The sequence below is a fragment of the Chiloscyllium punctatum genome, chromosome 22 (genome assembly GCF_047496795.1).
Source record: "Chiloscyllium punctatum isolate Juve2018m chromosome 22, sChiPun1.3, whole genome shotgun sequence".
In the NCBI taxonomy this organism is placed as follows: domain Eukaryota; kingdom Metazoa; phylum Chordata; class Chondrichthyes; order Orectolobiformes; family Hemiscylliidae; genus Chiloscyllium; species Chiloscyllium punctatum.
The window spans coordinates 55,304,739-55,881,454 of record NC_092760.1 but is presented as its reverse complement, the minus strand read 5'-3'; the positions used below and the strand labels follow the sequence as shown (position 1 = coordinate 55,881,454).

The window sequence follows — 576,716 nt, the reverse complement described above, 5'->3', positions numbered from 1 at the left end:
TCCTCTTCCTGTCAGTAGTGAGAGAGGTGTTGGGAGATCACTGGATGAGTTAGCACTGGAGAAGAACTCACCCCAACACACCACCTCAGCAATTGAATTCTGGATCCATGGTGATGTTCCTGACACAATACCAGTTTAGGTACTTCATTTGTCAACTCATGACTATTTTGATCCTCATATCAGGATTTCCCCTTTCACATGCTTCTCTGGCAGTCAGGAAAGGTGACTAGATTTGCTACTGGAAAACCATGGTGAGCTGCCTTCCTTGTTCTAAGGGCAATCGGAGGAATGGGTATTAGCCAAATGGGGGTGACCCCTATGAAGCCAGACTCTTCTGTATTGCCTCTAAGCCCCCCTCCCCATGATGCCTCCCTAAATGATAAAATGGCTATTAAAACCATTTAATTTCTTATCTTTGGGTGTCCCAAGAAATAGACAGACCTCAAGTCACTGCCTCCAATGGGCTGGCGACTTCTAATGATCTGGTTGTCATTGTCGAGGCCTGTGATTCATTGAATATCTCACCCATGCTTACCTATTAGCTCCTATGATTTGAAGATGTCGGTGTTGGACTGGGGTGTACAAAGTTAAAAATGACACAACACCAGGCTATATCAACCACCTGATGAAGGAACAGCACTCCAAAAGCTAGTGCTTCTAAATAAATCTGTTGGATGATAACGTGGTGTTGTGTGATTTTTAACTTATTACCTCTAGAAATTAATCCCAGTGCTTTTTATATATATATATAGGCTTATTAATCTGTGTATGTGCATGTCATGACTGTGTGAATATGACATTATATTTTTTGACTGTCTCTCAAAAAGTAGCATAGAATCCCACAAACTACTTCCCAGGACTCATGTGACTATCTTGGTGGATAATTTCAACCAGCAAGACAGCCAGGCTTTTACATTACCTCAGCATCAGGCACATTGGAGGCCATTTAGAATTTGACTAATTCTCTGACAGCACAATGGATCCTCCTAAAGGTGTGAAAATGTAAAGCTTCTGAGAATAAACAGGAGACTGGAAAGCTGTCCATGGGGAATTCCAGCATAATAGACTTTGCTTCATGGAACAATGATTTATCAAAAGTTAACTTAGCAGGCAACTTAAGTTTTGGTCTGTATAAAGCTCTGTAAAATACTAACTTAAAATAGAACAGTAAAAAGACCACTGAGAGAAAGCATCAGTGAGAGGGAACCAGCAGAAACAGAAAAGAAAAACAAATAAAATACTGTTATACTGAACCAGGCTACCAACGAACACAGTCTGCAATGCCATGAAAGTGAAATAAAGGAGTATTTGTTCCTTCCTAGAACTTGTTCTGCTCAGTCCACCTATGGATAAATAATCCGACTATCCAATTACAGAAGCCTTCACAACTATTGAATTTAGACTTTAAGTTTTCAACCCCTATACTTTAGAAAGAGAATTTTCAAGCAAGTAACAGGTCTGCAATGAGATCACCACAACATTCACCAATAGTTGTGAAATAAATTAACACTTGATATTTTTAAAACTAAAAATTTGCAGCTGTTTATCTTTTAAATTGTAACAGTTGGAAAATGTAAAAGGAGTATTTAATTTTCAGTCCACCATCCACGATAAGGACACGCCTGCTGTGGTTGTGACACTCCAGATCTCTGTTTTTCCGGCTCATTTAAACATTTATTTTACCTGACAAAATGTACTACATAATAGTATCAATATTTGCCAGCTCCAAGTCTATTCTGTACATCTGTTCATATTTTCCTGTACTTCAACATAGTCCTCCTCAGTAGCCACAAAAATCCTCAATTCAACATCACCACAGACTTCTATATTTTACCTCTAAGATTGGAATTTGAATGTAATATGAAAGTGGCGAATAACAGTGGTTTAAGCATATCTCACTATTTGATAAAATAAGAAATATACCTTTAACCCCTATTCACTGATAATATTTTGAGGTCAGTTTTCCAATAATTTTGTGATTTGTCCCCTTACTCCATGTATTGTGACCCTAGTCAGGAGTCTACTATGACTTATCTTATCAAAAATTTCTTGAAAATTCCAATACATAATATTTACAGCATCACCTTTATCTGCCCATTCTGTTAGTTCCTAAAATGAGGCAGATCAAGGCCATAATATCCAACTTCTATTGAAAGCACTGCTGATAATGTGATAAGATGCAGGAGCAGAATGAGGTCATTAGGCCACTTAGTCCGCTCCAGCATTAAATGAGGTTATGGCTGAACCAGTAATCTTCAATTTCAACTTCCTGTCTTTTGCCTATAATCCTTTATTTCCTTACAGATAAAATCTGTCTACCTCAGACTTGAATATACTGAACAACACAGCTTTGACAGTTCTTTGCGGTAAAGAATTTCATGGATTCGCTAATTTCTGAGAGAAAACATTCCTTCTCATCTCTGTCTTAAATGAGTGACGTCTTGCTCTATGGTTATGCCCTTTCGTTCTAGTTCTGGACATTCCCAAAATGGATAACAACCAGTCAGCATTTACCCTGTCAAGCCCCATAAAATTATTGCATGTTTCAATCATTCTTCTCAACACCAATGATACCAGCCCCACCTGCTCAACCTCTCATCATGAGGAAATCACTCCAGAGCCAAGGTCAACCTGGATTGTGTCCAGTATATCTTTCCATAAATAATGGGACAAGGTCTCTTCATGGTATTCTAAGTATGGTCTAATTAGTTCATTGTATAGTTTTAGCAAGACTTCCCTATTTTCATACTCCATTCACTTTGAAATAAAGGCAAACATTCCATTTGCCTTCCATATTACCGGATGAACTTGGATACAAGCTCTTTGTGAATTAATAATGAGGAGCCCCATATCTCTCTATGCAGTAGCTATCCAGGGTTGTCATGGTAGCTCAGTGTTTACCACTGCTGCCTCACACTGCCAGGGACCAGGTTTGCACATTCTCACTGTGTCTGTGTGGGTTTTCTCTGGGTGCTCAGTTTTCATCCCACAGTCCAAAGATGTTCAGATTAGATGGATTGGCCATGCTAAATTGCCCTTAATGTCCAGGGCTGTGTAAGCTGGGTGGATTAGCCATGGGAAATGTAGGGATAGGGTAGGGGGATGGGTCTGGGTGGAATGCTCTTTGGAGAGTCGGTATGGACTCAATGAGCTGAATGACCTGTTTCCACACCGTCAGGATTCTATGATTCTATCTGTAATCGTTTTCTAATTAAATAATAATGATCTTCTCTAACCTTCCTGCTGACATGCATAAGTTCACACTTTCCCACGTTGCATTCCTTCTGCCAAGCTCTTCACGAACCTACCTACATCTCGGTGTAGACCCTTTGTTTCATCTTCACCATTTGGCTTCCACCCATTTTTATGTCGCATACAAAGTTAACAATGGTACATTCACAGCTCTCATACAAGTCAATGATACATATATACTATGAATAATTGTGACCCCTTTTCCCAACTCCTTGTCTTCTTTTAGTTAACAAATCTCTATACATTATAATACATAACATCCAACACCATATGCTCTTATCTTTTTAAGTATCCTCACGTGCAATACCTGACTGAATGCATTTTTGAAATTGAAATATATTACACCTACTGGCTCCCCTTCATATATCTTGCTTGTTACCTCCTCAAAGAATTCCATTAAATTTGTCTGACATGATTTCCCTTCATGAAGCCATGCTGACTCTATTTGACCTAATCAAGTATGTCTAAATTTGTTGTTATTGCATCCTTTGTAGCAGACTCTAACATTTGTTCAGTAACAGATGTTAAGCTAGCTGGCCCAGAGTTACCTGTTTTTTGTACACTAGCCTTTTTAAATAGTGGTTAGCACTGCTGCCTCACAGTGCCAGAGACCCAAGTTCAATTCCTGCCTCAGGCGACTGACTGTGTGGAGTTTGCACATTCTCCCTGTGTCTGCGTGGGTTTCCTCTGGGTGCTCCAGTTTCCTCCCACAGTCCAAACATGTGCAGGTTAGGTGAATTGGCCATGCTAAATTGCCTGTAGCGTTAGGTGAAGGGGTAAATGTAGGGTAATGGGTCTGGGTGGGTTGCGCTTAAGCGGGTCGGTGTGGACTTGTTGGGCTGAAGGGCCTATTTCCACACTGTAAGTAATCTAACCTAATATAAATAAGGTGTTACATCAGCAGTTTTCCAATTCTCTGGGACATTTTCATAAACTAATGTTACTTGAAAGATTAGTGTACCCAATATCTCTGTTCCTATTTCTATTACTACCCTAAGAAATAACCAATGAAGTCCAAGGGATTTATTGGCCTTTAGCCCAATCAGTATCCCTGGTATATTTTCTCAGATGATAAGCATTGTGTTTATTTCCTCTTCTCCTTTTGCCCCTTGATTAATTATTATTTGATGGAATATTATCAGTATCCTCTACTATGAAGATCGATACAAAGTATTTATTCAACCCCGCCACCATTTCATGGTTCATTACAGATATAACATTTTCACTTTCTGGATGTTTTCAATTATAGCTTTCGTAAGGATTCTAATATCCTTTCTACCGCCATATTAAGACAGTTATATCTCTGTCGGCATACATTAACTCCCTTTTTCTATTTAGAAATCACATTAGCTGTTCACCAGACTTCCACGGCAATTCCCATTTTTAAATTCAGTTTTATGCTTCTGTTTTTCCATTTTTACGGTCTATGATTGACTCAGCAGCAAGTGTTACTTCCGCTCAGCAGTGCCTTGCCTTTTCTTGATTACATGGTTCTCAGCTCATTATGCAAGCACAAGGAGCATGACAAATCCTATGGAATGGATGGGCAGAAAGGTGACAGCTCCATTAGCACCTTGAGTGGTTGAAGCTCTTGTCACCATTTTAAAAGGGTGGCAGGACAGGCATTCATATTCAGAAATCAGAAACACTACTCGGGCTCTCAGAGTGGACTTCTGCAGTTGAATATTCTGACCCTACCTTGGTCAACATGCCTCCCTTTATTGGTCAAACTTGGCCAGATAGACTTTCAAAAATAGCCAGGCTAGCCGGCTTGACTCCCATCCATTACACTTCAGCCTCCCTCCTTTGGGCATCCTTCATGCAACTTATACTAGCACCACCCAATAACAAAAGCATAGACAAATATATCCTAAAGAGGGCAAAGAAGGGCATACTCACACCAAAGTCCAGCATGTGCAGTGCTTCACTTTCTGCACATCCCTTCTTTGCACTCAGCGATCAAAAGACATCTATTTCTCAATCACAGAGAACTTAATTGAGAGATGAAAAATAATTCTGGTGAGCATTTGAGTATGACTTAGATGCAGATGTAAGCAAAAGGGCTTTACACTGCTTGCTGTCAGAAAGCTGAACCTTCCTTAAACTTCTCAGAAATTAATTGCAAGCATCTCATCTCACCTCAGGAATCTGATTTATGGCCTCTCATCGAATTCCTCGCCTGCCTTGGTTCCTGCTCCGAGGCACAGCACAAGAGTCTGCCCACTGCCTCTGCTATCTCTCCTTATTTTTAACATGCACTAATGTAATTTCTCCAGGGGTTTAATCCCACTAACCTTGAGCAGTTCAGCATTTTTTTACAATCCTCCCCACACTTTCTAACTTAAATTGCTTTTGAGTTTTCTTTCGATGCCATATTCACCATGTTTGTTTCTTTGGTAAAATGAAGTTAAAATAATTATTTTGTGTTTTGGACATTTCACCCTCAGCACCTCTTAGTTTATCATGCTCACCCCTAGTGGCCCCATCTCTATCTTCATTCTTAATTTGTTATTTTTCTGTTTGTAGAATATTACTACTTACTAATGTAACTTCATAGTTTCTCTTTGCATTTGTAAATTTTGTTTACATTTTTAATCTTTTCATTCTTACTTGAGGTTATTTCCTTTGCTGGCTGTATAAATAGTGTATGCCTATTCAAGGGGCTTTTAAATGAGAAGACGTTTTCATTCATATAGCATATTTTCCAACCACAGGCCATCCTAAAACTCTTTCCAGTCAATGAAATCCTTATTACAGCATAATCACTGCTGTAATGTAGAAAACATGCATTCAATTTACACAGGCTTGAGCAAAAGAGTGCAGGCGCAAAGAAGTCTTGCCTCAGTTGTATAGAAAACTATTGAGACTGCATCTGGAGAATTGTGTGCAATTCTGGTCCCCTTGCTGAAGAAAGGATATACTCGTCAAAGAGAACACAGGTTCACCAGACTGATTCTTGGGATGCTGGGACTGACCTACCAGAGGTGTTTAAGAAGACTTGACTTGTGTTCTCTGCAATTAAAGTTTTGATACTTGAAAGGGGATCACATTAAAAACTGACAAAAGTTTCAAAATGATAGAGTAAATGCAGAAAAATATTTGCCCTGACTGCAGGACCAAGAGACACAGGATCAGAATAAAAGGCAAGACATTTCAGACTGTGATGAGAAGGAACATCTTCACTTGGAGGGTGATGAATCTTTGCAATTCTTGACCCCAGAGGAATGTTGATGTTCAGTCATTAGTTCCAAATAGAGATTGATAGGTTTTTGTTTAAAATTGATATCTAGGGATATAGAGATTGCAAGCCAATATTGCATAGTAGCAAATAATCAGCCGTGGTATTGAATGGCAGAGCAGGTTTGAGGGTCTGAATGGCTAATATGCTCCTAAGCCTAAATATGATTATGAGCAGATAATCAGTTTCAGCAGTACTGGTTGAGAATTAAATATTGGCCAGAGAGCTAGGGAGGAGTTTCCTAATCTTCAACATAATGCCATAGAAACTTTTCTGTGGTACATGGAGGTAGATGGGACCATGTTTTAATATCCCATCTGCAAGATGGCATCTTCAATGTTACGACACAGGGTAACCCCCCCCCCCCCAACTATTTTCAGCGCAGCAACACAGACATGATTTGACCCGTGCTGTAATCTGTTAAAATTAGAGAGGCAATGAACTATTCCCAAAAGTCACCATTTAAAGTAAAAATTAACAATTTCATTTTTTTTAAGTCTAACAAAGAATAATTAATTAACAACTACTTACAACACCTTTCTCTAACCTATCTTTTACCTTCCTCTCCACAACACTAGTCCGATAAAACCCCCAATTAAGATGTACTGAAAAATTCAAACTTCAGAACCAGCCAACTGTCGAATCTTCTCTTTCTATCTTCCTCTGCAGATTTGCTCTTGAGTCAGAGTCAATGTTTCTTCTCTGTGCAAATTCCTTCTCGAGACAGGTACCTCTCAGAGAGTTCTCACTAGCGGCCTACATCTGTTGGTCTTTTCGAAGTTCTCCTTCAACTATTCAATTTTTTTTGGTTTTATACCCCAAAGCATCAGATCATTTCATTGGGTGTTAATATTGTCAACATACTAAATTCAAAATGATTGGAGTTCAGCATTTTGAAGCATAATTTAAACTGATTGGCCAAATTTGAATATGTCTTTGTGTCCAGGCAAGCCAGCTACTCTTGCTGTTCGAACAAATATTACAATGTTACCTTGTTCAGACACTTGCTACTGTGTCAGGTAGTTCTGTGAGTATTTTTACTCTCTTAAAGGTACAGTACCCCTTACACTTACATAACAGCTCCCCCGAAAAGAAAATGAACGATCATAATGAAACGATGGCTTCATTTTTTTCTATTCTTTAAACACATTACCCTAACATATCGATAACTTGAATCTAAGTTCACCTCAACCTCTTCCTATATATAGCTTCAAATAAATACAAATCTCATCCAAACTTTGTCAATTAAATCCACGATAATGAATCTGCGATTACCTTCTTAAGACCTACAACATGTACGATTTTTAAATTAAAAGCCTGTAACATTGGACTCCAACAAAATAGTCTCATATTCTTGTCATTAAAGCGTACTAAGAATGTAAGAAGATTGTGATCCATGTACATAACTGTCTCCAACACATTGTTTGTGACATACACATTAAAACATTGTAAGGCCTGTACCAAACTCAATTATTCTTTTTCCATCGTGGAATATTTCCTCTGGTAGATGCTGAGTTTCTTCAAAAAGTGACCAACTGGCAGTTCAATCCCATCCTCATCGTCCTGTAGCAGTACAGCTCCAATCCAATATCATTAGCATCGATGGCGACTTACAAATGTTTGAAACGTTTGGTGTAGCTAAAACTGGTTTGTGGGTTGATATTGCTTTCAAATGGTCGAATGCCTCCTGGCATTCTTCTGTCCATTGAAACGTTGTGTTCTTCTCCAGCAAATCAGTTAACAGTGCCGCTGCACTGCAGAAGTTTGGAACAAACTTCTGATAGAATCCGTGGAGTCCTAAGAATTGAAGTACCTCTTTCTTCGAGGTTGGTCATGGAAATTCCTCGATGGCCTTCGTCTTTGCATTCCGTACGGTCAACCTTCCATGACCGATGTTATGTCCCAAGAACATCACCTCTGCTTTCGCGAGTTCAGTTTTATTTAAGTTTATCACTAGTTTTGCTTCTCGTAATCATTCAAAGAGCTCTGCCAAATGTACCATGTGATCTTTCCAGGTCTTACTAAAGATCACTACATCATCAAAATAGACTGCACAGTTTGTTAACCCAACCACAACCCTGTGCATGAGTCTTTAGAATGTGTCAGGTACGTTTTTCATTCCAAAGGACATCACTTTAAACTGATATAGCCCATTTGGGGTTACAAACGCAGAGATTTATTTCGCTTTCTCTCATAAAGGTACCTGCCAGTAACCACACAGTAAGTCCAATTTGGTGATGTAACTGGATTGTCTGACTTTCTCGATACAGTCCTCCAAACTCAAGTCCAATTTTGTAATGGCATTGACCTTGCAATAATCCACACAGAATCATTGAGTCCCGACGGTCTTTGGGAACTAAGACAATTGGCGAACTGCTCTCGCTCTGGCTTGGTTCAATGATATCCTCATCGAGCATGGCCTCTACTTCCTTCTGGACCTGTCTGGCTTTGAAAGGATTAAGCTGATGAGGGCTGATGTTTTATCGGAGCAGTATTCCCTATGTCTACTTCATGGACAATAGCATTAGACCTCCCCATCTGATTCTTACATATGTCCTTATATTACAGTAACAAATCTTTCAAGTGCATTCTGTGCTCATGAGACAGATAGTTTACTAGCCCATCCCAATCGTCAAGGATTTCTTCATTTTTAATCTATTTTGAGGCACATCAAAATCCACATCAACTGGATTTGATTCCTCACTCTGCGGGGTAGTAACTAACATTGGTTTTTCCAGTTCTTTCTCTCTAGTATAATACAGTTCCAGCATGTTCACAAGACATACCCAATGCCTTTGTTTTCCAACTGGCATCTTTACTAGATAGTTCACCAGACTCAACTTTTCCTCATTTTGATAGAGACCATTAAACCTGGCTTTGAAGGGATCTCCTATCAATGGTGACGGTACTAACACGTCAATAGATAGAGTAGACAATCAGAAACTTTTTCCCCGGGTACAACAGAGTGTTACAAGGGGACATAAATTTAAGGTGAAGGGTGGAAGGTATAGGGGAGATGTCAGGGGTGGGTTCTTTACCCAGAGAGTGGTGGGGGCATGGAATGCGCTGCCCGTGGGAGTGGTAGAGTCAGATTCATTGGCGACCTTTAAGCGGCATTTGGATAGGTACATGGATGGGTGCTTAATCTAGGATAGAAGTTCGGCACAACATCGTGGGCCGAAGGGCCTGTTCTGTGCTGTATTGTTCTATGTTCTATGTTCTATGTTCTATCCCCTCAGGAAAACATCCAAGTCTCAGAGTTTTTAACTGCCACCTGCTTCATTCTACACTGTGCCCTCTTTAGGTGCTGTTTAGCTCACTCACCTCCTCAAAGTAATCCCTCCCACACCTCTAATACATAATCTAAGTATGAGGTCTTTGACTTTTGTCCTGTCCATTTTTCTTCAATTAATTTCAAAGGGCCGCTCACTTCATGTAAAGAAAGTGAGGCCTGCTGATGCTGGAGATCAGAGTCGAGAGTGTGGTGCTGGAAAAGCACAGCAGGTCAGGCAGCTTCTGAGGAGTCGGAAAACTAATGTTTCAGGCATAAGCCCTTCATCAACATTCCTGATGAAGGGCTTATGGCCGAAATGTCGATTCTCCTGCTCCTTGGATGCTGCCTGATCTGCTGTGCTTTTCCAGTACCGCCTCTCACTTCATACCCAAATATGAACTTGAAGGAAGTGAACTGAGTAGATTAGTGTGGGACATCTCTAATGACAAACACTATGAATGGGATACCTTTATCCCAATCATTCGGGTAATCCTGACAGTATACTTTCAACATGATCTTCAAGATTTGATGCCACCTTTCTAAAGCTCCCTGGGATTCAGGATAACACGCACTGGATTTAAAGTGCTGTACACCTAAACTGCCCATAATCTCCCTAAAGAGCCTAGCAGTAAATTGACCTTTGGTCCAACTGAATCTCTCTGGGCAGCCCATACCATGTGAAGAAAGCTACTAACTCCTCTACTACCCTTTTTGCCTTAATACTCCATATGGAATTGCCTCCAGAAATCTGGTAGACACATCCATTCTGGTTAACAAGTACTGGTTCCCACTTTTAGTTCTCGGGAGGGGAGCTACACAATTATAATCCGTGTGAAAGGTTCTTCAAATGTGGGAATTGGCAAAAAAGGTGCTGGTCTTATAACCACCTGTGGCTTCCCCACCATTTGGTATGTATGGCACTTATGGCAAAAGTTCACCATATCCTTGTGCATTCTAGGCTAATAAACATGTTTTTGTACCTTAGCCTGAGTCTTTCGTACCCCTAGGTGACCTCCTACAGGTAGTTCATGTGCTACCCGTAACATCTCCTGTCTGTACGCTATCGGCAACACAATCTGGTGCACTTTGGCATTTCTCCTCTGCACTAACCTGCCATGGTCTCCATTTCAGTCTTAGGATTCTATCTTTCAGGTAATAACCCTCCGGAATATTCTCTGCCTCCTTTTTGCAGTATGCATCCGCATATATATCTTTTATCGGATTGTCTTGTGTTGTAGGTCCCTTAGCTTTTCAGGACTAAACAGTTCTGTCTGACCAGGCAAACGTGAGGACTGCAGATGCTGGAAACCAGAGTTTAGATCTGATGAAGGGCTTTTGCACGAAATGTCAATTTTCCTGCTCCTCGGATGCTGCCTGACCTGCTCTGCTTTTCCAGCACCACTCTGATCTAAACTTCTCTCTGACCCTCTGCCTGTTCAGGTTTTTCCTGCACCATTATGTCAAACAGGGTATCTGCTAACTGAACCTCAACTCCTTCATCGTTCTCTTTACTTTTTGCTTCATGCTGTGACTTATGATAGTGGGATCTGGTTACTACACAGTCTGTGAAAATACCAGAATATTTCTGTGCTAATTCCTCATTTTCGTGGTCTTCCTTGGGCTTCTCCAGAACATTGGGCATCACTTCCACCTTGGATCCTACCAAATCATTCCCAAGAACAAACTGAATTCCTGGAACTGACACTATGTCAATCACTCCCACTGTAACTTCCCCAGTCTTGAGTTGACCTTACACAGAGGAACATTAAATTTCTGTCCATCTATCCTACAAATTACCACACTCTTGGGTACCAGATCAGAAAGAGTGCATATTCATTCCCTGACTATCAGCAACTGGTTAGATTCTATATCTCTCAAAATTATAACTTCTTGTCCTTCTCCCCTTGTTCTTTCTGAGTAAACAGAGGTGAATACTTTGTAGAAATCAGGTACTATGTCCATACCCAACCGCTGCCTAGGCTGTGCACTCTCCTGCAGCTCCTCGGCTCTTCTTGGGGTCCCCTTTACTACTTTCATTAATGCCACTGGCTTAGCTTCTTTTACTACATCTGTTCCCACAGTGCCTTTCTTTAATAATCAGCACTGTGTATTTACGTATCCCACTTTACCACAGTGGACATATCTGAGGGCTATCACCTCCTTTCCACCCTCATGGGTATGTTTAACCTGTGGTAAACTCTTACCAGTGTCCTCTACTCTTGGTTTCATAGTATAGGATGTCCCATTCTCCCAACTTCTATCCCTCACAGGATGAAACTTTGGCCAGAAGCTTGTCTTATGCACCAACGTGTACTCATCTGCTAATTCTGCTGCCCTCTTCACTTCCTGAACGTTGTTCCTCCACGTGAACTCTTACCATCTCTGGAAGTGAGTTTGTAAACTCCTCCCGCAGAATAATCTCTCGTAGAGTCTCAAAGATCTTCTCTATTTTTCAAGCACACACCCATCGATCAAAATGACTACGTTTAATTCTTTCAAACTCAATGCAAGTCTGACCTGGTTCCTTCTTTGTGTTTGTGAACTGCTGTCAATATGCCTCTGGTACCAATTCATAAGCACTTAGAATAGCCTGTTTGACCTCTTCATAATCTCTTGACCCCTCATCTGACAGTACGGCAAATACCTCACTAGCTCTGCCGACCAGTTTACTCTGAACTAGCATTACCCATACATCCTTGGACCACTCCATCTGTCTAGCCAATGTTTCAAATGAAATAAAGAAGGCTTCAACATCTTTCTCATCAAAATGTGGCAGATCTTTGGCATTTTTGTATATATCACTACCTTCGCTTTTAATCTCCATCCTGTTCACTTGACTTTGCTAAGTCGCAACTTCTCAAGTTCAAACCTTCTCCCTCCTTGCTCAGCTAAGATCCTTCTCTTTCTTTTTCCTCTCTCTCACTCTTTCTCTCTTCCTCTTTCCCTATCTTCTCTCCCTCTGCTCACCAAAGAACCTTTTCTCTCTTGCCCTGTTTATCTTCTGACTCCATTTTACTCAATTGTAATTTAAGTTTTTCTACCTTTACTGTACCTGTCTGCTCCTCTGACACACCTAAGTGTTTGAGTAATTCCCTTACAATTTCAGCTTTACTTTTGTCCTTGGTTAAACCCAAATCTAACTTAATTGCTAATTCTAAAAGAATGGTCTTTTTCTTTACTTCTAAACTTTCTTGGCAAATTTGAGAATCATCTTCTAATCCCAGAACCTCTTTAGCAATTTTAAGAGCCACTTCTCTCACTTCTAATTTAATCAACCACAAGTTGCTGAAATTAAACAAATTGTCTCACCTACATTTTATTTAAAGATCTAGGACACAAACCTGGAAGTGTTTAAATCTGGTGGGAATTTTCATACTCCCAAATCTATTCAAATCTGTCTAAACCAGTTCAAATGCCGACGACGAGCTCCCAAGCTGTTATGACACAGTGTAACACCACCCCCCCCCACTCCGCCATTTTAAATCCAGCAACACAGGAATGATTTAGCTTGTGCTGTAATCTGTTAAAATTCGAGAAGCAAGGAACTATTCCCAAAATTCATGATTTAAAGTAAAAATTAACAACTGTATTTTTTTAAAGTCTAACAGAGAATAGTTAGTTAACAACTATTTACAACTCCTTTCTCTTACCTTTTTTTTTACCTTCCCCTCCACAATACTAGTCCGATAAAACCCGTGATTAAGATTTACTGAAAAATTCAAATTTCAAAACCAGCCAGCTGTCGAATCTTCTCTTTGCATCTTCCTCTGTAGATTTGCTCTCGAGTCTGAGTCGATGTTTTTTCTCTGTGCAAACTCCTTCTTGAGACAGGTGTCTCTTAGAGAGTTCTTACTGGCGGCCCACATCTGTTGGTCTTTTGGTAGTTCTCCTCCAACTGTTCAAATTTTTTTTTGGTTTTATACCCCAAAGTGTCAGATCATTTCATTAGGTGTTAATATTGTCAACATACTAAATTCAAACTTGTTTGGAGTTTGGTATTTTGGGGCAGAATTTAAACTGATTGGCTGAATTTGAAGCTGTTTTTGTGTCAAGGCAAGCCAGCTACTCTAGCTACTTAATCAAATGTTACAATGTTACCTTGTTCAGAACACTTGGTGCTGTGTCAGGTAGTTCTGCTCGCATTTTACTCTCTTAAAGGTCCAGTACCTCTTACATTTTCATAACACCAACTGTGCAGTATTCCCTCAAAATAGCACTAGAGTTCAAAATTTTATATTCAATCCTTTATGATGAACTTGAAAATACTGTACTAGAAAAAAGAGAGCTAAGAATGCTATCAACTAACCATACGTGACTTTCAATTTTGGAGAGGTAGCCAGAGAGTAGGAAAGCAAGGGCATATTAATACATAGTAATTCAGCAATAAATTAATACAGCAACCATTGCAGAGCTCATGAAAATGTATTTTTTTAACCAATTTCATTAACATAAATTTTCAATAGGTGTACACCAAATACACACAAGGATTGCAATTCATTTGTCAGTGTACTTGTTGCATTTATTTCCTGCAAAAACTATTTTTTCATTCATAAATGTCCAGTAGAATGAAAGTTGATATGTTAGAACACAAAACTAGAATCACAGCAATGAACTATAAAACAAAAATTGCCCATGACCAAAAGGTACCTTATATTTATGGGTCAATTACTCACTTCCAAATTACCAAAAGGCAGTGAGGGTGCACCTGAGAAGAGAGAAAAACAGAATTAAGATTTCATGTCTATGACCTATAATCAGAAGTGCAAAAGTTAGAAATGTATTCGTTTGCGAGCAAGTGAACTGGTGAAGAGTGTGAAATAAAGCAAATGTCAATGATAGGGTTGAGGGCATTTCCAAATTGTTGTGTGGTATTGCTTTATTGCTGATGAGTCTGCAATATTAACAAGCAAAAGCAAACAGTATGAAGATTTGTATCATCAATATTAGATATTGAAATAATCAGGGCAATGCTAATTTGGGAAGATTAAAATTGTTACAATCTTCAAACAGACTGACAATATTAAAGGGAAGAAAATTGAAGCTCGAGTTGGTTAATGAGACACAAAAAGATTTCACATGTGAAGACTTTTACTGTCACAGCTGACTAAACCCACTACTATCTAAACACTTGTTGCAGCAATGTATATTTTAAACGACAGAACAGAACTTTCCCTTTTACTTTCAACACAACCAAAACATCTATTTTGCAGGTGGACATTGTACTATTCCTGAAGTAGTTTAGATAAAGTAACTATGACCATAGACATTAGAATGGGGATTATTTAGAATTAAATCTTCACATTACTTTGATGATATGGATAAGCAGAGGTTTGCTGAGACCAATCCCATATTTTATTACACAGTGTTACAAATTTGCTCTCAGCATAATGACACAATGTCTACAATATATATGTGAGAGGGCAGTGTAACTGAATATGAGTTTCATATAATGTGAAACAACTGAAATCCTGAAGGGGTTCCTTGAAGGTACAGTGGGCAGCAAATACTATACTTTGTCCAGAGTGTGCTAATCAGGCATTCAAACTAAAAGGCCCAAGGTTTAAAGCTTGATCTGTTTTGAGTTAGCTGCTCTTAGCTAGGTGAAAGGAAAAGGATTATCCTCAGCAGCTATGGCCAAGGCAAAAAGTAGTAAACGAGGTTTGGAGTTGGGAATGGGGGTGAAGCTACTAAAATAAACCAACATTTTGCTGCTGCTGATTTTCTAGGGGCTCAAACTGAAACGTATATGCATGTGAATATCAAGTTAGCAGAGGGTCAGCTGCGATACATTTCACAGTTGAATAATTTTCCTGTATTCATTAGCTTACACATTTCTGAATAAATTATCAACAAGCCTGTCAGAGCCTTTGGAGAGATTTCTCAACTCAACTCTTTCAGGTGTGCAAGGAGGAAAAGGAGGACTTTCTCTTAAATTTGCACTTTTAACTCATTTATTGTGAGTTCATTTCCTTTTATTGTAAAATTCATCTTAATCTAGGTGACAAAAGAAGAATCAGTGAAAGAGCTACTTTCCTCAGGCTGGCTGATTTTCTGGCCTGTATTCAGCACATGCTATTTACAAGTTCAGCTGAGGCTATAAATTAAAGATAGCTCCTCAAAAGTTGCATAGATAATGAAGAATGTTTCCATGTGACCTTGGACATTTAGAGGTCCAGTGACTCACTAGAAGATTGGGTTACAATAGAACTATTAACAACTGCTTTTATCATTAACCAACAAGGCTAAATGCATTGCACTCTGTGCAGCTAAATACCAAGCAGTCAGAATTTCCTTTGAACAACTTCAGCATGCACTTGCATCCATGTTTGTTTAAAGTAACAGAAAAAAAAATTCAGAAATGACAGCATATGTATGAATACTATTGCACTTGTACACTCAGTTTGCAATTTTAAAAGTCAGCCAATGTAAAGCTTATATAGATGTACCATGACAACCAAAAGGGACTTACAAGTATTTCACACAACTTCATTTCTTCAAATACCTTAGAAAATGCTAGGAAATGATTATAAATATTTATATAAGTTTACTGAAAGGATACATATTAGACCTGCATATTTATTTCTACCACAGAAAATATTTTTATCTGATCTTTGACTGATGATTCAGGGACTCATTGGCTATTGAGTAATTTGAATGAATAAGTTCAAAGTTCAGACAACTGGTAGATGTCTAATGTCATCAGTAAGTGTAACCATGAGTACTGTAACATAAGGTTTTGAATTTAATGATCACATGGCAAGAAGGGTACAAGAAAGCTCTGACATAATTAACACTTCACCACATTGCAACAATAACTAGGAATGTCACAGGCAGTGAACCTCCACAATTAATCACATAAGTTGCCTGTCATTTCCTTGTAACTTTAACCATAAACAAAATTTGGTTTTACTCTCATCCACACTTGCCATACTATTGGTATGTTTTATTCTCAAATATGCTGGACGCTGGAGTATATTTTCCCCTGCGTTAAGGAAAAGTTAAGTAATAAGTCCTTTACTAAAATTCTCATTGGTTTATAATGACAGTTTATTAAAAGAATTTTTGCATCATTCTCCATGAAGGCAATAAACCTTTGGCCCTGAGTTATGATGGGAAATGCTCACACACAAATGTTTAATACATTTATTTGATATCTTTGCCTGCTATTTTAACCAAAATAAGTTGTTCCTCGCTTAAGTTGAAATAGGAAGGAGAGACATTTCACACCAAATATTCCATATTGACCACTGTCCCATTACATTCATGTCCTACTCCTTTTAAGATTTTACAAACTAAGTTTTAAACTTAATACAAAGCAGGCTCTTCAAAAGATATCTGAAATCCTCAGATAAGATTGTCCACATAATTTCTTCACCAGTTTTTGTACCTTCTTTGGTGTGGCAGCATATCAGGTGATTCTAATTCAGTCTTTCCCTTTTCTTTCAGATGTTGATGCCAAGAGACACACCAGGGAATCCTCCCTGCTTCGGGCCATCTGCTGCAGAAAGACTCAACCAGGACTGGATGTGGAACCAGGCAATGTTATGGAGTAGAGTAGAGAGTAGAGTAGATGGTCACTCAGGTGAAAAGATGCATTTTCGGGTCAAATATGGTGCCAGTGCTGCGAATGGTTTCATTCAGCATCAAACAGCAACCAGAGACAGGGCTGGAATCAGCAGATAGTATTTGAGGCAGGGGCCAACAAAACGGCTCCATGTTTCTGCGTATTTAGTTGGTGTAAATTTCTGCTCGTCCAGTGGTGAAGGTCAGATGTAAGATCATAAAGCACTGGAAATATTCAACAGGAGAGAAACTGAGTCATCATCGAGTGGAATCTTCTACTCTCTGTAGTGATGAACTTGGAGGCAAGAAGAGCACATAGATGGGATGGTGGCATCTCTGAACTCTGCCACCTTCTAGCCTCACTGCCAACTAAAACCCTTAAATAACCAATTAACAACCTTATCCCAGCTGCAGTTAGGCTTGTTGCTATGGCAGCCAGCTTGCCAACTTGGGGTACACACTGTCAATAAAAAGCACTAATTGCCTGAACAATATAATGGACTCTGGTGGTGGCTTCTGATCTCTCAGAAGCTGACACTGCTGCCTCTGGGTCTTGATTCCAGAGGCCTCGCCACTGTCCGAATGAGTAATGTTTTTGCAGACCTTCCTGAAAAGAGGTACAACTTGTCTCATACTCACTCATTTGTTGGTAGGCAAGATCTCCAAAGCCTCAACAAGAACCCCCCAATATTTCAAGTATCCACCTTTCATTAGGATAGATGTCCGAGAAATACATGAAGCTGGTGATGATGTACCACTGGTGTCATTAGTGCATAGGTGAACATAGGAACATGAGTAGGCCCTTCAGCCTGTTGAGCCTGTCCCCGGTTGAATTAGATCATAGCTCATCATCTCCCTCTGTGCTGCTACCTGTATTATCTCCACATTCCCTGGTTTTACTGCTCTGCCTAAACTTATCATTTTCTTTCATGAATTACTCAATGATTGATTTTCTCCAGAGAACCTATGAAATCTGATAATCTGTTATCATACAGATTTTCACCAAGGGAGTAAAGCTTGATGTGAAACGGGAAGGGATGGGGCAAAGATAAGTCATCAGAAAGAACAGTGATAATGGTGCAGGGACAGGAAACGAAGTAATCGAGGAAATTCTCTCAGTGTAAAGATGAGAATAGATCCATGTGACCAGCCCACTAGTCAATGAAAGAAAAAACATTGGAAGACAATGGTGTGGTCAACTGCGTTAAAGTCTTTAAAAAGCACATGAATCATGCAGGGATATAGCTTATGTCACAGCAGCTAACACAATGTTATTTGTAATTTTGTTAGGAGCTGTTTTACCACAAGGACGGGTGGAAACTTGATCAGAGAGATTCAAACATGAGGTCGGACAAATGGATTGGAAGGCAGCCACATATTCAAGATCTTTGAAAAGAAAATGGAGGTTGGAGATGAGCAATAGTTTTCAAGGACAGTGAGAACAATGGTGGTTCCCAAGAAGGGACAGAAGGTGATTTTGAGTCTTAGCGATTAAAAAAATTCTCACACTGGTTCTTAAACTCCTCACACTGGTTGGAGGAAAGAGTGGAGGATTGGAGATGCTTGAAAAAGACAACACGACAATCATAATGCTTTCCTGAACAAATACTGAAAGAACTGCTGCTGCTGTAAATCAGAAACAGAAACAGAAATTGCTGGAAAAGCTCAGCAGGTCTGGCAGCATCTGTAGAGAGAGATCAGAGTTAACGTTTCGGGTCCGATTCTGAGGGTCACCGGACCTGAAACGTTAACTTTGATTTCTCTGCACAGATGCTGCCAGACCTGCTGAGCTTTTCCAGTAACTTTTGTTTTAGTTGTTGTTGACAATGTTTTCCTGGTTGGTTTCCCAAGTTCTACCCTCCTCAAATGTTAGCTCATTCAAGAATCTGTGAAGAATATCATCAATGCCCACTCACTTGTCACCCTTTGTTGGACGATATTGAACCACAGTTTCTCGAATGTAAACTTCTTGTCCTCATGTTCAAATGCTAACTTGACCTAACTCCTCCCTATTTTTGTACCCTCCTGTAAAGCTAAAGACTTCTAATAACACTCACCAGTAACACATTCCACATTCTTTTCAACTCATTATTGATAGTTGTGGCTTTAACCATATAATTCTCTGCTCTAGAATTTACTGTACACCTCTTTACTGTACACCTTCCCTATCAAGGCCCTTCTTAAAACAAACTCTTGGAGCAAGGTTTTAGTCAGCTATGCTCACATTTCCTTTTTCAATATTATGTCAATTTTCTTTGATTACATTCCAGTGAAGTGTGGTGTGATAGTTTCCTATGTTAAAAGGTTATATAAATGCAAGTTGCTGTTGTTGTTATTGTTGACAGTGTTGCCAGTAAGAGAAACCAAAACATGACAGATCAATCACTCGGGTAAGTTTTGAAAAGTATTTGGAATCATGGGTAATCATTGGACTATTCAAAACAAACTGCATGTTATGTACATGTATTTGCATCATTTTAACTCAATATTTATAGAGCCAAAATAAACAGTAAATAGATTTCTAGTTTCATGGATGTTTTAATTTCTAGAGCACTTGCTAGTAAAGTACTTCTGAAATCAAATCACTCCATCATAACAAAAACGTAAACAGGAAGTGACAGTTTTGAGTATCAAGTAATACCTTGTTTCTTCACAACAAAGTGTATTTAAGAAGTTCAGCCTGGAAATTACCCCACATTGTTCCAACTAGTCTCTCCAAACCAAAAGTTAGCAGATTCTGCTGTAGTAACTGGTTGAATGGTGCCATCTCGAGGTAAGATTTGGAAATGCATAAACAAAATCTGCAAATTGGAACTTTAAAATCAGGTAAGCCATCTTTTCAGAATTGTTATTTTTGTGTCGAAGGTCATGGCAAACAATATTTTTGATATCTAACTCAAAAAATGCAGACCTGCTTTATTACTGGGCTGGAATCTAAACTGCTATCATTATTCCACAACGTGATTTACACTCTGCCAGTAATTTGCTCAATTTTTACTTCCTCCTACAAAGTCAGAACTACTAAAATAGACATTATTTATTACTAGAACTGAATGTACCTCTTCTGCTCCAGACATTTCAAAATTAGTGGCATTTATGCATTTTGGCCCTTCAGCAAGGTTTCCTTTATGTCTGTTTTATCTTCCTAATATTTTGTGAAGCACAAAAGATAAACACAAACCTTTTAACTTCCTTCTTTCACACTTCATACAAATACCTAATTGTTTTATGCAGAATGGCACAAAATGTAAAATTCGATTTGCATCCTTGCTGCAAAATTCTTGCACATGAGTTTACGCAGTGATGAGCTGGACAATTTCAATTACAAGGTACTGGGGATTATGCTTACTTCCCAACTTAGATAAAAACTAAGGGATAGAATCATAGAATGCCAACAGTGTGGAAGCAGATCATTCAGCCTATCTAGTCCACATTGACACTCAATGGAGCATCCCACACAGACTCAATTCCCCCATCCCTGTAGCCCTGCACATCCTTATGGACAATTTAGCGTGACCAATGCACCTAACCTACACATATTTGGACTGTGGGAGGAAACCAGAACACCCAGAGAAAACCCACGCAGACCAGGGAGAATGTGCAAACTCCAAGCAGACAGTCACCCAAGGTTGGAGTCAAACCTGTGTCCCTAGGTGCTGTGAGGCAGCAGTGCTAACCACTGAACCATCAAGTTGGATGAATCTTCCCTGTCCTGAAAAGTGTGGGTATGGGTGAGAAAGTTAGGGAAATCACATAAGATCTGCTGTAAGGAGATTCACAACATCAAAAGCAAAAAGTCCCATTTTCCCCAAAAAAAGTATTGAAAGGTGAGACAAGATTCTCACTGGGAAAGCCTTCAGGCTTATTTAAAAGGCATTTGGATGGGTATATGAACAGGAAGGGTTTGGAGGGATATGGGCCGGGTGCTGGCAGGTGGGACAAGATTGGGTTGGGATATCTGGTTGGCATGGATGGGTTGGACCGAAGGGTCTGTTTCCATGCTGTACATCTCTATGACTCTATTGTCATGGATTTGCTTGCATTAACATCCTCATTACGCCATCTCATCCCAATGATACGCAGTAAGGCAGAGCGGTAACTGCTGAATTGCCATTTGCTCCCTTGGTCCTCCATTGTGGAAACCAGGTACCTATGAGGAGTGACTGTTTAAACCCCCATGAGGAGTGACTGTTTACACCCCCATCCACCAGGACCTTCAAGTCCTGGTAAACTTATCAATTTTCCTCTGTCTGACATGTCTAGACAATTAATGGGAACTGTGCAGGGCAGTTGTGAACTGCATGTTCTTGACCGGGGTATGAGGCTGGGCTTTAAGGATGGTTCCAGCACCTAGAATCCCAAGATTTCTAACAGTGGCCAGTACCTTCTGCTTGCAGCATATGGGAGGATACAACAATTGGAGCACAGCAGGAATTGATTTCTAGATAGTGAGGGGCTTTTCATAAGATAGCACCGAGAAAACCCTCAAGGGCTTGTGAAGAGAAAACCTCCCTAAAACCATTTACAATCAACACATAGCCAATTTCTGGCAAAATTCCACCCATAATGATCTGATCTTTGAGTGGCAACTGTTTACCTTCATCTCCACTAGTTTTTTTGGTTGATTTTTCTGGGCTGTTACTTAAAACTGATCCATGACAACCTATTTATACTCTTTGGTGCTCCAACAACAGCATCTGTGTTACTTGGTTCCAATCATTTTATTTTAAAGATTTAAATCCTCTGGTTAAAATTGTAGGTTATTTCTTTTGTTTAGTTAAATCACAAGAAATTTCAGCACCGGTAAATTAGTGTTTCTTATATAGCTTTTCAAATGAGAATTACATGTAATCCAAAAATTTTATTCTTCTTGAAAGGTAATTAAGCTGGTCCAAGAAACAAAAAGGGTCCTTTCGCCTGTTGTACCAGAAGACAAGAAATTTGAACTTCATTTTTTAAAAGTAAGAAGGTATTGTCGGTTTGGAGATATATACAGAAAAAAAACACATTGGTTGTCTTGCCATATTCATTTCATTCCTACTTTTGCTGTAAGTTGCTTTCATTTTCATTTATTGGCAGTCATTAAACACATTGCACAATGAAGTCAGAAGTGTGAAGCTGAGATTGAGTGAATTTTCCAGGCTGTAAGAGAGACAGCCAAAGTAAGAGAACAGCTAGGAGGAATTTAGGAGGCAGTCTGGAGCTCTGACGTGCTGAGTGAGTCAGAATGACTGTACGTTCTTCACTCCCAACTGTCCTGGAAATGAAAAGGAGATAGGAGACAGGATTGGAAATTTTACACACATTGACAAAACTATGAAATAGCTACAGAATTAATAAAAAGACTGAGCAAGTAAGAATATCAATCTGTTGTCAGTCCTGAGGAAAGAATGCTACACCTCTATTGCAGCCTAGACATCACTAAGGAGCAAAGGTAGGAAAGATTTGGAAGACATTGAACACTATATTAACAGAACTTATGAATAGTATGTGCTCAACATCAAACCTCAGGGGAGCAGGAAAATTGATCAGCAAATTCAGGATTCAGTATCTAGCTGAATCCTGAATTTGAACATCTAAAAGATGATCTCAAAAAGCCATAATCCTACTTTTGGGTCCACTTCTGCCAAATACAATTTTGAAATGATCACTGCCATAATAATTTCCCGAATGAACAAAATTGTAAATTTGCAAGTGTAAACTTTCCTTTCAATAGCTGAAAATGTAATATATACGGCACACTGTGGTTGAAAGGTTAATTTCATCTCCTGCTCTCAACAAAACATTATGTTGATTTTACACAGACTTTGATGTCAACAGAGTGTAGCATTTTTATAGGATTATGGACAATGAGTCACTCAAGTCCTTTTTGACATTCCATGAAATCATGAGTGATCTGTACCTGAAATGCATTTATCTGCCTTTGCTGCATAAACTCTTTTGCTCAATGTGGCAATTTTAATTTAATAACAATGTCTTCTTCCTCCACATTTTCCATTTCTGCTGAAGCTCACAGATATAGCTGTTTAAGCTATTTTACATGCTACATTAATATGATCTGACCATTATTTATCATTAGTGGTCACTTCAATCCTTTCCATAAAACTTTCATTGTCACTTCTTTTTGGATAATTTGTTGATCACATACATCAAGCCTCTTTACAACCTATAAGTAGAGGTCATAGTTTAAAAAGGAAAGGTTGATCATTTAAAGTGCAGATAAGGGAACTTTTTTTTACCTCAGAGGGTTGAGAGTCTTTGAAATTCCCTGCCTCAAAAGGCAGTGGGTGCAGAATCTTGAATTATTTTTAAGGAAGAGGTAATAGATTCTTGTTTACCAAGATGATGAAAGATCTTTGGGGTTATGTAGGAATGTAGAGTTGAGGTTCCAATCAAATCAAACAATCTTATTGGATGGTGGAGCAGGTTCAAGGGACCTACTCTTGTTTCTTGTTTCAAAAGTGAATATTTTCTAAACTTAGTTTTTTTAAATAGGAAAAATAAAGTCAGAGATAACTGGATAATTAATTCAGAACATAAGCTTCCTAACAGGTGAATTGGCCCCATAAAATCTGCAGCATTTTAGGAAGAAGGGACATGGACTCATTGAACCTGTCCTGTTTTGATAAGTTAACACTATATGGGCAGCATATGTAGAAATCCACTTAATTGCCAGTTGAACCCAGCCTTACGTTTTTGAATAACATGATTCACCTGAGTACACTGTTAGCTCTTAAGTTCCTAATTTTTAACCTTGTACACTCTGGCATTTGAACCTTTTCCATGGGGACCAATCACCTGAATCAATTTTGTCAATTGTTTCATTAAATCAGTCTTGGAATATTCTATTAGATCAGCTCACAGTCTCTAATTTTCTATATCAATGTACCGAACTAGGGATCAGCAAAGTATTCTATATTGACTAATAGGGTGCTTGGATATTAAAATACACTTTGCAACTCATGTTTTTAAAAACTGAAAATGAAATCTGTTATAGCTATTTATTCATAGAATTTAGTACTCGGGTACAAGTACTAACTGAAACAGATTTCATTGACTTTTGAAAAATTATTCAACAAATAGGTCAGCTTCACCACATAATCCTGTTATGTAGATATGCAAAGTAAATTCACCCTATGTTGTGGACATTAAAGAGGAACAGATGCTGTGACACTGCTTATACATTCATTTGGCTTTCACTTGTTTTGACAGACAAGGAAAAAAGTAATAAATTATGAATATCTGTTGAAATGCTTCTTAAGAAAACAAACAAGATCAAAGCTCTAATATATGTGGCATGGATTATTCAGAACAATTATTGACAGATACTGCATTTTCACCTCCATTTCTCTTCCATGCAGTCGAAATAAAAAATATTATTTTAGTTCATCACAATCTTTACAGTTCTTCAGTACAATTTTGGAATATTTCCTTTTCTTAATGATATTTTCTGATACAATGCATGCCAGAAACTTAAAGCTGCTGGTTTCCAAAGTCAAAGATGCATTACACTATTTTATCCTGATAATTATAGATCCATAAAGAGAAGAGCTTTGAAATGATTACTTATGAACAAACTCAATTCTGTAATCGCTATCCTGTTAAACGTTAACACACTGGTAAGTTATTAAGGAAAAAAAACTCTCAATGATTCTTTCAAAATCAAATTTAAAAAGCAGCTTTTCAGTTCAAATATTTTTGTCATTTCTTTTGAAAACACTACCATTCTTAGATACAAGTATTTATTTATTTACTTGAAATTCTATTGGTGCCTGCTGAGGCAACTCCAACAATTTTTCATCTTTTAAAAGTTCTTACCAAATTCCAAGGTAATTTAAGGTAATCAAAGGCTTTCATTGTTGACAAAAAGGTACACTAAAGTGGGACTGACCAAGAGTCTCAATTTGAGCTGAACCAAGAGTGTAAATGTAAAATCCTAACATGTCAATTAAAAAATGGACAAACCTTTAGGAATTTGAACTTTTCTTGATGAGACTCCTTTGTAAATGGCAATAAAAATAATTTCATTTTAAAAACAGAAAACACCTTTGATATTATGAGGCCTGCCTTTAAAATCTAGCTGCTGGGATTCAAGTTAATTATATTGCTCCAAGACGCCACAGATATATACCGTCCTGCATTTTCAACAAGTCTCTGTGGACATTGTGTATGAAAAGACCTTCTGTCTTCCTTTAAGAATAACATATTACCTTTGTGTAATTAGGAATTTCACATTTTTGCAGCGTCTGTTGGATTAAGATGGTGCATGGCAAAAAAATATAAGAATAATAAACATGCATTTGCGGCAGCGGGGGTGCTAGTCCTGGCTGAACGCTATCATTATTCTAATACCTTAAACAATTTGCACTAAATGCTGCTTAGGTTAAAATTAATACAAAACACTGTTGTTGAGAATTGCATTCCACTCTTGTCAGGTTAATAAGAAGAAAACCCATTAGATCTTCATGTTGTCTTTTGGCCCCACTCTTTCTTCACAAAGGATGAATTCATGTGCTAATCAAATCTGGAATAATGAAAATTCTTCAAAAAAAAACAAAATTTTTGTTCCATGATTTATAAAATTTCAATTTTTGGATATTTAGCAGGAATTTTCGCCTGCTGTTAAATGGGTCTTTTTGTTCTGAATTTATACACTTAAACAGTAAAAGGCTTTTTTTTCCATATAATTCGGTTACAGCACAAACTATTCGCTATCACTTCAGGCTGTCAGTTACATTTTCTACGAAGTGCTCCCATTTATAAAAAAACAGTTACCATGATAACATCAAACTGCAATACAGAACAAACATTTAGCAGTGAGTTGTATTAAAAGGATTTGCAGTTCATATTAACACCGTGCTTTCCAATCCATGGATTTGTCAGTAAAATACATTTTTAAGCATATTCAACTGAAACTGGCTTGATATTCGGAAGATTTTTCTTTTTCCGTGTGGTCGCATACTCGAGGTAAATGCCTCAAGGCCTATTAGGAAATATTTAACAGGAATATTTGTGTGGTGTAAACTTTATGAATAGTTTAACCTTGATGGAATTCATTTATTAAAAAAACTCTGCTCTTTACTTACCTCAGTGCACTTTGAAACAAAGCTGGTTTGTAATGAGCTTATGTCTTTGGGATAGGGCGGAATTGTTTCTAATTGAGAATGTAAACATTATTTAAATTTAAGTATAAAATTTGTACAAAACTGTATGCAATTCAAACAATTTATAACAAACTGTGATATAAATACCAACGAAACTGCCCGTGATTAGAAAATTATGTTAGTTTTTCAATTTCAGTTTCATTTAGTATGAATGATCATGCACTAGATTATGTATCCATCTTGAAGCAGAGCTGACTGTCCTATTTGGAAGATCTTTCTGTTTGGCAGTGAGTTACAGATACATTTGATACAAACATCACAAACTTTCATATTGCCAACTCAAGGATTGCATATAAAACTGCGGAAACTGTGAAATCTAAATTTACTGGACTATTATTTCATAAATGATGTGAAAACAAGATAAGACAATCAAAACCTGTGAATTTACAAGCCCAACTCATCTTGAAGGGCAACATGTAGAAAGACTTGGGTGAGGGAGGTCTTTGTGTGTAGTTGAAAATATATTATACTTTATTTGCCTGTCAGCAATTCACTTAGCATATCAAATGCTGAGAATTCATTACCTTCAATTCAACAATTTTCAATTCAATAGTGGATTGTTAATATGATAATACAGAACAGCAACATCCTGAAATTGAGAACAATCCTCAGCTCTATCACAGTGCTTCATAAATGGTTTGCTATTGGCGCCCCATTTCAAGGTTTGAAAATTTGACGTGGCCCTTAGTAAGAACCAAGACATTGGGGAATTGGATGGGTGATTTGGAAACCTGGAGGCACAAGGGTTGGGAGCAAAGGGAAAGAAGACCATTGAGACTGGGGAAAAGGAGGAGGGCATGCCTCCATGCTGGCTTCTGAGCTCACAACAGCAAAATGTCAGCTCATGACCCCAATTAGAGTCCAAAGCCGAATTTTGGGAAGTCCTGCTGTGTCATATGAAGGTGCAATGTACTGACTACTAATATGTGCTGAAAGAGTCTTTAGGAAGATATTTGTGGTTTACTTTCTACATAAATTATCTAAGTAAAATGAAACTCTACTCAGGCTTTACAGCAAAAGAATAAAATTAAGGAAAATAAGAAGAAATCAAACATGGAAAGTAAACAAGTTGCACTCTTGCAGAGGAGTTATTTCCTTGTAAATTTGCAAAAGCGCAAGAAACTAATGATGCTAATTGTTGATCAAATGAGACATTGTTCCCCCTTAATCACAAACAGCAATGTTAACACTTACTCAGAATTGTTAAAAAAAAATTGACAGCCGAATTTAGCAATAATGGCAAATCCACACTAGGCAGTTAAAAGCACTCAGACTAACACAGATGCACCCCTGAATCACATTTGGGCTAATGCCAAAACACACTGTTGTTTTGACTGTAATGAAGCAATTAGCTAAAAGTCCTGTAGGAAAATGTAATACAGTGATTAGAATTTCAAACACTAGTCACCCTTATGCGAAATGTCCATCCCAATAGTTTAACAAATATACTTAGGTGATAAATGGTAATCACCAAACTGCTGGGAACAATTACTGCTTTAATTAGGGCCACAACATCAACTACTGTGGGCAACCAGGTGGGCAAAATGTTGAAATATTAAAATTCTGTCAGCAAATGAAAAACGAATCCAAAGTGATCATGCGTGTTGACACGAGTTTTCTTATTATTTTATATATTAGAACAATACAGAAGTAAATCGCAGGTGAGCAACTCCTGCTCTTTTCAACCCTATGTTGACAAATGTACAAACTATAAAAAAAAATCCAGTAGCAAAGTCAGGACATATATAGTCAACATGAAATGTATTCTGCCATAAATGTATTTCAGAATACTTTAACAAGCATTTGATCAAGAAATGAAATAGGCAATATATTGATAGAACTGCGCAAGGTCAATGTTACCTTATAGAATTTCACAGTCAAATTAGCAAAGCCCTTTTAAAAGTTTTTTTTACACAACTTTCCGAAAGTTATCTTTGTCTCTTCACTTTTATAAAATGCTGAGCTAATAACAATAACCAGCATAGGATTGCAATGGACTGATTCCCAGGCATAGAAGTCACTCTAACGTGGAGGTGCTGGTATTGGATTGGGGTGCTTCACCTGACAAAGGAGCTATGCTCTGAAAGGTAGTGATTTCAAACAAACCTATTTTAACCTGGTGCTGTGGGACCTCTGACTTATAAATCACCCTGCAATATACAGTAAACATTAGTTCATTCAAAATGCTTATTTTTCCCCCAGTATTCTAACACCAACTCCCATTCATTTCTAACCCTTCTACTCCCTGACCTTTGACTCCATTGTCTCCAAGTTCAGAATCATCTTAAATTAAAAATTCCTATTTCTGATATCAAATCCCTCCATGGCCTGACTCCATTTTTCTGTTGCCTCCTCAAGCCATACAATCCTCTGAGAAATTGCTGCTTGACTCGTTCTGATCTGATGAGGCTTGATTCTCAGTGCACACATTGATGGCCTTGCCATCAGCTATGCCAGCCCCAAGATCTTGAGCAATCTTGCCCAAATTTCACATCTCCAACCATGATATTTGGTAAGTACATTAAAATATTTTAATAAGCCATGTCAAATTAAATTATTCAGTATTAAAAACCTACAGATGTTCAACTACCATCACACATAATGCAGAGTTTTCTCATTCAGGATCGTTTAACAAGCAGCATTTGTGACTCTAGATACATGTGTTGGTGATCGTGGAATGTATTGACCACCCATAGTCAGTCTGTAAAGATAGTGATGGTCCTTGAATTTTGAAATTAAGGAAAGAATTCCAGGATATTACTCCAGTATCAATGAAGGAAGAGTGGTATTTGGCCAAGCAGAATGATGTGTGCCTTGCGGGGAATCTTTGAGTTTTCTGGACTTGAGCTATCCATATGGTAAAGATATAAAAGAAAATCTAAGCCTGTCGCATGGAGAAAAGATTCACAGGCTTTTAATGGAATTTAATATCACACAGCAATACTAGTCTGAACTATTACACACAACTTGGTAATACATCCTTGTCGTATTTAGATTGTGTCACCTAAGGAATCCATTTGAATCTGATTATTATTTTAATCAAGTAGTCTTTAATCTATTACTGCAGTAATAAATGACCATTTGACAGATAACTACATTACTGCAATGCTTCAGCGCCACATTACAGCAATGTAGAAGCTAAAAGATTTTCCGTCTATCATTTTCATAGTTTGAAACAATGAGATTTTCAATTGTAAAATGCTTTATTATCAGAGACACTCCAAACTATTTCACCTCCAAAGAATTATAGTTAAAAGTATAGTGACTGTCATTATGAAGACAGTAGCTTTAGCCATTTTGCATGCAAGACGAGACCACAACAGCAGTAATCTAGTAATTTTATTTTTGGTTGATGTCATTTAGGGGGAAAAATGCTAACCAAAGTACCTGGGGAATAAATAGTAATGTTTGATCTTTAATATCCTGCTGGATCTTAGTAAAAGACAGATAGGCCTACAGTTTAGCACTGCATCTGAAGGAAACATTAACCTCCAAAGTTACAGCTAAAGTACATGCATGATTCCAAATTATTATCATATTCATTACAAAGTCAAGATCAAGATTTTAAAATGCATATAAATGTATAATTAGCTACAGTATACTGCATTATTTTAAAAATACTTGATATTTCTTTGTATAATTTTAAAGTTTAATCAAAAGAAAATGTATCAATCATTTCATAACAAGATTTCAAGCATTAATGTGATTGTGAAATAACTCTTTAATTACCATGTTCAATATTGATAATTAATTTAATAAGTCTATTTTCCTTCAACTACCAAGGTCTCAAGTGTAGACAAAATGTTGCACTTTCTTACATTTTTTTCAACCAGGGTTCTTGAACAGTTCAGCTGTTACTTCTTTAAATTCTAATCTGGCTACTATTCAAAACTATTGGATTCAAAAATGCTAAAGAAGCTTCCACAATATTGAAAACTTCTCAAAAATTCAGTTTGAACACAGTAAAAGTAAATATTTTAAAACTATCACAGAAGATGTGCAATGCACATTGCCTGACTATTTATGTTAATTGACATAGCTAAGACAAAGGTCTGATTTTCCAATTCCTGACAGTTCAGGGGTTTGGGAGTAGGAGGTGTAGAGAAGTCCAGTTTAGCGGAAGCCAGGAATTCAGTATAGAATATCAGTTCGTGGCTCTTTAACACAGCCACAGTTTTATCATGGTATTTCTCGATCTCATAATTGGGTACAGCACTGAACAAACTGACAAAATTTAATGCATGCACTCAAACATTTTGTGTCCTTTTGATGATACACCCTGGGATGTGATGCTGGGGGCTGTGAAGAACACAAAGAAATAAACTGTTCTATACTGACAGGAGAAGGAAACCAGCCAGTGAAACTAAAAATGGACCAAGGTTGTCTATGAGGACAGAAGCAGAGTTGAATCCATTCTCATTCTTAAGGATTCAATACGAAAAGGTGGCTTAAGACCTAAGCAGAGCAGGAAATGCAAATACAATGACACATTTGACAATATCCTGATGTATATATCAGTTCAACACTCTCAGTTGCATATTCTAGCACATTACTCCTAGCAACAAATTACCATGTAGGTACACCCACTGTCAGTCAACGATATTGCATACAACACCCACTCATGTTGACTGGATGTGAAATATGATCATGTATATAATGATCATTGAAAACATTCTTACTTCACAGGCAAAGTGCACATCATCTTTCATCACTTAAAGGGCCTATGAGCATCTTGCAGGCAGTGACGCAAAAGAATGGTGATTGCTGCTCAGAAAAGCTCATTCATTCTGAGAGTACACCATCACTGGACTCATGCAGAATATGCAGCAGGTCAGATGCACCCATCTGTGTGTCTGATAAGGCAGTTGGAGACTCATGATCGCACCTGGTAGATGGTGGAAATAGGGATGACAACATCAGAGTCCATGATGGTGTGCACTTGAGACTTCAAACTTTCTTCAACTGGACATAGATACTGTACAGTAGAGCCTAGCAATGAAGAAGCATAAAAGAATGCGCAGGTATTCCAGTCACACTCAGCCCAATTCCAGAGAAATTGGAGGAAGTTGTCTCAAGCCTAAATAAAGCAACCTTGTCGGCCTTTGTAATGATAGTTTTCCTCATAGAAAGAGTGGGTTTCAGGATCCAGATAATACCTGTCAAACGTATCTCAAGGAGACTTCAAGCAGTTCATCTCTTCTTCACCTGAAGCCATAACTTTGTGGGAGGTAGGAGAATTAAGATTAAACATGTGTGGCTGCTCTACAGTACTTAAATGCATGCTCACCAAAAAATGGATTACTTAGTTTCTGTTTATTTTTGAGATCCATAAAAATTACTCATTTCTACCACTTACTCATATTTCCCACTTTTTTGGTTACTGTTTGTCAAGTGGGGATTCACTTGTCTTAAATGCTAACTTAGGAATTGACATTGAGCAATGGGATGAAGCTGTGAAAGGGGTTGTTTGCAAAATGGTTGTGTTAGAAGAAAGAGGAGTGGAATTTGGCTTTTGCATGGGCCTGACAGATGGGTGCATTGTTGGAACTTAAGTGAGCCTCCTAATAATAACAGCACCCTGTCTTGATCATGCTATGTCCTGCCTATTTCTCACTGGAATTATATGAAGATGCTGTGTGCTCTGCACCTTGTTTGAACCTCAAGCTAGGCAATGTTGTGCTGATAGCCACAAACCACAACCACTCTGGAGAGACAGACTCATGCATACTGAAGGTTGAGCATTGCTAGTGACTGGTCCAGTGATTTGTTTGGCTGTTGTCTTTCAATATATTACTGCCTTCATTGGTTGGACACATCATGGGTGACCTCAGTAACATTTTAAGTTGGAATTCCTTGTTTCCAAGCAGCAAGTCAATGAGTCAACTTTAAATGCTGTAAAGAAATCAGAGAAGACAGATTGGTTCAAGTTGAAAATATCATAGGCACTTGCCTGCATAAACATTTCACCAGGGTGGTATGCCAGCTGCAAATTGATGACTGGAAATCTTTGTGGTCAATGAATTCTTTGTGTTCTTTAATTGCAAGCAGTTGATAACTCCTGCACCTATGGGAAGCTGGGCACTGCTGCAAAGTTAAACATCAACTCATTCTGAAGGACCTCAGCACAATCAAAGCTGTTGTATCTGCCTGTCCTGGTGAACCAGTCATTAGTCAGCTGCTAAAGGATTTGTGGGTCAAATATGATTTCCTGTAAATACCTTCAGCTGAGCCCAAGAAGAAACCAGAGGCAAAATGGTTGAGGGTACTGGTGTACTTTGATATCCACGAGTGAAGAGTGGCCATCAGGTCCACTTGGAAGCTGGTCTTCCAGATACTGCAAATATCTGCCACCACATGAAATAAGACCAAGTCCCCAAAAACATAGGTATTCAGGTAATTTGAAGAAGCTTATCTGTGGTTATATACTTCACGATTTGGGAAGTCTTCTTACAAGCTGCACTGCACTGTTGATCCTAAGCTTTGGAGCTGCAGGTCTATGAGGATCGGGCTGTTGCTGTTCTTGGCTGATGCTACTTATTCATCTCGGTTTTCATTGGAGGTCGAAAATAAAGGAGCATCAGTATACTCATACTGAGCTGGTAGGTCAGAACTTGAATATGGAGGTCAGATTTACACACCTCCAAGGTTGTTAAATGGGTCTCTCAACTCCAGTACCACAGAGTCATAGAGATGTACAGCATGGAAACAGACCCTTCAGTCCAACCCATCCATGCTGACCAGATATCCCAACCCAATCTAGTCCCACCTGCCAGCACCCGGCCCATATCCCTCCAAACCCTTCCTATTCATATGCCCATCCAAATGCCTCTTAAATGTTGCAATTGTACCAGCCTCCACCACTTCCTCTGGCAGCTCATTCCGTACACGTACCGCCCTCTGTGTGAAAATGTTGCCCCGTAGATCTCTTTTATATCTTTCCCCTCTCACCCTAAACCTATGCCCTCTAGTCCTGGACTCCCCCACCCCAGGGAAAAGACTTTGTCTATTTATCCCCTTATAGTTTTGTAAACCTCTGTAAGGTCACCCCTCAGCCTCCAACGCTCCAGGGAGAACAGTCCCAAGCCTGTTCTGCCTCTCCCTATAGCTTAAATCCTCCAACCCTGGCAATGTATGAAAATGTGACATACTGTAGATAAGAAAGCATTTTCAAAGTGTCAATACTTGGTGCTTTATTTCCATGTCACATCTTGATCCTTCCTCAAATCTAGCTGTCCTCTTGCTTTGTATCCATAAGCAAGTTCCAGAAAACATGGATAAATACTGCATCAACTGTTAAGTACCAAAAGCCATCTTTAATATTCCTTTCATTGAATGATTCACATATTAAAATTGACAACTCACTTTTCCTGAGAGAGTTGCTCGTACTCAGCCTAATTCCATGTCATTAAAAACAGAAGTTAGCAGCTTGGAAACATAGAAACATGGAAACTTAGAGCAGGAGTAGGCCATTCAGCCCTCCAAGCCTGCTCTGCCATTTAGTATGATTGTGGCTAATCATCTAACTCAGCACCTTATTCCTGCTTTCTCCCATACCCTTGGATCCCTTTAGCTCTGAGGACTATACATAACTCTTCCTTGAAAACATTCAATATTTTTGTCTCAACTACTTTCTGTGGTAGAAAATTCCACAGACTCACCACATTCCAGGTGAAGAAATTTCTCCTAAGTGGCCTACCATGGATCCTTAGACTCTGGCCATCTAGCATGTACCTTGAGGAGTATAACATGCTCTCTCATTCTTTTTGCAGAGTGTGGTGGATTCATTGAAGCATGGGGTCCCTTTCAGTTTGCTTAAGCAGCTGCACACGGACAGTAAAGATCCCACCTATGCATGACCAGCATAAAAACTTCCAAATTGCCACACAGCTGAGAGAAAGTATTCTTGACTCACTGTTAATTGTCTTGCTTTAACTCATTCCCAAATCCATCTGCTTCTATACATTAAACATTTGCAGTATGCACTGCAGTAACTCACCAAAGTTTCTTCAAAAGCATTTTCCAAATGCACTGCCTAGAAGGACAAAGGCAGCAGATGCATGGGAACACCATCACCTACAAGTTTCCCTCTGAGTGACACACCATCCTGACTTGGAGCTATATCTCTGCTCCTTCAGTGTCACTGGGTCAGAATCCTGGAACTCCCTTGCTAACAGGCTTGGGAATATACCAATGCCACATGGACTGCAGCAGTTCAAAAAGGCAGCTCCACCATCACCACTGGAAATTAGGGATTGGCAGTAAATACTGGCCCAGCCAGTGATGCCCACATTCCATAAAAAAGGATTTTAAAAGAATAAAATTCATCCCAAAGTGCCACAAGTGGCATAATAGGATAACAGCGTTTCGTAAAAATTAAGGACAATGATGCACAGATTTTATGCCTTGATACCTTAATTTGTCTTACTTTGTTGTGGTTCTGTTCGCCGAGCTGGAAATTTGTCTTGCAAACGTTTCGTCCCCTGTCTAGGTGACATCGTCAGTGACATTCCCAGCTCGGTGGACAGAACCACAACAACGAGCACCCGAGCTACAAATCTTCTGCCAAACTTTGTCTTACTTTACTGAGAGGTGGATTCATAATTTGAACAACCTGCTTAACTATCTATCACAAATGGCTGCCAGCATATTTACTGCTCTTCACCCGTCTATTAAGAGCTACCTCACTGCAGAATGCTTTTCAATATTGGAGTCCTTGCTGTTTGCTGTCCTCTCAATTACTACGTGTTCATAAATGGAAACACAGATCCTCAAAGAACAAGTAATGTTTGAGGAGAAAGGTAGTTAGGAGACAGAACTATTTCGATACAACTAATGAAAGGTCCTTAGTTAAATAACGAGTGGAAATTTTGGTTCCACAGGTTTTCACTGCCCTTTTCGGTGTGCCCTCTCCTATCTCCATTTTGGTTCCCCACAGTGGTGTGAGTAAAGTCAGAGTTTCATCATGAAGGTCAAAACCTAATGTTCTTATTTCACATTGCAGTGCTGAAGCAAGAAAAAACAAAATATTATTTGGAATTAGAGTCATAGAGTCATACAGCATGGAAACAGACCCTTCGGTCCAACCCATCCATGCCAACCGGATATCCCAACCCAATCTAGTCCCACCTGCCAGCACCCAGCCCATATCCCTCCAAACCCTCCCTATTCATATACCCATCCAAATGCCTCTTAAATGTTGCAATTGTACCAGTCTCCACCACATCTTCTGGCAGCTCATTCCATACACGTACCACCCTCTGCATGAAAAAGTTGCCCCTTAGGTCTCTCTTATATCTTTCCCCTCTCACCCTAAACCTATGCCCTCTAATTCTGGACTCCCCGACCCCAGGGAAAAGACTTTGCCTATTTATCCTATCCATGCTCCTCATAATTTTGTAAACCTCTATAAGGTTTACACCCCTCAGCCTCCGACACTCCAGGGAAAACAGTCCCAGCCTGTTCAGCCTCTCCCTGTAGCTCAAATCCTCCAACCCTGGCAATATCCTTGTAAATCTTTTCTGAACCCTTTCAAGTTTCACAACATCTTTCCGATATGAAGGAGACCAGAATTGCATGCAATATTCCAACAGTGGCCTAACCAATGTCCTGTACAGCTGCAACATAACCTCCCAACTCCTGTACTCAATACTCAGACGAATAAAGGAAAGCATAACAAATGCCTTCTTCACTATCTTATCTACCTGCGACTCCACTTTCAAGGAGCTATGAACCAAGGTCTCTTTGTGCAGCAACACTCCCTAGAACTTTACCATTAAGTGTATACGTCCTGCTAAGATTTGCTTTCCCAAAATGCAGCACCGCCCATTTGTCTGAATTAAACTCCATCTGCCACCTGTCAGCCCATTGGCCCATCTGATCAAGATCCCATTGTAACCGGAGGTAACCCTCATCACTGTCCTCTACACCAATTTTGGTGTCATCTACAAACTTACTAGCTGTCCCTCTTATGCTCGCATCCAAATCATTTATGTAAATGACAAAAAGTAGAGGGCCCAGCACTGATCCTTATGGCACTCCACTGGTCACAGGCCTCCAGTCTGAAAAACAACCCTCCACCACCAACCTCTGTCTTCTACCTTTGAGCCAGTTCTGTATCCAAATGGCTAATTCTCCCTGTATTCCATGAGATCTAACCTTGCTAATCATTCTCCCATGGGGAACCTTGTCAAAGGCCTTACTGAAGTCCATATAGATCACATCTACTGCTCTGCCCTCATCAATCTTCTTTGTTACTTCTTCAAAAAACTCAAAACTTCCACAAACCAACACATTATATTGATTCCTGAAACATTGCAAAGAAAACCCTTGCAAGTCTAGACACATTTCAACCATTAAACTAGACATTAATTCACCAGCTGGCTCTGTCAGAAACAAATGCTTCATAGTATATTATCAATGGGTTCATCCAGACTACTGAATTAATTGATTGATTGATTGACTGATGTATTGTCATATGTACTTAAGTACAATGAAAAGCTTTGTTTGTGAGCAGTACAGGCAGATCATTGTAAGAAAGGACATACAGGTCATAGGGTACTTGGACAGATGAGGCATACAGGCTACACTGCACAGGAGGTGTGTGAAGCAAGATCAACATTAGCAAGATCCATATTATTTGAAGTTAGAGCGGTCCATTCAATAGTCTAATAACAGTTGCGGGTGTATGGGGAGTACAGTAGGGGGATGAGAATGCATTGTTGAGGGTCTCCAGTCTTGAGTGTTATCATAGAGGAGATGCAGTTGTCTATCTTCACTGATTGCGTTCTGTGGGTCAGGAAGATGAGGATCCAGTTGCAGGGAGTGGAGCTGAGACATTGGTCTTGGAGATTTGAGATCAGTCAGGAGGGGATAACGGTGTTGAAGGCAGAGCTGCTGTCAATAAGCAGGAGTCTGATGTGGGTGTCCTTGTTGTCCAGGAATGAATGCAGGGTTAGGAAAATGGCATCCGCTGTGGACCTGTTACGTCAGTAGGCAAATTCCAGGGGATCAAGGCAGGCTGTGAGCCATGACCAACGTCTCGAAGCACTTCATAATTACTTGAGGTCAGAGTCATTGGGCGGAAGTCATTAAGGCACGTTGTATGTGTTTTCTTAGGTTCTGGGTTGATGGTGGTCTTCTTGAAGCAGGTACGGATTTCAGCTTTTAGGAGGGAGAGGTTGAAGATGGCAGTCAATACCTCTGCCAGTTGGTCCACACAGGATCTAAGTGCACAGCTGGGGACTCCGTCAGGGTCCATTGCCTTCTTTGGGTTGACTCCCAGGAAGCCCAATCTGATGTCTGCAGCTATGGCAGTGGGCACAGATATGTTCAGGCTGTCACAACAGAAGATACCATGCTGCTGGCTTTCTGCGCAAACCGAGCATAGAAAGTATGGAGCACATCAGGGAGGGCTGTGTCTTTGTCTGTACTGTTGCTCTGCCTTATTTTGTATCCTACAATGTTGTTTAAGCCTTGCCACAGGTAGGGGAAGTCATATTGTTGGTTTGGGCTTCTGGCTTGGTCCAGTACCACCCCTTGGCATCCCTGATGGTTTTGTGGAGGTCATACCTGGATTTTCTGTCTAGGTGTGGGTCATCAGACTTGAATGCTGCATGCTTGGTCTTCATAAGGGAATGGATTTCCTGGTTCATCCAACGTTTTTGGTTGGGAACACCCATATTGACTTCTTTGGTACACAGCCCTCCATGCATTTGCTAATGAAGTCTGTGACAGTGGTGGCATATTTGTCTAGGTTTTCTGCCGAGTATTCAAACACAGTCTCCAGTCCACCAATTCCAAACTGTGCCAGAGATGGTCTTTCACCGCCTCGGACCAGCATTGATTTTCTTTCTGTGAAGGATCCTCCTGTTTCAACTTCTGTTTGTAAGCTGGGAGAGGAACATGGCACTGTGATGTGATTTTCTGAAGTCTGGGCAGGAGATGGAGCGGTAGGTGTTTTTGATGATTGTGCAGCAGCGGTCTAGGATGTTTGATCCTCTAGTGGGGCAGGAGATGTGTTGGTGGTACTTTGGTAGCACCCTCTTGAGATTGGCCTGGTTGAAGTCACCAACCATGATGAGTGAGGCCTCAGGGAATGTCATTTCCAAAGCATTTGTTGCCGCGTTATCTTCATCCAGGCCATTCTTTACATCCATCTGATGTGGTATGTAGACTGCTTTTAGGATGGCAAAGGTGAACTGATGTGGCACGTGGTAGGCACTATAATTGGCTCTTCTAGGTCCAGGGAGCAGTAGCTTGCCAGGGTCACCACGTCTGAGCACCAGGTGTCGTTCAGGAAGCATACCCCACTGCCCTTTGCCTTACCTGAGGACACCATGCAGTCTGTGTGATGTATGGAGAATGCCTCAGCTTGCAAGGCACAGTCAGGTATGGCAGGAGTAAACCAAGTGTCTGTGAAACAGAGCACGCAGCAGTCATTATTCTACCTGGACCTTAAGGCATTTTCTCGTTATTGAGTTCTGAAAAAGGGTCTTAATAGACACAAAAGATTAACTCTGGTTTTCTGTCCACAGATGCTGCCAGACCTATTGGGTTTCTACAGTTATTTTTGTTTTCATTTCAAATTTCCAGCATCCACAATACTTTCATCCTAATTACTAAAGTTCTCCCCCAATCCATCTTTCAGACTGGTCAGTCTCTGAACAGTGGAGAGGACATGTTTGGGTCACCAGTCAAAGCAACTGTGCACTGGTAGTCTATGTTAGTCGCAGAAAGACATTGTGGAAATTGAAAGTTCTCTTACTCCTACTCCAAACACAGTCCCAGGCCTTCATCTCACCCTCCCAAAATCCCATGGTACTGCTACTCCACATCCAAGTGTGAAATGTCACCACTTTAAATCTTAGTAAAAAAAATACTTAGAAGGACATTGAAAATTAAATTGATTTAAATCAAACCTGAATTCAGTGTCCTTCCTAACATATGGTAATATTGGCCAGCATGATTGTATAAGTGTCTCCACATAATTGTTTCCAAGTATTATTTTTATATATAAATCTAATTGTAATAAGCTAATCCTTTCATTGTCTGGATCTGGATGAACACACATAAAAGCAAAATGAAGACTAATTAAGGTAGTTACGTGACAGCTAATTTGTCAAACCCAGCAGCACAGTTCACAGATAAATGCTAATATTTGAAAGTCAAATTAAAGTTGAAAAGGGTTGTAATAACAGTTAATTAACTCTTGGTTTGTGTTTCTTCCACATACGAAATGGTGAACTAACTGAAATGTTGCTCAGTCCGTCCTTAACATTTCTTACCAGAGAGATAAAATTCAAAGCTCTGAGAAAAACCTTTGATGTCAATATTCTCTCCAGATTAGACATTATTTTAGGATCCCTTTGTTTAAAAATTCATTTTTATTATCCCTGCATGAAATGCATGGCAATTCCCCAAATAACTAACCATCAGGGCAATTAACATTTTCGATCGACACCACATTCCTGATAATTAATACAGACTTTGTACCTCCCCTGTGATGGCTGCAAAGGTTGGATATTTTTCAGAGCAACTGTTCATTTAAGGGATCAGCTTCACTCTAATGAAAATGGATTGTGAAACTTTAATGAACAAGACTGCACTGTCACAATAATAAAGACTTGAAACAAAACCAAGTCTGACCTAACAAGCAGTTGACTAACTTGTGTGGAAACATCAAACCAATTAGATTTTATGTTGAATATTTACACTGGCAAATATTCTTCTTTCCTGAAGAAGGGCTTATGCCCGAAATGTCGATTCTCCTGTTCCTTTGATGCTGCCTGACCTGCTGCGCTTTTCCAGCAACACATTTTTAAGCTATTTACACTGGTCTATCCAGAACAAGATGCAGAATGCAGAATCTGGATAATAGTTTTAAAAAATCCATTAGTTAACTCAAGTAAATACAGTCTAATGTTATACTTGAGGATTTGGGTGACTAATTGGCAGAGAAGAATGATTCATAATTGTTGAGAGTACGTCAGCTTTCACTTGTTTGAGAATTTCTGCGGTAATGTTCCACTTCCTCATGATGTGCATTTTTTCCGAAGACTTCTTGCCAGTGACAGTTTGTTCCATTCGTCAAAAATTCAAATGTGCAGTTTTATGCTTTGTTCACAGTTTCTGAAGCTCAGCTCTGTCCATCATTTCTCTTTACCGCACTGTGTTAATGCCAGTCCAACCAGGATTTCGTTCCAGCTAGATTCAATGTTACTCCCCTTCCATGCTGGACAGGTTGATTAGATGGCACACGCATGTTTGTTTTTTTTTTAAGAAAAGCCTTACAAAACAGGAAGATGTCTGTCTATATCCTTGGCCAAGTTAAATGATTTGACCAGCATTCCAGGCTGGGAGGAGGGTGGAGTGGAGGGGCGGGGAAACAGAAATCAGACAAGATTTCTGTTCATTACCATTAGCTCATGCCTTCATAGAAAGCATGCATATGTAAAACAGATGTACTTTGATCTCCTCTCTTGTAAAAGTTACTTGTCGAGGTTATGTAGGAAAAATAAACGTTTGGGTAAAATCGCACTGAGCATTCAACAGCATTGGAAAAGTACCCCAGTGCTAGTCCACACATTTTGGGAGGCAGACAAGAACATTTGAAGAAAAATTAACAACAACATTTATCAAGAGCATTGAATGCAGTTAGCATTCCCAATCACTTATCCAGAAGCATTATTTGAGGGCATCTGACACTTAGACTCAGTGATCTTTAAACAAGAGACTAAAGAATGGCCAAAGAAATAGAATCTAAGACATTTTATAAAGGAGGAGTGAAAGGGTGAGATGTTAAGGGAGAGTTTTAATAAAAAATGCTTTCAATTTATGACAGATTCATCAATTATTAAGAATATCAGTGAATTGAAACTAACTGTTGCCTGCCTAATCAGGCCAATCTTCTAAAAAGCATCAAATAGACCACAATAATATTTTTAGACTCTCAATATAGTGGCTACAAACAACTTTCCTTCAGTGACCAAATGTCAATGCATGATAGACATGTTTTATTTGGCTTATACTGGGAGGCATTGTATGACACATTACTTGTTTTACAACACGTGCTCTCTGTCAAAAAATCGAAATCAGCACATGATCTCCTGCAAGACAATGTTTCATACAGCTGCTTTTGAAAAGGAAAAATTGATTCTGGATCAATAGTGCTGTTGTTACTTCCATTTATCACAATTCTACAAATGTAACTCATATTAAAAAGGTTTAGTGGTTTAATTCAATGAAAGGCCGCTGGCAGACTGTTTTCCAGGACAGAAGAAACAGTGTGGATAATTACAGATTATTAAAACTTTAGGCTTGCTGACATATTTAGATTACTGAATAAATAGATAAGCATTTCTTTTGTATTCACTCATGGCTGGACCAGCATGAATTGCCTGTAACTAGTTGCCCTTGAGAAGGTGGTGGTGAGCTGCCTTCTTGAACTGCTGCAGTCCATGTGCTGTAGGTAGACCCACAATGCCATAGGAGGGGGAATTCCAGGATCGGGATCCAACAATAGTGAAGGAATGGCGATACATTTTGTAGCAGCCTCCTGGCAGTTAAGACACAGAGATTGCTAACTTGGCTAAACAGCAAGGGATGCTGGTTACATTGGCCAAGTAAAACGCTGACATAAACAAAAACCACACACCAGACACAATGCAAACACATCAGCCAGATGCTAATGACACGAGCATAATGTAAAAGGTTAACAATTATCCTGGGCAGACTTACCCCAATAACATATCCACCAACCAGCCCAGACCGAAGGGCACTGGGTCTCACTACACAAAGCAAATAACAGTAGCATTCCACCCAAATGATTGACTCTGTTTCAAACTATTAAATAATATCTCCCTGATTGGCCAGAACTATAGAAAGTTCCAGAAAACCATCTAAAAAGAAATAAAAACAGGGTATATCTGCAAACCTCGCTCTTGGAACCGCTCTGGAATAATCTGAGGCCTTCTGAGAAGACCAGTATGGCAACAGCACAGATCAGCTCACCATCCAAAGAGAGAGAGGAAGAAAGTAACTTCATAGACCCAAAGGCAAAGCCAGAGAGAAAGTGACTATGTTAGTCTACAACAGGCTCAGGAAGCATTGCAAACTCAAGGGACCAAATAGGATTAGACATAGTATGTTTAGTAATAAAGGTTATTGTAACTTCATTCCTAACAAAGTTGGGACTGTTTTTCTTTGGTACCAGCCTGAGTTCATATTGATTTGGCCACATTTGGTATTGTGGGACACCTGTGCAAATTCATTCATAACTTTCTAGGAGTTGTCTAACTTGTTTAAGGTTGAACAAGTCAGGATGGTGAGTGGCTTGGAGGGGAACTTAACCCTTGGAGAGGTGACATTCCCATGTATCTGCCACCCTTATCCTTTTAGGTTAGGAAGGTTCTCTCTTAGGAGTCTTGGTGAATTTCTGCTATGCATCCTGTAGGTGGTATGCACGAATGCTACTGAGTGTTGGTGATGGAATGACTCAATATTTGTGGATGTGGTGCCAATCAAGATTTGTCCTGGGTGATGTCTAACTTGGAGCTACACTTATCTAAGCAAATGGGGATTATTCCATCACACTCCTAACATGTACTTGTAGATGGTGGACAGACTTTGGGGAGTCAACAGGAGTTATGCAGGGTTGATTTGCACTTGCAGCCATTGTATTTACATGGCAAGTCCAGTTCAGTTTTTTTGTCAATGTTAACTCCCATGAGGTTGATAGTCTGGAATTCATAGATGATAACACCATTGAAAATCAAGAGGTGATGATTAGATTGTCTCTTATTGCAGATAGTCATTGTCTGGCATTTGAATGGTGTGAATATTACTTACCACTTTTAAGCCCAAGTCTGGATATTTTCCAGGTCTTGCTGCATTTGAACGTGGACTGGTTCAGTATCTTAGGAGTCAAGAATGGTGCTGAACAATGTGCAATCATTGGCAAACAGCTCCCCTTTTGTCCTTATTATCAAAGGAATTTAAGAGGGTAAAGCTGTGAAAGCTCAGAAGGAACATTATACTTGATACTATAAATAGATATCTTTATGGAATCCTATGCAATCTCTGCTTTCACCCTCATATGATTTTTGAATGTATTTTTGTCAGATGACAAACAGATGCAAAGACAAAATGCTCTATTAATCAGCCAGAGGAGGGGAATGTTTGATGAGCTTTGATCTGAATGCACACCATTGGCAGTAAACTGTTCAGACCAGTTGAAAATTTCAAAGTTCTAATTTCCCTTTAAATCTGTGTTGATATCTACGCTGTCTCCACACCATGAGCAGAATCTGCTCGGCCTTCAGGAGTTGAGGAAGAAGCTTAAAATGAGGTGAGTTATCCTCAGGATCAATACCTGATGCTTAAGTGTGTCTTCCCATCTCAGATGCAATTCTCACAGCTTCAGGCAGGTAAGCCGACATGCGACCTGCATGATTGGTTAAACTGAGCAAGATGCATGAAGCTGTGAGATAGGGATTGAGGAACCCTAGTTCTGCACTATTTTGTGCATAATCAAAGGGATGAACAATTGAGATGATCTCTCAGAGTTTTTCCCATACCCTTGCTTCAGACTCTCATGGCTCCCCACAACCTGCCACAAGGTGTATGACATCCACTGAACTCAGAAAATTCCACCCAATGTTTCTTTTCTCTCTCCATCACTCCCATTAAATTATACAACCACCTTTTCAGCTAAAAGATTCCCACCAGCCTTCTTGATACTCCTCCTCACCATTATAGCCACAGTCTTAATCAAAATCTCTCAAATGTTTCTTACAGAAAATGCTGGACTCCTTTTTCTTTATTCTGTACCTTTCTCTTCTTCTCCGTTGAGCCAACGTCTGATGTTAGGGGCTTGGGTTCCCAAGGTACTGGTTAAACTTTTCTGCTCACCAAACACCCATTCATCACATAGACATAAGATGGTGAGTGTCAAATGGCTGTTTGAACTTTGAGGAATATTACAGTTGAACTTGTCTTTATCCTTACATCACAAACACACAATAGAATGAGCACCTCTGAATTCCAGTTAGTGTTTTTCTTCTTCAATAGCTTAAGAGCATTGTAACCAATTATAACATGCTAACTAAACCTTGTACTTGTCTTGTTTGGCGGCATTATAGAGGGTAACCATGCAGAGGCATGTTTCAGAGATAATTATCCACAACCACAATGTCTGTGTCCCAAGGATTTGAACTTGACAATGCCTGAAGAAATCTTTCAGTTCTAAATTCAAAATATAATTCAAGAATGTGCTAAAAGCACTACAAAAGGTAAATATGAAACAAAATAACATGCTTAGTACAAAGACCTGAAGCTATACTAATCATATTAGAATATGAAAAGTTAAATTGCTTTGCTTATGATTTTTGTGTAGATGTCAATCCAGTTATTTAAGTGGGATAACAGCTCCATTAAAATAGAGGACAAAGCATTTTATACAAACAGGTTAAGCATTCAAATGCTAATACTGCACAATTTCAAGGTCAAATAATTTAATACAGAAGACAGATGTAATTTAGAGTATAATATTTTTGTGCAGGCTTAATGCATAGAGGCCATTCACCCTCTTGTGGATAAAGCATAGCAATACAGTCTGGATCACAAAATGATGTTTCATTTCAAAAACAAAATGAGTACTTACCTCAGTAATTTTGGCCTGTTTATAAGCATCTCAAAAAATATTGCAATGACTTTCAAACATGTTGAGAACAAAGGCATTATGGCTCTACAAATTTGAAAAGAAATTGGATATATTGGACAGATGCTCACATTTGTAACTCAGCAAATGGAGAAAACATAAGCACATAGGTATATCAGTTAAAAGACACAGCTACATTTAAATAGGAAAGGACCATGCTCCGGATTATAGTTGCAAGTAAACAATTTTTGTTCTTTTCTCAGTTTAATACAGGCTTAAACTCAGAAATGTTAATCTTTACAACATTTTTATTTGCATTTTTACATAAGTTATACATTTGCAAATGTACTTTTGGAATTAAAGTGTTTTCATATTTGTAATTTAAACTTTACATTCCATTGACAAACAGCAGGAAATAAATCTTACTTTATTTTAAAAATAATTATTAGAAACATGCATTACCTTGCACTTGCTTTTGGCTAAAATGGAGACTGTTGTGCAGATGCTGATATCTCCTGTAATTAAATCTTGCTTTACCTCGTGTGTGTCAGGTTCAAAGAACTGATTATAACACTTGCATACTGATACATTAAGCTTTACAGAAAAGCACTCCTATACAAATTTAATGAAAGTTACATTTCCTTTCTTCACTCCCTTCAATTATCGATGTAATATTTTTGTCAATGCACAAAGTGAAAAATAAAATGCAAATTTCAATTGTAAAACTAACCATGACTGAGTATACATTGTAGAGAATGTTAAGAGACTGGCTTGAAATCTGAAGCGTATTTTTACTGTAATGCACGGTAATGGGAAAACACAATGGAAGAAAGTGTAAATGCAGAGAAATGGAAAGTAGACATAATATAATGCAACATTGTAGCTTGGGAGGTTTAAAACCATCATTCAAACCCTGAGAAAATATTACAGTCTTGAAATCACTCCCAGTTATTATTTATAATATCTACTCATTTCAACTTTATGTGGAAGTTTGAGAAATTTAGAACCTATTTTTGCACTGGCAGCAGCCATCAGTGCCAAGGTAAACTGTCTGTGTGGGCAACAAAGAATTAGTGCTCAGCAAGGCTGATTTATTGGAGAATAGAGGGAAGATTTAACTTGCCTCTTTAACCCACATTTCCCCCTCCCAATGACAACAAACAAGGGCAAAGGGGTGGAATGGGAGGCCATATGCGGAATAAGAAGGGTGGGAGGGTGGTGCTGTTGCTGGTGGTTAAAACTTCCTTCCCAATGCTTCTGGTTTTAAGAGAGTTTGGCTGGGGGGTCAAGCAGCTAACCAGCTCTTCACAGCCTGGCCCCTGACTTAGATGTGATTTTGGGGCTGCTTTGCTCAAGTGTTAACTGTGTTTCAAATGTAATCCGTGTGGGTCATATTTCCCAAGTCCTAAGAAACTTAGCAGCTGACGTGAGGCAAGAATTCATGAATCCATCAGCTATTTACCTGCTTTCCCGCAATGCTGCTTCCCCCTCCCCCGCCATCACCATCACATTGTTAATCTGCTTCCCATTTCTTGTGATCTTGCTGTCAAGCTAAACAAGATCTTCCAAACAGCACCTCAGCCCCCCTTCACCAGTCTATCAGCCTAACTGATATACCTAAGTCACCCCAAACCCACCTCAAGTCTATCTGCCCTGGTTCTAACTTCGACCATAAGATAGAGGAGCAGAACTACCAGGTTCAGCCCATCAAGTCTGCTCCACCATTCTATCACGGCTGCTGTGTTTCTCGTACCCATTCTCCAGACTTCTCCCTGTCACCTTTGATCCCCTTACTAATCAAGTACTTACCTGTCTCTGTCTCAAAGACATTTAATGACTTAGCTGCTACAGCCTTCTGTGACAATGAGTTCTACAGATTCACCACCCGCTGACTGAAGAAATTCCTCATCTCAGTTCTAAAGGGTCATCCCTTCACTGTGAGGCTGTGCCCTCAGGTCTTCGTCTCTCCTACTAGTGGAAATGTTTTCTCCACACCACCACTTTCAAGGGGTCTCAGTAGTCTGTGAGTTTCAACTGGATCACCCCCCTCCCCTCCCCTTCACTTCCCCCCCCCCCCCCCCCCCATCCTTCTGAACTCAATTGACAACAGACCCAAAGTCCTTAATCATTCCTTAAATGACAAGCTCTTCATCCCTGGGATTATTCTTGTAAATCTCCTTTGGATTCTCTCCAATGCCAGTACATCCTTTCTTAGATATGGGGTTCAAAATTGCTGACAATTTTCCAAGTGTGCTCTGACTTATACAGCCTTATACAGCCTCACCATTACATTACTGCTCTTATATTCCAGTCCTCTCAAAATAAATGGTAACATTGCATTTGCTATCCTAACTGCCAACTGAACCCGCATGTTAACCTTAAGAGAATCTTGAACTAGGACTCCTAAATTTCTTTGTGCTTCAGATTTCCAAAGCCTTTTCTCATTTAGAAAATAGCCTCTACCTCTATTCTTCTTACTAATGTGTGTAACCTCACACTTTCGCTCATTGTGTTCCATCTCTCTTTTTTTTGCCCATTTTCCTAACCTGTCCAGTTCCTTCTGCAGCCTCCCTACTTCCTCAACACAACTTGTCCCTCCATCTATCTTTGTGTCACCTGCAAGCTTAGCAACAATGCCCTCAGTTCCTTCAATCAGATCATTAGTGTATAATGTGAAGAGTTGTGGTTCCAACATTGACATCTATGGAACTCCATTCATCACCAGTGCCATTCTGAAAAGATACCTTTATCCCTACCCTCTGCCTTCTGCCAGTTAGCCAATCTTCTATGCTTGCCAGTATCTTGCCCATAGCATCATGGGCTCTTGTCTTATTTAGCATTCTCCTGTGTGGCACATTGTCAAAGGCCTTTTTGAAAATCCAAATAGATCACGGCCACTGGCTCTCTTTTATCTAACTTGCCTGTACTTCCTCAACAAGCTCTAACGGATTGGTTAGGCATGGTCTCCACTTGGCAGAGCCATGCTGACTCAGCCCTACCTTACAATGCATTTCCAAGTATTCCTCAGTCTCATCCTTAATAATGGATGCTAAAATCTTACTAATGACTGAGGTCAGGCTAACTGGCCAAATGTTTCCCAAGTTTGAACCCCTTCCCAACTTCTGCATAGATTTTCCATGAGAGATTGTACATCTCTCCTCCACCTTCTTATCCTAAATAATAGGGCCATTGGGTAGTTGATAATAAAATCTGAAATCCATATAGAGTGGTTTAGCCTCAGCATAAACCTCCCCAATTCTTAGACATAATCCTGTTATAAGTCAAAAAAGTGTGGCGCTGGAAAAGCAGAGCAGGTCAGGCAACATCCGAGGAACAAGAGAATTGATGTTTCGGGCATAAGCCCTGCATCAGAAATGTTCTGATAAAAGGCTCATGCCCAAAACATCGACTCTCCTGCTCCTCGGATGCCAGCTGGCCTGCTGTGCTTTTTCAGCTCCACACTTTTTGACTCTGACTCTCGAGTATCTGCGATCCTCACTTTCTCCATATTTCTGTCATAAAATAATCACTAATAAATCCATAAGGAATTCAAAAGAAACATCTTTACTTAAAGTGTGGATAGAATATGAAATGTGTTACCATAAGGGATAATTGAGGTGAATAGCACAAATAGCATAAGTAGCAAAGGAATGGAAGTTTAAGCTGATAGAGTTAGATGGAGAGGATCATTTGAAACACCAATACTACTGGGCCCAATCACCAATGGCTGTAGCTCTTGTAGGTGACAGATTATAGGTCAAACGTCTTTAACAAAAAAGATGACATTTTACCATTACAGACCAGTTGCAAAATGATCTGAAACAGAGAATGAAAAGCAATAAAAGAGCATAAAATAAGTTTTATTTTAAATGGTAAGCCCATTACTTTACAGTATCTGAAAGCAAAGCAGAATGTTAGATTTTGTTGAATTTTTTTGCATTTCAGCTATTTCAAAATAATGTCGATAAGTATTTTGGAACTGGCAGGAAGTACTCTTTTTAAAAATAATCAGTTCAGAAACCCTTTAAGGATGCAATCTTTTCTGCTCCCAAATAATGAGTGTGATGGCATGTCAATTGGGAAAATTTTGCAAGATCTGAAAAAAATAAGGTTCTCAAGGTTACGAGAAATGCCAAGTTCTGCAACCAGGTTTTGAATGGCGAGGCAGGAGTCTCACTAGTGAGCCAAGGTTAATTTGTGTACATTTGTAGACTTGCTCCTCTAGGTCTCCATCTCAGGTTATGCTCCACAGGCATTGACTACCCATAACCTCCATCCACATGAGGTGGTATCAGGCACATACCAGCCTCTCCACATTTCATTGGAGACAAAAAAACTACAGATGCTGGAATCTGAGGTAGACAAGCAAGGAGCTGGAAGAATACAGCAAGCCAGGCAGCATCAGGAGTTGGAGAAGTCAACGTTTCAGGTGTAACCCTTCTTTAGGACCCTGAAGAAGGGTTACACCTAAAACGTTCACATCTCTACCTCTTGATGCTGCCTGGTTTGCTGTGTTCTTCCAGCCTCCTGCTTACCTCCACATTTCATGGCGTATCTTTAATTTACCTACAATACACTTCTCCATTTCAATGCTGCACATTGGTATCTTTCATTACAACACTGCTGGCAGGACACTTTGCAGCAAGCATTGCTTGATCTCTTAATAGATCATGGCTACTTGGATGATCAGAGCATTCTCTGCCTTGCCTTTGTGTTTTTGTATCAGAATTTAAAGGCTCACAGTACTTCTGTCTTGCCTTGCTGTTTAGCGCATATACTAAGCCCGGTAGCTTGATCCGGCTGTTAACAGTGATCAGTCCAGGGGTGGACGTGTTGCTGTGTAACAGCATTCTACATCAATGTTACGCCTATACCATGTACCATTAGCTTGTGCGGCAAAGACACAATCAAATGGCCATGTCACAATCTATTGGGAGTAGTCCCAAATCAGGTCAAAGGAGACACCTTCAGTCACAGGAATCAGTTCATTAAGTCCAGGACATATTCAAATATCATTCCAGAGGCTTAGACACAGTCAGCAGTGCCAGTTCAACCATTCCAGGGATTTTCAGTTAGTCATTCATGGAGCTGCGCAAAGATCATTTGTAACTATAATTCAGGTGGCTCTCTGTGTGGAGTTTGCACATTCTCCCTGTGTCTGCGTGGGTTTCCTCCGGGTGCACCGGTTTCCTCCCACAATCAAAAAATGTGCAGGTTAGGTGAATTGGCCATGCTAAATTACCTGTAGTTTAGGTGAAGGGGTAAATGTAGGGGAATGGGTTTGGGTGGGTTGCGCTTCGGCAGATTGGTGTGGACTTGTTGGACCAAAGGGCCTGTTTCCTCACTAAGTAATCTAATCTAATCTAATCTTATTCAACAGAAGGAACTGTATTGAATTATGAAACTGTTAAGCTGCACTTGCAGTTAAGGTTATACCAGGGATGCTGGCTCCAGCAGCTTTAAACATTTACGTCACTGAAAGGTCAATTCACGCAACTCAGTTCATTGAATGATGCTCACAGAGAGGTTCTGCTAGCATGGCTTCGGCTGATAGTGCTGAAGGTGCTGTTCTACCTGAAGAATGCCCTCGTTTCCTTACTCAGAACAATACCGCAGCTCTCACTGATCCCCATCCCATAGCCCTGTTGTACCCTCTTGTTGTTTGGAGCAGAGAGTCCGAGGACCAAGTGGCATCCTGTCAGGTCGGTATCAATACCACATTCGATACTCCCTTGTTCAATCCTGACAAAATTTCATGCTCACAGTAGTGTATTGGAAAGGACAGCTGTTGTTCAGACAGAGTTAGAACATTGTGTGATGCTAAAGATAGTTACTCTCTTGACCTTCATTCTTGTAGCTGCAGTTAAAATGACTTTCTCTCACACAGGTGATGAAGAAAAGCGAACAGAAATTTACACATGTGTATTTAAAACAAACGCTCAATGTGCCACCTATCTGCTACCATCAGATTATTTTCTTCCTTTCCCTCCCTCCATGTCTAACTGCTGTCCAAATCCACTGTTGAGAGAAGGAAGCTGTTGGCTTCGGACCTCAGGGTGTGCACCCCAGCAGCATTAATGGTTGGAGGGCCCTGGCATGCTGAGTGCATCCTGCCCAGATGCAGGTTCTCCCCCCTTTGGCTTGAACTGAAATAGAGTTGAAAATTTTGGAGATGGAGGGCCTGGCCAACTCTGCAGTGTCCCTACTGTAAACTCCTGGCTGGTCTGTATGTGGTAAAAACAATGACTGCAGATGCTGAAAATCAAATACTGGATTAGTGGTGCTGGAAGAGCACAGCAGTTCAGGCAGCATCCAACGAGCAGCGAAATCAACGTTTCGGGCAAAAGCCCTTCATCAGGAATAAAGGCAGTGAGCCTGAAGCATGGAGAGATAAGCTAGAGGAGGGTGGGGGTGGGGAGAGAGTAGCATAGAGTACCTGGGAGTTGCAGTGGGAGAGGGTCTGTATGTGGGTCCACCTCTGATTGGATGCCTACAGGCACTAGCCCTGTCTCGTTGTGAGGATGAGGCACCTGGAATGAGGTCAAGGTCTCTTGTCCCACTGTTGCCTTCTCATTGGTATTGATCACCAATAGCTAGAGCGATGAAGTCCAAGCCTGTGTGCATATCTGTCAGGCACTGAATGGGCTGGACACAGCTCTCCATGAAAGTTGCCGACTTGTCCATTGAGACAGTCAGACACTTGCACACCTGAGGCAGCATGGTACAAATATCATTGATGATATCCTCCAACCTTTGGTCTGCTAGCCCAATGACTCTGAGAAACCTGCCTGCTCCTGTATCTGTCAGTTTGATGTTATTAATTGTTGACACTATGGGGCCCATTCCTACCAGGGACTGAGCAGGTGCATGGTCTCAAACAGTCCCCTAAATACCAGCATCCTGGGAATTTCTTGCTTGACCAGCTACAGAAATATACCAATGATGTGCAGACCAAAATGACCAATCTAATTAAGGTGTCAGATTTGAGCTGGTGGAGAATGGAGGAAAAATCCTTCGAGGTGGAGGAGGAGACGATGTCATGTGAGGTCACTGTCTTGAGGACAGAGTCTTTGCAGCCGACACTAGTACCTACAGAAGTGAAAAGAGACCACGTTGCAAAACAGGAGTAGATATTCAGGCGTGTTAAGAAAACATTCTCAGTGACAGCAATGGACAATGAACCTTATATATTTGCCTGCGCAAGGAGTTCTCGAAATCACCTCCTAAGCTGTCTCCGTCCTCCTATTGGAAAGATGTTGTGAAATTTGAAAGGGTTCAGAAAAGATTTATAAGGATGTTGTCAGGGTTGGAGGATTTGAGCTATAGGGAGAGGTTGAACAGGCTGGGGTTGTTTTCCCTGGAGCGTCGGAGGCTGAGGGGTGACCTTATAGAGGTTTACAAAATTATGAGGGGCATGGATGGGATAAATAGACAAAGCCTTTTCCCTGGGGTCGGGGAGTCCAGAACTAGAGGGCATAGGTTTAGGGTGAGAGCAGAAAGATATAAAAGAGACCTAAGGGGCAACTTTTTCACACAGAGGATGGTATGTATATGAAATGAGCTGCCAGAGGATGTGGTGGAGGCTGGTACAATTGCAACATTTAAGAGGCATTTGGATGGTTATATGAATAAGTAGGGTTTGGAGGGATATGGGTCAGGTGCTGGCAGGTGGGACTAGATTGGATTGGGATATCTGATCGGCATAGACAGGTTGGACCGAAGGGTCTGTTTCCATGCTACATGTACATCTCTATGACTCTATGACTCTATGCTCGTAGTGGGTAAGGAGATGGATGTTGAGAATCTTGGTTCTCTCCATCCTATGGAGACCATTTTCTCTTGGAATGAGAGAAAAGGTGGAGGGAATTGAGTGAGATGAAAGTGGATGGAACAGCTGTCACTGCCTGTGCAGGTTAGAGAAAGATAATGAGGTGTCCTAAGTGAGTAAGCAGGCAACTAGAAGCAGGTATAGTGACTTGTGCATGTATGTGTAGAGGTGTGTACTTGTGAGTGTGGATGTATGAGTGTGTGTGTGTGTGTGTGGGTATGTGTGCGCGCACGTGTAGGTTGTATGTGTGTAGGCATTTATTTGTATAGGAGGTGTGTGTGCATGCATGTGTAGGGTATGCTTGTGTAGCATGTATTGTGTGTAGGCTCTGTGTGGTATGTGTGTCCAAGTGTGTATGTAGGGTTGTGTTTCTGTAACATATGTGCAGGGTGTGCAGTATGTGTGTGTGTGTGTAGGTGTGTCTGTGTTTGTGTGGCGAGATGTATATAGGGGGTGTGTACGTGTGTGTGTGTGTGTGTGATGATGGATACAGTGTGGTGAGTGAAATTAAATGAAGGAATATGTTGTGTCCAGTAGTGACACTGGTAAACCATGAGACTTGATGGGACATGGGTGCTGTAGCAGAAATCAAGTGAGTGTGACATTCAGAATGAAGATGATGACACTAACACTCTGGAATGCATAAATTCTTTAACCCTCTTCAACATTGCTGACCATTTCTCCAGACCATTGCACTGCACTGACCCAGGTGCCCACTTTGGATTGGTAAGATTTAATGCTATGCTGTCCTCTGGTAGACTTGAAGGAAGAGGATGGCCCTCCTTTGCATCACCCTATTCACCAGGACTTACAGGGTCTTGTTGTTGAAACAGGGAGCTAACTTCCCTTTCTCGTCATCTCCAGAGCAATTCATCTCACACAGGAGCTGTGAAGGGAAACTCTAGAATGACAGTACTTGACCTGGTGCACAGCTGTGATTTAAAAATGTGACAGTGATCCATATACTCCCACCACAAGATAACACAGTGCCATACAGCAAAGTAGTTGGGAACCATAGTGGCATGGTACATAGTTAATGAGACAAGCTGCAGAGAACAGCACCCGTTAGACCTCACAGGTGAAACCCTCCAAATAATTCCCCAAAATTGATACTTCTTCAATTTCAAGTAAATTTCAGCTATTTAACATTACTGGTTGTATCACACTTTCGGCTAATGGAATTAGGGGCCAACATACAACAATGCTGAGTCTCTTGATAGTTTCAGTCTGAAACTGGAAAGCTGAAAGAAACTGCATAAAGACTGGCAGGAGATCTGAAATTCACACTGAGGGCCTCACAAGAACTTACTGAGGGAATCAATGGCTTTGTGGTATTCGCACTGAAAAGAACTATTAATCTAAAGACCCAAGGAATGTTCTGGGACACGGGATTGAATCCTGCCATGGCAGATGGTAAAATTTGAATTCAATTTATTTAAAAGTCTGGAATTAAGAGGCTAACGTTGACCATGAAACCATTGTTAATTCGCAGCGGAAAAAGAATGTCGAACTCACTGATATCCTTTAGAGAAGAAAACTGCCATCTTTACCTTGTCTATGTGTGACTCCAGACCCACAGCAATACAGTTGACTCTTAACTGCCTTCTGGGCATTAAATGCTGGCCTAGCCAGTGATGCCTACAACCTGTGAATTATTTTTTTAAAATTAAAAATCTACCACTGTCCACCAGATGCTGACTGAAATACCAGGCAATTTCTGTTTTCAGAGTTACAAATCTCACAACACCAGGCTATAGTCCAACAGGTTTAATTGGGAGCACTGCTCCTCCATCATCAACCACCTGATGAAGGAGCAGCGCTCTGAAAGCTGGTGCTTCCAATTAAACCTGTTAGACTATAACCTGATGTTTTGTGATTTGTCACTTTGTACACCCCACTCCAACACCGGCATCTCCAGATCTGTTTTCAGATGCTACCTTTACCTTTAAGATCATCAAAATTTAATCTGCAGTGAGAAAATTAGATGGAAAGTGATGGTCCTGGTTATTATTTTAGATTACTATGTTCTAATAAAAGAGTTTTTATATGCTTCCTTATATAATTGTTTTAAAGAAGTTAAATCAAAATGCACTCACTATTTAAATATGCTCAATACAGTGCTTCTTCATATTACTGCCCCGATTATAGCTAACACTTCACAGCTAATAATAATTAGACATTTAATTTAATTGACCAACAAGTTTAAGCCATGTTGCAGTTAGAATGAGAGATATGTGTATATATTATATTTTAATCCTGTCATTGTTTTGGAGCATCACTAACTGGGCACGATATTAGTTACCCTTGAGAAGGTGGTAGTGAACTGTGTTCTTGCATCATTATAGCCCATGTGCTGTGGGCAGACCCACAATATGGCAATCCAAAATATTTAATTTCTTTGAAATATAAACGACACCAGTCTGGTACCAGAATAAAACCAATCAATGAGAGATAGCGGCATAAAATATGGGTTAAAAACATATTCAGGTAGTCGAGCACACATCCTGGCCACCTTATCACATTCTGTTCCATCTTTTTAAGCTTAAAGAAAGGAAAATACTCCAAACCACCCTCTAACAATAAAGTAAAAGTACGAGATTAGAGCTTGTGCTGAACTGTGACAAGTCATTGGTAGTAAAGTGCTATGGGAGGATGTGCACTCATGAAAGGTGCAATATAAAAAGCTTTCTTTCTTTCTTATTTTCTATAATTCTATATGTTCAGAGCTTTATCCTGACTGAACGGATTGGTTATTAACCCTCATATGATTGCTATGGGATTCAGCCTGGTAATTCTGAGTAATTGCAAGTGAGGTGAATGGAAAAGCTGATCGTGATATGAAGTTGGCATTCAGAATGTAACATGGGTATTTTTTGAAAATACTTAATTTATGGCTGTCACTTATCTAGCTGTTGATCAGCCAACTGTTCTACTACCAAAAACTTTCTAAAAGGTTAATAGGAAGTGTATTTAAGATACTAACCCATTGCCACTCTTACTTCAGGATCTCACAATTAGTTTGGAATTGGTTTAAAAGTTGGGTAATTTTGTTTTATAGCCAAGGAAATCTCAGTATTGAAACTATGCTGTGTATCATACTGCCTGCCTATTTTTCAACTTTAGATGGTTTCATTCCACAATAAAACATAAAATAAAGTGAAAAGTGGGCGGGATCGTTTTGCTGCCATGCAGACACTAAGTATATAACTGCTTTCTGATATAAATTTGCAGAATATTGAAATTCGTGCTTTGTCCAATTCTCAGAGAGTCAGCCGTCCCCAGTCTGGAGACCCTTTTAACTGAACCATTTTGCGGCATCAGTGACAGACAGCTAAATGCCTGGCCAAATCAGCTTGGGGGTGGCCCACGAAAGGGATACCTCTCTGGTGACTTCCTAAAAAGGGAACTCAGCTCATTCAGCTGTTTTATTGGGGCCAAGTGCCAAACACATTGAAGAAAACCCACAGAACACAATACTGCCTTTATTCAGCATCCACTATGCCATATTTTTAAAACGATTTACATAAAAAAGTAGCCATGAGTGAAAATAATACAAAGCTTGCTCAGCATCTGCTTGCACCTGAGAGGAAGCTGAAGCATTTTAGTAGAAATATTTTGCTGATTTTTTTTCCCTCCCCCTGCCTTTCAATACCATTTTGTTAATACCTTCAGTATATACTGACAAAGACCACAGTGTCTTTTTTTATGGGTTGAAAACTTTACTGGCATCTAAAAGAACAGGGTAGTTGAAGCAAAATATATAAGCCTAACGGTTTTACCAAGGGCCAGGTTCAAAGACTGTAAATTTGGTTTCACTCCAATGCAAGATGTTTGTAGAACCACACTGCAATACTGTATTTTAACTGAATGCATGGTAATACTTTGGAGAATATGCCAACATTTAAACATCTTGAAAAGGAATCTTTATTTTTTAAATCTCAAGATGAAACAATTAGTTTGTTTTCAACTCACACAACTTATTGATGTTTCTGTTTTGGACAACGCATATGCACAGATTTACACAATAAGGATTGAGCCCAAAAACAGAGTCATAGAGATGTACAGCACGGAAACAGACCCTTCAGTCAAACTCATCCATGCTGACCAATTACCCAAACCTAATCTAGTCCCATTTGCTAGCACTTGGCCCATATCCATCTAAGCCCTTCCTAATGATATACCCATCCACATGCCTTTTAAATGCTGTACCAGCATCTACCACTTCCTCTGGCAGCTCATTCTATACACGTACCGCCCTCTGTGTGAAAACGTTGCCCCTTAGGTTCCATTTAAATATTTCCCCTCTCACCCTAAACCTATGCCCTCTAGTTCTGGACTCCCCGACCCCAGGGAAAAAGACCTTGTCTGTTTATCCTATCCATGCCCTCATGATTTTATAAACCTTGATAAGGTCACTCCTTAGCCTCCAATGCTCCAGGGATAACAGCCCCAGCTGATTCAGCCTCTCCCTTTAGCTCAAATCCTCCAATCCTGGCAACATCCATGTAAATCTTTTCTGAACCCTTTCAAGTTTCACAACATCCTTCCGATAGGAAGGAGATCAGAATTGCATACAATATTTCTGAAAGTGGCTGAACCAACATCCTGTACAGCTGCAACATGACCTCCCAACTACTATACTCAATGTTCTGACCAATAAAGGAAAGTATATCACATGCCTTCTTCACTATCCTATCTACCTGCAACTCTACATTCAACAAACTATGAAACTGCACTCCAAATGTCTCTTTGTTCAGCAACACTCCCGAGGACCTTACCATTAAGTGTATAGGTCCTACTAAGATTTGCTTTCCCAAAATGCAGCACCTCCCATTTATCTAAATTAAAGTCCACTGCCACTCCTCAGCCCATTTGGCCTATCTGATCAAGATCCCATTGTAATCTGAGGTAACGTTCTTCACTGTCCACTACACCACCAAATTTGATGTCATCTGCAAACTTACTAACTATACCTCCTATGTTCACATCCAAATCATTTATATAAATGATGAAAAGTAGTGGATACAGAACCAATCCTTATGGCACTCCACTGGTCATAGGTCTCCAGTCTGAAAATCAACCCTCCACTACCACCCTCTGTCTTCTACCTTTGAGCCGGTTCTGTGTCCAAATGGCTAGTTCTCACTGTAGTCCATGAGATCTAACCTTGCTAACCAGTCTCCCATGAGGAACTTTGTCGAACGCCTTACTGAAGTCCATATGGAACACATCTATCACTCTGCCCTCATCAATTAGAACATAGAACATTGAACATTACAGCGGAGTACAGGCCCGTCGACCTGTGGAACCAATCTGAAGCCTATCTAAACTACACTATTCCATTCTCATCCATACGCCTATCCAATGACCACTTAGATGCACTAAAGGTTGCTGAGTCTGCTACTGTTGCAGGCAGCGCCTTCCATGCCCTTACTATGCTCTGAGTAAAGAAATTACTTCTAACACCTGTCCTATATCTATCACCTCTCAGTTTAAATCTATGTCCCTCATGCTAGCCATCACGATCCAAGGAAAAAGGCTCTCGTTGTCCAACCTAACTTACTTGTCTCAATTAAGTCGCCTCTCAACTTTCTTCTCTCGAACAAAAACAGCCTCAAGTCCCTCAGCTTTTCCTTGTAAGACCTTCCTTCCATACCAGGCAACATCCTCATAAATCTCCTCTGAACCCTTTTCAAAGCTTCCACATCCTTCCTATAATGTGGTGTCCAGAACTGTATGCAATATTCCAAATGTGGCTGCACCAGAGTTTGGTTCAGCTGTAGTGTGATCTCATGGTTCTGAAACTCAATCCCTCTACCAATAGAAGCTAGCACACAGTATGCCTTCTAAACAACCCTCTGAAGTTGGGTGGAAACTTTCAAGGATCTATGTACCTGGACACCGAGATCTCTTTGCTCATCTACACTAACAAGAATCTTACCATTAGCCCAGTACTCTGCATTCCTATTACTCCTTCCAAAGTGAATCACCTCACACTTTTCCACATTAAACTCCATTTGCCACATCTCAGCCCAGCTCTGCAGCTTATCTATGTCTCTCTGTAATCTACAACATTCTTTGTCATTATCCACAAGCCAACCGACCTTAGTGTCATCTGCAAATTTACTAACCAATCCTTCTTTGCCCTCATTCAGGTCATTTATATAAATGACAAATAACAGTGGACCCAAAACAGATCCTTGCAGCACCCCACTAGTAATTGAACTCCAGGATGAATATTTCCCTCGACCCTCTGTCTTCTTTCAGCTAGTCAATTTCTGATACGAAGAGCTAAATCACCCTCAATCCCATGCCTCCATATTTTGTTCAATAGCCTACTGTGGGGAACCTTATCAATTGCCTTACTGAAATTCATATACACCACATCAACTGCTTTACCCTCAAGCACCTGTTTGATCACCTTCTCAAAGAACTCAATAATCATTTGTAAGGCACATCCTAGCCTTCACAAAACCATGCTGACTATCCCTAATCAACGTATTCCTCTCTAGATGATTATAAATCCCATCTCTTATAACTCTTTCCATGCTTTTCCCATAACCAAAAATCACATAAACCTGTTGGACTGTAACATGGTATTATTTGGAAGCACTAGCTTCCGGAGCACTGCTCCTTCAGCAGGTGGTTGTCCGGATGAAGCTAGTGCTTCCAAATAAACCTGTTGGACTATAACCTGGTGTGTGTTTTTCAACTTTGTACACCTCAGTCTAACACCGGCATCACCAAATCATGACTACCATCGACACCACTAACAGCTGGCTCAAAGTGGAGAGGATCTCCAAGAAGAGACAACCACCTGATGAAGGAGCAGCACACCGATAGCTAGTGCTTCCAAATAAACGTGTTGGACTATAACCTGGTATTGTGTGATTTTCAATTTCCCACAACCGAAGTAAGGCTCACAGGTCCGTAATTTCCAGGGTTGTCTCCACTTCACTTCTTGAACAAGGGAACAACATTTTCTATCCTCCAGTCTTTTTTTTTAACTTCTTCAAAAAACAGATACAATTAAACAAAATATGGATCTTTGGACAATTTGTGAAGAGTACATCGTGGAACATTGATAATTGAACAGTTGATTCCAGAATTCCAATGGCTTTCAGAAGTCTGCGGAAATCCTTTTGTCCTGCTTCCTTTGGTTGGTGATTGGTTGGCAGTACTTAGAGCAAGTCTTGTTTCCTTTTGACTGACTTAGCTGGCTTCTCACATTCAGAGCAAGTAAATCATTTTACCTGCAATACAAGGGTGATGGTGGTTTTTTGTTTGTGATCTTCACAGTACACACACAGCTCGAACCAAGGCTAGTACACACAAACTTAAGTTTGCTGGCACATTTTCCTTCACAAGCACACAATGACTAGGGTTGCAGTTGGTTTTAAACCTTTTTTTTTGTTTATATTCCTATTAGGGAAAAAGACCACACAAATACATTTGCAAGAGATGGCTTTCTGCTGAACGGGAGGAAGATAATCAGCTTCCCTGTTATCTCTTTCTCTTCAATCTCTCTCGTTCTCTTGGTTTGCTGTTTTCCTGATATTCTACAGCTGTAAGATTCTATGCTTACATACAATATGCGTATGTTTTCTTGTCTGTTGCTGTTCTCATTTAAAAGAATACATTTTGGAGTTATAAGTTAAACATTTTGATTATACCTTGGTTCTGATTTGTCACCATAATGGAAAGGAATAACATGAATAACACCACCTGAACAGAAATAGCAATAAACCATATAAAATCCACAGCATGATGCACACAGGCACAGTTAATGTTGAAATAAACACAAATAAAGGTGATTTTAACTCTAGCTGCCTGGCTGAATGTGGGAGCTTAAAATCCATAAAGTTACTGACATGGCCTGAAGTTGCCAGGATGTGATAGGTCAAAATTTAACTTACTCACTTCAGTAGGGAGCCCAATTGCTCAAAACTGGCAGGGTCCTTGTCAGCGAATCAGTCCTGGTGATGTAAATCAGACCTCATTGCAATATTTACTTGGAGGCCTGAGAAGGAAGCAAATAACCAGTTTCCTGTCAGGCCAGCACAATGCTGAACTGGATCGGTGCCAAAGAATTTCTTAAAGGGAAATATGATTTGAAGATGCTGGTGTTGGACTGAGGTGTACAAAGTTAAAAATCATACAATACCAGGTTATCATCAAACAGCTTTAATTGGAAGCACTAGCTTTCAGAGCGCAGCTCCTTCATCAGGTGGTTGTGGAGTACACGATTGTAAGATACAGATTTACAAATTCTGTGTCTTACAATCTGATGAAGGAGCAGCGCTCCGAAAGCTAGTGCTTCCAATTAAATCTGTTGGACTATAACCTGATTTTGTGTGATTTTTAACTTTAAAAGGGAAATTATTGCCATTTTTTTTTCTTCATATTCTTGTGGAGTCAGGAAAAGGAAGACTTGTAGCAATTAAATCGCAAGTCTGAATTCAGTGAAGATGAAAGTAACTTCATATTGTCTTGAAATCTCATTTCTTCCTGACTTCATGATCTGCTCTAACATATAGGGTGCAGATGATGCCTCACTTCTCTATCAACATGAATGTACCTCCTTGTGCCTTTGAGATACTTAACAAGTACAAACTTGCTTAGCCATTGATGAAGACCAGAAGGACATTGGTGCTAATGAAGACATAACATCTCTTGAATTCACACACACACTCTGCAGCCAGAGAACATGTTAAGGAAGTTAAAGTGTATCTTAATGGAGGTACAGGTCATGCATGAATTCTGTTGCAGCAACCAGAATGTTAACAGACATGGAAACAAAACTCTTGCTGCATTGGGAAATCTGAAGGAAAGTCCACATTCAATGCAAAAGTTCAGCAAGGGATCTGGCTCCTACTTCACAAAACTTGCTGCGAATTTGGAAGTCCATCCTCTGCAGCATGAAAGATGAACAATTCCATAAGCATAGTTATGAACCTAACCATGATTCAGACTCTAGATTAGAATGGGGCTGGAAAAGCACAGCAAGTAAGGCAGCATCCGAGAGACAGGAAAATTGACATTTTGGGCAAAAGCCCTTCATCAGGAAGAGCTGCCTGACCTGCTGTGCTTTTTCAGTACCACTCTAATCTTGACTCTAATCTCTAGCATCTTGCAGTACCCACTTTCGCCATGATGCAGACTCTGCTGGTCAATATTGCAGCTTCTATTGCAACAGCAGAATAAATTGAAATTTGGCTGAATGGCTCACCCTTCCTTGCTGTACATCTCTATGATTGTGTGAGAGCATGAACTTGTTTGGAAATTTGATGAAAATGAATTTGTGATCTTACTAAATCCATTGATTATTTTGTAGTTCTCTGCCACTAATCTATTATCTCGTGTATTTTCTGTTGATGTAAATATTTAAATAGCAATGATACAGGTCTTCATTTAAGTGTTAACAGAGGTTTAATGTTCAACATTTGCAATTTAAGATCACAAATTAAACAGTAATGAGGGCCTTGACATTATAACTTACAAATGAACCTGGCTATCTGCACATCAGTGCCAAATTAAAGGTTGAAATTAGATTCTGTGAGACTTACCAGGAAAATGTACTGGAATGTTTCAAAATTGAGGTACTATACAATCAATTTGACCTTAGAATCCATGAAAATAAAAGGCTGAAGTACCAATTAGCTGTACTGAGACATAATGAACAAATGCATCATTGAACATCATATTGACCATATAAATCAGGAAAGATCAAGCCGGTATTGAGTTGGTGAATTTAAGGTTTCGAGCAGCTATTGCCTTGCATCATCATCCCTTTTTTAATTTTATTACACCCCCCCCCCCTTTGTTTTAGTTCATTGTTCCCCCATTCATTGCTTTTGCATTTGCTTAAAGTCTGTTACATTCAGCTCTGGCTTTCATACATTCTGGCGAAAGGATATCTACTTCCATCGTCATGGATAATAGTAAGTTTTCTAAAAGATTGGGCTTTGTAACATGAGGAATAATAAAAATCTGGAAAAAGGACCATTTCCCAAGATCCTATGTCTAGTTTCATTGCAAGCAGGACTTTGTGTTGTGACCCATTTGCTCTCAAGAGATAGTTTAGTAATTTAGATATTAAAATGAGACTGTGGCCCTTCATTTTAACAGTGACTCAATTTTTCACTCCCCTCATCTGAGTTTTTCTGATCTCAGAAAACACATCTGGTGAAGGGGCAATAATGATGGTATGGATAAGTAGGAGTATATGTTTCAAGCTCAAGAAATTACCAGTATATCCATGGCTGGAGTCCTCCGATCATCCCCTGATTCCTTCCCATTTCCCACTTCCTATCCACTCCCACCCCACCCACACACCTGTGTGCAGTCCTCCGCACAAAACTTATCAAAACTCTAAACATACACCTACCTGGCCATCATAAAGTGCTCACTCTCAAGCTAGAATTTGTTTTACATATTTTCCCATTTAACAATCAATCAGCCTATTTATCATGGTAGCTTTGGATTGGAATCCTCCAGGAAAGAAAATATATCCTGCAGTTTCTTGAAAACCAATATTTCCATGTTTCTCATTCCTAACTTCATTTCCACACCCAGAAGGTGCTTCAGAAGAAAAGGTTGGGGCCTTTAACACTGTTTCCAATCCCATCATTATGTTTCTGTTATTGTTAAGGTGACTACAACTGAAGTAGATAGTAAAGTACCACACATTCTATACCATTGAATGGGTAGCCTTGTATAATATCCGCATGGAAATATTTAATCTTTTTCCATTACTTTTACATGTTCTATCTACATTTCTGTTGAGATTTAGTTGTAAATTCTATTTGGTTGCAAAACAAACTCAGAGTTTTATGGTCTCTTACCCGTAATCAACCTGACAAACCATTTGACAGTGTTTGACGTGGTGAGGTAGCTGAGGAGGGTAGAACTGAGAAACATGAGGGGATTGGGGTTTTAAATAGTTAGGAATGAGATGTAGATATGCCTGCCAATGAACTGTTAGTTGCACTGGAAGCAGACGGATGAGGCCTTATTGGAATGGAGTTAGATCTTTTAACTAGTCCACTCTGAAATCAGCTGCCTCTTTTCTCATAGAATCCCTACAGTGTGGAAATGGGTCGTCTGGCCCAACAAGTCCAGACCGACCCTCTGAACAGAAACCCACCCAGACCCATTCCCCCCACCCTGTTACCCTACATTTACCCCTGACTATTGCACCTAACCTACATATCCCTGAACACTATGGGTAATTTAGCATGGCCAAATCACCTAACCTCCACATCTTCAGATTGTGGGAGGAAGCTGGAGCACCCGGAGGAAACACAGACAAGGGGAGAATGTACAAACTCCACAGTTGCCAGAGGCTGGAATTGAACCTGGGTACCTGGTGCTGTGAGGCAGCAGTGCTAACCTCTGAGCCACCATGTTACTGCTGCTTTTGATAACAGTTCTGCCTCCAGACAAATTATGGCCATCTTTCATGGAAGGTCTCACTTGTGGGCAGTGGTTGAGATAGGCAAGGAATTGTGATGGCTGGGTAACCCTATTTCCTGCCTCTGCCATGAAATCTGGCTCTTTAAGTCTACCTTTCAACTTGCTTTCCTCCCTTTTTTATCATCAGTAAATATACTGTCTCCCACCATCCAGGTCATTAGCATTATAAATAATTGAGATGCCAGCAGTGGTTCCAGTGATACCCCACTTGTTACAGTTTGCCAATTTGAAAATAACCCAATATTACCGACTCTTTGTTTCTTGTTAGTTAGCCAACATTTCATCTATTTATGGAATAGTACTCACAGTAGCATGAACTCATGCCTTGTACAATAACTTTTTCTGAGGCACCTAGTTTCATGCCTTTTGAAATCTAAATACACTGCATATGTTGGTTGTCTTCTAACCACCCAACGTTTTACATCTTCAGAGAACTCTTAAAAAAAAAATCCATTTTGAACCCTGACTAATTGTATTATAATTTGTAGGTGCTGGTGTGGGACTGGAGTTAAAAATCACACAACACCAAGTTATAGTCCAATCAGTTTATCATAATTCCATAAAATCATAATATAATTAGAAATCACACAATACCAGGTTATAGTCCAACAGGTTTATTTGGAAGCACTAGCTTTCGGAGCTCTGCTCTTTCATCAGGTAGCTCCTTCATAACCACCTGATGAAGGAGCAGCACTCAGAAAGCTAGTGCTTCCAAATAAACCTGTTGGACTATAACCTGGTGTGTGTGATTTCTAATTATATTATGATTTTCTGAATGTTCTCCTCCTATTCCCTTAATAATAGATTCCAGTGTTAGCATTTATCAAGTAATATCTGAATGTTGCCAAGATCTTGTTGTGTCCAGGCACGGACAGCTTCAGTTTCGAAGGATACTGAACATAGTTTGCTGATGATTGCACATTCTAACTTCTGACCTTATTTTGAAAGGAAAATCATTGATGAAGCAGCTGAAGATAACTGGCCCAGACACTATGCTAAAAAGCTCCTCTAACAATGTCTTTTAGCTGATATGATTGCCACCAACAACCAAAATTATTTTCCTTTGTGCTAAGCATGTTTCCAAATAATGGAAACAATTACCCACTAATTCCAACGAACATCAATTTTGCTAAGGCTCCTTAAAGTCACTATTACCTCACATCTGTAACTGAACTCATTTGTCCATGTTTTATGCTTGGATCAGGGATGTCACAAGGTCTGGAGCTGAGTGGTCATAAAGTATTTACAGCATGGAAAGAGGTCCTTCAGCCCAATATGTTCACACCAGTCACAAACATTCATCTAGTCTAATCCTATTTCTAGCACTTGGCCTGTAGCCTTGTATGCAATGATGGTTTAAATGTTTATCTAAATAGTTCTTAAAAACCTTGAGGGTTTCTGCCTCATGACCCTTTTAGGGAGTGGGTTCCAGATGCCCTCAACCATTTCGATTAATTTTCTTTTCATCAAACCCCCTCTAAAACTCCTACTCCTTACCTTAAAACTGAGCCTATAGTTATTGACCCCCTTCTAAAAGGAAAAAATATTTCTCCATTCAACCTACCTACACCCTTCAGAACTTTGTACACCTCGATCAGATCACCCCTCAGTCTTCGCTGCTCTAAGGAAAACACCACAAAACTCTCATCTCTCTTCACAGTTGAATTGCTCCAGACCACAAAGCATCCTGGTGAATCTCTTCTGTACCTATCTTTGTATAGTGTGGTGACCAGAAATGCACACAGTAGTCTAGCTGCGGCCTAACTAACATTTCATACAGGTCCATCATAACCTCTTTGCTCTTGTATTCAATGCCTTTACCAATAAAGGCAAATATCCCATGTACCTTATTAATTACCTTATCCACCTGGCCTGCTGCCTTCAAGGCTCTATGGACATGCACATCAAGGTTCCTCTGGTCCTGTGTATTTACTGGGGTCCTACCATTCAACATGTAGTCTTTTCAAAAATGTAACACCTCATACTTTTCAGGATTAAATCCTATTTGTTACTGTCCAGCCCATTGACCAGTTTGTGAATATCATCTTGTAGTCTAGTGCTTTCTTTCTTGCTATTTACCATGCCACCAAATTTTGTGTCATTTGCGAACTTACTGATCACACCTCCTACTTTCAGTAAGGGACCCAACACCAAACCCTGTGGTACACCAGTGGACAGATATTTCCAGTCACAAAACCACTGCTTGACTATCACCCTCTGATTCCTGCCTCTAAGGCAATTTTGGATTCAACTTGCCAAATTGTGCTGGATCCTAGCAGTTCTTTGTTTCTTAACCAGCCTATCATACAACACCTTGTCAAAAACCTTACTGAAGTCAGTGCAGACTGCATCAAGTGCACTATCATTTACACGCATAGTTATCTTATCAAAAAATTTAATTAAGTAGTCTCAGTGAACCACAAATCATTGCTTCTTAACTATTCCTTCATATCAAGTCAAGAATAGAACTGATAAAGACCAGCCTCCAGTAAGGACAACCAATCCTACACTTTTAAGTGGCTCATTCAACAGCACGATTGTTGATTCATTTTGTTTTGGGAAGAATTTGTAACAGAATGTAGAAGAATAGTAGAAATGAGGAACAAAATCCTTCTTCCCAAAAATCGCATGCTCTGGTAACCACTCCAAAAAGACCTAGCAGCCATTCACATTGCATTAAAGTATGTCTTGTTTTTTTCTGACAACATCAATTATTGTTAGACTTCACATTCTGGTGATCATTAACTGTTCTATCACTGAAAAATACATGAATGTAGGTTTTGAAAGAAATCATTCAAAGTTCCTTCAATGAAAACATGTTATGGTGAATCTAATGTTACTTAATGCAATCGGGTAACTTGATTAGTTTAATTTAAAATCATAAGTTCCTTCAGTAAAGCAAATGCTTGATCCTGAAATTATAGAACATTCTCATAACTGAAAATGTATTAGAATCAATTGATCACCAGCTACCACCACACCAACCCCCAGTCTCTTCATTCCGGCAGATTTCAGCACCAAGATTTAACATTAACTCAGGCAATACTAGCCAAAGTCAGAGCGAGAAAGTCAAACTGTTAAAACAGTCAAGTTAACATCTCTGAACATTTTGTTTATAATTTAAGTATTATATTTTTATTTTCATGCCAGAAAAAATGAATAATCTGTTGATTATTTGTTTAATTAATTTAACTAATTATAAAGTGCAAAGATTCAGCATCACCTACCGAAACAACTTCAGGCTCAATTCATCAACTGTTCATATGATCTGGTCAGCTTAATGTGATCATTTATGTGATAAACTACTTATCTTATCTTCCTCAAATTACTCAGCTCCCCACCAATCAAGTTTGTGTGTCAAACATAACCTGAGGTCCCCTGGGCTGACCCTATCCAGTGCATGTATGGTCCATGCAGGTCAAGCAACTCCTACATTTTATCCACAATCTACTTTGTTTACCTAGTTTCAGCCGGGTTAAAAATAGTAGTGTGACAATAGGGAACAACACTCCTGAAATAACAACAATCTATGGCTTCATTATCTTGCAACCCCTGCTGAAAACATGCATGTGCAAAGATCAGAAGGATAGACTGGACATGGCTGGAATATCCCATACAGTATAATATTTTGTTGACTTTCACAGTCAAAGTTTGCCTGTGCAGATCACGGACAGGCTAAATAAAAGAGAAAGGGGAATAAATAACATGAGGCACGGAAAGAAATGAACTTAAGGATAATTTGATTTTTTTCAAAATTTATAAAGAGAAACATTAAGATGGGTATTCAAGATATCCATTAATCTGCACTGATGTCTTGCTATAACAGAGGGATTAAAAGCAGATATTTTAAACAGTTAATTACAGGATGTGAAGACTTAATGCCAAGGCTTAGTCTTGTTCATTGCACATCAGCACAAAGGCTCAGTGTTTGAACAGATGCTTCTCATTGTGTGCCAGGGAGAGGAATTTCTAACGTGCTCCTGTGTGGCAAAAGCATACCATTCTGGAATCTGGTGTGAAAGGTTAGTTAGTCCTAATATCCCATTGGTTTGCTAACATGACAGAAAATGCCAGTGATAGGTTTAATAAATATTCATGAAGTGCATAAGAAGAGGACTAAAACAAAGATCTGAACCATTTTTTGCTTCTGGATCAAGTTTGCAAAGCTGGGATAATTCCTGGCTCCATGAATCCAACCTATAAAATTGACTGTCTGGACATCAGATTTTCTGTGTGGGATGGGCTGTGTTAGCAGCCAAGAGAGGGAACTCCGGAAGAACTGAGGAGGCTGCCTGTCATGGAAATGGCTGAATGCCAGACCTGCCTCAGGGACCCAGCATGCTGCCAATGTTTAAACATAAAGAATAAAACATGAAACAACCTTCCAACCCTCATCCTTCTCACACTCTGCAACATCCCCCATGCTCTGTCCATGCCAATGTTTGAGAAGCTATGCCCCCATTCTTTGTCCTTACTCCTTCCAGACCAACTTGCCTGGTATCCAACATGGGCAGATGTAAGGACCAAAAGGACACGAGATAAACTGAAGTTTTAATAAATAATGTTTGAAATGCCTATTGCAGACTTTGACATATTGAAGAAAAACACTGAATCATAAGACACATTTACTACATTTACATTCCTTCAACTAAATAAAGCTTATAACAAACATTTTGATCAATTGTACAATCCCTCAAGACCAAAAACAAAAGTGTCCAGTGACAGCAAACTAAAATGAAACATCAGAGCACCGACAACTTAAAAGACAATGGAAATATTCACTAGTCCTGAAGGTATAAGATGTCAATTAAACAACCATGGCCAACAATTAGCATTGGAATTCATAATGCTGTGACCAGGTGAGGCGGGGTGAATTGACTCCCTTCTTTTCAATTTCCCCAGATTGCCACATCAAAGATTTTATGTCCTTCATAGTTCAAAGCTATACCCCTCTCTTTAATAAATATGTTACCCAATATTTATTGTTCCAGTAAGGTTATAAGTACAGGGTTTTCGCGAGTGAAAGAAAGAGCAATTTTATTACCCGGAAACCGTGAGTAAATTTCACAAAGGTGCAGCATCAAGCATGCAACATACATGCAGAGTTATGAAAGTTATATGTGCACCAGAATGTGCTCTTACATCAAAATGTGGATAAAGTACCCATGGAGGTATGAGTACTTGAGCTGGTGCAAGGTGCAGGAGACTGCCTTTCCATTGCTTCCTCCAAGGGGTCTGTGCCTTCTTCTTCAGAGATTGAGGAAGCTCAATCTGCGGGGCTGGTCTCTTCAGGCATGAGACTGCATAGATACTGCCCATGCTGACAAGAGACAACAGAGAATGAATTGCACAATAAGGGTAGAAGTTCAGACATGTTAAGAATATGCTCACAGTGCTGGTAATGGGGGAGCAGCATAACTCTTCACAATGAACCCTTGGTTACTGATTTGATTTGATTTGATTCATTATTGTCACATGTACCTAAGTACAGTGAAAAGTTTTGCTTTGTGCACAGTACAGGCTAAATCATATCATACAAAGTGCATTAGGGTAAAAGGACAGAGCGAAGAATGTACTATTACAGCTGAAGAGAAGGTGCATGAAAAGTGAGATCAATATTAAATTTAAAATTTGAGAGGTCCATTCAGAAGTCTGATAACAGTGGGGAAGAAGCTGCTGTTCTTAGTGTCATAGAGTCCTCCAACATGGAGACAGGCACTTCAGCTCAAAATGGCCAATGCCAACCAAAATGTCCATCCATGCTAACCCAATTTCCCTGCACTTGGCCAATATCCTTGTCAACCTTTCCTATCCAGGTATTTGTCCAAATGCCTTTTAAATGTCGCTAATGTACCTGCCTCAACCACTTCCGCTAGCAGAATCTGTTGAATCCGTTGGTACGGATGTTTAAGCTTTTGTATTTTCTGCCTGATGGAAGAAGTTGGAAGAGATTATAATCAGGGTGGGAGAGATATTTGATTAAGTTGGCTGCCTTTCCGAGGCAACGAAAAGTATAGGTGGACATGGAACATGGATTGAGACATGGAAGTCTTGGCATCACAAGTGATCACTGTCCTCTCCTGCTAAGCCAAAGACACCTTATTATGCATCTTGCCTTTCTATCCCCTAATATAGGCATTTTTCTTCTCATGGAAAGAGGCAAAAAAGGATTAACTAAATAGCTGGCACAGCTGTTGGTGCTGGTGCAGGCAGGGAAAGGTGGTGAACTGCCCTGAATGAGTGAGTAAAAAGTACAGGTTGCATGCAGCATTAGTAATCTTGGGGTGATGGGGTAGGTGAGTATGATTAAAGAAAGATTCTGCATGTAACTGTGAAAGCAGTAGACCATGAGACTTGGTAGGAGGTGGGTGTGGTGGTAGGGTCAGAATGTGAGGCAATAAACAGAAGATGGTGGTACTTATCCTTGCAGAGTGCATAAGGTCATTAACTTTCTTGCTACACTTCTGGGCATTCCTCAGATCATTGACAAGACATCAATCTGGTGGCAACTATAGACCTGGCAGATCGTATCTAGAGGACTGGTCTCCTCCTCCGGTATTCCTGAGCAAAGAGGGCAATCCTCCCGCCCACTATCCCATCCAGCAGGTCAACAAGAAGTGGGATGTAACTTCTGATTTTTAGCCACGTCCTTTAGAATTATTCAATAACACGTTGTGAATGGCAGTGCCAAGCTTTCAGTGACTGACTTGGTGCATGGCTGGGATGTAACTACAGTGCTGGCAGAATGAACCTGTTAGATCCCAGCAGCAGCAAATCCTTCCTTGACTACTGAAGGCAAGACACAGGAACATAGGACCATAGCAGTTTGGTGCACACACAGTGAGGTGAGCTGCAGAGAACTGTGTGAGATAATTTGTTAGAACTCACAGAGAAAAACCCTCCAAAAGGTTCCCAAAATTCATACTTCACCATTTTTTAGTAAAATTGTACTGTACATTCCAGACAGGGCCAAACCAGTGTTTTATGTAGGTTTCATGTAACTTTTGACTTTTGTTCCATATGCCTAGCGTTTCATTTGTTTTCAAAACAGTTTTGTCAATCTGCCTTGTGTGCCAAAAACCCCAAGTCTCTCTCATCCTTCACTCCATTTAAAATGGTATCATTTAGCTTCTTTCTATCAAAATGTATCCATGTCACACTTTGCTACATTAAATTTCACTTGCCATATCTGTCCATTCCACCACCATATCTATATCCTCTTGAGATCCACAATTATCTTCCATAGCACTGTTACAATAGTGATAAATATGGGCTATTGAATTTTAATGGACTATTGAATATTCCATTCTATGGTTGAGACTATTTATGGAATAGTCATAGCACTGTTTATCAAACTTCCAAATGTTCTCTCATATGCAAACTTCAAAAATGACTCAAGTCTAAGATTTATTTCAAGAACAGCAGTGGTTTTGTACCAAATCCTACGAATTCTGGGAAACTATATACCTCATCCCAGTTTGAGAAAATACATCAAAACAAATATGTGATTTGTCCCTTTGTCATTGTTGTTTAAACTGAGAAAATACTGCATCCATGCAGTCATTGCCCCTTTTGTCCTATTGCTATGGTCCTCATCTGACATTCATACATATTGATCAGTACAACATTTAGGTGAATGACTGCAAGATCAACTAAATTACCAAAGACCATAGATTCCCTGATATTCCTAGTTCAGTTCAGTACACTAGGCAGAGCACTTAACAACTGAGTTATGGGAATGTGGGAGCCTATTAACAAGACAGAAATCAATATGCATAATAATTCCACAATTTTATTTGAATGCAAATATATTTCAAAGAAATTGCTGTCAAAGCAGATAAGACTATCATGTGAAACAGCTTTCATTTCTGAAGATATGTAACTACAGGTAAGATTCATTCATGACTGCCCAATGCTAATCAATGATTTTAATCTCTCAGGAGATTGTTGGAATTACTCATATTATAAACATTACTGTACTATCATTTTAAATACAGAAAATTAAAAGCAAATTATATTCATTTAATACTTCCACTACATTGGTTATGTTCATCTAGAGTGCATGTTTACATCAGCATAATTAACTAAATGTAATCTATTTTTGTCTGAAAAGAAATTTCTGCAGCAAATTAAAGAAAATCACAAATTAAGTTATTAAGAGTAATATTTCTCCCCACATCCAATAAATGAAGATGAGAGTTTAAAAAACTTATGTAGATAGCTCTCTCAGGCCATTAGTATAATTTGTAATACATACTAAGCAAAGAACAACACTGCCAAACTACAATATAAAGATTTACCACTCTAATACAAATCACAGGAAAAATTAATCACTTCAGTAATGAGGTCACAGTACAGTGACAGTTAATGTGTAGTTAGATGAATATGGGGGTGGAAACAGTTTTTGCTCCCCCACTCAAGAACTTGTTGGATATCTTCAACCAAAATTATCATAAATAAAAACAAACATGCTATATCAACTATAATTAAAAAGCTTGCAATAAAGAACTCAAAGATCTCCTATCATTGCATTTGATTATGTATTGGGATGAAATTCCTGTCTTTTTTTTTCAATGAACATGCCAACCCATGAAGAACAACACATTAAATCATTCCATTTGAATAGCGAAAGAGATTTGCTAAAGGTAATTCAGAGAATTATTCCTGTTGCTGGTGTTCATTGATCTCAGCTGACATCTTTGCGCAATTTCTTCATGATTTATGGAAAACCAGTCAAAATGTTACAGGCTTATAGCATAGTAAGGTGCAGATATCCGTGCATATTTTTTCTTGGCATTACTGGCATTGATTAAGATGATTTGATTACAAGAATGAGCACCTCATAAATAGGAGCAAGCAAATTCTGTTTCTGAACTTGAGTTTGAACTTAAAACTTTCAATTTAGAACTTGAATTTAAACACAGAATGTAAAAATAGCTTTTTTGGGGTAATTGAAGTGTCTGATAATGTGCAGAAACCTATTTACACTTGCAGCTAGTTTAAAAATACTACGTAATTCATGTAAAAAAATCCTACTTGTATGATATGTACATTTAGTAGCTATACACTCAACTTACCTAAGCCTAAAGATTTCAGTGCATGTTGGCAGATGTCACATTTTTGGGAATATTACGTTTTCATAGAAATACTACTAGTGTTTCACCGATGAAAATAAACAGAATACTGGTAAATTTCTGTCCTGTGTATCATGGAATGAACATGCTACGCATTTGAGCAGCAACTTGCAGGATTATTTGGAACCAGATGGAAAGAATCTAGGCCTCCATGACAAATATATAACTCCATATTGTATGAATATGTCAAGTTGGGTCAGGTGACCATTTTGGATTTACTGCAAACTGGAGAAGGCTCAGAGAGAGGAGACTATCTCAAGTCATGACAGGTAAGTTGCAGAGTGGTTGAAAATGGGGAACTCATATCATTTACTCCCAACGTTATGGTGAGGGCTGAAATCTGTCAATGTCATTAGAAGGACAATTACTAATTGGCCATTTAACAAGATTCTGAACTGATGTACTCATGTCTGGCAAATAGGAAGTCAGTTTCATGCATGCAATACTCCAATGCAAAATCGAATACAGGTCGTTCTGCAATAACGCATGCTTCGTTAACACAAATTTGCTGTAATGCGATTGACGAATTGGAGACGCTCTTTCTAAAGTGCGAGCTTTTAAAACATGTGACGGCTATAACGCAATTACATGGCCAACACTTTGCGTGCTGTTTCTAAAGCATAATTTTTCTCTAACACAGGATTGCACAAGAACACGACCATCGAGTTATGGAAGAACTACCTGTAATGGACTTGTTAGATGTTTAGTCACAAGCTGTGACTCTGTCTTATTGAAATACTTCTGTTTCTACAATATTACAGGAAACAAAAGTTGGATAAATTTCAATACTAACAAGTTGTTCACTTTGACAGAGGTTGTACAATACTAGAGTGTCATAATAAATCAGTGACCTTTCAACACTGGAAACTTGATTCTCATCCAGCTCTGTCACATTGAGAATTGAACATCTCTCTGATGATGATTAGTCTTCTATGCATTGAAATTGGATGATTTCACTTAATTGCCAACTGGATTGCAATATTCAATTACTGTCAATGCATTTACAAACTTTCCACAAGTAACAGCACTTCTTTTAGAAGTAACGTCAAGACATCACAGATTAATAATAAAGTTGTAATATTCCATTAAATAACTGGCTAGAGAACAATAATTCACATCCAAATTTCTGTTGTATTTGGTACAATTATTCTATTTTGCGTTTGTGGGTATAAATATGAATATTTCCACAAAACAGTTATAGCTGAACAAACACATTGCCAACAGGTAGCTATGTATTATTGGTAAACAACTGAAGATCAGTCTAATAAGAGGGTGAGTTTTTTTAAATTTAAAAATATTCAGTTGAATTCAAGGAGAGAAAAGACATTTCTCTGTCAGAATCAACTGCAATCTAAACGATAGCCATTTCATTCAAATACTAATGTGTTAGTTAAAGCCAATTGCAAATCTGTAATTACTTCAGAGCTACTGGCAAACAGTAAAACTATAGAAAAAACTAACAATACAATTTACAACATGTGTACTTTAACATACTTCCTTCATTGCAACCATACACATTTCTCTGAGACACTCTTTCCTATAATTCAATGTTATACACTACACAACAGAATTCAGTACAAGAAAAAGATAAACCTTTTTAAAATTCCATAGTCACCTTGTCTGTAAGATATTTCTTAGTGATTTTTGGACTGAAATTTCCTTCAAAACAGGAAATTAGAACAGAGTGAACTCCATCTAGTGGACTAACTTAGCAACCACATTGCAGCACAGAAAACAGTGCATGATCTGTTTGGACAGAGAACAAAATAGCACATTCATGCAGAATCTTGATGTGGTCTTTAAGAAGTTAAAATAATATTTTCATGCAGCAAAGTAGCTAATTTGCACACAGCAATGTTTCACAAGCAGCGAATTAGATCAATGTTAGAAGAACCTGCTGAAAAGTCACAACTGCATTTTGTTGTTCTATGCGTACTATCAGATGAGGCTTCTCCTGTAGCTGACTACAATGGGAGATAATGGAATCATGAACATTTCTGATTAAATCTCAGTGAATTACTATTTATTATGTTTTTGTTTAGAGGTATCATGATACTTGGAGCATCATACTCCTTTTAAATAAAGTCTTGGAATCTTTTACAGCTACCTGAACAGACAGCTATAGGCTAAACTAAATGTCTGCCTGTTTCACTCTCCAGATAACCTTTAGCGAGGAAACATACTGATCTTTTGATGTGGCACTTCATCCATGATTAATTGATCATATCCTTGCCACTGAATCACCAGATGGTGAATGTATGTCCTACTTCAGGGCATAGACATACATAGTAGTGGACATTTAAGTATAGTAGTGAAGAAGTGCTATGTGATCCATGACCTGGATGTTATAGTTTAAAGTCCTTAACCATCCTCTCTAGGGTGGAGAGTGGGAATTGGAACAGAGGTGCCCTGTAAATGGTTAAGACAACAAAGCGGTTCAAGTATCACTCTGTGTAATCCTGCCACAATGAGAAATATGAATGGAACCACTCAAAATAATGATTATTTTAAATGTGTACACAGAATGTGAGTTTTCATTAGCCATGCTTCTATTCACTCCTAATTGTCCTTGAGAAGATAGTGTGAGTCATCTTCTTGAATCTCTGCAGTCTATGGTGAAGTTACTTCCATATTCTAAGGTAACTGGTTTCCAGGATTTTTCTCCAGTGACAGTGGTATATTTCTGAGTCAGGGTGGTATATGACTCACAAGTTCTAGTGTTCCCATATGTTTGTTGTCCTTGCTCTTCAAGAAGGTGGAGAGCTGCAGGTGGGAACATGCCATGAAGAAGGCTTGACAAATTCTCGCATTACATCTTGATGACCAGACATATTGTAGCCTTGGTGTGTAATGGTGGATGGAGTGGATATTTAAAATGGTGGATAGGTAACAATCAAGTTAGCTGCTACAGGATGGTGTTGAGTTCTTGAGTGTTGTTCAGATGGCATTCATTCAGACAAGAATATCTCATCAAACTTGTGAATATACTGGATCAGGAGTGAGAGAAGTACAGGTATTGATCTGAACATCAGACATATCATAGAGTCACAGATGTTCAGCATGGAAACAGACCCTTTACTCCAAACTGTCCATGCTGACACCAGATATCCTAACCTTAACTAGTCTCATTTGCCAGCAATTGATCTATATCCCTCTAAACCCTTCCTATTCATATACCCATCTAAATGCTATTCAAATGCTGTAATTGTACCAGCCTCCACCACTTCCTCTGGCAGCTTATGCCATATACATACCACCCATTGCATGAAAATGTTGCCTCTTAGGTCCCTTTTAAATCTTTCCCCTCTCACCATAAACCTATGCCCTCTAGTTCTGGGCTAGCCCACCCCAGGGAAAATGCCTTGTCTATTTATCCTATCCATGCCCCTTATGATTTTAACAAACCTCTGTAAGGTCACCCCTCAGCCTTCGAGACACCAAGCAAAACAGCCCTAGCCTATTCAGCCTCTCCCAATAGCTCAAATCCTCCAACCTTGGCAATATCCTTATAAATCTTTTCTGAACCTTCTCAAATTTCACAACATCCTTCCAATAGGAGGGAGACCAGGACCGCACACAATATTCCAAAAATGGCCTAACCAATGTCCTGTATAGCCACAACATGACCTCCAACTCCAATATGTAATGCTCTTACCAATAAAGGCAAGCACACCAAACACCTTCTTCACTATCCTATCTATGTGTGACCCCAGCTTCAAGGAACAATGAACCTGTACTTCAAGGTCTCTTTGTTCAGCAACACTCCCAAGGCATTACCATTAAGTGTGTAAGTCCTGCCCTGATTTGCCTTTCCAAAATGCAGTATCTCACATTTATCTAACTTAAGCTCCATTTGTCACTCCTTGGCCCATTGGCCCATCTGATCAAGGTCCTGTTGTATTCTGAGGTAACCTTATTCGTGAACAATTCAGTTTAGCAGAAACTGAAAGAGAAAGAATCTATGTAAATCTACATTTTATTTATAAAACTAAATATGAAATTAAATTGTTTAGCATTTGCTCTGATCTCAAATAAAAGACAGAAGCAACTAAAATGTTTAAGGAGACTATAGCATGACAGTAATTACCAACAAAATAATGGCTGTGCCATTTGTTATAATTGCTGACTCCAATGTAAACTGCAATCAGTTTAAAGTTTGCACCAACTGGCTCCAAAGTATTTTTCTGCCATTTTTTCTGAAGAGATTTTTGTGAAAATCTTGACAAATCAGGGAGTAAGTGATAATTCTTGGAATGATATGCAATGCTTCAATCACTGCTTGCTTTGGGATATCTGAAGAGAAGATAAGGTTTTTAAAAATACAAATTATTGGTCTTTCAACTTAACTTCATTCTTAGCAAAACAGAATGTTATTGAGACAAACTTCAATCTTGACTCTGCTCTTACCTTTATATTAAAAAAAATCAATTTTAAATCCTTGCTGGATTTCTTGAAAATAATGGCAATTAACGGAAAAATACAAAATGAACTGAATTGATCAGAATGTCAGGATAGAGGTTCACCACGTTAAATATTGGATTGGAGTTTCATGAATGCATTGATCACAGATTTATGACAGAACATTGATAAAACTTCAAGCTCAAAAGGTTACACTGAAAATTGCCAGAACATAATTCAACTTAACATGTACTAACAGCCTTGAAAGAGCAGTTATGGATGGACATAATTTCAGCTTGTGTTATGTAGTAGAAATAGCAAAGGCCATTATTATCTTTTATGATATAATTAGCAAACAATGCAGCATGATGCACTGGAAAATCTGGTTATTCCCTACGTAAATTATGACTTTAAATTTGGGTTGGTTAGGCAGCTCTTATATATTTTTAGTTAAATTCGATTTCACTAAATGAATAAAGATTTCATGCAATTCTTCAACAGTGCAGTGTAACTTACTTAAGAAAATGTCCTGGGTGGATTTTAAAATTATCAAAAGGTTTGACAAGTGCAGATGTTTTAGAGAGTGAATGGCAACTAGTTATGTCCCATTCACCATTAATTCCACCAGTAATGGGAAAATCCAGCAGATGTCACTGCACACCCTACGGCATGACCTAAAGGCTAAACCAATAATTCTCCAATATACGCACATTCCCAAGTCACTACTACCAATGGACCAGAAATCATTTTGGCATCTGTCTTTAAATGCAATACTGCAAAATGAATATTATTGCATTTGAGATAGATCTCTATTGCACTCATTTAAGGGTTATTTCAACAAAGTCCAGAACTAGCAGGCCTAGGTTTAGGGTGAGAGAAGAAAGATTTAAAAGGGATCTGAGGGGCAACTTTTTCACACAGAGGGTGGTGTGTGTACGGAATGAGCTGCTAGAGGAAGTGGTAGAGATGGGTACAATTACAACATTTAAAAGGCATCTGATGGATAGATGAATAGGAAGGGTTGAGAGAGATTGAGCCAAATGTAACAAAATGGGAATAGATTAATTTAGGATATCTGGTCGGTGCAGAAGAGTTAGTCTGTCTCCATATGTAAAACTCCATAACTCTGTGATGATTTTTCCACTGTAATCAATTCTATGAAGGCTACATGAACAACATGTCTAAACTTGTAATTTGATTGGAATATTGTTACATTAATTGCACAGAATATATCATTTAACCTATCTCTGAAAGCCAGAAAAGGGAAAGAGCTAGTTAGTAAAGAAGTGCTCCAAGTAGACTCCAATAAAATTATACATAGGTTTACTTAAAAATTATATTGAATGCTCTTTCACACAGAAGCATATACAAACTCTGCCAGCCCTTAATATAATTTAAACAGAAATGGCTTTACAAATTTACAAAAAACATATATTCAACTTCTACAGAGACTCAAATTATTCAAATTACACGAAGGCAATTCACAAACCTTACTCAGATCCTGTCCAAGTTTTTCACAGAATTCTGCACAAAAAGAACACAAATTTCAACACAAATTGTGGATAGAATTCAATTACATTGACTCAGGCTGTTACAAGTTTAATGAGGGAGAGATTCCTTTCCACCCTTGAAATGTAGTTATGTGAATTCAATAACCAAATCACGTTTCAAGATTATTACAGAATTCCATCAAAGTACTGGATTTTTTTTAGCAAGTCGTGAAGCTAGCTGTTGTATTCTAGGTATGGTCTTATTAATACCTTGTACACTTTTAGCAGGATGTCCCTACTTCTTTACATTATTTCCTTTGAAATAAAGGCCAACATTCATTTGTTTTCCCTATTAACAGTTGAACTTGTAAAACCAGCTTTTTGTGATTTACACATGAGAACCCCAGATCCCTCCGTGCTGCACCTTTCTCCATCTAAATAATTTTGAACTTCTCTATTCTTCCTGACGATGTGCATACACATACCCTCAAATTTTCGCACATTATATTCCACATGCCAAGACTTTTCCCATTCGGTTAATCTCTCTGTAACTCACTGTAGACTCTGTGTACTGCTCATCACTTGGCTTCCTATTTATCTTTTTGTCAACAAACTTATCAATAGTACATTCTTGTCACTCGTGTAAATCATTGATGTAGATTGTACGTGACCCTAGAATTGATCCCTGGGGCATACCACTAGATATAAGGTTGCTATCCTAAAAATGACCTGTTTGTCTTCTATTAGTTAACCAACTCAATCCTCGCTAATATACCATGAGACCTTGTCTTATAAAGAACTGGAGTACCTGAAGGAAATCCAAACATATTACAGTTGCTTATTCCCCATTATTTATCCTGCATATTATTTCCTCAAATGATTATAATAAATGCGTCAGGCATGAATTCGCCTTCATGAAGTCATGCCTGACACTGATTCTATTGTGCATTTCTAAATGCTGTGCCATAACTACTGATATTAGATTTAATAAACTAACTTCTTCCCAATACTCCTTTTTAGATAACTGACATACTGTTTTTCATCTTCCCTTTTTGAATCAGGGTGTTATTCAGTTTTCCGTCTCTTTGGGACTTTTTCAGAATGTAAAGATTCTTGGAAGGTTACTACCAAACATCCATTATTTCTGTAAATATTTCCATTAATAATCTAGGATTCAACCCATCAGGTTAGGTGGCTTTTAATCACATTGGTTTTCACAGTACCTTTTCTCTCGGAACAGTTGTTATCTTCATTTCCTGTCCCCCTTTAGTCCCTTGAATATTTAGCTATTTTTAAATGCTGTTGATGTCTTCTATCCAGAAGACTAGAGCAAAATATTTATTCAACTCCCTAGCATTTCCTGATTCCCCATTATTATTTTTCCAGTCTCATCCTTGAAGGGCCCTATGTTGGATCCCTCCCCTCTCAATCCAAGTTCCTCTGCAGTCCTGAGGAGGTGACCTTAACACTGAACCTGGGCAAAAACCATGGTCTTTGCGACTGGTGCTTCCAGAGAGCAGTATCTCCCCCTATTTATAGTCCCCTATTATGTGCCAATTTCCTCCATCCACTTAAATCACCCCCTGTCCGACAGGGCCATAGTGAGTTTGCTCATCCTCCCCACAGTATCTTGCAACTGTTGGACAGTTGCAGGAGTCAAGGCACATTAAACGCTACCACTGGGTTCCCCAACCTGCTTCACTCGCTGCCAAACCTTTATGTGCCTGATCGCAGACCAAATTCGATTGGCTGAATCTGAGGGGCGGGACCACATCCTGGAGCAAAGTGTTCAGGTAGCTTTGCTTTACCTGATGAGGTGCACAATGTACATTCAAAACAAATTCCACACAGGTAGCTGCAAAGATAGAAACATAGACATGTAGAAAATAGAAGACAGAGTAGACAATTCAGCCCATTTGATCCTTCCCCACAATTCAGTATGAACATGACTGAAGATCCAATTCAATATCCCATTCTCACTTTCTCCTCATTTCCATAGATCTCTTTAACCCCAAGAACAACATCTAACTCCTTCTTGAAAATATTTAATGTTTTAGCCTCAAGCACTTTCTGTGGCAGAAAATTTCTTCGGGTCCCGCTGTCTGGAGGAAAAATTTTCTTAAAAGGCTTACCCCAGTATCCTTAGATTTTCACCTCTGGTTTGGACTTCCCCTTCATTGGGAATATCCTTGTCAAGAATGAATATGATCAACATCCTTTCTCGGATGAGGAGACCAAAACTGCACCCAATTCTCCAGGAGCGTCTGGCTAAAGCCATGAAAAGGATCCTGTACTTGAATCCTCTCATATGAAGGCCAACGTTCCATTTGCCTTCTTCAGCATGTGCCGTACCTACATGCTTACTTTCAGTGATTGAAAGTAAATAAATATTGCATCTATTTTGATTTTTAGATTTCTCTGAACAACTGATAAATTAAAACAGATTTCTATCGAAGTTGAACACAAAGCATGCCCAGACCTCTCTGTGTATTACTCAGAAACATTTTTAAAGGTGATATCCTTTTATTTTCTGTACTGTAGACTCAAACTTGAAAATTTCTACTTTTAAAAACAAAGAATTGCTGAAGGACTATTTCAAGGTTTAGAAGCAATCAATTTGATTGTCATTGTAAGCATTGGTTACATAGCTGCTTATTCTAGCAATAGAAGCCTGGTTGCAGATAGACTGGAGCCAAGGGCTGTCAACAAGTAACTGCTTGGTCTGTAGACTAGTGACCAGTTAATGTTGTGGACTAGGGCAGACCCCTTCAAATGTTTCAAGAAGGTAGCCTAGCCCCCAACTTTTCTCATTGTTTGAGGCAGCGCTAAGATGGATATCCCAAGAGTGATGCAGCTGGTCAAATTACTTGGCTTCAAGTACAGCACAATGTATTTATACACCACTGAATGAAACATGAGCAAAAAAAAAAACAGATTTAGATTAACGCCTATTTGAAACCCCAACTGATGCAGTGATAGGGTCTATTTTAGGGTCTTTCAAGTTCATTAGCTGCTGTTTTACTGTGTTGGTGGGTTTGTGGGCTACCATGATGCCAAGGGGTCTGAGTAATGACTGCCAGACAACAAGCAAAACTAATGTCATTTACAAAATACCGTGCAAGGACTGTAACAAACACTACATTGGACAAACAGGCAGAAAACTAGCCACCAGGATACATGAACACCAACTAGCCACAAAAAGACATGACCCTCTCTCACTACTATCCTTCCATATGGATGAGGAAGGACACCACTTCACCTGGTACAACACATCCATCCTAGGACAAGCCAAACAAAGACACGCATGAGAATTCCTAGAAGCATGGTATTCCAACCGGAACTCCATCAATGACACAGAGTTAGACCCCACCTACCATTCCCTGGGAAAAGGAACAGGAAGTGACTTCACCACGGGAAATGTCATCACCAACCCAAAGAAACGCAAACATATAAATAGAAAGCAGGAATTATCAGCAGCGCTTTGCCTGAGGCCCACTAAAGATGTGACCTAGTAGGGTGACGAAACGCCTGGAAATAATCCTTCCAGCTCAGCGAGCAAACCTACATCCAATGCCATTATTTTCTTAACTGGTGGAGTTACACATTGACGGTTCATGACTATTTACCTGTAGCTAGAGTCCACTTATTTATAATAAGTAGTGATTCTTGTTAAACGCAGAAGCCTGTGTCTAAAATACAGGTTAATTGGAAATTCTGCATACATTGAAAAATCTTTAACTTTTCTGATGACTCTAAGAAAAGCAAGAACAAGAAAGGTCTTGATAAGATATATGTGGAAAGGTTCTCCTCTAGTGGGAAAAGCTAGCACTTGGAATTATTATTTCAAAACAAGTGATGCCCATTTGAGACGGACATGAGGAAGTATTCTTTTCCCACAATACGTTGCAAGTCTTTGGAACCTATTTCCTCAAAAGTGATGTAAGCAGAGTCTTTGAATATTTTTAAGGCAGAGGCAGATAGATTCTTGATATGTAAGGGAATGAAAAGTTATTGAAAAAGGGCCGGAACATGGTTTAATCAGATCAGCAATCATCTTATGGACTGGAGGAGTGGACTTGAAGGGCCACATGGCTACTTCTGCTTCTAATTCGTATATTTGCATATGCAGAACAACCGCGGTTATCCAAACGTCGATTATCCAAATTTCGGCTATTCCAAACAAGATCTCAAGTTCTCGATGCTTAGTTAAATTGTGTTATCCGAACTCAGTTATCCAAACATTTGATTATCCGAACAAAATGCTCCCCATCCATGTCATGCGGAAAACTGTGGTTGCCTTGCACACAGATTTTATACAAGTTCTTGAAAGACTACAACAGTAATCTATGCACACTTTTCTACAAAATATACTCCAATGTCTATACAAATTCCACACAAACATCGAGATGATTTCTACGTCAACTTCCGCACTTGACATTAGACTTCCACTTATCTTTCAGCTTTAAGCATTTGCATGGGGAAAATGCATTCTATACATATTCTGCAAATTTTAAAACATTGTGAATTTCTGCCTGTTCCGTTTAACAATGTTTCAGAGTGGAAGTGATCAGAAAATATTTTCTGTAAATTTAGAAAGCAAGTGGCTATTTTCTTTAACAAAGTCTAATTCAGTAATCAAAGGGATAAACAGATTCAGATTTGTGCATTATTAGGGTCATAGGCCATGGAGGTTCAAGACCATTTTGGTATTATGGTTCTTCAAAATTCGATTATATTTTTCTTTCAACATAAAATAAGGCTGACACCTTTTCCACAGACTTTCTGGCTCAACAGCATCTCATTTCCAGAGTTTTCTTCAGTGATGTGTCTCTTCCTACGATCTCTTTAACGAGTACCATGCTACTTTTCACACCTGAAAGGAAATTAAAAGGTTAAATTGGCAAGGCCATCCCTTCATGAACATGTATTCATTACCTGTTATTTCTACACAAATTTTAAACCATGATCTTACCTTTAACAAGATTCCCCATAAATTTGTCCAGGACATCAAGCTCACTGAACTGTTCTTCCTTGGATCACAGTCACTACCTTATTTAAAAATAGAAAGAACATCTGCCTTTCCCAAATCCCCAGGCATCTCTCCAGTATTCAGTGATATCTCAGAAATTTGTGCTAGAGTTCCTGCAATTTTCTCCCCTTATTCCTTAAGAATCATCAGATGCATTTTATCCAGCCCTTGAGATTTACTTACCTTATGTTTGCACAGCTGTTTGACAACCATGCTGGCAGCACTGTAAATAATCTTACAACTTACTCCTGTAAACCACCTAGTTCTCTATCAAATTCAAATAAGTCACTGTCCCCTCCATGATAACAAATTCATTTTTCAGTTGTTCTACCCCCACCTGAGTCCACCATAGCTCACCTTGCTGAATTTGACCAAACATCCTTCTTTATTAAACTTTACTTCTCCTGTCCTATTAAATTCAAAACTCTTTCCTATTCTGATTCACTGTTTTTTTTACATTCTGAGGTTGCCTTTCAGCAGTGAATCTGCCTTAATTATGAAACATTTTCTTTCCCTCTTTAGAAGTTTCTTCGTGATCCTATTAAGCCAGGCAGCTACCTATTGTTTGCATGACTAGACATTGGCTCATTACGTTCAGAATTCCTCTAAAGAAACTCAGTAGCCCACCACTCCCCACCTAGATTCAGTTCTGACAAGATTTCTCAAATACTTGGTATATTATCGGCAATTGAGCACTCAGTCTCACCCACCTTTGTGTCAGAGGTTTGATCATCTCTGTGACTCAGAATGAAAATCCAAGATGGTGAGTAGAAGGTGGAGGGCATTGAACACTGAATGAAGCTCATTTGTGGGTGTAGGAATATAAAATGAAATCACCCTGCATCAAAACTAGTATGCCACACATGTTGTGCTGTCTGCTTTCTCAATGTGGACCCTGTGCCACGATGGCCAGCACTAAATGTGTTGCTGACTGGTTACCATTTCAGCAGGGAACCCAGGTTAATGCAAGGCCAGCCTTACCTTTCTTAAAGCCAGCCTGCACCTCTTAAAGTGGAAGCGTAGCTCGGTCACAGCAGGCAGGAAGGGTTTCTGCTTGTGTTTCTTATGCAGAAGAACAAGGATCAAACGAGAGAAATGATCCTCAGGTTCATCAAGGCAGTGTTGAGGGCCTGAATAATGGTATTAAAAGGATGATATTTCCTCAGGGGTGAAGTGAACCCTTCATAAATGAATATTGAAGGACATGGGAGCAGATAGCAACAGACTAGTTCAAGGACTGATGCCCTAAAATCCAGCAGCAATGCCATAAATGTTCAATTACCTCACAAAAGTGGTTGTGGTTAGTGGAAGCAATTTAAAATGTCCCTTCCTACCCTTCGTACTTTCAACCTCATGCAATGTTTAACTTATCATCTTTCTTTCATTCTCCTATCTTCAATCCCTGTAAATCAGAACTGACGGCGAAAGTGAGGACTGCAGATGCTGGAGATTAGAGTCGAGAGTGTGGTGCTGGAAAAGCACAGTTAGTCAGGCAGCATCCAATGAGCAGGAAAATTGACGTTTCAAGCAAAAGCCCTTCAGAACTGATGTTTAGCTTACATATGCTTCACCTCACATTCAGAGAGATCTGGGTTCAATTCCCACCTCAGGCAACTGTCTGTGTGGAGTTTGCACATTCTCCCTGTGTCTGCGTGGGTTTCCTCCGGGTGCTCCGGTTTCCTCCCACAGTCCAAAAGAGTGCAGATTGAATTGGCCATGCTAAATTGCCCGTAGTGTTAGGTGAAGGGGTAAACGTAGGGGAATGGGTCTGGGTGGGTTGCTCTTCGGAGGGTCAGTGTGGACTTGTTGGGCCAAAGGGCCTGTTTCCACACTGAGTAATCTAATCATAACTTCCTTGTACTTTCAGTCCTTTTTCAGCTGACAGGCACATCACCCAGCTATTTTGAGGCACACTCACAGGCATTCTTTTCACATTCTTGCAGCTAACATAAAAGCACAGCAATGAACTTGCAGTTTATCTTCTAATGCTTTTGAAATATGCAATATGAGGATCATGGATTGGGTAAATAGCCATAGTCTTCACCCCAGGCTAGGGGAATCCAAAACTAGAGCGCATAAGTTTAAGTTGAGGGGAGAAAGATTCAAAAGGGATCGAACGGGGCAACCTTTTCACACAGAGCGCATGTACAGATGAACTGCCAGAGGAAGTTGTGGAGGCAAGTACAATTATAACATTTGTTTTGACTATCTCCAACCCTCATTGATGAATTCATCCTGGATGATTGTACATTCTTTGCATAATGAAGCTTTTCAAATCCCTCAGTTTGTCGTGCGGTGTGATGTATAACTGGAGATGCTGTGACCAAGGAGAACTCATTTTCCTCACCCAGACTCTCCTCTTGCTTTATGCTTTTAGACTCTGAAGAACTGCCAACTGGTGAGCAAGTGCAGACTGATGATGCTGAGAAAAAGACAGACCAAGCATCTCATGAATAAATATTGGAACTTAGAATCACAACGTCATTGAGTCATAAAGTTGTAAAACACAGAAACAGACCCTTTGGTCAAACTTGACCATGCCAACCAGATATCTTAAATTAATTTAGTCCTATTTCACAGCATTTGGCCCATATCCTTCTAAACTTTTGCTATTCATGTACCCCTCCAGATGCCTTTTAAATGTTATAATTGTACTTGCCTCAACGTGATCCAACGTATCTAAACAGTTAATGCAGAACTTTGTCGAAAGCCTTGCTGAAGTCCATATAGACAACATCCACCATTTTGCCTTCATCAATTTTCATTGTCACTTCTTCAAAAAAACTCAATCAAGTTAGTGAGACATGATCTCCCGTGCACAAAGCCATGTTGACTATCTCTAATCAGACCTTGCCTTAGCAAATACATGCAAATCCTGTCCCTCAAAATCCCATCCAACAACTTACCCAACATTGATGTCGGGCTCAGCCGTCTATAGTTCCCTGCTTTTTCTTTCCACCTTTCTTAAATAATGCCACCATATTAACCACCCTCAGCCTTCCACCAACTCACCTGTGGCTAATAATGATGCAAGTATCTCAGCTGGAGGCCCAGCAATCACTTACCTAGCTTCCCACACCTGATCAGTTCCTGTGGAGTTATCCACCGTTACACTGTTTTACGTTGTCCAGCACCTTCTTCTGTAATATGGACATTTTTCAAGATATCATTGTTTATTTCCCCACATTTTCTAGCTTCCATATCCTTCCATATCCAAATACAAACTTGAAATACTCATTTAGTATCGCAGTGCATATTAAGGTGAGGCGATGGCCTAGTGGTATTATTGCTTGACTGTTAATCCAGAGACCCAGGTAATGTTCTGGGGGCCTGGATTTGAATCCCAGCATGGCAGATGGTATAATTTAAACTCAGTAAAATCTGGAAGTAAAAGTCTAATGGTGACCGTGAACCCATTGTCAATTGTTAGAAAAAAAACATCTGGTTCACTAATATACTTTAGAGAAGGAATCTGCCATCCTTACCCAGTCTACCTACATGTGTTTCTTGACCCACAGCAATGTGGTTGACTCTTAGCTGCTCTCTGCAAAGGCAATAGATGCTGGCTTGGCCAGTGATGTCCTCGTCTTGTGAATGATTTTTTTTTAAAATGCCCACCCCCATGCGGTTCCACGTAAAGATGGCTTTGTTGATTTTTAAGGGGTGAGAGCATGGTGCTGGAAAAACCCAGCAGGTCAGGCAGCATCCAAGGAGCAATAGAGTCAATGTTTCGAGCAAGAGCCCTTCATCAGGAAGGGCTGATTTCTGATGAAGGGCTCTTGCCCAAAATGTCAATTCTCCTGCTCCTCAGATGCTGCCTGACCTGCTGTGCTTTTCCAGTCTCAACTCTGACCTCCAGCATCTGCAGTCCTCACTTTCTCCGAGTTGATTTTTAAGGGGACCTATTCGTTCCCTAATTACTCTTTTGCCCTTCATGTATTTGTTGAATCTTTTGATATGGCACTCATAGCTCACACACTTGTACTGCCTATTCTTTAGACAGTAGTATAAGAGGTGGAATCATTATGTGCAGAGTCACTAATATCAGTGGGCGGCAGCAGTGGGGTGGTGGAGGGAATAACACTAGCAGATGCCCAGATGGAAATATCACTAATAGGTTCTGTTCTAAAGGACGCAGAGCAGAACTTTAATAAAGAGACCGACAAGAAAAAGCTATTGATAATGCCAACAAAATGTTTATCTATAGTAGAAAATAAATAAAATAGAAACAGGGAGATTGTTTCCACTGGCAGTTGAAACTAAAACAAGGGGCGTATGCTCAAAATAAGAGAACTAGATTTAGGACTAAGTTGAGGAAAAACTTATTCTCCCAAAAGGCTGTGAATGTATGGAATGCCCTAGAATTGAAGCATTCAAGCTACCTCATTGAATGTTTTTAAGGCCAAGATGGATAGATTTTTCAACAGTAAACGAATTAGGGGCAATGGTGAGCAGGTGAGTGGACCTGAGTCCACAAAAAGACCAGCCATGATCTCATTGAAGGGCGGAGCAGGCTTGAGGGGCCAGGCGGCCTACTCCTGAACATAGTTCTTATGTTCTTATGTATGGTGCATGGCAGAACCTCCACAGAGCATGGAAGAATCCAGCTCCAACTTGGCATATAGGTTAACACAGAATTTGGAGCCCATTCTTTATAGCTGGAAATGTGGAGAAACTGCATGACAGCACTTGCAGGGCCAATTATTATGCAGGAAATTCAAGTTTCAGCTTTCATAGCAACATAGGCACAAGTCATCCAACATCTGAGTGCTGCAGGAGACGTTCAGGTTGAGTTGTGATTATTGCCATTCAAAATGGCAACAGTTTGGTCCTATGCACCCGCAGACCAGCTGCAAGTACAAGTGCTCAAAGCAGCCTGCAATGTGTCACAGCACTCCAGCATTTCAATAGGATTGCTGATGGGGATTGGCAGTAGCTCTGTGGAGCATAAACCTGCTGTCCTTTCTCGAGATAGCTGCACTTATGCGCTCCTTTCAATGCTTTTGCTGTTGTCTCTCAGCCAGCCAGCCTTGACTGCTGCACATCAAACCAAAGTGTGCAGTCCAAGGATGAGACTGCAAGATCTAAAGCTATCTTTGGTTTTCCTGAAGGCCATCAGCTTCTTCACCTGATGTTAACTTAGGTAACACTGAAGAGGAGCATGAGGCTGGGCAATGACATCAGGAAGACATGTTCTGAGGGAAAGTACAAAAGTGAATATTTGAATACTGTATCATTGCAAATATTGTCAAATTAAGTTGTTACAAAATGGTTCAATGTATAAATCAACCATCTGATCAGTCAGAGTGGTTGTGTGATGACATGATCTGGTCAGTTGAGGAGCATATGGACAACATGCCTGTGTCAGCATCTACTCACATGCCAGTGTGAATATGTGAATGATATGCCTGTACGAGAGCCAGTCCCAGCTTTGGCAGCCACACAGGCTACAATGGAAGCAGCCAGAAATGTAGCAGTCACTGCTCAGAGGTCCTTCAACTTCTGTAATGTCAACTGAGTTGAATTTGTTGGCTTCTATGTTGAACTTACAAATGTAGAATTACTCAATTTTGCATTTACCTTCAGAAGCTGCAGGTTAACTGAATGGTTATTAAATAGATATGCATTGAGTGTCGTGTTTAACATTACTATAGATAGGAGTAAATCTGTCCTAAATTTTATCAAAGTTTGAATTATAATATATAGCATCCGTATACTTTAGCTACCTTGGAACAACATAATATTGGCTAATATCAGCATTTTCAACAAAGATAAATATAATGGTAAAAGGGACAATCAAACTAAAGAAAAGGAATTATATTCTTAAATATTATTGTATTAATTCTTAGCCTGTTCATATTAAATTCTTCCAACTACTATTCTAATTGAAGATTTAATTCATTTGTTCTCATGTGATTATAATATACAGCATAATTTCCATGTTTAAGAATCAGTCAGTGCCCAAAAGGTTAATGACATTTGTAAATAATTCAACTATGTACATTTTTAATTGCTTAATTCTGTACCTCTACCTGATACACCTGTCAGTGATTTGCAGCAGAATTCATCCTTGGATCTACCAATAACATTTTAATAATGTGTAATAAGATGTTGAGTGTATGTTAAACAGTCTTAACTTAGCATTTATTTGAAACAACAGCATCTAAAACAAGACCTCCATTTATAGCAAAATATAATATGTAGAAATAATACTTGTAAAGTTTCTTTTTGGTTCCTTGAGGTGGATAGAACATAAATATGATAGCTAAACTAATAGAGATGCTGCATAACAAATATCAGACTTTGGTGAAATTCAAGTCAAGTTTAATCCTATCTACATTAATGCTAAATATGATACTTTATGCACTTCTAATTAACAACCCTCAGGATAACCTGCATCTTCTGAATGCAAATGCAAAATTTTCCACTTGTTCTAATTGCCAGCGATAGGAACACCAATCTGAATAGATAGCTGATCAAAAGGGTGACTTTATATTAAAGAGATTTACTTACTCAACATGAATTGATCCATTTCATTAAAATGAATGTATATTAGCAATTCTTAAAAAGGGCAAGTGCTGAAATTTCTGGCAGACATGGGTGAGCTTTTATTGCAACAAGGTTAGAGTGAAACAGTGAGGCAGCCTTGCTGTAATTATACAGAGCTCTGGCGAGACTACACCTGAAGTACTGCTCCTGATTTGGCTTCTCTACCTAAAGAAGTGTATACTTGACTTAGCAGGGGTGCAATGATGGCTCACTAGATTGATTCTTGGGATGAAAGTGTTATTCTATCAGGAAAGGTTATGTGGAAAGGGCTTATATTCCCTGGAGTTCAGAAAAATGAATGCTGATTTCATTGAAATATATACATATTTCTCAGGGAGCTTGAATGTTTAGATGCTTAGAGCTGTTACCCCTGGGTGGAGAGTCTAGGACTAGGGATCATATTCTTAAGATTACAGGTCTGAGATGAAGAGAAATTTATCCATTCAGAGGTTTGTGAATCTTTGGAGGTTTCTAGTCAAGTGACAAACATGAAAGAAGTGGTTGATTTTTTTTACAAGCTTTATACCATTTGCTAGTAGTACAACATTTTGCTTGGTGTGCATAAGCAATACCAGAGTGGAAATGTTGTCTTTTGGCTAAGTCTGAGTTATTTTGAGTTTTTTGAAGGGCTTTTTTTCCACAAAGCTGAGCAAGATTTCTCACTGTATCTTATCAAACACTGTATCTTATCAAACACAATTCACTATCTATCCTGCTCTTTGCCATTCCTCATGTCTGAACACACACTGCTCTGGGAAATAACACACCACTCAGTGGATAGTCATTGAAAGACCAGCAACCCTTGCACTCCAGCCATCTTTGAAAGGCCACTGTGCACCCAGACAAGTGTTGGCAATATGGAGTTACCCCTCACTAGCAACATAATGGTATGGCAGCCACAAAACCAAACTGCACATGATACAGTCAACAAGGCTGACTCTCTGTAACATATATATCTTCATTCTCTCACGCTCCTTGCCATTTAAGGATTGCATCTCAAACTTGACCTGTGCTTACAGTAGCCCATGTGAACAACTCTCTAAGTCAGCACTAGCCTGTTCCCACTGCCCAATACAGGCTCGCGGTTTGTCATTTTCTGGTATCGGAACATCACATTCAGGCAAGTAATTGGACAAACATGATCTTTTATTTACAGGGAATAGAAGCAAAACCAGCAGAAGCTGAAGTCTACAATGCAAAGAAAATGTTGGCCTGATAATCGATAATTATTTTATATTCCGCTATTGTCTGCGACACCCATTCTTACCCACTGGAATTGGGCATCAATCAGCTCTGGCCTAGCTCATACTCCCTGACACATTAAGCTCTGACATGGACAAAGGCAGTTTCCTCTTCTCAATGTCCTCATCTCCTCTACTCCCATTACCCCGTTCCTCAGCAGCCAGCACATTGATTTATTGCCTGCTCTGATAGGGCAGAACACAGTATCCAAGATGATGCAGCACATTGTGTCCGAGCTATGTTGGAGAGCACCGCAAGACCAGTCCAAACAGCCTGCTCCAACCCAGCCCTGGTCACAGTATGGGAGCATTCTGTTTGTATCACACATCAATCAGAGGTTGTGCAATTGTGTCATGAGTCATGATTGTAGGAGGTAGCCCTTGCTCCCACCAGTAACCAGCCTTGGGGCACCTGGACCCTCAAATAAACCAGGTACATGAGACTGCTCCAGGCTGTCGCATCACGGCAGCTGTCATAGAAGCAGATACATACCTTCAGCAAGTGGTGACAGTGATCACAGATTGAGCAAATGGAACCCCTTCCTGTTGATGAATCCCACAGCATGTGATAAGACCCTCTCAGTGCCATGTGTGTACATTTGATAGCATCCTGCACCAGGGGAAGCCAGCTATGTTTCAAAATCCCACTGCCTGGGCTACAGCACTGACATCATCATGGGAAAACAAAATGAAACAGTGTGATCTTGTACAGATGACATTAGTCAATGTCCTGATATATCCTGATTTATGGCTAAGAGATCCCACACAGGTCTCTCATCATTCTCTGAAAGGAGCCAGTCACATAGCTGTTCAAGGTGGCTTTCACCTTCACAGCCACTGGCCTCCCACTCCTGCAGCCCTCAGGTCCCACTCTGACATCTGACAAATTTCTGTGACCATGTCCTGGGACAGAGGAGATCAGCTCTGTGCTTGGTTCATCCCCAGAAAACGGTATTGCGCTGAAAATGCTGGGTATCCTGTAGGTCCAATAAATCCTGAAGGGCTCAGCAGCAGCAGCCTCTCTCTGAGCTGGGTGTTCTTCATTCTCCAAGCCAGCCTGCTCTGCTGTTGCTGCTCCTGCTGCTGCTGTTCCTGGACTTGCTGTCAGCTCTGGTCCACCTTTGCCTTCTTCGGAAGGCAGCAACAATGACCAACTTCCCACCAGCTGCTTTTGCCCATCAACATGACACTGCCTCTGCCCATCCAGGGTGTTATCCTTGGCACTTTCTAGCTGCATTTCACATCGAGAGAACGGAAAGTAAAGACTGGGATAGCAGCTCACAATGGGTACCGTCAGCACTGGGTCCCACTTGATTACTGAGTTTGTCCTCAGAGTCTTATGTTCCTCTTTGCTGCGCACTACACCAACAGTCTATTTGCAGCCCATTTACACTGTTGCACATACCCCATATATACCTTGTGTGTCTCCCTTCAGCATCTTTGTCCCAATCTTTACAAATGCATCTGCTTTTCCTCTTACCCCAATATTGACTTCCCCAATCTTTTTCCTCCTGAGCAATCTATGAATGGACTCCTAGAAGCATATTCATCCCAACACCAAAATCATAGTCTTGTGAACATAGGATAGGGAAACTGGCCATTCCTACATATTCTGACAACTTTTAATGTATCTTCCCTCATCCTTCACAGCTCTAATGAGAGATCCCACCCATAGGCATCTTGAGCTCTTGGGTGTTTTTTTTACCCTCTTTGCCTAAAAGAACAAGAAGGAAAACTAATATGGTGACTGAGGAAGGCATGGGGAGGAGAGAATCCTTCAAGAAGTATCCAGAAAGATCCTATCATTGGCATATTTTATCAGTCACAGTATTCCCTGTGATGTTGATCTGAGCACATTCTCCCACAGCATTTCTCAACATCATGAACCTTATGTCGACCCAAAGCCTGGCATGTTGCATGCAGCAATACCAAACTCCAAATAATGATATCTTACTCACCTTGGCCAAGTGCAGAAGCCACTACAACACTTTCTGCACTGGACCCATGTTTGCTGATAGTCAGCTGAGCTGAGCTGACTTCCTCAGCAGTCAGGATCCAGGCATTTCATTAATGACTGACCGCACCAATCAACCACACCGCCCCGTGGCCCAACATTTCAACTCCCCCTCCCACTCTGCCGAGGACACGGAGGTCCTGGGCCTCCTTCACCGCCGCTCCCTCACCACCAGATACCTGGAGGAAGAACGCCTCATCTTCCACCTCGGAACACTTCAACCCCAGGGCATCAATGTGGACTTCAACAGTTTCCTCATTTCCCCTTCACCCACCTCACCCTAGTTCTAAACTTCCAGCTCAGCACTATCCCCATGACTTGTCCGGACTTGTCCTACCTGCCTATCTCCTTTTCCACCTATCCACTCCACCCTCTCCTCCCTGACCTATCACCTTCATCCCCTCCCCCACTCACCTATTGTACTCTATGCTAATTTCTCCCCACCCCCACCCTCCTCCAGCTTATCTCTCCATGCTTCAGGCTCTCTGCCTTTATTCCTGATGAAGGGCTTTTGCCCAAGACGTCGATTTCGAAGCTCCTTGGATGCTGCCTGAACTGCTGTGCTCTTCCAGCACTACTAATCCAGGCAGCTTTACAACCTACTAGGAGGAGAATGTCTTTGCACTTGAACACCTCACTCAGCAGAATCTCTAGATCACAGGAATTGCAACAGTTCAGCAATACACATACATTTGGAACAAGAGTAGACCATTCAACCCTTTGAGCCTTCTCTGCCACTCAATGAGATTGTGGCTGATCTGATTATAAACTTAACTCTACATTCCTACATTCCCCAATAGTCTTTTATGATGGGGATCAACCACCACATTCTCCAGGAGGAACAGAGTAGCATACTGCTGTTAATGATGTACTGGTCCCTTTAGAATTCACTTGTACAATTCATCACGAAAATATCATGTGGACATTCCTTTAACTCACCCATGTTACATTGTGTATGCAGGTGAAGTACCAGAATGTAATGAATTCTGATGGTCTTCTACTCTAGTCAAAACAGGAAAACTACAGAAAAGGAAATAAAATGAACACTGCAAAAAGACCTAGCCTTGGGTGTAGAAGCAGCAAGATGATGATTTCAAATTTGGGAAAATAGTGATCATGATGGATATTTACAAGCTTCAGATGACATTGACAGGATGGGCTGAAGTATAACAGATGGAATCCAATATGGAGAAGTGCAACTTGATGCAGTTTGGAAGCACCAACATGAAAAGGCAGTGTTCCATAAATGCCACAATTTTAGAAACTGTAAATGAGTAAAACGACCTTACAGAAATTCTTAACAGTGTTGGGCAAACTGATGAGGTGATTAAAAAAAGCATATGGGTTTGTAAATAGATAAATGGAACATGAAAACACACAGATCATCTTGGAACTTTAAAAGTCATTGCTTAAGCCTTTATTGGATAATCTCTGGATCACAATTCAAGGAAGATATAAAGGTTTTAGAAAGGGATGCTGAGGAAATTTACCATAGAAATCAGGGATACCAGTTATTAGGAGAAGTTGGAAAAGGTGAAACTTGTCACAGGGAAAGTTAAGAGATTTTAGAGGTTTTCAAGGTGATGAAAAGATTTGATTGAGTAAATAAAGCCAAATTATTCTCTCTCATGAGTAGATCACTAGCCAAAAATGAAAGATTTAAAATCATTAGCAAAAGATCTAGTGGGGAGAAAAAGATTTTCTTTTTTATACAGAGAGTTGTCAGGATATCGATAATTCTGTCTGAAAGTTTGATTTAAACAATGTTAAAAGGGAATTGGATAAGTGTCTGAAATTGGAAATTTACAGGTTAAGAACATAAAGCGGGAATGTGAAACTAAGCACAATTGCTTTTTCAAAAAGAGAGTACAGATAGAATGAACCAAATGGCCTCTGCCTGTGCTGTAAGGTTATAGGATTCTTAATAACTTGCAAAAACATTCAAACATGTACCTTTTTCGCAAACTTTGGACTATAACAAGAACTTTAATGAAAGACCAGTTGGCAGAGTAATGTTTAAAATTCACATCACAATAACTTCTAATCACTACAATAAACTGGTTTACTGCTGAAAGGTTAATGAAGCTTATTGGAGTACCTACTTTGTCTACATAAGTTGACTCTTCCACCACTCAAACAAGCACAACTCATTAAACTAACTTCCACACAAATACAATCTGAATCAAGCATGATTAAAATTCAAGTCAGTGGTTTTATGTTAATGATAAGCTATACTTAACATTAACTTCCTAAAAGGATGGCACAGTAGGGGAACAATGTGAGTGTTCAGCCTTGAGAGAGCACTTGTTAATTATTAACTGTGAACAGTGCAGTGATGCAGTGGGAGATCATATGAAGTATCTACACATACCAGGGGAGGAAAAAAAAGTTTCCTCATCAGATAAAATTATAGTGCTTTTTAAATTATTGCCTTGAGATTCTTGATAAGAATGAACCCAAACAAATGGAAAAATATCAGCATAAGAAAGGTAGAGGACACCAACAATCTTCACTGGGCCAGAGTTGTAAATCGAGGAGAGGAAAAACGAAATGCCCAGTTACTGAGAACTACCCGAAGGACTGCTGTTGCTACCTGCTGCAACATGGATAGAGAAAAGAAAGCACTTGAGAGATTCTTAGACAAGGTGAAGACAACTACAGGCTACCTACAGAAAGAGCTGCGCAATGAAAAGAGTTCTGATGAAAAACAGTAGGAAGTCAGTTTTGATTCTATATATTCTATCTAGTCGAATTTAGATTTTTGTGCAAAAATGTCATTTGCTGTCATTTATCCACTATTGTGCCTTGTCTGTGTTTTGCCTTTTGTTCTGCACAAAAACTTGACCCTCAAATCAGTCTTCTCAATCAATTACGGAATGTTGGAATAACTGCTTGTATTGCTTGCTTATGCAGCATCACCAAATTAAACGGCTGAAATTCAAACAATTGCCAGAAACAAGGAGCATTTAATCATGATTGAGATTTTTATTCCTAAATGGGATTTCTTTCTATGGCTTCATGCTTTCACCAAAAATGATTTTATTTTTAAAAAAGCCAACAGCATTAAATAATTTGTATACAGCTGCTTCAGAACTGTGTCCACACTAACAAAAATACATTCTATTTTGTGGTGCTAACCTGCAGCTCTACTTTTAACTGAAGATCTCCTCAGTTTTGACATTCTCCTACCCAACTCATTTACATGGCTTTTTGTTTTACCTTTGATCAAACATCCTTATTCGTAATCAACTTCAATTCTCCATTTGTTCCTTATGAAACATTTTGACATTTTTTGCCAACACAGAAGTGCACTGTTTGTACTAATGAAGTTGATGTTCTGACGTTCATAACATAATTTAAACTCTTCATCCTTTCTGTGAAGGAAGGACCTTGAAGATTTTTGTCCTAAAGCTGCAGTGCTTTGGTAGCACTGTTATGATTAGCCTTCAAATGTACATCACTAAAACAGAAATAAACTGTTTTATCAACAGCTATTGTTCATGTTTAGTCATAGTTTTATGATATTAACTGTTGTTTTTCCTTGAGTGCTCAAATAATCACTTACATTTCAAATATCATTGGTCAGCTAATGCCAAAGAATGAATAATATTTAGTAAATAACATGAGTAAGTAACAGCATATGGTTCAGAATGAAATCAAACAAGTCGATTAATTTTTAATTTGAACCAGTTTTTGAATGAAGGAAATCAACAAAGACATCTATCAGTTCACCAGATGACAAGATGGTAAAAAAAAACTTTACGTTCCTCAAATCTGACAAGCTTTCATATCCTTAGCAATAATGGAGAGGAAAGATAATTGGAGGCCTGGCATGTTCGAGCTTCATTCACTTCTTTTATCCTCATAATTTCTGTCATTTTCACTATTAGTCAGATTCAGCATAGCTGTGTAAATACACATTAATAATCTAATTGATAAGGGAAAAGTAGAAAGACAAAAACCAATCAACAAGTTGAAGTTAAAATGTCTACTTGTTGTTTCAGTACAACTCCAGAGGTGAATTGAGAATAAAAATCTTGTGATGCAAGTTGAAGATGTGGAACAAACAACTGCATGGAAGTCATACTGAGAAGGGATGACCAATGTCTAACAATTCAAAATACTGCAATGGTTAATACCAAAGAGTCCCATAAGTGCCAGCCACTATCATAATGTCATATGGACTTGTCGGCAATACAGCTTAGGATCTCCAAAAGGGTGAAAGCTAACATCTGGGCTTTCTCAAAGTTTCTGTAATAATGTGTATCCTCTCAGTGTAATCTGTGATTGTTGCTACCATACAATAAACTGTATCTTATTAACTACAACAGACTCATACAGTTAGGCCAGAAAGTGTGTTTTATCTTCCACACTAGATCAAATGATCCCTGTAGTTTCCCACACTGAAAGAGGATGTTGACAGCAACCTTCATCATGAGCAGAGGCTCATACAGTACAGTATCAAAGAATCCCTACAGTGTGGAAGCAGGCCATTCAGCTCATCATGTACACACCAACCTTCCAAACAGTATCCTACCCATCGTCCCTCCTCCCCTATCCCTGTAACCCCACATTTCCCATTGATAACCCGTAGCCTGCATATCCCTGCAAACTATGGGCAATTTGGCATGGCCAATGTACCAACCTGCACATCTTTAGACTGTGGGCGGAAACTGGAGCATCTGATGGAAGCCCACACAGACACGAGAAGAATGTACAAACTGCACATGACAGTTGCCAGAAGCTGGAATTCAACCTGGGACCTTGGCACTGTGAGGCAGCAGTACTAACCAATGAGCAACGGTACTGCTCCAAAGTGAGATGGCATGCTATACAACACAGTCTTCCTGTCCCTAGCTTGAGGGGAACCAATACCTTGGCAATGTGCATAACACACAGTTTGCAAGTTTGACTTCCAATGTGAATTCGCTGATCACAGCTGGCTGTACTTGGCTATGCCACTCCTGATTGCTTTTCAGCAATACCTGCTGCAATGCGTCTGGATGAGGACATCAAAAAATTTGGTTGCGTTGTCCTGTATACTTGAATCAGCTGTGAGAGCCATGATTGGTGCTTACACATGAATAAAGATAACCTGAGCAAGGAACCAAGTGCAGCTCTTGCTTTTGGAACCAAGCAAGGTATTTAAAAAGGGGCATCTTCAGGAGTGAAGGAGGAGGGAAGGAAGCAAAAGGGAGAAAATTGAAAATTTATCTGAAAAAAGTAGCTAATCATGCAAACGTGATTTTTCTTAAGAAAATGAGATCAAAAGAAATAATTTAAAGGAGTAGATTAGCTGACTGTGTTTCATTCATGTAAAAGAGTCAGTGTTTAATTAGCTTTTAAAGACCTGTGCTTTTGTATTATTTATAAGTAAGCCCTAATCAGCTGAACACAGGAATTGTGATACCACCTGCCATCAAACAGGTTAATGATAACATTAAATCCTTTTTAAATTTTTAATAGAGTGTTTTTGTTCAGTCATCAGTCTTTTAATGATGTCTATAAATTAACATTGGACAATATATTAAATATATTTTCAATTACATGTGGCCACGTTTATGCTTTAATCATAGTACTTTATGATCAGTATATGCTTAAATATTAGAAACTGAGCCAATGGGGATTTGAATCTTAGCCGAGAAAATATTAATTTGTATAAATATTTCTGCAGCACTTTAACATCACGCTGCCAAAGTACCTCACACAGAAAATATGAATGTCAGAGAAATACAATAGCTTGAAATTAGATTATTGGGACTTTTTAAAAGTATCTTGGATAAAGGGTTGTTCATATCAGTAATTTGACCTTTATGTTTAACTCTTGGCACCCATTGTCCACATCAAATTTTCACAGGGGATTGGCAGCATTGGGTGATGTAAGGTTATATTTGCACTGGCCTAAGTACAATCAAAAAGTCCACCTTCAGATGACCCTTCCACTAAACTGGCAGGAACATTTCAATTATCACCATCATTGATGCAGACTGATGAGCCCTCTATTTGCATCTTCACATGCTTTTTAGATTTTATGGAACATCAGTGTTGCTCCTGCTGTTCTGAGGAATGGAACATTCTATTGGGAATTCTTTGCTTTAAAAGTTCAGGAATCTCCCAAAACAATCCTGAGATTGTGTTTCATCTCACAGAACAGCAAGAGTGAAGAGCAAAGTTTAGAGGTGGAATGACAGCAGGGCTGAGGGAGGAAAGTGCTAAGATAAAATAAAGTAGGCAGAATAGTGCCAATATTACTTACTAATGCCAATATTAATTGCACGGAGGGATACAAAGGTCTTCTAAGGTTAAAAATATAAACAACTCAAATATCCTAAGAAATTTAATCCTCTAGAGCCATTTTTGTGTCTGTGTCTGTGTGTGTCAGGATTTTGGTAAGTCAAGAATAAAATTCTTCTGTCTTTCCATTAACATAACTTTGTGATTGTACTAGTCAACATTAAGGAGCCAATGTCATAGAATCATAGAGATATACAACAGGGAAACAAACCCTTTGGTCCAAACCGTCCATGCCGACCAGATATCCTAGCCTAATCTAGTCCCATTTGCCAGCACTTGGCTCCTATCCCTCTAAACACATCCAGATGTCTTAAGTGTAATTGTACCAGCCTCCACCACTTCCTCTGCCAGCTCATTCCATACATGCACCACTCCCTGTGTGAAAAAGTTGCCTCTTAGGTCCTTTTTAAATCTTTCCCCTCTCACCATAAACTTATACCCTCTAGTTCTGGACTCCCTCCACCTCAGGGAAAAGACTTTGTCCATTTATCCTATCCATGCCCTTCATGATTTTATAAACCTCTATAAGGTCACCCCTCAGCCTCCGGCACTCCAGAGAAAACAGCCACAACCTATTCAGCCTCTCCTTGTAGCTCATACCCTCCAATCTTGGCAACATCCTTGTAAATCTTTTCTGAACCCTGTCAAGTTTCACAACATCTTTCTGATAGAAGGGAGACTAGAATTGCTCGCAATATTCCATACGTGATCGAACCAATATCCTGTACAACCGTAACATGACCTCCCAACTCCGATTATCAATACTCTGTCCAATGAAGGAAAGCATACCAAACTCCTTCACTATCCTATCTCCCTGCGGCTTCACTTTCAAGGACCTATGAACCTGCCCTCCAAGGTCTCTTTGTTCAGCAACACTCCCCAGGACCTTACAATTAAGAGTATAAGTCCTGCTCTGATTTGCCTTTCCAAATGCAGCACCTCACATTTATCTAATTAAACTCCATCTGCCACTCCTCAGCCCATTAGCCCATCTGATCAAGATCCCATTGTACTTTGAGGTAACATTCTTTACTGTCCACTACCCCTCCAATTTTGGTGTCATCTGCAAATTTGCCAACTATATCCCCTATGTTCACATCCAAATCACTTATATAAATGATGAAAAGCAATGGAGCCAGCACTGGTCCTTCTGGCACTCCACTGGTCACAGGCCTCCAGTCTGAAAAGCAACCCTCCACCACCACTCTCTGTCTTCTACCTTCAAGCCAGTTCTGTATCCAAATGGCTGGTTCTCTCTGTATTCCATGAGCTCTAACCTTGCTAACCAATCTACATGTGGAACCTTGTCAAACGCCTTACTAAGTCCATATAGATCACATCTACCACTCTGCCCCCATCAGTTCTCTTTGTTACTTCTTCAAAAAACTCAATTAAGATTTCCCACGCACAAAGCCACGTTGGCTATCCCTAAGCTATCCTTGCCTTTCCAAATACATATAAATCCTGTCCCTCAGATCCCCTCATCAATGTCAGGCTCACTAGTTTATAGCTCTCCGGCTTTTCCTGGCCACCGTTCTTAAATAGTGGCACCAGTTTCGCCAACCTTCAATCTTCCAGCACCTCAGCTGTGAATATCAATGAGGGGCCCAGCAATCACTTCCCTACCTTACCACAAAATTCTAGGGTACACCTGATCAGCTCCTGGGATTTATCCACTTTTATGTGTTTCACAGCACCCAGCACCTCTTCCTCAGTAATATGGCAATTTTTCAAGATGTCACTATCTATTTCCCCACATTCTGTATCTTCCATGTCCTTCTCCACAGTAAACACTGATGCAAAATACTTGTTTAGTATCTTCCCCCATCTCCTGTGGTTCCATACATAGGGTGTTTTGCTGATCTTTGAGGGACCCTGTTCTATCCCTAGTTACCGTTTTGTCCTTAATATATTTATAAAATCCCTTTGGACTTTCCTTAACTCTATTTGCCAAAGCTACCTCATGTACCCATTTTTCCTCCTGATTTCTCTCTTAAATATACTTCTATCACCTTTATACTCTAAGGTTTCACTCAATCTCTGCTATCTATACCTGACATATGCCTTTCTTTTACTTAACCAAAACCTCAATTTCTTTAGTCACTCAGCATTAGCTACATGGTGGCTTAGTGGAGAGCACTGCTGTCTCATAGCACCAGCGTCCCAGGTTCAATTCCAGCCTTTTGCGACTGTGTGTGAGGTTTGCACATTCTCCCTGCATCTGATTGGGTTTCCTCTCTGTGCTATGGTTTTCTCCCACAGTCCAAAGATGTGCAGGTTAGGTGATTTGGCCATACTAAATTGCCCGGAGTGTTAGGTGCATTAGTCAGAGGGAAATGGGTCCGGGTGGGTTAGTCTTCGGAGGGTCGGTGCGGACTGGCTGGGCCAAAGGGAATTGAATCTACACCTGTAGAGAATTGAATCTACACCTACCAGCTTTGCCTTTCACCCTAACAGGAAAATATTGTCTCCAGATTCCCATTATCTCATTCCTGAAGGCTTCTCATTCTCCAGCTGTCCCTTTACTTGCGAACATCTGCCCTCAATCAACTTTTGAAAGTTCTTGCTGAATATTGTCAAAATTAGCCTTCCTACAATTTAGAACTTCAACTTTTAGATCTGGTCTATCTTTTTCCATCACTATTTTAAAACTAATAGAATTATGGTCGCTGGCCCCAAAGTCCTCCACCACTGACACCTCAGTCACCCTGCCCTGCCTTATTTCCCAAGAGTAAATCAAGTTTTTCAGCTTCTTCAATGTCTTAATTAAAGTGTAATAGCTGAATTGCAAAACATGTGACCACCCAGGTTGGGGTTTATATTTTGTGTTACAATAATCACATACTACATGGTAACTTGTCCTTCTCTCTTATTCCATACACCCAATCCTGTGAAACACCTAATCAATGTTGGGCATTCCTATGGACATCCCCAGTTCCCATGATCTCATGGCATTTAACAGATATTGTAATCTCCTGGCCTTGAGATCTTTCTATGCATCCTATTAATTCACATTCCACAGTTATTGGTTTTCTCCTTAAGATCTGTCCCAGATTTGCTTGTCTCTAAGGACCACCTGAGTTCTGTTATTCATTGTGTTTCATGTGCTATCTCTGTCAAATTCTGTTATTCCTCTTATATTTTCTATATAGACAGTTGATTTTAATTAATTACTATAAGATTCATATTAATAATTGCTGTTATAAAGTGCAAAGTTATACAACTCTTTCTACCGTTACTACTTTGTAACTAATAAGCTGTGAACAATCTATTTTGTTCATATGTGCCAGGCATCTTTTTAAGAGATAAGGAAAATATTTCCCGAGACTAGTAGAAAGTGAGGGCTGCAGATGCTGGAGATCAGAGTCGAGAATGGGATGCTGGAAAAGCACAGCAGGTCAGGCAGCATCTGAGGAGCGGGAGAATCGACGTTTCGGCCCACCTGATGGGCTTATACTCGAAATGTCAATTCTCCTGCTCCTCAGATGCTGCCTGAACTGCTGTGTTTTTCCAGCACCACATTTCCTGAGACTAATTGACTTTCACATCAACGTTTAAATATTATTCCTCTAATGCTTCTATTATATTTTGATTCTATGTATATTTATAATTATGTTGAAATCTATCTTTATAATCATCTGAAGAATCTTTAACTGGAATCTGTTTCTTAATATTGTAAATAATTTCAAAGAAACAACTGATTACTGTAAAATAACTTTAGCTGTTGTTTCCAGGGCTGCTTAATGAGTTAAGCTGACTGACTGATCGATTGAGATTTACACCCATTGTTCGAACGGGTGCTGTTCACCTAATGAGACAACATTCTTTCATTAATGAGGCTCGAATCAGTCACTTGTCCATCCTTCGGCATCCTATTATCAAACTGTCCCGAATGGTTGCTTGAAGGGCCTCCAGTTTACCTTGGAGTAGCCCTGTTCAAAGGTACCAATATGTTTCAGTTAAATGCTGGAGTAGGCGTTTTAATTCTACTTAAGCCTTGTTAGCCATTTTGTGTCTTTCAAATATGGCCCTGCCCTTACAGACACCAATCTACATTTTCATCCAAATCATTTATATTTATTACAAGTAATAGAAGTCCCAGCATTGATTCCTGCTTAATGCCACTTATCACAGACTCCCAGTCAGAAAAACACCCTCCACAACTATTCTCTGTTGCCTATGACCAAACCATTTTTTTATTCAACTTGCCAACTCATCATTGATCCCATGTGACTTAATCTTCTGCACCAGCCTACCACAAAGGAATTTGTCAAATGCTTTAGTAACGTCCATGTAGACAACTTCCACTGCTCTACCCATATCTATCACCATCGCGGTCAGGGCATTGAGTATAAAAGTTGGCAAATCATGTTGAACTGTATAAAGCTTTCGTAAGACCACACTTAGAATACTGTGTGCAGTTCTGGTTGCCATACAATAGGAAGAATGTGGAGGCTTTGGAGAGAGTGTAAGAGGTCTACTAGGATAAAATAGAACAAAGAACTGTGGGTGCCAGAAATCAGAAAGCAAAACAAAAATTGATGGCAAACCCCAGCAAATCTTAATGTTTCAGGTCCGGTGACCCTTCTTCAGAACTTCAGAATAAGGTTACTCGGGTGTTTCCTGGATTGGAATGCATTAGCCATAAGGGGATGTTGGACAAACTTAGGTTGTTTCCATGAGATTATTGTAGGCTGAGAGGTGACCTGATAAAAGTATATAAAATCATGAGAGACATAGATAGTCATAGGGTGGATAGTCATAGTTTGTTTCCCAAGGTGGAAATGTCAAATACTAGGAGGCATAGGTTTAAACCGAGCGGGGGAAAGGTTAAAAGAAATGTACAAGGCAGGTTTGTTTTACATAGAAGGTGGTAGGTGTCTGGAACCTGCTACCAGTGGAGGTGTTAGAAGCAGAAATGATAACAACATTTAAGAGGAATTTAGGCAGACACATGAACAGATAAGGAATAGAGGGAGATAGACCATGCTCAGGCAGATGTAATTAGTTTAGAATGACTTCAAAATTAGCAGTCACAGTGAGCCAAATGGCCTGTTCTGTGTTCTCAATGTTCTTGCCACAACTTTCCTTTTAGATAACTAACCAACATCATTAACTTCTAATCTGTGACTCAGAGGTAAACTGGAGGCCCTTCAAGCAACCATTCGGGACAGTTTGATAACAGGATGCCTAAGGATAGACAAGTAATTGATTCCAGCCTCATTCATGAAAGGACCTTGTCTCGTTAGGTGAACAGCACCAGTTCGAACAAGGGTTGTAAATGTCCTTGGATCGCGTTGTATAAGAATTGTTGATGTATCCGCTTTATGGCACCTACTTCGAAAGTCTGATTTCTAAAATAGAAATGGCCAGTGTTGTTGTGTTATGCCTCAAGATCATACGTTGGTATAACTTTGAGAAACATGCTTATTAAATCACCACTGAGTCATAGTTGTGACCTGAGGGTAAAAAGACCTCAAACTCTACCTTCACTCAAATCACTTGAAGAATGACGTGCTACTGAAAGCATGTTGCTGTGTTATAATTAAATAGCTTAACATAAATCCAAACTTGTATGTCTGCATATTACAGCTAGCTGCAATAAATTCTTGTGAATAGTTTTTAAAAACCACATTATCCACATTTAGTTTCTTTTTTGATGTATAGCATTAGCAATACTGTATCAAGCAAAATATCCACTTGGGGCAAAACCTAATTTAAGTGTCACTGAGCTTGACTAACTTTGTGCAAATCCCGATCTTCTAAAAATTCCTATTTTTTAGGAATGTAACTGTTGGTGTAATTATTATTAATAAAACTATTAAAATACATTTCCCTTGACACACATTATGCATAAATTGTGCTTTCCCCCAATTGCTCCTGGGCAGTTCTGTGGAATAAGTGCAAGCACGAACTCCAAATTCAAAAAGTGGCAGGAGAGATTCCATTGCCAGTTACTTTGTTTATCCTTTCTTTGGGGTAAATTTGATAACAATTGAACTCAGTCTTAGGAGAAAATAAGTTGCTCTTAACTTGGGTGTATTATAAGCTCTATAAACCTTGTCTTGAGTAGAATTAAGATCATCTGTTTATGTATAAGGTAATACTCTCCAGAAATGAAACAAAATGTTGTCATGAATTCTGACCTCAACACCTCTTGCAAGTGCATCCAGCAACATGCTCCTGGTCATGATTGAGATCTAAATAAAAATGTGCCAAGTTGCTTATATAGCTAGATCTACACAAGCAATGAAAAGGCAGCAGTTTTATTCTGGATTTTGTCTAAGTGATGATTTGTAATGTTGACATTACTGCTTTTACTATGATCAGCCATGAATCTGTACTGATATAGAGACAGCATAATCCCAGTTGCTTTGAAGATAGTTTTCTTTATGTAATAGATTGATAGACACAAGGGATTTTATTCAAAACCAAACTGACATGGCTCATTTCATTTGATTTTTAAAAGCTATTATGTTATGGTATGAACAGTGAAAGATACCATATGGTGGCAGGAGATTTCCAAGCTTATCAAATCTGCCCTGAAAAAGTTAGACAAATTGAAGAACAAAGCACAAACAGCTGGAGTTTGGGCAGAAAATATAGAATATTAAGATTTGAAAATAAGTTTGTGTGAGGCTAAACATGTGGAAATAACATTAATCTGACATCTACTAGATGTTGCCATAATAAAGTAAAACAGAACAATGCTCTGATTACTCTGTGCTACTCCTGCATTTATCTTCCTCCTGTAATAGAGAAGTCATTTCAGAATATTTGTGTGGACAATTTTTGTGTAATCTCAGAAAGTGAGTTGGTAGGTTATCAGGATGTTAATGAAAACTAAAATTGATCATGATCCTGTCACTGAAGAACATCCAGATAAGTACAAGGACGGCCTATTAACTATTCAATGGAAGGGGAAAATCTCCACACCTGGCATAACTGAGGAGCTTTAGCACTTGTGAAAAAAGGCTAATGCAGGAAATTCGAAAAGGATCACTTAGCTTGCCATAATTAATTGCAAGACACATCGACTATCTTTCAGAGTACATCCACTTACATGGACCCAAGAAAAACCCACCTACAGGAGCTAACGTTCCCACCTTTTTAACAGTTCCACATGTTCAACATGATCCGAAAGGGAAAATGAATGCTCCCCAAATCTGTTAAATTTGGAACATGTCTTCTATCTCCATCCTCTTTAAACCTGGATCATGTTCTCCCTCACCTCTCCAGTGAATTTGTTTTTCAGAAACTTAAAATTAGCATTGGTGTAAACCTCAGTAGCATGTCAGTGTAGCCTGGGACTTACTGCTTACTCCTGCCATCACTATTGATACAAGGATAAAATACTTGCAAAGGTTGAAAATCTGATATAAAGTTCTGGAACTACATAGCAAATCAGTTTCCTGGTCTGATAGAAGGTCAACAATCTAAAACATTAGTTTTGCTTCCCTTTTAACATATGCTGACTGATCTGCTGTGTGTTTCCAGCATTTTATACTATATCACTAAATTGTTGATTTGGAAACAGTTGATAGGGCAAGCTAGCTTTAGTTGAGCTACATTTCTAGGTGACTCTCCATATTAATGTTGCGATGACTGCAGTGGAGCAGCTTAGCTCAGGTGCAGCAAACTCTCCTTCCTGGGTGTCCTTTACCTTACCTAGGATAAGGTTTTGCTGCATTCAGTACACTGGTACACACCCACGCACATCAAAAGGCTTGTTGATTGACAAATCCTCTCCAGCTTACTGCGACATCAGCATCAGTAAGCTCCCAAGAACATTGAGTAATTCCACTTGTTTCCATTTCCATTTAAAAATATTTCAGTCTTAAAGGCCTAGCCTTGTACTAAATCGCATCATTCAGTATTTAAGATTTTATTGACATATGGAAAGAAATAAACTAAATTCCAAAGAATAAACTGATGCATGATTTAAAGCAGAAACAATCTTATTATGTTAGCCAAAGAAAGAACTATGTTTATAAGTGCAGGATATTAGATAACAGAGAATATCCACAAAAGTTAACTGAAACTCCACTTTGTGTTATCTATAACTGTCACCATTCTCATATGATTTTCATCTTTCTCATTATTCAACCATGGGAATACTGCATGCTGTGAAGTCTAATTGGCTAACTGGCAATGCAAGGGCTGCCCAGAGACACATTGTATAGAACAGTAAATTACTCTAGAGAAGGCAAGGTCAAATTACACAACCCAGATAAAACATTGGGTGTGGGTTGTCCTCCAAGGGGCCCAAATCTGGTCACAACTTTGTGTTACAAATAAACATGACCATGGACTGGATATTACATGTGGACAGGGGAAAAGGGGATATTAAGTAGGACGTGTGCCCAGCCCATTACCTTGCCACCCATCCCCGAGCTGACTCGTGACACAGAAAATAGACAGACACCAAAATCAGTAGCCCACCCCTTTCATGTACTAGATAATTCAAAGTGAACAGGCTTGTGCCAGAATACTATTGGTGTGGGCAGGTAGGTCAAAATATGGAGTTTTTTTGTACAAGTTATTCAAAGTTTTGGAAGAAATTAGGGTGGGTGGGGCATCATCCTTGACAGATGACCTTTGTGCTTCAGAGAAAATAGCCAGAAAATAGTCATTCCCTCTCTTGCTGTCCACTGTGTACTGTAAAACCCACCCTTTCGTCCTTCATCCTCCTTCCTAAGGTCAATACATTTGATTTACTGGGTCCAGGTATCTAAGGGGCTTTCATCCTGGGTTTGGTTACAGACCTGGCAGTGCCCATTACAGAACTCTGGTGCTACTAGGATCGCTGGAGCCATCAGCCAATTAGGTTGGATGGGTGCGCATTATTTCTGTGGGGTGGAGCTTGTTTAAGTCGATCAGCAAACCACTTATTTTCTGAATGGGGTTGGGGAATGGGATGGGGGTGTGAGCTGTCCTAATTGTGTTGGGAAAAATAGCACAATTTAACAGAGACTCTATGGGTCATAGAATCATACAGGACAGAAGAGGCCATTCTACCAGACAAATCTGCACAGCCAAAAAAAATGCTACTACCTACTCTAGTCCCACTTTCCTACACTGAGCCCATAGCCTTGATTATTATGATAAGCGGTCATCCAAGTACTTTTTAAAGATTATGAGGTTTCTTATCTCAACCACCTTCTCAAATAATGAATTCCAGACCCTCAGCAATCTCTGGGTGAAAATGTTTTTCCTCAAATTCCCAATAAACATCCTGCCTTTCACCTAGAATTATTCCTTCCATTATTGATTTGTCAACTAAGGGCAACAGCTGATTTCTATTCACCCTGTCCACGCCCCTCAATCTTATACACCTATATCAGGACCCCCTCTTTACCTTTTCTGCTCCAAACAACCCATGTGTATCCAGCCTCAATTCATGGCTGAAATGCTCCATCCCAGGCAACATCCTTTGCTCCCCCTCCAATGCAATCACATCCTTTCTAATAGGGTTGTGACCAGAATTGCACATATTACTCCAGCTGTGGTCTAACCAAAATTCTGTACAATGCCAAGATGATCTCCCCATCCCTATAATCTATGCCAAAACTGAGAAGGTCAAACATCATGTAAGCCTTCTTAACTGCCCTATTAACCTGACCTACCACCTTCAGTAATCCTGCCACCTTCTAGCACCCAAAGATCCCTCTGTTCCTCTGAACCTCCTAGTTTCTTGCCATTCATTGAGTATTCACTTGTGTTTTTCCTTCTTCCAAAGTACATCCCATGATAGCTCATGATATGTGTAAAACTAATCTCAGTCAACCACACCATGTACTCTGTGGAGAAGGTGAGGACTGCAGTTGCTGGAGATCAGAGCTGAAGAGTGTGGAGCTGGAAAAGTACAGCCAGTCAGGCAGCATCCAGGAAGCAGGAGAGTCGACGTTTCGGGCATAAGTTCTTCCTCAGGAATTAGGCTTGTGGGCCAAAGGGCTGAGAGATCAATGTGGATTTCACCAGTTTCCCCATTTCCCCTCACCCAACTTTATCCCAGTCCCAACCTCCCATCTTGGCAACGCCTTATTGAACAGTCCTATGCGTCCATCTTCTTCCCACTTATCCAATCCACTCTCCTCTCCGACCTTTCGCTTTCAGCCCCACTTTCATCTACCTATCGCATTCCTTGCTACTTCCCATCAGCCCCAGCCCCACGCCATTTATTTCTCAATCCCTTGGGTCACGAGCCTCATTCTGATGAAGGGCTTTTGCCCGAAACATCGATTCTCCTGCTCCTCAGATGCTGCCTGACCAGCTGAGCTTTTCCAGCACCACACTCTTCAATGTGTAGTCTTTGTACTTGATTGATGTGAAAATGACTCAATTACCTTTATTGTATGTGGGAGTAGAAGTGTTACTAATGATACATACCCATTTTTGTCCTCTTTCTATGTAAGTTATTCCCTGCATTATTATTTTTTGTATTTAATATTACAGCACATTAATTCATTGATCAACATGGATTGTGTGTACCATCATTTCTGACATCTATAATTTTCTTTGATGAACATAATTTCCTGCAAAGGGAAAGCCTACATTTAATTACACTCAGCCTCATGGTTTCCCTGCAATATTTCAGACTCACTGCACAGTTTGATGAACTTAAAATATACAGTTTGTTTACTGTCACATAATGTCCACTAAGTTACCTAACATTATTGGAAATGCTATTACAATCAGACCCTGTCGAGTTTCCCCAAGTTGTCACAGTTCCAACATTAAGCTCCAAATGAGGGACGAACTGACTCCTCCTATTTATTCATCCATCCTTTTTGTTTATCACAATAAGGTTAATTTGATCCCTCCCCTTGTGGATAACATTTTTCCTGAACCCAAAAGAACTCATGTTTTTAAAGGATCCAATTTCTTCAGTTAATAAAAAGTGAGTTTATTAAATACTAAATGAGATAAGAAATAGCAACAGAACACACAGAGAAGATAATGAAGAGAGGTGTCCAAAATGGTAAAAGTGTAAGAAAATACAGACCAGTCTCTGAATTGTTCACAAGAGTTGACAAGGTGACTTTGCAGCCATTATTGGATAATAGTGGTAGAATTGTCATTGGCAGATGATCCTGAGTTGCTTTGTTTTGCAGTTTGGAAGAAATTCTGTTCTTCTGATTCTTTCAACAGTGACTGAATTACAACATTCAGTGTAAGAAAAGCCTTGTCATTTTGTTTTACCGACACAGTGAGAGCATTTAAAATGGCCATTCTCAAAGCTATGACACTCGCAACACTTTATTCTGCATACTAAGATGTCTGGCCACTTACACACAAAGACTAGTGTTGCAGCCAGTTTGTAATTTTTTAAAATTCGCTTATGAGATGTGGGTGCCATTGGCTAGCCTGGCATTTATTACCTATCACTGGTTTCCTCTGAGAATGTATTGGTGAGCTGCCTTCTTAAATCACTGTCCTATAGGTAGACCCATGTTACTATTAAACAGGGAGTTCCAGAATTTTAATTCCAAGACTCTGAAGGAATTGAAGGGAATCTGCAGGTGGTGGTGTTCCCTTGTGTCTGCAGCCATTGTCCTTCTGGGTGGGATTGGTTGTGGAGATGGAAGGTGTTGTCGAAGGAACCTCAGAGAATTTCTGCAGTTCACCATGTAATAGCACATACTGAGCATTAGTGGTGGAGGGAGTTGATGTTTGTTTTTAGAAAATATTCTTGTAATGTAAACTAACTGTTTCCATGAGTGACTTTCTACTGGAAGCCATCTGATAGCCACCCCTCTCATTATCTCTTCTTGTTAAGTCTCGAAGTTCAAATTTCCCTGACATTATGCCAGTGTGATATTCCATAGATGTTACACAGGACATTGCAACAGTCACTGAGTTTACATCTGAAAGTTGATTTTTCTGTAACAGTCACCTTTTTTCAGATTAATTCAAAAATCTGATTTTAAAATAAGCAATTACATAAATACTTCTGGGTTCTGACTCAGTTATGCAAACTGATATCCAAGTTTTCAGAATGGACAGAGTAAATTTCTATGTTAACAGTGACATGTTGAAGCAAGTTATTTTCATTGTCAGCACATAGCCAGAAATGGAAAAAATATTTTAAGAGAGTCATAGAATCCTAAAATGATAGAGCACAGCAGAAGTCCATTTTGCCCATCATATTTATGCAGACCTTTCGCAAGAGCTGTATAATTAGTCTCTCTCTACTGCTCTTTCCCCATAGCCCATTTTTCTTTCTTTTAACTATTTATCCAATTCCTTTTTTTGAAATTATTATCAAATCTGTTTCCACCATCCTTTGAAGCAGTGTATTCCTGATCATGTCAATCATGTGCAAAAGTTAGAAACTCCCATTACCTCTGGTTTTTCTGCCAATTACTGCCATTTGGACTCAAGGGTCTGTTTCCATGCTGTACATCTCTATGACTCTATGAGTACATGTGTCTCACCCACCTTTCCTCTCCCCCTCCCTTGCCAGCTGCTCTAATCTATGGGTTTATGCAAAAACTGTAAAGCCCACCTGTAATTTTCTAATTTGTGCTGCCTGGATGCAAAATGTGGTCTCCAGTGTTTTATGCTTTGTGGATTGTGGTGTAGTCAATGAATGTGGAACAAACAAACAAGCAATTGTAAAAATGCAATCAAGTCAATAATGAATACAAGAAATACCATATGCCATTAAGCCTTCACAATTAAATGGTGCAATTTTAAATTTCTATATTTTATATACAATTTAAAATGTATTTGGAACTGTTAATGCTGTACTTGTTAAAACATAACTAGCAGCTGTTCATGACTAATTTTCTCCCATATTAAATCATAATTCCACTGGAGTTAATTAATGGTTTAAATGAACAGTTCATAGTTCAGTGAGATAAATATCAGCATGTACAATATCACAGATTTCCATCGAGAAACATTACAACTAATTGTGCTACTAAATACCACATACTAATAATTTCAGGACAACAATTTCAATGACATTTCCTTCCTGTACTTATGAGCCATGGTCTCACAATATTGCAATCACCTTTTTTATTGCGCATCGCAGATGATATGCTATATTCCAAATAGTCATTCAAGCCAACTCAACAGTTACTAGACCCATGCAAGATTGTGAGGATTTGAAACATCAAAAGATGTTTGGGAACAGAAGTGGGAGCTCTGCTCACACAGAAGTTTTTTGGTGATGAATAGATCAATATTTAAATTTGCCAGTACACTAAGGCACTGCATTTTCAAAGCAGTCAGTATGCACGGGGCTTTGAGATGAACCACGATAATAAAAAAGTAAATAAATTATATCTTATTATTACTAATATCTGCTATGTTATATAGACTACTGTGCAATTTGATTCTTTAATAATTAAAGAAGGCGAAGGATAAAGCCCATCAGAGCAGGATATCTAACAGGGTAATGAAACAATGGGAGAGGGGTAAAATAAGAAGCACTGGTTAATGCAGATTGGTGACGAAGCCAAGAATTGAGGAGGGGTGAGGTGTTCCCCAATTTTAAGATTCTACAAACTGTTGTAAAGCAGATCTACATAAGAACATAACAACTTGGAGCAGGAGTAGGAAATTTAGCCACCCGAGCCTGTTCTGCCATTTTACATGATCATGGCTGGTCTCAGCGTGACCACAACTCTACTTTCCTGTTCACTCTTCATAACCCTTCAGATCATTACTAATTTAACAATCTGCCTATCTCCTCCTTAAATTTTCTCGCTGTCGCAGCATCCACCACACTCTGGAGTAGTGAATTCCACAGATGCATGACAATTTGAAAGCAGTAATTTCTCCGCATCTCTTTTTAATTCTGCAACGCCTTATTCTAAAACCACGAGCTTTCATTCCACATTGCTCCACATGAGGTACTAGCCTCTCTACATTTGTTTTGTCAGTTCCTTTTGCATATGATATATGATGGGCACTATGACCAATTTACCATGGCCAAACCACCTAACCTGCACGAGTCCAGCGATGTACAGGTTAGCTGGATTGGCCATGCTAAATTGACCATAGTGCCCAGGGATCTGCAGGCTAGATGGATTAGCTATGAGAAATTCAGGGTTATGAGGGAGAGGGGCAGATCTGGGTGGGATGCTATTCGGAGGGTAGCTGTGGAAATTGATGGGCCAAATGATCAGGTTCCACACTGTAAGGATTCTATGATTCTTAGATTCTATTCTATACCTCAATTAGACCTCCTCTCATTTTCCAAACTCCAGAGATTATAAGCCTAAACTGTTTAATTTTGCTTCATAAAACAAATACCTCATCTCTGGAATCAATTGAGAGAATCCCCTCTGGACTGCATCTAAAGTAACTACAGCACTCAAGTGAGGCAGCCAAAAGTGAATGCAATATTCCAGGTCCAGTCTCACAAATACCTTGTACAGTTGCAGCAACATTTCTCGATTACTCTATTCCTTTAGCAATGAGTTCCCTTCCCTTCCTAACAGCACTGTGGGTCAACTCACAGCAGATGGCCTGCAGCTGTTCAAGAAGGCAGCTCACCATCACCTTCTCAATGGTAACTATAAACAGGCAATAAATGCTGTCCAGCCAGCAACACCCACATCCTATAAATGAATATTTTAAAAATGCACAATTCCATTTGTCTTCTTTATTACTGCACACTAGTTTTCTGCAATTCCGACAAAAGGCCAACCAGTTCCCTCTGCACTGAAGCACTCTGAAGTTTCTCTCCATTTAGATAATAAGTTCCCATTCCATTCATCCGACTAAAATGGATAATCTCACACTTAATCATATTAAATTTCCTCTGCCAAATTTTGGCCTATTCACTTAACCTAACAATATCCATTTGTAAATTCCTTATTTCTTCAATGCAACTTGATTTCCCACTTATTTTAGTGTCATCTGCAAATTTGGCTACAGTGCTTTCTACCCTTGCATCTAAGTCACTGATATAGATTGTAAGTAGCTGGGATCTGAAGACTAAACCCTGTGGCATCCCACTAGCTATACCTTGTCCACCACAAAAAGACCCATTTGTCCTGACTCCTGCTATCTGTTGATTAGTCAATCCTCTATTCAAGGTAATAAATTACCCCTACCTAACCCTTTATTTATCAATAAAAGTGTCACAATCTTCCAGCCTTTGCAATATGGTATGCTTTATTTTTTGTATTTCTATTATCCTTAACTTCCTTGCTTAGCCAAGTCGACAATATAGGAGATAGGTATGTGGCAAATGAAAGTTATGAGAGCCTTATTGTTTTGATACTAAACTTGAAATCAAGAGGATTATGAATGGATTCTTCTTAGCACGAGGTACCTGATGATGGGAATGAAAATGCCTAGCAATTCCACTTGGCAACTGACAGCTGGCCAGGTCCAAATACATGCTGATTTGACATCATCTGGTAGAATAGGCAGTAAGGTACTATTTTGCTTTTACCTCACAGCTCGAGGCTCTGGGTGCTATATTTTAACCATACCCAGGTCGGCATCCACTCACTACCACCCAGCAGCATCATTCAGGCTGAGTATGAGGAGTTTGTATCCTATATTTGCTGGTGCTTAGATGTGGACACTTTATAAGGAGGTCAAGGGATCTGTAGGTGGCTCATGCTTTATAGAATCTAAATGGAATGAGAGTGTCATTCTATATAGTGTCATCACTCTTTCTCTACCTTAGAGGTCAATAACACTCAAATGTAAAGCATCTTTGTAGTAGCCACCATGAATATGGCATGGGTCTTTTTAAGTCATGTTGGATAACGTCAATTTTGAAGTCTTATGGTAAACTAAACTCATTTCAAAATTTTTGGAAATGTCCGAGGAGGTTACTTTAAAAAGGGCCAATTGAAAGGTCAATGTGGACGCTGGTGTCTTTTAAAGATAGAAATCACAGGACTGGAGGTAAATTCTTGCTTTGCTGTAAATCCTGCTTAGGCTATTGGAAGTGAAAATTTCTTGTTTTGCCTTCTCTTTAGTTGGGAGACAAAATAACAATGAGGAAGGGCTGCCCAGCTGATGAGTTCGTTATGAAAGAAAGCCATCTTGTTGAGTTCAGGGTGAAACTCAATTTGTTCTCCTGAAAGAATGATGATTGCCGGAACCTCTCAATGTCATATTTCTTAACCAAACTGTGGTTGCAAAGATTCCACAGACAACCATGCATGATCAGAGACTTGACCATGCATACTAGAGCATCAGAGTAACAGATTTCAGAACATTCTATGCTTTATTCTTTTGCCTTCAAGAATAACATTAAAGATCTTTTTATTTTCAGAAAGAAAGAGAAATCTTCTCTCTTCCTGAAGATTGTATGCGAGAGTGTATGTGTGCATGCTTGTTTGGCTTGCATTTTGGGGGCTAAAGTGATACTTATTTATATTTCTACATTACCAACTGTGTATCATAATTATTTATTGAATCTTCACTAAATAAGTTTTATTTTAATAACAAATCAATAATTGCATTTATTAAAAACCTAGCTGATAGATCTTTTTTACTTTCAGCCAGACAAGTTATTTAATTGGCATTCTTGGTCTGGTAAAAATGATCTTTATTTTATCTTGAAACCTGTGGAGTGGTGGGACGATAGCAATAGTATCTTCCTCCAACCTCAGCTGTAACAATATATCTTTACCATCACTAGTCTATCCTCAGCCCACCAGAACTTCTTGTTTCCTTTGACTGCCATGTCATCCCTGATCCTCCATCATCTTTGATTGTTTGCTCTTGACTTGGCAGACATCATTGTATATACACGTGATCTCCCACCATCATATTTTACTCATTCTGTAGTCCATCTTCTTCCAAATCTACCAAGGAGATTACCTCAACTGCTGTATTCCATCTTCAACCAGTTGCAAATCTGAAGGCACGCGTCTCTCATTTTCTCTATACTTAACGACAAAAGGTATATTTAAACTTTAGTGAATTTTTAATTTAATCATTATGCTTGTCATAATATATTAAACACTGGCGCCCCCCCACTTGCTGTCAGGAAACATTTCCACTTTCATTCTGCCACCAACTTAATAACTGCATCCCACCATCAAAAAGCTGGTAAGCGTGCCTCGATTGCCATGCCTGGGAACTTTACCATGATTCTACCATGATTTACGTGATTCAGCCACTCTTTACATGCCTATTGACTTACTGACAGACTATCAAGGAGATCAAGTCATCTGGCTAACCTTCAGATCAGTTCAGTGTTGTGCAGGCTGGGGATATTCAGCCAGAGAAAAAAATCTAACCTTTTAAAAATGGGATAAAGGTGCAATATCTAAAATCCAATATGCTTGGGAGTGAACGCCTGACAGGTTTCCCAAGTTTCAACTGTCCAATCAGAGTGACCTGCTTTGTTTCCAAGCAATAGGTCAGTCAAAGTGAGTTCAATATATCAGATTTATATTCAGTTCCTATTCAATAATGATCATCAGTTAGTAGTTCAAAATGTCTAGTTTTTTACTTGCGCTGAGGACATGTTGTCAATCAGATAGCGGGAATGAGTAATAGTAAAGCTTCTTGTGCTTTAAGCAGAACCGATCCAGAGAGAGCATGCCACTTCAGGAATGACCAGTTATTCAAACTCTTTCACTCAAATTGATTTATTGTTTTCTTTGCCAATAGTTATGGTTGAATATATCTTCAAAGTGACCTGATATACTACAGCATGTCATTTATCAACCTCTCAGCTCCTGTTCAAGTCTGGGCAAATATTTTCCAAGCAGCCAAGAAACAGCATGCAATGGTTCAAAAATAATAAGTTCACTGTTACAAGAATGCCAGGTTTTTAGACAATTCTGATTTTTGCATATGCGTTTTGGGTATTATGCCTATATATGACCTAAATTGTTCTAAAACATACATCCATAGAAAATTTATTTGCATGGTTGCTTTTGGAATGTTGTATAATTGATCAACTATGTAGGAACTAGTCAATTGATCACCAGAGAACAGATTGAAAATAGATTCACAGTGAAAGCAAAAAGCGAAATAAAATATTAACATCCACAGCTTTTCAGTAATGTCTTTATTAATATCTGAGAAAGACAGACACATTGTCATTTACTTGTAGTACCAGAAATAATGCAACAACAAAAAAAAAACTCATCAGTGTAAGAACACTATTATTGAGGAGCATTCTGTTTTTTTCCAAAACAAAGATAGAAATTACTGGAAAAACTCAGCAGGTCTAGTTGTGGGCTTTCATTTCACAGATACTGTTTGACCTGCTGAGTTTCTCCAGCAATTTCAGCTTTTGTTTCAGATTTCCAGCATCTACAGTTCTTTGTTTCTTTTTTCAAATGTTTTGGTTTTATCAACTTCAAAACATAGATTTTGTTAACATTTAAAGAGCAGAAACAAGGGCAGATGTCAAATTACCCTTCTGGAAATCATTTCAAGTTCTGAAAAAATAATGACTTGGACAAAATAGACACTTGTATTATTCCCCTTCCAGCAGGCGCAGTGGAAGAAAATATATATAGAAACACAATGAAACTACAACAATGCCACTAAACAACAAAACTGAACCCATTGTTGAGGGTAATGACTGTAGTATAAAGCAACATAATTGCTAATTTTCAAATTTGTTATTTTAGAAGCTGCACCTGTCTGGGACTGAAACAATTAAACAGCCAGCTTGTATGAAACCCAGCTGTGTTTCAGACACTGCTAGTTTTTAGAAACTATATTTTAACATAGTAACTTGATTTTGATTTTCACCTGTGCCGTGCATGTTCACCTATTCAAGTAGTGCTATTTTAAAAGATGAGGCCCTCTCCTTCATAGTCTGTTCCCTTGTACAGTGCACTAACCTTGAGTGATCTACTCTTGCTCTCCACAGATACTGCAATGCCTGTCCTTGATATAGGCCTTAATGCAAGGTGTGAATGTGATACAGGTAATTTCAGTCCAATTTCTCCCTTCCAGCCTATCAGAGGGGCTTACTTCTGTTTCACATTTCGTTGTGGCACGTAAGCTAAGAGTTGCTGAGAACTAAACCAACCTAGGGCACAATACAGTATATAAAATGGTGCTTCAACTGGCTGTGGTACTATCCCATGCAAACTTCAAGTTTCTCCATTTCATATTTTTCAGAAAAACTACACTTATACCATACCCAACACCATTAAACAATATCTGATTATTCAATAGCAAGTGCAAAGTACACTCAAAAATATGTTTATGCTCCACATTGGAAAAAAATATTGTTTTTTTTTAATTATTGCACAGAATTTGAAAGATTTCCTTGTGTTTCACTCAAAACAAACCAAAATGATATATGATCTAAATCCATTCATTTAAAAGGACATTTTGAGTAGACCTTTTGCGACATGGATGGAAATTTTAATCTTCTGACTCATCAGGACTGAGGGACCCAGGAATGAGTGGGAAATCAGAAATGCCTGCACGCTGTGTAGTTTTAAATAACTTTAACACTGTTCTTTGGAGAGTGGGGAGGTGTTGCTGAATTTGGAAAATCATCATCCCAGAAGGAGTTCGGCTATGCAGGGTTCTTGAAGGGATGGTTCTGCTAGTAATGAGAGTTGGAAATTGAAGACCTGAGAAAATGGAGTCTGGTACTTCAGTGGGGGATTTGAAGACCAGAAACCATAGGCAGAAGATCAGGAGGAGAAGAGAGGCTGTTTTGTGCAATTGTTATCCAGAGATGAGAGGTTTTGGGATGATCAGAAAGTTTTGGGGGCAAGCATTTGAACACACTTAGGAAGGTGCAACATGTGCTGGATCTAGGAACTTAGTCAAAATTTATTTATATCCTGAATCCAGCAATTTTCCCTTTGACCAACAGGTGGCCCATGATCCAGCCAGAACTCACATTTAAAGAAACAATATGAGGCATAACACTTCATTATGACATTTGAATTGCTAACCACAACCTTGAAGTGGGTTAGATGCCTGTCCACCCAACACGTCTCGGTCCAGACCAGAAGTGGACTGTTAAGACTGTGATTTATACTCTTAACACATATCCTGAACTGGACAACCTACTATTTGAATTACAATTCTCTCCATAATATAAGCATTTGTGGTTAGTGATCTAGGTTTGTATCAGAAAAATATGTTGTATTAATTAATTTTTAAAAATCTTTGGAAACTCAGAATAAATAAATAAATAAATAAATATTGGCTGTTATTTGTCCACAATATGTAAAGATGGTTTGCAGAACATTTTCCTTTCCTATTGACTTAAAGCTCCATCAAGGACATATGCTGGTAAAATATTAAACTCCATACATGCTATAGTTAGATTACTGGGATCACAAACAACGAGCGCTATCACAAAAGTTATTACTGATAAAATATTCATATTTTAAGTGGAAAAAGTTTGCAGCCATATACAGATTGATTAAAATGTATTTCAACATTGTTTGTTAGCACATACATAGACAAGATCACCCAATGTGTCTTCTAACCTAGTGTCCCTGATATAATTCCGAGCTCACCTCAGTCTCGCTGATAACTTAACTGTTGGACTCATTCCAGTTTCTTGGAAGTAATTACTACTTGATACATCCCAGTTTCTCAGATATATACAGTTCTCTACAACATGGTCTCTTCCGTGTAAATAAGGTTGCACTGAGAAGATTGTATTGCCTTCCTCCATGATGAAATAATTAGGTGAGAGATTGAGGGCTGGGGACCTGCCACTCTCCTGTCTCCATTTCAATTTAATTTATGGAAAAATATACATTAATAGCCTTTCTGCTCTGCTGCCAATTGAGACAGTTAAGCAGTAATTAATGCCCAATTAAGTATCCAGTCATGGTAGTTGGGAAAGTTCAATGGGAGGGGAGCAAAACAAACAAACATGTAGGTGGTTTGTGACCTCCCAGGAGCAGGCTGGGTTAGGCATGGGGTTAGAATGTGGAGGGGTGTGGGATGGTTGGTGTGAGGTGTGGGGATGGTAGTGTCAGATTGAGGGATCTGGAATTAGGAATAGAGTGGGCTTACTGAGAGCTATGCCCCTGCTCTTGCTGTCTATTTCATAGAATGGTAAAATCAAAACAGTGCAGACAGAGGCCATTTGGCCCATTGAGACTGCAGTGACCTTCCAAAGAGCATCACACCCACACCTGACCTTAGCCCATAGCCCCACAAGGAGAACATGTGTACAGCATACAGACTGTAACCCGAGGTTGGGATTGAACTTGGCCCCCTTGGCATTCTGAGGCAGCAGTGCTAAGCACTGTGCTGCCCTCACCTGTACCTTTCAATTTCCATACTGTGAAATCCTTTCCACTATCACTCAGCTCTGGCCTGGCTTGCTTATTGATCCTGATTCTGGGAGATGTTATTCCAGCAGTCACCATGGTGGTGCTACTGAGTGAATGTGCTCACACACAATTAGAGATTGTAGAGATTGTCTGCTCCCCATTGGTGGAACATTGTGTTCCCAGGATCTTTAATCCCCAAAAAGCCTAACAGTGACCTGTTAATTTCCTGTTTGGCTCATTTCCCAAAGGAGACAACTCAAGTTTCCTGCTGACTCTCTTACCAATGGTTGAGACTATAAAATTCCTCTTTCTCTTTGTAAGTACTGTTGTGATTGCCCCATTATCACAGCTATAGTTTGATCTAGCTTTCACTTGTCTCTCATACATAGTTAATGCTAAAATTACTTGTTGGTTGAGTTGACACTATTAAACAGTGTTTAGTCTTTCTAACATTGGGCTTCCTATGGTCATTTTGATAGTTATTGTTAGAATTGTCTATCTCTCAATATAGTATTGGACATAATCTCTCTGGATAGGTGCTGCTGGGCCAACTTAATAGTCAGACATCAGAGAGACAGAAGGTTTTGAAGATTATCGTAGAAATGTTTGGTAGCACATGGAATAATTCACTAGAAACATTAATGGAAGCAAAATCATATTAGCTTGAAAAGGAAAGTAAGTAGAACTTTAAAAGAGTGAAAAATAGAGGAGCAGAACAGAGAAAAATGGGAAGCCCATCTAGAGAGGACAAGTGGGAGAAGCCAAACCATTATACATATTCACATGGGCAGTGGGACCCTGACTATGAAAGGAATTTCTCCAGAGAACACCGAGAAGCCACAATAACACAACTATAATTGGAGTAGTTGATCAGCTGAAAAGCCATGGTCATGTGACAAGCCAGCTAACCTTTTATATGTTTAAGCATCTCTTTTCCTCATACACCAACACAAGTATATGAAAACATGGACAAAACAAAATTGTTGTGTGGATCTTTCTCTCCAGATAGCTTACAAGTTATGAACGCTGACAGCATTTTTGATTCTCCATGAGCTGTAACTTGAGATCTTAACAAAAGAAAGAGCTTGACTGAACAACTACAATCTTCTTACAAATGGATAGTTAATCCATTTTCATCTTTAAAACAGGGAGAAAGTGAGAACTGCAGATGCTGGAGATCAGAGTCGAACAGTGTGGTGCTGGTAAAGCACGGTTGGTCAGGCAGCATCTGAGGAGCAGGAGAGTTGACGTTCTGAGCATAAGCTCTTCACCTGGAATGGAGGGGGTGATGGTGGCCCAAGGGGGCTGCAAAATAAATGGGAGGGGGTGGGTGAGAGGAACATTGCTGGCAATGCCTCCTCCCACCCCTGTAAAAACTCTACCTTTTATTCCCAGTTCTGCTGCCTCCGCTGCATATGCTCTCAGGAGGACCAATTACACCATACAACATCCCAGTTGGCCTCCTTCTTCAAAGACCGCAATTTCCCCTCTCATGTGGTCGATGATTCCCTCCATGCATCTCCTCCATTTCTCGCATCACCATCCTTGAACCCCACCCCTTCACTCGCAACAAGGACAGAACCCCCACTGGTCCTCACCTTCCACCTCACCAAATTCCAGATGCATCACATCATCCTCCACCATTTCCACCATCTACAAACAGACCTCACCACCAGGGATATATTTCCCTCCCCACCCCTATCTGGATTCCATAGACACCATTCTGTCCACGACTCCCTTGTTAGGTCCACACCCCCATCCAGCCCGCTCTCCACTCCCGGCACCTTCCCCTGCCACCACAAGAGGTGTAAAACCTGTGCCCACACCACCCTCCTTACCTCTGTCCAAGGGCCTAAAAGATCCTTCCACATCTGACAGAGATTTACTTGTACTTCCACACATATCATCTGCTGTGTCCGTTGCTCTCAATGTGGTCTCCTCTACATTGGGGAGACAGGACGGCAACTTGCGAAACATTTCAGGGATCATCTCTGGGACAAATGCACGAAACAACCCCACTACCCAGTGGCCGAACACTTTAACTTCCTTTCCCACTCCACTAAAGATATGCAAATCCTGGGCCTCCTCCACTGCCAAACTCTAGCCACCCAGCGCCTGAAGAAAGAATGTCTCATCTTCCGTGTTGGGACCCTCCAACCACACAGGATCAATGTGGATTTAGTCAGTTTCCTCATTTCCCCTTCTCCCACCTTATCCCAGATTGAACCTTCCAATTCAGCTCCGCCCTCTTGAACTGTCTTATCTTCCTTCCCACCTATCACCTTCACCCCCACCTTCACCTACCTATCGCCTTCCCAGCTACATTCCCCCCAACCCCACCCACTCCCTTTTATCTCTCAGCCCCCTCGGGCCACCCCACCCCCCATTCTTGATGAAGAGCTTATGCTCAAAACGTCGACACGCCTGCTTCTCAGTTGCTGCCTGACCCGCTGTGCTTTTCCAGCACCACACTCTTCGATATCTTTAAAACACTTGGTGCTGAACTGAGGAGAACCACCAAGTTAAACCAAAAGCCAGCAATGTCACAAAAGTGCAAAATCCATCTATTTTACTGAACTTAATGTATTCTCCTTCTCTGGAATCTATTTTGCACTTGTTCAATTTCAAGTGTCTATGAGGAAAGTCAAAATGTTTTTATAATTTGTCTCAGACAGGACTAATTACAATAAAACTTTTTTTTCTCTTAAAAATGTCTGCTTGGGAGTTTTTATAATCAAATATAAGCAGTCGAACACTGACTGAATTGGTAAGCATAACCTTTTTAAACAAAACTTCTGCTGAGGTGAAATCGATTGAGAAAGAGGAAAGCACGCACTCTTCCTCACGAGATCATAGCAAAGTTAACATGGAGACTCTGGGTCAAATTGCACTTTCAGAATTGGTTTTTAAGTAAATATTTCCAAATATATTGGATTGTAACTTTACTGCAAGGGAGTTCCTGCAATTTTTAATTTTGTGATCCAATCTCAGTCATTTTATTATCAAGAATAACTATGCTAAAATAAAGCTTGACATTTAAGCATGTACTTGCTTGCCAAGTCTTTGGCTACATTAACTTTTGCCTAGCACATCAGTTTCAGCTAATTGTTGATAGAAAAATATACTGGTTGCCAGAAAATATAAATCCTTTGAGTTAGTACTGATGCCAAATAACTATTATCCCCATGCCCCAAATCTTCAACCTCCAAGATCTTGCAGAGTTCTTTTATAGGCACATTTTCTGCAAACTTACAAATTAGTTTCATTGTTATGGAACAGAAGTCCTTTAAATTGGAATCGTTCATTGCGACATATGAAGCGAAGGAATAACTAATTCATATTCCCTCACTGAAAGAACCAGATAAGAGACAGCATGTAATTTTTTCAGTAGGGATAGGGGAAAAGCATTCTATGTGAACTTGTTGTTTATTTTCCAAGGGTGTATTTTAAAAAAAAAAACTTTTAATTGTTGTTCATTCGAAATGCGGTCAATTCTCAACATGGAAATGTGTTATTAATGCGTGTTATGGACCAGGCCAGACCCCCTCAAAACATTTCAAGATCCTACCTTTCCTAATTGTTTTAATCAGGTGTATAGTGAATATTCCAGGAGTGATTCAGCTAGCCCAAACACTTAGCGTTGAACAAAACAAGCAATTTATTTACCGACTACTGAATGAGGCACGAACAAAAGAGAACCAAATTTAGAATAACTTAACCTATCTGAAAACTCAATCGACATGAAAACACAACTTAACAAAGAACTGTTCCAGTTTTCCATAACATCCCATAACACCCTTTGGCAAGAAGGTAAATTCAAACACAGGAGAGAGATTGCAGCGAGAGAGGATCAACGTGGAACTATTTCTTTGGGTCCAGCAGCTCCTTTGGGTTCCCTGTTAGAACCTTGACCAGCTGCTTCAAACAGACAGCTTGCTAAAACCAAACCAAACCCCTGAACTGGGAGAACTGGCCATTCCCCTTTCATTGTACAAGTATTTTTTTAAAAACTTAAAAGCTTTTTCAAGTATTTCCAGACGAATCGGAACCTCTGCCTTTATGGCCTCTGTCATAAAAAAATCTTCCCTCCCATTTATCTCTCAGCTCCCTTGAGTCACTTCCCCCAATCCCGATTAAGAATAATCTTTTTAAAGGAGCAGCAACGTCACATGTGATAGGATCCTAGACCGGGAAACAGTGCAGAAAGAAACATTTCTTAAAAGGATCTGTGGAATCTTCAGAATTTTTGAAAATAAGTTGCTGAAGAGTTATAAACCTACTAAGTGTAGTTTTCTTGGATTAAAAAGAAATCCTTATCCAGATGACATTGTGACTTAACTTGGAGACAATATCATTATGATGGAAGTTAGATACAAAACCGTGTGGGCTAGGAAACTTAAAGGACAGGCAAACATTGAGGAGCTGGAGGCAGAGAAAAAGTGGACACACAGCCTCAGAGGAAAACAGCAAATCACTTTCAGAAAGAGGTCCACTTTTTTTCCTTTAACTGCAAACAAGTCCACACCAACTTGGGCGGCATGGTGGTACAGTGGTTAGCACTGCTGCCTCACAGTGGCAGAAAACCCAGGTTCAATTCCTGCCTCAGGTAACTCTATGTGGAGTTTGCACGTTGTCTGCGTGGGTTTCCTCCCACAGTCCAAAGATGTGTCAGTTAGTTGATTTGGCCATGCTAAATTGCCCATAGTGTTAGGGGAATGGGTCTGGGTGGGTTGCTCTTTGGAGGGTCAGTGTGGACTTGTTGGGCCAAAGGGCCTGTTTCCACACTGTAAGTAATCTAAAAAAAAGGAGCTGTTGACAGTAATTATGTAACTTCTAAAAAATAAAGTTTTGAAGACACTGCGTTAATTTTTAACTTCGCCTCCTGTGAAGACCTGGCAGAGTAAATCATCCACCCAATAATGAAGTTGAAAATTATCGCAGTATCTTTTCCTGAAGAGTCTTGTTTACTCCAGACTCACCAAAATTGCCTGAAACTTGGAAAGCAGTGTGAATAGCTCAGAGACACAAGATAGTTGGATGTTTCTCAGAAGCAGCAAAACTATTAGAGTGTTATTAGTTGGCCCATTGAACATTTTCTCTCAAAGGGCCATTAGTATATGGAATTATCTTCCCCAGAAGGTAGTGGAGACTGAGTCACTGAATTTATTCAAGGCTGAGTTATATAGACTTTCGATAGTGAAGGAAATTCATGACTATGGACTCAGAGATGACAACCAGATCAGCTATGTTTTTTTTGAATAAAGGAGCATTTAACGGGACAAATCAACTGCTACTCTTCCCATATTCCTCAAAGGAAAGCAGAAAAACTGTTATTGGGACTGCTGTAGTCTGACAGAGAAAGAGCTTAGAGTAACACATGAGCTAGGAATGAGGTAACTAGAAATGTTGAAGGATTTATGTTTTACCTGAGCACCTCTCAGTGGGTGAACAAATCATCCACCTGCCCATGGAAATTGAAAATTATCCCAGTAAATTTTCCTGAATAATTTTGTTTACCTCAGGGCCCAAAATCTTCCTTATGTGTGAAGGATAGTGACATTGGATATCCACACTCTCTTAATAGGGAATGATTTGATTGAATATAGTGCAGCTAGGGAATGTTCATTCCAAGCATATAAATGCAAAGTCAGTTTCTGGTCACCATGGATTAAATTTTAGTCCACTGGGAAGTAAAGTAAGGAAATAAAATTTTCCATATATTTCAAATAAGTTTTGTTTATGTCTTAGTGCAGAAATGTTCAGTGTGATTATGGTAGAGTGAGATTTGACTGGAGGCACATCCTTTGAGAATGTTCAACAGTATGAAACATTGCAGCACTTTCCATTGATGTTTCCTTGTAAAATTTATAATAGCATTTGCTTTATGTTTTATGAATGAAAGCATTAAAATGTAGCACTTTTCTGAAGCAGTTGTGATTAAATCCAGGACTTCAAGTGTCTTTCAGACTTTTCCAGATCACTTTCAGACAAAACTTTCTTCCATATTTGAGCAGAGCAAAAAAGAGTCTACAAGCCGAGGTTTAATTAGCTGCTGGTAGTCTGATTCCTCAAAGCTTTGTGGACAGGAAGCTGCCAGTCTCCGCAATGCTGCCTAGAATAGACAGAGTCATAGATCAGAAAACATCATATTGATATAACAACTGAATTAGTTAAGAGCTAATGCCTGGCCAGAACCTGTAAAACAAAGTGACAGTGCATAACGTAACACTTCTTATAATAAATTTATTTGCTGTGAAGAGGCATTTGTTTGTTAATTCAGCTGTTTTACATTAAATATATTATTTTAATCTATTTATCGGGATGTCTTTTTAATACTTTTATCATGTAATTTATCACCACTTCTATTTTCACATTGCTAGCCCATGCTTTTATTTCTTTTGCATGTATTTTTCTTCCTGGCTGTTGGTTCTAATGGCCTTTAAAGATCCTATGATTAGCAGGAGAAAGGAAATTTCTAGGCGTGTCTATGTCAATATTCCTCCCCCAATCTTTTCATTCATTCAACTAAAACAAAGAACTGCAGATACTGGCGATCTGAAACAAAACAGAAATAGCTTGAGAAACTCAGCCATCCCGGCAGCATCTGTGGAGAGAAAGCAGAGTTAGCATTTCAAGTCCAGTAACCCTTCTTCAGAACTGGAAACAATAACTTTGCTTTCTCCCCATAAATGCTACCAGACGTACTGAAATTCTCCAGAAACTTCTCTTTTTTCCTTTCATTCATTTGCTGACTTTAGAATTATATGACATAACCTGTTTGCTGCTTGAAAAGTTGGTTTGATGTCTGATGGTTGGGAAAGGCACTACATCAAAATGCAAGCTTTTTAAATCTTAAGCAAGTTTATTTTTTTTTGAGAGGCATCGACTCTTACTTAAATACAGTTCTAAGCTTGCCGGTAGCTTTAATATTCACCATCCATGTAGCTACTTACAGGTTATTCCTCACAATGAGTGCCGAGAAGCTTTCTGCCACATGTGTTTTCCGACATACAGCACTGTTCAAGAATTGGAGTCCTGAGTCATTTTTTCCCATAGAACAGAGGAAATAAACCTTTCATGCTACACAACATTCATCACTTAAGCTTAGTATCTATCTGAATTCCTGATGCATCCTATTACTGCTACATATATGGCATTAAATATCTTGTATGTACTTGCATTTCCAGTCTGAAAAATTAAGTACTATTTTTGTGATAACAGTTCATCAATCATCTCAGATCAACTCTCAAAATGGGAATCTCCATGCAAATTCTGCTAAGAGGACGATTTCATACCTTGCACCTCCAGGCAGTAGAGTCTGTTCTGGCACATATTCTGTCCGCCTTTAGTAGTTTTGCTTTTGGTATCAATCCATCTCAATTTATAATATTTTATGATGATCATTTGAATTTTATGACTGATTTTTACTGTAGAAATTTAGGATATTACAATGTAGAAGGAAGCCATTATATTTGTGTTAGTTATTGACTATAGCAAACCAAAATTAACCCTACTGCTCTATGCTATCCATTTACAAACCACCCTCTGCGTCAAAATGTTGCCCCTTAAGTCCCTTTTACATCTTTCTCCTCTAGTTCTGGACTCCCCACCCCGGACCATATCTATTTACCTCATCCATGATCTATAAGGTCACCTCTCAGCCTCCAACACTCCAGGGAAAACAGCCCCAACTTATTCAGCCTCTCCTTATAGCTCAAACCTTCCAACCCTGGCAACATCCCTGTAAACATTTTCTGAACCCTTTCAGGTTTCACAACATCTTTCTGATAGGAGGAAGACCAGAACTGCTCACAATATTCCAAAAATGTCCAAAAGAATGTCCTGTACAGCTGCAACAGCCTGGAAATCTCTGCCAGGTGTGGAAGGATCCTTTGGGGCCTTGGATGGAGGTGAGGGTGGAGGTGTGGGCACAGGTTTTACACCTTGTGTAGTGTCAAGGGAAGCTGCCAGGTGTGGAGGATGGGTTGGTGGGGGGCGTGGAGGGGGTGGTGTGGTGTGGAAGGAGGAGGTGTAGTCCAGGTAGCTGTGGGAGTTGGTGGGTTTGAAATAGATGTCTGTGTTGAGTCAGTCACTGGAAACTGAGATGGAGAGCTCCAGGAAGGGGAGGGAGGCATACAAGATGGTCCAGGTGACCTTAGATCAGGGTGGAAGAAGTTGGTGGGGTTAGTAAACTGTTCAACTTCCTTGTGGGAGCATGAGGTGGCACTGATACAGTCATCAATGTAGCGAAGGAAGAGGTAGGGGATGGTGCCAGTATAACTGCGGAAGATGAACTGTTCCAAATATCTAGTAAAGACGCAGGCTTGGCTGGGCCCATGTGGGTGCCCATAACTATCCATTTGGTCTGAAGGAGAAGTTGTTGAGAGTGAGGACCAGTTCAGCCAATCGAATGAGTGCGTCAGTGGAGGGGGACTAATTTAGTGTGCAAGGAAGAAATGGAGGGCTTGGAGGACTTCACCATGGCAGATGGAACTGTACAGGGACTGGATGCCCATGGTGAAGATGAGGTGTTGGGGGCCAGGGAAATGAAAGTCATGGAGGGAGTAGAGGGTGTGGAAGGTGTGAAAGGTGTCCTGAATGTGTGTGGGGAGATCCTGGACCAAGGAGAACAGGACGAAATTGAGATATAAGGAGATAACTGCAGTGGGGCTAGAGTAGGCAGAGACGATGGGCCAACCGGGGCAGTCAGGTTTGTGAATTTTGGGTCAGAGGTAGAATTGGGCGGTGTGGGGTTCCGGGACTATGAGATTAGAGTTGTGGATGGGAGCTTCCCTGAGATGAAGAAGTTGTGGATGGTCTGGGAGATGATGGAGAATGAATAAAGACCTATCCTATTTAGCCATTCTTGATGAGTCAACCGCTGAATGCCAGGACTGAGCCCAGTGAATGTATTTGAATTGCCTTCAATGTCAATATATTATTTCTTAAATACGGGGGCTGAATCTGTACACAGCACTCCATGTGCAGCCCCAATAACATGCTGAATGCTGAAACAAGACTTCCCTATTTTTAAACTCCAATCCCCTAGTAATAAATCCATTTGATTTCATAATTACTAATTGCACATCCATGCTGACCGTTTGTGTTCATGCACAGGAATATCCCACATCTCTCTGTGTTATACTTTTGTGGCGTTTCTTTCCACTTAACCAATAATCTGTTTTCATTTCTTCCGTTTAAAGCACATGACTTCATACTTACTGCATTAAACTCCATCTGCTGTACCCACTGTCTTCATTCTTTATGAAGCTGCTAACCCACCAAAGCAATGTTTTAGAAACTGCTCTGTCAGACCTCAATCTTGGGTAGGAGCTAGCAACATCTCAGGGCACACTCCATGATCAGTACCGACACAAACTCCACCTTCACTGACATTGGCACCTGACACCTACCAAGCCTAATCACATCATCATGACATATCTCTGATCGACATACCATATGCTTCTGCACTGTAAATGCTGTATGTTGGAACACATTGGCAACTTTCATTGTAATACTGCTATGAGAACATTTTACAGACAGGCACAGGCATCCAGTTCAGAGATTGGATCAAGCTGCTCAGGTCTGAGGCGTAGAGATGGCCATCTCTCATGATCGAAGAGGATTAGCTCTAAACAAAGTCAACCAGGACTGCATTAAGGTTAAAAACAAGGACTGCAGATGCTGTAATCCAGAGTCTCGATTAGAGTGGTGCTGGAAAAGCACAGCAGGTCAGGCAACATCCGAGGAACAGGAAAATAGACGTTTCAGGCAAAAGCCCTTCATCAGGAATAGAGACAGGGCGCCTGCAGAGTGGAGAGATAAATGAGAGGGCGATGGGGGTGGGGAGAAAGTAGCATAGAGTACAATAGGTGAATGGGGGTGGGGATGAAGGTGATAGGTCAGAGAGGAGGGTGGGGGAAGGTAGCAAAGAGTACAATGGGTGAATGGGGGTGGGGAGGAGGGCAGAGTGGATAGGTGGAAAGGAAGGATAGGCAGGTAGGACAGCCTGAGGGTGGCGCTGAGCTGGAAGGCTGGAGCTGGGGTGAGGTGGGAGAAGGGGAAATGAGGAAACTAGTGAAATCCACATTGATGCCCTCGGGTTGAAGTGTTCCGAGGCAGACGATGAGACATTCTTCCTCCAGCGTCAGGTGGTGAGGGGGCAGCGGTGGAGGAGGCCCAGGACCACCATGTCCTCGGCAGAGCAGGAGGGGAAGTTGAAATGTTGGGCCACAGGGCAGTGTGGTTGATTGGTGCGGGTGTCCTGGAGATGTTCCCCAAAGCGTTCTGTGAGGAGGCTTCCAGTCTCCCCAATGTAGAGGAGACCGCATTGGGAGCAACGGGTACAATAAATGATATTAGTGGATGTGCAGGTGAAACCTTGATGGATGTGGAAGGCTCCTTTGGGGCCTTGGATGGAGGTGAGGAAGGAGGTGTGGGCGCTGGTTTTGCAATTCCTGCGGTGGCAGGGGACGGTGCCAGGACGGGAGGGTGGGTTGTTGGGGGGCATGGACCTGACCAGGTAGTCATGGAGGGAATGGTCTTTGTGAAAAGCTGAAATGGGTGGGGAGCAAAATATATCCCTGGTGGTAGGGTCCGTTTGGAGGTGGCAGAAATGTAGAAATGTCGTCGGATGATGTGATTTATGCGAAGGTTCGTAGGGTGGAAGGTGAGCACCGGGGGTGGGGGTGGGGGGGGGGTCTGTCCTTGTTACAGTTGGAGGGATGGGGTTTGAGGGCAGAAGGGCAGGATGTGAATGAGATGTGTTGGAGGGCACCTTTAACCACATGGGAAGGGAAATTGTGGTCTCTAAAGGAGGAGGCCATCTGGTGTGTTCTGTGGTGGAACTGGTCCTCCTGGGAGCAGATACGGCAGAGGCGGAGGAATTGGGAATATGGGATGGCATTTTTGCAGGAGGTAGGGTAGGAAGAGGTATAATCCAGATAGCTGTGGGAATCAGTGGGTTTGTAAAAGATGTCAGTGGCAAGTCGGTCGTCATTAATGGAGATGGAGAGGTCCAGGAAAGGGAGGGAGGTGTCTAGAGATGGTCCAGGTAAATTTAAGATCCGGGTGGAATGTGTTGATGAATTGCTCAACCTCCTCGTGGGAGCATGAGGTGGTGCCAATGCAGTCATCAATGTAGTGAAGGAAGAGGTGGTGAGTGGTGCCAATGTAACTACGGAAGATGGACTGTTCTACGTAGCCAAAAAAAGAGACAGGCATAGCTGGGCCCCACACAGGTGCCCATTGCTACCCCTTTGGTCTGGAGGAGGTGGGAGGATTCGAAGGAGAAATCGTTAAGGGTGAGGACCAGTTCAGCCAAAATGAATGAGAGCGTCGGTGAAAGGGTACTGTTGGGGACGTCGGGAGAGGAAGAAACGGAGGGCTTGGAGGCCCAGGTCATAGCGGATGGAGTTGTCGAGGGATTGGATATCCATGGTGAAGACTGCATTAAGTCAGGGGATCCCAGTACGATAAGTTAAGGTCCGTGTCCACTCAGTCCAGGGCTGAGGCACAGTCATGTATTTGAGGCAGTCAGAGTCAGAGGTTTAAATCACAGGTCCAGGGAGTGGGCCTGAAATTACTGCACAGAGGCTGGTATTGTGTTACCAAGTCACCCCCATTATTTACTTGTGCACAGTGCACTGGCTGTAGTCAGCCAGCTCAGAGTCAATGCCCTGAATGGAGGAGATACTAAATCACCTGTTGATAATGGTCAGCCAGGGCCTGCTAATTGGCAAGGTTAATATCAATTAAGCATCTCAGACTCAGTGAGGTCCATCTGGTTCCAATCACTACATCCTTCCTCCAACCCCAATCCTTTTCCAGTGAGGTTCCTGTTCGATGATAGGACCACCCTACACACAACAACAGGAATAGCTCCAGCAGAGTTGTTGATGGGGAGAAGACTCCACATCAGATTACATTTGATACTTCCACATGTGGGGGGAGGTAAAACAGCATCAGGAACAATAGTGACAGCCACTTGCCTCCTCTAAGTAGAGGACAATTTAATTTGGGGGGGCGCATTTTGGTGCCAGAACCCAGTTTTGCCTACTCTGTAACCCAAGCTGATCACTTGGGATACCTGGATCATACATTTTTCCCATCTAAGATGTACACCCACCTGGGAGAAATGTTTAAGTACTGTCCAAATTCTCCAAAGTGCTCTTTATTGGTCTTCCCTGTTATTAGTACGTAATCCAGATAAACAGCAACCTGGGGTAGCCCTTGTAAAATGTTCTCCGTGCTCTGTCGGAGAAGGCTGCAGGCTGGTTTGTTCAATATCTCATTTCAGTTGCATGACACTGTAATCTTTAGCTATAAATTCTGGGTCTTATGCTCCACCACCACCCGAGGAAGGAGCAGCAGTCAGAAAGCTAGCGCTTCCAAAGAAGCCTGTTGGATTATAACCTGGTGTTGTGCAATTTTTACTTTCATTTATTTCTGCACAGTACACTGGCTGTGGCCAGCCAGCTTGGAGTCAGTACCTGAACTGAGGAGATTCTAAATCCTCTGTTAATATTGGTCACCCAGGGCCTGCTGTTGGCCCAGGTTAACAACACAAATCAAGGACCTCATAGTCAATGAGGTCGACCTGGTTCCAGTCACTACAGGGCCACATTCAAGTCCAATGCATGCTGGTCAGAGGATTGTCAGTCAGGAATCTGCACGATCAGTAGTCAGCTGTCCAGTCGGTTGTTGAGGTAAGGGAGGAGATTGCCGGGGCCTTGACAAAGATCGTTGTATCCTCTTTAGCCACAGGCAAAGTGCCAGAAGACTGGTGAATAACCAATTTTGTTCCTCTGTTTAAGAAGGACAAAAGGGATAATGCAGAAAATTATAGACCCATTGAGCCATCACTGGTTGGGAAATTATTGGAGAAGATTCTTATGAAGAGGATTTCTGTGCATTTGGAAAAGAATCGACTTGATTTGATTTAATTTATTATTTTCACAAATACCGAGGTACAGTGAAAAGTTTTGCTTCATGTGCAGAAAAGGCAGATCATATCATTCAAAGTGCAATAAGGTAAGAGAACAAAGTAGAAAATAAAATGTTATGGCTGTAGAGGAGGTGCAAAGAGAGCAATATTAAATTAAAAAAGCTGCATCAACATTATTGGTGCAGGCAGGTGCGTTCCCTTCACCACGCTTCCTTAGGTCAATGACCAGCTCCTTCATTTTGCTTACGTTGATGGAGAGATTGTTGTCTTTACACCATGTTGCTTAGCAGTTAACCTCTTTCCTGTACTCTGTCTTGTCATTGCTTGAGATCTGCCTGCAACAGTAGTGTTGTCGGCAAACTTGTAAAAGGAGTTGGGGCAGAATTTGGTCACACAATCCTCAGTGTATATGGAGTATAGTGGGGACTGAGTACACAGCCTTGCAGGGCACTGGTGTCGAAGATTACGTCCGAGGGGGTGTTGTCACTTATTCTTACTGATTGCGATCTATGGGAGCCAAGGGTCCAGTTACAGAGGAGGGAGCCAAGACCTAGCTCTCGGAGTTTTGCGATGAGTTTGTTTGGAATTATGGTGTTGAAGGTGGAATGGTAGCCAATAAGTAGGAGTCGTGTTATCCAGATGTTCCAGGGATGCGTATAGGGACAGGGAGATGGCTCCTATTGTGGATCTGTTGTACCAGTAGGTGAACTGCAAAGGATCAAGGCAATTTGGTAGGCTGGATTGATATGAACCATGACTAACCTCTCAAAGCACTTCATTATTATGGAAGTCAGAGCCACTGTGTGGTAGTCATTGAGGTACACTGCATGATTTTTCTTTGACATCGGGTTGATGGTGGTCTTCCTGAAGCAGATGGGGAATTCAGATCAGAGTAAGGAGAGGTTAAAGATGTCTGCAAATACTCTTGCCAGCTGGTCCATGCAGGATCTTGTGCATAACCAGGGACTCAATTTGAGTCGGTCACTTTCTGTGGGTTCACAATCAAGAAGGCCACTCTAGTGTCTGTGGCAGTGACCATGAGTATAGGTGCATTTGAGGTTAATGGGATAGGTGATATTGTCTCATTGATCTTCCATTCAAAGACAGTGTAGAATGCATTGAGCTTGTCAGATATAGGTGTACTGTTACCCATGATTCAGTTCGACTTTCGCTTTGTAACCCATTATGTCATGTAAGCCTTGCAGCAAACGAAGGGTGCCCATGTGATTAGTCTGGGTTTCAAGTTTAGTTTGTTATTGCTTCTGGGCATCTCTAATGGGCTTGTGTAAATCGTACCTGGATTTCCTGTGTAGGTCAGGATCACCTTACTTGTACGCCTCAGACCTGGACTTCAATAAGGAATGGATCTTCCAGTTCATCTATGGTTTCCAGTTGGGAACATTTGGAATAACTTCTTTGGCACATTGTCTTCTACACATTTACTAATGAAGTCTGTAGCAGTAGTTGCATACTAGTCTAAGTTGGCTGCTGAGTTCTTGAATATGGCCCAGTTCACTTACTCTTCCATTGCCTCTGGCCAACACTACACCACTTTCTGTATTGGGCCCTCAAGCTTCAATGTCTGCTTGTAAGCTGGGAGGAGGAGCACAGTGTTGACTTATTAGGGATAGGGTGAATGGCATTATGCTAGGTGGGTCTTGTCACACAAACTTGATTGAGTTTTTTAAAGATGTGATGAAGATAATTGAAGAGGATAGGGCAGTGGAAGTTATCGACATGAACTTTACTAAAGCACTTGACAAGGCCCCTCATGGTGAGGTGGTTCAGAAGATGAAGTCATATGGGATCCATGGTAAGTTGGCAAATTAGATACAAAATTGATTTGGTCATAGGAGACAGAGGGTATTGGAGGGTATTTTTCTGACTAGAGGTCTGTGACCAGATGTCTTCTGCAAGGTTCAATGCTGGGACCTCTGTCATTTGTAAAATATGTAAATGCTTTGGATGAAAATGTAGGTCATCTTATTAGTAAGCTTGGAGATGACATGAAAATTGGTGGAACTGTGGATAGTTAGGAAGTTTATCAAAGCATAAAGCAGGATATCGATCAGTTGGAAAGTTGGGCAGAGAAATGGAAAATGGAATTTAAAACAGACAAGCGAGATGATGTATTTTGGGAAGTCAAATTCCAGCAATGTATACAGTTACTTGCAGGACTCTTATGAGAGGGTGCAGAAGAGATTTACCAGGACGTTGCCTGGATTAGAGTGTATTAGCTATAAGGAGAGGTTGAACAAACTTAGATTGTTTTCACTTGAGTGTCAGAGACTGAGGGCAATTAGATAGAAGTATATAAAATTAAGAGGCAGGGAGAGTATGGTTAGTCAGAGTCTGTTTCCCAGGGTTGAAATGTAGGAGGTTGATAGTCAGAATCTGTTTCCTAGGATTGAAGTACTAAGAGACATGGGTTTAGGTGAGAGGCGAAATAGGGAGATATGCAAGATACAATTTTTTACACAGTTTTTTTTCTACAGGCTTGACTACAGAGGGCAGTCAAATACACAATTAAACACCAAACAATTGAATATTATACTTTGCATAATTCTCTTCCCACTGATTTGGTTTGCTTGATTCTCTTCCACAATTCTTGCTGACCACTGAAATAGTTTCCTTGTCCCACAACTAATGGCTGTAGTAGTTTCCTTGCTGCTTGCTCTTTGGTTTAATCATCCAAATGGACAGGTTCAAGTACTTCCAGTGACTTGGAAAATTCATAAATGGCAACCTGCAGTTTGCTGTCTTGATATTATGTTTCTTGTCAAATTACTGAAGAGATTATAAAACAGTAAGTTAAGTATAAAGAAAAGACATTGCATTGGTGCAGATATCAATCCTATTTTATGCATGTGGATCCCTTCAAATCTGAAGTGGAAGAGAAGGGATGGGGATAACTGCCTATCTGGTTTGTGTCAATGGAATGTTGTCATTATGTTGTAGTAAACAAACACATAGATTCAATTTTTAAATGCTTTAGGATTTCTCCGTCCCTCAGCGATGAAATGATTGGTGAAACTATTCTGTTCACTTTCTTAATTGTGTTGTCTGGAGATTCATTCTTGTTTGGTTGTGATTTTCTTTATTATAGTTGGGGTTTCTATAAGTTTAACATTTTGTTTGACCTTGACCCTATCTAGTCATCTTAATACCTAATGGCAGAACTTAATTTTGAGTGACCATTTGTCAGATCTGTCAGCTGTAAGCAGTGTTTTGTCAAGCAATTTAACTACCTGATAACATTGTGGCACTTGCTCCCATGTCCGACCCGACATCTCTGAGAAGCCCATTGACAGAAATGCCTGCATGCCAAAATGTTTAGTCTGGATCTCTGATTTTCCCTAGTCTTTATCTTCTACCAGAGACATTTCTAGATAGCAGTGCAAGCTAGATAGCAGGATGAGGATGACTTTGGATTTGAGAAGGAGCAGGAAGGAGGAACATACTAGAATTTGAATATTCCTGTAATCGTATTTCAGTCTATTCCAGTCATTTACGCAGTACAGAGCGCTTTCTCATTCTGAGGGGTCAGGTGATGCTGCATGTCTGTGCCCGACAAAGTTTGCTCTTTTTCCTCCTAATATGGGCCATCTTGTGCTCCAGAAGAAAATGGAGATGTAAGTTATTACTCTTACATGATTTGACTGTCATAGATGAATAGTTGGTCTTATGTGGAAGCAGGGAATGAGCTTGGCAGCATGGGAAGATGTGTGAAAATGAGGTGGTAAACTGAATGTTAGGCATGGGTGCTCAGGACTGCTTCTGGATGAGTGCTTGGGTTGCATGCAGAAAGCAGAATATTTCCTTTTAAAATGCATTCACCATCTTGGCCATCCACATGATGTAATAAAACTTCTTTCAATATGAGAAATAGGTTCCCAGACTCTCACCCTGAGAACATTTCTCCGTGCCCAATTGTTCCTGTTTTTTCCACTAGGTTGCTGTGAGTACCTCTTAGTCACTAGCATAAACATTAGTTTCCTCCTCCTGTTGATCTCGTCCACTAATACTCCAGCACTGCATTTAAAAACAAGTTTTGTCTTGATTATTGCACTGTTTTGAGTATTTCTCCTTGCAATCAATTTCTGCATAGACAGTCTGCATTCATTTCTTAACACTGATTTCAGTTCCTCCCTTAAGAGGGACAGGTTGACTTTAAGGGTATAGGCTTGTTGAAACTCATTCTAACCCTACTCCAGTGCTGAGCTTTGAACTATCTCACCACATGACTCATGTTCAGCTTGACATTACAATCATTCAAATGAGGAGGCAGAATAAAACCGATCTGCTGTCTCAACAGGACTGGACATGGGCTAATCACAAATCATGACCCCTGCATCTGAAAACGTGAGCAATTGCACTTTCCCTCCTACAGATCTTGCGATTAGTTTAAAAATAAAGGTTAGATGATACTGTGCAACTAGTCGGGGTTTTAATCGTAATTTGCTTTTCTCCTTTCTATATTTGGATAGAAGAAAAATCAGGGAAAAAATAAACTATATGCTGCAACATCAAAACTGCATCACATATATTATTCCAGAGTTTATTTCAGAACAGTTTACTTTTGCTTTCTGCTTCAAGTAAGCTCAACATTGTTCGTTCATCTATGAGAAAATTAAACTTCAAGTCAACTAAAGTTTGTACTTCCAAAAATGTTCTGTGAAGAACAAATAAATCAGAATGAGAATATTTTCAAGGATAACCAAGCCAATGATTGATAGATTTGTAGATATTAAGGATAGGATGAGATATGGGAATAGTGAGGAAAAATAGTGTTGAGGTAGAACATCAGCCATGATCCAAATGAAAGGTGTATCAGGCTGATGGGCTGAATGGCCTACTCCTATTTCTTATATTTAGGTGAGTCAGCAATTTTTAAGAATTGGAACAAATTTTGTAAATAATGCTTTAAGTTTTACTGCTGATCATTAATAGAAGACAAAGTCATGAATTATCAAAGTAAGTATCAGTGAGACTAAATTGATCACTCACCAGGCACGCAACTAACACTGAATCACTGTTATTCCGCTCTGAGGGGAATCGACAGAGCTCAATCAGACGAGGAATACCTACATATCAGATTAATAAAAAACCATGGTTTGTCAGGAACTGTGTAAATACTCATAAAAGACAAAAAGTACAAAAATTTAGATCTTTCTAATTCTCACATTTTCTGTACATTTCACACCTATGTTTTTGAGCAAGTTTGTAAATACTGTAAAACATTTTTACTTTTATGGGCCAGACCGATCCCCTCAAAAATGTATCAAGGAGATAGCCCAGACCTTAACTTTTAGTTTAGTTAAAGGCAAATGTAAGGCGCTATGTTCCAGATGTGTTTCGATTGGTCACACAACTAGGCTTTAATCAAAACACACTTTATTTTAACATTAGAGCTAAAATACAAACAAGCAAAAAAGAATTGGCATAACTTTAATTATATCAAAAGACTTAGCTACAACTCATCAATGTTTCCAATATAGCAGCAACACATAAACACACCATTGGTGAAGTCAAATTCCATAAAATGGCTTTCCCTCACTTGCAATCTCCTCCAGTCCAGAACAAAGGAAAAAAACTGAAAGAATAAGTCTAGCACCCAGGAGTGAACACAAACTTCTTGCAGCAGCAACAGAGAGAGCGCTTCATCTGGCAGCTTCAACTCCAGAAACCCCAACTATAACCATTGAAAGCAAAACTAAAACCCTGGATTTGTGGGAGCCTGACTGCATCCACTCATGCTTTCTTCCTCTAAATTAAATGAAAACTCAAAGCTATTTATTCTGCTCTCCATGGAGCAGACACCTCAATACCAGTTTGACAATATCACTCTTTGAGAGAAACAGAATGGAACAAATCCCTTTTACAGGCACATATCATCATATTTACATCCTCTTTTTTCTTTCTTTGCCCCTCCTGTTTTCAAGGGGTTGACTCTTCTTTTATATCATCCTACAGGGATTGGAAAACCCATCCTACTAAGATTAAAATTTAAAACTCAAATGGCCATTTTCCATGTCCGAGTTCGGAAACTGAAATGTGACAAATTGTTGAACCATGGAAGTCAATACATTGGAGTCCCCTCTTGATTCCAATCTTTTTCTACAGAACAACACTTTCAAGCAAGAGTTACACATTAGTGGTCAAGAGCTAATAATACCCCAACTGAGATAGTCCCCTGGCTTGTCAAGAATACTTAGACAAACATTAGTAGCAGAGTAAGCTCAGTGAGTTAATACAGACCAATTTTGACCACATTCTCTCTAGCTCAATGCAATACTAAATATACACTCAAATAATTAGGCATATCAGAGTTGTTTTACTTTGTCCTATCAGTTGCATTTATAAGGATAACTAGCTAAGTATACGGATTACATAAAGCACTATCCACTGAATTTTAATATCGATATGGGATCAACAAACAGAAAAGAAATCTTATGCTTCAATGCACTTTGTTCTTACAGTTAAGACTTGTGGCAATGTTGGTTATGTCTGGTTGTCTGCTTAGACGAGCGAGTGTAACAGCAGACTTTTGTAATACTCTTTCCAATGCTGCACCTTCTGCTGAAATCCCCGGTGAAATTTTCTCATGGAGAAACTCCAGTAAAAGCTCTATACCTTAAAAAATAAACAACCACATGTTTTAAACATACTGTTGGTATTGTGGTTCAGCATTGGTCTACTTTTCATAAGAACTTAAATAATCTTGCTTTTCATGCCTTCTAATCAAAACAGACATGGCATGCTGTGGTAAGAGTATACTAAAAGAATCATCAGCATTCTGATAGGATAGTAAACTGAGGGCCCCTCCACGTACCATAATGGATACTATGAAGAGGAAACTATTACTGCAGGGACCAAAGTTGATATTCCAGCCATTTGATTTCCATGGAACCCCTAGTACAAATTGCTGAGTGTGGTATCATAATGCCTATTCCGTGACACAGCTAATTCCATTGATCTATATGTCAAGAAACAAGCATACAACTTACCATTAGCAATGGTGAGACTGAAAGCTGTAGCCAAAATATACTGTAAGCTAATAACATTTTGTTATAAATCAGAAATGCACTCAAGACAGAAAGACACAAAAGTGAGTTTCAGTGGCCGCCTAGCTTTGTTTTAGCTTTGTTCTTTTGAAGCATATTACACTTTTGTATTGACTTGTTATAAAAACATAGGAATAAAGGTAGAAAGATTCGTAATAATAGTACGAGCTCAGGATACAATACTGTAGAGAACAAAAAACCAAAAGAACTGCGCACCTTGGATATCAGAAACAAAAACAGCAATTGCTGGAAACATTCAGCAAGTCTGGCAGCATCTGTGCGGAAAAATCAGAGATAATATTTTGGGTCCTGAAGGAGGGTCAAAGGACTTGAATATTAACTCTTAATTTTCTCCACAGATGCTGCCAGATCTGCTGACATTTTCCAGCAATTGCTGTCTTTGCTTCGAAAAATAATGCCATTTTGTAATTGCTACTGTTATCTAGGGAAATTTTCCATTTTATATGAGCAACCAACTACAACCACAAATTGGGTACAAAATATACAGTGCGTTACAGGCAACAAATATATCAAATATGTTTGTAAAGATATCCATCTCAATTATTTTGCAAACATCAATTTTTGTTTTTAAATGGATATTCATTGAAATACCATAAAGGGCAATTTTAACCACAGTGAAATAAATATTTCATTTGCATCCATATTCTTAGTGCTGTTTCTTTTTCCCCCGTATGTAATAAAGCTCAGATTTTAAGAAATCAAAACAAAAACACCCAGAGCCCTCTATAGATTGCCTGAGGCACAAATAGATATTATAATGCTCACAAATATAAACATGACTGACCTGTGTTAAAGTAAGAAATTTGCAAAGTAGCTTTGGTAACCATTTTGATAAAAATAACTGGGAGTGAACAGCAGTAATATTTTGAATAAAGGGAGGGACAAAAGAGGCATTGAGATAAAGAAAAGAACTTAACAAGGGAAACAAAACTCTATGGCACTGAATGTCAATCAGAATAACAAAGGAGTAAAAGGACAGGTTAATGTTTCAAATATAGGCCCTGCTTAGAGCTCTGTAAGGAAATAAGAAAAGCATAGGGAGGAAAAAAAGGACTCAAGGAGGAGCAACAGAAAAAAAAACTGGTAGGTTAATTAAGAACCAAATTGGGATGAATGTTCAGCCCAACCTCTGCAAGAAAGAAGTTGTCCTTGGTAGTAAAATGGTCTTGAAATCAAGACTATCTTGGGAGTAGAATAAAACATTTGAGTGATAAATGGCCACAGATAATGATACATTTTTGTTTAACCTCAAGTGCTGAAGAAGGAAGATGTATAGACAGCTAAGATTCAACATGTTTATATGAAAGCTAATTTAAAAAGACAACAAAGTCAAATAATGTGGAAAAACTTGAGATTGAATTGATATTTGAAATTAAGAAATTGTAGAGATTGTAAAGAACTCAGCCAGGTGGGCCTCATAGAATATGAGTTCCCGGATTGGGGCTGTTCAATCAGGGATGCCTGGCTGAAAGGTAGAAACAGGAGTGTCAGAGGTTCTGTTTACTCAGAGCTGGCTCTGAAATAGCTGCATCTCTGTCAAGGACTTTCAATGTGTAAATAAAGGGTGACTAGATGAGTTATTTCATAAATGGCATTGCTTTTTGAGATTAACCAAATGCACAACAAAATTTTTTTCAGTCTTGTACTTCCCTATGTTTTCAGGATATGGCTAATTATAGAGGAATGCATAGATTTGAGTGAAACCAAGGACCATTTATGACCAGCTATGGATGTCAAGGGATCCTCAAACAAACAAAGGAGCCAAAACAATACAAGAGGATTCTTTTGAGTAAAAGAGGTTCTGAGGTTGATGGGCTAGTGTTTGCATCTTCAGTGCCATTTCTTTATCAAGAAAGTGTTTGCATCATCAATTCTGTTCCATTTTATTTTGCGAAGGAACAGGAAAATTGAGCATAAAGAGGTGCTAGAACACAAATAACAGAAATTCTAGGAAATACCGCTGTTCTTGCAGTGATTGTAAGCCAAGAACTGACAGTCACAACTGCACAGAAAATCTTATGAACAACATGCCTTTATGCGGAAAGGTCAGGCAAAACAAATTCATTGCACAGAAGAAATGACTAGATGTCATGCATGCAAGTGAAACCGAGTGTATGCTGAGCCAAACCTAATCTGACAGAGACGGGCACTTTTGTCTAAATCTAATTCACTTTGTTTTATGTCAGGAAAAAAAACTTGAAATAATTGCATTTAGTTTTTGTATGATTTTTTTTCGTTTGAATTTTGAAATATAAAAGGTTATTTTTTTTGATTCATAAGGATTTGTCAGTTCTAATTACTTTCGATCAGAGGCAGTTAAATAATGGATTTTTTAGTCACTTCTATTGGTTCGTTAACATTTGAATCATAGTCATGAACTTACTAATACATTGATACCATCCTTGGCTCTGGTGATGTTTATTGGCATTCTGCCACCATAAGGCCATTGCTGTTACTACCTCAGTGGCTAAATTTGGATAACAGTTTCTCTTTCCATAATGCAATTTGTTACCATTCATGTAATCAACAGGTAGTAGATGTGACTGTTAAAATATCATACCATTTACAATCATTTTCAATACAAATTGTGGGCTCATGCACTACATTCCATCAGCTCAAATATCTTCTATGTAGAAGAAAGCTCTAGTTACATCAGGATTACAATAAAGGCAAAGATATGAGTGATAAAGGCAACCCATTATCATTAACGTGACATGTTAAAATAATAGATGCAGAGCTGATACTATCAAAGCGTTTTTATTTTAACATCATTATATCTATCTGACAAAATACTTCAAACCAGCAAGATCTAACCAGAAACTTGATTTTTGCAACTGGCCTTTTATGACTCAGTACTGGGGAAGGTACATCTATTTCAGCATTTTGCAGCAGAATGTGGAATTTGACTAATTATGCTGGTCACCTACGTCAATACAAAAGTGGGACAATGTCCTAGCATGTGTATCTGTATTCAAGTTTTTGGAATATAATTTAGCAATTCATTGCATTCACAATTTTAAAACATTTATTGATCAACCCTGATGGATAGTCTTTGCCTCTTCAGTGCCATTTCTTTGTCAAGAAAGTGTTTGCATCATCAATTCTGTTTCATTTTATTTTGCTTGGGAAAAGGAAAATTGAGCATAAAGAGGTGCTAGAACACAAATAACAGAAATTCTAGGAGATACCGCTGTATTTGCAGTGATTGTAAGTTTGAATGTGCCAACAAAAACAATCAAGACATCTTGCAATTTAATGAAGAGAATAAACTTGGATGTGACAAAAACTATTGAATGTTAAGCTTTTATTTATTATCTCTTGTCCAGGAAAATGAGATGTGATAGAAAAACCCCATTGATATTGTAGCAGTTAATGGTCATGTCTTCAATAGGTTTTGAATCTACAGTCAGTCAGATGGTGTTGAGAAAAATGAGGTTTCCAACTTCCAGAAGGGTATAGATAAGGGACAGAAAAGGGAGCATTCAAGCTTGGAATGAGTTGAAAGAATGGAGATTAAAATAAAAACAAATCTGTGTTCTCTCCATTGTAAAAAGGTTGCTGAAGAATTTCATAGGATAATTTTCAGATATCAGTTATCAAAGACATTCCCATATCTGATTAGACACCGACTGATCCCATAAAATAAGAAATTCCACTGCTAGCCCTGCTCTGCTTGATCAATACTGGGGGCTCCACTAGGCACAATCTTGCAGAAAGTGCCGTCATTTTGGCTTCTAATTTTTTTCTGGATGAAGGCTTTCTTTGTCACATTGATAGTTGAGGAGTAAATCAATAAATCTGCTATTGCACGACAACAAAGGATTCTCAATCTGAACAAAATTAATTAGTAAAATGAAACATGATACAAAAAGAACTAGATATTGAATGAAAAAAGAAAGAAGCTCTGTTAAAATAAGAGCTGTGATGGTAACTTTGGCGAAAGGTCATACAGGCATATAGGGTAATGTTTACATGAGCATGATTTCATATGTTGTTAAAGATTTTGGAGGTGTTGAAAGCAATAATAGAAGAGTTATAGAAAATAATAGAAAATGTTTACAAACAAAAGTCCAGGCAGGAAACAAAAGATTTGGATTGTTGAATGTTATTGTACTTAAATTGGGGCAGGGTTGAAAGTGATACACTCAAATTGTGGCTTCAACTTAAGGTTTTGCTATATGCAATGTTATGGACTTACATACACGGGTTATTGTGTTACTAAAAAAATCAAAACTTTAATAATTGTTCAGGGATAAGCAATAACTTTTTTTTTTACTTTTTTTCCTGAGATGAAAGGGACAAGGAGAAACTGTTACAAAGGAATTAAAAGAAATACGCCATCTCTGGGAAGGAGGAATTGCATCAATATTAACAAGCTGTCTCCTGGGACAGAAGAGGTAACACTGCTTAAAACCGTTCTGGTTCATGGCACGGGGCAATTAAAATTGCCTACAGAAGGAATGCCCTGAGGTGAAGAACTAACTGCAGAAAAGTATGTTTTGAAGAGACTGTTAATCCCGAATGTAACAAGGAATAGGGAAGCTACTCCTAATAAGGCTATAGACTTGATGAGTCTGGAGGTTTAATTAATGATGATAATAGTGTTGATTAATTAATTAACAAATCTAAAGGATTATCAATAATGTCACATCAGAAACTTCACATGATAAAAGTCCTACTAGAATTCAATTTCAGGATTCTTCAATAGCAGAATACTAGAGAACCACACTGGACAAGGATTGGACCCTGGACATCCAGAGAAAGACGCTGTTAGTTGGAATCATAGAAAAATTTCACCATTAATCGGGTAATCGCTAACTTGAGTTGTGAGGCTTAAATTTCTTACTCAATTAATAATACAATTATTACAGTTGCTCCTTGCAATAAAGTTAAGTAATTGTTTCAATATTTGTCCATGAGATTCCATGATAACTAGCTGACTTAGTGGTAGCTTATGGCAGTATATACACAATAGTACAATATTAATATTTAGAATGAAACAGGAATTGGTCACTTGCCTCAACAGGTATTTTTGACACATTAATAGCTGAAAACATGTCCAAAATTTTGGGCTGTCAAATATTGCATGTTTCCGTGAAATTCCTTTATCCATTTTGATTTAAAATACTTTACATGTTTTTTAAGATAATAATTCAGCAATCCATTTTACATCATATCTTACTTTCTCTTCATTGAAGAGAATGTTGACCAGTTGCAATGCCAACTAATTACCTTGTGAGCCCTATTCAAGTTGGGTGCTCCAAGGAGATATCCCTGATGTTTTCTTCTTCAAGTTTATTATACTTCAAGTTAAAATATTCTGCCTAACTTCCTTTCTTATTCCTCAGCATCAACTAATAATATATTTTGAAGGCAAATCTATACTACTCAGGAATTACTACAGTATTAAGATACACATGGTTAAAGCATTTAATTTAGCATCCTATGAGCTGTCCACAAAATCTAATGTATAATTGTGCTTGGAAATTATAAATTACAAGTGTACTTATAACACAGAGGAAAACAGAAAAGATGAAACTTACCATTTTCCTGTATCATCTCAGAAGCGCATGGGTCTAGTACAGCCATATTTGCCAGTATTGTCACTACCTGTATGGGTACAGTTTATAAGTAAACATCACGTTGAGTCCTGTAACAAGATTTGTACAGTAATATCTGGTACTGTTTTAAACTTTCTCAGGGAGTAACCTGCTCTTCGGTTTTTCTTTCCTTTTGACTTAAGAGTAATGCTACCTGATGTCTTCACCAATATTCAACTCCCTCACCCAAGTGGCAACATTTATTGAGATTCATTGGTTATGTGTTGGGAACCTTGTTTTGCTGGCTGTTATGTTTCCTTATATTACGATAATCACTATAATTTACTGTGACAACTTGTGTTTTTTTTTAACATATGTAATATAATAAAAAGTCCGAAGCTGTGTCATAGAGATATTTTACCTGAGACTGAGCAATATTTGTCCATAGAGGGAGAAGGTGGTCTAGTGATATTATTGATAGGCTATTAATCCAGATGTAATGTTCTGAGGAACCAGATTCAAGTTCATTTATAAAATAGGTACTCAATCTATTTCAAGTAAAGGAACCCCAGAACTGAAATCAATGAAGCAATTTTCTTCCCTTCTCATAACTTCCTTTCTCATAATAAAAAGGGGCCTCCACTGATCCTGTCAAATAATAGGGTCATAGGAGAGATTACAGAATTATTTGCCCTTTTACTTTCTGTCCATCGTTAAACCCTTAAGAAATTGGGCATTTGAGAAAAGAATGAAATGACACATGGTGAATTCAAGGAATTCGGAGTATAATGATGACCATGAAACTATTATTGATTGTCAGAAAAACCCATCAGGTTCACTCATATCATTTATGGAAGGTAATCTGCCATCTTTATCCAATCTGGCTGACTTGTGACTCCAGACCCAGAGCAATGTGGTTGACTCTTAACTGATCTCTAGGCAATTAGAGCAAAACATACTGACCTATCCAGCGATGGCTGCATCCCATTAATTAATTCTTTAAAAAAGGTCTTCCATTTGTCCACCACAGCTTCAGTAGTCAAATCAGCAAAACACCACAAAAATGGTGGAAATTTGCTTACATCATTATTAGAGATTGGACATCTAGTTTGAGCCTCATACTGAATGAGTAAAGGTTCAGCCTTTGTGCACGTCACCACACTACAAGCAGTCGCAACACAAGACCCAGAAGAAAGGGTGGCATGGTAGCTCAGTGGTTAGCACTGGTGCCTTACAGCACCAGGGACCTGGGTTCAATTCCTGCCTCAGGTGACTGCCTATATGGAGTTTGCACATTCTCTGTGTGAGATCCTCCCACAATCCAAAGATGTGTAGGTTAGATGAATTGGCTATGCTAAATTGCCTATAGTGTTAGTTGCATTAGTCAGGGGCAAATATGGGGAACGGGTCTGGGTGGTTACCCTCCGGAGGGTTGGTGTGGACTTGTTGGGCCAAAGGGCCTGTTCCCATACTGGAGGGAACCTAATCTAGACGTTATTTCAGATTGCTTGTAAAGAAAAAGTAATGGCAGTTCACTTACAAAGCAGGCCCTTAATTAATTGCCAGGAAAGGAACTGACAACAATTTCTCCCCTTTTAAAAATTCCTTTCCTATGGAAAAAAGAGATTTCCTAGATCTGATAAACCAATAGGGTCATAGCAGAGATTACAGAATTACTTTCTTTTTTTCTCCTGTGTGCGATTTAAACCCTTAAGAAAATTGTGTTAGTTGGAGTAAATAATGAGATGGAAGTTTGTGCTTCCAAAAACAAAGTTTTCTAAGTGATAGTATTCACAGAAGAAAGGGAGAAGTGGTAAACCATCTGCTGATATTCACCGGAAATGGTAAGAAAATTATTAGACAATGTTGATCTATGAAAGGTTTCAAAACATCATTTGTACGTGTTCTGATGCTGACTAAAACCATCAATTTATATCGTTGTAAGTGTTTGGATGTACTTAATAAATAGTTAAATCAAAATATTTCTAATTGGCAGCACAAAAATATGATTCCTGGATCTTGTACGTTTTTATGGTTTTGAAATATACAATTACAGTCAATAATGAATTGCAAATAAATATAAATCTTCATCTAACCTATAGACATCTTTTTTCTTTAATTTTTCCCCCATCGAGAAAGAGTTCTGCAGGGTGTAACACCATTAGAAGGTAATACGCTGGGAAAACACGTCATTGCACTAGATGCTGATATTTGCATTTCAATGGGCTTGACACACCAGGAGTGGAATTTCTGGGTAACCTCATAATAACCTCAATCTTATTTGACTACCTTTTTGATTCCTCCGAGCTGATAATTGATCTTCTTTTACATTCAGGGAGCAACTCTCAGAAAGATAAGATAAGCTCATGACAAGATTTACTTTTTATTGTAAAATTAATCCTAAATGTTGGCTTTGTGCAAACTCTAGTGTATGTATACCTTGAAGTTCAATCAACTTGCATCAAAATTAAATTTACTTCTTTTTATAATGTACCAAATTCGATTTCAGTCCTTAACTTTTTGAAAAGTAGGAAAGGAATAAAATAGCTGCAGTGGATCTTTGAGCAATTCATAGGAGTTGAATGTTTGCCTCAGTTGGCAATAACACTTTCTGTGATTTGGAAAGTTTTAGACTTAAGACTCAACTTGAACACATGTTCTATGTTGACAGGCTAACAGTGCACTAGATTGTGGGAGACCACTGAGAACAGTGGTCACTGCTGAGGGCTTGCTGGGATCAGGCTGATAGGCTCCGGCACAGGGGATGAAGAATATCCTCACCATAGCCAGCAAAACATGCTGTCAGGTATCATCTGTAAACATTGCCACAGAGTGTGAGCACTCTCACTGGGCATAAAGTCCAGTACTGTGGGAGGAGGCTGTTCAAGTAACTATTAATTGGCTATTAAGTGTGGCACGGTGGCTCAGTGGTTAACACTGCTGCCTCACTGCGCCAGGGACCCAGGTGCGATTCCAGCCTTGGGCAACTATCTGTGTGAAGTTTGCACATTCTCCCCGTGAGTGCATGGGTTTCCTCCAGGTGCTCCAGCTTCCTCCCACAATCCAAAAATGTGCAGTTTAGGTGAATTGGCCATGCTAAATTGCTCATAATGTTTAGGGAATTGTGGGTTAGGTGCATTAGTCTGGGGTAAATGTAGAATAATAGGGTTGGGAATGGACTTGATGGGCCAAGTGGCCTGTTTCCACATTGTAGGGATTCTATGATTTCTATGAAGGGCTGCAAATTGGCCCTAGAGCTGATACCAACCCACCATCAGGGTAAAATGTAAGCAGAGGTAGCGTAACAATTGGCACAGCACTCCACCATAGCACCCAAATGATACACACACTCGCTCTCAAAACAAATGTCCCCTGCACAGGGATGTGGAAGAAGTCAGCTCATGTATTAGCAACCTCTTACCTTCTTGCATCCTGAATCAATGCTCACTTTTCTTTATTTAACTTATTTTTCTAATTAACTTGTTCAGGGGGTGTAGGGACACAACCATTGTACCACAAGAGGGCCCTCAAGGGTCTCGTTACCTGCAGTCCACAAACGTGCGCAATTGTCTCCACTTTATCATTACAGAGGTAATTCTAGAGCTCCAGCTTTGACTCACTAATTCAGCAGAGATTAGGTAGTTATGCCTCATTAACTGGTCCTGGCTTTAACCAATAGCTATTTTCTAAATGATTGCAGCTCATCTGGCATTCAGCCCTTTCTGTCAAATCTGACATCATTCCAGTTGTTCATAAAAGACAAACTCATCAGGTGGAATCTTCTAGGGGTCTGGACAAGATGGGCTCTGATGAGGTTTGTAGAAATGGATTAAAATTCCGAAAATGTCTTGATTTCGAGAGCATCTCACTCCAGTTTTTATGCTGTGAGTTTCTCACCAGGCAATAGTGAGGTGTCAGTTAAAGCAGTTAATTGCTTCTTAAATGGTTTGTTAACAACCCAACTCAGCTAATGAACATTCAGTTTTCTATGTCACTAAACATGCCCAAAAAAGCTAGGCGTTGAGGAAACTCATTAAGGAAACTAGAGCGAGGACAGCTCGCTGCTTGGTCTCAAAGATCTCCATGTCGCACACAGGAAGGTGCAAGGGAAGCCTGCAGGAGCAGTGGGGAAATCAGTTCCAACAGGGATTAGAGCAAGAACCCTGGGTGGGTAAGCAGACATACTTGTAAAGATGGAGGCAATGACAGTGACGGGAAAACTCAAGATAAATGGGGCAGGCAGGGGTGGGTATTTGGAACAACATTAAAAGGCATTGTAGACTCTTAGAAGGAGGGTGTTAATGGCACTGACCCAGTATAAGAGTTGAAAGGACATGTTGAGGTTGTACATGACATTGCCGATACCTCTTCTGGAATACTGTGTCTAGTTCTAATTGCCCAGTTATGAGAAGGATATTATCAAGCTGGAGAGGGTTCAGAGAAGATTTACCAGGATGTTGCCATGTATGGAAGGTTTGAGTTCTGAAGAAAGGCTGAATAGGCTTGGACTTTTTTCACTGGAGCGTAGGAGGTTGAGAGGTAACCTGGTAGAAGTTTATAAAACAACAAGATGATTGATAGAGTTAATGAGAGTTGTCTTTTCCCTAGAGTGGGAGTTTCAAGACTCAGGGGAACATACCTAATGTGAGAGGAGAAAAATTTTTAAAAAGACATGAGAGGCAAATTCTTTACACACAGGGTGGTTCACATGTGAAATGAACTTCCTGAGGAAGTGATGGATATGGGTACAATTACAACAATTAAAAGACATTTGGATAGATACATGAATAGGAACGGTTTGGAGGAAAATGGGCCAGGAGCAGGCAGTTTAGTTTTGGCGGCATGGGGGTGGTGGGGGAAATAGATGGAAATGGGCTGTCAGCTGTTGCAAGGTAAAAGGAGATTCTTCGTGGCGTAACCGGGGATGATCCAATGCGAGTTGAATTCTCTGCCATCACTTGTTGTTCTCTAAGTGCAAAACACTACTCGACAATGGCTGGGATAGTGCCCAGGCTGGGCAGTGTCAATGTGACTTTGATGGTGACAATGTGGGATTCACATTGATTTGATACCATGGCAGTGAAGGAACAAATACATGAAACAGCCATTTGTTAACCCCAGCTTATTTAATTTACCATAATGTTGTTGTCCATTTGCTATGCCTGCAAAGTGAAGGAGCTTAGGGATCAGATGCTGGTCAAAGGTGATCTTGTTCTTGCAAATTTAACATGAAATTTAGCAGCAATGACTTATAAAGAGACCAATGCAGCCAAAGATGAACAATGCTTTGAGCAATTTCTGGGGTACTATTGAAGCAGCAAACTTTCTCATCTTTATCTCAAATGTAAATATAATAATGGTGTGCACTGAATGTAGTGAGAGGTTGAACAGGTTTGTGTGGGTCTTGGGTGAGGAGGCCATCAGAATGCTGCCGCCATTCCCTTTTGGATGACATATAGCGATCACTCAGTCGGCTCTGCACCATGCTGCACATACTGAGGCTGATGATGGATGGATGACAGGGATAAGTACCTCATTAGAAGGGTGCAGTATGTCTCACTTTATGGAGTAGTGCATTCAGCCTCCTCTGCAGGATACGCCTCTGGTGTCTCTACTGAGATCAAAGAACTTCTTTTGCACTTTCTGTTCCCAATGTAGATCATTTCTACCAAGAGTCAAGAGACCTACCATTAGTGGCATGTTGGTCTCTGTGGCTATCTACATAAGAATCAGGTCCATATAATGTTATTACAACATTTAGAAGACATTTGGCCAGGTACATAAATAGGAAAAGTTTAGAGGGATATTGGCCTAAATGTGGGCAAATGGCACTAGTTACATTTGGGAAATCTGGTCAGCATGGACAAGTTCGACCAGAGGGTTTGTTTCCATGCTATATGACTCTATGACTATTAGAAGGAAAAGGTGGACTCAGGTGGGCCACGGCCAATGCCACACCCATGAGCAGCTGCAGGCCAGTGTGGAGGATAGGGTGCACCTGGCTCAGGATGAGGTCATTGCAGCAGGGCCCCTCAGGATGCATGGGGTTTGCGGGAAGCAGAGAGTCTTGCAGCACCAACACTATTTCCTGCAGATAAGTGAGTTGCTGTGTCAATGCAGGCTCCATATGTCCAGGGACACTGTGATAGAACTGTGTTGGATGCTGAAGCAGGACCTGAGGGTTACAAGAGTGGGAGACCAGTGTCTCTTGATGGCTGTGAAGGTGAAGGCAAACTTGAACGTCAGTGTGACTGGTTCCTTTCAAGGAGTGATGGGAGACCTGGGTGGGATCTCTCAGCCATGCACCCACAGATACATCAGGACAGTGACTGATGCCATCTGTACAAGATCACACTGGTTCATTTTGTTTCCCCTTGATGAGGTCAGTGCTATAGCCCAGGCAGTGGAATTCGGGAATATAGCTGGCTTCCCTCAGGTGCAGGGTGCTATCAAATGTACACACATGGCACTGAGAGGGCCCAATCACATGCTGTGAAATTCATCAACAGGAAGGGGTTCTATTTGTTTAATGTTCAGGTGATCTATGATCATTGTTACCACTTCCTGGGAGTGCCACTGCCCTGCCAGCTGCCATGACGTCTACATTCTGGAACACTTTCATATATCTGGTTTAAGAGTCCAGGAGGCTTATAGGGCTGGTTATTGGGGACAAGGGCTACCCAGTGCAACCATGGCTGATAACACGCTTGCATAACCCCCTAACTGACATGGAGCATAGGTTTAATAGTGCCCATGCTTCAGTCAGGATCATTGTGGAGCAGGTGAAGGGGCTGCTGATACTTGAACCAGTTCTGAAGGTCTCCTGTATAGTTCTGGAAAGAGTGTTCCTCATCACCCTGGCAATTGGATGTGAGGGATACGATGGGACAGGGTAGAGAGTTAATGAGGCAGGTTTGGTAAGATATAGCAGTTTGGCAAGATGTTCAGACTTAGCCAAAATTATAAGATTCAGCTCATCATTTTTCTGACCTTGCGAATCAAGCTGCACATCTACCTTTTCTGTCCTATATAAAGATATTGAAAGAGTTGTAGCCTACTAGCTTCATGGTCAAAATTCCCATAGCACTCTATTGAATTTAACCAGGTGGATTGCAGAAATTCAAAATGGCAGCTCACCACCAACTTTCAAAGTCCTGGCCTTAACAATAATGATCAAATCTCATGACAGTGTAAATAAAAGCTTTCAATTGAATGTGTACTCCTTCTATAACACCAACACAGTCCAACACACAAAAATAGCATACTCTAGGAATTTGAAAATGTTTCATTCTTCCTTTTTGCAGCCTTCAATATGACCACCATACCCTTCTGTCCCAACAGGTTTCTAAAATTGTCTGTCTTCATGTGGATGTCCTTGAATGTTTTCACTCTATTAATGGAGGCATAGTCCAAACATCTCAAGCAATGGCTCCTTATTACCTTCAAGTCTTTCCAAGGATCTATTCCTGGCTCTTCCTCAACTATAGATTGGTGACAGACACCAATTCACATGTACATTTGACTTAAAAACCTCTACCTCTCCCTTAACTTTTTATGGCTACCAGTCACATTTCTCATCTTTCGTTCGTGCAGCTTTAATTTGAGCCCTGTGTCTGCCAGATGACAATACAATACATTTAAATGAACGCTGATAGTTTTGTATTAGATTAAAACCTAAACATAATTTTGAATATAATATCATTTTTGAATATAATTTTCACAAAAACTAGCCTCCTCAGTTATTTTAACAAATAATATGATTCAGTGCATCTGGCTTCGAAATGATGTTACTTTCTAGTCAGCTTTAGAAATCATAAATCAGAACTATCTCAAGGGTCTTGCTTTGCAGTTGCTAACCAAATCAATTAATCTGCATTGAATGCCTCAATAAACTAATTCTTGCTTATTTCACCAATATGAAATCGGCAACTCACAAAAATCGTTCAGCTTTATTTATAGTGACTGATTTTAAATGTCTGACCTTTCAAGGGAAAAGCAGCCTGCAGTAATAAAAAAACCCACCATTTAACAGTTTGGTGGACACAAGCTTTCCATATGGGAGGTGCTTGAAAAACTCTAACTTTGTTAATTCCTATGTATATCTTATTCAACCACATTTACGGAATGCAATTGATTCACCTTTAAAAAAACACGATTTGCAGACTGTACACTCAGAGATTCCAAAAACTAAAACAAAATGGTTAATTTCATAATGAAACACTTCAGTTTCTCAATGAAGGGTCAGTTACATCTGCTGCACTTGGTAATCAGATCAAGATGATGGTGTTAACATGTATCCTTTCCCATTAAGGCAGACATTTTTTTCCCTCAATATCAATGTCACTGACATTATGTTGCTAATTAACAATAAGCAGTTGGGTAGCATTTTCAATATAGAAAATATCCTAAGGATGCTTCACAGAGGGAAAAGGAAAAAAAATGCTGACCACTTGCAAACATGAGCTCCAAAGCTGGAATTAATGGATAGGGGCAGTGAAAGGAGGCCCTAATAGATAAGAGACCAAAATCAGAGGAAGGGATGTCTGAGGGAGGGAGGGAGGGAGAGGTCACTGACATTGTGAACAGTCTGATTAATCTACTGCAGGCTGAAGATTGCAGTTTTGCCAATTTTTGCCCACAGCAAGTGAAGGTTTATTAAGATTGGATGACAGACTAGTGTTTGATAGTGCTATATTGTTAAATTAACAAATTGACAGTGATCCACTGCAGCCTGCAGGCAAAAGGAATGTAAGTAATGAATAAACAACATAGGAAAATTTCTGTCTTAATCCATATAAGGTTAAGCCATGGGCCATTGTTGAGAAAGTGATTTATTGCCTGTGGTGCCATCCTACAGAAAATATATTAAATATTGGTACTTGGCATTGGCTTAATGGTTTAAATGGTCATGACAATGACAAAACCATTATTCGAGGAGAACATGGATTTCTTCCAGTGATTTTGGTCAACATTGTGGGCAGCACAGTGGCTCAGTGGTTAGAACTGCTGTCTTGCAGCACCTGGGAACCAGATTCAGGTGACTGTGTGGTTTACATGTTCTCCCTGTTTCTGCTGGGTGCTCTGGTGTCCTCCACAGTCCAAAGGCATGCAGATAAGGTGGATTGGCCATGTTAAATTGTCCTGTAATGTCCAGGGATGTGTCAGCTAGATGGATTATCCATAATTAATGTGGGTTATAGGGGCTGGGTCTGGATGGGATGCTCTTTGGAAATTTGGCGTCAACTTAATGGGCTGAATGGCTTCTTTCTGCACTGTTGTGATTCTTATCACAACAAAAAATGCATTAACTGGGTATTTAGCTCATCTCAGCTTGTGGGATCCTGCTGGCTTCAAATTGACACCACCTCCAGAATAAAATGCTTATGTGATATTTTGAAATATTTCTATGAGATAAAGGTAGAACACTATAAAAATTCAAGACTTAGTTTATACATGGCAGGGAAATGACTTTTGTAAAGATGGACTCAAGCTGTCATTTCCATAGCACCAGCTAAATATAACAATAAGTTCTATTTTCAATACTACTTCCTTTATGGCTAAATTGTTAACAAACACATAATATATTATAAATCTTTAGTCAAATCTGTGATGATAGAAACCCTTGTCATTTATTCATAAAATCCTTCCTTCTTCAAATTCAAGATCATTAACAAGCTCACAAAATATTGTTGGTCACAGCAGTGATTTTCTAATAGAGCTGTATTTTCTCTTTCTGTTCTCATTAAATATTGCACAATATATTTCATAATCAGCATTTAATTTCATGGACAGTGAATTTTCAATATACACAAAAAAACAAGAAATATTACACTGGGTAAAATTATTATTTGACCCACACATCCTTAAGTAAATAATCTGCAACTTCTACAGCCTGTAGAATCTTTAATTTAGATATTGTAGCAGAAAATATACGTAGCAGAAAATACACTAGAAAAAATAGTATTCAGTTACACACTCCCAATGACCTCCAAGGCAATATTTGATGCTGTCCTCCCACAAATTTCACATTCCCTAAGAATCTTTGATGATTTTTCCTGTGAACAATGGCGAGACTCAAAGAACTGAAGAAGTTTGTACTCACTGGAGTTTGGAGGAAATCTCCACCCACCAGGTACACAGGCCTTGGCTATTTGCTTGTGCCTATGAAAACACGCATTTCCTGTTTTGGTTAATAAGGTTGCGCCCATGTGTGTAATTCAAGCAGGCTTACATTAAGGAATCTTCATGGTGTGGAGGTGCCAGTGTTGGACTGGGGTGGACAAAGTCAGAAGCCACACAACACCAGGTTACAGTCCAACAGATCAAAGGAGCAGCGCTCTGAAAGCTTGAGATTTCAAATAAACCTGTTGGACAATAACCTGGTGTCATGTGACTTCTGACTATGAACATCCATGACATGCTAATGGACACACGATAGTCTCCCACCAGGGAAGGTCAGGAAAAATCTGACCTGCCTGAAAGGTTCCCAGAACATTTTAGCAAAACTTTAACCTGTCTATGGGAAACTGAAGATTTTACCTCCCACCTAATTAAGTTCAGCTTCTAAATGAAAATATCTATTTTCAACAAAATTAGAGGAGAGATATTTGTCCAGCTAGATTTGCCAAAGGCTAGGGGTGCCTCAGTTCTATCTGCAGAATGCAATTTTACTGAGAATTGGCTTTGCGAAGAAATGTGTAACAAAATGAGGGAGGCTTCTGATTTTTATCCCTTTTGGCTGCTTATTCCTTTAGATCAACAACAAGTTGCAGTTGTATATTTTTTTATTCTTCTGTAAGAAGCACTTGGTCCTTTGATTTTTTTTTTTCCTTCTTTGTGAGTTAGTATGGCTAATATTTGGCAAGGCAGGATTCCCTGGTTTTCCAGTGCTCTTTCCAGAGGGCTGCTACTTGTGCAAATGCACCAGCTTCACAGCAGGCTGTCACTCCTGAAACTTGCCACTCAGTCTGTTCTTTTTTCCTTTGAAGTACTTTGAAAGGCGTGCTTGGTATGACTTGTACTTTATTAACAATTTCACATTCCCACAGGGATAGCTATGCTGGAAAGCAAATAAAAATTGCAACTTTTCCCAGCACAAAAGAAAATACACACTCGTTGAAATAAAGTAAATAGATTTTTTTTTCAAGTTGAAATCATAGAATCCATACAGTGTGGAAACAGGCCATTCGGCCAATCAAGTCCACACCAACCCTCCAAAGAGCATCCCAACCTGACCCAGCTGATTCCTGTAACTCTGAATTTCCCATGGCTAATCCACCTAACCTGCACAACCCTGGACACTGTGAGGCAATTTAGTGTGAGCTACTCCTCAGATGCTGCCTGTCCGGCTGTGTTTTTACAGCACCACACTCTTCAACTCTGATCAACAGCATCTGCAGTCCTCACTTTCTTCCAATTTAGTAATGACCAATCCACCTAATCGGCACATCTTTGGATTGTGGAGGAAACCGGAACACCCGGAGGAAACCCACGTGGACCTTGTGAACTCCATGCAGACCGTCACCCAAGGGTCGAATTGAACCCAGGTCCCTGGCAATGTGAGCAGCAGTGCAATCTGCTGAGTAACCACACTGCTGCTATTAAAACAGAAGGAAGTAGTGCAAATGTGGTTTGTGTAAACATATATGGAGAAAGTGAGGACTGCAGATGCTGGAGACCAGAGTTGAAAAATATGGTGCTGGAAAAACACAGCAGGCTAGGCAGCATCCGAGGAGCAGGAGAATCGACATTTCGGACATAAGCCCTTCTTCAGGAAATTGCCCGAAACGTCGATTCTCCTGCTCCTCGGATGCTGCCTGGCCTGCTGTGTTTTTCCAGCACCACATTTTTCAACTCTGTGAAAACATATATGTTTTGTCCAAATGAGGTTGGATAAACCATTTACAATTTATTTTGTTCATTTTACAATGGTTAATTACTGTGTAGGTTTTAATAATCGCTGAGCACCCAAAACTGAAGCCTCCACAGTGTAACTTTAAATTGCAGAAACTAATTGAATTAATTTTCAGAAGTAAATTTGTGCTTTGTCAGTTTGTATTCTACCTATAGCTTCTTAATGCAAATATGGCTTCAAAAACCTTATGCTATGTACAATATGATCAATGCTTTGTCGAAATGCATTAACCTGATCTTTGGAGTAAGGAGTGTCAACTCTCCGAAGGTCATGACAGGCTTCGATAAGGATTTTTGTTGCATTCAGCTGCAACAAAATCTCACAGGCCATTGAATCAAAGAATGTGATGTTAGCAAGAGCAGCTGAAGCCAGCAGGAACACTTCACTCGATGAGGCATCTTTGCATAAATCTATGTGAAAAAAAATACATGTTTTATATAATTACAGAGATTTCAGTGAAAGTAAATAGACCTTTTCCATTTCATATTTATTGAATTTCAAAATAAAATAGTTATGCACAGTCATTATATAACATCCATTCTTTGGCATTACCTTTAAGTTAAATAGCAAATCTGACATGGAAATGTATTAATTTATACTTTCAAAAGTCTCACAACTTTTGTATATAAAAAAGTGTATTAAAAGACTCATGTAGCACAGTTAGTTTAACACATAATGTAGATTAATTTTGATTATGTTATTCACATTTTATCCTCCACAGTAGTGAGATTTCTTGTTAAATAGATGCTTTGGAAATAGGATTTAGCACTGTGCAGTTGGTAAGTAAATTACCTGGGGATTTATGCAACCACTAAGCTAGCTATAAGTTATTTTTAAAATTCTTCCAGGACAAGTGATAATCCCAGCAGAGAAAGATGTGGCTGTGTGACAGCTGGGGGTTTATTAGTACAGTAAATTACTGTAAAATGTGGGATTAATGCATACTAATTTAAAATACTAATTGAAAATATTTTGTATTCTATTATTTTCCTTACCAAACTGGCCAGTCTGTCTTGTGCAAGTGCAACTCTTTGACAAATAATGCCATCTGCAGGAGTATTAGAAGTTTTACCATATTCAACAATTCTGCTGCTGTGTTTTTCTGTATCAGGAGGGAAGTATTCATCATTAAAAGGTTGCAAGACTTCTTTGGAGAAATGGTTAGAGCAGTCTCACTCCAGTCCCACATGGGCTTTGAAACAATAGCATAAAACTGAACTTAATTTTGCACTAATTGGTAATAATTTGGCTGACTCACTTAAAGATAGGTAAAGTAAATAAAAACGTATCAGACTAAAGTTGCTTCCAGCTAGGTTGGTGTGGAGGCATGGTGCTGGAGCAAAGAAACTGCAGCTTTGCTGTGGACCTAATACATAATGTGGGAATACTTGGGTTGCACTTTCTGACATTCCCAGGCCAGTTTCCAAAGATAGGGTTAGAGAATGGGAGTGGGAGTGGTGGGGGCTGGAGGGACTCAAGGAGAACTGCAAGAATTGTTGCCATAAGCTATGCTGCTGTACTGAACAGTTCGGTTTGGCAGGTTTCAACGCTCAGTCCGGTTACATGTTAGAAGGGTTGGGGAGCCTTTTTTAGGTGTCACTTTACGAGTCCCCTGTGCCTATTGGAGGTCCCTCCCTAAGGTATTCCCACACCCACATTTCCCTTCCTCCTTATCTTGTCTGCTGAGGTCCCTCACCTCTCTTTGCTGCCAGGCTTCCTTTTTCACTCCCCCCCCACCCACCCCCCCCCCCCCCCCCCCGCCGTCAACTGCCTGCCCCACACGTTGCCAAAAATTGCATTGTCAGCTGGACCCAGGGGGACTCTCAACCCTACCCATCTACTGTCACACCCACTTCCATTGACACTCACTGTTGGGGACAGGATGTAGTCGAAGCAAGGCTTTAGCCCCAGTGGCACTGCTGGAACTTGATTGATGCCATCAACTACATATGCTAGGAGGTCTCTATGACAGGACTGCCTCTCCAGTTGGCAAATAAATGGCTGAGGTGAGGCTCCCAAGCACTTGCCTCAAGTGGGAACAATCTTTCCAACCTACCCTGTCAAAGCCTTTAAGAATCTTCTCCGCTTTTATAAGATCTATTATTCTTCTAAAAATCAAACAGGCCCAACCTACTCAATCCCTCCTCATACTGCCTCAGCTTTGAATAAAAGGAAAAAGGTCAACATTATATTTGACTGCCCTATTACCCACTGAACCTTTTTGTGATTTATCCATGAGGACTCTTAAATCAATGCTGTAGCATTCTGCTCTATTTCTCTATTTAAGTAATATTCACATTGTAATAATATGCTAGTTCTCACACCAAAATGCATAATCTCACATTATGTTCCATCTGCCAAGTTTTTGCCTTCTCAAATAAACAGTTTATATTCCTCTGCAGAGTCTGCGTCATCTTCACCACTTGTATTACCATCTATGTTCTGCAGAGATCATTCCCTCCATGATGCCCTCATTAGTTCTACCCCTCTCCCCCCTCTGCCCCCCCACACACCAACCCACCCTCCACTCCCGGTACCTTCCTTTGCCACTGCAAGAGGTGTAAAACCTGCTCCCATACACCTCACCTCTATCCAAGGCTCCAAAGGATCCTTCCACATCCAGCAGAGGTTTTTCTGCACATCCAAACACCTCATCTGCTGTGTCCATTGCTCTCAATGTGGTCTCCTCTACATTGGGGATCCAGGACACCAAACTCATGGAATGTTTCAAGGAACATCTCTGACATACACCACCAAACTATCCCAACGCCCCCTCCCACTCCCCCCAAGGACATGCAAGTCCTGGGCCTCTTCCCCCACCAAATCCAAGCCACCCAATGACTGGAGGAAGAACACCTCCAACCACATGGCATCAATATTGACTTCACTAGTTTCCGAATCTTGCCTCCCCCTGCCTCATCCCAGATCCAACCCTTCAACTCGGCACCACCCTCTTGATCTGTCCATCTTCCTTCCCACAAATTCGCTCCACCGCCCCACCTACCTATCACAATCACCCCCCACCTGTGTCAACTTCTCACCTTCCCATCCTACATTTCTCCCAGGCACCTCAACCCTTCTATTTATCTCTCAGCCCCCTTCACCAACCCTCCCCCCACCACATTCCTGATGAAAGGCTTATGCCTAAAATGTTGACTTTCGTGCTTCTCAGATACTGCCTGACCTGCTGTTTTTCCAGCACCATATTTTTCAACTCTTCCCATCTATGTTCATATTACTCACAAACTTGGCTATAGTTCATTCAATTCTCTCATGTCATCATGAACGTATATTGTAAATAATTGGGGCCATCACACTGATTCTTGTGGCAGTCCACTAGGTGAAGGATGTTATCCTGAAAATGCTCCCCTTATCCCAAATTTCTGTCTTCTATTAGTCAGCAACACAATAGGCTGTTATCTTAGTAAATACCCTAATGCCGTATCAAATGCTTCTTGAAAATCCAAAGTTTCACATCTACTGGCTCCTCTTCACCTGTGCTGCTTGTTATCTCTTCAAGTAATTCAAATAAATTTGTCAGGCATTCTCTCTCTCCTGCAGGCAGTGATGCTGATTTGATTATACATGTATTTCTAAATGCTCTGTCACCACGTCCTTTATATTAGACTGCAACATTTTCATAGAGACAGATGTTAAACTCACTGGCTTTTTGTTACCTGTTTAATTTGTTTCTCTCCCTTTTTACACTGGTGGTTTTCTAATTGGCCAAGACTTCTCTAGAATCGAAGGATTCTTGGAATATTGCTACCAGTGCATCACTATCTTAGTAGCAACTTCCCTTAACATCCTAGAATCAGCCCATCAGGTCCAAGGATTATCAGCCTTTAGCTCCATTGATTTCCTTAGTACTTTTCTCTCTAATGGTAGTTATTCTGTAGTTAGTATACTCCCTGCCTCCCTCATTTTTGTCCCTTGATTATTTAACAGTTTTGGAATGCTACTCACATTTTCTACTGTGAAGACTGATGTAAAGCACTTTTTCCAAACCATTTGTCATTTCCGAGCGACCCATTATTGTTATTTCTTCATTGACTAAGGGGAGTGGTATTATGACTGGACTGTTGATCCAGTAATACTCTGCAGACCTAGGTTCGAATCCCACCACATCATCTGGAGAAATTTGAATCCAATTTTATTTTAAAAACCTGGAATTAACAGTCTAATGATGACCATGAATCAATTGCCGATTGTAAGAAAAACCCACGTGGTTCACTAATACACTTTAGGCAAAGAAACTGCCATCCTTATCAGACTCATAGCAATTATTTGATTCTTAACTGTCCTCTGGGATATTAGTGATGGGCAATAAATGCTGCCTAGCTAGCAACACTCACATCCCTTGAAAGAATAAGGAGAAAAAATTGCTTTGACCTCTTTCCCTTTGATATAAATGTTTATGTATTATTCTTATACATTGATATATTTCTAGCATTTATATTTTGGTCCCCCATTTAATGGAGTTGTACAGAAGGGCTATGCACTGGCAAGCATCCCACCAATTAAATAATCTGAAATTCACAGTTAGGAGGTACATTAACTCTTATATTCCAATAAAACAAAAGGTTATACAGTCAGTTCTGCTCTAACTGCGGTAGTTCCGTTCTCATGCAATTCCCAATTATAAGAAAATCCTGTAATAGCAGCACCATTTAAACTAATGGGGCCGGAACTGTGTTATAACCCAATACACTCTTTAAAACAATGCACTTTAGAAACAGCATCCCCAATTTTTCAATTGTGCTATCATGAATTCGTGTTAGCAAAATGCGCATTATAGCACAATAACTTGTATAAGAAAATCTGAAACTGATGAATCAACTTTTATTAAAACCTTATTTCGAGGTACAAATCACATGAATTCAATGTCAAAAATTCATCTATTGTCTGTGCACTTTCAAGAATGTATTTTAATATATTTTCAACTCATCAATTGCAATCACTTGTACTCTGTTCTGTTCTGACCCTTTCAAAACTTGGTCGAGGAACAGACATAGAAACATTAATTACCATTTACTTCAATAAAATATATTTTGTTGACATTTTCTGCTGCTGTTAAAGTACTGCCAGATAAAACATTTTGCCATTTCAGGTATCTGGTCTCCTTTAATTTATTCATGAGACATGGGCATCGCTGGCAAGATCATTATTAATGCCCATTCCAATTGTCCTTGATTGAATGGATTGCAAGACCATTTCAGAAGCAATTAAGAGTCAATCACATTACTGTGAGTCAAAAGTTTCATATAAGTCAAATTAAGCAAGGGAAACATATTTTCTTCCTCATAGAGCATTAGTGAACCAGATGGTGTTTGTCATAAACTGGTAGATACATGGTTACCATTGCTGGCACTAGCTTTTTTTATAGCAGATTTGTATGTCAACCAAATTAACAATCATTCTAAGGAACATTAACTTCATTGAAAAATATATTACAAATGATCTTTGTTCCTCTCTCAGGTTTCAATCCGAAGTTTGTCTGTCACCTAAGATTAGTTTTAACTATCAATAACAGTTCTCCTTTATTTCTTGGATTGCTGACAAGTACTTTGATTAAAATGATGGATTTGAAGGACAATAATTAAATTTACAGTAATGCCACTTGTATAATCTGCACTAGGCTACTCGGGATAAGGAGGGCTGGAAGGATATTTAGGGCTGAGTGATCAGTAAATGAAGAATTTTTTGAAGTTGGTGTTTTCTCCACATTTTAAGTGTGCTTTAAGATGTTGGCCAAGATATTCACCCCGGAGCTAAGATTCTGATTAATAAATTGAGAATAGTGTGGAGCATTATTCAAATTACAAGGGTATAGCGAACAGTGACATCTCCAAAAGCCCTCCAAAATAGCTTGGAAAGTTCAATCATGGGAGTGGAACATTCAGAGAGAAAAGTGATCCCTGTCTATGGAAGTGGCAGATTCCACAGCACTGCTCTGACAATCACAGCCAGTGTAGCGAGCAATGAGAGCTAACAGTGATTGGTAACTCAGAGGCTGAGGCCTAAGCACAAGAGCAGCAGTGGTCAGAGGGACTGCCTGGAAAGAGAGAGAGAGAGAGAGAGAGAGACTGTGAGCAATGGTCTACTGTGTGGTAGAAGGCTGTTAAGGAAGGGAAGTCAGGAGAAGTTCAAGTGGAGAGAAATGGGCTTGCAGGGTGGGGAGAGCAGCATGGAGGAGTCTCTGAGATGGGACAGAAGCTGTAAATGGGGAAGAGCCTGTCAGAGGGGGTAGAGACTGTGAGGAGAGAAAGTGAGAAAGGCGAAAGGCTGCAAGGGATATGGATGCTGCAAGCGGGGAGAGGCTATGAGGAGGAAGGCTACCAGAGCGTTAAGGTTACAAGGGGGAGAACTTGGAAAGGAGGGAGGAGGTTGCAAGCAGGTGAGAGACTGTAATAGAATCTGAGAGAGGCGAAGATTGCAAAGATGGTGGAGAAGAAACAAATAGAGACTATAAAGGGGAAGGGTTGCAATCGAGGAGTTGCTTTGAAGGGGAAAGAGTGGCTACAAAATGGGGAGAGGCTGAGGAGGAACAAGAGAGGCTATAGGAACACAAAGGCTGCAGCGAAAGAGGGACTAAGAAAAAGATACAATGGTTTTAAACCAGTGAATACAGGAATACACAACTATCTAGGAGCCAGGAAAACTGGAAGCCACCAATGAGCTTCTTCAAATGAATGTTGAGTGTCTAACTAATGGCTACAGAAGTTCAAGAGTTAATGTTGCTGAACGGGAAAACATATAGTGGATGTGAATGCAACAAACACTGTTAATTGGATATGTTAATTCTGAACATATTTCACAAGAAAGGTTTGTACTAATGGGTTTTCAGAACTCAAAGCATTTCACAAACTGTTCATCACTTGAGATGCAGTTACTGTGTTAGAGCAAACAATAACCATTATGCATCTGAGGAATTCACTACCCCCATAATGCAGTGGATGCGAGAAAACTGGATACATTTAAGGAGAAGATTGACAGATTCTTAATTAGTGATGGGTTAAAGGGTTATGTGGTGTGGGCAGGAAAGGAAAGGTGAGGCGGAAAGGTCAGCCATGACTGTATTAAATGACAAGAGCAGGTACAAGGGCCTGAATTGCCTACTCGTGCTACTAGTTCAATTGTTTTTATGGTCTTATATACTAAGATCCGAAACAGCAATGAAAAACTCGTGTAGTTGTGGTCCTTTTTAAGAGCTTGGAAAATTCCAAAGTGTTTTTAGTCGATTAAATCCTTTAGAAGTATAGTTACTGTTGTGATGAGACTGAAAATAATTTAGAAGAAATCATTTTGGGGATCCTGGGACTGATGAACATAATCTAAAAATTAGAACTAAATCATTCAGGAGAGAAATCAGGAATTTATGCCTTCAAATGGTGGTAAAAGTTTAGAATTCTCTTCCACAAGCAGCAATTGATGTTAGACCAATATCAATACTGAATCAATTGTTAAAATTAAATCTGAAGTCGTGATCTGAGATGCAATAATAAGAGCAATAACTGCCTAGTTAAAATCTAACAACTTTGTACGTACACAATGGAAATTCATTAGCTGCAACTTCACCAGTCCATGGAAGGCATGCTTATAGAGATTGACTTTTGTATATCGAAATGTGTGCCAGTTATTTTAAAAAGAATTGCTGCTGATTGACACAAGAAATTATCTTGTGCCAATTATATACAATGGTATCTGGGAAATAACTGCAATCCTTGTGTGTTGTAGTTTTATATTTAATGGTGGATTATTGCTGAGAATATTGAATACTTTAATCTGTTTTTTTGTGACTCCAAGCATCGATATGTTAACACAAATGTAATATTATCATGTGATTGCATCATCTAATAAAGGAGTTAGTGAGACTGAAAAAGGAATCCCTGAAAATCAAAAAAAAAAGTTCTTGTAAAAAGAACACCTCTGCTGTGAAAATGGACTTTAAGCAATATGAAACAGGAAAGCTGATGGGGCAAAATGTACAAAATAAGTGGATAAAATAAATTTCAACAATGTGTAACAAACCTTGCTGTAATTGGATGTTCCATGCTGAAAAAAAGTACTGTGTTCATTGCAATCACACCTTTCATCTGATATTGTGTTAATTTTGATATAGTTCCAAGACAATTCGAAGGATTGTTCAGCTTCATACAGACATATGGTCATAAGGTAGAATATTGGCACAATTTATTTTCTTTTATCAATACAAAGGGAGATAACAGCGAGGACTTGCTGTGTTGTGCCAGCGGCCGGGAAACGTACCATCAACTTACAATAATATTTATGTTTAAAAATCTCAAGATGCTTCACATGAGCATAAACACAGTCAAGAAATTGACACAAGTGATAGGTGGAACTATTAAGGTGGGTGACCAAAAGCTTGCTCAAAGAGGTAGGATTTAAGTACAATTTGAAATGAGGATGGATGGAGAGGAGGAGGAATGATTTAGGGAAGTAATTTCAGAGCTTAGGCCTTAGCTAATAGAAGATGCACTTGCCAATGGTGGGACCAAGGAATTCAGGATGTCTCAGTCAAGAACATAAAATAGGTTAGGACCTATTCTGCTAAACCTCAAACATTTCCTTATAATCCAACAGTGGTACTTTAACACAAACATGACAATAATGTTATCAAATAAATCAGTAACAATAGAGTAACTATCCAATTTCTATTATCACTACCATTATACTGCTGAATATGAGAAAGGTTATGTGCTCAGAAAGCTATTAAAACCAGTGAGATTGTGCTCCAATTTTGAGTGAATGTCAATAGCAGAGAGCTCAGCCCTATGAATTTTCAAGTACAGGTCGTTCTGCTATAACGCACTTTTCGTTAACGTGAATTTGCTATGACATGAATGACAAATTGGGGACACTGTTTCTAAAGCACCAAGTTTTAAAGTGTATATTGGTTATAACACGACTCCGGCCCCATTAGTTTAAAAGGTGCTGCTAGTTTTTATATTATTTTTTATAACACAGGATTGCACGAGAACGGAACAACTGCGTTATAGCAGAACGACTGTATTGCAAACCAAGTTAACAATCTGCTTAGATTTGCAAATAGCCTTAAACCTAAATAATGTCAACCTACTAAAATTTTCTTTGATAATTAAATGAAGAAAGCAACAAGAAGGAAAAGATGCGGGTTCAATGGAATGAGACGATAAAGAATCATTTGGAAAATGTTCCTTAATCTTAATGTTTTGTTAAACAAAGAAATATTTGTGAAGACTTTCACTCTAATTGTATGGATACAGGTGCCACGAGGCTTCGAAAACGGTTCCCAGAATGTTGCAAGGTAACAGATGTTAACAGACACAAGATTAAATAAGAGAAAACCTACCCAGAGACAAAGATACGAACATCAAAGATTAAAGAAATAGCACTTCCAACTTAAGGCTGAGTGAGAAGTGATAAGCACATCAGGGAGAGTGTTAGAAGTTAAGATAAAATGGGAAAGGCTGAAACTTACTTGGTAGATGTTATAAACAAGTACAGAGAGGTTGAAATAGAGCCATGAAATGTCAGTATAACATTGGAATTTATCTCATTTTAACAAAGCTGCTAACGCAGTTAAAATAAACTGTTTCTGGGCTTGTCAAAAAACCTGGTGTGGAAACTTTACGTAAATGTGAAAAATGAAATTTCATCTAAACATGTCAATTACAGACGAAAGTCTGTTTCAGGAAGGTGCTGGATTTATAAAACTGGCATGCTAAGATTCAGACCTGACCATGGTGGAACATCTGAAGATAGATTTAAATATGAATGATTGTAGTTCACCCTCAATCGTGTGGAGTATAAGGTAGTTTTCAGTCATGCATTTGCTCCGTATTTGATGCACTACGCCCTGTGCGTCACTATAAATGTTCACAACTGCCACGATAGACAGCAGTTAGCGTCCACAAGATTAATGGCTAGATTTCACTAATTTTAAAATCCCTTTAGTTGTTAAAGGACAAAAGTCAGCATCAATTAAAATAGAAACACATTGAAGTAGAAAGTAACTTGTGGCCTTTATTTTGGAGGGAGCAAGCTGCCTGTAGTTTTGGGTAGACCTCATGAAATTAGTGCTCGTGAGTTATTGTCATTGGTCAGATATGCAGTGAATTTTTCTCACAATATTATTGACTGTCTGCCTACCTGCTGACTGAGTTGAAAGAAATTAGGTCACTCTGACACTTTAAAAGGGCAGGCACCACATCTTAAAGGTGGGGAACCTTAAGGCTAGCCACAATTGGAAAAGTTCATACAGCTACAAAATAGTTGCAAAAATCCAGGCCAAAAGCCACGCTCTCTGGTAATGCTACTCTCTTTGATCAGTGAAGGGAAAGCACAAAGTTTGAAGATGCCATGGAACTTTCCTCACCAGCATCCTTCCCTGCAATGTTTGCCAGTAACAAGTTTATATCCTGTAAAAAAAATGGTTAGTCAAGGTAATCAGTTGCAAATTCAAAGCAGGGAATAATGGACCATGTTTGTGAGTCAAGCTATGCCAGAAGCCACATTTTAGCTATACATGTTAAGGTCACAGCAACATTGACCTTTGTTTGTTTATGGCTCATTTCATATGCCTGCAGGGAAACAATTCTGGCATCAGCCAATCACCCGTGTCTCATTGCCTGTTTCAGGTAGTCACTGCTCCTGTCAGAACAGGTCAATATATTTACTTCAGTTGGACATCCTAGCAGCAAACGTATAGTCAATAATAATTGCATTTGATACTAAGCTTTCCAAATGATCTAAAAAGTTAATAAGGGTGAGATATTGCTCCAAAGATAGAAATGAGCAACAAGATTGGTACAGATGCAGAGTATTATACATTGATACATATAGGACCTGCTATTGCAGATATGTGTAATCAGTAAGTATCATTCTATCCACAAAGTGATACAACCAATATATCATACATGCATTTCCATCATTCTTCAAGTTTTACACTCAAATTTCAAAAAGACTAAGAAGAAAGAAAAGACATTTTTACGTTTGAGGCTGGATCTTATGAATGGGGAGAGTCTGAATCCACTCAGCTAAGTGTCATTTTCATGAAGTTTCATGAAGGGTTTCTCCTCACTCGGTCTACTGAGCTTTTTCACACTATAATCCCAAACTCACCCCATTAACTACCTACACTACCTTTATGACACCCCTATCATCTGATGCTAGCCCAAATCTCCCACATGCTATAGCTGCAAGTTCTCACCACTGGCTGAATTTCTCAACGTAAACCAGCATTTCTGGTGCTCGTGCCATCTCTTAAGCAGCATTGGGCAGGTATCCTAGAGCTGCCCTGTACAACTGCTCATAGTCTTTTAGGTACAGTGATGGTCAAGGGGAAATTACAGATGGAGACCATGAGGTCCTGGATCAGAGATGGTGCTTTTGTTTAAGGAGAGCATTGCAGTAATGGACTATGAGGATGTTTCAAGAACAGAATTGATTTGTCATGAGCTAAGGAACAAGAAGAGTACAATTACATTGCTTGATATAATCTATAAACCACCAACCAGTGAGAAACAAGGAGATAAACAAATCACTAAAGAAATTACACAAGTGTAAACAAGATAGAGTAGCTGTAATGGGAACTTTAATTCAGGCTGGGATAGTGATAGTACAAAAGGCAGTGAGAGGCAAACATTCTTCAATTATGTTGAGGAGATTTTTTTACAGCCACATCTGTAAAGCCCAACAAGAAAGAAAAATAGGCATGGTTCTTTGGACTGAACTGGGCCAAGTAGATCAAGTGTCAATGAGGGAACACTCAGGAGATGATCGTTGTATCCTAAGGTTTAAGATAATGGTGAAGAATAGCATTAGCCAACCCTAAACAAGAACAATGACTGGCTGACAGCAGACTTCAGTGGGACAAGGGCGGAGCAAGGCCTGGATTGACTGAAATGAAAGATTGATTGGAAAGTCTTAATGTCCCTAGATGACAAAGGGTATAGAAATTAAATTAAAGAAGACTGGTGACTGCAAATACAATTGATAAATAAAGTGAATACAGAACCTTCAGAACAGAAGTAAAAATCAAGTAAGAGAAGCAATGAGGGAATTTGAAAAAAGAATGGCAGTTAACATATAGGGAGAATCAAAGTCTTCTGAGAAGAATATCAATAAAACAGATTCTGTGTCATAGAGTCATAGTCATAGAGATGTACAGCAGGGAAACAGACTCTTCGTCCAACCCGTCCGTGCCGACCAGATATCCCAACCCAATCTAGTCCCACCTGCCAGCAACCGGCCCATATCCCTCCAAACCCTTCCTATTCATATACCCATCAAAATGCCTTTTAAATGTTACAGTTGTATCAGCCTCCACTACTTCCTCTGGCAGCTGATTCCATACATGTACCACTCTCTGTATGAAAAAGTTGCTCTTTAGGTCTCTTTTATATCTTTTCCCTCTCACCCTAAACCTATGCCCTCTAGTTCTAGACTCCCTGACCCCAAGGAAAAGACTTTGCCTATTTATCTTATCCATGCCCCTCATAATTTTGTAAACCTCCATAAACCTCCCTCAACTTCCAACGCTCCAGGGAAAACAGCTCTAGCCTGTTCAGCCTCTCCCTATAGCTCAAATCCTCCAACCCTGGCAACATTCTTGTCAATCTTTTCTGAGCCCTTTCAAGTTTCACAATATCTTTCCGATATGAAGGAGACCAGAATTGCACGCAATATTTCAACAGTGGCCTAACCAATGTCCTCCTGTACAGCCGCAAAGTGACCTCCCAACTCCTGTACTCAATACTCTGACCAATAAAGGAAAGCATACCAAATGCTACCTTCACTATCCTATCTACCTGCGACTCCACTTTCAAGGAGCTATGAACCTGCACTCCAAGGTCTCTTTGTTCAGCAACACTCCCTAGGACCTTACCATTAAGTGTATAAGTCCTGCTAAGATTTGCTTTCCCAAAATGCAGCACCTCGCATTTATCTGAATTAAACTCCATCTGCCATTTCTCAGTCCATTGGCCCATCTGGTCAAGATCCTGTTGTAATCTGAGGTAACCTTCTTCACTGTCCACTACATCTCCAATTTTGGTGTCATCTGCAAACTTACTAACTGTACCTCTTATGCTCACATCTAAATCATTTATGTAAATGACAAAAAGTAGTGGACCCAGCACCGATCCTTGTGGCACTCCACTGGTCACAGGCCTCCAGTCTGAAAAACAACCCTCCACCACCCTCTGTCTTCTATCTTTGAGCCATTTCTGTATCCAAATGGCTAGTTCTCCCTGTATTCCATGAGGTCTAACCTTGCTCATCAATTTCCCATGGGGACCTTTGTCAAAAGCCTTACTGAAGTCCATATAGATCACACCTTCCCCTCTGCCCTCATCAATCCGCTTTGTTACTTCTTCAAAAAACTCAATCAAGCTTGTGGGACATGATTTCCGATGCACAAAGCCATGTTGACTATCCCTAATCATTTCTTGCCTTTCCAAATATATGTACATCCTGTCCCTCAGGATTCCCTCCAACAACCTGCCCACCACGAGGTCAGGCTCACTGGTCTATAGTTCCCTGGCTTGTCCTTACCACCCTTCTTAAACAGTGGCACCACGTTTGCCAACCCCCAGTCTTTGGGCACCTCACCTGTGATTATCAATGATACAAATATCTCAGCAAGAGGCCCAGCAATCACTTCTCTAGCTTCCCACAGAGGTCTAGGGTACACCTGATCAGGTTTTGGGGATTTATCCACCTTTATCCAGCACTTCCTCCTCTGTAATATGAACATTTTGTAAGGTGTCACTATTTATTTCCCTACAGACGAAATCTTCCATATTCTTTTCCATGGTAAATACTGATGCAAAATACTCATTTAATATCTCCCCCACTTTCTGCAGCTTCTCTAGTGGGTACATCCACATACTAAATCAGAAAACTTTCTTGTATGCACTTAACAAATTCCTCTTACAATCTTATTCTCCACAATCACCTAATGAAGGAGCAGTGCTCCGAAAGCTAGTGCTTCCAAATAAACCTGTTGGACTATAACCTAGTGTTGTGTGATTTTTAACTTTGTACACCCCATTCCAACACCGGTGTCTCCAAATCATCAATACTAAAAGTGTGGTAAAAGCAGGAGTAGATCTGATAAGAGTCCTAAAAGGAAATGTACACATGGGGATAGGAGACATGGCTGGTGTGATAAATGAATATTTGCATGTGTCTTTACCTGCAACACAGCTGATTCAATAATGTCCTTTAGGGAAGGAAACTGCTATTGTTTCTGGTCTGGCCTACACGTGACTCTAGACCCACAGCAATGTGGTTGACTCTTAACTGCCCTCTGGGCAATTAGTGATGGGCAATAATGCTGGCCCAGCCAGGGAGACCCTCATCCTGTGAATGAATTTTTTAAAAAGCTGATGCCCAGGGCCAGGATAATAGAGGAAGAAACCCTGTCAATGAAAGCATTTAAAATTGATAAAGAAGAGGTGTTGAATAAGTTCTTGGTATTTAACGCATCAAGCTCAGACATCACGCAAAGGATTTTGAAGGAAGTGAGAATGGAAACTGAAGAGGCACAGGAAATTATCTTTCAATTTCCCAGCAGAGCGAGTATTAGGTGAATAGCATCTATTTCTGGAGACGTTGACTTGGGAGAGGATGTTGCCGTTGGACTGGCTTTCTTGCTCCTGTATTTAGAGGATCTTGTGAAGGTGCAGATTCTGGTACGTCTGGAGGATTTTACAGTGCTACAATCAGCGTTAGGTCATTCAAGTTTCTGAAGTAAAAAGGGGCATGGAGGCTTCTACTACTCAGTGAAGCAGGTCCTCAGACTTCAAAACATATGAAGAAATACTTGGAAAATTGAAACTCTGTTCCAATCAGCTCCAACAGAACAACACCTTCCCCCATTGACTGAAATTAATAACAGGAGTGTGCAAAACTTAAACTTTTGCATAACTTAAGAAATATCTCTCCACAAAGACAGACACTGCTGACTAAATTCATCATCATTTTTAATGTGCCATCTTAGCCTTTGGTTAACTGAGGAAAACAGTGTTTCAGGCCCAGGATCTCAAACCCAAACTAAGGTAATGTACAAATAGGTATGAATGAGATATACAGATAGGCACATTTCCAATCTATGATACTTTCTTTTACTTCAAAAAATTGTTGCACTGGGTTGTGTTTAAACATTGTACTTTAAAATAAAGAGAATTCATTGTAGTTTTATATAAAGGCCAGAGACTCCATGAGATCAAGATTCATATTAAAGATGTATATTTAAGTCAGAAAGAAATGTTTGTTGGTTGTCTCAGCTTTCCATGTTGTCTAAACTTGATCAATAAGGGTTTATTGATTTATTCCACAGCCCATTAGCCAGATTAGTTTATTTTAAAATCAGCAGGAGACTTTGTGGATGCACACAGCAAGTGAGAGTAGGTAAAGCTGGTTATGAACAATTGTTGATTGGGAAGAAACACAAAAAGAGAAGAGCAAAGGACCCAGCTAGTCATAGTTTCAATGAACAGTTACGAGGTAATGTTTTTATTGAAGGCTAAAATGCTACATTCTGTAATTATGAATAATGTCAAAAGGGACAAGAAGGTAAATCAGCTGACAGCATGCAGAAACAAGAAATGAAATAGAAAGGTGCTGCTGCAGCACTTCAGTAGTTGCGACAGCTTCAGAGGTTTGGTTGCCACACAATATCCTGATAAAGAAAGCAATGTCATTTGTTCCATGCGCAATTACACACCCAGCCTTGGTATTCCTGATGAAAGGCTTTTGCCCGAAACATCGATTTTACTGCTCCTCGGATGCTGCCTGAACTGCTGTGTTTTTCCAGCACCACTCTAATCCACACCCAGGCTTGGACTATTTCATTTTTAAGTGGCTTCCAGCAATACTGGATGCCTGTTACTACAAAAGGATTACATTGCTCTCACATTATTACTGAACATGAGTATTTTCATCGACATTAGGTGCGTGCATCTGGGGAGATGCTGGCATTTATTTATGTTGGCAGATTTAACAGACAAGGATCTGGCATAATAGGTTACAGCTCAATTTTCCATTTCTCCCCAGTCCACTACCTCTACCGGTGGGTGGATGCAGATGAAACAAAATCCTGCTGCTGTCATCTCAGTTTTCATGCAAGTAAAAGTTATGAGGAGAGAAGGTTTCCAGCAGTCAAAGTTTTATTTGGCTGTCAGCAAGCAGCGAAATATAAACGCTGAACACATTTGACATGACACATCCTTCTGGGTATCTCTACAAACAGCATGAGATTTTCCCCTCAATGTGGGAAATTATAAATTCTTGAGGTTTGTCGCAGTGTGTTTACCAGGAAAGTGCTGTAAATTAAGCAAGGAGAATTTGACTCTTTCATGACATATGGAGTAGGAAATGTGAATGGAAAATATATGTTATATCTTCTTCAGGATATTTAAAAATGCATTCTTTTTTTTTATTACGAATCAGTGCTCTGGCACCCAACCATTTGAAATGTCTTTTCTGATGTTGATGTAGATTTCTGAGAGCGAAGGCAAATCTGTGAAAGCAAGAGTGTCCTCTAGTGTACAGCTACCTACTTGCAGGTTGCACATCCCCCAGTCCCATTTCAAATTCCCATTTCATATGAATCATTTGTTCAGGTTTGTGTCTTCTTAGGTCTCAAATGAACAGTGGAAAATACAAATTGAAACTTAAGGTGATGCATCTAACGACTACACAATAAAAGACGGCATGAAAGATACTATACCATGCATTACCCTGATCTGAGGATGCCTTTCTGTTAGAAGCATTGCAACAACTGATCACACAGAGAAAAAACTTTGACCGGCAGACAATTATACAAAAATAGAAGCTATCACAGCAACAGGGCAAGAACTAACAGGCAATTTGACTGTTTCTGGCCTTCAAGCAACTTTCTAATATCAGCAACATCGTAGTGAGATCTCCTATGATGTTGCTCTGCTGCCTTGTATAGACTTGAATATGTAAGCTTTGGGGGTGCATGGGGGGGATCTAAATAAGGTGTTTCAGATAATTATATGAGGTTCTTGAATAGAGAGAGAAAAAAGGAACTCCTCTGGTAGAGAGTCCAGAAATAGCTAGGGTATAATCTTAACATGCGAGATAGGCCTCTCAGTTGAAAACCACTTCTTGACAAAAAAGTCTTGTGAAAATTTCTTTTGTTAAGCTCCTGGAAATTCAACTGAAAATTTCAGAACTGAAATTGATCTTTTGGCATTCAGCAACGCTATGAGGGTTACAGAACCAATAGTGCAGGAGCTGGAGGCAGCAAGGACTCAGGCCCCCAATGTTTTTTTAAATTAAAATACTTCTTGGTGCAGGAGGAACAGATGCGTTCCTTGCAACCCTCAAGGACCATATGGGATTCACCTTTCAAGCATCTACCTCATCCCTATTCAATCTCTGAAATATGGATCTCTATACCCTTGCCCTGCATTGCTAGCGATAGTGCCACTCTCGACAGAAGTCAAAGATGGGAAATGAAAATAGAGACCAGGAGTTAACATCTCATGAGCATCATGCTCGGGGCAGGATGGAGGAGTTGTGGAGGGCAGTCTGTCATTTGCTATGGCCTTCCAATTCTTATACCCAACATAAATCAGACCATAATTGTTAGGGTTGTCCATTACACTATTCTTAGTGATTTAACATTCAAGGTGGACTTCTATAATTTTCTTTGATAATAACAAAGTATATTTTCTGTTAAGATATCATAGAAGAAGTTCCAACTAAATGGCTCTAAGAAATGAAGGTTAAAAACAAGCAGGTTCGATAGATATGTAAGGTGGATAGCAAGAGTTTCCAGATCTATCCAAAAAACCTAAGTATAAGTAAAATCAGTATTTGTCCTCTAGACAGTGAGAAGATAGAGTTAATGGTAAATGGTAAGGAAATAGATAAACATTTTGCTTCTCTCTTCACTACAGAGGATACAAAACTATCCCAGTAATACCTATAAATAAAGAGGTGGATTGGAGAGAAAAAAATAATAAATTTGCAACCACCAGGGAAGCAGTTTCTAGCAAACATTGATAGAGCTGACAGGTTCCTGAGTTGTGACAAGTGTGCGATTTATATTTGTCAATGTCAGTTCTTTTAAGAGTTTGGATTTCAAACTAGTGGCATGTGACTGCTGGCTTACTTTTGTGAAGTGGTTTAATTTTCCAAAATTCCTAGATTCTAGAAAGGTTACAGCAAACTAGAAAATAACATAGTGGGGTGGCACAGTGGCCTGGTGGTTACCACTGCTGCCTCACAGTGCCGGAGACCTGGGTTCAATTCCCACCTTTGGCAACTGTCTGTGTGGAGTTTGCATGTTCTCCCTGTGTCTGTGTGGGTTTCCTCTGGGTGCAATGGCTTCTTCCCACAGTCAAAAGATGGGCCAGTTAGGTGAATTGGCCATGCTAAATTGCCTCTCGTGTCAGGTGAAGTGGTAAATGAATGGGGTTGGGTGGTTTGCTCTTTGGAGGTCAGTGTGGACTTGCTAGGCCGAAGGCTGTAAGTAATCTAATAAACTTGTCATTTAGAAAGGAAGGGAGTTGGAAAACAGGAAGCGTTAGACCAGTTAGCTTGATATCTGATAGAGAATGTGTTGAGGTGAATTATTAAGGTACAGCTGCACAATTGGAAGCTTCAAGTTGATCATGAAGTGTTAGCATGGTTTTGTAAAAGGAAAATAATGTTTAACAAATTTATTGGAGCTCTTTGAAGGAGTAATATGTGATGCAGATAAAGAGAAGCCCACATATTACACTTGGATTTCCAGAAGGCATTTAACAGGGTGCTGCATAAAAGGATATTGCACAAATTAGGAGCTTATGTGAATAGTGAATGAGAGTCGAGCAAGAAAATCCCATTAGATTAACAGAAGCCTCCAGCTACCAGTGGACTCAGGTCATTGCTCAGCTTCCAGCGTGAACTGCAGGACTGCTGCACACTTTGCTTCACAGAAACCTGGCTCAACCCATCCGTTCCTGACTGCACTTCAGGCTGATGGTTTTTCTATCCATCATATGGACTGTACAGCGTCCTTATGTAAGACAAAGGGTAGAGGCATTTGCTTTTTAATCAACATGGACATTGCAACCTTGGGCAGCCATTGCTTCCCAAACCTTAAATTCCTCACCATCAAATGCCGCCCCTTCTATCTACCACAGGAATTTACTGCTGCTATACTAACTGCTGTGTACATACCGCAAGCAAAGGTTGAGGAAGCTCTGGATGTGCTGTACTCCACCACTAACACCCTGAAGACGGAACACCCCAAGGTCCTGTTTATTGTAACTGGTGACTTCAATCAGGCCAATCTAAGGAAGGTGTTGCTCAAGTACCTTTACCTATCCAAGCAGAGGCCCAAATATTTTACACCACTTCTACATTACTGTGAAAGATGCCTACTGCTCCATCCCCTTCCCTCATTTCGGGAACTCCGACCATAATGCCTTGTTCCTTCTCCCAGCTTACAGGAAAAGGTTCAAGCAGGAGGTCTCCTCGCCAATACAGGTCCTGTGCTGGTCAGAGGAAGCAGAGGATCAACTCTGGTGCGGTCTGGAATCAGCTGATTGGGCCATGTTCAAACAGTCCGCAGGTACCTTAGAAAAGTATGTCATCACCGTCACAGACTTTACCAGAAAGCATGTGGAAGGCTACATACCCAGTTCCCCAAGACAAAACCCTGGATGAGTCAGGACATACAGAACATGCTAAAAACTAGGTGTGAGGCCCTCAGATCAGGAGACCCACTCAAATATAAGGAATCCAAGTATGACCTTTGCAGAGCCATTAAGACAGCCAAGAACCAATACTGATCCAAACTGGAGACCCAGACAGATACCCGGCGACTATGGCAAGGACTAAATAACATCACAGGTTCTAAAAAGAGGCTGTGCAAGAGAGCAGATGATGACACATCCCTCCCAGATCGTCTCAATGCCTTCTATGCTATGAATTTCGGTGGAGAGGTAACACCTATTCCAACAAGTCCTGACGAACTTATCCCAACAGTCACTGCATCAGAGGTCAGATCAGTTTTCCTACATGTGAATCCAAGGAAAGTGATGGGACCAGACAGAGTATCAAGCCGTGCATTCAGGGCATGCCCATATCTGCTAGCAGAGGTCTTCTTGGACATCTTCAACCTCTCCCTGCATCAGGCCACTGTCCCTGCCTGTTTCAAGAGGGCCAACATCATCCCTGTGCCTAAGAAGGCCCATGCAGCATGTCTCAATGACTACCGCCCAGTGGCCCTAACTTCAGTGATCATGAAGTGCTTTGAAAGGCTGGTCATGGCATTAATCAACTCTAGCTTCCCCACCACTCTTGACCCACTCCAATTTGCCTATCAGACCAACAGATCCACATCAGATGCCATATCACTTGTCCTTCACTCCTCCCTAGAACATCTTTACACAAAGAACAGCTACGTAAGAATCCTACTCATTGACTACAATTTAGCCTATTATCCCCTCGAGATTGATTACTAAACTTAATGCTCTCGGACTAAGCCCCACTCTCTGCAACTGAATCCTCAGTTTCCTGACCCGCAGGCCACAATCAGTGAAGATTGGGAACAATATTTCATCCTCACTAACACTCAACACTGGAGCCCTCCAGGGGTGTGTACTCAGCTCCCTACTGTACTCACTATATACCCATGACTGCATCACTAAATACCAGACTAATGCCATTTACAAGTTCACTGATAACTCCACCATAGTCAGTCGAATCTCAGATGGCGATGAAACAGATTACAGACAAGAGGTGGAAGATCTACAAAAATGGTGCACCGAGAACAACCGAGCTCTCAATGTCAGCAAAGCCAAGGAACTCATTATTGACGTTCAACGTTTGTTACTCATGTCCCCCTACCCATTAACAGTACAGAGGTGGAATGAGTGGAGAGTGTCAAGCTCCTGGGAATGGTCATCCACAACAAGCTTTCTTGGACTCTTCATGTGGACTCACTGGTTACAAAGGCCCAACAATGTCTCTTCTTTCTCAGGTATCTGAGGAAAGTTTGGCATGAAGGCGAATAGCCTTGCCAACTTTTATAGGTGGGCCATCAAGAGCATTCTGTCTGGATGTATCACTACCTGGTATGGCAACTGTACCATTCAAGATCGGAGATGGTTACAGAGAGTGATGAACTCGGCCCGGACAACCTCCCATCTATAAAATCCATTTACCAGGTCCACTGTCAAGGAAAGGCCACAGGCATTCTCAAAGATTTATCCCACCCTGGCAATGTTTTTCTACAGCCTCTACCATCGGGGAGAAGATACAGAAGCCTGAACACACGCACCAGCTAGTTTCGCAACAGTTTCTACCCTACTGTTGTTAGAATACTGAATGGTCTCACAAACACTTAACATTTGCCTGTACCTGTGTTTTTGTTTTTGCCGCTCTTTACCTATTATTTATTTATCTATGCTACTTAACTCTTTGACCTGTCCGTATTGCTCACAAAACAAAGCTTGTCACTGTGCCTCAGTATACGTGACAGTAAATTCAATTCAGTTCAATGCAATTCAATTCCTGCCCTAGGTGTCAAGAGGAGATAAATTCAGCCCACTTTATCATAAATGTTCTAAAAAAAATTGGCGTCTAAGCCAATTGATCAAGTATTTTTGTGGACTAACTTTATTTAAGGCAAAACAAACACCTTTCATTTATAAGGTATTTTTAAACAGAGCAAAATCCCATGAAATGCTTCACAAGTGCATTATCACACAGAATTATACAGAATAGAATAGCAATAAAATAGAACAGCATTTTATTGTCACACATTACAAAAAGAAGCAGTTAAAAGTTTGATAAGTCGCCATACTACAATACCTGTATTTATAACCAAAATCATAGATAAGAAGCAGAAAGTAAAAATTAAGAGAGAGTTCAGCTCAGATCGATTTCACTTCAGGGAAAGTCGATTAAGATGATGAATGCTGGAATATGAGGAAGCTGCTACTGGGGAGGGCCTCCACACCGATGAGACCTCCATGCCAGGACAAGACCATCAAACCTGGAGACTACCATGCCAACCCTAGGCTGCCCATCCAGGACAAAGCTGGCACAACAGGACACCACTGCTCCAGGCTGGAATACAAGACTTCCATGCCAGGATGAGATCTCAATGCTACATGTCGGCACAAGATCTCCAATCTGGGACTGGATAAGATTGTGCAGTTGGAATACTCGGAAGTGCCTGCCAAAGAAGATGTCCACACTAAAGAAGCCTCCACACTGGGACAAGTCGGCCAAACCTAGAGACCACCACGCCAAACTGAGACTGCCCCTCCAGATGAGGCCGCCACAATGGGAGACTGTCAGACTAAGCTGAGACCACCACACTGAGCTGGAAAGCTCCTCCTCACTGGGCCTGGGCCAGGAGAACTTAAAAATGTGAGCTGGAAAAGCGCAGCAGGTCAGGCAGCATCAAAGGAGAAGGAGAATCGATATTTCGGGCATAAACGTCGATTCTCCTTCTCCTTTGATGCTGCCTGACCTGCTGCGCTTTTCCAGCATCACATTTTTAAGCATCTGCAGTCCTCACTTTCTCTGGGCCAGGAGAAGACTCCTTCCACCGAAGAAGTTAAAAAGGGTAAGATAATAAATGGAAACATTGAGCCAAAGCAGAGAAAGTGAAAAGTCGTTGGAGTAGACAATCTCTGATGCTACTACACAGCCATCATCTTGCTTCTATACTGTTTGTTGCACAGGAGATATTAGAGTTGCTTACCAAAGCTTGTGGTCAAGGGGGTAAATTTTACTGTAACTGTAAAGGTACAAATTGAAGAAAAAGATTAGGGAGGGAAATCTAGGGTTTATGAAATTGGTTGATGAAGGATGCTAGTGGTGGAGTGATTAAAATCAGGGATATGCAACAGATCAGAATTTGAGGAACATAGGTATTTCAAAAAGCTATGGGGCCGAAAGGACTTACAGTTAAGGAGGGGTAAATCACTGGAAAACAAGGATTAGCATTTTAAACTCAAAATATTTTCCTAAGAAGGTCAACAATTAGTATCTTTTTAAAAAACTATTCAGAAGTGCAGGCTGTATTGCAATGGGTCTGCCCACTAAACTCTTTCTTTGCCTTAATTTTTCCATATTATACATGTTTCTTTTCAATCAGTAAATGCAGACAAAATCATTTTTTTTATCAGTTCAAGTGAAATGCTTACCTTGCTGTGTACACATGCAAAATGATAGTGTACTGGCTTAATATTTCTCAACAAACTGGACAGATAAAGAATGTCTGAAAGCCATTGAGTCCTACACTTTCATACATGCCAGCAAGCTATGTGATCAAAAACCTTCTTCAGTACAGACCCCCCCCCCCTTACACCTTCCATGGGACCCAGTCTACTGAGGACAGAATAACATTAACATTTTTATTGAAGCAGATGTAACTGCATTTCTGAAGCCTAATTTACTTCTCATCAATGTATTTTCAAATCTGTTGATTCTCTAGTACTATCTACTACCATCTCACAAATCACATCAACTGGGAATGTATGCTTTTATATAGAAAATGTCAGGTGAAAAAGCAAAGAATTTATCTCACTAGTTCAAATGTCAAACTTATGTTGCTCAATGTGAGTTAAATCTTCACCAACCCTCTTCAATAGACACATTTGTAATTGAAATTATCTTCAGAACTGGAGTTATGCCAAACATATGTTTCTTTTAAATAAGCAAAGAACCCAAACATATGTTCAGAATATAGTTCCATGGTGTTACGAATATCAACTTGCACCAAAGCACCTGGTCAAGTAGATGAACTATCTCTATTCCTCTCTCACCATGCCATAACATATACAAAACTTAATGAATTGAGGTATCCAATCTCAATTTTACAAAGTTACTCACTTTCAAGCAATTCCATAAAGAGCATTACAAATGAGACATTCCATCTGGCCATGAGCAGAGTAGGATAGTGCATGGAGATCAAGACTTAAATCTACAATCTCCCACACAACAATTTTAGATCAGCCAAATGATCCCAGCTGATGATATTACTCAACATGTCAGTTCCCAAACTGCAATCTAGTTTGATAGATGATATTCTGTTTTGTTTGGTTTTCACAGAAATGCCAAGACACAATGCTGCAGATTTGATTTTAACAATAAAACAGGAGTATGTTACACAAAACAAACAGAGAATACATTAAATAAACAGCCTATTTATTTATAATAAAAAGTATTAGAAAAACACCTCAGATTAAGCATCTGTGAAAAGAGAAACTGCATTAATGATTCCTCAGCACATTTTGTTTTTACTTCAGATCTTTAGCATTCCCATTCTTTTGTTTTAATTTACATATAGTAAATGTTTTGGGATTTAAAAACTGCATTCCTTTGCAGTTCTCATGTCAGAGAGACAACTTCCTTCTCTATCACACAGAGTTATAATTAACAGATGCTTCCATTCCCATCCCTATGGATCTGATAGCTCCTTCCTTGAGCCTTCATATAACTCAGTATAGAATTTCTCAGCTTCAAAAAAATCTCTTCAGGGTTTTAACCAAACACCACTAATCTGGAATTTGTATCTTAAACTGAGGTAATCAATTTCTTGACAATTCTAAACTATCTTCAGACATAACTGTTTTACACACTCATCTCCAGCTAAGATGTCTGCAATAACAGAAACTAAAAAAGCTTTCTTCAATTTATGGATGGTTTCCCTAAATCCAAAAAAAAAATCCATTCCAGAATGTTCTACCTGAAGACAATGCACAATTATTTTACTTAGTTTATTCATAAAATTCACATAAGGAAGGCAGACATGTATTACTCGCCAGGAATTCGCCCTGCCAAATAGTTTTTTAAAGAAATCACTATGGCTATAGAAATACAGGTTAATCATTAAACCTTATCATAATACTACGACCTCAAATGACATTACCACTGGACACATCAGATCCCAGACTCAGATCCGGTATGACAGATCATATATCATTTTTTGGGGGGTTTTAATTAAGTTGTTTCCCATAGAAACTTAAGCATACAATCTGCAGATTTAGTTTGCAAGTTTTTTTTCCACAAAACAAATTAACATAAAATAGAACAAACCAAAATATTTATGTATAACAAATGCTTAAAGATTTTGAAAAATACATTAAAAATGCAATTTCATTAATCCAATCACCGCACCAAAATGCTCCCCTATTGCTATATTTACCATTTGTCTGCCTACATTCCTTAAGAGTAGGTCTAACACCAGTCCCTTTCTCACAGGACTTTCTATGTGCTAGTGTAGAAAGATTTCCTAGGCACATTGTAAGAATTCTGCCTTCTCTAAGCCTCTCATACTTTGCCTACCCCAAAGTATACTGTAGAAGCTGAACGCCTCTATTATTGTTACCCTTTTTTTGAGCACTTCACTGATATTTGCCTACATGTCTATCTTCATACCTGTCCTACACTGTTTGGAGGTCTATAATACAATCTAGCAAAGTGAATGCCCCTTTTTACTCTTTAAGTTCGACCCCATGACCTTATTTGAGGAAACCCTCTAATATATCATCCTTCTTTTTTTGCAGTGACAAAGTCTTGGGTCAATATTATGACACCACCTCCTCTTTTATATCTCCCCTTTCTTGCTCAATGACTCTATACTATGGAATATTGAACTGCCAGCCCTGCCCCTACCTCAGTCATGGCTCTGTGGTGTCAGATCCTGATGTATTAACTCTTCATTGCAAGTTACTGGTTAAGTCACAGATCATATAAGTATTCTTTTCAAAAGAAAAAAGAAGTCTCGCCCTTAACTCAAGAAGAGAGTTTTCTGAAATGGATAAAATAAACTGGGTCATTTCTTAGAACATAGAACATAGAACAATACAGCGCAGTACAGGCCCTTCGGCCCTCGATGTTGCGCCGATCAAAGCCCACCTAACCTACACTAACCCACTATCCTCCATATACCTATCCAATGCCCGCTTAAATACCCATAAAGAGGGAGAGTCCACTACTGCTACTGGCAAAGCACTTCTTAGCCAACTTCCCTCTAACTGAGCTTGCCCCTAGCAGAGTCCCCTCCAACTGAACTTGATAAAAAAAAACCTCTCTAAGCCAGTCACTGTTCAAAACAATCCCAGCTATTTACAGCAGAGTCTAGAGCAAAGCCTTTAGCTATCACTAGTCACATTTTTTTGCAGGAAGTCTTGCTTTTTTAAAAATACCCAATGTCCGCACTGAACTTCAAGAGATCTCTTTTAAAGAACACCAGGTGCATGAAAATAAATTCATTTTCCATAATCCTTCAATATTTAAATTCCAAAAAAATGTTAAACATAAAGCATCTTTGTAACACGAGCAAAAGGATTGAGGATATTTCTGTTTAATCTAAAACTAATGGAAGAAACTGACAGTGTAATGCACTGGAGCATGTCTTGTCTTGATTGTCTCATCATGATAATAGCATGGGAAGGGCATTATTGCTGAAGATCACAGGGAATATGTTTATTAATTCAGACTAAAATCATCCTTTCCATATTAAAGTCAACATCCAGTCACCATCTATGTCTATTTTGCATAACTGTTCAGTAGCACATAATACAATCTTGTCAGCCAACTTAAGGAAGAATTTATTTGTTCTATCCTAAGTCACATTATTAAATATTTTAAATAGTGCTTAAATCAATTATGTAAAAGCTGAATTACTTAGAGTTGCGACATCCTGAAAACATTAAGCAAATGCTCACCAAAGGTATTTCATGATGGAAAATACGCATTTATGAGGTTGGATTTGAGAGAATTCATACATTCAAACGTCTTCTGAGCTGACTTTAGTGTGACAAAAGAACTAAGAATGGCGTTGTTATTTTTAAACATTTCCAGAAACAGAATTTACGACAGAGGTGTAATCTTCACTAGTTATCCTCACACAGCATGTGATATACCATCAATGCAAAAGTCACCTTTATTGTCCAATTTTAATTTTTTTTAAAGTAAGATATTCAGTTCAATGGCATGTGTATTAATCAGACATAACCAGTAAACGAAACATGAAATTGAAGATTTAATGGAGAAACCGTACAAATGCAAAAACCCAGTGGATGTTTTGTGAAAAATGCACTTCTGACACTGAAAAGACACCATTCGACTTCTACATTATGTTCCTAGACCCTCGATAATATTCAGGGCACAGGACCATACAGGTGGCTTCTTAGGACCACATTTCTTTTCATTTATGCTTAATTGGAACAAATATTATTAATCAATCTTTGCAGAGATGTGATAATATATGGCTGATAGTAAGTAAGACTTGAACCAAGGTCTTCTGGCTCAAGATGGGAATGCTACCACTGCACTATACATTATTAGAAACAAAAGTAAAGCAAATTAAATTACCTATAGGAAATCATTTAAAGTTAAACTTGCTTCTCTCAGATTAGCTTTTCATCATTCACTGTGCCTGAGGGATACTCACTGATAAGTGCTGTTACTATGTCCTCCATGTTCTCTAAGAAGCTGCTGAGATGCTGTGTGAAGTTGACGTGTGGAGATGTAATTTGTGAAACCACTGCTGCAGCTTCTGCACGAGTGGCTTCAGAATTTCTTTCATTAGTGAGGAGATCAGCCAAGCACAGCACACCACCCACCTGAAAGATAAAGACAATCAAGAAATAATTAAAAAGTGCACATGTTAAGCCACACTCAGTACTCCATTTTTCAACGGTCACAGCAGAGAGTAATAGAGTTGACTGTTCAAACCCACATACAGCTTTTATTAACTCTGAAAGGACATAGTTAGTAGGAATTGGAACATAGAAATACACAGAAGGCTGCGCAATAGAGTGCATCTTGATTTTCACTACTGGACATTGTCTGAAAGCTAAACACGAATGATGGACTAAAAAGGCTGGTTCACATATACAATCCTAAAAAATCTACAAAGATATTATGATAGTAGGTGAATAGATCAAGCATCTGTTGTAAGAATAAATGTGCCCATAATTCAAGAATATTTACTACTAATCCATCAGATTCACTCGAAATCCACAAAAGCAGGAAAGGTACAGAGGAAAGCAGTAGGCTATTCAAGCTCTCAGAATGTCCCACTACTGTAATAGAGCTCAATCCCACTGCCCGCTTCTGCTCCAGATCTCTAAACACTCTTACCTAAATATAGCCTTTCAAAGTCAATGTTCAAAATTTCAATCAATATATTATTCGCTTAAGCTTCTGGAGAAAGGTGTTCCAGATTGCCACCACTTTATATGTGGAAGAGTCCTGTCTGATTTCACTTCGACGTATAGTTCACTCAGAATGAAGTAAATGGGCGGGGAGGGGAACGGTTTAAAGTGTGGCTTCGGTAGGGTTTTAAAAAGCACCAGAGAGGTAGCCTTTGTTGGAACCGCAGGAGATGGGGGAGTATTTTGCATCAGTGTTTACTGTGGAAAAGGACATAGAAGATACAGAATGTAGGGAAATAGATGGTGACATCTTGAAAAACATCCATATTACAAAGGAGGAAGTGCCTAGGTTTCTGCCAGATACTGGTTTGTTGTACTCTCGAACTCTATGGGAAGCTAGGGAAATGATTGCTGGGCCTCTTGCTGAGATATTTGTATCATCGATAGTCTAGAAAGACTATCAGTGATACAAATATCATCGATAGTCTGGAAGAGTAGAGGTTGGCTAACATGGTGCCACTATTTAAGAAAGGTGATAAACAAAAGCCAGGGAACTATAGACCGGTGAGCCTGACGTCGGTGGTGGGCAAGTTGTTGAAGGGAATCCTGACAGATGATGTACATGTATTTGGAAAGGTAAGGGCTGATTAGGGCTAGTCAACATGGCTTTGTGCGAGGGAAATCGTGTCTCACAAACTTGATTGAGGCTTTTGAAGAAGTAACAAAGGGGATTGATGAGAGCAGAGCAGTAGATGTGATCTATTTGGACTTCAGTAGGCGTCCGAGAAGGTTCCCCATGGGAGACTGGTTAGCAAGGTTAGATCTCATGGAAAACATGGAGAACTAGCCATTTGGATATGGAACTGGCTCAAAGGTAAAAAAACCGAGGGTGGTGGTGAATTGTTGCTTTTCAGACTGGAGGCCTGTGAGCAGTGGAGTGCCACAAGGATTGGTGCTGGGTCCCCTATTTTTTGTCATTTATATAAATGATTTGGATGTGAGCTTAAGAGGTGTAGTTAGTAAGTTTGCAGATGACACCAAAATTGGAAGTGTAGTGTAGGTTACCTCAGATTGCAACAGGATATTGATCCAATTAACCAATGGGCTGAGAAGTGGCAGATGGAGCTTAATTTAGATAAATGCGAGGTGCTGCATTTTGGAAAAGTAAATCTTAGCAGGACTTATACACTTAATGGTAAGGTCCTAGGGAGTGTTGCTGAACAAAGAGACCTTGGAGTGCAGGTTCATAGCTCCTTGAAAGTAGAGTCACACATAGATAGGATAGCAAAGAAGGCATTTGGTATGTTTTCCTTTATTGGTCAGAGTATTGAGTACAGGAGTTGGGAGGTCATGTTGCGGCTGTACAGGACATTAGTTAGGCCACTGTTGGAATATTGCGTGCAATTCTGGTCTCCTCCCTACCGGAAAGATGTTGTGAAACTTGAAAGTGTTCAGAAAACATTGACAAGGCTGTTGCCAGGGTTGGAGGATTTGAGCTACAGGGATAGGTTGAATAGGCTAGGGCTGTTTTTCCTGGAGAGTTGGAGGCTGAGGAGTGACCTTATAGAGGTTCATAAAATCATGAGGGGCATGGATAAGGTAAACAGACAAAGTATTTTCTCTGGGGTGAGGGAGTCCAGAACTAGAGTGCATAGGTTTAGGGTGAGAGGGGAAAGATATAAAAGAGCCTAAGGGGCAACCTTTTCACGCAGAGGGTAGTATGTGTGTGGAATGGGCTGTCAGAGGCAGTGGTAGAGGCTGGTACAATAGCAACAATTAAAAGGCATTTGGATGGGTATATGAATAGGAAGGGTTTGGAGGGATATGGGCTGGGTGCTGGCAGGTGGGACTAGATTAGGTTGAGATATCTGGTTGGCATGGACGAATTGGACTGAAGGGTGTGTTTCCATGCTGTACATCCCTATGACTCTGTGACTTGGGTGCCTGCTCAGTCTTAAATGCCGTAGTGGGCGGCACGGTGGCACAGTGGTTAGCACTGTTGCCTCACAGCGCCAGAGATCCGGGTTCAATTCCCGCCTCAGGCGACTAACTGTGTGGAGTTTGCACATTCTCCCCGTGTCTGCGTGGGTTTCCTCCGGTTTCCTCCCACAGTCCAAAGATGTGCATGTCAGGTGAATTGGCCATGCTAAATTGCCCGCAGTGTTAGGTTAGGGGCATGGGTGGGTTGCGCTTCGGCGGGGCGGTGTGGACTTGTTGGGCCGAAGGGCCTGTTTCCACACTGTAAGTAATCTAATCTAATCTAAAAATGCCTTCATTTCCGGATCCCAACATCATCACTTCTGAATTTTAATCCAGGAGGTTTAAAGCTGAATGGAAAGTGAGAAATGGACAGAGAGATCTGGGCCCATTGCGGCATACAGTATACAGGTTTCTCTTGCACGAGAACAGAACAGAGGAACATAAAAATTGCCTAGTAGCTTGTGTGATTGGAAGCGGGGGAGGAGGAAGAGGTCAGAGAGCATTTGTGAGGGTTGCTATGGGACATGGCTGTGACAGAGTAATTGGATATGGATGTGTATGAGCTTTGGCTGTTCAGTGGGGATTTCAGATTATGTCTGGAGAGAGAGAAGAGTGAAGTGCAGGATAATATTAAGAAAGACAGAGTGATACTGAAATTATTACATCATTCAACTGAAGTTTAAAATTCACTTAGACCAGTGGCTCCAAGGTTGGAGGAACCACGTTTGTGCTATTGACTTCCTCGGCCACTTCTTTTGTGTTTAAGAGTCTGTCCTCTTTCTCCTGTCCTCGACAACGTCACCATCTCTGAGGTCCTTCCATAGGATCTCCAGGCAAGAGACCAAGTCAGCAGCCTTGCTAGGTCCAACGATGGTTGCAATAACTGTCAAGGTCTATGTGCAGCTGAAGTTTCTCTGATGCATGCCAGGAGTCCTTTAATAAGAAATTCTTCCTTTGGCAGACTTAGTGGGTCATCCCACCCAACCTCTCTGATTGGTTGATACCGAGCAGTTATCCATGTAACAATTCTAAAGAGAAGAAGGGTGAAAACCCCACAAAAGTACATTACAGCCCCTATGGCATTGGTATTGGTCAGTACTGGCTACCCATTCTCACCTTGATCTTAAAACATCTGACATTGATTGTTGTTTGGACTCACCAACTCACTGTACTGTATGAGCTGCAGTTTATGGTGATGTCTACAGCGACCATCCTTTCTCAGTGTAGGATAATATAGGACCTGCTTGGTCCAGTCTGGCAGAGGAAAACCACTTCCTAGTCTCTTGCAGTTAACAAAATATAATTTATTGCATGATAGTAACTAGTTCTATGTTATATTGATATAACAGCTGCCCATCAAATATTCATCATTGTGGGTGCTGGTTATTGCACAGCTCAGTATTAACCCGTTCAGACCCATTTACCACATGGTTGGGATATCTGGTCGGCGTGGACAGGTTGGACCGAAAGGTCTGTTTCCATGCTGTACATCTCTATAACTCAATGATAAATAGTCTTTTTTTCCACACACCCTGTAACCTCATCAATTCTCTGTACATTATTTCAAGCAAAATCAGTTGTATTTTCTTCTGAAACATTACTGCTACTAACATGTTTTGATTATTGTGACCATTCATCAGATCTATCAAATACAACCAAGCCATTTGTCTTAATTTTACAATCTGTGTGTTGATTTCAAAAACTTAAGCCCATGTCCCATTATCACTGCCTTCAGCTCATACCCAACATGCTCTTAAAATAGAACAGTTTGCTACTTGGAACCCAAAACTAAAATGCAACCCCTGAATGATTCAATTTAAAGTTCACAGTGAAAGACAAAAGAAACCCTGAGCCGAATTCTCCTGATCTCAGTGTCATCCTCATGTAGGGATGTTTCCATTGAAGGATGGAGCACACAGGATGTTAACATTCTGTGGGAAGTGACCAGGTAGTGGGAGATTAGATTAGATTAGATTAGAGTCCCTACAGTGTGGAAACAGGCCCTATAGACAATAGGTGCAGGAGGAGGCCATTTGGCCCTTTGGGCTAGCACCACCATTCATTATGATCATGGTTGATCATCCACAATCAGTATCCTGTTCCTGCCTTATCCCCATAACCGTTGATTCCACTATCTCTAAGAGATCTATCCATCTCTTTCTTGAAAGTATCCAGCGACTTGGCCTCCACTGCCTTCTGGGGCACAGCATTCCATATATCCACTACTTTCTGGGTGAAGAAGTTTCTCCTCAACTCAGTTCTAAATGGCCCACCCCCTATTTTTAAGCTGTGTCCTCTGGTTCTGAACTTACCCATCAGCAGAAACATGCTTCCTGCCTCCACAGTATCGAGACTCTCTGAAAAGTAATCTACCCAGATTATTTTCCCTACATTTACCCCTGACTAATACACCTAACACTATGGCATCTTAGCATGGCCAATTCACCTAATCTGCACATATTTTGGAATGTGGGAGAAAACTGGAGCACCCGGAGGAAACCCACGCAACACAGGGAGAACATGCAAACTCCACAAAGACAGTCGACCGAGGCTGGAAACAAACCCGGGTCCCTGCCGCTGTGAGGCAGCAGTGCTAACTACTGAGCCACTGTGCCACCCTTTAGGAGGCTCCATGATAGTTGTTAAATGACAGGCAGCAGGACCTAGATGCTTGATAGGTGCTGATTCAAAGTGCAAGCAGCCAGCGGGAATCAGCTGTACGAAGAAACAATCTGTCAAAGTAGTGACATGATCATCCGTCCTGGTAGCGAGGCCCTAGGTTTGCGACTTCCTCCTTGGAGGTTATTCCTGGGCTACAAGCAAGATTTTGTTTCCCAGGAGCAGCAGGAGGAGGCCTGTCAAGCACACAAAAGAGGTTTGCCTGAAGATCACCAATGAGGTCGACAGCCACAACATGGTGAGCGGCACACGGGCCCAATGTAACAAGAACTTTGGTGACACTCTGCACTCTGAAAAGCACTTGATGCAGCAAAGTTAAGCTGTGAGCATGAACATCTTGCAGGGCTAGCACACTGAGCAGAAGGCCACTTAAAGCGGTCAGTGATATCTCAGGTACCCGAGGAGATCATTGTGAATCCTCGCTCAGGGGAAATGGAAGCTTGGGAGGTATGTCTTCAAAGCTTTGAGCAAATGGAGTAATAGGAGACCAGAATGGTCAGATTATGTATAGCTGATATCTCCAACCTCATATTTCAGGGAAAATGAACATATGTCACTGAGAAATGGACCGGCCAAGCCAACAATCTCAATGTTCATGGATGGGGTCATTCTTGATATTGGCAGAGCGGTTACATGCAGGAAGTTGTAATGACAAAATTGCTGTGCAGCAGAGAGGATCACGGGCAGAATCTTCCCCATCCTTAAACTACACGGGCTATGGCAAGAACTTTTGGAAAATTGGGCGAGACTGCCACCAAAGCTCTTCTTGATGTGGCGAGGAAAAAGCTGCATTTTTCAACCCAGTCCTGGATGTTGAGATGAGATATTTGAGCAGTAAGAGACCTATTATCATAGATTACCTACTCTCACCTCAGGAATATACAGTCTCCAATTCTGCACCCAGTAGATCACAAACAGGCATTGAGAATTCCAAACAGAGCAGGTACTTGGCGACTCCAGCTCACAGCTTGCTTCTCTAGACCTCCTCCTTGGATAGCCAGCATCAACATTTCAGGGCATCCTCCATAGTTAGTGACCGCATGCAGCCCATGTTCATGGAACTTGACGTCCAGCACCTGCCAACTTCACCACACCGTCATGATATATCTCTCCTCCACTTACAACACGGTTCTGTTACTTTGGAATGCAACAGTACCTTTTATTGCTGTTGCAAGGATATTTTGCATGTGGCGTCAGGCATGCAGTACATGGATTTGAACAGGGAGCCACTCTAAGCACATATTCAGTTTGTACCTACCTAGATGTTCATTGCATTCCTGCCTTGCCTTGTCTTGTCTTTTTCCACTTTGCCCCCTCAGCCAGATCTGAAAGACTCACAGCTTTTCTGTCTGGCCCTGTTGTTTGGTGCAGAAACAAAGTTAGGCATCATGTCATGGTTGTCAGCAGTCATCAGCAAAGGAGGTGAACATGTTGCTGTGGGGCAGCACAGTAGCTCAGTGGTTAGCACTGCTGCCTCACAGTGCCAGGGTCCCAGGTTAGATTCCAGCCTTGGGCGACTGTCTGTGTGGAGTTTGCACATTGTCCCTGTGTCTGCGTGGGTTTCCTCGGGTACTCCGGTTTCTTCCCACATTCCAAAGATGTGCAGGTTAGGTGAATTGGCCATGCTAAATTGTCCATAGTTGTTAAGTGCGTTAATTGGGGCGGGGGGGGGTGGGATTTACTCTTCGGAGGCCAGTGTGGACTTGTTGAGCCAAAGGGCCTGTTTCCACACTGTAGGGAATCTAATCTATATCACTCTCCCAACTATGGCTTGGACCAGGAAACGAACTGCATGTGCATCAGCCAAATAGCTGTGGCTCAAAGTCAAAGGGGAGTAGTCATCAGTCAAACGTTAAAAAACTGAACTTTTTGATTTATTCAAAGAGGAGAACAACAATCTTGCATATAGTGTGCTTCAAATTCTCATGATGCTCAAAATCACTTCACAGAAAAGTAAGTGTGTTTATTGTGAGTTCACCATTATTTTGTAGACAAAGATAGCAGCAAGTTATGCATTGAAACATAACGTCAACATTGTAGAAGGGCTTTTGCCCGAAACGTTGATTTCGCTGCTCGTTGGATGCTGCCTGAACTGCTGTGCTCTTCCAGCACCACTAATCCAGTATAACATCAACATTGTTGAGAGAAACAATTTGTTTTAATGGTGGCAGTTTGGTGGGGAATATTGGTCTGGAGAGTATAATTGCTACTCTTCTTTGATATTGCCATTGATTTATTTTATGTCAACATGAACTGATAGGAGTAATGCTTTAACATCTCACTTGAAAGCAGTAAACCTTCAATAGTGCAGCAGTCCCTCAGTAACGTACTAAAATATCAGATTAGATCATGCACTCATGACTCTTCAATAGGGCTTTAACGTAAAGGAGGGGTTGGGAGTTTGGGGGGTGGTGGTGATGGTAGTATCATTGTGGCAACGTCACCGAACTAGTAATGCAGAGCCCCAAGTTAACATTTTCCTTAAAATGCATGTAGGACAGACAAATGAACAGGAAGTGGACTGTGTGCACGCAGATAGGATTAGTTTAGCAAGGCATCATGGTTGGCACAAACATAGTCTGATGAAGAGCCTTTGCCCGAAACATCGATTTTTCTGCGCCTCGGATGCTGCCTGACCTGCTGTGCTTTTCCAGCACCACTCTAATCTAGACTCAGATCTCCAGCATCTGCAGTCCTCACTTTTGTCTACAAATGTAGTGGGCTGAAGGGACTGTTCCTGTGCTGTTCTAAACCATCTGACTGAAGAGGTAAAGGTACTGGAAATCACACTGTGGAATGTAAAACAAGGAGGCACACATTAGCAAACTACATAGATAGAACTCCATTTTAGTATATTTGAAGGAATTACAATTTAATGCGATTCAGGTTGAACATAGAAAAACAATTGCAAAATGGCCAGCGCACCACTGTCAGAAAACTTCTTCTATCAATTGATAATAAATTTTCATGTTACAAAATATTTTAAAAGCATGCTTGGAACTGGTAATCCAGGCAATATAATCAATAACTAAATTGTAGAATGACAGAAAGTTTAATTATCAATGATATGCAAAGCTGTACCTTTCACTGGAGGATTGTATAAGATGATATAACCTCAGCCAAGCAATTTGCGTCTCATGTCTGGAAGGCATACTATAAAATACGATTTTCATAACTGAGTCACAATTCCAGGCACTATCACAATATCTTAATGAACATCTGGGAGCAAATTTCACAATCGATCATGTCATTACCAAAAAGCTTCACAGATAAAATTAACCAACTGCCTTGTCTCTTTTTATGCCCACAAAAAGTTTTGGTTTGCTAAATAATTACTTTGACAGAGAATTCTTTAATTCAGTACAAGTAGTAGCCTGCAGCAAAGTCCACAGCAGTAATTCATTCAAGCATTTTCAATGGAGCCACAAATGCTTAAGTTGTCCAAACAACAAAACTGAAACACCTGCTGTACAATGACCACTTATTGTTTCTACTTTACACAAAATATTTATTCAGGTACATTGAGTCGATGGAAAATTATAAAAAAAAGGAATGTAAACATAAGTGATTAGCTATAAATTCTTGCCAGAAATCATGGCTACTCGGGGTGAAACCAAAAGAGCCTACTCCAATTAAGCCAAGTGGAACCAAATGATAACTCACTCATTCTCTGCCTATGCTATATTGAAGTTACTGTCACACTCAAACAGGTATGGTTGCTCTTTCTATCCTTCTGACCCCACCACTTTTTTTTACAATCAATTCCTATTCTCCTTTTCACTCATTCCTCCAACTCAATATTGACAGCTACGATTCTTGCTTACTCAACTCCTGGCATAAATTGACACCCCAGACACTTTCCACTGCACCTTTATTTAGAATAGCATGATTCTTAAAACTCTGGTTATATTTTGCAAAAATGCCTTAGTGACAATGGGTTGTAAAGATGACAGGATTTGCTACAGAGTGGCATACCTGACAAATATTATCAATAATTATGCAGTTAATGAGACATGTAGAACCTATGCCATATAAAGAGAGTAAAGATGTAAGGAAATTATAGTAAACCTATATAAGACACTGTTTGGGTCTAAAGTGGAATATTATGCCCAATCTAAGGAAATTCAGCATACCCATGAAGACCCTCACCAACGTTTATAGATACACCATAGAAAACATGCTACTTGGGTGCATCGCAGCTTGGTTCGGCGACTGCTCTGCCCAGGACTGGAAGATCTCAGTTATATGGGTCATTTGGTAAAGCTAGGACTGTTCTACCCAGAGAAGAAGTGGATGAGAGGAGAACTAAAAGATATGTTTAAAATCTTGTGGTGCTTGTCACACAGAGAGTAATCCTATTGGCAAGAAGGGTTAAGAACCAGAGGGACACTAATTTAAGCTGAATAGTGAAACAAGCAACTGCAATATTAGAAAATCTTTCTGAATGCAGTGAGTGGTTAAGATCTGGAATATACTAACTGTCAATCCAGCATAGACAGATTCAATCATGGTTTTTAATAGAGAATTTATAATTGTCTAAATAACAAAAAGTTTACATGGTTATGGGGATATAGTGAGCAAATAGGATAAAATACTTTGGCTGCATTTGCAGATATTAGATTAGATCCCTTACAGTACAGAAACAGGCCCTTCAGCCCAACCAGTCCTCTTGGCTTGGAAGGCAGAGCTGGAATGAAATGGTAAGGAGAGATGGAATGAACATGGTTTGTTTTTACTTGAATGTTAAAGGTTGAGTGGTAACCTAATAGAAATTTACATAAGGGGCATAGAGAGAATGAATAGTCAGATTCTTCTTCCCCAGTGTAGAAACGGCAATTACTAGGAGACACAGGTTCAGGGCAAAAGTGGGTATGCTTAAAGGAGATGTGAGAGGCCTTTTTTTTTACATAGAGGGTGGCAAGTGCCTGGAATACACTGCCAGAGGAAGCAAATACAATAGCAACGTTTAAGAGGCATCATGATAGATCCAAGAAAGACAATGAATAGAGGGATATGGACTGCAGAGAGGCAAAAGCTAGAAGGTATTATGTGTCAACGCAGACTTGGTAGGCCGAAGGGTCTGCTCCTATGCTGTACTGTTTCTTTGTTCTTTGTAAAGAGTACCTCATTGCAACTGCAGTGACAGCCTCTGGCTCTGGCCAGTGTGTTAACAGGCACAGCAAGGCAAGACAATGTAGCAAATGGATGCTGTGAGCATGCAGTAGGCACCAAGTGAGTAAGCACTTGGAGAGCAATGCCTTGCAATGCAGCATGCTCCAGTCCTTGAGCAGAGTTCCAGTATATGCATGCAGAGTGTCTCTGCTGTAGCTTTTCAATATTTGTTGCTGATGCACCCTGAGGATGAGCAGCCTATAAGCATATCGGAGAGGTGCCATGATAGTCATGACCAGTTAACAGATGCCAGATGCCAATGTCCATAGATAAGGGTTTATGCAGCTGGTGCCCATGGATTGTGCTGAGTTGCAGATGAAGATCCTTCAGATCAAGCAGCGAGCTGAATCTGCCAGGAACTGCTCTGGTTTCCATGTCATGTTTTCTCAACTCGAGCTTATTTGGTGAGTTTGGTAAGATAGAAAGTTAAATATTAATGAGATGAGTTGTGACACTAATAAGGGATTTAACAAGCAATAATCCCCCCTTTAATTCTGATATGCTTCTCACCACAGTCCACATCGTTCAGACTCCTATAAAATCCCACCCTATGATTTTAAAACCAAATCTCAGTCTCATCTTATCCGGTCAACAGTCACTTTTATAACCTCAGATAAATGATTGTCTACTTTGTGCACTTATATAATTAGCTGTTTCATTGGCAATCTCTGGATAGGTGCCATATTTTCATCTCAGTTCTGATTAAACCCATCATTTAAACTGTCAACATTGGTGCTAACTTTGCAATGGCTAGACTAAGACGTCAGTTTAAAACAAAACAGCAAGAAATTCTCTTTCAGTGAGCTCAGCCACTCACGACTTACACATAATTGCACTATTGCAGACGACATCATTCAGAGGACCAAACAAAACTGGAGGGAAATCACCATTTTTACAAAACATAGAGACTGTCAGGTTTAGTCATTCTTGACAACAAAATAGGAATATGTGGGAAGAGGAGGCAGAGCCAGAAGCATAACATCCTCTCCTATTACCCATTCACTCACTGCTCAAACAGCAGCAGTCATCAACATGTCATTCTGCTTTACATCGCAATGATTCCATAGATCATAAAACCAGCCTACCATGCCTGTCACCTCTCTGTTATAGAACAGGCATCAAAATATATTGGCTGGTGGTTAAGCAATGCATTGATTTTAAAAACTTCTTCCACATTTTCAAATTGCTCCATAGCTTTGTCATTCCCTATCTCTGTAACCTGATTCAGTCCAACTGATGTGGCTTATGCCTCAAAGATAGCCAGAGATGATAAACTGGTTCCCATATGTTCTGGAGCTGGAGTGGCAATGTTTTAAAATGTCTGCTCCTATGCCTACAGCACCAAATCTCTATATAGTTTTTCTTTCTAACAAAGTAATCACATCAAGGTTTAACTAATCATATACATCAAGTAGTCATTATGCATAAAACAATTCAATATTACAGGTTTATACTCATTGTAAAACTAAAGACTTTATGTTAAATAATTCTCAACAAATTTCAGAGACGGAAGGAGTAGAGTTCAGCTTGGCAGGTGGGGGAGTGGGAGGGAGCGGGGGTGGAGCGGGGAGGGGAGTGGAGGTGGGGGCGGAATGGGAATAAGTTATTGAATTGGATTATCAGCCATGATCATAATGAATGGCAGAGCAGACTCAAACAGCTGAATGGCCAACTTCAGCTCCTATTTCCTACGTTTCTATGATTTACTGACAATATGGTCAACACTTGTGATCAGTACGGAATGTGAACTTGCTATCATGAAGATGTATGTCTCAATGTTCACAAACACAACTCTGTGCCAGTGTTTCCAGCTCTCCAGCTGAGTACTTGCATATAGTTTCTGACAACAGGTATGACGTTTCAGTGATTGGCTTGACAGTAGAAGACAGACGTTGGTGGTGAAGGGTTGTTTTTTGGACTGGAGGCCTGTGAGTGTTCTATAGGAATTGGGGCTGGGTCCACTGTTGTCTGCCATTCATATAAATGACTTGGATGAGAATTTAGGAGGCATGGTTAGTTACTTTGCAGATGATATGAAAATTAGAGGTTCAGTAGTCAGCAAGGAAGGGACCTTGATCAACTGCGCCAATGGGCCAAGGAGTGATTGATGGAGTTGAATTGAGTTAAATGTGTGGCATTTTGGGAAGATGAAAAGGGCAGGACTTACACAGTTAATGGTAGGGCCCTGGGGAGTGTTATTGGACAGTGAGACTTAGGGGTTCAGATACGTAGTTCATTGAAAGTTATATCACAGGTAGACAGAGTGATAAAGGCGGCATTTGGCATGCTTGCTTTCATTACTCAGACCATTGAGTTGAGACATAAAGGCCACTTTTGGATTATTGTTTACAGTTCTGGTCACCTTGCTATTGAATGGATATTATTAAAATTGAGAGGGTGCAGAAAAGACTGCCAAAAATGTTACTGGGACTGGAGGCATTGAGTTATGAGGAGAGGCTGGATAGGCTGGGACTTTTTTTCACTGGAGCGTAGGAGGTTGAGGGTGACCTTATAGAGGTTTATAAAATCATGACGGGCAAAGATAAGTTGAATAGCCAAGGTCTTTTCTCTGTGGTGGGGAAGCTCAAAACTAGAGAACATAATTTTAAGGTGAGATTAAAAGGGACCCAAGGGTTATCATTTTCACGGAAGGTGGTTCATATGTGGAATGAACTGCCAAAGGTATTGTTAGATAACAACATTTTAAAGATATTTAGGCAGTTACATGAATAGCCAATTCAATTCACTCCACGTTATATCAAGAAACAGTTGGAGGCATTGGATATTGCAAAGACTACAGTCCCTGATAACATTCCTGCAATAGTACTTGAGACTTCTGCTCCAGAACTGGTTGCTCCCCTAACCAAGCTGTTCCAGAAGTGTTACAACACTGGCATCTACCTGACAATGTGGAAAACTGCTCAAGTATGTTCTGCACATATAAAGCAGAACAAATCCAAACCAGCCAATTACTGTCCCATCAGTCTACTGTTAATCATCAGTAAACTGATGGAAGATGTCATTAATACCTGGTCAGCAATAACCTGCTCAGTGGTGCCTTGTTTGGGTTGCACCAGGGCCACACAGCACCTGACCATATTACAGCCTTGATTCAAACATGGATGAAAGAGCTGAATTCATGAGGTGAGGTGAAAGTGGTAGCCCTTGATATCAAGGCTGCATTCAACCAAGTGTGGCATCAAGGAGCCCAGGCAAAACAGGAATCAATGGGTATTGGGCTACTGTGGTTAGAGTCAAACCTGACACATAAGAAGATAGTCATGCTAATGAGGTGTCAGTCATCTCAGCGCCAAGGTATCTCTGCAGGAGTTCCTCAGGGCGGTGTTCCTAGGCCCAACCATCTTCAGCTGCTTCATCAAAAAACTTCCCTCCAGCAGGTCAGAAGTGGGGATATTCGCTGATGATTGCACAATGTTTAGCACCATTCGCGACTTCTCAGACACTGAAGCAGTCCGTGTCCAAATGCAACAAGATCTGGACAATATTCAGACTTGGGCTGACAAGTGGCAAGTTACAGTCATGCCACACAAATGCTAGGCCATGACTATCACTAATAAGAAACAATCTAACCACCACCCCATGATGTTCAACGGTGTTACCATTGCTGAATCCCGCAGTATCAACATCCTGGAGGCTATTGTTGATCAGAGACTCAATTAGACTCACCACATAAACACAATGGTTACAAAAGCAGGTCAGAGACTAGGAATACTGCGGCAAGTAACTCATCTCCTGACTTCCCAAAGCCTGTACACCATCTACAAGGCACAAGTCAGTAGAGTGATGGAATATATTTCACATGCCTGGATGAGGGCAACACTAACAATACTCAAGAAGCTTGACACCACTTGATTGACATTACATTCACAAGCATCCACTCTCTCCACCTTTGGGGCTCAGTAGCAGCAGTTGTACTATCTCCAAGATGCACTGCAGAAATTCACCAAAATTCCTCAGACAGCACCTTCCAAGCCCATGACCACTGGCTTGGAGAAAGATAAGGGCTGCAGATATGTGGGAACACCACCATCTTCAAGTTCCCCTCTAAGCCACTCACCATCCTGACTGGGAAATATATTGCTGCTCCTTCACTGTCCATAAGACCATTAGACATGAGTGAAAATAAGGCCATTTGGTCCGTTCTGCCATTCAATCATGGCTGATGGGCATTTCAACACTACTTATCAGCACTCACCACTTATCCGCACTCTCCCCACATCCCTTAATTCCTTGCGAGATTAAGAATTTATCAATCTCTGCCTTGAAGACATTTAACATCACGGCTTCCACTGCACTCTGTGGCAATGAATTCCACAGGCCCACCACTCCCTGGCTGAAGAAATATCTCCTCATTTCTGTTCTAAATTGACCCCCTCTAATTCTAAGGCTGTGCCCACAGCCCTAGTATCCCCACCTGATGGAAACAAATTTGCAGTGTCCACCCTTTCTAAGCCATGCATTATCTTGTAAGTTGCTATTAGATCCCCCCTCAATCTTCTAAACTCTAATGAATACAATCCCAGTATCCTCAGCCATTCACCATATGTTAGGCCTACCATTCCAGGGATCATCCATGTGAATCTCCGCTGGACATGCTCCAATGCCATTATGTCCTTCCTGAGGTGTGGGGCCCAAACCTGGACACCGTACTCTAAATGGGGTCTAACTAGAGCTTTATAAGATCTCAGTAGCACATCGCTGCTTTTACATTCCAACCCTCTTGGGATAAATGACAACATTACATTTGCTTTCTTAACCACGGACTCAACTTGCAAGTCAACCTTTAGAGAATTCTGGATTAGCACTCCCAGATCCCTTTGTACTTGGGCTTTATGAATTTTCTCACTATTTAGAAAATACTCCATCCCTGTATTCTTTTTTCCGAAGTGCAAGACCTCTCATTTACTCAAAGTGAATTTCATCAGCCGTTTCTTGGACCACTCTCCAAAACTGTCTAAATCTTTCTGCAGCCTCCCCACCTCCTCAGAACTACCTGCCTGTCCGCCTAACTTCGTATCATTGGTGAACTTCATCCAAATGTCCCCAGTGCCTTCATCCAGATCATTAATATATAAAATGAACAGCTGCAGCCCCAACACTGAACCTTGTGGGACACCACTTGTCTTTCCAAAAAAGAACCTTTCATCCCAACTCTCTGTCTTCTGTCAGACAGCCAATCCTCAATCCATGCCAGTAGCTCACCTCAAACACCATGGGCCCTCACCTTACTGAACATCCTCCCGTGAGGCACCTTATCAAAGGCCTTTTGGAAGTATAGGTAGATAACATCTGTCGGGTTTTCCTGGTCTAACCTACTTGTTACCTCTTCAAAGAATTCTAACAGGTTTGTCACGCATGACCTCCCCTTACTAAATCCATGCTGACTTGTTCTAATCCTACCCTGCACTTCCAAAAAATTTAGAAATCTCATCCTTAACGATGGATTCTAGAATTTTACCTACAACCAAGGTTAGGCTAATCGGCCTATAATTTTCCACCTTTTGTCTTGATCCTTTCTTGAACAAGCGATTTTCCAGCGATTTTCCAATAATCTGGGACTTTCCCTGATTCCAGTGATTCTTGAAAGATTACAACCAAAGCATCCTCTATTTCTTCAGCCACGTCTCTCAGAACTCTAGGATGTAGCCCATACGGGTCAGGAGATTTATCAATTTTTAGACCTTGTCGCTGCATCAAAATCCTGGAATTCCCTCCCTAGTGCATTGTGTGTCAACCCACAGCAGACAGACTGCAACAGTTCAAGAAGGCAGCTCACTACCACCTTCTCAAGGGCAACTAGGGATGGGTAGTAAATGCTGGCCAGCCTGCGACACCCACTTCCCACAAAATGAATAAATAAAACAAGAGGAAGTGTCTCAGGGGATACGGGCCAAACACAGGCAAATGGGATTAATTTAGTTAGGGAACGTGGTTGGCATGGACAAGTTGGACTGAAGGACTGTTTCTATGTTGTATGACTCTAAGACTCTATGTGCTGTGAAACTACAGTTCCTTCACACTTCCATACACATTCATCATAACATCTGTCTCTGTATGTGAGTTGGTGAAAACAATGATTGGCAGAATGCTATCTCGACCTCTAATGTATCTGACCTGATTAAAACATATAAAATTCTAACAGGTTTGGAAAGGCTAGATGCAGATAGTATGTTGCCCCGGTTGGGAACTCAAGAATCAGGGGTTGCGGTGTCAAATTTTGGAGTCAGATATTTAGGATCAAGATGAGGAAACAGGTAGTCAACCTATTAGATTCTCCACCATAGAAGGCTGTGGAGACTGAGTCTTTGAGTCAAAGAGTTTAATAATCTTTTCAATATTAGAGCCATTAAGGAGTATGGAGAGAAAGCTGAAATATGCAGTTGAGATAGAGGATCAGCTAATTATCTTAGCAAATAGCAGAGCAAGCCCAAAGGGCCAAATGGCCTATTCCTGCTCCAAGTTTCTAGTTTTCTATGATGTGGAGGAACCGGTGTTGGATTGGAGCAGACAAAGTTAAAAACCACACAATGTCAGATTATAGTCCAACAGGTTTATTTGGAAGTACAAGCTTTTGAAGTGCTGCTCCTTTGTCAGGTAGCTACTTGACAAAGGAGCAGCACTCCAAAAGTTAATGTTTCGAAACAAACTGTCGGACCACATCTTGGTGTTGCATGACCTCTAGTTTTCGAAGCACTGTTTGTTGTGCAATTGTTCATCTCCATTTTGCAAGTTCAAACAGTAACTTCTAAAGACACACAGAGTTGTGAAGAAATCTCTCCATACTTAGGAACAAATTTCTGATAAAAGCTGATAGAACAACAGAACACTTCTAACTCTTTAACATAATGCATAGTTGAAAAGTATGATTTCTTTTCATTCATTCGTGAGACATTGGACATGGACATCACTGGCTGGGCATTTATTGCCCTTCCCTAGTAGGCCTCAAGAAGGTGGTAGTGAGCTGCCTTCCTGAACACCTGCAGTCTATCTGCTGTGAGTAGACCCCAAGCCTTCTCTAATTCTGAGACATTATTGGTTTTACTCGGCAGTTTAATAACTACAGGAATCCATCTCAGGATTTTTGATTTTTTTGCTTCAGTCCTCAAAAAGGAAATACCAGTAACAAACTGGCTGCTGTAGATCAGCCAATTCAGGAATGATCCCCAAAAATAAAACCCAACAGCGTTACACTGACTGTGACCAGTCAGCTCAAAGTCCGTCCCTGAACTGAGGAGATCCTAAATCCCCTGGTTATACATTTTTTTCTGAAACGCCCACACCACTACCTAACAGCAGTAGTGTCAGGACTTTTGATGAGGTTAAGATGATTACCAGAAACATGTGACTTTAGTTTAAACCTTAATAAGATGCTGAGAGACAATTTGGTATGTGGGATTAATGATATAACTATGCAAAAGTGTCTACTAGCTGAAACCCAACTGGACTTCAAATAAGCACTACAACTGGCTTTGTCAATAGAAAATGTGGCAAGTGGAACATATGAGCTACAGGGTGTGTTGATGGACATGGACACCCTCATTAGACCGACTGAGCTTGGGAGACACCACTTGAGTGAAGGCAACTGCATAGCCTCACTCAGAACATATCCTGATTAGAGGGACTCTAGGACTGCCCTCAGGAAAACTCCAAAGCAAAATCAAGTCTTGACAAACTGTTAACACTTTATTTGGGATCCTGGTTGGCAAGACATTATAGTTGCTGACGGTATGCAGACTCGAGACGGCAACTAGGCCTGAACTGAGGAAGAGAACTCACTGACTGGCATCCAGGAGAGTGTGCATCCTGGAAAACCCACTTACATCTGGTTTGGAACAATCAAATTGCTTAGCTACATCCAAATCAGAAGTAATCAAAATAAATGTCATGTATTTAGAAAGGCAAGGACTGATTAGGGACAGTCAACATGACTTTTTGCATGGGAAAAAAAACATGTCTCACAAACTTGATTGAGTTTTTTGAGAAAGTAACAAAGAGGATTGATGAGGGCAGAGTGGTAGATGTGATCTAAATGGATTTCAGTAAGATGTTCGACAAGGTTCCCCGTGGGAGGTTGATTAGCAAGGTTAGACCTCACAGAATACAGGGAGAACTAGCCATTCGAATACAGACCTGGCACAAAGGTAGAGACAGAGGGTAGTGGAGGATAGTTTTTCAGACTGGAGTGCCACAAGGATCGGTGCTGCATCCTCTACTTTTTGTCATTTACATAAATGTTTTGGATGCAAGCATAAGAGGTACAGTTAGTAAGTTTGCAGATGATACCAAACTTGGAGGTGTAATGGACAGCAAAGAGGGTTACCTTAGATTACAACAGGATCTTGATCAGATGGGCCAATGGGCAGACAAGTGGCAGGTGGAGTTTAATTCAGATAAATGCAAGGTGCTGCATTTTGGGAAAGCAAATCTTAGCAGGACATATACACTTAATGGACAGGTCCTAGGGAGTGTTGCTGAACAAAGAGACCTTGGAGTGCAGGTTCATAGCTCCTTGAAAGTGGAGTCACAGGTAGATAGGATAGTGAAGAAGGTGTTTGGTGTGCTTTTGTTTATTGGTCAGAGTATTGAGTACAAAGGTTTGGAGGTCATGTTGCAGCTGTACAGGACATTGGTTAGGCCACTTTGGAATATTGCGTGCAATTCTGGTCTCCTTCCAATCGTAAAGATGTTGTGAAACTTGAAAGCGTTCAGAATAGATAGACAAGGATGTTGCCAGGGTTGGAGGATTTAAGCTATAGGGAGAGGCTGAACAGGCTGTGGCTGTTTTCCCTGGAGCATCAGAGGCTAAGGTTTACAAATTATGAGGGGCATGGAGAGGGTAAATAGACAAAGTCTTTTCTCTGGGGTTGGGAGTCCAGATCTAGAGGGCACAGGTTTAGGGTGAGAGGGGAAAGATATAAAAGACACCTAAGGGGCAACTTTTTCACACAGAGGGTGGTACATGTATGGAATGAGCTGCCAGAGGAAGTAGTGGAGGCTGGAACAATTGCAACATTTAAGGGGCATTTGGATGGGTATATGAATAGGAAGGGTTTGGAGGGATATGGGCCGGGTGCTGGCAGGTGGGCCTAGATTGGATTGGGATATCTGGTCGGCATGGACAGGTTGGACCAAAGGGTCTGTTTCCATGCTGTACATCTCTATGACTCGATGACTCTAAATGGTCACCCAGTTCTGATGGATCTTGACACTGGAGACAAAAAAAAACTGCAGATGCTGTTTATACCACTGCAAAGTCTCTTTGAAGGATGCCCACTTTAGAGAAGTTTTCTGCCCAGTCCTGAAAAAGGGTCATACCTGAAATGTTGACTTCTCCACTTCTGATGCTGGCTGACTTGCTGCATTCTTCCAGCCTCCTGTTTGTCTACTTGATACAGGCGTGGCTATATTGGGGAACGTTTGCTGATTAAGGGTACACCTTTGGTGCGGGTCTCGTATGAGAAGCAGCTGGTTCAGTTACCACCTACTGTAGTAAAAGCCCCAAGCCTGATGGGGTGAAATTTGTTGAAAATGATTCACCTTGACTGGCTCAACATTTCTTTTAAATTCGAAAATCGATGCCTGAGTAAAGTCCTAAATACCCGGACATTTTCCAGAAAAATCCAGGGACTAACAAAGGAACAAACGTCACCTGGCAAGTTCACCAGGAAGCAATTTCACATTTCTGCAAGGCCCATCGAGTGCTCTTTGCCTTATGGGTAAAAGTAGAGACAGAATCAGAAGGCTGGGGGGAAAGTGAAGGAATTGTCAAGCTAATACAGTTTACAGAATGGGCAGCACCGGTCATGGAGATTGTGAAAATCAATGGGTGAGATCATCTTTGTGGTGACTTTAAACAAATGGTAAATGGTTTCTCGCAGTGATCACTTGCATAGAGGATTTATACACAAGGCTAGTGAGGTGCTGATGGTGGGGGGAGCTGTACTTCATGAAGCTGCACATGAGCAATCGCAGTTAGATGAGGATTCCTAGAAGTATGCCACAATTAATACACCTAAAACAATTAAGGATTTGTAGCAATATATCAGACCTCCATTTGGAATATCATCAGCCTATGCCATTTTTCAATGGACGATGAAGTACATATTACAAGGTCTACCCCAACTGACCATGTATTTGGAAGATGTGCTAATAATGGGGCAGACTAATAAAGAACATTGAGAAAACTTGGACATAGTCCTTACACATTTCTCCCAGGTGGGCATATGCCTCAGAGGGGAAAAATGTGTGTTCCAGGCACCCCAAGTGATCTACTTGTGCTACAGAAAAAAAAACAAGTTACACCCTTGGAAAATAAAGCGAGGGCGATCGAAGGTACCCTTGCTCCCACATCTGTACCTGAGCTTAAAACTTTCCTTGGATTGGTAAATTATTATGGAAAATTCATACATAACCTTGCATCTACTATTATAAAATGGGCAGCCTTGGAAATGGTCTCATAGCATTTAGACAATAATAGCTGCTTCACTTCACTAAGCTGTTGGCACATGATGATCCCAAGCGAGACCTGGTGCTAACATGCAGTGCCTCCCCATACGGTACAGGGTAATATTGCCTCGCCAGTAGCTCAGCAGAGAGGAACACCTGATAGCATATGCTTCCTGGACTTTGGCTAATGCAGAGTGCAAATTTGCCCAGAAAGAGAAGGATATGAGTTCCCAATTGGGGCTGTTAACCTGGCTGACAGATAGAAACAAGAGTGTCAGAGGTTCTGCTCATTCTGAGAGCTGGTTCTGAGGAAGCCAGACCAGTGTAACATAACATGTACACTCTACGACTCTAAAGAAAGGATGATTTGGCAGTCATGTTTGGTGTTTACAGACATAAATTTGGAATTGTAACAGACCACAAACCCTGCTAGGGCTACTCAAAAGAGGCCAAGGCTGTTCCGCTTATTGCTTCAAGTCAAATTCATCAGTGGGCTCTCATTTTTAGTGCATACAACTCCAAGTGGGAACACTGTCCAGGAGACCAAGTAGTAAATGAGGATGCCTTGAGCTGCTGGCAGATACACCACTGCTCTGCCACCACTGGCAACGTCTGTTCTGGTTTTAAACTTTCTGAACACCCTGTGGTCACTGCTGATGACATCAGAGTATGGTTGGAAAAATGGGCAGTCCTGATAAAAATAAAGCAGCTGGTGGTGATGGGGAAAACAAAGGGGCCACCACAACAGAACTGAATTTTTTCTGGACGCGGAGAGACCAGATCACTGTAGAGGATGGCATTTGATTTTGGAGAGAAAGAATGATTGACCCGAACAAAGGTCACCGTTGGATGCTGGCTTAACGTCACCAGGGTCATCCAGGAGTATCCAAAATGAAGATGTTGGTAAGAAGCTGTGTCTGGTGGCCAAGACTGGATGCAAACATAGCCATGGTTGGTGGGGCACTGTTCAGGGTCCCCGTTAGGACACAAATTACTGCCAGCTTCCCACCCTCACACATATGGGAATGGCTGGGTAAACCCTGGACTCAGTTACACATCAGCATATGCTGGCCCTTTAATGGGCTCAATGTTCTTAGTCTATGTGGATACTCATTCAAAATGGCTGGACTGTATAGAGTTAATTTGTCAAACACAAGTCTTGATAGAAAAGCTGTGAGCATCTTTTGCGATACAGGGGTTCCCGGAAGTGTTGGTCTTTGATTACATCCCAGCATTTACCAGCAAGGAACTTGAGTAGTTCCAAAAGTCGAATGACATTCAGCACATATGAACAGCTCCATACCATACATCGTCCTGGTCTGGCAGAAAGGGTAGTCTAAACACTGAAGACAGGCTCAAATAAGCAGCCTATACCTTCACTCAATACCAAACTGTCCTGGTTCCTATTTGATTATCAGATCCTCTTCATGCAACTACAGGGAGAGCGCTAGCAGAGTTGCTAATGGAGAGAAAGCTCTGTACCAGGTTAAATCTGATCTTCCCAAATCTGGGCAGGAAGATGAACCAGCATCAGGAAAGCCAATACTAGACACAATACTACCCTAAGCAAGAGACAATTTACTTCAGTGACAAAATAGGTGCCAAAACCATGGAAATGGCCCTGCGTGGGTTAGAAAAATGGTCAAGACCCGTGATGTACATAGTTCAGGCGGTGAGGTAGTCCTGATCAAGCACGTAAACCACATGAAAGCTGCAAATTCACAAACAGAGAAGAAGCAAAACATACCCAGTCCCTCAGAACAGCCAGAAAGTCTGTAGGAACCCCTGAGTTTCCCCCCTCTGTCTAGTGTTGAAAAAACCTCAGTGTCTGAGATGTACACAGTGGATGTTGCAGTTTAATACCTTTACTGCCTGAAAAAGAGGATGAACTTCTTCCAAGATGCTCTGGGTGCTAGAGACAGGCTACAGTCCAATACACACCACCCATATCTGAGACTGAGTTAGAGGAACTGGACTGAAAATGTGTTGCTGGAAAAGCGCAGCAGGTCAGGCAGCATCCAAGGAGCAGGAGAATCGAAGTTTCGGGCATGAGCCCTTCTTCAGAAACGTCGATTCTCCTGCTTCTTGGATGCTGCCTGACCTGCAGCATCTCCAGCATCTGCAGTCCTCACTTTCTCCTCAGAGGAACTGGACCCAGTGTGAAAATGTCCCAGAAGAGCAGACACCTATGACCCTGGACTTAGAGTGGCAGGGATGTAGTGATTGTAAGGAGGTCAGCCAAGTGGATCTCATAGGATATACATTCCTCGATTGGGGCTGCTAACCTGGCTGACAGATAGAAACAGGAGTGTCAGAGGTTCTGCTCATTCTGAGAGCTGGTTCTGTGGAAGCCAGACCAGTGTTACATACTATGTACATGTAAATAAAGAATGATTTGGTGAGGAGATACTTCTGTGGGAGTTATTTCACATTGGGCTATGGGGAGAAGGCAGGTGAATGGTATCCAGTTAAATTCTCATTTAGAAATGTAGTACAGGTCTGAGCTGGAAGGTTCATTTTCAGACATTTTCTGATGTAAGACAGATGCAATGAGCTGAATAGCCTTCTTCTGACTTTTAATAATTTCTGATTATAACATCCATAAGGTTCAGATCATATCCAACAAATTCTTCCAAACATTTAGTACTTTTTGATTTAAAAAGTTATTTATATTATCAATTATAAACATATAAACTTAACTCTGAAATCTATCCTACTTTTCTGATTTACATCCCAGTAATTCGAAGCTTTGTTTTCTTATTTGTATCATTATTATTCCATTAAAATGAGTTAATTGTTTAACTAATACATCCAAACTGCAGAACTATTCATGCAAAGTTCATCATTTTAAATATATTATTGTTCTTGTCCTTCCCAAGAGTTTTTCTCATGTATCTGTCACTTTCAGAGAAAGGGCTGTAGTCATATGCAAGATTGCTACAAAATTCAGCATACGCGCATTACAATTTTCTTTGGAGCACCAAAGTTACTTGCTTCCCTCTTGAATGTACTTTTCTCTTATGAGAGTTGTCTTTTAAGGACACCATCGACTGTATGCATACAATGTTGTGCCTGGCTGAGGGGCTTGGGTTTGCGAATTGCATGCAATTGTATCAATTGGTTTGCTGAATGTCTGCTTCATAACTGACAATATATTTTAGTGTTAAATAAACCAAGGCACAGCGTTAATCAAACCATGCCGAATGATTAATTATTAAATCATTGTTATTAACTTGTCATCCCATTTACACAGAAGTGAGATCTGAGTGGCATGCCATTGGTTACTTGTTCTCTGACTTATGGTTCAAGCATGTGTTTGTTATGAACTGTTTTATTGCAGTTATGTATACATGCTGTTCTTGCTAATTTGATTCCATTGACCTGTGAAATAATATCAACTAATTTACTGATGTTAAGCATCATTTATATACCCACCACACGAGGTCACTACTGTACAGCTTGAGCCTTCCATTTTACACAATAAGCCTTCTCAACTAATGTTGATATAATGTGTACTACCTACCACTTCCTACAATACATGAGTTGCATGTGTTCAAATTACATTCAAATGGGACAATTAAGCAAACTTTATTATACAGTAAATAAATTTTGTTTACTTCACTGTTACCTTCCATCTAAACATTTCTCTTTACCTAAAAGCTCGGGTGTAATCCTGAGTACCTGTCATCCTTCATTCCATCTTCAATCTTCTGTAAAACTATGGAGTGAATGGGAACCAGCAGGCAACTTGTTCAAAGCAAAGTGAGAAAGCTGGTCCTGATTCTCACATGAACAAACAAAGATATACACACACACACGAACAGACAGGGTATGGAATCGTAGAATCCCTACTATGGGTGAACAGGTCATTTGGCCCATCGAGTCTGCACCGGCCCTCTGAAGAGCATACCACCCCAACCCAGCCCCCCAATCTATCCCAAGAACCTGCATTTCCCATGACAAGTCCAGCTAACCTACACATTCCTGGATACTATGGGCAACTAAACATCGCCAATCCATCTAACCTGCACATCTTTAGACTGTGGGAGGAAACTGGAGCTATTGGCAGAAATCCATAGGAAGAATGTGCAAACTCCACATCGTCACCCAAGGCTGGCATCAAACCGGATCACTGGTGCTGTGAGGCAGCAGAACAATAACCGTGCCACCAGTTGCCATGGATAAACTATTTCCACTGGGCATGTGGGGTTCTGGTTCGAGAATTAGGGGCCATAGTCTGAGAATTAGAGCCAGTCCATTAAGAAGCACGTCTATATTTAAAGGGTGGTAAATGCTAGGAACTCTCTTCCACAAACAGCAGTGGTTGTTGGATCAGTTGTTAATTTTACACTTAAGGCAGATAAAGTTTTGTTTAACAAAAGTATTACAAGATATGGCCCTAAGACAGGTACATGGAGTTAGGCCACATATCAGCCATGATATAAGGGAATGGAGGAGCAGGCTCAAGAAGCCGAATGGCCTATTCCTGCTCCTATCTCCCTATGAACACTGGATCACTGCTGAGTTTTTTTCCACATACCAGCTCAAGGCTTCAGATCTGAGTATGCTGAATGTCAATCCAGCTGAAATCAGGCAATCAAGGAAAGAAACAAAAACAGAAGTTGCTGGAAATGCTCAGCAGATCTGACAGCATCTGTGGAGAAAAGTCAGAGTTATAGAACATAGAACACAGAACAATACAGTGCAGGACAGGCCCTTCAACTCTCGATGTTGCAGTGACTTGTGAACTAATCTAAGCCCATCACCCTACACTATCCCATCATCATCCATATGCTTATCCTAGGACTGTTTAAATGTCTCTAAAGTGGCTAAGTTAACTACATTGGCAGGCAGGGCATTCCACGCCTTACCACTCTCTGAGTGAAGAACCTGCCTCTAAAATCTGTCTTAAGTCTATCACCCCGGAATTTGCAGCTATACTCCCTCATACAAGGAGATGTCATCATCCTAGGAAAAAGACTCTCACTGTCCACCCTATCTAATCCTCTGATAATCTTCTAGATCTCTATTAAATCACCTCTTGGCCCTCTTCTCTCCAATGAGAACAGACACAGGCCCCTCAGCCTTTCCTCATAAGACTTTCTGTACAGAATATTAGTTGGGCTACTGTTGGAATATTGCGTGCAATTCTGGTCTCCTTCCTATCGGAAAAATGTTGTGAAACTTGAAAGGTTTCAGAAAAGATTTACAAAAATGTTGCTGGGGTTGGAGGATTTGAGCTATAGGGACATGTTGAATAGGCTAGGGCTGTTTTCCTGGAGCATCGGAGGCTGAGGGGTGACCTTATAGAAGTTTATAAAATCATGACGGGCATGCAAATGATAAATAGACAAAGTATTTTCCCTGGGATGAGGGAGTCCAGAACTAGAGGGCATAGGTTTAGGGTGAGAGGGGAAAGATATAAAAGAGACCTAAGGGGCAATGTTTTCACGCAGAGGGTGGTACATGTATGGAATGAGCTGCCAGAGAAAATGGTGGAGACTAGTACAATTGCAACATTTAAAAAGCATCTGGATGGGTATATGAATAGGAAGGGTTTGGAGGGATATGGGTAGGGTGCTGGCAGGTGGGACTAGATTGGGTTGGGATATCTGGTCAGCATGGACAAGTTGGACCGAAGGGTCTGTTTCTGTGCTGTACATCTCTATGACTCTATGACCTTCACTTCAGACCAGGCAACATCCTGGTAAATCTCCTTTGCACCTTTTCCAATGCTTCCATATCCTTCCTGTAATGGGGTGACCAGAACTGCACACAATACTCCAAGTGAGGCCACACTAGCATTTTATACAGTTGCAGCATGACATCATGACTCCAGAACTCAATCATTCTACCAATAAAACCTAGCACACTGTATGTCTTCATAATAGCACTATCAGTCTGGTTGGCAACTATCAGGGATTTATGTGCATGGACACCAAGATCCCTCTGCATATCCACACTACTAAGAATCTTCCAATTGACCCAGTATTCTGCCTTCCTGTTATCCTTCCCAAAGTGAATAACCCCACATTTGTTTGCATTGTACTCCATTTGCCACCTTTCAGCAGTTTATCCATGTCTCCCTGCAACATTCTTCCACACTGTCCACCACTCCACCGACTTTAGTATCATCTGCAAACTTACTAACCAATCCACTTATGCCTGTGTCCAAATCATTTCAGAAAATGACAATCAAAAATGGTCCCAAAACAGATCCTAGTGGCACACCACTAGTAACCAGACACCAGGCTGAATATTTTCCATCAAGTACCACTCGTTGCCTTCTAACAGAAAGCCAGTTTCTAAACCACCTTCAATCCCATGCCTCCACATTTTCTCCAGTATCCTACCATGTGGAACCTTATCAAAGGCTTTGCTGAAGTCCATGTACACCACATCAACTGCCCTAAACTCATCCATATGCTTGGTCACCTACTGAAAAAACTCAATGATGTTTGCGAGACATGACCTGCCCTTGACAAATTCATGTTGACTATTTCCAATTAAATTGTTGCTTGCCAGCTGATTATAAATCCTATCTCTTATAATCCTTTCCAAAACTTTTCCTACAACAGACATAAGGCTCACTGGTCTATAATTACCTGGGTCATTCCTACTGCCCTTCTTGAACAAGCGCACAATATTTTCAATCCTCCAGTCCTCTGGTAATAAACCTGTAGACAATGACGACTCCGAGATCAAGGCCAAAGGCTCAGCCATCTCCTTCTGAGCTTCCCAGAGAATTCTCTGAAAAATCCAATCTGGCCCAGGGTATTTATCTACTTTCACACCTTCTAGAATTGATAACACCTCCTCTTTCCTCATTCCTTTCAAGTCTAATAACCCGTACCTCAGTCTTCTCCCTACAATATTCTCCTTTTCCTGAGTGAAAACAGATGAGAAATATTCATTTAGCACCTGTCCAATCTCCACAGGATCCAAACATAACTTCCTATTTCTGTCTTTGACTGGCTCTATTCCTACCCTTGTCATCCTTTTATTCCTCACATATCTATAGAAAGCTTTTGGGTTCTCCCTTATTCTACCTGCTAAAGACTGCACATGACTCCTCCTTGCTTTTCTTAACTCTCTTTTTAAATCCTTCCAAGCTAATCTGTAACTCTCCATTACCTCATCTGAACCATCTCACCTCAATGTCTCATAACCCTTCCTTCTCTGCTTAACAAGAGATACAATTTCTTTAGTAAACCATGGTTCCCTTACCTTATCACTTCCTTCTTGCTTCACAGGGACACACCTATCAAAGATATGCAATTTCTGTTCCTTAAACTAGCTCCACATTTCAAATGTCCCTGTCCCTGCATTTTGCTGTCCCATCTATGCCTCCTAAGTCTTGCCTAATCGCATTACAATTGCCCTTGCCCCCATGTATAACTTTCTACGGCTAAACTAAACATAATCGAATTATGGTCACTCTCTCCAAAGTGTTCACCTACCACTAAATCAAACCCCTCGCCTGGTTCATTACCAAGTACCAGATCCAGTGTGGCCTCCCCCCTTGTCGCCCTTCGACATACTGTGTCAGGAAACCCTCTTGCACACATTGGACAAAAACTGATCCATCTAATGTACTAGAGTAATAGCATTTCCAGTCAATATTGAGGAAGTTAAAGTCCCCTTAATGACCACCCTGATCCTTTCACTCCTGCCTAGAATCGATTTGCCAATCCTCTCCTCCTTTGCAGAGACCTATAAAAACTTCCCAGCAGTGTGACCTCTTCTCTCCTGTTTCTAACCTCAGTAGACAAGTCCTTGTCAAATGTTCTTTCAGCCATCGTTATACCATCCTTGACTAACAAAGCCACACCTCCCCCTTTTTTACCACCTTCCCTGAACTTAGTTAACAGTTAACAGTTCTGAGGCAGGGTCACTGGACCTAAAACGTTAACTCTGATTTCTTTCCACAAATGCTGCTGACCTGCTGAGTTTTTCAGCAATTTCTGTTTTTGTTTCTGATTTACAGCATCTACAGTTCTTTCATTTTTTTTATCAAACAAAGATTGGGATCAAGTCTGGAAATGACTTGATCTGGAAGCTGCCTGATTAAAGCAGTTTCACAATGCTTTGTGCCTTTTTCAAATAAGCTATTGGAAGACTAAATTACCAATAGCATGGAAATAAAAGCAACATTCAGAAAGGATTTCATCCATTCAGAATGCTGTGCCACACTTCAACACAAACAGAAGGGGCTACTGAAAAACTTATGAAAATGTTCTAACTACACCCAAGGATGGAATACCTTCTGAAAATAATCTATCAATATTTTAAATATTATCCAAGTCAATGGATATAGTATACTCAGATTTCCAGGAGACTTTTGATAAGGTCCACCACAGTTGGATGTTCTGAAAATTTAAAATGAATGTGATAGGAGGTAATGTACTGGCATGTATTAGATTGCCTGACAGGTAGAAAACAAATTCGAGCAATCAATGGGTCATTGTTGCATTGTGGGGACCATATGAACTATTTTCAAACTTACATATGATACAAGCCAAAAGGAGGAATGTGTGTTATGAGGAAGATAATAAAGCAGCATCAAGAGGATTTGGACAGGCGTAATGAGTGACAAGAATATGGCAGATAGAATATAATGTGGAAAATTGTGAAGTTACCAACTTCATTCAAGGACAGATGTGCAGAATATTCCTTCATTGGTGATGAGGAAACTAGGTGTCCTCATCAATGAGTCACAGAAGGTTAACATGCAGGTAAAGCAGGTTTTGTCTTTCTTCATTCACAGGAAGAGGGCCACACATAATATTGGAGATGCGATTAGATTTCTTTCCATAGTATAATCATAGTTGGCTCCTCTAAATGGAGTGTGACAAAATGATATCATTAATAGGCTGAAATTTAAGCAGTACAAAAGTATTAAGTACTGTTATATTGCTGAAAGTTAACATCTGTATGTCTCCACTTAGATTACCCCAAAGCTAATTATGCTCAGAAATTGCACTGCAATTACTATTTTTTTCAAAGCATTTCCCCTCGTATTGTCTCAGCAATGAGCATTAGCAAGCAATTTGATTATGCAACCATTACAACTACTACCACACTTAGGCCTGAATTGATGTCTAGGTGCATGTATTTATTTTCCAACAGTAGACATTGGACAGTGGTCAAATTCTGTTTGATTTCAAACATTTGAGTCAGCTCTGAAGATCATAGTAACATCTCAGTGAATTAGTAAATGTCTCATTTAGTTTGAGAGTCTGATTCCTGCCATAATGTTTTTAAAGATGATCTATGAAGACAGCCAGTAGGCTGCTCACACATTATGTGGATGTACTGTTCCGGATATATTTTCATTCTACTGAACATACTTCTGTGCATCTTTACTGAACTTATTTAATTATAAGTCAAAAGTACTGGAAAATGAGAAGACACAACAAGAGCACAACTTTTCTGAGATGTATTACAAGGTGCAACAAATGAGGTAAACTTCACATGTGTACCAGAGCACAACATATTCCACACTGTGGTCTTGGTCTTCAAATGCATGCCTTCAAAATTGTATAAACCAAAAGATTCATGCAGTTTCTCCAACCCATTAGTTAAAGCTGGAGATGCCAAATACCAAACTGCTCAGGAAAAAAGTAGTTCTTCTGTGCACAATTACAAATATTGATCATAAATCCTGAGTTTTATATTTCTACTGAAATAATCAGTTTTGTTCAAAGAAAAAAAATTGAGAAATGATTAGGGTACATTGAGAAAAACCTGGACTGTGCGTCCAAACTACAGTGTGAGTTATTTTAAAAAGCCTCAAGCAATACTGTCATTTAAATTGGTCTTTTCACTCAACAAAGACTTATGAATATGTGGCTTCAAAATTAAATCCAGTCCTGGTCCAAAGGGAAAGACATCACCAAATTTGAAAAGTGGAGAGTGTGGTGCTGGAAAAACGCTGAAGTTCAGGCAGCATCCGAGGAGCAGGAGAATCAATGTTTCAACATCAGCCCTTCAAGAATTTTGATGAAGGGCTTCTGAAACGTCGATTCTCCTGCTCCTCGGATGCTGCCTGACCTGCTGTGCTTTTCCAGCACCACACTCTCAACTCTGATCTCCAGCATCTGCAGTCCTCACTTTCTGATTAAATCTAAAAAGTATAAAAGATGAAAATGGGTCAGGTTTTGAATAACATCCTTCAGAAAGAAGTGGTTATATTTCTAGTCTGTAAGAGACGAACTAGAGATAAATGTGATAGAATACAAAGGGAAAAGTATTAAATTCTAAAACCAGATAATTAAGGGTCAGATGGGAAGGTAAAATTTGAAAAATTTTAAGTAGGCCTCAAACCTGGGAAGGTTCATTAAAAATGGATGTGAATTGAGGGAAAAGGGACCAATATGATCTTAAAAGGTTGGTCAAGTATAACAGATTTTGAGGAGGCAGTGAATCTCCAATTAATATGCTTTAAGTTTATAATTATAACAATTGGCTTTCCCATCACATGAAGCTGAGAAGTGCTGAATGCAAAAGGTAAAGGAATCTTAAACATTGTTTCTCGGCCAAGATGACCAGATAGATCTTCCACTGACTCAACAAACTTAGCAGTTTCCAGTGCCACAATTCTCAATCCTACTATTTTCCCCACTAATCACATTTCCTTCTTTGCTGACACTCATCTCTCCTTTTCCCCCCATCTATAAAATCTGCTCAAACCATTTCCTACCTGTTCTTTGTCCAGATGTTACTTTGTATTTCTCAACAACAGCAGCTAACCAGCCAGTTAGTTTGTTGGTGGGCAGAAAATCCGCAGAAGAAATTATAGGAAGATTCTTACTTCATAGATTTCCCATTTTTTTCCATTATCCAATTTTCTACCCTCAGACTTATCACAATAGGAACTTACAAGACTCTATATTCTATTGATGACAAGAATCCTCTATTTCCATCTCTGGAAGTTAACTCATATACCTGATATTGTTTGCTTAAATCTTTCTCACACCCCTAATATTGTTGAACCTTTTGCCTTCAGGACCATTATCTCCAGAAATGACTCAAAAGTCCTAGCCAATGACTTCCAAAACAAACTCCAACGTTATCACAGCTCTTCTATCAAGGTTACATTCTGCACTCAGTCGTTTTGTATGTCTTCTCTGATGTCGTGGCATCCACTGGCTTCCCAGTCCATTATATTGAACTGATTTTCCAGTATGTACCTTAATGGTACCTAAATGGTACCTTAATCATTTAAGTAACGGAACATGAGGTAACTTCCACCACTGTCAACATTTTATATATGATAGGAGGGTCAGCCACTAAGCGAGATTGGAGAGTGAAATCCTGGTGACCTCCCAGTTATTTCTGGTGGGGGTGGCTAAGTGGGTGTGGGGAGGAGGACCTATCATGGGTCCTCCACAACCCAAAGAACCTACCACCCTCCCAATTGCCAATACTCATTATTTGAGTGATGTTCTGTCAATCTTTGCTTCTGCAAAACTCCTGTTTCTGAAAATGAAACAAGTGTAGCCAGACATCTGAACAGATGGACCAACTTTGAAGTAATTTTGGGTCGAAAATAGAGACCTTAAAGTAGGAAGACTTTAGGAAGAAACCAGGAGCCCCATAAAGATAAACTAGAAGCAAGCAGCAAGGGTGTGAAAACAACTAGTCACAACTTCTAAACTGAGCACAATAGATGATGTAATTATTAACTGTACTCTAAAAAGCACTGATGCAATAATATATTCAACCATTCTTTTTAAGTGAATACAGTTAAATTCCGATCAGCAACTTGGGTCAATATTTAATTGATGGAAATGAAGGTCCATAGCAGACTCCACTTGTAAAGTTGGACTCCAAGGCACTCATGTCTGTGAACTAACATTGACATTACCACATTGCAACTCCCTCACCAGCATCCTACTGCAATCAGTATAGGGTAGCCAGAAAGTGACCAAACGAGATGTTTGTATAAAAGAAGCTAGAGAGAAGTTACAGCCAGCAATGTTTGCAAAATGGAAGTAAAAACGCATAATGGATTGATTGGTATTTGAAAGAGAAAGGTAGAATGGGTTGTCCAGCAGATCTGGACAACCCAGCTTATTTTAGTGACTAATTTTAGAGAACCCGCAGTTGGATTAACATCTGGTACCTGCCAAAGTTACTTGCACACCTTTCTTTTAGGTAATGCAACAAAGTAAATGGAGTGGCACAGTGGCTCAAGTGGTTAGCACTGCTGCCTCATAGCGCCAGGGACCCAGGTTTGATTCCACCCTCGGGCAACTGTGTGGAGTTTGTACATTCTCCCCGTGTCTGCATGGGTTTCCTCCGGGTGCTCCGGTTTCCTCCCACAACCCAAAGATGTGCAGGTTAGGTGAATTGGTCATGCTAAATTGCCCTTAGCATTCAGGGATGTGTAGTTGCATCAGGCAGGGATAAATATCGGATAATAGGGTAGAGGAATGGGTCTGGGTGGGATACTCTTCGGAGGGTAAGTGTGAACCTGTTGGGCCGAAGGGCCTGTTTCACACTGTAGGGATTCTCTCTCTGAAATGAAGCACACTGATTCCTGTCACACCGAGCATGATTTAGTGAATCTCCACAATGCTTTACTGGAGAATTAATGGAAATGCTTATAAAATTTAGCACAGCAAGTTCACTGCTAATTAATTAAGAGAGTTTTTGTCAAGAAATGAAATTCATTAAATCAGGTTTAAAGGCCTCACAGTGGGTATTACTTAATCATGCTAAACAGCCACCACTTGAAGAAAAAAAAATGAAGAAATAATGGCTAGAGATACTTTGTGAAAAATACACTATTTAGTTTTGAACACACTCTCCCTTTTTTGTGCAGCAAGCAATCAGAATTGGTCCCATAAATTGTGACCCACAAAGACCTATAGTGACGTTGAAGATACATGTCACTCACTGCAGTGACTGCAATTATAGGAGAGGTCGTAGATTTTAGATCAATAAATAAAAGGCTAGCTATTATCCTTCATCAGGTAAGTGATTTGTCACAAGCAAAAGCTGGTGTGAATCCAAGAGTCTTGAAGCCATGGTAAACTAATTGATGCACTTCATCCCCAATTAATTCTAGTCATTTGTTTTCATCTTTGTATATTAATAGATCTTTTAATTGTTTTAGTGCTCATGTCTGTTTTATTATTCCTGCTTTGGAAACAGCAGCTTATAATTTAAGAGCCCTTTATCTGAATACTGTTTTTTAGTAAAGGTGTTCTTTGCTCAACTTGTATGGCTGGGGAAGCAATTATAACAACAAGACATAGGAGTAGGAATTACACCATTTGGCTCCTCAGTCTTACTCTACCAATTAATATGTTCAGAGCTGATTGGATTGTGGTCTTAACTCTACTTGTCAGCCTGCCCCTCATAATCCTTGACTCTGCATAGATCAAATATCTGTCCAAGATATTCAATAGCCCAGCCTCAACCATTAAGAGAATTCCAAAGACAATTGGCCATCTCAGAGAAGTGATTTATCCAAATCCAAGCTTTAAATAGAAGACATTGTTATCGATAATTCTAGATTTCCCCATGAGGGTAAACATTCATTTAGCATTTGCCCAGTCAAGCACCCCTCAGAATCTTATGTATTTCAATAAGATCACCTCTTCTTTTTCTAAACTCCAATGAATATCGGCCCAACCGATAACGTAACCCCTTCATCTCAGGAATCAACCTTATGAAGCTTTGCTGAACAGCTTCCAGTGCAAGTATATCCCTCCTTATATAAAGAGACCAAAACTACATACATATTCTGAGTGTGGTCTCTTCAATGTCTTGCATAATTTTAAGCAAGACTTTCTTAATTCTGAAAAAGAGGACACAGGAATATAAGTGATAGGAACTGGAGGACACCATTGATGATCCTGCCTGCTCCAATATGCAGTGTCATGGCTGACTAAGAGCTTCAACTCAACTACTTCGAATAGTCTTTGATTCCCTGAGAGAGCAAAATCGGTCACAGCCTTTAATGTGTTCAATGATGGAGATTCCTCAATCATCTGGCATTGAGAATTTCAAAGCTTCACAACCCTTTAAGTAAAGTAGTCTCCCCTTATTTTACTTTTCGATGTTGTGGAGGTGCCAGTGTTGAACTGAGGTGACAAAGTTAATAACCACACAACACCAGGTTATATACCAGCAAGTTTATTTGGAAGTACTAGTTCTTGGAGCACTGCTTCTTCATGAAGAAGGAGCAGTGCTCTGAAAGCTAATGCTTCCAAGTAAACCTGTTGGACTATAATCTGGTGTTGTGTGACTTATAACTTTTCAATAATCAGCTCCTGAAATCAATAGGAATCAAGTAAAAACTGGATATTTTTCATTAATCTAGAACAGGAATACTGTTGAGAAGATCCATGGTCAGTCCTCAATTCATCTCTAGCTATAGCCTTTAATTTGTCAATTAAAACCAACCTGAGTTCCCACCTTCCTGGTCAGCAAAGATAGTGACTGATTTCCTGACAGCTCAGCCCTGCCAGTTGGATGTATTGCCTCCATTTGCTTCAATCTGGGACCACTGAAAGCCACCCTCCTGCCTTAACTTTGACATTCATTGACACCTTTCCCCACCCCAACTCCTCGCGACCTGACCACAAAACCAGAGCAGAAGGCCCTCCCAAAACCTGGACCTCCAACAGTGTTCTCCAAAACTCACAAACTGCGGTTTATTGATTAGCCAGGAAATCAGTATTAAGGGGTGATAAGCTGTTCAACAGATAACTGGAGCTTGACTCAATTCGCATTATCAGTAGGGCAGATGAGGAATCAGTGACCCCTGAAGGTGCCTGCCCCATGTTTAACGTATGCAGTACTGATTCTTGGGCCTACAGTCATGAAAGTGAAAAAGCCAGTTCAGCTCATGAGCAATGAATTGCTCAATAATGTGCAGTTTAGGTTCTGTCAGGGTCATTCAGTTCCTGACCTCATCACAGCCTTGGTTCAAATATGTGCAAAGGTGATAAATTCCAGAAATGAGGTGAGATTGACACCACTTCGCATCAAGTAGGCGTAAGTGAGGTCTGCAGATGCTGGAGATTAGAGTCGAGAATGTGCTGCTGGAAAAGTACAGCAGGTCAGGAGCATCCGAGGAGTGGGAGAGTCAATGTTTTGGGCTAAAGCCCTTCATCAGGATGCTACCTGACCTGCTATGCTTTTCCAGCACCACACTCTTGACCACTTGGCATCAAGGCCACATTCGATGGAGTGTGGCATCAAGGAGCCCTAGCAAAACTGGAATCACTGCGTATTGGGGAAAACTCTCCACTGGCTGGAGTCATAACTGACATATGGCTATGTTTGTTGGATGTCAGACAACTCAACTCCAGGACATCTTAGCAGGAGTTCCTCAGGGTGGTGTCCTAGGTCCAACCATCTCCAGCTGTTTCATCAATGACCTTCTCTCCATCATAAGATCAGAAATAGACATGCTTGCTGATGATTGCACAATATTCAGGACCATTCATGACTCCTCAGATACTGAAGTAGTCAATGTTCAAATGAAACAAGATCTGGACAATATTCAGACTTGGGCTGAAAAGTAACAAGTAACATTCACACCACACAAATGCCAGACAATGACCATCTCCAATAAGAGATAATTTAATCACCATCCCTTGACATTCCACATTGTTACCATCATTGAAGCCACCACTATCAACATCCGGGGGTTACCATTAATCAGAAACCCAACTAGACTCGCCACATAAACACAATGGCTATAAGAGTGGGTCAGAGACTAGGAATGCTAGAATGAGAAACTCCCTGAATCACAAATATCTGTTCATCATCTAAAACACTTAAGTCAGGAATGCATTAGAATTCTGTCCATTTGCCCGAATGGATGCAACACCAACAACACTCAAGAAGCTTGAGACCAACCAGGACGAAGCAGCCTGCACAATTGGCACCACATTCACAAGCAACCATTCCTTCCTATCACAGAGGCTCAGTAGCAGCAGTGTGTATTACCTACAAGATGCACTGCAGAAATTCATCAAAATCTTTAGACAGCACCTTTCAAACCCATGACCACGTCCATCTAGAAGGATAGGGAACCAGATTTATGAGAATACCACCATCTGCAAGGTCCCCTCAAAACCATTCATCATCCTGACTTGCAAATAAATCGCTGTTCTTTCATGTTGCTGAATCAAAATCATGGAATTCCCTCCCTAACAGCATTGTGAATCTACCTCCAGCACATGGACTACAGCAGCTCAAGAAGGCAGCTCACCGGGACCTTCTCAAGGCAACTAGAGACCACAATAAATACTGGCCCAGCTAGTAACACCCACATCCCATGAATGAATAAAAAAAAGTCTGTGCTGAATCAACATAGATCAATCTAGTCAGGCCTTCCTCTATTCCTATCGCATTTTATATTTATTTCCTTTTGAAATTATTGGCAGTAACTGCTTCTACAACCCTCACTGATAAACAGTTCATCACCACTTACTGAAAGAAATGTTCTTCCTCATAAACAGCTTGCACGTTTTGTCCAAAACCTTAATTCTTCACCTTCTTGCTCTCACGCCATCAGTTCATCAGAACAACCTTTCTTTATCCACCTTATCTGAATTGTATATGCTTATCCACCTCTGTCAATTTCCCCCTCATTCTCCTTTGTTCCATGGAGAACAGTTCCAGTTTAACGTGCTTAACCATTTGGCTAAAGTTCTTCATCCAAAGCTATTTAGGTAAATCTTCTCATTGACATTTCGAGGGCCTTGATTCTAAAATGTGAAGGTCTGACCCCTGCCAAATGAGGGTATTATAAATGTTCACAATAACTTCCCAGTTTTTGTACTCAGAACATCTATTTATGAACCTCTATCCCATATGTTTTACTAACACTTTTCTCAATCTGTCCTTTCGTGTTCAAAGCTCTTTAACATCATAACTCCATTCTTTCCACATTCTTGCACATTTTTCCAAACTGTTCCATTAAGTCAATCTTGCTTCTCCAAATCTCTCCCACCAAATGCTACACTAAATTAAGTGAGTTATGTCTCCATCTACTTTGCTCTCAATAAATTTAATTTTACTTATTTCAGACATGAAAATTACCATATTCAAACTGCTTCAATCCAAAAACATGGTTTAAACTCTACACATTCAAAATATTTTTAATAAATTAGAATGTTCTTTAATTGAATGTGCAATTTCTTAATCTCTTTTTTCCCTTCTACCAATAAATATTCAGAAAAATTCTTAAGGTTTAACAAGTTGTTTCTTTTTATTATTTCAATTTAACTGTCATTTTACAGTTTGAAGTGTTGCGATTATTATTTCTAAAACAATGAATATCTATCCCATGAACAATAAAGATGAGCAGAATTTTCTCAGCATTGTTCCTACCAAAACAGGAAGATGATTAATGAGTTGACTGCTTCAATTGGCTTTGTCATCATCTTTAACATTAGGATGCCATCCTGTCACTTTCTCAGCATGCTCCTGTGTAGTACTCCCCAGAACGACACACCTTACAGCTTCACTCATTCTTTTCTCGTCAGGTACTTCACATCCCTTCCTGAGCAGCCAACATTTATCCTCATCCTATTGCCATTTTGCACACTTACCTCACAGTCACCACCCCCTATTAGTGCCACTCCCTGAACTCCACACATGCTCATCGATCACTCATACCGATTTGTTTCTGACACAACCTCAGGTAGAAAGAGAGATCCAGTGTGTAACTACAGTATAAAGGGTTAATTTATATAACAATAATAGCCAGACTGCAACATCAGTGATATCAGATCACATGGAATTAGGACCTGAGTGAAAACAGTTTCAATGAATTCCCATGACTATTGCCTCTTCACAAATAATAAACAGTTAATGCATGTTCATTAGTTTGCACCAGTAAAATGTCAGTGCTTGTCTGGCTAAGTCTCCCAGAACCAGTTTGTGATGCTTATACACTGGGGCTGAGTGTGTTATGTGGCCCTCCAGTGGCAGGCACTTTGATAATCATTGGTAATGTGTGACCATTTGATCCACTGTAAAGGAACTCCTCTTCCAATGGCTGCAGATACCAGCAAAACCTGCAGTGAAAGCATGAACCACCTGAGGGAATAGTGTGCAGACATGTTAAGAGAGCTACGGACACCATCTTCAGGTCCTCTCCTCCATGGGGCTGGATCACTGCGTCTATCATTTCTGCCCTGAGCAGCAAGTGGTTGAACTGAAGGCAACTGGTGCTGTGGCTGATGGTGCTCCTGCTACTACAATAGGTTTTGATGTTGCTGTTGCTCCTCCTCCTGTCGTTATCAGAGCTGCAAAGTGCAGCTAAATGAAGGTTTATGATGCTATGGTGAAGCATTAGAGCACGGAAAGGCAGAGGAAAGTGCAAGACTTACGACATGATTTCCAAACAGTTGGCAACCATTTTCTAAATACTGACGGCACTCTCTGAGAAGCATGGCTATGAGCAGCAGCCTCTCACCTGGCCATGCCTGACCTTGCTAGTCTGTCAATTTTAGGGAAATTGCACTCTTCACTGTGGACTCATCACAATTACCCTGGTGAATTCCAACAAGCTCTGGAAATAGTTCCGGTTCCTATTAAATTCAGAATCTGTGGTTCAAACTGTTATTGTGAAAGAGGAGGTACTTGAGATAATGGATGGGCTAAAAATGTCAAAAACAGGAGGTATTAGAAAGGTTGACCGCACTTAGAATTGATAACCAAGACCACATCAGATGTATCCAAGAATACTGAAGGAAATAATTGTGGAGATACTGACCAATCTACCAATTCTCCTTCAGCATGGGATTATTTCCAGAGGATTGGAGAATTGCAAATGATATGTCCTTGTTCAAAAACAGTGAGAGGGTACTCCCAGGAGCTACAAGTCAGCAATTTCAACAAGAATGGAATCATTAAGGGAAGCTGGCATGCATTTGTCCAGGGCAGAACATATTTAACTAATTTGATTGAGTTTTTTGATGAAATAACAGAAAAGGTGAAAGAGCATACAGGTACAGCAAGCAATTAAGGCATCAATTGGCATGTTAGCCTTTATTACAATAGCATTGGAATCCATGTTTCCGGCCTAGAGCCAGGTATAGAACTCAGTTCTTCAGTGATTGTTTTACGTCAACTGCTCTTCTTAGTCGATATCAGCCATACTAAATAAGTATTTTGATTTGACTGTCAATGGAGTGTGTGAGCACAGAAACAAATCAGTACCTATCTTGTGACATCGAATAGGCAATCGGATAAAACAATGCAAGAAGAGGCAGTGGATTAATTAGATGGCATAACAACAGGCAGGAGAAAGTAAATAGGACTTAACTAGTTTATGAGCCAGGCAGTAATCCAGCCCTCTAACAACTAGAGATCTACACTGCAGCATGGATTTGTGCTGCAATTCACTGGCTGCATTCAAATATGACCTATATCTGAAAATCATTTTGTCTTCCTCACATCTCTGCTGGAGTCTTGACCATTTTGAAAATAACTCCTGAACTCCAGCAAGGAATTGCAAGGTGGAATGGTGCAGATAATAATTCTGGAATTGCCTGCAAAACATTTTAATGCTGCAACTGGGGTTTGTAAGGGCTTTATGGATGAAAGTGCTAAGATGAATCAATTGGGCCCTCCTCATCAGTACCTATCTTGTGACATCGAATAGGCAATCGGATAATACATCTACGGATGTGGAAAGAAGAATAGCGGTGGAAAAATGAAACTGTGTGGCATTAGCATATATATGGAAGTCAATCCTATGAATAAAAAGCAAGTTACAATTTCAGAAAGTTAAGTGGGCTCCATGAGTAATTTGTACTTAGTTGTTATTGTTTTGCTGCATTATTATGCAGTGAGTGTATCAAGTCTTGTTATTGTCAATCTTTCCTCAGCCCACTTTCCATCTTGATCAAAAGGTTGAGACTTTATGCCTTACTCCAGGACACAAGCACATGACATAAGCTAGCACTTCAAGTGCACAGTACCAAGGGTGTGGTACATTGAAAAGGTGAGACATTGGCCTAAAGTTTCCATCATGGAAGGAAAATTGGAAGCTGGACATGAAATTATGCTTAATCCCATGCTCATTCTGCTAATGTTGATCCATTGTCAAATCTCCCATCTATCTCATTTGTGACCATTTTATTTTCAGGTATATGGCAGTTAACACAAATTTCCAGCTCAAATGAAACACAATTGAAAAATGATCATTGGCACTCAAAGCTAATACACTATAATGGTGGGACAAAGAAATATTTCCTCCCTAATCTAGTCTTTCCTTCCCCATCACTTCCTCCCACACGATGAGATATCTAAGTACAGGCAACAACATCAGAGAGGAGGAGCAGTTTCCAAAGGTGTTGCAGAATGCAGGCATTGGATTTGAAGAGCAATTTATCCCAAAAAAGTAGCCAAATGAGAGACCAATGGGAAGCCTTCAGCCCTTCTGGGGAGTGCATGTTCTTATGCAGATTCCGAGTCAGACAGCACCCAAACTGGGCAGAAACTTGCATGGGACCAGGAGGCACCACCACCAGCTGAGATCTCAAACAAGACAATCCAGTTATTGGAAATGAATCAATTGGAGGACCAGTGTGTGGAGAAGAAGGTTGCCACTTCTTGAGAGACCCTGGCATTATTGAAAATTGGTTGCCACGTTTTCGACATTACAACTTCATTGCACCTGAAAGTTACTGAATTAGCTGGAAAATGCTTTTGGACAGCCCCCAGATTGTGAAATGTGGGATACAGTTCTCCCTTCTGTCCATTTTGAGTTCACAAATCTCTATGTTTGGCTCTGTCTTCTACAGTCTTGGATTTGTTTGGATCAACTCTTCTGTATGTGAAAATTCATATCTTCCTTCACACTTTGGTGTACAAGACCTGACAGCAAACCTCTCTGGGATGGTTTGGATGACACTAAAAAGCTTTACAAACAGCTTAGATAACTCTTCAACAACTCAACAGGCCTCTCAAAAAGCAGCCTGGAGAATGCATACACATGACTGAAGCAAAAGAGATATATCGCCTGAATTGTGTAAAATGAATGAATCCTGGCAGGCTCTGAATTCTGTGAGTTCATATGCAAAAAGTGCAGACAAAGGATGTTGCAGGCTGGTTGAGCATTGAAGCGATGATTACTCTTTCTATTCATACGACCTTGTGGATCTTGAAGGCAAACCTCCAGTGTGACATGTGTTCTGTCCAAAGCCCCTCTAATCTGCAGAGACCAACAATCTCATAGAAAGTTATTGTTTGGTAGTACAGACTTAAATATTGCTCAAAGACTAGAAATTGAAGCTTTCATCTTGTACTCACGAGAACTAGGATGCAAGATGAGTATGAATGTAAGATGAAAAGCTTAACCCTTAGTCTCATCTAGTGTTAATTTTGTCTCGATGGACTTGGTAAATTTGAACATTACCCCAGAGTTACAGAAAATGGGCATATTCTCCCCTGAACACTGTCCTCAACTAATCTTAAATATGACACCCACAGACATTTAGAAAAACCCATAGAAGTTGAAGGCTTTGGTGATGGTAACCTTCAATTTTGTAGAGTCTGCATGTTGATCAGCACTTAAAATTATTGTGGGGAAACTTGCAGAATCAATTAATTGTCTCTTAGTTCAGGATGATTTTCATTTCTCAAATTGACTACAAAATTGTCACCTGCAGCAACAGCATGAGAATGGATTCAATGATTCTTGGAATTGCACTTGCTTTCGGTAACAACAGGCACCAGGAAATTCATTTTTAAATTTGAAGAAAGCTTCTGAAGAAGTGCAAGTTTATACAGAAGTTATGTGGCATACAGGATGGAGTGATCATTATGGATGGAATTGTGCTTGGGTGTTGGCATTGATAAACAATCACAAGAATTGGGTATATTGTAGTTAGATGTATATTAAAATTTCCATAATCTTTGAGAGCTTTTACTTTGCATCTTAGTGGCATGCATTGCTGGTCACAAATATGTAGGAATTTTTTTGCCTATTAACAGAGGCTCTGGCTGCCCATACTCCAAGTTATGCAAAAGATGTCATGGTATTATTTGAAAAATGACAAGGTAGATCTCTCTGTACCCTAGCCCATATTTCTCTTCTAACTAAATACACCAGAACAGATCTGATCATTTATCTCATTGCTACACTGATTTTGAAGTGTCCTGGTTGTAATTCGTTGACTGTAAAACACACCATAAGTTCTGAAAACAGGGAAGGTACTATATCAATGAAAATTCCTTCCTTCCTCCTATCACACTTTTTGACTTTAATCTAAGGTCCTATCTTTTAGTGAAATTCGTAACTATTTTCTGTTCCAGACCAATAAAATTAATCTCTTCTCTTTAATGTACTATTTATTGGAATATTATTTTCATCAAGAGAATTTCAGAGACCATTATTTTCAACATTTCCACTTCTTTCTAATTATATATATCAACTTAATTTTCTAAATGTGCTATTAACATTAATTTCTGAGTAAAGCTGGGAATAGTTTCATAGCCTGATTTATTAACTGAAGGTCTTTCAACTTTATTTCAGGAAGATATCGCCAATGAATGGAATTAAATTCTTATGGCTTTCTCTGTCTAAAAATTAAGTAGCCACATATTTCTAATTCTAAGCACGTATTTTCTTGAGAGATCCCATTGCATATTGCCATATCATTATTGGTACTCTATTGTCACCCCATTATGAATATCATAAAGAAAATTATGCAGTCCACTATAATTAGAACCTGAATGAGTGATTTACACATTTGCAGTATAGGAGTCACGTATATATAATTCTATGCAACTTTTTCCAATTTGACATTTAACTGTTAAAATCAGATGAGGAAGGATGAATTAACTTCCCACCTTTTAAACCCTCATTGGTCACAACAGTGATTTTGAATCATTTTTAACACACAGTTATACCTCATTGTAATAAAATTGCAATTCACTGGTTCTCCAGAATAAGAATTGATTTTTAAGGTTTTCTTGAGCGGAAGGAAGATCAGTTTTTACTACTTAGGGAAAAAAAAAGATGTCACATTAGACATCCAAATAAAGATATACAGCTGAAGCTTGTGGCTTTTAGGCTAACTGCAAGTTGTGTCACCTTCTTTGGAGAGTGTTTGAGAGTGATAGTAATAATGATTTCAACAACCTGCACATAGGCTGCACATAGACTGAATGTAGATTAATCTGCAGGCCTGGATGAGATCTCAGGTTATTGAGGGAGACAAGGGAGGAGATATTACTGCCTTGATAGTAATGTTGCTGTCCTGTCTGGTCACAGGTGAGATGTTGGAGGACTGGAGAACTGCATGTCCTCAGTAGAGTGGGAAGGGGAGTTGAATTGTTGGGCCATGGGATGGTGTGGTTGATTGGTGTGGGTGTCCCGGAGATGTTAATTAAAGCGCTCTGCAAGAAGGCGACCAGTTTCCCCAATGTAGAGGAGACCGCATCGGGAGCAACAGATACAATAAATGACATTGGTGGATGTGCAGGTGAAACTTTGGTGGATGTGGAAGGCTCCTTTGGGCCCTTGGTTGGAAGGGGGGGAGATGTGGGTGAATGTTTTGCAATTCCTGCAGTAGCAGAGGAAGGTGTCAGGAGGGGAGAGTGGGTTGTTGGGGGGTGTGAACCTGACCAGGTATTCACGGAGGGAACAGCCTTTGCGGAAAGCAGAAATGGATGGGGAGGGAAATATATCCCTGGTGGTGGGGTGTGTTTGGAGTTGGCGGAAATGTCAGCGGATGATGCGGCTTAGCAAAGATTGGTAGGGTGGAAGGTGAGGACGAGGAAGGTTCTGTCCTTGTTACATATGGAGGGATGGGGTTTGAGGGCGGAGGTCCGGGATGTGGATGAGATGCGTTAAAGGGCATCTTCACTCAGCTGAGGACATGCCGGTCCTAGGCCTCCTCCACCACCACATCCTCATCACCCGACACCTGGAGGAAGAACGCCTCATCCTCTATCTTGAAACATCTCAACCCTAAGGCATCAATGTGGACTTCACCAGTTTCCTAATTTTCCGTCCCCCCACCTTACCCCAGTTCCAACCCTCCAGCTCAGTACCATCCTCATGACCTGCCCTACCTGCCAATCGTCCTTCCCACCTATCCACTTCACCTTCCTCTCTGACCTATCACCTTCATCCCACTCCCCACCCCTTATTGTACTTTTTGATACCTTCGCCCCAGCGCCATCTCCCTCCCATTTATCTCTCCACCCCAGAGGCTCCTGCCTTCATTCCAGATGAAGGGCTTTTGCCCGAAACATCAATTTTCCTGCTCCTCGGAAGCTGCCTGACCTGCTGTGCTTTTCCAGCACCACTCTAATCTCGACTCTGATTTCCAGCATCTGCAGTCCTCACTTTTGCCTAGTCTAATCTGGATGGTGGGGAAGTTGTTAGAAAGACAAGACAGAGACGCTGTGAGCATCCACATAGGTGCAAAGTGAGTGAGTGCTAAGAAAATAAGTTAAATGCCTCGAGATGTAATGTGTGCATGTGTGTACCAGCCCCTGTGCAACGGAGCAGCAACACCACAATGAAAGACATTGGAAAGCTCCAAAGTACAACATTAAAGTTGTGAACTACATTATAAGTGAATCTGAGATGTGCCTTGATGTTGTAATGAGGATGGAATTCCTCCAATCCCAGCCTTTATGGATGGAGCGTGCAGTTCACTGCCATGGAACGTTTTTCAAATGTTGGCGTCTACTGACCCATAGAAGTGAACATTGAATTGCAGTCACCTTGTAACTGCTCTGACCTTCAGGTCAAGAATTGGTGCAGTCTGGTGTCATTCCACTGTCTGGGAAAATAACAACTTGCATACACATGAGGTGAGGCTTTTTTTCATTCACAGGATGAGGGCATTGCTGGCGAGGCCAGTATTTGTTAACCAGAGAATAGTTAAGAGACATCTACATTGCTGTGTGTCTGGAGTCACATCTGGGCCAGACCAGCTAAGGATGGCCATTTCCTTCTCTACAATGCATTAGTGAACCAGATGAGCTCATGGTCATACTTAGACTCTTAGTACAGATTTTTAATGAATTCAAATGCCATCTGCTGTAATGGGATTTAAACCCAGGTCCCCAGAACATTATTTGGCTCTCTGGATTAACAGTCCAACAACATTACCACTAAGCCATTGCCTCCTCGATTGTTTAAGTAATAAGAGAAGTTAATGCATACAAATAGGCCTCTCATTCCTAACTAGTGAGCTACTTGTAAGTTGCTCCCGATGTGGTCTCCTCTACATTGGGGAGACTGGGCGCCTCCTAGCAGAGTGCTTTAGGGAACATCTCCGAGACACCCGCACCAATCAACCAAACCGCCCCGTGGCCCAACATTTCAACTCCCCCTCCCACTCTGCCGAGGACATGGAGGTCCTGGGACTCCTTCACCGCCGCTCCCTCACCACCAGACGCCTGGAGGAAGAACGCCTCATCTTCCGCCTCGGAAAACTTCAACCCCAGGGCATCAACGTGGACTTCAACAGCTTCCTCATTTCCCCTTCCCCCACCTCATCCTAGTTTCAAACTTCCAGCTCAGTTACTGTCTTCTTGACTTGTCCGACCTGCCTATCTCCTTTTCCACCTATCCACTCCACCCTCTCTTCCCTGACCTATCACCTTCATCTCCTCCCCCACTCACCCATTGTACTCTATGCTACTCTCTCCCTACCCCCACCCTCCTCTAGCTTATCTCTCCATGCTTCAGGCTCACTGCCTTTATTCCTGATGAAGGCCTTTTGCCTGAAACGTTGATTTCGCTGCTCCTTGGATGCTGCCTGAACTGCTGTGCTCTTCCAGCACCACTAATCCAGTACCAGAGTTACTTGTCTAACAGAGTTAAGCACAAAATTAGACTTTGTTCTGGTCATTGAAGAATCTCGTTTATCGTTCTTGCTACAGTTTCCCAACTGACTTGTCATTGCTCATCTCATTCTGGAAATATTCAACTTCCTATTTCTGCTTTCAACCAGTTTGTTCACATTTATTTAATAAAAACTTAAAAATCTAGGATATCAAAATTCTTAATCATTATGAGAACAAAGGTTTCAATTAAATATTTCTGATAAAATATTTATTAGAATTCTTTAATAATACAGCTCTATGTCATTTTAGGACTCTAGGGCATAATCTCAAAATAAGGGTTCACAAATTTAAGGCTGAGTTGACGAGGAATTTCTTTTCTCAGAGGGAAGTGAATCTGTAGAATTCTTTCCCACAGGGATCTGCAGAGGGGCATTGTTAATGATATTGAAGACTGAGGTGGAGAGATTTTTCACCAGAAAGGGAATCACGGGTTATGGGGAAAAGGCAGGGAATTGAAGTGAAAAGTTATCATATCAGCCGCAGTCTCATTGAATGTTAAAGCAGACTTTGGGCTGTATGGTCTAGTTCTGTTGGTACATCTCATGGTCTGGTGGGAAGGATGTAAAAAAGAGTGAAATGTAACCTGGTCTTTACAGGATGAAAGCATGTAAATTTAGCATTTCAATATGTGTAAAATTAGTTTCAACTTTCAGAATATACACTTAGCAACATACCAAGAAAATCATGCATATAAAATTCCAGGAAAAAAGCAGGAGTTCCATGAAGCAGAATAATGATTAATGACAGTATAATGTAAATCAAAAAAAAGTACTCACACGATATGAAAAATTCTAAAACTTACAATTTTATGGAGAAGAGAGTCAAAATGAGGAAAGGAATTGCAAGATTTAGGTATTCTGGAAACATGGATGCTGATAACATAAAAGGCGATCATTAGCCCTTTGATTTTGTTTTCCTCTTTTATCCAGAGCACCCAAAAGTAATTTCAATTCTGTGTTTGCTTTGTAAAGCTCTCTAACTTCTCAATCAAATATTTATCTTCTCTTTAAAACATGAAATGGCCTCTGCCTCAAATCTCTTTTATTAGTAACAATGGTCATTCACCTCAGGCAGAGCTCACGTAATTGAAGACACCAGGGATTATTTGAGCAATGGAGGCTTTTCAAAACCTAGAAAATAAGTTTGTGGCATTAAATTGTGATGAATGATTCAAAAATCAGTCAAAAACAAAAACGTTAATGAGAATGTCAATGTTCAATGTAAACACTTTGTGTCTGCCTTGTATATTTTCATGCGTACTGTGTACTGGGCACTTCTAAAAGTGATCGCAGTAAATGTAGAATTGTTTCAATATGCAAACCTGACTCTCAATTCGTGTATGTGTACCAATTTTTTAAACAAATTCCTCTTTATAATCATCCTGAAGCCAAGCATTTTTAAAGCATCAAGGGCCTCCAAATGCTACATTTATCAATTAGCAAGACAAACTATAGATTTGATCATTATCTTCAGTCCTTGGGGAAGCAATTTAAGTATTATTAGCATTTTATCCAGCTTTTGCATTAGTTCTTTTTCTTCAATTTTTCTGATTAAATTTACTTCATAAATCCAAGGTCTGAATGATAGACAACTGCCAATGCGAGTGTAAAATATTAATTTTTCTTTTCACATTCTAAAAAACTGAGGTAAAGTACTATTGCAATAATAACTGCATACTAAAGTTGATGCAAGCTTTCAAGGGAGCCTTCAAACTATAACTAAACAAACAAGCAAATAACATTGCATTAGCTAGGAACGATGCAATAATTTAGCAGATTACACCCATTGAATTAAGCAGCTTGGTTTGTATTGTAAAATGAGCCCTTTATGAGATTACTGTCCAATATTCAATCACTCACAGAGGGTAATTTTGATTAGGGAAGACAGCATAAAATGGGCAGTATTGACTCAGCTGCCTATTTATAGATATTTTTAATCAAACTTTCAGATGTATTACGACACACCAAGAGGTAGGGACACTACCAAAGCGCCACAAGACTCCATCAGCCGTCCATTACATACGATATCTCGCCCAATAGCCATTTCAACTGAAGTTAATGGAATTGAAAAAGGCTGAGCATTGTCTGCGGTTTTAAAGAGAATTACAGTTTTTGTAATTCCATTAGCACTGTTAGAGTCTAGTAACAGTCTTCGACTGAAAAGCATGAAAAGAGAAGAAAACTGCCAGATTTGAGGCTCTTTCCAAAGATGCACAGGCTATGAAGGGAGGACTGGAAACACAGAAGCAAATTTGTCAAGGGCACAAATGATGGGCAGGTTGTTCTCCAGACCACATTCTGAATACCACTGTAATATAATTCATGATCAATCTTATGTATATAATAATTAATGTCTGAATGTGAATATTTATACAATGAAATAGACCTTCAAGTTTATGTACTGTCATCAAACTAAAAACGCAGCTGCAGGTATAAACATTTATGATATAATAAATAGCTCAGCTTTGTTAAACCTTCATTAACATCCTATTAATCATAGGAGTTGAATGCACCAATACGGACAGCACAGTTTAATGCTTACTTATACACACAGATAAAAGGATTCCTCACCTCCATTAAACCGAAAAGTTACATAAATAATTCATTGCTTTCTATTTTAAAGTTTTATTGCACTCACTGTTATTGTGTACTGAATTAGAAGAAATGTAAGTGCAGAGAAAATTAGAAGAGTCTTGAGAGGGAGAAAAATTGTGCAATTAGAAATGGAAGTAAATGCCTCATCCGATACAGAAACCTTGTAGGGCTTGTTACAACAAATATAACAAATGAGGAGCCTTGTCTGGAACATAGGCAGTCGACAGCTTTGGGGAGAGACAGGAGAATGAGCTTAAGCCAAAATCAAACCAGCAATGATCTTATCAATGGTGGAGATGATCTCAGGGCTGAATGATATAAAGTCAGACTTGCCAATGAGCAATAAAAAAAGTGTTGTGAATTATTAAGAAATTGAGCACACCATTGAGTACATTATTTGACTCTGAAGATGTAGAACATTCAGTTGAAAGTTGGATAAATGATTACTCCAAAAGCCTTTAGGCCATGAGGCTGTCCCAGACCAGGCCTCTCAATTTTCTCTATACCATACTGATTCAGGCAAGGTAAAAACAATGACTGCAGATGCTGAAAACCAAATACTGGATTAGTGGTACTGGAAGAGCACAGCAGTTCAGGCAGCATCCAACGAGCAGCGAAATCGACGTTTCGGGCAAAAGCCCCGGGGCTTTTGCCCGAAACGTCGATTTCGCTGCTCGTTGGATGCTGCCTGAACTGCTGTGCTCTTCCAGTACCACTAATCCAGTATACTGATTCAGACCTCAACTTTCAAAATGGATAAGGTTAATGTGCTTTAGTATTCCATTGGTAATATTATTGTTGAGATTCTTACCTGACTCAGCATAGAGAAAGAAACAGCACAATATGATGATTTAATTAAGGTGCTTAGCACCTACTTCTGGTCTAACAAGATATCAATCATGTTGGATTTACTCAGCAAGGTTGAATTCTTTCTAACTGATGTCATCGTTTAGCAGATCGCTGTGACTGAAAGACCCTATGAATTGAGGCATTCAAGACTATATAGCAGTTGGTATCCTGGGATGAAGTTTTATCTGATCACTTGCAATCCAGAGAAGGCCTCTAACACTCCAGCAAATTGAAATGCTAAAGCAGAACAAAATTCTTTTGAGACAGAGAGAGGAGAGAGAGAGAGAATTTATCTGAGAATCTAAACTGAATATGTCCAGTTTATTAAGAGTTATGTCTCAGGGACATCAGCTGTTCTGGGAGCGAGGCGCACACATACTGCCACTGTTCCTTGTTCATGTTGTGGCGGAAAATATCTCTCTCAGTGGCAAAATAGCCTAGCTCCTAATGCAGTATGCTATACCTGCAACATAAGGAATCATTCTGGAATTTAGATCAGAATGGTGCTGGAAAAGCACAGCAGGTCAGGCAGCATCCGAGGAGCAGGAAAATCAATGTTTTGGGCAAAAGCCTCTTTTTAATCTTTTTAATCTCTCCACCCTAGAGGCTTCCTGCCACTATTCCTGATGAAGGGCTTTTGCCCGGAACATCGATTTTCCTGCTCCTCGGATGCTGCCTGACCTGCTCTGCTTTTCCAGCACCATTCTGATCTAAACTCTGATTTCCAGCATTTGCAGTCCTCACTTTTGCCGACTATCATTCTGGAATTATCTATAGGAGCAGCACAGTGGCACAGTGGTTAGCACTGTTGCCTCACAGTGCTAGAGACCTGGGTTCAATTCCCACCTCAGGTGACTGTCTGGGTGGAGTTTGCATATTTTAGATTAGATTACTTTTAGATTAGATTACTTACAGTGTGGAAACAGGCCCTCCGGCCCAACAAGTCCACACCGCCCCGCCGAAGCGTAACCCACCCATACCCCTACATCTACATCTACATCTACCCCTTACCTAACACTACGGGCAATTTAGCATGGCCAATTCACCTGACCTGCACATCTTTGGACTGTGGGAGGAAACCGGAGCACCCGGAGGAAACCCACGCAGACACGGGGAGAACGTGCAAACTCCACACAGTCGGTCGCCTGAGGCGGGAATTGAACCCGGGTCTCCCCATGTCTGTGAGAATTTCATCCCACAATCCAAAAATGTGCAGGTTAGGTGAATTGGCTGTGCTAAATTGCTCATAGTGTTAGGTGTAGGGCAATGGGTTGTGGATCAGTGTGGACTTGTTGGGCCAAAGGGCCTGTTTCCACACTGTAAGTAATCTAATCTAGAGGAGCACGAAAACAGTCCCAGCAGTGAAACAAAAAATGTCTGGGAAGGTTGGTGCTAATGAAGACCAAAATAAATATTTTCTTCTACAAATAGTTGTGGGGCTTCAAGATTACTCTCCTACTCAGATGCTTTTATCAATGGCAAGACAACCTTTTTTACATTAGGTACTGGAGCTAGTCTGGCTCTTTTTTTCTGATACTGTACCCTGGCTCAAACCTCCCCTTCTTCAACACTCTCATATCTAACTTTGAGGTACAGAAAATATGCTAATGAAAGTGAAGGGGTAGCTGTATGCCACATTTTATTATCCTGGATGTGTGTTTGGAGATTTTCTGTATGTCATTTCAAATTCACAATATTTTTGACCAAATTTTTACTTCTCCGGAACCTTCTTTATTCAGCAGCAGTAGATGACTATGAACTACCATCTTTTGAGGATACCCCACCTTGAAAGACCACAGATGAATTTTCTGGATCTTTCCATTTCTTTTTGATGACTGGCTGCATACATCAAAACATGATTATACTGGACAGGAAATCAACCAAACACAGGATGCCATGTTTTCCCTGTACTTACATAGGAACATAGGAACATAAGCAGGATGCTAGTTAGATCAAAGGCCTCTACCACCACCCAATCATCATCTTTCATGGCAACCCCTTCTCTGGTACTCTGTTGTCTAAGATGGGGATCCAGTAGATGTGGTGCACCTAGATTTCCAAAAGGTCTTCGACAAGGTGCCACATAAGAGGCTGCTGCATAAGATAAAGATGCATGGCATTACAGGTAAGTATTACCAATGATAGAGGATTGGTTGACTAACAGGAAGCAAGGAGTGGGGTTAATGAGTGCTGTTGTGGTTGGCAGTTAGTGACTAGCGATGTGCCTCAGGGATCCTTGTTGAGACCATCTGGCCCTTCAAACCTGCTCTCCCATTCACTAAAATCATGGCTGATCGTTTTGTGTCCTCAGCTCCACTTACCCTTAATTCCTTTATTATTAAAAAAAACTATCCTAGCTTTAAAAACATTTATTGAAGTAATGTCAACTACTTTACTGGGCGTGGAATTCCATAGATTCACAACCTTCAGGGTAAAGAAGTTCCTTCCTAATTCAGTCCAAAATCTGTTCTGCCTAAAAGAGGCTATGCACTCTTGTCCTAGTTTCACCTGCCAGTGTAAACATCTGCTCCACATCTATCTTGTCTATTTCCTTCATAATTTTATATGTTTCTGTAAGATTCCCCCTCATTCTTCTGAAGTCCAATGAATATAATCCCAATCTACTCAGTCTCTCCTCATAAGCCAATCCCCTCAACTCCGGAATCAACCTAGTGAACCTCCTCTGCACCCCCTCCAGTGCCAGTACATTCTTTCTCAAGTAAGGAGACCAAAACTGCACACAGTACTCCAGGTGTGGCCTCAGCAGCACCTTGTACAGCTGCAACATTACATCTCTGCTTTTAAACTTAATCCCTTTAGCAATGAAGGTCAAAATTTCATTTGCCTTCTTAATTACCTATTTTACCAACAGACCAACCTTCTGTGATTCATGCACAAGGACACCCAGGCCTTTCTGCATAGCAGCATGCTGCAACTTTTTCCCATTCAAGTAATAGTCCTTTTTACTGTTACTCCTACCAAAATGGTAGGAGTATTTATTAACGTTGTATTCTATCTGCCAAACCTTTGTCCACTCACTTAAAGTATCTATGTTCCTCTGCAAAGTTTCACAGACCTCTGCACACTTTGGTCTGCCACTCATCTTAGTGTCATCTGCAAACTTTGACACACTACACATGGCCCCCAACACCAAATCATCTATAAGAATTGTGAATAATTGTGGTCTCAACACTGATCCCTGATGCACATCACTAGTCACTGACTGCCAACCACAACAGCACTCATTAACCCCGCTCTTTGCTTCCTGTTAGTCAACCAATCCTCTATCCATGGTAATACTTTACCCGTAATGATTTGCATCTTTATCTTATGCAGCATCCTCTTATGTGGCACCTTGTCAAAGGCCTTTTGGAAATCTAGGTACACAACATCTACTGGATCCCCATCTTAGACAACAGAGTACCAGAGAAGGGGTTGCCACAAAAAATAACGATTGGGTGGTGGTAGAGGCCCTTGATCCAGCTAGCAGCAGCACAGGTACCAAGATGTCTCAGGCAGCCTCTGTACCTGTTGTGTCCATTATCTCTTTAGATCAGCAACAGCCGATACAAAATACATTGGCACAACTGAGTCTTGGTCTCACATTCCCACTGAATACTCCAACATTGTATCAGACAAATCATGGCTGGATATCCCATTGCTTAATCTTTGAAGGAGTCCTGCCTAGTCATCCACCTGACTGTTATGGCAACTCATGTAGAAACAATCTTTCCAAACCTTGTCTGAGCTGTTTCCAAAATAATTATCTCTTTCTTCAAAAAAGGAGACCAGAATTGTACACAGTATTCCAGATATAGTCTCAGCAATGCCCTGTACAGCTGAGCCATTGGACCTTGTTCTTTGATCGACCACACGTGGCCCTCCATTCTAATTTTCATGGATCTCCTTTGACTTCTAAGAAGCCTACACCTCAAGACACAGTAGAAGAGTGGAAGTGCTCTTGTGGTGCAGTGGTAGAGTCCATAACTTCTGAGCCAGGAGACCTTGCTTTAATTCCAGCCTGCTTTAGATGTATGTAATAACATTTCTCCACAGATGGATTCAACAACGGAAATGCTTCATGGTGATGCTGCTATATCATCACTGCTTCTACTTAAATCTACAACTTGGGATAATGCACACAACTGTCCTACTGACATTATACACTTGCTGATGAATGCAAAGAAGGCCAACCTTCTTCAGATTCCAGTGATGGCCTCTCAGTGGCAGTGAATTACTGGGCTCTTTCAAAATCTCTGGCAATCCACAGTCTGCAAATGTTGTGATCTTTTGAGGTTCAGCCTGAGCTTTGGGATTGTGTAGCAGGCCTCAGCACCTACTGACCAGCCACTCCATGGTAACGATGCAATTTTGTTATTGTGTAAGTCCAGAGGGAACATTGCTAGCAGTCTTGTCATTGCCTATAGCAAGGCAAAACCCTATTCATGCTCAAATGGGACAAGGGGACCCATTGAGGAGAAATCCATCCCTTGCCTATTGCGAACCTACAGAGAACTGCCATGCTGTCCACCTGTCTCCCACCACTGGCTAAATCCTTACAGGGGATTGTAAGGTAAAGCCTTGCATGGGCATTAATTGCTTATTTAAAGTCTTTAATTAGAAGGAAGCAGGTGGCATAACTGAAACTTACTGCACTGCTGATAAAACCAGGGAGAGAGAGAAACCGGGGAGTCAGTGCAAATGGTGCCCATGAAATTTAATGTATCACTCTCCTTCAATCCCACCAACAGGGAAGCATTCAAGCCTGGCCCAATACTTCACCATCACAGTCAAGTAATTATACCCAGTTTAGACCCAGGGAGCAGAATGGAGAAAGTGAGGACAGTAGATGCTGAAGATCAGAGTCAAACGTGTGGTGCTGGAAAAGCACAGCAGGTCAGGCAGCATCCGAGGAGCAGGAGAATCGATGTTTCAGGCAAGATGTCTATTAATGGCAAAGAAAAATAGAGGATGTGGTTTTGAGTATAGAGACAGGTGAGTACTTTTAGAGACACTGCAAATTTTTTGAAGAATTAAGTTTTTTTTGAAAGGTCACAAAGCAATAGTGAAATGGGAAGTTAAGAGAGGCTTGGAAGTGAGAAACAGGTTTATGGTTAGATGGTCAGACTCCTCACCATCCAACCTTGGTTTAAATGAATGATACCAATGAGAATGGCTCTGAGTGCTGTGGGTGAGGTGATTGAGAAGGTTAAATCATCAGCCTACAGCTACATAAGTATTTGCCCCACAGCGTTCATGATGGATAGCTACACAGCTGGGCTCTTGTGGTGCAGTGGTAGTGTCCCTACCTCTGGGCCAGAATGTTTGAGTTCAAGTCCTATCTACTCCAGACATATGTCATCAGGTGTTTGATCATACTGACATGAAAAAAAATTACAGACAGTTAAACTAGTCTCTGGGATATTACACTTTCAGTCCAAGAAGCAGCATTGAACACAGATTTGCACTGACAGCTGTCTTGAGCCTTTAATTGTTAAGCAAAGTATCCCACAGGTACAACAAAGTGTAGAGTGCAGTGGTAATTGGCATGTGGATAGACATGCAGTTCTGTTTCTGTCAATACAAGAACAGCGTGATTTATTGGCAGCTTAGTGATATCCCAAAGAGCATTTAGAATAATCTGTGTGAGGAAGGGACAGTGGAATAGTTCATATCAGGATCAATGACAGAAGAAAAAGAGGATTGAGATCCTCCACACAGAATTTAAGGGCTGGGATCAAGTTAAAAAGCAGGATCTCAAAGGTAATAATTATTTGGATAATTCCAATTATTTGCATTAATGAAGGTCATTGTCAGGTTAGCAACATGGTGCCAGAGAAAAGGCTTCAGATTCTGGGGACATTGGGACCAGCTCCATGGGTGGAGGAGCTTGTTCAAGATGCACCTGAATAGAACTGAGACCAATACTCTTGGAGACAGGTTAATAATTTTTGTGGGAAGGTTTAAATTAATTCAGCAGGATGTTGTTCACCAAGATGTAATATCGAAAAGTGAAATCAATGTAGAGAGAAAATTGAGAGGGACGGTTAGTGTTAGGACTGATGTAGAATTGAGTAGGATCATAGAAAACATTTTAAAAATCTCATTTAGTTTTGAATGCATGTAGGATAGGGTAAATAGGCAAAGTCTTTTCCCTGAGGTCGGGGAGTCCAGAACTAGAGGGCATAGGTTTAGGGTGAGAGGGGAAAGATATAAAAGAGACGTAAGGGGCAACTTTTTCACAGAAAGTGGTACAGGTATGAAATGAGCTGCCAGAGGATGTGGTGGAGGCTGGTACAATTGCAACATTTAAGAGGCATTTGGATGGGTATATGAATAGGAAGGGTTTGGAGGGATATGGGCCGGGTGCTGGCAGGTGGGACTAGATTGGTTTGGGATATCTAGTTGGCATGGACGAGTTGGACTGAAGGGTCTGTTTCCATGCTGTACATCTCTATGACTCTATGACTCTATAAGGTGTGCAGAAAACCTTGATAGCCCAGAGGCACAAAAAAAACCAAGCAGGCAAATCATTTAATTCAATCAGCTCAAAAAGAAAGATTGGATGCTTCTTGTTTCTGTGTACTGGGTAGTACATGGAAGCTAGAAAGGAGCAAACATAGCAGTTGAGATCAAACGAAAATACCATTGTGCTTGAAAGAGGGACTGTCCTTGCTGGATCAAAGTCAGAATCCATTTGGTTGGATTTGATCGTGGAAAAGGGAGTTGTTAGGCTCTTTGGTGCACCTTCATAGAAATAGCAGAAAGTAACAGTAAGGAGGTAGAGGAGTAGATTTGCAAATAAATTACTGAGAGATCCTCAATCTACACAGAGTTAGTAATTGGAATCCTTAACCATCCAAATGTTGAACTGGGCAAGCAAGGGCAGTAAAAGTGAGGAATTTCTGAAGGGAATAGTTCAGTTTCAGTTGATATACATTGCAATAAGGGTCCTGCGGAAGGCAACTAGACCAGATTCCTGAACGGTGGAGATGTTATATGGAAAGATTAAGCATAAAAGGCAGAAAATGACAGGCATCACCTTGTCTAAAAAAAAATGTACACAGGAGAAGAGAAAAGAAAGTGAAAAAGACAGAGACAGTATAAGATTAGGGTGGAAGTGAGGACTGCAGATGCTGGAGATCAGAGTCTAGATTAGAGTGGTGCTGGAAAAGCACAGCAGGTCATACAGCATCCAAGGAGCAGGAAAATCCTTAAGATTAGGGTGGTCTACCATAAAAGTGATTCCAATTGTCTTCTCCAGGTAAGTCTTAATGGGTGTGTTCCCATAAAGGGATCTAGAATAGGAGGCACAGCTTAAAAAATGACAGGTCTCTCATTTAAGATGGAGTTGAGGGGCAAGTTCTTTTCACAGAGAACTGATTTTCTTTTAGAATTCTTATTCCCAGTGAGCTGGGGAGGCTGGGTCACTGAAGAGGTTCAAGATGTAAAAGGGAGTCAAAGGGATATGAGGTGGTGCAGGGGTAGGAATGGGAGGGAGGTAAATGGAGTTCAGGCCACAATCAGACCAGTCATGATACTGTTGAATAGACAATAGACAATAGATGCAGGAGTAGGCCATTCTGCCCTTCGAGCCTGCACCGCCATTCAATATGATCATGGCTGATCATTCCCAATCAGTATCCTGTTCCAGCCTTATCTCCATAACCCTTGACTTCACTATCTTTAAGAGCTCTATCCAATTCTTTCTTAAATGAATCCAGAGACTGGGCCTCCACTGCCCTCTGGGGCAGAGCATTCCACACAGCCACCACTCTCTGGATGAAGTAGTTTCTCCTCATCTCTGTCCTAAATGGTCTACCCCGTATTTTTAAGTTGTGTCCTCTGGTTCAGCACTCCCCCATCAGCGGAAATATGTTTCCTCCTGCCAGAGTGTCCAATCCTTTCATAATCCTATACATTTCAATCAGATCCCCTCTCAGTCTTCTAAACTCAAGGGTATACAAGCCCAGTCGCTTCAGTCTTTCCGTGTAAGGCAATCCTGCCATTCCAGGAATTGACCTCGTGAACCTACGCTGCACTCCCTCAATAGCCAGAATGTCTTTCCTCAAATTTGGAGACCAGAACTGTACACAGTACTCCAGGTGTGGTCTCACCAGGGCCCTGTACAGCTGCAGAAGCACCTCTTTGCTTCTATACTCAATTCCTCTTGTTATGAACGCCAGCATGCTATTAGCCTTCTTCACGACCTGCTGTACCTGCATGCTTGCCTTCATTGACTGGTAGACAAGAACACCCAGATCTCTCTGAACAGCCCCTTTACCTAATTTGATACCATTGAGGTAGTAATCTGCCTTCCTGTTCTTGCCACCGAAGTGGATAACCAGACATTTATCCACATTAAACTGCATCTGCCATGCATCTGCCCACTCACCTAACTTGTCCAGGTCACCCTGTAATCTCCTAACATCCTCATCACATTTCACCCTACCACCCAGCTTTGTATCATCAGCAAATTTGCTAATGTTATTGCTGATACCATCTTCTATATCATTTACATATATTGTAAAAAGCTGCGGTCCCAGCACGGATCCCTGCGGTACCCCACTGGTCACTGCCTGCCATTCCGAAATGGAGCCGTTAATCACTACCCTTTGTTTCCTATTAGCCAACCAATTCTCTATCCAATCTAGTACTTTGCCCCCAATACCGTGCGCCCTAATTTTACTCACTAACCTCTTGTGTGGGACTTTATCAAAAGCTTTCTGCAAGTCCAGATACACTACATCCACTGGATCTCCCTCGTCCATCTTCCGAGTTACATCCTCAAAAAATTCAAGAAGATTAGTCAAGCATGATTTCCCCTTCATAAATCCATGCTGACTCTGTCCTATCCTGTTACTATTATCCAGATGTGCCGTAATTTCATCCTTTATAATAGACTCCAGCATCTTTCCCACCACTGAGGTCAGACTAACTGGTCTATAATTTCCTGCTTTCTCCCGCCCACCCTTCTTAAAAAGTGGCACAACATTAGCCGCCCTCCAATCCTCAGGAACCGACTCCAATTCTATTGAACTCTGGAAAATAATCACCAGCACATCCACGATTTCCTGAGCCACCTCCTTCAGTACCCTGGGATGCAGGCCATCAGGTCCCGGAGACTTATCAACCTTCAGACCTAACAGTCTCTCCAACACCAAATCCTGGCAAATATAAATTCCCTTAAGTTCAGGTCCTTCAGCCACTGTTACCTCAGGGAGATTGCTTGTGTTTTCCCCAGTGAACACAGATCTGAAGTACCCATTTAATTCCTCTGCCATTTCTTTGTTCCCAGTAATATATTCCCCTGTTTCTGTCTTCAAGGGCCCAATTTTAGTCCTAACCATTTTTTTGCCTTGGACATACCTAAAAAAGCTTTTACTATCCTCCTTTATATTCTTGGCCAGTTTACCTTCGTACCTCATTTTTTCTCTGCTATTTCCTTCTTACTAATCCTCTGTTGTTCTTTAAAAGCTTCCCAGTCCTCAGTTTTCCCACTTATCTTCGCTAAGTTATACTTTTTCTCTTTTAACTTTATATGTTTCTTTACTTCCCTCGTCAGCCACGGCTGCCCATGTCTCCTCCTGGGATCTTTCTTCCTTTTAGGAATGAACTGATCCTGCAACTTCTGCATTATACACAGATATATCCGCCATTGTTCCTCCACGGTCTTCCCTGTTAAGTTATTGCACCATTGAACTTTTTCCAGTTGCTCCCTCATAGCTCCATATTTCCCTTTATTCAACTGAAATATTGTCACTTCCGATTGTACCCACTCCCTCTCAAATTGCAGATTGAAGCTTATTGTATTATGGTCACTACTTCCCAATGGCTCCTTCACTTCGAGGTCACTGACCAATTCTGGTTCGTTACACAATACCAGATCCAGAATCGCCTTATCCCTGGTCGGCTCCAGCACCAGCTGCTCTAAAAACCCATCTCTGAGGCACTCCACAAAGTCTCTTTCTTGAGGCCCGATACCATCCTGATTCTCCCAGTCTACCTGCATGTTAAAATCCCCATAACAACTGTAGTAACATCTTTGCGACAAGCCAATTTCAGCTCCTGATTCAACTTACATCCGACATCCAGACTACTGTTTGGGGGCCTGTAGGTGCCTCCCATGAGGGTCTTTTTACCCTTAGTGTTTCGAAGCTCTATCCACACTGACTCTACATCCCCTGACTCTAGGTCCCCCCGCGCAAGGGACTGAATATCCTCCCTTACCAACAAGGCCACCCCACCCCCTCTGCCCATCAGTCTGTCCTTACGATAGCACATGTAGCCTTGAATATTCATTTCCCAGGCCCTGTCCCCATGAAGCCACGTCTCAGTTATCCCCACAATGTCGTATCTGCCAATTTCCAAAAGAGCCTCAAGCTCATCCACCTTGTGTCTAATGCTTCGTGCATTCATATATAGAATTTTTAATTTGTTACTGCTCTCACCCTTCCCCTCAACCCTTATTTCACTCAACTTTACAGCATGATGCCTTTTCCAGTTTTCTGCCTCCTTGATACAGTTGTCTTTCTTGACTTCTCTTGTTCTAACTACCCCTTCAATTTCCTTTTTAAACATCCAGCTTGTCCCCTCCCCCCCGCTACTTAGTTTAAATGTAGCGGTGTTGCAGCAGAAAACCTGCCTGCCAGAATGCTGATCCCTGATCTATTAAGGTGCAAGCCATCTCTCTTGTAGAATTTATGGTTACCATAAAATATACCCCAGTGATCCAAGAACTTGAAACCTTGCTTCCTGCACCAGTTCCCCAACCACCCGTTCAAGTCCATTATCTCCCGGTTTCTGGCCACACTAGCCCGAGGAACTGGAAGCAAACTGGAGATAACCACCTTGGACGTCCTGCTTTTTAGCCTTCTTCCTAGTTCTCCGAATTCTCGCTGTAGTATGTTCCTCCTCTTCTTCCCGACATCATTTGTGCTGATGTGTACCACCACCTCGGGCTCTTCACCCTCGTCCTTGAGGACGTCCTGCACTCTGTCCGCGATGTCTTTCACTCTAGCACCAGGAAGGCAACACACCATCCTTAAATCCCGTCTGCTGCCACAAAAACCCCGGTCAGTTCCTCTCACGATGGAGTCCCCTATTACCACGGCTCTGTGCGATGTCCGACTCTTCCACTCTGCTTCTGCGGCAACTTTTGATTGACAAACATTGCCTTGCGAACTGGCAGTGTCATCAGACTCTACTGTGTCCAAAAGCTTCAACTTGTTCCTGACAGGTACTTCTCCCGGCGTCTCTTGCACCTGTCTCCTCTCTGCCTTCCTCATCGTCTGCACTCTTCTGCTCTCTTTTGGCATGATTGGTGTAATAACATCACTGAAGATCTTGTCCAGAAAGATCTCGTTCTCTCGGATGAGCCTAAGGTCTTCGAGTTCTTTCGTCAGTGCTGCAATATGCTCGGTCAATTGCTGAATGTGCGCACACTTTCCACATATATACGAGCCAGACACACCAGAGTCGTTGACCACATCAAACACGTAGCGCACTGAACCAGCTGAGCAGTCATGTCTTCACCCTCTTCAACTGTGGCGTAATCTCTTTACTCAACCTCCTTATCAAGATTCCTGAGCTGAAGCCTCACTCTTCGATCTAAACTTCCTTAGACCCTCTTCCTATGGACTCTTAATTAAGGTTAGAGGAGGAGGGAGGGAGGGAGACCCTACTTTGTAGGACCTGGGGTTTAGAATAGCAGGGTAGACAGAAGGGGCTAACTGGGTAAAAACAATGACTGCAGATGCTGGAAACCAGATTCTGGATTTGTGGTTCTGGAAGAGCACAGCAGTTCAGACAGCATCCAAGTAGCTTCGAAATCGACGTTTCGGGCAAAAGGCCTTCATCAGGAATAAAGGCAGTGAGCCTGAAGCGTGGAGAGATAAGCTAGAGAAGGGTGGGGTTGGGGAGAAAGTAGCATAGAGTACAATGGGTGAGTGGGGGAGGGGATGAAGGTGATAGGTCAGGGAGGAGAGGGTGGAGTGGATAGGTGGAAAAGGAGATAGGCAGGTAGGACAAGTCCGGACAGTCCGGACAGGTCATAGGGACAGTGCTGAGCTGGAAGTTAGGAACTGGGGTGAGGTGGGGAAGGGGAAATGAAGAAATTGTTGAAGTCCACATTGATGCCCTGGGGTTGAAGTGTTCCGAGGCGGAAGATGAGGCGTTCTTCCTCCAGGCGTCTGGTGGTGAGGGAGCGGCGGTGAAGGAGGCCCAGGACCTCCATGTCCTCGGCAGAGTGGGAGGGGGAGTTGAAATGTTGGGCCACGGGGCGGTGTGATTGATTGGTGCGGGTGTCCCGGAGATGTTCCCTAAAGCACTCTGCTAGGAGGCGCCCAGTCTCCCCAATGTAGAGGAGACCACATCGGGAGCAACGGATACAATAAATATATTAGTGGATGTGCAAGTAAAATGTTGATGGATGTGGAAGGCTCCTTTAGGGCCTTGGATAGAGGTGAGGGAGGAGGTGTGGGCGCAGGTTTTACAGTTCCTGCGGTGGCAGGGGAAAGTGCCAGGATGGGAGGGTGGGTTGTAGGGGGGGCGTGGACCTGACCAGGTAGTCACGGAGAGAATGGTCTTTGCGGAAGGCGGAAAGGGGTGGGGAGGGAAATATATCCTTGGTGGTGGGGTCTGTTTGGAGGTGGCGGAAATGTCGGCAGATGATTTGGTTTATGCAAAGGTTGGTAGGGTGGAAGGTGAGCACCAGGGGCGTTCTGTCCTTGTTACAGTTGGAGGGGTGGGGTCTGAGGGCGGAGGTGCGGGATGTAGACAAGATGCGTTGGAGGGCATCTTTAACCACGTGGGAAGGGAAATTGTGGTCTCCTGAAGAAGGAAGCCATCTGGTGTGTTCTGTGGTGGAACTGGTCCTCCTGGGAGCAGATCCGGCGGAGGCGGAGGAATTGGGAATACAGGATGGCATTTTTGCAAGAGGTAGGGTGGGAAGAGGTGTAATCCAGATAGCTGTGGGAGTCGGTGGGTTTGTAAAAATTGTCAGTGTCAAGTCAGTCGTCATTAATGGAGATGGAGAGGTCCAGGAAGGGGAGGGAGGTGTCAGAGATGGTCCAGGTAAATTTAAGGTCAGGGTGGAATGTGTTGGTGAAGTTGATGAATTGCTCATCCTCCTCGCGGGAGCACGAGGTGGCGCCAATGCAGTCATCAATGTAGCGGAGGAAGAGGTGGGGAGTGGTGCCGGTGTAATTATGGAAGATCAACTGCTCTACGTAGCCAACAAAGAGACAGGCATAGCTGGGGTCCATACGTGTGCCCATGGCTACCCCTTTGGTCTGGAGGAAGTGGGAGGATTCAAAGAAGAAATTGTTAATGGTGAGGACCAGTTCGGCCAAACAAATGAGAGCGTCGGTGGAAGGGTACTGTTGGGGACGTTGGAGAGGAAAAAATGGAGGGCTTGGAGGCCCTGGTCATGGCGGATGGAGGTGCAGAGGGATTGGATATCCATGGTGAAGATGAGGCGTTGGGGGCCGGGGAAACGGAAATCTTGGAGTAGGTGGAGGGCGTGGGTGATGTCTCGAACGTATGTGGGGAGTTCCTGGACTAGGGGGATAGGACAGTGTCGAGCTAGGTAGAGATGAGTTCAGTGGGTCAGGAGCATGCTGAGACAATGGGTCGGCCGGGGGTGGTTAGGCTTGTGGATCTTGGGAAGGAGGTAGAACCGGGCAGTGCAGGGTTCCCGGACTATGAGGTTGGAAGCTGCGGGTGGGAGATCTCCTGAGGTGATGAGGTTCTGTATGGTCTGGGAGATGATAGTTTGGTGATAGGGGGTGGGGTTATGGTCGAGGGGGCAGTAGGAAGAGGTGTCCTCGAGTTGACGTTTGGCTTCAGCGGTGTAGAGGTCAGTGCGCCAGACTACCACTGCGCCCCCTTTATGCGCTGATTTGATGGTGAGGTTGGGATTGGAGCAGAGGGATTGGAGGGCTGCGCGTTGTGAGGGTGAGAGGTTGGAGTGGGGGAGGGAGGTAGACAGGTTGAGGCGGTTAATGTCCCGGCGGCAGTTGGAAATGAAGAGGTCGAGGGCAGGTAATAGGCCAGCGCGGGGTTTCCAGGTGGATGCAGGGTGTTGGAGGTGGGTGAAGGGGTCCTCGGAAGGTGGGCGGGAGTCCTGATTGTGAAAGTAAGCTCGGAGGCGGAGGTGAAGGAAGAAGTGTTCTACGACATGGTTGAAGAGCTTTATGGCAGAGGAAATGACCTGGGAGTTGCAGTGGGAGAGGGACTCTCTGAGGTGCTGACTGGTCTATTTCTGCTTTTATTTCTTATGTTCTTAAGTGAACATTTTTACTTTTAAAATGGTAACATTAAAATGATTGTCAAAGGAGTGATGGAACCAATTAGGGACCAAATGAGATCTATGGATGGAGGATGAGGCACAATTGAGACACTAAGTGGAGTTTACCAAAGAGAACTTTATCAAAGCCATTGTAAATGAAGTGGTGCCTGGAGTAAGATGTCTGTTTACAGTAGAGATAAAAAGTTATGGATTATCGATGCATCACAGATGATTCTGGATTAGTGAACATTCTTATGTACGATTCCAGCTGATGCTATTCAAGTCAGATCCCTAAATAAAAGCTAGCTTAAGAAACATTGTTTAAAAATTTAGTCTGGCATCTGGTCACAGAAATCCATGTACGCAAGCTGCCAATTTGACTTTTATTAATACAACAGAAATGTATTACTGGTGCTGGAAAGAGGAATCTCAACAAAAATAACACAAAACAAACCAAACCATCTAAATGTCACATATTGTGAAAGATTTTAAAACAGGCAGACAAAACCAAGTCCCATCTATTCCCTGAAATCATTATCTTAAAGGTAATCTAAATAAGTTAATGAGGTGCAGTGTTCTAGCCAAACACTCCTGGTCTGGAAGTTTCACAAACTGCATTCTTTCATGAAGGTAGTTTATTTCCTTAACTGCTCTGAACAATCTCCTTTTTCTAGGAGACTATGTTTGCTTCTAAACATAGCCAGTTATCCTTTGAACACAATCCAAGGGTGTTTTATCAAAACATTTTTAGAATACTACTTATCCTAGATCCTGTTACAGCTTAGTGTTTTCTTTCTTCTGTCATAAACTCCTTGAAGGGTAGGAATGGTGTAGTGGTAACGTCATTGGATGAGTGATCCAGAACCCCAGGCTAATATTCTGGGAACATGGGTTTAAATCCCATTGTGAATGATAAAAATTTTCATCTAGGGCTGAAGGGCCTGTACTGCACTGTAATGTTCCAAATTAGATACAAACTTCCACTTAAATGCGAGGATGTCACACACTGGTTTCAGAGTCATGGTTCCAAAACAGCTGGCCTAATTAATTTTTAAACCCTTTCACAAAAATAGATTAGCAACCATATACCACTAGTTTGAAATCCAGTCTCTCTGAAAGAAATTATATTAATATTTATAAATCCACATCTTTTATCATACTTACCAGACAGGAGCACTAACTACTCAATAGAGCTTTATGCAATCCAGATAAATATGGTAATAAATGGCCAAATCAATTGTCCATCATATTCTTTCAAGTCTCATTCCCTGTACTTTAATGGAATAGAGATGTGGGTCACACTGGGGGATTATTCAAGGTGGGAGAGGCATTAATTGTGGAGGTGAATGTATAGTTCAGCAAATCAGCAGAAGCAGTGTGACAAAGCACTAGTGTAGAGTTTACCCTCACTAAATCTTTCATGAACCTAAACTCTTTAATTAAATCTCCCCTTAGGTCTATGAAAAGCAATGTCAGATTCTCCTGTGTCTCCACATGATCATCCCTGGAAACTTTTGCATAAATTTTTACTGCACATTGTTCACAGTCTTCACATCCTTCCTAAAATTGAGTGCCAGAATCGGACACGACACTCAAGTAGAGCTTGTGTTTCATTTGTACAAGAGTAACTTCCTGATATCTGTGCTCTATGCCTTTATTTACAAATGAATTTTGCATATGTTTTATTAACTTGTTCTGCTATCTGCAATGGTTTACTCACACACACCTTGATGTGTCTCTGTTTTTATACTCTATAAGAATTGTACCTATTAGTTGCCTCTCCTCCTTTCACAGACGATATGAACCTCACATTTTTATGCAGTGAATTTCATCTGACATACGCCCAGCCAGTCTATCTACCTTTCTATGTCATCTGTAAGTGCATGTTGTTCACTGTTGGTTATATTTTCAAGTTTTGTGTAATCTATAAATTTTAAGATCGTATCTCTTCTTCTGTTCTTTGGCAATCCCTCAGAGTCAAGGATGACTTGCTTTCACTCTGTGGATGAGGTGGTTCTACTGTAGCTGAAGTGTCCAGTTCTGCAACTATAAAGTCTGCCACAGATGAGCAGGCAGACGTCAATGAGGTTGGAGAGGTTGGGGGCTGGGGTGGGAGGTTGGGGACAGGAGGGTACCCTGGATTCTACACGGTCTTTCCGCTGCTTACACTTGGCCTCCACATGCTCCACTCAGTGACATGTGAAATGGTTGGTGTCTTCACAATTGTTTCTTCTCCAGTTTGTGCATTCCAGGGCAAGCGATTCCTACATGCCAGTGGGGGTGTTGTATTTCTTTAGCGTAATTTTCAATACGTCCTCGTAGCATTTCTCAGTGCTGTCCTAGTGATCACATATCATTGCGGAACTCAATTGCTATGGGACTCCTGTGTCAGGCAGTGGACAATGTGGCCCACTCATTGCAGTTCATCATACATCACCAGTGCCTCAATGCTAGCAATATTGACCTGGGAGGGGATGGTCATGTTGATATGCCTGACTTGCCAGTAGATTTGCAGAAGTTTGCGAAGGCAGTGCTGGTGATAGTTCTCCAGAGATTTGAGGTGTCTGTTAAACATGGTCCACGATTCTGATGCATACAGGAGGACGGAGCCACAGCTGCTCTGCAGCTCATGAGCTTGCTCCTGGGTTTAATGTCTAAGACTTCAAACACTCTGTTCCTCAAGTGTCTGAATTCAACTCAAAACCCCAAATTATCAGTGTACGCATATATAAAAAAGGCCTGATTGCTGATACTTGCGAATACTACTGGATTGCGATCCATCACTGGAGAACTGATGACATTAAATGTTCAAAATTCTGTTTCAGTTACATTATTGAAATACAAATAGGAATCGTATCGTAAACACAGCCTGCAGAACGAAATATTCAGATTCTGAATCAAAGTAATTGATGGAATATCGAATCTACATTAATCAAAACAGTTTAGTGGATTAACAAAGGCCAGAAAAAGAAATGTGCTGATAACTTGGTGAAGCTCCAGTAATGACTCATTGGTCTTGGGGTATGAATCATACTTACGGAATATGGTAGATAAGTGAGAGGTCCCAGTTGAAATCCCAGGCAAGCCCTGATTTCTGCAGGAGGCGATGGCCTAATGGTATTATCATGAGACAATTAATTCCAGAGACCCAGATGATGCTCTGGAGACCCAAGTTTGAATTATGCCACAGCAGATGGTGGAATTTGAATTTAATTTTTTGAAAATCTGCAAATAAGACACTGATCATGAATCCATTGCTGATTGCCTGGGGGAAATCCCAACTGCCATCCTTACCTGGTCTGGCCTACATATGACTCCAGACTTCCAGCAATGTGTTTGACTCTTAATTGCCCTCTGGATCAATAAGGATGGGCAATAAATACTGACCTAGCCAGTGCAAGCCCTCATCCCATGAATGAATTTTAAAAACTCTTTATATAATGATATCATAAGGATTTCAGTGGGGAACAGAAGTGTGGATCTCAAATGAAGTAGACCTATGTGTATAATAAAACAAAGAAATACATCTCGATCTCCTCACAGTTTTAGTAATGATATCTATCATACTAATGTAACTAGTACCTGATTGCTATATGTTTGCTCACCATACACATTTTCAATAGTAGCTGCAGAATAGTTTGTAATGCATCCTCAAAAGACTAACATTCATACCCACACAAAAATCAGTCTTAGCTTGAAATTATAGAGAGACCAACCACTTATACAAGTGTTTTTGTGAAATGCTCCCTTACTCATTTACTTTTTTTTGTTTGGTGATGATCAATATTGGAAGAATACTCTTCAAATATGGGCACCAATTCATACACAATTCTTTTTTTGTCAGTACTTCTAACAACTTCCAGAGTGAGCAGAAATGAATTTGATCAATTCACACTATAACGTCTAATACATTCTTTAGAATTTTTGTCAGTAACATTGCTCACTAGTATCAATTTAAATACAAAAAAGTTTACATTGTACTTTCTATTTAACACATATTGCCATACCTTCTCAAGTTCATTGATGCCTTCCTCCACAGTACATATTGATGTCAGTGCTCTCAGGGCATGCACATGCAAATAACTAGGAGCGTCCTGTCTGCACAGCTTGAAAAGTACTGCCACCCCTCCTTCCTGCAAGGAAATAACATGGAGCATTTAAAACATATTCAAAGACTATTCCACACAAACCTCTACTCAGCAATCAATAGTATTTTTGATGATTGTGAAAAATTGGAAGAAACTATAAATTCCATCTTTTCAAGTTCTGATTCAATATTAATGGTAATGCACACTGTTGCGAAACGTGTTTGCCTTTTAAATGGTTAATGCTGAGAGTGCATTAACCTCCACCCAATATAATGATATCATAAGGATTTAAGTGGGGAGCATAGATCTGGACATAGACCTATATGTATAACTAAACAAAGAACTACATCTAGATCTCCTCACAGTCTTAGTAACAATACCTATCATATTAATGGAATTAAGACCATAAGACATAGGAGTGGTAGTGAGGCCATTCAGCCCATTAAGTCCACTCAGCCATTCAATCATGGCTGATGGGCATTTCAACGCCACTTACTTGCAGTCTCCCCATATCCCTTAATTCCTTGCGAGATTAAGAACTTATCAATCTCTACCTTGAAGACATTTAATGTCCCGGCCTCCACTGCGCTCCGTGGCAATGAATTCCACAGGCCCACCACTCTCTGGCTGAAGAAATATCTCCTCATTTCCGTTCTAAATTTACCCCTTCTAATTCTAGAGCTGTGCACACGAGTCCAAGTATCCCTCGTACCTGATTACTACCAAGCAATAAACTACATCTTGTTTAAGACAAAAACCTCTTCACATTGGACTACCAATGGATTTTCTTCTACCGTCCTAACCCAATTAGGCAGTGTAGATCCTACAAGAGGTTTGCTGGCAGCAAATTTACAACATGGTGACCAAGAAACCAACTAGCTCATACAACATGCTGAATTATGATGAAGGTTTATCATACAACACACACCTCTCAAACTACCACTAGATCTATTTGATAAAACTGAATCAAAATATAGATGCAAAATACAGAAAAGAAATTGGTTTATATGCCAGTACAAATGGAGTTGGAACTGCAACAGGCACATAAACTGAACAAGGTTACTATGCTATAGTTAATATAGTAATGTCCCATACAAATCTCTTATCATAAAAACTGCATCGTTTTAAGAAGGTGAATTACTAGTTCCTTCTCGGAGCAACCACCAGTATAAGATAAATGCTCCCTTGTCACATAGCTGAACTGGTGGCTACAAAATTCAATTCCCACATAATTAAATTCTGGAGTTAGTGTGTGTGTGTGCATATATATATATAACATAATGATTTGATCGACACTTTTTAAAAAATTGCTTGCCACAATCATTTTTGATATATATTTCAGTTTGTTTGATTCAAATTGAGTAATCCATTTGAATCCATTAGAGAGAGAACAAGATAGATTCCAAAGGTAGAGATACAGTGGGATGGGAAGGGGAAACAGATGGATGGACAGACAGATGGATGGACAGACAGACGGACGGACACCCCTGAGCTTCTAGTTGCCTGCCATTTCAACACACCACACATCACCTTTTTCCATGGCTGTCTCAGGTTTGCTGCCAGTACTCCAGCAAAACTCAACGCAAAATGGAAGAAAAGCACCTCATTGTCCGCTTGGGAACTTTACAGATTTCTGGACTTGATATTAAGTTCAACCATTTTCCATCTTGAGCTGTCCCATGTCCTTACCCCAACCTCCCCACACACCAGGCCTTGTTATTACAAGTCTGCTGTTACACACAACCCATTGTTAGCCACTAACAGTCCCCATTAACAGCTATTCACCTTCCTAGCCTGATTGTAATCCACTCCTTCGTCCAGCCAACTACTCTTCTCTCTCTTTGGGCTCTTTTTCCACCTATCACTTACTCCTTATCCCCACCACACACACACACACACCCTCTCACCCCCCACCGCCCCCCCCCCCCCCCCCCCACCCTATCTTTTGCATTAAAACTAATATTTTCCTCGCTACCATCAGTTCCATGGAAGGGACACTGGACCCGAAATATTAACTCTGATTTCTCTCCACAGATGCCACCAGACATGCAGAGCTTTTCCAGCAATTTGTGCTTTTGTTTCTGATTTCCAGCATGTGCAACTCTTCCAGTTTTAAAAAAAAATTTCCTATAATGATTATATTTTTAAAAGCATTTGCATGAAAATAATGACAGTCATTTGGATGAAATAGATTCCACGTTAGTAGTGTGTCATCCTCAAATACCTTGCCTATGGCAAAGCATGAAACGTCGGGCAAGATAACTTGTTAATGAAATATTATCGTGATATGAAACATTTCTTTCTTTTACAAAATCTCATTGTCTGCCCCTAAAGTAACAGTGTATGAAAAACATACCCTACAAAAAGTCGAATATTTTGCAGATGTGATAAATGGAAAGCTAATTCTTACATATGATGGAAAGGGCAGCAATGAGGTCAGAGAATTATAGCAAGCAAGAGAAATAAGAGTAACTTAAAGCCCAAGCAGTAACTGCTAGATTGCAATTGGTTTGATGGCCTGGAAGTTTTCAAAAGATGAGTGGCAAAACGATGTAAGGTTCATGATATTTCAATACATTTACAGGAAAAAGACTTTACGGTATATCTGAATTGGAATGTGGAATGTTTGTAAATTGCTGATGGGATTTACTGCTAGGTATAGACTGGGTTAGTACCCTGGTTAGATCCCCTTCTCTCTGTTACTCAGAGAAATAACAATTATTTGAGTACTAAATATTTCTTATTTCTTGCGCTTGGGAATTCAATGACAATCTTTCCTACAAGAATTGATCAATTTTACAATTCTAGTTTAAACTGTAATATTGATATGATTCTGTCTTGAGTTTAGGGTACAAAACATAAAGTTCATGAATTAGTGCAAGGCAACATGTACACTAAAGGAACCTTTGCAGTTCTATATTTTGAATGATCTGGTGTTACTGATGAGTACTGTCCTACAACAAATCAGCTAAATATCAGATAATTGTGCTTTTCATGCAATAATTTATGAATATTAAACACTTTAAGCTCCCTCCTAAGATGTTAAATCTTTTAAAAGGAGCAGGGAATTCAAAGGCTGAAAGAAATTACTTTTGTGGGTAATATATCTCAACACCAAGGTCAACCATGCAGCAAGTGCTCAAACAAATCCTCATAGGGATGAGAATTTATGCCTTCCTTAAAGCAGATAGCAGTTAATAAATACACTGACACTGCAGGTGAAAACTGTAAAAAGTTCTCTTCTGCTCTAAGTGCAATCACTACATAATTGTTACTTTTAATTTATTGCAGAAGAACTACTTTATACAAAAAAAGAGTTTAAGGATAATTTATTTCAAATTTATGTGTAAAGTTGTAATAGGTATTAATTTTAATTCTTGAACATAAAAGCATGTTGTTTTATCACAACATGTCTTGATGACGACCATTGTTATTTTATCATTTATCGTACATAAGTAATGAACAGGTTATTGCTCTCTTATTCGGACTCTGCTCCAGCAACCTCAGTATCCAGCACTCACGGTACTTCCACTTTAAGACATCACAAAGCACCCAATCCCCATCTCATTCTCTATCGTGCAATTTTGAAGTTAATATTAAAAAGGCAGCACTTAGTACCAAGTGGTTTACTGCTCATTAAATGTGGAATGTTTGTTAATTGCTGATGGGATTTACTGCTAGTTACAGACTGGGTTAGTACCCCGGTTCGATCTCCTTCTCTCTGTTACTCAGAGAACTACACCAGCTGGTTTTCTGAAGCACCTCCTCGAAAGTGGTCACTCTTCAACAGCGACAACTCATCCATTTTAATTGGGAGATGGGGGAGGAGTAGCAGCACAGCGTACAGGCTCCTACCCAGAGCTCATCGGCTCTGTCCGCTTTTACACTGCAGGCTGGCCAACTGCTTCCTGCTGGTGTTGCTCTCTGCATTGGGATAGAAGGACCTGGATGCAGGCCCATGGCTAAGCACTTGAGCAGCACTGTAATGTTGAACTTTTAAATTGCTTCTTTATTTTCTGCTTCACACCCAAGATTGTGTGTCTTGGTACCTTTGTACCTAAGATGGTGCCAGGAAGAGCGGCTTTGTAAACCTTTCTCTGTACTCATATATCACTGTACCTGAGTACACGTGACAATAGAAACTAATTCATTAATTTGTTAATTCCTCCTGGGAAGTATCAGCAGTCAAGCCTGAATGAGACAGCAAGCGGACAGAGACACAGTGGCCTTCACTCTCAGTGCAAGGGAATGGTGCTGGACAGGAGCCCAGAGAGTGTGTTGGACATCTGGCAAAGACGGAGGCTGCCGGATTGTGGAGGTACAACCTGCCCTGTTAGCAATCCAAGCAAATCTCTGACTGTCCAGTGGATATGTTTATTCAGGAGCAGTGGAAATAAGGACAGAATTGATTAATGCATTGCAGAATTCAGCTCCCTAGAAATTGGATTAAGATTGCGCAAAATCAATTTGCTTTGAACTTTTACAGCCTTTTAAGAATAAAAATTTTAATCATGCACTGGCTTCAAGACTGTATGATAGCATATGGTTTTGTTATTGAATTGGACCTGTATTAATAATCTTGTGGCATGGGGCAGAAACTTTCAGGAGGCAGTGTTACCCATCATACCCCCTGAAGAGTTGACGGAGAATGCTTCCCTGCTGATACCAGATGCCCAACAGCCCCTCAGGAGTATTAGTTGCTTGGAGGCAAGAGATCCGCAACTCACTCAGGAGGACCTCCTGCCTCAGAGGGTGACCAGTAAATCTGATTGATTGGCAGCTCTGCACTTCCATTCTCATCACCAGGCCATAGTAAGGAGTCTTCGGATTCTGGAGTCAGAATGAAATGAAGTGGGGTCTCACATCAGAGACAGGAGGGCATTCCTAGTGTAGGGAATAGGGTTGAGCACTATGATTGAAATGCTGGAGGGGAGGAACAACTGCAGGAGGCGACTTTGGGTGAACTGGCGTAACGTGGAAAGAAAACTATGAAAGCAGGAGCCTCCTCTTTGCATTAGGCCCAGACAGCATGGCTTAGTGTTTAGAACTGCTGCCTCACTGCTCCAGTGAGTCGTGTTTGATTCCAGCCTCAGGTAACTGTCCAACTGGAGTTTGCACATTCTCCCTGCATCTGCATGCCTTTTCTTCCAGTGGTCTATTTGCCTCCTGCAGGACAAAGAGGTGCAGGCTAGGTGGGTTGGCCATATTAAATTGCCCATAATGTACAAGGATGTGCAGGCTAGGTGGGTTGGCCATATTAAATTGCCCATAATGTACAAGGATGTGCAGGCTAGGTGGATGAACCGTGGGAAATATAGGATTACAGAAATGGGGTGGGACTCTCTTTCAAGGATTGGTGTGGATCCGATAGGCCGAAAGGCCTGTTTCCATACATTAAGGATTCTATGATTCCAACTGCGATGCTTCTTAGCCACCCCTGACAATCTTCTGTTGGACTTAAAATTTAGGCCAGGCAACAAACTGCCCATATCTGACCATTAATTAAGTTCTTAAAGGTGTCAATTGTGGTTGAGATTGGGTACAGCAACCTATGCCTCATTTACCCCCCATAAAGTTGTGGAAGTTCAGAAGCAGATAGGAAGACCAGCCAGGGTATTTTATGCTCTCCATTACCTACAAAGCACTGCCAGGCAGAATCTGTATAACTTCACCTGTAAATTCAAATCTTAGATTAGATTACTTACGGTGTGGAAACTGACCTTTCAGCCCAACAAGTCCACACCGACCCTCCAAAGAGCAACCCACCCAGACCCATTCCCCTACATTTACCCTTTTACCTAACACTACAGGCAATTTAGCATGGCCAATTCACCTAACCTGCACACTTTTGGACTGTGGGAGGAAACCCACGCAGACACGGGGAGAATGTGCAAACTCCACACAGACAGTTGCCCGAGGTGGGAATTGAACCCGGGTCTCTGGCGCTGTGAGGCAGCGGTGCTAACCACTATGCCACCGTGCCGCAAATAAGGTACTTGCATTTGATCAATCTGGAATAAACCTGGAATATAAATTGACAGTACCACTCATGCTGACAATGTAATAATACAATGTAATGGAAGAAGATATATCCAACTCTGAGGAAGACATTTATTTTCAGTAGAGCTATCAAGAGATGGGAGCAAGTGTGAGAGAATGGAACTCAGGTGCAGATTATCACAATCTAACTGAATGGCAGAATTGGTTAGAGTAATGGAATGATCTACTCCTGCTCCTCCATTACTTACTAGAAAACAGCTCGCCCCATCCACTCTCTCTCCTCATATATTATGTCCATTCTATTTGTACTATTGGAAAGGGTATTAAGCTCTTTGCTATTTAGATTTACCAGCATTATTTAACACAAGCAATGGAAATCTTATGTATCTTGATTACTCCATAGAAAATCATATAACCCTACAGTGCAGAAGCAGGTCATTCGGTCTATTGGGTTCACACTGCTCCTCTAAAGAGTATCCCATACTATCTCCATAACCTTCCATTTCCCATGGCTAATCTGCAAACCTATACATCCTTGAACATTATGGAAAATCTAGCACAACCAATCCACCTAACCTGCACACTTGGGGAGAAAACCGGAGCACCTCAAGGAAACCCAAGAGACGTGGCAAGAATGTGCAAGCTCCACGCAGACATTCACGCGAGACTGGAATTGAACCCAGGTCCCTGACGCTGTGAAGCAACAATGCTAAGCACTGTGCTACTTGCATATGTAGTGATTAATATTTGCTACTTAAATGCTTCCAATCAAATCATCATTTTTCAATATTTCTAACCTCAGATTGAGCCTAGAATACCCAGTGTAGATGTCTAAGACTGCTGCCCGACTTACAGCCCAGTATACTTTACATGGTCCATTCCTTCAATGAAGTAAAAAATGAACCAGGAGAAAATCAGTATTTCTGAACTACTATTCATGATGGATTTTAGGTTTCAATAGTAATTTTCATTATATTTTCCTTAAAGGTGGATAGGAAAGAAACAATTTTTTTTGTATTTCCCAAAAATGTAATTTTGAACAGTGAAGCCACAAAGAATTGTTTGAGATGGTCCAAACATGGGATACATGTGGATGTTAAACAGACATGAAAGTACCTTAAATTTGAGCTGGTTTCAAACTCAGAACTCAAGGTACTTGCAAGTTCCAACACATTGTTGGCATCTTTTCACCTAAGATGATGGATATGTCGCAAATGTATTGGGCTTGAGACCATTTTATGTGGTGCACTCTTGCTGATGATTGAATAAAACAATCCATGGGAGACAGATTTCTGCCACAGTGTCATATATAAGGTACTTCCCGCATGTTATTATGGGTTCTTGTCAAGCTGCTGTAACCACCGATCGTCATCCTGACACATGCTGGCCCAGAGGCAATGATATCATTTCCCTTTCGTTGGCTAGTCTTTCCCAGGTGTGAAAATTGACATTCAGAGCCATCATGTTATAGTTGCAAGTATAATTTAAGCAGAACTTTGTGTGTCTTCTGGCTTTGGCTATCTTGATGTCTAAAACATCTTGGAAATGTGTCCATCTTCTCTCCCATGGATGGTCTATTGCCCCCATATGCTATCCATTTTCTCCAAAATCATGCCGACATACGCTTTACTGACAGGGTTGAAAGCTTTAGTGAGATGTACAAAATCAGAGTGAAGAGGTGTGTCATGTCCCAACATTTCTCTTGAGGCTGGTGTATGGAAGAGAGCATGTCCAATGTAGATCTATCTGCTCAGAATTCAAACTCTCAACAGAAACAGAATGAGATAGCAACATCCCAAAAGTTTCAAGGATTCAAAGAAGAAGCAGCTCACATAGGCATTTGAATGTTTGCAATCCACTGAAGGCTGCCCTAAATGCTGTCGTCGACAGATTCCAACACAGGGACTGGTGATGTGGTTCTTAGAGTGTGACCAGGAGTCAAAATGATGGCTCTTTCCTTGCATTCCTGGCTAGGATAGACTTGTAGGTTTGGAGCATGGAAGTATCAGGTCCGAATGATAGATTCCATGGCATAAGCTACTCACTGGATAAACTGAACCCTGATAGCAAAAATCTTGTTGTTGTACAGGTCATTCTGCTATAATGCACATTTTGTGAATGTGAATTCTCTATAATGTGATTGATGAATTGGGGACTGTGTTTCTAAAGCGAAAACTTTTAAAACAAGTACTGGTTATAACATGATTCGGTCCCATTAGTTTAAATGGTGCTGCTATTATGCAATTTTCTCATAACACGGGATTGCATGAGAATGGAACTATCGCATTATGGCAGAAATAATTGTACATTTCAAATTTTGGAAAGTGTTTTCACTTTTGCTCTTTGCTGTTTTCAGTGGTATTGCTCCTGAATCTGTCAGATGTTGAAAACACTGCTTCTCCATGCTCCTAGTATAATGCTCTAGATTATCATCTGAACATTATAAACTACCGCACAATAGTCAAAAAACAGAATGATTTTAAAAGTAAAATGGTGATCAGGCAGGGACTTAAAAAGAATATGTAATTATCATGGCTGGGATTATTACCACAGCCATTTACATCTTCCAAAATAAAGTGAAGGACGTAGATGCTGGAAATCTAAAACATAAATTACTGGAGGAACCCAGTAGGTCTGGCAGTATCTGTGGGAAGAAAGCAGAATTAACATTTTGAGTTCACTGCTTTATAATCAGAACTCTGATGAAGAGTCACCAGACTCGAAGCATTAACTTTGCTTTCTTCTCACAGATGTGGCCAGCCCTCCTGAATTTCTTCAGCAATTTCTACATATTTTATAAAAGCTGCTTGTGAGATATGTCATTTTCCTTAACAGCCAAATAGATATAGTCATATAGTTCAGGTCTGCACCTGAACCTGAGGGGCACCAGTATCCTTGGGGGGAGGTTTGCTAGTGCTCTTGGGGGGGGTTTAAACTAACTCTGCAGGGGCATGGGAACCCAGACTGTAGCTGTAGGGTGCAGGACCTGGAGTGTAGGGAGGTTAGGAATATGGCATCAATCTTAAAGGAGGGTGCCTGTAAACAGAAGAGTGGCTTGAAGTGTGTATACTTTAATGCCAGAAGTATACGAAATAAGGTAGGTGAACTCGCAGCGTGGGTTGGTACCTGGGACTTCGATGTTGTGGCTATTACGGAGACGTGGCTAGATCAGGGACAGGATTGGCTGTTGCAGGTTCCAGGGTTTAAATGTTTTAGTAGGGTCAGAGGTGGGGGCAAAAGAGGGGGGGGTGTGGCTTTGCTTGTCAAAGATAGTATTACAGCGGTGGAAAGGAAGATGGACGAAGATTTGCCATCTGAGGTAGTTTGGGTTGAGGTTAGGAATAGGAGAGGTGAGGTCACCCAGTTAGGAGTCTTTTACAGGCCTCCTAATAGTCCTAGAATCGTTGAAGAAAGGATTGCGAAGATGATTCAGGAGAAGAGTGACAGTAATAGGGTGATTGTTATGGGAGACTTTAACTTTCCTGATATTGATTGGGAAAGCTATAGCTCAAGTTCGTTAGATGGGTCAGTGTTTGTGCAATGTGTGCAGGAGAGTTTCCTGACACAATATGTAGATAAGCCAACAAGAGGTGAGGCCATACTGGATTTGGTTCTGGGTAACGAACCAGGCCAGGTATTAGAACTAGGGGTAGGTGAGCACTTTGGGGACAGTGACCACAATTCGGTGATTTTTACTCTAGTGATGGAGAGGGATAAGTGTGTACTACAGGGCAAGAGTTATAGCTGGGGGCAGGGAAATTATGATGCGTTGAGGCATGACTTAGGATGTGTGGATTGGAAAAGTAGATTCCAAGGCAAGAGCGTAATTGATATGTGGAACTTGTTCAAGGAGCAACTATTGAGTGTCCTTGATAAGTACGTACCTATCAGGCAGGGAGGAAAGGGTCGTGTGAGGGAGCCGTGGTTTAATAAGGAGTTGGAATCCCTTGTTAAATGGAAGAGGGCGGCCTTTGTAAAGATGAGGCGTGAAGGTTCAATAGGGGCAATTGAGAGTTATAAGGTAGCCCGGAAGGACCTGAAGAGAGAGCTAAGAGCAGCAAGGAGGGGACATGAAAGGTGCTTAGTTGGTAGGATTAGGGAAAACCCTAAGGCTTTCTATAGGTATGTTAGGAATAAAAGAATGACTAGGGAAGGAATAGGTCCAATCAAGGATAGTAATGGGAAGTTGCGTGTGGAGGCTGAAGAGATTGGGGAGGCGCTGAATGAATACTTTTCGTCAGTATTCACTCAGGAACAGGACATTGTTGTCGATATGAATACTGAGGCACGAATAAGTAGAATGGATGGCTTTGAGATATGTAGAGAAGAGGTGTTTGAAATTCTGGCAAGGGTGAAAATAGATAAGTCCCCTGGGCCTGATGGCATTTATCCCAGGATTCTCTGGGAAGCAAGGGAGGAGATTGCAGAGCCATTGGCCTTGATTTTTGTGTCCTCTTTGTCGACAGGAGTAGTGCCAGAGGACTGGAGGCTAGCAAACGTGGTTCCCTTGTTCAAGAAGGGGAGTAGGGATAATCCTAGTAACTATAGGCCAGTGAGTCTCACTTCTGTTGTGGGCAAAGTCTTAGAGAGAATTGTAAGGGATAGGATTTATGCACATCTGGATAAGAATGATGTGATCAAGGATAGTCAGCATGGTTTTGTGAAGGGCAGGTCGTGCCTCACAAACCTTATTGAATTCTTTGAGAAGGTGACTAAGGAGGTAGATGAGGGGAAAGCGGTAGATGTGGTATATATGGATTTTAGTAAGGCGTTTGATAAGGTCCCCCATGGTAGGCTACTGCAGAAAATACAGAGATATGGCATTGAGGGTGAGTTGGAGGTTTGGATTAGGAATTGGCTCTCTGGAAGAAGACAGAGGGTAGTAGTTGATAGCAAAGGTTCATCTTGGAGTGCCGTCACTAGCGGTGTTCCGCAAGGATCTGTTTTGGGACCATTGCTGTTTGTCATTTTTATAAATGACCTGGAGGAAGGGTTAGAAGGTTGGGTGAGCAAGTTTGCGGATGATACGAAAGTCGGAGGAGTTGTAGACAGTGAGGAAGGATATGGCAGGTTACAGCGGGATATAGAGAAGCTGCAGAGCTGGGCAGAAAGGTGGCAAATGGAGTTCAATGTAGCTAAGTGTGAAGTGATTCACTTTGGTAAGAGTAATAAAAAGATGGATTACTGTGCTAATGGTAGACTACTTGGTAGTGTGGAAGAGCAGAGGGATCTTGGTGTCCATGTACACAGATCTCTGAAAGTTGCCACCCAGGTAAATAGTGCAGTGAAGAAGGCATATGGCGTACTGGCTTTTATTGGTAGAGGAATTGAGTTCCGGAGTCCTGAGGTCATGCTGCAGTTGTATAAGACTCTGGTGCGGCCGCATCTGGAATATTGTGTGCAGTTTTGGTCGCCATACTATAGGAAGGATGTGGAGGCACTGGAACGGGTGCAGAGGAAGTTTACCAGGATGTTGCCTGGTATGGTAGGAAAATCCTATGAGGAAAGGCTGAGGCACTTGGGGTTGTTTTCATTGGAGAAAAGAAGGTTTAGGGGTGATTTGATAGAGGTGTACAAGATGATTAGGGGGTTAGATAGGGTTGACAGTGAGAACCTTTTTCCACGTATGGAGTCAGCTATTACAAGGGGGCATAGCTTTAAATTAAGGGGGGGTAGATATAGGACTGATGTTAGGGGTAGGTTCTTCACTCAGCGAGTCGTAAGTTCATGGAATGCCCTGCCAGTAGCAGTAGTGGACTCTCCCTCTTTATGGGTATTTAAGCGGGCATTGGATAGGTATATGGAGGATAGTGGGTTAGTGTAGGTTAGGTGGGCTTTGATCGGCGCAACATCGAGGGCTGAAGGGCCTGTACTGCGCTGTATTCTTCTATGTTCTATGTTCTAAAACGTATTTGTTTAAAATCTGATCAAAAAGTAATTCTTGCCACGTTAATGTTTCAAGATAAAATTTAAACTGCTCCTAAAATATTCATATTCTACAGTACATTGGAATAAAGATAAAGAAATTTGAACAGATAATGCTAACAAAGATTATTACTTTAACAATAAAAACCTTGTTTCTTCACACCAACACCTACAATTTAAGTTGTCTGTTTACATTTTATTTTCCCTTTGGGCCATTTTCTAATATGAAGTGGCATCCATGAAGTTTATAGACACACTGTAAACCCAGGGACAATATTGTATTGTATTAACAATACAATGTTTCTGGTAAATAATTGTAGATCTAACTGAAGTAATATCCAGTGAAGCAACCCAAAAGGTGATGTCTGGATGCATTTTCTCACTTGAGTCAGATATGAAAATTTAATTTCCCCCAATGCCTTGTAAATACAGAAGTATTCAGAACTCATTCACACAGACAGTTACAAAGTTATTGATCCTTTTACATTGCTGGCAAATTAAAGGATATTGATCTCTCTTTGAGTAACTATTTGTTGTTTATTTTCACAGACTGTGACACTTTTATTAGAGCTATTCATGACTTTAACAACTTTATTTCTACGATATTAACTCTAAACTAATAACTTAAATATCAATACACATTTTGTGTACTTTGATTTATTTATTCCCTATCTTCCTTCAGTTCTCCTATCACTTTGTAAGTTTAATCTTCAGTTCACATTTTTCTATTTGTTCTAACACTTTTGCATTCAAGTTTGTTTGTTAAGTTATTCTTTTCCAGTCTCCCTACTATAAATATGACGTAGGAATCAGGCGGTGAAAACGGGAGCAAGGCCAGATGTCTCTCCAGTATCGATCTGCTGGCCTCACTTATCAGAGAGTGGTGAGCTACAGATATATTGAACATAGGAACAAGAATGGGTCATTCAGACCATCAAGCCTACTCCAACGTTTAATATGATCATGGCTAATCAAACACTTGAATGGTTTTTACCCACACTATTCCCATAACGTTTGGTAATCAGAAATCTATCATTCTCTACTTTAAACATTTTCAAAGACTAAGCTTCCACAGCCCTTTGGTGAAGAGAATTCCAATGATCCACAGCCCTCTGATAAAATAAATAAATTCCCGCCTCCATTCTAAATGGAGTCCCCCTTATTTTCAAATTATAACCCATGGTTCTAGGCTCCCTAGCAGGGAAAACAGCTTTCCTGGATGGACGCTAACTATCCTTCCAATCATCAGGAGCAACATCCAGCCTGACAGAAATCATTCTCAATTCTGAGGGCCTGCCAGGGATGACAACTCAACCAGAATTATAGAGAGGACAGGGCATTATGGGGAGAATTTAGTGTATTCAGGTTCCATTCAATTTTTTCACACTAGTTATTTTAAGGTTACTTCAATTAGGAGGCTAATTGTTCTAAACCAAATATCTTTTGTTTTTTTCATTAATGAACTTCTCTTGGACATAAGGTCAGGCATGATGATGTTTGCTGAAGGCTGCTCTCTCCAGTTCCATACACAATCCTTTAGACAGTGAAGCAGCAATGTCCATATGCAGCAAGATCTGGACTGCATTTATGCTTAGGATGATTAGAGGTAGATTAAACTCATACCTTACAAGTGTTAGAAATTGGCCATGTTCAACAAGAGAAAGTCTATTGTTCCTCCCTTGACAATCAAAAATATTATTGTTATTCTAGAATTAGCTCACCGTTAGCTTCCTAGTGGTCATCTTTGTCCACTGATCAGAAGTATAACTCGCTCAGCTATATGGCTATAACAGGAGGCCAGAGGCTGGCAATGTTGTGGAAACTAATTCACAAAGTTGACTCCCAAAGCCTTCCCAAAAGGCACAAGTCTATGGTTAGCAACTTCAACAACATTCATGAATCTCAATGCTATTAAAGGTAAATAGCAATGGGCGGCACGGTGGCTCAGTGGTTAGCACTGCTGCCTCACGGCGCCATGGACCTGGGTTCAATTCCTGCCTTGGGCAACGGTCTGTGTGGAGTTTGCACATTCTCCCAGTGTCTGCGTGGATTTCGTCCGGGTGCTCCAGTTTCCTCCCACAGTCCAAAGATGTGCAGGTTGGGTGAATTGGCCATACTAAATTGCCCGTAGTGTAAGATGTAGGGGAATGGATCTGCGTGGGTTGCTCTTTGGAGGGTCAGTGTGGGCATGTTGGGCTGAAGGGCCTGTTTCCACACTGTAGGGAATCTAATCATAAAGTAACTCACCAAGTTGGCATCCCATTCAAGAGTCAAATATTCAGACCTGCATTTTCACTAAATCATAGTGACTCAGAAGCCCTTTTGAAATGCCTACTAGGTCCCAAATCCAGGATTCTTGACCTCATTCCAATTTCTGATTGTCACCAGGTTTTAAAATACTATGGATTAGTTAATGTCAGAAGCCCATACCCTGGCTTCTTTGTAGAGATTGGAGTGTTCTACTCTTTCACAATTTTCATGGAGTTGAGACAACCTTTTAAAGAGTTGTGATTCACAGATCCTCAGAGGTAGCAAAACCCATAGCGCAAGTGAGGGAACCTATTGAAAGATAATTTCAAAAGGTTCTCCTTGTGCTCCTTATGACAGACAATATCCCTAAATCAAAGTCTGTGACTTCTCCTGTCTCATATACCCCTCAACCCACTTCCCCTGGCCCTTTGCCAAGTTATGCCGCTTCCATGTCCATTGCTCCATGATACATTGTAAAGAACCAATGAACACCAAAGTGACAAAGCATACATTATCAAATCATTTTTAAAATTAGCTTTTCATTCATAACTTTCCACTGTTCAAAAAAAAAGGTTCTCTTACAATGTAGCAATAGAAGTGTCAGTCATCAGACCCTTTAAAGTGTTAACAAAAAAATGACAAGTACTCAAATCACTTAATCTTACACAAAACAAATATTGAGGAATCGACAACAGAAATGAGACAGCTGGAACTGTCAAACAAACAATATTTTCCCTTAGCTGTTTCAACAGTGTCATGGATCGCTGAGCTCTGAGACAAGAATGCAAAATGAAACTTGGCTGAGAACAGACATTGACCTGGCATAATGGGTGTAGCTTGGCATAGAGGTAGGTCTGTGTGTGTGCATGTGCATGTGTGTGTGTTTGTCTACAGCACATAGAAAGGTCTTTCAAACAGCTGACCTCTACATCCAGCAGCCCCTGTGTCTACCTCCAACCTCTTTCATGGATCAGTTGGTCCAATCACCTGCTCCACAAAACACAGACACACAAACACGCATACATACTCAATAATGTAGATTCTTTGTCTACAGGCACTTTGCTCCAAGTCAGATGTATAAGGCCAGGAATTCTCTCAGATCCTGATGCCTGCCTCAGGATTAAGATGTAGGCCTCAGATCCTCTATATTCTACACAATATAGCTGCAGTGTGTATCAAAGTGTGTACTTCAACAAGTCACCAAGGGTTCCTCAACAACAACTGTGAAAGCTGCTTCATTCACCATGTAGAAGGTCAAGGGGCAGTGATGCATGGGAACACCACCACGTGCAATTTCCTCCCATGTCACACACTATCCTAACTCAGAATTGTTTTTTTTTGTTCCTTCATCATTGGCCAGATCAGAACTGTTTACCAAAAAACACTTTGGGTTTACTTACTCTACATAGACCTATATCATTTAGAAAAGGTAACTCACCAACAACATCTCAAGGAAATCTAGGGATAGGCAATCAATGTTCTTCTTGTCAGTGATGTCTTAACACTACGAACAAACAAAACTACCTCAAAATAAAGATATAGCAGGACTTCTCATACCTGATACTGCAAGTAAAAATAATTTATATGGTCCAAAACAGAACAAACAAAACCATTGAGTCACACAGATGAGATGTACATTTAGTCATTTGACGTGATATAAAGAGAAGAAAATGTAAAGGAATATTTTAAATTGGAGTTCTTTCACTGTATAAAATTGAAGTGCAAGCCAACTAGTTTAATTCCCCACAGCAACTCAACTCCAATTTGTAAAACTATTCAGCTGTTTGCAGTCTAGGTTGAGTCATGTACTTAAAACTTTATCCTCCACCATGACTCACTAATGCAGTATATTCTATTTCAGGCAGAAATGACACAGTGAATTTAATTCTTCATTCCCATCTTGCTCCTGACCCAAGAAGGCATTTATTGACTTTTGAAGAGAACTTAAAGACAGTTCAACTGATCGACCAGAAAATGACTAACTACTATCCATGTTGATGGTAAATTAAAAATAATTTTAATTGAAGGCACCCATACAGTATTACAATCAGTACAGTTAGCACAATTTCTTTTGAAAGTCTCTAAATAAAAACATAGTTTTTTAATGTTCATTATGATTGTTAGGCTTGCACGAAGTCCTTTGGCTGTGATTTCTGTAGAATGCTTGTCGGATCTGACAATGCTAAGGCAGCACTGTTGAAGAATTTTATTTACAAGAACTCATTCAGTTACAAAGCGGAAACTTGGACCTTTCCCTGTGGCAGGCTTGGTGACAGAGAGGGCACTTAATCAGGTGCAAAGGTGGTCGGTGAACCACCACCTTATTGGCTCTGCTCTGATTATGACTGAGGTGGGTGGGGCTCATTGACAACCTGACACCCCAATGTCAACTGAAGCCACAAAGTAATCACTTATGGGTTTTAATCTGCCACTGTTGGTTTTAACCAGTAACTGGTGAGAGTTCAGCATGCAGGCAGCATGACAAGCAAGCATATAGTCTCTCGGAAGGGATAAGGAGTTGGTAGTGTTCAAATGCATCGAGTGCCTGAGGGCCCTAGCTGCAGGATTGTGGATGGAGGATGTTCTCCGAGAACCATCTCCTTGTCCGAGCTGCTAAATCCTTACTCCCTCCTTTGCTCTCCACCCCCTTCCTGCTGTCATTTGTTGTCTCCCCCAGCTGGATGTCTTCTTTTCAGGAAATCTCTTCAGAAGATGGGCCTGATGTACCTAAATAGTCTAATACTAGATTCAGAAATCCTTCTAGGGTGGAGCAAGTCATGATTGCTGAAGTGAGTGGGTGGGATATTCGGGATTTTGTACATTCCTTCCATGATTTGCACTTGACCACTATCTGGATTTGTTGGAGATTCTCGAAATAGGTGGCACCTACTTGGATGATCCTTCTCCAAATTGGGAGGTCTTGGGTGAGCGAATCCCAAGACTCAAAGGGATATTACACTTTTTCAGGGGGGTTTTAAGGATCTCCTTGAAGTTTCATCTGTCCTCTTTATAACCACTTTTCCTAATATAGAAGTAGTGAGCTTGGTTTGGAGAGGTCAGATATGCAGACAATGTGTTCACCCAACACAGCTGAACAACCTTAACCACAGCCTCAATACTGGGGATGTTGGCCTGAAAGGGGACATAGATATTGGATAGACAATCCTGCTATTGGATATGCAAAGACATCACTGTTGACATTTCTCAGCAGATTTGAGTTGTCTGCTGTAGATTGTCCAGGCCTTCAATGCTTCGACAGAAAAGCAACTCTGCTGCCTCTGCTAACGTAAGTTTGGTATCAAGTTTTGGGTTTTTGTCATCAAACACTCTGCTCCTCAGACAAGCAGAAACTGCCTTGCCACACAGGATTGAATTTCACCATTGATGTCTGCCCTTGATGCGTTGTTACATGATGTATAGGAATTCATTCACATTGTCTAGTATTTGATGATGTACTTGAGTTAAGGTGCAGTCTTATGCAGTGGGAGTAGGCTGGAAAATGATCTATGCCTTGCTGATGTTTAGTCTAAGGCCCATTGTTTCTTTTGCTGGTGTGAATGAATCATAGGTGGTTTTCAGTTCAGCTTCTGAATGTGTGCAATGCATAAAACGGTGTAATACTGACAGATATTGATGCCTGCTCAGTACTCAGATATGAAAGAACTGCTGGCCTCTTATTTGCACCTTTCACAGAAAATATTAAGGCTTTCTTCTGTACAATTCGCCCAATCATGCTGGTCTTCAGTTTTCTTGTTTCTGGGTCTTGGGGAAAGTCCTGCTGCTGGCCTGTCAAGTGTCTGAATGTATAAGATGCGGTGGGCTTTCTCAAAGCGACCTGAAAGTGCAGGCCACATCAGTTGGAGATCTGGCACTGAGACCCCAGGCACCTTCCAAGGATTCTGTCCACACATTCAGACGGCCAGCTAGCATGACTAAACACAAAATTGTTTTCTGTATTTGTTCTTTGTCAACAATTTTGTATTTCCCACCTCAGCAGTAAATTTGTTTTCATATTTGACAATCTATACCTTTTTTTAAACTTCTTCCACACGTAGGGGACATTGGGCTACAATGCTGCTTTTCTCTGATAGGCAAACTATTCATATCCACTAAAATAAAACAAAAAATAACTGCAAGTGCTTGAGATCTAAATAAAAACAGAAAATAGTAGACACTCTTCATCTGAAGAAAGGTCATTGGATCAAAAACTTTAACTCTGCGTTCTTTCCCCAGATGTTGCCAGACCTGTTGAGTTTCACCAGCAATTTCTAGTATTTTGTTTCGATTCATAGCCACCTTCTTTTCCCATATTTATAACTACCCTTCCTCCAGATTGCTTCCACATAATGTTTGATGTTTGTATCCTCCCCGTACTGAAAGCAACCCTTGCTCCCTGTCTCCCACTGTAATTAATTTTTGTCCAGGATTTTATTACTTTCAAATTTCATACCAGTGACTTTAACTTGTGCACTGCACAGGAAGGGGTCCTGATTCTTCAAAACAACACAAAACTATCAGCAAAACCAAACAGCTACACCTTTTACAATAACATTTATAAGTTTCTGTCAGATGCTACCTGATCAAATGTCACATAATTCAAGGTCACATGATCAAAGTTCCAGGAATATATTCAACAAAAATTGGTTACCCATCTCACAGAAATTTGCTTAGTAGAGATAATTATGTATTCAGACTATGGCACAATTTACAAATCAGATTTGTTAACTGCATAATAAAAATATTGATGTGTTACTGACTATCTTAATGAAAACAAACTTATATAACTTATATGTCTCAAACACATATGGAAAGCTATAACTGAAATATTGCTTTTATAAATGTTAACTGTTCTTCTCTCCACAGAGGCTGAAAGATCTGCTAATTCCTGAATTTCATTTTTAAATGTTATAAGAATTAAAGATGGCACTGATGAATGAAGATGAAAGAAGTTCCAGTTTGTCACACACCATGTGTGTGACTTCAGCTACTAATTCCGTTGCCATCATCATCGGCGGTCCCTCGCAGATAAGGATGACTCTCTCCCACTCTCAGGGTTAGTCTGTAGGTGGCTGTACAGACTGATACACTGGGTCTGTTACACTTAGGGCAGGTGGTGGTCATTGGTGTGGCAGCACGCTCCTTTTGCCTGGCTCCCGCATTTCCCTGATGGTAAATCTCAAGGTACTCCACACCTTCCCGGATGCTCCTCCTCCACATTGGAAGGTCTTAGGCCAGTGTTTCCCAGATGCCTGTAAAAATGCCACATTTCATCAGCAAGGCCTTGAGGCTTTCATTGAAGAGTTTCCTCTGTCCACCTGGTGTTCGCCTGCCGTTTCTAAACTGGGAGTAGAGCACCTGCTTGGGGAGTCTCACGCTGGTAATGAAGACAAAGTGCCTAGCCCATCAAAGCCAATCAGGGTTGGTCAGTGCCTTGACACTGGGGATGTTGGCCTGTTTGTTGACACTGGTGTTAGTGCCTCCTTCTTCCCAGTGGATTTGCAGGATCTTGCGCAGGCAGCGCTGGTGGTACTGTTCCAGTGCCTTGAGGTATCTGCTGTAGATAGACCATTTCTAACAGCTATATAGGAGAGTGGAAACCACCACAGCTCTGTATATCATGCTCTTGGTGTTGGATCTGATGTCCTCGAGCACCCTTTTTCTCAGGCAGCCAAAGGCTGTGCTCGCACACTGCAGGCAATGCTGGATCTTTTTTATCGATAGCTGCTTTTGCTAACAGAACATTCCCGAGGTATTGGAAAGGTCCATGGCTGTCTGATCAGAATGGTCAAGGGGGTCGGCCATTGTTCGTTCGTCGGTCCGTTCACAGAAACAAAGGGAAAGTGGAGCAATGGGGTGGGGTCAAGAATAGTTGTTGTTCCAAGGTTGATACTCGGCAAGTTAGTCTTCACAGGCTACAGGTTCAGGGAAGGAAGGATTACAATTGCAGAGTGAAGTGGGAGGGGCGCAACACTATCTGCAAGGAGTGGTGAGGGGGAGCTGATATAGGAAAGGAGTAATTTGGCAGGGGGGCTGGTTGCTCATGGTCAGTGGCACTTTGGCCTGATGGGGTGAAGTCAGGGTATGGGGCAGGGGGCAGTGGAATGACTATGTCTTGCATGATACCTCATGTGGGTGAAAAATGTAGGCTAGTGATGGCACCCCATGCTATGCTGAGTGGGGAAGTGGGGAGATATGAAACCCATGAGATTTATGGGATGGGCTACTAGGAAAGTGATGTGGATATTCAGGGGGTCAGGAAGATGCAGGCAGAGAGTGGAAGCCCACTGGCATGGGAATACTCACCATTGTCTTCCATCAAGCTGGAAATCAAAAATGTGCAACCAAGGAGAAAATGGTAGAGACCATACTTGAGGTAAATGACTTGACCTTGTGAGGAAAAGCTCTGCACAAATCACCATTGAAGGTGCCTTTAAAGGGAAAGAATAGTGCACACAAACCCATGCTCTGTACATGACACAAACCTGTAGGTCCATATTTTTGATTCCCCCCTCCATGTGTTTCACAACCCTATCAGAGACACAGCTGAACATCTCTATAACAGCTGAACCTTTGGTGCCAGAGACTGTGGTACAGTAGAGATGCTGCAGAAGGAGTATCAAAAGAGTCAGCATGAACAATGCCACGTACCCACATTGATCCTCTTACTTCTGCATGATATTGCAGGCTCCCAGCACAGGCCTCCATCTATGGAACCTTATCTGCTCCAGGAAGTGATGTCAGCTTGTGTAGCAATGCCCCTTCAACCAACACAGAGGCTAACAAATATAGCTAAAGCAAAGGGGTGGCATAATGGCTCAGTGGTTAGCACTGCTATCTGGCAGCGCCAGGGACCCGCCTGGCGCTGCCAGATTCCAGCCTCGGGCAACTGTCTGCGTGCAATTTGCACATTCTCCCTGTGTCTGTGTGGGTTTCCTCCCACAGTCCAAAGTTGTGCGGGTCAGGTGAATTGGCCATGATAAATTGCCCATCATGATAGGTTCATTAGTAAGGGAGTAAGTGAATGGGTCTGGGTGGGTTACTCTTCGCAAGGACTTGTTGGGCCGAAGGGCCTGTTTCCACACTGTAGGGAATCTAATCAAATAAATTTACACAAAGATACGCAATCAATCAGTTGCAAGCTTGGTCACCTGAGCCACCAAGTAACCTCAATATGTTTTCTTCCTCCTTTTCCTCTCTCTACACCTTAGTGCACTGCCTGGTTCCACAGCTGCACACCTGCTCAGCAGAGGAGCCTTTTAGTCCTGGAGATTTGATAATGCAAGCCTGGGATCACTTGTGTTTGGATATGCCAAAGGCTTGCAAGTTGACCCTTCTCAGCTTGAACCCTGGGAAGATGCCATGACATTCATGGCCCAACAACAAACTAAGTACCACTCATCATCCCACTGCAACTCTGAGTTAATCCCCATTGTTAGTCAAATTCATTGCTCACCACTTTAACCACTGACTATGACACCCTCTCTCTCCTGTGTGTTGCAGGTACAGCCAACACCTTTACCACCTTAATGGAGAAACACTCAACTCCCACTGTAGCCAACTGCTAAACGCCTGAGAGTAAAAGGTCTCAGAGTAAACAATGGTACAGGTGCCTCCTGCAACCCTTACCAACACAAATATTGACCCTTCAGTGGGTATGCTAGGCTGAGAGGAGATGGGAGCACAATCTGGTTAGGACCTCACGGAGACTCTTCTGCACTAGATACAGATGGACTTAGTCAAAAAGAATAAGATTCAGTCCAATATATTTTATTGCCTTAAAAAGATTTGTTGAGTGTAAGCACAACACAAGTAACCTTATCTATCAGGCAAGTTGTACATCCTGAATCACTGACATCATTTTTGAATTCCCTGATTAATTTCTAGAATGATCTATTCTTTTTCATCTTACCAAAATGTAAATTGGTCAAAAGTTAAGCAATTCTTGCTGATTTTAAGCTGAATGACCAGACTAATCGGGCTTTATAATAGCATTTGGATACTTACAAGGATTAAGAGTCAGTCACTTTTATTGCAGGATGCAGATGGACAGACAAAATTGAATTCTTACTCTAGTCACCTGACCTTCTTTCTCTGGAAATGGAGTGGAAAATAGTCAGGATAACTCAGAGAACGCATGCTGTTCAAAAAGAGACTGATATTTGTTTCTCCTAAAGAGAAAAGGATACTAGCGAACTACTTGGTATTCTGTTGTTGTGGTAAGGTGGCACAGATGAAAAAAAGAGCATGTCATATTCACAGGAATTCTTTTAAATGTATAAGCCTATCAAAGCTGTCAATTTTACTGAAACTGCAGTTTGAAAATGAACAGTTGTTACAAAGAGATTTAATATTGTTACCCACAGGTAATTCTCAATGTTTTTGAAACCAATATTGTTGAATAGATGAGATTTACACATATTTTGTATTGTGTTACACTTTTCCCATGTATTTTTGATTTCTAGTTAATATTGTATTAATTATTAAAATTATGTTGAAAATCACATACAAATTAGACCAAAATATGCAGTTGTGATACACCAATCCCCTAATAGAGCTGAACAATTAAACAGTTAAAGGAACAAGAAGCTTCCATGAACACATCCTTCATCATCGAGGGGAGAACCCAGTACTTTAGTGCAAATGACAAGGCAGAAGCATTTGCAACAATTTTCAGCCAGAAATGTTGAGTAGCTAATCCGTCCTACCAGCCGTAGAGATGAAAATTTGTGCTCCACAACTAATCATGCCTCTAGTCCACTGTTCACGTACAGATCCAATATAGCCATCTATGAACAAAGTAGAACATTGCTGGGTATGTACAGTCCACAGAAAATGATGTGGACAAAATGATTACAATAAATTGTCATCTCATCAGTCTCCTCTCAATCATGAGAAAACAATCCTTTACAGTGTGATCAGATAGCACTTACTCATAAATCGAGAGTTCATCAATATTCTTTCTGAACTTAACCAAGACTGTGCAGCTCCATACCTCATTGCAAGCTTATTAAAGGCATGGGGAAACAGCTGAAGCTCAAAAGTACGGTGGAAGTGACGACCCTTGACATCAAAACAAGATTTGACTGTATGTGACGTCAAGGAAGCATCAAAAAGTTGAGGTCAGTACTGATGGAGTTAAAGCCTACTGATTAGAATCATGATGGAAAGAGGAAGATAGTTGTGGCTGTTGGAACCCAGGACATCACTGGTACCTCTTGGAGTAACGGCCTGGGCCCAAACGTGTTCAGTTGCTTCAACAATTACCTTCCTTCCTTCATAATGTCAGAAATGGGCATGCTCACACTGATGCTTGCACAGTGTTCAATATCATTCATAATCTTTAGGTGTGAAGAAGAGTATGTTCATATGAGTTTGATTAGATCAGTTAACTGGGCAGCTAGTTTGTGATGCAGAGTGACACAACTGCATGGCTTCAATTCCCATAGGAAATGCTGAGGTCACAATCAAAGCCCCACCTTCTCAACCTATTTCAAGGACAGCAATTTCCCCTTCCACATGGTCAACAATGCCCTTCAGAATATTGCCTCCACTTCCTGCATCACTGCCTTTCAACCCCACCCCTCCAACTGCAACAAGGACAGAAACCTTTTGGTCCTCACTTTCCATCTCATCAATCTCCAGATATAGCGCATCATCATCCTCTGCCATTTCCACCACCTACAGTCAGACCCTACCACCAGAGGTATATTTCCCATCCCACCCCTCTCAGCATTCTGCAGCAACCATTCCCTCTGCGATTTCCTTGTTAGGTACACGGGCCTCACCAACCCTCCTTCTACTCCTGCCATTTTCTCTTGCCGCTGCAAGAGTTGTAAAACCTGTACCCACATGTCCCCCCTCACCTTCATCCAAAGCCCCAAAGGATCTTTCCACATCTGACAGGGATTTTCCTGCACCTCCGAACACCTTATCTAATGTGTCCGTTGCTATCAATGTGATCTCCTCAACATCGGGGAGACAGGACGCTAACTCGCGGAACGTTTCAGGGAACATCTCTGGGACACACACACCAAACAACCTCACAGCCCATTTGGCTGACCACTTCAACTCCCCCTCCCACTCCGCCAATGATATGCAAGTCCTGGACCTCCTCCACTGCCAAATCCTAGCCACTCGATGCCTGGAGTAAGAACATCTCATCTTCTGCCTTGGGACACTCCAACCACTCAGCTTTAATGTTGATTTCACCAGTTTTCTTGTCTCCCCACCCCTCCCCCCCCCACCTCATCCCAGATCCAACCTTCCAACTCGGCACCACCCTCTTGAACTGTCCTACTTGCCCATTTTCCTTCACACCTATCCACTCCACTTTCCCCTCTGACCTATCACCATCACCCTTCACCTGCATCTACCTATTGCATTCTCAGCTACATTCCTCCCAGTCCCACCCCCACCTCCCCACCTCCCCACCCCATGCGTTTATCTCTCAGCCCTCTTCCCCCCTCCCCCAACACTCCTGATGAAGGGTTTATGCCCAAAACGTCGATTCCCCTGCTCCTCGGATGCTGCCTGACCTACTGTGCTTCTTCAGCACCAAACTTTAAACACTAAAAGCAGTCAATTTCTCTCCACATTGTACACCAACGGGGTGTACTTTATCTGTTGTTACCAAGTGTGAAATACTGCATGCTAGTTCCATAGACAACCAACTGTGACTGACACAGATATGTAAATATTTTGTGGTCAGTCCCTACTTGCCTGTATTAAGACAGCTCTCAACTCTGACCTGTTAAATCTTCCCGAAACTCGAATGGGACTGCGGATAGGAATTCACATGATAGCTTTCCAAAATGAGAAATTTAATCTCACAGCATGCAATAGTTTCTCAGAATTAAATTACAAATGAAAGATTGAACTATGACTACGTCTGAAGTTGACTGCCTCATCAACAAAGCAAATGAGTGTGCCTTTTAAATAGGAATATGTACTATTTATTAAACTAGCAAAAGGCTCCAATTCAAAGCAAAACTGCAGTGACATAAATAATGTTGAACATGATAAATGGCTTGGAAGCTTTTAATTAGTTGTCCTTAATAACAGACACTTATACAGCCAAGTGTAATGTCTTTATTAAAATTGAGCCTATTAACAGGAGAATCCTGTGCTACATTATTAAAATAACGAGTCAGGAGACTGATTAGTCACTTCGCTTGTACAATATATCACCTAAATTAATCAGGAAAGCTTTTGATGATAGGGTAGAAATCTTAATTCATCTGTCTCTTTAGAAACTGAGATTCAATTCTTTTTTATTGGAGATTTCTTCTGCATAATACCTTTTACTAAATCATAATTCTGCTAATAAAAACAAGCTTATGATTTCATGGCATACAGTGCACAGAAGAAATCTCATGTCAGTCCTGGTAAGCATTCTCCTGAAATACATTGATTTCAATCAGAATTTAGATAGTATTTTCTATTTATTAATGTGCTACTTTTGAATTCTTTGGAGGGAACAATAAATCTGAGTACAGGCTAATGGAATATGTGACTGTGCCTGGCCAAACTACAGCAGTACTGTGAGAGACAATTGTTAAATTAAGTGACAACATTTGTTCCTTATCTCATAGCATATTGGACATTCTGCCTCTCTTCTTGAGAACGTTAAAATCATAATGATTTTGAACTAAATTACTTTGGAAATTTATTTTTTTACATGGTGACTGACAACAGGGTATTTTACCTGGCATGGCAATGCTTATGTTACCACTCGTAACATAAGCAACTAGGACGTAGATAACATGTTACTGAAGAATATACATGTTTATTACAGCTTGCTGTTATATGCACATTTTCCAATCCCAGGCACATTAATTGCAGCACTTATATTAAGCTATTATGTTATATAAGGCAATATGCTCAACAGGATCCCTCGTTAAGATGAAATCTGAGATATTTATATTGTCAGGTCATGGGATAGTATCTTGAGTATGGCTCTGAAAGATAGACTGGCATACTAACCTGAGACATAATACAACTTATTCTCTAAAGATAATAACTTATCCAAAACAGATATACATTGGTGCACGTAGATAACTATACAAACAAGCAAAATCAAGTTTACAGGATTAACATTTCAAAGTTCATTATACACTTTGGAAGTTTGATAACTCATCGTATACTCATCTGGAATGGTACATTAATCTATGGTGCTCTTGGTTGACAACTTGATTGTCTTGCTGCCAGTTGCTGCCATTCAACATCACTGCACACTCATCAAGATCAGAATGTTCTTTCTCACTCTCTTCGAGGTGATTGATGTGTGGTACATTGGTTGGCTTCAGCTTCTGGTCCTTTACACCATTGCACTTGATCAATAACAACTGTGTATGATCTGGGCTGCTTGCATATTTAAAATGACTTTGCTTTCCAAGTATTTGAGTTTCTAACTAATATTCTCTGCCATTGCTTAGTGCTTGGTGGTTATCAACCTTCTCACTTATTGTGTTTCACCATCATTCTCTTCTGTCTTTGAAGTTGAATGTCCTATCCCCCAGGATGACAGCTGGTTGCTGGGCAAGATTGTTCACAATTGCCTTTCAAACACAGATTGCACTGTGGATAGTAATTCCTTCTCCATATACATTGCAAGAAAATGCATCAATCCTAATGTGAAAATTTTGCTTTTTTGTTCAAGGCAATGATCATTGATTTGATAGTACAAACCATCTATTCTGCTAGACCCTTTGAGCATGAATAGAGGTATGACAATGTGATTGGTGCTCCCCTCCTTAGTACAATGCTGAAGTAGTTTGCCAGTTATCAGACATTGTCAATTCCAAGATATTGAATGAACAGAAATGAGCATCCATCGTGTTAGCACTGATTACATTCGTTGTGTCATAGGAAATAGGAAATTTAGTAAAGTAATCTATTACATGGATGTAATCTTATCTGTCACTGTAAAAAGATCAGTTGCTGATCTTTTTGTCCAAGGAGTGGGTGGCAGCATGGTGACTCAGTGGTTAGCACTGCTGCCTCACAGCACTAGGGACTTGAGTTCAATTCACCCTCGGGCAACTATCTGTGTGGAGTTTGCACATTCTCACTGTGTCTGCATGGGTTCCCTCCAGGTCTCCAGTTTCCTCCCACAGCCCAAACATGTGCAAGTTATGTGGATTGGCCATGCTAAATTGCTCATAGTGTGCAGGATGGTTGGATTAGACACGGGAAATGAAGGGTTATAGGGGTGGGTTTGGGTTGGGGTACACTGTAGAGATTCTTGTTCAGCAGAATTTCAAATACAGCACGGTTGAGACAGTTATTTTTTGTTTTTCTCTCATTTTGATATTGCTCATAATATAGGGATAGGTTGGGGGTTGGGATGCTGTTTGGAGGGTGGAAGTGGACTTGACAGGGCAAATGGCCTGTATCCACACTCTAGGGATTCTTATCTATGAAGAATGTAATATTGTGTGAAGATAGAGGCTTCCTCCATTGCTGGTGGTGATATGTTTCACATGCTTCAGTTTTTACCAGTCATTGAACATCCTGACCAGTACAGTGACTCATGTGCTTGCTCTCTCAGGCATTTGACAGCCATGTTTCCATGATGTTACACAAATATGATACCTTAACAAGATGTTTTTGATATTGGGACTTGTTTGGCCTTGAAAATGACTGGTCATGATAGACTATGCTCTGTATGACAAAACTGATAACAGCTTCTCAGGTACACTTTTGGAATATTGTGTGTAATTCTGGTGTCCCTCTGATTGGAAGGTTGTTGTGAAACTTGAAAGGGTTCAGCAAAGCTTTACAAGCATGTTGCCAGGGTTGGAGGGTTTGAGCTATAGGGAGAGGCTGAATAGACTGGGGCTGTTTTCCCTGGAGTGGCAGAGGCCGTGGGGTGACCTTTTAGAAGTTTATAAAATCATGAGGAGCATGGAAAAAGTAAATAGACAAGGTTTTTTTCCCTGGGATGGGGGAGTTCAGAACTAGAGGGCATGGGTTTAGGGTGAGATGGGAAAATGTTTAAAAGGACTTAAGGGGCAGCTTTTTCAAGCAGAAGGTTGTGTGTGTATGGAATGAGCTACCAGAGGAAGTAGTGGAAGCTGGTATAATTACAATATTTAAAGGGCATATGAATAGAAGGGGTTTAGAGGGACTACATTAGTTTAGGATATCTGGTCAGCATGGACAAGTTGGATTAAAAGGTCTGTATCTGTGCTGTATATCTCTATGACTCTACTTCTTTGATAGGCCATCCCTGGGTTATGATTTGTTTTCCATTATTGTAATTGCTCATTTTGCCATGTGCCAATTGCAACTTTGGCTTTGTTTTCAAATTTGTCATTGACAGCATCCAAGTGAAGCGGAATATCTCAGTCTTTGTGTGATTTGCATAAGCTGCTCAATATGACAAACTTAATCATCCTCGTAACTGGCTTATATTTCACTTCAAAAAGCATATCCTTACACATTGACAAGCAAATGCTGCAGAAGTAGCAGTGCACCATTTGTGGTTTGCTGCAGATCATTTCTAGTAACTCATGATCTGTTCTGAAGGTGATTTTGTTTGCCAGATAAGTATGTATGAAACCACATAATGTGAAATATCAGTTAATTACTCGTGCTGTACATTAGAAAAGGTGAGTTGTGCAGATAATAGGGTTTTCCAATCAAAAGCAATAGTGTGTCAGAGATGTATGGCGTGGATCAGACTCTTTGGTCCAACTTGTCCATGCCAACCAGATATTCTAACCTAACCATTTGCACTTGGCCCATATCCCTCTAAGCTCTTCCTATTCATATACCCATCCAGAATAGAACTTTTGCCTTGCAAAAACATGCACACAGGCCTTCTTGCAATGCATCCACTTCCAAAATCATATTTTCCTGGATTAGTGCATTGCAGTAAGCAAGATTTTGCTGTCAGAAGCTCCTTGAGAAAATTAACAATGTATTCCTGGTTGTCTTGCTTCACATAGGCAAATTCCTTTTTGAATAAATGGCTTAGTTGAGAATACATGGCAAGAGGAAGTTACAAAAATCCAACGTAACAGCGCAGATACCCTTTATTCTGTAGGATCAGTATTTCTTTAACTCCTTGATCATACATGGATCAGAACAAACCCCATGCTTGGAGTAAAGAAAGAAAGGAAATCTGGTTGTTGTGGGCCTGTTACTTTGTGCTGTTAAATGTTGATTCTTGTCATCCAGTTGCTGCCATCACTGGGTGAAGGTTGTGGTCATACCCCATCTTGGTTGTGCTCGTGATTGTGATATCATCAGCTTCACAAACACAGCAAGGGCCGTTCTGAATGATCCTATCCATTTGCTGTTGAAATAAACTTTGGATAACTGAAAGCCCAAATGGTAACTGTAAAAAATGGTAATTACTGAAAACACTAAATCCCAATGGCATCCCAAATGTTGCAGGCTGCTGGGAATGAGACAGACCAGTATCCATGCTTCACACTTAACTTGGAAAAGAATCTTGCTCTTGAAAATTTAACATTTAATTCTTCTAGCATTGGTATGGTGTATGGACACCTTTTAAGTCAAAAATTAAGGTGCCTTGGATTGAGATATAGTCTTACAGTGCCATCTTTCATGAAGACAAATGTGATGGGTGTTGCTCTTTCTGTATGGCAGTTGACCTTCCAAACTGTACTATTTTGTTTTATCTCATTCAGCTCTATTTTAGGCTTCTCCTGGCTGTGTATATTGCATTTCCTTGGAGGATCAAATAAATGGGCTTGTATTATTCTTAAGATGCAATACTGTATCACCATTAACATTTCTGATCGATGTGGCAAGCTTTGTCAGCCACTGCATTTGCCTTCTCTTTGATTGACTCTCATCCTCAATTTGTTTACATTTGCGCACCTTACCGTATCCCTGTAACCTTGTATTTCCCATGGTTAATCCACCTAGCCTGCACATCCCTGGACACTACAATCAATTTAGCATGGCCAATCTACTTAATCTGCACATCTTTGCACTGTGGGAGGAAGCAGGAGCATAGAACATTCCCTATGATGCACCACACCAAAACTGCACTGACACATGATGCCTTTCTAAACTAAAAGCCTTTTGCCTCTTCATGGCCCCTACCCCTCTAATCCCTGCCTATTCATGAGTCTGTCAAGATGCCTCTTAATTGTTGCTATTGTATCGACCTCCATTATCTCCACCAGCTCCTCTGGCAGCGCATTTCAGGCTCTTGCCACCAGCTGTGTAAAAACACTTGCCTCTCACATCTCCTTTAAATTTACCCCTTTCACCTTAAACCTATGTCCCCTAGTTATTGATAATTCTACCCTTGGAAAAAGACTTCAATTATCCATTCCTCTTATAATTTTGTAAACTTCTTTCAGGTCACACCTCATCCTTCAATATTCAGATGAAAACAAACCAAGCTTGTCCAATCTCTCCTCATGGCTGATGGCCTCCAAATCAGGCAACATCCTGGCCAGCCATTTTTGTACTCTCCCCAAAGCCTCCACATCCTTTTGGTAGTGTGGCAATATTCTAAATGTTGCCTAACTAAAGTTGACATGACATGTTCAATATCCACAATGTCCCTCTCCTTCTTGAATACTGATGCAAAGTATTCATTAAGGATCTCACCCATTTACTCTGGTTGCATACATAAATTCCCTCCTTTATCCTTGAGTGGACCTGGCCTTTCCCTAGCTACCCTCTTGTGTAGAAATCTTGTTTTCAAAAGACATTTCATGGCCCCTTTCAGCCCTTCTAATTCCTTGTTTGAGTTCTTTTCTGCTATCTTTATTTTCTTCAAGGGCTCGGTTTCCTAAACCTTACACATGCCACCTTTTTATTCCTGACTGAGCTCTCGATTTCTCTTATGATCTAAGGTCCCCAAATCTTGCCTTTCTTATCTTTCATTTGCACAGGAATGTGCTGGTCCTGAACTCTAATTGACTGACCTATAAATGATTCCCAAATGCCAGATATGGATTTGTTTTTGAACAGTCACCCCCAAACTACATTCCTCTGTTTCTGCCTAATATTGTTGGAGTTAGCCTTACCTCAGTTCAGTACTTCCACCCTAGGATAACTCATATCCTTATCCATAAGTAACTTAAATTTTACAGAATTACGGTCACTGTTCCCAAAATGCTCCTCCATTGAAACATTAAATACCTGACTGGTCTCATTCCCCAATGCCAGGTCTAGTAAGGCAGCCATGCTGAATAAAAATATTCACTCACTCTGGTACTATCCTCCTGAATATTTTTATGCTTGCTAAGCATTTCTTTATCATTTTTTTAACCATGTAACAATTAGAACTTTGCATAGTTCACAATGTGTTCTCTAACCTGGAGTACACTTGGAGATTTGGTTCAGAAAGGATTAATACCGAAGAGAGCATTAAGCTTCATTCTATATGATGTCACAATGACTTGGAAGGTGAGAAAAGCTCTGGTTCTTAAAGGAAACATCTAGATCTATCCATAATCTTAATATAGCAATATTTATCAAACCAAAGTACTTGTACTTAGTGCACTTTATTGCATGTGTCAGACAATAGTCTCTTTTCTTTAGATTACAATGTGTTTTATCCTCCATCACAGAGCACAAAACAAACTCTACAGATTCTAACCTCAGAAAGAGATAGTGGCAGTAGCCACTGGTAAATGATAACTAACAGTCTGCCAAGTTCATACAAAATGATTTCAGTGGTGGGCATTGTTTCATTTTACAGCATAACCGAAGTTTGATATCAGTTTAACTGAGCTTCTCTAACTATAGTCTTAGAAATTAACTTTAATGCTTGATTTACAGTATAATTAATGTTTCTTGCTACTGTGAGCAGTTTGAAAGTGTCTACCTCTAGATCTTTTGCTCCTCAAACCTTTGTAGACTGTTATTCAAGAGATACATGACCTCTCTATATTTCTTACCGAAATGGGCCACTCCACAATTTACTACATTTTAATTAATTTGTCAATGACATATTCTGTGATTCAGGACTCAAGTATGAAGGACTAGCAATAATACTGATGAGGCCAGAGAGAACATCTAAACTACGATTGGCTCTATCCTTTCCAACAAATTCTCAATTAAATTCTCTTAGGAACACAACTCTGGAAGGATAATCATTTGTGACTACTGGCAAGAGTAGTTCCTTTTACTGGAAATAATGCACATTACAAAGTAATCATTGATAATCAAGAAGTGCTCACAAATGTGATTTCCAAGAACAAGCACAGAGCTGATTCGTGCTGTCCATTGCACCAGACAAATTGCCTCCAGTCTGGTGTTTACAATCCATTATGTCTTATTGATTAAAACTGATTAATAGGGAAGACCCTTTATTTTGCCAGGTCATTAGGTAGTCTAATACATGTGACATGAATGCCCTCCAATTGCATTATTTCCCCAAAGGATCTGTAACTACACTGAAACAAGTTGAAAACATGTAAATTACAGAACATAACTAGGCACTTCCAGTTTTTCCAAAATTCCTTAGGCTTTTGAAAATGAAGAAATGTAACATTGCTATTCAACGAAGGAGGATGAGAGAAAACAGAAGTCCACACGCCAATGAGCCTGATGTCAGTCGTCAGGTAAATACTGGAATTCATTTTTAAGGAAATCTTAACAACCCATTTAGAAAATCATAATATGATCAAAAGGAATCAATATAGTTTTAGGAAAGGTGAAATCACATTTGACAAATTTATTAATTATTTTTGATCAGGTAACTACTAAGGTGGGTGTGGTGCTGCAAAAGCACAGCAGGTCAGGCAGCTTCTGAGGAGCAGGAGAATCGATGTTTCGGGCAAAAGTCCTTCATGAGGAATGAAGGGCTCTCATCACTCTCGACTCTAATCTCCAGCATCTGCTGTCCTCATTTTCGCCTAATTAGCAATGTGCTCCAGTTAAAGAATTCAACTCAATGATATCTGTGTTATTTTAGAATAATAGCTACAACTAGATTTGAACTAATGCTGGAGATTGTCCTCTGCTTTCAAAACCAACAGTAACTTGTTCCTTTGTACCTACCTCTAACCTCTCTAACCTTACAAATTCCTGGTCTCCACAAAAAAAATGCAGTTATTTCCGAAAGCCATGCCCATTGTTTTTGCAATGCCTATTTGAAAGCCTCTAATCCAATTTTTATGTCTTCCATAGCACTTCTCAGTCAGATACAAATGTGGTATTTACACTCTGGAAGTGTAGATGTATTAGCCAAACCAGTATTAATGTGAGCATAAGGATTGCTTTCCATAGATATTAGGGCCATTTTTTTGTATTTAAGCATCTCGCTCAATTTGTGCATGATGTAAATGTAATTTTTGCAATATTGATAGAATTGGTGATCTTTCTGTTTCTGCATATTATTTCATTTGTGTACAAATTAGTCACTTAGCTGCACTATCTTTCCGTCTCTTAAAGAGATATAAGAATACAATGGTCACAACATATATTCTCAAGCAAGTGACTTATCAGCTTTAGAATGAATTATTAGGCTTGGTTTACACAAATTCATTCTGGATCCATTAGCTCCTAGCCACGTAGGGCAAACTGTTAAACCAAATTTAGCTAATCACATTTGTATTATTAAATACAAACATGTAATAGATATTATCATTCACTATTTGATCTCAATGCTCCTCTCCACATAGTACATGCATGTATACTTTTCTTTCATTTTGCATTTATTTGTAACCTAACAAGATAGAAAGTAGAGTATATATGTGTTTTTTGATTCTTTTCTGTACTTCAGTTTCTTAGTCATTGCTAATCTGCTGACTTGCTATAGAACATAAGAGTAAGTGCCTCACTTCAGTACCTATTTGAACAGGGGAGAGGTCATCTATGTAGCTTGACTAATTAGAATGACTACTTCAGCTCAGCAGAAGAAAGAACCCCTTACAATAAAAAAGTAACTGCAAATAGGCAGTGGTAAAAAAATAGTGTAGCAATAACTATTACTAGACTAATAATCCAGAAGCGCAGGCTAATTCTCTGGAGTCAAAGGATCAATCTTAGCAGGGTAGCTAGTGCAATTTAAATTTAAACAAATAAATCTAGAACATAGAGTTAGTTTCAGTAATGGTGACATGCACCACCATCTTTTATCATAAAAACCCATTTCATCCACTCATGTCCTTTCAGATGAAAATCTGCTATCCTTGCCTCGTCTGGCCTCCATGTGACTTCAGACCAACATCGATGTGGTTGATTTTTAGCTGCCTTCAGAAACGGCCTGGCATGTTACTCAGTTCAAGAATAATTTAGGGTAGGTAACATGCACTGGCCTTGACAGTGAAACTAATGTCCCACAAAAATAAAGCACATTTCATTCAATTTTACAGGCTGTATATATATTCTGTAGTGAGATACCTGGTTCAAAATCAATGCAAAAGAAATGCACATGAAAAACTAAAATTTCTTCCTTAAAAATGATGAATCATAGCTCAAAAATATTACATTAGATGTAGGAGCATTCTCAGAGCACAACAAATGAAGACATTCCAAACAGTCCAGATGTCTTATTTTATTGTGTGCCTTTGTAAGTGTCAAGGTACATTGATAGAATTTCCTTCAATCTCATGTCTACATTCCAGCATCATGAACATCTCAGTGTGAGGTCAAGACGAGTTGAAAATGAGGTTGCTGCAATCAATACTGAACATTTCTAACAGCTATCAGAAAGCCAGACTGCACTTAGCTATACTTTTTGAAAGCAATTGCACACTGCAACTGATATGATATCTGGGAGGCCAGATATCTATGTAGATCTGTCATAAGAAACAGTTTCTTCAATTCTTTTGTTCCATTTCTGAAAATAAAAGTCAAATTAACCCCTCCCTACAATATCAATAAATGAGCTATGATTTATGAGAAAACCATTTTAGTTGTAGGGTTCAGGAAACATGTACGACTGAACCTGTGGGCTCTATATTGTCTGGTGATAGCTCTATCTTTTATATTTAATAAGAGCCATAACTGGATTCTGTCACAGGTTCAATAGAATCTTAAAGAGTTGCAGGCGATCTAACTGTGACCACCACCTTCTTGCATGCAGTACCTCTGCCTATTAAAGGAAACATATGAACATATGAATAAATGAACCTATTAATTAGGAGCAGGATTAAGCCTTTTGACCTCTTTAACTTGCTCCACTGTTAAATAAAATGATGGTTATCTGTTTGTAGTAATATTTGCCTGTCTCTAATTCTACCTGAAAAGCATTCAATTATCTTACTTGCACCTGGGGAAGAGAGCTGGAAACAATTCCTCCTCATCACCGTCTTACATTAAATTGTGTCCTAGTTTCTCCGACAAGGTGAAACATCCTTTCACGTATCCACTTTGTCAAGTCCACTCCTGCCACATCCAATCATAAATGGTGGTGGACAATTATAAAACTCACTGGAGGAGGGTGCCCTATAAATGTCCCCAGCTTCAGTGGTGGAAGAAACCCACATATTAGTACAAAAGTAAGGCTGAAGAATTGGCAACAATCTTCAGCCAGCAGTGCCAAGCGGATAATCAATTTTGTTTCTCCTAGTGGTCCCCAGCATCACCAATCTTCAGCCAATTTGCTTTACTGTACGTGATATCAAGAAACAGTTGGAGGCACTGGATACTGCAAAGGCTATGATTCCGACAACATTCTGGCAATAGTACTGAAGACTTGTGTTCCAGAACTTGCCACACCCCTGGTCAAGCTGTTCCAGTATATAGTTACAACATCAGTAACTACCCACTAATGTTGAAAATTGCCCAGGCATATCATGTACACAGAAGCAGGACAAATCCAACCCAACCACTTACTGCCCAATAGCCTGTTCTCAATCATCAGTAAAATGGTGGAGTGTCATCCACAGTATTATCAAGCAGCACCTGCTCAGCAATAACCTGCTCAGTGACAACCAATTTGGGTTCTGCCAGGATCGTTCAATTCCTGACCTCATTCCAGCTTTAGTCCAAACATAGACACAAGAGCTGAATTACAAAGGAGATGTGAGAAACAGCCCTTGCCATAAATGGGACATTCAACTGACTATGCCCTAGCAAAACTGAAGTCAATGGGAATCAGGGATCAAACTCTCCAATGATTGGAGTCAAACCTGATACATAGGAAGTTGGTAGTGGATGTCGAACATGAGTCATCTCAGGTCCAGGACATCTCAGCAGGAGTTCCTCAGGTTAGTGTCCAAGGCCCAACCATCTACAACTGCTTCAATGACCTTTTCTCCACTATAAGGTCAGAAGTGGGGAAGTTTGCCAATGATTACAATGTTCAGCACCATTCATGACTTGTCAGATACTGAAGCAGTTCATATTCAAATGCAACAAGACCTGGACAATACACAGGCTTTACCCAAAAAGTGGCAAATAACATCAATGCCACACAAACATCAGGCAATGACAATATCCTATAAGAGATAAATCTAACCACGTCCCCTCAATATTCAATGGCTATTGCTGAATCCCCCACTATCAACATCCCAGGGATTACCATTGACCAGAAACTCAACTGGACTCACCATATAAATACAATGGCTACAAGAGCAGACCAGAGGTGTGAAATAATCCCGACTCCCCAAAGCCTGTCCACCATCTACAAGGCAGAAGTCAGGAGTGTGATAGAATACTCCCCACATATCTGGATGCATGCATCACCAACAACGCTCAAGAAGCTTGACACCATCGGGAAAAGCAGCCCACTTTATTGGCACCATATATCCACAAGCATCCACTCCCACCACCATTGGCGGTCAGCAGCAGAAAAGTATACTACCTATAAGCCGCACTGCAAAAAATAGCCAAAGATCCTCAGAAAGCACCTTCTAAATCCACAACCATTGCCATCTAGAAGGACAAGGGAAACAGACATATGGCTACACCACCACATCTACAAGTTTCCCTCTTAGCCACACAACATCTTGATTTGGAAATATATCACTATTCCTTCAGTGGCACTGGGTCATAATCCTGAGACTCCTTCCCTAATAGCACGGTAAGTCTTTCTACAGCACATGGACTGCAACAATTCAAGGCAGCAACTCCACCTTCTCAAGGGTGACTAGGAACAGGCCATAAATGGTGACAGCCAGTGATGCCCACATCCCACAAGAGAATAAAAATAAACTCTCATGATTTTGGAAGTTTCTCAGATCTCCGCTTAGCATTCTTCCCTTTTTAGAGGACAGTCCCAAGTTGCAATCATTTTGGTAAATAGCTTCTCTCCAATGTATTCACATCCTTAATCTCATGTGTGGACCAGACGTTTACACAATACTCCAGCTGGATCTAACAGTTGTCTTGTATAAGTTCAGCCTACCCTCCTGGCATATGTACTGTATGCCCCTATTAATAAAGCCCAGGATACTACATATTTTATTAACTGATTTCTCCACTTGTCGTCTCACCTTAGGTAGTGTGCTCTCTATTTTATGTTGTCTGTCCACATTCTTCTAAATTGAATTTCATCTGTCCACTGTCCTTTAGGAGTTCTACACTCAGTTTGCAATGCTTCCAAGTTCCACCTCATCTGCAAGTTTTGAAATTGCGCCCTGCACACCAAGATCAAATCATTACTATACCTCAGGAAAGCCAAGTGTTCCAATACAAATCCTGAGTAACCCTATTATAAATCCTTCTTCAGCCTGAAAACTATCCATGAACCATTATTCTGTGTTCTGTTACTCAGCCAGCTTTGTATCCATGTTACTACAGCCATGAGTTCTCACTTCCCTCACATATTTGTTGCGTGGTAATGCACTGAAGTGTCTTTTGAAACTCCATGTCCATCACATCAACCTTAATCAACCATTTTTGTTATCTCTTCAAACAATTCCAGCAAGTTAATCCAAAAAGATTTCCTCTTTAGAAATCCAAGCTGGTTCTTGTTAAATAACATTACTTTTCTTGTGTGACTACTAATTCTATTTGGAACACTTTTTTGGAGAATTCTAACATGCATTTCCAACAAAGTTAAACTGAGTACTAATTGCTGGACTTATCCTTAAAACCTTTTTCAAACAAGAACACAATATATGCATCTCCTAGTCGAGGAAAGACTGAAAGATTGTGACCCGTACCCCTATAATACCCACTGGCACTTCCTTCAATATTCTTGGTTGCATCTCACCTGGTCCTAGTGCCTTGTAAAATTTAAGTATCAATAGCCCAACTAACATTTCATCTTGATCAATGTCAAATCTTTCTAGTGACAGAGCTTCCTCCTCTGTCACCATGGCCTGGGTAGCTTCTACCTCCTTGGTAAAGTCAAATGCAAAGTATTCATTTAATGTCTCTTGCTTCCATGCGTAAGTTGGATTTTATGGTCTCTGCTCGGCCCCCCACTTCCTTTTGCCATTTATGTGCTTATAGAAGACTGTGGGATTCTCTTTACATTGGACACACGTGTTTTCTCAGAAGCTGTTTTTGCTTCACTATTATACTTTTTTCACCTCCCCTCTGAAACTCTGTATTCCTCTTGGTTCTCAGTTGTATTTTTTACCTAACATCTGTTATGACACACCTTTTCTTCTTTATATTAACATCTATATCTGTTTTCATCCAGGAATTTAGTTGGCTTCCCTTTCTCTTGTGGAAATATAGCCAAATAATCTCCTCCTTGAAGGCAGCCCTTTGTCCAACTACAGTTTTTCCCCACCAATCTTTTGTTCCATTCTATCTGGTCCAGCTCGGTTCGTGACCCATTAAAGTCAGCCCTTCTCCAGTTAATCATCCTTATCCTGGATTGCCTATTAACCTTTCTTATTGTTGTCCTAAATTTTACAATCATTGCTATGTCATTTTCACAGCATGTTTTCCTGCCTATTTTCATGCATCACCAATGTGCCACCATCGCTTTGATCCCCTCATCTAAGTAGTTGATATGAAGTGTAATATATTAAAGGCCCTGCTGAGACACCTATAGGACCCCACTCATCTCATCCTGCCTATCTGAAACAGGCATATTTAAGTCAACTCCATTTTTCACCAGCCAGCCAATCTTCTACCTATGGTAGTGTCTGTTTTTGACAATGACTATTTCTGTGGAATCTTTTCAAGTGCTAAGTGCTCTTTTTAACTGGCTCCCTCTTATCTGGACCACATGCTGCTCCTTCAAAGAATCCTAATTAATTTATTCTTTTCATAAAACCATGCTGACTCTTCTTCATTAGATTGAGGTTTGCCAAGTGTTCAGTTCTAGTGTCCTCAATGATCGATCCCCATAATAGACATCAAGCTGACTCACCAATAATTTCCTCTTTTCTACCTTGCTCCCTTGTTTGCTAGAGTGATTATATTTGCTCTTTTCCAGTCTAATGGAATCTTTTCAGAATCTAATGAATTTTGGAAAATTAGCACCAACGCATTTACTACTTCAGTAGTCACCTCTTTTAAGACTCTAGAATGAAGCCCATCAGGACCTGAAGACTTATGTACCCACAACTTTGGCCAGTACTGCTTCCCTTGTTATTATAGTTTCAACAGGTTTATCACTTCTTTTACCCTCTAGATACATAGATATCACTGGAATATTTTGTATCTTCTATAGAGTAGACAGAAGCAAATTATTTACTTAATATTCTTTCGTACCTACTATTAATTTGCCATTAATATGTTCTACAGGACCAAAATCTTCCCTATTGAAATACCTACAGTTACTCTTGCTGTCTCTTTGTGCATTTCTAGTTAACTTATTCTCATGCTCTCAATAATTAGATCTCACTAACCTTTTAGTCATTCTCAGCTGTTCTTTGTATTCTGATCAGACATCTGACTTGCCACTCTTCATGGTACAATTAAGTGCTTTGGTTTGTCCTTGCATTTCATGCTTTCCTTAACGTCTCTAGTTAACCACAGGTGGTGAATCCTCCCCTCGGAATTTCTCTTTATAGTACAAAAGTATTTATTCTGAGCATCTGAAAAATGCCTTCAAATTTCTGACACTGCTTCTCTACTATTCCATCTATCAGCATATTAGTCCAATTCATTTTGGCTATCTCAGCTTTCATATAGATGCCATTTATTAATTTTAAAATATCAGGCTTAAACCCATTGTTTTTCCTTCCAAGCTGCATGTAAAATCCATATTATAATCAATGTTACCCACAGCTGCCTTTACACAACTCGTTGAATCATGATCTTAATATCAGCTTCAATTCTCTTTGGAAATTTGAAAATTCCATGAGTTTATGTGGACCCAACCTACCCGGAGGTCACCAAAGTTTCTAGAGAATTGAGCTAACTGCATAACTCAGACTCCCTTCTAGTTTGAGTGCTGCTGAGAGACCAATGGCAGGAATATAAGTAGCAAGGTATAAACAATGACTGCAGATGTTGAAAACCAAATACTGGATTAGTGGTGCTGGAAGAGCACAGCAGTTCAGGCAGCATCCAACAAGCAGCGAAATCGACGTTTCGGGCAAAAGCCCTTTGCCCGAAACGTCGATTTCGCTGCTTGTTGGATGCTGCCTGAACTGCTGTGCTCTTCCAGCACCATTAATCCGGAATGTAAGTAGCACCAATGGAGATGCCAATACAGCAAGAGCAACACAGTGACAATGTCCATGTCCATGAAGTGGCTACAATGAATTGCCCTCATCTTGAAGAGAAATTATTATAATAGTTTGCTACTTAGCAAAAGCACCTACATGATGGGCTGAAATCTTCTGAAACCATGGAAACAGTGTAAGGGGCAGGGACAGAGCAAAACTTCAAAATATTGTGCGAACTAACTACTCAACAGTCCTGCCTCAGACCTATCATGCGAGAGATGGTGACAATACAATACAGGTTACCTACCAGGCCTTGGTGCATATCCAATTAGGCCCATTAATGGGTTGACAGGAGACATTATTGGCAGGGAGCATTTAACAAGAGTTGGTTGCCCAATGGTAAACAATAATTCCTTTCACTCATCCTTACCCAAACTCAGATATAGCAGCACTTGACAAATTAGAGAACATAGGCACCATCAAAAAAATTGGAAAATAATTACATAGCGGAGGCTAATTTCTCCATTAGGTGCCCTAATTGCCTAGTCACCACTGTCGAAAAGTGTGGCACTAAAAAAGCACAGCATTTCAGGCAGCATCCAAGGAGCAGGACAGTCAACATTTTGGGCATAAACCCTTCATCAAGAATGACCAGCACCACACTTTGCAACTTCGATCTCCAGTATCTGCAGTCCTCACTTTCCCCTAGTCACCACTGTTGTGGAGGCAGTCATAACTATTGGAAGCCAGCCTCCATGAAAGGCACATGGAGGCAGAACCACATCATAGAGCCAACCCAACATTAGTCATTTTCCACAGTTTCTCCTGGCCTCCAAAGTCACCTTAACAGAGCTGGGAAAATTCAGCAAATAGTTTTTTCACATGTCCAATGAAAACAATTGCAGAGATCCTTCCTTACCTTGGCAATGATGTGACACAAGTGAGCACCTTCCTGTGTCAAGCTAATGAGGCTACTGACAGCTATCTCAATATTATATATGCTGGTTGCTGAATCTAATTGCATCACCAGATCCTGTAAAACAAGAGATATATACAAATAAATATCACTTGTATAAGTAATGATGTAATATCAACATGCAGCTTTGAGCTGTGTATAAATTCCAAAGAAGACAACATTTGTTCTGTTTAATTGCTGTGTTGACACCTAGAAAAGACCACATTAAGCAAAGTGATGTTTATTTCCCGTAAGGAAACAAATACTTGGTAACATTACTGATGCTTTAGAAGTTGACTGCTTTCATGACCATATTTTCACAATGTTGTTTCATAACAATATAATAAACAAGATCAAAATTCAATTCATTAAAAGAAACAGGCAAGTGCTTTATTAAATTCTGGATCAATCTCATTAACAGCAGTAAAGAGAGAATAAATGAGGATGAGAGAGAACACTGTCAGATTTTCTTTTTCTAAAACCAAATACCATAAATTGACCTTAAAATCTGTGATAAAAAGGTTTACATGTATATAACAATCGTGTTTTTTTTTTGTTTTTGGTGTGTGTGTGTGTGTGCAGATGTGAGACACAGTGAGAGACACAAAGTGCACAAATCTTTATTCAATTTCCACCACCAGGAAGATAGGAAAACACCCGAGTGACCAGTGACAAGCAGTGCCCTTCACAAAAGGCAATGCTGTGTGAAACAATTGTGTTTATAATGATCAGGACACCATGAGAAGAACCTGAAATGAATTGAACTCAAATAATTTCCTATTATAATCATTAGAAGAGAACTGCTTTAAAAGAATGGCAAGACACTTTACTTCAATAGGGAAATAAACATAATGATGTAGTTTGTTAATCAATACATTACATTTTACCAATGTTATTGGGGAGGGCTTAAAGTAAATTTGCAGAGCGTGAAAACTAGGAGAAAATATCAAAGAAGAATTCAAAGTGCACAAAATACTAAGAGAAACAGTTAGCACTACAGTAGAGAATAGCAAATTAATAGGTGGAGTCAAATTAAGAAAATTAAGTCAAGTTATATTCCATAAAAATGGAAAGGAAGGGCAATTAAATGACAGAGCTAATTGCATGAAAAAATGGATAGAGATAAGACAATTTATAACAAATGTAATTATAACAGGATTGGGTAGAAATTCAGAACTAGGCTGAATAAAGAAGGTTCAGAAGCGAGGTGTAAAAGCAAATAAAGGGAAAGAGTGATCATGGAAAGAAACTGGCAGCTAACATAACATTCCCTTTTATGCCTTCTATCAGCACTTAAATAGTAAAAAGATGTAAAAAGAGAAGGCTCTGGTTAAGGACCAAAAAGGGGATTTACAAATGGAAACAAATGGGCTGTGGGTGAGTCATTAAATGAATACTTTGCATGTAACTTTACAAAGGAAGCAGCTGTACATAGTGGCAAAGAAGGAAATTTAGTCACGAGATGGGTTCTAAATTGACATGGAAGTTGTATCAAATGACTTTCTATACTAAGACAGTTCAGTACTAAAGTTGACAAACACTGGAACAGATAAGATTTACCCAAGGAAACCGAAGGAAGAGTAGAATTGAAATTGCGGAGGTGCTGTCTATTATTTCTCAGTCCTCTTTGGCTTCATGGCAGTGCTAGGGAACCAAAGAATTGCAAATATTATGCCTTCTTGAAGAAAAGTTGCAAAAGTAAACATTTGCAGACCAGTTAGTTCAACTTCTGTGGTGGGGACATTTCCAGTTACCACAATTCTGGATAGAATGAATAGTCAACATGGACAAATGCTAATTAAGGAGAACCAGAATGGATTTGTTCAATGAAATGGGTGACAAGCATAATGCTGTTGGTGTAGTATCATGGACTTCTAACAGATGTTTGATGTGGTACCACACAACAGACTTGTGAACAAGGTTAAATAAGTTGAACAAAAGGGACAGCAGTATCTTGAATGCAAAATTGTTTGACTGATAATAAACAGTTTAATTGTTGATGGATTTTTTTGGGCCTGGAGGGAGATTTGTAGTGAAGTTATCCCGGAGTCAGAGTTGGAACCCTTGCTTTTTAGACCATAACATGTAGGAATAAATGTAGACCATTCAGCCCTCAAATCTGCTGTGCCATTCAATGAGATCATGACTGACCTGATAATGCTCAACACTTTCCTGTCTTATCCCAGAACCCTTTATTCCCTCACTAATTAAACATGTCAATCTTAGGCCATGAATATGCTTAAATCAACCAGACTTGACAGCCCTCCAATGTGAAGAACTCTATAGATTCATTACCCTGTGAAAGAAGAAATTCCTCGTCATCTGTCTTAAATGGATAACCCCTTACTTTGAGCTTAAGTTCTCTGGTTCTAGACTCTCCTACAAAGGGAAATAATCTCTCTTAGCCTGTCAAGACCTCAAACAATTTTAGGTGCTTCAATAAAGTCTGCTTCATTCTTCAAAATCCCAATGAGCTCAATTTATTCAGCTTTTTACAAGAAGATCCCTCCACACCTGGATCAATCTAGTAAACCTACTTTGCACTACCTCAAATGCCAGTGCATCTTTTCTTTCTTTGATGCAAGAGACAAAACTGTTCACACTATCCCAGGTGAGGTCTGATTAGTACCTTGTACAGTTTTAACAAGTCTCCAATTTTTATGCTTCAATCCCTTTGAAATAAAGGCCAACAGGTTATTTTGGTTCCCTAGCACTGGTTCAGATGGATGCTGGCAGTTTTTGATTTGTGCACAAGGATTCTGAAATCCCGCAGTGCTGCATCTTTCCAGTATCTGTCTACTTAAATAATATTCAGTTCTTTTATTCTTCCTGCCAAAGTGCATAAACTCACATTTTCCCACATTAGATTCCATCTATCAAGTGTTTTCCCACCATGTTCTGTCGTACATTAACCATCTGGACCTGAGTGTACAAGAGGTAATCAAAGCTTGTGGTTGATACAAAACTAGGGAGCATTATAAACAGTGTGGAGAACAATGTAGAACTTCAAATGGAAAGTGACAAGTTGGTAGAGTAGGCTGGTAGGGTTGCTGATGAAGTCCAATATGGATAAGTGAGGGGTGATATTTTGGTAGATTCACCATGGAAACACAATAATAAAAGATGGTAGAAAAGGTAGACAAAGCTGTTCATAAAGCATACATTGTCTTTAACTTTATTAATGGGGGCATAGAGTAGAAGTGTGAGGAGGTTATGCTGAGCATGTAAAAGTCACAGTTAGACCTCATCTAGAATATTGTAGTTCTGGGTGACACACTTCGAAGAGAATGTGAATGCATTGGAGAAGAGGTTTACAAGAATGGTTCCCATGGATCAGAAATCTCTGTTATGAAGAAAGATGGGAAGCATTAGAACTGGGTCCTTTCGAGAGGAGAGGCTAAAAGGGAGATTTTATCGAAGTTTTCAAAATTATGAGAGACAGAGAAAAAGGTGAGAAAGTGTTCCCACTTATAAAAGAACCTGGAACTAGATAGCACACATTTAAAGTAATCTACAAAGAAACAAATGTGGTCTGAGAAAATAAAATTGATGCAGCAAGTAATTTAGGATCTGGAACGCGTGGCCTGGAAATGAGTGCAGGCTCAATCAGGCCTTCGATATTACTTGACTGGAAACAAATGTATAAGAGTACAGGGAAAAGGCAGGAGAATCGTACTAAATCATAAAGTATGTGAGGAGATGTGGTGCAGACATGATGGGTCAGAAGGACTCATTCTCACTGCAGCAATTCTATGATTCTGTCAACTAGAGTGTAATCGGCTTACCACAAAGATGATGTTGCTTCAGCTTGTACAATACTATCTCAGTTCTTTCTATCAATTCAAACCTGCCAAATGATTTAAAAATTCTAATGTTCTTTATTCCAATATGCATATCAGAATAATTTTAGAATCTCACCAGCAATAAAGAAGAAGGTGGGAGTCTAGCACTACACTGGCAGCCAATGCAGTTTGGGGCCAATATGGTTACAAGAAAGTTGTTGAAAAATGCCTTGTCAGTTCTCAAATGCATAAGAGTGAAGAGACTACTAAAGGTTGGGAGATTGAAGAAGTTTCTAAGATCTTGGAATGGAGAATCAACATGAAGGAATAGATAGCAAAGGAATTTCACAGACATGCCCTAACATTTAATGGTGATATCACAATTATGATTAGCAAAATGGTCAATGCTTCTCTTTGGAAGATGTTTGTCAGCTTCACTTGTGAGGCTGACATGTACCTCTCCATAAGGTGCCATGAGGTATTACAGGAAGACAAATGAGTATGTTTATTTATTATACAGCTCACAAATTACATTACACTAAAAATATCACATGAAAACTTGGATGTGGTGCTGAGCCATCTATCTGATTATCCTATGAAACATTTGCCTTTATCCACAACCTAGCTGCATTATATGAAGAATTAATGCACTCTGACTGGCTGCTAAAAGATTGTAAATCAAAGCGGCAGAACGTGTGCTTGTCACGCTGAAGTTAAAACATTGATATATTTGGATTATGCCTGATAAATTGATTACTCAAATGTCAGAAACAAAAAGGTTTTATCTATTGAATTTGGTCTGTCAGTTGACTAAAACCTTCTGGCCTCAGCTCAGGTATCAATTATGTATTACAAAGAACAAAAACCTGAAAGCATGCAGATTAAATCTGTAAAAGGCAATATGCCAGGTAAGTAAGAGAAATAGTGAGAACATTTGTTTAATATTTTGTGCAAATTTTTTCCTATAGATAAGGAGGAAAAAATTGTTAATGGGTAAAACATAATTCTAAGCACATCACACATTTACTGAATGATTCCCACATGAACAAATTACCAATAAACTTTTAGTCTTTTTAAAGCTTTTGCTTTAACACAAACCACAACCAGTGCCGCTTAAACACATAAACACATAGGGGGGTGGCATGGTGGCTAGCACTGCTGCCTCACAGCACTGTGGTCCCAGGTTCGATACCAGCCTTTGGCGGCTATCTGTGTGGAGTTTTGCACATTCTTCCCGTGTCTGCGTGGGTTTCTTCCCACAGTCCAAAGATGTGCAGGTCAGGTGAATTGGCCATGCTAAATTGCCCATAAGTTAGGTGTGTTAGTCAGAGGGAAATGGGTCTGGGTGGGTTATTCTTCGGAGGGTTGGTGTGGACTTGTTGGGCTGAAGGGCCTGTTTCCACACTGCAGGGAATCTAATAATGTTGAAGCAGGAGTAGATAGTTTGTCCCTTCAAGCCAATGCCACCATTCAATATGATCTTGGTTGATCTGTTTATGTCCATATCTTCACTTTGTTGTTTGTACTCCTTAATCTTTGACTTTTCTTTCAGATTAAAAATCCAACACTCTCAGCCTTGAATAAATTCAATGACCCAGCCTGCAATACCTTTTGGGGAAGAAAATTCCACACTCTAACAGCCCTTTGAGACTGAAAAAAATTCTCTTCTGTTTTATTCTTAAGCTCCGTCTCCCAATTTTAATCTCCTCCACAAATACAAACATCCTCTGGATATCCACCCTATCCAGTCCCCCTTAAGATTTCATGTTTCAAATAAGATCTTCTTTCATTGCTCTGAACTGCAATGGGTAGGTAACTAACCTGTTCAGACATTTCTTAATAAGACAAGCCCTTCATCCCATGAATGAGTTGTGTGAACCTTCTCTGAACAGATTTTAAAACAAATACTTTTCTTTCAAATAAGGAAACAAAAAGCATACACAGTTTCAGTGATGATCTCACCAGTGCCCTGTCCAGCTCATGACATGGAGGTGCTGATGTTGGACTGGGGTGGATAAAATTAAAAATTACACAGCACCAGGTTATAGTCCAACAGGTTTATTTGGAAGTACAACTTCTGGAATATTTTCTCTCAGAAAGACTTCCTACTTTTATATTTTATTTCCCTTGGGGGGCAAAAATGACAACATTCCATTTGCTTCCTAATGACTTTCTGTATACAACCATGACACCCAGATGCCTCTGTATGACTGAGTGTGGAAATATCTCTCTATTTAAATTGTACACTGCTTTTCTATTTTCCAGCTAAAATTGACAATTTTAACCTTAGCCATGTCATACTCCATCTGCCAATTTTTTTGCCCACTAACTTAATGAATTAATAGGCAACTGTGACCTCAAATAAACAAAGGTAAATTTCACCTTAGTCAGTCACTGAAACAAAGATACATAGTGATGTGGTTTTTAGGGTTAAACACTACCGCAAGTGTGATATGACTTGAGTGCTTCTCTGTATGTTAGCTCATGCAACAAGTACCACTAAGATCAAGATTTTTGTTCAGATAGAGGTCTTCACATTTGTTAACTATTTACTTTATTATAATCTTAGACTTATGCATAACCAGGGTTCTGAGCTTGCTGATATTACTATACATTATATACACAGAAGTAATTGACTGGATACACTGAACTGTATGACAATATACTAGCGCAGTGACTGAAGACAGAATGTCATATGTCATGATGTCATGTACCTGTCTTAAAGGCATACTGCCTGTCTGGCCTGACATCTGTGCAACAACACAAGCATCTTAGACAACTATTAACAATACTACATAGCCAGACTATACTGTTGTTTTCTCACACAAGGTGCATCAGGAGTTATTTCCAGCAATAGCTTTCACCTTGAAGATTCATGGGTACAGATTACTAGGAAGGGACAATTCGATGAACATTCTCTCTACTGAGTTATGACAGCTTTTCTGACAACATAACTTATTAGAGTTGTTTTTCAACCAACTAATTAATAACAACCTGCTTCATAGTTTGGTTACTTCTGGGCAAACATTAGTTTCTTTTGTGTTGCTGATATGTATATCATATTCTGGTTTTAAATCATTTTAACTAGTGCACACAGTACCAGCAAATTTGCCTCTCTCTTTTTCTGGCAAACAAAAAATTCTGACTTTTTTTTATTGAGAGCAATTTGCTTCTTCTTCTCTGCATTACTTTTTCTATCTCTGTTTTCTCTTTTTCTTTGCATTTGTGTGTTGCCTGCTTTCATCCTTCTATTCCTCTGCTTATAGCTCCTCTCTGTGGCTGCCAGTCATGTCAAAGAGTCATAGAGATGTACAGCATGGAATCAGACCCATCCATCCAACCCGTCCATGCCGAACCCATGTCTTCTTTCTTAACTTCCTCTTCTGTATTCAGGTCAAGGGTCTCCAGGCTTATATATCATTTCTTATAATTCAAGAAAACTACAATTCCTCCTTTTACAATTAAGGTAAACTTTTAAAATCCTTTTCAATCTTTTTTTAATAAGCAGTTGCAGATTCCAGATAATTTAATGATTTTTTTAAAATTCCTAAATGTATTAATTCCAGTACAAAAAGGATCACAAAGTCTTGAAGCCATTGGTAAACTAGATAAGAAAATATAATATAGTTACAAATGAGAATCCTCAGAACTATATATATATTGAATTAAAGCACTGGTTCTCAATTTCTCTGTGAGCAGATTTATTATAAAATCAACAAGTAGTTTCTACATAATTTCAGCCATATACTACAGTTTACATTCTGTTAAAAAGAACTGCATTTATCAAAAGGGAATTACTTTTAATAGATTAAAACATCCAAGCGGTTAACACTAGGAAATGAAAGCCAAAACCATTTCCAGAGAGCATCTGAAAAGGCAGCAACATTACATGTCACACTTCACCTTCCCCTCACTTGCTGTCATTGAATAGCACATTTCATTTGAACTAACAGAAGGGAATCAGCTTTTTTTGACAAGCTGAGTAATCTGATCCACAAAAAATGTTTAATGGATTCTTATCTATATCTGTAGGGGCAAAATAAATAATTTTCCTTCTACTCTAATCAATAAAACAATAAATTTAACCCTTAGCTCACTGTTTTTCTTTTGCAATGTAGACAGACTATCGTGAGAGGCATGACTAAGATATTCTGATTGGCAGTGCAGATGTAAGGTTTCTCTTTGTAGGCATTCTCTTTGTAATTGCAGTATAGCCCCACAATGATGACCTTCTAAATTGCTAGAAAAAAAATGTTGAAGATTTTAACCTTCCATGAGAAATCATCAAACTTAAGGAAAAAGCATATAACTGCACAAGGATGGTTGACAGATCAAACAATTGGTCAGAATATAAAGAACAGCAAACAATGACCAAAAGAATAATCAAGAAGAAAAATATGACAGTACAGGAGGAAGCCAGAGAGAAAGATAAAAGTGGATAGCAGGAGTTAGTGTTGGTCCTCTTGGGGTAAGAATGGAGTTAATACCAGATAATTCAAAAAAAGCAGACGAATGAACACATATTTTGCTTCTTTCTTCACTGTAGAGGATACAAAAAGGTGGTGGGCACGGGAGAGAGACCAAGTGAAAGTACAATCAGTGGAGAAATAGTACTAAAGCAAGCCGACAAAGCAATGGGCTGACAAGATTCCAGGTCTCCTAAAAGAGGTAGCTAATGAGATAACAAATGTGTTGGTGTTAATGTTCCAAAATTCCCTAGATTGAGGGAAGATTCCATCAGATTGATATGACACAAAGATAACCTTCCATTCAAGAAGGGAATGAAGCAGCAAACAGAAAACTATAGGCCAGTTGGCTTGATGTCTGTCATTGCGAAGGTGTTAGAAATGGTCACAGGTTATGGCTGGGCATTTAGGAAAATTCAAGGTAATCAGAAAGTGTCAGCAACTTGTGAAAGGGAAATCATGCTTTAACCCATCTATTAAGATTATTTCAAGGAATAACATGTGCAGTGGATAAAGAGAACCTGTAGACAGATTATATTTGGATTTCTAGAAGGTATCAAAGTTTATTGGAGAAAATATAAGATTATGGTGCAGGGAGAAACAAGTTAGCATAGACTGTGTGACAATTCCTACTCTATCAACATCCCAAAGTGTAGGTCAATAATAAAAACCTATTTATGTTCTAATGGTGAAGCTATTCAAAGAAATAACATTACAAATCACACTTTGAGGCATCTTACTAAGCTTCATTTAATGTTGTTTATCACTCTCCATTTTGTATATCTCTTGCTTTGAGGCTTTTTATACCTTGGCACCAGTTTTAACCAGTCTAAATCAGGAAACCATAAAATGGCCTATAAAACTAAGCATACGTTTTGCCTAAGCACTAACAAACATTGAATAGCTATTGCAATATGTAACTATATGAAACAAGAGGGAAAAATCAACTGAATGTAAAAGGTAAGAATAATTATTAAAGGGGATTACAATTCTTGACAACTTCAATACAGTTAAACACTACCTTTAACTATATAATTTTCAGATAATTCACTATTCATTGAAGCTTGCCATTCCCATCCCATTGGGAATACACATAATAAGACAGACTTCAAGTTATCTATACAATATATTAGTTTTCTGAGAGGTAAATGAATTCTTAGCTCTGAAAAGATTAAGTTGCTGCAGGTGTCAAAAGTTCAATCATTCCCACAGCTGAATGTAAGACCTGCAAATGAATGGAAGAGAACTTCTTTCAGAAGTGGCTAACGAGAATAGGGATCATTTGTCTTTAACTTCTTAAATGCCATCTGCTATTCATGGTTATTGGGAACTGAGACTTAATTATTTTCTCTTTTCCATCTCAATGAATAGGCTAATAGAGAGCAGAAATGTAATAATTTGAATGCCAGAAATCTGATAAATTGCTGAAATAGTTGACTGGACAGGTAGCTTCTGTGGATAGAGAAAGAGTAACAGACAGAGCCCCCTGCTCATGCCAGAGATCAGCTTGGAGGCAGGCAGTAAATTTAAGGAGCTGGGATGGACGTGTACATCAACGCCATCTTACCATTATTTGAAGCTCTTATGTTGACGCCAACTAAAGACCATTTTAGGATCTCAGCCCACCCCTGCTGGGGTCCAGTTGTAAATGAACCTGTCACCATACCTGATGAAGGAACTCATCAGGACAGGAGGGTTCACTGAGAGCCCTACACCTTGCCCTTGCTACCGAACCACCTTGGCCCCTTCACTGGAGGTCTCTCTCCAGCTCTCTGAGTGGCAAACAGGGCACCAATGGCAGATTAGACAGTATCATCATAATCTACAAACTCTTATGCTCTATCCTTCAATTATACAGATTTCAATATTGCACCAGATAGAATTAGACAGCTGCAACACCAACACAATTCTTTCCTTCTAACCAGCAGCCCTAGTGCCCATGAAAACCCGATGTTCTCCACACTACATACCTATCGCTTGGCTTGCTCCATGCTCTTGGTACTCCTTTAACTGCTCTTTCCACAGCAGCCACAGCCTGCCAAGCAACACTGCTGGCCTTTGGATGGATGGCAGCTCTCAGTACACAAGACACCTGCCTTCAGTATTCTCATTCTCAAGAAGAATCCATATTGCAGCTCATCATGCTGTGAAATCCATCTCGTAGATTTGTTACTAATAAAGGCAGCAGAGCTGCAGCTCAATGAGTAGTTGAGTCAGGTGCTGCTAACATTAACAATGTAGGTCACAGAAATATAAATTCTAGATTAACATTAAATCTTAGTCTTGTGTGATGGAGGAAAATTACCTGGTCATTAAATGAGAAGTGGCTTTTGTCTTAAACAAGGTGTAGTTATTGCATCTAGCTGTAAGTCACGTGGGTATGATTGACCTTGCTTACTCACACTATGAGGGAGACCTTTATGTTAGGTCTTACTCCTCCAAGAACTGAAGCTATCCCCCTCCCTAGTCCATGTGACATCATATAAGATGGTTCTTAATGCAATCATTGACATTATCCCCCTCCGGTCTTTACACAACACTCATTGTGTTGAAAGGCTCACTGCTGGCTTCAAGTTATTTTCTGATCAACCTTTTTAGTGATGTTTTTACACATGTTTGAAACAAGTGTGACTTAAACCTGGGTCTCGTGACTCAGATAGGAACACTACTATTGTGTGACAAAAGTCCTCACTGCTGACTTCAACAGTGCTTGATTGGCTTGTGGTTCCTGAAGAAAGGCAGCAGAGGTCTCTCTCTAGCTCTCTGAGTGGCAAACAGGGCACCAATGGCAGATTACACAGTATCATCATAGTCTACAAACTCTTATGCTCTATCCCTCAATAATACAGATTTCAATATTGCATCAGATAGAATTAGACAGGTGCAACACCAACACTATTTTTTCCTTCTAACCGGCAGCCCTAATGCCAAAATTAGCAGCGATCTAGAATGAAATTTTGTTTCCCTGGTCTGTACGTATCCATGGAGCATTACGATTAATGTCTTTCTTTTCTGCCTCATAGGAATGAATCTATTCTCTAATTGTTAAAGATCACACAACGCCAGGTTATAATCCAACAAGTTTAATTGGAAGCACACGAGCTTTTGGAGGGCCACTCCTTCATCAGGTGGCCTGGTGTTGTCTAACTGGGTCATCTTTTCCAGAAGCTTCTAATGTTTAATTACTATTTTCCTATTAATTTTTGAGAGGACTTAACCTTGTAATTTCGTCTTGCCGAAGCTAGTTCTGCTCCAGTTAAATATTTTCACACTCGATTGTTCCTGGTCCTTGTTCGAAGAAATTTTAAACCTCATGCTATGGTCTGGACTATTGTCTAAATATTCTCTTTTTGAAGCATACTCTACTTGTCCCACTTCATTTCATAGATCTGGATCCAGCACAGCTTTGTTCTTCACTGGAGGATCTGATGTAAAAGTTCCTTTTTGAGCATTTAATGAATTTTTCCACCACATTGCCCTTCACACTGTTAGTAGCCCAACCTTTATTAGGATAATTGAGGTGACACATTATAATTACTTTGTATTTTTTGCAACACTCTTTGTAATTTTCTTGCAAATTTACACCACTATCTCCTTCTCAGTTTTGGTGGCATTTAACATGCACCCAGAAGCAGAATATCTCCGCTATTTTTGCTTTAATTCTAACCAAATAGATTCTCTCTTTGACCTCCTCAACACATCATCATTCTTCAGTCCAAAAATAGTATCTTTGATCAGTACTGTCCTTCCTTATCATTTCTCAGTACCTCATTCTTACGAATGGTAAGTTCCTATCCTCACTAATACCCTGGTGCCACATAGCTGAGTGTACCTGTAGCTCAGTAGCTTTATTTGCAAAGAACATTTATTCTCACGCAAATTTGTAACTTATTCTCCAATGACAGAAAATAAAATCAGAGCTAAAGTGTAAATACCTGTATAGCACTACCCACATGCTAATAGAGAATGAGCTGTTTTCTGCTCCAATAGTGCCTGATTCTCTGTTTGCCTCTTTTGCGATCCTTCTTCCATTATAATGCAAAGTACTCCCTTTGCAAATGTTAATTGAGGAGGTGGCGACTTAGAGGTAATGGCACTGGACTAGTAATTGAGAACAGCAGGCTAATGGTTTGAGGACAGAGATTTGAATCCCACCATGTCAGATGGTGAAACTTGTATTTAATTTTGAAAATCTGGAATTGTCATTAAAGAAAATCATTTGTTTCACTAATGTGCTTTAGGGAAGGAAATCTGACATCTTTATCTAATCTGGCTGCTTCTGACTATAGACCCACAACAATGTGGTTGACTCTTGACTACACTCTGGGTAATTATGGATGGGCAATAAATGTTGGTCTAGCCAGCGACACACATATCCAATGAACAAAGAAAACAAAATTCAGCTGTTTAATCCCACTGGACACATCCAAACAATTCAGTTGTATGGAGACTAGCAACAGATTGGTTCAATGTTGGGTCAGAGCTCAGTAAGGACTATTCAAAATAAAAATCATTGTTAGGATCACTAAAAGAGTTTATAATGTTCTTAATTTTTCTGGTATTGGAAGATTTTAGGCTTTGCTGCACCTACATTTTCAGAAATAATTGTATATCAGTACATGATCAGTTCAGGACACTTTGAAAACTGACCTCTTCCATGTGGTGCAAAACCAGGTAAAGAGGGCAAAAAGAAATGTGTGTGCACTTCTGATTTTAGGACAAGTGTACATTTTCCTGGAAAGAATTGATACAGCACTATTGACACAGCACAGCACTCATGGAAGGCTTCAGGTCATCAAGTCCCCATCAACCCTCCAAAGAGCAACCCATTCCCAACCCTATAACCCTGCATTTCAAATAGCCAATCAATCTAATTTGCCCATCTTCAGACCCATGCAGACACGAGGAGAATGTACAAATTCTACACAATTGCCCACAGCTAGAATGGAACCTGGGTCTTTGGTATTGTGAGGCAGCAGTGCTAACTATTGAGAGCGACCACATACTCATTATGCCATGATCATGATCAAGTGCCATGATCTCTTCCATTAAGTGCAACCTCCATCCATCTCACAAGTTTGTTGTCATGATCCTATACAAATTATATTCAAATATCACAGTGATACAAAATTTTAGGAACATGAGTCTTTTGATGGTAACCATAGAAGAGCACGTTCTGAACCCCTTCATTAGCTCTACTCAAAAGGAGGAGGCAAGTTAGGTCTGTGAACTAATCTCTGCTGTAAAAACAGCCAATAGAGCAAGCTTCCAGAGATTGACCTGCACCCGTGATCTCTTACAGCAAGAGGCACGATCACCAATAGAAAGGATTGGTGTCGCTAGTTTAGGACATAGCAGTATCAGTATATAAACCAGATATTAAATGAGGTATGGATAAAGAGATAGAAGATGTATGATTTCTATGGATTTTGAAGATTCCAGACATCATGAAGACAATGATGTTTGCTAATGGTTCAAGGATTAATGTTTTACAAACTCAGTCTGACTATTTTCAGCCATGCAGTCACCAGGTGACAGATGGAATAAACTGATTGAGACTGATGATTACAAGAACACAAGTTAATTCAGGTCTGAGAAGGAGACCTTTAGCCTATTCTTTAATAAATTAATTATTAATGTAAGTTAATTACATTAAACATATTTTGTTGTTATCAGCAATGAGAAGAAAATCGAAAAGCAAGATTTCATTTAGGATATTCTCAGTAACGTGAAGACCGAAGAAATCCCTATTAGAACATGCTGGGAGTCAGACAATGCATTTTCTGAACATTGATGTTCCTAAAAACGTTATAAAAGAATAGAAAACAGTTAACAGAGTGTAAAGGCACTTCCTACAAAACATTCACATATAAATAACCCTGAGCTTTATCACCAAAAGTAACATAGACTATGTCATTTTTGCAGCAAATAGATATGTTGAATTAACAAGAAATAATTTCATTTTCTATTTTCTGGTGGAATTTCAAGATTTTACAATTAGATTATACACTGGATATATGATATTAATCTCTTTAAAAATGGGCTTTACTCCTTAAATTCTGCTGTTAAAAATAGCAATGATGTAATATGCTATTGCTCTAATAATCCCCATTTCCTATTTTATCTTGTCCGTGTCAATGCAAGACATTTTAAAAAAGGAAGTCATTGCATTCCTAAAATATTAGAGAAGCTGGTTTAATCACTGAATTAATTATAATGAGGTGTGATATATTTATTTTTAATATAAAATGTACTTGAAATTGAAAGTAGAATTTATGTTAGTATTTTGATGGGTTATCCTCTCTTGGGGATTGATTAGCTCAGTTAGCTGGATGGATGCAGAGTGACGCGAACAACATGGTTTCAATCTTTCTCCTCACCTGATGCATGGTGACCCTCAGGTTAAATTCACCACCAATTATCTCTCCCTAATGAGAGAGCAACCCTATGGTTCTCACGGATACTGGCAAACTTAGGTTCCTCTCGAGTAGTGGGATATAGAGGAATCTCGATTATCCGAATACCAATTATCCGAAAATCGGATTATCCGAAGCAGATCTCTCAAGGTCCCGATGGAAACATTACATCAAAGATGTGTCTCCAACAGTGATTGTATCTTTTGTTTACAGTGATTAAATAGGCACTGTCGCCAAATGTCTGACTGCCCGCCCAATCTCTCTCCCCACACTTTCCCTGGAGTTTTATACAGGAGTGTACCCTAAACCCCTCTTCCCCAGATAAAATCTCCAACCTGTACAGGACAAAGGTGGAACCTGTCAAAATGTTGCACTAAAAAGTTGTGTATATGGCTGTGGCTGCATTTGTGCGTGTGAGTGCACTCACACGCACTATTTGGAGACTTACCCCCCAAAGGGCAACTGCAGCAGTCTTGTTGTTGGTATCCAGTCCAGCTGCACCAGAGTAGGGAAGGGTGTGTATGGGTGTCAGGCGGGGGAGGGGGGGGTGCGATGTTGGTTGGGGTTGGGGTGAGGGGTGTTGTTGAACGGGGTTGGGGGTGTTGGAGCAGGGGTGGTATTGGATGGGGCGGGGGCAGTTTTGGGGACGGCGGGTCGACGTTGAACAGGGTTGGGGATGGGGAGTGTTAGGGGCGGGGGTAGTGTTGGACGGGGTTTGCGGTAGAGGGGTGTTGGGGTCAGTGTTGGGGACGGGGGCGGTTTTGGACTGGGTTGGGATAGGAGTTGTTGAAGGGAATGGTGTTGGGCGGGTTTGGGGCAGGAGGTGGTGGTGGATGGTGTTAGGAGTGGGGGGGGGGGGGCGGGGCCTCGTGCACTGTGTGCTGCTGCAGTCTCCGGAACAAGGAGCAGAGTTAAATAACTCGGAGCCCCAGAGGAAAGGCATTAAATCAATTAACTGAATAAGCAATTATCTGAATGAAATAGTGCCTGCCCATCACATTCAGATAATCGAGGTTCCCCTGTAGATCACACAGAGTCATAGAGTTATACAGCATAGAAATTAACTCTTGGCTCCAACCTGTCCATGCCAACTAGACATCCTAGTCTGACCTAGTCCTATTTGCCAGCATTTGGCCCATATCCTTCTAATCTGTTCCTATTCATGTACATCCAGTTGCCTTTTAAATGTTGTAATTGTATCTACTTCCACCACCTCCTCTGGCAGCTCGTTCCATACACACATCACTCTCTGCACGAAAAGGTTACCCTTCAGGTCCTTTTAAAATCATATTGATATTCAATATTAATCTATTCATTATGGGTCAGGAGTTATATTGTTATTTAGTGTTACATAAATAATATTTAATTGGAAGAACATTTCAATTTATCCCATTTACATAGCCAATTCATTCAACTAACATTAACATTCAAAATAAAAAACTCTCATGTCACAAAGTCTCCAACAACTTCAAAAGGTAATACCATTTTATTAAAATACTCAGAAAGCTACTTTTCAAGAACACTGTGAGATGGGAATAGGGTCATTGTGCTCCCAATTTATGGTCTTGAACTTAACATTTAATTCCTACAAGTGAGTCACCTACCCATTATTTTGTTTAGCTCCTTTACAAGAGTGATCCAAACACCCTGCTGTGTCAGATAAGAGGTTTAATGATGTATCTAGGACCCCGATGCACAAACAAAAGTAGGCATAAAGCACCCTAACTTCTACAATCGTCTCTATCCCATTAATATGAGTTTTAATGCATTAATGCCAAAAGTTTTTGTGTTCCTCCAAAACAGTGTGCCACATTGAACATAGGTTTCCTGTTTCCATCTGCAATAAAAGAAGTCCATATCAAAGAGGATATCAGGTGGATGTGCAATTGTGTCATTTGTTCCATTGTCTGGCCAATGTTTAAATCAGGCCTTTTATATTTTAATATATCTAGAATGTTTTGCTATACAAAATTGTAAAGTAACTAACATGGATCGTTGAACATACTTTTCAACCATCAATCCACTCCATGAGTAGCTTTACTTCTGTTATTTTATGTTGCCCTCTTATTTCTGTTATTGAAGTGGGATTGTCTCTAATAGTCATTCATCAAAGTCAACCTGCTACTGTCTTGTCTCATGTCAAATTGTTCATTGACTCACTAAGAAATAGACTCACACCAACTGATTCATTCCTCAATGTTCATCAACAATTTATTCAGACCTGGTCTATACTCTTCTTGTATTCAATGTAATGCAATTAAATGACACATATAAGATAATAAGGATAGTGAAATCACGTTAAGTTTAAAGGTGAAGACAGCAGGCTCAAGTTATAATAGATCACATTATAAGAGCACTAGGCTAATAATTTGGCAATGATGCATCAGTGAAATTCCTACAAATATAATGGAATGCAACCTGATTTTACAAAATAAATATTTGCTTCTGAATGAAAATAATGTTTTTGTATGGTGTATAGTTATGGTCACAAGTAGCGTTTTTATATGGCATATTATTATGGTCACCGAATTTATGGAGGAAGTATGAAGCAATTTCCTTCAATGTGCACATTCCATAGCAGGGGAACTAAATTTTGTTTTTGTTCTTCTCAAAGTACATTAGTTGAGTGTTCAATGAATACTCTGGAGATGAAATGTCTTCTTTTCTTGCCCCTACTTTGATTGCTTTGTAATGAGACCAGAAAACATTGATCTGTTTCTATGATGTGGATGTGCTGACATCGATTCCTATGCCCTGTATTGCTCCAGTGTGTTTGCTCCACTTATTTCTGTACAAATTGACATCAGCTGGAGATCAGAGAGGAGCTTTTTGCATGATTGTTTGGAAATAGAACAAATTGGAAAGCAAGTTCATATGTACGTCAATCGTTTTCTGTTAGCTCACATTTGATGAGCAAAACAGGTTGGGGTAGAATTGACATGGATGTGGACTTTGGATATCCATGCAACCAAATGCTGACAGCTACCTGATGCCGAACCAATTCAACTCGAGAATCAGGCCTCACCATTGTTCAGTCAGCAGGTTGTAGCACAATAAATGCTACAATAAATGTAGCACAATAAATTCCTGAAGAAGGGCTTATGCCAGAAACGTCGATTCTCCTGCTCCTTTGATGCTGCCTGACCTGCTGCGCTTTTCCAGCAACACACTTTTAAGCACAATAAATGTACCACATAATATCAGAGATGCCCATGGGCTATGGACTGAGCATGATTGCACGTCAACTGCATGCTACCCTACTGTATCCTGTATTGAAGAATGTTTGTATGTTATGATGAAACAACAATCCCATGTAGGAGTCTGGTCACTAGCGATAGAATGCAATGTAGTAGAGTTTATTAGAAACTGTATAGCTTGTCCACTCTAAATAAAATCTGTTAAACCAGAGCCTGCACCTTTATCGACAACTCAATGTCTATCAAAACCATAGCAACAACTCGAAGGTGAATTCTTTGAAGAAGTACAAGCAAATTCCATAACCACCATCTCAATCATTGACATTCTAGACAGGTGGTTTACAAAATGAGGACTGTTGTAGACTGCCACTACAGGCAATAGGCTGCATTTACTTTCATTCAGTACATAGAGTTCCAAGCAAGCTACAGAATTCATTACTATATAACAACATGACACAACCTACAATTGAGTTGAAAAATTCATAAGGTCACAGAGGATAGTCTAAGTTAGAGGAGTAAACATTTGAACAACCTATTCATATCTTAATACTTTACACATATTGATTCACCTCATACTTGGTTGAGTTTGCAAACATATCAGTCAAAAGTATGGTAGGTCATAGCTTGTACATACCACAGACCATTCTCAAGTTGTCACCACCATCCAAGAAGATTGAGTAACAGCAGAAAAAAATGGCAAAGCAACATGATATAGCAAAAGTGTTACTTTGTGGTGTCCAACACATAAATCACAACTTACTGATCAATCATGGAGACTCTAATGGTAGATCGCACTCCCTCACCATGTGCAAATCAAATGTCATAAAACTACAAGATCTCTACTTCTGGAAACCATGTAGCTAGAGAAAGTTTGGTCCTGATGTACTCTCATTGCTGCGTAAAGTAAATTACGTGGTGACGTTGCAAGCAACTGAATAAGAAATATACTAGGGACTGATGTGTAGAGTCAGTTTGTTACAGTACCAGGGAAATACAAGGCTATTCAGCCAATTATGTCCATGCGGACTCTTTGTAAGAGTATCTCAGTTGGTCATGCTCCTTTGATTGTTCTCTGTAGATCAGCAGGTTTTTTTTACACCACCTGTTTAATCATTAGGTTTATCCATTTGAAGAAGAATTGCAGAGAACCCTGGCATGCCCCACATTCAATATTTGAGCAACAGAAACTGGTCAGAGGCCCCAGAAACAAACTGCCTCTACAGAAATATCTGCCTGAAACCAACAAACCTTCCTTAGCTCCATCAAGTCCATAACAATACAGCTTGTTCTGCTGCATCCTCAAACTGGCCTTTAGATTAATTATCCCTCATTTATAATTTCTTCTTTGATCTTATCAAGAAAATAGATTTTACCATTGTACAGGATTCAGTAAGGGCTTTAAAATTAATTTAACTGCATCTCTCAAAACAAAAATCTCTAAACAGCTATTGCTGCAAAAATTGAAGACATTGCTTGTCCAATTCTTCTTTAGTGAACTGACACCTTCTATTTTAAAGCTTTATTTCTCTGACTTTATTAAAACAAACATGAATAATCCACAAAAATACCAATTCTTTAGGTGAGCTGGCATTCTCTAAAACTTACTACTTTAAATACCTTTGCTTTACAGCTTTAATCTTTAATAAGTAAAAATTACCTCTAAACTATTAATTTTAACCATGAACTAGATATTTAAAACAACTTTCTATTCTTTGACATGTAAATATATCTGAGTACATTTCAATCAACTTTGCACAAAATCATATCTTCCAGATATTTTCAGCCTCAACGGAGTCATTACATTAACAAAATAGAAGTACCCACACATTATTGTGTTTTCTTCATGATTTAATGCGGCTAGGAATGGCTTTAAGATAGAGGGATCCTACAAGTAAAAATTATATTTTTAATCAAGTCCTTGAATTTATATTTAAATAATTTAAATTTTTGATACTCATGCATATGTCCATTCCTGAGAATTAAGGGGGAGCAATTAATCTCACATTAATGATGGAGAATTGGCCTTCAAAAAGTGTTTTAACTGAATTGATCTACCTCTTCTACCAATTAAAAGAGTGCTATAAAAGTACTATAATTTACAAAATGATACTGACCTGTATTTCATGGGTTAACGCTAGTTCCACCATCTGACTGAATGACTGGCTAAATGATGTTAGGGTATCAATAATCTCAGTTTTCACAGAGGAAGCTGTTGCTTCATCTTCATCATGCATACAGCTGTAGGGAAAGAACATGCAAAAGGTTGAATCACAATAATGGTACAAATGAAATTAACCTTTGGGAATAATCTTCAATATATCAGGAAGAATTACAAAAACTATTTTAACAATACAAATATCACAATAATATTCTGGTACCAATGTTCACATTATTACAACAAAATCAACTCTACATGTAGAATCTTACAGGAGACTGAATAATGTAGAATAGGCACCATCAGTCCAAAGCTGCCCTGCATGATTCCTGACATTTGCCCTGGACATGGCCAACATAGGGAAATTGGTGACCTACTATGTGGGTAAGGTCCTGGATGTCTTGTAGGACAGGGTAGTGCTAAAATGGGATTACCTCTTGTCCCAGGACCAATAGTGGAGGCCACACAACATATCATGCCAGTCTGGTACAAAGTTGACAACTGGGGTAAAGCATCTAGAGAAATGTACAGTGCTGTAGAAAGATGGCTATGTAAGTGGAACTCTTCTGTCTAACACCACAAAGTCACTCAATCTATGTTACTGTAGTTACCTCCCACCAAGGTTCATGCTCTACTACTCTCACTATTGCCTGTAACATCTTTCCCACTCTCCCTCACCCACGACAACCCAAATACCAGAGACACTGTATGCCTTCTGTGCTGCCTTTTCATTCAGTACACTTCCCCATTTGACCCAATAGTAAGAACTGTGCCACTCTTATGACTGGATGTCATAATTCAAGAAAAGAACAAGAGGTAAACCAGAAAACTTCAGACAATCTACCACAGTGGTAGAGAAATTATTGAAGGGACAGAATTAATTTGCATTTGGAGAGGCAGGCATTAATCCAGTTAACATGGTTTTGTTAGGGGGAAGGTCAAGTCTGACCAGCTTGACTGAATATTTCAAAGAGGTGACTAGGTGTGTAGATGAAGGCAATGCATTCAACATAATCTACTCAAGCTTCAGTAAGGCTTTTAACAAGATGCCACATGGGATTCTGGTCTCCAAGAAAAATTGGCTAATTGATTGCAGAACAGGCTGAGTGGCAGGAAATAGGGGGTGATGGATTTGGTGGGGGGAGATTGCTTTTGTGACTGGAAGCCTATTTGTAGTAGAGTTTTGTAGGGATCAGTATTGGTACCCTTGTTGTTTGTGATACATATATACAATGCCCTTACATTACAGGAGCATTTTGATTGGTTGGCTAGATTGTCTGATTAGTGGCAAATGTGATTCAATCCAAATAATCGTCATGATTTGGAGATGGCAGTATGGGACTGGGGTGTACAAACTTTAAAAAAATCGCACAATACCAGGTTATAGTCCAACAGATTTAATTGGAAGCATTAGCTTTCGGAGTGCTGCTCCTTCACCAGGTGGTTGTGGACCTGATGAACCACCTGATGAAGAAGCTAGTGCTTCCAATTAAACCTGTTGGACTATAACCTGGTGTTGTGTGATTTTTAACTTTGTGCAAACCAGATAAATATGAGGTGATGTATTTGGGTAGGACAAAAAGACAAGGGATTATATAATGAATGGTAGATCCTTGAAAAATACCAAGGAACAGAAGGACCTTGGTGTGCATGTCCACCAGTCCCTTAAGGAAATGGGACAGATAGATAATGTGGTTAAAAAGACACTTGGGAAAAGTGCCTTTATTAGTTAAGGCATTGAGTTAAAGAACAGAGAGATTAAAATAGAACTGTATCAAATGTTGATTAGGTCACACCTATAGTATCGTACATGGGTCTAGAATCACATTATAGGTGGCATGTGATTGCACTGGAGAGGGTACAAAAGAGATTTCCCAGGATTTGCATGGGCTGCAAAGTTTCAGTTGCGAAGAAAGTTTGGATAAACTAGGGTCATTTTCCTTGGAGCAGTGGAAACTGAAGGGGAACATGATTGAAATATAGAAAATTATAAAGGGCATTGATAGGGTAGACAGGAAGAAACTTTTCCCCTTGATGGAGGAATCAATGACTAAGGGGCATAGTCATAAGGTAAAAAGGGAAGGTAAAGCTGCCATAGTCTTACCAGAGAGAGATGATGGTGATGGTTTAACTTGAGAGTCACCACACTGCAGGTAATGGGAGAGGCTGAGAAGCAGACTCCTTCAGGGTAATCTCAGCTGGTGTGGGAATTGAACCCATACTGGTGATGTCACTCTTTATCAAAAAAACAATGTTCAGCCAACTCAGCTAACTGACTCCCATTTCTGAGAAAGGGCAGTGGTTTAAAGAGGATGAGAGGAATTGGAACTCACTGCCAGTAAGAGTGATAATTACTTTGATCAGAGAAGATTTTGCTATGACAGGGTAGCATCCAGATTCATTGTAATCCTGGAGTTCAGGTAAGAGGTGAATAAATATGGGATATGACAAAAAAGTGTTCAAGAATTTTAGAGAGGAAAGGGAGGTTAGTGATGGGACATTAGTTGACAAGAACTGCAGGTTGAAGACTTGCTTATTGAGAATGTGATATGACAGTTTTAAAGAAGAGTAAGTCAATAACTCAATTTTTAGGAAGTGGATTTTAGAAATGTATTTAGATATACATTTGTGACACCAAGGCATACAAGGCTATGGTCCAAATGTTGGAGAATGGGATTAGAATAGTTAGATGGCTCTTTATAAATGGCACAAACTTGATGGGCTGAAGTTTTTTTTCTGTGCTGTCGACCTCGAAGACACTAGCCCTATAATATCAAGGTCAAAATCAGCTTTTCAACAATGTTGATATACAGTCACCATTGTAATTTTACACTGTCTCAATGTCAGTAAAATGATGTTTTCACAGATTTTCACAGAATGATCACAATACTATTGAAACATTTATTAAATTCTTCCTATATCAATTAGTAGATTCAGATAATTTCTGTAATTTCCTGCATTTCAAATCAATTGTAAATAAGTTAAAAAGGTTGATCTTGAGTAAGAATAGCCTTGCTCTGTACTAAAACAGGATTGCTGTAGGACTGTCACAAGGAAGGCTGGTCAAAATTATGATGTGTGTCTCTAGGGAGTTGGAATATATTTGGGTCAGTAAATTTTCATATCTGTGCCTTAAAGTTTTGTTTCCCACTGATATTTTTCAGACCTGTAGATTTAAATGCTGGGTCAGATGTATAAAATTTGTAACATGTTTAAAATCTTGAAGGTTTTAGATAAATAAAGAGAAACTGATTGAAACAGCCAAAACACCGATGACCAGAGTGCATAGATGAAGGAGATTGGCCAAACAACCAGAGAAACACGAGGAAAGACCTTTTACAGAAACAACTAGTTAGAATTTGGAATAGAGTGCCTGATAGAGTTGTCAATATAGATTCGGTATACTCTTCAAAAAGGAATAGATTAATAAATGTAGAAAAGATGCCAGGTTTTTGATAAAACAAAGGGAGTAGGACTAGTTGGATTATTTTGAAAGAACCAATTAGTTTTAATGAGCCTTTTAGATGATGATATGACTTCCTGTCTTGTTTCTGTCACCAGGATGTTTGATCATTGGTGTAGTTCGAGTCAATGTTGACCCAAAGATGCTAATGGTGCTGGGTATGAAGTGTCATGATGCATTGAATGTTGTTTGAATATTATTGGACAGAATTTAACAGACAAAGTGGGGGTCTCACCCACCAGTTGGACAGCTGATGCATGAGCCCATTTGGTGAAGACCCGCCATATTAGCAGCAACCAACCAAGGCTCCTTCAACAGTACCTTCTAAATCTACAATCACGTAACAGGACAACAGCAACAGATGCACAACATCTGTAAATTCTCCTTAAAGCGAGACACCATCCTGATTTAGAACTACATTATTGTTCTTCCATTGTCGCTAGATCAAAATCCTGGAATTCCCTCCCTAACAGCACTCTGGGTATCCCTATACCCAAAGGACTGCAGTCCTTTGGTGGCACTTCACCACCTTTTTTTCACAGTTTGTGGTGTCCACATCTCAGGAACCAATAAAAATTGAAAAGTAAATCAATGCTTAAATCAGTAAGAGACCTTCCCTGGGATCAAGGACTCTGAAGACAGAAATCCCAAAATCCTGCCCCAATTCCTCCTCCTCATCTTCTTCTCCTGCATACTCTCACACCCCACCCTAACAATGTTGGAGCTTATCAGAATATGCAGCAAACATGTTGAAGTATAACACTTACTATAACATAGCTCTGGACACTGTAACAAGGTATAACAGTGGAGTGATTAGTGTCAATTCCAACTTTGGGAAAAAGTTCCAAATTTAAGCATTCATTAACAAACTAACAATTTATGGGTTCATGGACAAATCTTAGAATCCATTTTCAAATAAATTAGTTTCAAAGGGCTCTATAGCTGCTCTCAATTTTATGGTAAACTTAAAACTTTGAATAAATCTGATAAATTTAATCAAAAAAAGGTCATCTTCCAATTGTTGAATGAAGTTTAGGACTAGAACAATCATATTTTATTCAACTTGTATCAGAGACAAGAATATTAGTAGTGAATAACAAAGCAGAAGGATCATATTCGACATGTCAAACAATGACTGAGTTCAAACTAGAGATCTCAGTGGAAGCTGGGGAAGTCAAAATTTACCTCTCAGTTATTGTAGTCAGGTGACAGCACTTCTCTATTAAAATCATTTCAAACTGCAGAGAAACAAAAACAAACACGTTACAATTGACGTGCAGTAAAAGTATTGCCAGTACAACACAATATGTACAGCTATTTGCAGTTAAAGTCTCCTCGCATGTGTTGGTCTTTGAATATTTCATTGTTGTGTTTTGAGTAATGCTCATTATTAATTCAGCTAATCTAATATTGAAGACACAGAAATTGCAACATGCATAATCTGCAAAAGATATTGGTCTCAGTTTTGTTTCTTATTTGAAATAGATTAAGTTGTATGTCAGATATCATTGAGCATAATTTTATAAAATAATTTCCATTGTCAAGACAATCTGGTTAAAAAATCAAAGTCAGACTGGGATGAATGTCTCCTTTCTCTGCTGACGGTAGGACTCTGTGAAATTCACTCATACAATTGCCAGCCCATTTCAAGCATGGAAGAATCTTCCATACAAATTATGTTTAATTCAACATTGTATGGCACAAATTTGGCAGAGAAATTGTACAATGTGTTGCTTGAAAGAAAACATCACATTGAAACTACCACCGCTTGCAATTATGGTTAAGACACATTTTGAGGATTGTCGACAATGAAAATAAATTACAATTAATTTGAATTCAATGTGAGAGTAGCGACAAGCTTTGTATAAAACATTGACATTTCTTCCAATGTGCCATCTAAGCCATTGCTACTTTGATCTTCAGACATCCACAGAATCCCTGTAAAGTCACACACAGTGCACATGGATCAAAAAGGTTTCATTGTGACTTAAATGTTCTTACGCAAGGAGACAGTCAATCTCCACAATTGATATAAACACAACTTAACAAAGGAAGTGAAGAAAATCAGCTTCTGACAATATTGGATAAGATACTGAAAAATGCATTTGTATGAATTTATGCGAAAAGACTTTATATGAATGTTAAAGAAGTAGATCAGACTTAATGGTGATGCCATCCATAGCTGAGCAGCAAGTCTACATTCACAGTCTAAGTTTATACACAAACAATTTCCACTTTCACAGGAAAGAAGAGACTGCTAACATTCATGAAGTTGTACCTGATCAACAATAGTGTCATTATAAGGCCAGGAGTAAAATAAAAGATAATTAGAAAAACATAAGCTTACAAAATAATTGCTACATTAAAACACCTTACAAAAGACTGTCCACACATAATGAGTCAGTGAAAGGATACAATACTATGAGCTTTGATGTAAATTTGCTTCAAATCTTAACACCATGTTTGCTGCTTCATTAATGTTAAGTCATTCAGTTAATTAAACAGAACATTGAATCATTTTGTTCCTGCACACAATAAGTATCTTTGTCGGGCTTGAGATTACAAAAGTGTAAATGTGTTTTTAAACACTAATATTCTGTTCTTGTGGTAGAAAAATAATGATTGTGAACCTACTGAGTTGAAGTCTACAATGTCAACAACTGAATATCTGACCTTCTGAGACACATAATTATTTGTTTTTTTCTACCACAAGAACAGAATATTTATGTTTAAAAGCACATTTACACTTTTGTAATCTCAAGCCTGACAAAAATACATTAAATTTCAGACCAAAAGTAATTTTCAAGTAAGCCTTCAAGCTTTTATGTATTAGAGGAATTAAAAAAAATACAATCTTATCAATTAATATCAATTTAATTGCTCTTTTGGATTGAGAACCAATTTTCCCTGATTTTGAATTGTTAAGTAACACATTATAATTTTCAATATAATAATCAGATGCATTAACCTTTCAAACAAGAAATGTACGTGACCACAATGGCAACTTGCAGTAGGATAGCCTCTTTATTCAGATTAAGTATCCCAAGGCATTATCAAACATAACTTAAAACTGAGCCATCTATGTCAATATTAGGACAGATGACCAGTATTTTGATTAACCTGAAGATTTTACCGATGGTCTTAGAGGATGAGGAGAGTGTAGAGGTGGAGAACCTTGAGGAATTCCAAAGCTCGTGTCATAGAGCCATAGAGTAAGAGTCGGAAACAGACCTTTCGGTCCAACTCATCCATGCCAACCAGAAATCCCAACCCAATCTAGTCCCACCAGCCAGCACCCGGCCCATATCCCTCCAAACCCTTCCTATTCATATACCCATCCAGATGCCTTTTCAATGTTGCAATTGCACTAACCTCCACCAATTTCCTCTGGCAGCTCATTCCATACACGTACCACCCACCGAATGAAAAAGTCACCTCTTAGGTCTCTTTTGTATCTCTCACCCTAAACCAATGACCTCTAGTTCTGGACTCTCCCACCCCAGGGAAAAAACTTTATCTATTTATCCAATCCATGCCCCTCATGAATTTATAAACCTCTATAAGGTCACCCCTCAGCCTCCAACACTCCAGGGAAAACAGCCCTAGCCTATTCAACCTCTCCCTATAGCTCAAATCCTCTAACCCTGGCAACATCCTTGTAAATCTTTTCTGAACCCTTTCAAGTTTCACAAAATCTTTCCGGTAGAAAGGAGACCAGAACTGCATGCAATATTCCAACTGTGGCCTAACCAATGTCTTGTACAGCCGCAACATGACCTCCCAACTCCTGTACTCAATACTCTGACCAATAAAGGAAAGCATATCAAATGCCTTCTTCAATATCTTATCTATGTGCAACTCCATTTTCAAGGAGCTATGAACCTGCACTCCAAGGTCTCTTTGTTCAGCAACACTTCAGAGGACCTTACCATTAAGTGTATAAGTCCTGCTAAGATTTTCTTTCCCAAAATGCAGCACCTCACCTTTATCTAAATTCAACTCCATCTGGCACTCCTCAGCCCATTGGCCCATTTGATCTAGATCCCGTTGTAATCTGAGGTAACCTTCTTCGCTGTCCATTACACTTCCAATTTTGGGTCATCAGCAAACTTACTAACTGTACCTCTTATGCTCGCATCCAAATCATTTGTATAAATGATGAAAAGTAGTGGACTCAGCACCGATCCTTGTGGCACTCCACTGGTCACAGGCCTCCAGTCTGAAAAACAACCCTCCACCACCACCCTCTGTCTTCTACCTTTGAGCCAGTTCTGTATCCAAATGGCTAGTTCTCCCTGTATTCCATGAGATCTAACTTTGCAAACCAGTTTCCCACGGGGAACCTTGTCGAACACCTTACTGAAGTCCATATAGAGCACATCTACCATTCTGTCCTCGTCAATCCTCTTTGTTACTTGTTCAAAAAAACTCAATCAAGTTTGTGAGACATGATTTCCCACGCATAAAGTCTTGTTGACTATCCCTAATCAGTCCTTGCCTTTCCAAATACATGTACATCTTGTCCCTCAGGATTCACTCCAACAATTTGCCCACCAACGACATCAGGCTCACTGGTCTATAGCTCTCTGGCTTGTCCTTACCACCCTTCTTACTGTGGCACCACGTTAGCCAACCTCCAGTCTTCCAGCATCTCACTTGTGACTATCAATGATACAAATATCTCAATAAGAGGCCCAGCAATCACTTCTGCAGCTTCCCACAGAGTTCTGGGATACACCTGATCAGGTCCCGGAGATTTATCCACTTTTAGGCATTTCAAAACATCCAGCACTTCCTCCTCCGTAATATGGACATTTTTCAAGATGTCACATTCTATATCTTCCATGTCCTTTTCCACAGTAAATACTGATGCAAAATACTCGTTTAGTATGTCCTAATCAACTGAAGGCACAGAAAACAATAGTGAATGTTAAAATATTGGGAACATGCAAGAGATTTGCACTAGGAAAGCATAGTGATCTTGGAGAATTCCAAGGCTAAAGGAAGTATATATAATATATATATATATAGTGATAGGACTTGATGTTTATGTAAGTAGACTCTTCGTTAGCATTCCAGTCAGAAGTTTGACCCTGTACAACCAGAGCTTCCTCCTCTGTAGTGTAACAATAAATGTACTAAGAAGTTACTAAAAAGTCAGACCTGATCTTGTATAATTTCCTGAAGAATGCACAAAGTAAATAATCAAACATGGTGACAGTGATAGTGACATTGATCCAAGATAGAAGGTGCTTTTGAACCTGAAGAGCCATCAGGCAAGACTGAGTAATCATGAGGCAAGGTTGCACTACGAGGCAAGAGAGTCCTTACAAAATTATGTCAGGATAGTGGTTCAAAGGCTCACCCAAAGTGAAGTAAGGTAGTTGAAGTTTTACTCAGGAGAACTGAGGCAAACTCAGAAGTGGGAACATGTCTGTGCCTACTCAACAGTCAGTGCTCTTTTCAAGGTAATCTGCTGCTGTCGCAGGATAGTCTTTCAAAGTTAAAAAAAAAGAAATTGATGATTTTTCCTGAACTTGAGCGTTTTCAGCATTTAACATCAAGCCTATGTTTATCATTGCTATCTGATGGTCAAATTGTATTACTGACTGAGTTACATAAATTGAGAATTCATCAATGACCTTAAGTAGGGTATACTGCTCAATTGCTAGCTTATCATTTGTATTTCTTTGCCAACTTTACTGATTTTTCCAGTCTGAACTTTTTTCAGTGTTAATGGTGGTGTCAAAGGTTCAATAATCTGAAACATCCAATATCTTTGTTTTTCTGCGCAGATGCTGCCTGTCCTGATGACTATTTCCAGAATCTTCTATTTCTTATTTCAGACTTGTAGCATCTGCAGTATTTTACTCTTGAGTTACAAAAAGAGTATGATAAAATTTGTGAATAAAGGAATGGTGCAAAATTAAATTCAAGACATCAGAAGAAAACATGGCCATCAAAAATATTCAATAAAATGATATTGAGTAGTTGGGTGAGACTGACAAAAATCCAGGAGTTATAGATGTTGTGTTTAACACATGCTGTCATTGCAAATCAATAATCAATGATGCTAACAATCCAAATACTAAATTGTTTCAGTTGTAAGATTGAGGCCATTGTGCTGATATAACTATCATTATTTGTATCCTAGACATCCAAGACACAATCACAGAAAATCAGAAAACCTATTTGTAACAATAGAACTGATTCTAGACTCCTTAACTCTGAATGGAAATGAATAAAACAAGCACAATAACAAAATTAAATCTGGAACACTATTTCAAGTTGAATAATGATGCAGGCAATAAGTTAGCAGCAGGCCAGTTCATGACCAGTGTCAGGAAGTACTTAATCAAGAAGAGTCTAATCAATACTCATAATTGTTTTCTGACTAGGATGGTAGTGACAAGATCACTAAATCACTCAATAATCAACTGACATTCTTTAATTCACAATTATATTTCAAATCTCATATCTAGGTTGTTCAAAAGTCTTTAATAATATTATTCTTTAAATATCGTTTTCAATCGATCATGGAGCATTCATTTTCAGCTGTCATAACTGATCTATTTTTAACCAAAAATATCCATCAATTATTGTTATTTAATCTATGAAATTGGTTAAAAAAAAACCTAGAAATGGGAGATAGCTGTTGAGGCAGTGCAGGTTGGGGATGCGTGTTGTGATCCCATGGAAACCTAGCTGCAGCTAGCTCACCTGAATTGCCTGGCAATTTGAATTTTCCTGAGGCAATTGTCCAAAGACACCAGCTCTGAACTAGAGTCAGACAGTCAGAGGATTTCCAATCACTTGAAGTCTTCTATAGCCTTGGGTAACTACTGAAGCCTCTTCAATTACTTTCTGATCTCTGTTATCCCCACACCTCTAACCAATTTCCATCAATTCTGATTATCCCCCAATCTCCCCTCCACAAAAACACAATGACTTGACATTCCTTGACCAGCAATAAACCCTCCACTATATCCTGCATACAACCCTGGACACAACATTTGCCCCTAACCCAAACTTTTGACCTCCTCTGAGAACTTTCCCACTTAGCTGCCATTCCACCAACTGCTCTATGCTGCTAAAGGTAAGAAGTCACAAAATCTGCAGGGAGAACTCACCTAAATGTGAATGCCATTGTTTTTGTCCAATCAGGATCAAGAAAACCATTCGGAATCGCTGGACCAAATATAAACTTGGGGCTCGTTGTTGCAGGGGCAGTATCCCAGTGTCTGCTTGAGGAGGGTTGCCTGTCATAACATGTCTGATCAGGTTGAATAGAAAATGTCTATAAAGTTGAATAGTACAGCTCAGCCTAATCTCATTCTCTTACTCTCAGACCTGAGTTTTACTTCTGGTTGATGGTCTACTGTCACACTGATGCGAGGAGCAAAAATGTAGCTTTCTACCTGCATCTTTGGCTTCCAGCATCAGACTTCAGTAAAACATATTAAATGTCTATTAACATGCATCAGTTGCTCCTTCACTTCATACCCTTTAAAATATTGTGACTATTTACTTCAAATTTATGACCAGCCTTCCTTGTTAGATAACCAAGTGGGGTCACAAATCTGTGTATTAATTAATTAATTTAAACACAATGCAATACACTTCCAGATGAAATAGACCTGCTTATCATATTGTATGCATAAAACACATAATGCCCAGCTTGTTTAATTCCTCTTTTGTAAAATTGTCAATTCATTCCTATCTTTCAAATCAACAAAGATTAAATTGTTATGGAGGTGCAAAATTAGATCATGCAGTGAGTTGATAGCACTGAGTTTCTTCTGCAATAATCAATTGTAAAGCATGCTTGCAGTCTGCTACAAATCTGTTTCATGTGACCGATGGAGACCAGCTTTCCTTCCAGAGAACCTGACCTGCACAGAAAGACAAACTTTGGAAAGATTATATCTTCGCGTCTGCAAGTGTTCAAGACACACTCAGACTATCTCCATCTGCTTGTTAACATGGTTCAATGTTCTATTCCTCCACGCCTTTCTGAGACAAGAACCTGCCTGTCTCTTTTCCAAGCAATTTAAAAATCTTTGTATTCACTTCATTTACTACCAAGTGCAAATTAAGTTGTTCCAACCAGGATCTGATTCCAAGTTTGAGCATTCATGGTGAAACAGATACATCCATAAACTGATCAGCTTTCTCACATTCAAACCTCCATCTTAATTCTCCAGCTAGTGGAGCCAAAGTTTAATTAACCCCAATTAACCCCAAGCGTATGAAAACTGTGTGCAGGCTAATTGAAATGGTAGTAGCAGGCAGTATACTGCTAAGCACATTGCTGGATGGCTGGATGCCTCAGCAGGAGGGCCCCCCAACACCTCGAGCATCTATTACCACTTTTAAATGTATTTACCTCATAATGGCTGGTGCAGGAACTGTATCTGGAAGAGACTTTGAGCAGAAGGAATGAAGTGTACTAAGTGTGCTCCAAGGTTCCTTGACACAGATTGAAGGTCTTGGTGCAGGGAATAAATTGAGATGAGTAGTCCTCTTCCCATATAGGCAAAGAAGTCCTCCAAAACTTCTTTTTAATTTATTCACTTGATGTGGCATCACTGGCTAGGCAGCATTTAATACACATCCCAAATTACCCAGAGGGCAGTTAAATGTCAACCACATTGCTCTGAGACACATGTAGGTTAGACCAAGTCAAGACAGCAGTTTCTTCCCCTAAAGGACATTCGCAAACCAGGTGGGTTTTTTTCCTGGTAATTGACAATGTTTTCATGGTCATCATTAAATGACTAATTCTAGATACTTATTGAATTCAAATTCCACTATCTGCCATGGCAGGATTCAAACCCATGTCCCCAGGACATAACTAAGCTTTTTGATTTAATAGCTGAAAATGTGTTGGTGGAAAAGCGCAGCAGGTCAGGCACCATCCAAGGAGCAGGAGAATCGACATTTCGGGCATGGGCCCTTCTTCAGGATTTGATTTAATACTCTATTAATAATAACACTGCACCATGACCTCTCTTGAAAGACATACAGAAGTCAACGGAACAAAAAGCCATTGCTATCAATAAGCAATCAAGCACTGATGACTGGGATGTAGTGCAGGAAGAAGTTTAATGATCTCACATGAATAGCCAAAATCAGCAAAATAATTGTCAAATGATTTTGTTTTCAAACTGAACCATCATTCTCACATACTGCTTTACTCATCACAGCATTTCACTAACCAAGCAACATTATCAAGCACCAAATATATAATACTTCATCTTGCCTTAATTAGAGTTATAGCATCATACAGCACAGAAACAAGCCCTTCAGCCTGGCTTATCCATGTTGACCATGTTTTCTAATCTAACCTGGACCCATTTGCTTGCATTTGGCCCAAATCCCGCTAAATCTTTCCTTTGCATGTATCTGTCCAAGTGTCTCTTAAATGTTGTAATTGTACCCATCATTTCGTCTGGCAACTCATTCCATATACACTTAGCACTGCTGCAAATCCCACACACCTTGATGTTATTGTGCATGTGCTGCCAGCTATTCAACTATGACAGCCACATCAATCAAGCATATTGCATCGCTGTCAGACATTCCTTTCTTTTGTTAGACAAGTTAATGCAAGACTTGAGGAAGCTATTTTTAATCAGCAAGGGATAGTTATTGTTACATGTCCATAACGTGATAAAAGAGACAGTGTCCGTCATCAGGAGACTGGCTAAAATTTTAATATGAATTCACCTGTCCAGATAAGTGGAGGCCAAATTTTTGAGTCATTTCACCAAATTTATTTTCACAATATCCATGATGATTGTGCAGCTAAGGTCCCTGCTCTATCTGCTCTCATTCCATCCTTTGAGTGGAGACTTTCTCAGTTGACTACTGAGATCATAGTCACATCTCAACAAAACTCAGATATTTATTAAACCCTACCTCTATGTCTTCCTCAACAAGCATATTTCTCAGTTTCCAGTATTGCTAACTGAAAGCACTTTCACAATATTTTGATGGAAAACTATAAACCTGAAAATATCACCAATTCTACCATCTTCTGCAAAGTCTGTTGTTCACAGATTCAGCCTCACAGTTGTCCCAGCCCTGGTTATTGGAAGAAGTAGACAAGGGTCTGTTGGCTGACCTCAAATTATACATTCAACAGTTGAAATTACAAAAGGAGGATTAGTAACATCATCCCAGATTTTATAGCTGTCTCTGAGCCTATGCATCAGTTTCAAGACCAGACTTGTCGATCAAGAGATATCATTTTGGCTTGACTGTACTTCAACTGGTCTCATCTTGCTGTACTCTTCCACAATATCATCTGTTGAAAAGATCATTTGACAGTGACACATAGCTGAATAGTGAAGCTGTATCATTGAACAAGAACTGATGGATTTTCACTGTTGACTTTCGTAAGTAATATAATTGTTTTTTACTTTTTCATGCTGTATTCTCAAACATAGAACGAAGGGATGAATGAATCGCATGGCGAAATGCCAAGTATTTGTTCACCTTTTCAAAACACCCATAAAAAGTCCATGAATTAGTCTGAAATTTTTGCTCACATTCTGTCGAGCAATGGAATAACTGCCAGGATTACTTTACTACAAACCAAGCAAGCTGGTCAAAGTTTAAGAATTTTCTGGGTTGTCATGAAAAAATCTAGGATATTAATCATGTGCTTCATTATGACTGAGGGACCTTCTGCATTTGGGAGAAAGTGAGGGCTGAAGATGCTGGAGCTCAGAGTCAAGAGTGTGTTGCTGGCAAAGCACAGAGAGTCAGGCAGCATCCGAGGAGCAGGAGAATCAACGTTTTTGGCATAAGCCCTTCATCAGGAATGAGGCTTGTGGATCGGGGCTGAGAGATAAATGGGAGGGGGGTGGGGTTCGGGGGAAGGTAGCTGGGAAAGCGATAGGTGGATGACGGTGAGGGAGAAGGTGATAAGTCGGGGGGGGGGGGGGGAGTGATGGGCAGTTCCAGAAGGTGGTGCCGAGTTGGAGGCTTGGGAACTGGAAAGTTGTGGGGGGAGGGGAAAAGAGGAAGCTGTTGAAATCCACAGTTGTTGAAAGCCATGAGAGTGATCATGGGTTTAGAAGGTGTTGTCTCAGGGATATTTAGGGAAATTTCCACAGTTTTTTTTTAAGATAGTACACACTGCTACACTCTTGACCTTCTGCATTTGCAGAGTTTGTTGTACTCTATGATTTGATATAGTCTGTAAGATTTCAATACACTCAGTCTGACAATTAATGGTTGGAGGACCAGTGTAGTTGCTGAAGAGAGTTGAGGGCTTTGGTACTTTCATCACATCTTCAATGGCTGTACGTGGTAATTCTTCATAACAGCAGTGTGTCACAGAAAGTGGAATAAGAGCAGATGAAGAATTCTGTTCACCCTTGTCTGGAAGTAAGTCAGGAGCTTGGGGCACTGTATCAATAACTGGAAAGGATTTTACTCTTGAAAGGCAAAATTATAATTCAGGATAAATATCTCCTTTGAAGAGATTGTTTAGATTTGGATGCATCCAGCCAGTAATACGCATTAACCATCAAGAAGCAACTTCGATACAGAACAAAAAGAACCTGAGAAATATTCCCCTTTCCTGAAATGAATCCTGTTTTGAACAGGAACTGGTACATGGTTAAATTATCAGTCTCTTTTTCAAAATCAGAAACAAATTCCCTTGCAGTATCTACTGCTAACACTACAGGGATGTCATAATTACGATTTTGAGAAATGCAAGATTGTGTCACATTTATCCATTAGTGCTTCACATCATCCTCCAGTTGTGATCAGCGAATATGTACACACAATAACAAAATATTATGCATGCTGAAAGACTAAAATAAAAGCAGAAACATCTGGAAAAACACAGTAGGTTTTGCAAAAAGGGGAAGACGGAGTCAATATTTCAGGTTAGAGGTTTTCCCAAACCTGCAAATGCATTTCACCAAAAAAGCTAAATACAAATGATGGTCACTTTGGTTAATATAGCAGGGAGATTTTCTAAAGTCAGGAGAAGATTCCTTAACTTGATTGGGTTCCCAAATACATTTAAATATGTTTAGCTGCTGATTCCTCCAGCAAATATGGCTGGTCTGAAGATGGTAGGGTGGCTTAAGGGAGGGCCTGTTAAGTTTTTCACATTCCTCAATAACAACATTTTCCCTGGGTTTATTTTAAATTCATTCATGGGACCTGGGCATAGCTGACTTGCCAACATTTATTGCCCATCTGCAGTTACCCTTGGTGGTGAACTGCCTTCTTGAACTGCTGCAGTCCATGTGCTGGAGGTAAACCCACAGTGCAATGAGGGAGGAAGCTCTATGACTTTTACTCAGTGACTTTGAAGGAACAGCGATGTATTTCCAAGTTGGGATAGTGTCTTGTCCTTCAAGATAGTAGTAATCATGGGTTTGGAAGGTGTTGTCTAAGGGATATTGAGGGAAATGTTTGCAGTTTTTTTTAAGATTGTACATACTGCTATGACTGAGCATTGATGGTCCAGGGAGTGGAAACTTGTGGATATGGTGCCAATCAAGGAATCTGCTTGCCCTGGATAATGTCGAGCTTTAAGTGTTGTTGAAGCTGCAATCATAGGCAAATTCCATCTCACTCCTGACCTGTGCCTAATAGTTGGTAGACAGACCTTGGTCTATTAGGAGGTGAGTTACTCACCACAGTATTCCTAGCCTCTGACCTGCTCTTATGGCCACTGTAGTTATGTGGTGAATTCAGTTGAATTTCTGGTAAATGATAACCCCCAAGATGTTCATAGTATGGGATTCAGAGATGGCAACATTACTGAATGTCAAAGGATAGTGCTTAGAGTGTCTTTGATTGTAAATGGTCATTGCCCAGCATTTCTGCTGCGTGAATGCTACTTGCCACTTGTCAGCCTAAGTCTGAATATTGTCCAGATCTTGTTGCATTTGAACATGGACTGCAAGAACAGAGGCGTTGTGAACAACACCCAATATTGTGCAGTAATTGATGAAAATCCCTACTTCTGACTCTATGATGAAGGGGAGATCATTGATGAAACAGCTGTGTCAGTGGTCCTCTTAAGTTTAACGATTGTGTCATTATTATGATTAACCTTACTTTCCAAATTATAGAGCTTCACTGCAACTGCACAATGAAATATCTAAAAATAATTAATCTATTGTTCCAGAATTATAACTACATTAGATGACATTAGAATTGCACTATTTTATTTCTAATATGGTAATTCAGAATAAAGTTGAATCAATCGACATTACCTGTTGTATCTCCACTGAAGCATTCCTAGTGTAACTGTTGTATTCACTTATCAGTGACCTGACATGACAGTTCAGCCTCACTGCAGTGCAGTGAATCCATTGCCACCTGTTTTTTTCAAGCTTGTAGAAAATATTAGACAGTTCTGTGGTTATTGTCCACGCTCTCTTCAATAGTGTCTGCAAGCTGTCTTGTAAATTTTGTTGAGATGTTATGACTAGTTCATTGAGTCCATCACCATCCACACTGATGGGCTTTGACTGAAGTATGCACATGCATTCACATTCTGCCATCAATCTCAAGTCGTCCATCCAACGCTGTACAGAATCCATCTGTATCAAATGCATGCTAGAAAAAGAATATCATGAAGTTATATTAAAAAAAACTAAATTAATACTGACACCGTGATAGTCTTTTTTTGTGTTTCTCAATCCAATACTGCCCAACACTTTCTCTGAATTGCATTGGTGGACTAATGATAAGTTCATCAAACACCAGTATCTTTTGAACTGATTATGCTTCAATTCTTTGACAATAGATCATCATCCTGGATGATTTTGTTAATCTTCAGAATTTGTGCCACTGTCATTGCATGACTCACCTGTAAAATCAAGGAAGTGCACATGCAAGCCCATTTCAGTATTCCATGCTGTTACACTAAACACAAATTATCTTTGTCTTTTTAATGGTGTGAAAGAAAGGAACAAGTTCATGAAAACTAGATTCTTCGCAATGGTACATACATACTCAGCATATGTGACACTGGCATGCATGGAAACGACAGGGATCCTATTACCAAGCATGCAGCTCGTCTTTAATGCAGGTCATGTCTTCACTCTATATTGCAAAATACATCGGAGGACATTATCTGCAGAACATCACTGACTAATCAACTACAGTTGCAGTACCTCAACCATGCTCTTCTTCCTATGCCATTTTCCAAATGACACCAAAATCAATTTATTTTACCCAGCAGAAACCTGCCTGGGATTGTCTTCTTCATGAAGAGACTCAAATCTAATGCATGCTCAATTTCCTGGTTTACTGTAACATTTATAAGCAACAAACCAAAATGCAACTGTCTAATCAGAGCAAGCATTTCTTTGATCAGATTCTAAGTGGTTTGAAAGTTGTATGTCTGCAGGACAAGACTCAATGAAGTTTTCTGTGGTAATTGTTCCAGGAGAGGTGAAACGAGAGATTGAGTTGAATGTGAATGTTAAGGTGAATGAAGGTGTTCAGGGTTTTAAAGGTGGTTGGTGGGTGTGGGAGAGCTAGATATGTTTTGCCCAGGATGGAACTTGAAAGCTTCATTATGTGAGTGCTGTTTTAAAAGAATGAAGAGTGTAATGTCGTCCAGAATACACAGAGAGAATGTGGATAAGATGTTACATTTGCCCATGCTTATTAAGTATTGTCACTGTTTTCTGTAACATCGAATGTGACAGAGTTACTACACAATGCCAAACAAGTTTCACTGCAAGTAATGAAACTACTGTTTTGCACTACTTAGAAGAGGACTTTGCCATCTTCATCAGTGAAGACAATGAGATTGTTCTTCCTGCTATCTCGTGGGAACAGTTGGCACCTAGCTATGAGGCAGTATTGATAAAATGCTCAGCATCAGCCAATGAAGAAATACATGCACAAAATTATACACAATTTAAATATCAAGTTTCATCAAACATATGCCGAAAATGAATATATTAAACTATCTGAGGCAACTTTAATGTTGCTCATTTTGCTGATGAATTTTCTGGCTGAAAACTGGTCATAACTGTGGCACAACTGACAACGAGCAAAATAAGTCAAAGTGTTAGCGGCCTACTTAGCTGCAAGAAGGGTCACAGAACATAAAGTCATGTAGCATGGAATCAAACCGTTCAGTCAAACTCATCCCCACTGACCATGTTCTCAAGTTAAACTAGTCCCACATGCCTGTGTTTGGCCCAAATCCCTCCAAACCTTTCCTATTCATGAACTTGTTGAAATGTCTTTTAAATGTAGCAACTCAACCTATTTCCACCACTTCCTCTGGCAGTTCATTCTACACACAAACCACTGTCTGTGTAAAAAAGTTGTTCCTCATGTCTTTTTTAAAACTTTCTCCTTTCACGTTAAAAAAATTCCCTCTAGTCTTGAACTCCCCCACTTCAGGGAAAAGACTCTTACTATTCACCTTATCCATGCCCCTCATAATTTTATAAACCTTTTTAAGGTTACCCCTCACCCTCCTGAGGTACAATGAGAATAGTTCCAGCCTATCCAGTCTAGTTTTATAACTCAAACACTCCATTCCCAGCAACATCCTGGTAAATCTTTCCTGAATGCTCTCCAATATAATATAATATCCTTTGTATAACTGGGTGACCAGAACTGCCCACAGTACTCCAGAAGAGGCCTCACCAATGTCCTGTACAATATCAGCATGATGTCCCAAATCCTATACTCAATGGTCTGAGCAAGAAATCAAGCGTGCTAAATGCCTTCGTAACCACATGTTCTACCTATGATGCAAATTTCAAAGAATTATGTGCCTGAATCCCTCGGTCTCTCTGTTCTACAACACTACCCATGGCCCTATTATTAATTTTGTAAGACTTGTCCTTGTTTGTTTTACCAAAATGCAATATGCCACACTTATCCAAATTAAACTCCATCTGCCAATCCTCAACTCATTGACCTAATTGATCAAGATCTCTTTGTCATCTTAGAAAGCTTCCTTCACTGTCCACTATACTACCAATTTTGGTGTCATCTACAAACTTACTAACCATGCTTCCACTTCCGATATTCTCATCCAAATCATTTGTACAAATAACAAACAAAAGTACACCCAGCACCAATCTTTGTGGAACACCACTGGTCACAAGCCTTTGTCCAAAAAAAAACCCTCCACCACTACCCTATCTCTCTTATCATCAAGCCAAAGTTGTATCTAATTGGCAAGCTCATCCTGAATCCTATGTGATCTAACTTTTACTAATTATTCTACCATGAAAAACCTTGTCAAAGGCTTTCCTATTCATTATCCTTGTGCAAGTACTTTAAATCATGAGACACTAGATAATGGCCACAAACTCATATTTTTCTTATAACTTGAAGTATGTGACCAATAGTACAACTTCATCCGCCTCCAACTGAGATGAGGAAACCATGTACATATTGGTACTGAAATAGATGAATATTGGCTTCACAGTGAGTATTGAATTTATGAATACAGTTGTTAATGTTGTTTTGTGTTAATGCCCTAGAATGTAAAACAAATATCCATATTGATTTCTGATTAAAAGATCATGACAAATAGAGGGAAATATGAGAAGCAGGCCCTCACATAAACTGCTATCATTGACGGATTACTCTTAGTTCACAGGTAGAGTACTTAAGCTAAGTAATTTCTTTTTCAGGTACATTATCTAACAGTGCTTAACTTAAAATTGAGTGGGCAGTCGCAATATGCTGCCTTTTGTTTTCTTCCAACATGATTCATCGAGGTTTTCATGCTGATACACATGATCAGAACAGACTTAGACTTTAGTCAAGCCCTATTCTTCAAGAACACCAAAGGAATAACAGAATCGGAGAATTAAATAAAAGTTTGAATAAAGTTTGGAGGAATGTTGCTTTCTTTAGAATCGAGCTTGGGGAACAATGTCATTATGTCCCACTGAATTAAAAGCAAAATTGTATCCGATATTACTGAAGAGAATCGCTTCATTCCATGCCTAGTTATTTAGATGGTTTTCCTTCATCTTGCAATGCAGAAAAGCTTGAACGGATAATAGTGTAACAAGGATAACAGGAATCTGGCACCTTGTCAATGTGACCAGCAGTACACCTCTTTAACTTAGATCGAAAGAGAGTGAAAGAGACAAATGGTGAAGGAGGGCAAATTAAAATCACTTCAAGTAGAGAAAGGAAATTAGGAACTGGGTTCTGAGGGAAAAAAACACAGAAGTGAAATAAGATAAAAAACCCAACAATTTATTCTGTGTAGAAATAAGATGCCACAGTTTAAATCATATCCTGTCTGGGTTGAAGAGATAAAATGGCATTGCAGGAACATACATCTCCTCATTAAATATAAACCTATGTTGTTAAGTTTCAGGTATAACTGTCTACCAGAAAGTAATTTGTCTATTAATGTGCAAAAGCAGAAACTTCATCAAACTCAGGTGGAGTTTGTAGGTCAGCTGCTGTTTCCATGAAGCTAACAGTGGATTGTCACAAGGGGGCATAGCTTTAAATTAAGGGGTGGTAGGTTTAGGACGGATGTTAGGGGTAGATTCTTTACTCAGCGAGTCGTGAGTTCATGGAATGCCCTGCCAGTAGCAGTGGTGGACTCTCCCTCTTTATGGGCATTTAAGCGGGCATTGGATAGGCATATGGAGGATAGTGGGCTAGTGTAGGTTAGGTGGGCTTGGATCGGCGCAACATCGAGGACCAAAGGGCCTGTACTGCGCTGTATTCTTCTATGTTCTATGTTCTATGTTCATCCAGCAATTTGTGTCAGTTTGCAATTCGTTGCATATTTCTTGTTCATCACAAGTTGCTAAATGATCTACACATTAGATATAGTGAGCTTTTTTATAAATGCACCAGTCATTTCCTAGAAAGTTGTTTCTTGTGTGCAATGTTAGTACCAAAAGTAGTTCCAGCAAAGTTTCATTAATTTTATGGAGTGCACTACTCATAGTTGTTGTTAGTCTGTATTTTCCAAATCTCAGTAAGTTAATAATGCAGATCAAATCAAGCTTGCAATTATAATGAATCAAAAATAGCATGTACATTAAATTTCTGAAGAAAATCTCTAATTCTAATGGAGTGGCTCCTTCCAGAATGTATAAGTGCAAGAAAAAATATGATTAGTGATTATTAAAATGTGATTAGTAAAATGTTGCCAATTTAGAATAAATATATTAGAAAGACTAAGATGTATTAGAATTCCATACAACATAACCCCTTTCCTTCCCTTTCAGAACAAGGATGAGGTTTTGTTCTGTCCTTACTTGCCACCACATCAGCCTTTATATTCAGCATATCACCATTGAGCATTTCTGGCACTTACAGGTGCAAGGATGCTTTACATGTCCTGCTTTCAATTTTATATAACACATTAATTGTTCATGAAGTGATTCCACTGTGCTAAATGACAATGGCAAGATAACAGTAATAAGAGCCTCATATCTCTGGCAGAGGGGGTAAAGCACAGGAACACAAGGCAAAGCAGGGCAATGAAATGAAGGGTTGCTGTGAGCATAATAGTAGGGTCAAAGTGAATGAGGGCTGTGATAGTGAGCAAAGGTCTCAGTGGTGCAGGTTGGTCCAGTCCATGAGACACTGCGTGCTCCTGAGCACACAGTGTCCTTGCTGCAGCAATACAATGATAGTCCAGCTCACGGTGCAGCATTGAAGGACAGAAGCATCCTATAAATGGATTGAAAATTAACCACAAAGGTTCTTAGAGACTGGCATATATCAGATGGCACATCTGTGGATGTGGGCTGCATGTGGCCATGCCAATGGACAATGCCCTGAGAAATTGACACCTGGTGTCCAACATGGGCATCATGGAGGGTAAGTGATGAGCTGAATCTATCTGGTGCTCGCTCTGGCTTCCTTCTGGAGTTTTTCAGATGGCAGGCTGAATATAACTGAGACAATTTGCCTGTAAAGAAGGTACTTAATAAGTACGGATGACCATCAATTAGCATCTTGCCACTGCCGAGTGAGAATCTCACCATGCTGCTTGTGAAAACGATAAATGCTGCAACGAGATTGTCTCACCATCAAGATTTCCTTTGTGCTCGATTCTGCCACATATCTTGCCCACATGACACGGACCTCTAAGATTTTGCCTATTCATTTTATGTCTGTCTTTATGAAGGCTGCCTGGATTGTTGAGTATTTACAGACTTTTTTGTTTTTATTTCAAAGTTCCAATTTGTCCTGCAGTATTTTGTATTTGTAACTTGATTATTTGACCACAATTATATTAAAGTACAAACTACAGACAGAAATAAAAATATTTAAAGACTATTGTAAATGTTTCCTCAGTCCGAGAGAAAGCTTCATTTTGACAAACAGTGGAGTTCATTAATTAAAAACACCTGCTGAGCCAATGCCTGCAAATTTAATATTGGGATAGAAGTACTACAGTTCATTGACAAACATCAAACTTAAAACCCTGAGGCCAATTCTGCCCCAAATATTGCATCATTATCAGCAGCAGTCAAAACCTGCATGCTGCTTTCCCAGGAGACACATCGTGCTCTCAGCAGTGCTTCTAAATGTTCAAGTGTGGACACATTCCTTTAATTGGTGCATGCCTGATGACCGCCCTATTTTCTTCTTAGAAAATGGCAAAAAGGAAGATCAATATGTGAAATAAAAACAACACTAGGAAAAAAACAAATCACAAATCCAGCAAAACCAATTAGGAAATATAAACACAGTTTCCCAGATCATCTGGAGTTATTCCAAACCTTTTTATACTAATAAGTAATGATGAGCTTTCACTGTAGAAAGCACGCAAAACAATTGCAGGAAGAGACAATGTGTTTTATCTGCAACCTTCCATGTTTTCAAGTTGTTCTAAAGGAATTAGTTAATTCTTTATATACATTCCTAGACACTATTGATATGGGAAAGACATAAAACAGGTTAACAAATTACTGACTTCACTAATCGGTCTAACACCAAAAGTATACTGTGCAGTCCAATATTTATTTACGAAAGTAATTAGTAAGTTAATGCAATTTTGTGGGCCTTTTAACTTTTCAGACAGTGACAAGCTTTTGGACATGTATATCTTTCCCTGTGATTTTTGAGACAGAAAATAGATTTGCTTTCATTAGGAAAATACATTACACAGAAAGCAAGCTATAGCTACAAATAAGTTGTCTGACAAAACAATCTCTCCAGCAATTCCCATTAGACAAATGACATTAAACATGTTTTCCCATGAGTCCAATTTTCTGGACTGTGAAAAATATTAGGTTAGTAAGATTTCTCTTCCTGGCAGCTAACATACACACAGATGGATCGACTAGAAGCCCAGTAGTCCTAGAAATCAAGAGATGAAGGAAGGTCAAACATTTCTTTTAAATAAACTTTACATCCTGTTTGGAAGACACTAATCCCTGCTCTTTAAGAATCTCTTATTGTCTGAAAAGCTTTCAATGCCAAAATCGATAATACAGCTTTCAGACTTCAAAATATTGTTCCTTCAAGTCCTTTTTGCTGTCTGAACTTTCATTATTTTCTAATTACAAATGCTGGGCTCTCATTTCTCATTCCCTGACATGCCTTCTTTCCAAATACCAGCTGCTTTGATTGATGATGGAAGTGGTGCATTTACAGCACCAAAAAAAATCACTACTTTAGTCAATAAGTTATATTAATTTCAACTTGCCTATATTGATCAGTGTTGTTGAAATTACAGCACTACTTTAACCGTGTCACTTAGTCAGTTAAATTGAACATGGGAAACCAAGTTCAGATAATCCCTTCATCCAAGGAATCAACTGAAAGACCCTGTCCTGATCTGCTTGCAAGGTAAATACCACTCCCAATGCAAGGAGATCAAAACAGTACACAGAACATGTTGCCAATACCCTGTCCAGTTGTAACAAAACATCTCTATTTTTACACTGCATTCCTTTTGTAATAACGCCAGCATTCCATTTGCCTCCGAAATTATTTGCTGCAGCATTTTATTTCAGCAATTCATGCCCAAGGATATCCAGACCCCACTTCAGAAAAAGAATTCTGTAATCTCCACTGAAATAATATTCTGCTTTTCTATTCTTCTCATTAGAGTGGACAACATGACATTTCCTACACTGGACCTCATATGCTGATTTTCAATACATTGACTTAAACTCTTGTTTCATTTCAGACTCTCGGCCTGGATTATTGCAATGACCATCGCCTATCCATTGCTGCAAAAATTGAAAACAAGGCCAAGACTTGGAAGTCCTGCCCTGAGCACACCAACAACCAAGCTCCTCAAACACACAATGATCCCCTGGGCCCCAAACTTGCCTCAACTGCAGTCACACCCTCCCGGCTAGATCTACATTACCTCGTCTGAGGGGCATGACTGCCTGCTGCTGCAAAGTGTCCAGATAACATGGCACAATGTCTGCAATTCAGACTCCAACTCCTCAAACTCAATGTGAAGTTTCCCAAGCTGCAAACACTTTACTACAGATGTGTTCACTCTGGGAGGGCATAGGATGCTGTGGGAAGGAGATGTTTAGGGTGACACCACTATTCTGGCGGTGGAGGGGGGAGTGGTATATCACAATAATGAAGTGGAGTTATTAAACTAAAGTGACAGGGTTCATGGACTAAGGTGGGAGAATGTGAGGATTGCAGATGCTGGAGGTCAGAGTCGAGAGTGTGTTGTTGGAGAATCGACATTCCGAGCATAAGCTCTTCATCAGGAAAGGCTTATGCCCGAAATGTCAATTCTCTTGCTCCTCGAATGCTGCCTGGCCTGCTGTACTTTCCCAGCAAAACACTCTCGACGCCGACTTCATGGACTAAGGTGTTTGGGGAAAACATGCAGAGGATCGGTAGAGATAGGCTGTCCAGGTTCTGGCAGGTGGAAGCAGACTTGAAGATTTGGGGTGGAGGCATGTGGCACAGATGACCAATCTGAACCTGACAGGGAACCCACAGTGACCTGCATTGCATTTCTAAATGCAACCTGCAAATGGAAAATGGTGGTGACCAACCGCAGAATGAGTTTTTTCTTGCTCTGGGTCAAAAAACGGGCTTGATTACTGCACAACTAAGGTCCTACAAAGGCAGCCTCATCAGTAAGACACTTGCTGACAGTTGGTCGCAGGCATTTGTAATCATTGTACTGTACGTGTGAGATGTAAACAGTGTATCACTTGTGGGGTGCAAACTCCAGCCACAAAGAACTTTGACCATGTCACTGGTCCTTGTCTATCTCTGTGAGGCAGCAACAATCCCAGACAACCTTAAAAGGCGCACTTACAAAGCACAAAGCACAAAGCTCATTGATTGTACACAGCAAGGAAATGATTCCCTTGCAACTTGAATTCTAAATATGTGTAATTATGCCTTTCGTAGGTGATGTGGGGCTGGGAAGAGGAGACTTCAGTCCTCATGCAGTACTTATAATCCCTTTTTTTTTGTGACATGAAAAGTGGACATTTAATCAAAATAAGGTCCAAAATAAAAGTTCTATTATAGGTCATTCCAGGGCCCTGCTTATCAGAATGACCCTTTAGCCACTGTACGGAGCAGTATGTACAGCTACCATTTGAAAGTAAAATGAAAGCTGTCTGTTCACATAACTTCTGTTCTGTTCCTTATCCAGCCACATGATTTCTTTTGCTGTTTCTGTGATGCAATGCAGGTGCAGCAAAATGGAAGAGGAACAGATGCACCAGGAGTAGCAGCGTCCCTAGCAGATGTCAAGAAACATGCACATGAAGAGGTAACAGTGCAAATCCCCTCAGGATGTGTGGGGTATATAATAGGGCCAGAGCCTATCATCATGCTGCTATTTCCACTGAATATGGGAGGTGCAGTGTGGGCACAGACTGAGGATGACACTGTTATTGAACGGTACCAGTGGAATAACACTTACAACCTGATTAAGTCAATGGCCATCCTAACCCATGTCCATCAAGGTAGTGAACTAAACAATGTGGGCGGAACAATGTAAACATTGTGGGCAGCACAGTGGCAGTAGGCGGCACGGTGACACAGTGGTTTGCACTGCTGCCTCACAGCGCCAGAGACCCGGGTTCAATTCCCGCCTCAGGCGACTGACTGTGTGGAGTTTGCACATTCTCCCCGTGTCTGCATGGGTTTCCTCCGGGTGCTCCGGTTTCCTCCCACAGTCCAAAGACGTTCAGGTCAGGTGAATTGACCATGCTAAATTTTCCGTAGTGTTAGGTAAGGGGTAAATGTAGGGGTATGGGTGGGTTGCGCTTCGGCAGGTCGATGTGGACTTGTTGGGCCGAAGGGCCTGTTTCCACACTGTAATGTAATCTAATATAATCTAAAAAATCTAATGTGCGAGATTAGTTAATGTTTGACAATGTTATGTGAAGATACACTGAACTAAACAGCATATGTGAGGCCTTGAACTTTTTGCAGCTGTTGAATTGTACGCTGGAGTTGTGCAAATACATTCTGAGGAAAAATAGTGAAAAATATTAAAAGAGAAAGAAAGAATAATATTAGAATAACTTGCAGCATTTTTATTTCCTGGATTCCTCTCTTCAATCACTACTCTCATAAGTTTCAAGGCAACAGGGCGAGTACAATTTAATGGCAATTTGTACATAGATCATTGAATTAACAACTGAAGCTACTGCTTTGTGATTTACAATAGGTTCCAACAACAAACATTACTTACAGTCATTTTTATGCCAAGATCACATAATACATATTTCGTTACATCCTATAATGTAAAGAAACATTTATAGTGATATTTTCAAGTTGACCTAAACTGGCCACATAATGCACTGGCACCTGTGTAAATTCAGAACATAGAAACAAGAATAGACCCTTTAGCTCTGCAAGCCTAATAAATCTTTGCATGAAGTCAGACTGATCAGTAAACTAAGTCTGTTTTACCTGCATTTTCTCCAATTAGTCGGTTTTAATTAAATTTGTTTCATCTACTTTGAAACATGTTGCAGTGTTCCAGGAAAATTGTCACTTCATGTTACTTTCAAGCTAACTACATCCTGATAAAGCAACAATTTTTTTAAAGCTGTCTTATCATTTAAAGAAGTGAAGCAGAGTTAACTATAGCAACTCAAATAATAACGCAGACTGTTCTGATTGAGTAATGTTACTTCCCATGTCCTGATGGAGCAACACTAAAGTATTTTGTTTTTAAAACTGTTCTTATCTATTATTGGTCAGATTGAACAGTATAGCATTAACCTGTCCTGGCTAGCTTTACCTCCCGCCAACGCCCCCCAGCACCCCCCACCCCCACACCCCCATCCCGTATCTAGCTCCATACGTCATTTTTAAAGCAATGAGGAAAGGACTCACTCTTTGTTTAACTTCTATTGTCAATTGAATATCAAGAATTTGTCTTTTAAATGCCTCTATTCACTTTTCAGGATATTTGTTCATCTGTTCAGCTGTAATAAAGTGAACTAATTACCTTGCAATTAAGTTTAGCTTAATTCTCTCATCCTGTACTCTTAATCTCAGTTGTCTTCTTGATTCCAGACAAAATACATGAGAAAAACTATTCCATTGATCCTTTCTAAAATTAAAAAGCATAAATTTTCTTTTTGAAATGCCTACTGGGAGCAATTTGAAATGTGTAAATCAGAAGTGTGCTCCATCAGGACCACAGCACCACCGTTAAAATTCCTCTTGGGTCCAATTAGAATTTTAAGAACTATGTACCTGGGGCAATTATTGGATATATACATGAAGGGAAAAGAATGTTTGGGTGGCTCTCGAACCTCATTAGCAGCAGAAACCTTAAATGACCACAGACAGAAAATAGGATTTGTTTCTTCATTTGTGGTCATTGGAACAGCAAACGTTAATTGGGCAAAATAATTGTGAGTACAAAATTCATTTGAAATTGCCAGAAGAGGAAATGTACATCTTACTATATGAGGATGATCCGAGCTGATGTTACAAGTGTACAAGTTCACATCTTAGCTTTAAATCTGATTGATCAATTTTTGCTTTTGATTTGAATATATTAGTCTGACTGTATGGTATGTACATGATATTGAAATCCCCCAGCAGAGTACATTCTGCAACCTTACTAACTCCTATTGTTTCCTGCAAGTGTTGTCCAATATGAACGAACAGAATCATCAGCCAAGGTAGGACAGTACATGATAATCTAGAGGAGGTTTTCTGGCCCATGTTTGTCCTGATGTCTGGAGTCAATATTGACGACTCCCAGCACAACACACCTTCCTCCTGACTGTATTCAACTTACCTGGCAGGGGAGATACCATGATCACCAAGGTGGTTCTCCCAGGACGAGGTTAGGATCAAGTATCTGTTCTTATCAGAACAGGTTGCGAGTCATCAGAGCTAGTGAAGAGATCATCGCTGGATCATAATTGGACGTTGGAGGATCGTTTGGTTGTGCTGACCTGCTCTTGGTGGATTTTCATGCTGGCTTCGGCCTAACGCCAATTCAGGGACCAGCCGACCTCAGAGCTATGGCCTCAACAGCTGCCCGCAGCTTTGGGCAGGGGGTTCGAAACACAGTCAGGGTGACTGTGAAGAAGATTGAGGATCGTACACCACTCGACTGCACCTTGTTTATTAAGAAGGTACTGTTGGGATGCTGTGGGTTTGCTACAGCGGGCGTGTGCTACACCAACATTGTCAGTGCAGTCTCAATCAATGGGTGAGAATCAGATAGCTTCCCTGTAAGATCTGGAGTCAGGCAGGGATGCCCCCTCTCACCCGCCTTGTTTGTGTGTTGCATAGAACCATTTGCCGAATCCATCAGGAAGGATGCGAGCCTGAGAGGGGTGACTATTCCTGGCAGCGGGGGCCTGCAGGTTAAGGCCTCCCTGTACATGGATGACGTCGCTGTTTTCTGCTCGGATCCGCTGTCCGTGCACAGACTCGTGTGCATCTGTGACCAGTTCAAACGGGCCTCAGGGGCCAAGGTAAACCGAGGCAAGAGCGAGGCCATGCTCTTCGGGAACTGGGCCGACCAATCCTCTATCCCCTTCACCGTCAGGACTGACCACCTGAAGGTGCTGGGTATTTGGTTCAGGGGGGCTGGGGCGTGCGCCAAGACCTGGGAGGAGCGGATCAGGAAGATGAGATGGAAACTAGGCAGATGGGGGCAACGGTCGCTCTCCATCGCGGGAAAAAACCTGGTCATCAGGTGTGAGGTACTCTCAGTATTGCTATATGTGGCACAGGTCTGGCCTATCCCCAGGACCTGTGCCGCCGCAGTCACCCGGGCCATCTTCCAATTCATTTGGAGATCAAAGATGGACCGGGTCCGAAGAGACTCTATGTACAAAGACCGGTGCAATGGGGGAAAAAAACACGTCCAATGCCACCCTCACCCCGATGGCCACCTTTGTGTGTGGCTGCATCAAGCTGTGCGTGGATCCCCGGTACGCAAACACCAAGTGTCACTACGTACTGAGGTTCTACCTGTCCCCAGTGTTGCGAAGGATGGGCCTGGCCTCGCTGCCGCGGAACGCTCCGAGTAGTTGGACCGTTCCGTATCACCTGTCCTTCGTGGAGAAATTTATGAGGAAAAACACCTTTGACCACAAGTCCATCAGGAAGTGGTCAGCACGTAGCGTCCTTGAGACCCTTCGGGAAAAGGAGAGGGCGGATCCTGTCGAGCGGTTCCCTGAGCAGACTGTCAAAGCCACTTGGCAGAATGCCTCATCGCCAGAACTTTCCAACAAGCACCAAGACGTGGCTTGGCTGGTGGTGAGAAGGGCTCTGCCTGTGAGATCCTTTATGCACGCCCGGACTCTCTGCCGCACCGCACGCTGCCCTCGAAGTGGCTGCGGGGGGGACGAGACTGTCACACACCTCCTTCTGGAATGTGCCTATGCAGAGGAAGTCTGGAGAGGAATGCAGTGGTGCTTGTCGAGGTTCGTCCCGAGCAGCGCCGTGACGCGGGACTCCGTGCTCTACGGCCTGTTCCCCGGGACTCACACCGAGACGAACATTAACTGCGCCTGGAGGATCATCAACTCGGTGAAGGACGCTCTCTGGGCGGTCCGAAACCTGTTGATCTTCCAGCTGAAGGAGTTGACCCGACCGAGTGTTGCAGACTAGCACATTCCAAGGTCCAAGACTACGTGTTGAGGGACGCGCTGAAGCTTGGGGCAGCTGCCGCCAAGGCGCGGTGGGGAAAGACCACCGTGTAAGATCGGCCTGCCTAAAGAAGAACAGGGGGCCCATGCGGACGTTTTTTTGGGCTCTGCTGATGCCTCAGCCAAATATATGTACAAGATTGAAAAATGCACAGGATTGTAAATGACATTGATAAATTCGAATCTGTGTTTGTAAATGTGGACATATGTATGGCATGATCAAATGTACAGACCATCAAATCTTTTTATGAATAAAGTATATTTTTGAAATTAAAAAAAAGTGTACTGCCTGCAGGATTTCCCTGGGGCAGGCTACTTTGATGTGACCTTCAGAAGCATGAAGCAGTGTGAACAGCTCCTGAAGGTCTTCAAGGAGAAGGAAGGGGAGCCGCTGTTTTCCATCTTGTCAGCGACCCCATTGTGTGTGCTTCCTGCACAGAGGAATCGGGTTGTTACAATCCATATGTACAACCCCTATGTTCCAGCGGCTGATGTCCTGACCTTCCTGGGAAGGTACGTCCAAGTTGAGGGAGAAGCCACTGATGTGATCGACCCCTTTGGGATCTGGACCAGTAAGCGGCAGGTCAGGGTAACTCTGAGGGCCGATGACAGTGGGAACATCCTCCACCCACCCTCGAGCTTCGCAATTGGAGGGAGCAGAGGCTACCTGACATAGGCAGGGCAGCCGAAAGTGTGCTGAACCTGCGGGAAGTCGGGACACGTGGCGGCGGATTGCAAAGTGACCATCTGCAGGAACTGCAAACAGGAGGGTCACTTGACTAAGGACTGTCAGGAAGAAAAGAGCTGCAACCTGTGCGGAGAGGCGGGCCACATGTATAAGACCTGCCCAAGACGTGGGGGCCCCACTTACGCACAGATGGCTGGAGGTGGCAATGTGAGCCGTGGACCCCCAAAGACCAGTAAGGTCCACCCGGACAGCAGGGAAACGGAGTCTGGTGGCACCCAGAAAGAAGAACAGGCTGGAGTGGAGGAGGCGGCAGCCAGCGGAGAGACACAGCAGCTGATCCTAGCTCTACCCGGACAGATGGAAGAAATGGAGGAGGAGGTAATCAAGCAGGCGGAGGAGTGGATACCTGTTTAAAACAGGAAGAGGAAATCTTGCCAGGCCCCCAAAGCCTCCCAGCAAAGGGGGAAAAGACAGCTGCATGAGGGAGGAACGGCCAGCTCTTCAGAGGGGGAAGATGGACGCACAGAAGGCCATCACCACCAGAAGAAGAGACAGAGCGCCGTCGGTAAAGAGGAGGGCATTTCCTCCCAACCAGGAAACAACGGACCCCCCGAAGTCCACCCTCCATCCAATGAGAACCAGGGGGTACCCACTGCCCCACAACTACAGGCAACCGAGAGCTGTGATCCTCTGACAGTCCCATTGTCAGACACAGAACTGGACGGTGAGGACCCTTGCCCTGGTTCAATGACACCAGAGCGGGTAAATGACCCCAGTGAGGAGCTGGATAGCTACCTCAGCCCAGCGAAGGTCCAGCAGTTCGTGCTTACCTTGGGGATGTTGACAGCCACCCCAGAGACAGGACAGTCAAATGGACAATGGTAACCCCATAAACTGGGGGTTAAAGAAGTTTCATTTGCTTTCATATAACAGGGCACCCACTCAGTAGGTGGGTTCCGCTGAAGCCACAGCCAAATACCAAGAGACTGGATAGTTAATAAAGGTAACTGTTAATAGGATAACTGTGAATTCGATTAATTCAATTTGTTCTTTGTACTGTTAAGACATGCAATGTATATAACTATGAACGACATGGAAAATTGTACAAGTACCAAAGATTTATTTACATGAATAAAGTATATTTTGAAATAAAAAAAAGTATTCAACTGCACTCTGCTGGGCCAGTCCTGTAGATGGTGATGGTTGTGCCCGGGACATTGTCAGGCACGATTCTAAGAGTATAACTATGTCAAACTGTTGGCTAGTCTATGAGACAGCTCTCCAAATTTTGGCAATGGCCCCAGATGTATGTAAGGGGGACTTCGCACCCTCAGGAGGGCTGTTTTTGCTGTTGTGGTTTCTGGTGCCTAGGATGATGCCAGGTGATTGGCCTTGATCATTTCTTTTTTGAGATTTTGTTGCATTTGTTAAAACTGAGTTTCTTCTTAAAGTCATGTCAAAGGGCAATTGAAAGGCTGTGGGTTTGGAGTCACATTTAGGCCAGACCAAGTAAGAGTGGAAGATTTCCACTTAATTTCAGATATTTATTGAATTCAAATTCCTCTATCAGCAGTGGTAGGATTCTTTGAGCATCTCATTTGCATGTCATTTCTATTAGGACTCATGTACAGTATTGTGCACTATTATCATGAGCCATAACCCGAAAGAATGCGTTTGGTCATTGAGGATTGATTTAATAGATTAGCGATGGCCATCACCTCACCTTTCTCAGGAGCAATTGCTTTACACATCAATGACTTCGGCAGAACCACACAGACTGAAGCAGAAATCAGGGAAAGCCACCTAGAGGGATTTAGTAAAATGGTTATACTTTGGTGATGAGCAGTAGGTGAAAGAACAAGAAGAACAATTGGTGGTTATAAAGAATAAATGAGCAGGAAGGACAAGAGTACTGGTGTGAATGTGAGAATTCTTATTCAGGATGATCAGGTGTCAAAGGGCATTATAGCTGTTCCAAGTTCATCTCCAAATACACCACACTGCAAAAACTGAAGTGGAGGCTCAGTGGTGTTCATTCATTCAACACCAAGCTTTATCTGATTATATTCATGTCATGAGATAGTTGTTACAGCAGCATCTGATCATGATGATATCCTTTTGGGAAAAAAAGAGGGGAGGTGCTTGCTCCTGGATATCACTGAATGCTTTCTGGGACCAGGCTGATTTGTTACATTCTTCCACATTATAAAAAGAAGACCCATTATGTAATTAATATGCATCCTTGTATTCTTTGTGCATCTCATTTGCATGTCATTTCTATTTGGACTCATGTACAGTATTGTGCACTATTATCACGAGCCATAACCCGAAAGATTGCCTGTGGTCACCGAGGATTGGTCACAGAATTGTGACAAAGAAAATGGAGTCCAAGGCTTCAAGAAAATTATAAATTTTGGAAAGTAACAATGGTGTTTTATACCAAAAAAAATCAATGTTGAGGTAGTTATATGATATGCCCATGTTCGTTGGAAGTAATCATCCTGAAATCAATTTCCAGTACAATTATGAAGGGACTGTTACTATGTTATTAATATGAACAGTCAAATCATAAACAATATCAAGTTTTAAAGTCTGATCCTAATATTTTGTAATGTGTTTATATTATTTATATGATGCTTAGGTACTCAAAAATGACTAAATTTGATGAGACAGCATATTAGGTAGAATTCTATTATTCACATCCTGAGGGATTTTATGAATTTCAAACTTACTTTAAAATGGTATTGCAAAATGTCTGTTTTAATTGAACTTTCCTCTGCCAATGGACACTGCAATGAGAGAAATGAGAGTGTGGAGGGAATGTGACAGAGAGGTCTCTGTTGATTTTGGTAAAACCTAGACTTTCAACTTTTGACTCCAATCACCTGATTTTAATACCTCAGACTTCCATGCACTAAAAATGTTTTAAAAAGTAAAGCCACCAATTTAAAAATTGCTGCAGTAATCACCTGACCACAGATTGAACTAAGCTTTAAGATACCAATGTGGAAATAAATGAAATCATCTAAACTCAAACTAACACTTCCATTAAAAGAGAGTGAAATTAGTCAGGTCACAGAGTCATAGAGCTGTACAGCACAAATACAGACCCTTCGGTCTAACTTGTCCATGTCGACCAGACGTCCTAAATTAATCTAGTCCTATTTGCCAGAATTTCACCCATATCCCTCTAAACCATTCCTGTTCATATACCCATCTAGATGCCTTTTAAAAGTGGTAATTGTACCAGCCTCCACCACTTTGTCTGGCAGCTCATTCAACACACACTCCTCCCTCTTTATGAAAAGTTTGCTCCTTAGGTCCCATTCAAATCTTTCCCTGCTCACCTCAAACCTATGTCTTCTAGTTTTGGATTCCCCTATCCTGGGGAAAAGAACTTCACTCTCCAACTATCTATGATCCTCATGACTTTATAAATTTTTATAAGGTCACTCCTTAGCCTCTGACACTCCAGGGAAAATAACTCCAGTCTATTCAGCCTCTCCCTATAGCTCAAACCCTCCACCCTGACAACATCCTTGTACATCTTTTCTGAACTCTTTCAAGTTTCACAATATCCTTCCTACAGGAAGGCACCAGAATTGAATGTAGTATTCCAAAACTGGCCTAACCAATGTCCTGTACAGCCACAACATGACCTCCCAATTCCTATGCTCAGTGTACTGACCAATTAAGGCAAGCGACCAAATGCCTTACTTCACTACCGTGCCTACCTGCTACTCCATTTTCAAGAAACTATGAACCTACATTTTAAGATCTCTTTGGTTGGAAATACTACCCAGGACCTTACCCTTAAGTGTATAAGTCCTGCCCTGATTTGCCTTTCCAAAATGCAGCACCTCACATTTATCTAAATTAAACTCCATCTACCACTCTTCAGCCCATTGATCGGTTTGATCAAGGTACCATTTTACTCTGAGGTAAATTGCTTCGGTGTCCACTACACCTCCAATTTTGGTGTCATCCCCAGACTTACTAACCATACCTCTTATATTCACATCCAAATCACTTACATAAATGACAAAAAGCAGTGGAGCAGCACTGATCCTTGTAGCACAACCCTGGTCACAGGCTTCCAGTTCAAAAAGCAACCCTGCACCATTGCCTCCTGTCTCCTATTATTACATTCATGGTTACATTCCCCTGAACTTAATATCCCATCCTTATTTTTACCCATTGATTCACTTTGACACTTTTTGCAATCATAACATTAATGCTGTTGGAATGTGGTGCAATTTTGTAAAACCCTTCTGCCAATTTCTTTCCTGCTGTGTACTCCTGTCACTTGCCAAAATGCAGAGTGAATTTAAACACTTGGTCTGGGGCTGTGGCAATAAGAGGATCGATATAGGCCATAATTGTGTTCTTTGTATGTTTCAGATTCTGCCACGATACAAAAATGTCAAGTATTCCTGTGTAACCTGAATGTAACAAATGCAGTTTGCAGATTTCATCTACTTAATGATTTGACGAGTTTATTTATAGCTAAATTAATCGTTACAGTAAGTGTCATCTCCAAACACATCCCATGCTTAGAATGTTACGGCGCAGAATCCTGCAGACCTGATGATAACAGCTGTGTGCTTGGCTCTTTTGCATGTTGAGTTATTAAAGGAACATCACTCTAAATGTGATTAGACAACAATGAAGCTCCAGTTCCTGTTCTTTTGGAAGCCATTATACAGTATTAAGGTTCTTGCTGACTGTTGTGACTCGATAGTGAATCAGAAAAATAAGTTGAAGCTGTCCCAAAGTTAAAAGTGAGGGCTAACTTTATGCTGTCCTGGAACAGTGCCTTGAAGACATGCTGTACAAATATTTGAAGAAAGACTCATGTGAAGAAAACTAAATCAAAGCTTTCTATGTTTCTTACTTTTTGCTATAATTACTCAAATGATAAAATACAATAAAGGGAAGAAATGTCTCCCACAAAGCCTTGTCAAATTACAAGATAAGGATAGAAAGTAAAGAAATAAATGAACTTCAATTGCCCCCACTATTTGTTAGCATAGCTTTTTTTTCTTACACTTTTCCCGGGAATCAATCTAAGAAAATTCTTTGCTTTTTTCTGTTCTGTTAATTCGACAATAATCATTGTAAACTTGCTTCAACATTCTTCAAATGGAGATATACATCTCTTCACACTTGAGTTAACCACCCTAATGTAAACCCATATCCTGTGACTCACTGACAGTGTCAAAGGAGAGATGCTATTATAAGGTATGATTCATATCAATTTCATAATATACCTCAATAGAACAAGTCAAATCAATAATTTAAATCCATCAATTTCCACTCCACTTATTATTGTATATACGCCAGTAAATATTAATCAATGTGTTCTTCTTACTCTCAGAGAGCTCGGTGCAGTTCTATTGCATGCTATTGCCATTACCTTTTGGATGAGATGTTAAGCCAAGGCAATGCCTGCCTGCTCAAGTAGAAGTAAAATGTCCCACAGCTCCATTCAAGGAGCAAGAGATTTCTCCTGTGTCATGGCCAACATTTATCCCTCAATCAACTCACGAAAAGTAGATTAACAGGTGATTTATCTCCTGTGTCGTTTGCAAAGCTTTACACAAATTCTCCTCTCTCTATATAACAATAGTGGCTACGTTGTAAAAGTAATTCATTGTCAACTAAACACTCTAGGACATTCTAAACATGTGATAACAATAAGAATTCTCATTAATAATCATAAAGCTTTAACAAATGAAACTGCACAAGAAAAACTGAAAAATTACTTGTGTGACTATTAAAAAGTATCTATTATCCTTTTATAATATCACTGCTATTTTAAGATATTCTGAATACATGAATAGCAAAAATCTCAAAATAACACCACATTTAACCAGGCATAAACATATTCTCAATATCTACAGCATAAAGTATTTGGGTGAGAAGCAATAATTTCATTTTGAAATCATTTTGTTTCTGAATTTGCTAATGTGATATGCTAATTTACATTATTGAATACTTACAAAAATCAAGGAATATTATAATATATGAACTGAGATTAAAAAAAGGCAGCTTTTCTCTATTCTGTTCAACAATAATACATTGTTGAAATCTCAAAAGGTAGATGCTGGTCAACAGCAGGAAAACTTAATTGTAATGCATAATTTACTTTCCCCACTTTTAAGAGCAAATTGTGTCTGTTTCTGAGGAGAAATGATTAAGGGAAAGAGTGAGTGTTGGATAAGTTTGTTTGATCTACCCAAAAGCCAGGGCTTTTGATTTAGTGACATTTTCCTGTACTGTTATATTTCTGACCCATCTCTAACTGATATTTTATATGGGTTACTCACACAGAAAAACAAAATCAGTGAGGCTACACTAAGATGTAAAAAAAAGATATTCCAGTCATATATTAGTCATGCAAGACCTTAAGTAGACATTTAAGAGTTGAAGAACCAGATAAATAACTTATTCCTCAGATCAAATTTTGGTTCCAAAAAAATCATTATTAATTCAATGGTAAACACATTGTTTAAGCTTCAACAGTAGAAAGATCTTCTCATTTTCTAGTTTATTATTAACAAGTACAGGATTACTCTAAAAACAATATAACTTTTTGTGTTGCCAGCTATACCAATCATTTTACAAGCAAGATTCTTAAAAACAAAGATTACCAGGATATAATCTTACTATCTAAATGACTTAATGTTCATAAGACAGAATACATCCAGGATTAAAGAACATAGTCACAGAGATTTACATCACAAAGAAGTTACTCCTTTCTTTAATATTTATTTAGTTGCTTTTTATTCTCACACTAACAAGTTATTTAGTATTGGGTACAGTGTTGGTGAGTTGACAAGTCCTCAGGTCCTAATGGATTTTATGTTAAGTTCTTTGATTTTTGATGCGATGGTTTTAATTTTTCAAAACTTGGTTAGTTCGGGGAAGGTTCCTGTAGGTTGGAAAATAGCTACTCAAAAAGGGAGAATGCACAATACTAAAGCCACATTTTAGAGCGAGGGGAATTGAATGAATAAGTAGGAGAGTTATGCTTCAATTATACAGTGCAATGATGAGACCACATCTGGAGCTATGTGTCTGATAGTGGTCATGGAGGAGATTAATCCATTGGATGCTGTGAAGAGAAGGTTAACTAGACTAATACCTGGAATGGGCTGAATATCTTATGAGGAAAGGATAGGCAGGCAAGGTCTGTATCCTCTAGAGTTTAGAAGAGCCAAAGGTGACTTAATTAAAACATACAAGATCCCAAGGGATTTGACCAGGTGGATGTCAAAAAAGTGTTTGATCTTGTGGGAGAATCTAGAAATAGGACTCATGGTTTAAAAATAAAGAGCCGCCCATTTAAGACTGAAATGAAGAACAAAGGTTTCTCAAAGGGTTTGACTGCCTTTGGAATTCCTTTCCTCAAAATGCAGGGATGCAGAATCGTTAAATAGTTTTAAGGCAGAGGTAGATAGATTCTTGATTACCATGGGGATGAAAGATTTTCAGGGGTATGTAGGAATATAGATTTGAGGTTGAAATCAGATCAGCTATGAAAGTATTGAATGGTAGAGTAAACTTAAAGGGCCAAGTGACCTGCTCTTGTTCCTGGTTTATAAGTTTGTATTTGGCCCAGACTGTGCCCATTGAAAATTACCCATTCAGCCTAATCCCACTTTCTAGCTTTTGGTCTGGAGCCTTAAAAGGTTCTCACAATCCAAATAAATTTCCAAATACTTTTTAAAGCTAACAAGGGTCTCTGCGTTGAGTGCCCTTTCACATAGTCTGTTGCAGACTACTAATACGCTTTGAGTGAAAACATTTCTCAACTCCCATCTAAACGTTCTATCAATTAGCTTAAATCTGCAATTTCTAGTTACTCTTTTCTCTGCTAAAGAAACTGTTATCTTTGCTTTCCACTCAATCTAGACCCTAGGTAATTGAACTTGAGCACAGGGTTCGAATTAAAAGCATTGTAATTATGATAGGTACAAGACCACCAAACAACACTCCCATTCTCAACAGCTTCTGAATACATATTGCATGATGACTGTACAATGACTCAAGACTGAAGAGACAACTGCATCAGAGCAATGCTTGGCACTGATGATTGCTGGAACAATCACCATTCAGTCAGATTGATCATGAACATTCAGCCTGTCCAATGTCAGCACAGGCAAATAAAGGATGGCCAGGGGAGATGCAATACAAAACTCCCTCCAGATTTGGAAAACATTTAGATTTATCAATTGGGACATTTGAGATGAAAGTAAATCACTAAGAGGTCACTACATACTCTTAGCGAATGCATTAATTGTTCATTGGTGCCAATTTGTTAAAGATCGAAGGAATTGGCAAATGATATTAATCAACCCATTCAAACATGTCATGACACACTTCTGAAATAGGTGGGACTTTAAACTGACCCTTTTGGCTCAAAGACAGGAACATTACCATTGTGTCACAAGAACAGTCTCGGTGGAATAGGTAAACTTGAACAATCAAGCTATTATAAAAGGGTAAAATGGATTACCATAAAAAATGATTGCCATGTTAAAGGATGAATTAGAAGACAGAGGAAGTGATGTCATAAAGATAACAATTGAAGCGACTAACTAGGAATTAGGTATAAACTACCTGGCCAATTCTAGACTGACCATGAACTTTTCATGCACTAATTCGCTTATTCGACTTTGAGATGTCTTTGATCATAACAGAGGCAGTGGTGACCAAGAGTGAAATATGCCTGGGTTTTCATAGTTCGATACACAAGAAGAACGATTAAAGACAGAAACAGAGTGTAATCCACACAACGGAACCAGGAATGGGTGTTACAGACCGGCATCCTAATATGGATAGGCTACAAATTACTGCTTTTGTTAAGTGTAAGATTTTTGTACTTGTACCCTTAAAAAATTCTGTAATACTTGTAAAGGATCCCATTCTTTGTGGATGCCTCTCAGACCAAAATAATTCATGTCCATAAACAAGCCAATATAAGTTGGCATTATTGAGATAACAAATGTTTTATTAGTTGCTAAACAAAGAAAGATGTAATTGCAGAGAAACACAAATCAGAAATAAGATGACAGATGAAAAACAGATAAAATTTAAAGGTACATGGATCAATCTCAGTCAATCAGCAAGTGTAGATAGTAGAATGTTGCAGTCATTACACTGGATGGTACCAGTAGCATCTACGTTGGTGGTCAAACAGTGTACTTTGAGTCCCTTGGCTTATTTTCAGGTTAACTGAAATTCTTTCAATCGTGGCTGGCTGACAGCACTCAGAATGAGAGAGTATTCTTTTTCTCTGACCTGCAGTGCTGGGCAGTTCTCAAGCTACTCCACAAAAATGTATGTCAAGCCCCAAACACATACAGATCAGTCAGTTTTTAGCCCCTTTATTGTATATCCCTGGAAGGAATATCCAAAAACATGCCTGCAGGAGATGGCTTCTTGCTGAGATGGAGGGGGCAAGAGATTGTCAGCTTCTTGTTCTTTCTTCCTTCTCAACCTGTGCATGGTCCTATAGAGCATTCTGCCAGACGGACAATCTTTAAATTTACATCCATTCTCTTCTGTTGGTTGCAATAGTAATTTTAAAAAAAAACACGTTTTCAAAATAAAAGATCAATATGTCTATAAGTACTTTGGGACTGATCCATCATCATGACAGCTGCTAGTTTGAATGGCATCCCAACCAAGCCTTATAAGATTTGCAGGGACTCGGAATTGACACTTATTTTCCTAGAAATTCTGATATGAAGCAAGGATGTTAGAAGACCTCAAGGATCCCAAGATAATTTTAGTCTTCATGAAGGGAAACAGAACACAGCGGTAACATTGCTGCCTCACAGCACAGGGACCTGGGTTTGATCCCACCTTTCAGCAATTGTCTGTGTGGAGTTTGCACCTTCTCCCAGCGTTCACGCAGGTATCCTCTGGGTACTCTGGTTTCCTTGCACCGTCCAAAGATGTGCAAGTTAGGTGGATTGGCCACGGGAAATGCAGGGTTACAGGGATAGGATCGGAGGATGTAGCTGGGTGGGTTGCTGTTCAGAGGGTCGGTGTGTACTTGTTGGGGCAAATGGCCTGCTTCCACACTGTAGGGATTTGAGTCTATTCTAAAACATGACAACTATTAAGCCCTATTTCCACTCGCCAACCCAGACCCAAATGCTTGTGGAGTATTATTGGACCATCTACTCCCACCTGCAGAAGACATTATGCCAGCATAATTCAGAGAATTGTGAGGCACAACAGCTCCAACCTTTATTATTTGTGAGTGTCTGTGTCCACTTGGTTGTGATACTGGTAGGAGTTTGGTGCAAGCCTCAGTTCTGACAGGATGAGAGTCTTTGTGCTCAAGAATAATAATTGTGCTCCACATACTGGAGATCTGTTGTGTTGGTGCACACAAGAAAGTTTGGGAGATGTTTTCATCCTTCTGAAGGTTGAAAAATTACCCGTCGAACCTGTCTTCAACTTGGACCATGTCCATGTCCATTCTTGACCATATCAAGGATGGCTCTAGAAAGGTAGTCGAAAAAGTGGGCACAGTCCCAAAAAATTGATGCATTTTCCATCAGAACTGGCATTAGCAGAACCCAGTCTATTGTTCCAAAAAGTGGCAGACATTTCATCACAGAGATGCCTCATAACCTTGGCATTTTTTTTTACAGACAGCCACAATTTTCCAGAGAATTTCCTGATCAGCTGAGCCAACGGCCTTTGTCAGATCAATGAAGGCCTTTAGAGGGCTTGGCTTTGTTCACAGCAGTTCTCTTGAGTGTTGAATGATAAAGAAAGGATCTGTGTCATGCCTCAAAATGCTTTGGGTTGCCTCTAGAGACAGTCAACCACTTCTGCTATCTCTGCAGCAATGTGCCCCAGTTAGGGACATTGGGGCTTTAAATAGGACCCAGTGAACAAGCCCCACCTTTGGGCGGCTACCCGTCGGAGTCTTCACTAACTACCATCTGAAGATAGACACGAGGTCACAGTCAACAAGGACATCAGCATCCCAACATTCCTTTATGGGTATAACACTTGGGTGACTTAACATCAACAGCTGAGAATGCTTGAGCCACATCATCAGTATTGCCCTTAGGAGATCCCATTCATCAGCCATATGGACTTTCTCACAATCACGAGCATTCTCCAAGAATTAAGTATCCTGAACAAAGGCAAAAACTGTCATTCAGCAATTGCATTCGACAGACCATTGCAGCAGAATGCAAGAGGAAAGCTCAAGACAGTGGACGACAACCCCATTGACTACCAACTCGTCAATGACTGACTAATGGCTGACTTTGCCGATGTAGATTTTCTATTTTATAAAATATTGTTTGTCTCTTAGCCTTTTTATTCCCTTGTCCATATCCTTTACTTTTCAGTGACCACTCCAATCACGTACTAATCTTTTTTTCTCTTCTTTCTTTTCCTTCCCTCTCTCCTTCTCTTTTCCCTGGGTCTCTGTGGTAAGCAACCATCTCACTTTGAGGACAGCTACAGGAAAGAGAACATTGTCTCGCATTTTTCTGGATTAAATTTCATTTGAGAATATGAGTATCAGTGCAACTACCTCATTCCACGAAAGCACTCCATAGTTCGAGACAACTCTATATTAAAGTAGCAATTGCAAAATAAATTTATGAAAATAGATGTCAGCCAAACTTGTGGTGATTTCACTGATAATATGCTGATGCTGTTGTCCAGCCATATAATGTGGGACTGGACATAGAATATTGACACCTTTGAAGATACTCCAAGATATGTGGCAATGTTTCCTTTGCACTATAATGTAAAGAAGTAAGACAAATTTCTGAAGATGGATTACAAGTACATGCAATTACACACAGGGTAGTATGCCTGAACTTAGTGATAGCCCAAACACTGGAGCATGAACTGAGACAGATGGGCTCAGATCATTCCATGGAGATCTACCTTCATCAACCATATTTCCTGAAGGGGAGAAGAACTCAATTACACTATTACACCAAGTCAAATATTCAGATTTCAATGACAGGGCCAGTTGCTGTGATGTTGTTGCTAAAAGCCACCAGCAGTGATGTTGGCCAAATAAGTATGCTTGCAGTTAGAATGCATCAAACAGGAGAGAACAACGTACTTGAACTGAGGCATAAAAGGATCTAGTGGTACAGATACATCAATCAGTGAAGTTAAAGTGCAGCATAAAGTTATTTTTAAAAGTACAAAGCATTGGATGCATTTCTGGAAGTTTAGAATTCAACAGTATAACAATCATGTTAAACGTGAATAGAGCGTTACATAGATAGACCTTAGGAGTGCTTTGCACAGTTCTCCATCTCAAAGAAAGGGTCAGAAGAAAGTGCAAAAAGGGTTTACAAGGACATTGTCAGAGCTAAGGCAGTTCAACTATCAGTAAATACTGAATATGCTGTGGTTCGTTTCTCTAGGTAATGATCTTGAAATTGATAAAACAATTTGATTGGATAAAATTGGAGAAAATTCTGCCACTTGTGGGGTTTTCAAAACTAGGGCCTGGCATAGTCACTAATTAAACCAATGAAGAATTCAGGAAACTTCTTTGAGAATAGTAATCTCAGTACCATACTGAGTAGCTGAGGAGAATAGCATTTGAGGAGGATCTGGAATAATTACATGAGGGAGAAAGGAATAGTAAGACATGCTGCTAGCATGCGATTAAATAAATCAGTTGGAGGAGTCACATGTGGTTTCCTTCTAATTACAGGACACTATGAGGGCACAAGTGTTCATCTCGTCTGCTACGATAAAGTTATTTTTAAAAGTACAAAGCATTGGATGCATTTCTGGAAGTTTAGAATTCAACAGTATAACAATCATGTTAAACGTGAATAGAGCGTTACATAGATAGACCTTAGGAGTGCTTTGCACAGTTCTCCATCTCAAAGAAAGGGTCAGAAGAAAGTGCAAAAAGGGTTTACAAGGACATTGTCAGAGCTAAGGCAGTTCAACTATCAGTAAATACTGAATATGCTGTGGTTCTTTTCTCTAGGTAATGATCTTGAAATTGATAAAACAATTTGATTGGATAAAATTGGAGAAAATTCTGCCACTTGTGGGGTTTTCAAAACTAGGGCCTGGCATAGTCACTAATTAAACCAATGAAGAATTCAGGAAACTTCTTTGAGAATAGTAATCTCAGTACCATACTGAGTAGCTGAGGAGAATAGCATTTGAGGAGGATCTGGAATAATTACATGAGGGAGAAAGGAATAGTAAGACATGCTGCTAGCATGCGATTAAATAAATCAGTTGGAGGAGTCACATGTGGTTTCCTTCTAATTACAGGACACCATGAGGGCACAAGTGTTCATCTCGTCTGCTACGATGTAGTGTCTCAATGAGGTTGAGCAGGTTGAAAGTAAACCTAATGTGTCTGTCCCATTCTGGCATAAACCTTTAGTAGACACATTGTAGTTGGCACCCACTCAGCTAGCTTCCCAATATCTGCTATTTCTTCATTTGTACCCATAGCCCACGAACAATGGAAGACTGTGCTGACATAAGTTAACAATTTCTACTCCAGATTTCCTTTCATGACAAGGTACCTTGAACTGGATTAGTGGTGCTGGAAGAGCACAGCCGTTCAGGCAGCATCCAACGAGCAGCAAAATCGACGTTTCGGACAAAAGCCCTTCATCAGGAATAAAGCCCTTTCTTCCTGATGAAGGGCTTTTGTCCGAAACGTCGATTTCGCTGCTCGTTGGATGCTGCCTGAACTGCTGTGTTCTTCCAGCACCACTATTCCAGTATTTGGTTTTCAGCATCTGCAGTCATTGTTTTTACCAAGGTACCTTGAACCTCAGTTCTGAATAGAGCCACTATCATTTGCTGCAACTGCCACCTTGATGATGGCATTGTGAATGGGTTAATCTTTTGCTCCAAATCAAGTTTCAGCGTTCCAAACGCTTCTTCAAGGTGAAACCGTGAATTACATGTACTTGTTCAATACAGTGTTCTGTATTCAGTGTTCAAAGGTGATCAAAGGCTGATTGGCTGATGATGCTGTGGAACACTTCTGTTCAATCCTCAAATGTGACTTCCTGTCTTCTGCCCTGTATGTTTACTTAACCTCTGAGTTTATTCCAAAGAGGGTCAATGTAAACTTGAGCAATAGAATGTTTCAGGAACTTTACAGTCTTACAAACTCAGTACTGAGTTCAACAATTTCAGATAAGCAACTTCCATATCTTTCACATAGTAACTGTCAGTAATGATTCTGCTATTCTCACGATCTCTGGTAGAGAGGGATTTCCTTATCAGGGTAAATGCTGAGAGAATATTTCCCCTTGTGGGGAGTAGTGGTGAGAGGACATAGTCTCAGAATAAAGGAGCACAGAGAGGAGGAGGAATTTCTTCTCTCAGAGGGTTGAGAGTTTCTGGAACTCTTTGCCACGGAAGGCTGTCGAGACAGGGTCAGTGTGTATAATCAAGGCTGAGATACAGAGATTTTTGATCAGTAGGAGAAATCAAGGAAAGGGCAGAAAAGTGAATATGAGGAATATCAGATTAACGATGATCCCATTGAATGGCGAAGCAGGCTTGAGGGGCTGAACGGCCTACTTCTGTTCCTATTCTTATGGTGTTTGTTACGGGTTTATTTACAGTACCAAAAAACTCACTTTTTGTTTGTTTCCTTCCAAGGTGCTTCCATTTGCTTTGAAACATTGGCTCCTTTGTCACTTAATCTCTACTGCCTCCCATCCCAGCACAGACCGCCCTATTATTCTTTCCCTACTTGCTCCCTTTTCATTCCCTCTGTACCCACTCAAAACCCATTATGTCTCTAACTTTGTCCACTACTGATAGAGAGATCAGTTACTTGAATAATTGAATCTACTTTTCTCTCCAGGGGAATCATTTGACCTGCTAACCAATTCCAACCTTTTCTGATTTTATTCTAGCTGTATTTGTCAATCCAAACTGTTTGCTTTCGTTTATAACAGTTCACAGCTTGGACTTTATTCTACATTAACATGGCAGTTATGAGTAGGGGAAGAACAAGAAATGGATTTTATCCAAGTTGTCTATCTTAAATCATGTTCATTCCTTGGTTATTACACAGAATCATGAATGAAATCCATTGACGTGCTTACAACTTTAACCTCTGCACTTGCTATTTATTAACCATCATTTTTATTCATCAAATAACTCATCGGAACAGACTACATTGCAGGGCTTGATATCTTCATAAAACAAAACATGGTTTTGAAATCATAAGTTCAAAGAGCAAGTGAGTGATGTCACTCCTATTCATTGAATGCCATTTGCTTGTGTATAGGTTTAAAATGTAATAACTGACTTCTGGAGAGCAGTATCCTCTGTGAACAGCTCGAGTTGCACTGATTGGCAAGTACATAACCAGCATGGAGTCCTATCACATCATGACCGGCATTGGATACTGGGGTGCCAATTGCTTTTACCATCAGATCTCAGTTGAAACAATACAAATTCACTGTCAAGCTACCACCTTGCATGATTTTCTCTTCTTCCCTCAAGAGTTGACAGCAATTTTGTGCCAGCTGATCATCACAATTTTTAATGTCCCAATCGTGGAGCAACATATAAGGGAGCCTACAAGAGCAGAAAGGTGGCATGCAGGGTGACTTAATTCAAAATGATGCAAAATTCAAATTTCACGATAGCGGTTTGACACGCAGAGATAATATCGGCAGAATATTTGCAGCCTAGCAGCGTTACATGAACCTGTGGCAATTTCATCCCTGTTGTGGTTTCTGGTTGAAACAGCACTGGCATTTGAAGAGGTTTGAGCATTCTCAATGTATTAGCTCTTGTAATATATAACATGAAAACTGGTCCTTTGTTGAAACAGATGTCTTGAAGATTAATACCAACACTAACTATTTACACTGCAAGGAGATCTTAAATTTACATATACTCTTGGTTCTGAGTCTACTGAATAAACAGAACGAAAATACAGCAACTGCAAGCAGGCTATTACTATTATCACTGGTGCTGAAGGTTAACTGGATACCTTTGTACTGGAACCCTACGTGTCATAACGTTATCTAACTGGCTTTAAGATACACTGTCTGGTTTGGGCTCTATGCAATAATATAACATACCCCACATTCCTCTAAAGAATGGGAAGCCTTTTCTGATAAAGATATGTAGCAACACATATCCATTTATTATCTGTAAACATTAAGATAATACTTCACTGGATAACCAGACTTAGAGCTTTTTAACAGTTATCATGATGATTAGGTTGTGTAGCTTCCCTCTGAAGTATGCTGTTATCATGGACAGATATGGATCATTTATTGTGGATTGTGGTTGTCAACTGATACTAACATAATTCTCTCAGCACCTCACTCATTATCCTTGTGAGCTATTGGTTATAAGCAGTTCAGCTATATCATCTAGCTCTTTGAAACACAGTTTTGAAGTTGTACCAATTTGAGCTAATCTGAAATGGAAATGCTTCATTTACTTAAAGAGTTGATAGCGTGTTGGGCTATACCTTTCAGATGTAACACTGCATCATCTTTAAAGTTGCCAATAGAATCTAACTTGTCTGGGTAAAATGTTAAAAAAGTTGGTAGATGCACTCAATGTTGTGGTCTGGGATCTCTGGCATTGCAATTGATAGGTTTGTCACCTCTTGGATTATAATAATATGCTGATCAACGCATACTGACAGACCTATAATTGCTTGAACATTGCCTTCAGCAATATGAAAGCTTGCAGATATCCACCCCAAGGAACTGTATTGACACTTAAAATGGGTATGGGATGTCATACCATTTGTAAGAAGTTAGCTTATTATGTATGGTGCACATTCCCCTGTGACAGTTTCCAAAGTTCATCTCAGATAAGATGTGTAGAATTGTTAAGAATATGAAGATGTGTAAATATTTGCACTTGCAGTGCTGACAAGTTTGACATGTGGCGCAGGCTGTCCACTTCTTTTGGGGTATACAATTAGGGTGGAGATAAAGACATCAACTTTTCTGAAGGTCCTCATGAAGTGTCTCCAATCAATCATGTCAAATCTGGCTAAGGTCTGGCTGTATTGTTGCAGGTGCTTGTCAGATTTCATTGATATGAAGAAAGTGAGGTTTGCAGATGCTGGAGATCAGAGTCAAAGAGTGAATACTTTGAAATAATTTTAAACATTTTAGTCCAATGTCCTCTTGTAAAACTAAGCTCACAAATCTTATATAAAGGCAAAATACCCCAGATGTTGGGAAACTGCAACAAACAGATAATGCTGGAAAACTTTAATTGGTCTGGCAGCATCTATAGAGGGAGAAATGTTTAGAGAGTTAATGACTTGAATCCATTTTGACTAATCTTCAGAAGTCAAAGTTGCATCTTCTCCTTCTCTGACATATTCACGATTCTGTCATTGAGCGAGCAGGGCAGCTTCAGAATGCCAGTGCTCATCCAGGTGCCTTTAAAAATGGTGCAAGGGATGCCGGTGTTTCTACAGCTATCCCAAGTGGTAGGTTGTTGTGGGAATGGTGCACGGTAATCCAAGTGAGAGAGCCATAAAGGTGTGGTGGGAAGACAATAGAAAATAGGAGCACTATTGTCAGCCCCTCAGGTCTGCTACAACATTCATTATGATCAGTAATGAAGGTAATCCAGTTTAGTATCCTGTTCCCTCTTTCTCTCCATAATCTTGAAATTAATTAAATGATCGATGTCATTAATGAATCATGTTTGCTCAGATGCAGCATTCAAACCCATTGGGCCTCAAAGTGAAAACCCATTCAAATAAATCTTAACAGAATTCAGATTTAGCCAATAAAACATAGAGTCAGCCCTATTTTCATTTGCATGCATACTGCTGCCACTTAGCATTTTGATTATGATTGCATGAAAATAGCAAAAAAAAAGTGGAAGTGATGCACAGTTCGAGTCAAGACATTAGGCGTAGCACACCATTGACCAAATCAGTGTATAATTTTTTCAAATAAGAACATGGATTGGAAAGAACAAATTCTATTTATTGCATGCCTTTTTGACCTCTGGATATTGAAAAGCCCTCCAGAGCCAATTAAGTTCTCGAAATGTATTAATTTTTGCAAAGTAGGGAAAACGTAAATACTACAAGTGGAACAACTGATATGGTGGCAAGTCATCCGATAATAATAAATAACTTAGGGAAGACAAGGAAACTAAATTTTGCTTAATCAATTCTTTGAAAAGAATTGTGAGAAGACCCGAGCAAGTTTTCAGACTGTCTCTAACTGGTATCATAAAAGAACTCTAGTCAGTTATTAAAAGGGATAATCTCAAAGCTTCAATTTATTGATTCTCAGTTAGCAACAGCTTTATGTGACAACAAGAGTATTCATCTTCAATAAACAGTATTTGATTTACTCAGCATAAAATTCAAGCACCGTAATAAAAGAAACTTTTGTACAGCACTTAGAAAAAAGAATGCTTTCAAGTACAATAAATTACTTTGAAGCAGTGTGACTGTTGTTATGTTACAAGGTTGCCACTTATTGATACAGATAAAATGGCTGCATGATAAATAATTAAATGAACAATGCAGTGATTGTAGTGAGGTCAGCCAGATGGAATTCATAGAATTTCAGTCCCTTGATTGGGACTGTTAATCTGTTCCAATCAGGGAGTCCTGGCAGACAGATAAAAACAGGAGTGTTGGACTCTCCTCCGTGAAGGGGACTGTCCCTGTTGCTGCTTGGGGCCTGCCTCACTGCTGCTGCCTGGGACTTGCCTTGGGGCCCCTCCCCAGTACCTCCACCACTGCTGCTGCAAAAAAAAGAGAAAAAAAAAGAAAAAAAACAGGAGTGTTGAGTCTGTGGACCACGTGTATATTGGGTGTGGGCGTTTGCACTCCCTTTTTGATTTTCTTAAAAACCTCCTCCTCTGCTTTTGGTTGCACTTCAGTCCCATGCTCCTGACCTTCAGGCACCTGGTACGGAGGAGGGAGGGTAGGTCTGAAAATCTCCTTGTGGGTCTGCTCCTGGGCCTGGCCAAACTGGCCATAAACTGGTCCAGGCAGCGGGCCATGAAGGGGGTCGTTAGGGCCGACTGCCTGCCCCTCTTCCGCAGTTACATTAGAGCCCGGGTGTCCTTGGAGAAGGAGCACGCGACCTCCACCGACACCCTGGAGTTGTTCAGGGGGAGGTGGGTGCCGCAGGGAGTGGAGTGCATCATTTCCCCCTCCAACTCTATTTTGATTTAATCCCTGCCCTCCCCTTCACTGTTTGATCACACAGCATTGCCCTTTGGTGTGAAGGGCAGTGCTTGTCACTGACCACGCGGGCATTTCCTTTCTTCTTGGTGGTGGAAACTGAATAAAGATTCGTACACCTAGTGTCTTTCACTGTGTCGCACACCTGCACACACACAACATGGGTGCTGGGAAAAAAAAATAAGCACTACCGCAGTTAGGGAGTAGTATGGGGGAAAAGATAAGAAAAAAAAGAAAAAATTGGAGGGTCAGACATCCTGTTCACTCTAAGAACTGGCTCTGAGGGAGCTGGATTAATGCCAAGCACTCTCCATGTGTAACTAAAGGGTGATTTGGTGACAGGATACCGGTCTCTGTGGAGTTATTTCAAATCATCAGTTGAAGAGAAAATTCTGGTAAAGTAAACAGGAATTTCTTCATCTTCATATGGTGCAATGGGGTCCTAGCATCCATTTCAACCAAAGTCTCATCCAAATGATGGCATATTTAAGATTGGATCACAGTAATTACCATATTTTACACATAAGGACCAGCCTAGGTAACTCCTCATTTTGGTAAAAACAATGACTGCAGATGCTGGAAACCAGATTCTGGATTAGTGGTGCTGGATTTTGGACATGAACTCTCAACTTTCCAATCTATGACAGTACTACTAATTTGTAGGTTATACAATTAACCACCTGGATCTTTACCTTGGCCATTAAATCTTGCAGAGCAATTCAACCTGTATTCCCTACAAATGTATGTTCCTGGCATTAAAATGAATGTCAATCACAGCTCCTTTCACAGAGTTTCCCTGGAAAAGTCAATGAGCCAAGTTTAAATAAAGTGTCCTGTACCTCAAAATCAAGTCACCTCTAAGTTGCTTGTATAAATTGAAGAAATAAGTTCATATTTTAATGTTAAAAAATTTACACAGAATGGTTACTTCATTAGTTCTGCAGTACTTCCAGAAGTTCTAAAGGTCATAAATGGCATTGTACAAACACAAGTCTGTCAGCTCCTTTACAATCACATTTCTATCGCTCTAATCACAATCAAACATTAAGAACAATGTCAATACTTTTACTCCTGAGACAGGAAGGGCAAATATACTTTGCCCAAGGTGGGGCAAGTGTGCAAGTGGGAATAGAATCCCCTAGCATGGAGTCAGGTGGTCACAGGCTGCCAAGTGCTAAGATAGGTTGTCAAAAAGGCTTGACTTGGTCCTCTGGACTTTGCTTCGGTGTTTCCATAAAATATAAGCTCTTTAGCCCATACTTCCTGACATCCAATCACCTTGAATCAATTCCCCATGCCATCTCCATGCCCTCATACCAACTCATTCCACAATCTCACCCCAACCATTTATAGCCCCTGTGCTAAATTAATGCCAACTCCTGTTCCCACCCACCTTAACATCCATTATAGCCCCTTGTCAACTTCACAACCTTGCCAACCAACGCCCCCAGTCACAACCCTATAGCCAGAATCATGTTTCAAAAACATGATTGAGTTTTTTGAAGAAGTAACAAAGGATTGATGGGGGCAGAGCATTGGATGATATCTTTATGGACTTCAATAAGGCATTCATCCAGGTTCTACATAGTAGACTGGTTAGCAAGATTAGGTCACATGGAATACAGGGAGAACTAGCCATTTGGATATAGAACTGGCTCGAAGGTCGCAGACAGAGGGTGGTGGTGGAGGGCTGTTTTTCAGACTGGAGGCCTGTGATCAGCAGTGTACCACAAGGATCGGTGCCTGGTCCACTGTTTTTCATCATTTATATAAATGATTTGGATGTGAACATGGGAGGTATGGTTGACAAGTTTGCAGATGACACCAAAATTGGAGGTGTAGTGGACTGCAAAGAAGATTACCTCAGAATACAATGGGATCTTTATCAGATGGGCCAATGAGCTGAGGAATGGCAAATGGATTGTAATTTAGATAAATGTGAGGGGCTGCACTTTGGAAAGACAAATCAAGGCAGGACTTGTATACTTTCTGGCAAGGTCCTGGGGAGTCATAGAGTCATAGAGATGTACAGCATGAAAACAGACCCTTCGGTCCAACCCGTCCATGCCAACAAGATATCCCAACCTAATATAGTCCAACCTGCCAGCAACTGGCCTATACCCCTCCAAACCCTTCCTATTCATATACCCATCCAAATGCCTTTGATGCTCCAGGGAAAACAGCTCCAGCCCGTTCAGCCTCTCCCTGCAGCTCAGATCCTCCAACCCTGGCAACATCCTTATAAATCTTTTCTGAACCCTTTCAAATTTCACAACATCTTTCCAATATGAAGGAGACCAGAATTGCACACAATATTCCAACAGTGGTCTAACCAATGTCCAGTACAGCCGCAACATGATCTCCCAACTCCTGTACTCAATATTCTGACCAATAAAGGAAAGCGTACGAAACGTCTTCTTCACTATCCTATCTACCTGCGAATTCACTTTCAAGGAGCTATGAATATGCACTCCAAGGTCTCTTTGTTCAGCAACACTCCAGAGGACCTTACCATTAAGTGTGGAAGTCCTGCTAAGATTTGCTTTCCCAAAATGCAGCACGTCACATTTATCTGAATTAAACTCCATCTGCCACTTCTCAGCCCATTGGCCCATCTGGTCCAGATCCTGTTGTAATCTGAGGTAATCCTCTTCGCTGTCCATACACCTCTAATTTTGGTGTCATCTGCAAACTTACTAACTGTACCTCTTATGCTCGCATCCAAATTATTTATCTAAATGTCAAAAAGTAGAGGGCCCAGCACTGATCCTTGTGGCACTCCACTGGTCACAGGCCTCCAGTCTGAAAAACAACCCTCCACCACCACCCCCTATCTTCTACCTTTGAGCCAGTTCTGTATCCAAATGGCTAGTTCTCCCTGTATTCCATGAGATCTAACCTTGCTAATCAGTCTCCCATGGGGAACTTTGTCGAACACCTTACTGAAGTCCATATAGATCACATCTACTGCTCTGCTCTCATCAATCCTCTTTGTTACTTCTTCAAAAAACTCAATCAAGTTTATGAGACATGATTTTCCACACACAAAGCCAGTTGACTATCCCGAATCAGTCCTTGCCTTTCCAAATACATGTACATCCAGTCCCTCAGCATTCCTTCCAACAACTTGTCCATCACCGAGGTCAGGCTCACCGGTCTATAGTTCCCTGGCTTGTCTTAAACAGTGGCACCACGTTTGCCAACCTCCAGTCTACAGGCACCTCACCTGTGACTATCGATGATACAAATATCTCAGCAAGAGGCCCAGCAATCACTTCTCTAGACTTCCACAGAGTTCTCGGGTACACCTGATCAGGTCCTGGGGATTTATCCACCTTTAACCATTTCAAGATATCCAGCACTTCCTCCTCTGTAATCTGGACATTTTGCAAGATGTCACCATTTATTTCCCTACAGTCTATATCTTCCTTGTTGCTGAACAAAGAGACATTGGAGTGCAGGTTCATAGTTAGTTCCTTGAACATGAACTGGCACGTAGATAAGATACTGAAGAAGGCATTTGGTATGCTTTCCTTTATTGGTCAGAGCATTGAGTATAGGAGCTGAGAGGTCATGTTGCAGCTTTACAAGACATTGGTTCGGCCACTTTTGAAATATTTGTGCACTTCTGGTCTCCCCTCTATCGGAAGGATGTTGTGAAACTTGAAACGGTTCAGAAAAGCTTTACAAGTATGCTGCCAGGATTGCAGGGTTTGAGCTATAGAGAGAGGCTCAATGGGATTGGGCTATTTTCCCTGGAGGCTGAGGGGTGACTTTATAGAGGTTTATAAAATCATGAGGTGCATGGATAGGATAAATAGACAAAGTATTTTCCTTGGGTTTGGGGAGTCCAGATCTAGCGGGCATAAATATAGGATGAGGGGGGAAAGCTATAAAAGGACATTTACGGCAACTTTTTCACGCAGAGGGTGGTGCATGTATGGAATGAGCATTTCTCAAGAGTCATGTTAAGATGAATTTTTTTTAAAATCTGGTTATCTATATAACTTATTATAGTAAAAAGAGAGTCATTCATGAAATACTATTTCAAAAATCCCAAGTATTTAGTCCCTTGTATACAAAACAGATTTGTACTTGTAAGCCCACATCAAAAACAGCCATTGCTTTAATAGCTTCTTCACATTGTCAATTACACAGAGTTTGGGACCCCCTAATGGGATACTTATCGGGTGCGGAAACCAACCAACATTGTTTTTTTAATTCTTGTATTGGTTGTGATATTGCTGGCACGGCTGGCGTTTGTTGCTCATCCCTAATTGCCCTTGAATTCTCCAGTCAAAAAATGTGGTGCTGGAAAAGCACAGCATGCCAGGCAGCAACTGAGGAGCAGGAGAATCGATGTTTCGGGCATAAGCCCTTCATCAGGAATGAATTGATGAAGGGCTTATACATGAAATGTTGATTCTCCTGCTCCTCAGATGCTGCCTGGCATGCTGTGCTTTTCCAGCATCACACTTTTCGATTCCTGATCTCCAGCATCTGCATTCCTCACTTTTACCTTGAATTCTCTCAGCCAATTCAGAGGCAGTTAAAGGTCAACCACAGTCTGTGCATCTGAAGTTACATGTCGTCCAAACTGGTTAACGATGGTAGATTTTATTTCTGAAAGGCATTAGTGAGACAAATGTTTTTAATGACAAACAACGTGGTCACAAATAGACTCACCATTTTAATTCCAGGTGATTTGAATTCAAATTCACTGTCTGCCATAGAAGGATTTGAACCCATGTTTCTAACACATTAGCTTGGAACTCTGATATATCAATCCGGTGGCATTAAGAATAAACCACTTCCTCCCCTAATTATGACATAATATTGGTTAAAGTAATCTCAACAGACATTTACTATAACAGTTAGACCAGAGTTTCTTTTACCTTTCATTGATATAGGTAGCCTTTTTTTAAAATCAATATTTAAAAAGGCTGGTATTTTAGTACCATCACAAGTTGATTTTTCAAATTAATGACAGAGGCAGGCTGTTTTATTTTTCAAAACACTGGAAATTTACATAACTTTAAACAACTTGACAGTTCTACAGATTTTACCAACGCTTTGCAAGTATATACACTACCCTAAATATTTACTTAGTTAAAAATCACACAACACCAGGTTATAGTCCAACAGGTTTAATTGGAAGCATACTAGCTTTCGGAGCGACGCTCCTTCATCTGGTGATTGACACAATCACCTGATGAAGGAGGCGTCGCTCCGAAAGCTAGTGTGCTTCCAATTAAACCTGTTGGACTATAACCTGGTGTTGTGTGATTTTTAACTTTGTACACCCAAGTCCAACACCGGCATCTCCGAATCATGACTAAATATTTATAAATTCAACACTATAGATTCATGTTCTTCCTATAGTACAAGCATATCCATTTAAGCTTAGCATTGTGTTAGATCTCTGCACTAACACCAAGAACAGTTGGAATCCCAGAATAAATTCTCCAACACCATATATATGGTTCAGTGTTATTTATATATTTACCAAACAGTAGGACTCTCAATTTCTATGATTGATAGATCACTCACCTAAAGCCCTACACTAACTTCAATGATACATGGATTTATGAAACTGATCAAAGACTGATCAATTTTATAAGCTGTTACCCCATTAAATTTTAAGTAGTTACCCTTAGGAATGCTCAACAGCAGATATGAACATTTGTATCATGCATTCAAAACTCCTGTGGTATAAATGAATCAAAAAGTGCCCAATGGTTTGTTTCCATAATTTCCACTGCATTTCAATGTGTCTGCACACATATGGGTCGCCATACTACAATTGCCCACAAGGGCATTTGGCATTACCATGAAGGCACTGTCAATAAGTTTTCTCATAAATTGTCTCTATCCAGTTTAAAGGCAAATAAGAACTGAATTATGACATGGTGAGCTGAATCCTGGTTGGGGATCTGTAGGGCCAGATGCAAAAGAAGAATTTGCAGGAGCACCAATAACCATTCATCATGTCAATACTTTAATGAGGAAAGGTTAAAAAAAAAGAAAAGTTGACCAAATTGAGCATCTGAAAGAGAACAATGCAGTTGATGTTTCGAACAAATCATTGGGCAATGTGGTCTATTCACTCGTTGGACAAATATTTTGGGATAGTATAATTGTGGGAGAATTACGTTGCCATAGCCCCAGATTCTACTTCCTCTTGAAAAAGAAAGAACAAACTTCAACTTAGATAGTTCCTCTCATGACCTCAGATCATTGCAGAGCACTTTATAACCAGTAGGATCATTTTTAAAATATTGTGACTATTATAAAGTGGAAAACATTGTAGACAACACACACAAGAGTCTCAAAAACAGCAACATGGTAATGACCAGATGATTTGCTTTAATTATGTCAATTGAGAGATACTTATTGGCTCGAACATTAGAAAGAGCTCCATACTCCTCTTTGCATTGTATTTTAGGATCTTTTAAATCCACCTGATATGAAAACTGGAGGCCTTGATTTATTGTTTCATTGGAAACACACAACCATTGCCTGTTTTATGTATTAAATCTATTCCAGTATATTAACAACATCCACTTGGCTTTTTGGAATAAAAGAAATGAGCTGTGTTTTAAGATACTTCAATTGAAGTCGCTTCAATTGAATTGGCTTCAGTAATGACAAAAACATTATAGCAAATGAATCAGAGACAAACTCAGACAGAATTGTTGATTAACAGTGGCAAGTCTATCTTTACAAAGCCTTAGATATCCAGTCAGAAGAAAGGTAATTGTCTCCTCTTAAGAAAAGTTGACTAATTTTTATGAGATTTGAAGAAAAGCAATTGTGAAGTGCCAGCAGAGTCTACATACTTTAAGTGACTGTTTGTTGAGCCATTGCCTCACAGCTCACACCATCAAGTAATTACTTTACCCACACTAAATAATGCTGAAGTTCAGGGATTTTCATGATAAATAATGTGTAATACAAGCCTTCCTAGAGAACCACTCACTATAATGTCCACTAATAAAAGACTTGAAGAAAACTTTGTACATCATTTTCTGTTCATGCAAATAAGATTTCCATATTTGTAATGTAGAACAATTTTCCAAATAGATATTAAATAGGAATTGACTTTGTGTGGTAAGTGCATAAAGCAACAAAGTATAACACCTTAACAATATTTTCATCTCAAGATATCTAATTTTGAAGGACAATTACAATAATTAAAGATACATTATTTTTTTTAAAAGCTGTAAGCACTACAAGGCAGGAATCATAATTGGTGAAATTGTTGGTGGTTATAGAGACACGTTACAGATGGTTACTCATGGAATTGTTGTAGTCTGCATTTCCTGTTTCTTTGATTGCTCACTCCTTATTGGCTATATTGTTGATGCACCTCTTTGGCCATCAGGTCCTGGACTAATACGTGAACCTAATCCTCTGCTCAGCTGCAAGGATTCTACCCATTGTACCACCCATCCTGATCCCCATCTGTAAGTGAAGTGGCAGGGATATTCCCTAACGCCAACAGAACAGCTTATATTCTAGACATCACTTCAAACCTTTCTTATTAACATCTTAAACAGAATATGTACAAGACAGAATAAATTTGCTCTTGAGAAAGCGAAAAGGCCTACTTTACATAAGGTGATTCTACAATAGAGTAATGCTTTGATTTAACTGTTAGAATGGTTAACAAATATGGAACAAAATCTTCAAAGCAACCTCTTTCCATTGATTCAGTTGAAACTATTAGTAAATAAATTAGACGAGATTTATTTAAGTGCAAAAAATTATTTTCATAGCAATACAGAAGCTACAAGTGGAGACTTCCACATTAACTTTCTTTATCTTCAGTGATGTTGCCCAGTCAAGTTCATGCATTTATGAACAATATCACATCCTAATTAGAGGATTCGGATATTGCAGGATCACTACGTCAGAGCCTCTGGGAGATGAAACCCTGTGGTCAATGGCTGGTGTGAGGATCCCCTATTGATACCTCACCAGCAGATTTAGAGGGTGGCGCATGTATGAACTTTATAGAAGAGCTGGAAATGTTATCAAACACCTGACAAATGCATGAACACACTGTTGACTGGCTGAGATCACAGTGATCTTTTTAGCTACCTGAAAAATAAAAACCAAAGGAGGATTGGTGAATGGGCACAAAAAGGTGATTTGAAGTAAGCTGGCCACCTGTAACCAGTAGGGCTCCCCAGGGATCAGTGTTGGGACTGCAATTGTTACAATATGCATTCATGACTTGGAGGAAGAAAGTGAATGTACTGTAGGGAAATTTGCAGACAACATAAAAATTGGTGGAAGGGCAAGATGTGAGAGGAGTACAAAGAATTTATAGAGAGGTTAAGCAAGTGGGCAAAAAGTTGAAAAATGGAATATAATGTGGTAAAATTCAAAGTTGTTCATTTTGGGAGGAGAACAAAAGAACTACATTTGATACATGAAGAAAAACAACTGAAAACTGCAAAACAAAGGGTCTGGGGATGCTTTGGAATAAAACACGAAGCTAATACACAGAAGCAGCAGCTGATCAGGAAGGCTAATGGAATGTTGGCCTTTATTTCAAGCAGGTTGGAGTACAAGAGTAAAGACATCTTACTTCATAAGATCAAGGTGCTGGTGAGACCACATCTGGATTACTCTGAGGAGTTTTGGTCCCCTTATCTTAAGGGAAAGACATGATTTCATTGGAGGCACTTCAGAGAAGGTTCACCGGGATGATCCTCTATATGGAGGGATTGTCTTATGAGCAAAGGCTAAACACATTGGAATTCTACACACTGCACTTTAGAAGGATGAGTGGTGACCTCATTTAAGTAATAAAATTTCTAAAGAGTCTTGATATGGTAAATGCTAAGAGGATGTTTTCCCTCGTGTGAGTCTAAGACCAGGCTTATAGTCTCAAAAGAAAGAGGTGCCAATTTAAGACTGAGATGAGGAGGAATTTCTTCTCTCGGAGGGTTGAGTGTCTTTGAAACTCTTTGCCACAGAGATCTGTGGGGGCAGAGTCCTTGTATATATTTAAAGCTGAGACATATAGATTCTTGATCATTAAAAGAATCAAGGGTTATAGGGAAAAGGCTGGTAAATAGACATAAGAAATGTCAAATCAGCCATGATCCTATTGAACGGCAGAGCAAGCTCAAGGGGCTAAATGGCCTACTGTTGTTCTTATTTCTTATGGTCTGATAAAAATTGAGTGTGGTAATCAACTTCATAGCTACTGACATAACAGTGCAGGCAGATAAGCATGGCTGTCGATCCTTAGTCAGTTACACACATGCTTTTTTTTCTCCTTGGTGAAGTGCACTCTTGTTATGCACCTTACAACAAGGACCTGATTCTATCTGTGTATCCCGTGAACAGACTAGGGAATAATATCTGTCCAATTACATTCTCTTTAAATGCTGTTCAACTCTCCACTAATCCTCCTTATCCATATTGATATACTAAGGAGGGTCATGCTCATCCCAAAAAAGCCCTCTCTTTCAGATATAGGTGAAGTAAGAGAAGGTGGAAATCTGCTGGAGATCTATCACTGGGAGAAGCATTTCAAATGCACATAGGCCAAATGGTCATTAAAAAAAGATAATGTCTTTCCTGCAAAAATCATTTCTTGAACATGCCACACTTCTTCAGGTTCAGAATTCCTAGTTTTGTCTTCACTGATCTTGACAATAGCTACATTTTAGAAAACATCATAAATTACCAAATACATTTTAGCTTGTGAAAACACCATTTATTGTTCCTCATTATCCTAAATGAGGACATAAGCAGATAAGACCATGGAATGCACCAAAGAGACTGAAGGAGAGGGATTAAATAATGTTTAATGAATGCCTAAACATTCTGACACTGAAGTTTATTAGGTGAAAACTCTGCTCAAAAATGGAGGAATTCTGTCCCCACTGATATAGTATTGTCTAGAATGCCACAGTAGGCAATAAAGTCCACATACAATGGCCATGTTGATATTTTCTCATATGAGAACATAGACATTATGTAATATCTACCCCAAACCTGGTTTACACCATAATGATGGGAGTTAGAGATATATATAAAACAGACAGCCAGTCCAATTCAGTCAGTTTCTCACCAGAGATACAAAGTTAAAATTACCCCCATGCCCGCCCTTAAGTCGATTAGGTAGCATTATAATGTATGATAATAGATTTTCTGTAAGCAACAAATGAATAACTTACTATTCACATTCAGAAGGAACTTACGCAGAACTTACTCTTTCTTGCAAGCAACTGGCCTGCTGAAGTTAACTAATTCACACAGCTGAGTAGTCTAACTTGTGAACTTACTGTTCATTCAGTACATTAGAATACTGGGCAAGAATTTACCCAGTGAATCATTCATACAGCCTTTTGTTTTGGAATTGTAATTGTCTGTACTGTGCAGTTATATAATAAAGGGAACATCATTATCAAAAGAATATTAATTGCACAGATATATTTTGAATTCTCCTTGCCTCTTTCAAATTAAAATACTTCTCTTCAAAGTTGTATTTTTCATTCAAACCTTTAGATGGCAATACAACCTGCAATAGTGTCCAGAGGCAGAAAGAAAAGCAGCATTTTAACTACATGCAGCAAACTTTAATTGGCTGAACTGAATCAAGCCCCAATCTGAATTAATCCTTTCACCTTACAATCTCAATAACAAATGGAAAACAGCAATAACAATGGAAAACAAGGAAAATGTCATCTGTTAAAATTATGGACTGTAATGATCATATATGTTAAAGTCATTCATTAACAGAGTCTGGTTAATATTGCACCATTACTTTTAATATTACAATCATGATGATATCTTATTAATGACACTTCAGTAACATAATTTGGCAGGAATCAGTCTTTCTCATTGGTCTAGATTTGTTCTTCTCTAAATTCATGTTGTTTGGACTTATTAGAAAAAAAGCAGTGAAGGGCAAAGTATTCCTAGGTAAGTGGATACGGTTTCAGTTTGTGGAAGGACTTCAATCCCCTGATACCAATATGAGGTTCAGAATTTCTACATCATCCTGCCCTTTATTTGGTTTCCAGGGGGTACATTCTGAGCATAATAGGGAACAACTTCAGGTTTGAGGGGAAGTAATTAACAGTTAAAAAGGCATAAAGAAACCACTTCATCTCTCAATTCCTTCTGTCCCATCTGTACCATGCACTCATCAAGAACAAAAGAAGACCATTCAGCCCATCAAGCCTGCTCTCCCATTTACTATGATCATAGCTAATCAAATCCTTCAATGCCATTACAGAGGGAATTCCAATATTTTGATCCAGTGACACTGAAAGAAAAGAGAATGATTTCCAAGTCAGGATGGTGAGAGGTTTGGAGGTGAAATTGCAGGTAGTGGTGTTCCCATGTATTTGTTGTATTTGTCCTTCTAGATGGTAGTGGTCTTGGATTTAGCTGGTGCTATCCAAGGAGCTTTGGTGAAATTCTGCAGTGTATGTCGTAGGTTGCACACACTGCTATGACTGAGCATCAATGATGGAGGCACTGAATATTTGTGTGTGTGGTGCCAATCAAAAAGATTAATTTGTCCTGGTTAGCTTCTAACCTTGTGAGTGTTGTTGGAGCTTCTTTCATTCAGACAACGATGGAGTTTTTCATCACATTCCTCACTTGTGCCTTATTGATGGTGGACATGCTTTGGGAAATTCAGGTGTGTCATTCGCTGCAATGTTCCTAGTTTCTGACCTGCTCCAGTAGCCACAATACTTCTATGGCTAGCCCAGTTCAGATCTTGATACAATGATTATGATACTAGTGGTCATAGCCTGGCATTGGTGCATTATGAACTGTTACTTACCAGCCCCAAACTGGATATTCTGGTCCAAGTTTTGGTGCTTTTGGAAATGGACTGCTTTAGAATGACCTATTTATTTTACTCTCTGTTGTCAGTCTGTTAGCCAATCCTCAATCCATGCCAGTACATTACTTCCTATTCCATGCATTTTAATGTTGCTAACCTCCTGTGGATGATCTTATCAAAGCCTCTTGAAAATCCAAATATGTCCCATCTATCTACTCATCTTTTATTAGTGACATCAGAAACTCCAACATGTTCATGAAACATGATTTCTCATTCACAAATCCATTCTGAAGATGCCCAGTCAGATCATTTTTTGCTTAATCCAAGTGTCCACTTGTCCTGCATGAAAGATAAGTGTTTTTACTACTATTGATGTAAGGTTGACTGATCTGTAGTTCACCATTTTTTCTTTCTTCTTTCATAAAAAGTGGAATGATATTTGAGAGCTTCCAGTCCACAGGAATCTTTCTACAATCTGGAAGATGATCACCAATGAATCAACCACCTTTAATACCAACTCCCCTCCTGGGGTATAGACCATCAGATTTCAGGGACTTATCACTTTCAGCTCCTCTAATTTCTCCAGTACAATCTTCTTACTAATACTAATACAAAATTTCCTCCAAATCCTCATTCACCTTGGTCACTTGGATTTCTAGCTCTTGAAGATATATGGTCTCTTCCATCAGTGAAAACAGACACAAAGAGCCAAACCTTCTGTGTTTTTGGCGAAGTGTGGGTTGCAGGGAATTTTTTGGAAGGTTCTTCACTGCGAGAACTAGCGATTTTTCTCACAATACTTTACTAAAACCTCATCACATCAAATACCTACACATGTTTTATTTCCATCTCATTTTACAACACACCATTCCTAGAACAACAGGCCACGTAGCAGATAACCACTGATAGACCAGCACCCCTCATGCCCTTGTGATCTTTGAAAAGCCATCATGCACCTGGACAGGTGTTGGCATTCCAGCATTGCCCTTCACCAGCAACATAATGGTGAAGCAGCTTCAAGACCACATTAGTCACAGCAGGTAGGTCAGCATGACTGATATTCAATCACAACTACAACACCACTCTCTCACACTATTCACTATTTAACCACCAAGCTACACAGTTTGCCTTTTCATAGCTGCATCCAGTCTGAATGCACTCCCCTTCAATGCTACCCTGTTCCCATTACCCATTAGAGACGGAAATCTTGTCATTGTCCAGTAGGGCAATATCAAGTCATAGAGTCATAAAGTCATAGAGCTGTACAGCATGGAAACAGACCCTTCGGTCCAATCTATCCATGCTGACCAGATATCCCAACCCAATCTAGTCCCACCTGCCAGCAACCGGCCCATATCCCTCCAAACCCTTCCTATTCATATACCCACCCAAATGCCTTTTAAATGTTGCAATTGTACCAGCCTCTACCACTTCCTCTGGCAGCTCATTCCATAAACGTACCACCCACTGCATGAAAAAGTTGCCCCTTAAGTGTCTTTTCTATCTGCAGAAAGTGAAAGGGAACACTAATAAACCAATGCAGGCTGATCTTTGCCTTGACAATGCAAACCAGATTTCGGAACCATGGCCAAAGACTGATTTACAATCCATGATAGTCTGCTGCACCTGGCTCTCATCTACTGGAAGTGGGTATCAATGAGATTTTGTCTGACTTGTGACTTCCAATGCCGTAGATCTCTGTCATGGACAACAGCACGTTCCTCCATCCAATGTTCACATCCTCCTCCTCTACCTCAGAAGACTGCTCCTGTTCCCCCAGCTCCTCAACACTGAGCACATCAACCTATTGCCTGCTCCAAATATCCAGAGCACAGTACGTCAGAATGACAGAGCACACTCAGTCTATTCACATTCCCACCTCTGTTTTCTCCTCTAGCCTTCACTCTCCCACCTCTTCAAGCAGTAAATGACCCACTGCTCTACAAGGGCCTTTTGAATCCTTCTGAAAGATAGACAAACTGACTCCAGAAAGGTATTCACCGCACACCTGTGTCATTCAAACGAGAAGCCGCTAGACATTGCTGAAGTGAGCTCTGATTGCTTTCAATGTAGGTCCCTGACAAATGGTTAGGGATTCCCATGACTGTTTATGCTGGCCCTGACAGACTCACTGCCGAGCAGCGCTGCCAGACTATACTGCAAAAGCATCCCTGAACGAGTGCATCCCAAGTGGACAACTGACCATATCGAACCTCATGGACTGTTTGCAAACAGTGCATCTGACTTAACAACAGCCCCAGCTTAACTGGACTGATGAGTAGCTCCCAGCTAGTTTCCAACATGGCCACTTGGGTGAATATTGCAAGTTGCCCAGCAGTTCTTTAGAACAGATCCCTATTGACAAGCAGCCTGTTTGTTTCTGCACTAAAGACTGCTTCAAAATGGCAATAGTGGCAGCCATTGGCTTTAGCTGGAGCAACAATGCACCAGCAGATATGGCATGGCAATGCAAGGAATGTTGCAGCTGTACAGGACTTTGGTTAGGCCACAGTTGGAGTACTGTGTGCAGTTCTGGTCGCCTCACTTTAGGAAAGATGTGGAAGCTTTGGAGAGGGTGCAGAGAAGATTTACCAGGATGTTGCCTGGAATGGAGAGTAGGTCGTACGAGGATAGGTTGAGAGTTCTCGGCCTTTTCTCGTTGGAACGGCGAAGGATGAGGGGTGACTTGATAGAGGTTTATAAGATGATCAGAGGAATAGATAGAGTAGACAGTCAGAAACTTTTTCCCCGGGTACAACAGAGTGTTACAAGGGGACATAAATTTAAGGTGAAGGGTGGAAGGTATAGGGGAGATGTCAGGGGTGGGTTCTTTACCCAGAGAGTGGTGGGGGCATGGAATGCGCTGCCCGTGGGAGTGGTAGAGTCAGAATCATTGGCGACCTTTAAGCGGCATTTGGATAGGTACATGGATGGGTGCTTAATCTAGGATAGAAGTTCGGCACAACATCGTGGGCCGAAGGGCCTGTTCTGTGCTGTATTGTTCTATGTTCTATGTTCTATGTTCTATGAATGGATGCTGTGAATATACAGGTAGGCACTAAATGAGTGAGTGCTGAGGGAGCAATTGAGAAGCCCTGAGTTGTAGCCTGATTCAGTCTGTGATCTGGGTACCTGACTCTACACTCAAAGTATTCCTGCTGCAGCCTTTTCGTGCCAGTCACCAGTATACTTTGTAATGCTACCTCAAAGACCTGTCAGTGACTTGGAGAGATGCCATGATGCCTGTGAGGGCTGGCAGCTGCCAGATACCAATGTCTGTGGATGAGGGGTGCTTGTGGCTGTTGTGTGTGAAGCATGGCCCAGGATGTTGTTTGGTCATATGCAGCCTGAGATCCTCTCGGATGCATCATTACCTCCAAAAACTGACCCTTTTGGTCATGTATGATAAATTTCCATTGTTCTTCAGCAAGTTTCTGTTTGCAATTTGATTTTTGTTTGTTACAGTGCCCCACAAGGGGCCATTTCAGTCATTGACTAGTTTATTCTGGAAAAGAATAGAAAAGTGATTTGATGGCAGCACCTACCCCAACCACAAGCCACCAGTGATTGGTCCCGCAGATATAAGGCACACCTCACTGCAACCTCTCAGGAAGAGATAAAAAAAAAACCAAGATGTATCTTTCCCCGGTCTCTTTTGGCTGCTACAGATTGAACAATTCCAAGTGCTGCTGAGCCCTTATGACTCACGTCATACTTCCTTTAAACGGAAAATCTTCAGCAGAATAGATACATTAACTGCCTACTTGCTGTTTATTTGGCAATTCCAGAAGTGGGTGCTAATATACCTGCTCTGGAGAGAAAGAAACCTGGACACAGCTTGCCTAGTGAGAAGTCAAGTTCCTAACCTGAAACTAGACCCACCATACCAGTGAAAAGGAGTTCACGGTATCTTTTCTTCATCTCACTAGGAAATATATATTCTTGTGTCAAATATTGTTGAGACATGGGTCTACTGGCAATAATTAAATTTAAGAGAAAGCATGGTGGTTACGTCATTGGACTAGTAATTCAGAACCCCAGGCTAATGTTCTGGGATATGGGTTAGAATCCTACGAAAGCAAATTGCAGAATTCAATAAAAGTCTGGAAGAAATAGTGAGCCTAATAACAGCCGTGAAGCTACTGCTAATGTCATCAAAACCCAGCTGTTTCACAAATGGCCTTCACACAAGGATATATAACAAATATTACCTGGTCTGGTCTACATGTGACTCCAGACACACAGTAATGTGTTTGACTCTGAACTACAATTAAGGATCGACAATAAATGCCAGCCATACAGTGGTGCCCACATCCCATGAACAAATAACATAAATTGATTAACTCAACAGTTATAACTGAATGGCTTGTTAAGTCACTCCAATGGATATTTAGGAGTTAAACATGTTAGTGTGGGACTGAACTGAGGTGTATGCCAGATTAAGCAGAGATGATAGGTTTCGTTCACTGAAGGACATTATCAAAACAGTTGAATTTTTGCAACAATCCAATGGATTCATGGTCATTTTTACTAACAGCAACGTATTAACTCAAGTTTTATTAAACTTAAACTATTGTAGTGGGATTTTAACTCAAGTTCTTTAAATTACCGCTCCAGATTCTGAGTTCAAATGCTTAAACTTTTGGAATTTAAAATAGGACATAAGAACAGGCCAGGCTTAGAAGAATAGCTTAGTGCTTCTGTTGCGATTTTGTGAAATAGTTGTCTGATTGAATTGATGAAAAGGTTACTCGAACCTGTGCTATGCATTGCCAGACTTTCTTAGTCCTATGAATTCTGACTATAGGTTTCTCAGTAAAATGTCTTGACAGTTATAATTACTGCAACTGGAGAAAGAGGGACTTCAGAATGACAGACAGGTTCATTCAGTCTGGAATAGGAGTATGTACAGGTACACAATCCTTTATCCAAAATTCTGAAATCTGAAAAGCTCTGAAATCCGAAGTTTCTCTCATGAAGCTTTTTTCTGTATAACAAGGTTGTTTGATGTACGAAAAGGTGACCCAACTCCACACCCACTCAGCCCATGCCACTCAAATGTGACGTAGTGGCATGGTCCAGTACTGGCGGACATCAATTATACTTAGTAATTGTACTGGTCACACGTTCGGTAAGACTTCTTTTATTTCACTGTGAAGATGTCATTTATTCTGAAATCCAATAAACTGGCCCCAAGGATTTTGGATAAAGGATTGTGTACATGTGTTAAATATGGTTCTAGATCAATTGCACAAAACAGGATTGCACATACCAAACATCAATTAGTGAGTTTTGTGAAGATTTATAACTCAGGTTGAAGTTCTGGATGTAGGTTTGCTTGCTGAGCTGGAAGGTTCATTTTCAGACATTTCGTCATCATACTAGGTGACATCATCAGTGAGCCTCTGGATGAAGCCTTCACCCAGAGGCTCACTGATGATGTTACCTAGTATGATGTTGAAACATCTGAAAACAAATCTTCCAGCTCAGCGAGCAAACCTACATCCAGAACCAACATCAGTCTCCAAACTACAGAGGGAGGGAATGAGTAGATTTGCTAGGACCTATGCAAAAATGATTTGCTTTTATTGGAAGAATACCTACAACAAAGCTTAGATCGAATTCTATTCTCAAACAGGAGGCAAGACAATAAGTCATTCATTTTCCTTCTGGTTCCACACTGCTGCCAGTTTGTTTATGTCTATTCTATAATCTTCAGCAAAGGGATGACCACATATTCATTGAACAACCAACTGCTGCATTCGTGACAAAACCAATGATTTTACTGGCTTGCCTGATGATCAGAAATAGGAATTAACACTGCTGTTGAGTATCATCACACAATTTCTTAATTTACATTCTCAAACCTTAATGGTAACTAAAAAGTTCTCTTTTTACGCAAGCCGCCTGTTCCTTTTCTTCTGTGTCCCATGTCACGTATACAATCTCCCAAGTTTAACGAACAAAATGTTTTTCCGAAATAATTAATTAATGTAATGTAGGTATTGGTAAGACTTGTATTTATTGCCAATCCCTAATTGATCTTGGGAAGGTGCTGATGATCCACCTTTTTGAATACAATTCAGAAGGCTGATGGGCCATTTCAGAGGGCAGGTAAAATTCAGCTACATTGCTGTGGGTCCGATCTGGCTCAGAATGACAGATTTCATTTCCTAAAACACGATGGTTGCATGTCAAACACGGTACTACAATTTTCCTTGGTCGTTCCACATATAGTCAGATGGAATGTAAATTTTAAGTTTTAACATTGTGTTTTAATGTGAATCCAAAGTATGGCTCTTATCCAATTTTTATCTCAATCTTCAGTGGAGAATCAATCAACTTGCTTCCATTTCAAGCACATCATGTATTTGAGTGGGGAGAGTCCATAGATGTGTTGCACCTGTTCTGTAACCTCTGATCACTTGGTGTTTAATTGTTTCAGCAATTTAATTTTTTTCATCAATTAGCTATAAAACATGATGCCATTAGGCCACTAGCCCCATTAAGGTTAAGTACAATTGGCAGCAGTTTAAAAATGGTGAGAATTCAGCAAAATCACAATCGCCATCTTTTTAAATGGGGTCACAGCTTTGAAGATTAGCGCTGCGGATAGTCACAGAAAATATGAGTACCATAAATAATGTGACAAATCGCTTAGCTCATAATTTCCACTTTCTTCCGTATCATTGAGGAGTTTGAATGATCCAAGGACCCCAGACAAAAAGGGTCAAAATCTAAATTTAAAGCATCCAACCCATACACATGAAGGGTTATCATTTGGTTGACTTGGACATATTGATTGAATTTTACATTCACTTTAAGGGAGAGAAAAACCTAGATCCAAGACTGGTATCTGACATATAAATAATGACAATTATGACAGCATGACAGGAGAGCCAGCTAAAGTGAACTGGAAAATTAAGTTAAGAAATAAATCAATGATGCAATGCATCTAAGGGGTACTTCAGAATACATAGATATATTCCAATAAGGAAAAAAGTTCCAAACCTGATGACACACAGTCTATGGTGAAATAAAAATATTAAAAATAATACTAAACTTAAAGAGAAGCATATAATTAAAAAAAGTTGGGTGATAGGTTAGAAGATTGTCAAAATACAAAAATTAGGAAAGGCTGACTACCTTGAGTAACAAGGGGGAAAAATGAGGGTACAACAGAAAACAATTAGAAATATAAAACAGTTACCAAGAATTTCCATAGATATTTAAAATTGAAAAGAGTTAACAAAGTAAACATTGGCCTTACAGAAAGTATGTTCAAGGAATTAATAATTGAAAATAAGGAGATAGATGTTAGTTTGCTCGCTGAGCTGGAATGTTCATTTTCAGACATTTCGTCACCATACTAGGTAACATCTTCAGTGAGCATCCAGAGGCTCACTGAAGATGTCACCTAGTATGGTGACGAAATGTCTGAAAATGAACCTTCCAGCTCAGTGAACAAACCTACATCCAGAACCTGAACCTGAGCTACAAGTTTTAAAACTCGATAAGGAGATAGAAGATAAATTGAACAGTTATTTTCAACAATAAGACCATAAGATATAGGAGCAGAATTAGGCCATTCAGCCCATCGAGTCTGCTCCACCATTCAATCCTAGCTGATATATTTCTCAACCCCATTCTTCTGCCATCTCTTCATAACCCTTGATCTCCTTACTAACCATGAACCTATCAATTCTGATATAAACACACTCAATTGTTTGGCCTCCACAGCCTTCTGTGGCAATGAGTTCCACAGATTCACATTGCATTAATCTTCACTATCAAAGGATATAAATAATATCCTAAGGATAGATGTAAATCAGGAAATGAAATAGAGAGAGGAATACAGGAAAATTCCATTCACCAAAGAATTTGTTGACAGATATTGAGCAAATTGTTGGAGTTATGGGTCAACAGGTTCTTGGAGTTTGATAGACTTCACCATCGGATCTTAAAGAAAGTGACTAATGAGTTGATTGATGCATTAGTCTTACTTTTCTAAAATTCTTTAGATTTAGGAAAGGTCCTTTGAGAATGGAAAACAATTAATGTAACTCTTTTATTCAAAAAGGGACGGAGGCAAAAAGTAGGAAACTACAGGTCAGTAAGCTGAACATGTTAGAAGCTATTATTAAACACTTTGTAGAAGGGCATTTAGTAAAGTTCAAGGTAGTCAGAGTCAACTTGGTTTTTGTGAAAGGTAAATCATGTTTAACACAATTATTGGTATTCTTTAAGTAACATGCACTTCCGACAAAGGAAAACTAGTGGATGCACTGACCTTCAATTTCCATAAGGCATTTAATAAAGTATCAGACCAAAGGCTATTGAAAATAAAAGTGCATGATATAAGGGATAACATGTTAACATGGGTAGAAGACTGGTTAGCCAGCAGCAAATCAAGTAGACATAATTGGATTATTTTCTGGTTGGTAAGATGCAACAAGTGCTATGCCACACTTGAATTGACTTGGATGAAGGCACTAAAATTAAGGTTGCTAAATTTGCTGAAAGCACAAATATATGTCAGAAAGCAAGTTGTGAAGAAGACATCAGGAAGCTACAAAGGATTAAAGATTAGTTATGCTAGTTGGTAAGGATCTGGTGTGTAATGGTGTATAATTTGAGAAAATGCTTATTTTGGCAGGAAATATCAGGAGCATATTATTTAAATGGTGGAAGATTGCAAAGCTCTAGGATGCATAAAGATCTGGATGTCCTAGTGCATGAATCTTAAGATTGGTCCACAGCCTGTGATGATGCTGCTCCTGTAACAAGGTTATGTTGTCCTTGGCTTTTTTTGTCATCTGGAATGGGTACTGAAGGCCTCAGCTGAATTTTAGTAACAAGAGAGATCTGGCTGTCAAAACCAATTATAAGTTTATATAATCTGGAAATTAAGAGCTGTTGTATGGTCTGAGAATACCATTTATCATTTTGGATTTAACAACTGAGCAGTTAAAGAGTGAATTAAATTTAGCATTTACGTATGGAGAATGCTACTTATCAGGAGAGAAATGTACGTTAAATTAGATATGAAAGGTATAGAATAAGCACAGAAGACTCTAAATAAGTGTTGGAAATTGTATTCTACTTTCCAAAATCATCAATATGACTTGGTCTAAATAGAATTAAGAAATTAAATACAGTGGAATTCCATTATAACATAGATGCTGAAGTCAAAAAAGAGAAAACGCTTATAGTTCAATGATACTAATAATATTCTTATTTTCACCCATTGTTAACCAACAAAATAGAGATTCGAATAAAGATTTACCTCTTTTGGAGTCACGATGACCCTGTGCTATAAGTAACTTAATAGAATTCTGAACTGTATACTTACATGGTAGAGGGTTGACCTAAATGGTCAGAACAGAGAAGTATAAAGCTAAAGCTTATATTGTGGCTTTGAGATACACTGGTCAGAACGTACTTGGAGCATAATGCATAATTTTTGTTGCCACATTTTAAAAGCAACACAAATGCCTCTTACATGCATGGTACATGACTTTAAATCCAAATAAAACATTAAAGAATTTGAACTGAAGTTTAGTAAGTGCTTCATGAGTTAGTAAAACATTAAAAGCTGTAAGAAGATAAAACTCAGACTTCAAGATCGATCAATACAGTAGGACAGTTGAGTACATATCTAAATAGTTTCTTTATTCATAGACTGACAAAAAATTCCAATAGTCTACTAGGTAAGGTTGTGTGACTAATAACAGCAGAGGGGATAGATGGGTTCAAATGTAGTCTAATGTTGGCCAGATGACAAATAGTCTTTTCTCATCTGTGACTTTCTTAGTACCTAGCCAGTTGTAAAAGTACCTGCATCCACCACTTCCTCTGGCTGTTCATTCCACATACGAACCTTGCTAGTCTGATGTAACTTAGGTTCAAGGCCCAATACTGGATGGACCTCATGAGTATTCACATGCAAGAACTGGTTCTTCTGCCCAGTTTTCACCCTTCGTTGTGTACATACTAATTTCTAAACTACAACTCAGTGCAGAGAAGTGGATGTTATCTAACCATCCTTCCAACAATGGCAGATGAGTCCCAATTACTAACCACCACCATGAAACCTCAGAGCCCTTGAAATATATAAATATAATTTCCAGTCTGAGATGAGAAGACACTTGGATCAAACGCACTGAGAATTCTGTCACTGGAAATAGTACCACAAAGTGCAATTTACTCTGCTAAGGAATAAAGGATGTGATGTGATGAACAGTGGGAGGTCTGTGCTGATGCACAAAAAGATATCTTGTATGAAAACATCAATTATTTTATTGAAATTTTAGATTTTCACAGCTCTTAGATGTCTACCTATTATAACGCATTACTTATTTCTATTTCAGGAAGGTGTGAATTGAATGTATACTATTCAATTAAATTGTACCGCAATCTCCAAAGTTTGGAGCTGGGTAATGTCTCAGATAAATGTAGATCTATACACATTCACACAATTAAGGATAAAATTCTAATACTGTAAATGGAATAAAGCTAAATTAATTATTTTAATAAATGGAAACTGAAACTATACAGCTCATTCAGCATACTCTGACAATGAGTAGATCTGTTGGAACAACAGTAGAATGCTATGAATATGGTTAGCTCTTCTTATCAATTGTCACATAATTTTGTTTGATACAAAAACTCCCATCCACTTCACACATTCTAACTGACGGATAGGGGGATTGCTAAAAAAATCAGCAGATGATACACCAAAGGAAATTAGACATATTAGCTTGTTGACATGTGTGCCATTTAACATCCAGACTCTTGGTCAGCATACACACTAGTTTAGAAAATGTTCAGGTCCTAGAGCCCTAGAGTTATCTAACACAGAAACAGACCTTCAGTCCAAAATATTGATGCTGACCAAGTTTCCCAAACTAATCTGGTTCCACTTGCCTGGGTTTTGCCCATTATCCCTCTAAACCTTTCCTATTCATGTACCTGTGCAAATGTAATTTAAATGTTATAAACATACCTACATCTACCACTCCCTCCGGCAGTTCATTCCACATATGAACCACCTCTGCACTTGTTAACTCAGCAAACTGTGGAAGACTTCTTCCAGTTGTCTGTGTGAAAAAGTTGCCCCTCAGGTCCCTTTTAAATTTTTCTCCTTTTACCTGAAAAGTATGCCCTCTAGTTTTGAACTCCTCCATTTTTGAGAATACATTTCCAAATCCATCTGGTAAGCATCCAAAATTCCTTTATATCCAAAAGAATAACAGCAATAACCTGATCACTGATGATTATTTTTGGATCAGCTACTGATCTCTTTACAGCTTAGATCCAGATAAGGAGAAAGAGGTAAATTCTAACAGAGGGGTTGACAGTGATTACAATTGAATCAAGGTAGTATTTTATGAAATGTGGCATCAATCCTTGCACAGTTGAAAACAATACGAATCAAGGACAAAACACTCCTTTAGTTAGTTTCGTAATTTGTAACCACACAGGAAATGATTACAAACATACAAACATCAACTGGCCCCTCAAACCTGCTTTGAAATTCTGCAGGATCTTGGTTGTTCGGTTTGAGTCCAAGTTCCATATTCCCATCTACCCTGAACTCCTTTGATACTCTGCCTAACAAGAATCTATCCATCTCTCTCAAAAATATTCAACAGCCCCACCTCCATTGTCTTCTGATGCAGAAAGTTGCCTCAGAAGTGTCCTGAAAGGATGACACCCATTTTTAATCTGGTGCCCCCTAGTTAAGGACTGATACACAAAAGGAAATTATTTTTCCATGTTCACTTTCTCAAAAACACTCTAGATCTTAAATACTTCATCGATGCTGGGTCCTCTACTTTTTGTCATTTACATAAATGTTTTGGATGCGAGCATAAGAGGTACAGTTAGTAAGTTTGCAGATGACACCAAAATTGGATGTGGAGTGGACAGTGAAGAACTCTCTCCCCACCCCCACCCTCCTCTAGCTTATCTCTCCATCCTTCAGGCTCACTGCCTTTATTCCTGATGAAGGGCTTTTGCCCGAAACGTTGATTTCGCTGCTCGTTGGATGCTGCCTGAACTGCTGTGCTCTTCCAGCACCACTAATCCAGTGAAGAAGGTTACCTCAGATTACAACAGAATCTTGACCAGATGGGCCAATGGGCTCAGAAACGGCAGATGTTGTTTAATTCAGATAAATGTGAGGTGGTGCATTTTGGGAAAGCAAATCTTAGCAGGACTTATACACTTAATGGTAAAGTCCTAGGGAGTGTTGCTGAACAAGGAGACCTTGGAGTGCAGGTTCATAGCTCATTGAAAGTGGAGTCACAGGTAGATAGGATAGTGAAGAAGGTGTTTGATGTGCTTTCCTTTATTGGTCAGGTATTGAGTACGGACTTGGGAGGTCATGTTGCGGATGTACAGGACATTGGTTAGGCCACTGTTGGAATATTGCATGCAATTCTGGTCTCCTTCGTATTGGAAAGATGTTGTGAAACTTGAAAGGGTTCAGAAAAGATTTACAAGGATGTTGCCCAGGGTTGGAGGATTTGAGCTATAGGGAGAGGTTGAATAGGCTGGGGCTGTTTTCCCTGGAGCGTCGGAGGCTGGGGGGTAACCTTATAGAGGTTTGCAAAATTATGAGGGGCATGGATAGGGTAAATATGCAAAGTCTTTACCCTGCGGTTGGGGAGTCCAGAACAAGAGGGCATAAGTTTAGGGTGAGAGGGGAAAGATATAAAAGAGACCTACGGGGCAACTTTTTCACACAGAGGGTGGTACATGTGTGGAATGAGCTGCCAGAGGAAGTGGTGGAAGCTGGTACAACTGTAACATTTAAGAGGCATTTGGATGGATATACGAATAGGAAGGGTTTGGAAGGATATGGGCCAGGTGCTGGCAAGTGGGACTAGATTGAGTTGGGATATCTGGTCGGCATGGACGGGTTGGACCGAAGGGTCTGTTTCCATGCTGTACATCTCTATGACTCTATGACTCTAAGTCACCCCCACTCCGATAAACTCCAGTGGAAACAAGCCCAGCTGTCCAAATTATCCTCAAAAGACAACACACTCATTCTAGTTATTAGTCTAGCAAACATCCTCTGAGCTGCCTCCAATGCACTTGTATCCTTCAATAAAGTAAGGAGGCCAAACTACACAAAGTTTCACCAATGCTCTGCGTAGCTGATGCATAACATATTTTTATATTGAATTCTCCAGGTAATAAATGATTAGATTCAATCTGGAGACTGGATTCTTAAAGTACTAGGGTGATCTTCCTGAGCAGTCCAGGCAATGGAAGTGCCTCTTCAGAGAGACTAATTGTCTGTTCAGTTATGGCCCAGGGGGATGTATGGGCAACACTGTATCACTGTTCAGTATCAGTCTGAGGGTTCCATCCTGGATTCCGGGAGTATTCCTAGTTACCCATGAGCCAGCCATGGAGATGATGTGGGATTGCAAATAATTAAAGGAACTTGGTAGTTGTTCAGAATGTAAGTACTGTACCAGCTTTCTGGAAAGTGGGCATACACCTATGGTCACCAACAAGTGGATATTAATGGAGTGAAATCTTTTCCTGTTCAGGACACTGGCTGGATGATGCTCCAGAGCCTTGAGCGATACATGCAGTGAGTGGCTCCTGGCACCTGATGGAATCCAGCAGTGGCTGAAGTCTTCAACATGTCATCAGGATCTGAGTTTATTTTTCCTCCTACATTGTTAAGTTTCACCAACCATTCTTTAAAAGCTCTGGGGGAATCCAGAAGGATCCATCCACTTTAACAACAGAATAGACTCTCTATGTGTGGAAGCAGGCCATTCGGTCCAACAAGTCCATACCAACTCTCTGCAGTGCATCCCACCTAGACTCATTACCCCATCTTATCCCTGTAACTCTACATTTCCCATGGTTAATCCACCTAATCTACACATTTCTAGACACCATGGGCAATTTAGCATGGCCAATCCAACTAACCTGCATATTTTTGAACTGTGGGAGGAAACAGAGGAAATCCACACAAACACGAGAGAACGTGCAAACTCCATGCAGACAATTGTTTGTGGCTGGAATTGAACGTAGATCCCTGGTGCTGTGAGGCAGCAGTGCTAACCACTCAGCCACTATGCTGCAACAATCCCACTCATACTTGAGACCGATCCTTAAATCCCCCTGTATTCATGGGCCGTGTGCTTGCAATACCTATGTACATTGTATTGCTATCGCTGACTCCAATATCTCCTCTTATTCAAACCCATTTCTCAATACAACTGGTATCAGTGAAGTATGAGTGTCTGAACAGATGCATGGTGTGCACAAATTCTGTGATGGTGTATCCTACAGGCATTGGTCCACTGATATCCTTTACCAGCAGCATCAACCACTTCTTGCTGGATATCTGGAGGGCCCAGAGATAAAAGGCACGAATGATGACTAATAATGTAATATGCTTGTAGTCATCATTATTGAGGTGATTGTATTTCAAATAATGTTGATATCAAGTCAACATGAGTTAGTGTGTACTTCATGTAACTGATTGACTTAATTCTGTCACCAGAGAGCTGGAATTTCTCACACTGAGACAATGCTGGTCTCCAGTGTGCTCTCCTCCGCACTAATGCTCAGTTTGTTCCAGTTCTTGACCTTCTCTTGCTACTGACTACTCTCTTCAGCTGCATGATGAGAAAGAAAAATGTGCAAGAAAGAAAGAGCAATGGAATCTGTTCACTTGCTGAATAAAGAACATTTGCTGAGAGTAACTGTGAAGGAGAGACATGGCATTACGTCAGGATGACACTGCATGGCTTAGAATCTTGTGCATGAAAGGGGATAATTTAGACCAAAGAGTCTGCACTGATGCTTATTAGTCAAAACAAACATCCTCCCATGCTAATTACCCCTTCTCCCCTTGCCTCATATCTGTTTACTTCCTATACCCTCATATACACATCACGATTCTTCTTAAATATGCTTACTCTTTCAATTTTTCCATGTGGTCCTGCAGAAAGTGGTGGATGAACAGATGATAATGCATGAGCAGAAAGGGATGAGCGAACATGCAGATTCTATTTTGTGGAGTATTATGGTGCGGATAGGCTTGAGAAGGCAAAGGAAGGAGTTGGGGTGATAAGAACAATGTAGGTGAATGTGTCACTCTAATCACTATTTCCATCCTGTTAAATCCATTAAGTTGCCTTCTGATGGCATACTAGTTACCGACTGCTGACCTGCTAATTACTGAAGGTTTATTCTTCCTGTTGGGAAGGAACAGCATCACCCTGGTCCTCAGCTAAACAACAGGGAGGTCTCCATGAACTAGGATGCAGCCTTGACTATCGAGCTTCTCTCTTCTTTTGGAATCTGAAAGCTTCAGTTTGCAATTTAGTTTATTCCTTTAAGCACTGAGTTGAGATTGCTTTGTGCAGGTTATAATTGCATTCCCTGACACTGATGAGGTGGGAATCCCAGAAATCAGATGTTAAGGAATGGGCTGTGTCAAAAATCCAGTTGCAGACATCGTTAACGTATTTCAGGGTTTTCCATGAAGAATTAGCCCAAGCCTGTTTCCAACTCCTCAGCACAGTTAAATTCTGCCCTCATCTTCACAACAACTGATTTTTTTTATGAATTGACCAGTTATTGATAAAGTTTTGTCAAATTATTATATTGTAAGGGATATCATTTCAACCTTATCTTGGCAAAAGAACATAAGATTAAATAGCAAAATGATAAATGACAATAAAATACTCAATTTAATAAGAAGAACCTTTATAGAGATTTAAATAAAATCAAAGTCAAGTCAATTTTGCTTTAACTCCATTCTAGGAGGCCACAAATACAGTACTTCTGCATTAATCTGGTTTAAGGCCAAAGTTTCCATTTCATTTAGAATGAAGGTGACTCACAGAGTTTGTAATAATGAGAAAATCTGTCTTTTAGTATCATCGGTGCCTCATTCATATAAGGCTCAATAAATACATTTTCTGTGCAAAAGCTAATTTTACTATGAATTTGCCAAGTTGACAAAAGGAACATTAATGCAGCAGAAAGACTCATGCCAGGTGCTCTGCTGAGGTTAGAGTATTGATTTTTGGGACATTTATAAATTCATCATTAAATTAATTCAAAACCTGCGCAACTGATTTACAAATTTGTTTGTTGCGAGTCTGCTTGCAATTGTGTCAAGTCAGCTGTACAATTTACTCACTTAGATTATTATAGTCACAAAACTGGCAAAAGTAAACAGCTAAAGGCCAATTTTATGAAGCAGCACATTGCTGTTAGGAGTAGTGGGCTATCCCCGAAATCTGTGGGAAACACACACATAGCAGGTCAGCACACCAACTTATGTGCCTCAACATCTGTTTCCTGAATATCAACAAATCACATGTATACTACAAGTTTAATGAAGTGGTTATGCCCTAAATGCTTTACAGGAGCAACTAACAAGCACATTTTGACACCGGATTATAGATCAGGGCAGGCGACTAAAAGATGTCAAAATTGTTTTAAGGAGCATCTTTAAAGAAGCATGTTACATTCACAGAGAGGGATCCCTCAGCTTAGGGCCTTAACAAGTACAGGCATTCACCCTCATGTTGGACTAATAAAAAATCAGGACTACGCAAGATGGTTAATGCCTCAAATATCTCAGAGCTGCAATGTTAGAGGAACTTGCAGAGATAAGCAGGTGAGCTTTGAAACCAGAGTAGAATCGATAGAATCGGAAAAACCCTACAGTGTGAAAACAGGCCATTCAGCCCAACATGTCCACACCGAACCTCCGAAGAGCAACCCACCCAGATGCCTATCCTATTACTCTACATTTACCCCTGACTAATGCACCTAACCTACACATCCCTGAACACTATGGGCAATTTTAGCACGGCCAATCCACCAAACCTGCACATCTTTAGACTGCGAGAGGAAACTGGAGCACCTAGAGGAAATCCACGCATACACTGGAAGAATGTGCAAACTCCACATAGACAGGGTGGCGTAAGGCAGCATTTCTAACCGCTGTGTCACTGTGCCGCCCCTGGTAGGAATTTTGTTTTCAAGGTGTGGCTGAACTGAGATCCAACGCCAACCAGTGAGCACACAGATCACACATCAATGGAAATTAACACCAGTTAGTATTAGCAGCAAGAACTTTGAATGAACTTAAATTGACAAAAATCACTTGATCTGGGAGGCCAGGCAGGAGATCTTTGAAATAATCAAGCGTTAGGTGTTGGAAATGGACAACCTTTGCAATGGCGTGGATTTTGGAAAGCCAAGCCATGAAGAACAGAACATTACATATTTTAAATTGACCTTTATCAACAGGAAAACATTACAAACACACATCTCCATCTCAGGGAAGGGTGTTGTAGCGCTAATATCCTGGGATGAGAATTCCATGGTCTGATGCTAATGTTTTGAGGACACTCTTACAAGTCCCATCACAGCAGCTAGTGAAATTAAAGTTCAGTTATTAAAATGTCTGGAGCTGAAAGTCAGTCTTACTAATGGTGATGGTAAAACTACGATTGGTTGTTGTGAAAACTTAGCTAGCTCACCAAAATCCTTTCGGGAAATAAACGTTTCACCCTTAATTGGTCTAACTTGCAAGTGACTCCAGACCCGCAGTGATTCAGTTTATTCTTAACTACCTCTGAACTCAGTTCAAGGGCCATAAGGGATGAGTAACAAATGCTGAAGTTGTCAGAGCCACCCACCTCCCATTAAAAATAGTTGTTTCATTTTTCTCCTACATAATAAAATAAGTGTCTCCCCACTTGATGCTTAGCATCTTAATTCAAGTTAAACGTCCTAATAATTTTACAATTAATAGGTATGAGAATGAAAGTTGAGGTCAGGGTCAAGTAATATCTCAAAGTTGCAATCAACCTGGTTCAGTATCAGACAGTGGCCAGGGAGAGGAACTGACAGTACCTACAGAAGGGATGTTCTTGTTGGGATAAAATACCGTGACATTGTTCTTCCCAATATTTAATTGTAGGTTATGACTGCTCGTCTTACACTGGCTGTCACACTGGCAAATCAAGAGATTGGGCAAGTGACAATGTAGAGCTGGGTATTATCAGAGTATACGTTGAAGTGGATGGACATTGTGTTTTAGGTTGATGTCATCAGGAGTAGTATACTGATAAGAAAGAATAGGAAGCCATAAAACTGTAGCACACAGGAGCAGAAATATGTCATTGAGTCAGCCCTGCCATTCATTGAGATCATGGCTGATCGGATATTCCTCAACTCCACTCTCCTGCCTTTTCCCTGTAGCCCTCAGTTCACATAGTAATTAAAAATCTGTCTAATTCAATAAACTTAATGACCCAGTGTCTAGAGCCTCTATGGTAAAGAATTCCACAGATTCAGTCATTCTTATTTAAATCAAGGATAGAATTATGGGGGATGCTGGAGAATCAGTGAGAGAGAGCAGGAAGAAGAGCCATTGCTCATGATTAGCTGACCACGACTGGACAGATTGCAAGGCACTCAGATGAGGGTAGTCCCACTCATCTCAATAACTGAGGAGAAATCTTGCAGAAGAATGAGATAATCAATCTCAAAGACTGAAGGGAGGTCAAGAAATATGAAGGAGAGTAGTTTACAGGCATCAGATACAATGCAGATTATTTATGACTTTGCTAAAGGCATTTGAGAAAGATACAAGGGACCACAATCTGAATGGAGGGTCGAAACACAAAATTGTGGAAAAGTTGAGCACAGGTTTCAGAAGCAGCAACATTTTCAAGGAATTTGATGGTGAAAGAGAGGATGGACATGGGACAACAGTGTGCAGTGATAACGAAGTCTACGGTTAACTTTATGGGGTTACGAAGAGAGATAGATGATGGTCGGATTTGAACAGTTTGCTGATGCTTGCAGCTAATCCTGCCCAGGTTGGAGATCTGCTGCACAGTGTTTTACTGCACAATTTTCAAGATATTTAAATACATAAGATTAAAGAATTTCACTCTTCATTTTTGCTCTCCGGCAAGTAGACGTAAATTTTCAATTATGTTATAATTATGCTGCATTGTTGCAGAAAAATGATTCTAAAATAGTACTTTATTTACAATACATTTCAGCCTGTACTGAATAGATAAAACCCAAGTGAAGCATTTTCAAGTCAATATGAATACCATCCATCACTTGTCCTTCATTATATTACAGCCCTTAGTATTCAGGGTGGTTAAATTATGTATCATCACATTTATGTCACTGAACTGATAAAAATTGTTTCATGGCCTTCAATGCATCCTCTGCAATGGTAAATATAAATTTCAGTGTTGCAAAAGCCTGGAAGGAAAATTCACTCTATAATGCACAATAATTGCAATGCACTTCTCCTTCAATAAACTGTGAACAGCCACTGGCCAGAGGAGCATTGACTAAATAATTTAAATGGTATTCTAATCATTAAAGGAGATATATAGCCTTAAATATTGTATGCAATGGATGTCCATATTTTAAATTTCCACACAGATTGACAAAGCAAGTTCAATTGTCCAAAGTGCATACACCAATTGGCTTATAAAGCTTTTATCCATCTGCGGGAATTCCTGCATCATTTCAATGATTAGAAGGATTGGCAAGCTGCAGAAGTGGTTTCACCTCTTCACTAAAAATGTGAAGATTGTGCTGGCAGAGAACACTGAAATGTTCCCACCCTGTCTTGATCAGTATCATTTGTTTTAATTACACACTGGCTTAGACATTTGACTGCATAGAGCTTGTTTTAACAGACTAAGCAGCCTCCTTATCTGAAGGCAGGGAGTACATGATGGAGTACAAAATGGAAGTAATGTCCTCTAAATTTGTGTTGTTTATGACCAAGGCTGGAGGCATGGCTCTCTTGTCACAGAGCCCAATGGTCACAACATAAATGTAAGTGCTTTGAACAATTATCAGAATGGTCAGTCACAAGCTTTTCTATTCAGAATAAAAACAGCCATGATCCAGGCTTCTTTAATGAACACAACATGATAGAATTATTATAAAAACTTAATTAATGATACATAACTAGTTACCACTGTAGTATTTATCTCTCCAAATATCCCAAAACATATACACATACACACACACACACACACACACACGCAAAACTGGCAAAGAGAAACAAAAAATTGATTTCTCTCTGCAGTGATTCACATTGAAAATTAAACTTTTGATCAATAAGCCTTAGTTCTTGAATGCAAAAAGGAAAAGTGTTGAGATTTTCAGATGGCTATTGGTCTGACGCTCTGTCACACAAAGATAGACATCACTGGACAAATGCGTATATCATAGAGTCATAGTGTCATAGAGATGTACAGCATGGAAACAGACCTTTTGGTCCAACCCGTTTGGACCAGATATCCCAACCCACTCTAGTCCCACCTGCCAGCACCCAGCCCATATCCCTCCAAACCCTTCCTATTCATATACCCATCCAAATGCCTCTTGAATGTTGCAATTGTACCAGCCTCCGCCATTTCCTCTGGCAGCTCATTCCATACATGTACCATCCCCTGTGTGAAAAAGTTGCCTCTTAGGTCTCTATTATATCTTTCCCCTCTCACCCTAAACCTATGCCCTCCAGTTCTGGACTCCCCAACCCAAGGGAACAGACTTTGTCTATTTACCCTATCCATGCCCCTCATAATTTTGTAAACCTCTATAAGGTTACCTCTTAGCCTCTGATGCTCCAGGGAAAACAACGTCAGCCTGTTCAGCCACTCCCCATAGCTCAACTCCTCCAACCCTGGTAACATCCTTATAAATCTTTTCTGAACCCTTTCAAGTTTCACAACATCTTTCTGATACGAAGGAGACCAGAATTGCACGCAATATTCCAACAGTGGCCTAACCAATGTCCTGTACAGCCGCAATATGACCTCCCAACTCCTGTTCTCAATACTCTGACCAATAAAGGAAAGCATACCAAATGCCTTCTTCACTATCCTATCTACCTGCGACTCCACTTTCAATTAGCTATGAACCTGCACTCCAAGGTCTCTTTGTTCAGCAACACTCCAGAGGACCTGACCATGAAGTGTATAAGTCTTGCTAAGATTTGCTTTCCCAAAATGCAGCACCTCGCATCTATCTAAATTAAACAACATCTGCCACTTCTCAGCCCATTGGCCCGTCTGATTATGATCCTGTTGTAATCTGAGGTAACCCTCTTTGCTGTCCATTACACCTCCAATTTTCGTATCATTAGATTAGATTAGATTACTTACAGTGTGGAAACAGGCCCTTTGGCCCAACAAGTCCACACCGCCCCGCCGAAGCGCAACCCACCCACACCCCTACATCTACCCCTACCTAACACTACGGGTAATTTAGCATGGCCAATTCACCTGACCTGCACATCTTTGGACTGTGGGAGGAAACCGGAGCACCCGGAGGAAACCCACCCAGACACAGGGAGAACGTGCAAACTCCACATAGTTAGTCGCCTGAGGCGGGAATTGAACCCGGATCTCTGGCACTGTGAGGCAGCAGTGCTAACCACTGTGCCACTGTGCCGCCCAACTGCAAACTTACTAACTGTACCTCTTATGCTCGCATCCAAATCATTTATGTAAATGACAAAAACTAGAGGACCCAGCACCGATCCTTGTGGCACTCCACTGGTCACAGGCCTCCAGTCTGAAAAACAACCCTCCACCACCCTCTGCCTTCTACCTTTGACCCAGTTCTGTATCCAAATGGCTAGTTCTCCTTGTATTCCGTGAGATCTAACCTTGCTAATCAATCTCCCATGGGGAACCTTGATGAACGCCTTACTGAAATCCATTTAGATCACATCTACTGCTCTGCCCTCATCAATCCTTTTGTTACTTCTTCAAAGAACTGAGTCAGTTCCATGCTGTACATCTCTATGACTATGACTATGAGTTTGTGAGACATGATTTCCCATGCACAAAGCCATGTTGACTATCCCTAATCAGTCCTTGCTTTTCTAAATGCATGTACATCCTGTCCCTCAGGACTCCCTCCAATTGCCCACCACTGATGTCAGGCTCACTGGTCTATAGTTCCCTGGCTTGTCCTTACCACCCTTATTAAACAGTGGCACCACATTAGCCAACCTCCAGTCTTCTGGCACCTCATCTGTGACTATTGATGATATAAATATCTCAGCAAGAGGCCCAGCAATCACTTCTCTAGCGTCCCAAAGAGTTCTAGGGTACACCTGATCAGGTCCTGGGGATTTATCCACCTTTAACCATTTCAAGACATCCAACACTTCCTCCTCTGTAATTTGGACATTTTGCAAGGTGTCACCATCTATTTCCCTACAGTCTATATCTTCCAGATCCTTGTCCACAGTAAATACTGATGCAAAATACTCGTTTAGTATCTCCCCCATTTTCTGCGGTTCCACACAAAGGCCGCCTTGCTGATCTTTGAGGGGCCCTATTTTCTCCCTAGTTAGCCTTTTGTCCTTAAAGTATTTGTAAAAAACCTTTGGATTCTCCCTAATTCTATTTGCCAAAGCTATCTCATGTCCCCTTTTTGCCCTCCTGATTTCCATCTTAAGTATACTCCTACTGCCTTTATACTCGTCTAAGGAATCACTCAATCTAGCCTGTCTATACCTTACATATGCTTCCTTCTTTTTCTTAACCAAACCCTCAATTTCTTTAATCATCCAGCATTCCCTATACCTACCAGCCTTTCCTTTCACCCTAACAGGAATATACTTTCTCTGGGTTCTTGTTATCTCATTTCTGAAGTCTTCCCATTTTCCAGCCGTCCCTTTACCTGCGAACATCTGCCTCCAATGAGCTTTCGAAAGTTCTTGCCTAATACCATCAAAATTGGCCTTTCTCCAATTTAGAACTTCAACTTTTAGATCTGGTCTATCCATTTCCAGCACAATTGTAAATCTAATAGAATTATTAGATTTCGTGGGCGGCACGGTGGCACAGTGGTTAGCACTGCTGCCTAACAGCGCCAGAGACCCAGGTTCAAATCCTGCCTCAGGTGACTGACTGTGTGGAGTTTGCACCTTCTCCCTGTGTCTGTGCGGGTTTCCTCCGGGTGCTCCGGTTTCCTCCCACAGTCCAAAGATGTGCAGGTCAGGTGAATTGGCCATGCTAAATTGCCCGTAGTGTTAGGTAAGGGGTAAATGTAGGGATGTGGGTGGGTTGCGCTTCGGCAGGTCGGTGTGGACTTGTTGGGCCAAAGGGCCTGTTTCCACACTAAGTCATCTAATCATGATCGCTGGCCCCAAAGTGCTCTCCCACTGACACCTCAGTCACCAGCCCTGCCTTATTTCCCAAGAGTAGGTCAAGTTTTGCACCTTCTCTAGTGGATACATCCACATACTGAATCAGAAAATTTTCTTGTCCACACTTAACAAATTCCTCTTCATCTAAACCCTGAACACTATGGCAGTCCCTATCTCTCTTTGGAAAGTTAAAATCCCCTTCCAAAATCACCCTATTATTCATGCAGATAGCTGAGATCTCCTTACAAATTTGTTTCTCAACTGCCCTCTGGCTATTAGGAGGTCTATTACACAATCCCAATAAGGTGATCATCCCTTTCTTATTTCTCAATTCCACCCAAATAACTTCCCTGAATATATTTCCAGGAATATCCTCCCGTTAGCACAGCTGTAATGTTATCCCTCATCAAAAACGCCGCTCCCCCTCCTCTCTTGCCTCCCTTTCTATCCTTCCTGTAGCATTTGTATCCTGGAACATTAAGCTGCCAGTCCTGCCCATCTCTGAGCCATGTTTCTATAATTGCTATGATATCCCAGTCCCATGTTCCTAATCATGCCCTGAGTTCATCTGCCTTCCCTGTTAGGCCCCTTGCATTGAAATAAATGCAGTTTAATTTATTAGTCTTGTCCCTGCCTGCCCTGACTGTTTGACTCACTTCTGTTCTCAACTGTATTAGTCTCAGATTGACCTCTTTCCTCATTATCTCTCTGGGTCCCACCACTCCAACACCCCCCCTCCCCCCCCCCCCATTACTAGTTTAAATCCTCCCCAGCAGCCCCAGCAAATTTCCCTGCCAGTATGTTTGACTCCCTCCAATTTAGGTGCAATCCGTCCTTCTTGTACAGGTCACTTCTACCCCGAAAGAGATTCCAATGATCCAAAAATGTGAATCCTTCTCACATACACCAGCTCCTCAGCCATGCCTTCATCTGCTCTATCCTCCTATTCCTGCCCTCACTAGCTTGTAGCACTGGGAGTAATCCAGATATTACTACTCTCAAGGAGCTCCTTTTTAAATTCCTAACTAACTCTCTGTAATCTCCCCTCAGAATCTCAACCTTTTCCCTTCCTATGTCATTGGTTCCAATGTGGACAATGATCTCTTGCTGGCTCTCTCCCTTGAGAACATTCTGTACCCTCTCTGAGGCATCCTTGATCCTGGCACCAAGGAATCAACACACCATTCTAATTTTTTGCTGCTGGCCACAGAAACATCTGTCTATACCTCGGACCACAGAATCCCCTAACACGATTGATCCCTTGGAACCCAACATACCCATCTTTGCATTAGAGCCAGTCTCAATACCAAAAACTTGGCTGTTCGTGCTAGGTTCCCCAGAGAATCCATTCCCCCCCTACATTTTCCAAAACAGCTTACTTGTTTGAAATGGGAATAGCCATCAAAGACTCCTGCACTAGCTGCCTACCTCTCTTACCTTTTCTGGAGTTAACCCATCTATGTGACTGTATCTGAGACTTTCCCCCATTCCTATAACTGCCATACTGTTGTTGTTGCAAATTCCTCATTGCTTCTAACTGACTTCCCAATCAATCCATACGGATCTGATAAGATTCGCAACCAGCAGCATTTATGGCAGATATAATCCACTGTAATCCTTAAACTCTCTTTAAACTCCCACATCTGACAAGAAGTACATATCACTCTACTAAAGGCCATTTTCACAATCTACAGACCCAGAAAATAATACCGTCTTATTCCTCTACAAACACTGTCCCAGTTAAATTAATATTTATGGCTTATATTTTAAGTTTAATCAAGAGGCATATCTCCAAAAACATATAATCAAGAAAGAATCCATTCTACTCATTCTACTGCAGACTTTCTGTAAGTCACACTGAAAACAACAATACACTTATCTGCTTCTGTGCTGTGAACTTCACCCAACAGTTCCTCTAAGATTAGTTGTGAATTTCACTGTTTGTTAATTTTCCCAGATGCACTCCGATGTCCAGCGATACATGAATTCAAATAGCAAAGGCAGTGTCAGTTTCTTTCTCTCTCCAGCACTGACCTCAACATGTGCTTCCTTTGTCTGTTCTCCCTTTTAACACTGCGGCTGTTTTGACTTTTTTTTCCAAGGTTCCAAAATAATGCAACAGCATAAACAGTAATTGCTGCTCCTGGAGTTCAAGGAAATCACCTCCAGCACCTAAAATACCTCAAAAAAGGAGCAGCTGTTACAGCCAGAAATTTTTCCCGTCCTCCATCTTGGATTGCCCAGTATCGTTGGGAACATTTACAGATACAGTCATTCTGAGATATTAATGACCTCCTTCAGAAGCATCTCATGTGACAGAAGCTAGACCAGAACTCCAGGTGGCACACTGGACTCACAACAAAGGTCCTTTTCCAGAAACAGGAGACCTAAGCTGGGAAGCTTCTGCCTTTCAGTAGGCTTTGGCTTAACTTCGAATCCAAAACCATCTCCAAGCAGGGCTAGCTCTCACCCAGTCAGAAAAAGCAATCAGACATTTTTCCTGAAGTAAGTTCAAGCAAAAAAAAAATAAGCATGTGGCTTCTAAGAAATGCCTTGCTTAAAAAAAACCAATATGTTTTTTCATTCACTTTCAAAAAACTATCCAGGTGTCTCCATCGCACATGAAATTAATCCATCCTTCCACAATTATTCAAAACTCAAGTCCTTAATAATGTCAGCAACAAAGATACAGTCAGCCTCCAAGCCCCATGCATCAATCAGACACTGCATTTATATCTGAATATGCAAAGGACGTCATTCCTGTTTGAAGCCTCCTTTTCAAGTAGTAGAGAGTCCAATCCTATTCTCTATGTTTTATCCATCTTTCTCACTTACTGTTACCTTGCACACCCGCACCGCCCCCCCTCCACCTCCTCCCCCCACCACCCCATGCTGACATCGGTCCCAACCTGATCACCTCCCTATCAACCCAATTACCTCTCTTCGCTACAAACCAATTGTTTCTGCTCCCAAACAAGTGTTCACCTTTCCTGACCTGATCATTCTCCATTTTGATTGTGTGTATTCCTAGTGCTCTCAATAGCTTGCCCGAGAGAGGCATCTATCATTGCAATGAACCATATGATAAGGAGCAGGCCATTCAGCCTATCAAACTTGCCCTTGACTATGATCATGGCAATCAAGTAAATGAGGATTTTGGTTTGTGCAAGGACTTATATCCCCCAATACCAAAGTCAGGTAAGAATTCCAAAATCATTCTGCTGTTTTCTTGGTTTCTTGAATGTGAATTCGGAAACTAATGGAGAACAACCTTGGGTTTGAGGGTAAAGGAATTGAGCCAATCAAAAAGGCAATTAACAGCTTTCTTAACCATCAATTCCTTCTTTCCCATCAGTGTGTAGGTTCCAAACTGTGTCTGCATTCACCAGGGTCACAGGAACACTGACCCAGGAGCAGACCACTCAGCCCATCAGGCCTCCTCTACCATCTAATATGATCATAGATGGTCAAACACTTCGATGCCTTTTACCACAATATCCCCATTTTGTATTTTGTAGGTTTCATTGAAATCATCCCTGATCCTTATTCTGATAGATAGAGAAATCAGCACTAGTTTGCCCTATCTTTTTTCATAGGACAGTCCTGCCACCCTTGGAACAAGTCTAGTGAACCCTTGATGCACTCCCTCTATGCTGAAAATATCTTCCAAACAGTAGTCCAGGAGCAGTCTAATCATAGATATACTACATAGAAAGTAGAAGCAGTACGGTGGCACAGTGGTTAGCACTGCTGCCTCAGTGCCAGAGACCCGGGTTCAATTCTCGCCTCAGGCAACTGACTGTGCGGAGTTTGCACATTCTCCCCGTGTCTGCGTGGGTTTCCTCTGGGTGCTCCGGTTTCCTCCCACAGTCCAAAAATGTGCAGGTTAGGTGAATTGGCCATGCTAAATTGCCCATAGTGTTAGGTGTAGGGGAATAGGTCTGGGTAGGTTGTGCTTTGGCGGGTCAGTGTGGACTTGTTGGGCTGAAGGGCCTGTTTCCATACTGTAAGTAAGTAAAATCTAAGAATTTACCGAACTCTCACTTGAATATATTCAGGGACCTGGCCTCCTTCTATCATAGAATATTCCACAGGTTCACTGTCCTTCCAGTGAAGAAACTTTTCACTTCAGTCCTAAGTGGCCTATAGCCCACATGCAGAGATTATGTTCCCTGGTTCTAGACTCCCCAACCAGGGAAGACATCCTCCCTGCATGCTGTCTGGACAGCCCCGTTAAATTTAAAGGTTTCAATCAAATCATCTGTTTGAATTCAGGTCCAATTGAATTCAACTCTCCTCATAGGACAGTCCTGTCATCCCCAGTGTCAGTCTAAAGAACCTCCACTAAATTCTGTCTCTGGCAAGCATACCCTTTTTTAGGTAAGGGAATCAGTACCGAATGCAATACTCCAACAACACAGTCTAAGTAAGCTTCTGTGCAATTGAAGCAAGCCTTCACTGCTGTATTCAAATCTTCTTTCAATAAAGGCCACCCATATTAGCCTTCCTAAAAGCTTGCTGAAACTGCAGGTTAGCCTTTAATGATTTACTGACAAGGACAGCTAGGTTCTTTTATAGATCTACACTTACCCCTCAAGAAATACTCTTTATATTTATTCAAAATACTTATGTGGATAACCTCACAATTTATCACATGATATTCCATCTGCCATGTTTTTGCCCACTAAGCTGTTCAAATCTTTTTCACAACACACAGAGCTCAGACTATATAGTCTGCAAATTTGGAAATATTGTATGTGGTCCTCACATACAAACCATTGATATGTGGCGACCAGCTGGATCCCAAATATTGATCCTTGTGGTACCACACTATTCATTTGAGCTGAAACAATTCTAAAGGTTGGACTGGTCATCCTAAACATTATCAAAGAGATTTTCAGCATTTCATAGCAACTAAGCCATTGGCTGATGGACAGATCCTAAAATCTTACAAGGATCTTGTGCAATGGCCTTGGATACTTGAATATCTCCCTGGTGAATAGAATCTCAAAATAACGAGTGGGAGATCAACTCAGCATTTGCTGTGGAGAATTCCACTTGCCCTCATTCAATCTTTAAGACAAAATAGGTGAGGTGAAAACCAAGGAAGTCATTGAGAAATTGCCCACTCCTACAAAGTAGATTAGCAGCACAGTAGCAGTGATAAAAGCATGGAAAGTTGAGAGTATACAGAGATTCAAAGTACTAAATAAAGCTTTGAGAGATCTTACTACCCCATGCAAACCATTGGTGAAATTTTGCCACAATTTGCCAAGATGAAGGTCTTTACTACTCGAGATATGAAGGATGATTACTCGCAAGTGAAGATGGATGAAAGCAACAGTTTTCTAATTACAATGAAACAAAGGATTGCAGAATAGAACTTGAGTAACTGGACTTGAAACATAAACTCTGCTTTTTCTTCACAGATTCTGGCAAACCTGCTGAGTTTCTCCAGCAAGTTCTGCTTTTGTTTCAGTTTTCTCACTGCATTCTGGGTGCTATTTGGGAGATACGGATGGGTGTTCATGCCAGTATATATCATGAAAAGCAATTCCTTTATAAAATGAACAGAATATTACATTCAGTAAATAGTTTTATTTTCTAAAAATCCATGGGTACAATATTAAAATCTGTATTTATCTGATTTTTTTTTTTAATCTGGAGCTTGCAAACAGCATTACAGTTCCTGTTTAAACCAAGTTTTGCTTTCAATTTCAAATAAAGATTTTGGTATTTTTATCATTCTTAGCCTTAACTTTAGCATTATTTGTCTCAATTTTGTTGTAACAACCTCATTTGCAATGGAAAATTATGGGTGTAATGGCTTCTGTTTACTTTCCATCGCAAATAATGAATAATTAGTTGACAAACTCAGATTTCTGATGTGCACCGTATGCAAAGTTCAGTTTTTTTAAATTTATCCCTTGTCACCTTATGTTTGAAGCTTTATAGTTTAGGTGGATAGATAACAGAGAAAAGACTTTCACCATTTAATATTTTGTGTGATTTTGACATCAAATTAGAGGATGCTATTCATACATAACCTGTCATCAATCTGTTCATAAAATGTGGAATATCCAATTCAATGAATGGAGAGGAAAATGATTCTGAAACCAAAATCACCAAATTTCATCCAGTTGTGAGGTTTAATTCCACACAGTTTACAAGTTTCTGAAAACAGGGATTATATCTGAATCAAGTATGAATTCAAATGGTGGTTCTCAAAGCCACATCCGTCTGAGGTAAAGAAGTTCAGTCACAAATTCAAACTTAGCATTGTGCGTGTAATTAGAAGGGATAACTGCCAGCCATCCAGGATTTACAAACAGAAACTGCAGATTTGATTGACACTGTAAACTGTTCATACCTGCTGTTTGCTGAATAAATCAGCTTGTTAGTTTACAATTGGCTTCGTCATACTACAGTTTATAATCAATTCATCCTTTGAAAGATAGAAAAATGTATATGGGGTGCATACAAAATTACAATAGCTGGTTCATATAAAGAGTTTTATTATTATCCCATTGTCACTCACATACCTGCTACCCCCCGACTCTTATGTGAACTCAACTTGTTGCCTGACTACTGATCAGAAGCAGTACACGTCTGATCATCGGGCTCTCGGGATTCACTTATAGGAAACCCAGAAGAGATAGTCAAGTTGGATTCAAATTTAAGTAGAACTTGATTGGTAGCTAATCATTATCTAACTTGTATATTCTCCACAGCAACACCTATCAATTAGAGTCCACTTGCCAGCCCTCTCTTCTCCTACAACATAAATGTTGTTTCACTTTTCTTTTGGCATTCTTGCAAACTGATTCTGTGAATGCAAGATAAAAAAATCAACAAAGAGTGTGTTTTTCAGCAATCCTCAAGTTGTGTGCTCGCAAACACCTACTTAGTTATGTTACAGTTGACATGAATCTAACACGGGTTTATAATTTGACATTCAAAATATTCTAATGGTTTAAACTGATTAAAGTTAGCATTATCAAACACTATTGAAGAAATTGACTTTTTTTTAAAGATGAACAAAATATTATCTTATACATCTACTATGATGAATTATTTGCAGGGACATCTTGCCTTTCTCTCCCATTAAATGTGCTTTTTCATCTGATGACTTCTGTTTGCTGCAACCTCTCTGCAAATATATTTTATATACCTAACATTACTAAAATAAATACAACAATGACAAGTTTTATTTTATGCAAACTATCAAAATCATCTTTACTTTTGGAAAAAGTATGTGAGACTCCAGATACTTGCTTTGGATACAGGGAGCCCATTGACTGTGCATTACTTCATATAACTATTTATAACTATCTTTACTTAAGTGAAGATTGCAGTTTAAGAAGCATGACACCTGAAGGACAGATGCGATTTTATGCTCCCTATTAAATAAGATTTAGATGTATTTCAGGAATAAGATCTTTGCGGCTTTTCCAGTATCTTAAGATTTGATATGTTCAGTAAGGTATCAGCGCTGTGAAAACCTGAATATCCTTACTTTCCAATTAGAAATTATATTTACTGAAGTAGCATTTGAAATCAAAATAAATTGTAAAAGCACATACCACAGCAAGATAATTCAGAAATTTTATATGATATATTATCTATTCTTACTTATTTAGTAAGAATAGACTATTTAGACCCTCAAGACCATTGCTTTAATCAACTAGATCATCTGCCTGCCTTAGATCCATAAACATTAAATACCTTTACCTACCAAAAATCCCATATCTGTTACTTCCACAAAAACTGTCTTTCCACAATTGAAGTACCTTTAGCAACTCTTTTTGTTTTAACTTTCCAGCTCAAAGACATAATTTCTCAATTCCACCTATCAAAGATTTTATGAAACCAATTGAATTCAAATCCCATCAGGAAGATTTCCTTGTAAGAGCAAATTACTACAGAGGCTGGAACCTATATTGAAAAGAAAAAATGCTGCAATCACAGCAGGTCAGGCAGCATCCATGGAGAGAAAGCAAGCTAACATATTGAGACTAGGTGACCCTTCATGAGAGCTGACATGAGATGTGATGAGGACTTACCTAGTCTCAAAATGTTAGCTTGCTTTCTCTCCATGGATGCTGCCTGTCCTTCTGTCATCTCCAGTATGTTTTGTTTTCCAGGGTCAGACATCATTGGAGCTGACTATTTTCATGTTTTCTGAGTCATCCAAGTATATAAATTTTAACTGTTCATCTTTTTAAAAAAACTTTCCTCTTTGTTTTGTTCAGCTTTAGGGTATTTATCACTGTATCAAAATATCAAAAATATCACAACTGACCAATCAAAGTCCAGAATTTCTTTGTATCTTCTTTAGATGGAATTTTTTTGTTATGACATAGCATGATTAGTCTCTAAGGGAAAACACTTTCTAAATAGGATTACTTGATTGAAGTTACTTCAGATTGATTTTGATTATTATCTAAACATCCGTATTTAAAGCATCACAAGTGCAACTCCTAATCTGAAAATCTTCTTTAACCCCATTAATAATATTTTTCAAATTCTGCAGAATCGCTTCATAAGTAATCATATAATTAAACTAAAAGAGCTTTATAAAAGTCATGACAACCTGAACAATCCAATTATCATAAGATTAGATTACTTAGAGTATGGAAACAGACCCTTCGGCCCAACAAGTCCACACTGACCCTCTGAAGAGCAACCCACCCAGACCCATTCCCCTACATTTACCCCTTCACCTAACACCACAGGCAATTTAGCATGGCCAATTCACAAAGCCTGCACATTTTTGGACTGTGGGAGGAAACCGGAGCACCCGAAGGAAACCCACGCAGACACAAGGAGAATGTGCAAACTCCACACAGCCAGTTGACTGAGGCGGGAATTGAACCCAGGTCTCTGGCGCTGAGGAAGCAGTGCTAATCACTGTGCCACTGTGCCACCATGCTGCCCTATTCAATAACAATAAAAAAAATTCAGGACCTGCTTTTCTTTAAACACAACCTATTTCTTACCAAACGGATCTCACCAAAAAACACAACAGCCTCAAATGTAACAAACACATTTGTTTAGTTTCCAGTTTCTTTTCTTCATCATTTGCTTCCTTAGGTATGTTCAGAAGCATTTCTCTCTGAAAGCTATCTCCCTGCAGGAAAACAGCTTTTATTTTCATTGATCCATATTGCCATAAGTACAGGCCAAAGGAATTTTCAGGATTATATTTCCTACTGCAGAAGAGGACATTGTAATATCCAGATTGTCAGATATTCTTCAAAACCCTGAGTAAATAGCTTCAGTTTAGACTTAAAAATCCCAAAAAGCAAGATCTGTGTCTCATCCATTTTTGAGATCAAGGCTGCATTGAACTTCAGAACTTCCAGCTTCCAATACTATTTGTTTTGTCTCTCCTATTAACCTGGAATTTACTAGTAGCCACTAAAATTTCTGAGTGATGAATAATTGTGCTTCTACTTCTATCATGATTTTGTTCTGTAACCCTTATGTCATGGTGTAATCTAATAAAACTGCAACCTCTATTTGTAATTTGATATATTTCTGGTCTACACCTGTAAGATTCCTCTCTCACACAGTTGGAGATTTTCTCCTGTATTTGATCATTTTCTAATATAACAGTTGCTCTCAGTCCCACTGCTAGAAGCCACACTGCATTTTGTTATTTTCCACTGTTTTATGTCATTCTGCCAGTTCATGCCCATCATCCAAAACATTTAACCCCTGTTTAAAAACTTCCAAGTAGCTTTTCTTGCACATTCATTGCACATACACTACAAATGATGCCCTCCAGCAAATCAAGTCTGTACACCAAAATTAAACTACTACCTACACTAGTCCCACTTTCTAATACTAGGCCTATAGCCATGAATGTTTTGACACTTCAAGTACTCATCCAAGTACTTTATAAAGGTTGTGAGGTTTCCCACCTCAACCACTCTCCCTGGCTATGCATTCCAGACGCTCACCACTCTCTAGGTAAAAATGTTCTCCTCAAATCCCCTCTAAACCTCCTGTCTTTCACATTTAAAATAATGTCCAGTTGTTATACACCTTAAAGCTAAGGGGATCAGCTGCTTCCTATTCATCCTGTCCATGTCCCTCATAGATAATAACAGGGTCACTCTCAACCTTCTCTGCTCGAAATAAAACAATCAGAGCTTATCCAGCCTTTCTTCATAACTAAATTGCTCCATCCAAAGCAACCTCTGGTAGAGTTTTTTACACTCCTCCAGTGTAATCACATTCTTCCTATAATGTGGTGACCAGAATTGTACACAATATTCCAGCTGTAGCCTAAGCAAATTTCTGCACAGCTCTGACATGACCTCCCTGCTCTTTCAATCTATGACTCAGGAAGGCAAGTATCCCTGTGCTTTCTTAACTACCCTTTAAACTATACTGCCATCTTCAGAGATCTGTAGACAAGCACCTATCCTCTGAATTTCCTAGTGTCTTGACATTTATTGAGTACGCTCTTGTCTTGTTCCTTCTTCCTTTTTGGAAAAGTTCACATTATACAATTGTTGCATTCTTTCATTCATTATACCCCTATGCAAGCAATACAACCCAAATTCCTAATCTAGGAACGCTTGATGGTCTTTAGGCTTGATAGTCCTTTCCTACACATCATGCTTACTCTCCTCACCGCGATCCAGCACTTGATCAGTTATATTCTGTTCTTCAGCCACTTGATGACAAAACGCATACAGGCATGCATGGGACCAAGGAAATTTGGGTAATTGGATCCAGAATTGGCTGAATGACAGGGAGCAGAGAGTAATGTTAAGGAGGAGTGTTTTTGTGACTAGAAGCCTTAGAGTCAGAGTCGTAGAGATGTCCAGCATGGAAACAGACCCTTTGGTCTAACCCGTCCATGCCAACGCAAACTAGTCCCACCTGCCAGCACCCGGCCCATATCCCTCCAAACTCTCCCTATTCATATACCCATCCAAATGCCCCTTAAATGTTGCAATTGTACCAGCCTCCACCACTTCTTCTGGCAGCTCATTCCATACACGTACCACCCTCTACATGAAAAAGTTGCCCCAGGTCTCTTTTATATCTTTCCCCTCTCACCCTAAACCTATGCTCTAGTTCTGGACTCCCCGACCCTAGGGAAAAGACTTGTCTATTTACCCTATTCATGCCCCTCATAATTTTGTAAACCTCTATAAGGTCACCCCTTAACCTCTGACGCTCCAGGGAAAACAGCCCCAGCCTCTCCCCGTAGTTCAAATCTTCCAACCCTGGCGACATCCTTGTAAATCTTTTCTGAACCCTTTCACATTTCACAACATCTTTCCGATACAAAGGCGATCAGAATTGCACGCAATATTCCAACAGTGGCCTAATCAATGTCCTGTACAGTCACACTTTTAGATCTGGTCTATCCATTTCCAGCACAATTGTAAATCTAATAGAATTATTAGATTTTGTGGGCGGCACGGTGGCACAGTGGTTAGCACTGCTGCTCACAGCGCCAGAGACCCAGGTTCATTTCCCGCCTCAGGCGACTAACTGTGTGGAGTTTGCACATCCTCCCCGTGTCTGCGTGGGTTTCCTCCGGGTGCTCCGGTTTCCTCCCACAGTCCAAAAGATGTGCAGGTCAGGTGAATTGGCTATGCTAAATTGCCCGTAGTGTTAGGTAAGGGGTAAATGTAGGGGTATGGGTGGGTTGCGCTTCGGCGGGGCGGTGTGGACTTGTTGGGCCGAAGGGCCTGTTTCCACTCTGTAAGTAATCTAATCTAAAAAAACATGACCTCCCAACTCCTGTACTCAATATTCTGACCAATAAAGGAAAGCATACCAAATGCCTTCTTCACTATCCTATCTAACTGCGACTCCACATTCAATGAGCTATGAACCTGCACTCCAAGGTCTCTTTGTTCAGCAACACTCCCTAGGACCTTACCATTAAGTGTATAAGTCCTGCTAAGATTTGCTTTCGCAAAATGCAGCACCTCACATTTATCTGAATTAAACTCCATGACAAAAAGTAAAGGGCCCAGCATCGATCCTTGTGGCACTCCACTGGTCACAGGCCTCCAGTCTGAAAAACAACCCACCACCACCACCCTCTGTCTTCTACCTTTGAACAAGTTCTGTATCCAAATGGCTAGTTCTCCCTATTTTCCATGAGATCTAACCTTGCTAATCAGTCTCCCATAGGGAACCTTGTCGAACGCCTTACTGAAGTCCATATAGATCACATCCACTGCTCTGTCCTCATCAATCTTCTTTGTTACTTCATCAAAAAACTCAATCAAGTTTCTTCAGGGATCAGTGTTGGGCCCTTTGCTGTTTGTGGTATAGATAAATGATTTAGATTTGTATATAGGAGAGTTGACCTGTAAGTTTGTGGATGATATAAAAATTGATGGTGTAATAAATTGTGAGGAGGACAGCCTTACAGTATAAGAGGATATAAATGAGCTGGATAGAAGGGATGATCAGTAGCAAATGGAACTCAGTCCAGATAATTGTAAGGTCATGACCCTGGGTAGGACAAACAAGACAAAGGAATACATGATGACCAGTATGACCCTGTGAAGTACCAAAGATCAGAGGGATCTCAGTGTGCATGTCCTTTAAGGTAGTAGGCCTGGTAGATAATGTGGTTAAGAGTTCATATGGGCTACTTGGAGAGAATGAGGACTGGAGATGCTGGAGAACCGAGTCGAAGAGCGTGACGCTGAAAAAGCACAGCCAAACAAGCAGCATCTGAGGAGCAGGAGAGCTGACATTTCAAGCATAAGTATGCCTGATGAAGAGCTTATGTTCGAAATGTCAACTCTCCTGCTCCTCGAGTGCTCCTCGGCTGTGCTTTTCCAGCGCCACACTTTTTGACACATGGGATACTTGTCTTCACTAGCCAAGAGACAAAGTTTCACAGCAGGAAGGTTATGCTAGAAATGTATAAAACATTGGTTAGTCCACAGCCAGAGTTCTGTGTGCTGTTCTAGAATCCATGTTATAGGAGGGATGTAATAGCACTGGAGAAGGTGCAGAGGAGATTTCCCAGGATGTTACCTGGACTGGAGAGTTTGATTTATGAATAGACTGGGGTTGTCTTCCTTGGAGCAGATGATACTGAGAGGGGACATGTTTGACATGTATAAAATTACAAGGGGCAGAGGTATGGCAGGCAGGCAAGAATGGTTCTCCTGAGTGGAGGGATCAATGACCAGGCACCATAGGTGTAATGGAAGCGGCAGGTGATATAGAGCGGATGTGAAGAGACGGGTGGGAGTCTGGAACTCAATGCTTGTAAGGATGATCGAAGCAGAAAACCTCATAACATTTAAGAAGTATTTTGATGTACATTTACAATGCCAAGGCATAAAAGGTTAGGGTCAAGTGCTGAAAATGAGATTCGAATAATTAGGTATTTTAGCCTGCATTGGTCAAAAGCAATGGGTCAAAGGGATCTCACTGTACTGTAGATTTATGTAATTCTAATTCAAAATCTATCAAAGCCTGATTATCCCTCACAGACATATAATAAATCATCTTTCTTCTACTTCTTGAGTAAAATGATAGATTCTCTTCACAGCATTTAGAGCAGCAAAGAAACATTGCATCCTTGGAACTAACCCATGAAAACAATCAATTCTAATGTTAAGGCAGTTTCTTTACTAAAATACATGCACAGTATAACACTCTGTTCCCATACTTTGCACGCACATACAATTTCCAAAGGAAGTACTTATTATTCCAGAGGAAGGTCATCCAGTTTGGGAATGCAACCTTTTCCTCATCCTTCCTACACCTAGAACACTGAAGTCAATCACTATATTCAAACATCAAAGTGGCTACAATTGATCATTCAATTCAACTGAGTTGAAATACCTGAATTGAGACATCCTGGTCTGAGAGATTCAGTGCCTCACCGAGCAGTGGCATCAAGCCTTTGGCTTAGAATTAGCATTCCTTCCTCTAAAATAAGGGTACAGGTTCCAAACCATGCTCCAGACATTCCTAGTCATGGAGACAAAAGCTTTGGCTAAGACTTCTGGGTTGGCATCCAATGAAGACATATGGACAACCAAATTGAGCATTGATTGGGTTATGGAAGTTGATTAATCCCTTCCACCATCTAGGAATTAGTGATTCTATCAAATAATGTCTGATGGTTATTGCTAAGGAATGTTCAATGTCTGCTCAGTCCACTCCAAGTAATGAATATGAAGATACGAAAACAATTGGTTAACGTACTTGCTGACAGAACCAAATGAGGAACAGCAATGTACTGTTATAACAGTTATTGTGTAAGACCAGCACTTCAAAATAAATGCAAAGAAAATGTAATGACCATAATATGATGGTGTGACGTTTCTTGTACGAAACAGTGTCAACTTCAGCCAATAGCTTATGAATATCAGCTCCTATTAAATTCACCCTGATTATCTTTGTTTGTACATGACTACATTGACAAAATATTGCGTTTATTTTAAGATAAGTGCTCTAACATCCAATTTGAACAAAAATGTTCAACAAAACAGTTAATGGTCTCTTAATAGATTAAGATCAAACTTGATAAAGCAGCAGTTTGTGTCAAGCTAAGGTCACAATGCTTCAAACTGCTTGAACGTTTCAGACATGTTTCTGAATACTGCTGACACCAGTGCATTTCCGGCACATTGCCATGAAAGCTTTTTCTCATATATTGCATCAGAATTCATTTTGAGCCAGCAACTTGTTGTACATCAAAGCAATTAATTAACAGAATGAGCCCAGTACTTACCGCTGCACAGATGATGAGAGAGATTCAAAAAGACTGCCACCTCCAGAAGCCATGTTCAACAATCCGCTGCAGGTAACATTCACAATTTCTAAAACAGAATTTGTTTTGTGCCATTATTAACAATTCCATGAAGAATCACTGCTAATCAACTTCAGTAATCTGTTGGAGTTACCAGTATACGAAGCTATTGCATGTTTTCACTCATAAATACTCGCTGTTGACTATTAAAACATTTTGAAGGGATAGTACATTATTTTAGAATTACAATGAAATGGAATGACATTTCACTGCTAACGTATTGGGTGGAATTTAATGCCATAATGGAGGGTACTAGTGAGGGTCCTAGACCTTCCTGTCACTGCCCCAAGTGCATGGCAAGAAGACCCAATGCATCATGTTGGCAACTGAGATCCTTACATAAGAAATTAATGCCCACTTAACGGCTTCATCCTCCTATGACTCATATTCACCCAGTGCCAAGTGGGGACCCATCATGTGAACCAACCTGGTTAGCGTTGCTTTCTGGAGCCCATAGACCCTCTGTCCCCATTCAAAGATACTAAAGTGCCTGATTGATGGACTTAGAATCAGATCGGGGGTGGGGGGGGGAACATTACTGATTTGCAAGAAGTTATCGATATTACAGGGCAATTCCATGAACATCTTCGATAGAGAATTAGGTGCCTAATTTTTATGGGATACAGAATACATGGCAATGGAATACAGAATCTACGGTTCTAGTCATTATACCATAGAGTGTGTGTCGAAAAAGCACTGTTCTTAGATAACAAGGAGATTTACCATATGATAGTAGTAATAATAATAAATTTACCCAGGTGTAATAACTAGGGAGCTGTTACAGATACATCTACTCCTTCTGAAAACTGGAATGTCTTATTTCTACCTACAGACTGTGTGAGACAGCAGCAGAATGGGTGGAGCCAATGTAAAATAAACAATAACCCCTTTAGAAACATTACCTTATACAGAAAATTATTCTGGACTCACTGGAATTAGCATTGCTGTTTATCCTCTGTGGTACAGCTAAATCAAATTCCACTCCACACTCTGCTCACAATGTCATATAATTCACCATAAGGTAAACTTGCTACCACCATTCTTCTAGATTGGGATCGATCGGGCTTGCTTTATCCAGTGTGGTACAAGAAAAGTAGTCTAGCAGATTCTTACACAAGATGTAGCTTATTGTATGATAACAATCAGGTACAAATTTCATTGGTATGAAATGATGTTGTTACTGGAATAATGAGATCTGGATGGTAGGTCTTTCTTCTTTGAGGTGTAGAGCTATCCTCCACCCAAGTTATAACATTATCATTATATTAATGGAATTAATGCACTCATCACTGGTAACCTTTTTCGACCCAAACACCTTGTACAGCCACTGCTACTTTTACCAGTTTCATTAGTTTTTTTTTCCTTAGTTAGCATGCCAACTTCCTGAGGATTTCCATTGACCAAAAACAAAACTGGACTAGTCATATAAATACTGTGGCGACAAGAGCAGGTCAGAGGCTAGGAATCCTGTAGCGACTAATTCATCTCCTTCCTCCCCAGAATCCATTCATTATATAGAAAACACATGTCAGGGGAGAGGTTTTTGGATGAGTGAATACTCCTCACTTGCCTGGATGAGTGAGTGCAGGTACAACAAAAGTGATATTTCTTGACACCATCCAGAACAAAGCATCCTGCTTGATTGGCACCATAACTACAAAATACTCATCACCTGGGCTCAATAGCAGCAGTGTGTACCATCCAAGACAAATTGCAGAGAAATTCACCAAAGATCCTTTGACAGTACCATCCAACCCCATGACCAGGACCATGTAGAAAGACAAGGGCAATAGATACATGAAAAAAACCACCTCCAGGTTCCCCTCCAAGCCATTCACTGTCCTGACTTAGAAATAGTTTCTTCAGTATTGCTGGGTCAAAATCCTGGAACACTCTCTAACAAAATTAAATGAATTACAGCAGTTCAAGGTGGCAGGTCACCATCACCTCAAGGGTAACTAGGGATGGCTAATAAATGCTGGCCCAGGCAATGATGCTCACATCCCATGAATGAAGTAAAAAAGACCTTTCATCATAAAACTACCCATTCAGGTTTTTTTCTTTATTCGCCCTATTATATTTTATTATATAAAATTGAAAGATTTTAAGTATTTTTTTCTTAGCTTTAGCTCCTTCAGTGGAAATAGTCTGAGCACATCACATTTGTCCTAATAACCACAATTTCTTATTCCGGGAACCAAACCATTAAATGTACAGCATCATTCTGGCTTCCTCTGTGTTATAATCTCTTTGCAACTTTATTGTCTTCTCAATTACAAGAAACAATACACTACTAAAACTGGAGTCCAACAAACTGTTCATAAGTTTTTGTACATTCTAACCCCATTTTTAAAATCAAAAAGCTGCCAGCCCTTTTTAGGATTTTATTTAGTAATACTCACACCTTTAAGAAATTCCAGAAGTGTTTGACAAATCTTTGCAAGTGGCATTCACTATTCTTCCACTATTCTTCTGAAGACTCAATGGATAGATGCCATACTCCATGTACTAAAACATTCCCTGGTTGGGAATGCAGAACTTTGCAAATAGTTTTGAACCAGAAGAGAACAGTTTGGACTCATAAATCATATGCCTAATCCCCAGCATTGAATGAAGGCTGTGGAGTTAGTTTGCTCTGTGAAATCAAACAACAAGGCAATCCATATATTAGAGCTGAAAATGTGTTGCTGGAAAAGCGCAGCAGGTCAGGCAGCATCCAAGGAGCAGGAGAATCAACATTTCAGGCATGAGCCCTTCTTCAGGAATGAGGAAAGTGTGCCAAGCAGGCTAAGATAAAAGATAGGGAGGAGGGACTTGGGGGAGGGGCGTTGGAAATGCGGTAGGTGGAAGGTTAAGGTGATGAATGGAAGTGGACGATGGAATGTCAAGACAGCATTTAATTAGTTAAATCCAGAGGTGACAAAGACATGGATGAGGGTTTGAGCAGCTGATGAGCTAAGCAAGGATGGCAACTTTTTTTTATTTATTCATGGGACATAGATTTCATTGGCTAGCCAGCATTTATTACTCATTCCTAGTTGCCCGTGAGAAGGTCGTGAGAGCTGCCTTCTTGAACCACTGCAGTCCACTGCTATAAGTTGATCCACAGTGTCCTAAGGGAGGAAATTCTAGCAACAGTGAAGCGATTTATTTCCAAGTCAGGACAGTGGGAATGGCTTAGAGGGGAACTTACAGGTGGTGTCTTTGTCCTACTAGATGGAAGTGATTGTGGCCTTGGAAAGTGCTATCTAAGGAGCCTTGGTGAATGTGAGGCTGCAAAGGTGGGAGTAGGCAGACGTTTCAAGGTCAAACAAAATGTGATGTTTGCAGTTAGTTCCGTTCAGCCTCAGACAATAACCGAGAAAAGGAATGAAACTTATACTTTCCTTGTATCATGAAAGGAATCATTTCATATTGTTAAGACACTAATTTCAGGTACAGCCAAGAAGTCCATAGCCTTTTGCTGAGTCCAATGGAAATATTAAAATTACATTCCCTGAAAGATTTAGAGACTAAACTAATATCATTGTTAAAGGCCATGCAGACTCAAATTCTCTCCAATTAGGAATGCAGCATGTTGGCCAATTAGCACCTTCTTTAATTAAGTTGGCTTTACATAACATGTTCTAAAGAAGGATTCAGCATCAACAATTCATCCTTTAGAAAACAAAATGCAGTTAATTATTCTGATGCTGATTATTGTAATTTCATGTTTTGTGTATAAAATAAAATGAGATACAAGTCAGACATATTTCCTGAGAGTGCATATTGACTGCCTCATTTAGCTTATTTGTAATGGCATTATCATTCGAGAAGGTGTGACTCATGTGTAGCCAGAACCCAAGTGTTCAGAGGGCATCATTTGTGAAATGATTTTTTTTAACTTTACAGCATGAGGAGGTTTATTGGAAACTAAATTTAAATTTTAAGAACTGATCATTGAAATAACAAGGTGTATCATGCTGGCATAACTTGGAAACCAGTTCTGCAAAATGCTTTCATAAGATACATAAAAATATACCTTGGGTATATATATTTATAAGCCTGCTCTCCAGTTGTGATGTGATATGCTTTGCTTTACTCCAAGGAGATATAATAATAAATGTAATTTCACTTTCGCAAGCCCCTCCAACATACTTGCTTTGATTTAAAATTCAGATACATCATTGATTTGGTTTGTCATTTTGTTGAGCTCGAGTAACTTGTTGCCTAATTCTAAAACATATCAATTTATTGTAGATTTTTTCAGCAATGAAGGTTTTTTCATACAATGCTGCACATGTAAAGTGCCCAAATTTGGTAGTAACAATAACTTGCATGAGTAAAGCACCATTAACAGATTACAGTGTCTCATAACACTTCACAAGTTGTCATACAAATCTGGCACTGAGCTATACCAGAAGATATTAGAGCAAACAATTAAAAGAGTTAGGATTTAAAGACTGTTGTAAAAAGGACAGAGAAGTTTAGGCACCTAGACTTAGGGAAGTAATTCCAAGTTTGGGGCCTAAGTCAATGAAGGAGTTTAATACAGGTTACAAGTGAAATGCTGTTTAATCTGAAATGAGTGTCTGGAGCCTTGGATGGTGAGCATGGAAGAGGTAAAGGGGTAGGTGTTGCACCTTCTGCGATTGCCGTGTGTGATGGGAGAGGTGTTAGTTGTGATGGGAAGGTGCCGTGTGTGATGGGAGAGGTGTTAGGTGTGATGGGAAGGTGCCGTGTGTGATGGGAGAGGTGTTAGGTGTGATGGGAAGGTGCCGTGTGTGATGGGAGAGGTGTTAGGTGTGATGGGAAGGTGCCATGTGTGATGGGAGAGGTGTTAGATGTGATGGGAAGGTGCCGTGTGTGATGGGAGAGGTGTTAGGTGTGATGGGAGGGTGCCGTGTGTGATGGGAGAGGTGTTAGATGTGATGGGAAGGTGTTAGGGGTGATGGGAGAGTTGCTAGGGGTGATGGGAAGCTGCCGTGTGTGATGGGAGAGGTGTTAGGTGTGATGGGAAGATGCTGTGTATGATGGGAGAGGTGTTAGGTGTGATGGGAGAGGTGCTAGGGGTGATGGGAAGGTGCCGTGTGTGATGGGAGAGGTGTTAGGTGTGATGGGAAGGTGCCGTGTATGATGGGAGAGGTGTTAGGTGTGATGGGAAGATGCCGTGTATGATGGGAGAGGTGTTAGGTGTGATGGGAGAGTTGCTAGGGGTGATGGGAAGGTGCCGTGTGTGATGGGAGAGGTGTTAGGTGTGATGGGAAGGTGCCGTGTGCGATGGGAGAGGTGTTAGGTGTGATGGAAAGGTGCCATGTGTGATGGGAGAGGTGTTAGGTGTGATGGGAAGGTGCCGTGTATGATGGGAGAGATGTTAGGTGTGATGGGAAGATGCCGTGTATGATGGGAGAGGTGTTAGGTGTGATGGGAGAGGTGCTAGGGGTGATGGGAAGGTGCCGTGTGCGATGGGAGAGGTGTTAGGTGTGATGGGAAGGTGCCGTGTGTGATGGGAGAGGTGTTAGGTGTGATGGGAAGGTGCCGTGTATGATGGGAGAGATGTTAGGTGTGATGGGAAGATGCCGTGTATGATGGGAGAGGTGTTAGATGTGATGGGAGAGTTGCTAGGGGTGATGGGAAGGTGCCGTGTGTGATGGGAGAGGTGTTAGGTGTGATGGGAAGGTGCCGTGTGCGATGGGAGAGGTGTTAGGTGTGATGGGAAGGTGCCGTGTGTGATGGGAGAGGTGTTAGGTGTGATGGGAGAGGTGCTAGGGGTGATGGGAAGGTGCCGTGTGTGATGGGAGAGGTGTTAGGTGTGATGGGAAGGTGCCGTGTATGATGGGAGAGGTGTTAGGTGTGATGGGAAGATGCCGTGTATGATGGGAGAGGTGTTAGGTGTGATGGGAGAGTTGCTAGGGGTGATGGGAAGGTGCCGTGTGTGATGGGAGAGGTGTTAGGTATGATGGGAAGGTGCCGTGTGCGATGGGAGAGGTGTTAGGTGTGATGGAAAGGTGCCATGTGTGATGGGAGAGGTGTTAGGTGTGATGGGAAGGTGCCGTGTATGATGGGAGAGATGTTAGGTGTGATGGGAAGATGCCGTGTATGATGGGAGAGGTGTTAGGTGTGATGGGAGAGGTGCTAGGGGTGATGGGAAGGTGCCGTGTGCGATGGGAGAGGTGTTAGGTGTGATGGGAAGGTGCCGTGTGTGATGGGAGAGGTGTTAGGTGTGATGGGAAGGTGCCGTGTATGATGGGAGAGATGTTAGGTGTGATGGGAAGATGCCGTGTATGATGGGAGAGGTGTTAGATGTGATGGGAGAGTTGCTAGGGGTGATGGGAAGGTGCCGTGTGTGATGGGAGAGGTGTTAGGTGTGATGGGAAGGTGCCGTGTGCGATGGGAGAGGTATTAGGTGTGATGGGAAGGTGCCGTGTGTGATGGGAGAGGTGTTAGGTGTGATGGGACGGTGCTGTGTGCGATGGGAGAGGTGTTAGGTGTGATGGAGGAGTGGACTAGGTTGTCCCGGAGGGAACGATCTCTGCTGAATGCAGACGGGGGAGGGAAGGGAAGATGTGTTTATTGGTGGCGTTGTGTTGGAGTTGGTGAAAATGGCAGAGGATTATTCTTTGCATGTGAAGGCTGGTGGGGTGAAAAGTGAGAACAAGAGGGACCCTATCCTTGTTCTGGGAGGGGAGGGAGGGGGTGAGGGTCATGGCGCAGGAGATGGACCGCAGGCTGTCGAGAGCCCTGTCAGCAACTGTAGGTGGGAAGCCACGGTTGGAGAAGAAGGACCACATATTAAGAGCACAACTTTGGAAAGTGGCCTCATCAGAACAAATGCGGTGGAGGCGAAAGAGCTGAGAGAAAGGGATAGAGTCCTTACAGGACGTAGGGTGAGAAGAGCTGTAGTCCAGATAGCTGTGGGAGTCAGTGGGCTTGTAATGGATATTAGTGGATAGACTATTGCTGGAACTGGAGACAGAAAGGTCAAGGAAAGGAAGGCAAGTGTCGGAGATGGACCAGGTGAAGGTGATGGAGGGATGGAAACTGGAAGCGAAGTTAATGAATTTTTCAAGGTCAGGACAAGAGCATGAAGCCGCACTGAAATAGTCATCGATGTAACGATAAAGCAGTTGTGGAAGGGCACCCGCATAGGCCTGGAACAAGAAATGTTCCACATAGCCCATGAAAAGGCAGGCATAGCTAGGACCCATGCGGGTACCCATTGCTACACCTTTGATTTGGAGAAAATAGGATGAGTCAAAGGAAAAATTGCTGAGAGAGAGAACAAGTTCTGCCAGGCGGAGGAGAGTGGTGGTGGATGGAAATTGTTCAGGCCTCTTTTCTGGAAAGAAGCGAAAAGCTTTCAAGCCGTCTTAGTGTGGGATGGAGGTGTAAAGAGATTGCACATCCATGGTGAATAGAAGGTGGTTAGGGACTGTGAATTGAAAGCTGTCAATGTGTTGCAGGGCATCAGAGGAATCCCGGATGTAGGTGAGGAGGGAGGAACCAGAGGAGCAAGGATGGAGTCAAGGTAGGAGGAAATAAGTTCAGTGGGGCAGGAGCATGCTGACACAATGGGCCTGCCGGGACAGTCCTTCTTGTGGATTTTGGGGAGTAGGTAGAAGCGGGCTGTCCAGGGTTGGGAGACTATGAGGTTGGAAGCTGTTGGGGGGAGGCATCCGGAGGAAATGAGGTCAGTCACGGTGTTGGAGACAATGGCTTGATGCTCAGTGGTGTGGTCATGCTCCAGGGGGAGGTCAGCGGAAGTATCTGAGAGTTGGCGCTCAGCCTCTGCGAGGTAGAGATCAGTACGCCAGACCGACAACAGCACCCCCTTTGTCAGCAGGTTTGATGGCAAGGTTGGGGTTGGACTTAAGGGAGCGAAGGGCAGAGAAATTAAGGTGGCCAATGTCCTGTCAACAATTGTCAATGAAAAGATCAAGAGCAGGAAATTGTCCAGGCGGGGGTGTCCAATTAGAGGTGGAATGTTGGAGGGATGTGAAATGATCTGTGGAGCAGGGGGAGAACTCTTGCACAAAGAAGTTTTGACAAAGGGTTTGCTTAGGTGTTAGTGAAGCTGTGTCCTCAACATGGAAATATTACAACCAAATGGTCATAAGCACATAAGGAAACATCGTTTTCATTGAGCCTCACGTACTGTTTTAGCTTTTTTTATTCCTGTCTGGGAGCACCAGGTGACAGAGCGGAGGTGATGTTAGAGGCAAGGAGGTTGCCAGGAGGGTAAGGACTTAGTATAAATTTGGACAGCAGTTAAACCAGAGATACTACACGTGTAGTATCTCTCTCCCACCCACCCTCTTCTAACCAGAAGAAAAAGGACTCTGTAAGGTAAAGTTTATTTTTTTATTTATTTTCTTTCATATATTTAAGGACATTGGTTGGTTTTAGTTCATTGACATAAAGCAAAAACTTACAATGGCAGGGGACCTCAGACCCATTCCTCTTGCTTGGTGTGGGAGCTCAGGGACATGGCTGATGTCCCTGACTCTTAGACGTGCAAGAAGGGTGACCAGCTGCAGCTCTTGTTTGACCATATGATGGCTCTGATGCTGCAGATGGACTCACTGTGGAGCATCCACGATGCTGAGGAGATTGTAGATATCGAGTTTAGTGAATTGGTCACACCGCAGATTAGAATTGTTGGGGGAGACAGTGAATGGGTGACCAAAAGACAGAAAAAGAGTAAGAAGGAAGTGCAGGTGTCCCCTGTGGTCATATCCCTTCAAAACAGGTATACCATTTTGGATATTGTTGGGGGGGGGATGGCTCACCAGGGGAGGGCAGCAGTTGCCAGGATCATGGCACCGTGGCAGGCACTGCTGTTCAGAAGGGTGGGAAAAAGACTCGCAGGGCCATAGACATAGGGGATTCTATTGTAAGGGGAGTAGATAGGCGGTTCTGTGGCCGAAAACGAGACTCCCAGATGGCATGTTGCGTCCCAAATGCTCAGGTCAGGGATGTCACCGATTGGCTGCAGAGCATTCTGAAAGGGGAGGGTGAACAGCCAGTTGTTGTGGTGCACATTGGCACCAATGATAAGTAAAACAAAACAAGATGAGGTCCTGAAAGAAGTACTCAGGGAGCTAGGAGAGAAGATAAAGAGGAGGACCTCAAAGGTAGTGATCTTGGAATTGCTACCAGGGCTACGTGCTAGCCAGGGTAGAAATTTTAAAAAAGGCAGGATGAACACGTGGCTTGAGGGATGGTGTAGGAGGGAGGGATTCAAAGTTATGAGACATTGGGACCAGTTCTGGCGAAGGTGAGACTATTACAAATTGGACGGTCTACATCTGAACCAGGCTGGAACTAATGTCCTTGGGGGAGTTTTTGCTACTGCTGTTGGGGAGGTATTAAACTAATGTGGCAGGAGACTGGGAACCAGAAGAGAAGACTACTAGGCAGTGAGGTGGAGACTGGAGACTGTAAGGATCACCAAGTTAGCATTACCAAGGGGAAGGGTAGACAGAGATCAGATGAACGCAAAAGAACTGGTGGCCTGACGTGCACATACTTTAACGCAAGGAATATAGTGGTTAAGGCAAATGAACGTAGGGCTTGGATTGGTACCTGGGAGTATGATGTTATTGCAATCACAGAGACTTGATTGAAGGAAGAGCATGATTGACAACTAAATATTTCAGGATATAGATGCTTCAATCAGGACAGGGAGGGAAGTAAAAGGGGGTGAGGAGTTGCTGGTCAGAGATGATATCACAGCTGTGCTAAAGGAGGACACTATGGAGGGCTTGAGCAGTGAGGTATTATGGGTGGAGCTGAGAAATAATAAGGGTGCAATTGCATTGGTGGGGCTGTACTACAGGCCTCCCAACAGTGAGCATGAGGTAGAAGAACAAATAGGTAAACAGATTATGGAAGGAAGTGGAGGCAACAGAGTGGTGGTGATGAGAGATTTTAATTTTCCCAACATTGACTGGGATACACTTAGTGTCAGAGGTCTGGATGGGGCAGAATTTGTAAGGAACGTCCAGGGAAGTTTTCTAGAGCAGGATGTCAATAATCTGATGAAGGAAGGGACCATATTGGACCTGGTGTTAGGGAATGAGCCAGACCAGGTGGTAGAAGTTGCAGTGGGGGATTTCTTTGGGAATAGCGACCACAATTCTGTAAGTTTAGAATACTCGTAGACAAAGATGAGAGTGGTTCTAAAGGAAGAGTACTAAACTGGGCCAAGGCCAATTATATCAAAATTAGGTAGGAGCTTGGAAATATGGATTGGACACAGCTATTTGAAGGGAAGTCCACATTTGAGATGTGGGAGGCTTTCAAAGATCGGTTGAAGATAGTGCAGGACAGGCATGTCCTTTTGAAAACAAGAGATAGGAAAGGCAAGATTCGTGAACTGTGGATGGTAGGAGAAATTATGTGAATAGCAAGAGGAAAAGGGAAGCATACAGAAGGTCCAGGCAGAAGAGGCCTTGGAGGAATATCGAGAGAGTAGGAACAATCTTAAATGAGGAATCAAGCGGACTAAAAGGGGTCATGAAATAACTTTGGTGAACAGATTTAAGGAGACTCCCAAAGCCTTTTATTCTTACATAGGAAGCAAGTGGGTAACCAGAGAAAGAGTTGGTCCACTAAAGGATAAGGAAGGAAGGTTGTGTGTTGAACCTAAGAAGATGGGTGAGATTCTCAATGATTATTTTGCATCAGTGTTCACTGAGGAATGGGAGGTGATGAACGCTGAGATTAGAAATAGAAGTTTGTTTACTCTGGATCGTGCTGACATAAGGAGGGAAGATGTGTTATGTAGGCTAAAGGTCATTAAGGTGGACAAATCCCCAGGACCGGATGGGATCTATCCAAGGTTGCTGAGGGAGGTGAGACAGGAAATTGCTGGGGCCCTGACAATTATCTTTGTAGCATCCCTAAACACAGGGGAGGTGCTGGATGACTGGAGGGTTGCTCATGTTGTCCCCCTGTATAAGAAGGGTAGTAGGGATATTCCAGGTAACTACAAACCAGTGAGCCTGACGTCAGTGGTGGGAAGTTGGTGGAGAAGGTACTGAGAGATAAAATCTATTTATATTTGGAAAAGAATGGGCTTATCAGTGATAGGCAACATGGCTTTGTGCAGGGTAGATCATAGCTTCCCAACTTAGAGTTCTTTGAGGAAGTAACCAAGTTGATAGATGAAAGAAGGGTTATAGATGACATTTATATGGACTTTAGTACGGCATTTGAAAAGGTTCCCTATGCTAAACTAATGAAGAAAGTGAAGTCACATGGTGTGCAGGGTGTTCTAGCTAGGTGGATAAAGAACTGGTTGAGCAACAGGAGACAGAGAGTAGTAGTTGAAGGGAGTTTCTCAAAATGGAGAAAGGTGACCAGTGGTGTTTCACGGGGATCAGCGCTGTAGCCAGTGTTCTTTGTGATACACATAAATGATTATACAAAGATTAGTGGAGTAGCAGAAAGCGTAGGGGACTGTCAAAGAATACAGGAGAATATAGATAGACTGGAGAGTTGGGCAAAGAATTGGCAAGTGGAGTTCAATCCAGGTAAATGTGAGGTGATGCACTTTGCGAAGTCTAATTTTAGAGCGAACTATACTGTAAACGGAAAAGCCTTGGAAAAAGATGATGAGCAGAGAGATCTGGGAGTTCAGATCCATTATACCCTGAAGGTGGCTGCACAGGTGGATAGAGTGGTCAAGAAGGCATATGATATGCTTGCCTTCATCGGACAGGGTATTGAGTATACATTAAAGTTACATATATGTTAAAGTTGTACAAGACATTGGTTCGGCCGCATTTAGAATACTGTATATAGTTCTGGTTGCCACATTACTAAAAGAATGTGGACACTTTGGAGAGTGTTCAGAGAAGGTTTAAGAGGATGTTGCCTGGTATGAAAGGTGCTAGCTATGAAGAGGCACTTAGTAGATTAGGATTGTTTTCACTAGAGAAAAGGAGATTAAGGGATGACCTGAATGAAGTCTACAACATCCTGAAGGGTATAGACAAAGATAGACAAAGATCAGCTTTTTCCCAGGGTGAAGGATTCAATAACAAGAGGTCATGCGTTCAAGGTGAGAAGTGAAAAGTTAAGAGAGATAGTACTTGACACAGGATAGTACGTAGCAAGTACTTGACACAGAGAGTGGTAGGTGCCTGGAATGCATTGCCAGCAGAGGTAGTAGAGGCAGGCACGGTAGATTCATTTGAGGTGCATCTGGACAGATGCATGAGTAGGTGAGGAGCAGAGGGATGCAGATGTTTAGGAATGGACGATAGGTTTAGACAGTAGATTTGGATCAGCTCAGGCTTGGAGGGCCGAAGGGCCTGTTCCTGGGCTGTAAATTTCCTTTGTTCTTTGTTCGATGTCTTCTCAGCCACTTCAATTACTCACAGAAAGTTTCTTCCTGTTATTCAAAAACTAAACATAAAACCAAAACTCAGCAAAACTTAAAATATCCGTTACCTCACAGTAGATTTGATTCACCTTCGCTCACTTTTCTTACTGCAACATTTCCACTGTTACAGCAGCTCAAACCAACAACTTGGCTTTCTGCAATGGCCCAGTGGTATTATTGCTGGATTGTTAACACAGAGTCAGGTAACATTTTTTGGCGCTGGCTTTAGCTCAGTAGCTACTTGAATTTCCTTGAAATCTGTCTGGTCACATGTTCGATCCAGTTAACTGCGGGCGCTGCCCGGTGCTTCATTCCTCCACTAACTTTCTTTGAAGGGTGGCACGGTGGCTCAGTGGTTAGCACTGCTACCTCACAGCACCAGGGACCCAGGTTCAATTGGGTGACTCTCTGTGTGGAGTTTGCACATTCTCCCCATGTCTGCATGGGTTTCCTCCGGGTGCTCCAGTTTCCTCCCATAGTCTAAAGATGTGCAGGTCAGGTGGATTGGCCATGCTAAATTGCCCATAGTGTTCGGTGCATTAGTCAGAGGGAAATGGGTCTGGGTGGTTTACTCTTCGGAGGGTCAGTGTGGACTTGTTGGGCTGAAGGGTCTGTTTCCACACTGTAGGGAATCTAATCTAATCTAATTTAAACTCGAACAACAATCTGAGTACTCATCCTCATCAGCCTCTGTGCTCACCAAAACCATGTCTGCATCCACCTTTCATGTATATCTTAGTAAAGGTAGAAGCCAAGAATCTATTCCACATGGTCATTATTCTGAGAGAGGATCAAAAAACTCTTCACATATCGCAAGTTGTCTTTAAAGGTTGGTTATTATTATATGTTCATCCTTTGTTGGGCAACTGCAATCTACATTCAGCCACATTATCCATTTTTAATGAGAGACAACAACATTTTTAAAATAAATACCACTACGTCCCAATTGTTGCTTAGAAACATACTACTCACATTCAAGTTAATTGCTGCTAGCTAAAATGTGTCATTTACAAAAGACTTAAAATCCAAACTTTTTGCCTTTGTTTGTGATGGCTGCTTCCCAACAAAGGAAAGTATTGAAAATGGGCACAATTTATTTCAATGGCAAGCTAGAATCACAGAAAAAAGAAGCACATATTTTCATGTCAATAGAATGCAGGATGTTTATGATCGTGAATACAGTTTTCCTAGTTCTGCACTGATAACCTATAGCACTGCTATAAATCATCTAGAAGATATAATCTTCTTGAAGATGGTAATATTGTACATATCTGAGAGGGAAAATCACATAAGTATCTGTAGATACATTGAAATCAGACAGGAACAAGCATTCAATGAAATGCACCACCTTCCTGCTTCCAACCATTCTCAATCTTTTCTTTTGCACTGTGTAGCTCTCATAAGTAGACGTCAAATTGGACATGCTCAAGCCAAACATGAAAGCAAGTTTCACAACACAGTCCTCATGTCCTGAAGTCATCAATTATCAAAATAATTGGGTCAAAATTACAGACACCTATATCAATCATGTTACTTGAACTCATTCCATATCGTGGTAATTTTAATTGATTCAAATATTAACTGTACCATTCATCTTACGTTTTCAAATTCAAAATCTAGCACTCTCCAATAGCACTTTTTAAATTAATTAGTTCATTAGCATTATTTCTGAAAAGGAAAATTGTCTAAATTGCTCATCAAATCTTTCCTTCAGCATCTTGATTTTTAAAAAGTCTTAAAAGTCCTTAAACTAGTCACACCTGGCTCATAGGAAAATGGTTGCAGTTGTTGGAGGTCGGTTCCAGGACATCTCTGCAGAACTTCCTCCAGTAGTGTCCTAGGCTCAACCATCTTCAGCTGCTTTATCAATGACCTTCCCTCCATCATAAGATCAGAGATGGGGATATCTGCTGATGTTTGCATAATGTTCAGCACCACTCCTCAGATACTGAAGCAATGCAACAAGATGTAGACAATGTCCAGGCTTGGGCTGACAAGTGGCAAGTAACATGCACATCACAGAAATGCCAGGTAATGATCATCTCCAATAACAGACAATCTAACCACCAACCTTGACATTCAGTGGTGTTACCATCACTGAATTCTACACTATCAACATCCTGGGAGTTACCATTGATTGTAAACGCAACAGGATTCACCACATAAACACAATACAATAGCGGATCAGAGGCTATGAGCACTGTGGTGAGTAATTAACATCTTGATACCCCAAAGCCTGTCCATCATCTAGAAGGCATAAGTCAGGAGTGTGATGGAATAGTCCCCACTTGCCTGGATGGGTGCAGTTCCAACAACACTCAGGAAGATTGACACTATCCAGAACAAATCAGCCCATTTGACTAGCATCACATCCCCTCCCTCCACCATCGATGCTCAGTAGCAGTAGTGTGTATTATCTACAAGATGCAGTGCAGAAATTCACCAAAGTTTCACAGAGCACCTTATAACCTCATTTACACTTCCAAGTAGAAGATCAAGGGCAGTAGATACATGGGAACATCACCGCCTGCAAGTTCCCCTCAAGCCACCGACTATCCTGACTTGGAAATATATCAGGAGAAAATGAGGACTGCAGATGCTAGCGATCATAGTAAAAGAGAGTGGTGCTGGAAAAACACAGCCGCTGAGGCAGCATCTACAGAACAGGAGAATCAATGTTTCGAGCATAATCGCTTCATCAGGAAATATATCACCCTTTCTTCAGGGCAATTAAGGACAGGAAATAAATGCTGGCCAGCCAGTGATGTCCATATCTCACAAGTGAATCAAAAATGTGGTGGTGTTTAGAACTGAACCTTGGTTAAAACTGCTAGCAACCTCAGCTAATAAGCACATATCACTGTGGTGTGTGCTACATACAAAAGTCATCCGAGATTAAAATCATATATCTCCATTACACACATAATCATAAATTAATTTTTACTACATCCATTTCTTTCTGTGAGTCATTCTCCTCATTTTTCCCTCACATTAATTGAACTGCTGGAAGGGTACACAGTCTTGCAAGGTGCCAAATCTCATAATATAAGAATAAGGCTGCCTCAAGCATTTATTTACAATGCAGGAAAAAACAGTCAAGTCTAAAAAGACTACACTGTAATATTCAGACAAATTGTTTTTCATGTCACTGTTAGTTTTTGACAGGAGAAGGAAGGGAGAAAGCTGTTTCCCTGATTCACAATTCATTTACTGATCAATGGAAAGGATATCAGGAACAAGAATTAAACCATTTCCCTTTGGACAATCATTGACAAACACACATATTGATGTACACATTCATCAAGAGAAGTTCTGTCCCAAAGTATGAGGACCTCAGAAAAGTACCTTTCTTTACTTGTGTGATAGTTTGATTGCCCATATTGCCCATCAATACAGTCTATGTGAATAAACTTATCAATTAAAATGATTAGCATTCATGTTCTTCAAAACTCCAGTGCATCAATGCACCTTATAATGGATAATTTCCTTTGGAATTTAGGAAAATGTAACAGCTAGTTTCCAAAAATTAGAGCCCACAAACACCAATGAGGTGAATGATGATCACCTGTCTTTCGGGAAAATTGTTGTGATAAATGTTGATTAGGAGAACTAGAGAACTTTGATGGTTTATAAATGATGTTATGGAATAATTTTAGAAGTAATTTTACAATTACCAAGAAGTAGAGAAATGGTACCATCACAGAATTGTTACATAATCATTATGGTGCAGAATAAAGTCATTCAGGTAATTGTGTGCAATGCTCTTTTAGCATTCTAACTCAATGCCAATCTCCTGTCATTTCCCTGTAACCCTGCACATTGTTTAAATAAAAACAATAATCTAATACCCTCTTAAATGCTTCAATTGAGCTTGCCTTCACCATTTTTTCAGGCCGTGCATTCCTGACAACACATTGTGCTGTGTGAAAATGTTTCTTCTACAAAACACTTTAAAACTATACTCTCTGTTTCTCAATCCTTTTACAAAATAAAGCTGCTTCTCTCTAATTACTCTGCCCAGACCCGTCATGATTTTGAAAATTCAAAGCAAACCTCCTGTCATCCTTTCATCTCTCCTCTTAAATGAAGTGTCTCATTATTGAAGGCATACTCATAGAACTCTTCTGCACTTTCTCTAATACATCCTTCACACATCCTTCCTCTAGTGTGGCACCCAGAATTCTACACAATACTCCAGCTGAGGTCTAACCAGTGTTTTATATGGCTCATCATAAATTCCTGGCTTTTGTATTCTATGTTCTATTAATAAAGCCTGGAATGTTGTACATGTTGACAGTGCCTCTTATTGCTAGTGTCGCTGCAATTTCCACTCACACCTTCTTCAATATCCTTGGATACATCTCATCCAGTCCCAGTGCTTTATCAACTTCAATACTCTCAGCTTGTTTTCAAATTTAAATGCTAAAATTGGGCCCTTGAAGACAGAAACGGGAATATATTACAGGGAACAAAGAAATGGCAGGAGAATTAAATTGGTACTTCAGATCTGTGTTCACTGGGGAAGACACAAGAAATCTCCCTGAGGCAACAGTGGCTGAAGGGCCTGAACTTAAATGAATTTATATTTGCCAGGAATTGATGTTGGAGAGACTGTTAGGTCTGAAGGTTGATAAGTCCCCGGGGCCTGATGGTCTACATCCCAGGGTGCTGAAGGAGGTGGCTCGAGAAATCATGGATGCATGGGTGATTATTTTCCAGAGTTCGATAGATTCGGGATCAGTTCCTGTGGATTGGAGGGTGGCTAATGTTGTACCACTTTTTAAGAAAGGTGGGAGAGAGAAAGCAGGAAATTATAGACCAGTTAGTCTGACCTCAGTGGTGGGAAAGATGCTGGAGTCTATTATATAGGATGAAATTACGACACATCTGGATAGTAGTAACAGGATAGGTCAGAGTCAGCATGGATTTATGAAGGGGAAATCATGCTTGACTAATCTTCTGGAATTTTTTGAGGATGTAACTCTGAAGATGGACGAGGGAGATCCAGTAGATGTAGTGTAGCTGGACTTTCAGAAAGCTTTTGATAAAGTCCCACATAGGAGGTTAGTGAGCAAAATCAGGGTGCATGGTATTGGGGGCAAAGTACTAACTTGGACTGAAAGCTGGTTGGCTGACAGGAAACAAAAAGTAGTGATAAACGGCTCCATTTCGGAATGGCAGGCAGTGACCAGTGGGGTACCGCAGGAATCAATGCTGGGATCGCAGCTTTTTACAATATATATTAAGGATATAGAAGATGGTATTAGTAATAACATTAGCAAATTTGCTGATGATACAAAGCTGGGTGGCAGGGTGAAATGTGAGGAGGATGTTAGGAGATTACAGGGTGACCTGGACAGGTTAGGTAAGTGGTCAGATGCATGGCTCATGCAGTTTAATGTGGATAAATGTATGGTTATCCACTTTGGTGGCAAGAACAGGAAGGCAGATTACTACCTAAATGGAATCAATTTAGGTAAAGGGGCAGTACAAAGAGATCTGGGTGTTCTTGTACACCAGTCAATGAAGGTAAGCATGCAGGTACAGCAGGTAGTGAAGAAGGCTAATAGCATGCTGGCCTTCATGACAAGAGGGATTGAGTATAGAAGCAAAGAGGTTCTTCTGCAGCTGTACAGGGCCCTGGTGAGACCACACCTGGAATATTGTGTGCAGGTCTGGTCTACAAATTTGAGGAAAGACATTATGGCTATTGAGGGAGTGCAGCATAGGTTCATGAGGTCAATTCCTGGAATGGTGGGACTACCTTACGCTCAAAGACTAGAGCGACTAGACTTGTATACCCTTGAGTTTAGAAGACTGAGAGGGGATCTGATTGAAACACATAAGATTATTAAAGGATTGGACACTCTGGAGGCAGGAAACATGTTTCCACTGATGGGTGAGTGCCGAACCAGAGGGCACAGCTTAAAAATACGGGGTAGACCATTTAGGACAGAGATGAAGAGAAACGTCTTCACCCAGAGAGTGGTGGCTGTGTGGAATGCTCTGTCCCAGAGGGCAGTGGAGGCCCAGTCTCTGGATTCACTTAAGAAAGAGTTGGATAGAGCTCTCAAGGATAGTGGAATCAAGGGTTATGGAGATAAGGCAGGAACAGGATACTGATTAAGGATGATCAGCCATGATCATAATGAATGGTGGTGCAGGCTCGAAGGGCAGAATGGCCGACTCCTGCATCTATTGTCCATTGTTTATTCTTGTGACAAAGCTTCCTCTTCATTCTCCATGGCCTGGTAGCATCTGTCTCATAGGTAAATACAGATATAAAACATCCACCTAACTCATCAGCCATGCCTCTTGCCTCCAAATGTGAATGCCAGTCTTTGAATCCTAATCCTCCCTACTCCTGACTTTATCACCCTTTTACTACTAATATGCTTATAGAAGACTTTGAGATTTCCTTTGTTAGCTCAGAGATGCAAGGTGAATGGTTGAAATCTCCAGTGCAGCAAAGTGAATAGTTAAAACTGCCAAACCCCAGGGCAAACATTCAAAGTCTTCACTGGAATGACTCGGATGCTTGTTACTATGAATTGAACTGGTTAGTTTGCAAGTTCTTAATCTATCGCTACAGCCCTGGTAAAACTCTTTGAAGCAACTAACATGGGAGGTTCCAAGCAGAAACTGGCAATTGGGTGAGGTGTTGCACATACTTTCTTTAATTCCATTAACATACCCTCCTTCTCTATTCACATTTGAAATATGATTCCAATTAATGAATGAGGGATCCATCATGGTCATAATGTGGTCACATCTAAACACCTCTATAAACAAATTACCTAGAAAGAAAGACCAGTAAAACTAACAAATGACAGATACTGGTCCAACACATCTTGTACATTTCAAAATGAAACTCCAGTATGACCAATATGTTCCTATCCAGGTGCTATTTCCTTTTTTTTCCTAGTTCTTCTTGCTGGATAAGGGTCTTGTTCCCATGAATAACTTTTGCCTAATCCTTCTGAGGGACACAGTACCTGTTGGGTGTCTATAGTTATGGTGATATTTGATTTATGCTTGGTTCTACTGCAAGTAAAATTTAGATATCTCTCTGGGTAAGTTGTGGCCTGTTGTGCATTGAGAAGGTTTCCCACTAACTATAATTGACTAAGATCTTAGTCTCAGGTGTTTCTTCAAGGCTCCTTTACTTGTACATTATACATACTACACTTCCAGATAAACATCTTTCTGTTGTAAAGACTATTCCAACTCTCTTCTCTGACTGTGGCACATGTGTAACATCATCATCCACATCACACTTACATTCTGCATCCCCCACCCAAAGTATAATCTCTACTTTTTGAAATGACATTTTAAGAAAATAGTTTGAAATAGTTTAACTATTTGCATTTTCACCATCTCCCCTCAAAGTCTAACCTTCACTGGTTAAACATTTACAGTGCACTTACAGCTTTCTTTCATCTAGTTCTTTTCACCATTAATCGAGTGTGATGGCAATTGGTCCGCTGACTGCATTACCACTCTGTGAGAAGATTCATATAGTCTTCCTGTCATCATCCCAGAATCCCAAAATGTGAAAGTCAAACACACATGTACTTGCGACTTCTCGCGGCATCAAAGCTTTTCTGGTTCCCTTAAACTTTTTAAAGAATTTGAATGAGATAGGATTGCAGTTGTTCAATTTGTTTAAGGACTGTGCCTTCAAACTTCCGAAGTGTGATCCATGCCTTTGAATTGTGTTAATATTGCTAAGGTCTTCACTCTTTGCTTGGCTTATGCAGTTCTTCTGCTTCTCTCTTTGTTTGTTTTATATTTATTTTCACTCTCTCATCGTCATCCAACGTGATACTTGGCTTTAGATTCTGCTTCAACAATTCTGTTTTCAGCTGTGGCCCAGAGCAAATTCTGCTGATGAAAATGGGTCAAATGAGTGAAGATGTCTAAATATTCATCAAAGTGGGTGAAGAGGAGAACTGGTAACATGATTGCTGCAAATTCCTTGAAGAATTAATTCATGACCTGTGAAACATTGTTTGAGATAATTTTGTTCTGAAAACTATGAGTTGAAAAGATGTCCTTTAATGCTCCTGTAACTGTCAATTCTTATAGTGTGATGGCTTCTAACCACCTTGAACAATAATCCATCGTGATCAGGTATGCTTCTCCTCTAAAGTCAAAGTGATCTATTCACCACTTTCACAAGGGTTGTCTGGCAATGTAGATGGTAATTGAGGTTCTGCTACTATTAGCTACTAATTACACAAGTATGGCAGGACATTGTGGAACCTTTACTTACTGTGAAAGTTTCTGGCCATCACACAGATTATTGTACTCAAGCTCCACATTTAATTATTCCTTCGTAAATCCTCTGAAATATTTACTGCCTCATGGTCTTGGACATTACCAATCTATAGTGGAAAAAGATTGTCAACTGTTCAGATGTTTTGTCTATTCATGGGGCTTCTATAACAGATGGTTACTTGGAATGATATTTTGACCAAGTCACTGCACAAAATTCCCCAATCTGGGTAAATTTCATGAACTAGAATACAAGCAGAGCATTCAATATTATTTTTCAATGATTTTTCTGTAGAACCTATGTCCCACGTTTTACAATAAAAGAAACTGTTGAAATGAAATGAATTGTTTATTGAGTCATTACACTCAGAAACTAAAGGGAGCATACCCAAATCTAACATATCAGTTCCTTTCCCTCATCCTAGATTGAGCAAGATTCACTAAGTACTCAAACAACAACTTTCATTCCTGTTCAAGTCCAAGGTAATCAAGAAAGCTGAGTTCAATATAGAATTATAATTAGGATTAGAATTTTTTTTATTGTCACATGTACTTAAGTATAGAACTACAGGAGGACAGTGAAAAGTTTACAATGCCAACCACATAGCATCATCTTAGGTACAAAGTACCTAGGTATAAATTTTAGATACAAAATAGAGAAATAAAGGAAAACATGTTACATTCTCTTAAAGTTATTCATAGTACAAGTATGTTAGATAAGTAAGAAATAAAGCAAAACTAAGATATCCAGAATAGCTCAAAGTAAAAACACTGTTACTCAGCAGGGGTTCACATTTCTGTGGGAACTTGACCAGAAACATGGCAGAAATTCCATCTCCACCGTACTTGGGAGAATATTATGCAGTGAAGCAGCAGCAGCTCCTTGAATGCTTGAGTCTTAACTCTAAACAAAGCCTTAAGTTTGGCCATTGGTATGACAATTCCAAGGCAATGATTAACATAGAACATGCAGGTATGCTCACCCTGTAAGTATTAGGGTAAGGAACATCCCTACAGCTTTAGCACAGTTTGTTTCAAAACCAGATTGAAGAAATACTGGACATATTCCAACATCAGCAGAATCTTTCATGGCCCAGGATTAATGTTTTAATTTTGGCACTAAAGAACAAATTTCTTTCAATTTGCTTCCTAAGCTCTATTTGTAGATGCTTTCCTGGAAGTCATTACTGAAACCACTAATCAAGGTGGAAACCTTAAAAAAAAAACACTGTGCTTCATTTGCCAGACCGTAAGTCAAATGCTGGGAAGAGTTAGCAAATTTGGCTCTATTAGTATAACGAGGTCGCTTTTCTGCAAACAATTCACGTCAAAGAATGCAAGTTGAATGAGCAGGAGAAAAGTAGCTGTTGTGCAATAAAACATGGTTCACTTTTTTTTATTGCTTCCTCATTTTCTCCATAACTATTCAAAATGCCACATATTTTGAAACACAATTTGCTTGCAGGCAAATAGAATAGCACTTTGGCTGAAGCAAAATCTTACAAACAGAAGTGGACAGTTAATCTGCTTTTGATTAAAGAAAAAATACTGATTCCTCCCTCCCACTTCCTCCAGTTTTGTCCTTAAATGCCAGTCTGGGAGTAATGGACATTTTTGTGAGGTGAGATGGAGTGAGACTAATTGCATAACTCTTTGAAAAACCTGGCACAATCACAATGTGCTGAGTGGCCTCCTTTGTGCTTTATAATTATTTTGGTCAAAGGGTGAAGGTCTGCACTAAATGGGTGCTGGGTTGTTAAGAGACACCTGACAACTTCAGAAAGCAATTTTAATAATAATAGGTGATCCTGACCTATCTCCAGGTTCACTAACGAGTAACTGCAGATTTATCTCTCCTTTTCTGATTAGATGCAACTTTACTCGGGATAGATGTAGCCCACTGAAGATGTAGCATTTGATGGCTGGGAGAGGAGAAGATAAAGAGATGGAGGGATGTCCCCTACTGCTCGTCTATAAGGAGGTTACAGAGGTAGCTAATGCCTTCATATGGGACGAGATGGGATGGGATGTCCCAGGAGGTCAAAGTTAAACACTCCAGTTACAAAACTTGTCTCTAGTGTGAATTTATTAAAGTTTGCGCAACACAAGTAGTCAAGGTAAGATAACAGCTCAGAATAACTTCTTAACAACTGCACTATCACCAGACACCAACATGCTTCATCTACCAGCTAACTCTACAGTAATCTATACACACACACACTTCACAGCTCTTCCACGACACAGATACCTTCTAAGCAATTTTTCTAGAGATATTATTATACACTACAGCAGCAAATAGGACTTGAACCAAGGCCTGGTTGAAAGGTAAGGACATCACCACTGTGCCACAATTTCCCCTCTTCCACGACAAAATGTATCTCACATATTCAAATACACCTGTCATTCATAGTTACCACCAATGAGCATAAAATAGACAGCACAGCCGGCTCTGATCCAAGGATGACTGCAGTTGAAAAGACAGAAGGGGTTGGAAAGCACCCTGGTCAGAGGCAAAGCAAGGGGAACCTCACTTGGATGTCTGTGACCACTACAGCGTCCTTGCAGAACACATAACAATCTCTGATCCCTAACTGCACTAAACTATCTTCATGCTGTCCTCATTCCATGTTGTCCTGTCATATCTGCTGTACCCTAATGCCTCCAATTTTTTTCAGGACAAAGACATGCTTTGCCGAGTGAAGCGATTTCTAGACCAAGTATGGCACCTGCTGGTAGCTGTCTCCATATTATTGGATTGTGAACTCTCCCCGGATATCAAGCATTTACCTACAGGCAGTGATGGACTAACTGTGCATTGAGTTATCTGAGTAAGTTTGAATTTAAAGAGGGATTTACAAAGCCACAACTCCCTGGATCAATCTAGTTAAATGCTGGTTAATTCTGCCTTTTGTTTTCCTTGGCAACAGGGAATGGGAGTCGTTCCTCTGTGTATTAAGCTGCAAAGAACTCATTTACACCAAAATGCACAAAAGGTCGTGAGAAGTTATTTACATAAAAGGGCCACTGTGATCTTGACTGCCACAGGTAATGTAGATGTGATTGTACTCCACTCTCCATTTCATTCTCGTTTTCATTTCAAGAAATCGTAGATCTCAGTCATGGGCTGCTGGTAGAACCTCCTCATGCACTGATCTTGGTTCATGTGAATACGAGTAAGTGCTCTGAATATCTTCACAGAAAGGGCTTTCTCACCTTCTTGTTCCTCTCTCGTGCTGTAATTAGTGCTGCAGACTTTTTACCCAGACATCAGCTCAACACTTTACCTAAAAAAGGCAAGTATTGTTTTACTCTATCAGGCATCTTTGAGGAGTCACAAGCAGAAATGCGGTCAGGAGAAATTTGCCAACAGCCCATGTGCTCTACTGAAAAATTGTAAAACAATACTTGCCTTTGTTAGGTAAAGTATTGAGCTGATGTCTGGGTAAAAAGTTGATGCAGTATTAATATTTCTGGAGAGCGTCGGAGGCTGAGGGCTACAGAAATTTATAAAATCATGGGGGGCATAGATAGGTTGAATAATCAAGGTCTATTCCTTGAGGTACAGGAGTCCAAAACTAGAGGGCATAATTTTAAAGTTGAGAGGGGAAAGATTTAAAAGGGATGTAAGGAGCAAACCAGGTGCTGCATGTATTGAATGAACTGCCATTACAACATTACAACAAGACAACTGGATGGGTATTTGAATAGGAAGCTTTTAGAGAGATATAAGCCAAATGCTGGCAAATAGGACTAGATTTATTTAGGATATCTGGTCAGGATGGACAAGTTGGATCAAAGAGTCTAGTTTCATGCTGTATGGCTCTATGACTCTAGTGATGTCTTTTAAAAAACTACCTTAGAAATGACGAGTTTCAATCACTTTGAGAGATTGGAGAAACTGGGATTGTTCAAACTACTATAGACATTCAAAATTCTCAAGGTTCTTTTATGGATCCTGATGAGTCTTAAAGGTGCTTTTCAAATCCAGAAGTGTTGGCTCAGTCTCAATCAGCAACTGAATATGACAAACTGAGCATGATTCTAAGTAATGTTCAACATATTCAGCAAGAATTCATTTATTTACGTTTAGCTACTTGCTGTTAGAAAATGTACTTACATAAATTATTATCCACCAAAATGATGTGTAGCCTTTTAAAGGAGAGCTAACAAACAATTTAGAAATTAATCAATCTTTTCATGATCCTCTGTGCAGCTGATCCTTTGTGTCACTCAAACTCCTGTACCAAGATGGCATCTTGCACTAAATATGGGCTAAACTAGCTTGGAAGCTTAGAATCCTACCTTGGCCACTGTTTACAGTCATCCAAAAATGCCCCCATAAAGGTTAGTAAGAATTCTGCCACATTTATGCAAGATTGGTGGAATCTGGGAGTGCCTTACAATTATAATTCCACTTTTCTTTCAAGTTGTGTTTCCCAGATGCTTTGTAAAACAATTTCTCTTCATTTTGCATTTCATTTTATTGGTAATTATTTTTCTATAACATTTGGTTCCTGACCCATTTGCTGAAAGAAACATTTCTCCCAGTTGGTTCCATAAAAGAACCTTGAGAATTTTGAATATCTCGAAAAGTTAGAACAATCCCAGCTTTTCCAATCTCTCCAAATGATTGAAATTCTTCATTCCGATATCATCCTGGTAAATCTCCTCTAAACCGCCTCAAGGGACATCCTACCTATAGTATGCCTGTGTTTTCTCCTATTCTCATTTCTGAGTGTCAAACTATACACTTCCATCAGATTTGTCCACACTTATGAACAAAATACTAGTAATTTCCCATTCATTGCCTTCTATGAGATAGCTGGTCAAGAAACTTCCCCACTCTTACCTCCTGTTATTAGACAAATTGGAAAGTTTAAAGGCTGATAATCTACCTGTTTGGTCAAGTTGCAAATGCACCTTCTCATGGCCAACGCATTCTGGCATTGAACTCAAATAGAGCTTCTGGCCCAACAATAGAGATGCTGCCACTGCAACTCAAGAATTTCTAATCTTTCCCAGATTATGGTGCCCAGAATTGTATATGATATTCTGTTGAGTTCTAGCCTGATTTGTAAGGAGTTTCTTTTTTATATTTAATATCACCTTTTACAAGCCAATCTGCCACATGCTATCTTACGTCAGAATTACTTACCCTGCCACCTTTAATGATTTATGAATTTACATCCCTTTGTCTCACTCTTCTTCAGCTCCTCCTGAAAAAATAGAACCAATGGATGATACTCCATGCCATATTGTTTCTCCACGCATACACCATCTCAGATTACCTGCATTAAATTAAATCTATACCTATCCATTTCACCCATATTCTTCTGAAAGTCAGTATTTACTAATAGCCAAAGGTTGTATTCACCATTTGCACAACTTCAAACTCTCACTACCAAGACGCCATTTTTATAAAACTACAGTCTCTGCAATGAACTTCCTGAGAAAGTGGTGAATGTGGGTACAATTACAACGTTTAAAAGACGTTTGGATAGATACATGAATAGGAAAGGTTTAGAGGGATATAGGCCAGGAGCAGCCAAGTGGGACTAGTTTAATTTGGGATTATGTTCAGCATGGACTGGTTGGACCGAAGAGTCTGTTTCCGAGCTGTAGGACTCTATAACTCTATAATGCCATGCAGGATACTATTGCACATTTCAGTGTAAAATTTATCAGTTCACCAATGTCTTTTGCGTCCTCCCTTAGCCAACAATGAATTGAAGTTGAATGTCCCTTTAAAACAAATTTCTCATTTTGGGATAAGTTTCTGAAACTGAATGTCAGCAGATTACTTTTGCATGTCCATATATGCATCCATTACATTATCGTCAAGTGTTTGTGTTACTTGCCTGCAACAAATCCATGCTTCTTCAAGAAAGAACAAACATATTTTGCCTTTGAAAATGGTCCCTAGCAATTTTCCATTACTGACATCAGACTAATTGGATTGTAGTTACTAGGTTTATTTGCCTTGCCTTTTCTGAACAGAAGTTTAATATTTACAATACTCCAGACAAATTTTCTTTTTTTGTTGTTGTTTTTCAGAGAAAGTGAGGACTGCAGATGCTGGAGAGCCAAGTTGAAAAAGTGTGGCGTTGGAAAAGCACAGCAGGTCAGGCAGCATCGGAGGAGCATAGAGTTGACAATTCGGGCATAAGCCCTTGATTAGGAATGCCCTTCATCATCATAAGTCCTCCCTGATGAAGGGCTTATGCCCGAAACATCAACTCTCCTGCTCCTTGGATGCTGCCTGATCTACTGTGCTTTTTCAGCACCACACTTCTTCAACTTTGTTGTTGTATATAGCCTATTTATTTAAAAACATGGAAGCTTTGGTTTTCTTTTCACAAATTGCAAATGCTTGTTATCTTACTAGGACACATCCTGAGCAACCTTTACACTGCCTTTTGGGTTGCGAACCAGTCATGTACATCCTCACTTTAGAGGAACTATTACCTCCAGATATTTGGCATTACCCCCTTATTTGGGGACATTGTAAGATTGTGGTCAAAGCTTCTGCTCATTCCACTCTAATTTCTCTCAGAAAGCCTACATGTGTTCAAGTTCTGAGGAAGGGTCACCTGACCCAAAACTCTGATTTCTCCCCACAGATGCTGCCAGACCTGCTGAGCTTTTCCAGCGATTTCTGTTTTGTCTCTGATTTACAGCATCTGCAGTTCTTTCAGTTTTTATGTGTTCCATTGGAAATGGCAACTTGCTAACTGAGCGATACAAACATCATTAGCACCTCCTATCTGTTTTTGTATTACAGGTACTTTTGGTCTCTACTCACTGCTAACTACAATATAACATTAACTTTTTCTTCTTTTGTGAAGTCAGGTGTAAAACACTTAACAGTCATTGTTGCCGCCTCCATAAAAATGACTTGTATTTGTCCTTAATTGGCCTTGCCACCACTTCAACTATTATTTTACTTTTTGGAAATGTTCAGATCATTTTTTGTTTCCATTATGTTACAGTAATTTGCCCACATATTCGTTTCTTTGTCTCCTCTGGCAGTATCTGTAGTCTATCTGCTTTCTGACAGTATTGTGTACCTGGCACTGAAGGGTTTAACATGTTTTTATCCCCAATTTCTTTTGTCATGCTGGAATGGTAGTTTTAGATTTTTCCCTTATGTTTGGTTTGTTCTGCAAGTATCGCCACCTTGAAAGCCTGGCTTTGCTCACTTTCCTGAATATTATTTGAATGGGAAAGACTACAGAAAGCTGCAGCACAAAGGGATTTGAGGGTTCCAGAATATGACTCACCAAAAGTTCAATTCTCCATTCAACAGGTAATAGGGAAGGCAAATGTAATGTTGGATTTTATTTCAAAGAGAATGGAGTATAAAAGGCAGGAGATTTTCTTAAGACTATAACAATGCACTAATCAGACCATAACTGCAATGCTGTAAGCAGTTTTAAGGGAAGATACGCTGGCGTTGGAAGCAATCCAAAGAAGGTTCAGTTGGTTGACCCCAGGAAGGAAAAGATATTCATTTGAGAAGAAGTTGAGTCAGTTGTGCTTGTATTCTTTGGAGCTTAGGAAAATGAAAAGTAACCTTCTTGAAACATAGGAGATTCTTAGGAGGCTTGACATGGTCAATGCAAAGAGATTGATTTCCCCTTGTGGAAGAGTCAAGGATGACTGGGAATAATCTCAATAAGGAGTTGCCCATTTAAGATAGATGAGTGAGATTTTCTTTCTCTCAGAGGATAGTGAATCTGTGGAAATCTTTACCACAGAGGGATGATTGAGACTGGGTTATTAAGTGTATTCAAGGCTGATATAAACAGATTTCTAGTCATTATGGGGATCAGGGGATTATGGGGATCAGGTTGGAAATTGCTGTTGAGGACTATCAGAACAGATACGATCTGATTGGACAAGGGAACTTCTCCTCAGTCTTAAGGTCGATTAAGCAATTTTATTTCTCATCTACCTAATGAAAAAATGTTCAAAGTTTACTACAGCCAGTCTGTCACCAAAACATATGAACAAATCTAAAAAGCTACTTGGACAGGAGAGTTTATGTTCAAGGCAGACTATGAAAGAAGCAAAAATGAAGAATAACTCAGGACTTATTAGAGATGTTGTGAATCATGAAGGTAAGAAAGCCAACATAAAGGCACTTTACCTGAATGCTCATAGCATTCATGACAAGGTTGATAAGTTAATGGCACAAATCAGCGTGAATGAATATGATTTGGTAGCCATCACAGAGACATGGTAGCAGAATGGGTATGACTGAGAATTAAATATCTGGGATACCAGACTATACAGAAGGACAGACGAGAATGCAAGGGAGATGGTGTAGCTCTGATATTCAAGGTTGACATCAGGGCAGTGTTGAGAGATGATATAGGTTCTATGGAGCATGAGGTCAAATCCATTTGGGTGGAAATTAGGAATTCCAAGAAGAAAAAGTCACTGATAGGTGTAGTGTATAGGTCACATTGGGGCAGGCAATGAACATGGAAATAAATAATGCCTACAAAAATGGTGCGGCTATTATCTTGGGGGATTTTAATCTACATGTAGATTGGTCGAACCAGCTCGGTCAGGGTAGCCATGAGGAGGAGTTTGTTGAGTGTATCCGTGATAGTTTTCTTGTACAGCATGTAATGGAACCGACCAGGGAGCAAGCTATCCTAGATCTTGTCCTGTGTAATGAGACTGGAATAATTAATGACCTCGTAGTTAGGGATCCACTTGGAAGGAGTGATCACAGTATGGTCAAATTTAAAATACAGCTAGATAGTGTGAAGATAAATTCCAATACCAGGGTCCTGTGCTTGAATGAGGGGGGCTATGATAGAATGAGGGAAGACCTGGCTAAAGTAGACTGGAAACAGAGACTTTATGGTGCAACAATTGACACGTAGCGAAGAACCTTTAAAGAATTTTTTCAAAGTGCTCAGCAAAAGTATATTCCAGTGAGAAGGAAGGACTGTAAGAGGAGGGGTAATCTGCCATGGGTGTCTGAGGAAATAAGGCAGTGAAGGAGAAGGCACACAAAATGGTCAAATACAGCAGGAAACGAGAAGATTGGGAAAACTTTAAAGGTCAACAGAAAGCCACAAAAAGAGCTATAAAGAAAACTAAGATAGAGTATGAGAAAAAACTAGCGCAGAATATAAAGAATGAGAGGGATCTTATAGAAACATATAAAATGATGAAGGGAATCGATAAAATAGAAATAGAGAGAAATCATCCGCCGACATTTCCGCCACGTCCAAAAAGACCCCACCACCAGGGATATATTTCCCTCCCCACCCCTTTCCGCCTTCCGCAAAGACCATTCCCTCTGTGACTACCTGGTCAGGTCCACGCCCCCCCCCCCCCCCCACAACCCACCCTCCCATCCTGGCACTTTCCCCTGCCACCACAGGAACTGTAAAACCTGCGCCCACACCTCCTCCCTCACCTCTATCCAAGGCCCTAAAGGAGCCTTCCACACCCATTGAAGTTTTACTTGCACATCCACTAATATCATTTATTGTATCCGTTGCTCCCGATACAGTCTCCTCTACATTGGGGAGACTGGGCGCCTCCGAGCAGACCGCTTTAGAGAACATCTCCGGGACACCCGCACCAGTCAACCACACCGCCCCGTGGCCCAACATTTCAACTCCCCCTCCCACTCTGCCAAGGACATGGAGGTCCTGGGCCTCCTTCACCGCCGCTCCCTCACCACCAGACTCCTGGAGGAAGAATGCCTCATCTTCCGCCTCAGAACACTTCAACCCCAGGGCATCAATGTGCACTCCTCATTTCCCCTTCCCCCACCTCATCCTAGATGCAAACTTCCAGCTCGGCACTGTCCCCATGACTTGTCTGAACTTGTCCTACCTGCCTATCTCCTTTTCCACCTATCCACTCCACCCTCTCCTCCTTGACCTATCACCTTCATCCCCTCCCCCACTCACCCATTGTACTCTATGCTACTTTCTCCCCACCCCCACCCTCCTCTCGCTTACCTCTCCACGCTTCAGGCTTTCTGCCTTTATTCCTGATGAAGGGCTTTTGCCCGAAACATCGATTTCACTGCTCCTTGGATGCTGCCTGGACTGCTGTGCTCTTCCAGCACCACTAATCCAGAATCTGGTTTCCAGCATCTGCAGTCATTGTTTTTACCTTACCAGAATGTTTCCACTGGTAGGTGAAACTAGGACAAGAGGGTATGGCCTCAAAATCGGAGGAAGCAGGTTTAGAACTGAACTGAGAAGGACCTTCTTCACCCAGAGGGTTGTTAATCTATGGAATTCCTTGCCCAGGGAAGTAATTGACACTACTTTCAGTAATCACTTTTTTGAAAAATAAAGGAATTAAGGATATGGTGAAAATGTGGGTAAGTGGAGCCGAGTCCACAAAACGATTAGCCCTGATCTTATTGAGTGGCGGAGCAGGCTCAAAGGCCCGAATGGCCTACTCCGGCTCCTAGTTCTTAGGTTCATATGTTGCTCTGGCTAGAGCTTATAGAACATCATAGTGGGTGGCACGGTGGCACAGTGGTTAGCACTGCTGCCTCACAGCGCCAGAAACCCGGGTTCAATTCCCGCCTCAGGCGACTCTCTGTGTGGAGTTTGCACATTCTCCCCGTGTCTGCGTGGGTTTCCTCCGGGTGCTCTGGTTTCCTCCCACAGTCCAAAGATGTGCAGGTCAGGTGAATTGGCCATGCTAAATTGCCCGTAGTGTTAGGTAAGGGGTAGATGTAGGGGTATGGGTGGGTTGCGCTTCGGCGGGGCGGTGTGGACTTGTTGGGCCGAAGGGCCTGTTTCCACACTGTAAGTAATCTAATCTAATCTAATCTAAAAAATGTAGAACAGTACAGCATAGAACAGGCCCTTTGGACCTGGATGTTGTGCCGACCTTTTATCCTACTCTAAGATCAGACCAACCTACGTTTCATTGTACGATCTTCTATGTGCCTATCCAAGAGTCGCTCAAATGTCCCTATTGTATCTGACTCTATTACCACTGCTAGCAGTGCTTTCCAAATACACATCACTCTCTGTGCAAATAACCTACCTCTAACATCCCCTAAACCTTCCTCCAATCACCTTAAAATTATGCCCCCTCATGATAGCCATTTCTACCCTGGGAAAAAGTCTCTGACAATCCAGTCTATCGTTGCGTCTCATCATCTTGTACACCTCTATCAAGTCACGCCTCATCATTCTTCGTTCCAATCAGAAAGGACCTAGCTCCCTCAACCATTCTTCATAAGACATGCCCTCCAGTACAGGCAGTATGCTGATAAATCTCCTCTGCACTCTCTCTAAAACTACCACATCCTTCCAATAAATAGACGACCAGAACTGAACATAATATTCCAAGTGTGGTCTAATCAGGGCTTGATAGAGCTGCAGCATAACCTCATGACTCCTAAACTCAACACCTTGCTAATGAAAGCCAACAGACTATACACCTTCTTGACAACCCTATCAACTTGGGTGGCAACTCTGACATGGACCCCAAGATTCCTCTGTTCTTCCATACTGCCAAAAATCCTGCCTTTAACCCTGTATTCAAATTCAAACTTCCAAAGTGAATCACTTCACATTTTTTCAGGTTCAACTCCATCTGTCACTTATCAGACCAGTTCTGCATCCTGTCAATGTCCTGTTGCAACCTACAACAATTCTCCATACTATCTACCACTCCACCAACCTTCGTGTCATCGGCAAACTTACTAACCCACCTTTGCACGCCCTCATCCAAGTCATTATAAAAATCACAAAGAACAGAGGTCCAGAATAGATCCTTGCGGAACACCACTGGTCACCAAGCTCTCGGCTGAATACTTCTCATCTACCACCACCCTCTGTCTTCTATGGGCTAGCCAACTCTGTATCCAGACAGCCAAGTTCGGGCTCAGGATATTTATCAATCCTTATGATTCTCAAAACTTTCAGCATATCCTCCTTCTTAACATCAACCTGATCTAGCATATCAGTCTGATTCACGCTGTCCTCAGAAATGTCAAGGTCCCTCTCAGTAGCGAATACCCAAGCAAAGTATTTATTAAGGACCTCCCCACCTCTCTGACTCCAGGCACAAATTCCATATACTATCCCTAATTGGCCCTACCTTCACTCTGGCATCCTCTTAGTCCTCACATAAGTGTGGAATCCTTAGGGTTTTCCTTAATCTAAAGCTAAAGCTTTTTCATACCCCCTTCTAGCTCTCCTACGTCCATTCTGCAGTTCCTTCCTGAGTACCTTGTAACCATCTAGAACCCTGTCTCATCTTTGCTTCCTCAAACTTAAGTAAGCTTCCTTCATCCTCTTGACGAGATGCTCCACATCCCTGGTCACCCAAAGTTCTTTCAACCTACCTTCCCTTCCTTGCCTCAGTGGGACAAACCAGCACCATCAACAAGTGCTTCCTAAACAGCCTCCACATTTCTGTCGTGCATTTCACCGAGAACATCTGATCCCAATTTAGGTGCCCCAGTTCCTACCTGTTAGCATTGCAATTTCCCCTGCCCCCATTAAAAGGTCAGGGTGTTGTGATCACTATCATTGAAATGCTCTCCCACTGAGCGATCTGACACCCAGCCTGGATTTGTTGCCAAGCACCAAATCCAATATGGCTTCCATACCCCTACATCTACCCCTTACCTAACACTACGGGCAATTTAGCATGGCCAATTCACCCTGTTACCCTGTTACTTTTGCACCTTTCTAATTTGTGCCTCCCAATTTTCTCCTCTGTGTCTCTGTTGATACTGGGGATCTGTACATAACTTCCAATGAAGTGACTGTTCCTTTCCTGTTTCTGACTTCCATCCATACTGACTCTATAGACAACTCCTCCTCGATGACCTCGCTTTCTGCAGCTGTGATACTATCCCTGTTTAGCAATGCCACTCCTCCACCTCTTTTACCTCCCCCCCCAATTCCTTTTGAAACATCTACACCCTGGAACATCCAACAACCATTCCTGCTCGTGTGATATCCAATGGCCACAACATCATAGTTCCAAATACTGATCCATGATCTAATATTTCTTGCATTAAAATAGACACACTTCAACCCATCATACTGACTGCATTTTTGCCCTATCAAGTGCCTGTCCCTCCTCAAATACTGTCTGCACACTGTATCTGACTGTTCAGTACCTACTCCATCATCTGATCCATAGCTCTGGCTCCCACACCCCTGCACATCTCATTTAAACCCTCCAAAAGAGCTCTATCTATTTAATAACATGTAATAAAACATCCTAACCTGACAGCACAGCTGCTTCACAGATCCAGGGATGCAGGTTCGATTCCAGCCTCAGGCGACTGTCTGTGTGGAGTTTGTACATTCTTCTAGTGACTGTGTGGGTTTCCTCCGAGTGCTCCCATTTCCTCACAGTCCAACGATGTGCATTTTAGGTGGATTGATCATGCTAAGTTGCCCCATAGCATCCAGGAATATGTGAGTTAGGTGGAGTAGCCATGGGAAAATGTACGGTTATGGGATAGGGTAAAGGGGCTGGTATGGTTGGGTTGCTCTTTGGAGTTGGTGTAGACTTGATGGGTTGAATCACTGAATGTACTGCTTCCATACTGTAGGGAGTTGATAAAAGGGCAGCACGTGGCTCAGTGAGTAGCACTGCTGCCTCACAGTGCCAGAGACCCAGGTCCAATTCCAGCCTCGGGCAACTGTCTGTATGGAGTTTGCACATTCTCCCCATGTATGTGTGGGTTTTCTCCCATAGTCCAAAGATGTGCAGGTTAGGTGGATTAGCCATGGGCAATGTAGGGTTACAGGGATAAGGTATAGGGGGTTGGTCTTGGTGGGGTGCTCTTCAGAGGGTCAGTGTGACCTTGATAGTCTGGGTGGCCTGCTTCCATGTTGTAGGGATACTACTATAAAATGTAACAAAGTAAACCAGAGGTTATTTCAAATGCTGTTCTTTGCAAATTTTAATGACTATTACAATTTGCCTTTAGAATCAGCTTTTGTTCTCAATCAATTCTTCTGACCTCTGCCTTTTTCAGTCTGACAATGATAAAAGTTGGGCCATTACAAATATGATCAGCACACATAAACCTTAATCCATTCAAGTAAACGAATGGTCTGAAAATAAATATCCTATAAATGTGCTCAGCTTGGTATCACATTACATAACCTCCAAATGAAATCGGAAATAAGCATTAGCAAAACATGATGAGAGTGTTTGATTAGGGATTACTTTATCTACTAGAGTCAGGTAACCAAACCACCATGTTTCTAACTTTCTAATGCACTTTGATTCAGCAGTGCCATTATATATGTCTCTATTACTGTTAGCCTTTTCCCAAACATACATTCATCCTTCAATCTTTGACCAAAAGCTAATTAGCTAGATGTCCAACACAGTACTTGAAAATTATATATTTCATTTTCTTTGCTACGACCATTGACCATATCTAAACACAATCTTTATTATCTGGTCTAGGTCTTTGGCTTAACAGTAAAATAGCTTAAAAATGTGTTGCTGGAAAAGCGCAGCAGGTCAGGCAGCATCAAAGGAACAGGAGAATCTTCAGGAATTCCTGAAGAAGGGCTTATGCCCAAAACGTCAATTCTCCTGTTCCTTTGATGCTGCCTGACCTGCTGCGCTTTTCCAGCAACACATTTTTAAGCTCTGATCTCCAGCATCTGCAGTCCTCACTTTCTCCCCCTTAACAGTGAAATAGCCCACGCTGAGTCACATGGTGTTGGGTTCAACTTTCACACAACCACATCTAGCAAGTAAAAGATGGGATCTTTGGTTTGGCACTGTGATAAGATCAGCAGTCCAAGCAGATTGCTCCACTGTCCACCATCACCACTTGTGATACAGGCAGGCTAGTGTGCAGATCTATATAAGTGCAATTCATTCTTTCTGCAAGACCATCCTGTCTTGCATGATTAGCTGACTTATTGGCTGCTATAAACATATTTACAGCCAGACAGTTAATCAAACTTTAAATACTTCTAATAATTTACATTATTCTCCAAAAAGAGATTATAAAGATACAAAGGCAGCAACAGCCTCAACTGTCTCTTTTCTTTAAATCAATCATTCATTTGGTATGGGATGTTAGTGATAAGGTTACTAATTATTATTCATTTTTAGAAAAGGATGCCAAAACTTCCTTCTTGAATTGCTGCACACACTCCACATGCTGTAGGTACTTTCGCAGTAGCAAGTATCAAGATTTTTACCCAGTGTCAATTAAGGAATGGGAATATATTTCCAAGACAGGAATTGCTGGAAAAGCTCAGCAGGTCTGGCTGCACCTATAGAGAGAAATCAGAGTTAACATTTTGGGTCCAATGACCCTTCCTGCGATACTGTTAATTCTGATTTCTCTCCTCAAATGCTCCAGACCTGCTGAGTTTTTCCAGCAACTTCTGTTTTTGTTTCTGATTTACAGCTTCCTCAGTTCTTTTGGTTGTTATTTCTGAGTCAGGTCGGGGTCTGACTTGTTGGAGTGTGGAAGGGAGGAGGAGTGTTGGAGAAAGAACATGCTTGTTGTGTTCCTATTCACCTACTGCTCTTTACTTGTAGGTGATAAAGGTCACAAGTCTCAAAGGTGCTGTTTCAGATAGCTTCAAGTTCTGAGTTCTGAGAAAGGATCACTCGATTGGAAACATTAACTCATTTCTCTCTGCAGATGCTGCCAGATCTGCTGATCTTTTCCAGCAATTGCTTTTTTTGTTTCTGATTTACAGCATCTGCAGCTCCTCTGGTTTCTGAGTTCTGATGAAGAATCACTCAACCCGAAACATTAACTCTGATTTCTCTCTACAGATGCCACCAGACTTGCTGAGCTTTTCCAGCAATTTTTGCTATTGTTCCGCTCTATTAAATCCCCCTCAGTCAGTTGCAACAAGAATTTGCATTTTTAAGCATACAGCAATATCACATTCAAAATGTAATTAACTGGATCAAAATTAAGGTGATAAATTACTAGGTTTTCTTGAGTGAAAGAAAGAGAAATTTTATTACCTGCTAACACCCAAAAACGTCCCACACCAAATGTACAAAAACATGTCGTATTAAGTTCAAAAAGAAAGGAGTTTGGTGTCTAGTACAAATAGGAAGATAAAGTCAATTACTGTTTGAAGTTCTCAAAGTTGAGTTGTGAGAATAACCTGGGTCCTGACTGTTTAGCTATTGTCCTGTTTTTCAGCATTTACAGAGCTTGCAGATACCCTTGAGTTCTCAGTAAATGGCTTTTCTTTTTAAAGTTGGTTTTTCACCAGGTACTGGTTGAGAGACAAAAGAAGAGAAAGATTTGCAGTGTTCTTGCTGTTATTAGTTCATATTTCATTCTCTTTGCCTTGCCACTTAAAGCAGCTGTTAATACAGGCCTGGTTGAGTTCTTGGCAGTATTCAGTTGCCCTTCCAAGCAAATAGTTGCAGACAATCCTTTGATACCCAAAATGTACAACTTACCATCCCACTATGAACTAAACAAGAGATGTGAATTTCTGTGATACTGGTTCAAGTAGCTGGTTTACAACTTTAGATAGCACGGTAACCTTATTGCAGCAGGTTTTTGTTTATTCCAGATGGGTTCCCTGGACCCATCCTCAATCTACGGTCTGGTAATCACAGCAGCCATTTTAGGTCAGTATTTGTCTTTTGAAAAACAAAATAATTTTAGTAAATTAAGGTCTCAGGTACTAAAAGTACACAATGAGGTTGAAAATTGACAATCCAGGTTTGCCATTATCATAACAATACATCCAGTAACTTGCAAAAGTTGGTATTAAAGATAGCTACATTTTAATTATCTACCATTTCCATCACCACCAAGACAGAAACATTTTGTTATATTAATCAACTGAAGTGCTGCCCTGTTCCTCAATCACATTGCCAGTTACTTCTTTTGTTAGTTAATTCTTCAGTTTTTTTTAACTACTTTGGATATTTCATGTCTATATGTAACTATGTTCAATTTAAGGCAACAATACTTAGTACTAAGCACATTTTTCTCTACCTTGTTATAAGAATGGACCCAGGAAAATGGATAACTTCCAACTACACTAACATAGCAATTAGTTCATTCTCTCACATCTGTATGATTAACAATATTAGTTTCCATGAACCTTGCTCAAGAATGAACGGTGATAACCAAAGTCAATTCTCATTGAACCATCTCAAAATCAAGCCAGTCTAATTTCCTCAAACCAGAATGCAAATGCACACACTCTGTGATTAATGTGCAAGCTGAAGCAATTAGCCTCTTTACGTGCTCAGAAACAGTGTTCCTTGCCTCCTCAAAAAATGTTCTGGCACTGCGTGCACATTAAGAACTTCCATTTTATCATCTTTCTACACCCAGATGTACACTTTTGATCAGTTATTGGTGATTAATTGGAGTGGGAATGCTGGACAATTTTCCCCCTCTCTAGCCAATAGCACTGAGATATGATATAATCCTTCCCCAGCTGAGATCATTAACTCTTAGGCCAGATACTGAAAAGACACCTTCCTGATAAATATGATTCACTATCACATTGCCCAGTCCAATATCTCAACTGAATCATTGACAAAATGGTGACATTTTGTAAAGCTGTTAATTATACTTGCTGCGGGATCAGAGTTTATTTGAACTGTGAATATTAAATCAAATCACAGAGTAGCAAGGAGGCAAGAACATAAAATACAATAACCTTCTTCACTTTCCACTGAATTACTGATAAGAAATTAATAGTTTTACATGTAACATCAACAATTATTACAAGTACTTAACATTTAATGAAATGTTAACATATCTATTATCATTGATCTACAGAGGGAAAAGACATTCATTAGAAATAATTGGTTGAGAAAATTTAAGGTTGTTAGTTCTATGTTTTTAAATAGAAAATCCCAGCATGATTCTCAGACAAAAAAAAATTGCATTGTATGCAACAGACTTAGCTTCGAATACCTACATCTTCAATCTCGTTTTTCACAATCACTCATGTCTCTCCAAAATCTAACTGCTTTTGCTATCCCTTCACTTCCCCGTTACTTATTCTCTTTCCAACCACTCTTGGATCTCATCACTAACTCTAGTCCCTTTAAACTACCAATTCAAACTCTTTATCATCACCTTGCTCTACTGTCACATACCCCAGCCTTAAGGGATTAGTAAGGACGTAGAGGCTGCTTCATATCTACAACAGGAAGGTAGAATAAAAGAATCTAAGGAATGCTCCTGAAGTTCAGTTGAAGAATTGGTGAGATGGTTTCACAGTGTTAGAAAAGGCTAGAGACTGGCAAAAAAGAGAATTGGAGATATTTGTCAGAACTCGAGGGGAGCAAGTTGCATGAAAGAAAGAAAGAAAGAGTGGGACCTGAAATACCTTTGGCCACTTAGTGCCTGTTGGTTTACCTCCATCCATGTTTCTACCATCAGTGCCTTCTGTATCCTAATGTGACATCCCATGCAATATAACCTCTGCACCTGCTGTCAACCACTTCCCCTGTTGTCAGCAATTCCTAGCTTTGTATCCTTGTCTCATTGTTAATTTTCTGCTAATTTTGGGAAAATTGAGCAGAGAAATCTTAACCTTTTATGATGTCTAAGAATTTCTGTAAAATACAAAGTTGCTCATCCTATCAACTTGTGCACAATGTATGTTTCACTGGTGGCATCTACCTCTATTTGTTTTTACTTTTAATTCACAGCAAATGTTGGTATTTTCTATCTGCATTTTAAGGCATATCCCATTTTGAAGCAATAAATTGAGCAAAAGTCTTAAGACAACAACAAAAGTTATTTCATGTCCATGGCAACAAGTTTAAACCCTATGCAACTGTAAATGAGAAATCACCAGACATAAAAAGATAATTTCCACTAAATCGCTAAACAGCAGGATGATTCCAGAATTGTGGTGCATGCAAGCGACAATGTCATGGGTCAAACTGGGAAAGAGATTTCACCTAGAAAGAATGAAGAGCTGGATACTAAATTAAATTAAACTAATTTAAATTAAATTAAATACTAATTTAAGCATTATAATCCATGGCTGCATGCAAATTGGCATTGGATACATAAAATTAGAGAAATGAATACAAGACTTCAAGAGTGGGGATTCTATTCATGGGGTACTGGCACCAGTTACAGGGAAAGTGCTATTGGGAAGATCTACACATGTCTGAAGGGCCAGTTTCTGCGCTGTATAATTTTGATTGTATGAACATTGCTGGGTAAAGTACTTGCATGACGAGGAAAATGGAGAGTGTTTTAAACTAAATAGTGGGGGAAAGGGATTAAATAAAGAAACATGTGGTACATCAAAGAATAGGGGCAAGGTAAGTCAGGAAAGTAGTAATAGGGGAAATGAGGGTCAGAGAATGGCATAAAGGAAGGGGCAGAGACAAAAATAGAAATTAGGAGTACACTATCAAAATAACGAAAAGGCTTTGTATCTCAACACAAACAGAATTCAGAACAAAGTAAGCAAAGTGATAATGCATATTGAATAGATTAGATAGATATGGCTTCAGGATGACAAGGTTAAGATCCTGAATATTGATACGTATATGACAGTCATGGAGTATAGAAAACTATGTAAAAAGACAGGTGGTAGCACTGTTAATCAAGGATTGCATTTGTACAATGGTTATGATGATTCAATTCTGGAGATTAGGATATTGACGCAGTTTGGGTGTAAACGAGGATGCATTGAAGAAAGAAATCTCGAGAGGAAACAATATTCAGGACATCTAATAGCAACCACTATGTGAGACAAAATAGACAAAAGAAAATATTGTGCGCCTGTGATAAAGGGTCAGAAATAATCATGGGTGACTTTAATCTCTGTATAAACTCAAAACAACAAATTGGTATGTTAGCTTGAAGGAGGAAAACACATAAGGCTTTTGAAATAGTTTCCTAGAGCAGCATACTTTGGAACCAACCAGGCAATTGGCTGTATATGAGACTTATTATTTATAATGTGAGAAGATTAATCAATAACCTCAGATTTAAAAGGTATCCAGGGAGCAGCAACCACAATGTGAATTTTACATTCTGTTTGTAAGAGAGAGGATTGGGGTTACAGCTAGTATGTTAAATCTAAAAAAAGGCAAAAATATGGGTTGAACTTCTTCCAGCACCACTAATCCTAGAATCTGGTTTCCAGCATCTGCAGTCATTGTTTTTACCTAGTTGAAGTGCAATGGCAGACATCTAAGGGATATATCAAAATATTCAGAATAAATAAAAGAAAAATTTGAAAGGAAGGACTCATTTCCGTTGTTAGGAAGCTTAGAAAATCAAACCTAAGTGAAAAACTGTGCCAAGGTAAGATGATTGGTCAGAATATTAAGAAAGAATGACCAAAGGTTAATTAGTAGGTAGACATTAGAGGAAGAGAGGAGGTAAGCTGGGAATGTACAAACAGCAAGAGCTGTCACTAGGTATTTAAAAAGGAAGAGAATAAATGAAGTTGGTCCTCTAGAGAGTGAGAATGAGGAGTTAATGATATGGGAATGGCAGATGAAATTAACAATTTTGCTTCTGTCTTCATGATAGAGGACATTAAAAAAAATTTAAATAATAGTTCTAAATCAGGAAGCCAACAAGATGAACTTAGCAAAATTACAATTCTGTGGAAAGTGGTACGAAACACATTAATGGAGCTTCAGTTTGACGAAACTTCAGAATTGGATGGATATCATCCTTGAGTCTTATAAGTGGTTGATAATGGCCTAGTAAATATATCGCTGTTAATTTTCCAATACTCCCTAGATTCAGGAAGGGTTCAATTGGACTATAAAGTAGCAAATATAACCCCACTATTCAAATTAGGACTGAGAACAGAAAACCGGACACTATAAGCCAGTTTGTTTGATGCCTATCATTGGAAAATGTATGAATCATTCCTTAGATTATAGCCAAACACTTGGAAAATCAAGGTAATCACGATGAATCAATATGGTTTCATCAAAGGGAAATTATATTTAACCAATTTTTAGAGTTCTTTGAAGGACTATCATGTTCTGTGGCTAAAGCAAAGACTATAGACATACTATACTTGGTATTCTAGAAGGCATTTGATAAAGTGCCATAACAAAGAATAATGGGGAAAGTAAAAGCTCATGGTGCTGGGGAAGTACTTTTCAATGCATAGAGGATTAACTGATTGGCATATATGGGTCTTCATCTAATTGGCAGGATAGGATGAGTAGAGTCCCACAGGTGGCTGTGCTGAGACTTCAACCGTTTACAACTTACCTCAATTACAAAGCATATTGCAGGTGGATATTGATAGTTTGACTAAGTGAGTGAAAACCTCCAGATGGAGTATAACGTGGATAAAAGTGTTCACTTTGGCGGGAAGAATAAAAAAGCAGAATATTACATAAGTGAAAAACCAGTATAGAAATTCAAAGTGCAGAGAGAGCTAGGTGTAGTGGTGCAGGTCACAAAAATTAGTTCACAGGTTAAGCATGTAATTAAGAAGGTAATGCAATGTCTTCCTTTAATGCATAAAGAATTTACCATCAAAGTATGGATGTTATACTTAAGTTATACATGGCATTGGTGAAATTACATTTTGAATAGAGTGTGCCATTTTGTCCCCTTATTTAAAGGAAAGAAGTAAATGCATTGAAGGCAGTTCAGAGGAGGTCTACAAGACTGATATTTAGAGTCATAGAGATGTACAGCATGGAAACAGACCCGTTGGTCCAACTCGTCTATACCGACCAGATATACCAACCCAATCCAGTCCCACTTGCCAGTACTTAGCCCATATCCCTCCAAACCTTTCCTATTTATATACCCATCCAGATACCTTTTAAATGTTGCAATAGTACTAGCCTCCACCACTTCTTCTGGCAGTTCATTCCATACACGTACCACCCTCTGCATGAAAACGTTGCCCCTTAGGTGTCTTTTATATCTTTTCCCTCTCACCCTAAACCTATGACCTCTAGTTCTGGACTCCCCAGGGAAAATACTTTGTCTATTTATCCTATTCACGCCCCTCATGATTTTATAAACCTTTATAAGGTCACCCCTCAGCCTCTGATGCTCCAGGGAAAACAACCCTAGCCTATTCAACCTCTCTCTATAGCTCAAATCGTCCAACTCTGGCAACATCCTTGTAAATCTTTTCTGAACCCTTAAGTTTTGTTACAAGGACAGATTGGACAGTATCGGCTCATTTTCACTGGGATTTAGAAGAGTAAGCCGTAACTTCATTGAATGATCTTCCCTCTTGTGAATCAGTCCAGAACTCAGGGTCATAAAACTGTTCCAAGAATTAAGGGTCACCCTTTCATGACAGAAATTGTGTTGTGCAACTTTGGAGCTCCACACTTCAGAAGGCAGTGAAAGTGCAGTCACTGAATATCTTTAAGACAGAGATAGACAGATTCCTGTTAGGCAGGGCTATGAGGAATAAATGGAAATGTGGAATTTGAAACACAATAAGATCGATGATGATCTTATTAAATGGCAAAGTTGGCTCAAGGGTCCAAGTCTACCCTTAGTTTGTATGTTTTGTATATTTCATGAAAGTCCTGAAAGAAAGAATGAGGTAAAACTTGAAACATTAACAATTTGTAACAATTTAAATTATTCCTAACGGTAAATGATCACAGTGTTCTGGTGTTACTATGCAGAGATTCCAGCCATTGTTTGAATTTAAGTTTAAAGGATATACATGTATTGAATCACTTCACCAGTCATGTTTATAGTCCAAGCTTTCCAATCAAAGGCATCAAGAATTAATGACTTTCACCATGCAGGTTTAATGAACCTGAGCAAATATCCTTCCCCTTAGGCTAACTAATTAAAACCTGAATTAGAGACTTCTAATCCACACCTATTCTATTTTAGTAATGTTTACCTTTAAATCTGCCTAATGAGGTAATGGTTAAAGTTGGGTTGGACAAATTCAAGAAAATTCTCAGAAAATAACCAAATCTATTAACTGTGCACCTTTGGGTTAACCAGGAAAGAACAAGCTATATTTTTCAGGATAAGGCTGGAAACAATGGGGAGGCAATGGCTTAGTGGTATTATTGCTGGACTATTAATCCAGAAACTCAGCTAACATTCTGGGGAGTCAAAGAGTGTGGTGCTGGAAAAGCACAGCCAGTCAGGCAGCATCAGAGGAGCAGGAGAATCGACATTTCAAGCATAATCTCTTCATCAGGAATACTCCTCAGATGCTGCCTGACCGGTTGTGGTTTTCCAGCACCACACACTTCCACTCTGATCTCTAGCATCTGCAATCCTCACTTTCTCCTAATATTCTGGGGGCACAGGTTCAAATCACGCCACGGTTGATGGTGGCATTTGACTTTGATAAAAAGAATCTGGAATTACAAGTCTAATGATGACCATGAAACCATTGTCAATTGTTTGAAAAATCCAATATGTTTCACTCATGTGTTTTTAGGGAAGAAAATCTGCTGTCCTTACCTAATCTGGCTGACTCATGAGTCCAGACCCACAGCAATGTGGTTGACTTTTAACTGCCTCCTGAGCAATTCGGGATTGGCAATAAATGCTGGCTCAGCCAGAGATGCCCACATCCAAGAATGAATAAAAAAGAACTATAGTTGATACAATATAAGCCAAACATTCCTAAAACAGAATGGCTTCAAAACGCAAAGTCTCAGTGATTCTGCAACTACTTTAGGTGCAGACAAATTACAGTAAGGAAGAAGAATAGTCATTTATCTATGAGGTGATTACTGCTGCAAATCATTGACCTTAATGGACTTACTTAACTGATTTAGTCTTTCTTTTTAAATTTAGTTTTATCTACACATTTCTCAACATCAATGTGCACAATTAAAATTCCAAGGTAAAATAAAATCAAATGCATGGTCATTTAATGTGACAAAGATACATTGTTTTTTCACTACTGTTGACATTAGGCCATAACAGAAACAATCATAACATTTGGGTTACGGTGGAATTCTATTTGCTGTTGACTAAATAATTGTATATATGGATTAATTATTTAGGGTTTGACTTTCACTGATTCAATATCTATATGATTGCACTTACATTTGTCTTGTTTCTGTTTGGTTACAAGAAGGCAGATATTTTCATGACTCATTCACTTCCAGCTCCCATTTCCCAGCAGCAGGATATCATAGACCATTGAATTGTTCATTGGGGTAAGTGAGCCAGCATTATCACAATACGTTGGAAGCCAACTATGAATACCAATCTCCCTGAATCAGTACTGCTGAAACAGTTTACCTGCATCCTTTCAGAAATTTTAAACATCATTTTCACTTGTTTCCTCCTGGGTGTCTTCTAGTGCAGAGTGGTATTGTCACTGGACTAATATTTTTTAACACAGATGATTTGACTTTTATCCAGAATATTAACACCAATAACATCACTTGAGTTTATTGACATCAGCAGCGACAGATTCCAGTGAACATGGTTTAGTTCTGGATGTGATTATTAACAAATTCCCATCACTGTAGTGACTCGTGAATTCACCGGTGTTTCAGCAGTGTGGATGAATCAATGAAACTCTTCCCCCACTTAGAGCAGGTAAATGCTCTCTTCCATTATGTACTCAGCAGTGTATGAGGAGGTTGGATGAATTAGTGAATCCCATCCCACACTGAGTGCAGGTGAATGGTTTCTCCCTATTGTGAGTGCATTGGTACGTCAGCAGGTTGGATAATTGAGTGAACCTCTTCCCACACTCAAAGCAAATGAACGGTCTCTCCCCAGTGTGAAGTCGTTGGTGTGCAGTGAGTTCAGATGATCACCTGAACCCAGTCCTACAAGAGCATTAAATGATCTCACGTCAGTGTGAACAAGTTGATGGGACATCAGTTCCCGGGAACTTTATAGCATTTCCCTCAGTCCGGGCATTTGAAAGGTCTCTCCCCCCAGTATGAACACACTGATGATTCAGCAGGACCGATGACTGAGTGAATTCCTTCCAATACTCAGGGCAGGTGAATGATCTCTCCCTGGTGTGACTGAGCTGATAAGTTTCTAGTTCAAATGGGCAATTGAATCCCTTTCTCACAATCTCTTCTTTTCAACGTCTTTCTGTAGTGTGGCTGCACTTGTTTTGACAGGCCAGATGATTGGCTGAAGCCCTGTCCACACACAGGACATGTGTTCTCTCCACTGTGAACAGTGCTCTTACCTTCCATGTTCAAACTCTGATGATGTTTAGGCTGTGGTGAACTGGGTGACACTTGAGTTCAGTCATTAGACTAAAAACCCATAGGAGCAGGAAACCCTTCCTGATGAAGGGCTTTTGCCTGAAACATCGATTCTCCTGCTCCTCGGACGCTGCCTGACCTCGAGTCGAGTCACACTCTCGACTCTAATCTCCAGCACGTGTAGTCTTCACTTTCACCGAAGAACCCATAGGGCCAGGCTAATGCTCTGGAATCATGGGTTCAAATACCACCACAGCAGATGGTGGGATTTGATTTCAATTAATAAATCTAAAATGTAAAGATGTTATTCCAATGGTGACCAAAACATCATTGTCAATTGTAAAAATAAATCTGGTTCACTTGTCTCCTTTAGGGAAGGAAACCCGGTCATCCTTACAGAGCTCCAAGTCCAGTCACGTGGTTGACTCCTGGCTACCCTCTGAAATGGCCGAACAGGCCGCTAAGTCCAAAGATAATTAAGGATGGCCAACAAGTGCTGACCCTGCTGGCAACACTCACATCCCAGGAAATACTTCTTTAAAATCTATTGCATTCAGCAAAAATTATTCAAAAATAAATTAAAATTTCTAATCAGAAATGAACATTTTAGTCTAAAGAGAAGCCTTCATGAACAACTGTCACTGAAATGTGAACTGCTGTGGTTTCATCGTTTGTAATCTTAAATGTTATTATTAATTATAATCTGGCAAGATTGGAAATAATTAAAGATCTGGATTAGGACCGTGTTTGGACAAATTACTCCATCACCAATTTGTAGACTCAGTCGGAGAGATATACAGCATGAAAACAGACCCTTCAATTCAACTTTAAGGCCAACCAGATATCCTAAATTAATCTAGTCTCATTTGCCAGCATTTGGCCCATATCCCTCTAAACCCTTCCTATTCATACATCCATCCAGATACCTTTTAAATGTTGTAATTGTACCAGCCTCCACCACCTCCTCTGGCAGCTCATTCCATACATGCACCCCAAAAGTGGCCTCACCAATTAAAATTAACCAACATGTTCTCAACACACAGAACGCAGGATCGTCAACAAATGTGATCCGCCTGAAAGCAGGTTCTTGGGTCACTCATCCTTTCACATCTCTCTATTTTGTGCCAATATTTTCATTTGCAAATAACTTTCTTCAATATTCAATCCATCCAAAACTGACATTCCCTTTTTGGCTGTTCCTTTATTTTTTCTGGAACTCTTCTTTCCTTAAATACCTCTTTTCTTCAATTGTTTTTTTCTTAAATTCTGCCCTTCTAATTATGTTCAACAAAGTTCTTTGTTCATTCACTCTCCACAGCACTTCGTAGTTTTACTATAATGCAGACCGCTTCCATTCTCCTCCAAACCCTTTAAGAAGGTTAGTCTCCTCTGTACATAAAGTCAAAGTTTCACATCCATACAAAACAATACTTCAAATCAAGTTCTTTACAACAGTCTTCATGAGTTAATTAGTCAATATTCTGATTAACAATAATCTCTTTTTATCAAATAATCTCTTGCCCATTGCTTTCTTTGCTCTTATTAGTCAGTTGCACCTTCCTTCCACAGATATAGTGCTTCATCAGTACTTGAACTTCCCTGGATGAATATATGAATTTTGTTTGGTAATTCAGAGATACCATGCTCATTATAACCCATCAAATCTAAAACCCCACTGTGAATGATAAAAATTATTGGTTGTTTTAAAAATATAACTACTATTAATTTTTACCTTTCAGCTATTTGTAACAGAGAAATAAAATCAGATATGAACCTGACATGAATTGATAACTACATAACTATAAATAGAATGTCCTTTTGGATCCAGCATTAGATCAATACTGAATGCCCAAAGTGTTTCTTACCCTCTCTAGATATTTTCATTGGGAACTGCAAGACTGTGATGAACTGTCTCAATTTATCAGCTCCACTCATTGATACTAGCTCATCTGGCTGAATTTCCAGCACTTCAATTCCTCAAGTTCAGTCATAACACAATTCTTAAAGATCCTGACAAAGATGACACTTTTCCTGTTTAGCGAACTAACCTCTACCTAATGGAGGTTGACTGTTGACTCTCTACAACTCCTATGAATTTCACCTTCCATCTTGGACCATGATGGCACAGTGGCTCAGTGGTTAGCACTGCTGCCTCAAGTATCAGGGACCCAGGTTCGATTCCAGCCTTGGGTGACTGTCTGTGTGGAGTTTGCACATTCGCCCTGCGTCTGTGTGGGTTTCCTCTGGGTTTCTTCCCACAGTCCAAAAGATGTGCAGGTCAGGTGAATTGGCCATTCTAATTTGTCCATTGTGTTAGGTGCATTAGTCAGAGGAAAATGGGTCTGGGTGGGTTACTCTTCAGAGAGTTGGTGTGGACGCTTTGGGCCGAAGGGCCTGTTTCCACACTGTGGGGAATCTAATCTAATCAGACCACACCACAGAGCATAAGCAGTTTGGGGAAACTGTCAGTGACTTCATCTGTTCTTGATTATTTCCTTCCACAGCCTCCACATTTATAGTACCTGAACCCACGCACACCATATTTCTCTATCCTTCATGATCCACAAAACAAGACAAGATTGGTAGACCAATCATTTCAGCCTGTTTTGTCCCTCTGAATTTAATTTCTTCCAATCACAACTCTAGGTTTTCTCCTCTTGTCCAGTCTTTTTCCATCCACAGTCATCATTCATTTTTATCACTTGATCAGTTGCCAGTTCTCCTGTCCCTGTCTCCATTTCCCCATCAAATATAGACCCTTCCGATGACCATTCCTCACCATGAAGGCCTGAGACATACTACATCACAGAACAAAGAATAATACAGCATAGGAGCAGGCCCTTCAGCCCTCCATACCTATGCCAATAGGCTCTTGAAAGTTTATCAACTGACATTTGAAATATTCCCACATGTCCATGTAGATTTACCCTCAAACAGTCACCTCCAGTTCCTGCCTAATATTGTTATAGTTCACCTTCTCACAATTTAACATCTTCACCCGAGGACTGCTATTATCCCAATCCATAAGTATCTTAAAACACTCCAGAATATGGTCACAACTCCCGAACTGTTCCCCCACTCACCTGGCTGGACTCACTTCTCAAAACCAGGTGCAGTATAACCCTTTCCCTGGCAGGACGGTTTACATATTGTGTCAAGAAACCTTCCTGACTGGTCCTCACAAAATCAGCCCCATCCAAGCTCCTAGCACATCATGAGTCCCAGGGGAAGTTAAAATCACCCACCACAACAACTCTGCTGTCTTTACATTTTTCCAAAATCTGTCTATATATTCTCTCCTTTATCTCCCAGTGGCTGTTGGGAGGCCTGTAGTATACCCCCGGCATTGTGACTTCACCATTCCTATTCCTGGGTTCTACCCATACTGCCTCATTGCATAAATCCTCTAATGTACCCTCCCTCAGTACAACCATGAGATACTTCTTTACCAGTAAGGCAACTCTCCCAACCCTTTTACATCCCTTTATATCACAGCTGATCCATCTAAATCCTGGGACATTTATCTGCCAGCCCTTCTTTCAGTCCCTCTTTCAGCCAAGTCTCCTTGAACAGAGGATCAAACAGTCCTCACCACCACACTCCTCTACTGACTGAACTTGTCTTCCATTAAAAAAAATTTCTTTAGTTTCATTCATTTCTTTTAGATGGGAATTCCCAGCTGCGCTGGGAATTTGTACAAGTCCTAGCTACGCCTGCCTTTTCACGTACTACATAAACATTCTGTATTTTCATCCTAATCAGGTTCCTTTCCTCACCTCATTTTCCGGTACATAGGTGTTTTTAAGAGTATTTATTCTTGCTCATGCCACAAATTAGAAGCATACATCAACTTTGTTTCTGAAATAATTTCACAGAGGTTAGTATCCTGTCACTAAGTCACCCTGTGGTATCTCTGATACAACAGACCACAGTTCTCTAATGAGTGCTTCATCAATTTGTAGTCAGTTATGCATTTAATCAGTCAGATACTCACCAAGATACCCACAATCAAGTGGCAAAACATGCCTGGGATTAAGATAGTCAATTACTTAAAATGGTCTTTGGACAGTGAAATAACTGCGTAGTTGCTGGTATCCCATCACCAAAACACCCTGTATTTACTTGTGCACAGTCCACTAACTGTGGCCAACCAGCTCGGAGTCAGCCACTAAAGTCAGCAGACTCTCTGAATTCCCAGCTTATATCTGTCAGCCAAGGTTCCCTTATTGGCCCAGATTAACAATGCCAATAAAGGATCTCATAGTCAGTAAGATCCACCTGGTTCCAATCACTACATCCCTCAACACTTTCCCAAGTCTGGGGATGCAGGCCAGATCTTTTTCTGGTAGCTTCTACTGGGATGTTTTCACCCCAGGTCCAGTTCCTCTGACCACAGACACAGACAGCGTGTACCAGAACATAACCTGTCTCTTGCCCCCAGTGCATCTTTGGAGAGCATTTTCTTCTGGGAGTAATGGTATCAAGGCGGCATCCACCTTGGAATCTGATGTTTCCTCGACACTAGATGGAGAGGAAGAACCTACAGTTTCTGACAGTTCTGAGGGGCCAGGTATTTTTTTCTCCTGCCCAGTTTGTGAGGTAGCAGCTTTCAGGTGATCCACATGTTTGTTCAGGATTGCCTCACCCACCGAATTTTGTATGTTATGGGACCTGACCTTGTGTCAATCACAACTCGTACCCATACAGAGCCAGCTCCATGGTTCTGGCACCAAACCGCATATCCTGAATTAAATTGCCTCTCTTGGTTACAGGAGGTATGTTGCCTGTATTGGCATTCCTGCTGCTGTTTCACCTGCCCCCTCATCTCTGGGAATGTCAGGTTTCATCTGGTGCAGTGTCTTATCTCTATCAGCAACTCTGCTGGTGTTATCCCTTTGGTTGCATGAGGGGTGGTGCCACAACCAAATAGGAACTGAGACAGTTTGGTATTGAGTAAAGCTGTAGGCAGCTTCTTTAAGCCTGCCTTCAATATTTCAATTACTCTACCACCAGACCATTGGATATTGGATGGTATGGAGCTGTCTGAACATGCTGAATGCCATCGGACTTCAGGAAATACTCAAATTCCTTGCTGGTAAATGATGGCTCATTGTCTGTGAACAATACTTCCAGGTAGTCCATGTATCACAAATGATGCTTGCAGCTTTTCTATCGTAATCCAGAGTTTGCCGAATGCACTTAATGCACATCCAACCATTTTGATTGGGTATCCACAACGACCAGGAACATTGAGCCCTTGAAAGGACTGGAATAGTTGATATGTAACTGAGTCCAGGATTTACCGGGCCATTCCCAGATGGTATCTCTGATACAACAGACCACAGTTCACTAATGAGTGCTTCAACCAATTTGCAGTCAGTTATGTATTTAATCAGTTGGATACTCACCAAGATACCCACAATCAAGGTGGCAAAACATGCATGGGATTAAGATACTCAATTACTTAAAATGGACAGTGAAATAACTGCATAGTTGCTGGTATCCCATCACCAAAACACCCTTTATTTACTTGTGCACAGTATACTGACTGTGGCCAGCCAGCTTAGAATCAGTCCCTTGTACTGAGAAGCTTCCCAATCCATTCATTTTTCTTTTGCCCTAAACTGAGGATGAAACCTTTTTTTCTCTCCTTAGCTTACCCCCACACCATCGCCTAACTATGATAGTGCTTATACTTCCCCAGCAATCCATTCTTTATATTGGTCACCTTGGGCTTGCTGGTTGGCCCAGGTTAACAACCCCAATCAAGGATCTCATAGCCAATGAGATCCACCTAGTTCCTATCACTACAGGCAGTATTTCTAACTTATAGATCTACACCTCATCAGTGTGATCGCACACCAAAGTTATTGTTGGGCAGGAAGCTGAAGACACAGTTCCCCATCCTGCCAACTAAATTGACAGTATTTGTGATACAAAATAAACTAGATCTTATTAACTATAAGAGTTACTTCTAGATAGACCAGCAAGTGGTTTCTCTTTTGGGATTTTTTCCAAAATTGCCTAGACTTTAGAATTGTATCAGTAGGTTGGAAGTTAGAAAATATAACACTACACTTCAAAAAGAGTGAGAGAGAAAACAGGGAACTATAGACCTGTTACTTTAATAATAATCATGAGTAAAGTGCTGGGAAATTATTATTGGCTTAATAATGCACCTAACAAATAACTATCATCAGACAAAGGCAATGTGGATTTCCAAAAGCGAAGACACTTCTGACAACTAGATATTCCTCTATCATGCTACAGCATGTCAGCACTGCAGTTTGCCACACTTAAAAAAGAATAGTGTCTACAACTTTGGTTACGAGCAACGTATCATTCTGTGTAGTGAGCTAGCATGCCATGCAACATCAAATCTAAGAACCTCAGATCATAGATGTACCATTTTTCAGACATCAGCTGCAAGTAATGATTTTACTGTGTTCAATTACATCTAAAACAAGATATTTGGATCAAAATGGATGAGGTTGACTGGTTAAAAGCTGAACAATGGAGAGCTATTATGAAGGCTATCCTTACTACGTCTCTTTGGCCTTGAATTTTAGTATTCCTGTCTAATAGCAGCTAACTGCAAAAATGTGGCCTCTCGATCTAATTCATGGATCGTGTACTTAGGTTACAAATAATTAAGAATCATGCTGGCAAGGCACCAGAAACATTTGTAATTGAAGTAATCATCACAATGTTCTACATCAGAAATATCACTGATATTCATTCAAAATATATTCAGTAGATTTGAGGCATGTAGTATTCTAACAGATAACTGTGCTTATGGGAAATGCAGGCTTACAGAGATAGGGTAGGAGGGTGGATCTGACTGAGATGTTGTTCAGAGGGTCAGTGTGGGCTCGATGGGCTGAAGGGCCTGCTTCCACACTGCAGGGATTCTATGATTCAATGTATAATAGGTAAAAATAATGACTGCAGATGCTGGAAACCAGAGTCTAGATTAGAGTGGTGCTGGAAAAGCACAGCAGTTCAGGCAGCACCTGATGGGCAGTAAAATCGACGTTTTGGGCAAAAGCCCTTTATCAGAATACAGGCAGAATGCCTATATTCCCGATGAAGGGCTTTTGCCCAAAATGTCGATTTTACTGCTCAATGTATAATAGGTCAATTATAGATAACAGTGTAAAACTAGATCAGGTGAAATGGCCATGTTGTTATATGCATTATTCAGAGGGAAATGGGTCTGGGCCGAGTACTCTTCAGATGGTCGGTGTGGACTTGTTGGGTCAAAGGGCCTGTTTCCACATTGTAGGGAATCTAATCTAATCAACTTGCAGAGGCTTCAATTATACAATTTTCTGGATCATATCTATTTTCTATTTCCTATATCAAAGCAGGACAAACGACCCTCTATCGTGTCAGATGCAACGCCATTGACCACTCTTGTAGCCACAGGAATGTTGGGTGTAGAATTTGCAAAGAGTTAAAACATTTCAATAACCTCAGGTTATTGGAGGATAAAATACAAGAGACCAGCCTGGAATGTATTAGAATAAACTGTGATGATACTTTGGCTTTAAGAAGTGTATTTAATCCAGTTCTTTATATGAAGAAAGTTTGAGACATAAGCATTGAGTGATCTGCTTCAAAACAGTTTGTGAGGACTTGGGATTTTTTTTTTTAAAAGTTGGAACAAGAGAAGCAGCTGGAATGGGTGGGGTCAAGCTCCCACATAACCAAGATTTTTAGTTTTAGCTTTCTGTAGTTGCTGGGGTCTTGAAGCTGTATGTGGATGCTTTTATTCTTCTTTCAGTTACAGCTAAAAGCTGGGGTTCCCTTCCTGCTGCTGGAATTACATGTGAGGTAATCTGTTTTCCTGAAGTTGCCTTTGCAAGGATGTGTTTATGGGATGTTACTATGTTGGAACAGTTAATTAGTAGTAGTTAATACATATTATTTTGCTAATTATTTCAATAGAGTTACAGTTTAGCCTATTCTTTTATTTTTATGTTGTCTGTAATTTAGAATGTATGAGTGTTTTGTCTCAAGCCTGGTAGTTTGACTAATTGAATTGCATTCAGAACACAATGGCTTACACTCACCTTTACTATCAGAAAAAGTTAAGATCTAGACTATTTTCTTCATATATTTTGAGGGGGTTTCGCCTGGTCATAACAAAAGTCCACAAGTCAAAATGGTAAGGAGAAAAGGCCAAACATTTTCCATCTTGCCTGTTGCAGATTTAATCTTTGATTTCTTGGTAAGATGAGGTCCAGGTACATGCTAATTTTATCAGCGTATATGCTTGCTAAGCCAGTAACATCTACACTGGCCTGGCCACATTCATTAGATGGATGATGGCAATAGACCCAAAGACCTTCTGGATGGTTACTAGCCACTCAGTCACACCCTCCTGGGGGGGCTTGTATCTTCATTACATGGACACTACAAATGAGATATGAAGATGGTAGACATTGACACTGACAACTGGGAGCCAGTTGCTGAAGGCTATGACAACTGGAGGCTGACCATCAAAAAAGCACAGGAACAGGAAAACAGACACAAAAGGTCAAGGTGGACAAGACAGGATATCAGACAAAACAGAGACCAGTGCATCATGCACTTTCTCCGAACTGTTTATCTCTGCAACAAATGCAGCAGACACTATAATGTCAGAATCAGGCTCCGAAGCCACACCAGAAGATATTTAACCCAAAGTTGACCATCACATTAAAAACTGATTTGGTAGACAAAATGCTGCCACTATAGCTAACAAAAGCACGACATTGAGTAACATAATGGAGATGAAAATATGGAGTCTTGCTAAAGACATATATGCAGTTAAAATTTATCTTGGGGTGAAATATGACATTTAGATTGTGAACAGTCTGAGTCATTGGGTAGAGGGATGAATCAGTTTCTGTGAATGGAGGTGTGGTTAAAAGACAATGGTGTTGGTCTTCCCAATGCTTGGTCAGAGAAAATTTCTGCTCATCCAGTACAGGATGTTGCACAACTAGAAATTTAAAATGTGGCGGAGTTGAGAAAGGTAATAGTGAGGTAATAGGTGTGTGAAAAGTAACTATGTTTTCAGATGCTTTCAGGAGGGGTATCATTGAAATGAGAAATAAAAAGAAATCAAGGATAGATACTTGGAAACACCAAATGCAGTGGTGCTGCAGCTGTATAAGAATACATTGAAGGTGAATACATTGAGAAGGTGATTCTCTGACTGCAACTAGATTGACCAGAATGGAAACAGATCAGTACAGTTCCACACAACTGATGACAATGAAAAGAAGGATATTGCGGTCAAAGGCTGTGGGCAGTTCAATAAGAATGTGAGAAAATTGCATGGTCACTAATACATACTCCAAATTTGACACAACCAAATTTGACTTGGAAAAATTCAAACCGATTCCAGATAGGGTGCACATTGATTTTGGGAGGCAGCTGCATATTTGAGGCCTTTGGCAAGGAAAGTGAATTTGGAGATGAATGTGTTTTATTTTAGGAATGGAGGTGATTAAGAGTATTTTTTTCAAGGAAGGGTTGATGCCAGCCTGAAAAGCAAGATTCCAATATGCCATCGAAGTTATGCAGCAATTGCCTTATTTCATAGAACATAAAACAGTACAGCACAGTACAGGCCCTTCGGCTCTTGATGATGTGCTGACCTTTTATCCTTCATTTGAATGATATTGGTAAATACGTGAAACATTCATACTTAAAAAAAAACCTTTGCATACCTACCAGTTTGAATAACTAAAGATTACCATGAGCAAAAATGGGCAAAATCGATACACAGATATCAAAAGGAGAACAATTTGGAATGTGAATGTTTCCTAATGGTTGCAGTATTTGGATGCTACCACTAGGTAGCACTAAGGTGTTTAATAAAAATAAGCTGAAACAGTATGAAGAATTAAAATGGAAATGCTTGAAAAATTCAACAAATCAGACAGTATCTCTAAAGAGGAATGTAGAGTTAGCAATTTAGGTTGATGACCTTTCTATCAGAGATATTACAGATTAATTTATTAAGACAATCAGAACCAGGTTCAAAAAAAAGTTGACTCGAATGAGGGAGAAAGAGAAAGACTGCTCTGTGAAATACAGAAGATAATGAAGAAACTAGAGTGACAATGAGCTGACAAGAGGAGGCAAATCTGAAAGAAATGAGAGAGAGAAATAATTTACTTGAACTGAAAGCACATAAGTGAACACTGCTGAAAGAGAATCCAGGAAAAGAGAAAAGGCTCCAGTGGCTCAAGGGAGATGTGATTTATACCACACAAGTTGGTTGACTTAGGACAACTAAATCATGAATGACTGATGATCAATACTGTGAGTGGAACCCTCCATAAATATGTTCCGTACATTAAAAGCTAATTAAGTTTAAAAAAAACAGAAGAGGTGTCCTCATTGTTTCTTAACTTGTTAATGAATGCAGAGTCCTGTTTAGATTATGACAACAAGTTGCTTTATTATTTCTTAAACATTTTTGCCAAAAGAAAAGCAAATAAGGAAACTTGGGTTTCCTATAGCTAAACAGAACTAAACTTTCTGTATGGAGTTTGCACATTCTCCCCCAGTCTGCATGGGTTTACTGCAGGTGTTCCAGTTTCCTCCCACAGTCCAAAAGTGTGCAGATTAGTTGAATTGACCAGGGGAAATGCGGGGTTACAGGAATCAGGTAGGAGTGTGTCTCTGGGTAGGATGCTCTTCAGAGGATTGGTGTGGACTCAATGGGCCAAATGGCTGCTTCCACATTATAGGGATTGTATTCTGTGATTCTATTCCAACCTTAAATATACACAAGGACTCTACCCTACAGCACTCTGTGGCAATGAGTTCCAAAAACTCTCAATCCTCGGGAAAAGAAATTCCTCCTTATCTCAATCTTAAATTGGTGTCCCTCTATCCTGAGACTCTGGTCCTAGACTCTGCCATGAGGGGAAATATCCTCTCAGCATTTACCTTTGTCAAGACCCTGAAGAATCCTTTAAATCTTAATGATATCACGACTCATTTCTCAAAGTTTCAGTGAGTAAAGACCCAACCTATTTAGCCCTTCCTCACAAGACAGTCCTTTCATAACAGGAATCATTTTAGTGAATGTTCTCTTAAATGCATCCAATAAAATGATACCTTTCCTTAAATAAAACCAAAACTGTTCATAACACTTCAGAGATGGTCCCACCTGCTCCTTGTACAGTTGCAGTAAGACTCCTTGAAATAAAGCCCAACATTCCATTCGCATTCCTAACTACCTGCTGTGCCTGTCTGATAACAATCAGTGTTTTTTATATGAGTACCCACAAGTCCCTTTGTGTTGCTGCTTTCTGCAGCTTTTCTCCATTAAAAATAATATTGTTCTTTTTTCCCCTTCCAAGATGAACAACTTCACATTTTCTCATATTATACTCCATTTGCTATTTTGTTTCATTTTTTAACCTATTAATATCTTTTAAACTGTTTGAATTCCCTTTTTAACTTTTCTTACCACCATGTGGGGAGGTGCCAGCATTGGACTGGAATAGACAAAGTCAAAAGTCACACAACACCAGGTCATAGTCCAACAGGTTTATTTGATATCACCAGCTTTCGGAGCGCTGTTCCTTCGTCAGGTGAAGCACTTCATCTGATGAAGGAGCAGCACTCCAAAACCTTGTGATTTGAAATAAACCTGTTGGGCTATAACCATAAGCCCATAAGACATAGGAGTAGAAATCAGGCCATTCAGCCTATCAAGTCAGCTCCACCATTCAATCATGGCTGATATGTTTCTCAACCCCATTCTTCCACTTTCTCCCAGTAACTCTTGATCCACTTGACATTCAAGAGCCTATCTATCTCAGTCTTAATGATACTTAATAAAATGGCCACCACTTGCTTTCTATTTTTTCTGATAGTCCACTTTAGCTCACTCTATTGTCATTTCATTGAACTTTCCTTTACCTAATTTAAACATATTTGTTTCTGACTCCAGCTTTTCAAACTGAAACTGAATAGTAAATTGTACCATGTTATGATCGCTATTTCCTAGTGGATTTTTAACTGGGACATCATTTAATAAACCTGCCTCATTACCCATTACCATTGAGTTTAGGAACTGGGACATCATGTTGCGGTTGTACAGGACATTGGTAAGGCCATTTTTGGAGTACTGTGTACAGTTCTGGTTGCCCTCCTACAGGAAGAGTATTATTAAATTGGACAGGGTGCAGAAACGATTTATGAAGATGTTACCCGGACTGGTGGGTTTGAGTTATAGGGAGAAGGTGAATAGGACTGGGACTTTATTTCGCTGGAACATAGGAAGTTATAGAGGTTATAAAATCATGAGGGGCATAGATAAGGTGAGTAGCAAAGGTCTTTCCCCTAGGATGGGGGAGTTCAAAACCAGAAGGCATATTTTTAAGGTGACAGTTTCCCTCAGGGGAAACTTTTTAACACAGAGGGTGGTTCACATGTGGAATGAAATGCCAGAGGAAGTGGCAGATGCAGTTTCAGTTACGACATTAAAAGACATTTAGACAGGTACGTGAATAGGAAAGCTTTAGAGGAATATGGGCCAAATGCAGGCAAATGGGGCCAGTTTAGTTTGTGAAATTTGGTTGCCGTGTAGGAGTTGAACCAAAGGGTCTGTTTACATGCTGTATGACTCTACGATAGCCTGTTCCCTGTTTGGCTTTTTGGCATATTGCTCTAGGAGACTATCCATAATGCAGTCCATGAATTTCTTATTGTAGCTACCCTTTCCAACGTGATTGGCCCAGTCAACAAGTAAAAATCACCCATAATTTTTGCAGTACTTTTTTTACAGCCTTTGTTTTTTTTATCTCCATCGGGAAAGTGATGTCTAAATACGTAACTCTGCAGCATTGACTGCCTGCACTGTAACTCAAATATCAAGCAGGCCACATGGAATCAGAAGAGGACACAGGGAATGACAGAGCAAAAGATAGCCACCAATTCTTGAGCTGTTACTCTCTCCTATAACTCCCCAATCTATTTATGTTCTTCCTTTTCAGATATTTAGCCACTTCCCTTTCATATTAAATATCAGACTCTAAATTAATAGCTGAACATAGTGATAGATTTCACAACCCCATAGTCCTGAGTTTAAGAACCTCCCTCTTCCCTTCCCCCTTGGCTCTTATTGGCTGGTCCTTTCTCTGTGCTCCTCCTGCTCTGTGGCATATTGCTATTATTTGCACAGAAGAAACATTGTTACTGGCCTTTAAAACCAGGGTAACCACCTCTGCTAAGTAGGTGGACTAGGCAAAGATCTAATAGATCAAATAGCCTGTCAACTGAATTTCATCTTTTTGAATTGTATTCAAAATATTGCAAACTGGAGATCAACCTCATTTTTTCGAGATCAATTTGTTTTTTGTTACTTCCTTCCTTAATAAGCTATATATTTTGAAAATGCCTCAGGTTCTGTTTTTGGCAAAGCAAAAATGCAGCAGAGTATAGAGGTAAGCCAATAACAATTTGTTACAATGCGTATTTATCATGCAGGTAGACCTTTTACCCTAGCTTAACAATAACAAATGCCAAACACCATTGGTGACTGTAAAGCATTTCAGTCAGATGGTTACTGACAGAAAAGAAAAATGCAGACTGCAAAAGCAAAAATCATCAGGATCACAGTGGATGGAAAGAACAGTCAATTTGGACAAGAATCTGTGAATGTTTATATTTATGCCTACCACATCAATCACGTTTGGGAAAAAAAGATTCATGGAGAAAAGATGTCCTAATTCTGAAATGCGCTTTAAAGGAGGAAAACAGAAAATAGTTGGGTTTTTTTAATGCAACAATACATTTGGATTTGCACTGTACTGAAGAGTTATAGGATTGAGTACTGAAACAAATCCATTCAATTAATCAGCTTATGGCTCTATCCTATTTTACAATGTAATCTAATTTTAGCTGAACTGGCTTTCAAAAGATGGGCTCAGCAAGTGTCTGACATGGTAACTGACCAAGTTTTTTTTCTCCCTACATTTTATAACTATGGCTTTCTGCCCAACCATGATTGTGTACAATCTGTTAGAAAAAAGAGCCAATGCATTAAGTGCTTGTGACTTCTTCAGCATGCACTATTGATGGGTCACATTTCAATGATTCCATTTTAAACCTCACGCATTAGAGTTGCAAGTCACTCAGATCCATTTGGCTAATGATTCCCTACTGCAATGAAAGTAAATGATAGCTATTTACAGTAAATTATTCAATTAGCTGTAAGGAAGTGCAGTGTTCACATCCTATTGTTTGACAGAGAGAAATTAAGATACACAATAAGCCTTACCTCACTATAGTTGAAAATCATCAATTATTTAACTCAAAAAGAACACAAAACTGAAAAACGTGATGAGACTTTGGGTATTCATGTTTTTCCGATCCAAATAGCCACTGTTGTGAATTCTTATGCAGTGTCCTGAGGAAATTTGTGAAAGTTCAGAACGTTCGATTATTTTCAGTTGACAATCAGCTCTGATGCTATAGGAGTGAATGGACAAAGTGGGAAAGTAAAACATACACCTGTTCTCCTTGGACCATCTTTAATATGGTCTTTAATTATTATGAAGCTATTGAACTTTTAAATTGTCCATTTAATTTATCACACCTTGTTACCATCCCATGGTTGGGTATTAGTAATTTACTGGTGAGTTGGGTCAGCTGTGCCCATTCATCAAAAGTAAAGTCTTATAAGAACATGTTACTTCACGTTCAAGGAGAAATAGAAAATAAATCTACATTTTTTTCTCATTACTGTCTCACTCACAAGCTCTTTCACAGACTTGGGAATCTATCCCATGGTACAGTGAAAATGGCTATGAATAATTTGTATAATGACATGAAAAAATAAAAAAAACCCTGACTTTTCTGTCACAGACTTAGATTCTCCCTGTGACACAGGGAACAAAGATCCTATCAAAAGCCAGGGAATTTACAAAAATAAATCACTGACCAATTCAGACACTGCATTTAATTTCACGTGATAACAGAGGATTATTACTCCATTTTTTTGAAAGAAAATGTATTGGGTATGTTTATTGTGATATGGATCTATTGATAGATCCATAGTTCCATAATTAATTTTATAATCCATCTCTATCATTCCTCAGGTTCAAAATGATGTATGTAAATTAACCATGTAATTTTCATATGTTCACCTCAAGATCCCAAACATATAAATTTGAAATTAAAGAAGAATTCAGCACACTTTCATAGATTTGTTAAAGAAGAAAAAACATGAGAAATGTTAGAGACAGATATCAGAAAGGTGATAAGCAATGAAAAATAAGTTCAAGCAATGTTGCATCATCATCATCATTGGCAGTTCCTCGCAGGCGAAGAGAACTCTCTTTCACTCTCAGGATGAATCTATAGATGGCAAAACAGACCAATGCAACTGTTGCAGGCTACATTTGGGGCAGGTGGTGGTCATAGGACGGTGTGGGTGGGCATTGGTGTGGCAGCACGCTCCTTTCGCTGTGTTTTTGCCTGTCTTCCATTTTTTTCATGGTGGCGAGTCTCGAAGATCTCAATGCTTTCCCGAATGCTCCTCCTCCACTTTTGATGATTATGGGCCAGTGATTCCCAGGTGCCTGTGGGAATGCTGCACTTCACCAGTGAGGCCTTGAGGGTATCCCTGAAGCACTTCCTCTGTCCACTTGGGGCTCACCTGCCATTTCAAAGCTGAGAATAGAGCACCTGCTTAGGGAGCCTGGTGTCAGACATGCAGACGAAGTGCACAGCCCATCGCAGCTGATCAAGGGTGAACAGTGCCTCAATGCTGGGGATAATGACCTGATCAATGATGCTGGTGGATCTTTCTTCCCAACAGGTTCACAAGATCATGCGCAGGCAGTGTTGGTAGTACTGCTCCAGTACCTTAAGAGGTCTACTGTAAACAGTCCACATCTCAGAGCTATATTGGAGAGAATGTTACACAATATACTCAAATGGCATTTGTGAAAGTGAATTTACATGAGCTATATATTGTATAGTTTATCTCGGGTGATTCACTGATATCCCATTTTGTATTCCATTTATTTTAGCTCAATTTTGTACCCTTTTTCTCTTATGTGTTCAATGACCATAAAAATTAATACATTACCCCTTCTTTATGTGCCTTTTAGTGCTGGTTTATTTGCTGATGATACTGATACCACAAACCATGTTCTGTTATCATACAATGCATCATGTGGCTGGGTAACTTATAAATGAGTTTACACAATGCCCAACAGGAAATAGGAAAGTATAATGCTTCTACAGATAGAAGAAGAGACAAATAAATAGATGCTGAAACATCACACAGAGAAGCTAAAGGTAGCCATACTTCAGCTCAAAAACTATAAACAATCATATGCTTTATCAGCTGGATCTCTCAAACTCGTAACAACAAACCCAAAATGTAGGATTTTGTTCGATTAGAAATGTTATTTGTTGAAGAGATTTTAGAATTTTTTTTTAAATTGAGAAAGTGATTTGAGTCATATTGAACATTGAATCCAATTCAAGCAACTTCTGCTCCATTTGTTGGTGACATATGGATTTTTAAATTTAATACACCAAGTGCAAGCAAGCAGTTAAAAAAGCAAGGAATTTGCACTGTATTCAGGCCGAGTGAAGCCATCCAATTCCATGCAGTGGAGAGCTGAAAGTGGCATCCTGTTGACATTAGAGACACAAATGGCATTTTGACTTCTGTGCATTTTAATTTACTCCTATTTACACCAATACCATTCCCACCTATTTCTATTTTGGAGATAATGGCAGGTTAGGTAAATGAAAGAAAGAGGAGTGCTTTGCAGTTACGTGGTGCTTCTCATGACCATTGTTCTAGCGCAGTCTGAGGAAAAGAGTGTTCCAGAACCGAACTTTAGATCCAGCACCAACATCATGATGCACAGAGCTGTGGTGGTTCCTATATGGCTCTGAGACATGGTCACTCTACAGCAGACACCTCAAGGCACTGGATCAGTACCACCAACACTGCCTGTGCAAGATCCTGCAAATCCACTGGGATGAAAGAAACACTAACGCCAGCATCATCAAACAGGCCAACTTCTCCAACGTCGAGGCACTGACCACCCTTGATCAGCTATGATGGTCTGGACATGTCATCCGTATGACTGACACGAGACTCCCCGAGCAGATGCTCTACTCCTAGCTATGAAATGGCAGGCAAGCCCCAGGTGAACAGACGAAGTGCTTCAGTGATACCCTCAAGGCTTCACTAGCTAAGTGCAGCATTCCTACAGACACCTGGGAATCATTGGCCCAAGACTGTCCAACGTGAAGGAGGAGCATCCAGGAAGGCATCAAGCACTTCGAGACTTGCCATAGGGAAATGTAGAAGCCAGGCGAAAACAGCAAAGGAGCATGCTGCCATACTAATGCCCCACCTTCCCGTGACCACCAACTGCCCCAAGTGTAACAGCATCAGTCTATAAATCCACCTACGGACTCACCCTGAGAGTGGAAGAAAGTCATCCTCATTTGCAAGGGACCACTGATGATGCTGATGACTGTTGAACACCAACCCTCTTGCAATAAAAGCCAACATGCCACTTACTTTACTAATGGTTTGCTGTAATTGATTGCTAAATGTTTTGTGTTCTTTTTCTGAGTATACCCAAATTATTCTGTTCTTACGACCGAAGTGAATAACATCTCTTCCCCATTTTATACTTCATCTGCAACCTTGTTGTCCTCACTTAAACTATTTATACTTCTTTGCAGACTCTTGTCCTCCTCACAGCTTTCATTCCCAGCAAGGTCAGTAACATACGTCAAAATCTGTTGATGATTTTTTGTTCTTGTAAGTAATCAGCATAGATTGTAAATAGCTGAGGTCCCAACACTGATCCTTACGGCACTACAATTGTCACAGCTTGCCGACTTGAAAATTCCCTGTTTATCCCAACACTCTGCATCCTGACCACGAACTAATTTTCTTTCCATGCCAATACATCACCCCAACCCCTGATGTAACTTTTTCATGTTTCATGTAACCTTATCAAATTCATACTGGAAATCAGCCTATACTGCATTTACTGGCTCTCATTTATCTACTCAGCTAGTTACTGTTTGTATCTAGATCTGAAAAAGTTAATGCTGAGAAGTGCCAGAAACAGCACCCAACATAATGTCAGTATATGGACTTCATAGGATGACAGAATTGTTATGGTGCAGCAGGAGGCTACTCAGCCCATCATGACTGCACTGGCTCCCTAGCACTCCTGCCTGTTCCCTATAATCCTGCACTTTGGATCTTTCTTTAAATAGGAACAATGCCTTTTTCATTCCTTAATTGAACCTACCTCCACCTCACTTTCAGGAATTGCATTCTACACCTGAACTACTCACCTTGTGAAAAAAAACATTTCTCACCTCACATTTGCTCCTTTTGCAATACACTTCATAATATGTGTCTCCTGGTTCTCAATCCAATTAGGAGTGGGAACAGTTTCTCTTTATCTACTCTGTCCAGATTTCTCATGATTTTGAAAGACTTCTATCAAATCTCTTCTTAGCCTGCTTCTCTCCAACGAGAAAGCAGCTCCGATTTCTCCAATCTTTCTTCATGACTGAAGTGTCTCATCCCTGGAACCATTCTCAAACTTAATCTGCAATCTCTGTGTTCTATTCATATCATTTTTGTATTGTTGCACCCAGAACTGTAGACAAACTCCAGCTGAGGTCTAATAGTTAATTCTCATAACTTCCCTACTTTTGTACTCTTTGCCTCTATTTCCGAAGCATAGAAAACTGGGTCCTTTATTTATAGTTCTCTCTACCCGTCCAGTCACTTTTAACAACTTATGAACATAAAGAGCCATAGAAATGTTGCAATTGTACCAGCCTCTACCATTTCCTCTAACAATTCATTCCAGTCATGCACTACTTTCTGCGTGAAAATGTTACCTTTTATGTATCTTTTAAATCTTTCCCCTCTCATCTTAAACCTATGCCCTCTAGTTTTTGACTCCCCTAATCTGGTGAAAAGGCCTTGTCTATTTACCCTATCCATGTCACTCATGATTTTATAAACCTCTATAAGGTCACCCCTCAGCCTCTGATGCTCCAAGGAAAACAGTCCCAGCCTATTTACCCATTCAGGTTATAAGTTTGCTCACTCACTGAGCTGGTAGATTTGTTCTCAGATGTTTCATCACCATGCAACGTAACATCATTGGTGAGTCTCTGATGAAGCTTCACCAGAGGCTGACTGATGATGTTGCTTAGCATGGTGATGAAACGTCTAAGAACAAATCTACCAGCTCAGCAAGCAAACTTACAATCTAATCCACAACCTGAGCTACAAATCTTTTCCAAAATCACAAACTATTTACACACTCCCTGTAGCTCAAACCCTCCAATCCTGGCAACATCTTTGTAAATCTTTTCTGATCCTTTTCAAGTTTCACAACATCCTTCTTATTACAGGGAGACCAGGATGAATGCAGTATTCCAAATGTGGCCTAATCAATGTCCTGTACAGCTACACACCAAGACCTCCCAACTCTAATACTCAATGTTCTGACCAATAAAGGCCAACATACCAAATGCCTTCTTCACCATCCTACCTACCTGCGACTCCACTTTCAAGGAATCATGAACCTGCGCTTCAAGTTCTTTTTATTCAACAACATTCCCCAGGACCTTACCATTAAGTGTATATGTCCTGCCTCAATTTACCTTTCAAAAATGTCGCACCTTACATCTATCTAAATTAACTCCATCTGCCACTGCTCGGCCCATCAGCACATCTGATCAAGGTCCCATTATACTCTGGGGCAACCTTCCTCATTGTCCACTAGACCTCCAATTTTGGTGTCATCTGCAAACCTATCAACTATACCTCCTATATTCACGTCCAAATCATTTATATAAATGAACCCTGATCTCTCAGCTGTAGCACACTCTTTAGAATAGTACAGGTAGTTCTCCAATAATGCATGTTTATTAAATGCGATTTGGCTTTAACGCAATTAGTGAACTCCCATTCGCCATTACGCGATTCCATCTCGGCATTTACCTGAACAGCAAAACGCAATCTCATGATCCTCTGTCTGCAAAATGCAAATTCAATGTATTCAGCCAAAACAGGAATGCAGCCAGCTCTGCAGGGCTTGAAACTTAGCTTGAAACTGGAAATTGTAGTCTACATTTAGAAGGAACTTTATTTCAAACCAGTGAAGAATCTGGAGGTGGACTGAACTTCCACATCGGCATCACGTGGTCAGTCATCTCATACACTTTCTGATGAAGAGCTTCGTGAAAGGTACAATGTTGTAGTTAGTGATTTTAGTGTTAAAGTGTTAAATTTACTGTATCATTTCATTAAAATATATGATTTAAAGATTTGTGTAGATTGTGTTATCATTTGTGTTAGGCTAGCTACTATCTTTGTTTCGATATTAACTAATATTTTTGGTGGCTTGCCCCAACTCTGTTTGCCCCACAGACCCCATTATTTATACTGCGTGATTTTCTATAACACAGTGTCACATAGTAACACTATGCTACGTTATAGAAGAACGACCTATACACTTTATTTTGTAGTATCTGTACATTTCTGTACTAAGCAAAGAGTTTAATATCTCAAAGCAGTGAGACATCGGATCCTTCACAAAGTCTCTGTAACAATATGTATCATATCAAAATGACTTAAACCGGTTGCTAATATGAAATAAATTAAATCATAACTCCAAAGAAACCATCTAGTTACGTCAGGAAGTCATTTTCTTTAATACACTAGATCAAACAAAACATCTACACTTAAATAGAGTGGGAGGAACAGCAGATTTTATTATGAGCAGCAGTTTGTACAGTGTAGTGAGCTTTCATGTCTTGCTCGGCAGTGTGTTGTTTTGATTTGAACACTCACACATGACATTGTGAGCAGTGGTAAAATCTTCAAACTCAACTTTACATCAGCTAATCATGTAGCAAAGTTGGCAGCAGGAAAGAGCTGAAGATTTCAGAACCCAACAGAAGAAACTCTTATGGCAATCCTCAACAACGATATTCTAGTGAAAGGCAAGAGCAATTCGGACTGGGAGAGAGATGTTCTGCAACAGGAGAGCCACCAACTCCCTGGAAAAGAGGCCTGTGTGTTCCAAAGCAGATATAAGCTACATCATGAGGCAGTGGCTGATGGGAGTTGGAGTTAAGCAGTAAAATGCCAACACTAGAGGGTCCATGTGTAATGCTTAAAATCCATGTGGGTCAGGAAAAGCTTTACAAAGTTCGGTATAATCCAGGCTGGAAAATAAGTTTCAAAAATATTCATGATGGAGATCCTACCTCACCATAATAGCCAGTGGGCAGTCAGAGACACAGCTACAGTAACTGAAGTAAAATGGTCAGGAAAGAAATATTAAATCAGGAGGGGGACTGTGAAACCTAGTTACCTCCAGCCAAATTCTGTATGTTGAGACATAGGTATCTTCCGGCAGTTACCTGCATGACTGAGTATCCCACTTCAGGATACCTCTGCTCACCCCAAAACAAGGAGGGGGATAGTAAACGTGATTCAAACATAGGCTTTCAGCCCCTCTTGTGTGATAGGGAAACTGGCACCCAATGGCATTACCCTCCATGCGATCAAAACAAAAATCTGTTAAACCTGAGAACCTGGAATGCAAGAATATTTGTTGTCAATGGAAACTCAAACTGCTATCACGGTGCAAGAGGTGGTGAGGCATTACACTGACATCATTGGCTCACTAGAGAGGAGCAACAGAGGGAGGCCAGAGGACGGTACACATTTGTCTGATAAAGGGAATTCAGATTGTGATCCTCACATCTACAGGCTCATGAAGAACAAGCTCCTTCCTGCACTCATTTGGTGTCAATGAGAGCCATAATCAACATGCCACTGTCACCAACACATATGCCCCAATTTTAGATTCTAACATGAAATCAAGAACTTCTACTCTGATCTCAAGGTCTTGCTTTCTGCTTCTACCCAGAAATGACAAAGTCATTCTCCTAGATGGCTTTAATGCCAAGATTGGATGTGACCATGAAATTTAGAGGGGAACTGTTGACAATACTTGTGCAGTAAGACCAACAGCATGCTATTCTTGATTAATTATGCCCAAAACAGCCTCATCATGATGAACATGGTTTTCCATCAGCTTAAGATAGCCAAAGTCTAGCTACTGGCATCTCCTGAACCACATCATTGCCCAAGACAGAGACCCAAGGAATATTTTTGTCACAAGGGCTGTGACGAGTTCTGATTATTACTGGACTGTTCACTGACATGTGCCTGGCACAAAGACACTAAGACCCAAAGAAAGACCCAGAGAAAGCTGAGAGTTGTTGCCTTGAAGAATCCACAGCAACAGGAATAGACACACAAAACACAGGAGCAATTGCCCATCACTGATGCATCAGTATTCCGAAATGCCAGGGGAAAGTAAAGTCTGCCATCATAGATACTTGCATACTAAACTATTGGGTTTGTTCCACAATAAAACCAGATTGGCACCAATAACACACAGATCTGCATTTTTTTTCTCTAGCACAGTAAAAAATGACACCTAACCACTAACTGCAGGCTAAACCTAGTGACACATTTGTCATATGATGAACAATTGGTGAGAAGGAAATGAGTTAGTAAACATCACAAGAGAAACTTTTTCCAGGCTACAAAGACAATCTATGGAATATATTCAAATGGATAAAATCTTCTCTGATCGCAGGACTGCTCCTGGCTCCTCAAAGACAATGCCACCATCCTCCAGCATTGGAATCAGCATGTGCTGAGGTCTACCATGCCTACTGGCTCATAATACAACTCCATCAGCTCACCCACTGTCTCTCAGAGGAAGATCACATCCCCAGCATACAAGCTTACAACCATTGTGATAATCTGCAAGGAGGGAGAGAAATTCAATGATGGAAATTACAGAGAAATTCCACTCCTATTCAATATGGACAAGATCCTGGCCTGCATCCTCCTGAATTAGTTTCATTCTGTCTCTGAGGAGTTCCTGCTAGAAACTTACTGTCACTCCCAACAATCGAAGGAGACTGCAGACATGCACTTCCTGTCTGGGAAAATGATCAGAGCCAAACCTAGAATCCTTCTTCTCCCTCAAATCAACCTGACCATCATGTTTGATTCTCTTAATCATGCAGCTCCATGGATCATCCAGCAATTTAAAAGTATCCTGAGACTCCAGTATAACAATATAACAACCATTGTCCTGAGTAGAGGATCTAAAGTTGATACATTCTATAGACTGGGATCAGACAAGCCTGAGTGATCATCCCTATCTTGTTCATCATCCATCTCATCCAAGGTGATATACCACCCAGTATTAGCATTCCGATATCATCTGGACAGAACGCTCTTGAACCTTGGTGGCATCCGGGAAGAAACAGAACTTAACACATGGGCATCTGCCATCTTCAGATAACAGATTTGTGATGGCACATTCTGCATAGGACATGCTGAGGATGCTCAATCTTTTCAACACCTTGCATGTGATTTTTTGCCTGTCTTTAAACATCCCGCAGTCCTCCCTTAATCTTTCATGGGGCAGTTGACAGCCCCCAATGCCACCAATGTAGCTGCAGTGACTCTGGGTGACATGCAGCACTTCCATATCTTGGGAGCCATGTCTCCCAAGGGGCTACCATTGTTGAAACTTAGCACCAAGTTAACAGTGCCTTCTTTAAGCTGAAACAAGATGTCTTTGACAACCGGATCTCTGGAAGTCAGTAGAAAGCTCCTGGTTGACAAGGCTGTTGTGCAACTACCTACTGTACTGCAATGAAACCTGGACCATCTACCAATTTCACATTAAGAAGCTGAGAGCTTCCACAACGGTGCCGATGTCAAGTCTTGGGGACCAACTGTGAGGACCGGCAAACTAATGCAAAATGTCCTTCATGAAGATGTACTTGCCAGCATTGAAGAGCTGCTCCTGAAGAACCAGTTCTTTTAGAAAGGCCATGGCACTCAGATGCCTGAAAACCACCTCCATCATCAGATTTCCCTCTTCCAGCTCTCTTTTGACAGTGCATAAAGGTCAGCTAAGGAAAAAGTATACATTCAAGGTCCAGAAACATTGGGCACTGACACCACTAACATAGAAAGCTGCTGACCACTTGGTATGGCAGTACTCTGAAGAACATACATATCAGACTTGAAATGTTAACTCTGTTATTCTCTCTCTACAGATGCTGCCAGATCTGCTAGGTTTCTCCAACACTTTTTTTGGGGGTTAAATTCAAATCTGTTGATGGGTCCGGAGATGACTTTGAAGATTTAGGTTCAAGTTCAAGTAGAATGTTTGAGTTTCTAATCTTCCCATGAAGGATCCTCAGTGACTTTAACGGAGGTCATGTAAAGCCAGAAGCAATTCTCAAATAGTAGAACTGACAAAATGAACATGGTTTTTACCAATGTGCAACTGCTGAGGGCAAAGACGTGGAGATCAAAATAATCAACATGTTGAAGTTATTTGTCTACTTGCTTCAACACAACTCCATAGCTGGATTGAGAATAAGTATCTGCTGACATGGATTAAAGTTGCGGAACCTACAACTCCCTGCAAGCCACCACTGAGATGGTATGACCAATGTTCAAATTTTAGGGGAATCCATGACCTCTGATCAGCCTGCCAGTATTTGAATACATTGCCTTGGTATCAAAAATTTCCCAATCCAAAATTGGAAACAACATTTAAGATGTGGGAGGCTTTCAAAGACAGGTTAACGGTAGTGCAGGATAGGCATGTCCCATTGAAGGCAAAGGATAGAAAGGGCAAGATTCGTGAACTGTGGATGGTAGGAGAAATTGTACGACCAGCCAAGAGGAAAAGGGAAGCATACGTAAGGGTTAGGCAGCTGAGAACAGAATGGGCCCTGGAGGAATATCGGAAGAGTAGGAGAAATCTTAAACAAGGAATCAAGCGGGCTAAAAGGGGTCATGAAATCGCTTTTTATCCTTATATAAGAAGCCAGCGGGTAACTAGAAAAAAGACTGGTCCACTAAAAGATAATGAAGGAAGGCTGTGTGCCGAACCTGAGAGAATGAGTGAGATTCTGAATGATTACTTTGCATCAGTATTCACTGAGGAAAGGAACAGGATGAATCTAGAGATTAGAGATAGAAATTTGATTAGTCTGGATCACGTTGGCATAAGTAGGAAAAATGTGTTGGGTATGCCAGGGGTTATTAAGGTGGACAAATCCCCAGGACCGGATGGGATCTATCCCAGGTTGCTGAGGGAGGCGAGAGAGAAAATAGCTGGGGCCTTGACAGATATCTTTGTGGCATCCTTAAATACAGGTGAGGTGCTGGAGGACTGGAAGGTTGCTCATGCTGTCCCCCTGTACAAGAAGGGTAGTAGGGATATTCTGGGTAACTACAGACCAGTGAGCCTGACGTCAGTGTTGGGGAAGTTGCTGGAAAGGGTACTGAGAAATAGGATCTATTTATACTTGGAAAGGAATGAGCTTATCGGTGATGGGCAACATGGTTTTGTGCAGGGTAGATCGTGCCTTACCAACTTGATAGAGTTCTTTGAGGAAGTGACCAAGTTGTTAGATGAAGGCAGGGCTGTTGATGTCATATACATGAACTTTAGCAAGGCGTTTGATAAGGTTCCCCATGGTAGACTAATGGAGAAAGTGAAGTCACATGGTGTGCAGGGTGTTCTAGCGAGGTGGATAAAGAACTGGTTGAGCAACAGGACACAGAGAGTAGTAGTTGAAGGGAGTTTCTCAAAATGGAGAAAGTTGACCAGTGGTGTTCCGCAGGGGTCAGTGTTGGGGCCACTGTTGTTTGTAATATACATAAATGATCTAGAAGAGGGCACTGATGGTATGATCAGCAAGTTTGCAGATGACACAAAGATTGGTGGAGTGGCAGAAAGCATAAGGGACTGTCAGAGAACACAGGAGGATATAGATAGACTGGAGTGTCGGGCGGAAAAGTGGCAGATGGCTTTCAATCCAGACAAATGTGAGGTGATGCATTTAGGCGAGTCTAATTCTAGAGCGAATTATACAGTGAACAGAAGAGCCTTGGGAAAAGAGAGATCTGGAAGTGCAGGTCCATTGTACCTTGAAGGTTGCTGCACAGGTGAATACAGAGGTCAAGAAGGCATATAGTATGCTTGCCTTCATTGGACGAGGTACTGAGTACAAGAGCTGGCAATTCATATTAAAATTGTACAAGACATTGGTTCGGCCGCATTTAGAATACTGTGTATAGTTCTGGGTGCCACATTACCAAAAGGATGTGGACGCTTTGGAGAGGGTGCAGAGAAGGTTTACAAGAATGTTGCCTGGTATGGAAGGTGCTAGCTATGAAGAGAGGTTGAGTAGGTTAGGTTTATTTTCATTAGAAAAAAGGAGATTGAGGGGGGACCTGATTGAGGTTTACAAAATCATGAAGGGTATAGATTGGGTAGATAGAGACAAGCTTTTTCCCAGGGTGAAGGATTCCATAACGAGAGGTCATGCTTTCAAAGTGAGAGGTGGACAGTTTAAGGGGGATACACACGGTAAGTACTTCACACAGAGGGTGATGGGCGTTTGGAACGCATTGCCAGCAGAGGTGGTAGAGGCAGGCACGGTAGATTCATTTAAGATGCGTCTGGATAGATGCATGAGTAGGTGGGGAGCAGAGGGATACAGATGCTTAGGAATTGACCGACAGGTTTAGACAGTACATTTGGATCGGCTCAGACTTGGAGGGCCGAAGGGCCTGTTCCTGGGCTGTAAATTTTCTTTGTTCTAACTAGATTTTCCCAAAATTCTGATTCATCGTCCTCCCGTTAACAATGATCATCCTGTTCGAAAAGTAGGAGAGTTAATCTTCATCTTGCCAGCTCTAAGCAGGAATTATGTACAACAATTGGAGATTCCCTCAAAACTGTTTGGAAATGATGACTATAACCTTTTTGATTAGTTTACCAATTCAAGACCATTACACAAAATGTTGTGATCTTATTATTAAATAAATTAGTCCTTACTGCTGCGAACAGGTATTGGTCCTTGCAATTTTTAAAAATGATTATTTGAACTGGGGCTCTAAATTGCACAATAAACAAGGCTGCTGTGTTGTTTAAATTATTGGCTAAGGCTCATTAATAAAACCATCAGAAGTAGGAACAGGAATAGGCCATTTGGCCAAAGCCTGTTCCTCCAATCAATAGGATCATGGCTGATCTGACTATATTCCTCACATCCACTTTACTGCTATTTCCCTGTAGCCCTTAATTGCCCTACTGATTGAGAATCTATCTCAGCCCTAAATATACACAAGGTCTCTGTCTCTACACTGTCTATGTTAAGAAATTCCAAAGACTCCTACCCCTCTGAAAAATAAGTAAATTCTCCTTATCTTAAATTGGTGCCCCTTAATTCTGAGATTATGCCCTCTCCTCCTAGACTCTGCAATGGAAGGAAAATATTCTCTCAGCATTTGTTCATTAGACAATCTCTCCATACCAGGGATCATCCTCGTGAACCTTCTCTGAACTGCCTCCAATGAAATAATATCCTTCCTGCAAAAGGAGACCAAAACAGTTCACTGTAATCCAGATGTGATCTCACTAGCATCCTGTACAGTTGCATTAAAATTTAGCTCCAGTATATTTGCTCCCTTCTTCCAATTCATTCATATATATTGTAAAAGGTTGTGGTCCCAGCATTGACCCTGATGGAACCCCATTGATTCCCTTAAAGAACCCTTTATCCCCACTCATGGTTTCCTAAATATTAGTCCATTTTTGATCCACACCAATTTAATACCTCCAACCCCAGGGGTTCCATAAATGCATCAAGAAGGAGATTCTTTGCTGCTGGCTTCACTTGATTCACTATCTGATAAATGAGTCAAAAAAGGTGGAAAAGCACCACAGGTCAGGCAGCATCTGAAGAGCAGGAGAGTCGGCATAAGCCACCCTTTTCGACTCTGACTTCTCCAGCATCTACAGTCCTCGCTTTCTCCTATCTGACAATTGAACATGAAAAGAGAGATTTTGTTTAAAATTACACAACACTTGGCACAATAATGAATACAAGATGAATTTTATGTATGCCAAGTAGATACAATGGGCAAATGTGGAGTAGGTATATATGTTTCACTCCCATCCACTCTCATGGCACCATACAGATTTAACATCTATTGGGATGTTAATTAGCTTGAGGTGAGATTCTGCCTCAACTAGGGATCTGTCAGCAAACTGGATGGACAGCAGCTGCTTGGTCCACATTCAGTGCCTAGCAACTGGAGCCAAATGCAAGTGAAGCCATTGGGGTGAGTAAGAACCAGGCTGCCCAGGCCAGGCTGCCCAACCCAGAAGACGAGACAACCCTTCCCCATCCCCTTGACCTCAGGTTGTGAAATAGTGGGAAAAACAGAACATGGCCCTGAATTGACCACCAGTTGTCACAAGGGCAGCCAGGCAACCAGACACATCACCCACCAAGTGTACAAGTGTGCTGCAAGCAGGGGCAGACAGGCTGGAGTCACAAGAGCAAACCTGCCCACATACTAGAATCAAATTCTGCCCCTTGTGCTCTTAAGTAAGGAAACTGGAGCTCTTTGTATCTCTGTGTATTAAAATGTTAGTTCAGATATTTTTTTAAAAATTCAGACCTGAGCAGTCAATCAAATGTTAGGTATTTAGAATTCTGCTGATAGATGTAACATTCTTTAGTGAATTGGGTGATTAACTTTTCACAGGATAAGCAGAGACATTGCCAGCTGTAGAAAATGGTATGAAATTTATAGCCAATCTAAATATTATATTTAAGTAAAATTGAAGGTCAGGGATTAGTTCTTTTGTGTATCCCCTGAGACAGCAATATTTTGTTCTTATTTTGGTTTCTTGGCTTGGATGAAGACATTTAACAAATCCAAAGTGCATTCTGAGAGCTTGTGTGTTTCAAAATCAAGGTCATGGCATTTACCCAAAAGTCATTTACTAATCACTAAATTTCTTCCAAAAAAGCTACAAAATACTCCTTTAAGCATCTTGCAATTTTGACACCCTGTATCAATAAATCATGCATTACCTGAAGTAGTTTGAAAGCAGCGATCTGACCTTGGCAAGAATCGCTGATTTGGCAAATTCTACCTTTAACATATAAAATTAAACTTTTAATTTACAGATTATATAAAAAACTCACTTCTTTGAATACAATAATGAAAATTGATAGAGCTGATTCTGGAAATCTGCCAGACCCATTATTTTAACTCAGCTGCAGGTTAGAAAACTTCACTTCCCTGCCGACATTTCCTGTTTATTGTAACAAAGCGCCATATAAGGGACAGATACAACAGGCACAGTATGAAGCCCAAGAGGCTACACCACTATTGGTACATAGAGCATTTTGAATCAGGCAAGTCCAACTTCAGGCATCACGGTGTTCCAAACTCCCGAGTTAAGAAAATGAGTTTTCTATAAGGATTATCGTTTGATATCTTACATCTTAAATGAAATATGATCTATTTCATAGAATATAGAACATTACAGTGCAGTACAGGCCCTTCAGCCCTCGATGTTGCGCCGACCTGTCATACCAATCTGAAGCCCATCTAACCTACACTATTCCATGTATGTCCATATGCTTGTCCAATGACGACTTAAATTTACTTAAAGTTGCCGAATCTACTACCGTTATAGGCAAAGCATTTCATACCCTTACGACTTTGAGTAAAGAAACTACCTCTGACATCTGTCCTATATCTATCACCCCTCAATTTAAAGCTATGCCCCCTCGTGCTCGCCATCACCATACTTTCAACTGATTCCATAGAGAATTCCATGCTTCAAGACTTCCTATAGTCCTGCTCACCTGTAGGAAACAGCAAATGATCTTTTCATGATGTAATTTTTGGCTGTTTCAGTTTTACAATGGAGAACGTATTCTCCATAGGCCTGGAGCCTCATCATTGAAATAACCTTCTTCAGGAAGGGCTTATGCCCGAAACGTCGATTCTCCTGCTCCTTGGATGCTGCCTGGCCTGCTGTGCTTTTCCAGCACACATTTTTCAGCTCTGATCTCCAGCATCTGCAGTCCTCACTTTCTCCTAGTTAATAATAACCAACAGTTCCTGACTTGACATGTAAAGACACTGTCTGGTCATGTGTTTGGACAGAAATGCAATACCATACTAACATACCTACTGGCTTCCTATAATCATGTGACCCTTACAATGAGGGTGCTATGACACAATGTGAAATCGTCCTGAGCTAATGTGAAGCAGCAGCTGAACATTATTTGAAAGTCATCAATTCCCTGGTGGAGTAGTGGTTACAGTTCAGCGCTCTCACCACCACGGCACAGGTTAATTTCCGATCAGGGAGTTTAACTTGGAGCAGCACAGTGGCTCAGTGGTTAGCACTGCTGCCTCACAGTGCCAGGTACCTAGGTTCAATTCCAGCCTTGGGCAACTGTCTGTATGGAGTTTGCACATTCTCCCCCTGCCTGTGTGGGTTTCCTCCCACAGTCCAAAGGTGTGCAGCTCAGGTGAATTGGCCATGCTAAATTGCCCATAGTGTTAGGTGCACTAGTCAGAGGGAGATGGGTTACTCTTCAAAGGGTCAGTGTGGACTTGTTAGGCTGAAGGGCCTGTTTCCATACTGTAGGGGAATTGAATCTAATCTAACTCAGCAGAGGCATTGAAATTAACAGGTAAGCACTTTGCTCAAATAAAGCAAACTATCCACTAAGAAGCCCAACCATCCCACAATTGTTGCAAAATAGTTGTGATGACAGGATGATTTGAAAGTAGCAAGGATAGATGTTTACAATAGCATAAATGGGCAAATTGAGATGAATGGACAGCCAAAGATAGCATATTAAGAATGGGAATAAATGCCAGCCCAGCCAGCCACACCTGGAATCCCATTAGTGATTTTTAAAAATATATTATGTCAAGGAAACAGACCCATTTTCCCAAAAATAATAATGAGGAGAGATGTTTAAATGTATCTGTGTAACCCAGTAAGGAGTTAAGTTTTGTCCAAGAAAGGCAAGAGATTGCTACTGGCCAAACAGGAGGAACAAAATCAAAGGATCACATCAGCCAGTGCAGTGCTGAATTAATGAGTTAAAATGGAAATATATTGTGATTATTTGTTTTTCACAATATATCAATTGGGCCTTCAAACTATCTTTGTTCAATCTGTTCCAATAATAAGAAGTGTGTTTTTGATGCTATTGGGTCATCCTTTCATCACTACCTTTTGTATCAGTTGAACAATTGCATCTTGCTTGGTAGTTTGCTTCATTTAAGCATGTGTTTGTCTATTACATTCAGTGCTCCGGCTGGGCTAATGGCTTTCAGATTATGAGAAGTCAATGTTTCATTTTGGATCTGGAAGCTTTCACACTCTGTTGTAGCATCCTCCGTTTTCTTCATCAGGAGTGCTAACCTTGACAGCATATCAGAAACGCACATTTGGTCCACTTTCTTGTATGTCACTTTCAGTTGGTATCTCCGTAATAAAAGTAACGTTCTCTGCAGATGTTTTAGGGCTGATAATAGTAGCTCAAAGAAAATGCTTTGCAGTGGCTTATGTTTGGACCTGACTGTCAGTTTGTCTCTTGTAAGTCAAAATTAATGAAAATGTTCATGAGCAGAGACAATGGCAAGGCAGTCTTTCACTCTTCAGCTGAAGCACAGTGTTATGAACTAGACCCCACAGCATACAAAGCATATCAAGGAGATAGCTTAGATCCTGCCTTTAATCTTATTTAAAGGAATGTGTAAGGCGCTGTATACCTGATGTGATTCAATTGGTCAAATTACTAGGTTTTAAGAAAAACACACTTTATTCTTTCACCATAGTTTAAAACAAACAATTTTAAAAATTGGCACAACGTTAACTCTACAAAGATAGTTAACAAAATAATATATTCTTTAACTTCTACACATTAACAGTTCTAATAAAGCAGCATTCCATAAACACATTCTTGGCAAAGGCAAATTCAGCAAAACAGATTTCCCTCATTTGCAATCTCCTTCAATCCAGGAGAAGGGACATTGACAGAAGGAATCTCACAGCAGAGATACAACTCAAGCTTGTGTAGCAGTGGCAAGAAAGCTGTAACTAGCAGCTTCAATTCTAAAACCTCAACTTTAACAACAAAAGCAAACCTATAACCTTGGCCCTGTGTGAGCCTGACTCCAACTCAGTATTCCCCATTTGTTTCCCTTTAAATGCTGAGAATTTGTCCTGCGGGAATTATCGCTTTCTGGATTAATTCCTTCTCCTCTAGCTCTATTCTGTTTATCAATCCAGTCTTGAGGGCGAGCAGACATTTTCCTGTGTAGATGCTAAATTGGCCTTACATTCACATCTATTTCAAGGTGAAACTCTTCTGGAAGACATTGGAACAAAAGCAGATCATTCAGCCCCTTGAGTCTGTTCCACCATTCAATGAGATCACGGCTGATCTCTGGCCTAACTGCATATACCTGCATATGGCCCATATCACTTAATACCATTGCTTAATATAAAATGCCAGGTTTAAAGTTTACAACTGATCTAGCATCAACTGCCATTTGTGGGAGACAGTTCCAAACCTCCAAAACCTATGCTGTAGAAGTGCTTCCTGATCAGTCTAGCCCTAATTCTCAGACTACACCTCCTAGTGGGTTTATGGGGTTTATGGGTGGCATGGTGGCTCAGTGGTTAGCACTGCTGCCTCACAGCACCAGGGACCCAGGTTCGATTCCTGCCTTGGGTGACTGTCTGTGTAGAGTTTGCACATTCTCCCTGTGTCTGTGTGAGTTTCCTCTGGGTGTTTTAGTTTCCTCCCACAATCCAAAGATGTGCAGCTCAGGTGAATTGGTTATGCTAGATTGCTCATAGTCAGGGGTAAATGTGGGGAATGAGTCTGGGTGGGTTACTCTTCAGAGGGTTGGTATAGGCTTGTTGGGCCGAAGGGCCTGTTTCCATACTGAAGGTAATCGAATCTAACCTAGTTCTAGAATGCCCAACCGGTATAAATTGTCTTTCTTTATCTACTCTGACATACTGACCCTGTAAAATGCATTATTCTACTCTTCTAGGATCTGTTTCACAGTCAATTGTTTAGTGTTAAAAATCAGACAACATCAGGTTATAGTCAACACGTTTATTTAAAAGTACAAGCTTTTGGAGCACTGCTCCATTGTCAGGGAGCTAGTGAGACAGCATCATAAGACACAGAATTTATGGTAAAAAAATCAAAGTGTCATAAAACTGATGCAATGTATTGATCAAACCTGGATTGCTATTACACCTTTAATCACTTAAAATAGGGATGCAGATTTCGATTGATTAATATGTACCTTTTATACTCAAGTAATAGTCGATGTAAAAGCCGACCCTTTATTTTCAGCCAAATAATCTGGAATTTTCCATATACCTTGTATAAAAGTCGACACTATTTCTTCACAGATAACAGATCAACATTTATGAGTCAGTGTGCCGGCCGTCATGTTCAGCTCCAGCTTTCCAGTCTGTCAGTTGTTCTGCTCGGCTCCAGTCTTCCAGTCTGCTTTCTGTTTGTCTCGTTTCGGGTTTTTAGAATTACCATAATTCTTATCTCTTCTTTGTTCGTTTACAGATGATTTTGGTTTTTGCTGTTGATAGAGTACGAATTTTGACGGGCATGAATTTCAGCCCCTCAAAAGTAGTATCCATATAATAGTCGATCTCAGAATTTTAACTTAAAAAGTAGTCAAACAAATTCAACTATTATTCGAGTGCATATGGTAAATCCCAGAATTTCTTTCAAGTCACAGCCCCGAGTTAACTTAAGGACTTATCTGTATATTAAAAAAGTGACAGCTCAACTCAAACAATGCATTAAAAGGTTAGACTCTGCCTGTATCCCAACTTTTATACGAGATATATAGAAAATTCCAGATTATTTAGCCAAAAATTAATAGTTGACTTTTACATGAGAGCAACTATTATTTGAGTATAGATAGAACATATTAATCAATCGAAATCTGCAACACCATTTTAAGTGATTAAAGGGATACAGACAGAGATTTTATTTGGTTTCATTTCCAAAGTAGGAATTTGTAAAATGTCACATTAACTGACTGCCTACAGATTGTGTGTGTTGTGAACAAAATATCTGTAAATGCAAATCTTCAACTGCAAATTCATCCCATAGACTTATATGTGCACACACCATCTTCAAGACATCTGCAAACTTTACTAATTATAACTTCGACTTTCACATTCAAGTCATCAATGTAAATCATGAACAGCAGGGGTCCCAGCAATGAACTGGGTAGTAAACCACTGGTTACATGTTTCCCATTACAAAAACAATTCCCACCATCAATCTTTGCCTCTTACTCCAGTTTGCCAACTTTCCTTGGATCCCATGAATTCTTACCTCCAGACCAGCCTTACATGTGGGACCTTGTCAAAGACCTTACTAAGATCCATGTAAACCACATTAGCTGTACTATTCATCATCAATATCGTTAGTCGCCTTCTCAATAGAAAAAAACTCAGGATCTCCCTATAACAAATCCATGATGATATCCTCAGTCAATCCCATCCTTTCCAAGTATTCTCTATGGTGGCAGCATTATATCATTTGTACCTAGTGATGGCTTGTAGTGGAGTGATCAACTTTGTGACAAGCATTGCCTGTATATCTCAGAAGCTGCACTCTGCCATAGCAGTCTCTGGTGCTGTTGCTGCAAATGACGACAATGCTGAGAAGGTGCACAAATTGGTGGTATCTGTTTCTTTGGGCCCTTTCCTCGACCAGTTGAGCTTTTAGTTTCTGCTCACCTCGTTCAAAACCCTTCCAAATAAGCAAGTAAATAAACTGTCAGCCTCCAAAGGCCACAGACACCATAAAACATCTCCTAGTTGTATTTGTCAATGTCCACTATCTACACATCTCACTTGTAGGTACTCTTGTAGGAAAGGTATAGACACCCAGGGGTACATGTCCCAATGACTGGTTCACCGAACAGATGGCCATTGGGTGTATAGCTGTCACTCATCTAATGAACATGACCAACCCAGTGCAAACATCATTGGCTCAGCCAACAGGTAGGATGAAGCAAGTTGTTCAGGATAAAGGAAGAAAAAGAAAATTCAAGGTTTAAGAAAGATAAGGTAAACAAATACTTTGCTATTAATGCAATCAGCATGAGTAATAACCTTAATTTCAGTGAAGTGAGCAAGCACATTTGCATCACAAAAAAATGACTGCAGTAAAAAAGTGAACAAGTGAGGGAGCTAAAAAAGTGCAGATTGTTCGATGAAAATTACCGTATTTTAACAAATGGAGAAATAATATTAATGGTTAAAAAACACCACAGTCAAGATTTGTGTAAAGATTTGTAGCTCGGGATCCAGCTGTCATGGTTGTGGGTATGTTTGCCGAGCTGGGAAGTTGATTTGCGGACATTTTATCCCCTGTCTAGGTGACATCTTCAGTGCTTTGGAGTCTCCTGTGAAGCGCTGCTGTACTGTATCTTCTGGAATTTAGTTGGTTCCATTTCTGCTCCTTCCAGTTGTTTGTTGCGTGTACTACATACAGATGACAATGACCACAATTTCGACTGGGACAACACAACGATATAGGACAAGCTAAACATAGGACGGCCAGAGAAATTCCAGAAGCTTGGCACTCAGCCATGGACTCCATCAACAAGCACATTGACCTAAACCCAATATACCAGCCATGACAACAAACAACCGGAAGCAGCTGAAACGGAACCAAATTCCAAAAGACACAGTACAGCAGCACTTCACAGGAGGCACCAAAGCACTGAAGATGTCATCTAGACAGGGGATGAAACATTTGCAAATCAACTTCCCAGCTCGGCAAACATACCCACAACCACGAAAACACCATGGTTCAGGTATCTAGAATATTTGGGAGGTTCTATTAAAAGAAGGGTCACTGGTGCCAAAACGTTGATTCTGCTTCCTCTCCACAGATATCACCAGTCCGCTGAGTGCCTCCAGCAATTTGTTTTTGTTTCAGATTCATAATATCCACAGATCATTGGTTTCTGCTAAAATACAAGTTGTCTCAATATAAACTGTCATTCAGAGCAAGCAGCAAGCTGTAGCTGCCAAGTAGCCATTCTTATCTCCATGTCGAGATTTCTCAATGCCTAGCTTGTTTGGTGTGTTCATGAATCTCGCTTCAATTTTTTAACGAAAGCATGAAAAGAAAGCAGGAGATGCTCCTGACATCGAGATGGGCTTTACCAGACTGCTCACCTGATTCTATTACAACTCTCACCAAAGCTCACAATTGCTCAGACCCCTATAACATTTCACACTTGGATTCGGTAAATGCTAAGAAACACTTTAATCTACACTCTCTTCACTTGGGATGTGCTCCCAGCCTGGTCACTGCCATTGCCGTTGCTATGGTTTTGTATCTAGCTTTCTGGGCCCAGAACTGCTCCAGATCATCCTGCAAAACTATCTGAAGTTTTCTCCACTGACAATCAGCAGCTTTCCACAATTGTGCTGTAGATGCCAGTGAAGTATGGGTAAGAGTACTGAAGATGCAGCTGTCAAATGCATAGTAAAGGGTGATTCATTGATTTCTGTACGCACAGTGGCATGATTTAATTTATACATTTGGATTTCATTCACTCTTTTATATTTTGTCAAAAATGAGCAATGTGCTACTCAAAGCCAGAGGAAACATTAGGAGCATGTGGAATGTTAATGAATTGAAAGCCGAGTTCAGCTTACTTTTATCACTCATTTGCTCACAAGCCCAAAAAGTAAAGAGCTGTCTAGGTCGCAGTTGCCTGGCCTCTTCCACCTTCTCTCCTGTCCCTTTTACTTCCCAGTTTCATGCCCGGCAGGTGGTAGCAAGAGTGTTATTCCCTGAAGTAAAACATTGTGCAGTCTGTAGTATTTCATGACAGAAATTTTACCACTCAATTAGATATGGATACATTCCTTCAGAGTGGTCCAAGCAACAACAATAACACTTCAACAGGTCAGTAGTTTGTACTGTAAAATTTCTGCAACATTTCTTTTATTCTATGCCCTCAGAGTTCATGTGCAGGAGCTGTGCCAGTTATGAAACCCGATATCATAATTAGAAATGCTGTAGTGTTGGGTAACCATCCTTTGGTTTGCTAGTGATTGACATATAGCCGTGAAAGAGGATTGCCACAGAGCCACAGAGCCAATGCATCATGACTGCTGCCAAGATGCTAGGTAATGACGTGTACACTGTACTTCCTCCTGCCACACAATGAAAGACCGGAATCCTGCTCAGTTTTGATGCATGGCAGAATTGATATGAGGTGCATGAGATGTGTGTCCAGTCAATGGCCACCCTGCACTATGTGTAAGCCTACAACTTTTGCAAATCCTCATGTTCACTCCACATAGCCATCTCTAGAAAGCAGAAATGAGATGGATTTCTCTCTCTTGGCGTAGAATTCCTTGCTGACCTCTTTTATAGGTGTACTGAAAACAGAGAGATGTGTAAAGCAGGTAGGGGCCAAATACGATCATTGTGGCGACATAGGAGTTAGAATTCAGTGACAGTGTTTTTATTGAGGCAAAGAGACCTAAGCACTGGTCATCTTTGAAGTTCAGTTATTAAAAATACCAATAAACATGCTCTATGGGTCTGGTGTTTTACTACACCCCTTCTCTTCTAGCAATATATCTGCTCTGTGCAACATCTGATCATTCTCCCCGGCATGTAGAATGCCAAAACGAAGAGCTGTAAGTCCACTAATGCCTGGAAGCAACTGGTTGTGCAGTTTGCAACAAGGTATCTCACCACCAGGCAGACTACTCTCTCCAGACTATAGGAAGCACCAAACAATGAGTAAGCATAGAAACATAGAAAATAGCAGCACGAGTAGGCCATTTATCTCTTTAAGCTTGTTCCACCATTCAATATGATCCTGGCTGATCATCCAATAGAGTATCCTGTTCCTGCTTTCTCCCCAATCCTTTGATCCCTTTAGTCTTAAGAGCTGTGTCTAACTTCTTCTTGAAAACATTTAATGTGTTGACCTTATTGGCTTCTGTGCCAGAGAATTCCACAGTTTCAATACATACTTCTTTCCTTCTTTCTGTTCTAAATTACTTACCTTGTACTCTTAGCCTATGAACTCTGGTCAAGAATGCCCTGGTCATCAGGCACATCCTTCCTACATTTACTTTAAATGGTCCTGTTAGAATTCCATAGGTTTTCATGAGATTCCCCTTCATTATATTCACTGGAGTTCAAAAGAATCGTAGCTAATCCGGTATCTTTCCGTACATCAGACCTGCCAGAGTTGAAAAATGTGGTGCTGGAAAACACAGCAGGCCAGGCAGCGTCTGAGTAGCAGGAGAATCAACGTTTCGGGCATAAGCCCTTCTTCAGGAATGAGGCTGGTGTGCCAAGCATGCTGAGATAAAAGGTAGGGGGGAGGGAATTTGGGGGAGGGGCGCTGGGAATACTATAGGTGTAAGGAGGTGAGGGTGAGGGTGATAGGCCAGAGTGGGAGTGGGGGCGGAGAGGTCGGGAAGAAGATTGCAGGTCAAGAGGGCGTTGCTGAATCCAAGGGTTGGGACATAGATAAGGTGGGGGGAGGGGAAATGAGGAAGCTAGAGAAATCTACATTCATCCCTTGTGGTTGGAGTGTTCCTGAGGCACTCTTCCTCCAGGCGTCGTGTGGCCAGTGTCTGGCGATGGAGAAGGCCAAGGACCTGCATGTCATTGGCGGAGTGGGAGGGGGAGTTAAAGTGTTCAACCACAGGGTGGTTGGGTTGGTTGGTGCGGGTGTCCCAGAGGTGTTCCATGAAACATTCCGCAATGCGGCCTGTCTCCCCAATGTAGAGGAGACCACATTGGGTGGAGCGGATATAGAAGGATCCAATGGGGCTTGGAGGGAGTTGAGGGGGGAGGTGTGGGCGCAAGTTTTGCACTTCTTGCGGTTGCTGGGGAAGGTGCCAGGAGTGGAGGTTGGGTTGGTGGGGGGTGTGGACCTGACGAGGGAGTCACGGAGGGAATGGTCTCTCCTGAATGCTGATAGGGGTGGAGAGGGAAATATACACCTGGTGGTGGGGTCGATCTGGAGGTGGTGGAAATGACGGAGGATGATACGATGTTTCCGGAGATTGGTGGGGTGGAAGGTGAGGACTAGTCGGGTTCTGTCCTGGTGGTGATTAGAGGGGTGGGGTTCAAGGGCGGAGATGCGGGAAGTGGAGGAGATGCGGTGGAGAGCATCGTTGATCACGTCAGAGGGGAAATTGCGGTCTTTGAAGAAGGAAGCCATTTGAGTTGTTCGGTAGTGGAATTGGTCCTCCTGGGAGCAGATGCGGTGGAGACAGAGGAATTGGGAATATGGGATGGCGTTTTTACAGGGGACAGGGTGGGAGGAGGTGCAATCTAGCAATCAATCTGGTAAACCTTTATTGCTCTCCTTCCATAGCCAGACTATTCTTCGTCAGATAGGGAAACCAAACTGCACACAATATTCGAGGTATGGTCTCATTAATTCCTTTTATAATTGCAGCAAGACTGTTTATTTAGAGAAATTAGTGAGCAAGTAACCTGCAAATAATCTATGATTCATTTCAGTCCTGCTACAGGAGATGTCCTGCAGCCATTTAATATAGTGGTCAGCCGTGCAAAATTAAGACAGAAGTTAAGCTGGGGTGTTGGGCTTCAGAATAGCAGCGTTGGCAACATTTCGTGATCTATCTGCTGCTTGATTTTAATGTGTTTGTGAGCAAATAGAGTTACCAACATAGTATGGGATATAGAATGGTGCACGTGCACCACAGACTCCATTCTCAACACTTAGGGGAACTCAATGAACAGAAAATTGATGTTATGGGGCCCAGTTCAGCCACAAATAATCTTTCACACAAATTTTCAAAACTGCACAACTCAATGGCAATTTATCAAGTTAAGTTGCGTCGACCAATGCTTTTATAGAACTTTTAATGAAAGTTTTCAATTTCTGAACAAATGAAGAATTCAGTAACCTTCAATAGTATGAATAATACAGGATGACTTTCAGTGAGTACATGCAGTAATCTAATCTCATGATTCAACTGGCAAACAAGCCATGCCAGAGTTCATGACATCATTTGAACCACTATTTGGATTACTGCCTCAGAGCACTTGCTATCAGCACACAACTTCCTAACGATGACTGTTAAATAATAAAGGCTGTATACTTTAAAAATTAATCAATTTAGTGCCGATTAAGTTTAATATAGAATTGAGCTTGCATTTAAAGAAAAGCTAACATTCACCTTACCAGGAATAATATATTCATCTGGACTTTACTTCCCAAAAAATTTTTTAAAAATAAAAGTATTGGTCAGCTAAAACAGAATATTTGAAATTTCAGCATCAAAAAGTTTGCCACATTTTTGCTTCATTCATTGCTCAGTCCCATGAGTATAGGATTGGGACGTTATGTTAAAGTTGTATTGAACATTAGTGAAGTCTCTTCTGGTGTACTGTGTCCAATTCTGGTTGCCCAGTTATAGGAAGGTTATTATTAAGCTGGAGAAGGTTCAGAAAGGATTTACCACGATGTTGCTGGGTATAGAAGATTTCAGTTCTATAGAAAGGCTGGATAGACTGGGACTTTTTTCACTGGAATGTAAGAGGTTGAGAAGTGACTGTATAGAAGCTTATAAAATTTTGAGAGCTATGGATAGGATTGATAGCAGGTGTAGTTTCTCCAGGATGTGGGATTTCAAGACTAGAGTGGATATTTTTAAAGGTGAGAGGAGAGAGATTTAAAATAGATATAAAGATCAAATATTTTACACAGAGGGTGGTTTGCGTGTGGAATGAACTTCCTGAGGAAGTGCTGGATGTGGGCACAATTACAATATTTAAAAGGCATTTTGAGAAGTACTTGAATAGGAAAGGTTTGGAGTGACAAGGGCCAGGAGCAGGCAGGTGGGGCTAGTTTAGTTCGGGATTGTGTTCGGCAGGCACTGTTTGGACTGAAGGCTCTGTTTCCGTGGTGTTTGGCTATGACTGTATTAAAAAAATTGCAAGTGTGATCATTTTTGCCAACACAGTTTTGCAAGTTGCAATCAATAGTAATCAGAGTTTTGCATTGCTGGAGGAGCAAAGAATTGGTACAAAGCAACTCAGTGGATTTATATAAAGGTATGACTAACAGAAGATTATGTTTATGTTGTCCATGGGGTGTTGCTGTGATGGTGAAGGATGTGTGGAGCAGATGGAGATTCAAGGGTATTGCCAGATGGAGGATAGAATAAAAGGTTATTCAAGACTGATTTCAGGAAAGTGAATGCTAGATCCTGGTGTTTGGAAGACTTTCCTAACTTACCTTACATCATTCAAGTGTGTAAGAATCTCACTTAGCTTGAAATTTTTAGCTTGGTACAACTGATAGTACAGTTACTGACATTTTTATTGGGAAGGGTGGCAAAATACTATCAGATACTCAGATGCAATCTTTGAGGGAGAATTGTCCTAAGGTGCTACCTTTTCGATGAGATCCAAAACCATGGCTGTTGCCATCAAAGGATTCAAAAGATAATATGGACATTTTCCTGGCATCCTGGCCAATACTTATCCCCCAACCATTACCAATGTTTTTTTTAAAATAGATTATCTAGTCACTTACCAAGTTACAGAAGCTTTTGTCCAAAATTGTTGGCTGCATATTTTACACCCCATAAACCTTACTTGGCTGTAGAGTGGTTTTAAGGTACTCTGGGTTATGAAAGGTGTTATATCAGTGCAGACCTTTCTTTGACAGAAGCATACAATTAAAAATAATGGAATAGTTACAGAGCCATAGAGTCATACAGCGCAAACTCTTCCATCCAACTCATCTGTGCCGATCAAGTTTCCCAAACATAATTAACCCCATTAGCTTGCATTTGGCCCATATGCTTCTAAACATTTCCTATTTGTGTACCTGTCCAAATGCCTTTTAAATGTTGTAACTGTACCTGCATCTGCCTCTTCCTCTGGCAGTTCATTCCATATATGAACCACCCTGTGTTTAAAAATGTTGCCCCTCACGTCCGTTTGAAATCTTTCTCCTCTCAACTTAAAATGATGTCCCCTAGTTTTGAGTTCCTCAACCCTATGGAAAAGAAACCTTCATTATTCTCCTTATCTATGTCCTTCATGATCTTATAAACCACTATAAGGTCACTACTCAACCTCCTATGCTCCAGTGAAAAAAAGTTCCAGTTTATTAAGCCTCTCCTCAAAATTTAAACTCTCCTGTCTCAGTAACATCCTTATAAATGAGTAACATCCTCAGTAACATCCTTATAACATTTATATAAATGTTCTGCATTCTCCAACTTAATAATATCCTTCCTATTGCAGGATAGCACTGCTACTACCAATAATGCTATCTGCTATACAGGATACATACACAAATATAAATAGTATACAAAGAACTGGCAAACTCTCCCAGACTCTTAATTGAGGGCACCTTTAAAGTTCTGCTGCAGAGCAAACAGCAAAGGAAGGACAGTCAGTTTGGTACAAATCTAAAATCCAACATTTCAACTGCCCAGATCTAGATGGTTGATCAGGGCAACAGTGTCCCTAACTACAGGGAGGAGGTTTCAGGTATCAGAAAGAACCAAGATACATGCAAGCACCTTAGAGTACAATAACGGTGGATAAGACATGCCTGTCACTTTTGCATGTCAAATGCAAAGCATGATCCTCATCAGCTGTCCCACAATTTGAGGATAACAGATTCTCAGGACTGTGAGCTTCTGCTCTGGGTCTTCAGATAACTGAACAAACCAATACATAACCTGTGCATATTAAGGCACATGCTCCACAAGGTTGCATGATTCAGAATGCAGAATTTACTTCTTTTTCCTTCCTTCTGTGCTGATGCTTTGCTTCATCATTAAGGCATTTGCATTCAAAGCAGGATAAAACTTGATAGATGACTTGTCAATTCTGAATGAGCGCAGCAAGATGGTTTTGGATCTCATCGAAAAGATGGCACCTTAGAAAAATTCTCCCTCGACTGCATGTCGACTGCATGTCAACCTTGAATTTGTACTGATAGTATTTTGACACCCATCTACAATCTTCCCAATAAAAGTGTCAACAATTGTACCCTCAGTTGTACTAAACTAATATTTTCAAGCTAAGTGAGGTTCTAACACACTCCAATGATGCAAGGTAAGTTAAGAAAGTGTTCCAATCACCAGGATCTAGCATTCACTTTCCTGAAATCAGTCTTGAATAATCTTTACTCTATTCTCCATCTGGCAATACCCTTCAATCTCATTATTAATAACAATGCTGCTGGATTTGAAAGGGGGCCTTGGAGTGAGCAAAAATACACATGACATTAACAAGCCCAGTTTGTGCAAAAAAAAAGCAAACGCAGAATATTTCATATTTTGATACTTGCAGTTTATATCAACATACAATAAACATGATGTTGTGAAAGGAATCCAGTTCCCTGCACCCACAACTTGTGATGTTTGTGAGGAGGCTGTTGGCAAAATGGCACCATTCAAAATCAAGCAAGTGTAGATCCTTTGCCACAGGTCTTTTGGCTAGCTTGAATAGAATGCAACTCCTACAGGTAATGCATCTATTCCTAGGCATGTTTCCATGAATTCTTCAAAAACATTGCAATAAATGCTTTGTTGCTCTTTGAAACAGCTATGCATCAGAGGTCCATTTCATCTATAACTTCACAGTGAATCAATGTTAAAAGTAATCTGACAATATTGTGTTATTTCTGTGGAAGCAAATCTAAGTGCTGTAATTACTACTTTAACTGCAGTGCTCAAAAACCAAACATATGCAAATATGTCGGAATCATAGTGGTCTACAGTACAGAAAATATGCCATTCGGCCCATTGAATCTGCACCATCAGAAACAAATATTTGACTCTTCTAATCCCATTTTCTGGCACTTGCCATATAACCATGCATGCATTGGCATCGTAAGTGTGCATTTAAATACTTCTTAAATGAAATGAGGAGTGCTGCCTCAACCAACCTGACAAGCAGTGAGTTCCAGATTTTCACCATTCTTTGACTGAAAACATTTTCCTCACATCTCCTCTGAATCTACTGCCCCTTACATTAAATCTATATTCCTGGGCATTGATCCCTATGCTGAGGGGAAATAGTTCCCTCTGTCAGTCTCATCTATGTATTTCAATTTTATACATTTCAGTCATGTCCCTACTCAGTCTCCTCTGCTCCAGCCCCAATCTATGAAATCTTTCTTCATTCATAACTGGAACTCTCCTGCCCAAGCAGCATGTTGGTAAATCTCCACTCCACCCTCTCCAGCATTATCACATTCCTGCTATGATTCAGGTTCTAGTACTATGCACAATACTTGAGCTGTGGACTAATTAATGTTTTATACAGTTCCAGCCTAACCTCCCTGCTCTTAAACTCTATGCGTTGGCTATTCGAGACAACTATTCCATTTGCCTTCTTACCCACTTGATCGACCTGTTCTGTTATCTTAAGGGACTGGTAGACATGCAACCCAAGATTCCTCTGATCCTCAGAGCTTCTGAAGATCCTACCATTCATTATATATTTCTTTGCCTAGTTTGTCTGGTTCAAGTGCTTCACCTCACATTTATCCAGATTGAATCCTATTTGTCACTGATCGATCCATCTATTTCCTCCCGTAATACAGGGTTATCCTCCTCACTATTTACCACCCCACCAATTTTCATATTATCCATGAACCTACTGATTAATACTCCTACATTCAAATCTAAAATCATTTATATATAAACAGTAAGGACCCCAACACTGAACCCTTCTGGACATAGACTTCCAGTCACAAAAACTGCCCTTTTCCATCACCATCTGCTTTTTGCCACTCAGCCAATTCTGGATCCAATTAGCTAAACTTCTCCCATGGACTCTGACCTTTGATATCAGTCTCCCAGTGGGATCTTACTAAAAATCCTTGCTGAAATCCAAGTATCAAAATAGAATATCTTGCCTTCCTCCTCGCGCCTGGTCACCTCTTCAAAAGATTCAATTAAGTTGGTTAGACCTGACCTCCCATTCACAAAACCATGTTGATGATTAATCCCTGCCTCTCCAAGTGCAGATCTATCCTGCAGAACTACTTCCAATAATTTCCCCACCACTGAGGTTAAACTGACTGGCCTGTATTTTTCTGGTTTATCCCAAGTTCCCTTCTTGAAAAATGGTGCCAAACTAGCTGCCCTCCAGCCTTCTGGTATCTCCCCTCTTGCCAGAGGGGAATTGTAAGTGATTGCCAGCACCCCTGCTAATTCTTCCCTTTCCTCTTTTTCATTTGGCCTGGATATCTATCTACTTTTAAGCTTGACTAACCACTCAGAACTTTCTCTGTCTATGTTAATTCCTTTAATTGTACCACAGCCATCTCACTGATTTCTATACTCCCATCATCGCTCTCACTAGTGAACACTGACACAAAGTATTCATTTAGATCCTGGCCTATATCTTCCGGCTCCAGGCGCAAGTTACTTAGTGGGCAGTACTAGATACCTAGCTATCCTTTTACGCTTAATGTACTCGCAAATTAGCTTTTTATTTTACTTGCCATTATCCTTACTTGCGCATCTTTTGTTCTCCTAATTTCCTTTTTAAAGTTTTTCTTACATATTTTATACGTATCTCGGGCTTCTGAGACCATGGTTTCTGCCATGAAGAAGCAATCCTGATGAAGGGCTTTTGCCCGAAACAATGATTTTCCTGCACCTTGGATGCTGCCTCACCTGCTGTGCTTTTCCAACACCACACTCTTGACTCTAATCTCCATCACCTGCTGTCCTCACTTTCACCTATTCAGAATAAGTAGACAATCATTCTTTCCCATATCACACAGAACTCACTAACTATATCGAGTTGTGGACAAGTGGACAACGACTGAATGCGGCTCTATTCACTGTGGAAAAAGTATGTAGACATTGTAACTTGCAGTTTCTGGTTTTGAGAATAAATTTCCCTCTTTTTTCAAAAAAATGTTCTCTTCCCTTCAGTTTTTTCTTGACTCATTATTATACATTAACTAGGAAGGTTGGATGACCTTTTCTAAAATTCCAAACAAACTATATTTTTGTGAAATCAGTTACTGAACAGGAAATACAGCAGCCTGGTGTTACACTTAGTATTTGGGAATAGGTATTTAGCCACCTTTCTACATCTAAGTGTTTGTAACAGTCTGCATCACTATCGCCAACTTGTCAGTACAAATGCTTCTGCAAACCATCAAGTGCCAGTGTTGAATCCAACATTGGCACAAACACAACACTTCAGTTAAGGCACATCAAACAGAGCCACATATTATTTTATTTTAAAAAATCAATTCCATTTAATTTGATTACTTTAGAAACTTCAAATTTCTGCCAATATTTCTGTTCATTAGAAATTAAATTCTATAATATACTGTTCGAACTCAAGCCAAATATGTTACATGAACAGTTTGATTATAGACCCTAAAATCAATTCAGGTTTTACAATCATAGATGAAAAGCCAAGGAAATTAAAAAAAGGTACAAGACATCTTGCTGCAATTGCTGATGACAGCCAAAGTGAAACAAGAGTAAAGTCACCATCTTCTACACGTATCACAGGATATAGCAGACTAAATTATATAAATAAATTTGTCATGCAAGCGCCACATACAAACAAACCTTCCAATCGCCACATACAAACAAACCTTCAATCTTCATATATGTTAATAATGTTTAAACTGTACATCAGCTTAAGGAATGTAGTGTAAAAAAAAGTATCTTTTGTCTTCTACTGCCTTCCCCCATTAATCCACCAAGATGTCTCTATATTAAATTCCCTCTTAATTGATAGAGCATCCAACCACTATTTTTGGCTGAATAGTTCAAATAAAATCCTCTTATTATCACCCATGCCCAATTAACATGTTCTCAAATCCGAAAAAAGACCTAGACGCAAACATAATAACTAGTTGGCCATTGGCATTTCCATTCCAGAAGTAGCTAACAGCTCATGGGTTAAATTTTATCAGCTGCATATCCATTCACTAGCACTCACCACATGCCGTACACTTCTATTTTGAGATATTCTTCAATTGCCAGCACTTGGAAGAATGATTTGTGGTCAATGGGCAAGGAGTATACTGTCAACCAATATTTCAAATATCAGCAAGAGCAAACAGACACATCACTTCCATTACTCATGAGAATCTCAGTCAATACTTATTCAAGAATCTCAGTTACATTAACTATTGAAAATCAACTCAAATTAAGAGAGACGTCTGCCAATATATGGATGGATATTGCGCCCAGCTTGCTCACTTTCAGATAACAGATTATGACATTTCTGCAAATCAAAAGTCTTCCCATTTAAGAGAAACCACGGCCCTTAGTAAAATCAAATCTGTCTCGATGGTAACAGAGAATCATAGAATGATTATCATAGTGAAAGGTGTCTCTCGACCCATCATGCCTATGCAGCCAAACCCAGTACAGTGTCTCTTCATTGTAACCCAACAAATTCTTTCTATTCTGAGACTTACACAATCACTTCTTGAATGCAGTGATTAAATTCACCTCTACCACACTCTCAAGCTGCACATTTCAGATACATACTACATGCATTAAAAAATTGTCACTTTGTTGCTGCTGGATCTTTTGTCAATTACACAGAGTCATAGAGGTTTACAGCATGGAAACAGACGTTTTGGCCCAACTTATAGATGTAGGAGCAACATGGCAATGGTGATAGGAGATTTAAATTTTCCCAACAACGACTGGGATTAATTCAGTGTTAGAGGCCTGGATGAAGTAGAATTTGTAAGGAGCATCCCGGAGAGTTTTCTAGAGCAATATGTAAATAGTCTAACTTGGGAGGGGGCCATACTGGACCTGGTGTTGGGAAATGACCCTGGCCAGGTGGTTGAAGTTTCAGTAGGGGATTACTTTGGGAATAGTAATCACAATTCCATCAGTTTTAGATTACTCATGGACAAAGATGAGAGTGGTCCTAAAGGAAGAGTGCTAAATTGGGGGAAGGCCAACTATACCAAAATTAGGCAGCAGTTAGGGATTCTAGGTTGGGAGGTAAATTTACATTCGCTATGTGGAAGGCTTTTAAAGAGAGGTTGATTAGAGTTCAGGAGAGACATGTTCCTCTGAAAATGATAGAAATGGCAAGATTAGGAACCATGGATGACAGGTAAAATTGTGAAACTATGAGGAAGAAAGATGCATACATAAGGTCTAGGTGGCTGACGACAGACAAAGCTGTGGAAGAATATTGGGAATGTAGGACCAATCTGAAACAAGGAATTAAGAGAGCTAAAATGAGTCATGAGATATCCTTAGCAAACAGGGTTAAGGAAAATTCCAAAACCTTTTATTCATATATAAGGAGCAAGAGGGTAACTAGAGAAAGCCTTGTCCCACTTAAGGACAAATAAGAAAGGTTGTGTGGAATCAGAGAAAATGGGTGAGATTCTTATTAAGTATTTTGCATCGGTATTCACCGAGGAGAGGGACATGGTGGATGGTGGGGGATAGGTCTTTGATTACTCTAGGTTAAGTCGGCATAAGGAGGAAGGAAGTGTTGGTTATTCTAAATGGCATAAAGGTGGACAAGTCACCAGGTTCATGGGATCTTTCTCAGGTTACTGAGGGAAGCAAGAGAGGAAATAGCTGGGGCTTTAACAGATATCTTTGCAGCATCCTTGAGCACGGGTGATGTCCAGGAGGACTGGAGAATTTCTAATGCTGTTCCCTTGTTTAAGAAGGTAGCAGCGATAATCCAGGTAATTATAGACTTGTGAGCCGAATGTCAGTGGTAGGGAAGCTGCTGGAGAAGATACTGAGGGATAGGATATATTCCCATTTGGAAGAAAATAGACTTATCAGTGATAGACAACATTGTTTTGTACAGGGAAGTTCATGTCTTACAAACCTAATAGAAGTCTTTGAGGAGGTGACATAGTTGATTGATGAGGGAAGGAATGTGGATGTCATATACATGGACTTGAGCAAGGCATTTGATAAGGTTCCCCATGGTGGGCTGATGGAGAAGGTAAAGTTGCATGGGATGCAGGGTGTACTAGCTAGATGGGTAAAGAACTGGCTGGGCAACAGGAGACAGAGAGAAGTAGTGAAAGGAAGCTTCTCAAAATGGAGACCTGTGACCAGTGGTGTTCCACAGGGATCTGTGCTGGGACATAAATGATTTGGAGGAAGGTATGGATTGCCTGATTAGCAAGTTTGTAGATCACACTAAGATTGATGGAGTAGCAGATAGTGAAGTAGACTGTCAGAGAATACAGAAGAATATAGATATTTTGGAGAGTTGGCAGAGAAATGGCAGATGGCGTTCAATCCAGACAAATGCAGGGCAATGCATTTTGGAAGATCCAATTCATCACAGTGAAAAGCTTTGTCTTGAGAGCAATACAAGCAGATCAAAGAGTTAAGTAGCATAGATAAGTAAATAATAGGTAAACAGTGGCAAAAACAAAAACACGGGTACAGGCGAATGTTAAGAGTTTGTGAGCCTATTTTAGTATTCCAACAACAGTAGGGTAGAAACTGGTTCAAAACAGGCCGGTGCATGTGTTCAGGCTTCTGTACCTTATCCCTGATGGTAGAGGTTGTAGAAGAACATTTCCAGGATGGGATGGATCTTTGAGAATGCTGGTGGCCTTTCCTTGGCAGCAGGCCTGGTAGATGGATTTTATAGTTTGGAGGTTGGCCTTTATGATTGTCCGGGCTGAGTTCACCACTCTCTGTAACCGTCTCTGATCTTGAATGGTACAGTTGCTATACCAGGTAGTGATACATCCAGACAGAATGCTCTCCATGGCGCATCGATAAAAGTTGGCAAGGATATTTGCCATCATGCCAAATTTCCTCAGCTGCCCGAGGAAGAAGAGATGTTGTCGGGCCTTTGTAACCAGTGCATCCACATAAAGAATGCAAGAAAGCTTGTTGTGGATGACCACTCCCAGGTGCTTAACACTCTCAACTCGTTCCACCTCTGTACTGTTAATGTGTAGGGGGGTATGAGTAACGTCCCGCCAAAAGTCAGTAATGAGTTCCTTGTTTTGCCAGCGTTGAGAGCTAGGTTGTTCTCAGTGCACCATTTTTCCAGGTCTTCCACCTCCTGTCTGTAGTCTGTTTCATCACCATCTGAGATTCGACCGACTATGGTGGCGTCATCAGCATATTTGTAATTGGCATTGGTCTGGAATTTGGTGATGCAATCATGGGTATACAGTATCATGTGTCATGGGGATATATTTAAGATGGTCTAGACAGATACATGAATAAGCAGAGGGCAATGGAATACAGACCCTTAGAAAATAGGTGGTAAGTTTAGATAGAGGATCTGGGTTGGTGCAGGCTTGGAGGGCCAAAGGGCCTGTTCCTGTGCTGTAATTTTCTTTGTTCTTTGACCATGCCACCCAGTTTCAACAATTAGTCAAGTCCCATTTACCTGCATTGGGCCCATTTCCCTCCGTATCTATCCCATCCATATACTTGTCCAAATGTTTCTTAAAATGACAAAATTGTACTCGCCTCCACGACTACCTTTGGCAGATGGTTCCAGAAACTCAACACCCTCTTTATGATAAAATTGCCCCTTTGGACTCTTCTGTATCGCTCCACTCTCACCTTAAACCTGTGCCCTCTGGCTGTGGGTGGCACAGTGGCTCAGTGGTTAACACTGTTGCCTCATAGCTCCAGGGACCCAGGTTCGATGCCAGCCATAGGCAACTATCTGTGTGGAGTTTGTACATTCTCCTCATGTCTGCGTGGGTTTCCTTTGGGTGCTCCGGTTTCTTCCCACAGTCCAACGATCTGCAGCTTAGGTGGATTGGCCATACTAAATTGACCATAGTGTCTAGTAATGTGCAGGTTAGGTGGGTTAGCAGGATTATGGGAGTGGATCTGGGTCAGATGCTCTTCAGAGGGCTGGTGTAGACATGATGGGCGAATACCCTGCTTCCACAGTATAAGGATTCTATAACTTCTGTAAGTTTTAGACTCCCTTACCATGGGGGAATGTTGTTAAGCTATCTACCTTATAGACCACTGTAAGGTCATCCCTCAGTCTCCCAAGCTCCATGGAAAAAAGTCCCAGCCTATCCAGCCTCTTGGTATAACTCAAACCTTGTAGCCCAAATAGCATCCTAGCATTTTTTTTACTGCACTGTTTCTAGTTTAATTATATCCTTTCTACAGTAGTGCAACCAGAACTGTACACAGTACTCCAAACGTAGCCTTACCAACATCTTGTAGAGCTGCAATATGACATTCCAACTCCTATACTCAATGCAATGACTGATGAAAGGAAGCATGCTGAAAGCCTTCACCACCTTGTCTGTGACTCCACGTTCAAGGAGCTATGAAACTCTACTCCTAGATCTCTTTGTTCTATAATGAAGGCCCCAGGGCCTTACCATTGATTGTGTAGGCCCTGCCAAGATTTGACCTACCAAAGTGCCACACCTTGCATTTATTTAACTTAAACTCCGTGTGCCATTCCTCAGCCCACTGACCTAGTTGATCAAGACCTTGCAACATTCCCAGGTAACCTTCTTCACCGTCCACCATACCGCCAATTGGGGTTTCATTCACAAACCCAACAACCATACCTCTTAAAGTCTCATCCAAATGACAACTAACAGTGAACCCAGCACCAATCCCTGTGACACACGACTGGTCACATCAGCTGGATGTCCTCTGGTTCTCAACCTCTGTCACTGGGACATTTTTTCTCTATACCTATCCTTTCTGTACTCTTCATTGGGCAAAATGGGTTTCACTTCATGGGGCACTGGCATCAGTACTGGGGTATTCTGGAAGGGTAGGCATCACTTAATGCAATAAATATTAGATGCAGAAGTAGTCCATTCAGCCTATCAAGTCAGCTTAACCATTCAATAACATCATGCCTGATCTAATAATCCTCAACTTTGCTTTCCTACTCTTGCCCCATAATGCTCAATTCTCTTACTGACTAAATAGCTGTCTATCTCCACCTTGAATATACTTTACAATCCAGCCTCAACAGCACTCTGCAGTAGTGAATCTGTGCATTTCTTTATCCTGAGAAGAAAGGCCTCCTCATTTCTGTCCAAACAGAGTGACTCCCTACTGAGACTATGCACCTTGGTCCTCGACACTCACACAATAGGAAATTATTTTTCCGCATCTCCACGATCAAGTCTCCAAAATATTTTATAATTTCAACAAGGTCTCATTCTTCTAAACTCCAATGAGTACAGATGCAACCTACTCGACGAAATTAGATTGACTGCTTCCACTTTACCTATTTTGTTTGTTAACTCCTTAAAGAATTTTATACATTTGTCAGGTGGGATTCCTCGTTTGTTAAACCATGCTGATTCTGCTTGATCGTTTCATGCATTTCTAAATGCTCTGCTGTTCCATGCTTTAAACACAAACAATTTTCCAATAACAGTCATTAAGACAACTGACTGATAGTTGCCCTTTGTTTTTGTCTCTTTCCCTGTTTGAAAAAAAGTGTTACATTGGCAATTTTCCCATCCTCTGGGGCTTTTCCAGAATCTAAAACTTCTTAGAAAATTTACTATAAATACATATACAAATAGCTTTTTTAATATCCAAGGACACATCTCTTTGCCCCTTGATTATTTAGCATTATGGGAATGTTATTAATATTTTCTACTGAGGATTAATGCAACTATTTATTTAACTCCTTTTCTATTTCTGTTCCCCATTATCATTCCGCAGTTTTGTTCTCCTAGGGACTTAGGTTCATGTTAGCATCTCTTTGCATTTCATATATTTAGGGTGTAGGTTTGCTCGCTGAGCTGTAGGTTTGATATCCAGACATTTCATTATCTGGCTCGGTAACAATTTCATATATTTAAAAGGCGTTCTTGCTGTCCATCATGGTACTACTTGTAAGTTTGCTCTCAGAGCTTGTTTTCTCTCTTCATATTTTTGGTCCTGTCTTGATTGTTTTTAGAAACTTTTCCCAATCCTTTGGCTTAATCACAAATCTTTGACCCATCATATGTCTTTTTCTTTCAATTTGATGCTATCCTTAAACTTTCCTAGCTAGCCATGGTCAGTTTATCCTCTAGCTACAGGTAATAGTAATAACACCATACACACACACACCACACAAACACACACACACACACACCACACACACACACACACACACACATACATACACACACACACACACACGTCAAGATGATCCTCATGAATCTTTTGCTGGACTCGGGTATCTTTATCAGCTGCTTCCAACAAGACATACAAGGTGACCGGTTCACTTACAACAAATCTCTGACTTAACTGTTAAAATTCACAGTAATCAACAACTACCACAAGAAAAATAAACTGTTTTTTTCAGGTTTATGGTGAATTTTGACTACAGAGAACAGAAAGACCTCTCCAAAACTGGGGAAGAACTGAAATTGTTACTTGTTCCCAACTGCATGTTGCTCAGTTACCTGAAAAGCAATAACACAGTTATTGGCAGGCACACGGTCGGTCAGTCAGTCAGCATCCCAACAGCAGGAGAATCAATGTTTCGGGCAAAAGACCTTCATTCCTGATGAAGGGCTAATGCCCAAAACATCGATTCTCCTGCTCCTCACATGCTGCTTGGCCTGCTGTGCTTTCCCAGCAACACACTCTCAACTCTGATCTCCAGCATCTGCAGACCTCACTTTCTCCCAATCAGTCATCAATAACTGGTCACTAGTCCATAAACCAATCAACATCTTGATCCCTGCAAAACTGCATAGTGCCCCCTCTCTGTTCCAACTCAAACTGCAATAATTATTTGTCTAAACTGTTTCTTTTATTTAACATAAAGACTGGTATAGATGTCAGGTTACTTGCTTTCAAAAGATACAGCCACATTTTCAAACATTGGTTTTAAAACAGCTCGCTCAGTCCATTAAAAAAACAGTCCTTACACTACCTCTACCAATCTAACATCCCAATCTACAAAATAAGTAGTTACCCATGATTAATGTACTGCCTTTTTTGTATGCTGTCATTATCTCCTGATTTAACCTGTTCCTGAGTATAGCTACTGTTAATGAGCCTGTAGATTACTTCCACCAGTGCCTTCTTGCCCTTTTTATTTCTTAGCTCCACCCATATGTATTCTACATTACCCAATCCAAGATCATTTCTTGCCACTTGAACCACACTGGGACCAGTGTTGGTGAATTGAATAAAATGGTCTGCAGCTTTAGTAAAACTAAAAGAGAAGGTGGAGGGCTTCAAAGATGGATTCATAGGTTTACAAAACAAAGGATATGAATGATTGCATGGCAGCTATTTAGGTAATAATAATACTCAGAGTGGGATGATCTATAAAATTTAAAAATGCAACAAATAGTACCTAACAGGGGAAAATGTTGGTAAAAAATTAATGACCTTACATAGGTATGCATAGTACTTAGAAGTAAACAAATGAATTAACATCATGTAATTAGGGGTGGGCAATAAAATGATGGCCCAGAAAAGAGACACGTCACACTTCAGGCAGCACAGAATAGATTTCTTCTGGAGCATTGTTCTCAGTTATGGATACTATACCGCAGAAACATAATGGCCTTACAGGCAGCGCTGCACAAATTCACCAGAATGAAACTTAGTCTAAAAGAGACTAGCTTTGAAGTCAGGTAACCTTACATTCCAAGGGCTAATCTTGGCCCTTAGCTAGTGAAAAGATTTGATGGAAAAACTAGAGAGAAAATATTTCCTCAGCTGGAAGCCCAAAACACGTGAATATAATCCTAATATTACAGCTAGGTCATTCAGGGCCAATCAAAATACACTTCCTTAAGCAATGGGCAGCAGAAGTCAGGAATTCTCTCTCCCCAAAACGGTCATGAGACTAGACCATTTCTAAAATCCATAATGGAGACCAATAGCTTTCAAGCAAGGGTAGTGAGGATTATAGAACCGAGGCAGGTGCTAGAATTCAGGTGTGGATCAGTCATAATCTCAGTGAATGGTGGAATAGGTTCAAGGGGCTAAAATGTCTCTTCCTACTTCTGTATTCTTAATCACTCAATAACTGACTAATACAGTTTTAAACATGATACACCTTCACATCTTCAACTGTCACAAATGCATTATTAATGACACCTCACACCATCAAACTTTCATTCCCTGAATGACAACAAAGAAGTTGGCAAAGCCAGGGATGTTTAGTGTGGTTGTAGATTCTATGTTTAAGTGTCTGATAAGGAAACAGTTCAACTCCTTGGTTGCCTCATTGCTTTACCAGTGCGAATGGCTGAAGTTCACAATATTTTAAAATTTGCTATCTCCCTTTTCTTTAGAACACGAGAAAGAAACACTTGTGTTGATTTAGCACTTTACGAGACCTCAAGAATTCCCAATGAAACCAACAAAAATGGTTACGAGGTCTGGAAGCATCTGTGCAAAGTGAAGCAAACCTTGTATTTCCATCATGTTCTGTTTTTCTTTCAGAATTCCAGGATCTGCAAAATTGTGCTTTTGTTTGAGAGTGCTTTGAAGTGAACACACCTGTTATCACATCAGAAATAATGCAACCAATTCTGTAGCAAACATCTCCAGTCAACAATGGCAAAATGACCAGATAATGACTGTTGACTGATTTACTTTTTGAGGAATAAATATTGGCCAGGACATCAGCGATAGTTCAAAGGAGTGCCATAGGATCTTTTACATCCACTTCAGATGGGAGCCTCAATTTAATAGCTCATCCAGCATGTGGCACCTTAGTACAACATTCCTTCCATGCTGCAGTGGAGTGTTGGACTTTGTGTTTAAGGTTCTGCAGTGGGACTTTAACTTTATATCTCAAAACAAAAGCAAGTCAGGACAACCCTTAGATGGTTATCAACCTGAAATATCAATTCCCTTTCTCTCTCCACAGATGCTGTCAGTCCTATTGACACAGTTTACTGAGTTCATTAATCTTATTTCAAATTTCCAGTACCTTGCATATTTTGCTCTTATGCTGATTAATATATATTTACTCATGAGCACTTACCTTACCTTTTCCATTTCTTATATACATTACATCACAGATGATGTTACATTTAATTTGAGCAAAACAAGCATTAAGGGATTTCTAAAGTTTATTTATATACCATATTGAAAATGGCATACTTACAGACACGTTGAGGTAATTTTTACCAAATAGGAATTGATATAAGCAGATAGTTTAAAAAGTTAGTAGTTTCTTTCATTAGCTATTGATTTTGGAAGAACAATCATTCTTTTGATGCAAAATTGTTTTTGATACATGAGATAATCAACAGAACTAAGCACCAGATACTTAGTGGGAAAAGCTCTTTTTGTTTCCCACATGTACAGTACAGAGTGCTATATGATTGGAGGTACCATTTTTGAAAAGTGAAATTTGTCCCATTTGCCTGATTAACTAAAAGGTTTTGAGGCACAATTTATTTAAGAGGACAAAGCCTTCTTGACAGTCTAACTAATAAAAAAAAACTCCTCCTTCAACCAACCTCACCAAAGATAGATTTTCTGTTTTGAGAGTTCTTGTATATTCAAATTGACTGCTGCATGTGGTCCTGACTTCAATAGCAATTTTGCATGTTTGAACCATATTGGATGGCTTAATACAAATTCAAGTCTTTCTTCTGTGCCATTGCAAGCTTTTTTACCATTGTAACAATATATTGTAGTATACAGTAAGTAAACTGCTACACTCAATTACAATTGGTTTACTACTTTTATAATTAAACCAATCACATTCAATTTGTTAAACATACCTTATCCAAGAATTCTAGATTTCTTGAAAGTATTTGATCCAAAAGCAAATCTCCCCATTGTTGAGAAATCAGTTATTAATCCAAATAATAGCCTACAAAACAACAAGTTATGATGATCATAACAATGGCTGATAGCATTACCTCAAAGCACTTGAATTACAGATAATACAGGTACTTGTGAATAAATATATCCTTTGATTCCAATCTGTTATTTATGCTTTTTGATGCTATTAATAGAGTGAAAACAAAACAAACCAAAAACAAAATGCATGAAAAAAAACGATTCCACCAATTTCACGGGCTATTATTTCAAACAGTTAATATTAAAGTTATGTTAGGGGTCAGGCAGACTTCCTGAAGTAATCCCATCTAAATGTATTCCTATATGTATAAATAGATGACTCTAGGCAGACAGCGAACTGTTTTAGATTAATAAGTGGCCCCAATGATAATTACCTGATGTCACACTATGACTTTACCCATGAAAATTGGCATGGGGCCCAGCCAATAAAACCCACATCCCATTAATATATCATAAATAAAAAAAGGATTATATGTTCTCCTTAGTAAGGATACTAGCCACTTTATTGGTCACCACCAGCAAAATGTTGTTTCAGATGGAACTACCTGATGAAGAGTATTCTGACCCTTGCTTCCAGTCATGGCACTAAGACCTCCACGGTTCCTGTAAAATTCAGTCTGGTGCTCAAAATTCTGTCATAAGAATACTATTAGTGAGTGTGGGAACACAATGGATGATAAAGCAGAATAGAAGTCAGACTGGAAGAGTTTGAATAGATAATAAGAGAAATAGTGGGCACTGAGATAGGTGGAGATGGCACGTTGTGAAGAGGAGAAAATGGGTGACCAGAGACTGCTTCAATAGAACAGAAAGCTCAAGAGCAGTCTTTTTGACAAGTGGGTGATAGAAACTAACATTCCTGCAATAACATCACCAAATATCTAAATAATTTTTCCAGTCAATAGTTTAAATCAGCTGCACATACTTTCCAGGTCTTTTGTTTCTCAAGCATATTACACAGATTCATAACTTTATAAATACTGCCTGTATAAAATAGATTGTCCTTTCAAGATCCAAGATCCCACCATCCAACCCCCTAGTTGCCAGTCACAACTGTGATTGAATTTGTTGAACTTCTTTAGCAGTTGGTGCCTTTTTAATAATGTTTAAAAAGTTGCAATGAGCCATATCCAGAAGGTTTTCCTGCCTCCCCAAAGATATCAGATAAGTTTAAATTTTGTCCTGAAAATATAAAGGCTATGAAACGTGTTTCAGATTCCTGACTGATTAAAAATCACATCAGCTTCGTTTTTAAACATATTGCTGCCTCCATGAACCGTACTTGAAGTAGTATGAATTGTCTCCATTTCCCTTTCCCTTATGAAGTTGGTTTGATGCCAGTTTCAGAGGCAGTATTTTTGGAATTGGGGCTTCATTGCCAATTTGGTTAAGTTAGAGATCCTTTCAATCCCTGCAAAATTCTAACTCCTGAGTGACTACAGAACTGATCTCCCAAACACTCACACTGACCCCTGTACTACCAACCACACTACAGCTCCCTGACTACCTTAGAACCCAACCCATCTGTACTATACTTTCCAACCATTCAATCTCCTGTCATCATCAGAGTGCCCTGCCTTCAAATAATGTATGAATAGACTACAGACCCCATGTCACAAATCATCTTCCAACAGCATAGCACAGGAGGACGACATTTGGTTTATCTGTGACAACTGTTCCAAGAACAGTCCAATTGGTCCCACTGCCATGGTCACTTACAAAACCCATGTAAACTTTTATTAAAGGATTTATCTACTTCTTTTTTGAAAAGTGCAGATCAAATCTGTATCCAGCCACTTATTCTGCATTTCACTTCTGGCTGTTTTGCCAATCAATTGAAATCTGGATATTCCTGTTAATCAAAGCATCAACCATTGAAAACAATTTATCTTCATTTAAAGCAATTCTATCAAATTCCCTCCAAAATTGGTTATTTACCAAACTACAAATCCCTCATCCTTGGAAACATGTTAAATCTCTCCATAACCTTCAGAAATCACCACATTTATTCTCAAATGTGGTGCCCAGTATTTAACACAATATTCTCCTAGAGGTGAATCAGTGTTTAGTCTTGCTCATTTGAAGTTTAATTTTCAAATTCTTTTTTCTTCTGTGAGCCTTGAGTAATCTGAAGTTTTCTGGTTCTTGCAAATTTTGTCACTTCTGAAACTGATTTGAATGCCAACTCCAAGTCAAGTTGTTATTCTTGTCCTACTGAATAATTCAGCCCAATTCGTACCTTTTATTGTGGTCACTTGGAGATATTAATGTGCAGAAATGAATATGGGTGACCATTCCAATTATATTATATCGATTCCAACACACTTACTCATGCACCAAGCCAGAAAGCTATTTTAATTTGTCCTGCCATCCAGTGAAACTAATGTTTAGAAGTCTTGTTTAGCTTATGGTCACTTTAAATGTACATCAATGAGGTTCTCCAGGACCCACATAATTTCAAATGTGGCTAGGAGATTATGGCAATTTCTTGCTGAACTATTCTTTGTGATTAGATTTGAATTTAATGTGTTTTTTTTCAGTTTTGATAAACCAAATTCATTTAGATGAATGTCTCTTCAGTTAGATTTTCCAAATCAACAAAAATTTCTGAAGTAGCATTTTTATCAAATTGTGAAATTATGTTGTGCAAATATTGTGTCATTAAATGAAGGGTCTAGGATTCCATGACTTCAGTTCGATCCTAATCATTAGTTAGATCATATTCTGTTTGCAGGATAAAAAGTGAGGGCTTTGTCAACAGCAACCTCCCGAGAATTTCAATTCATTGAGGAAATAACTGTGTTTGTTCTAAAACATGAGACACAACATGAATATAACCAAATATTCAGGTTTTGCACAAACAAGACACTATTTTTGAAGTACACAGCATTATCAAGTTCAAGTTGTAGCTTTGTTCTGTCATACCCAATAATCGATACATGAATAGACATTAGATAATGGTATTCCAAGATATGCCATCTACTATTAGAAAGGACAGAACAATCACTTCAATTTCAAAGCAATAAAGCAAACCAATAAAATGCAAAGGAAAGACATGCAATTTTTGTCAAAGAAAATGTACATTCAAAATATTTGTTTTATCTACAGAAATCTGCTGTGAAAATTTGTTGTACAAGAAATGGTTACCCATAACAACATAATGTAACTTTTTCTTAGTACAACTTAGTGATATTTACCTCAACTGACAGAAAATATTTTGTAATGGTTGTGCCTAATTAGACAGGAAATCCTGTTTATATCATGCTTAAATCATTGTATAGAAAGAGAAACAAGTTAAAAAATGAAATCAACCTTACATAAAAAAGTGATCCCAATTTTAGATCAGATACTCAGAATCAATTAATATAAGCTCTTAATTTGATCTTTTCCAACAGCTTTTTCAGACAGCTTCTGGGAACTATTAATGGGAGACAGCATTGTTCCATTCTCCATTTTCAAATTGAAGCAGCAGCTTTAGCCTTCTGCAAAGTGATCCTATGATAATTAGCTCTGACACTGATCCTCTCAGCGGGATATTGATGAACAATTCTAGAGATCAAAGATCAGGCTTTCAGCAGGATCAAGTGGAAGAAGCAGTGTTTGCTATGAGCATGCCCCTTAAAGCAAAATTGAACATTCAAAATCTTGGATGATGAGCACCATTAAAAAAAACATCTTCAACATGCTAGCACAATTAATGAACAAGTCTTCATTTGCAACCGATCCAGCACTGAGTTACAAATTTTGTTTTGAAAGGAAACTAGAAAACCACATAAACCTCAGTTCTAACAACTCCTGGTCGATGAAGCATCCAAACAAAGAAATAACTAATAGAAAAAGAAATACTATGCTCATATATAGATTACCCCAGGGCCACCATAGACAATAAGTCAAGTTCAAGTGTACTTGTGAGTATGAGCTCACTGAACAAACTAAGAGAAACATGTCTTTAACAGCAGTATGACCACATGGTCCTGATATTCCTGAGCACTGGATCAACAGCTGCACACCAGCAGGCATCCAGCTGCTAGTTATGTTTATTACCATGCAACATACAGAGGAATGCTTTTGAAAGTATGGAGAACTGTGGTATTAATCATTTGGAAAGACACTAAATCTTCATCAAATCCAAATCCTAAAAAGGCAAGAGTGTAGTAAAGAAAATTTAACTCCTAATTCAAAGTATTTGTGATTTATGATAAGGCAACTTTATACGAGTGTGGCTCAGCAGAAAGTTGCTCAGACCTTATTGCAGGTATGTCTTTCTTAATAAAGTATAACAAAAACTTACTGTCACCACAGAACATGGTTAATTGGGTCATAATTAAAACTGATTGTCGATGCAACAAATGTACACGTTGCACAAAATAGATGGTACATGATTTTTAAATAAGGCTGAGACATAATACATTGTACACATTTGTGATAGTAGTTACATAATCAATAGCTTAGATTTTAAATTGTAAATCAATTAATTTATTCCCTTATAATGTGAAAAAATTGTAAGATTTAGAGAATCTAAAAAATAACTTTACAATTTGTAATTTACAACTGGCTGAACTTCATGCCACTTACACTGGTGGCATACAGAACAAAACTCAGCTATGTGTTCAACAAATCCCTTTCAAAACGTCAGTAATGCTGCACATTCCTTTGTAGATGATTGTTGAACTTTTAACTGCCCATTGACAATCAGGCTGACATTGTTCATGCACAGAAAAAAGCTGGTCAAAAAGCTATGAAAAGCACACAGTCATGTTAAAGACTCGATTAATCCAATGCAATGGCAGATCATACTAAACACATGGGGAAAACTTACTCATATCCCCAGTATACTTTCCCAGCTCAAAATTCTATATGGAGTTATGAATTCATGAAATGCACCTCAATTTTCAGAAACCAGCTTTAAGGGAGCTCTGAATCTAAAATGACATGCACACATGCCACAATTTCAGCCAGTCACATGGAAATCTGCACTGTGCCCCTTGCTGGAAAGTACAATGCACCAGAAACATCAAGAACCCCTGCCATGACATTTCACATATTTTATAACCTAGAGCAAGATTTTCAGTCCTGCCAAGGTCAGGTTCTGGCCCTGGTTCTGTTGCCCTCTGGTTTCACAATACAACAGAGAGCGGATTAGTTCTTGGTGCCAGGGGTAGAACAAGGTGTCAGTGCTACATGTGAGGCCTACAGGCCCTTTTTGTTGTCTGGGTGAGGGTACAGCAAAAAACTTGTTCCAGTGTACCACCCTCACCCAGCAGTAGTGGCTTGACTACTTCAAATTCTATTTTTAAAGTTATTGAGAGGACAATCCTCTCAGTTATTTATATTTGTTGCAACTGGGTGGAAGAGCATTGGTTGACACTTCAAGGGGTAGTCTGTCCACCTGCCTCAATTGGTCAGTAAATCTTCCCTGTGTCAATTAAGGAGGAACCCCAAATAAAACATAACAAAGTGACTATTTCTTACTAGAGTGAGCTTCAGATTCCAGACAGCTTCCTGATTCCGGTTTCTCACCTCCAAAGTGAAAATTCAGCTCTTATGCTGTGTGACTGTACTCAATAACTGTGCCAATTACTCACAGAAGGACAACCCCTACCCCCAGTACTCTCAACCTACCCTTTTACTTCAAAGTCCACACATCTAACTCACAGGTGAGGTACTGCTTAACTTACCTCTGTTGTGGACAAGTTTGTGGAGACACAATAGCCCTTTTTTGATTGTTTCATGGTGAATTACTGCATAACTTAAAGTAGGTCAGAGAATTTGATAAAAGGTAGGGAGGAGGGACTTGGAGGATGGGCGTTGGGAATGCGATAGGTGGAAGGAGGTTAAGGTGAGGGTGATAGGCCGGAGAAGGAGTGGGGGCGGAGTGGCCGGGAAGAAGATTGCAGGTCAAGAAGGCGGAGCTGAGTCCAAGGGTTGGGATTGAGATAAGGTGGGGGGAGGGGAAATGAGGAAGCTGGAGAAATCTGCATTCATCCCTTGTGGTTGGAGGGTTCCTAGGCGGAAGATGAGGCGCTCTTCCTCCAGGCGTCGTGTTGCCATGGTCTGGCGATGGAGGAGGCCAAGGATCTGCATGTCCTTGGTGGAGTGGGAGGGGGAGTTAGAGTGTTCCGCCACGGGGCGGTTGGGTTGGTTGGTGCAGGTGTCCCAGAGGTGTTCTCTGAAACGTTCCGCAAGTAGGCAGCCTATCTCCCCAATGTAGAGGAGGCCACATCGGGTGCAGCAGATGCAGTAAATGATGTGTGTGGAGGTGCAGGTGAATTTGTGACGGATATGGAAGGATCCCTTGGAGCCTTGGAGGGAAGTGAGGGGGGAGATTATTGAAGAATTATGCCATCTCCAACAGAACCTGAAGATTGACAGAAGAGTCCTGGAGCCTTACAGAAGAGTAAGGAGGATGCCGTTAATGCCTGTAAATGTCACGGTAGGATTGAATATCTGTAGGTTTGAGTTGCTTCAGATGGACACGGGTGGCATGTATAACATCTGTCACTATGCCATCTGTCAAGGTATCCGGAAAATGGTAGAGACCAACTGAATATATTGGATTTCCTCGTCAGCAACACACCCTGAGGCATTAGGGAAAGGTACAAAAACCAGAAGAATTACCATCCCATTGATTTACAGTTGGTGTGCGACCATTTCCAGAACTTGGTGTCAGCGAATGCCTGCTATCCCAATAACATTCACAATGCCTTCATTCTGCTTCCTTTGTGCTTCCAAGAACAACAGGAAGATGGCTGCTCAGGATTAAAGATTACACCCAGTATAGGTGGTTGATGACCTCCCCTCACCAGCTGGTCATTCATGAACAATGAATGCATGATGATATTTAAGGAGCCACCAGCAACATCGAGGAACAGAACATTGGCATATTGGAACAAACTCCTGATGACTAAAATGCTCAGGAGAGGACTTATTCGATCTGCTGCATCTTTTATTATATTCACTATCAAAGGCCATGAGGAATCGGAGGCCAATTCAGGAGAAGAACAAGATGGCAGCAGCAGGGAGGACTTATCGTAGACACATTTGACCCAGCTGCACTGTCCTACATTGCATGCTCTCCTTTCCGGTTCCCACAGGGCAACTTTCTTTAATCACCCACGATTCACACCTTTACATTCGTTTTTGGTAGCCAATCACAGGACCTTGTTAAGCAACATCCTACAATAAAAGCCACCAACAAAAAAAAACTCTTACACAACATAGTTCTTCATCAATGCATCCCATCATACGAACAAAACGTAATCCAAGACTCTATGATTCAACTTCCCTTAGTACCAGTCCAAAGGGTGTCTTTGCCTGGCCTAGTGCTCCGATGAAATATGATTGTGGTGGCTGCAACGTGACAAGTGTAGGAATGTTGACTGAGTATGATTATAGATACCAGAAACATGGCATCTTGCCTCCTGTTCACCTCAAGGCCCAGTTCTCAAATGAGCATTTATAAATTGTGGAGTCCTCTTTCTGTCAGACTACACCATTTGCATTCTCTCCAGCTGTAGCAGTGACAGCCAGCAGCAGCTTCCTTTCATTCAATGCAGCTTCTCCTAAAGGTAATGCCTTTAGATCTGCAGACTAGCTGGAACAGGGGCTTGCCTTGCATGTTGTTGGGTTGCCTGTTGTCTTTGCAATCAACCAGTACTGCCACTCATGCTGATCTGTGATCAGAAATCAGGGAAATAAAAAGGCATCCGAAAATTTGCATTCCTGAGTGGGAACAGGTAGGGACAAATACAAATTACAACCTCTAAAGTTGAGAAAGGACCTTCATAACGTTTTAGAGTCATGGAGTCTTAGAGTCCTACAGCATGGAGACAGACCCTTTGGCTCAAACAGGTCCATACCGATCAAATATACATCCACGCTAATCCATGATGTACTTTTCTGTGTTGAGAACATACTTAATTTTTATGCATTTTCATTATCTTAATTTGAGAATATGAATTCAGTTTTAAAAAGATATAAATCTAGAATTTTATTTGAAAAATTGGTATCTGTTCACACGCATAAAGATGTCTTATTGACTAAAAAACACAACTAATAAGTATTCTTGAGAGAACAAAATTTACTGTCTCTGATAGGTCTGCTCCATGTGCAACCAAAATCCATATCATTATGTTAGCTCTCTACTGATCTCTGAAGTGGCCTATTCATATATTAAATCTATTGGACTTGTACTTTCTCGGGAAACTCGGCATTAAAAATAAATGGCAGGTTTGCTCACAATCCAAGAGAAAAGGTGCAAAGATGGAAATAAAGTTTCCCTGTTTGTGTGTAGCTGATTTCACAAATCTGTCATGAAGATGTTCTAAATGCATTATTGCAATTCAATCATAAAATGTTGCTAGAATTAGGACATGAAAAATTTTCTTCACAATTCCTCTTGGTTTTGGTATATTAGTGGCTATCCAGCTTCTCAATCCATTTCCAACATTTAATGAGAAAATAGCTGATTTGTAACTCAGCTTTATTTATCCATCTTTGGTTCATATCCCTTGACACCCTTACAGAATGTAAATCTGTTCATCTGAGTCCTGAAAATTTCAAGTGACCCAGAATATATATCACTTACATTAATACTTCCAGTGCCCTTGGTGTGAAATAATGTTTCCTGATTTTAGTCCCAAATTGTCCATTTCTGATTTTAGAGTTGTGCTGCCTTTATCTGGAATTCTCCACTACAGGAAATAACTCCTCTTGGCCTCACACAACCACAGAGGCCTACAGCCCATTATTTACGGGTGGCTCTTTGCTTAGCTCCACACTCTCACCTTTTTCCACCATCGTGCATGTTCTTTGCCCTCAAGTACCTGTCCAAAATCTTTTTAAAATGATTGCTAGAATCAGCATTGATCATCCTTTCAGGGAAAGTAGGCCTGATCTTGCCAACTCTATGGATAATTTGCCAATCATTTTAAATCTATGGCCTTTGTTATTCCAATTGCCAGAGGCATTTTTAAGATTCAGCATCAAAGCTCTTCATCATCTGTCAGGTCAGCTCTCAATCTTATTCCTTGCAAGGAGAATCTTCCAACCTCTCTTCATAACTGAAGTCCTATATCTGCGCTAATATCCTGGGAAATATCCTTAATATTCTTTCTGAGGTCTTTATACTTTTGTCATCATCTGCAAAATTCATAATGGACTAATTACATCAATTTCTTGGATATTCATAAAAAAAATTAGAGGAATATTGGACCCAAATTTAATTTGTCTGGAACACCACTGCAAAACAACATATGGAGTGAAATTTAATGTCCTGCCCCCCAAGTAAATCTGGAGCAAGATGTTTCATGTTAGTTAATGTCTACTTTAGGTTCTCATCCAATTGCCAGTGCCAGATAAAGCAATCAGGCACTGAGGAAGAAACCTGGCATGTTTGCTTCAAGTGTCTCTGATGGGAAATGATGGCAGAGAGGGCTGTTGTTAGTGGTGAAATTGTCCCTCATTATTGGGCACTCAGCTTTCAATCAAGAACGTCAAGGGCCTACTGAAAGCAAACACCCATCTTTACATCCTCCCCTCTTTCCTCCTCACCTGGTGTCAACCCTGTGACCCCCATCAGACCTTACTCAGCTGTGTCCCTCTAATTAGCTGGCAGCTCTGTGGAAGATTTTGCATCCCATGTTCCAGAGGAAGGCTCACCACTGGCCACTGAAATAACTGGCTGGCTCTTAACATGGTACACCCTCAAAGGAGGCAATCTGGGACATTCACCAACTTCCCCAGTTAGCAGGCAAGATTTCGGCCACCTGAATTAAATACCATCTCCAAACTCAGGAACATGCAACCAGCACCATGGATTTGTTTCTTGTCACAGAGTCAAATTTTTATTTTACCTCCACTTTTTTTTTATTCAGTGCACTTCCCACATTTTTAATAAGTCATTACACAAACTTCCAAACATGAGTGGACACAGTCAAATTTAAGAAACCAGTTTTCATAATTTAACACTCACCTTCAGTATCTTTGAGGTAACTTTATGCTATGCACCATCTAAGACCAATGTATGGTGCACTGTTCAGGTGTAATGCAGATGGCATTTGAGCAATTACCCTTACAACTGAAATATGACTACCTCTTCATTGTATTCCTGAAGGCTAACCTTCTGTTCACATTGTATTTATCCTTCCGCTAGCAGTTCAGATATGTCTGCCTGGGATACTGGATTCCTTTTGTTCCACAGTTCCAGTCTGTTACCTCAGGATTTAACCCTTCTGTGTCTAACCTGAGTGTAAGGTTGGCCTTACACCAAGATTGCAGAATAGAGTGTGAATTCTGCAACTAAAAATGTCTAGTAACTAACAATATAACTCAGAACTTTGTGGGGACCTTAAAAAATAAGTGTGATACTTCCACCATATAAAAAAAAAAGTTTTTTTATTATTGTCCAAAAGGCATGGTCAGAAAAATCAAGAACATAAGCAATAGTTATTTTCATAAACCTGTTTTGGCACACTTCAGGACAGGTGGAATTTGAATTCAAATTTCTGGTGCAGAAATAAGAACATTATCCCTGCACCACAAGACCCTCTGGAACATAAACTATATTTTTAATTATCAACTTATTGTTTTTGGAAGCACAGGGTTGGCTTATTCAAAAAGATTATGAAAGCTCCGTAGTTGTGAGTTATGCAAACTGGTAATGTTACGCTAGCCAAAATATGATTTTCCCAGCTCCTTTTGCGCTCTCATATCTGAACTCAGTCCAGTTCTATTCTCTCCAAGTCTCCTCCCTATAAGCTTTTATATCCCTCAAACATGTTATCTCCCATCTATTCCCATGATCTTGATCATGAGGTGAGGCCATCCCCAACCATTTCACAGCTCCCTTACCATATCCCATCAAACATAAACCTTTTATATACATTCCTGAAGTAAACTCTCCCATAAGCCTCTAATAACTACACTTTCATACTTCTTTCAATTTCTTCGATTCCATTCTGAAGAGGAGTCATTCTGGGCTCAAAATAATAACTCTATTTCTCTCTCCACGGATGTTGCCAGACCTGCTGAGTATCTCCATCATTATCTGTGTTTATTTCAGATTTTAAGAGTCTGCAGAATTTTGCTTTCATTTTGTTGATTGTTTTTCGCGTATGGTCATGGGAGTAGAGAGTCCATGGGAGAAAGTCAGATTACAGAATTTGGAATGTTTTTATAGATTAAGATCATGAGAGAATGCAAGCTTTGATGAAATGCAAGACAAATTTCAATAATGAAACAAGTACTGCAAAGAATGTGAGGCAACTTTCAAACGCGGTTGTTACGCAGAGTTCTCCAATAGACTAAAAACTCAACTTACGAACTTTAACAAACTTTCTCCAAATTATTTATGATTTATGTACAAACCCATGACTACTTTGTTGATAAAAGAGAAGAGTTATCTAATTTTGTTCTGAAATGACTTTGCTCAGCTCTGGAGGATTGCAAACAAAATTATTAATTTGACTCAAATTGCTGATGATAAAGCTTGCATTTATCTGTAATGTCATCTAGTTCTGACAAAATATCATAAGACCAGAAACATTAACCCTGTTTTCCTTTCTCCCCAGATACAGCTGAATGTCTCTAGCTCATTTTAACTTTATTTGATACATCAGCTCCACAATAAACACTTAAATTCACAAATAACCACTTTTCTGTTGCCAAAAGTAAGAATTCTTATTTTTGCAGTTGTATGACTGATTGATAGGTAGATAAGGAGGAGATGATGAGAAACTTGACCACAGTAGGCAGATGTTCAGAGCCAAGAGTTATAGTTGGAATTATACATGTGCTATTGAGCTGAAGGTAGCTATGTGGACTTCAAACTAGTGATCAGTCCTTGGGGACTCAATGCAAAATCACAGAATCAGAATCATACAGCACAGAAGAGGACTCACTGAGTCTGTACCACCAAAAATATACTACTATCACTTTCCTGCACTAAGTCTGTAATCTTGAATGCTATGACACTTCATCCAAATACTTACTAAAGATTGTCAGGTTGCATGCCTCAACCACCCTCCCAGGCAATGCATTTCAGACTTCTCACCCTCTCGTGAAAATGTTTTTCCCTCAAGTTCACTCTCAACCTCCTGCCTTTCAGTCTAAAAGTATTCCCTTTTGTTACTAACTCTTCGACTAAGGGGATCAGTTTTTTCTATTAATCCTGACCACATTCCTCAATCTTAGACACCGCCAACAGGTCTCCCCAGACCTGCTCTAAAGCAAACAATCCAAGCTCATCCGACCCCTCTTCATAGCTAAACTGCTCAATCCCAGGCAAAAATTACTTTGCACCCCCTCCAGTGCAATGACATCCTTCCCATGGTGTGGTGATCAGAACTGTACGCATTACTCCAGCCATGGACTGACCTAAAATTCTGTAAAACTCCAACATGATCTCCCTGCTCTTATAATCTTGATAAAGGCAAGTGTCCCATATGCCCATTTAACTATTTTATTAACCTGTCCTGCCACCGTCAGGGATCTGTGGACCAGCACCTCACGGTCTCTGTTCCTCTGAGCTTACTAGTGTCTTGCCATTCATTAAGTACACTCCTGTCTTGTTTCTCTTTCCAAATTCCAGTGCCCATCAGACCAATCTGTTCATACTCTTCTGAAGCCTAACACATTCCTCAGTGTCAACCACCGGCCAATCTTTGTGTCATCTGTAAACTTACTTATATCATTCCCACAAATGTTCTTCTACATCATTTATAAATAAATATTTTAAAAAATGGACTCAGCACTTGTGGTATGTCACTGCACACCAGGTTCCAGTCACACCAACAGCCTTACCATTACCATCTGTCTCCTGTCAATAAGCTAGTTTTGGATCTAACTTGCCAAGTTATTTTAGGTCCCTTGAACTTTTACCTTTTTTATCAAATGCCCATATGGGACCTTGTCGAAGGTCTTACTGTAATCAATATACATTATATCAACTGCCCTGGCATCATCTAAACACTTGGTCACTCTTCAAAAAAATTCTACCAGGTATTTCAGGCATGACCTCCCTCTGACAAAGCTGTGCTGACTATCAACCTTGCCTCTGCAAATGGAGATTAATTCATTTTCCCTACCACTGATGTTAGACTCACTGGTCTGTAGTTCTCTGGTATAACTCTACCAGCCTTCTTGTAAACTGGAACCATATTAGCTTGCCTCCAGTCTTCTGGTACTTCTCCTGCAGCCAGAGACAAACTGAAGATTTGGATCAGGACACACGCAATTTCCTCCCTCATCTCCCAGCAGCCTGGGATACAACTCATCTGCACCTGGACATTGGACAGGTAATACATCAGAAATGTAAAAGGGTTTTGTCACATGAGTATCAAGGTACAATCTAAATATTAGTGTAATGAAGGAGAAATCCTAACTATACCTGTTCAGTGTAGAAGTGTCTGGGTATATTGCATAACAGTTTTAATAATCTAGTACAACTTTAGAGTTTCTTCTGGGTTAGATTCTACCAGTGATGAATATGCAAATATATACAGCCATAGGGATGTACAGCATGGAAATAGACCCTTAGGTCCAACTCGTCCATGCCAACTAGATATACTAAGTTAACCTGGTCCCTTTTTCCAGCACTTGGCCCAAATCCCGCCAAACCCTTCTCATTCATATACCCATCCAGATGCCTTTTAAATGTTGTAAATATACCAGCCTCCAGCACTCCCTCTGGTAGCTCATTCTATACACTTGTCAATAAAAAGTATAGTTTTATTTAGAAGAGATGTTGGCAAGATTTATTCAATTAAGTACCAGACCTGGGGGTAAAACCTGATCAATTATACTCATGTTTCAGTTCACTGTCTAATTTGTTTAGATTGAAGCACAATCATGAACAAATGATTGCTTATTCCCCACCAACCCCACCCCCCTACTCCCCACCATCACCAATAACAACCCATCCTCCACTCCCGGCACCATCCCTTGCTGCCACAAGAGGTGTAAAACCTGTGTCCACACCTGCCCCCTCACCTCTGTCCAAGGCCCCAAAGGATCCTTCAACATCCAGCAGAGATTTTTCTGTGCATCCAAACACCTCATCTACTGTATCCATTGCTCTCGATGTGGTCTCCTCTACACTGGGGAGACAGGATACCAACTTGCAGAATGTTTTATGGAATATTTCTGGGACACATTCACTAAACAACCTCACCACCCTGTGGCCAACCACTTAATCTCCCCCTCCCACTCAAAGACATGCAAGTCCTGGGCCTCCTCCACCACTAAATCCAAGCCACCTGATGCCTGGAGGAAGAACGCCTCATCTTCTGCCTTGGGACCCTCCAACCACATGGGATCAATGTTGACTTCACCAGTTTCCTCAGCTCCCCTCTTCCCACCTCATCTCAGATGAAACCCTCCAACTCGGCACTGCCCTCTTGACCTGTCACACCTGTCCATCTTCCTTCCCAACTATCTGTTCCATACTCCCCTCCAACCTATCATCATCACGCCCCCACCTCCATCTTCCTATCACTTTCCCAGCTATCCTCTCCCTAGCCCCACCCCACCATCTATCTCTCAGCTCTTCCCCACCCCCACATTCCTGATGAAGGGCTTACACCTGAAACATCGATTCTCCTGCTCCTTGGATATTGCCTGACCTGCTGTACTTTTCCAGCACAAGACTTTTCAATTCTGATCTCCAGCATCTGCAGTCCTCATTTTCTCTAAGTTCGAGAAGTCAAAAAACCTGCTAGGGCTCACACAGAGAAACCCTCCATTAAGCTCAATGGAAATGGGAAATGACCCTTGGCAAAGATTCAGCCCTTGGTTTCAGATGTGGTGAGTTTCCAAAGCTGGAATTAAAAAGCCGAGCTGTAGAGCTGGGAGCTGTCACTATATTAAAAAACAAACAGCAATCACTGTGTAACTATTGATCTAGAGAAAGCTGCTGCAGGTTCTCCCTATTTCCCAAGCCCCTATTCAAATTACCGTGGATATGAGGCAGAGCTGGGAATTATTTCATGTACAATGACAGAATTATGCAGTATCTATGGATTTATTCGGCAAGTTAGAACAAGTGACTGCACTTTTATCACTGTTGATAAGAGACTGCTTCAAAACATACACCATCCGAAATATCACTGAAGAAAAGAAAAAAAACTATGGTTTGAGCCTCAATTAAATGTTACATATGTACAGTATGTATTCAATAGCAGAGAACAAATTGAAAAAGAATCCATTGATTGATATATAAAATCATTAACGCAGTTTGCAGAAACTTGTGAATTTGCTCAATGGAGGCTGGATTATACTATGATAAGAGATCCAATCAAGAAATGCCCAGTGAAAGAAAACAAACTTACAGTCAAGAGAACAATTGATTTGTGCAGAAATGCTAAGGTTATGAATCATTACCTGAAACACCAGAACAGACCATTATGCTGAAAGATACTGAAGGCAAACAGTGTAGTACGATCACAGACAAAAGGGTCAATGTAAATACTGCAGAAGGCATCATGCAAATAAGAAGGCCTCTCCAGCATGGGACACGGGTGTTCTACTTGTAAGTATTTAATCACCTTGCATACAATTGCAAGGCAAAAAAGAAGCCAACAAGGAATTACAGATGGCCAATGGAGAGATAATGACTAAAGATTCTGATGAATCACTATACATCATACAACAGGTTAGTTCAATCAAGTTAATAGGTAAGGCATGGTTTTTGACTATTGGAGGTTGAAAGTGCAGTGGTATTGGGCCACAGAAGAATAGAATTCATCAAAATCAAGTAAAGACTAATGGCATCGCCAGTACTGAAATACTATTATACATACAATGAAGTAACCCTGCAATGTGACTCCAGTGAAACAGAATTTGGAGCAACCTTAACACAACAAAGTGTTAGAAGACAGGATAAACTGTTTAATTTAAACCAGCAACACAGAAAAGATTTATCCCATGCAGTAATCTGTGAATATTTGAGAGGCCAAGAACTATCTAAAGTAAAAAATAACAACTTTATTTCTAAAAGTATACCAGTGAATAATTTGCTAACAACTATTTACAACTCCTTCCTCTAACCTATCTTTTACTTTCCCTTCTATAATACTAGTCTGATAAAACCCCTGATTAAGATTTACCAAGAATTCAAATTTCAAAACCAGGCAGCTGTTAAATCTTCTCTTGTCTTCTTTTCTCCTTCTTAGGGATTATGTTTCACAAGTCATTGATTGATAAAGGTATCTTTAAGAGAGCTATTCTGCAGGCAGTCTACATGTGTTTGTAGCTTGATAGTTCTCCTCCCAACTGTTCTTTTTTTTTGTTTTATACCCCAAAACATTGGATTGTGCCATTGGCTTTTAATATTGTCAATATACTAAATTTGAACTTGATTGGAACTTGATGTTTTAGGGTATAATCTAAACTGATTAGCCATATTTGAATTTGCTTTTGTCTCTAGGCAACCAATTACCCTCGCTGCTGGACCACGTTACATTGTATCTTATTTAGAACACTTGGTGCTGTCAGGTTGTTCTGTTAGCTTTTAACTGTCTTAAAGGGACAGTGCACCCACACCTTCATAACACCTTCCACCTTAAGAAAAAAATGAACCATCATAATGAAAAGATGGCTTCTTTTTTCTACTCTTCAAACATATTACCCTAAGATACAGATAACTTTAATCTAAGCTCACCTTAACATAGAACATAGAACATAGAACATAGAACATTACAGCGCAGTACAGGCCCTTCGGCCCTCGATGTTGCGCCGATCAAAGCACCCCTAACCTACACTAAGCCACTATCCTGCATATACCTATCCAATGCCCGCTTAAATACCCATAAAGAGGGAGAGTCCACTACTGCTACTGGCAGGGCATTCCATGAACTTACGACTCGCTGAGTGAAGAACCTACCCCTAACATCAGTCCTATATCTACCCCCCCTTAATTTAAAGCTATGCCCCCTTGTAATAGCTGACTCCATACGTGGAAAAAGGTTCTCACTGTCAACCCGATCTAACCCCCTAATCATCTTGTACACCTCTATCAAATCACCCCTAAACCTTCTTTTCTCCAATGAAAACAACCCCAAGTGCCTCAGCCCATCTTCCCATATATATATAAATATCAGCTAAACTTTATCAGTTAAATCCGCGATAACCGATCTACAATTGCATTCTTATGACCCTCAACATGTACAATTTTTAAATGAAATTTCTGTAACATAAGACTCCAACGAAATCATCTCATATTCTTGTCCTTAAAGCGTTCTAAGAATGTAAGCGGATTGTGATCCGTGTACACCACCATCTCCGACACAATGTTCATGATATACACATTAAAATGTTGTAAGGCCAGTTCCAAACTCAATAGTTCTTTTCAATCATGGAGTATTTCCTCTTGTGGATGTTGATCTTCTTCGAAAAGTAACCAAGTGGCAGTTCAATCCCATTCTCATCTTCTTGTAGGAGTACAGCTCCAACTCCTATGTCACTAGCATCACTGGCGACTCTAAAAGGTTTTGAAAAGTTTGGTGGTCGAATGTCTCCTGGCATTGTCCTGTCCACCGAAACTTGTTCTTCTTCAGCAAATCGGCTAACGGTGCCACTACACTGCTGAAGCCTGGAACAAACTTCCAATAGAATTTGCTGAGTCCTCTTTCTTGGAGATTGGTCGTGGAAATTCCTCGATGGCCTTCATCTTTGAATTCCATGGGGTCAACCTTCCATGATCGATGTTATGTCCCAAGAATGTCATCTCTGCTTTCAGTGAATTCAGTTTTATTTAAGTTTATCACTAGTTTTGCTTCTCATAGTCATTCAAAAAGCTCTTCCAACTGTACTATGTGATCTTTCCAGGACTTACTAAAGATTGCCACATTGTCCAAATAGACTGCACAGTTTGTTAACCCAATTACAACTCTGTTCATGAGTCTTTGGAATGTGGTGGGTGCATTCTTCAATCCAAAGGGCATCACTTTAAATTGATATAGCCAATTTGGAGTTACAAAAGCAGAAATTTCTTTCACCTTCTCTGATAAAGGTAGCTGCCAGTAACCATGCATTAAGTCGGACTTGGTCATGTTACTGGCTTGTCCGACTTTCTCGATACAGTCCTCCAATCTAGGAATTGGATATGCGTCTGATTTTGTAACGGCATTGACCTTCCAGTAATCTGCACAGAATCGTTGACTCCAGTCCGGAACTAAGACGATCGGCGAACTCCACTCACTGTGGCTTGGTTCGATGATGTCCTCATCGAACATGGCCTCCACCTCCATGTGGATCTGTTTAGCTTTGAAAAGATTAAGCTGATAGGGGTATTGTTTTATCAGAGCAGTGTTCCCTACGTCTATTTCATGTACAATAGCATTAGTCTTCCCCATCTGATTCTTACATATGTCCTTATACTGCAGTAACAAATCTTTCAACTGTGTTCTATGCTCCTGAGACAGGTAGCTTATTAACCTATCCCACTCCTCAAGGACTTCTTCATTTTTAAATCTATTTTGAGACACATCAAAATCCACATCATCTGGATTTGATTCCTCACTCTGCAGGGCAGTAACTAATACTTGTTTCTCCAGTTCTTTCTCTCTAGCATAATACAGTTTCAGCATGTTCACATGACATACCTGATAACTTTGTTTCCTATCTGGCATCTTACTAGATAGTTCACCTGACTCACCTTTTTCTCAATTTGATCGCGACTACTAAACCTGGCTTTGAAGGGATCTCCCATCACTGGTAACAGTACTAACACATCATCCCCTTGGGAAAATGTCCGAGTCTCAGAGCTTTTATCTGCCACCTGCTTCATTCTATGCCATGTCCTCTTTCGATGCAGTTTCACTAACTCATCTACTCAATTTAGTCGCTCCCTCACCTCTGATACATAATCTAAGTGTGAGATCTCCAACCTTAGTCCTGTCATTTTTTCCTTTAATTAATTTCAAAGGGCCTCCCACTTCATGCCCGAATATTACCTTGAAGGGAGTGAACTGAGTAGATTCATTTGGGGCATCTCTAACGGCAAACAATATGAATGGGATATCTTTATCCCAAGCATTCGGGTAATCCTGACAGTATGCTCTCAACATGGTCTTCAAGGTTCGATACCGGCTTCTGAAAGCTCCCTGGGATTCATATCATACGCACTAGATTTAAAGTGCTGTATACCTAAGCTATCCATAACCTTCTTAAACAGCCTAGCAGTAAAATTTCACCATTGGTTTGACTGAATCTCTCCGGGTAGCCCATACCGTGTGAAGAAAGCTACTAACTCCCCTACCACCTTTTTAGCCTTAATACTTCGAAATGGAATTGTCTCTTGAAATCTGGTAGACACATTCTTTATGGTTAACAAGAACTGGTTCCCACTTTTAGTTCTCCGGAGGGGACCAAATCAGTTATTTATAACCCATGTGAAAGGTTCTTCAAATGTGGGAATTGGCAACAAAGGTGCTGGTTTTATTACCGCCTGTGGCTTCCCTACCATTTGGTATGTATAACATGAACAGCAATAGGTAACTACATCCTTGTGCATTCCAGGCCAATAAAAATGTTTTTGTATCTTAGCCTGAGTCTTTCCTACACCTTGGTGATCTCCTACAGGTAGTTCATGTGCTACCCATAATACTTCCTGTCTGTATGCTAGCAGCAAAGAAATCTGGTGCACTTTGGCCCATTTCTCCTCTGCACTAGCCTGCCGTGGTCTCCATTTCCATTTTAGGATTTTATCTTTCAGATAATCTCCAGAATGTTCTCTGCCTCCTTTTCGGAGTATGTATCCACAAATATATCTTTTATTGTCTTGTCTTGCTGTTGCAAGTCCCTTTACCTTTCAGGACTAAATACTTCTGTCTGACCCTCTGCCTGTTCAGGTTTTTCCTGCACCATTACGTCAAACAGAGCTAACTGAACTTCAACTCCTTCATCTTTCTCTTTAGTTTTTGCTTCATGCTGTGACTTATGATAGTGGGATCTGGTTACTACACAGTCTGGGAAAACACCAGGATATTTCTGTTTTAACTCCTCAGTTTCTTGGTCTTCCTTGGGCTTCTCCACCACAAGGGGTGTCACTCCCACCTTAGATCCTGCCAAATCATTCCCAAGAACGACCTGAATTCCTGGAACTGACACTCTGTCAATCACTCCCACTGTAACTTCTCCAGTCTTGACTTAGCACTCCAACCTGATCTTACGTAGGGGAATGCTAAATTTCTATCCATCCATCCCACAAATTACCACACTCTTGAGTAACAGATCGGAAAGAGCACATATTTGCTCAACCTTTAATATCAGCGACTGGTGAGATCCTGTATCTCTCAAAATTATAACTTCTTGTCCTTCTCCCCCATTCTTTCTGAGTAAACTTTACCCAAAGAGGTGAACTCTTTGTAGAGATCAGGTATTAACTCCATACCCAGCCCTTGCCTAGGCTGTGCACTCAAATGCAGCTCCTTAGTTCTTCTTGGGGTTTTCTTTACTACTTTCACCAATGCCACAAGCTTAGCTTCTTTTACCACAATTTTTTCTACACTGCCTTTCTTTGACAACCAGCACTGTGACTCTACGTGTCCATCCTTTGGTAGTGAAACCACCTTTTCGCAGTGCCCTTTGAAAGCACCGACACTGTAATTTTCTGTGTCCCACATTATTACAGTGAAAACACCTGAGGCCTTTCACCTCCTTATCACCCTTTTAGGCTTCTTTAACATGTGGTAAAATCTTACCAGTGTTCTCTACTCTTGTTTTCGTAGTGTAGGATCTCCCCTTCTCCCAACTTCTATCCCTCACAGAACAAAAGTTTGGCTAGAAGCATGGCTTATGCACGAACATGTATTAATCTGCAAATTCTGCTGCCCTTCTCACTTCCTGAACTTTCTGTTCTTCCATATGAATTCTTACCATCTCTGGAAGTGAGCTTTTAAACTCCTCCAACAGAATAATCTCTTGTAGAGTCTCAAAGGTCTTATCAATTTTCAAAGCCTCCACCCATCTATCAAAATGACTATATTTAATTCTTTCGAACTCAACATAAGTCTGACCTAGTTCCTTCTTTGTGTTTCTGAACTGCTGTCTATATGCTTCTGATACCAATTCATAAGCACTTAAAACAGCCTGTTTAACCTCTTCATAATCTCTTGACCCCTCATCTGACAGCACGGCAAATACCTCACTAGCTCTGCCTATCAGTTTAGCCTGAACTAGCATTACTCATAAATCCTCGGACCACTTCATCTGCCTATCCAATTTTTCAAATGAAATGAAGAAGGCTTCAACATCTTTCTCATCAAAATGTGGCAGAGTTTTGACATATTTATATGCATCACTACCTTCTCTTTTAATCTCCATCCTGTTCACTTGACTTTGCTGACTAAGTCACAACTTCTCAAGTTCAAATTCTCTCTCTTTTTGTCTCTCCCTTTCTTCTCACTCTCTTTGCTCAGCTAAGAACATTCTCTCTCTCTTTTTCCTCTCACTCTTTTCTCTCTTTCTCTTTCTTCTCTCTCTTTCTCTTTCTATCTCTCATTGTTTATCTTCTGACTCCATTTTCCTCAATAGTAATTTAAGTTTTTCTACCTCTACTGCACTTGTCTATTTCTCCGACACACCTCAGTGTTTGAGTAATTCCCTTACAATTTCAGCTTTACTTGTGTCCTTGGGAAAACCCAAATCTAACTTATTTGCTAATTCTAAAAGTATGACCTATTTCTTTCCTTCTAAATTTTCTTGGCAAATTTGAGAATCATCTTCAAATCCCAGACCTCTTCAGCAATTTTAAGAGGCATTTCTCTCACTTTTACTTTAATCAATTCACCGAAATAAAACAAATTGTCTCACCTACACTTTATTTAAAGATCTAGGACACTAACCTGCAAGTGTTTAAATCTACTGGGCTTTCTTGTACCCCAAATCTATTCAAATCTGTCTAAATCCGTTCAAATCACAAATCCAAGACCCAAACTATTCAAATCACCGACAAAATTCCCCAAACCATTCAAATCCCAGCGATGACCCCCAAATTGTTACGACATTGTTTAAATCCTCCTGCTTAATTTAAACCAGCAACACAAGGTTTATCTTGTGCAGTAATCTGTGGAAGTTCAAGATGCCAAGAAGTAAAACTTAACAATTTTATTTCTTAAAGTATATCAGAGAATAATTAACTAACAACTATTTACAACTCCTTCCTCTAACCTATCTTTTACTTTCCCTTCTATAATACTAGTCTGATAAAATGCCTGATTAAGATTTACCAAAAATTCAAATTACAAAACCAGGCAGCTATTGAATCTTCTCTTGTCTTTTTTTCTTCTTCATTGGGATTATGTTTTACAGGTCACTAATCAATAAAGGTATCATTAAGAGAGCTATTCTCTGAGCAGTCTGTATGTGTTGGTGGCTTGTCAGTTCTCCTCCCAACTGTTCTTTTTTTTGTTTTATACCCCAAAGTATATTGTGTCATTAGCTTTTAGTATTGTCAATATACTAAATTAAAACTTAATTGGAGTTTAGTATGTTTTTGGGTAAAATTTAAACTGATTGGCCATATTTAAATTTTGTTATTATCTCCAGAAAACCAGCTACCCTAGCTGCTGGGCTACATGTTATATTGTATTAGATTACTTACAGTATGGAAACAGGCCCTTCGGCCCAACAAGTCCACACTGCCCCGCCAAAGTGCAACCCACCCATACCCCTACAACTACCCCTTACCTAACACTACGGGCAATTTAGCATGGCAAATTCACCTGACCTGCACATCTTTGGACTGTGGGAGGAAACCGGAGCACCCGGAGGAAACCCACGCAGATACGGGGAGAATGTGCAAACTCCACACAGTCAGTTGCCTGAGGCGGGAAGTGAACCCGGGTCTCTGGTGCTGTGAGGCAGCAATGCTAACCACTGTGTCACCGTGCTGCCTACTGCCACTATATCTGCTTATGATCTGTGAGAAAGTGGAATATGGAATAGCTTGAATATTTCTGGTTTGAACAGACTTTAACCACTGAAACATCCAAGAACCAACTCTAACCACTGTGCCACCGTGCCGCCCACTATCTTGTTCTGAACACTTGGTTCTATCAGGTAGTTCTGCTAACTTTTAACTCTCTTAAAAGGTACAGTATACCCAAATCTTCATAACAAATGCTCGCACCCAATGTGCTAGCACAAACAGAAAGATGCTCTGCTTGGTTTAATGGAAAAGACAAAATGACAGCAAAGTCCAATCATAAGCCACTTCAAATGATTTTTCTCAAGACATTAGTATCTGTTCAAAAGTATCTCCAAAATTTGTCACTTTTATTACAAGATATAGCATCTGATTATGACTGATAAGCAAGGAAAGCAAGGGTATATTGCAGGCATGCTGTCAAAAACAACCCTCCCAATGGGGAAAGTGGAGGATGCTACAATAGAGAGTGAAATCTTCCAGATTCATTGTGAAGCAGCAACTCGTCATGCTCTGGAAGTCATTAACAGAGAGATAATGAATATAACAGACAAATAAATGAAACATGCTAAGCGATAAAGTGCAAATTTCCAACTTTGTAAGTAGTAGTGAAAGAAGGATTGCCAGAGAATATCAGGGACATACCTACTGCTGTAAAACAACATTAGGCATACAGTGATGGCATAATGGATAAAGGAAAAAAGGTAATTATCCCAACAGATTTGAGAGCAGAGATTTTAAAGCACAACCATGCAAGCCACCAAGGAACTTCGTTAAGTTTGAGGAAAGTTTGAGGATGTGCTCTGCTGGGCAAGTGTGAACAACAAAATTAAGTACCCTATTAAACAGTGCAATGCTTGTAATGAGTACCAAGCTTATTAAACTAGAGAGCTGGGATATTACACAACATCCCAAACAAAACTTGGACCAAGCTGGGAGTAGGTCTCTTCACACTTGTAGAAACTGATTATCTTATCACAGTTGACTACTATTCTGGCTGCAGGTAGAAGATTCTTTATCCAAACATCCAAAAACCAAAAAGCTCTGAAATCCAAAGGTTTTTTGTGAAGATTATTTTCTCATTAACAAGGTTGTTTGGCGAGCAAACACTTAACCCAAGTCAACACCCACTGGATGCGTGTCACTCAGATGCGACGTGGGGGTGTGCATGGCCAAGCACCGACAGACCCGGGGTTTCTCTGTTAATGCCCCAAGTCAACATTGACTTGATGTGTGTCACTCAGATGTGACATGGGTGGGGGGCATGGTCAGGCATGTTCTTACTTAGAAGTCTGCTCCTCATTAAGATTTTTTAAAAATTCACCGTTAAACTATGACGCATCTGAAAACCAAAAAATTCCGAATTCCGAAAAAGAGCTGGTCCCGAACATTTCGGATAAAGGATCTTCTACCTGTACTTGGAGGTGAACCAGGTGACTTCAATTATAACTGTTGTTCAGTGACTAGAAGCCCATGTGAAATGTGTCATTATTACATTCTTGACATTGTCAGGAATGACAATGGCCTTCAGTTCACAAGCGAAGAATCCAATCATTTCATGAAAGATTGAGAAATTCAAAACCACACATCATCCCTAATCAAATGGAAAAGCTAGACCGACAGTGAAAATTTCCAAAGGAATGAGAGAGAATTCTAGCAAATTTCTCAAAGGTATATAGAAGGTAATCCTTGCATGGCAAAATGCGCGGGCTGAAGCCATGGTAGTGCAGTACAAAGACTAATACCACGTTGCACTCAAAATACACTCCCAAGAGCATTAAGGCTACTGAATCCAGAAATAGTAGCAGGTGTGAATGATAAACATCAAGGAGAAGTGGCAGAGAGCCAAATTTCATTTTAACAAGACTGCTGAACTTTTGCTGGGTTTCAGTATTGGAGATCCAGTCAGGGTACAGGCACTGAACAATCTCAGCAAAAGGCAGCCCAGTGTGGACTCTGCATGGAACTGTTGTCATCTCATTTGTATGTGATCGAAGTGATCAGCCGCAGGCACATATGCCCAATTGGAAAAGCTATTTCTCAGTTGCAGGTGGCTCACCAGGAAGAGGTGAACACAACACCGACACAGAATACACATCAGACCCAGAGGTCCAGAGTGAGCCAACTGCAAAAACAGAACAATAACAGCTACCAAAGCAATGTCAAAGGAGACAGGAACAATACTCCCTGGTGAAAAAGCATCATCCAGATGAACAGCCATTGACAAAAGCCAATGACAATAGCACATATGCATACAGTTAAGACCAACATGAGTTAAGGACGATGTGTCCAAAGATTACATAGAGACTGATGGAAATAACAAACTGTGAAGGAGTAAGAACAGTGGCATATATTTAACAGTGAATAACTGAAATTGTTCAAGATAATGCATGTCATTGTTTTATTTTCATGTCAAATTGAGGATTTTTTGGTTAGAGTTTTTGGACTGAAATGCAAAGCTGTTTCTCCTAGTTTGCTGTGACCATGTAACCTCTATCAGGAACACCTTGAAAACAGGAAAAACACATAAGGTTCATTATGTTATCTGAGAAATAAGGTTATAAATTGAAACGCATGATACATGCACAAGCAATTCAATTACATTGTGATTTTCACTAAAAATTGTACAGGATTTTCATCATGCCTGTACTAGCAAGTTTGAAATTTATTATTATTTGTTTGTAGATAGTGCTCCGCTAAGCTCCACAATTCTGAGACCTCTCCTGCTGCAGTCATACAATTCTATCTCCCCATCCGCTCCTGCCAACCCTCTCCTTAATCACCAGGATCCTAGCAGGGCAATCCCCACCAGCCAATCCAGGGGAACCAATCTAGTCTTGGGTGACCGCTGCACTCCTTGTGAATTTACACCACTTTCTATTTCACACTGGGAGGAGTCACTGGCATTTAAAAATTCCCAGATGCTCACTGCAAAATGTCCATTCTAGAATTTTATAAATATCTGTCGAACAGTTTTACGAAAGGCAATCACTTATCCTGTTTGCACCGTACAATAATGTTTTGAAATGAATCAAGTTTGTTTAGGTTCATCTACAAACATCTTGAAACATCTGTGCTGCATGTACATCTTTGTTTCAACTATACTAAAAATGCTTTTCCCCGTATAGCCAGCAATGAAAAGATTTGTTTGAGACAAGTATTAATTATTTTCTTAAGAAGTGTTTTCAGAATTCTCAGCAAGATGGTAAAATCATTTCTCATTCATTTAGTCTCAATGGCATTTGCATAGTTCTTCATTCCTGTGAACTACAACACTACTTGAAGATTCATGCAGTACAAAATTATAACTCATAAAAGAATAAAATGAAAGTGAATTAAAAAATAATACATCCTACCATTAGGGATCAAATCACCAACAAAATGAACAACGTTCAATTATAGAAACTCTTATGACAGCAGTCAGCATTCTTCAGCTGGGTGTAGTATAGCATTATAGAGCTAAATATTCCAGCAACAACATCAGAAGCCAATACGTGCTGCAAAGTGTTGACAGAACACTACTGCACAGGCAGCAGTTACAAGACATTTTATTTGCAATAATTACCTGCTCTTTATGTGCAGCTTATAGCATCACAAGTTAGAAATAATTAGTAAAATCTGTTAAATTTTGACATCTTTACTTAATTCTTTCTCCCCACTGATTTGGTTGTTTTAATAAAAGACTGCAGACTGAGGTGGGCAGCCAAGCACCCTTAAAATAGCAAAAAGCTATTTAAAGTTCCCAAAAAAATGTAGACTGACCATGTCAAAGAGCACAAACATTAAAAACAGATGTTTCATGTCATAAAAAATTAAAATACACATCCAAGCAGTTTAGGACATTCCACTATATGCAGGACTATTTCAATAAGAGAATTTCATTGCATACATTACATACATATAGATACTTTCTACATTGGAATTAGAATGAAATTTAACTTTTTTTTTGAAATGTAGAGTCAAGGAGCTACTGCTTCTCAATTATTTACAAAATAAACGTTAGAGATGATAGTCCAGATCTTATGATCTTTGAATAGTAAGAGACGAGATGGCAGAAACAAAAACAGAAATTGCTGGAAAAAACGCAACAGGTCTGGCAGCATCTGTGGAGAGAAAGCAGAGTTAGTGTTTTGGGTCCAGTGGATCCCTTCAGGATTGCGGAAGATGTATTCCTGGACCCCTCGGAAGTACCAGCATAAAGATTGCTTACTTGCCCAGGACGTTTGACCTATGGATGTACAATTCCCCAGTCTAAGCTGCTCTTTCAAAAAGTCTCTGACTTTGAGTTAGAGTCAGAGACCTTGGACAGTTTCAATCTACCTACCTGGATAGCTACTGAGGAAACACTACTGACCACAGTTTTCAGCTCATAATATATTTGTGTCAAGCCATCTGATTCTGTCTGTCTTATCCATGAATGATTATCTATGTTGTTGGAGTTTTAAAGGGTATAGCTCAAGTTTTATAGTAGTAATTAGGAATCCATTTTTTGCCATTTGTTAAAGAATAAACTTATTTATAGTAATTAGGGATATTTTCCCATTAATGCTGAAAACTGGTGTGAATTATTTTGGATCTGATTAGATGTCCATCAGATAAAATGATTATCTTCAAGTGGTTTAATTGGATAGTTACACATTTGTTACAGTTTGTAGAACAGTGCAACTTGATCATCGACATACCATTTCCTAAATGAAACATGATACAATCTATTTTAGCCAAGACTGGTGCTGGAAAAGCACAGCAGGTCAGGCAGCATCCGAAGACCAGGAAAATCAACATTTCTGGCAAAGGTCCTTCATTAGGAATCCTAACACTTACTGACTTTCCTCAACTACCTTGGCCCTTACTGACTTGCCTGTCCTATCCTACCCTGCAACCTAGACTACACCTTTACCCACATACCGCCTCACCGATTTATTTCACCCATCATTTACGCACTTACCCGCTTAACTTACGCACCCTACCCGCTTACATATTTATTTATATTTTAGGTCTGTGACCCCCTGAACCGGAAAATGTGACAGATATAAACATGTACTAAACAAGTAAAAATGCTGAAAAGGGGAAAAGGAAAGTAGTACTAAGAGTAAGATCTGTAATGGGTATTTAAGGATGAAGTGGCTTTACATGACTAAAGTGATGGTAATGCGAGACAGATTTGATGGCAGTGGAATGTAGGCTGTCATATGGAAATGCTTGAATCTGTTAATCAGGACACGTCAAAAATCGTCAAGCTGCCACACAAAGTCAACACAGTTCTGTGAAAGGGAAATCATATTTCACTAATTTATTAAAGAGTTTTGAGGAAGTAACAAACAAGATAGATAAAGGGAAACCATTTGATGTTCTGCACTTAAATTTCTATAAGACATTTGAAAACGTGCAACATCAAAGTTTATTATGAAGAACAACAGTATATGGTACAGTGGGAACATATTAGCACAGATAGAGGATTAGTTGATTAATATGAAACAGAAAGCAGGAATCAAAGGTTAATTTTTGTGCTGGCAACATATGGCAACTAGTGTGCCAAAGAAATCAATCTATATAAATTACTTGGATGAAGGGATGTTTGGATCTGAGCATAGAACCGCAGAACAAAAGAGTTATCTTATGAGAAAAGTTTAGACATTCTTAGCCTACATTCATTTGGAGGGATCAAAGGTAATCTTATTGAAACTTATAAAATCTTGAGGAGGCTTGACAGAATGGATGCAGAAAAGATATCTCTTTGGAGACACAGTTTAAAAAGCAAGAGTCTCCCATTTAAGATAGAGATGAAGAGAGATTTTGTTCTCTCAGGTGATCATGAGTATTGGAACCTACTGCAATGGAGGCAAGTTCATTAAATATTTTTAAGGCTAGATCTGTCATGTCATGGCATAAGTATCAAATGCTTCAAAATCCCTCTGAAGCTGCTCCAAGTTAGGCATAACGCATAGAATCTTGTGACATCAGAGTCTTTTTCTGTTAGTTGAAGAGCCTGTCACAGTCCCAAACTATTTCGGGAAGATATACCAATGCACATGAAGACTCCTCCTGGAATCAATACATGAGGGCATAAGTCCCACCTAACAAGAGCTGCTGGCCAATCAGAGCAGCTCTTGCATTCAGTCATGCCAGGACGGAGGCTGTGGGTGCTGCTGGAAAAGCACCCCCACCCCTCCTTGGAACCTGATAGTCTCAGAGGACTCAGGACACAGGTCAATGACATGGGATGGAGATGTGAGTTGGATTCTTGGGTCGGGGTCAGGGGAATGGGGGTCAAAAGCAAGGGAAGGTTGGTGGCTCTCACTAAGCTCCCCTCTTCCTGGTATATAGCCTCTCATACAAGTACCCTTGATCGATGGCCCCTCCCAACCAAGATGACAAGCTTCAAGGAGGGCAGCAGCAATTCTGTACCCCAAATGCCAGATGCAATTATGATAATTATAGCAGTGGTCAGCTAAGGCCTCCAAATTGTCCTTAATTAGCCACTTAAGGGACTTTATTGGTGGTGAGGTGGGAAAGTTAGCCAGGGGCCTTCTCAACCAGACTGAGAGAAGGTAGCAAGGTGAGGGAGGTTTAAGTATTCCATTACTCCTTCTAATTAAATGACTTTCCTCCAAACTTGTCATTTTGGAAATGGAAGATTCCACCCAACATCTAAGCTGCTTCAGTCCATAAGGAGTAATATCCTTGGAACATCACCACCTCCTTTGATAGTCACCTGTTAAAATTCAGTCAACTTCAGTCTGTGTATCATTGGAAATATAAAGATTTACAATGATAAATCTTTGTAAATTTTATCTTTTTATTTCACTAGGTTCCATATTTAACCTAGACAAACAAATCTTTCCTCAGCTCGACACAACTTCCACACCTGTTCCTGCTTAATTTCGTGGGACTATGTCAGATGTTTTGAAGCCACCCTTTGAAGACTTGCAAAGAACAAAGATGCCTATCAGCAAAGTGATTGCTAGCTATCTTCTGAATGACATAAGTAAGATTGGGCAAAAGTCCCCATTATTTAAACTACTGGACAAAAACCCTAAACTTTCCAATATCTGAAGTACTGGACAAAGCCCCAAATTCTTCAAACTTTTAAAATAAAAAAGAGACAGCTGGGATGAGTTCTGTTGGAACACACTGCACAACCAGCAGAATGGAGAGTGCTCTCTGGGACAATTGTTCAGCTTTGAATTCCAATTTACACCTTCTCTGTAAAACCTTCAGACTCCAGCCCAAAACAGTCTTTTTCACCTCAGGCTACACAGCGTAGATAGTTTGGGATGCTGCCTGAACTGCTGTGCTCTTCCAGCACCACTAATCCTAGATAGTTTGGGGCCTACTGAGATACTGGACATTCAACGTCAATCAAAACCTATTCAAACATACTCTAACCATCAGAAAGCCAATTAACTTCAGAAAGGAACATCAAGATATAACTGCCAGTATCAATCTCACCTGAAGGGTGGGGCCTTTTTTAACAACAAGTTTCTGCATAAAATGCTTCCCCAGAGGTTTAGATTAGATTAGATTAGATTACTTACAGTGTGGAAACAGGCCCTTCGGCCCAACAAGTCCACACCGCCCCGCCGAAGCGTAACCCACCCATACCCCTACATCTATATCTACCCCTTACCTAACACTACGGGCAATTTAGCATGGCCAATTCACCTGACCTGCACATCTTTGGAGTGTGGGAGGAAACCGGAGCACCCGGAGGAAACCCACGCAGACACGGGGAGAACGTGCAAACTCCACACAGTCAGTCGCCTGAGGCGGGAATTGAACCCGGGTCTCTGGCGCTGTGAGGCAGCAGTGCTAACCACTGTGCCACCGTGCCGCCCCAGGTTCTGTCCCAGCAAGCAGCTTCCGAAGCAAGACCCAAGAGAAGCTGAATCAGGAAGCCAAACCATGAACATTCACAGGACAAAGGACATCTGAGAGGGAGGAAGCCAACCAAGCACTATCTGAACAAGGGCTTCCAGATAACATGTCTGTTCCAAACTGAGAACACCGATGGCAAGAACCTCAGCAATGAGGTGCACTTCAAAATCATGTTTTTCAGTAATGAGCTTAAACTCCCAAGACCCCAAAGTTCCACCTAGTGAGTAGAGTGGGGAAAGTGGCTGGTGACAATGCACTGGGACCATAGAGTAGGAATTCTGATTAAAGATGGTAATTAAAACTGTTGATTTCTGTATGTGTCAGTAGGATATTTTCTAAGTCTTAATCTAGTAAATAGTGTAAATTTTAAGTGCTACTGTTCTCTATATAATTAATTGTATCAATTTCCTAATTTATTGTATTGCCTATTTTCATGTATTATACTTACCTTTTGTATTTTAGATAAACACAGGGATTATTTTCCCTGAAACATCTATCTACTGCCTCTTCATTTCACATTCCCAGAAGTCCAATGTCCAAAACCAGTGATCTGAGAGCGATTCAAGCTTTTTAAAGATGAAAAAAAATCTGATTGCAAACCAGATCCTACACATAAAGGAATTCACAATTGTCCAGTCTTTTCACAGACCTGTGTAAAACAATTATCCATCCCAATCATCCTTCTCTCTCCAGCAGGATGACCTAAAGACCTAACCAAGCACAGATTGTTCTGCTACACTGTGACAGCTGTGTTCCTCTGTAACCTCTCGCTATAGAAAATCACATTATGGAGAATCACTGCAGAGAATCACCTTTCAAAAGATCGCTATACCCATTCAGTAGAAAGTTCGCGTTATCCAAACAGCATCCAGAATTCGTCAATCGAGTTATAGTCAGTTTACATTGACTGAACAGGCATTATACCAGAATGACATGTAATCGATTGCTTTCCAGCCATATTTCTTCCTGTAATGCCTTTTAAAGCTATTTATGGTCCAAATTTTTTTATGGTTACAGATCCCAATAACAACTAAATCAGTCAGCTTAGCAAAGTGCTACAGAAAGATAGAGGAATGAAAATGAAGTGTGTTGAAGCAGCCAGAAATATTTTCCAACAACAATGAAAAGTTGGGAGTCCTACATAATTGCATTGCCATTACAAGCACCTTCATTTCAATATTTACTGTCAGTGACGTCAAAATGCCACTACTCATTCTAGAGATTTGCTCTGAAAATAAGTTGACAGTGAGAATAGTGGCAGGTGTCTTGTTTTGATAAAGATCCACACCTGAAATATCACTTTCTTTGTTCTCTTCACAGACTCTGCCTGAACTTACCAAATGGCTGCACTTGCTGAGTGCCTGGACTTACTAAATGGTTCTGGCGTGTTCTGTTTTCCGACAGATGGCTACAATTACTTGCACAGCTTGTGTTAAGCATCAAACAAAATGGTAACCAAATTTGGAAGCCTTCAAAGTACAATGAAATGTAATATGATATGCCAGATCAAAGCAGTTACTCATACAAACTACTGCTCACTCTAAAGATTGCCACGAGTCAGTTTTTTATAATTTTTCCTGTACCAGATAGATATTCAGTTATTAAAACAAATCAAAGTTTGTCTCTTTGCACTGAAGTTTGATATGCTTTTAATGTAGCCCAAATATGAATAGAATTCTATTTCAACAATGTTCAGTACTGTCACCAAAAGCAAACTGTATAGCAATTTCAACAGCGATAATTAATTGAAACAGAGGAAACAGTAGTCATAAAACAACCAGTCGGAATTTTAAACAAATTAGCCAGATACACTTACTGATTTAGGGAGAGCTCTGTAATTCAAAAGCTGAAAATTCCTGAGGTGATCATCATGAACAAAATGGCCAGAAACAATCTAATCTGGATTTTGGAGCAGCACTAGAATTCTGAATTATTGAGCAAACATAACTCTGTACCTGGGAGTGACCAAAAGGACCATTAAAATAATCAGACAGATTGAGCTGCTATACACTAGTTCCACAAAACATGAAAATACATTTGGGAGGGAGAACGAACAAAAACAAGAGAAATGCAAAAGAGAGAGAAAAAGGGCTGTACACAAGGGAAGAAATTAGCTATGCAACCAAACCATGCGAGATGTTGGTGATACATTGATTTCAAACCAGGTATTCAATTAAACACTCAGTTCTTCAGTTCCAAAGAAAATGCATTGGACCTGAAATGCTAACTCTGTTTCTCAATCCACAGATGTTGCCAGACTTGCTGACGTTTTCTGTTTTCATTGCAAGCTGTTTCATTGCTGCTCCATACAAAATGAAAGCTCAAGAAGGAGAACAAGAGACAAATAAAATATCTGTAAGGCCCTTAAAAAACCTGACAATCCACTTCCCATCTGTCTGAGAGACCTGCGCCAAAAGCATAAAATGCAATCAGTTATATGTATAAGAAGATGTTTGGCACATGTATGTTAAATGTATAAGAAGATGTTTCACAGCTTCCATGTTTCTGAATCCGAAGCTTTGGGTTTGAGTCCCACAAAACTTGATAGCAAGAGAAGTTGTGTTCATGTGTCCATGCCTATGGCTGGTAAGACCAGGAAAGATTGCTGGTCGGTCATGTAATTGAAACCATCACTATCCATAGCACCAGACTACAACATGAAATAAAAGTCAATTTATTTTCATCTACCTCTATACAATCCCACTGCACGGCCATGAGGTTTAGCCCTCAAGGTTCTGTGCTACAATGCTGAGAGAGTGCTCCCTTACACTGTGCTTTGTCCACTCTTTACACTGTATCAAGGTGCCTGCCTCACCTAAGAGTGAGGCTTGGAAGTTCCAGCAAACTCAAGTATGTTATATAGTGTAATATATAATACAGATCTCTTTCATGCAGCATTTTACTTTGGATTATTCCATTCTCACTTCTCAGAGTCTTGATAGCACGTGACTGCTGATGTTAGTGTTACAAAATCTTAACATGTCATTAACATATGCATTCTCTCTATATTATATGCATATTGTCACAGCAACTCAGACTGTTTGAGTGATCTGTTAACGCAGCAATAGTATATGCAGGCAATGTAAATAAGAAAATAGAAAAATGTAGTATCTGCTCAATTTCACTGTTCAATTTTCACTGTTCAAACACTGGATAATATTTGCCTAAACTTCTGAACAACGTTGGAAATTCCTGCCAAACTTTGATCTTAATTCAGAAAAACTGTATCCACTCTGTTCAAGAGATCTATACGAGGTAGTCTGATGCTTCCTTAGATATGGTTCACTGAACATTTCATTCTCCATAACTAAGCTTCATGGTAATGTGCCAGACATCTGAAGGTCTGTATCTCCTAGACTTTGTTTTATATTTCCTGGTTTGACTCTGAAAGACATCAACAATGGCCAGCTGGCTGTGGATATTGAAACAGCTGCTCCTATGTCGAGTTTACATTCTGTTTACACACTATGCCTGTTTCAACTCCGCAAAATATGTGTACAGCTGTTGATTTCCCTTGACTTTGGTATTGCTGATTGTCCTGATGAGTGTAAGAAGATAAACTTCAACAAAATGTTTGTTTGCTTCAGACATGCTTCTTGTCTTACTCACATTTACGTGATTACTTTTCATCTCCAGCATGCGAAGTTATCAGATTGTTTGGTTTGGAAAAGGCAATTGGGCTTGACTTGAAATGTACAAGCAAATCATATTTTAATAGCTCACATTGAGCAACAAATAGAGAGAAAGCAACATGGATTGAACACAGCTTGTGTAAGGAAAGCTCCTCTCCCACTCTCCCCAGGCAAACCTCAATCTCAGTAAACCAGTACTGGTGAAGAAAGCTATTTCGAAAAGTTTCTGTTGGCTGAGGCATTAAGGAAATCTCTCTATAAGCTTCACTGCTCTTGAGGAAAGAGGATAACAGCTAAGAAGGTGGGACACAGTTTTCATTCTTGTAACTCAAAGACTTCAAAAAAACTGGAAACTGTAACTGCTTTTAACTTCCTGTCCATACTAATAACCCTCCTCACTCCACTTTCTTTATAAACTCATTAGATTAGATTACTTACAGTGTGGAAACAGGCCCTTCAGCCCAACAAGTCCACACCAAACCTCCGAAGAGTAACCCACCCAGACCCATTTTGCTTTTACTAAAGCACCTAACTCGATGGGAAATTTAGCATAGCCAATTCACCTGGCTTGCACATCTTTGGACTGTGGAAGGAAACCGGAGCACCCGGAGGAAACCCACGCAGACACGGGGAGAATGTGCAAATTCCATACAGACAGTTGCCCGAGGCTGGAATCGAACATGGGTCCCTGGTGGCGCTAGGCAGCAGTGCTAACCCTGGATTAGTAGTGCTGGAAGAGCACAGCAGTTCAGGCAGCATCCAATGAGCAGCGAAATCGACGTTTCGGGCAAAAGCCCTTCATCAGGAATAAAGGCAGTGAGCTTGAAGCATGGAGAGATAAGGTAGAGGAGGGTGGGGGTGGGAAGAGAGTAGCATAGAGTACAATGGGTGAGTGGGGGAGGAGATGAAGGTGATAGGTCAAGGAGGAGAGGGTGGAGTGGATAGGTGGAAAAGGAGATAGGCAGGTTCGACAAGTCCGGACAAGTCAAGGAGACAGTGCTGAGCTGGAAGTTTGAAACTAGGATGAGGTGGGGGAAGGGGAAATGAGGAAGCTGTTGAAGTCCACATTGATGCCCTGGGGTTGAAGTGTTCCAAGGCGGAAGATGAGGCGTTCTTCCTCCAGGCGTCTGGTGGTGAGGGAGCGGCGGTGAAGGAGGCCCAGGACCTCCATGTCCTCGACAGAGTGGGAGGGGGAGTTGAAATGTTGGGCCACAGGGCGGTTTGGTTGATTGGTGCGGGTGTCTCGGAGATGTTCCCTAAAGCGCTCTGCTAGGAGCCGCCCAGTCTCCCCAATGTAGAGGAGACCACTTCGGGAGCAACGGATACAATAAATGATATTAGTGGATGTGCAGGTAAAACTTTGATGGATGTGGAAGGCTCCTTTAGGGCCTTGGATAGAGGTGAGGGAGGAGGTGTGGGCGCAGGTTTTACAGTTCCTGAGGTGGCAGGGGAAAGTGCCAGAATGGGAGGGTGGGTCGTAGGGGGGTGTGGACCTGACCAGGTAGTCGCGGAGGGAACGGTCTTTGCGGAAGGCGGAAAGGGGTGGGGAGGGAAATATATCCCTGGTGGTGGGGTCTTTTTGGAGGTGGCAGAAATATCGGCGGATGATTTGGTTTATGCGAAGGGTGGAAGGTGAGGACCAGGGGCGTTCTGTCCTTGTTACGGTTGGAGGGGTGGGGTTTGAGGGCAGAGGTGCGGGATGTGGACGAGATGCGTTGGAGGGCATCTTTAACCACGTGGGAAGGGAAATTGCAGTCTCTAAAGAAGGAGGCCATCTGGTGTGTTCTATGGTGGAACTGGTCCTCCTGGGAGCAGATACGGCGGAGGCAGAGAAATTGGGAATACGGGATGGCATTTTTGCAAGAGATAGGGTGGAAAGAGGTGTAATCCAGGTAGCTGTGGGAGTCGGTGGGTTTGTAAAAGTTGTCAGTGTCAAGTCGGTCGTCACTAATGGAGATGGAGAGGTCCAGGAAGGGGAGCGAGGTGTCAGAGATGGTCCAGGTAAATTAAAGGTCAGGGTGGAATGTGTTGGTGAAGTTGATGAATTGCTCAACCTCCTCGTGGGAGCACGAGGTGGCGCCAATGCAGTCATCAATGTAGCGGAGGAAGAGGTGGGGAGTGGTGCCGGTGTAATTACGGAAGATCAACTGTTCTACATAGCCAACAAAGAGACAGGCATAGCTGGGGCCCATACGTGTGCCCATGGCTACGCCTTTGGTCTGGAGGAAGTGGGAGGATTCAAAGGTGAAATTGTTAAGGGTGAGGACCAGTTTGGCCAAACGAATGATAGTGTCAGTGGAAGGGTACTGTTGGGGACGTCTGGAGAGGACAAAATGGAGGGCTTGGAGGCCCTGGTCATGGCGGATGGAGGTGTAGAGGGATTGGTTATCCATGGTGAAGATGAGGCGTTGGGGGCCGGGGAAACGGAAGTCTTGGAGGAGGTGGAGGACGTGGGTGGTGTCTCGAACGTATGTGGGGAGTTTCTGGACTAGGGGGGAGAGGACAGTGTCGAGGTAGGTAGAGATGAGTTCAGTGGGGCAGGAGCATGCTGAGACAATGGGTCGGCCAGGGTGGTCAGGCTTGTGGATCTTGGGAAGGAGGTAGAACCAGGCAGTGCGGGGTTCCCGGACTATGAGGTTAGAAGCTGTGGATGGGAGATCTCCTGAGGTGATGAGGTTCTGTATGGTCTGGGAGATGATGGTTTGGTGATGGGGGGTGGGGTCATGGTCGAGGGTTCAGTAGGAAGAGGTGTCCTTGAGTTGGCGTTTGGCTTCAGCGTTATAGAGGTCAGTGCGCCAGACTACCACTGCGCCCCCTTTATCCGCTGGCTTGATGGTGAGGTTGGGATTGGAGCAGAGGGATTGGAGGGCTGCGCGTTGTGAGGGTGAGAGGTTGGAGTGGGGGAGGGTGGTCGACAGGTTGAGGCGGTTAATGTCCCGGCAGCAGTTGGAAATGAAGAGGTCGAGGGCAGGTAATTGGCCAGTGCGGGGTGTCCAGGTGGATGCAGTGTGTTGGAGGTGGGCGAAGGGGTCCTCGGAAGGTGGGCGGGAGTCCTGATTGTGAAAGTAAGCTCGGAGGCGACGGAAGAATTGTTCGATGTCACAGCGTGTATTAAATTCATTGATGCGTGGACGGAGGGGTATGAAGGTGAGTCCTTTGCTGAGGACTGATCGTTCGTCCTCAGTGAGTGGGAGGCCTGGGGGGATGGTGAAAACTCGGCAGGGCCGGGAGCTGGGATCTGGTGTGGGTGTGGAGCTGGGAGTGTAGTCAGAGCCAGTACCTGGAGTGGGTGTGATGGTGGGGGTATAGGGGTGGAGGCATGAGCAGGGGTAAATTTCCCCTTTGGGTTCTGGGGTGTGGGGATAGTGACAGTGGGGTCTGTGGGGGGCATGTCAGCAGAATGCAGGTGAGTGGCGCTGGTGGGGGTGGAAGTGGTGGTGATCATGGCAGTAGGGGTGGCAGAAATCACTGAGCGTGTGGTATCAGCGATGATGTGAAGGGCGGAAGTGGCTGTGGGAGTGGCCATGATGGGAGCGGAAGTGACATCATCACTCAGCGTGGGGGTGGTAGCTGGATCAGCCGCATGGTTAATGGCGTTTCCGAGGCCAGGGGAAGCTTCTGAAATGTTTGAGGAGCGCTGGTTATGGAGGTGGGTGGATAAAAGTTTATTGTACTTACAGTTTTTGATGTTTGAGTTGGAGTTGAAATACTGTTTGTTGAGAGTATGAATTCTCCTGAGGATGTAGTACAGAGTGGGTCCTTTGCAACTCTGAGAGAGTGTGGCCCTCAGCTGAGGCAGGGCTGACTGTAGAGAGGTTAGGTGCCGGCGCATTGCTGCAAGCGTGGAGCGGAGGATCTTGAAGGAGAACTGTTGCTGGTGTTTTTGAATCTGTATTCTGTACTGTTTGTCCTGTTCGGGTCCGAACTCTGCTGGTTTAAAGGTGGTCTGGAGCCCGTGTGGGATGAGTTGGTTACAGAGGCAGGCACTAGGAAGCAAATGTGGCTGTGGTAGCGAGTTTGTTTCACGACATGGTTGAAGAGCTTCAGGGCAGAGGAAATGACCTGGGAGTTGCAGTGGGAGAGGGACTCCCTGAGATTCTTGTAGAGAGAGGAGGAAAACTTCTTCAAGGCAGGCATCCTTGCAAGAGGATTCGCAGTTGGGTTAAAATCAATGAGGTAAAAACAATGACTGCAGATGCTGGAAAGCAAATACTGGATTAGTGGTGCTGGAAGAGCACAGCAGTTCAGGCAGCATCCAACAAGCAGTGAAATTGACGTTTCGGGCAAAAGCCCTTCATCAGGAGTAAAGGCAGTGAGCCTGAAGCATGGAGAGATAAGCTAGAGGAGGGTGGGGGTGGGGAGAGAGTAGCATAGAGTACAATGGGTAGTGGGGGAGGAGATGAAGGTGATAGGTCAAGGAGGAGAGGGTGGAGTGGATAGGTGGAAAAGGAGATAGGCAGGTTCGACAAGTCCGGACAAGTCAAGGAGACAGTGCTGAGCTGGAAGTTTGAAACTAGGATGAGGTGGGGGAAGGGGAAATGAGGAAGCTGTTGAAGTCCACATTGATGCCCTGGGGTTGAAGTGTTCCGAGGCGGAAGATGAGGCGTTCTTCCTCCAGGCGTCTGGTGGTGAGGGAGCGGCGGTGAAGGAGGCCCAGGACCTCCATGTCCTCGGCAGAGTGGGAGGGGGAGTTGAAATGTTGGGCCACGGGGCGGTGTGGTTGATGAGCCACTGTGCTACCCTTACTTGCATTTTATCTTTTATTTTTTTCCTAATCATAAAATCTATTTTCCACTTAAAAATTCACTCCTTGGAATTAGTACTTCTTTATTTTTAGTCTGACAAACTACATTAATTGAAGTGTGATGTCTACGTACCAAAAGGGAAAAAAAAGAAGATATTTGCTGTAAATGACTAAGACAGGGTGTAATACCAAATTCGAGGAGTGTCGTGCTGGAAAAGTACCGCCAGTTAGGCAGCATCTGAAGAGCAGGAGAATCGACGTTTCAAGAATAAGCTCTTCATCAGGAATGAAGCTTGTGACCCAAGGGGGCTGAGAGATCAATGGAAGGAGTGTGGAACTGGGGGGAAGTGAGCTGGGAATACGATAGGTAAATGAAGATGGGGGTGAAGGTGATAGGTTGGAGAGTAGGGTGAAACAGGCAGGAAGGAAGATGGATGGGTAGGACAGATCAAGAGGGTGGTGCCAAGTTGGAAGTTTGGATGTGGGATAGGTGGGGGGAGGGGAAATTAGAAAATTGGGAAATCTGCATTGATTATGTGTGGTTAGAGGATCTCAAGGTGGAAGATGAGGCATTCTTCCTCCAGGCGTTGGGTGATTAGGGTTTGGCGGTGGAGGAATCACCCAATACCTGGAGGAAGAGCAGTAATACCATATTCTTGATAACTGGACCAAATAATTGTTGTATAAATTGAACAATGAAGCTTAGTTATAGAGGATGAGCTGTTCAGTGAAACATATCTAATGAAGCATCAGAATATCTAACATGAATCTCGTAGACAGAAAGGATCCAGTTTTTATGAACGAAGATGGGAGAGAACTTTGGCAAGAATTTCCAACATTGTTCAGAAGTTTAGGCAAATTTCATCCAGTGTTCAAACAGTGAAAATTGAACACTGAAATTGAGCAGATCGTATACTTTCTTTATTTCTGTATCCTGATTGTTTCTTCTGAACAATGTCTTCTTTTTGACCATATTCTGTAAATATTGACATTAGACTGGCCTCCATAGTGTCATAGGCAGCTCATCCCCATTTTGTTCAAGCAAATCTCAATATACTGATATATCTGAGTTGTAGCATCAAGCTTTCTACTTCAATTTGTTGATTCATTTGCACATCTCCATTCACCCAATGTGGATTTTTTTTTCTGGTGAGCTATGCGTGCTCACGTCCTCAGCCATGTTACTGCTGCCTGCTCATAACTATGTTTGACACTGGCAATTCTGCTTTAAGGGAAAAGGATTGTAATTTTCTTCAGTGGTAGTAGGAATGGAGAACATTTCTGACAGTCCCGTAGAACCTGTAATGTCCTTACTGTTGACTGTATCAAATAATTCTCTTATGCTAACATAGGTATTCTCAATAGATAGATTTTCTTGTTTGGACAGGAATCTAAGGAGCCCAATAAAATCTTTTACTCGTTGCCCCATGACAGTTTGCTTCCAAAACCATTTGTTTTCCTGAAACCAGTTGCATTCTTTCTGCGACTGCAAAGATGTTGAAGCTAAGAACATGCAGTAGGCTCAAAAGTAAAACGCATCTATTGTGAACATACAGATTTTCAATTCCTGCAGGCTGTCTCACAATATTATTTAAAGTATACCTTTTACCCTTCAGAGCTGTTCCATCTGGATCATGTACTTCACTCCTTGTGGGTTATAACCTTGTTTTTTTGAGCCATGTTAATTGATCTGACAGACTAGAGACATTTGTTCCTGTTTCAGAATTATAATTAACAAAATACATATTTACATAAATAGGCTCTGTCAAAGTTGGGTGGGTTGAATCACTACTTCTGCTTAGAATTGTTATTTCTGCAGGGAATAACTCTGAAATATTTCTGAACGGAGGTATATCATCTAAGGAATTTTTTAATGGATGTGAGGCAACCACATCCTTTGTAGCAGTAAGCTTTTGAATTTTTGCTGTTCTGAAAGTGTGTCCTTCTCAAGCACATATCCTAGAACTGATCTCCACTTTTGCAGATGTAGCATTTTCTTGTCATGGCTGGGTATTGGGTGTTTGTTGTTTTATAGTGCTGACATTGACTTTGAGCATCTGCTTTTGAGTTTACTGTCTATGCTGGACTTATCACAGGGTCTTAGAATGTTTGTATATAATAAAGTGAATAGAGTCTGTTGCTTATTTGAGGTAGGCTTGTTCTTTTCCTCTCAGGATTTTTCTTGTGGGTCATTCTGGTTTCTCCTTCCAGGACAATTTGAATAGCTTTTACCAAAACCAAGTTCTCCTTGGGCCATAAGAAATTGGACAAAGACTCAAGAGTAATTCCAACAACAATTCTGTCCCTTACAAATTCTGATTTCAAAATTACAGTTTTCCACTAATCTGCGGAGGTTGTTATGGAGATTGTCCATAGATTTCCTCTGGAAGCTGAACTCTTCTGTTAAATGTTACTCATTCAAGCATTTTATTCATTTTCAGATTCAAGTAGTCATCAAAAGCTTTTAAAATTTAATCAAATGCATATTTTCATTGGTACTTTTGATTTATAATGTCATTTGTTATAAGATCCATCAAATATAATAATGCATCAACTTGTTTAGCCTCAGTGTTTAATACTGAAGCAAATCTATATGTTAGTAATTGTCTTCTTTAAGAAGCTCAATTCTGTGTTCTGTTTGACCGATCCCTGACATTAAACCCACTAGGAAATATTCTTTCTCCTTCCATTTCTTCTTAATATGGTTATTTATCCTTATTCTAATAAAGTTGTTTGAAGTCTGCAGCATTTCAATGCACAGTGCCCATTTATTTTGACTAATGGTAAACACAAAAAGCCTGAAAAGCAAATGGGAATCAAGTCATCCATCTCAGGGTAAAAGGGAATTAAGAGAAGAGTTTCCTCATCACACCTGAAGCAGCTCTTAGACCCTTTACATATACATAAGGGGATTTGATGTTTCCCTAGTGCCAGGATTGATTTGCCCAATTCAAGCAACAACAATGACAGGAGAACCCAAGGGTACCAGGCCAAGGATTTCTATCAAAAAAGAAAATAAATAATTGGCTTCAATATGAAGCCTGGAGGGTGAGGGATGCTTCCACAACACGAGGTAAAGTACAATCCAGATTACCACCACTCTGGCCATGAATCACCTGAGCTTGAAGTCCTCCCTCTCCAATGTCTTGATAAAGTCAACAATATCCAAAACTATTGGACTGCCAAAGATGAGGTTCCACTGGTTGGACTGCTCAGGTGGAGTACTGTAGCACCTACTTGAAAAGAGTTCAAGACTATTGTGGACTACTACCCAACTTCACTCCATGAAGCAAGGAGAAATTTGCTAAAGGGGAGATAAAGGAGCTAGGTACCTACTTTTAAGGGAAGAACGTGATGCTGATGCTGCTGGTGAGAGAATGGATGTGACAGGTATCAAATCAATGGCTAGATGTGGTGGACAGAAGAGTGAGAATCTCATCAGTTCCAAACTCCAGGCCAAGGGAGGCATCATAACGCCACAGTGGATTATCATTCTCTCTTGGCTGGGAAACTGGGCTTTTCTTTTGGGCACGTACATTTTTGCTTCATTACGTTGTGATTATGCTTTGATAGCTACATTTTATGTTATGTCTCGATTTACATTTATGTCATGCTAATATTGTGCTACTATATATGAGTCAATTTGAAATATTACTTATTTCATCCCACTATGCGAAATATGCTGCTCAGACCACATTGTTTTGTCTACGCCAGCAGGACCAGGACACTACATTTGCATACCCCTGCACATTCCACCATCTTGGGCACCTGGAGGGAAAACATTGTAGGGCCTTGGCACATACGAGCCCAAATACAAGCTCCATTGGATAACTCATGCACTTATACTTTGGCAGTGATACAAAAACAAAAAGAATGAGCTGAGAGTTATGCACAATTCCTTTTCTCAAAAATATTTCAGATGTAAGATATGGTACAGTTTCTAGGTTGTGAACAGGTTTCGTCCTTGAATCTGTTCGTAAGTCAATTTGTACACAAGTCAGAACACAACACAAATAATTTAAAATAGCGACTTGTAAGTACAAGGGATTGTTCATACGTCAGATCTTTAAAATTATTATTCATACAATCCTGTATGGAATCGCATTTGTAAGTGTGAACATGCGTAGATTGAACATTTGTAAAGCAGGGATCTCCAGTTATTCATTTGCCGAAATGGCTAGAGGCATCCTCACTGGGTTACTGCGTGACTCTGGTCTCTCTATTTCACATGCTCAGTCCTGGCCCCTCCACCATATTTAAAGTGCTTGAGGAATCTTAAACAATGCGCTTCTCCTCCAACCTTGTACTCCAGTTACAAACTCTTTTCTCCAGCAGACAGGCAATCCCAATATATTGGAAATGTATTACCATTCCTTCACTGTCATATGGTCAAAATCCTGGAATTCCCTCGTTAAGGGCTAGTCTTCCTACAGCACAAGGCTGCACAGGTTCAGAAAATAGCTCACCATCACATTCTCTACAACAATTAAGGATAGGCAATAATTTCTAACCAGCCTGCAACATCCACTCTCCACAAGTGAATTTAAAAAAACATGCATAAATATTTTATAGGCATGCATGTCTATGAGTTCCAGATCACTCTCCAGTTATTACTTAATACCCAAAATGCCATGCAAATTATACAATATTCACAGCATGAACTGGTTCCCACACATTCAATCTACGAGTTCCAACCAATGCTTACACCTGAAACACAAATTTAGATCTGATAACTCTCTGCACTCAAGAGTTTAGTGCTGGAAAAGCACAGCAGGTCAGGCAGCATCCAAGGAGTGGGCAAATCAATGTTTCGGGCACAAGCCCTCTGCACTTGCACATTAACCTAGTCTGATGCACTTTCGAGTGTCACTTTACAATATTTACACAGTGTACATACATGTCAAGTGCAGCAGATCATTCCTCTTTTTTCTGTATGGAACCTTGGTTCTTCCGTAGGTCACACAGATGCTGAGCTGCACTGCTAACTCAGACTGGGCCAGAATCTGACAGAAGGACCTCCTGCTGCCTTCCCTGGGAAACAGGACCTCATACCTTTCTTGGACAGCCTGGAGGAAAAGTTCCAGTAAGGCATCACTCCCTTGGGGGCCACTCTTTGTCTGGTCTAAGAGATCTGCAGAGGGTGGGTGGGGGAAAATATTCAAGGGCCTGGCTGGAATATCAGCATTTACTCATAGAGATAAAATAATGTCCCTGAGAGAGACAGTTTCATAATTCTCTACGCTCCTCAATCATATGTCCCTAGTTGACTGGCTATGTGACATTGCATGCAGACTACTGTCTGCCCCAGCAAAAATGTCATTCACTTTAGTCCAGTTAACAAACTCACCACTTCCGGAGGATTCTCCTATCATTACAAGTTAATATGTACAAAGCAGTGTAAGTGCACAAAGTTCCCCTCCCCATCCACTCCCTCATGCAAGCCCCCACCTCATGAAGGGAAATTAATACCTGGAAATAAGTAATGTTACATCACAAAACAAACATACTAAAGAAAGGATTTTGGATTACGAATGCTCTAAAGTTCTAACCAGCATTTTTGAGGAAGAAATTTTCTTTTGTCTATGGCATGCATAATTTATTAACTGATAGAATACATCATTGTATACAAAGACAGCCGTTGACTTGACATGATAATGCAGACATAACCAAAAATCCAGCAGTGCAGTAAATGGCCTTCTTCAAAAACAAACTTACCCGGGAATAAAGTAAAGCTCAGAACTGAATCAGAGTGCTTTGCTGTTGTGTGTGCTCCCAGGCCTCCTTTGACACACCTCTGCTGTTTGCTTTCCTAATGGAATCAAAGTCTGTGCAAACTGAAAAAGAAGATAGCTTTCATCTGAAAACAAAAATCTTTTCAGGCTTCTGAAGGGATCTGAGGACTTCAAATTTTCACCAACCACTTCAACAATTTTATTTATTTACTTCCTACTAAAATGCCTCTGCACTCCAGCCCAGCCTCAGAATTTTTGTTTTGGGTTAAAAGACCACATCATCCCGTCAGAGAAGCAGTGCATAGCTTTAACTGGGCTTCAGTCCAAACAGACAAAAAACCAATCCATTTGTGTCTACTGTTACAGAGGAAATGTTCAAAAGGATTTTTTCATGAAATCCCAAACAGTACGGCTGTTGGTTAACAGAGGGCGCATCTGCAAGATTAGATTCTTTAATGAGTTTTTCATCTTCAGAATAGAAAATTCAACTGCACGCAAAATGGCATTAATATGACAGGAGTTTTGGTTCTGCAAAATAATGATGAAAGAAACTTTTGCACAACAAAGCAGATATTCCAGTAAATACTTTGAAAAGGAATATGAATATATTTTCAGTAACGTTTTACCACATGAAACAAATCCAAACTGTACAAAGCTGAATGATGGAAAGAAAACAGAAATTCCTGGAGAAACTCAGCAGCTCAGCCAGCATATGTAGAGAGTGAAAGAGTTGACAATTTGAGTCCAATATGACTTTCGTTTTGCTCTGGAGAAGTCACATCAGACTGAAAACATAAACTCTAGTTCTCTTTTCACAGGTGTTACCAGGCTTGCTGGGGTTCTCCAGCATGTTCTATCTTTAGTTCAGATTTCCAACATCTTCAGCAACATGCTTTTATATTGGAAATCTCAATTTAAAAAGCACAAAACCAAATCCACAAACACAAATTATTCATTTAGACTTTCATTATTCACTTTCATCCTGATTTCTATGCATAGAGGTTGAGCAGTTAGACTATTCCTGGAATGTTATTTTAAATTCAGGTATTTCCTCTTAAGGTTGCAATGTTGGCAGTAGCTAATTTAATGTCAGTTCAAATACTCCACAGAAATTTGTGAATGTTTTCCTGTCACATGATTTCCAAAGTCAGGTTAAACACTGCTAATGAAATATTTATTGACGTATTTCTGAATACTTCAAAGAACTGGACAAACATCAATAATTTAATTTAACAGGACCAATCACATTAAGTCCTGCATTTACTTTATGGTGATGGTGCATCAGCATTGCATTTTCATCAGCACACTTCATTTGCCAGAAATGTATTCTATAAACTCAGATGCACAATCACCTGTTCATGGCAATGAAGGATGGACAAAAAATGTCAGCTTTTCCAGTGATGCTCACATTCCAAATACAATTATTTAAACAAAATGTTGTTTGGTGTTTTTAACCATTCAAATGGTCACTGAAATAACTTCACAGAGGCCAGTATCTTGTTACCAAGTCACCCTTTATTTACACATGGAGAGCCCTTGACACTGATCCAGCTCTCTCGGAACAAGCTTTCAGAATGAACAGGATGTTTGACACTCCTGGTTTATATCCGCCAGCCAAGGCCCCCTGATTAACAGCCTCAATCAGTGAGGTCCACCTGGCTGACCTCATTTTAATCAATACATCCCTCCCCCTCCATGGTTGAGGGCATAGGCTGGTTCTTTTTTCTGTAGCTTCTCTTAGATTAGATTCCCTACAGTGTGGAAACCGCCCTTCGGCCCAAACAGCGCACCGACTCTCTGAAGAACAACCCACCCAGACCATTTCTCTCTGACTAATGCACCTAGCACTATGGGCAATTTAACATGGCCAATTCACCTGAGCTGCACATCTTTGGACTGTAGGAGGAAACCGGAGCACCCAGAGGAAACCCACACAGACATGGGGAGAATGTACAAACTCCACACAGACAGTCACCCGAGGCTGGAATCGAACCTGGGATCCTGGTGCTGTGAGGCAGCAGTGCTAACCACTGAGCCACTGTGCCTGAGTTCCTTGAGAATTTTAGCGTCTGGTTCTTCCAACTCTCCCTCAGATACGGATGGTACGTAATGCATAGAGGCTCACCTCTTATATTCACAGTATCTTGGAAGAATTTTGTTCTCTTCTTCAGGCTGCGAAGGTGTTGAGGTGGCGACATTGACCTTGTCCATCTCTGATTCTAAGTGTCTTCAATGCTCAACGGAGAGGAAGAACCCAAGGTTTTCAACGCTTTCTAACTGTTCCAAGCAGCCAGGCAGCTGTTCCCACACCATTTATGAGTTTGCAAATTTCATATGGCCCATGTGCTTGTTCAGAACCATCATATCTGCCTGAACTTTATATGTCACTGGATCTGACCTTGCATGGTCCAAGCCTCTTATTCAGGCAGGGCTATTCCTCTGCTTCCTACATCAAACTTTGTCCCCTGAGGTAAACTGTCTCTCTCATTTAGCAGAGTCTTGTGTCCAGCACTAGTATCCCTGATACTGTCTCATCCAAGTCAAGGAAGATCAAATTTAATCCAGTGTGGAGTCTTCTCTGCTGGAGCTAGTACTGAAGTTGAATGAGACATAGTCCAATAATCAAATTGGAACTGGACAGTTTGGCATCTTGTGAAGCTGTAAATTGTTTCCTAAGGCCTGTCTTCAGAGTTTAGACTAATCTTTCTGTATGATGGATAGTATGGAGCTATCCTTATGTGTCAAATACCATTCACCTTTAGGAAATACACAAATCTTGCGCTGGTAAACAATAAATCACTATTTGCAGACAATGTCCCAGACACCACAATCACCATCCCTGTCGATGACCTGTCCTATTGACAGGACAGACGCAGCAGAGGTGTTGGCACAGTGGAATATAATCAGAAGGGAGTTACCCTGGGAGACCTCAACTTTGATTGCAGACCCCATGACGTCTCAAGGGCAAAGAAACCTCCGACTGATTACCATGTATCGTCCTCCCCCGGCTGATAAATCAGTACTTCCCCATTTTGAGCAACACTTAGAGGAAGCACTGAGGGCGGTAAGGGCACAACATGTATTGGGGGTTAGGGGATTCCAATGTCCACCAAGATTGGCTCGGCAGCAGCACTGAGCTGTCTGGGTTCTAAAGGACATAGACGCTAGACTAGGTCTGCAACAAATTCTGAGGGAACCAACAAGAAGGAAAAACATCCTCGACCTCATCCTAACCAATCTGCTAGCTGCAGGTGCATCTGTCCATTACAAAATTGGTAAGAGTGACCACTGTACAGTCCTTGTGGAGATGAAGTCCCACCTTCTATCCCAGCATCTACCGTGTGTTATCAATCCCAGTGCTAAATGAGTCTGACTTTGAATATATCTAGTGTTATAGACCAGGCCAGATCCCCTTAAAACATTTCAAAAAGTAGCCTGGACCCTAACTTTGCTAGCTGTTTTAAGCTGGTCAAACCACTTAGTTTTAACAAAACAGAATTTGTTGACAAGATTACTGAATGAAACGCAAACAAAAGAGAACAGAATACTGATTAACTTAACCTATCCAAAAACCCAACAGATTGTCCCAACTTAATGATGCTGTTCCAAATTCCTGCAACAATCCCATAAATGCCCCTTGGCAAAAAAGGCGAAATCAAACACAAGGTCTTACAAGAGAGAGAAGGTAGAGATTCAGCATGGAGCACCTTCTTCCATTGAGTTGTTTATTGGACCAGCAGCCTCACTGCTTTCAATGAACAGCCAGAACAATGCCAAACCAAACAAGAGAAAAGCTGAACTGGGAGAAATAGCCACTCCCCTTTCATTGTGCAAGTGTTTTTTTATAAATTTGAAAACATTCTCAAGTAGAGTCTGTGACTTTACGACCTCCTGAAGAAAAAACAAAGACAACCACACCTTGTTAAAGGAACAGCATCATCACACGAGCAACTCAATACCAGATATCCATGAGGCACTGTGGGCCATCAACAGCAGCAGAATTGTACTCAATCACAACCTGTAACTTCATGGCCCGGCATATTCCTCATTCAGCCATTATCATTAAGCTAAGGATTCAACCCTGCTACAGAAGAAAGTGCAGAAGAACATGCCAAGGAGCAGCATCAGGCACAACTAAAACTGAAGTGTCAACCTGGTGAAGCTATCAAACAGCATAAGCAGCAAGTGATAGACAAAGCTAAGTGTTCGCATAATCAATGGATCAGATCTAAGCTCTGCAGTACTGCCACATCCATTTAGGAATGGTGGTGGACAATTAAACAACTCACCGGAGGAGAAGACTTCACAATGAGATGAGACTGCACAGGATATTCTGAAGATCTGGATCAAAGGTCTTGGTCAGTCTGTTGAGTTCACAGGTATGTTCTTTAGTCAGATCTTTGTTTTTTTTTCAGGAGGTCGTAAAGTCACAGACTCTACTTGAGAATGTTTTCAAATTTATTAAAAAAAACACTTGCGCAATGAAAGGGGAGTGGCTATTTCTCCCAGTTCAGCTTTTCTCTTGTTTGGTTTGGCATTGTCTGTAATGTTCCTGGTTGTTCAGTTATTGGTACACTAAAATCTGGATGATTTTAACTTCTTGTAATTACTTCTCTACCTCGATCAGATGAGTTATAGGTCATTCCTTCACTTGTTATTCAGCTGTTGACACTTTATTCACACCATCTGACCCTTTTGATCACCCGCAAAGACTTGTTATTCAGCCTGTCAACATTCCACTCATACCATTTTATGATCTTTCGATCTCTCAGCCTATAATTTCTGAGCCTGCGTGCTTCTCTTCACTCTACCTGTTGAAAGACCAGTGCTCCAAAAGCTTGTGATTTCAAAATAAGTCTGTTGGATTAAATCTGGATATGACTTCTGCCTTTTTCTACCTCACTCCAACACCAGTACCTCTCAATATTTCATGGGAAAGGGTTGGTTCTATAGCTCTGGGTCACAATATTATTAACTTCATAAACTAAGCAATCGCTTAACATTTTCCAAAGTGCTGACCTGTACTCACAGTGTGCCAACAAGAGCTCAGTAACTGGTTCCCCAGAAAGTCTATTTGCCTGTATCACTGCAATCTAGTCAGATCCATATCCATCAAGTCATCAAAGGATTTTGACTCCAAGGGATGTCAGGTAGGTTCAATTCTTTATTATGCTGAAAGTCAAAACCAGACAAGCGGTCAGAAGAATGACTCTGTCAGTATTCCTCTTCTATCCCATTTGCCGGAAAAATGTATCTCATTCTTTCAGCTCATTGGGCCAATCCTCCAAACCAGCATCATAAGACTCATTTCCCATACAGCAGCTTTTCCAATATTTCTCCGTCATGGTCTTACTGGTGTCATTGAAAGGCAAGGCTGTCTGAAACTTTCCTTGGGCAGAGAGGGAAAGGGTTAAATCAAAACAAAGTTGGAGTGAAAAAGAAAGCACTGTATCCCTCCATGGTGTCCATACTCTGAAGGCACCGAGGTCACTGGTAGGCACCACATGTTCCTTCCTCAAGGACACCTGGGCCTGTTTCTTCTTAAAATGCTACCTTTATACACCTCTGAGGCTGGTGGGATTTGAACATGGTTCTTCAGGCTCAGAAGTAAGAACGCTACCACTGTGCCACAAGAGCCCTTGGCTCAGGTGATGAGTCCCACCTGGACATTTCCTGTTACCAAGGGAAGTAACACTCATCGGGATTAATGAGTCGTTCCAATGGGGCTTGTAGGTGCTATCACAGTGAAAGTTCAGTACTCTTTTCTACAATGACAATGAATATTAGACCAATAGTTAACTTTAAAACTGAGATGGATAGATTTGTTAACCCTGAGTACAGGAAGGGATATGGGGCAAAGGCACATACATCCAGTTAGGTCACAGAGCAGCTATGACCTCAGTGAAGCGTGGAACAGGGACAAGGGGCTAAAAGCCCCATTCAATTGCTATATTCCTGTATTCAGTAAAATCCCACCCATTCACAACAACATCCAAAGATATGATTTTAGTTCCATAGCACTGAAAAAATAATGGGATTTTGAAAAATCTAAATTGACCAAACAGTGAAATTTTAATAAAACATTTCTGGATTAATTACAACTTATTTCTTCCAAAAGTTATCTTGGCGTTCAAAGCAAAAAATAATAGCATGTTTCACTTATACAATTACTCGTATAATTAATAACTTAATTTGCTTTACTTCTCTCTCATTTGCCAACACTCCTGCTCCATAAGCAGTTTCTCCCACCGTCCTGCTAACCCACTACTCTTCTACTCACCATGCCTCACACTCACTCTTCCACTTACCACATCTCCTGATCCTCCTACTCACCAACCCTCCCACTCAATGGCTTTCCAAACTGTCAGCTCTTTCAATCTTCATGCTCATCGACAACTCTGCTCACTACCTCTCCTGCTCACTGACCATCCCACTCGCCAGCCATATATCACTACCTTTTATGACCTGCATACTCACCAATGCATCCCCTCAGCAAGCCTCTTACTTGCGAGCCTGTCCTCTCACTGACCCATTATTCATCAACACTCACAGTTACTGCATCCCTCATGAACACACTTGCTCACTAACCTTCCCCATCTTGAACCCTCAGTATGAACAAAGGCTTGGACAAGGGACAGCAAAAAGATGGAAGTGAGGTATGCCACATGTAATAGCACTGGGGAAGGAAGCAATGAGCAGGAACTGATCAGTGTAAGAGGCAGTGATTGAAAGTGTCAGCAAGCAGGAGGGTTGGCAATGGACTGCAATAAAAACATAGGAATACCATTGATTTACTTATAGCCAGAGAATTGTGTGCACAAGTCACAACATTCAAGGTATTTCTTCGAAGTGATTATGAGCCACATGTTTCGGTGTGTGTAGAAGTCCCTGTTAATTTTGTAAGTGAATAAGTGTAAAAAGTTTTGGTCTTGAACAATTTAAAAGTTTGTTTATTGTAAAACATGCTGTAAGTAAAAATAATGAAATTATTAATGAAATACAGATGAAGATGAAATATAGTTAAGTGTGAGATACTTATGGAGATTACATTCACTTCCATTCTTTAGGTTATCATCGCAAGCCCATAGATTGCAGTTGATGTATTGGTTGACAGAAATACCTTCGAATTCAATATTAAGAAGAACTATGCCATTGTTTGTGGTACCTTTTGCAAACTTTGTTCCATGGCTACTGATTCCAGTTCTCTCCCTGTCAACACTCAACGATAAATCTATGCTGTTTTCCACCTTTTCACCACAGTTCACCATGGTAAGAGTTTCCAAATTCTTTTGCGTTATCACTAGACAGTCTATTTTCACTTCTGTAACTTTGCCTGATTTTGCCCCTGTTTCAGCCCATCTGTAGCCAAAGCCCTTTGTACCTCTAAACTTGGCTATTCCAAAGCAATTAGGAGAAAGTGAGGACTGCAGATGCTGGGGATCAGAGCTTAAAAATGTGTTGCTGGAAAAGCGCAGCAGGTCAGGCAGCATCAAAGGAGAAGGAGAATCGATGTTTCGGGCATAAGCCTGAAGAAGGGCTTATGCCCGAAACATCGATTCTCCTTTTCCTTTGATGCTGCCTGACCTGCTGCGCTTTTCCAGCAACACATTATTCCAAAGCAATCCCATTTGATCTCTATTACAGAATCTCAGAGTCGTTACATCGCAGAAAGAATCAATTCAGTCCATCATGTCTGCACCAGTTCTATTCCTGGTGACAATATCCTGCCATTTCCTCATATTGATACACACTATTTGAATTAATCAGATAATATCTTCTTCAGTGCCTCGATTGAACCTCTCTCCAGCATATTTCCAGGCAATGCATTCCATACTATTTGCAGTGTATAAAAGCTTTTTCTGTCATCACCTTTGCTTCTTTAAGTCAATGCCCACTTATCTGTTTTTTTACAAATGGAAACAATTTCTCACTCTCTACTCTCTGCAGGCAAAGTGAGGACTGCAGGTGCTGGAGATGAGAGTCAAGATTAGAGTGGTGCTGGAAAAGCACAGCAGGTCAGGCAGCATCCGAGGAGCAGGATGAAGAGCTCCTGCCCGAAACGTCGATTTTCCTGCTCCTCAGATGCTACTTGACCTGCTGTGCTTTTCCAGCACCACTCTAGTCTTGACTGCCATCTACTCTATGCAAATACTGGATTAGTGGTGCTGGAAGAGCACAGCAGTTCAGGCAGCATCCAACGAGCAGCGAAATCGACGTTTCGGGCAAAAGCCCTTCATTACCTCATCTACTCTATGCAGCCCACTCACAGTTGTGAAAATCTCCTCTTGTGAAGTCTCCTCTTACCTTTTTTCTTTCCAAGGAGAACAGTCACAGCAACTTAGTTTTTTCCCAACTGCTAATGTTTCAACTCCACCTTCAGTTAGATAGTTAAAAATCACACAACACCACGTTATAGTCCAACAGGTTTAATTGGAAGCACACTAACTTTCGGAGCAACGCTCCTTCACCAGGTTTGTCCTGATGAAGGAGCGTCGCTCCGAAAGCTAGTGTGCTTCCAAACAAACCTGTTGGACTATAACCTGGTGTTGTGTGATCTTTAACTTTGTACACCCCAGTCCAACACCGGCATCTTTGAATCATTCAGTTAGATAGGCTTCTAACTCTGGAATTTTCTCCCTGTACTTCTCTGCTTCACTTTCATCCTATTTAATCTACCTACTTTTTAATCTATCTATTTGGAAAAAAGTTTGGATACCAAACTTAATATCTCCTTATGTGACTCAGTCACATACTTCGTTTTTATAATGCTGCTGTATTGCATACTGGAATGCTTTAGTATGGCTCAGTGGTTAGCATTGCTACTACACAGTGCCAGGGACCTGGGTTCAATCCCACCCTTGGGTGACTGTCTGTGTGGAGTTTGCACATTCTCGCCGTGTCTGTGTGAGCTTCCTCTGGGTGCTCTGGTTTCCTTCCACAATTCAAAGATGTGCAGGTCAGATGAATTGGCTATGCTAAATTGTCTATAGTATTAGGTGCATTAATTGGGTAAATATAGGGTAGGGGAATGGGTCTGGGTGGGTGGCTGGATCTTCAGGGGGTTGGTGTGAACCTGTTGGGGCAAAGGGCCTGTTTCCACACTGTAGGGAAGCTAATCTGGAAAAAAAAGGTGCTGTATAATGATAAGTTATTAGCGTTGCGCAAGTTTTAGCTGAGACAGTGTCTCAATTGCCGCCTGTTCTTTGGCAAAAAAAGGTATGGAAAGTAGTTATTCAGTAGCTCAGCCATACCCTCTTTCTCCATGCATCGACCCATGTTTGTTCCCTAATCATCCACACCTTTTTTCATATTACTTTTTAACGATACTGTTTATCTGGAAGATGTTGTATTTCTATTCACCAGTCCACTCTAATTTTGCATTGATGCTATTTAACATTTTTGGTGACCTGTCATCGGTAGTTGCACTGGAAGATATTCAGGCAGTCCATCAATTAATGGACAATTTAATTTTATCTCTCCCATCATAGTAGGGCCACCAATAGAATTTTAATATTTGTTACTCACACACCACTCCAGCTTCAAAATGACTGCAGTGCTTGCTTTATGCTGTAATTTAAGCTTATAAGACTTCCCCATGAGACCCATGAGGCAGTGTTACAGTCAGAGTACAGAAATAAATTGAATCCTTTCATTTTTCAACTCTTCTGTCAGCAAACAAAATTTTGTTCGTTCACTTTCTTCATTTCCTTTTGAAAAAGACTGCGGCGTGTTTTCCCCGTTTCTGAACATCTAAAAATGGCCCACTCCAAACTCTTTCAGGACAAAATATAAGTTTGGTCTTTTCATGCATTCAAACTCGATAAATGATTGTCGCAAAACACTCACAGATGCAAGCGTACAAGAAGGTTACAATGAAGAATAACTTGACCATCAAAGATAGGGACCACATTAGTTCAAGTCTTTTTCATCTGGGTCCAGAAAGACAGTACCCAGTGGGAGGTTCTTTTCTGTCGAAATGGGAATGCAGGGAGGCAGAATGTAGACACTGACAATTTATGTTTATGCAGCAACTTTACTAATACATTCCAATATGCAGGTAGGCAAAATATTTTAACAGAGTTCTGTTTTCACAGCTGTTGAAAGTGGCTTGTCTAATTTTCTGGCAAATATAAGATTGCTTCCTGAAACCAGGTCCTGAAAATGATTTGGATGAGACAAGGTAGTCTTCACTAACTTTGATGCCTGGCTGTGGTGTTACCAGTTACATCCTTGACAGAATTACACAATGTTAACTGCAAACAGCTTCTCACTGGACTGAAAGCAGTCCAGAAGTTACAATCACACCCTTATTTCAAAGACCAGCTCTGGTCATGTAATGCGTTCCTAGATGAATTAGTTTCAGCTTAACAAGGTGATTCCCATGTAACAACTGATTCCTACCTCTCTGGCCAGTAAAAAAGAAAGTCATTGTATTCTTACCAGTCCATGGGGTTGCTCTCTCATTAGAGAGAGAGAGAGAGAGAGAGAGAGAGATAACTAATGATAATTTAACTTGAGGGTCTCCATATCTCAAGCAATGGCAAGATGTTTAGAAAGTGAATCCTTCATGGTAAGCTCAGCCCATGCAGGAATTGTTTAGCGGAATTCTGTCATGAACCAGCCATCCAAGCCATTGCTCATTTATATGCAAACAATAGTAAGCTGCTAGTGTAATTTCAGGCATAAAGAGTTTCCAATGTTTCCCTTTGTTCAGAATCAGCTGTGGGAGACATCTCACCTGCTATTCTTTTAGTGCTTTGGACTGCAAGATCCACAGGTTGCAAGAGTGTGACAGTCAGGGAGGATGATCTCTGATTTCTGACCTGGACATTGCTGGTTGGAATCCTGCCATATCTTGGAGTCAATTTGCATCATGTGATCAGTCACAGCCATGATTAAATCTAATAAAGTTCATTTTAAAGTAGTATATGATTTCTCTTCATATCTATTGACATACAGGCAGTCAAATACCAGCAGTTATGGGTGGCACAGTGGTTAGCACTGCTACCTCACAGTGCCTGATACCCAGGTTCAGTTCCCACCTCTGGTGACTAACTGTGTGGAGTTTGCACATTCTCCCCGTGTTTGCATGGGTTTCCTCCAGATGCTCGGGTTTCCTCCCACAGTCCAAAAATGTGCAGGTTAGGTGAATTGGCCATGCTAAATTGCCCGTAGTGTTAGGTGAAGGAGTAAATGTAGGTGAATGGGTCTGGGTGGGTTGCGCTTCAGCGGGTCAGTGCGGACTTGTTGGGCTGAAGGGCCTGTTTCCACACTAAGTCATCGAATCACAGTTTACTTTTCCTGGAATACATTAGTAATCTGAAACCAGAAGCTGTACTTTAACCACACCTGAAATCTCCCCACTATTACAACCTACCTTAGGAAAGTTAAAGGATTTGCAGGTTGACAATCACTTTGTTTAACCATGCTATGAGTACACCTTCTGAGGTCATCAAGTTGTGATCCAGGAATCAAACCCAAAGCTTCTGGTTCAGATTAGTATCATGCATTGTGTACAGGTTGTTCCCCATGAGTTGTATTCCAGCTTATAACACTAAATTAATGTTTCATGAATTTACATACTTTAAAATTGTTATATTCTCAAAGAGAACAGCAATGAGGCAGCAGTACTTAAAATGGCACACCCCATCAGGGCTCATTGATAAATAAATCAAAGGTCTGTTGCTAAATGGGAGTTAGATAGAGATAAAAAGGCCTTTTTCATTCATTTCTTTCTTGTGATCACAAGCAACAAAAGAGATTTGAAATAGTCTTTCCCAGATACTTACATATTGTATTTGGC

The 576,716-nt window shown here is 40.4% G+C and overlaps 1 protein-coding gene across 1 annotated transcript; it reads right to left on the bottom strand.

The window, feature by feature from the left end:
• Positions 1 to 124,275: 124,275 nt before the first annotated feature.
• Positions 124,276 to 546,319, bottom strand: LOC140493662 (protein inscuteable homolog). The gene is made up of 13 exons (XM_072592362.1): positions 546,287 to 546,319; positions 417,281 to 417,368; positions 333,750 to 334,095; positions 321,682 to 321,734; positions 316,993 to 317,116; positions 296,982 to 297,095; positions 255,342 to 255,467; positions 186,744 to 186,915; positions 159,527 to 159,705; positions 147,385 to 147,451; positions 141,234 to 141,389; positions 139,764 to 139,840; positions 124,276 to 127,922 (listed from the first exon to the last, which is right to left on the bottom strand). The coding sequence occupies exons 2-13, from the start codon at positions 417,331 to 417,333 to the stop codon at positions 127,794 to 127,796; spliced, it is 1,596 nt and encodes a 531-aa protein (XP_072448463.1). The 5' UTR covers positions 417,334 to 417,368; positions 546,287 to 546,319; the 3' UTR covers positions 124,276 to 127,793.
• Positions 546,320 to 576,716: the final 30,397 nt, after the last annotated feature.

Coding starts and splice junctions, on each gene's coding strand:
- LOC140493662 (XM_072592362.1), bottom strand. CDS start 417,333: ATGGCTTCTGGAGGTGGCAGTCTTTTTGAATCTCTCTCATCATCTGTG. Junction 317,117..321,681: donor CTGACTACAATAACTGAGAG/GTAAATTTTGAC, acceptor CTTTCCCTACAG/CTGTATGCATGATGAAGATG. Junction 147,452..159,526: donor CTCCTTACTCCAAAGATCAG/GTTAATGCATTT, acceptor GTACCCATACAG/GTAGTGACAATACTGGCAAA.